The sequence below is a fragment of the Bactrocera neohumeralis genome, chromosome 6, assembly GCF_024586455.1.
Source record: "Bactrocera neohumeralis isolate Rockhampton chromosome 6, APGP_CSIRO_Bneo_wtdbg2-racon-allhic-juicebox.fasta_v2, whole genome shotgun sequence".
Taxonomy (NCBI): Eukaryota; Metazoa; Arthropoda; class Insecta; order Diptera; family Tephritidae; genus Bactrocera; species Bactrocera neohumeralis.
This window is the reverse complement of record NC_065923.1, coordinates 3,820,466-4,384,979: the sequence shown is the minus strand read 5'-3', so window position 1 is coordinate 4,384,979 and position 564,514 is coordinate 3,820,466. Positions and strand designations below refer to the sequence as shown.

Genomic DNA, 564,514 nt, shown 5'->3' with positions numbered 1-564,514 from the left:
TGTGTGTAGATTTGAATAAAATTAAATGCTGATTTACGCTTTTTAAGTGGCAAACTGACAGGGTGGCATGTTAAGTAGCGTTTGGCGTTGATAGGGGCGGATTTTTAGCATAATTTTGTTTGCTCGGCATTGTCGCTGCTGTTGTTGTTGCCGCTGTTTGTTTGTATTTTCGCTCCTTTTCCGAAGTGTACTGTGAGTATATTGTTCTACACGCAATATTTGATACAGTCCCATGTCGGTGGTGTGTAAAAAGTAAGTGCGAAAGCCAAGTTAATGATTAATAAGTGAACTTTTGGGGGCAGTTTTGCGGCATCGGTGTTGTGATTAGCATTGTGGGATTTATTAATAGTAGTGGCACTGGTTTGAGAAGTGTTTTTTGTGTTTGACTTGAATTGAGAATATGATTAAATCATTACATTAATGATGAACGGTTGTGTAGACATTTAAGGTTCATGAAGCTAAGATTTCTTTACTTTCCATGAAAAATGGGGGCCCATGAGAGTTGGTTATTGTAGCTTTCATCAGTACGAGGGTATAGTACTATATTGGGTAGTCGAAAAAGTCTTTTCGTATTTCTAATCAATCGAATTTGAACGAACACTTTTTGACATTTTTCCACTAGCGACCTTTCGAGGCGTAAATCCTGGCTTTGCAACCATTTGTTGAGCTTCACCACGCTTGGACCCTGATCTTGTTCTCACATTATTGTCGTATTTGATCCACTTTTCGTCTCCTGTTACCATTCGCTTCAGCAATGTTTCGATTTCATTTCGTTTCAGCAGGGAATCACAGATGTTAATTCCGTCCCTTAAACATTAAATATACAGTTCATGTGGTACCAAAACATCGAAATTCTTTTTGTAGCCAGCCTTTTTCAAGTGGTCTGATCCGTCTGATGATGAATGTTAAGTTCCTTAGCGATAATTTGTAAACTTCTTAAAAAACTTAGCTTTTTTTATTTTTTTTTTTTCATAGTTAATATTAGCGATATTTTTCTAATATATTTGAAGTTTTTTATTCGAATTTATTTAGAGTTCCATATTAACAATCAAATTTATTAAAAAACTCATGCAATTATACAATTAAAATTAATAATATTATAACTTATTGAAAAATTCAGGTCAATAAAATTATATATGTATATTTTTAAAGTTTTTTATTCGAATTTATTTAAAGTTTCATATTTAAAATTAAATTTATTAGAAAAAATAAAGCAATAAAAATTAATATTATTATAACTAATAAAAAAATTAAAGTTATTAGAATTAGTTTTTTAAACTGTAAAATAACCTACAGTTTTATTTAAAATCAATTTTATTATTTTTAGTTTTTAGTTTTTTATTTACGATTATTATTTTTTGGGTTTGTTTTTATAATAATTACTGATAAATAATTTAAAATAAAAAACTTTTACCGAAAAAAAACAACTGATGTTTTGTTTATAATAGATATCCAAGTTGAGATACTTTTTCAATAGCCTTTTTTTAAATAATTTTTTCGATATTGTTGTATACGGTTTGCATAATTTTATTAAAAAATTCAAACACTTAAAAAATATTTTTTTTATGTTTTTAGGTTTTTTTATCTCATTTAAAAACTATAACCTTAAAAAACACATATAAAATGTTATACCTTTTTAAAAATGTTGCCAAAATAGCAGTAAATTAATCATCAATTATTAAGGTTATCGAAAAAATTTAAAATTTGAGATATTAAATTTGTATTTACAAAAATCATAAATTTAAATTAAGAGATTTTTTTTTAATCAGAAATAATAGTAAAAACAGTTATGTTAAATGTTAGCCATCAAAAATCGAAATTATTAGACAAAAAATTTCGTGATATGAATAATCTCATATGAAAACTAATTTCAGGTACAGAACAAAATGGGAAGATGAAAAGACCAATTTCGCAATTCAAATTAGCTTCTTAACATAGCAGTATTTTCCTATGAGTAACACTAAATATTTGTCGCACATACATATGTATGTATGTACATACATATGGTGTTCATTATCTTATGATTTTTACCAGAATATGTATTTACTTTTTTCATACGCACATACCGAAGCTGAGTCAGAAGAATCAATCAGAAATTATCACCAAAACAAGTTAATTAAGAAGTAGAACGCCTAAAAATCAGCGCCGCAGATCGACTGATAAAGTCATTGCGTACTTTTCGAAAGTGACATATAATTAATTCGAGCAAATTAAAGCACTTCAAAAGTCAAATGTTTGATTAATTTTTTCATATATACCTGAAATCTACTTCAAAAAATGTAAAGCATACAAATAAAACATTTATTAATTACCCACTTAATTATCGCTCAATTACTTAAAAGCGCATCGAATTACCTCAGCACACTGCACACCAACAAGGCAAAATACACAAATCAACAAAAACAACAACAATAACAATGCAAAGAAATCAAGATACACAATCTAGCACTCGTATAACACCACACACAATGCGAAGCCAAACAGAGTAGAAGAGTAGAGCCACTCAACACAACATTAAACATTATTTATCGCCTCTTTTGTATGCGCGTTGATACGCGACAGACATGCACACACACGCACACTCGTACATGCATCTGCGAATGGAGGCAGACGTATGGACGGTTAGACAGGCCAACAAACCGAATCGAACAGATTTGTGCCTACTTGCGCCCATGTCTGACGCAGTTAGGCAAGTATTCGGCGAGATATTTGCGTTACTGGGCAGACAGACAGGCTGAAAGGCAAGGTGAGCAAGCGACGATGCGCACACAAGTAAACGCGGCGCAAGGCGAGCGCTGCAAAGACCAAAGTCGACAGAAAGGCCGTTGACAAAAATCGCACGCAAAACAAGCGGAGAACATTTCAAAATACAGCCAGCGCAGCAAAAAACCTAAAAAATGCGCATATGCTTGTGTGTGTGTGCATGTGCATGTGCCCTTTTCGATTCACAAAAACCAAAACTGAAAAAACCCAACATCAAATTCGAAAAGCGAGCGCACTCACGCGCCTCTAAAGCCATCCGTCCGTCCAGTGCAGTCGATCAACCCACCAAACAACCAACCAACCAACCATCCGTGCACCTACGAAATATCACGCTCTCACTCTCTGCCTGCCAGCCAGCTATGACCACTACTGACCCGCAGCAACATACACACACAAGCGTTTGTATGTACGTGTGTGTGGGGAGTGTGGACTGTCCGCAATTGAATATCTTTTTTCCGCTTAAGTTTAATTCTCCTTTAATAATAACATTAAACAATTTAATCTGTAAGCATATCAGTTGCTAACACCAACATTAACAGCAATACAAGCAACAACAAAGCGCGCACACATTTATACAACACAAACAAATACAAATACATGTGCATGACGTGAGTAATTTGTATGTGTGTGTGTGTAGGTGTGCTTTGTGCTCCTTGAGCCATGCTGAACCACCAGTGTTAGTAGCAACGTTGTCACTGTTGTTGTTGGTGGTGGTTGTGTTGCAAGCAGCCACTGTACACCGAAGTACATATCATCAACCGAATCGGATACAAAACCAAAAGTGCACAAAAATCCACTCCCAATTTATCACTCAATTAGCACGCAAAAATGTAGTAAATTTACTACCATTTGACATGAAGAGTCACACAGTCAGTCAGTTAGTTGGTTGCTGGAGTGTAAAAGCCAAAAACAAAATACTGCAAATGCCAAACAAAAAAAACCACGAAGCAGGGAAGAATGAAGCAGGTACGTTTGCTTAATGCCTAAAGGAGAGCGACAGTTTTTCGCAGAGATTGAGGTGGTGAGTGAGAGAGAGAGTTATGTGCGCTGTGTGGCATTGCCGTGTAATGGCTTTTACCACGGCTATCAATGCAATAGGCAGAAGGCGCGTTGCTCTCTCGCTCTCGTCAAATGCCTGCCATCAGGCGCATGAGGCGAGAGATCTAGATTACCTAAGTTTCTCGCCTTTAACACATTTCGGCAGCTATGGAATGACGTATCACGGACGATTTGTAACCAGCTTTCGCAGGCAAGAGCGCCAGCGAGAGTTTGTAGTAAGTAAGAAAAAGTAGTACTAGAATTGGAGTAAAAAGGTAGTAAAATCATACGAAAGTAGCATATAGCGTAGTGACACGGGATATTGTAGTAGAAATGTGCTCAGCGACGTTTCTTTCATATACATTTTGAGCACCACGTTGAGTTGATTCTCTTGCCTCTCACTGCAGAGTTGCACTTCGAGCCACACACGCTGATAGCAATGCTGCCGAGCATATGCGCTTTATGCTCTTATCAAGACACGTTCGCCTGAACAATAACAACGATAGCAGCAGCTGTTTTACACCACCGCACTGCAGAGGCTGCATTCAGTCACCACCGCCGCTGAGCCGGAGCCAAAGCCGAGCCGATTGTTGGCCGCAAAAGCAGATGTGCTTTAAATTCTTTGTGTGTGCGAGCCATTGTGTGCCGCCGAAGAGATTTTGACATACTGTTCATTGTGTTTGTTTTTTCTCGTCCGCCGTGCGGGGGTGCGACGTGCGTACGTTGGCTCAGCTCAGCAGCGAGCAATTCCATAAGTGAGCGTTCATAATCGCACATAACTCCCGTTTCAGCTTCTGTGCCTGCTCTCTTTTAGCACTTCTGCACTTCGTCCGCCCTCGGCTACAAGCGTATGATACTCAATGGTTTCTACTTGTATTTGCGCTTATGGCTTGGCTCCAGCTTCGTGCCTGTGGGGTAGAAATTATGTTTTATTATTTGTCGCTTGAACTGTCTGTTCTCTGGGTCGAGTGTTTTGCCACATTCATATCTAGTTCGCCACAGTCGAGTCCTGCGCATCGCACTGAGCGCCATTAAGTATAGCCAATGTGTTGTTGTTGTATTTATTGCAGTTACTGTGCGCTTATCATATAGCCTCTCACGGCAGAGGCAAAAAAGGATAATATAAAAAATTATTGAAAAAAAAATCAGCGCTGTTGCACGATGACTTGGTCATAATATGCGCGACAGCTGTTGTTTTTGTTTTTGTTTCGCTGATATCTCCCTTTATTCCTACTTATGCGACCATTGTTGCTTTTGCTACTGCGATTATGACGTTGATGAAAATGCGTTGCACGCCGGTGGAGGTGTGGATTATGAAATGTTGCCCACATTTTCGTGTGCTACACATTAGGGTGAGCTGTAATTTTATTTTGTGTTTCTTTTTTCACAGCCGCTCAGAACACATTTTGGTAGAAGAAGTAGAATTGAGTTTATTTCCTTTGATTTAAAAGTTTGTGAACAAAGTGCTTTTAGATAATTTTTCTTCAATTGATTCTTCGTATGCTAAAAAGTAACCAGTTAGAAGATTAGTCCAAGGTATCATGGCATGGTCTACTATTCTAGATTTAGAAAAGCGATCGCATACGATTGACTTTGTTCGAGCTACTTGACAGGTAGCTCTTCATATACCGGACTCTTTGCTGTCAAATTGTCAAAATCTTGTTCTTTCGATCGATCCTTGAACATATATAAAAATGTTAAGTGAAATTTCAAATCTATCGTTAAAGCCGTTACGAAAAAAATTTCCGTTATGAGAAAAATGCGGTTAAAGTTTTGGAAGCCGTTCGCACCAATAAGCTCATATTTCCAAAGCTGTTTGTTAGATCAACTTCAAAATTTCGGAAAAATAAGACTGTGTTCATAAGTTTAAAATTCTTAATTTATTCAAAATCTATGTGGTTCCCCTCAAGGTGATCCCCCTTGAACCCAGAACACTTGTGCCAACTGTTTAGCATTCGTTGTTGACAGTTTGCCCGGTCCGAAGGAATTTTGGGTGCATCACACCTCTATAATCGAATAAAACTGTCACATAACCTTGAATTCTGACCTGCTTTGACGTGGTTTTTCCCACTTCGGCTCATCTTTGCCACCATATTCGGCCGATTGATCGTCTGTTTTGCGGTCGTCAGTACAAATCCACGACTCATCGTGAACATCCATCATGACTCGACGATGTTTTCCGAAAAATTTAGTGATTTTGGAAATAATTGTGCTTTCACTTTTCTGAGGGCCAAATGATCTTTCAAAATGGTTCCATTGATCATTCCGATATTCCAACGATGCCGTTGATTCTCAAGAACCAATTCTTTTATTTTATTGACGTGTTGATCATCAGTTGGTGTAGAATGTCCTGGTCGTGGTTCGTCGTTTGTAAATGAAATATAGCCTACAATTAGGAACATTTTAATTGTACCGAATAGATTTAAGCGAAGACACAAACCAATTACTGCGAAAAGTAATTTTCTGATTTAAAACTTGATGCTCTACCTACCTAATGTGTTGAAGAAATTATAGCTTATGGTATATAAAGCAATTGTTATATTAAACTCTATAGTGGGTGGTTTTGATGAAATCGACGATCTTTATTAGATACTGTTATTGGCGTTGGCTCGCAGAAAGCAGTTGAATTTTATGTCACGAAACTCTATTTCTCGTCCTCTACATTACATTCCCAACACATATAATTTTTTGAATAAAAAAGGAAAAATGAAAAAAAGAACAAAACAAAGAGATAATAAAAACAAATTTCATCAAAAGTTTTACAACACTCTCTCAGATTTTCGTGCTCTTGCCACCTCCAAGTTCGCCCCTATACATTTTCTACCATACCAACACACGGTCGTCCTTTCGTGTCGTGTTCGCCTTTTCGCTTTATTTGCCACGTTTATCTGATATCTGATATTTGATTTTGTTTTGTTTTCAGATTGTATTTAAAATTTTCGCTCAACACTCTCGACGTTGTTGTTTTGCTTCAGTTTTGTTTTCTCTGCACACACAAATGTTTTAATGCCACCACTACCAGCGCACACACGCACACACAGAAGTATGCGGTAGCAGCGGCAGTTGGCGCTAGTAGAGGAAGTACAACATCCCTTTCGCTTTAGCGGAGGAAGAAATCATTTTCGCTCGGTAATATGATTTTCTGCGGCATGTTTTGTTTGTATGTAAAATGTGCTTTTACAAATACATACATACGGAGCTATATTTGTGGATGTAATGCTGTGTATAAGTTCGTATGTGGGCACGTTGTCACTTTAGAATGCCGCATAAATATGGAAAATATTTGGTCATGCCCTAGGGGTTGTTATGATGGCATAACTACATGCAAACACACACGCATACATACATGCATACTAACAAATATATGCATGCACATTTATGTGATTGTATGTGTGCATTTCATTTTACCTTAAACGCTTGCCAACTTTACTTTAATGGGGTTGTTGGTGTTGGGTGACTTTTATGACCGTGGGGTTCCCCCTAACTACAGTGATTTGCCGTTGTAAAAGTGGGATTTATTCCTCTTGAAGTTCGTATTTTTGTAGATTATTTTATTTGTTGCGAAACCATATTAAGTGTTGAATTTTGCAAAAGCGTTTTTTTCTTGTACTGGGTATAAGTTCAAATGAAAGCCTATCTCTGTTTGCTGTCACTTGTCGTTTGCTGCTCGATTCCTTTTGCGTGGCGTGCTGTTCCAGGTGTGTTCAAAGTATGTTTTTCTGATTTTGGTAGTTGTGGGCAATTCTGCTTCAGTGCTATCTTAACTGTTTCCACTGTCGGTGCACTTTTATATTCTTTGACTGAAGTCGTTACTGAAGATGGGAGAACTTTATTTACTGGAAGCAAAGAGTCTCAATTACAGTAAAAGTGCTGATACTTTAGACTCAAAAAACAAATTTTTTAAATTTGGTATATATAGTAAGAGCATTTCTGAAAGCTGCCAGAAATTAGTTGAACTTTCATTGACCTTGTTTTCCCAAAATAGCCATTTCAAGAAGGTTAGTTTAGGTTAAAAGGTCGACACAAAATGGATGTTAGTCTGAGTTTTAATTTAAAAGACCATTTAAAATCGAGAAAGTGCCTTGAGGCCGCCACAAATTGTTAAGACGGCTAATAAAAGTATCATTCCCAGCTATTTTGTTAAGATCGCCGAGGATATGACTGCCGAGATGTTTGACGCTCAGCTTTGGACGATTGAGAAGAAAGTGCTAGGATATTCTCTAGAGAAAACACAACCTCCTTCCCTTAAGTAGCTATTTTTTATAAAATATATGTAATGGCATATTATAATTGACGGGTTTCAAATTAATTTTGGTTTTAGATTTCGCATAATTTCTGAGAAATAATTTTTTTCTAAACATTTGCGATTATATCCAAATTGAATGCTCCAGAAAATTAGCTTCCTTAGAGTACTCAGCTACTTTATTTAATTTGGATATTTAATTTGAGTATTCTTTAGGGTAGCTCGATCGTTTGGAACGATTTTTGAGCTATATGCAGCAACTGAGGAAGTATTTGGTCCTAATTGATCGTGGGCTGCTATTAGTTTTACAGATTTCTGTAAACTGTTTTGCATTATTTTATTTGATAATTATTTATTAAATTAATTCTAAGAATGTTTAAGGTAGACCTCATAAAATTTAAAATTTCGCTTTTCAATTAAATAGAAATTTATTACTCATACGCCGTGTCAACCCCCCCAAAACGATTGAAAGTTAATAAAGTTGCGCATTTAAGCAATTAAATCCTTCACATATGGTAGCATCTGCCTAATACTTACTTACATTTACAGCAAAAAAGTAGAGCAACATTAATCGAATAAAGGAATCCAAAAGCAATTCTAATGGCAAACGCCTGCAGAGGCAACAACAATACAAACGCCGATTGTAAGCCCATTCCTACGCCAAAAACAAACACACATGTCAAAGCAGAAGGAAATACACAGAATAAATGAGGATAGCAAAACTGAAGGGCGATTGAAGAGCGACTACAAAATACTCGTAAATATACATATGTACATAGTAAGTAGCATAAAATCACTGTTACTAAAGCTCAGCAGCCGAATCAATTATTGTGTGGGAATGAATATGCAAATAGCGCACATTAGACACTAATACACACGAAATTAAGAGCCAACTTACATACACACACACACTTGTGCATAGTTATGTGCGGAGAGCGCACAGTGCTGCAGAGAGTGAGCGTGGCGAGAGAAAGCCGCACGAAAGCGTTTCTGGAATCCGGTTATCATTGCTGAGTTCTGGCAAGCACGGGAGGTAGAGAGTGTAAGCTTCTGTGCGACTGCAAGCAACGAGATAACTTGTGGCAAGTTGAAGGATATTTGGCCAAACGTAGTGCGTTGATAAGGTTTATGACCCCCACACACTGATTTTCAGGTGCTGAAAAGGGACATCCGAGAAAGGGCATGAAGCGCTGTTGCAGAAAGAGAGGTTAGTTATTCATATGTTGCAATAAGAGCGGTTTTGCTTGTGACATATGTTTCTATGTTTGTTGCAAAATATATATAGTTGTATGTGCGAATGTGTGTATGTGTAGGAATTGAGTAAGAAATTGCTGTTGTTCCACTTTGTCACTTGGAGGCAGGGAGAGTATGGTAGCTTAGAGAATTATGCTACGCTTTGGAACGACATTGTAATTGAGCCTTATGATCGCGTAGAACAAGAAAAGGTGTGCATGTCGTCGGCAACAACAAATTGCCGAAGGTAACAGATTATAATCAAGTTGATGTTATTTAGCGGAGTGAAGTGGTGATCCCTGCAGTGTTAAGTGGCAAGCAAATTTTTGCGAATAAAATTCTAATTCATATACGATTAAGTTAGATAAAAAATACATAAGTTAGGGTTGCCACTTTATTGCGTTGTTAGTATTTTTAAAAGCTTTGAGTATATATTTAGGTAGAAAAGGTTTAGTAGTTAGAGTTGCCACCGTATTTTTTGTTTTATTTAGTTGAAGAAAAAAATATCTGAAGTTGGTCCAAATAAAAAGTTGAAACGTTAAAACATTATTGATTAAATTACATAGATATATGTATGTAGTGTATCCAATAAGCCAGTTTAACCCCCAAGTTTTGATGAGAAGAAATGTGGGTGTGATTTTTGAAGACTTATTTGAAATAGAGTTGCCACCTGGTTACAATTGTGAATGTTAAAGATATTATACTCTTAAGATGGAAAGTACAGAACATTAAACGAAAATATTTATCGATTTTTTATTAAAAATCTTAACATGAGTACCAATAGTTTTAATATAAACAAGAAATATGGTAACAATATACTAATATAGACGAATTTTTAATATACATATAAACATATATATTTATTTACATTACAATTTGATAACCGTTTAACAGTTATGCAATTGTCCATATATACAATACAGGGTGTCACGTGTTGATATAAGCGTTGAATTTAAGAAGCCTATTTTGCAAAATATGTTTATACATAGTAATAAACAATTTTAAATAAGTTTATCTACACACGATGCCTGAAAATAATATGAAGAATCTTCACATACTATCCACAGTTATCTATTAAATCCCTGCAACTCAATAATTTTCAAAGCATTTGACTTCAAAACACCTGTTCGAGGCACCCATTAGATTAGTTTGCAAGCTTTTATAGTTTCACATTTCTTTTTGTACGATTGCAATTTTCGCTTCTAATTTTTATTTATTTTTTATTGTATTTTTCTTTTTGCATTTGTTTTTGCAGCTGTTCTTACAAATTCTAATTGCAGTTGTTGCTAAGCATTTGTCCGTCGTTTTATTTGTACGTAACAGTTGTTTTTGTAAGCGTCAATATGTAACTTGCATCTACACATATACATGCACACATGCACACATAAACATGTGCAAGTGTTTACCTTTATTTTATTTTATGAACCTCGCTAAATTGCGCGACAATCCAGCAATTTCTCCGCGATTTCTCAAATGCATGCACATTTATTATTGCATTTCGGGTTTTCTTTTTACGACTATTTTCTCTTCGGTTTTTACATTACTTTTTCTATTTTTATTTATTTGTTTTTTATGTTTTTGTGTTTTTATTTGTTTTAATTTTTTTTATTGTTGTTTACTTTTAACTGTTTTTTTTTTCTTTCGTTATTTCGTTTGTCATACTTACGTACATAGATTCTTCAATAACATCGGTTAGCAAGCTACTAAACGATCGGTTGCTTAGAAGCCGAACGTTTTTGAAGACCTCCTACCGAAGTCATATGCACAGAATGCACTTTGGAGCGAAATTTCAACAGAAAATGCTCTGATAAGCTGTCAATGAATCTAATCGTTGGGTAATCAAGAACTTAATTCGCAGACTGCTGGGCGGAGTGTTCCTCGGGGACACTAAAGTGAACATTAGCTTTATTTTTTATAAAGTTTTCGCTGTATTTTCGCTGGCTTTAGCTTTTAAAATAGGAAATATTATAGGGGGAATCAGATTTTAAATCATTTTTGCATATATTGAGAGAATCATTTATATAGCTTATTAGTTACGCATTTAACAGCCTTTTGTTACACTAACTTTTATTGCAGTTTTATTTTTTCATTAGATTTCTATATACTAATATAATATACTAATCAAATATACTTTTTCATATACATAAGTATATCTATATTACGTAAGTATAACATTCATAAGCTAATTAAAATGTGGTGATTTACAACCCTTTTTACCTTTTCAATTTTCACATATACATATATTTACACTTGAAGGTAGAGTTAGATAATAATACGTGTGTCAATAACATACCTATCTATGAGTTTGGATAGTGTATTTTCATATATGTATATATTGGGTCGAAAAAGTCTTTTCGAAAATGTCGTTGCAGTCGTATATCTCCAGTGCTACCAATTACATTGTGTCATACCATAAAGTGTTGGAAAGTTGATAGTTTAAGCTTCATTTAGCCAAAAAAAAGTTCAGAGAAGTTGAAAAAAAGCTGCAGTTGTTCAAAAATGAGGGAAAAGAATGAAGAAATTCGCTATATTTTGATATTTTTGTATAAAAAAGGGAGCAAGCCACCAATGAAATTGAAATTGAAGTTTGATTAGAACTACGAAAAGACTTTTTTGACTACCCAATATTAAAAATTTCATATGTATTCATGCAAATACTGAAAATGGATCATAGAGATTTACCAGAAAATCTTTAAAATATTTTATGTATGAGATTTAGGCAATATAAATATGTACGAGATTCTTTCAAGTGCAGTTGAAAAATAAACTTGCGTAATTAAAAATATTGGAATATTGTTTACAAAGACTAGAAAACATTTTATTAGGCCATTTGGAACTAAATTTTTATTTATAATCAGAAGCGCTACCGTTTTCATATGCAAGGGAAATACATAAGCAAGTGATAAATAAGCAGCAAGGTAATGACTGAAATTTGTTTTTGTAAAATTACAGTATACATTTTATTGTTATACAACAACATTAAGGTGATACAAATTTTATTTTATATTAATCATACTCAAAATTTTTTTATTAATTTCTGTAATATTATTCTAGTATAAGAGCCAAGAAAATAGTTTTTCAAAATTAAAAAATTATAATAATTGTATTTTTTGTGATTATTTTCTTTATTTTATATACAGCTAAAGAAATGTAGAGACGAAGGGTGCAACTGCGTGAAATGCAAAAAAAAAAATATTCGTTTCCGTTTCTTATTAGATTAATATAAATATTTGTCTATTAAATAAATAAAAAATATTGTTATTAATAAATAAATTAAACAAATATATATATACATATTATATCTTTTTTAAATGAAAGGCTCTTATTTTAATAATAAAACTTTTGATGGAAATTAAAAATAAAACTTATTTGATGAAAACTTTTTTTTAATTTTTAATCCCAAAAAATATAAAATTTTAAATATTATAAATAATAAAAACAAAAATAGAATAGAATATAATATTTTTTTTTTAATTTTTAATCCCAACTACCGAAAATAAATTTTTTAGAAGTACTCAAATACAATTTTTAATATGGTTCTGGTACTAAAAGTTAGTTCTTTTTATTCCTCAATCCGGTATGTGGGATTAATTTTGTAACTCGTATTTGGGATTACAAACAAAAAAATAGAAATTATTAAAAATGTTCGTTCACTTATTTTTTAATTGATTAGTTTTAACTACATTATATTTATTATTATTATAATTATTATACAAATTATAGTTATTACACAAAATGTTTCAAACATAAAAAGCTACAAAGTCTCGTCCACATATCGCCCTAATGCGCTCAGATGCAGCCGCTTCTCCTACTGCCTTACTACTTACTACTTACATCAGCCATTCATTGCTGTACATTTATCGATTTATTAAATCCAATATATAGTGATATAATAAAAATGCTCATACAATTATACACAGAAGTACATTTGTACATATGTATGTTAGCTTGTTTGTGCAATATACATATGTACATAAGTATTCGAACACTTTTATCGACCTATCGAAATATTCATATTTACACAATCAGCCGTCAACTTAGCCCGGCTAGCAGAAAAATGCTTCCTCAAGCACTCGCTGCCGTCCGCTCATATTCCATCATGCAATTCATCACCCTTTCGCACCGCCCCATTACGGTTTCATACAGCACACTTGTAACCAGCTATCCATTCACTCAAACGCTCACACACACACGCACACACGTACACGTATTTTCATACATAATCGTTCGTATGTCTGAGAAAAGGTACAAATAGCCATTTATTTATTTATGTACATATGTGCATGCGCATGTATGTATGTAGGTGTGTGTGCGCGCGCAAGGGTATAAATAAAACGTAAGCATAATAATATTTTATTGAAATAATTTTTCTGTAGCCACATTTTACGATTTATTTTTTCAACGCTCTCCGCTCACACTCGGCTTTCTTTACAACTATTCTACTACGTACATGCGCACAGACACACACACCCATATATGAATACATACAGACAGCTATTTTATGAAGTGTGTGTGTGTGTGCTTTTCTATTTTGTTTTTGCCACTTTTCTTTCGCTTTGCTATTTCATCTACGCCACACGTGTGCCGTTGCTGTTGTTGCTGCTTTCTATGCGCGCACATGGCTCCGCCAGCACACCTCCCGCCTCTTCCCTCCTTTCCATCCCGCTATCCACTCGCCGAAGCTGAGCTATATTCATACTTATATGGCTAGTTTTGCTGATATTTGCTCTTATTGCACTTGTTATTGTTATTATTGCCACATTGCTAGTGCTGCCGTTGTTGTTATTATTATTATTGCTGTAGTTGTTGTTGTTGTTAGTCGCGTAGTCGTTGTGCTTGGTGGGCGCGGTGCGGTTGATTTGCTGACTCTCTGGCTCACTGACTCGCAGCTCGGTGACTGTGGCGGTCTTCACACACACCGCCCCATGGCGCTGCTGCCACTTTTCATGCCGTTTTCGTTGTTGTTGTTTGGTGTTTTTTTTTTTTTTGTTTTTTTGCTTTTTGCTAGCTGCGCAAGTAGCTCGATAAGTGAACGTTCGCTAGTTTGTACAAGCGGACATATAATTATATATACCTATGTATGTATCTATTTATGTTTGTATGTATGTATATAAGTGCAATGATAGTCGTAGATAAGTGTATGTACGTATGCAAGTGTGTGTGCATATTTATTTGTCGAAGTAACCGAGTATCTGTTGGATAAATATGAGGTTAAAACGTTGTGTTTTTTTGGCTTTACATTGTTGTTGTTGTTGTCGCTTTAGCTGTTGCTGTTGCTGCTGCTGCTGCTCATTTGCTAGTTGGCCGCTTACACAGCGACGCACACAAATGCATACATACTTTTAGATTTAGTTTTACTTTGCGCGATTGTTGCCGGCCGTTTATTGCTGTTGCTGTTGCTGTTGCTATTATTGTTGTTGCTGTTGTTGCCATTGCTGTTGTCTGTGAAAATGCGGTCGGGTCGTCATCATTATCACCGTCAGCGCTGACGTCGCACCACATTGCCGCTTCATTGTTCGCTGCTTGTGCTGTTGCCGTTATTGTTGTTACTATTGCTTGAGTTGTCCTTCTTGTTGCGCTGAGTGTTGTTGTTGTTGTTGTTGTTGTTGATATGTATGCATATTGCTGCCGTTTGGCGTTGGTCGCATGTAGGGTATTTGTTTCCATTTTACAACGTCAAGTCACAGCGCTTTTGTTGTGGCTTTCATTGTTGCTTATAAATAGCGCAAACACTCTGGCTTTAACGCACACACACATACATACATACATACATACACAAATGTGTAGCTAATGTTATTTTGCTTTAATTATGTTATTGTAATGCTTTCTATCGCCATTTTATGCTGCGCGAACGCCACAGTGGTGGTGTGTGAGTGTGTGTGTATTTTCCACTTGACGTTTTCGCTAATTTCTTTAGCTGGTAAATGCCCATTTTTGCCTACTTTTCATAAATTTACAATTTTCTGACTTTTTGCTCAATTTTGTTTATCTCTCTTTATGCTTATTTTCCACTTGCTGTGGCTGTCCGCCGCTGCTTAATCGCAAAATAAACAACTCCGCGCTTCAATTGAAATATCGCAAATATTACGAATCGTTGAGTGGCAGCAATTGAGTGCCACTTAGTCCGCCGCGCCTCTCATCATTATAGTATTCTTCCAATAATCCGCCGCTTATTGTGTTTATTTTGCGTTTTTATTGAAAATTTGCTTTTGTACTCTTACAAAGTTTACTTGAATGTGCTTAATACGAATTTTTTTATTTGAATGAAAATTGTTGCTCACACATTTTCCACCGTGTAAGCATGTTACTTTTAAAACAAATAATTTTTCAATATTAACTTTTCAATGATTTATTTTCATTATTATTTTAGACAGGTGGCAACTCTACGCTAAATTAATTCTTAATTCAGCTGGACTTCCTTTTTTATGGCAAGACCATAGTTTTCACAAACTTTTCAAAAATGTTGGTGTTTTTTCACCATGTGACAACTCTATTTTTAGTTATATGCTTTTAAATAAAATACTTCCCAGTTGCTTCAATATTAATTTTAAATCAAATAATTCATTAATATTAAATTACAAATAATTTATTTTTTTTAAATATTTTTGACAGGTGGCAACTCTTCGGCTAAATTGTCAAAATTCTTCTGAATTTTCTTTGAAGTGAGCTAGTCTGCGTCACAAATTTTTAAAAATGTTTACAATTTTTATAGGTGGCAACTCTATTGAAATTTTTATAAGTTTGAGTTAAATACTTCCCACTTCCTACAAGTCTATTATGTCCAAAACAAATAATTAATTCATTTCAGTCAGTAAATTATTTTTAATCATAGGTGGCAACTCTTTCCAAATATATGTACATATGTCTAATTGGTGATGCATTTTCTTGTGCTTTACCGGATTATGGCTGTTAAATTTAATTTTAATTAATTTTTAATTTTAGTAACTTTTATAAGTGGCAACTCTATTTCAAGCTATATTTGTTTAAATTAAATAATTCCTAATTCCTTCCCGAATATTTTCTTTATTATTAGTTTCATTCAATTTACATCTTTATTGCTCTTTGGAAAATGGAAAATTTGTAATTTCTCTGGAAACACTTTGCCATTCACATACATGTATGTATGGATCTATGGTATACCTCGATAACTGTTTGAAGTTTATAAAGCATAGCAACATTCGTAAATACTTTTTCTATGAAATAGCTAAAGGTAAGGACAAAATAATAAATGTTTGGTTCAAAAATTCAGCACAAAATAGTTTTGGAACTTTCTATACCTAGTTCTATAAGTGGCAACTCTATTTCAAGATATATTTTAATTTTGTGGACCCACTTTTTTTAACACATACGTGATTGGATAGATACCGAGAGCTGAAGAGGGAAGCGAGACGCATTTGCAGACAGAAAAAAGAGAGGCCGAAATACATGAGTTTATGATGCTTGACAAGCTGGCCGATAGAGGTACTTCTCGAAAATTCTGCGAAAAAATTGCGCCGACTAACAAAAGGTTTCAAGACCATACTCTTGTAGAACCCCCAGAAGTGATCTAGTAACCGATGCCCAGAGCATACTAAAATTAAGGAGGGAACACTTCTCCAGCTTGCTGAACGGCAGTGAAAGCGTAACACCAGAATATGACGAACCTGATTTCGCAATCGATGGCGATGGAGCAGACGTTCCATTGCCCGACCATGGAGAAGTTCGAATATGGACATAAGAAATAGTTGGGATTGATCAAAAGCGAAATTTAATTTTCACTTACGTACATAAAATTCTGAGGAATGATCTATTAACTAAGGTCATCTAGAATTAAGTATTAGAGAAATTCCAAGGGAACTAAAATTATATTTAGAAATTCCTGAGAAGCACTAGAACAGGGTCCAACATTTTCATAAGAACTTACAGGTCCTGCTCATGTACTCAAAACCTTCAATATTTTCAGTTTAAGAACTAGATATTCTAAACGAAGCTCTGACTGGTGATCAGCTGACCAATTATTTGCGAACTACAAGTATTATGCAGCAATCAGCACCGAATGTTCGCCATCAACTCAGCGTTCTGAAATAATTTCAATGCTTTAATTTTTCAACTCATTGCCTTTCGAAAGCTAATTGAAAAAGTTAAATTGTTTGCAGTGGAAATTTTATTAACTGCTTTAATAACATTATCATCATTTATCCAATACAAATTGGCCGCCTTGCGCCACACTCATGCAAAACACTTGCTTTTGGACTCTGAATAAAAAATAATAATACCGACACGTTATGGACATACATTTACATATACATATGTACATACCCGTATGCTTATGAACGACATCAACACGATCATAAATTTATCAACTTGATACTCGCCAAAGTTGTCGTATGTAAAAAATAAGTACGAACCTGCTTACATACATACATATATACCAGATGTACATGAAATTGTGCGATCACAAATAAATTGCATTAGGGTGGGTAGGATTATTATTTTACTAACAAAAAAAATATAATAATTGCCTATGGTTTACATATGTATATGCGATCCATTGCCTATAAAAATACGGGCGGAGAGCAGAAACAAGTCGCAACATCTCTCTTTTATAATGAAATTGCTCTTAGAAACTTTGTAATTTTGATTTTAATGCTCTTTAGGTTCCGTCTTTAGATATCTGTTAAAGGGCTTTTCTTAGATAAAGGCTTCTATGGAGATCTTCAACTATCTAAAATTCAATGTTTCAAAAAGAGACGCCTAGTGAATCATCGCAGTAAGGTTAAGGGCCGTTTGCTCAATATCATCTTAGTAGCCATCCGTCTGGTTAACTTAACCAAGACTCCTTCTTTCGGTAAAGAACCTTTTTTAATATTGACAAACAAGCCATTGGAGATTTATTTTTGATATTACAAATTAATAAAATAATAATCTCAGTGTTAAACAATATAATTTTTTGAGATTTTCAGTTCCAGGATTCTTTCTGCTCTTTTTTTTAGCAATACTATGGATTTCATACTGAAAGGCATATCAATTGAAAATAATAAATTTCGAATAAAAAATTATATTAAATATATACATATATAATTAAATATCACTGATTCAAAGTGAGTCTCAGTTAAGCGGCTTTTAACGCTAAATGCCATGCACTACCCTAGTGCTCAATTGTTCCTTCATACATACATATGTACATGCATTTATAGATATGCTTTTGACGATTTGATTGTACATTGGCCTCCTCGTCTCGGCAATCGGCTGATCGTGGCGATCAGCGACGCAACGAGACGGTTTAAGTAGCAGCAGTCACTGGCGATGCAACAGCAACATGGAATGCGCTGCCAAAAACAAGAACAGCAACAACAAAGCGCCGCATGTGAACTTGCAGTCTTGCAGTGCAGTCGGCGGACTCAGCAATCGGCTGGTGTTGTTAATGCCGCGGAATAATGAAAATCATTGCGACAATAACAACAGCAGCGCAATCTCTTATTGCGGTTGCCTGGCTTTGCAGTCGACTGCAGTTGCATCGCTAGAGTTCAATTCTATTTTGAGCATGAAATCGTCAGTTGTATGGATGGCTTCCCTGTCGCATCTGCAAAGGCGCTCGCGCTTTTCTTTTCGCTGCTAAATTTTTTTTATTTCAATTTTTATTTTATTTCTTATTTTTTTATTTATTTATTGTTTTATTTTTTTTATTTAATTTTCGTTTGATACGTGAAATTTTAAATATTTTTTTATTTAATTAAATTTTGTCTTCCTTTGTTTATCTTTTCTCTCTTTTGTTGGTGCACGTTTACATACATATGTATAAATTTAATTATGTATGTACATAAGCGCTGTTGATTTGCCCGTTTTGCCTTCGAATTTGATTGCCTGGAGCTACGCGCTCGCCTCGCCGAGATTTCGCAGCTCAGAGATTTCTCGGTGCCGTCGGTTTTTAAGTTGCGATTATCATCAGCGGCGACATAATCATCATCGGCAACAACAATAGCAACACCGTCATTGACATCATCAGCAAAAGCAGCGGTCGCGCCGCCAGCTAAAGCACAGCAACAACATTATTATCAACAGCACAACACAATTTTATAAGGCATTTGCTTTAGTCTCCGTATTTTTTGTTAAATGATTTTTCTTTCTTTTTCCCACTTTGACTTTGTTTTATTTCGATTTTCTTATTTATGCTTTTTATTTGATATTGTTTTTTGTGCGCTGCTTCGCTGCCGGTCGCGCCATTCACTGCGTCGTCGCGCTTGTTGTCCGCTTTGTTGTTGCTGCTATGTTTGTAGTTGTTGCTGTCGCTGCTCTCGTTTGCGTTTTTGTTCAATTACGACAGTTTGCGTGTGTATGTGTACTTGTGCATTGATTTTGTTGTTGTTGCTGTGCTCATATTGCCGCCGTATCTGCTGCTCATTGTCGTTCGTTGTTCGTCTGTCTGTCCGTCTGTCTGTAATTATGTAAAGTCGCCCATATGTACATACATATGTATGTACGTTTGTATTATTAATTGTAGCAGCTTTATTTTTGTGTATCTATGGAATGTAGGCCCTCCGCCGCCCACTTGCCATTGCCGCCTCAGGGGGAACACAGCGATTCTGCGTATCTACATGCCATATAAAGGTGTTCGTATGTACAATTATAAATGTACATATGACTTGTAGGGTCTACATACATATATACACTTCCACCCAAATGTGAAGGTTCCCAATACGTTCCCAATATGTCCACGTCTAATACATCCGAACCTTTTTCCAGATCTATGTTTGGAGCTAATTGGCGTAAGGTGGATTCTCAGTTTGAACTTCTTACCGAGATTAGTCTAAAGACCTTGTGCTCTGATTTATTCTATCAACTAAAGCTTGGATTTCGGAGGATGGATTAGAAGTTTACGCAAGTGGGGAAAGTTCTCTGGTCGCCATTCACTTGGGAGTGGCCAGACACGATTCTCTAACATATGGCTCAAGCAGCTCATGACTTCCGGTCTTTGACCAAGTATCCACTTGGTAGCCAAAGAGCATCCGTTTGAAGACGGGTTAAAGTGAGAATGCGAAACATCCCCCCCTCAGGGTTGTGGGTTTAGGATTCGCCATGTAAAAAAATGCACCCAATGAAAAATAACAATCAGCTCCGTCAGGATCAGGAAGAACCTCTCCGAGCCGTTTGATAACAAACGAGGTTTCAGACAAGCGACTCTTATCGTGCGACTTTTTCAATTTGCTGCTCAAGAAAATAATTCGAGCTGCAGAGCTTAATTGAGCAGGTACAATCTTCTATAAGAGTGTACAGTTGCTAGCGTACGCCGATGGTATTGATATTAATGGCCTCAACACCCGCGCCGTTAGTTCTGCTTTCTCCAGATTGGACAAGGAAGCAAAGCAAATGGGTCTGGCAATGAACGAAGGCAAGATGAAATATCTGCTGTCATCAAACAAACAATCGTCGCACTCGCGACTTGGCTCCCATGTCCTGTTGACAGTCATAACTTTGAAGCCGTAGATAATTTCGTTTATCTTGGAACCAGTATAAACGCCACCAACAAGGTCAACCTGGAAATCCAGCGCAGAATAACTCTTGCCAACAGGTGCTACTTCGGACTGAATAGGCAATTGAGAAGTAACGTTCTCTTTCGACGAACAATAACCAAACTCTATAAGTCACTCATTATTCCCGTTCTGCTATGTGGGCAGAGGCATGGACAATGACAACAACTGTTGAGTCGACGTTGCGAGTTTCGAGAGAGAGCAGAGAAAAAGGAAGACCTCCATTCCGTTGGAAAAACCAGGTGGAAAAGGACCTGGCTTCGCTTAGAATCTCCAATTGATGCCACGTAGGGAAAAGAAGAAACGACTGGCGCGCTGTTGTTAACTCGGCTATAATCGCGTAAGCGCTGTCTACGCCAGTAAAGAAGAAGAAGAACCGATGGTTTTTGTTTCTGCCATTCTGCAATTATATCAATGTCATCACAGTTAGCGCACCGCATTTCCTACAGGGCACGCGCCGATAAGTACATCGCTTTGCACGTACTTATCTGTCTCAACGCTTTATGTACACTCATTTACTTATTGCAGAAACAGTTTTTGTCTTCATCTCATTTCGAGTCATTTTCTTCTGCTTCGTTTTCTCGCTTTGTTAGCCACCCGCAGCTGCAGCGCCACCTCACCGCCTCTCGCCGCCGCCGCCTTCACCTGTGCTCCATTGGCGCTGTGGCTGTTTTGATTGTGGCATAATTTCTCGCTTTCAATTCTTTTGCTTTTGTTTTTGTTTTCCTTATTATTATTGCTTTTCTGTTTCTGTTTTTTTTTTGTTGTTATTGTCTTTGCGATGCTGGGCGCTGTGCTTTTATTGTTGTTATCGCGCGTTTGCTACTCACTCGTTCGAACGTTTGCGGCTGAGTGCCGCTCATCTTGCTACAAACCTTCAAACATGCTTGAATACATATGCGTACGAGTGTGTGTGATGAGCTGTAGTACTTGCACACGTGAATTTGTCGATTGTATTCGCGCTTGTTTGGCATTTTGAGGTATCCACATTTGTACATATCCCGTTGATTTGCTTAAGTGTTCAATGTGCAAACGTACCGCCCTCACTTCACGCCAGCGCTACGCCCGCCAGGCCGCGGAGAGCGGTCCGTCGGTAGCGCTCGGCGTGTTGTGAGCGCAGCCCCGCCTGAGGGGGCAGCAGCGCCGGTGTATTTGTTGCTATCGCCAGACTTGTAATTTTATGTGCTCATGTATGTTTGCTATTGATGTTGTTGTTGTTTGGCGATGGCTGCATGAATTATTAGATGTATTGAGAAATTTTCAGTTTTTAGGTTTCAATTTTCTTAACGCTACTTAAGCTCTATTGACGTGTATCACGGCTCGTACATGTGTACTCTCGCATACACACATATGCCCGTGTTTGTGTGCGCTAAATTTGAGCTATTTTTAATTTGAACGATTTGAGTTTGAAAATTTCGATTTGAAATCTTTAAGTACAATAAATGAATGTACAAATTGCAGCAACAAATGAGCATTGTGTCTAACACAGATATTTCGGCTGTTGTTATGTAAACACACATGTACGTGAACGTGAGTGTGTGTGCGTTGGTGTGCGCCAAGGTATCCACATATTTGCGCTGCAGAGTTGGCATTCGCTGCCGTTTTGAAAGATGTTTTCTAAACAAAATATTAATTCTATATTAATTACCGTTATATGTACTCGCTTATTGCGCTTATTATTGCCTACAAGTGTGAGCTTGTGAATTTTCGACATTTCGCTCGCAATTGAATGAATTTTGAAATTTCGCTGACTTCACTGAATGGCGTGAAAATGTGTTTGTATTAATTTTTTTGAATTTTTTCGCATTTTCCTTCAAATATTGTATTTTGAAATGTTTTGCTCACTGTATATTACGGTAATTTCGAAAATATGAAATTAGCAGATGTTGAAAATTTGTTAGTTTGTATGAGCGGGTTAAAAAAATAGCAAATAAGTTTTGGAAAATAACAACAACAAATCTATGTATTACAAAATTTATATTTTGGTTCAATATTTCAAGACTATGTGGCATGTAGACAGGTGCCTTCCATAAAGTATTTTATTTTCGCTAAAATAAATACTTCCGTTTGTTGCTTTGTAACACTCAGTGGTGATCAGCATTTTGTGGCATGACCAATGAGAATAAGGTATTCGAGCATGTGACTTACAGATAGTTTGATATATTGTATGAAAGCTATATTACAATGAATTCATAAAAGTTAGGGTGAGTCAAAAAAATCGAATATTTATTTCACTTATGACCACCAAAAACTGGTTGGCTGACATCTCTAGGAGAGAGTCTCTCAAAGTACAAGCTCTTAATTTTAAGGAGAAGATCTTCCACTTTGCTGGTTTTCCTTATAGTCAGATATGAAAATTCACAACTACTCGAATGACTCATCTGATATGAAAACAACTAATTACCGCATCTCGTTCTACTTGTAGTTTTTAACTCTATGGATTATCACGTAATCAGATCTACCAGGAACGAAAAATTTATAAAAATCATAAACCGAGAGAATTTTTTACCGACCCCTCTGTTGGTGATAGTCTTTGGCTGGATAGAAATTCGGGCCGATTTCGGATGCGTAATGAAGTCTGACATTGGAATTAATCAAACACTCAAATTTGACCCGGACTGACAAAATCCCAATGCAAACATACTTCGACTGGAATTGCTTTTAATGCCTTCATGAAACTTGGCGCTTTTCGGTTTCGGCTCATTTTTGAAGCGGCATTTCCCACATTGTTAGACTATTTCGACGTCATAAATCCACGTTCCGTCACCGGCAATGCTTCGTTTGAGTAGGGTTTGCAGCTATGTCGTCATCTCTTTTGCGACTTTCAATCACTGTCCTGTTTGCAAAAGATTCAGGTATTTTGGTACGAGCCTAGAATTGACATGCTTTAACATTAACTAAAATGTGTTGAGTCGAGTTTGGTATTCATTTAGATGGCATAAGAATTTAATTCCGAAAGGTACAACTTACAGTCCTACTCAACAAATGAATGAAAGGGTCTTACCACATGAGTGGTCTAACAATGCAGGAGGTGCAATGAGTTCCTCAGGCATTCTCTAACATATCGCGAACTGGGATTTGTCATTAACTAATCTGTCTAGTCGAGGTCTTCGACAATAGTTCGAGTTACAGTCCTTTCCATATCTCTCTCTGATAACTTCAATTATGAGCTCTGCTCTTAATTTTTTAGAAATAGATATTTCTACATCTTTTTCTAAGACTCGTCAGCATTTGTACCTGGCGAGTACAAAGTGCAAAGTAATAAGCCGCTCATAACATAATAATTTATGCCGAACATCCCAATCGGTCGGTACAAATTTCAAATAAATGTATGAAAGCCAATGCTCGGGTATGTACATAAGTATATACATGTAGTAGGCATGTACCGTTTTCCTTGAAGTAAATTGAACCAGTTGCTCATTACTCTATAACTAGTATGAAACATATGTCCAACTAGTCAGTCAACAGTCTCTCTGTCATTCGGATAACTTATATACGTAGTTTTACGAGGCGATGCCACACGAAGTGTCAGCTGTCAAATTATCGTCTAAAATTGGTAACCTTCAAACGAGTACTAGTTCATAATAGACAAAAACAAAACTAGTTATGAAAACTTGACCAAGGTCAAAATCTTAAGAAAAAGTTTCAGTTCTATGAATAAAAATGTCTTTTGTGAAATAATTTTAATAAAATAATTATTGTTTTTTAAATTATTAACCTTAAAGAAATCAGCACATTAATCAACTACTTCATAATTGGCACAAGTCTGATCATTTTTGGGCCAGTTCATTTTTATTATGGGATTTTTATTTGAAATCAAATCATTTTCCGACAATTTCGTCTTCAGTCAGTAAACGATAGTAGTAGTATACTCCTCAAAGCTCATATACAAACTTATGTAAATATGAAGGAACATACATACATCGATATATATTACATTAACATGTTGGGAAGCACCAACAAATTAATTGAAGTGCTTATCGGCCACATGCTGCCCACACAGAGGTATTTTGAACAGAATATAAATATATACATACGTATGTAAATGTTTATATGTCTCTAGGTTCATCTACAAATTCCATTTCTATTTATATGTATGTGTGTATGCATGCTCGCTACATATAAACGCCAATGAAACACAGCTGCATCGATGGCCTCCAACCATCGCCACCAGTCACTAAAAGCAGAACTTCAATCTGAACTGACAATCGGCCACATCATCGGTTAACAATTACATGCCTCTGAAGCGCACACACACACATCGAGGTGCGTATATATATGTACGTCTGGTGTATGTAGTGCTGTTGTCATGTTGTCATGTGTTGCATTAGCTTGGCCAGCACAGCGCCCAATAAGGCTGACCATCAGCGCCGCACACACATGCCGCACATACAGTGCGGTTTCAATGTTGCACATTGTTTTGAGCCAACGCTGCCGCTACTCAGCAATAGCCACAGCAGCAGCAGCAACAACAAAATCACTCATCTCATTGCGGCAAGTCAAGGATACGCACACACTTTGAAGCGCCGCTTCTCGCCTTTTCGCGCCCACCCAGGCAACACGCAAATTGCCGACTGCAAACACATAATGGCAAATGTGCATATGTGTGGGTGTGTGTGTGCGTTTAAGTGCACGCAAGCGTGAATCTACAAGCATACTAATGGTTGTTGTTATTTTCCGCTTTTGTGGCTGTCGATTGTCGTCGCTTCGTGCACACAATTGTGTTGTTGTTGTTGCATGGTGTGGTGTTTTTGGGTGGCAAGCTTCGTTGTCGACGGGTTGCGCCAGCGGTGCCAAGTGTCCATTCTAGTGGCATTGCTGGCACGCTGCGATCTAGATCAGCATCTTATCTACGCATTTTTGGTGTCAGAAGGGAAGCGGTGCTGGTGAGATTATCGATGTGCAATTGTGATATATTTGAAAGTGCTTTTTTATGCTTTTATTGGGGTGAATTATATATCTAGTGTTATAATTCACACTCTTATCAGATGTCTTAATCTTTAAATCTCATAGAAACTTTTAATTCTCAGAGAAAACTGAGAAACTGTTAGTACTGAGCAGTTTGAATGTTATATTGCGGATCATACCTTATTGATAACTGTATGGATTGATAAATCTGGCAAACATATCTAATATAAGGTTTTCGGTAAATAGGGCCAGTAGAACTTCATTTATGGTCAGAGGTTGTGGAAATAGAGTATAAAGAAATTATGACAAAATATATTCTTCTCAGTGAATCTGAGAATTTTTTGTTAAAACACGTTCGCCTCTCCAAAACTATCAAAGAGCAAGAAGCTTTTACCGGGTTTGATCACATTTGACCCGGACTGGTCATTGTGTTGGCATCAGAGATGATAGCAAAGTATCTCAAAATTTCATATAGATCGACTCAACACAGTTTGGTTAGTGTTTTTGGTAGTATCTCAAAATTTCATATAGATCGACTCAACACAGTTTGGTTAGTGTTTTTGGTATGAAACGTGTCGATGCTAGACTTGCACCAAAAGATATGACCATCTTTTGCAAGAACTACGTCGAGTAGAGGTCGAAAGAGAAATAGAAGGGTCATGGACCATAAATTCATCAAACGGGTCATCACTGGTGACAAGATGTGGATTTACGAATATTAGGTGCCGCTACTTGATTATAAAAGGCTTAAACTCTGATAGTTGGTCTCATCAAACTCGGTAAGTCGTTCTTCGAATAGGAAAAAAAAATATTTTGCGTTTATGTTTTATTGCATTTTCTTTAGAAATTAGTGGAGTTTCAAATAGCGACGTCAAGACGTCTCATACCTAAAACAAGATACATACATAGGAGCCGAAAGTGATATGTGTACAACAATGTCTGCGTTTGCATGATTTTTATGGCAAACTTCTTTCCACCAAAGCACACGGAATCTGTGATGCACCTCTGCTGCGGTTATTATTGTCGTTGTTGTATTTGATCGTTAATCTCTTTGTTGCACACTACATTTGGACTGTTTGTTTATACCGAAATTGCTGGGTAAGCCCAAGGGAAGGTATTCATTTTCGCAAATTTGGCGGCTTCAAATGTGGCAGGGACACGGCACAGTAACGCCAGCAGCCGCAGTAGCTGTGTGATTGTAGCAAAAACAACAACTATAGGGAGAACATCATTCGCAACATTAGCCATCAGCTTTGCAACGCGCTGAGCGCTCGCAAGCCGCCACCGTTGCGTCGCACACATCCTGTTGCTGCCGCCAGCGGGGGTAGAAGTGGCAACAGCGGCTGTGTTGCCTTTATGTTTTTGTTTTGTTTTTGTATTCCTGGCGAATTGCACCTTCTGTACCTTGCCCATTTAGCAATGAAAACCTTCGTCTTATTCGCCTTTTGCTTACGCTTCCCATTGCAGCCTTCTGCCTAGTAGCTGCCAGCTTCCTCAAACAACAACAACACACACACTCATAAACACTCGCCATCGCCATGCCTACATGAATTTTTATTGTTGTTTATTAGGTTCGCATATTAAATGGAAATCTGCTTGATTTGTTGCGTGTGATCGCTGAGGATTTACCTACCCACACACACACACATGCGCGCATATAAATCTGAACTCAGCGCGATCTGTGGCCTTCCCGAGAGCTGACGGCAGCAAGCGTCTCAACGACCGGTCGATTAACTGGTTTTGTATGCACTACAACAACAGTGATTGCTATTATTATTGTTGTTGTTTTGTTGCTGCTTACGTCGCTTGAGGTTGTTGTCGTGGCCGTTTTGGACCCTTCTATCGCCACACTCTTCTCTTCACTTCCCTTATCAGTTCTTCTCCTTCTTCTTTTTCTTCTTCACTTCACTGCTTCTTCTTCTTCACTTCGCCGCTTCTCCGCCGTTTTGTTTTGATCATATCTTTCTGTGGTGGCTGCTGCCGCTTTTGTTCTTCCAAGCGACTGTGGCTGTGATATTGCCAGTTGTTGTTGTTTTTTGTTGTATTTTTTCTTCTCGTTACTGTTGTCGATTTTGTCGCTTATGTTGTCGCCGTTCGCGCCAACCCCGTATCGAGTATCGCGCATTTGTGGTAAATATCTGTGCGCGATCAATTTGTGTACCTCATTTGTGGCAACAACCATAACGTCAACACGACGAAATGCAGCGCAAATGCAACAACAACATGCGCTATGCCCAAAAACCAACAACAACAAAATGCTGAAGTATAAGGAGGTAAAAAAAAGTGTAACTACAACAACAACTGCAGCGATTGAGTGCTGCGCGACATGATGCGGCAGCGCCCGTTCGCTCGTTGCAGGCATTTTATGCTGACCTTATTGCCACGGATGATGTTGTTTTCATTATGCCAGTGCACATGAATGTTGATTGTTGCGCAGGCACATCATTCTTGCTGCCTCCTTGGTTGTTGTTGCTGCTGTGTGCCTTTGTTCCCATCGCCCTGCAACAACTTCATTTTGTTGTTGCGCCGCTTTTGCGTTGTTGCTTTTGCTTGCTGTCGCACAATTTCTCAAGCAGCGCTGTGTCTTGCGAAGATTTATGGGTTCTGTTCTACAGCTTGTTTCATCCTCATCGGCTTCATCAGCACCATCGGCATCGGCAACGGCAACGGCAGCGTCTCGATTCCATTCAACTTGTCTCGTGATTTTCAGTTGACGCTATTTTGACTCTGCTGTCGCTGCTGTTGTGCCTCAAACTTTGTATTGGTATTTGTATTGGCATGTGTGTGTGTGTGTTGGTGCTGCTCATGTGTTCTTGCTGTTGTTTGGCTGCTCGTGTTGCTTGTCTGCGCTTGTTGTTGCGCGAGTCAACTGTTAATTGTGAAAATTACAGTGTTGAGAAATAAGTGAAGTGTTTGGAAATTGGATTTAAATTATGTTTTCACAAATAGTTAGAGAGTTCCACACTTTGATGCGTCATTTGTGGCATATAGGCGTGCATATCTACCACTGGTGTGTGGCAGGAGAGCGCAAGCGAGCAGTGGTGAGCGTAGAGCGCTGAGCATGCACCCACGGACAGCCGCCGCTGGAGCGAGCGTTGCTTCTGAAGACACACAAGACGTTTCCAACCATACTTACACATACATAAATACACACACAAACACCCATACTGCACATAAGCGACTTCTGCTGGGGTTGATATCTTTCTTGGCTCATCTTCTGGCTGTGTCGTTGTGTCTGTCGGCATGAGTATGGAATTTCAGCGCTTTTGTTGTTGTTGGTTTTGGTTTTGGTTTTGTTGTTGCTGATTGTTCGTCAGCTCGAGTGTATGAATTGGTGTACCCACGCTGTGGGAAATCGACAAATTATAAATGTTCCTCGGCATTTGTGTGGATTTTGTTTATTAAGTAGTAGTTAATTGTACATAAGCGCTCGTTTGTACATATGTTTGTATGTGTGGCATTGTGGATACATATTTCTAGTCCTACTTATTGTGTGGGCGTGGAATATTTCCTAAGAGGATTGAACAGTTTCATTACAATTAATTAATTTCATGAATGTTTTGAAGATTATTAATGATTGCCCTTGCAAAGAGGTGAATAAATGGCGAACAAAATAAAATAATTAATAGCTTATGTATGTATGTACATATGTATGTATGTATTTATGTTTATCATTTATTTGTGTTTGTATAGATATACATAGGCTTATTTTTGGTAGTTAATATACTTTTTGAGGTAACTATAACAGCAACGAAGTATTAAATCACTTTCGCTTTGCGTCTGCTCCAATTTCGAATTAATGGTTTGAGGGTAGTCTAAGAATGGCTCTCTTCAAGAGGCTATGTAAACTTGTAAGTCGGAAAATGGCTTTACCATTAATGTATTTTCTCCAGAATTTATTGCACTTTAATCTGCGGCGAACAATTTTGAATAAATTTGGAATCCTTTGAATCTTTTGGAATCTTTTGGCAACTGATCTCCAAGAGAATCTCCGAAATGTAATCCCACACAGTCGGGTCTACTTAACTGGAACGGAACCGGATTTTTTTCTAGCCAAGGCCAATCAAAGCATTATAAATGTAAACTAAGGGCGGAGTATGACTAGAGGGTTTGTCCGGAAAGTAAAAGGACTGATTTTCTTCCGCCGCGACTGTACTTCGGAGCATGCGCGCACCGACTGGATTCGGTACAGGGCCTTCCTAGCTAGCGGCTGGTCAGTTTTCTCCGAACACCTGGGGAGTCAGGACAAACATTTTGGTTTCTGTGAGTGGTGCAATCTGCGACAGAGACGTTTGATATGATCAAGCAAGCTTGCCCAGATGTTGCTTAAGGAAAAAGTGATGTGCTTCTGTGGCACCAGGTTTTTTTTGGATGGCCGGCAAGAGGTCGCTGATGAAGACCGGAAGAATGAGCAAATCCAAAGTCAAAATGATGCTGCTTGTCTTTTTTGACATCAAAGGCATCATGAATTTGTTCCTCCTGGACAAATCGTCAACGCCAAGTTTTACGTGGAAGTCCTCAAGAGACTCAAAAAGGGTCAAGCGGGTCCGATAAGACCTCGCAGCTGATGGGAAGTTGCACCACGTCAACGCCCCGGCTCACACTGCCTTTCTTGTGAACAGCTACCTAACTATGGCCGCCATCCTAACGTTTCCGCAGCCGCTCTACAGCCCAGATATGCCCCCGACTTTTTTTGTTTTCGTGCCTGAAAAGGCCTATGAAAGACAAGCATTTTGAGACGACGGAGGGGATATTAAGGCTATTCCGGGGAAATGCCTTCCGTGACGCCTGGCAGCGCTGGCAGCGCTGCATCGACGCAGAAGGAGCCTATTTTGAACGTTTTTAAAGATTTGTAACGATTGTTTCAATAAATTTTTCAATTCGACTCAGTCCTATTACTTTTCGGACAAACCCTGTAGTTTACATATTAATACTTCTAATAGCGCTTTCTAGCGGCTTTTTTCAAATTATTTCTTGGTTTAAAAGATAAGTTTAGCTTAAGACATTTTGAGTTCATGAAGCAACAATGATAAATATTTTATTCTCACTTCCGCTCAAATTATTTTAAAGCAATATTTGCATGTAATTCTGTTGGTCTTATACCACTGTGCAAAATATGTCACTAAAATGTTTAATTTTAATAAACTTCAAATTTCATTGTTTCATCACCTTCCGCAACGCAGCGCCCTTCGCTGCTTTTAAGGCAAATAATTACCAAAAGTTAAGCGCCAAAGCAGATTGTGAACATAAATCTTCGCCAGTGGCAAAACCTTCTTGAGATCGCAGCCACGAGCTTACAACCCCACTGCGAACATACACGTCGAATTGACTAATTTGAAATACGCAAATGCCCGCACACACAGACACACACTTGACTGAGCTTACTGAGCTGCGCTCATGCCTGCCTAATATGCCAGTAATAATCTAAATCGAATGACTTCTTGTTAATTTGTTTAACAACATTAAATCACTTTAAAAGGTCACGCACAAAGTCTACAACGCTCACCTACGGAGCGCTCCGCACACACACACACGGACGCAGTGAATGATTGCCCAGGCGCATAAAGTGAGCGGAAGCAGCAGAGGAAGGATGATGAATAAAAGCTGCAAGCGTGCGCACGAAATCAAGGACAAAGCGGAAAATACGCATTTAAAAACAAATCTAACCGAATTTAACTTCTCACACTCGCGCACACATGCCTAGAGTTTACCTAACGAACACAGAAGTATTTGCATGTAGCCACATATTTGCTTACGCGTATGTTTGTATGAGTGCGTGTGGTCTGTGTGTGCGTTGTAGCTGCCGGCGATCTGCTCATTGTAGGCAGGACATACAAATCAGCATGCTGTGTGCTAGCTTTATTAGCATAACCTTAGGCGCTCAGACCGTTGCTACAGCACTTTAAACTCGAATAAAGGCTACTGTGACAGCAACAACAACAACAATAATAATAATCGTAATAGCAACGCAATGACAGCACAACAACTTGGAGCAATCAATTTGAGCAGGACACAAATACACATGTAAATATGCATGTTGATACACCCTTACCCACACAAACACACACACACAAACTTACACGCACAGAGTACCTTTGAGTGCGTATTTAAGTCCGTGACGATGACATCCTTACAAGCCGACAAACAGTACGGTGACGCTGATGACGCAATGACGCATCGACTGTCGACGACAGCCAAGGCAACAACAACAAGAGCGACAACAGCAAACGCTTGACTGAGTGTCAGACGCCATAGGAGCGGCGCAGAAAGGGATGTGTATGAATACTAAGTAAAAGGTTAGCTTAGTGAGGCCACACATGCGTCTATATATACAAGTGTGTGCGTGTATGTGTGTGTTTGACTGGTTGGCCGGTCGATTGGATTTTTGAGGACAAGATTCGGTTGCACACATGCACGCACATAGAATCACCATGGATGTACATATGTATGTAAGTATGAAATATTTGAGTAAATATGTGTATATGTGTGCGTATTCGCAAAATCTCGGCGACGCCAGATGAGTGAATGAAATTTGTTTAGATGTTGCGGGGTAGATTTTATCACACAGACGTTGCCACACACACACATGCTTACCGCAGGAGAAGAAAACGTACAACTAGGTAAGATTAAAGTGAAATTTCTAGAAGTGTCGACGCACGTGTGAGCAAGACTCATTCACACAAATGAAGGGTAAAAGTGACGACGTGGAACGATTGACAGTTTCGTGCGAAAACTGTGTCGCAGCAATGAACTATTTCACCGTTTGCTTTGATGTGTGAAATTCTTGTGATCCTTGCAACTGCTTAAAATTGGTTACTGTGGGACCGTCAAATTGAAAATTGTTCCTAATGTTCTTTAAGCCTTCTCTATATATTGTATGTATATATGTATGTATCTTCTCTCAGCTCCATGGACATTTCTCTCCTGGGAGAACTATAAATTTTCTTAAGGCTGTCTCTGAGGTTTTCAATTGTACAAAATTTCGTTTCACAAGTTCACAAAATATAACTTTCATACTGGCTTAAGTGTGTTTTACTTCACTTTACTGTTAGAAAAAGTTTGATCGTAGGGGACTTTTTTTTGCATATTTTAACGAGGCTCTCTCTGCTGTTTTCATTTGTACGAATTCTTTCCACAAGTTCATAAAATTAAACTTTCATTTTTGTGAAAAACTCAAAAACTAGATTCTTTTGGGAAAAAATATTATCGTTTCTGATTGGTTCATAAATAATTGTATTCGAACTAAATCGAGTGGCTCATCAGGTTCCCTCATATAAACTCTCGTAGCATTTTCATCAATAAGACGATGTTATAATCGTTTTCATCTCCTCCTTAATCCACATCTGAATACATGTATTTCTTGAGGAGTAGTAAAAACTGAAGAATTTTGCTTTTAAAATATTCTCGATTTGCCTGAAAGGACAAAAGGATCGGTAAATGAGAAACGTCAGCTAAAATCCTAATAATCTTAATAAAAAGCTCATCATCAGATCAATTTTGATCGGGACTGACAAAAAATAGGCTCCTAAGCCAATATAAGTATGTCAAAGCCCCTGCTGATATAACCTCGGTCGACCTTCGGTATTATATGCTCATTTTTGGAGCCTATTCGCTAGATTTGTGGACAGTTTCTACGTCATGTTTCTAAAGCCACTACTCATCACTCGTGATGATGCCTTTCATGAACGCAAAGTTCTCTTACGTGGCCAAACGTCCCTTTGGGACCTCTGTTCGACGTTGTTCTTGCAAAAAATCCCGACCTTTTACTACGAGTCTACCCTTGACAGGCTTCATAACCAAAACAAGTTTTCACGAAGACATACTAAATGACATATGAAGATCAAACTTCATACGAACTTAAAATTATAAAATGGAAGTCCGGATCAAATTTGATCAGATAGTTGATTTAATGATACTAAATGATATAGAAATGAATATTAGTTCAAAAGTGGGTTCAGATAGCTCCTTAATTCGGTTAATTAATTAATTGTTTAATTTACTGTCAATTTTCTTATAAGACAATATTTAGTATATGCTTCATTGAATGTTGTATGTACATTTGTGTGTCCATAAGCATCTCTAATTCGAATATTTAAAAATTTATTGTTATGAATAAAATATGTAAATAAAAATGTGAAGCGCTTCTAAAACGAATTGAAAGTCCGCCCAAACAAATGAAAATCTCGCAAAAGTTATTTGGGACCATTGATTTTGAAATGAAAAATTGCAAATAAATAATGCCAACCGAACAGAATGGCTCGTGGTGAAAAGGTCAATTGAAAATGAAAGTTCAAGGCGAGTGATTGAGTGACAGGAAGGCGGTCGAAGGGTGACAGTTTTCTGAGCGAAATATATCGATATTCCATGCTTTTATGCTTCAGCAAAAACACAATTGTTAAAAAATTCAATACAATATCCAAGCGATCACCAACTCGGCAAAAAAGGACGAAAAGTCGAGAGTTATACATGTGTGCGTGTGTGTGTGCCTTATTCGAAGTATTATAAATCCTTTTTATTCTATTTCGTCTTTGCTTCTTAACCCTTTGTGTGACTGAATTGCGATGGAAGTTTGCAAACATATAAATATCCAGAATTATACCTTTTTGTATTGCCTCAGCATCCAGCGTCTTCGCTTTGTAGACACACACACACGTACCCTCATGTGTAAAATTGTCCGCAAATTTGTTTGTGCCCCTGAACTCAGCAACAAAACGCTTCGTGCCGGATATGCCCTACGAAATGAACATGACGCGCATATTTTCCGAGAAACAGGAAGAAGTTAAAGCATAAGGAGCAGCAGCCGCCACAGCCGTCACAGCAGAAGGAGTAGCCGCAACGAAAGGGTCGCTTGGCAAGTGGATTTCCGGTGAGTCGTAAGGAAGCCAAGCTGTTTGTCTTCGCTGTCGTTGAGGTGGCATCAGCAACGGTTGTTTTACGCCACTGTTTTCGGTCGACACAAATGCACGAGTAACTAAGCGGCACAAAGAACGAGCGCTAATGGAGTGCACGGTAGGCGAGAGGCGGGCAATCAGGCGGTACGTGCAACTTCAAAAGGGTTAAGCGCAACCCTAGAATTCCTCCGACTAAGATGGTTGAAGGCTGCAAACCCTTTGTGGCGTAATGTATTTTATTTAATATTCTTTGCCGCCTTCTTTCTTTCTCATTCCGCTGCAGGTCTGCATGTTCACATGGCTTCCATAATCCCGGCTCTCCTTTGCCCGACCGGGCAAAGCAAAGTAATTGTGTTGTTGTGGTGGTTGAGTTGCCATTGCAATTGATCTGGGAGTGTTTGTACCAATGTGGGTGGATTGGTGTGGGTGTGGGTGTGGATGGCAAATGCATAACCACACTTGCTCACGTATGCATAGAGTGTGCTGGTTTACTTGCCTCAATTTTGCAAAATATCAAAATGCTTTCGGTTTTTTTGCATTTCTTTGTTGGTTGGCTCGGTTTGCCGGTGGTGATGGTGAAATTAAATTGATTTTTGTCATATGCCCCCCGAAGGACATATGCAAACATACTGCATATTATTTACAGATTGATTTGCAGTGCGAAAAAAGGATTGGGGTATTAGGGTGGGTCTAGTTGAAGAATGATGTACTTCACAAATTTGTCAAAAGGTGTAAATATAAAATATTTATATGTTTTTAATTTTTGAGAACCACCCTAACATTCGCATTTCACATTCGAAAAAATTTTACAAATGCCTCATTTTTTAGTTTTGAAATAATTTATATACTTACTTTAGAAATTATCCAAAATCTGCAAAGAAATTATATTTTTTCTTACTCTTTTTCAGATCCACCCTAATATTTATACATTTGCATATGATCTATATTACTTTTTAATTTCTAAATTTTTCTGAATAAGCAAAAATAAATGTTAAAATTATTTTTATTTTTTTAGAACCACCCTAACATTCATATTTCAATTGTGAAAATCTCTTTACGATTTCAAAATTTTTAGACAAAAAATAAAAGAAAATATATTTGTATTCTATTTATTTCCACAAAATATTTTAGAACCAGCCTAACATTCATATTTCATATTATTTGCCGGGTGTGTCGATCAAACAAAGTCAGTCAATTGTTAGCAAAGCAACAACTCTCCACTTTATACATTTTTCGATGCCATAAAGAATTTTGCCATTTTCGGTTTACAAAATTTGCACACAGACACACATACGAATGCATACACACTTACACTCGTACGAGTATACATGCAATATGTAGTAACATGAAGTTATGATATAAGCAGAAAAAGGATTTACAACTTGAAAAAAAGCAAGAAAGCGTATCGCGGCACCGCATCGAGGGCCGTTCGAAAGGGTGACCATGAGTGATGGATTGATTTTTTAACTGACTTTGAGAAAAAGTGGTTGATACACCCATTTATCGCTTCGCTTTTAGCGACTTTTTATTTGTTTCCTTTATATTGCTTCCTATTTGTGCACTTTTACGCTCATTGTTCGTTTTAAACTGCTTAGGGCACCCACCCACCTTACTTTTAACAAATTTTGTCAAACCCTTCGCTTGTGTGTGTGTGTGAGAGTTTCGTTTACTTTCAGACTCACAAAGTTTCTACAGTGAAAGGTCCGCATGCCCGCAATCCTTTTCCACCCATTGTTTTCCTTTTTAAATAATCTCAAATTCCGTTTGTGCGGCGAACGTGTCCTTTGATGGCCGCTCCGGCTTATCTAAATAAATAATCGCAGTTATTTTAAAGAAAATTTGTGACCTTTTTGCGAATGTCAGGGCATACGCTTTTCTTCGAAAGTGGTGTGTGTTCGATGTGGAGTGGAAAAACTTTCAATTCACGCTTAGCTGGGCACATAAGCGCACACATTTGGGTTCGGTATAGATCTATAAAGTAGCATTTCTCTGCAAGTGGTGTGGTAAGCCTATAACTTTGCTTTTTTATGACCTTTTAGTAACGACATTTTAGAATGAATTTTAAGTGGTCGTGCCTGAATCGCCATACAAGCTTGCGAGTGAGTAAAGTTAACTTTTAAAAGGATTTATATTTTCACCTACCCATTTATCGTATTCTTTGTGAGCATAGCAATTGCTAAATATTGGGGTGACCTGGTCAGATCCAACAATATTGTATGGAGTTGTTGGGCGTGGCTGTCGCTAATTTGGAATTGATTGAAGTCCTCACACACATGACTGATTTACAGAAAAAACGTATATATATAAATGATCAGTGTCGAGCTGAGTCGATTTAATGGGAGTCTGTCTGTATAATGACTAGTCCCTCAGTTTTTAATCATTTTGAAATTTTGTAATCGTCATTTTCTCTTCAAGAAGCTCATTTGCCGGAAGCTTAGACATAACATTTGTCTGAACGATCGGAATCAAGTTCTTGGACAACTTTCGAATTTGACAAGATATATTTACGAAATTTGGTATATATTTTATTTATTGATTTTTTTCTATATTTTGAACACATAGTTACTTCGTCTAATTTATGTTCAAAGTGTAAGTGTAATCATTTGTAATCATTAATAAGTATGTTTAGCAAAATTTCTAAAATTGAAGCGCCTATCAAAGAAAAGCTAAATACATCGACCACAATTAAATCTTAAAATTTCAAAACCTTTTTACAATAAATTTGTATATCAGGCAAACAGATTGTAATACCCAGAAGGAAACGCCGGGGACCCAATTAGGTATACCAGTATATGAGCATACAAATGAGTATGTAAATGTTCTTTCTGACGATCTATGTTGATTTAGCCGAATCCGTCCTTCTTGTCTGTTTGTATATATCAGAATTTGTTCCTTAGTTTTTGAGACATTGATTGCAAATTTTACATACATCCTTTTCCCTAAAGAAGCAGCTCCATAGTCGGAACCACCGACACCGGACTATAGGATATAACTGCTATGCAAACTGATGGATGAAAAAAGTTCTTGTACGGAAACGTATTTATGTGAAATCTTCCAGAATTTGGTATGGTTTATTGTTCAAGGCAGCTCTACAATCCCCGAATAAATCCGCCGTTCTGCGAACATGTTTTTCCTATTGCGTTGATTACTAAGTAATTTCGTTTGATGACAACAGCTGATCTTATTGAGTCTTTTGCAACCAACTTCACATTTTACTGCTTTTCCGTTAGATATTTGAACAGCTGATATAGTAAGGCGTGTTTGTGAAAAATTTTCTCAACATTTGTTGGATTAGTTTTTGTTCAGTGATCTACCTAAGATTGAAAACCGCATTTTCGACATATTTTACTTTTGCTATAAAAAAATTGAGTTCAAGCAAGGCGGAAATTATGTGATGTGAACGAATGTATTGACCGAACGCCAATGCCAAATTGGTTTGCAAAATTTAGTTCTGGCAGTTATGATTTTGAGAATACATCACGTCCTGGAACGCATCTTGATGCAAATCGTCGAATAACTCAGAAGAATGTTGAGAAATTAACGCGATCGTTCGCTGGCAGATGAAATGTCTAGGATTAGTTTCTAAGCCTGACGTATGGGTTACTCATGTTCTTACAGAAAATTTGCTTTGTCGCATTAACGATTGTGATTCGTTTCTCAAACGTGAAAGAAGTGATCCATTTTAACACCCTTTCGAAGGCCGATAGTCACCAAAAAAGGCTACGTTGTCTGTTTGATGGAATTTCAAATGGATCGTTTATTTTGAGCTTTTGCCCGACAATACCAGGATAATACGGAAGTGTAAGAGAAACCAGAAATGGACAGTGGAAAAGGTGTAGTGCTCCACCAGGATAATGAGAGACCTCATACAAGTTTAGTTACTCGTCAAAAGCTTTTTCAGCTTAAGTGGGATGTGCTACCGAATCCACCATATTCTCCATACTTGATTCCTTTGGAATATTACTTCTTCCGGTCTCTGCACTTTTTAGATTAGAAATCAAACACTTCAATTCAGGGTGACAAAAACCTTTGGAAACAGTTTTTTGCCTGCAACGATCAAAAATTTCTCTTGAACGAAATATAGAAAAAGTTGATGCATCAAAATGGAGAACTTATAATTTCATAAAACATTTTCGACAATAAAAAATAGTGTTTCAATGGCGCAAAATCTGTTTCAAAATCATTATTTCTGTGAACTAGGTATATATTGAAGCTTTTAATTAAAAAAACACAATTTATATGTTTATTTCCATTTCCAAACATCATAAATATTTACCCAACTCTCTCTTTATCTGATTATGTATATAAATTGGTTTTGAATTAGCAACAAATTTGACACCAAGAATAATTCGAATTCATGAAAAGGGATGAAGGAAACATTTTTCAAATTACAAATAAATATCGGCAAACAAACCCACAGCGTTAATAATCAGTTAATAAATTTGCCAAAAAAGCAAAGCAATCCTGACGCAGATCCTGACACAAGCGCAGCGAGCAAGCAAGCGGTCGTGTGGTACAAAATATCCGATTTCTCAGCGAGAAGCTAATCAATGCAATTTCGGAAATTCGATATGCTCATCAACGCACAAAATAGCGTTTGAATGCTAATGTAAAGGCGCCTTGTGAGAGCGTTCTACGAGGATATGAGCATGTAAACGCATTTACAAGGATATCTGAGTGTGTACGTGTGCGTGTAAATGTATCCATGTATGTAAGCGCATGTAAGTATGTATGTGGCCGAGTGATTGCCGCGCACACACAAATTGGTGGCTAGCAAGTTTATCTACATACGTTTGGAGATATAGTACATCTAGACACGCGTACATGCATACACATATACATTTGTATGTAATCTCATGTAGATATTTCGACTGAAATGTTCTCTCTTATGCGCCCATTTGAAATGCACAGCAATTGGCAAATATTAGCACACGAAATACGCACAAATCACAATTGCACACACACACTTACACTTACAAAATCGAGGTGTGCTCGCACAAGCACTCACACAGATACGCCTGGTATTTGTGTGCGCAGAGGACAATTTGAACGGGAAATTGCTTACGCATTGTTTATACTACATTCACATAATTTCCACCACAGTTGTATTGTGTGTGCGCAGCAATAACAACAAGCACTTATGAATATTATAGTCGCTACACGAAACTGTGTCACCACCACCATCATGACCAGCGCTCATGGCGAACGATATTGAATGCATTTGGCAACAACTTCTGCTGGAAGCCTACAAATAATTTTATGAGCGGGGTTAATAGGCAACTAGTTACATTTTCGAATACAATCACTTACATACATTCATATGCATGTATATATGGCATGTGTGCAGGCTCAGGCGTACCCGGTAGGGAAAACTAATTCAAGTGTGTTAATTTACAATTTTGAAAGATAAATTATTCTAGTTGTGGTTTGCTATCAGAGCTGCTGCAGTCTCTCATCAGATCAGATTATTAATTGTTTACCTTGGGTTTTTGTTTTTTTAATTTATCATAGCAATAGCATAGTATTACAGAAGGGAAAGTAGTTTTCATACATACTAGATTATTGCATAGTACACATTAATATTATCGATATGAATTCTAAGAGGTAGATGAATAGGACAAAATCAACGCATTTCTAATAAATACCATTCTTAGTAAATGCCAATCATATCTTCTTAAATTACTACCATTAGTCACAATTTTGTACGTATTTTTTCTCAAAGTTTTTAAAAAATCCGCTAAAAATACACTATAGACAGTGGAGAATAAAATTGTTTAGTTCTTTGTTGGGTATTAAAAAGTATCGATTAATGATAACTCAATATATAACTTATCGATATTTCAAATTATAACAAAATATTTATAAATTACGCGTATCGCTTTGAAAACGCGCTCTTTATCAAGAACTCATCGATAACAAAAAATACATTTTCGATATTTTTCAAAAGTGATTGATAACAACAAAAGAAATGTTCGATATTTTTTAAAACTAATCAAAAAAAAAAACAAAATACATTTTCTATATTTTTAAAACACATCGATAACAAAAAAATAAATTTTCGATAACCAATAAATACGACATAGAAAACAATAGATTTTGATTTTTGTTTTGAAATAACCTGCTTCCAGTTTAGTATTTTTTTAAATCGATAAAATCCGAGTACAGACAACAACAATTTTTGGTCTCTTATGCTAAAATTTTTTGAAAATCCTGTTAGTTTTAAGATAAAATAGCGATAACTATTTGAAAATTAATATATTTAGATTGAAAAAATACCGATTACCAATGAGTTAGGGGGTCAGTCAGTAGGATAATGTGGCCTTTTTTTTGACATTTTCTCCATAGAAATTTTTATTCTACAATAGAACAAATATTTTCGGAATTTTTTGATGACATCTGTCGGAAGGGCTGGGTGAATGAGATACGTTTTTTCACTGGTGGACACGATTTCTCATGTTTGGATAATCTGAAACACAAAAACCGTATTTATTCTTAAAAAGTACGTGAATGGTTATCGTCCCTACTAGAATCATGAAAAAATGGTTTGATACATAAAAAAGTAATTAACGTTTTTTTTTTTAATTTTTCCCCATGTAGTTTTACATAATTTTGTCATCACATTGTTAATAAATTATAAAAAATTATGAATCTAGTAGAGACGAAGCAAGGCGTTTTGTGAACATTAAAATTAAGCAAATCGATTGAGTAGTTCAACCGGAATCATGTCCGCCAGTTTAAAAAAGTGTGTTTTGAGAAAAACGTGTTTAAAGTTTAAGCTGTGCACTCCAAGCGCTCCGAAAGTCGAGCGGTAATTATTATTTTTGGGCCTTTTTCGAAACCTTCCAATGGTAAAGTGGGTTTCTACATTAACTCTAAAGGTATAAGGGAACAGAATATGCAACAATTTTTTTTTTAAGATTACCCTACTGACCCCTTAAATGCTTTAATAAACAGCAAACAATATAGAGCTGTCAAGTTATCACTTTTATTTAATATAATTAATAGCGCAAGTAATATTCTAATCAAACTGTATTTTATCTTGGACATAAAGCAATGACCAATTCAAAATGAAAAACTTATCAATAATAAATAATATATCGATAATTGATTATATTGTTTCGTAAGCTAAAAGGTAACTTAACATTAAATAGAAACAGTTTTAACAAGTATATACTATATAATAAATAAAATATATAAAGAAACAAACCATTGTGAACTTATAAATAAGGAAAATGATACCAAATTCAAAACAATTTTAGAGCAAGCTTCAAAATATAATAGAAAGTTATTATAAAACGATTATAATTCGAATGCCAAAACATTTATGAAATTGAAAAGTGATTTGAATGATAAAAGTAAAACTATTAAGCATAAATAAGTTATCGAAAACATTAATAAATATATCGGAAATCAATCAACAAACCGGATACCAAAAAGGTATGAAAACTTTGGAAGAAAAAAATAATTAAAATAAAAAGTAAAAAAAATTATTTAATTAATTTTCGATATAAAAAAGTTGTTACTTTTTTCGAAAGGAACAAGTTTTGTTTAATGCTTCATATGAAAGTGTGTATAGTTTGTTATTTGAAAATGTTTACGAATTTTAGAAATCTGTAAATAAAGCTGTAGTAGTGAGCTTTAGTAGCTTATACTTGAAATCTTGACTACTTATGAATATTGCAGCTAGCCATAAAATATATCGATAACCAGAGATTTCCCATCATGGCGCCTAATGCTCTTCTGTATATAAATCTAAGTAATTACAGATGCAGTATGCATGTATATGTGTATGTAGTATTGTTGGCGTAGTATGTACATATCTATCTCGAATATTTATATAGTTTTTCAGCGTGCAACAATTGCTACATTATTCAGTGTAGTGTGGAACCAAAGGAGCAATGAGCACATAAATATATAAAACAAATAAATAAGTATATATGTATGTATCTACGCACATACACGCGCATATAAACTATCTGCATATATTTAGGCACTGCTAGGAATCGTGCATCCGCATATAAATGTCTACATATACAAATGTATGTGGCAATGCTTATCCTGCAACTACTCTCGATTTATTGTTATTAATTTCTGGGATGAAATTCGGTTTTCATTTATGATGCTACAAAATCTTCCCTTCCCAAATGAGCGCAAATAAACAATAAAAATAGGAATGAAAATGAAAATAAAAATAAAACTTCGGAAAACTTCCATAAATGAAGGCAGCAAACACAGCAACTGCACATATACATATATAAAGCAATGTGTGTGTGGATATAAATGTTGCTTAGTATGTGTGGTAGTGTGTACAAATCGAGCAGTAATTTGGGGGTGATTGCTGCCAGCATCAATGAAATCAATGAAAATACACTCCGTCAGCACGAAGAAGGGCAGGGAGAAGTCGTAGCCAATATTGCGAACGTTTGTTGGATGCTGATTTTTATGGCACTCAAGCAGTTGGGGGAATACGAAATCCAACGAACGCGCACCCATCGTATATACGGATATAGTCGCATAAATTATGGGTGTATCTTTCACTTACTCTGGTTGCAATAACATGATATATGTATGTGTGTATTACATGGGGAGTACAATGTCAGCACATACATTTGGAAGAGTAGGAACAATAGGGAAGAGGTTGGCAAGATTTTGAACAACTGAAAATGTGGTGTAAATGCTGTGGTCGAAGCTCTCGAGGGATCATAAAGGCCTTTGTCAAAATCAAGTTGAGTTTGTACATATGCCAGCTATTGATTTCGGCGGTTCCGAGAAATGAGCGATTTCTTCTGGATAAAGTATTCTGATCTCAAAAACTGAGGAGTGTTTTACAGACGAAGGAACAGACAGACGAACAAGGCTAACCTGACTTATTCCGTTGGATCAAATATCTTTTTAGAATGGAACCAACCCCTGGCAAACTTAACATACCCTTTTCAATATATAAAGAACTTCTAACCTAGAAATAATCAAGAATAAAATTTCGAGCGACAGAACTGAATAATCCAAGGATGTCCAGTAAACATTAAATTCAATAAGAGAAAAAACAAAAATCGAACGTTTTTTAATAAGATTTTCAAATTATTAAAATATCGTTGTATCCATGATGTTATCACAAGCTCCTTTTAGTATTGATATTATTTTCTTAAACTTGAGTACATATCTTCATTCTCAGAAATGTTCTTAATAGCCAACAATATTTGAAACAGGTGGTAACCCTTCTAAAATTTTTCAGTCATAAGCTGTTTTCAACTTTTTTCAGATATATGCGATATATTACATGTATATTTTTTATCTAAAAAATATAATTAGGTGGCAACCCTTTAACTTTTTTCAGTTATAAAATTTCTCATAGCCATTTCATTCATAAAACCTTTATTGTAGATGGTTTTCTTTTACAAATTTTATTGCTTTGAAATCTTAAGTAGGTGGTAACTCTATATTCCTTGTATGCGTTGCAATCAATCGATGGATATAGAGGCATGTATTTATAAGGTACACTTAATGAGGTTTATTTGAAAAATTTAGATTTCCAAAAATTCTCAGTAATCTTAAAAAAAATGATTATGGGTGTTATACACTTTTGGGGAGACGATGGGACCCAAACAAAATTAATCGAATATTAACTTTTTATAAATTTTTTCAAAAATAGTTTCTTTCTTATCATATTCGAAAAAAATATGCTCACTATTTGATCCAATATATCAAAATGCGTAGCGTTGCATCAACAACTGAAGTCTGCACCCGCCTTAAACCCAACAAGGCAATATTACTATTATTATATTAGAAACAGTTAAAGGAGCAACAAAGCAAACAAAATCGAGATACTTTGCTAACACAAAGAACAATGATGAAGCATAAAAGAGTAAATTTCAGGCAAACACATAAAATGCCACACAAAGACAAAGGCGCTGAGCAAACATAGTGCCATTATGGATGTACTTCCTGCCGCTAGCAACGCGCCAACATATCCTGCTGCCTTGCGCTCGGCGCAGCGTGCAGAAATAAAAATATTTTATGCTGAAATGTGTGTGCGTTTGTGTGTTGCAATGTAACGGCTCAAATGCGGGTAATGTCGATAGAGAGTTATTGCTCAAGTCGTTGTTATCATTGTTGCTGTTGTTTTATGGGGTCTCGAATTGCTGGCGGTTAGCGCTGGGTTGTGACTCCCGCGAGATTAGTCATACTTACCGCATAAGGATGCTCCACAGATTGTGTTTTGTGGCAGAGAAAACATGATACGCGAGCGCACACTCGCATACACACACATATATTTATTGGTATACACACATATACATATGTATAAGCACACATGATGAATTATGTCGTGAGGCAAGGAAATGTATGCAACGTTGTAACTACATACATGTAAATATGTTGCAAAGGGCCCCAAGATGTTGCAAGCACACATGCTTACATTTGTATGTATACTGAAGAAGCAAGAAGGAAGACGGTCGTAAGGGAAAGCAGCGGTGAAGGAGAAAATTCTATCTGCCCGACAATTCAATTGACACGTGCAGCATTTTTACCATCAAAGTGCCATAAAACTGGCGTTGAATTTATGTATGAGTGTCACACACACGCGCGCACGCTTACACAATTTCACTTAATACATATTTATAACATATTTTTATGCGCACAAACACACACACGCATAGAAATGGGGTATGAGGCACCGGCACTCTTTCCTTTGCACTTTTCTCCGCAGCGCCTGAAGAAATTCAAGCAAAGATCCCTGCAACGCCACACACAAAAGAGAGACATACACTTACAAGTGTGTACGTGTACATATTTTTATGTGTGTTGTAGTTGCTTTGAAATGTGCATGTGTGCACGTGTGTGTGTCGCATGAATTTTCACATTTGCAGGATTCATCGCCACGCAGAAGGCGACTTGGCATCTACAAATATTAAGATACGCTTAGCAGCGTCTATGCGTAGATATGTTTATGATATATAATGAGGCATGTACTTATGTGCGTATATTTGTGGATACGTGTGTAGTTTATATTTTTATTTCCGCATTTTCTCATATATTTTGTTCCTAATGCGTTGATTCTCGCAAAAGTCAGCAATAAAGCAAAGGAAGTAAATGATAATGGCAAGTGAAAAATCTGCTGACTGTAAAGGGTCTTGACTTTGAAAACTTTTTTCTATTAAAAAAAGTCATTTACCAACTTGGGGGATTTGAAAAGTTTCGGACTATTTCCTAGTTGCCCTACTTCTTTCAAATTGAAATTTTGGGAGGGAAGAGGCTAAGGACCCCAATAATCCGCTTCCAAAACACAAAATCCTTTATATAAACGAATTATCCAACATTAAAATCGCCAAACGCAAATCTCTAAACTCAAAATGCCCAAATTTACATTACCAAGTTATATGTATGTATGCAAATGTCTGAGTTATTCGGAGATCTAAGCGAAAAAATTGAGGATAGCCCGATGATCCATCGGCCAGGAATAAGTTTTTCGTAGCCTTCAATGCGTAAGTGGTTCGGGGACTTTGTATTTGGGATTTAAAAATCAGATATTTCATTGCAACCTTATTGGCAGCCTTGGAATATATCCTACCAATAGAAATTGAAGTATGATCATTGCCAGCATCGCATCATCCTACGTGCTTGCCCTGCATTCTGTCATTTCAATTTTACAAAATTCTGAACGTGAGATCTTAAGAGGAAGTGGTATATGATGATCTCTATAATACACCCTACAAAATTTTATATTTTCAAACATGAGCCATTTGTTCTGTCCACTATCAATAATAACGCAGAGTACCGAAACCTTTATTCGCAGGGAATATTTAGGCTTGATGGACCTACTGAGATGTGATGAAATCCTTACACAAATTGGCAAAGTGCCTTTTCAGGGATAGTTTCCACTGGTAGCATAGGTCGTTGAGGTACTCATACCAAATAACCGATATACTTACGTATTCGATGTATTCATCGCTTTTAACCAACCTAGTTGGTCTTATCCAACTTTTCCGCCACGATTTTATTTGTTGGTGTTAATTAAATAAATCATAGAGTTATCTGAGGAGCTCTTACAATATCGACCGATTTCGAAACAAGCAGTAAGCCACTGGTACTTTCGTTGATGAATGCATTGGTGTTAAAAGTTTTGGACAGCCAGTGAAGAATTGAGAAATTGTTCGAAGTTCAGTCTAAAATTTTATATCAAGTAAGTAGAAATTTTTTCATTGATGAAAAATTAATTAGAAAAAAACGTGGATCAGATTGGATATAATAGATGAAAGCGATTTTAGCAGCGGTGATTTCACAATGGGCCTCTTTAAGATCCATGTGCGTCGTCAGAAATCCAATCCATGTAAGCCTTTGGAGATTTTTAGTGAAATGCCGTTCTAAGTCTATAGTAAAAGATATCACTATTAAGAGTTCTTTTGTTGGTGGTCAATTCTTTCTCAGAGCATTATAATCTGTATAAGGCTGTGAAATAAATCTGATAATCTGCATACTGGAATGCTTTGCTTTCAATGTAACCACAACTCCAAAGTAGAATTTTTAGGGATTCTTAAAATCTTGCAAACATTTTCTTCGGCAGAGTAGGCAGATGTGTGCATTTTTAAATGTAGGGCATTGACTTCAGCCTTTATCACTTATGTTCCTCTATTTAGAGGACGTATTATTGAAATTGGTAGAGAGCTTAAAATTTGTTGTGTCCTCAATTTGAGTAATAATACTGACCAGCCAGAAAAAATAACTTTTAAAAAAAATTAACAAAATAAATATATTTATAATAACTAAAAATAGAGCTTTTTTTAAGTACTTAGATACCAAGCTCCTGGATTTATTTGAAAAATAAGCATCTCCGGGGTCTATTGTAGTCAAAATTATTACTATTTTTGTTTATTTAGATTTGTTTTTAAATATTTCAAGTAAAACTTAAGTCTCACCACAAACACCCTATATCTATGCACTAAAATAGAAACAGGAAGTTGATGTTTAGGTTCTTTGGGAAACTCTGGAACAACTCTCGTTTTTGTTTCGGCAACTCTGTTATCTGAGCATGCTAGTTGGTGCCATGAAATTCGCTATTGAAAATACTAGCATACATATAAACAAACTGTATTTGTACTAATAAGTAAGTCCCTGTGATATACACACGCTAGACCTCGCCGAAGCTATAAAAATTCCAGCGGAGAGAGGGAAAAAGGGCGACTTGGAATGACAAAAAATAAAGAAAAGCAAAAAACTCAAATGAATAAAGGAAGAAATCATGAATATGAGCACTTATAAACTGGTGCGGCACAACGCCAAGGCGCAAATCTACATACTTTCGAATAAAAAATAAACAACGAAAAATGAAAATAAAAAACACAACAATAATCGTACAGTTGGCAATTTATACGGTAGCGGTGGCGGCTGGCCCAACAACAAAAACAGCAGCAAATGACAAACAAACGTCAAAAGCGGAAACCGGAAGAAATTTTCAGTTCAACATTCGACAAGGCAGCGCCAAGTCTGTGGATTCACGCGCCAAGAAGGTAAGCGGGGAGTGAGTGTTTACGTGGTTGAATGCCATACAATATATGTATGTATGTTGTTGTTGCTGCATTTGCTGTCGTCTGCGACAAAGTGACTGGCTGACGCCGTCGAGGGCTGTCAGCGTGCATTTATAACCAAACAGAGATTTTTACTAGATATCCAAACACTCATACCCTGCGCATGCCCTTCTATATATACGTACGTATATGTATGTACGTGTGTGACTCATGTACATGTGTCGTTGTATCCATCCGAACGCATATAGTCGTCTGGGGTCTCGGTGACTTTTATTTCTGTTGATGCTTCCTGCTTCCTCGGTTAATCGCCTATTGAAGCAAGTCGTGGACGCTCGCTCGCTTGCTAAGGCTTTCCTGCTGACTTTTGTTGCTTGTGTGGCTGAAGCACTTCGTTTTGTCTGCCTTTGTGCGCAATAAGCCGCTGGAGTGCAGGATATTTATCTGTTTTCTGTATTTCACATTCAGGCTTTTTTCTTTCGGTTACTTCAACCGCGAAGTATGACAAAGTTAAGCGTTATTAGGTTGTTGACTTGAGTGCCACAAAGTGATAAAAGAAAAGCAAGGATTTTAAATAAACTTAAGAGTAAACAATGAGGGAAATTATCCTAAAAGAAGACTCCAAAATTGGATTGTTTAAAATACACCGAGACCTCACCGATAAGGGAATATTCCTGTGGAGCTTTTACAGTCTATTCTTCATACTCAAAAATTATGCTTTCGAATAATCTAGTTCAGTTTTTTCTCAAGTTTTATGAATACTCGTTTTTTAGACTCCAAGTGTCCCCCACAATGTTTTAACAACTGTTTTTGAATCATAGTATTACATTCTTGGATTCGCAGCGTTGTTTAAGGGTCGGCATTTTATAAGCGAGTGACAAAAGAACACTCGCTTAAGTAATGCAGTTATACAGAAATACGAACTCGGTTGAGTTTTCAGTTTAAGGGAGTTGTTCAAACGAACTGCAGCCAAGAGCTCTCAAACCACCTATTAAAATCAAGTATATGGTTGGATACTGAAATGTTATGTTTTTAAGATTATTTTTGCTACTCGCTTAAAAGAAAACAGCCGTAACAGTAATGCTAATGTGACGTCAGCAACACTATACATTGGATAAAGGAATAGAGACCTTAGAGTTTGTGATAGGGGGGGAAAAGAGATAAATCTATTTAACCCATTAAAAATATTGATTATTATTGTGGCTTATATGTAAATTATATGTTCCGCTATATTGACAAAAAGCCTAAAATAGCTTCCCAATGCATTTACATAACTGTCACCCCAGCTTTCAACATAAAATTTACCACCAGTTGGTTTTTGCCCAGAAACTCCTTTCTTTGTTTGTCTTTTTTAATTAAACAGCCAATTATAATTGAAAATCTGTTAATTATATTTTCAATAAATTAATTTTTATGTTTATGTCAAAATATTTTTTAATGATCGAGCTTCATAAAATAATCATAACTTGGCGACAACACCAACTGTGACATTAGCATTTGGGCCCAGCAGGTGGTCCCAACATTTTCATGCACAACAACAGTTGCAACACGCACACAAACCCACATAAATGAGCTTTTATGCACAAAGCATAGCCGAATCATGAAATAGGCGCGTGCGCATGCGCCTTAACGCGCCCTCACAGCTCGCGCGTCATTCGCTCGCCACTTTGTCGTTACGGCATACTCGTAATGTTGCATTAAAATTTGCGTAAATTTTCAAATTAAAATTGTCAGTCACAGCCACAGGCCACCACTGCTACTACTGGTGTGCTGCTGCTGGTTAACTAACGCCAAAGCAGCCAGCAAGCAACAACAAACATGCTCAAGTACTTAGTAACCACCAGTGGAGATTGTTACTCCCCTGCTGACTAATTTATTAGTTTTTCTAACATGGAAACTGACAATCTTTAAAGTAGCGCAAAACTAGTTGCGAACTAGTCAAAAAGTAACTAGTTGAATTTTTGTCAATTGTGTTGAGCCACAGCATATTTAAAATAATTGGCGATTCTACCGTAAACAAACCACATTTTATAAGAATTTTTTGTATATGCGTAAAACTTGTTTAAAACCTTTTACCAGCCAATGGAAATTTTTTTCTTAAAAAATATGTTCTTTACCAGTACAGTTGCCAAATTTTTAAAAATTTAAAATTTTTTTTTATAAGCATATACTATTTGTTCTTTAAAAAATGCTTTGATCAAACCGGATTTTTTCGCTTAAGAGCGAATTTATTAATTGATAACTTCGAATTTTCATATTCTGAGGTAGTTTGAGTTGAAAATATTTTCTTAAGTCAATTACGTATACATTTGCAATTGAAACCAGAAGTCTTGACTATATATAGGATATACAAAACAAAAACACGAATACTCTTAACTTCCGATGCGCAACTACAAAAGAATTAATCGTTCAATTTGTATAACAGCTATGAGCTATAGTAGTTGATCTATAAAATTTCTTGGAATATTTTAGTGTTGTCTTAGATAAACTTCGTGAAAAATCTTGCCAGTTTGTATGGTAGCTATATGCTATAGGAATCTTATCTGAAAAACTTCTTCGCAGATTGCATTATTGCTTTAGGCAATAACCTATGCCAAATTTCGTTGAGATATGACGTCTATTTAAAAAGTTCTCCATACTAGAACTTTGCTCTGATTGTTCAGTTTGTATGGCAGCTATATGCTATAGTAGTCCGATATCAACGATTCCGACAAACGAACATCTTCTTGGGGAGAAAAAGAAATGTGCAGAATTTCAGATCGATATCTCAAGAACAAGGGACGTATATATAGACAGACCAACATGGCCTCAGCTCGACATACTAATTTCCTTCAGGGTTTTACAAACTTCTTGACAAACCTTATGCACCTTATTCATGGTATAATAATATATGTAAATACACATAAAGATATACATATGATATTTACATAAATTTTCCACCGTCATATAGTACTCTGTGTGCGCTTTCCTACCCCATTAGTCACCACCCGCTGGTTGCTTGATTTGATGATGCGTTTTCAGCTTTTGCACGGTTCATATTTCTACAATCATCATAACCGCCCATAAATAAATGCATACATATGTACCGCGACAGGCGCATATTCAAAAGTTATGAGCATAAATAAAAATCCATAACTCTCACACCACTGAAGACCCACACTTGTTGGCAAGTGCCTGCAGCCAGACGCTTATCTGTTTGTGCTAATGTGTGCAGTTAACCCTTAAATGCGCGCCACCTTCCTTTTGTTGTCCACACGTACGCACCGGGGGAATAAACCCACACATGCACCACACCACAGCCGTGCACTGCCCACAAGCAGTGCTCTCGCCCAGTCGCCCATTTACGAGCATTTGATGATTATTACTTTGCCACGTAGCAATTTTATTTATTTATTTTCACATTTTTTGCCGCCTTCACTTTTTAATAGAATTTTCTTGGGTAATAAATAATGAAAATGTGTCTTTTTTGTCTTTTTTGTATTGCTAACGCGGCGGAGCCAAAGCGTAGTGACACAGAAATGAGTGCTTAGAACAAATCGCTTTCGATTCGGCTTTTTTGTGCAGCATTTTGATTTATTTACAAATTAAATAATCCATTATTTGAAATGTCCTTTTGTATTGCACACACTGTTAATAATAAATGCGGAAATCAAATAAATAAATGTCGAAAAGCCAAAGTGTAACCGGCCAGAATATGAGATTCTTCGAAAGCTCTAATGATGGTAATTTAGGAAGCGGGCGTGGTGTGCTACTGCGTTGGTTTTGCTAGACAAATTGCCAATCAAAGTGGCAATCATACTTTTGATTGTTTACTTTTAAAATACATAAATTGTCAGGGAAGAAAAATTGCTGATAAAAATTTAATGTTATGTGTGAATATACATATACATATGTATGTAAATATGTATCTTTCTTAACAACTTTTAAAAATTAGGTTAAGTTAGATGGGCACTATTGCAACAAAATTTATCGGTTATTAGTTTAAATTAGGTGACCGCGTTTGAGTTTTCAAATTCGCACTGATTTATTGAGAAATCGTTTGTCTCGAAGACAATTTTATTAATTGGAACATGACTTGGATAGATTTTTACCGCAAGTGATCATCCGATCTGATGGATGGAGTCATGTGTAGAAGTTCACGCAAGTGAGGAAAGTTCTCTGATCGCCATTCACTTGGGAGTGGCCAGAAACGATTCTTTTACACATGGTTCAAGCAGCTCACTACTTCCGGTCTTTGACCAAGTATCCTCTGGGTAGCCTAAGAACATCCGTTCGAAGGCGAGCTAAAGTGAGAAGGCGAAACATCCCCTATATAGGGTTGTGCGCTGGGTTTGGGACCGGCCACGTAAAAAAACACCCCGAATGAAAAGGAACAACAAGCCTCGGAAAAAACTATAATCGCGTAAGTCTACGCCAATTAAGAAGATCATACGATCTAACATCAAACAGACTGAAGTATGGTCATTCTGATCCTTTTGAATGACGGCTAAACTTATTTCAGTTTTGGGAACTGATTTTACACCTTTAAACAGCGTATTGTAACGCTCTTCGAAACCATTGACCGGATCAGCTTTGAATTTTCAGATAATATTTTAAATTATTCGATATATTATGTGTATGTATGAACAAAAAATCGATTATTTGATATTAATAAGTTGATATGGGTAACTTCTTTGAATCAACGACTAAAATGTCAGATCATAAAATAGGCCCTGATAGGTCGTGTGCAGGAATAACGACTCGTCGATAAATGGAAGAATGAACTGTGATTTTCAAGTGAGAAAATCTGTCAAGATAAATACGATGAAAAGTAGGTACAACAGTTATGAGAAAACTATTATTTCATTATAATAGAAACCTGCGTCATCTTCAAGAGATTTTCGAAAATATGGAATGAATTGGGAGATCTTTCTATGGAAATGGCAACATGAAACATTATTAGTCTATAAGTATAGTGTTTTACTTTCTGTGAGATAATACAAAGTTATCAGTCATCCAGAACGAATGAAACTTTGTACAACCGACGAGAAATGCATACAAATATGGACATTCCAATAATATTTCCAGATCTTGATTGGTGTCTGTTATGTGTCGCATTACACGCAGGTATTGAAAGTAATGCTTATTATTTATGCTAATCGACGGCAGATTATAGAAATAATGTATTCATCATTTGTCAGCTTGAGAACGCTACATTAATTAAATATATTTGCATGACCATTGGCGTGTATGTATATACATATATATGTAGGTATGTACTCGGATAAGCTCGGCGATATTGTCATATTGACGACTAGGTAGGTGCGAACTGTGGCGGCGCTGCAAACACAAGCTCGGCGAATGTGCGAGCGCTACACACACGAGCACACACGAGCACACACATAAGACAAATAAGAGTCTTATATTTCCGTATAGGGGCAGAAAGCATGACAGTAGCTGCACAGCGTAGAACAAAAAGCGAAGAGAAAAGAATAAAAAATACAACTGTCTGAAAACAACTTGAGAACGCCGATTGAATTCCAAGCGCGTAATTTAGTTAATTAAGTCATACCAATCAAAGCAAATGCAAAAGCAACAACAATCGGCAAACGACAGCAACAACAGATTTAAGGTGGAAACAAAACGGCGCGCCGATTGCAATAAATGAAATAATAGAAATATTTATGCACAATCGCAGCAGAAATGACAGCAATGCATGCAATAACAATAAAAACAAGCGAAATATTAAAAAGCAGCAGACAAATCAGACAAATAGAAAGCTACAAAAGCCATGACAACAACATCGAAATTATTGTTGCAAGGAATTGCTGAAAAATAAAGCGGCAAACGAGCGAGTAAGCGCAGAAAAATCTTAATTGAAATGATATGACATGGCAGCGGACAGACAAATTGACAGACCGACTAGGCGATCGACAGGCGCGCCGCGGCGGGTGTTAATCGCATGCAAATTCCATGTTTATATAATTATGTGTGCTTGTGTGAGTGCGTCTGTGGCTGGAGAAAAGAGTGTGTGCATTTCGCAATGGCAACCAATGGGCAACGACGGCCTCGAGGCTGCCGTTCATAGAGATGCCGGAGCGCACACGTATACACATACTTGTTCACATACAAATATGTAGTGCTGTAGAGATTTGCATGTACATAAATAAAGACAAGCTTATCGCCAATGCGCGCAAATACGTTTGTATGTCTAAGTCTGAAAGCGTTGACACATTTGCGCGATAAGCGACGAGTCGTGGCTCCGCTATGTGGGGGAAGACGTGAGAGCTTTCACTGAAGCTTATGGAATAAAAACATAAAAAATTTTAAATTTAACAAAGAAATACAAAAAATGAGAAACTATAACTAGAGGAAGTAAAACGAAATCAAATAAAAAACAAATTAAAAATTATTGAAAGTAAGGAGTAAAAAATATGGAAGAAAAGTTAAAAATAATTATAGAAAAATATAAGAAAATAATAAGAACAAGTAAGGAAGGGCTAAGTTCGGATGCAACTGAATATTTTATACTTTTGCAGCTAGCAAGAATCAAAGCCAGGGAAATACTTTAAGGTATAAAGCCAATCATATAAAGTAAAATCAGCCGGATGTTCGAAAATCTTGATATTAGTTATATAGGGACTTGGCCAAGTTTTCGCTCATATTTATGTATCTATTTTAGGCACACAGATACACTGTAATGTATAAAATACGCTCTCTTATTTTTATTGAGATAACCCACATATTGGCCGATATAAGCGGTACAAAGGCACTCGGAAGTTCGAAAATCTTTAAATTAAGTACATGGGGGCTCAGGGAAGTATTGGTCCGATTCAACCCACTTGTGACATACAGACATACCATTATAAGGGAAAGATTATCCCTTAATTTAAGTTATATAAAGTATATCACACAAAGGCGGAGTGTAAATATTCGGTACCTAGGGGCTTTCAAAGTTTTTTTCTGGCGCATTTAGTATATAATTGATTTATCGCGCTTTTAGAAGTTTTCAGCAGTACCGTTATATGGGGAGTGAGCGGGGTTTTCATCCGAAAATATATTTGTGTAATATTCGTGCTGGGCGTTTTTGGTTGTTGTAGCTTTCGTGGTTTAGGAGATATGCACATCACACATTTTAGAGGGCGGGACCATTCCAACATTTTCAAAAGAATTTTAGTTTTAGAAAAAGTATTCTAGACATGTTAAATCGCATGATCTTGGTGGTTGACTGGGCTATTTCTCGAAAATAACGAGTCATCAAATTTTGCACCAAGTGAGTCCATGTTTAGACGTGAAAGATGAAGCAGCACACCGTCTTGTTGGAAATAAAGCGATCTTTGTCGATTTCATCAAACTCCGTGAAAAGAGTCGGTCAACATCATGTTATAACGCTCGCTTTTGATGGTAACGATATAACTTGCCTCATGTCGAAAGATATTTGACTCGCCAAAAAAGCGGCAGATTTGTATTTTAGCGAAACTATAAAGACAGAAATGCGCCACATTTGAGATTATCCGAAGTAAAGGAGAAGGTGATTTTGAGCAATAGCCTTGGACAATGTTCATGCCCTGTACCAAAGTCAAACATGGCATGATAAAATGGCGAACCTTATTAAACACACTGACAAAATTTGACACAAATCCGTAAATAAAATCCCGTCATCGCTATTGGTGGATGCGTTGGATAAACTACCTATATATTTTTGACAAACTGGCTGCTTTCGAGAAAACTGTGGTTAATTTACACTGTCTTAAAAAATGGAATATTTATCAAACATTTCATTCCTACAATCTTTTCTTGACAAATGTACCTAAGAACGTCGGGTGAAAATTTCACTTTGAGCAATAGAAAAAAATTTAGAAAAAACACGATTAAAATTGGAGAGGTGACTACACTAAGTTAAAAAATTGGACGAAATTAAAAAAGAAGCATTTTCAAAATAATAATTTTTTCTGTAAATATGTACATATATACAAGTACATATGAATATCGTACCTAAGAACGTCGGGTGTACGATATGTACGATATACATACCAATGTAAGTATATACACCTCGCCTAAAATGCAAAATAACGTAAAATCACTTTTCATAAGTTAACAGGTGAAAGTTATAATAGAAAAAAAATTGGAGTTTGGTTATAAAATGATTATATATTTGGTTATATATTGGTTATTATATCTGACAGCGATTTTCGATTTTTTCGTTTGATGATACCTCGGTTTGCTTTTTAAGTGACGATATGAAAAAAATATATATTTTTTAAGGGGGTACTCTCATGTGAACGCATACATTTTATCTCTTTTTAGGAAAATTTTTTTATACGACAACAAAATTCAATCATTTTAATTTGTTAATATATTTTTATTTGTATTTAGAAATGTATAAAAGAATTTTTTTTTCGTTTTTTACATTTTTAATATATATTTTTTTTAAATCAAAGTAGTCCCCAACAAAAAAGAAGTAGTTCACTGGTCATGGTGATAGCGGCTGTTCATGTTGTCTGAGATAAAAAAAATCGAATGGATTATTATTCAGTAGTTCTGCGACTATCGTCCCTACCAAATATAATCAATTTCATTAAAAAAAAATTTCGAACTTCAAAAAAAGTCACGAAAATCTTGTTTTTTTTTCGTTAAAAATCGTTAAAAAATGTATGAAAATATTTTCGAAAATAAACAATTCTGGTAGGGACGATAAATATAAATGAGTGGAAGAACATATGTAAATTTTAAAGCAATCGGTTGAATACTTTTTTTCAGGACCATGACAGTTTCAGAAAATGATGATTGCAGACTTGTCATGGCGCCTGGTAGACAGCCGCTTACGACACGTCGGCGACTATGAGCTGCAACTTATCAAATACTATGAATTTCCGTCTGAATTTTTCATAGCATGTTTTCAATAGGTTTTACTGTCAATATATAAAAAAAAATCGATTTTTCGAAGTGATTACATGAGAATACCCCCTTAATTTAGAAGCAGTTATAATCCCATTATCCTTCAAATGAATCAAAAATCGGGAAACTTTTTATAAAGTTTAGAGGTGTAACAAGCCTTTTCCATAATGCTCGAATCGAAAGCTAAATTGAGTGAAAAAAACTATTAATTTCAAATTAATTAAATTCCCAATCTTAAACTCGAGTTTTTGGCTGATAGTGTAATGTTCAAGAAATAAAAAATATATGGTGGAGTAGTTAATTTATCAACATTGTGAAAGGTATTAACCAGGTTGGTGTTTGAAAAGGGTTGCCACATATTAAAAATAAAAAGTATGTCATGCTATATGTATTACTAAAGTGGGTATTAAAATTATAGCTGGATTGTTAAAATCCCTTCTTGATATTTCTTCCGTTTAAATTTTCAAATTTTTTTAAGGGATTTAAGTGCCGAACTATTTAATACAAAAGAATTTCTTAAACGAATGTTTCACTTAGCGCAGTGCTGACCGCCGAGTATTAGCCATGAGGTGTTTTTACACCAACGGGTGTATGTGTGTGTGCGTGCTATGCTAGGAGAATACGCAGAGGACAGAAATAGCAGCAGAAAACCTATAAAAATGAAAACTATTATTACAATTGTAACGCGCACACAACTGAACCTCGCTCCTATGCACCCACACCCTCACACAAGTGCACACACGCACACATTCACACCTTAATAGTAGATACTATAGCATTTAATACATATATTAGATATGAACTTGTGCGTATATACAGCTACAGCTGGCAACAGTGGCTGGTGAGCTGCTGGTGGTGCCGAGTGCCCATGCAAGCGTGTGGACGGCAGCACTATCGTCGGCGGTGGTGTCGAGAAATTATGGCACCAAGAAAATTGAATTGAAACGAAATGAAAATCAATCGGAAAATTATTTATACGCTTGAGCACTGGTAGCTAATGCTGTTGGGTTAGTGGCGGACGGGGGGAGAGCAGGGCAGTAGTAGCGGTTGCTGGCATTCCTGTATATATACATACATATGTATGTATGTGTTTATATTTATATAGTCTATTCGACTAGAGTATGCTATAGCTCGCTTCCTCAGTTTGGGAGCGTGTGAGTGGGTGAGTGAGTGCTGTCGATTGGTGAATTGTGGTGTGCCTTGCATTATTAATTAACTTCTGCTGGCACACACAAACACAAACGCTTACATATGTATGCATATGCATAGTATCGTAAACAAACACATAAATTAATATAATTCTTACACAAATGTGTACGACCACATTACTGGGCACAGAATTATTAACATGCGCGCATGTGTGTGTGTGTGTACTATTGGTGTTTGCACACTTCCAGGCACATGATGCTCATTTTATTTTATTATTGACTATTCCGGCAGGTCAACGCTCAATCGAGCACAGCATTTCGAAGTGGACGTCAATGGTGATTTCATAATTTTCTAGGCGGCTTACTGCAACTACACATACATACACAAACATATAAGTATGTGTATAAATAGTTGTGTATGATTGTATATTTAGCTTGTACATATGGATATGTATGTGAATAAATGTTTCAGGAAGGGACATTCATAAAACAGAATTTGATATATGGAGAACTACTTTGCTTGGTATGTGTTCGGTTTTTCTATAGGCATTGGCATGTACTCCACGCCCACTCTACAATCTTCGCAACATAGTTGCGTACATTTTCTTTGTCTTTGTTTTGCTACACAATTAATTTAAGAAAAATTTTCTCTCAAAAGAGCAAATTGGGGGGCGTGGGGGTGCACATCTTGCCTGTAAGATTACATTATTGAAAAATGGGGGTCACTTTCACATATGTCCAAATTGTCGTGGCCGCAATTTTGGCCGTCCATAAGAACATTTGGGACCATATTCGCGCACACCTTGCGCATGTCCAAGTGCTCCGTCACAATGTAATGAACCACATATTTTGATAAACGCAGACTCAGCCGACGGTTTGAGTTCAAAACTTCCACCTGCCACCGAAACACCCCACTTCTTGCCAAAGCAACACCTGGCTAAGCCTGAACATATCAAACCTCTCTGTCGCAGATTTACCGAGTTTCACACAGAATTTAATGGCGTACCTCTGTTCTAACGAACGCTGCATTTTCGGCTTGCACCACTTACAGAAATACGTCGCGCGAAAATGTTTGTCCTGACTCTGGAGGTGCTCGTAAACAGCCGACCAGGCGCTCGTTCGTTAGCTAGGAACGCCCTCTACCGAATCCAGTCGGTGCGCACACGCTCTGAAGTAGAGTCGCGGCGGAAGAAAATCAGTTCTATTACTTTTCGGACAAACCCCGTAGTCTAATAGGTTTTGTCTGACCATACCATATCTTGATTGAGTGAAGTCTAATAGAGACATCTATGATTAGATTAGGTTAAAAGGATAAAAAGTAAATTAGGATTCTCACTTGAACAGCCTAATCCGGCGATCCGATGATCATAAAGACGCTGATAATTCGACAAAGCCATTTGAGCCTGCCACAAATTTCTTGAATCGGCTAATATGAGTTCCGGCTATGTCTCCTGATTCGCGGAAGGATTGCTGATATTTTTCAACTTCAGTCTTCCAAACTCTGGACAATCGACGTGAAAGTGATTGAGTGTTTCTTAATCACTTCCTTTCATATAACTTCGACAATTTGACTCCGATGAGATATATATATTTAGCGTATTGGAAAATGTCCAGTAAGAACTCCTTTGATTGCGGCAAGGTGAACCTTGCTAAGAGCAAGTAGTTCCGAGGATTTCGTGAGTTCTACTCTAGATCAGAAAGATCTGATAGTCCAACAACCAGACTACGTCTACTAAATTCATACTATGTTCTGGGGTTGAGAGCTAAAACGCAGTAGAAAAATGGGGATCTAGCCCGTTCCCACACCGGTGTAAGTGGGACGAGAGCGCCGTCTTCATCAAAGCTCATCAGATTTTCAATTCAATTAAATTTTCAACAATTCTGCTATGATCAGGCATCCAAAGGAGTCTAATAAAAGCTGCACTATAACTAGCAATACATTTATTGTTGTCTAAATAGTAGTAGTCTAAGACTGGTCCAGCCTAAAACTAAGCCTGGAATCTCTGGGAAAAACTTTCCTTCCAACATTCAACCGAACTACGACCCATTCGTAAAGAAGAACAACTTTCATTGAAGTATCTGCTGAAAAATATTACTGAAGATTTCATAATGAGCGCAGTTGCCTCCAGAAGGTCAAGTAAAACTTCGGAAAAGCTGTGCATATACCATAATTTGAGACGGTCACGATTTCTGTGCCACAATACTGAGCACATTCAAGAACTTTCGTGTTTGCAAGAGGATCAAAACTATACTTTTGCCAAAACATAAAGTACTTCCTCATAGTTATAGCATAAAAGTCAGCTTTCTTCGCACCAGGAAGCCAATAAATTTTACATACTAACATAACGCAACTCTCACGAAAGTATATAGTTCTGTAGGAATCCGTTTATGTGCGTATTAATGCATGTAGGATAGTGTAGTTTAGCGCTATTTACGATTCTGTCGGCACTTAAGCCGCTGTTCCAGTCATAAATAGACAACTACTCACACAGGCACACAACACACTCATTATGATTATTGACCAAATTCACTGGCCACATTCCTCCATATGCGGTCGATTGACGTGCTTCGTCTGCGAAAAGCCCAAAATTACGCGATTCCCTTTGTGAGTGTGTCTAAGTGTGTGTGTGTGAGTGCATGTGCTCCATAATTCAGAGGTGAGCGTATGAATGTTGAATTACGGCGAATACATGCGGAAACGTACGAGCGCGCGTATTTATTGCACCTCTAACTGTATAACTTTGGAGGTTCACAACCACACAACCACACACGCACACAAAGTACCTTATATTTACTAGGACACATATGTATATGCACACAACCGCATACTTCAAATTGGCGCGACAGTTTCGACAGCTCGACGACTATTCTGGCGGCTGGACGTTTGGTTGACGCGCCTCTCTCGACCGGTCGACCGGTCGGTCGTTCGGTCGCTTTCGCTGCCCATTTGCGTAATTAACTGACTTGGTTCGCGTTTGGCTTGCTTTGACGACGGCTAGTTGGAACTTATGGACGCTAACTTGCTGATACACATTGTTGTTGTTTTGCGTGGCCTGCGGCCAATGCGGTGACACCGAGGTGCCGGAGACAATCGGAAGGGCACATTAATGTAGATTCATGTGTGTGTGTGCTTGTTTATGCGCCTTTGTGGCTATGCATATTTGGCGCTATTATTATCTGACCGTCCATTTGGACATATGTGTGTGTGTGCGTGCACAAAGCGTTGGTGGTTGTTCCGAAACCCCAAATATGGATACCCATGTCGTCCTAAAACAACAACCATGCCATGAGTCCGGTTTACTATGCATACGTATGCGTGTGTGTGAGTATGCGTGTACGTGCGCGCATAAATTTGTTGACATTTGTGGGTGTATTTGTATGCGTGTGTTTCTGTTTGCTTAATACAGTTTATTATCTAACAGGTTTTGTAGGTTAGACTTGAGTAATAATTGCTTTGTACTTGCACATTACATGTGTATGTATGTATGTTTACAAGTACACATGTATATACATAATATTACATGTGTCAGCAGGCATTTGGCCAGATTATATGGCAACAAACAATCAATTCCGCTGGCAAATAAAATGTGCAATTTATGGCCGCGATCAACTAATGCGGACACGCCAAGGAAGTACCCGGAGGCACTTAACTATTTGTACGCAAGAAAGAACATATCAAAGCCACGCACACATACATACTTATAAGCATACTACTACTTACACGTATATGCGTTTACATTTGTTTGTATAGTTTGTTGGCAGAGACAAGAGCCAACGCCTGCAGACTTTGTAGCACAATTTAACAAGGAAGTAAGTATCAAAACACGCCACACAAACACATACAAACACTCATAAAACCACAAAACGAAAAAAGAGAAGAAATGTAAGTTTCGGTCACGCCCAAGCTTTACTACCCTTCACAAATAAAAAGGTTTTCCATGCAAGAACTTAACCTTGATTTTTCAGTTTGTATGGCAGCTATACGATATAGTAGATTGATCTTAACAATTTTTTCAGAGAATATACCACTGCTTTGGATAATACATATCGTCGAAGTTCGTGACAATAGCTTGACAAATAAAAGAGTTTTCCGTACAAGGACTTGAATTTGATCATTCAGTTTGTATGACATCTGCATGATATAGTGAAGCGATCTTAACTATTTTTTCAGAGAATGTACCTTGGATAATAATTCGACTCAAAAACTGAACACACCCTGTTTAAGGTATAATAATAAACATACATACATATATACGCGCATGCGTTCGCCGCTCGCTTAACTGCCTTTGGGTGTTCCAAAAGCACAGCATTTCGGTCGCTTTTTATGCATCGGCTTGGCATTTGCTCTTGTGACAAAGTTACGCTTCGATTTTTATGATCGCAAAGTCAAAGTTTTATGTGTGCTGCATGCCGGCGAGCGCTCGGAAGTGTGTGTGAGAGTGTGTGTGGTATGGTGTGTGCAACGGTAATAATTGGCCTATAAGCGCGTGGGTTTATTGACATCGATTTGTCGTGAAATTGGCTTTTAATGCACTACGCATATGATTATCTCCACAAACGCCAAACGCATGCGTGCACACACACTCGCACACATACAGGCGAATATAAATTTTGATATAAACATGCATGTAAACTCATGCATTTCTCATACTTTGTGGTTTTATGGCAAATCGGAGCTTTCGGTCTCCTTTTGGGTTGCCATAAACTTTACAAGTTCCTCTGGTGCTTATTAGCTTATTTGATGTGTGCACTTTTCTAAGGGAACTTTATTGCACGCAAATCAAATCAATTCGCCTTTGCATACATTTACATAATGTAAATATTTACATTTACATATTTCTTATGTTTTGTAATTTGAAAATACCTACGGATCGAATCCATCTTGCTGCTTTAGCAGAAATTTTCGATAAGTTAGGTTGGGTTAATATGGTAGGCCATTAAGCCATGCTTAGACCAGTTTTAGATCTCTGCGATACGAAATGGAGATCAGTTCCTAGGTCCACGAGAAGTTGTCATCTTTTAGAATGCCTGCCCTTAACGCGAATTTTAACTGACTCTGCGGCCTCATTATCGATACCTCCTCCAGATACCTTAAGGACCCCAGATACTTTCAGCGTACTTTTTCCAGTGCGGGAAAAGTGCAAAAGCGATGCTCCACTGTTTCCCTGGTGCCCTGCTCTAGACATTTACTGCAGTCTTCTCGTTCTGCCAGTCCCATGCTGCGGGCGTTAGTCTCCACCAAACAGTGACCATTACTCTCATCATGCTCCTACAGTCTCTTCTATCGAGTGCCAATAGGAATTATGTGTACTTTCGATCTACCGTTTTTGCTAATGACTTTTACAGTTTTGCACCCATTTAACTCATTCCATCGGGTTTTGTTTTTTTTTACCATGCTTCTGTCGAGACCGTCGTATAGACAATGCATGGGTTTTCCAATGTTCATCACGTTTTCGGATGTTAGCCGTATACCATTCTTGGCAATCTCCTTCACTATTTCATTGCCCTCGATGCCTTTATGGCCTGTGTTTGCCTTGATTGCTTCTTCGTTGACTACGTAGATGTTGACTCTGGAATAGCCTGGAAGTGCATTAGAGGACGAAGACTTCAGCTTGAAATATACTGCAGTGGTGTGGCAACTGAAGAGGTTGCTTATACCTATCTCTGGACAGTATATTCCCGCACCAACTTCATCGTCCATTTTCGAGCCATTAAGTATAGATGTTAAGCGTAGCTAAGATACCTTTACGCCAGCCCATCTTTTTCTATATTTACTTCGAACCTTCTTTCCCAGTTGAAAAGTGTGGTCATGAAGTCGGTGTTTGCCCAATCGCCATTACCCAATGAGCTATGCCCGAAGGTTCTATACGTAAATTCTCCTGCAGCCAGTAGTGGTCTCGCCGATTTTGCAGCGCTGTTTTCAGCGAAGAGGTCTATAGGTGGCAGATTTAGCACCAGTTCTATATTTCTTTCACTTCATATTATATTTAAATGCATTTTAAGGCCATTATTACCTAACGATGTCTAGTTGCGAGCTAAAATTTTGTACATATTTTTGATAAAGGAAGCATTTAGATATGATATAATTAGTTGCTATTTTTTTACTTCAATTAAGTATTTTTAAACTTGGATATGGAAAAGGTTACATTTTTTTTCCAAAGTCTGCCCTTGACAAGTCTTGTAATGCCCTACTGTCGGTGCGACGTAGTCTGCTTTATACCAGTTGATTTCAGTTTGAGCTTCAGTTCCTTGGAATAAAAAACCAAAGTCTTGTCTTAAGTGGGATTTCCACCGTGTTGACCCGAAAGCCTGCTGTTCTATCTGGAAAACTTTCTCGCAATATATACTAGGTTAAAGGGTGGAATTTTTGCACTGTTGTCGGAAAACGTTCTATGAAGCTTTACACATTTTTTTGATAATCCAAGTAGATGATGGAATGAGGAGTACCGAACAAATTTTACGTCAAAGTAACCTCTAAAACAGAGAATTTATATTATGGTCTTAACCTAACAGATATGAAGTATTCACTGAATTCACTGTCCCAGAACAGCTTGAAAGTCCATCCCTAACACTCGACTTATATTGCTCAAAAACTATTTGACATTCTATTTAAATCTTTGGTTTATGAAGCCACAATGAATGAAAATCGGTATGACATTTCTGATGAAATGTATGCACATATATAGTTCTTGGTACCCCGATAAATAGTCACAGTTTATGTTGAGTCATTATATTTATGAGAAGTTTAGAATAAATTTTATTTTTAATAGCTGATTCAACAAGTGAAGGTCTCACAGAGGGCGATTACTTCAAATGTAATGAAGTCCTAATTTCATAGACTGCTCTCATATAAATATTGAAGCTCATAGATGTAGCAACAAATACGGTATATACTTATATAAATTGCCAGACACAATTGAGAGCACAATACAAAAGCAAAAAATATGAAAAAAATAAAAAAAACATAACAACAACCTGAATAAATAACGAAAAAATAATCACGCATGAGGCTAAGCGCAAACATAACAAAATGTGCGACGACAAAGTGAAGGCGGAGGGACATACAAAAATTAATTTACTAATTGATGAGTCCCTGATCCCAATACGCAAATACCCGCGAATCATATTCAAGTTGAGTTCACAAACATCCAGTTGACTTGAGTTGAGTTGAGTTGCTTTGCGTTGAAATTCAATTACAAAATCAAAAATAAAAAAAACACAAAAATAGAAAAAATCAGAAAATAAAGAAATAATGGAAAATAAGCGAAATATTAAGCGGAAAAATAATAACAAAAACAAAAGTAAAATGTGAACTGTGTAACCGAGAGTGTGCGGCAAAGTGCGCGTACAACCAAAGTGGCCGGATCGACGGACCGTTTGGTTGACTTGACTGCCTCAGTGAGCAGCAGATATGCTCGAGTACAAATTTACAGTATATTTAATATACATACTTATACACATACACAACAGGCGCGGTCAAACGTTCGCACAGCAGTGGCATTTCGTCATTCACTTCCACCGACGAGGCAGTGACTTAAATCTAACACCCGCACTTGGAATTGAAACTGACAGCGTTCAAAATTTACGCTATCGACACAGCGGTGGCGGCCAAGATACGAGAGGGACGCAGGGTGTGGCAGCGCAGCACATCGCATTCCATGAATGATGAGCGAACGAATGAATGAGCGAGTGAACTGACAGGCGAACGGACAAAATGATTAAGCGAACAATGTGGACTTGTCGCAACCGATCTGCAAGGCAGCAAAGTAGTCATATTTGTAGCCACACATACATAGTTAAATATATTTATGTATGAACGCGTCTGAGGCTTGTTTGTCGGCCTTTGAAGCGATGCGAAGACAGCTCAGATTGAGCGAATAAGAAAACATTTAAGTACAGCGACAAATATGCAACAACAATAATAATAAAAGAAATATGTAGTGTATAGACCTCGTGACTTTTGGCTGCCGCACTTAACGCTGGCTCTGCTATGCATCGTTGTTGTAGAGTTTTTTACTCAACTGGCATCACCCTAACGCTTTATTTGTTTACTGGCCGCGACTACTGCGGAAAACGTCAATGCATAATTTTTATGACCTCTAGCTTTGTGTATTACTTCCTCCTTCATTTGAAATCATTTGTCGAGTTAATATTTTTCTAATTGTTTTACGTTTAATGTGTTGCGAGATGAAATGAGCTTTGTGGCAGCTGATGAGCTGAGCTTCGGCGCACTCGTATGACGCAACTAAGAGCTTGCTGTATGGTGGGAAGTGTTTTGGCTCGGAATTTGTTCAGGTTTTTACTAAGTTAAGAAATATAGTATGTGTTTAATGAAGAAAGGGAGAGAGTAGAAGTTTTTCTTGGAACCGATTGAGTTTTTTGAATGAAACTTAGGCCTGGAAAGTAGTACGGGATATAAAATGTGACCACCATTGTGGTTCAAACAGTGAAGTTTGACATATTGTCGCCTAACCTCAATTTTTTTCAAATCTAATAGGGTTATGGGTCTAATAATTAATAGATATAACCGATTCATGGTTCTGTTGAAACTCTCTCTTTCAAAAAAAATATAATTAAAGAAAGTTGCTAAATGACACAAGTTTAGGTAAATTCAATTAAAAATAAGCAAAATAAATAATATTTTATTACTGCAATAAAATTCTTTATTGGTATGAATGTTAGTAATGGGGTTACCACATATTTGTTTTACACATAATTTTGGGAATATCTTTAAGTCCTTTTTTCTGTGAAAATATATAAAAATTATTATTACTATTACTGAGAAAAGTGAGTTAGAGTATATTTTTTGGAATTGTCTACAGTTATTTAAAGAAACTGAATTAAAAAATTACTTTTTATTAAAAAAAAAAAAAAAATATTAGTGCGAATATGAGTGTTAGGGTTGCCATATACTACTTGTACTTGCTTTGAAAATTTTTGAAGAGCTAAACAGAATTTTTAAAAATCTAATCAAACACTTTTTCTAAAAAAATATTTACGAATTATTATTAGAAAACTATTTTATGTCTACGATATGCTAGAGTTCCCAAGTATATTTGTTTAATGGTGTAAAAATATTTAAAGAACTTGGTTCCAAAAATTGTGTTATATTTCAACATTGAAAATAATTATTAGTACGAATGTGAGTATAAGGGTTGCCGCATATTTATTTTGCACATATTCGAAGAGCTATGTACAAAGAAATTTGAAGAATCCTATCACACTACTTCTTTCTAAGAAAATATTTGTAAATTATTTTTATTAACTTTTTTTATTTCTACAAAAAGTTTTGTTAGGGCTGCCATTTATTTTTTTACTTTTAGTAAACTGTGGAGTTATTTATAGAATCCTGTTCGAAAAATAATAATTTAATACTCCAGGTAAAATACTTATTGATAGGAACGTGTTAGGGTCATATACCTGTTTTGAGAATTTTTGGAGAGCTGTAAAGAGATTTGGCAAATTTTAACAAAATTTTTTTATTACAATTTTTTTTACAATTTTTTTTTACAAATTCTTTTTCATAAATTTTGTTTTACAAATATTTTTTTTACCAAATTTTGTTATTACAAAATTTTTTGAATAGAATTTTTGGAGGCCTATAAAGAGGTTTGCCAAATTTTAACAAACATTTTTTTAACAATTTTTTTTTTAATTTTTTAAAATTTTTTTTACAAAATTTTTTGTTTATAATAAATGGTTTTTTAATATTATTTGTATTTCTTTGTAATTCGAAATTTCGTTTAGGGTTACCATATATAATTTAAATATTTTTTAAAGTGATACAAATGTAAGCAGAGAATACGGGATAAATAAAAGACACTCATACTGAATAATTGAAATATTACCACCTTATAGGGATGCCACATATTTTTTTAAATAAAATTAACTGTAATGTAAACACCAAACCACGCACTTCTAAATTACGAAGTAGCGCCCTATAAGAATTACTCACAAATACAAGCACAGATTATCATTACAAATACTGTATCGTATTTATAAATAAGTACATAGATATGTATTTTGAAATACAATGTAATAATTTTTTACGGTTTTCTTGTGTGTATGTCAGTTTTTAAAGTTCTACTTCAGAATTATCTTCTCTGCTATTTGCAGCTTCATTGTCAGTGGCTGCGTTGGCCATCATGCACTCTATCTGCAGTCAACGGCGAACGTGCATGATATATACATATATGCAAGCGAAGGTATGTGAAACTACAATATATGCATGCATTTATATAGATATGAAAGTACATAAACTTTTATAAAAATAAGTTCGTAGATATGTACATAAGTGTGTGCAAGCTTTACAATTCCATTCTTATTTTGCCAACAGCTTTGCCATTGTTTGTTGTTTCGTCATTTTTCTGCTTTTGTTGTGTACTTAATTTAAAAATTGAAAATTATTCCGAGAATCTGTTCGTCTTTCCGTTTCATTATTTCGCACACATCTACGTATCCACACTCATCTACACTCCACCACACATATAGATTCCATATATAGCGCATTTGTGCACGTCGCATTGGAATCGTTTAATTCGAAATCACCACCCGCAATTGCCAACGGCCAAAGCTGCGGCACAATCATTCCATAAGCTATTTGATGCGTCAGCTGCAGCTATTCGCCTTAACAAGCCAGTAAATATATACACCACATACATATTTACTCACTATATGTATACAAATATATGTACATGCATAATTGTATGTGCAGTTGGTACGCGCTGGTAGCAGCCGCTTTGACTGCAATTACAACACACTGGCTGGCACATATACATCCACACGCACATGTATACATATACATACGTATGTGTACGTAAAAACATATATGCGTATGTAACTGACAATATTTCTGCTTGGAAAATCGCAACATATTTTTATTTATCTTTGCTTGATCTCTGCACTTGGCAGCAGTCTTCAATTAAACTTCATACGCTCTTTTGCTGTTTTTGTTGTTGTGTACGCTTCATGTCTTCCCTTTGTAAAGTTATTTTACTTTTATTGGCACAACCACAATAGGCATAATAACTGCCGGGCAAGCCAATCACTTGCGGGCGGCTGGCCAAATGAAGCTTTTGGAGCCAGAGGGCGATGTCTCAGCTCTTTCAGCAGCTGCTGACGCCTTCGCAGTGTTGTTTTTGTGATTGGTTTCAATTTTTCTTTCTTTAAAATATGCGTTTTATCTTCGCAATTTTCCTGTCGACTTGATCTTTTGTTATTTAATTTTTTCGGTTTTAATGCGGCTGAATTTTTCCGGCCAACGTGGCGTATGAGTGATTATTTCACTTCGCCTTTGCCTTCGCCTTAATAGGCTTTCGCTGAGTCCTTGTTAAGTGTTATTGGCTCCTTATTGATTGGGTTATTTATACTTATATTAATATGCTACAGTTTATTAATGTGAATCGATGGAATTCTCAAGTTAAAAGACGAAATTTAAATGGTTCGAATCTACATGAGAGAGTAACTTCGTGTTAAGGAGTACACCCAGACTGAATTAAAAAATTTTTTTTTTTTTAATTTTTCGATAGTATATGCTTTTAGAAATACCATTTTTTGCTTTTAAATCGATTTCTTAAATATTTTTTTAAGTATTCCTCAGTGTAGCCGCTCTATCAGGTTATCCTTAAGCTTGAATGAATATTCAGAGAAAATTACGTGGTCACTATAAAACTTTTCTGCACATATTTACTAGTTCTGCTTACAATGTCTTACCTGTTTTGTGATCTGATTAAAAACCGCATTTTGGCCAAAATTTTGATAAAATTCATGTTTGTTTTTGACGCCACCATTTGTTTTTATTTGATTTATGTGAACAATATCTTCTTGAGAAATCTTTTCTTTTTCAGACGTATCTTCCAGGTCATTTAGATACATTTTTTTCTTCTTCTTTTTTTCTTTTGCCTCCCTGGGTGGGTACTGAATGGGAAATCTTCAAAGCATTTCAATATGCAGAGGACCATAAATCTTCCATCAAATCTTTCTCTCAAACACTCTTAAGGCCGACTCATCATATGACGCCATTATCCATGCCTTTGCACCATGTAGCAGGACGGACTAATGAGAGACTTTTAGAGTTTGGTCTTTGTTCGTCGAGAGAGGACTTTACTTCTCAATTGCTTACTCAGTCCAAAATAGCATTTGTCGGAAATAGTGATTCTGCGTTGGATTACTAAGCTGACATTGTTGTTGCTACTAATACTGATCCCAAAACGACGAAATTATTCACGACTTCAAAGTTATGACTATCAAAAGTGACGTGGCAGTCTAGTCGCGAATGCTATGACTGTTGGTTTGACGACAGGAGATATTTCGTCTTGCCCTCGTTCACAACCAGACCCATTTATACGCTCTTATAGAAGATTGTACGTTCTCTATGCAGTTTTGCAGCTCATGTTATTTTCTTCAGCAATAGAACGAAGAAGTTACACGGCAAGGAGTCGCCCTGTCTGAAACCTCGTTAGATATCGAACGGCTCGGAGAGGACCATCCCAATCCTGACGGAACTTTTGGTTTTGCTCAACGTCAGTTTACACAGCCGTATTAGTTTAGCGGGGTTACCAAATTCAGACATCGCGGCATAAAGGCAGCTCCTTTTCGTGGTGTCAAAAGCAGCTTTGAAATCGACGAAGAGATAGTGGGTGTTGATTGTCTTTCACGGGTCTTTTCCAAGACTTAGCGCATTGTAAATTTTCCAGGCCTAAAGCCACCAATCAGTTTGTTGACGGTGAGCCTCAGTCTTTCACACACTAAGCTCTATAAGACCTTATATGCGATGTTGAGGAGACTTCTCCCATAGTAATCGGTCAGATTGTGTGGTCCCTCTTTTTGTGGATTGGGCAGAGCACACATAGAAGCCAATCGCCGGGCATGCTTTCGTCCGACCATATCTTGTCGTAAATAAAATGTCAGATAAAATTTTCTACTTCGATATTATTGACACATGCATACATGTACATGCAATACACACACATAGATGCAGAAGCACACACACACACTACAAACGTTATGCTTCAAATATTCACAATTTCATTTCGAATTCGAATTCATTTCAATTGAGTTGATTTTATTGAAATGTGTTAGTCCCAAAATTAGGTTGCTTTAGTGCGAGCATACTAAAATGTCTGATTTGCCAATATTACTGATTTAATTTGTTTTTTTTTTTTTTGTGTTTGGTTTTTGGCACAAATTTGTTTATGGAAAATTACTTGAGTGCCTTGTGATATTTAATTTGTGTGAATTTTCGTTTAGTTAACAATTTGTTGATTTTCATTTTACGATCGCCATCAAGCGGCCGCACAACAACACCGCCAGCTATGCAGCAAGCCACCCGCCTCACCCCAATCATGTCATGTACACACCTAGGCTTGTGTGCGCACATGGGTTTATGTATATGTGTGCGTGTGTGTATGTGTGTAGATAAATATAAATTTGCACCAAAGTATGCTTTTGATTTTATTATTGTATTTTGCGGTGCTTTGACTACTGTGCGAATTTAATTGTGTTTCTCGTGTACAACTATTTGCGTGAAAATGTGGAAAATGCACAATTTTTCTTATGAAAATATCAACATACTACAGCGAGTACTAAATATGACGGCATCTGGTTTTATTGAAGTGTGTTTTTGTAAATGGCTAAAATGAATTCAAAAATTCACAAACACACACTCACACAAAAGCATATGTGTGCAGATATTTATTATATATTTTTGTGTGTGTGTGTGTGCCAATGTCTGTCTTTCGATAATTTTCAATAACAAATTTTTAATTATTTATTCGATTATGACGTAAATAATCAAAGAGATGTGAATTCTTTTTCACCATTTTTTCGTCTTTTTCTGTTTTGCCATGAAATTTTCATATTTAAATTTTGGCACAAAAATCATTGAGTGAATTTATTGATGAAAGGAAGTGGTAAATAATAAAATAGTGAATACCAACAACCGTGAAAATTTATTTGGAAAGGTAAACAATTTCTTACTTCAGATAAATGCAGCCAAAACTAAACAACTAACTGTGTGGAAACACACACACACACGTGCGCATACATTTATACACTTTTCTGCGCTTGTGTGTATGTGTTCGTAGAAATTTCAAGCTAATGAAAATTAATTGAGAAATTAGTATTTCAAAAATTAAATTCGCTCATTTTTTGCTCATAAATTTTGCTGAATTTTGCAGTCATTTGCGTTTTAGTGCCTTTTTCGGTGAAAATTTGACCGCAGCCTTTGCTCAAAATACATATTTTCCATAATTTGTGGTCTTTTGGAAATATAATTTCGCACATTTAATCGAGTCACCACACAATATGCTGTGTTTTTAGAACTTTCAATGTAATTATTTGCTGTATTTTATTTTATTTTCGCATACATGAATTTATGTGTATTTAATTACAACAAAAGAAAAAAAACATGTTAACAACAAAAGCTTCACACTAAAATTGCCAATATTTATTTAGAATTTACTAAATATTACAGTTTTTTGTTTCAATGCACATTGACTGCATGCGGTGCGACTGAACAGAATAAAAACAAATATTATGCTTTGCCAACAATAAAATAAAAACAACTCTGAAGCACAATTTAATTGGTATTATATGAATTTATAGTTGGAATTGTTTCAAACTGATGACTGAGCACTTAACTGAAGTTTGTCAAAATTGTATATAACCTTTTGACATTATTAAAGCTGATAAAGCCCCACTTTGGCTAGTTTAGTTAGATGGCAATTTCATTTTGAGGAAAGTTTAAACTCTGTTCCAAACTTTTACGTACCACTAATTTCTTAATTGAATACGTCTATTCTTGGAATAAATATTACTACAATATTACTTGTATATTTAATGCCACATTGGCTCTTCATTCGTAAGTTATTTTTATTAGTGATTGCCTTGGTTCAAATAGTTTTCGCATTCGCTTTATAAATCTACTAAGCGATACAGCCACTCGTTGCAGCGGTATACATTTTACACCATTATTCATATAATAAACTATTCAATACAGTGAAAATACAGGTATAAGAATCCAAGGAATTGTACTCGCGGTTTAATTTTGAATATGTTCATACCAATAAATTTCATTGGAAAACATAACGAATTTAAGGCTGCTTTCTCATTGTTTGGTTACCAGCCTTTCTATCCAGTTAATAGAGTTGTCCGCTTAATAGAGCGTCCATTTAATAGAACTTTCAATGCATTTTTTATTTATGAATTTTTTTTAATATCCTATCTTCTAAGTTGGTTCGAACTGGACACATTGTGCTAAATTTTACTAAAATCAGTTCAGTAGTTTAGGAGTCCATCGCGGACAAACAACGTGACACGTACTTTTTGTTTGTAGAATTTCTCAGCTTCTTTGCTCAAGCACATCCTCGTTAATAAAATATTAATTTTTTCATAAAATATGGCAACTCTATTAAATATAGCTCATACAAGAACACTATTTCATCCGAGGTTAGAAAATTTGACAAACCTCAACTGTCAGCGGACGCTCTTAAGATAGGTAGGTCAGGTTACACTGGTTGGCTGGACTCTCTATACATATGAAGATCTACAGGTCCTTTCCAGATGGAGGTTTATTAATATGAGCTGAAGCTTACGTCGTGCAGGATATCAACGCATTTGCAAAGTTTAATAGCAATTTGGTATCTGTTTCTAATACTATATCCAGCCCCTTGAACTGGGAAGTTCCGAGATACTTTGTAAGTTGAGTTACAGACAAAGCCGAATATAAGCAGAGAATATATTCGATCGTTAATAAAGGTCATACAGCTCGTATGGCTATAATCGCTTAAGCGGCTCCTACGCCAATTAAGATTAAGAAGCTCGTATGTGATGACTAAGTTTTGTCCAGTTGTGTGTTAGTACAACAACCATCTTATAGTCTGTAGAAAGCTTGCGTGTTTACCCCTAAAGCTTTCCATGTCACCTTGATCTCTCTGTCAGCCCGTTCGGAAATCTTGTTGCGTATCGTTTTTAATGGCTTGCGTTTCCCAACTGGTTCAGCAGTCAAGCGGCTGACACCTTTGTCAGTCTCATCAGTTATTTTGTTTCCTGGAAAGCTCTTGTGGTCTGGAACTTATTATGTAAGCAGCCACTTTCCAGCGGTCTGCCTCCCTACCTAGCTATCTCAGCATATTTCCTAACTGCAAAGACTACTGCCTAAAATATACAGCAGTATTGAGGAACTTGAAGGGTGGCCTGAAATCTAGCCTTGCGCAACGTTCCCGATATTCACTTCATCAGCCATTTTGATCCGTCCGTGTGTATGTTAAAAGTTCCACTGACGGGTCGCGTGCCTGTGCGCCGTTCACCCTCATTTAGCGTCTCTCTCCCAGATAACAAATTGGTGGCAGGTTTAATAGCTTTCGACTGTAGCCGTTTGAGTGGTTATTAGTGCTCCCATTATGTAGAGTACAGCGAGACGTTGTATTCGCTCCAGCGGTATCCTATTTGATATTTTACTGGTAGTGGTCCGCCACAGCAAAACACCGTAAAGAAGAATGGCTTGACTGTCACCAATGTATCGGGTGATTTTTTAAGAGCTTGATAACTTTTACAAAAAAAAAAACGCATAAAATTTGCAAAATCTCATCGGTTCTTTATTTGAAACTAGATTGGTTCATGACATTTACTTTTTGAAGATAATTTCATTTAAATGTTGACCGCGGCTGCGTCTTAGGTGGTCCATTCGGAAAGTCCAATTTTGGGCAACTTTTTCGAGCATTTCGGCCGGAATAGCCCGAATTTCTTCGGAAATGTTGTCTTCCAAATGACCAAGTTTCGCACTCAGTTTACTTTATTGGACATTAAACCAACCACACGAATGCGTACAGTGCGTACAGAAGAGAATATTGCGTCTGTTTCTGAGAGTGTGGCTGAAGACCGTGAAATGTCGATTCGTCGCCGTTCGCAGCAATTGGGTTTGTGTTATTCGAAATGGAAGATTTTACGAAAAGATCTTTTAAAACGTATAAAATACAGCTCGTGCAAGAACTGAAGCCGAACGATCTGCCACAACGTCGAATTTTCAGTGAATGGGCCCAGAAAAGTTGGCAGAAAATCCGCTTTTTTATCGACAAACTCTTTTGTTCAGCGATGATTCATTTCTGGTTGAATGGCTACGTAAATAAGCAAAATTGCCGCATTTGGGGTGAAGAGCAACCAGAAGCCGTTCAAGAACTGCCCATGCATCCCGAAAAATGCACTGTTTGGTGTGGTTTGTACGCTGGTGGAATCATTGGACCGTATTTTTTCAAAGCTGCTGTTGGACGCAACGTTACGGTGAATGGCGATCGCTATCGTTCGATGCTAACAAACTTTTTGTTGCCAAAAATGGAAGAACTGAACTTGGTTGACATGTGGTTTCAACAAGATGGCGCTACATGCCACACAGCTCGCGATTCTATGGCCATTTTGAGGGAAAACTTCGGAGAACAATTCATCTCAAGAAATGGACCCGTAAGTTGGCCACCAAGATCATGCGATTTAACGCCTTTAGACTATTTTTTGTGGGGCTACGTCAAGTCTAAAGTCTACAGAAATAAGCCAGCAACTATTCCAGCTTTGGAAGACAACATTTCCGAAGAAATTCGTACTATTCCGGCCGAAATGCTCGAAAAAGTTGCCCAAAATTGGACTTTCCGAATGGACCAATAAGAAAGCCGCGGTCAACATTTAAATGAAATTATCTTCAAAAAGTAAATGTCATGAACCAATCTAACGTTTCAAATAAAGAACCGATGAGATTTTGCAAATTTTATGCGTTTTTTTTTTAAAAAAAAAGTTATCAAGCTCTTAAAAAATCACCCGATATAAAGACAGGTCTTGAGATGGCCTAGTGAGCAAAATAACAACTAAGGGTTAGTAAATAGTTAGTTTGACCACGAAGCACTTTGGAAGCTCAATAAAAGAACTTTAGCGCTTGATCTTCACATAAAATAGTATACTTTTAAAAGCTCTAAAGCTCCCCACAGTCATTTAAAAGCAGAACAATCACAAAAATAATGTTTCATTATCATGTTTTCAGCCTGGCATGCTCTCGACCGAGTCTGGATCACCTAGAATAGTGAAACGACCTTATTGAAATTTAACTCACAGACTACTAAACTTTAGAACTTGTACTATATTAATGAAATAAACTTACAGAGAAGGGCGTGTGCAGTAGTTTTATGCTTTCAAATTAACTTCGTAATTATTTTCAGGATAGCCTTATGTAATATATTTAATAAAGTCGTTTTGGAAGGGATATTCGAGTATATTTGAAAAAACTACATCATTTCAATCGTTGAACTCTCCGCTCATTAAAGTGGTATAAACTTCTTTTACTCCTTTTTTATACTCTCGCAACAAAGTTGCTAAGGAGAGTATTATAGTTTTGTTCACATAACGGTTGTTTATAAGTCCTAAAACAAAAAGAGTCAGATATAGGGTAATATGTTATATTTGGACGAGAGAAAGATAATTCTCCAAATAAACTGTATCATATTCGCCAAAACTTGATAACTGGGCGAGTCCAACATATAATTTGTATAAATTACATGAACTGTCATTATTGCATAAATAACAAGTAAGGAAGGGCTAAGTTCGGGTGTCACCGAACATTTTATACTCTCGCATGATAAATTGATAATCGAGATTTCAATCTCCGCCATTTACATATTTTTCAAATACCGTATTTGTGTAAAGTTTTATTCCGCTATCATCATTGGTTCCTAGTGTATATATTATACAGAGAAGGCATCAGATGGAATTCAAAATAGCGTTATATTGGAAGAAGGTGTGGTTGTGAACCGATTTCACCCATATTTTGTACATGTCATCAGGGTGTTAAGAAAATATTACATACCGAATTTCATTGAAATCGGTTGAGTAGTTCCCGAGAAATGGTTTTTGGTCCATAAGTGGGCGACGCCACGCCCATTTTCAATTTTTAAAAAAAGCTTGGGTGCAGCTTCCTTCTGCCACTTCTTCCGTAAAATTTAGTGTTTCTGACGTTTTTTGTTAGTCGGTTATCGCACTTTTAGTGATTTTGAACATAACCTTTGTATGGGAGGTGGGCGTGGTTATTATCCGATTTCTTCCATTTTTGAACTGTATATGGAAATGCCTGAAGCAAACGACTATATAGAATTTAGTTGACATAGCTATAGTAGTTTCCGAGATATGTACAAACAACTTAGTAGGGGGCGGAGCCACGCCCACTTTTCCAAAAAAATTACGTATAAATATGCCCCTCCCTAATGCGATCTTTTGTGCCAAACTTTAATATCTTTATTAATGGCTTAGTTATGACACTTTATAGGTTTTCGGTTTCCGCCATTTTGTGGGCGTGGCAGTAGGCCGATTTTGCCCATCTTCGAACTTAACCTTCCTATGGAGCCAAGAAATACGTGTACCAAGTTTCATCATGATATCTCAATTTTTACTCAAGTTACAGCTTGCACGGACGGACGGACAGACGGACGGACGGACAGACAGACATCCGGATTTCAACTCTACTCGTCACCCTGATCACTTTGGTATATATAACCCTATATCTGACTCTTTTAGTTTTAGGACTTACAAACAACCGTTATGTGAACAAAACTATTATACTCTCCTTAGCAACTTTGTTGCGAGAGTATAAAAAGAGGTCAGAATTATGGGGCTACAACTATTGGTTTCTGCCACCACGATAATGAACCATCGCATAATGCATTGATTCTTCGAAAGTTTTTCGCAAAGTTTTCAACCAATATCGTAACGCAACCATCGTATTCGCCTGATTAAGCCCTTTGGGACTTCTGGCTATTCAGCAAAGCAACCTCAAACGACCGCTCCGGGGAAACCGTATTGAGTCAATTAAAGACATTGAACGTGAATTGCTTCCCTATTCCGGACATTTCCCTTAACAACTGTATCGAAGATTGGGAAAACGTTGACACAAGTGTATTGGGGCCAAGGGGGACTGCTTTAGGGGGACGCCATATATTTTGATGAGCAAATTATGAATTTTGAAATTATGAACAAAGTCTTACTATTTTTTACTCATAGTAATATACCAGACGTTGCGAGAACTCTCAATGCCTGCATACATTACATAATAAATATAATCGCTTTATTTATTTGTTGCACAAAAAATTAATTTTCATTAACTAAATTTTAAAGCTTTGACGCCACCAACTGAAGTCATCACCTCAAATAACTAATAAATGGATTACAAATTTCATCCAGATATAATTTCACATGTACACATACCGACGCACAACACATACGTGCGCATACGTTGACACACAGAGAATGTGGCATTAATGCGGTTAGGCACCTAAACACTAATTACTCGACTGTTTGGATATTCAACTGTGAATTTGTTATTACACTTCAATTATGTCCATAGACATTGTCATTTTATATGCACAATTACAAGCGATTACACATACACACACCCACATATCGACACACCGACATTTGCCGCAGCGTAAAACTGAGTGGCTGTAGGTGTGTGTGTTGTATATACTCCGTTATAGAGTGTGTAATTTGTGTTACAATATAATCAATTTAATATACTTGACTAGGCCGACTGCACATTTACAGTTACATGCAATGCATGTACATATATACTTGTATATACATATATGCATATATAGGTGTACTTCAGTTTATATGCAGCTGGTCTTGCACATATGCTCCGAGTGGTATATAATAATCACCTATGTATAATTATGCACTTTATGTTTGCATTTGCATCTGCGGCTGTTTGTGTGTGTGTTCCTGTTCGGTTGATTGGTATTGGCACGTCGTGCTCCATAACTGATATTTACTGGCCAATATAAAGTTCGATACATAATTAATAAAACATTCAGATGTGGAAATCATTGTGCAACGGTATTTTAAGGTATATTAGAAATTTTGCAATTTGTAGTTGTGATTGTGGTTGTTTTTGGTGCAAGCATTTGCATATTTGAGTTTTGATTATTGTCATTACTAATTTATAATTTATATCTAAACACAAACATTGTATGTTTATATTCACACAAGTGCATGCATAAACAAATACATAATAGTATACATATGTATAGTATATGTACATATTATACATAGCATCAGCTTTGGGATTTTGGGCTATACAAATAAGTTATTATTCATTAATAATACTGAGGCAGGAAGTTTGAAAGTTCTGTTTCCAGGAGAATATAGAAATAAATGGCAGCACGGACTAGTGTCTCATAGGATGCAGAAATTTCAAAATGTATAATTTAGAGATGAAGATTGTGTCTCAATATGCCTACAACACATAAACTTAACATTTTTGTACATAGAAGGCGCTGCTGTCAAGGGATTTTCAAAAGTCCATTTTAGTCAAGCATTGATTGAATTTTTTGTTAAGGGGTCAGTAGGGTAATTTGGTCCGTTTTTTTGACTTTTTTTGTCATAGAAATTTTTATTCTACAATAGAACTTTTTTCACATATCATGAGATATATCGTGGAGTGTATAAACAAATTTTTTTGGAATTTTTGTTGACATCTGTCGGAGAAATGGCTGAGTGAATGAGATGCGTTTTACACTGGCGGACACGATTTTTCATGTTTGGCTCATCTGAAACACAAAAACCCAATTTATTATTAAAAAGTACGTGAATGGTTATCGTCCCTACTAGAATCATGAAAAAATGTTGATAAATAAAAAAGTAATTAACGTTTTTTGTTTTTGTTTTTTGATTTTACCCCATGTTTTTTTACATAAATTTTGTCTATAAATTAAAAAAAAAAATAAGAATTATGAAATAGGGACGATAGCCAGGCGTTTTGTGAACATAAAAAAAATTAAGCAAATTGGTTGAGTTGTTCGACCGGAGTCAAGGTGTGTGTTTTCGAGAAAACCGCGTTTAAAGTTTGAGGTGTGCACTCTGAGCGCTCCGAACTTCGAGCGGTATTATTATTTTTGGGCCTTTTTCGAAACATTCCAAAGCTAAAGTGGGTTTCTACATTAATTCTAAGCGTATAAGGGAACAGAAAATACAAAAAAAAATTTGAAAAAATATTACCCTACTGACCCCTTAACTTTTTAAGCTAAAATAGCATTCTCATTATTTTGGTAGCCATTTGACCATGATGCTATATATGGCTATATATGGATATGTATGTATGTTCTTGAAAAAAGCCCTTTATTTTTGCATGAAATTTAAGTTTTTTTTTAACTTTTTGTCGTTGAAAACTCTATCCCCTATCGCCAAAAACTGAAAGAGTCGATTTTCACAAGCTTCTTTTGCATGAAAAATCATTCGTCGTAGACAGCAACAGCTCGCAATCACTTGATGCCAATTCCAAAATATAAGATGGACGCATAAGAACATCCAAACTAAGCTCCCGAAGCTTCTGTCGAACCACTATATATGTTTTTAGTCAGGAGTTGTCCGGATGGAACGCAAATCCATTCCTATTGGCCAAAGTTGGTCTCTTCTGGACGATTGCTTTCTTCAGACGGTCCAACTTTTGTTGACAGTCCAGGACCGCATGAAGAGTTTAGTGATATGGAGGCAGCTCGTAGTATATTAATAATATAACGCAATGTCGTCAATAACGGCGTAAGCGTTGTCTACACCAATAAAGCAGGAGAAGAATTATAATGCAATATTTTTTTATTGAGAGAGAGATTAAATTCCATGTTCATAGAACACTTAAATGTGCTCTAAAACTTTGAGAATGTTGTTATCTCAGGACTATTTGATTATTTCTCGTAGTCCCATCAGGCTTACAAAATTTTACTACTGCAAAATTCGAACCTAATTTTGATAATTTTTCAAAAAAATGTTTCGATCTGCAATTTTCGCTACCTATGAATTCATTATTTTTAACCCCGAACATACTTTCAGTCTAATATATTCGCTGGAGATAATCAGTATTAGCTTTATCTCATTAGGTAGCTGATAGTCTTCTTTCTGAGTCGGCTGTTTACTCTTTGTGGTCATTGTAACCCACCTGTATTCTCGTCAAAATGAAGAAGAATTCAGTCAGCAATAGAATTTACTTTGAATAGCGTTTTTATACTGCTTATATAATTTTTGACGAATCTATCTTTCAACATCTTTCCAATAACAGACGCTCACATTTTTCCACAACTTTTTTCTAAAACGAACATGAAACAAAATATTTTCTATATTCTTAAATGACACTCATCATAGTTTCTTCATATAACCACTTTGTTTGTGTTCTTCTGATATACAAAAAAGTTGTAGAAAACTCTTCAAAGTTCCAAAGTCTGTCCTTACAACACTCAACTTGACTTTACACCTTTGACTTAATATTGTTTTCGTATGCGTTATTAAATATCATGACTTTAGGCTTTGTGCGTACATTTAAATTTGTATGTATTTGAATAAAATTAAATTATAGTTATATAAGTTAGCATATTAAACACATCCGTACTGTTATCATAACTTAAACACCGTTATGTAAGATTCTGTAGTCTATTAATTAATTTATGACACATGCCATTATTTGTTTTTGTATTTGTGTGTCATGACATGTTTCAATATTTACTGCAATACTAATTTGACCACGCATTCACAAAACTCGGTGGAGTTGTTCAAAAAGTGCTTTTAAATATCGAAAATTATTGCTGAAAATAAGTTGGAAATTTAAAATTGAAATGTTGACTGTTTAGTTCATAATTATTTTAATGTTGATTTTTAGTGGTATCTGAGTCTGTTGCTTTCCTGTTTGATCTACTACAAATGCAAGCGTGCAACTTTCGAGCGATATAACTAATTTAAATAGCAAAACTACTATTTTTGAAAAAAAAATATTATAAAATTTAAATATAATGGAATTTATTATGAAATAGAGAGACGGTAGTTTTCAAGAATTTTCTAAATTTCAAAATTATTATTCCACGCTTGAACCCCAAAGACACTTTTTTCGAACTCCCCTCATTGTTGCTTGCACATTTAAATTTAGCCAAACATCAAATATGTTTATGACCGCACGAACAACCACTCACACACACATACAAACACACACACAGTCACAAATGTCAGAAATCTTTTGTTTTTGCTCTTGCTTGTTTGCCTATTAGAATTTTCACAATAAATATGTGTCAATTTACGTGTCTTTTGGCTATAAAAATATTTTGACAAATTTTACAGTATTTTATTAGTCAATTTTATGGCCGTTTTATGCGTGCATTAACAATAACAACAACAACAACTTGTAAGCAAATAAACGAACGCATAAATTAATAAGTAAATAATTGGACATATGAGCGATAAACACACGCATAAATAATTACAACTCTATATCTGTGTGTGTGTGCGTGTGTGTGTGTAGATATTCCTGTGTACACATGTCATATTGCGTTTAATTGTTTAAGAATTGATTTGCTCGAATTAATGCATTTAAAAGTGACTTAGATTGTGCTTACATGATTTTACTTAAATTGAGGTGTGGTGTTGACGCAGATAGTTCGTTTGGGAAATTTATGACAATTTCCGTTAGGTGTTTGGTACATACACCGGAAAGTGGCGACTGATAACGCTAGGGTGTACAAAATTTGTAAGAAATGGGGTTTTCTTGAAATATATGTATGAAGTCCTGCAATTTAATCTAAGATACCGATATTCTAAGGCTTAAAGAATATAAATAAAACAATCTCAATGTCTGGTTAGAAACCGTCTGTGCGTTAAGTTCTGGTTAAAAAAGTTTTTTTTTTACCGAAAGTAGGAGTCTAAGTTAAATTCTCAACTCTTAGATGGCTGCTAACCAGAGATTGAGAAAACGACCCTAATTGTTTTTTAGCGTCCTCCAACATAGATATTGGTATATGTGCTGTGCTATTTCTAAATGTAAGCAACGTCGACTTTCTCAAAAATTTACAGTTATTACGTTAGTAAAACCAAAATATTTAAAATCTAAGTTGTTTTTAATTACCTTTCACATAGACGCCATACAACTGAACAAAGTTAAAATTTTTATATGGTTACTCATACGTCATGTATCACCCAGAGCTTACTTTTGTATAAAGAAATAATGTATAGATATGTTTACGGAATGTATAGAAATAAAAGTGTACATAATATATTTTTTCTAATTTTTTTATAACTGTGTCACAAGAAAGAATTTAAATTTGATATTAAAAAAAAAATACTATTTTTAAAACATTTTCCAAAAGGTTAGTAAAAATTTTCAGTAGAAGTCATTTTGTACTCACTGGAGCACTTGCTGCAGCTGCATCAGACACTTTTCGATTTTGCGCGAACGTATCTTCGAACCATATTTCACATTGGCCAATTGCTTTGGCTCTTGGAACTTGAATTTTTTCATCTTGCTAAAGCTTAAACGGTGCTTACAAACCAAAAATTTTCGCTATTGCCCTTATTATTTTTCCGTTTGCTAGGCGTCTTTTATTATTTCGCTCCAAATATTGGTTAGCACAACATTCTCACGCACATATGTATCTTTGATTTTTCGGTCACAATTCTCCAACGAACTCGGGCTAAGTCACACCCACACATACCAATAAGCGCGTTAAATAAAAATAAAACGGTAAAAAATAAGCATGAAGCGCTTACAAGACTTTATGCGCACCGCTTGAGAATTCCGGGAATTCTGCAATAATTGATTTCGCCCGAGTGCGTTGCGCTGGCCGCTCAAACTGTCGCAGTTCGGCTTGCCTTACACGCGTCGGCCAATAATATTCATGTTACCGTTAACAATAATAACTTTTATTTTATTTTGTTATTATTGTTGCTTATTTTTGATTTTTTGTCACTTTATATGCCTCTCTACGTCTTTAGTAATATTTTATACCGAATTGCGCGATATTACTTTTTGTCAGCACCGTTATGCCGCGTATCGCTTATATGCCTCTCTACGTCTTTAGTAATATTTTATATCGAATTGCGCGATATTACTTTTTGTCAGCACCGTCATGCCGCGTATCGCTTACCATCGGACAGAAATAAAAAATAACTAATTTTAATATTTATATAACGGGAAAAAAGCCAATCGTCCGCTTTTCAGTTGCACCCGACCACTCAAACCGCCGCGTTTAGCCGCCTAAGTCGCTCGAGCTGCTCTGCCAGACCGTTAGCTTATTAGCGGGCTGACTGACGATTCCAACTGTTTGCCCGCGCGGTACAAAATCTGAAGCGCAAATGTGTAACAAGTGGCAATTTGCAATCGATGGAGTTGATTTCTGTGTGTTTGTGTTTGCTGTAGATGTGTGATCGAGCATTGCTTGGTGTGGAGTAGCCGTGAAATATGGTGAAATGTTTCCATTTTGTTTGTTAGCAAATTGTCGCCTTAAACGCTAATTGTGCTTAGTAAGTTTGTTTATAGTTTACCGTTTCTTTAACTGACAGTTGGCATCTGCGAAATCCGTTACTTTTGCCTCCGATTTTGCCCATATGTGGTATACCCTACATAAGTATATTGATGAGAGGTATATTCAACTGAGCTAAGAGATAATATATGGCATATGAGGTCTTTCTTCATATATTGCGTCTTAACTTTCTTCGACGAATATTCAGTTAAAAACATAATGGCGCTTTATTTAATAAATTTTCATGAAAAGAGTTCTCTTTATGGCAAGAAATTTGAAAAAGTGTATCTACCAAATATATCCCATTTTTCCTATGGCTAATCCGCAATTTCTTTATATCCAAAATCAGTGTCAGAAGCTCCCTCCAAACGTTTATAACCTTAAGTAGCGGCGAAATACAAAATCACTTATGGCCATATTCTTACTATTTGTATTCGAATGGTCTTTCAGTTTGCAATAACTGAAATCTTTAGACCGGTTTATAAAATCAAAATTTGTTGTTTCCTATTGGGTCGTTCACTAAGCAGTGATTACACAGAAAATATGTGTTGTCCTCAAAATTTCGATCTTGAGGAGGCAACACGTAGTGGAAGGTCTTCCGAAGCCGTTGTGGAATAAACTAGAGAGATTGCTGAAATATTAAAAGAAAATAGTATTTAAATTGCATTAAAAAAGAGAAGTTACCTAATGAACGCCCCAATATAATCTTCAACATATTATATTTCAAAATTTAATCATCTCGGAAAATCTTCCTTCATAAATTTGTCTCATACATGAACTTAAAATCTGTTATTTTCTTATAAAAACTGTTACCTATAACTAAATGTTCTTAGATAAAAAATCGCTGCGAAATTGACAAATTGTTCATTACACCTAATAGGCAATTAATATTTAAATGTTATTATAGCGTTTTAAACAAATGGCAGAACGCCCACTAATGTTGCCAAGTTAAGCGCTACCAAATAAATTGCTATTATTTATACCCTATGTTATATGTATGTACGCAAATAACAATATAAAAACTGCTTGTTTTGAACTTTCTTAGTATTGAAATACATTACACTGTACAAAAATGTGTTAAGTATTGGGCGACCAGGTTTTTCGAGAGATTGAATCATAAGTACGTAGGTTGCTATATATATTTCTGGCCTAATAATATAAATAGTCATATTTATCAACGAAAATGTTTTTTATTTTATTTTTTTTTTAATTTTTTTTTTTGTCGATTGCTGTTTTGTTTCGGGCTCATACGCATAGATCCATGATTCGGCACCTTTGACTATCTTATAAACGTCTTTTTAAGCACCGTGATCGTATTTTTTCAGCATTTCTTTACACCAATCCACACGAGCCGTTTTTTGAGCGATTGTATTGGGATCCAACGACCAGGTTTTATCGAGAGATTGAAAATCATAAGTATGTTACATGACGGTCTTAAGTTCAAAATCGATGTAAACTGTTTTTGGACAAACTTCACGGAATTCGTCTTTGAGCGAGCGTCGGCCACGAATTGAATTCGTTGTGCCAGTTTTTCACAGTGCTATAGGATGGTACACAAATACAAAAAGTTCATCGATGCACTCTGTCGATAATCCACGTTAGAAAAATGGCAGATATTGGCAGATATCCGATTTCAACTTTTTGGCAGATTACCTTGTTGCCTTAGATAATGATCCAAGCCAAATTTTATACAGATACATTGTCAAATGAAGAAGTTTTCCATACAAGGACTTGATTCCGATTGTTCAGTTTGTAAGTCAGCTATATGGCATAGTGATTTGATATCATCGGTTCTGACAACTGATCATCTTCTTTTTGATAAAAGGACAGGTGTAAGATTTTAGATCGATCTCTCAAAAACCAAAAGACTAGCTCGTATAAACAAATAGACAGACAGACGGACAGAAAGCCGTACATGGCTAATTCGACTTACAGTATTATTGTGCAGATTATTTATATATATTTTATTTATAGGGTCTTCGACGTTTCCGCACAAACCAAGTGGCAATCTTAATATTATATATCAGGGTATAAAAAAGTAATTTCTCCGGTTTTGGATTTTCGAAATTAAGCTTATAGAAAAAATTATTTTTGAATTTAATTTTAGTACGTAAGTTCATATAAAATTAAATATACGATTCCGATCCACATTTTCCTCTTATGTCCGTGGTGCATAAACCTTTTCGGTCGAACAAACAAACGCTATCAGTGGTCAAAGCCGGGTCCGTTTTTTTGAGATAGAAAATATAAATATTTCGAGAGTGTAAAAAATAAGTAGGTATGTAGATACATGTTGAGAAATGTGCAGCAAGTATCTGTAAAAAAATTTGTAAAATACTTCTAAAATTCATCATATCGTCGATTTCGTTCTAAGCAATTAAAGACAACGAGATTTAGATTTGTTGTTGCGAACAATGTGGTGGAGATTTATTAAATAACTAGTATTTTATTGTAGACGAGCTATCAGAAGTATATATACTTGCATATGCAGGTATACAGTATGTAATTTGCCAGAAAATTACAGGGTGTTTCATACTTTTCGCCTGACAAGTAAACTTTATATACCTCTAGAACAATTAAAAACGGTTGAGTGGTTCCATTATTAATAATCTTAAGTATTACTCTTGGTGTTGAACGATAATCTCCTAGCAACACACCTTTTATTTTCGATGCTTACGTGTGATTTGCCATTTCGTTTTATGACGCAGCGCCGCAGCACTGAAATCGCTTGTGTGGCGACAGTTGTTCGTGTTATGTGATATGCCACCGTCTGTTTTCTACGAAGTGGAATCCCGCTGGCGCTTCTCTGACCAATGCTGCCACCGGTCTGTGGTGGCACAGCAGCTGCTGCAAATATTACTGCTGTTGACCAAAGCGCAATCGGATATTTGCGTTGTAGTATATTTTTGCTTTGTAGCTCAATAAAAATACAACAGCGCTTTATATTATATATATAATATATACCATTTTTTGTCACATTCCCCGATGAAAAATTGAAGAGCGTAAAATGCTTCATAAATTATATCAACACTTGCTCAAGTAACTGATATCGAGAACATACCATATTATTTGTTAGATTTCATCATCGATACCGATCCATGCTACCTGTGAAGGGTATTATAGCTTCAGTGTAGCCGAAGATAACGTTTTTCTTGTTCTTGTTCCTTTTTGGCAACTATTTTTGCTATGACAATCGATTGGTATTAACCGTTTAGCGCGCTTTTTTATTTACATATGTATGTAGGTATATACATAATTTGTAGATCATCAGAGAATATAATAATTTGTTCGCCTAACGGTGAACCTAAAATTAATCGAGTGTTATAAAATTATATATTTCGAAGTGTTCAAGAAGATGAGCGGAAGAGTCAAATGAGCCAATCTAACGGTTAAGTTTCATTTTAAATCCCAATGGGATATATTTCGAAATATATAAAGGTTAAGCAAGGTCCATAGTTTTGAGATGGGTTCCATTTTGAAGGGAATAATAATTTTTTACGATTATTAAAAACTCACTGGTTGAAAAGAAGACACTAAGTGAAAGTCTGAAACCTCAAAAGGGTGTAACCTCAAGATTATACTTTCAGCGCCAGTATGAGTTATTTCTTCGAAGACTGGGTGAAAAATTAATTATCCTAAATTGAATTATTTATCGCGTTTTAATCAACAGTCAAGCACTCACACCAACTCAAATTAAGTAAACAGTAGAAGTCAATAAATGTCATCAAGTGTCATTTGCTCATTTCGCTCTAACCTCAAAGCGCTTAAAAAATAGCACGCAGTTTCATAATATTACAATGGCAGTTGGTTTTTTATGAATATTACAAAAAGATTCCTTCACACCACAAACACTCAACACCTTTAATTGACCCAAACGCTTTCTCGAGTGTTTGTTGTTGTACATTTAGTATGTATAAAGATATAAAGCAAGCGATAAGAAACCACAACAATTTTGTATAAAATCTACAATTTTCTTTTTATACACCGCAATTGCTTACCCCCTAACCTGATTTAGCTCACCTAACCTAAACAGCTCACATCAAACTATTGTATATCCGTAAGTATGTACACTGTGTTGTTGCCTTTTTCGCTTAAAAGTCGCCACTTAAAATATTAAAATGTATTAATAAGGGCACACCAACACCTCATATGCACGTGCCAACCCAGATTCCGCCCGCACCCCACCAACTTGTCGCTCTTATTGTTTTTCTCATTTCCGCACGGTGCCGCCGCGCTTACCCCTCTTTAACTGCCGCTGTGTACGCTATGTTGTTGGTCTGTTTGTTCATTTATTTTCATTTCTTCCATGTTGGCTGCCTTGCCGTTGCATGCCCCAGTAAAAATGACCTCATTTCGTTCTAATGTTCTCAAATTTTCAAGTGTCCTTCTGTTTTGCTCCTTCAGGCAACATTGCGCTAGGTGAGCAACGTTAGTTGTTGGCCTTGTTGTTGCCGTTATTTGTTGAAATCATTTCTGTGTTGGCGCTGTTGATTTCTATATGCTATCCAATGTTTATTTAATTTTTCGCTCCTGCTTGTGGAGGTAAATATGTTTGTATTGTATGCTGTTTTAGCCATCACTCGCTCACCTTTTCCATCTCTCTCTCTCTTTCTCTGTTATTCGCTCCTACTGCACATTATTACATTTATTCACGTAGAGTTGGTGGCAAATTCAAAGAAACTTTACCGTATTTAATGGAAGTGTAGCCCATATGGCTCGTAGGGATATCTTTTGAACCTTTGGAACATAACGGTTTCAGCTCTAGTTCTGAAAATATCTAATCTTAAACTTCGATCGAAAAAACTTCAGTAAGATGTATAATATAAGTGTTTACATCGTATTTAACAACAGATTGCTATAAAAATCTGAACTATAACTTCGGCTTTGGATAAAATAGAGTTTACTTATAAACTTATATCCATTTCCGATAAATTGTCTATGATGAAATGTATATCGTTGAATATTAAGTAAAATTGAGGGCAGTAAATATCAGAGCGCGCGGCTTATTTCTATTTTGCAAAACATTCCGTAAATTTGGGAATATTGTGAAACTAGCCGAACTGAACTAACCGAAAATACTAAATTTTAGTTTGGGAACTCAGAGAACTGTTTTCAGGATGTAGTTAATATGTCATATCCGGGAACTCTAAATTTGAGGACTGCTGTATATGAATTTTAACTTTTACTCTTAACTGTATTGCAGAAGTGTTAAAGACGATAAAGTAAGTATCCCGAAATTGAGGAACTTTTGCAAGTAGATATATCCTAATTTTTGCAACTCTATGACTATATGGTAGTAATATTTTTTATGAAGTAATGCAATGTGTGTTTATTGGCATTTTAACTAAAAATACGAATTTCAAAGCAATATATCAAAAATTAAAAAAAAAAAATCCTTCTTTTGTACGAGCATACGAAAATTTTAATGATCCCGAAATTTCGGGTAGTGTTTCGATTTTCCTATTATTTTGTACAATTAGAAGAACATTTTTGTGATTAGTAACTCTTTCGGGATACTCAAATTTCGGGATTGTTGCAAAGTTATTTTGATATTGAATTGTTGTGCTAATATAAGAAAATTTTAGTGAGCAGTAAATTTTTCGGGATCCCGAAATTTCGGGATTATTTCAGTAGTGCTTCGATTTTCTTATTATTTTATGCAATTAGAAGAACATTTTTGTGGTTAGTAAGTCTTTCGGGATACTGAAATTTCGGGATTGTTGCAGCGGTATTTTGATATTGTTTTGTTGTGCTAATATAAGACAATTTTAGTAAGCAGTAAGTTGTTGGGGATCCCGAAATGTCGGGATTGTTGCAGTAATATCTCGATTTTTCTTTTTACTTATTAAAATCAAAGCACTTCATGCTTATATTAGGAATAAAATATAGAAAACTTGTTGATCTTAGAAATAATTTTACATTGCATAGGGAAGGGCGGTAGGTAAAGAAAGAATGTGCTCATATTTTAAATATTTTCTACTAAATGTTTGCAATGCGAATCTACTAATACGAGTATCTATTGCAGTTGCTACAAACAATGATATTGAATTTAATGAAGAGAAAAAGTGTCACTGAAAGAATATATCCACAAAAAATTTCGGGGTTCCGAAAATATAACTTTGTGAATTCCCAAATTTCCCATTAATAATAAGTTTCGGCTTTCATACTCTCTGCAGGAAATTGAAATTAGAACAATTTAAATTACATAATTCTATTATAACTCTCTACATTAAGTTGTCTTTATTTAATGCACCCAAATCGGCGAAAATGCGTGCAAATATTTAACAAATAATGGAATTCGCTGATATTTCCGGAGGAAGTGCTCTATTGTGAAATCCTTTGTAATAATGCGCTTGGCATTCATTAGAATGACTCTTGTGGAGCCCTGCTTAAGCCACCATACAGTAATTGGCATAGAATTAAGGCCTTAGGTAAAGAGGAGAGCCATAGCATTAGCACGTAGAGAGAGGAGTGGGAGCTGAGCAAAAACGAGATATTCGATTTATCACATTAATGACTGGCCTTTTATTTTCATTTTCGCACAAAAGGATGGCAAAGATAAGTGCACACACATGCACCTACACACACTAGCAGTTACAAATATCCTGCGCTGCGGAATGATTGTGGCTGATTTGATGAACAATTGAAGGGAAAAACTACTTTATTTCCATTGTTTGGCAAACAACAACAATGCACATACATACTTGTATACATATGTGTGCAAATGAAATGTTAAAATGTACAAATAAATGTTGAGAAAATAAAAGCGCAAAAAGGATACAATCAAACATATCTGCACGCGCACAATGAAAATATGCCTAGCAGCGACTAAGTGTTGGAGAAGCAACAACAAACATGCTCGTGTATAGTAAGTATATAAAGTACATATTGTAACAAATAGAAACAACAATCGGAAAAGAAACTTGCGAATGTTGAGTTGAGTATATCAAGAGTAATAAGCCATTGTTGTTGGTTGGATTTGCACACGAGGGTGGGGGAGTGATGTTGGCAGCGGAAGAGCAGGAAATGGCACTTAAGCAATGTTGTTGCTAAAGCCCAAACGCACTTACACACTTGTACATTGTTGTATATATGCATACATATGTTTATATACCTATGTGTATAACTATACCTTTGTATAAAGGTAGACATGGAAGAGTAGGGTGCTGTGCATGGCGAAGATTAGTAGCGAACGAGCTTATCAACAACTGCTTTTACTTATGTGTGAACACTAATGTACGAACGTGTATATAGTATATATGTATATATATGTGTATATGAACATATGTATAAATTAATTTATCTTTACTTACACGTTTTTATGTACACCTATTCGAGCGTATGTAATTGTCTAAATCAAATTTCTTAGATAAAGTTGGTCCTGGCGAAATTTTTTCGTAACGGTATTTCGTTTAATGAGATTTATGTACTTACATGCATACCGCATATATATACATATATAAATATATTTTTATATCCAAAACGAATTTTTATTGAATTTTGTTTTATTTTTTCTTTGTTCCTTTATCAGCTATGGAAGAAAAGTTTTTTTTTTGTAATATAAGGTTAGGTATTATTGTATCTTAAGTATTATGTATTGGTATATAGGTACATATTTTTTGTAAACGATTAAGGTTTGCCTTTAAATCGGATTGATTATGAGTTTCCCTGAAGTCTAAATAGGATAACTATGTTAAAATGTGGTTGTTGGAATAGAAATGAAATAATGTGAACACATTTTATTGGTAATATATAATACATATATTATATATATCTATTTTGTAAGCTGACAATAGAAATAAATGGCATACAGTGGCCTGTATTTCAAAATGAAGTGAGAAATTCACCTGCTTGCTTCATATTAGCTTTCGTTTCGGCAAATTTTAGTGAGCGGTGAATCGAACAAACAACTGGTATAAATATAATAAACTGGTATAACCGTGTATGGATATATTAGCAATCGGAATAGTGCTTAATTGATACATACACAAGTTTTGTTCAATCAGACCCACTGTTCGGATATCTTAAAATAATAATTTAAAACCTATCAAGTAATACTCCTAATTGTTGGCCACATAAAAGTAAATACCTTGGAAATAAAATCTGTAATTTCCAACTTTCGAAGTAACTGAAGTAACATTTGCCTAAAATTCGTTTTTTTTTTTTAACTAAAAAAAAATTATGTATAATTTTTTAAGTTTTCAGGGTCTATTTCCACATACATACATTGTTTTGAAAACCCAAAGTAAAATTTTTGAAGAAAAAATTGAAATAATTTCGGTTGAATAAGCGCTAAAACTACATACTACATACTTTTATGATTGATTCCGCCCTTTTCTGAGGATGAAACCCAAAACAATAGGAGACTATTATTCTAAAACTATTTGAAATATCGATTTAAAATTTTTATTTATTTTGAAATATGAAAAAATCTATTTTATCCAAACTTTCGCATATGGTGTGTTTTTTCAGACGGGTAGAAAGCTTTTCCCTTAACGGAAATAATTAGATATTTTTGCTAAGTCAAAAAAGAAAATGAGAAGATCATTATCTTAGTTGAGTCCAGTAACAAATTATTCGAAGATGACTGATTTCGCTTTCAAAATTCACTAAAGACGGCTATAGGTGTGAGAGCCAATCATAAGTTTAGTCTCCCGAAATCAGTTCAGTTACGAAGGAACGGGCGACATGACTTCGTTGTCTTTCCGATAACTTCAATAATTAACTTTTCACAAACTGTAACTCATGAGTTCATAAAATCAATATCCCTTACAACTTGGAATGCACAAAAGGGAATGGTGACTGTCAGAGAACGAGGCAACTAACATACAAGCACTTCTTAGTAGAAACATAATGAGATGATAGCGTCCTTTTTACGAACTTTTCAGAATTATAATAGCAAGCTATATTAGTTGAATACTTTTACCAGTTGTAAGTTAGCATAAACCTACTTCGTTTCACTGCTGATTATTAACACACAATACATACAGATAAAATACAACAAAACCTTCTACACCCGAATGCCCGAGAATAACTCACTTCAAACGACAAGATAACTTTGCACATGTAAGCTTTATTCACATACAAATACAAATAGCATATATATACATACATACATACATACAAGCAGACACTAATTTATCGCATATACAAATAGATATTCATGTACAATAAGAAGACGCAAAACGCTTGAGCCGATGATTGAGTACGAGCCAAGTCTATTATTTGCCCCATTGCCCGTTATTCGCATTAGTGGCAGTGAATTGGTTGCACGCAGCTGCCTTCATATACATATGTATATTATGATGTTCGTGAATTTGTATGAAATATTATAACGCACAGAAATAGGTTGTTGTGTTCTCTAAGTAAATGGTGGTAAAGTGGTAAACTGGCAAAATTAAGTCCTTTACGGGTATATTTAAACATGGAAATAATTGGTTGTGCCACCCGGTGTCCATCTCCATCCATTTTAAGTGTACAACTTTGTTTGTTGTAAGGGTTTATATTCAGAGAAGATTACACTTAGGGCACGACAACGAAGGCCGAACATTGAGCATATGAATATTATGATTTAACAAGTAGATAGTTGGCAATAGCGTTGGGTTACGTATACGCCCCGCTAACGCAGAGTTTGGAGAAGTGTTTTTGTAGATATTAAAGATATTATTCCAATATAATTATAGATGTTAGCAATAAAGAATGTCAGATAGTCACTATTGGTCATTTTCCCTCCAAAGAAACTGCTCATTTGTCGATTCCGCCGATAAAGGAATTGGAAGGATTGATCGATCAAAATCAAATCATTGTGTGGAAAAGTTTTTTTATTTGACGAAATATCTTCAAGAAAATTGGTATGGATTATTTTTCAAAACAACGGTACAATTTCCGTACAAATTGTTCAGATCGGACCGCTATAGCGTATAGCTGGCATACAAACTGATCGACCAAAATCAAGTTTTTGTATGAAAACTTTTTATTTTCTGTAGGGTGTTATAGCTTCGATGCAGCCAAAATTGTTTATTCTTGTTTTTATAACAAATTTTCTCAGTGTAAACCTTTCTGAAAATAAGAAAGGTATACTTCAGGATGAAAAACTGAACTGGAAACTACTGTAAAAATATTTCGGCTGATGCGTAAAGGCAACAAGAACCCCAAACACAAACAACAACAACCAACTAATAAACACTGACGCAGACCAGCTTACACATACATACATACACACCGACTGGCATATCCGTAGAGATTCGAAAAAGTGCAAAAAGAGACATATTAAAGCTTCAACTGGAAAAAATGCCGCACATAAAAGTGAAAAGGCTGAAAATAAAGGGGATACACGCGATTCAGCTGCACAGCGACCGACTGTGGCAAGGTAACAATGCAAAAGAAAAATGCACAAAATATAAAAATCAACTGCGCCAACAAGAAGGGCTGAATTATTGTTATGATCAAGCTATGAAAGAGCTGGCAACCCATGGGAGTCGCTCCCTTGAAAAAAGGCAAGAGAAAAATCGAAAAAGAAATGTCGCCTACGTTGTCAACTGCGCTGTTGTTGTTTGCTGTTTGTATAAATATAAATTGATATTGCAATATATATATACATATTTACATATGCACATGTCTATTATCTATAAAAGCATTATCTTTGTTGTTGTTGCTGGCTGCGTCTTGTAAAAAATAGCAATTTACCTTTTTGCTGTGTGCGGCAGCCAGCAGAAAGGGTGGCCATGAAAATCACATTTGCCCCAGCACCGCTTTTTCTACAACCAATAGGCTTCACCCAAGGTCCATTTTTATTTGCACACTTTTACTGCTTTGCCGTCACATGTACATCCTTTTTAACTTTTCACACTCTTCTGCCGTTTACCCATGCCATCGTCCCACTCTCTCTCGTACTTTTGGTCAAGTGTTGGCCACACGCTGTTGTGCTGGCTTCGAAAAGCTCGCCTTTAAGCGGACAAATGAGAGATATAAAACAATTCGTTTTGACCACCTTTTCGGGGTTTCACTATTCTCTGCTTCTTTTTTTTTTTGATTTTTTTTTTGTTTCTGTTGTTTGTGTTTGCTGCCTTGATTCTATTTGATTCCATTTGTCTGCATTATATTTGCCAGAAAACTGGTTCGCCTTTCACATTAATAAGCTTTCGTCCATTTCTTTTCATTTTACCATTTTTTTGCCATTACGGTTTTATTTTCATATAATTTTTTTTAATTTTGCCACCCACACTTCGGGTCAAAGGTCCATTGTTTTGGTTTTATTTGTTGCATTAACATTTTCATCTTTTTGTGCTATTATTTTTTATCCTTGTGGGAATTGCTATCATTATTTGCCAACGTTTTTTTCTACTCAGACAGAAATATAGTATATGTTTTTTTTTCCTTTTTAACAATACGTTTTCATGTCTACATAGGTAAGCCATACATATGTGTATACATATTAATACATAGTGCGGCTGCAGTTACTTTGGAAGTCCATATGCTAGAAGCTGCAAACGGAATTTTGGTGTAGACATATTTATATAGCCATAAAAGAGTTCCTTAATATCAATATTGTTATACGCAAAATTAGGTCTTGAAATATCCAAATCGGTATCCCGTAAGTTTTCGGGATTATTGTAGTAAATATAATTTGCTAGGAAATAAAATTTTGTCGACTAATTTTTGTGATTCCGGAATTTCGGGATTGAAAAATTTAACTCGGGATCCCGTAATTTCACGGGATTATTTCGGAACTGAATTTTCGGTACTTTAAATATTAATAACAATAGAAAAATAAATACAACTTCCAAATAAGGGGAAATTTTCAATTTCCCAAATTACAAAATGTTCCATAAATAGGGAAATTTTTGCTAAAGACACCTATTTAATAACATGAAGAATCGTTAATGTTCCTCAGTAAAAAGATTAACGTTATAATCACATTTATGATAAATATAGATTTATAATCTGAAATATGCAAATCGGGGTCCAGTAATTCTTCAGGATTATTTTTTAGTAAGCGAAATTATCGAACAAATAAAGGGATTATTCGGAATAAATTTTCGGCACTTTTAAATTTAGTAAAACAAGAAAAATATTATAAGATTTCTTAGAATGGGAAATTATAAATTTCCATAATTTCAAAATGTTCTTTAAAAAGGGTAATTTTTGCAAAAGACACCAGTGACTTTTCGAGCTTATTTTAGTAAACGACATTTTGAAGAAATAAAGCATCATCATCCGTTTTTTGTTAATTGAACTCATGATTCCGAAAGTTTTCGGGATTATTTGGTAATTATATTTTCGGTACTCTTAAAATGAAAAAAAAAACTAGAAAAAAATCATAGAATTTCCTAAAACGGAAAATTATAAATTTCCTTAGTTTCAAATGTACTATAAATTAGGTAATTTCCGTCAGACGGACGCAATTACACATAATAAGTTAGCAAAATTTTATAGCGTTTTTTCCTATATTTTTTTTATATAAGAATTTATGGAATAACAATAAAGTGGAGTATTTTAACTCCTACCATACACGAGAGGGTTGTTTGGACTGCTTTTTAAAAGTTTCATTAAATTAATATGAGAAACCGACAGAGTTTTGAAATAATCTGGGGAATCATATTCACTAAAAGTATGTAAGCAATACTGTTCTAAAAGAACAAACAAATTTTTTTACGAATACTTAGCAAGGGTGTTAGATACGAGTATACATATGTATATAGCGGACATTTGCTTAAGCAACTTTCCAAGTGAAATGATATTTGTATGCAATAAGGCCAATAGATGCTGTGAATCTATATCTGTGAAAAGCATTGTATTTTAGCAGAACCGAATTTTGTTTGTTGTAATTCGATTGATTCTACTTGAGAGCACTGCAATTGAAAGCTTTAACCCTTAACCGCTTCCGCTCACAACCAGATTTAAGACAAAACAATAAAATTATGCCTGCTTCACGAATTCGCCCCTCGGGGTCAGAGATCAAACAACAGAAGCGCACAGAATCCACTGGAAGAGGTCACCTTTCATTTTCTTTCAACAACAACAATAAATAATAATAGCATTATCAGTTAGAAAATTACCCGCCTTTACCAAGTTGATATAACCAGAAGTACCGAAAGCGGCAGAAGTAGCAAAAAGCATGTTTAACACGCACAAAACAAAAATAATAATAAACTCACGAAGGGCAAGCATTACAAATTATGCACATAAGACGCCCACAAGCTGTAAATGAGAGATACACGAATACATAGTTACACCGAAGGCCAAACTTTTGCGGATGAAATTCAAGAAAGGAAAATTGTTGGAGCATAATTTGGGCAGAGCGGCGGGATGAAGTACCGGCAAGTGGCAAAGGAATGTGCGGAACATGAAAAGCAATAACTACAACAACACTAGCAACCACTACTATATACGCATATATATTTATATATGTAATTATTTAGTAGAAAAGCAAGCAAAAATGCAGAAGGTCTCCAGCCGACAAGACAAGAACGAAGCAACGCAATAAAACAAAGGCAGCAAAGACTTCTACCAAGAATAAGAATAATAATAAGAAGAGGGAAATAAAAAAATAATATTCAGACTAAAAAGGGACGAAAAGGTCGCAGTCAAGGCGATAAAAATGAGAAACGTAAAAGCTTAAATAATAAAGCAGGCGATGAGCATAACCAGGCTGAGGTGGGGAAGCACCAGCAAAATGGTGCGGTCGTATGAGGTAAACCCCTAGTATGGCATTTATGCTGTGAGCACCGGTTGAGTGTGGCAGGATGTGTGGCATTTTATTTCATGGCTTGCCGGCAAGCATGCTCGTATCATCGACAACACTTACAGCAACAGCGAAAAAAGTACAGAAAGTCAAAAAGGAGCGGGTGGTTGAAGTGCACCAACACACACAGACGCACTCGTATGGCAGCGTCGAGGTACACGTGTAACTACATATGTTGCGCAATATGCGAAGGAAGCCGGAAATGTCAGACATTCATCGCCAATGAACACACACTCATACACATACATACATCAACGCTGGCAGACGATGGCGGCAGCAAGCAGCAAAGTCAAGCACGTATATTGCCCTCGCCGGGCGGTGGGTGGGTGAGTAATAAGTTCGAGGGCGATTTGATTTTATTAAAAGCGCTTTGCTTGCATTATTCAGTGGCACAGTTGTCCGCAAAATATCAGTTGTTGTGAAGTTATTGCTGGTTGCCGGTTGGAAGTGTCGTCTTGCGGCTGAATTTGCCGCAATCGATGCTGTGGGCTAATGGCATTGTTGTTTAACAGATTTGTTCCTGTTGTTGTTGGGGATTTTTCAACTTATTGAATTCTCTTGATACTTATTGAAGCTGCTGCACATTTTTGTTAGTGTTGTTGTGGTTTTTTTAAAGTGCTTAGGTTTAAAATTTCAAAGCTTCTTCCGTGAAAACCTTGACAAATTTGCTTATTATAACACCAAGTGAGCTGCTTAGTATCTCTTTTCCTGTTAAATAGTTGAAAGTAATTTTACTGAAAGGCTGCATTGCTTAAGGAAAGATTTTCCCAGTTTTCTTAGATTTGTGATTTGAATGAGGTTTAACCTGAATGAGATCACTGATTCTTACTACAGATTTTTAGGTGCATTGAAATCTGGCTTATATTGGTTTCTTCATCTGGGAAGAACCAAAAACAATACCTAGTATAACTGTATCAAATTGTTTATTCAATCTCTCGAAAAGGTTCTCTTATTCCAAAAGTTGATATTTCAAGTATCAGAGAGGGAATAACTAACGGTAGGTTTTGATATAAGTAGTTAGTAGTTATATATTGAATTTGACCCGGACTGTCAAATAAAAACTACATTTTCACGTATTTTAATACAAATCTTTGTTATTGTCTTCAGAATGTGCTCAAATTTTCCGTGCACTTGTTATTGGCCACGGATGTAATGGGTTTCTGTGTCTTCAGCGAATTTGTATGTTTTCGGTTTTGGCTTATTTTTAGAGGAAGAATGTTGGAAGGTTCCTAAACTGTCAACCATCTCTTCTCCGGTCTCTACTTGATGTCGGTTTTGGAAAAGATGTTGGTCTTTCAGTATGAGACTAGCAGTGACGCGTTTCATACCCAAAACATTAACCAAAATCTTACTAAGGTATTGGGATACTCTGCTATTTCTCCGACACAAAGGCAACAATTACTCAAGCACTGCTTCTTTAGCTTTTTCGATGTTATCTTCATTAAGAGAGGTAGATGAACGCTTTGCGACACTCAAATGCTTGCAAGACAAATTTTTCGTGTTGAAAGCAACAAATGGCGATGGGAAAAGTGTAAAACATGTTCACCTTTGGCATTATCGAAAAAGGGCTGTATTCTTCAACAAGGGGTCTGGAGGTTATATTTGATATGCTTCCAATATACATACAAGTGAGGTAAGAGCCAATGCTTACGGCCTACAGACGCATAGTTTTAAGCTATTGGAGCCAAGTTCGGTATAATATCTTACTCTGCCTTGTTAATAAACTCAGGCTAAGTTGACAATGCGACCGAGAAAAGGAAGTCCACAAGGAATTAAACACATCGTTTGGATTCTCTAATAGAGGAGTATTTACTAATGGACTACAGTTCAGTCTTTCTGACCGAAATTTTTGACATAACAGAAGGAGACAAGGGGACTTCTGCCCTAAACAACAATTCACAAATTTTCAATCAGAAGAAGTTTAAGCTCTGAAAATAAAACTACAACAATTTCAATAAAATTACAAAACCCAAAAACTTTCCGACTACACCTCGTATTTATATTTTATATAGTTATAAATCCCATTTTGTTCGCATTTGGAACCCATGACCACCCAAGAGATTCTTATAACCAATGTACCTAATGCCTTCGCCTCCATCAGCTGTCGTGTCAAATATTAAATTATTATTTGCATAAACATTTCTGGAAAGCTTTCAAAAACACAACTTAAGCAAATAAAAGTATATTTGTACTTTGAATTTATTTTTGATCCCCTGAGGATGTTCTTATTCATAATCCCTTATTGTCCTTTTTGGCAGGTGATGGCTACGGATTTTCACCAACACAGATTTCATGCCAGTCAAGCAAGTCGAGCAGCCAACAACAACAACCACTTCTGTTCATATGTAAGTACATGAACTAAGCAGTTTAGTACAAGGGAACACAAATATAACGGAATTTGCCATTTACACATTCACACGTAGCAGCCTATCTTTATATATATGTGTGCGTGTATATATAATACTGTTAGATATATATGTGATATAGACTTTCGCACATAATTTACGTCTGCAGGCAGCAACTGCCAAGTTTTCCATCTGCTACCTAAGCTTTGTGGCACATTGTGGCTCATGCCGCACACCAGCAAACCGGCAACAAGGTAGCCACAACAACAAAAACGCACAATATCCAAAGCCACAGTGCAAGATAGTGCTGTTTAGTGACAATGACTAGCACACACACACAAGTGATGGATAATGCTGGTGCGGGGCGGTAGTGCGGTGGTGGATCGCCGAAAGTCCATAGTGATGGCCGGGCAGAGCCAACAAACCATCCGAGATAGATGAGTTCACCCTTAGCCGCAAAATTTACAGACAATGTGAAAGTGCGAGCATAACAATTCACACACGGACGCACACACTCGCACTGAAATGTAAATACCTTTGTATGGGTGTGTGTGTGCCTTCAACACAATTACCGCTCCATCATGATGCACACACGCACACATACACCCACCGTCGGTCACATGGCATTGTGTCGCCAAGTGCTGGCGACTCAACGCGCGCGCCAAGCCAAGTGCTATGAAAATTCCACTGCCAACAGCAACAATAACCACAGCAATGTGCCAACGGAGCACGCACAAGTTATGACTGGCTGCCTCGTTGCTGCTAACTGCTGTTGTTGTTGCTGAAATTGGTTGTCGCTGACGTAGTTGCTGTTGTTGTTGCTGCCGGCATGCGGCATGTAAGTTGACTATTATTTTGACATGTCTACACAATCAAAACCTGAAAATTTCCGTCACATCGCGCCCAAGCATATTATACCGACTCAGGCATGCCGACGAGTGGCGAATATATGGCTATGCGTCTGTGTGTGTGAGTGCGCTTGTGCGCCAACTAAGGGAAGCACAAACGGCGGTGGAGTAGGCTTTGGTGGATGCGAAGGGTCCTTGACGACGATAAACCAGTTGAAAAGCAAGCAAACGCTTTGCCAGTGTGTGTGTGTGGAATCGAGCAGCCCGAGACGAATCAACACAAATTACTGCAAACACACCCACGCACACACGTACGTACGGATGGATGGCATAATAATAAAGCAACAGCAAATTTTGAAATTTCAACTCACCCAAACTTCGAGGCATCATCCACCCTCAGCGCCGAGACTCAGTGTGACAGTCACGGCTTTGACGGCGTCCAACGGTACTAATTCGTTCCGTTCATTGTTGCTTCGTCGTCGCTGGCAGGCCAGAAGATTTGCCTAAACGCAATTCAAATCAACTCAAACCAACTTGGATTGATGACACACCACACACCGGCATCGTCATCGCCATCGGCAGCCAGACGTTGGGTCCGTCGCACGGGCGGTCACACCTCATTGTTCTCATTGTCGAGACTGTGTTGAGGTCGAGGACAGTTGTTGAGCCGCGTCGGGCATCGATTGTTGTTGGCGGCGTGCGAATGCAGAGTGTGGGTCAAGCCATTTAAATACAGAAACACACACACACATACATTTAAACTGCATACAAATACATGTAATTATATGCCATTGTTCTTGTTGTTGCCACTACCACCGTGTGCAAGCTAAAGTTTATAGCCGTCTCTGGTTTTAGCTGCAGAGTTCTTGTGGGTAGGGCCCTTGGGTGCTTACATAGTATATATGTATGTATATGTGTGTTTTCAGGTTGGTTTGGTAGTAGTTGGGTGGTTGGATCGCAATGATGCGCTGGATTTTCACCCTAGTTAGTCACTGTCACTGTAGCTATTCGCCGCCTGTCATAACCTTCTATGTCATATTAATAGCAAACATAAATACATTGCCAACATTTACATAAAATATGATGACTCGAGCAGTACGCGTTTTAAAATATGGAAATTTTCAAGCATAACGCACGCCAAAGCCTCAATGAGTGTTTACGCGACCTTCGCGGTTAATGTGATGGGGTCCAACCAGAAGACTCTAATTTCATTACTTTCAGCATTTGTCTCACTCTAATTGGATTTTTGAAAATATTCCGTGCATTTGTATGTGAAGTTCTTGAAATTAAATTTTGTAAGATAATCGATTTTTACTTTTAAAAATTGCTTGAATTTAGGAGAATTTTGAAGTTATAGAAATAAGATTGTAGATCGCACATTGCTTGTAACGAACTATGATTGAAAAAAGGACATATACTTTGGAAAATTACCCATTTTCAAACACATTTCCGTAACTTGGTTAAATAGTCATTAACTTTGATATTATTTCTTCGAGCTACATGTGGGAAACCATGCACTTTTTACTCATATGTAGATACTAGAGTTGGTCAAAAAAATCATTTTTTTTTTTTAATTTTATACTCTTAAAAATGGTGAATAGACACCTCAAATTTTGAAAATAATATGAAGGTCCTTCACTTTGCGTTTTCCTAATTTTGGAGAGAAAAATTCATAGTCTCTTACAATTTTCCGTGAACCTCACCGTTTAAAATTTACAGAAAGTTATCGTTTCTTTTACCCACCCTAATATAAATAGTATACTTATATATTACACCTCCTTAAATGCTGTAATATCGTTGGTATATTTCGGGGATATTTTTCTTTCTATTACAGGAACTTCACTGTGAAATTTTTACAAACATAGGTTGCCTTTATATTTCGCGATTTGGTAATACTAATGTATTAATTTGGCAACTCACAACTTTATCGTAAAGTTTGACATTATTGTCGTTATACATGCTCAGCACGTTTTGACACAAGAGCGGTTTTGTGCTGTATCCAGTAACTAAAAAATATTCATTTTTGTAAAAAAAAAAAATTAAATTAAATCGCCAATATTTTAGCGCGATTATTTTCGATAACTTTCGACATGGATTATCTCAGAAACAGAACATAGATATGAACTTTATTGGATTTTAGGCGATGAAGCTCCATTGAAGACCAGTGTTCTTCGATGGTATGCTGAATTCCGTTGTTCCGGAAGCCAATAATGCTGGGAGCAAACTCATACTGCAAGATCGCTATGTGATATATCGTGCGATTGAGACAACCATAGATATTAGCGGGACCTGCACATATTGCAGGAACACTTCACTGTGAAAAAAATTTCTTCACGTTGGATCCTACACAATTTGTCAAACGTTCAAAAAAGGCTCATTGGGTTTGGTGGAGTGAAATGTTAATAAATTCTTTTGCGATGCTTCGAAATATGTCAATGACATCGTGACAGGTGATGAATCGAAAATTTTTTCGTAAGAGCCTGAAAATGGATGTTATATAATGAGTAGAATCCAAAGGTTGTTTGCACACGAAGCACTGCCAAGCAAATCGTTCCATGTTTTTTGGAAATACTGGACATGTACCAACCGTACTACTAGAAAAATAAAGAAAATGATGCTGAAGATGCGGTTAACGTGTTCAGAACTCATGTTTTGGAGATACTTTCATCAGAGGGGCAAAAATACTTTTACAATTGGCTCAAACGCATGCAACAGTGTATGGACCTTAATAGAAAATATTTGGAAAAACAAAAAGTGATTTTTGTTGTGGTTCTCTAATCCCGAAATATAAAAGGTAGCCCTCGTACCAGTTACACAACACTTTTTTATTCGTATTTGTTTAATTAAGATATCAAAAATTAAAATTAAAATATAACTTTATTTAATCCAAAAGAGAGAAAATTAACCCATTTAAATCAGGGACATAACAAGATATCATTTTAATAGTTAAATTCTTAAAAAGAAAATAGTTTTTGGACTTTCATTTGTGCTGAAACAAAATATTCCGCAAAACAGGATCTTTATTTTACTAGCTCAGTAAAAGGTATTAAATCAGACTTTGGAACATCAAACCGAAAACCATTTTATCATTTTTGTGTCACTAGTCTGTCCTATGTAAATGTCTATTTGATGACCCTTAGTCATGCTTTATCCTAAGTGGTTATGAGTAACTCTTCCTTTCAACATATTTTTCACATCCGCAGTTCTTATTTTCAAATTTAAGGGAGTATTTTGGAGCTAAGACATTACGTTAGAATAACAAGATATTTGACTTTTAACGTACCACTAAAGCTTATTGTTAAAAAATGCCTATAGTTCGATCAGAAATGGAGAAGAGTAGAGAGGTAATTACAGTCTCACTAGTTCTCACTTTGTCAAGCCTTTCAAAGTCGCAATTTGATTGTTGGAAAAAGGATTCTAAGAATACAAATGCTTGACACTTGCTTTCTACTTGGGCATTGGCGCCATTCTCCCCTCATTTGAGGGAGAAAAAATTTATGTTATTAAGCAATGCTCCCAAATGTAGGCAACATTTTTCCAATGAAGAAAATTAGTCAAGATTTTTTCCGAAGTTTTTTTAATAAAAGGTGTATGAAAAAAAATTATTGATTTAATTAATTAAATTTAAGAAAGTCAATTTTTTTAAATTTAAAAAAATTAAAAAATTTATTAGTTTTGTATCACCTTTTGTTATAAACCCAACTACTATTCCAATTTGCGCACATTTAAACACTGTGCGAATATCTGACAATCAACTCTGTGACATGATTACATTTCAATACGTCAAACTTATGCACACAAACACGCTGCAGACGTGCAATTTAACTACCGAAAGTTTGTTTTTAGGGGCTGTATTACACTTTTCCACGCTATTTACACAACCAACAACTAAATCTATGAGCCAGCACCCCTTCCGCCCTACGCTCCACATAGCCGACCCAGCAAGCCGACCTGCCAAAGCAACACTAACGGAAAAAATATTAACCAACATTGTTACACATATATACACACACAAACACGCACTAGGACTTTGTCTGTAGTCGTCGACAAATCGACGAAGCGACGCGGCGCTAAGATGGCAAATCCCACCAGCAACATGCCAGCACAACACGCCAGCCAAGGCGACAGCGACAGCATGAAAAAACGTATGGAATGCAAAAATCAAGCGGAAAGTAGCAGACAAACGACAAAAAACCGAATGACAGGGAGCGGAGCAGTAGGAGGGAGTGTTGTAACTGTACGAGAAAGGACGCGCAAACGAGTGAAATGGCCAACAAACGATTGCTACGTATGACGGGAGGGGAGGTTGCAGAGTGTGAGTGTGAAGGAATACTGTTAGCGATGGGTTGGTAGATACTATCGGGTGGCGCAGCGAAGCTAGTGAACCGGCTGAGCGGGCAGTCAACGGTCATGAAACCAAAGTGAGAAGGGTCTTAATGGGTGGCTGACTGATTGCCGTGAATGCTCGGGCACTGAGTGGTGTGTGCGGTTGACAGCATGCGAAGGATATTGCTATAAGGATACTTTTACAACAAACAAGCATATACACACACCTATACACAGTGTATATACACACAGACAACTATACACGCACACATACAGACACAACTTGTAGTTTACTTTTGCGAGTAAATGCTGGGGACGCACCGGCGAAAGGACGAAGGCATACAAAAAAGCAAATCGGACACAAAAAACGACATACCCACGACAACAACAACAAAATAGCAGCTATAACGTAAATGCGCAAGCAGACAGCGCACTGTTTGCATAGGTGGGGAGTAGGTTGAGCCCGTTGTGGAAAGTTAAGTAAGCTCTTTTCATTGTTTAGGTTTTGCTCTCCTTTTACAGCACAAATGTCTGCTCGCACACACATACACACTCACACACCCATAAATAGATATGTAAGTAAGCTTGACACAGCGTGTTTGTTATTATCCGTTTGCGTTTGTTGGCCCGCTTGCTGGCTGACAGACCCACCGACGGCGCCACACGCCGGCTGGCTCATCGGCTGGCGCTGCGGCCCGCCGGGCGGCGAGCGAAAGCGAAAAGTTTGGGTTTGTGTATAATTCAATTCGGAACAGCAGCACTGAGTGGTCGCTTCCTGTGTTGAAACATTACACAGTTAGTTACAAAAACAACGATAACCAAAGAGAGCAACAGCAACAACAATGGAAAGAATGGCGCGTACAGTAGTAAATTGCTGCAACTGGCAACTGTGTTGGCCACAAGTGACTGCTGGCTCGGTGTGGCATTGTTGTTGGCCCGTAAAAGGACGAAACTGTGAAAATCATGTGACGCCGGCCAAGCACCACACACACACGCGCGCACACAACAATGTTTTTGTGTATTTGTATGTATGTAAGTGGGAATAAGTTTATGAGCATTGCGTATGCGAGCTGGAGTTTCATTTTTCTTTTTTTCGTTTACAAACTAATAACAACAACAGCTTACTGCGGCATAAATGAAATGTAGACTAGCTGAGTGTCGTCATGTGCGTGTGTGGGGGCGACAGACAGACTGTGCGCCATAGTTGGTGTGGCAAGTTTGCCTTGTTTCGGATTTTTCTGTTTTCTTTTTCTTGGATTTTCTCGTTTTTCTGCTTGAACTTATTTTGGGTATGGCTTCGATATGGCTTGGATATTTACGCCCTTCAGGGAGTGTTAAATAATATTTATAAACTCCATTGTATACATACAATTTCACTTGTAGCATGGAGGCACGTTAAATAATAACAACAACAAAATGTATTGAAGTATCAGGAAAAATTAAAGAGGAATTAACCCGTTGAGTTGTGGAAAATTTAATTTGGAATTGATTTATGATAGAAAATTGTTTTTTATGAAAAATTTACCTTTGCAAGTAAATAGTTGAAAATAAAATCTTTTTAACTATAAAAGAGGCAGTGTTGCAAATAATGCGTTAAAAAATAATTAAATTAGCACTTAAATAATGTTTTTACTTCTAATCCCGAAAATCTTAAACAAATATATTTTAAGTAAGTGAAATAAAGAATCCCAAATACCAGGTTGAAAAATATTTAATCAAAATACCGCTTTGAAAAATAAAAGAACGTAACCCGAAGTTTATAATTTTAATATTATTTTAATATTAAATTTTTATTTTTATTTTTTTATACTACGTTTTCATTTAAAGATTAAATTTTAAATCTCAATTAGGATTTTACATTTCAAAATTTCAATTTTTAAGCTCAAAATTTTGGACTAAAAACTGTAAATCTTTTAAAAACCATAAAAACGAAACGAAATTGTATATGCGGGAAGTGCTCCACGGATCATTCTGAACGTTTTTGCTTAATATACTATCGGTTATGAACCAGCGATTTTTAAAGCGACAACATTTCCCGCATGGAAAGATCGACCCGCTCTAATGCACATATCCTGGTAAGGAAATTATTTTTATTTGAAGATAATCGCAACCTACAATTTCTCAATAAAAGCTAAAAAACAAAATTTTCTAAGTTTTCAGAAGGACAATTAAAGGGTGCTCCATTTCGAGGTTCCCCACTGTTTCAAAGGAACTTCAAATTTAATGCGGAATATTTATTATCGTTCGAAAGAACATTCTTTGTAACTGGCGAATGACACGCTTGATGTTTTGCTCCATGCCAATCGACCGGCCCAAAACGTGAAATTATCTGCTCACCGAAGTGTTCTCGCAACAAATGCATTGATTGATGCGATGTGTGGAAGTGGCGGCGTCTTGTTGAAACAAAATGTCGCCGAGATCACGAGCTTTAATTTCAGGCATCGATTAGTCGGTTATCATGGCGTCATAACGGTCGCCAGTGACGGTTTCGTCCTCACCGGCATCATTTTTGTAGAAATATGAACCGATGATTATACCGGCTTTGAATCTCTTCAGGATGCTCTTCGTCCTAAATGCTTTTCAGTTTCAGTTCTTGCACAAGCTGTATTTTGTGCGCCTTCAATTTAGAGTCGTTCCATAAGTTAGTCCGAGCTGCTGCGAACGGCGCCGACTCGACTTTCCATGGTTTTCGTGTACACTCGCAGCTGTGTCTGCGATAATTTTTTCACTGCGTGCTAGACGTAGTCATTCGGCCGAGTGAATGCTGGATCGCAAGACCGTTGCCTATATTTAGGAGTTTTAGCATGCAAATTTTGATGGGTCTGTAATATTGCAATGAAATTATTATAGTCAATACTTAAAGTTCTTTGGTACATATGGCTTCTTTTGATTATTAAAACATCAGGAATTTACCTTTGAGGAACAACTTTTAAAGGTTGAGCAAAAGCTTTTTTCTCAATCTATAGTAGAATAAAGGTGATTATCAATACAATTCAGGATTGCTGAAAGATAAAGTTTCTTTTCTAAATTTTTAAGCTTGCTTTCCTCCAATTTGCATACAACTTCCTACTTTGGAAAGCATTTCGATTATTAAAATTTATTTGAGAAATTTTATACGAAGTACTCCGAATAGTTTTTAGATTATAACCCAATCATAAACTTGATTATTAATTCGCTTACTATCATACCTACATATATATATTTCATCCAAAAATATCAAAAAGATCAAATATTAACATAAAAAATCTCCTACGGCAGAACTTAAGACCACTGTAAGAATTTTATGAAATTATTTGTGATTCCACAGAACATTTCTAAAAGTTTGGAGTTAAATTAGACTCCAGTATGTGCAATATTTTCGGAGCGGAAAGTTCTCACGACTATGGGTATGATCTTAAAATTATGGTGGCATAACTACTATTCAATTATTAGCCTAAATGTTGGCGATAAATTCTGATACTTACATAAAACATTGCCTACATTTAGGCAAAAATTTCCAAAAAGGACGTAGAAAAATTAAAAAAAATTTCGATTTTCTAGTGGGGTATAATAACAACTAGAAATTAAAACTAACTAGTCGTGTCTCCAGTACCGTTACGAAGTTTCCAAAGTATTTTCTAGCGTGTGCCACAAACCCTTCGCACATGCCCCTCTCTTCACTAGTCAATTGGTTGAATAAATATCATCGTCCTTTTATTATTAGCAAAAATCGTTAAATGTCGTTTCTATTTACATTACAAACAAAAGTAAATATTGTTGGTGTACACAATATGCGGCGTCATTCCGGACTTTTGGGAGTGTGTTAAATATGGTGTTGCTTATTTCCACCCTAACCACAATGGCGCCAATTATATGTGACATCAAATTTGATTAAATGGAACAGCGCTGAGAAGAGACTGGAGAGAGTCGTGCCTACATTCGTTATGTATAGGAAATTATATTACTACTTACATAAACATATATGTACGCATACCAAAAGGGAGTATAGAAGTGCTTTATGTATGTTCGCTATTCAATAAAAGTTTTTCTGGCATATAAAGGATGCTTTGTAAATTTTATGGGCTTTATGTTTCATTATAATTACCGTTATTGTTATATATGTTAATTCTATTACCATAATCTTTTTACTCAGTGTTTTGTACTATTATTCTTATTATTATTATGATGATTTTTTGGCTCACTCATGCGAAGTTGTTAAATAAGAAATTATAAGCTATATATAAGTATATATTTATATACATATATGTAAAATTTAGTATTAATATAGTTAATTTAATTGCTCGAAAGCCTGCCGTTTGCAAGCACTTTACAATAATATTCCCGATATTTATCAACAAAAACATTTATTTCTAAGCTTTCAAATTATTTTCCGGCACATTTTACTCACCGGCCCTGCAGTTGTTGCTACTCGTGGCCCAAGAGCACAGAAATATTAGCACAGCGATAACCCACCCAACTCCGAACTTCGTCATCGTAGCGCTGAGTGTGAGCGCAGAGAGGATAGAAGAAATCGAAATTATTGCCGGAGCGCAGCCGACGTTGGGGAGGGCAGCAACGTTAAAGAAGCCATTAGCGAGTATGGATTCCCAATGCTCCAACAGTTCTCCTACAAACACACCTTCATACACACAAAAAACAAAACGATATCGTCGACAAGCCGCGCACATACAAACGCACATAAATTGGGCTCGACAGGCGCAATTGTCCGCCACCTTTCTGCTGCCAACCGAGTCCAGTTGAATGTTTACTCCGCGTGGAATAATTTTTCCAACATACTTGAATGGGTGGCGGCAGGCGTTGTTGTTGCTGTTGTGGCGCGTAAAATTCGCCGCGGTTTCGAGTTAGCGTTAATGCTGCTTAAACGAATGTGCGCTGTTTGTGTTGCTTGTTGTTGTTGTGTTTGTAGATGAGCGCCGCCGCTGTGATAGTCACACTTGTAGCTGTGCGGCCGCAATGAGCAGGTTCTCAGCTGCAGGTGTTGCAGCAACAGGGCTGTGCGAGTGGGTGCGTTAGTTGGGTGGCAGCAACAGTGCGCTCGACTTGCCACAGCAAGCAATTGCATTGACTCTGCAACAACAATCGAATTTATCTTTGTGCGTTTATTTATAGCTGTCTGTATATTACTACTGTTGTTTGTATGTATTACGGTTCATTGGGAATACTTATTGCCACACTGTCGTCGCTTTTCTGATCGCCTGGTTGTTAGGCAGCGAATCGCGTTCGTGTGTGACGTTGGCGCGACAGCAGCTCTCAACTTTGACAGGCATTTGACACGCAATGCCGGCGCTGATACTGAGCTGGGTAACGGTGCTGAGAAATATACCACTAATGTTATGCGCCAATGGAGCAGGAGGGACATCAGATGGCATACACATTACGCTTTGTGAAATTTGCAGGTTGTATAATGTGTATATAATGTGTTATGTCATTTATTCCACAAATTAACTCACTTCGCGAAAGATTTGTGGTCAATATTTCGTGAAGAGCATTGGAATCTTTTGTAAATTTCAGGAAACGAATTAAAAAGTATTTTGTATCTGCGCTCATTTTTTTCTTCTGTCAAAGCCATGTCTTCCTCCAGTTCTATAGTCAGTGCAGGTAGAGCTAAATCCCCCCGGTTTGGGCCAACGAAAAAGTCAGAATTTCGTTCCAGGCATGCTCATACAGGACGAGTCGATAAGTATTCGTCGGTAGGTTCGATCGAGCCAAGGCTAAGAACTATGAACATTAAATTGGTGTTTAGAACTTATATTTGGCTTGAAAACAAAATGTAGTAATGTCATTAATTTTGGAATAGAATCTTTAAGGACCACGCCATGAATAAATAGGCATAATATTGAATATTATAGTAAAAATTTTGTATTTTTGCAAATGAAGTGCTTGAACTAGTGTTGCAATATGGCAAGTCCGAACCTCATCGTGAAGTTTAACATTTATGTTGTTACACAAACTCAGAACATTTTGACATAAAAGCGTTGATTTCGGCAAAAAAACAGAATTATATAGCTGAAATTTTAGCGCGACTTTTAGCGTGGATTATCTCAGATTGTTTTTCGATGAATTCAGCATAATCGAGGTCGTAAATCAGTCCAAGATGAATTTCGTGAAGGTCATCCAAAATCAGTTCTTGTTCTTGTCGTTGCAGTTGTACTATATCTCTAATGCTACATATCACATTGTGTCATACCATACGTGTATGTATAGTGTTGGAAAGGTGAGGTTTTAAGCTTCATTTAACCAAAAAAAAATTAAATTCGAGGAAGTTGAAAAAAAAATTGTACTTGTTCAAAAATAAGTGAAAATAATGAAGGAATTCGCTATATTTTGAAATTTTTGTATAAAAAAGGGAAGGATGCCACCCAAGATACCAATGAAATTTGTGAAGTATAGGAAGTCGATGCGTGTAGCACAACAATGGTTCGCTCGTTTCCGTTTTGGAATTTTCGATGTGAAAGATGCATCTGGATCTGGTCGACCCATCCTCGAAAAATTCAACGAAATCATGGAAAATATTGACAGGACCGTCTCATAAGAAGCCATCGTTTAGGAACTTAACATTCATAATCAAATGGTTTTGAACCATTTAAAAAAGTCTGGCTACATAAAGAATCTCGATGTTTGGATACCACAGAATTGTCTGTGAAAAATTTAATGGACCGAATTACCATCTGCGATTATTTGCTGAAACGTAATGAAATCCAACCATTTCTGAAGTGAATGGTAACAGGAGACGAAAAGTGGATCAAATACGACAATGATGTGCGAAAAAGATCATGATCCAAGCGTGGTGAAGCTCGAAAAATGGTCGCAAAGCCAGGATTAACAACTCGAAAGGTTATGCTGAGTGGTTGGTGGGATTGAACGGGGATCATCCACTATAAGCTGCTCCAGACTGGTCGCACAACTAATTATACATAGTGTCAACATCAAAGGAGATTGAAGCAAGCAATCGAAAAAACGGCCAGAACTGATTAACAGAAAAAGCTTCTTCCATCAGGACAACGCTAGACCACACACATCTTTGATGACTCGGCAAAAACTGGGGGAGCATGGCCGGGAAGTTTTGATGCATCCACCATATAGCCCTGACCTTGCACCTTAGGACTACTATTTGTTTCGGTCAGTGCAGAACTACCTTAATGGAGTAAAGTTGGCTTCAAGAGAAGCCTGTGAAAATTACTCGTCGCAGTTTTTCGCCGAGAAACCTGACAAGTTTACTATTGATGGAATAATGTCTTTAGCGGGAAAATGGCAAAAAATGGTCGATAAAAATGGTACATACTTGGTTCATTAAAATTCATTACAAATATAAAAAAAGAATAAGTTGAAGTTTGATTAGAAATACGGAAAAACTTTTTCGACTACCCCAAAAATAATGCTGTGCGCAAACTGATATTGCAAGATGCTTATGTGAACTATCGTGAGATTGAGACAACTATAGGAATTATACTGCATGAACACTTCACTGTAAGCGATAACGATGTTTCGAAACACGTCTATGTATGACATCGCGACAGGTTTTCTGTTGGTATACAATCAGTTGTTTACCAGTTGTATTTCAAGAAATAAGGAAAACCAACCGCTAAATGCGAGCTCTTTCACGACAACTCCACTTTTAAGTATACAAAACATCGATTTTATGAGTCATTTCCATAAAAGACTCATCTCTCATTTCTTTGAAGATACCTCTATCAGAGTGTCAAAAATACTTCGGCAATTTGTTGAAACGCATGCAAGAGTGTATAGGTCTTAACGGATAATATATTTAAACACAACAAAGAGATTTTCTATTATTAATATATTTTTCAATACTCGAAATATAAAAGGCAACACCTTTTATAGGGATAGTCTAAGAGCCCATTAAATTGGAAAACTGAAACACTGCCACATAAAACAGCATAAGTTGGTATCAACTCAGGAAAATTATTTTCGTAGCAACGGGGAACAGTAGAACTTTATGCGCAGTCCCAACTAGAACTTTTTTGTTGAGCTTTCTTTATACAAATTTCGTATTCACTCACATACATACATACATACATACATACATACATACATTTGCATATACTTAAGTAAATGTGTAAAAATATCCTTAATTTGGTACTTTGGAGCGCTTTATTTATACTCAGCTTTGTCCCTATGATACAAACGCACACACACACGCCACTATCTCCGGGTGTGCAAACATATGGATCCCAATTTTTTACGCTAAAAGATTTATTGTTATTTCTTTACCAAGAAACTGCTTCCTTTCATCTTGCGAAAGTACCTTTTTATTTTCTTTATTTGCTGTAGTTGGTGTTGTTGTCCTTGTTTTTTTTTTGCTTTTACATAATAACGCTTTTATAGAACTTTTTACGCAGCCTTTTTTTCGCAATCTTTTACCCGCATTCTTATAACAATTTGAACCGAAACATCCCGACACAGCAGAATACACCTCGGCCCGTCCCGCTCGGCCCATAAACGTATTCACCCCTCGCGCCTGTCTACTTTCTGCTCTGCCCTGTTCATTTATTTCTTACTGGCGTTTCTTTGTTGCACACTTACACTCACTCACTTATTGCCATTGTTGGTCGCCTGTAATGCCATTGTTGTTGTTGCTGACGCTGTTGTTGTAGCCGCCATTGTTGCTGTTAATGTTAGTGTCATTGTTAGCGGAGGAAATGCTTAAATATATAAATATGTACGGGTGTGGGAAGTGGGGGAAGTGGGGGGAGGAGGGGAGTTGAGGGAAGTGGCAGGAAAAAGTTGCGCTTTTTCGCTTTTATTGTTATGGCTTTTGCATTGCGCCCACACACACACACACTGGCGTCATACATCGTCTCCTTATTACGCGCATCTTTGTGTGTGCCATTCGTCTTTTCGGGTTACTTTGTATGCAGCTATCGTTTCCTTTCTCATTTTCATTTCTTCATTTCATTTGTTCATTTGTTCGAGCGCGCAATATTTTTTGTCGTCATCACTCCTCGGCAGTGTGGCTTTGGGTGCATGCGAATGTGTGTGTGTGCGTGGTTGTGGGGCCTGCAAGTGTGTATTTATTCTACTTATATTTATTTGAAGAAATTGCGGTGAAGTGTCTGTGTGGCGTCGCCTGGCGTCTCGACAAACAGCTTGTGGGATTAAAGTCTAGTCTTCGGCGGTGAGAGAGCCGAAGTAGCGTTGCTAAGACAAGCTGTGCAGAAGCCGATAAAAGGCTGCAGAAAGAACTTTAGATATTTGTAAATCAGAAGCAGAAATAAAAAAATCCTTGAAATCTAATATAATTGGTTTATGAAGCCTCGACTATTTTGTTAATTATGTATATAGAGTAGCTACGAATTAGTTCAGATTGGGTGAGTATAATGCTCTAGTAAATATTTTTCACCGACTAAAAGTGCTCTGTGCAGCTTTAGAAGTTTAAAGATTTACTTGATACTAATGTCTATGGTTTGTTTCGTCGAAAAAATACCTTTTTTCGTGAATTGTTTTAGAAAAAATTATTGCTGTAGGTTTATTTTACTTGTTATTATATGAAAGTACAACATTTGAAGGATACTTAAAAAAAGTTTTATCGAAAAATAACGGATTTATCGTCGCTCTCTGCAGGCACCTCGAAAAAAAGTTTTTGTGCGGTGACCAGCCTACAGCATCACTGGATCTTCTGAAACCAAAAAATTAAAATGATTTCTTTAGTTTATTAGTTTATCTTTCAATTGACGTCCAGTTTTTTTTTAATTTTTCAATTTTTCAATTTTTGGTACCATTTTCAGCCAAAATGACGATTTTGGACGAAAAAATCGTTCTATTTGTTATCGTAAAATTCTTAGAAATTAAAATTTTTGGAAAAACTCGACGTCATTCGAGAGCAATATATATGTAGAATATTTGTACAAAATTTCAAAACCAAAAACCAAATCGATGCAGTAGTTTTTTCTGTAGGTTGGTCACCGACTTTAAAAATGGCATATTTGGGAAAATCGATTCAAAATTTTGTCCACGCAGCGCAGGTAGTTAGAGGTACCGTTATTCAACTTGCTGTAACTTCAAAGTTGTCAAACCTTACAACCGCCCCCCTCCCCCCCTTAAGGAACGTTTTATAAAGTTCGTAAATGAAGGGAAAGATGGTATTTGTTGATTGTTGTTTGTACTACTTGAAAGAATTGCTATATATTTCACCATGTCTTGTCTCAAACAAAACAGCTTCTTCTCTCTAGATATATTTCATTAGATGAGCTTCCTTTTTCTGTCTATCTATAACTCGTTCTCTTTATTTCTGTCTGTATATCTGTTTCTCTCTTTTTCTCCCTCTTTATTTAACATATCCAATTTGTAGGCTTTTTTCTTCTTCCACTCTGTAATGAATCGAATATCCCCAAAGTTGGAGTGTTCGTATTCAACCAGATATTCCGAGAACCAAACTTCGACTCAGACCACTACGCTTTAGTAAGATTTTTACAATACAATTCTAGTAGTGATAGTAGTGTGATAGACTGACTATATTAGAAAATACCGAGATTTATTGACTGAATCGTTTACTTGATTTGGCATTTTCAGCCACCAAGTCGTTGGCGAGTAGTAGCAAAAAAATATATACTACAAAAATGTATAAAATTGCATTGCCCATCCAAGTCAATATTGTATTAAACTAGAAATCTTAGATATACACTTTGGATAAATGTAGTCCATTGAATTCCGAATGATTAAATCGCTGAATTATTGTTACGAACACTTTATTCTAATTCTAGTAATACTTCCACCCAAATGTAAGCAACGACTTTCTGAAATTAGCCAAATTGACCAAGACGATTTTTCTGCAAGAATTAAATTATTTAAATTTTATTTTCAACTTGGAAAATCACTTCCTTCTACAAAAATTTTCTTTACACCAACATTGTAGAATTACCAAAATTATTTATTAAATATAACATTACTCTAACGAAATTTTTCAACCACATTTCCATAAATATACTAAATACACTTAATATGCCGCTTTTGGATTATTTAAGAGCGCAACTGAAGGACCAAGTTGATGCGCCAGTTCGTGCACAAACCGACAAACACACATATACATATACATGCCCTCTCAAGCACACCAAGCTCAACAAACAGCGCGCCAAAGCCACCTACAATGATGACGCCCCCTGCCACTGGGGCATAAAGTGTGTGGCAAGTCAGGGCGTCAGCGCGTCATTAAGTCAGTACGCCTGTCGGCGTGCTTGCCTGGCAGCACTCCACCTTTGCGCTTCGACATTTTGCATAATTTTTATTTATATTTCAAAGAATTTCTCCCCACAGCCACGCACACTGCAACAGTAATGGCAGAAATGGCAGTTGATGGCGGCGGCAGGGATTGGCGGTGGGGCAAGGCGGCGTGGCAAAGAGGCAGCAAAGAAATTATAAAAACGAAACTTACCTACATTAATACATATCTTCTACATTTATACATTTTACCGCCATATGCCGTTATGCGAGCTGGCGTGCAAAGTGCCCGTGCGCCTGTGTGTGTGTGTTCGTGTGCGAGTAATGAAAGTCAGGCGTGCGGTAGAAGCAAAAAATTAATAAAAGTGGCAAAAAAAGATTCAAAATGGAAAAAATATAATAAAAAGCGTATAAATAAAAAATAAAATATGCAAAGCAGCAGCAAAAGTTACAGCAGAAAGTAGCTGAAAGAGCAAAATAAAAGCTGAAAATCGCTGTTGAGAAAAGCTACAACTGCCGCTCGCTAACCCGCCGACCCGTCGACCCGCCAACGAACCTCCGATATGCAAAAGCGGCAACATATTTTCCTCAGCCATTGTAGCGGGGAAATAAAATCATTGTGAGTGTTAAGCCATGATATAAACCCGGACCCCGCCGCACCCCCTCTACACCTCCGCACCATGCCAGCAGCGCATCAATGAGGCATCCTTCAACTCGCTACGCCAGACACACACACATGCACAAACAGAGACTTGAGCACCACTAGCGGCGCACACATACATATGTACATCAAACAGCAAAACTCGTACACCACGCCGTATACGTAACCAAGATTATGCGCTGCTGTTTTGCTATTTTTGCTTCCTTTTAGTGTCATCGCTGCCTGTCGCTTTGTATGTGCTCGTGTGTTTTTCGCAAGTTGTGCCAGCGTAGCTTAAAAATGCCGCAAAAAGCGGCATAACGGCAACTACAACAACAGCTGTGTATGTTAACGCTGAAAATGTGAAATGTGCTCTGGCAAATAACGGAGAAAAAAATAAAACAAAATATAAGCAAAATTTAGAGTTGGCAAAACAGAGACAAATAAGGCAGCGAAAATTCAGTTAGAAAGAAAGTTGTAAAAAATTTATAAAATATCTGCCTTACATATGTACATAACGTATATGCATTTGTACAGCTCTTGTGCGCACTTTAGGTGGCAAGCCCCAGCGAGCGACCACACACACAATCTTTGCGTGCAGTTTTCATTGCAACTGCTTGTGCACATTGCCACAGCTTTATCCTAGTATTTTTGTTTTGTGTTTTATGTATGTTTTCTTTTTTCTTAATTTTAGTTTAATACCTCAAAGCATTTTCTGTAGTTGCTGCGTATAGAGTTTTACTACTTCTTGACTCCGTTACTTCGTTTATGCTACACTTATACCATATCATTTTTGCCACCCTATCATACCATAACTATTGTTGCTTCCAAACCAATTTTTAAATTTGTTAGTTTTTTCTTTCTTCTAGGGAAACAGTAGGGGCACGGTGTGTGCAAGCAAATAATTGTAGCGCTATTTTGGTGTCTAAAGAGCCAGAACAACTTGTAATCTCCTTCTAATGGGATTTTACTTCTATTTGCATATCAAAATATAAACATACTACAAAAAACAAGGAAAAGTCTTAACTTATTTAACAAGCTAAAAATTAATAAAAGGTTATCAAAATGTCTTTATGTTGATTTTGATCGGTCAATTTGTATGGCAGCTCTATGTTATAGTAGTACGATCTGAATAATATATTCATCGATTATAGCATTTCTTTGGACAATACTCTATGCTAAATTTCGTAAATATATCTGGTCAAATGAAAAAGTCTTCTATACAAGACCTGGATTTTCATCGGTTGGGTTGTATGCCAGCTTTATGTTATAGCTGTCGCATATCGGCGATTCTGACAGGCAAGCAGTTCCTTGTGAAAATAAGTGCGTGTATAAAATTTCAGATCGATATCTCAGAAACTGAGCCAGCTGTTTAGAGCTTTTATACATTGTAATTACCATATGAGTCCTTTAAATCATTTCCTTATTTAATCATTTTGCAACTTTTTATACATAAAATCTAGTAGAAGGAAATATATAATATTTTTAAGGTATTTTTATAGGGTGACTTCATAGCAACACCAGCCATTATTGCTAAAAGCTGGAACATTCGATGAAAGCTTTTTTAAAGCGAAATTTACCTCAGAAAAATCATTCACCGTAGAGAGAAGACGGTGAGAAGAGAATGCTTGGTGGGAGGTCTGGACTATAAGCTGGATGCATAAAAACTTCCCAACTAAGCACCTTAAGCTTCTGACGCGTCAGTATGTGTGTGGCCTGGCGTAGTCCAGATAGAAGAAAATTCCTCTTCTTTCGGCCAAGGGTTGTATTAATGTAGGTAATTTGCGAATTTTCTCTGAAAACCATCCTGCATGTGGAAGCATATTGATATATTCGATTAAATACCGAATTGTCTTCTGTGAAAATTAGAGTTGGATTGCAAATATGACGTGATTGACTTTCAGTATATTTATTATCCCCTGAACAAGGTATGTATATTAAGTTTGTCACGAAGTTTGTAACGCCCATAAGAAAGCGTCGGAGACCCTATAAAGTATATATATAAATGATCAGTATGTTCAGCTGAGTCGATTTAGCCATGTCCGTCTGTCTGTCGTCTGTCTGTCTGTATATATACGAACAAGTCACTCAGTTTTTAAGACATCGTTCTGAAATTTTGTAAACGTCATTTCCTCTTCAAGAAGCTGCTCATTTGTCGGAACTGCCGATATCGGACTACTATAACATATAGTGCGATGAGTTAATGTTCATAGAAATAATGTAATATCGGAAGAAATTGTTCAGATCGGCTCTTTATAGCATTTAGCTGCCATACAAACTGAGCTGACGGAATCAAGGACTTGTATGGAAAACTTTCACATTTGAAAATGTATCTTCGCAAAATTTGGTATAGATTATTTTCTAAGGCCACAATGTAATCTCCGAAAAAATGGTTCAGATCGGATTACTATAGCATTTAGCTTCCATACAAACTGAACACATAGTTACACCTGTGAAGGCTATATTAGCTTCGGTGCAGCGGAAGTTAACATTTTTTCTTGTTTTAAATTGAGATTAACCATTTTCATGACCATAATTTGGTTAGAATTTCGAAATATAAAAAGTTTATTAAATAAAAACAAAATTTTTAGAAAGCTTTCAACATTGCTTAAAAAATACTTTATTTTCATTCCGAATCAAACGTTTCGAAAAAAATAAAAGAGAAGTTCAAATAAATTTTTTGTGGCAATTTTAGTACCTTTGGACCCACTGTGCCCAATACCATTGCAAACTGCTTGTTGTATATGTACATATATGCGCCACCGTGCTCGATTGGTTTTATACAGTTACCAGTGGCTATGTATATTATATTTTCTGAATTTATTTTTACTGCTTTATATACAGTATCTCCAATTTATTTTTATTTTCCCGTTACACGCTGCTGCTGAACAATGCATCTCTGCCTGCCGCGAGTGCCCTTACCCAGCCAGCGTCAAAGCACGCTTTAATAATTTTCCTTCTTGACATTTCGTTTGGACAAACACTTGCCGACATAAATGCAAATATATACAGACATAGATACTTGCACACATAGACAGCTTTAGCTGTATGTTTGTACATGTTTACACATTCAGTTTCCGTCTACTGTCTCGTTGCCGCAAATGCATACATTTATGCACTAGCCCACTTCATCTCTCTTAATTTGTCTACGTTGCCACATTTCCACACCCGCGTCCATCTCCTAAGAGCTTCTTCGCCTCAAATATGCGTCCTACTTGCCAACATTTCACCTTAATGTTCGTCGTTAGGTTCGCCAGCTTGCCCCACTTACACGTCTTCAACGTCTTTATATGCCTTGCCCATTGTGCCTCGGCGTTTACGATCCGCTTTGCCACACAGTCAACAGCACTGTCTGTCGTCCTCATCTGTCTGTCTGCATTCAGCGCTCGCCTTAAAGCAGGTCTGCGTCTATGTGTGTGTGTGCGTCGAGTAATGGTCGTGCTGCCTTCCAGTTTGCTTAGTGTTTCCTCTTCGTCTCACTGCTCTGTTGCAGATATTCTCCAAGTGCAATGTTTTACAGTTGCTGTTCGCTTTTTAGGCTCTTATGGCGCGCCTCTCATTCTTTTATTTGTATTTTTTGTTTTTTTTTTACGGAAAATATTCCTTGTTAACTTTTGCATGAAAACTATTTTACATATTATACTACTAACAGTTGATGTGCGTTGTTTTTGCCAGGTGGCCACTCTTACTCTGTTCTGGCAAGTGGAATGAAAGGAAGAGATAAACAAGACATGCATGAATTTGAACGAAATTATACTACGTAATATTATCTCGACTCGGTTTGAGTTCTGTATGGTGTCGTCAATTACTACTACTCTCACTATTAATATATGAGGTTAAAATGAATATTCCATTCATTTTTTCCGATTAAAATCTATTCAGTTGGACTGTGCTTAACTAACTGCAGCGACTTTCAGAACCTAACGAATATTTGTCCCAAAAAAATGTTGGTCACAGAGTCCTAGAAAACGTGGATATTTACCTGGAAATATTGGGGTCCGTTCCAAAAAATGTCAGAAATTAAAGCTGCTACATGACGGGAAGCTAACTTTCCATAAGGTCTCTCAACTTTGTCTGAAGAACTCCAAGTAGTTGCATTCATTGTGGCGAAAACCTTCTCTCAGCCATAAATATGTGGTATAACTTCCCTAGCTTATATTATCTAATCGATGTAAGCTCACAAAATTTGTTACAATATCGATAGTATTAGATCGAGCGATTTTCAGAAATGGGAACTCAGTTCACTTTTTCCAATACTACATGGAATCTTTTTTAAATAACATACAAACATACCACCTGAGACATTAAAGCAAACCTCATTTCTTATAACTCCTCAACGCATTCTAACACCCAATAAAGTTATTTAATAAACTTCTAATAACTTCCACCAATATCCGAGCTGAAATTCGTTCAAAGTTCACAACTTAACTAAGAAAATCTAATTAACCGAAACAGCAAATAAACATTTGAGGCACAAAGCACGTGGTGAAGCGAAAATCAATTGAAGGAGAAATCACGAACACACAGGCAAAGCAACAAGCTTTCCCGAATTACTTCAAAGCTAACTGAACTCTAACGTTACAGCAACCACCACGGCATTATTACTGCTCGTTGACATAAATTTCTACGTTGTCAAGGGACACACACACACCAACACAAATCTGTCTAATAAGTAGGTGTATATGAAAATATTTGCCAAATAATCCCAGCATAGCGACACGCCCACATTTCGACTTACATCGCACACAGGCACACAGCCGCCACAGCACACGGCCCACACTCTCGAAACCCGAGGCACAAACTAAAAGGCACACATTTATTCTCGCAAACATGTTTGCCTCGTTTGTTGGCAGTAATGTGAAAGTTTCATCCTTGCTTGCCTCGCGGCGGCAGCTTGTGACTTTTGCTGGGCGCCCACTTTATGTGCTGAAGTCTGTGAAATCTGTTACGCCATGTTGTAACGGTGAAAGACACCGAAGTGTTGTCTGTGGGGAAAATCAGTATGGAAGTCAAAATGTGAACTCGAAATTGATGAAAATTGTAGATTTCGAATAAATACACAACACTTAAGTTTCATTGTAAGTAATCGACTAATACCCTTTGAATGTTACTACTTTTTATTTGTGTTTTTCATTATTCTTTTTAAATATTTACCAAAAATTGCGATTGTAAAAAGTTGCAATCACTTTTTTGAAAACACAAACTCGAAAGCTTCAGTAACTCAATATGCTAGACTTTTAGCATAAGTCGGAATTAGACTTCTAGAACCACTTGGTCGCTTAACAAATGATAGAAATATAAACGATATTGATTTTACTAAACTATGCAGACCATAATCAGTATTTTTGAAGAATGTATAAAAGGGAAATTACGAAAAAAGTATTTGAGATCCCGAATGTTAAATACCGAGAACCGGGAAAGTCCGGAAATTAATTTTAATTGTTAATTTTGTGAATCGTCAAACCCGCATCTGTTTGGAAAATGTTTCGGGTTCCCCAAAGATAACGAGCGAAAACCCGAAAAGTCGTAATGTTAAATTTGATTTTAAATTTTTCGATACATCAGACCTTAATGGGCTTGTAAAATATTTCGGAATCCCGAAAGTATATTACCGAGAACAGAAGAAGTCAAGATATATGTTTTGATGATGCATTTTGTCAAACATCAAATTCTGAATTGTTTGGAAAATATTTCGGGATCCCGAAACTTAAATACCGAGAACCGGAAATGTCGGGGAGTTCATTATAGTTTTGAATCTTGCTACACATCGAACCCTGATGTGTTTGGAAAATATTTCGGGATCCCAAAATTTCGGGATTTACAATATGCTTTCAAATTTGAAAAAAATAAACGTTCTACCAGTAGAAAGTAATAAACAAATAAAGCAGTTTACCATAAAAAATTATCAAAATTAACCAATTTCAAGTTACAAACAAAAACTTAAATACATTTGTCCGGGTCTCAAAATATTCGGGACTCCAAAAGCTCAAAAATAACAAAATTATTTAACATTTGCCATTTATTTTAAAAATAATATTAACTTAAAATTTGTTTCAAAATTAACGCTAATTTTTGGGCTATGCAATGATCCATGACTGATTATTAATGCTCTCTCAGGTTAAATAACTAGTATTATAACTGTCAGCTAATGAATTATACTCACATGTCGTAAAAGTTACCACCAAACAGCTCATATTTAACGCAACTGTAATAGTTTCTGTCGCAATTGCCTATTTGAGTCCTCCCAAACCAACAACACTACACGTGGATTCGCCTTCGCTCAGCTCAGAGAGGTAGGCACTCTTTTTGCCACACATATTGTTTGTATGTACTTGTATGTGCCATTTAACCCTTATCCTTTGCTGCTTTAGTCCTTGCTGACATAATTTGCTAAACACATTTATACATACATATATACGTATGTACATGTATATGACGTATGTGTGTGCGTGGCACTCTATGCGCTCTCCCTACCTTACAGTAGTACGGCCAGTTTGACTCGACTCGCTCAAAGCTCACGCTCTTTTCGTTTTAGTACAGGAGCTGGCTCGGCAATTTTCTACCAGCATTGTGCTGTTGGCGACTCCTGCGCGCCCATTCGACTCCCGCGATTTCACATGCCGAAACCAAGGCTGCGCTGCATTTGCACCTCCATACCCGGTGCGGACGGTCGTGAATGGCATTCGAGACGGCGTGTCGATTGCTCGTGCTTGCTATTCACTTGCTGTTGTTGTTGGCATTTTTGCCGCCTGAAGGGTGATTTTACGCTGCCAACTGAAGGATAATGTGCAGAGAAATAAAAATGAATAAAAGAAAAACAAATAAGCGCCACACACACGCACACACACATACATATATATTTATAAGCAAATATAGCACGGTATTTACAGAAGTGTTTGTTTGCACGTGTGTAAGTGTATGTGTGACGAAAAGTGCTCGCCTGCTTGTGGGCCACACTTAAATCTGCTGAGGTGAAATTTTGAGTGTGCACAGTTACGGTATTTCCGTTGAAGGATACCCTCGTTGGCTCAACCCCAATGTCGCACGTGCTCTCAGTCTCCCTCTCTGCCCTTCTCTCCTACCCCTTCTATGTACTCACTGCCAGCCGTATTGCTATACACACGCTTACACACTCATATATACACATACAAGCACACACATTATTTTCACTTCCCTCCCAGCTCGCGTGTTTATTTCCTTTTCGCTACTCACACATTCACACTTCGTTCGTGTTGTCTGCTTTTAAAATGTCCGCAATTCGCTCCCCACCCCGCCGCTCACCCGTTCACCACCTCGGCACATTCTATTGCTCGGCCGGGTTAATGCATTGTGGCAATAGCAACTGGTACGCTTGCCGCTTGTCGTGGGGCGGGGGTTGAGTTCGGCGGGAGGGGGGTTCGGCGAGCGTGAAATGACTGTGGCATGTCGCATTTAATGCACACATTTATTTATACGCGCATATTTGCTTTTGTGCTGAGTGCAAATAAATTGAAAAGTCCTCGATGCACGATTTAAAACAAGTTTATTTGCCCATTTGTCCTGTTGAAATCGTTCACTTATAATTACGGCTCGGCGCTGAGGTGGTGGCGCTGGTGGCGGTGGTGGCATCGTCGGCAAGGTAAATACTCGTATGATTGTTCTACTTTAAAGGGTGGTTAAAGTGAAGTCTTTTGTGGAAGTTTAATACATTTAATTTCTTTATTTGTTTGTGTGTGTGTGTAGATATGCGGCTGGGATTTTGTCACTGCATAGAATTCGAAAAGTGGTTGACTGGTTTAATATAATAAATGCTGATAAGGCCAATGCTTTTCAAACAGAGTTAATTAAAGGATGAGTAAATATAAATGTTTGAGTCTAATTTCAAATCTGATTTGTGTATAATAACTTCAGCACAAGAATAGTACTTATATAATACTGGAAAAAATTGATTTACTAAAGGATTATCTTTATAGTTCCAAACTAATTGAAATATTCAATACGTCATACCTGTTATTTGTTATCTGCAGGATGATATTACTTACAGTCCCTTATGTACTTTACACATACATTAGATATTAGGAACTTCACATATAAAGTGTGCGGCCTGATCAAATTCGACCAGGACTGATCAAAAAACATGTTTTTGGTTAATTTAGTAGAAATATTTATTACAGCCTTAAAAATATGCTCCTGAACCATTCTAGTATGCTAAGTGTGTTAACGCTTAATAATATTCCATGTGCTTCTTATAGCCTGCCTTCAACGAATTTTTGTGTTTTCGTTTTTGTCTAATTTTTGGAGCGCCATTCACTCAGTTGATTCACAGTGTCAACATCATATTCAGAAACCCACGTCTCGTTATCAGTAGTTATGCGTTTGATGAATATAGAGTCCTCAACTACGTTATCAATCATTTCTTTTGCCAAGCCTGCTTGAAGTCATTTTGCAATAGATCCAAGCCTTTTAGTACAAGTCTATTGTTGGCACGCTTCATACCCCAAAAGATTAACGAAAATGTGTTGAGTCTATCTATAAAAAAAGAGATATGGAGATCCTCAGTTATGTCTCCGATGCAAACACTGTTCACTAAATAGAAATGGTTGGACGACTCCCATGAGGCAAGTTCTTGGTGATTTTGAGACCTTCACAGAATGCCTTGTGTCACTGAAGTACTTATGTTCGGGATTCTCCAAAATAGCTCTGCGACATTTTTAACGATTCTGCAGCCTTGTTTTCATTGAAAGCACAAATTTTCAAGGAAAGTCGTTATTAGATGTTTCTTTTTTTAACAAAAATCGCTAGACAAACCTTTTGCAGGCAGACAGCGGCGCACTAGTTGATGAATGGTGATTAAACTTGAAAAGAACATAAAAAGAATTCCATTAATTTTTGAAAAAATTTGAACGATTCGTTTTGCACGAATTTTTTCTGGCCCAGTCCGAGCCGAATTTCATTACATGGAATATTGTAGTTTTCAATTATAGAATAACTTTAGTTTTCTCGTTTTTCATTTGGCTGATCTAAACGAAGTGTTGAGATAACAGGAGAGGGCACAATAGAACACAGGTCGCAGTGCAATCCTCAAATTTCAATTTATTCTTGTCTATTACTTTTTGTAGGTTATTATAAGTTGTACTCTTTATTGTTGATCTTAAAGCAGCTATATACTTTTTATACTTAACCGCAATCAATATATTTCTTATATCTTAAACTTTTTCCTTTTGGGAAACTCGTCAATTAGTAATGCACGTCTGTTCTCTCGATTGAATTGAATTGAATTGTCCTCAGCAATGCCCATATTAGGTGATAGATACGACTTTCCTTGGACTGTTCGGGAAAATTTTTTATAGGTCTTTACATTGTGAGATGGCGTGGTCCTAATTGACAATAAGTTGTTCGAAGTAAATAGTTGAGAGTTTCAAGTAATAAAAGCTTAATGCGGTTTTAGAGTTGCAAAGACCGTAGCCGAGAATGGCGTCCTATTTTGAAGAATTAATAAACCATTTCGATAGAAATGTTCATCTTTTGAAGCAAACAAATTAGACACCCAATTTTCGATCCATTTCTTATCGCCAGTAACAATTCGACGCAAAACTGATTGTCTTTCGGGTCTTTGAAGTCACGAGAGTTTTTGTATTTCAATCATTCATGAGACACCCATTTTCTACACTTTTGGATTATTTCTAAAGCTTTGAAAAGCAATATAGCTTGCTTTCCGCAAATCATCAGTTTTCGGTACAAAATTTTACATTTTCAACACAAAAAAAAATATGCGGTTATTTGTTCAAAGACTGTAAGGTTATTGAAAATGTTTCCGAGATGTCATGCCAACCAAACAGAAACAAGATTAAGGCTCGTTCACAACAAATGTTCTCTACCAACACAGAGGGAGTGAGAGAATAAAATTCAAATCTCAAGAGCATTATCGTTTTGTGAAGCCTTATTCATTACTGTTAGTCGAGTTGTGCTACAAAGTAGCTCTTGTGGTATATAATTTTAATTTCAGCATTAAATATTTACAGTTTAAATCTCTCGAACTAGAGTCATCTGTGATATTACCTGGCTTCAAATTAAAGCTGCTCAACCTATAAATCATATTTCGCCATAATAATTTTAATACTTCCTCAAAGTATCCCACACTTTAGCGAGAGTGCACTGACACACCCCATAAATGTTCGACAGGAAATGATTAAAATATAATAATAAAATAAATTATTCCACAATATGGCGTTCAAAGAATCAAACGTGTTCGTCATATCAAATGACGCCATCGACTTTAAATTGGCGCGACTTTATTAAAAGCTACCCCCATTAAAAATAATTCCAAATATTCGAAATGAAATCTCAACAGCTGCGGCTGCAGTCGGATATAGATCTCCGCGACTTCAATTAATGCTATCGGAACAATTGTGAAAAGAAAGAGCCAAATCAACAAGTCATGTACGCTTTAATGCCACAGCAACAACTACAACAACAGCGGCAGCAACTAAGCAAACTATTTAAGCATTTTATCGGCGCAGAGAACTATGCTATGAAACTGCAACGGGTAGTGGTGTGTATGTGTGAACTATACGCACATACACATACAAGGGCATAATGGTGAAGTGCCATGAAATCAAATGAAATGAAATGAAATGAAATGAGGAGAAAAATTGCAAGCGTTAAGCTGGTATAATTTCTTGCCAACTACACATAAACACACACACATACACTTGCATAGCGAGGCATAAAACGTGTTGGATGTGTATGCGCTTGCAAGCTAGACGTTGCAAGTGCGCATTATGTGGCAATAACGCTGGCACTTATGTGAATGCATGCTTTTATGCGCTCGTGTGTGTGTGTGTTGCATGCATTTAAGTTTCAAGACTCCACTTAGGGGTTGCTGGTGATTGCTCATCAACTGTTGCAATGGGGTGGTGTTGAAATGCGTTTCCATTTTGCCGATCGCTTGTGTACATTTCGGCAGTGGCATGCAACTACAAGCGCTCACATTTATTTGCGTTGCAAGCCGTGGCAGCAACAAAGCGCACTGCTTTGCTTTATTTGCATTTGCGATTTCGCCTCGGCCGCTGCGGCACGCTCGCTCCTTACACTAATATCCACTACCCTCACACTCAGCCGCGCCACACACCACCTTAGCAGGTCCGCGATCGTCGCTACTGTCTCTCCCTCCGCATATTTACTTGCTCAGTGCGCCGTTAATTTCATTTCATGTGTAGCAAATTGTTGCAATTTGCGGTGTCCTCAAACGCGAAAGCGGCACACTGCCCGCGCCCTGTGGCAGGCATGCATTTGCATTTACTTACGAAGCATGTTCAGCTGGTCACATGTGTATGTGTGTTGGTTTCTAGATTTGTTTACCCATAACAACGCACTTTCCACAGCGCTGAGGTTGCAACTGTTGCCGTGCGACGCGGCGTGGGAAGCGTTTGGCGCTGCACGTGCCAGCTCCCGTTTGGGGATTAAAATGTTTTCGTTTCGTAGCAACAAAAATGTAATTTACATTCACAATTAGGGTTGAAGTATCGGCCGAAAAGTGGCATTTTACACAGAATTTGCCAAAATATGGCAAAGGAATGGCGAGTGGCAGTGCAATTTCTATTTCGAAAATTGTATTTTCTTTCTTCTTATTTACTTTGCAGATTTGTTTGCACTGCAGATTGCTTTTTTGCTTCGTAATATTTTATTTATTTGCAAATCTGAACCAACGCTTAATATTATTGCTTTTCAATTTCATAAAGTTCTGTGTGAATAAGGTTTTTTTTCTGCATGGCAGCATTAATTTTCACTTTCCAAAATTTTTTGTTTTTTTTTGTTGCTCGCAATTAAGCAAATATTTGAGCTGAAATTTCATGGAAATATGCATAAATGATCAGCGTGACGAGCTGAGTCGATTTAATAATGTCCATCTATCTAAGCCGAGTGCCCGTATACATGCGAACTAGTCTTTCAGTTTCATCCTTTACTCGACAAAACGCTGCTCATTTGCCGGATTCGCCGATTTCGGAACACTATAGTATATAGCTGCAGAACGAAATGCAAGTATAATTTCACCTAACGGTTGTTTGTATCGCCTAAAAATAAATGAGATATAGGGTTATATACATATACATACATAAATGATCAGGATGACTGCCACGCCTACAAAACGGCATTAAACGAAAGTCTTAAAGTGGGATAACTAATCACTAAATTGGTCCGTCCTCTAAGAGGTTTAATGTACAGATCTAACCACTTAATATATAATAACCACATTCCGTCAAGATAAATAGCGATAAAACGACATATAAAAATGTGTTAAATCGTTTTCTCCCGGAGTCGGATCCAATTGGGTCGAAGAACGCGGCAACGCCCACTTCTCGGGACACGCTAGACCGATTTCAACCAAACTCTGTAGATAAATTATCATGACATTCCTACATTATGTAAGGCGAGAAAATAGGCGAAATCGGACGGCAACCACGCCAACTTCCCATATAACAATGAATCAATGTATTCTGATAAAAGCTTGCACGAGTAGTGTGGTGTGCCGCATTATGACTAAAAACAGTTCAAGTTGGATCAAACCAACTGAATAAGTGGACCCCAGTTCCTTTTGCGAATCTTTTATCGCAAATATCGGCCAACTTGATATAATATTGAAACTCGAAAAGAATTTTACCCGGCTTTGAGACCAAATTATCTAAAACCTAGTTGTACTTATGCTATGAAACATACTTATTACTTTCAGGCATTAATTGCATTTAGAGGGAACTGTTAGATAACCGTGGCTCCTCTGGCCTCCACTGCTTCGTTTCATTATCTCCATCGCTTAACAGAAATTTTCGACTCGGTGCAGCACTTCGGTTAACATTTCGGCTATTGTGATCTGGAATTGCCTTCGACCTACTCAAGCTTTGATTGGTGGATTTTCGTAAGCCTTTGAGTTAATATGCCCCTAAAGAAAATAATCTGGAGGCGTTAAAGCGCAGCATCTTTGCGGGATGCAATTGTTTTTCCTGAACCACACTTGAGCTAAATTTTGTTTGTTGACGAAGCAATTAGGCCAGTAACGAGCCTTATCTGAGAAGATGACTTTTCTGGATTTCCGGATTTTTCGGAGAACGTGAATCTTTAACATTTTTCAAGTGTTGTACCAAAGTGAAACATGACATGATGAAATGGCACAGTTCACAGAACACAATACCAAAGTGACGTTCCTATTGGTAGACACTATATGTCTATAATATTCCCAAAATTTTAATAAATTTATTGTTTTTTTTTAACTACAAAAAAGCTGATGAAAATCATTGAGAAAACCGCTGTCCTAACCCTATTTGTCCCACTCAAGGCATAATCGCGCTTTCATATGGATCGGCAAGTAGTCACTAAGATCTCTTCTAGTCTTTTTTGAGAGTTTTTAAATTTGAAGGAAAGAGAATGAAAATCTAGGTATTTGGAAAGGAAATTTGTTGAAAATTTGTGTACAAAGGAAGGTTTGCTTTCCAATGGTTTAGATGTCGGATGGAATTAGAGAATATAGTAAAATACGACAAGCCCTTATATGATAGATATTGACTGCTTAATGCTAGGTTATTGTAAAGGCAACAGGGCGGACAAATTCGTATGATAATATATTATTTAAAATAACATTTTTAAGTCGATATGCAATGTATCCTATGACAGACCTATCAGAACGCTGTCGAAAGTCTGCTAGAGAATCAAGGCTTATATTTTGGATGATAAAACTTTTAGTGATGTTGTAATACTTATGCATAGCTTATTGACTTTTTTATAATTTGATATATTCACTTCAAAATTATGGGGATGGGATCTCTTTACGTCACAAGTTCCTTCTTATGTAATTCAAATAAGCTTAGTTTAATTTCTCAGGTATTTAATTGCACGCATTTCTGTTACAGAGTAAAGTCAATGATAATCCATATTTCAAAGGAAAGCTCTTTAAAGAAGTTTTGCAACAGAAAATTGAGATTTTTTATCCATTACTGTTTTGTTTACTCAACAAACATGAACTTTTATAATCTCTGATTTATGTCAAGTAACTGAATAATGAATAATTAACCCCACTTAATAAAAATGACAAAATATCTGTCGAACAATTATAAATTTACTCTCATTGAGAGCAATATATATAAATATTTGTATATTCATATTTTATTGCATAGAACGAAAATACATAGATTTAGAAAGTACGAATACTCAAAGCCAAATAAGTTAAAAGGCACACCTGCTAAACTGCCGCATAATAAAGAGTGGCAAGGGCGGAGAGAAGCTTTTAAACGACATACAAATGTATATGTGCACAGATATTTGTTGACATAGCGTGGTATATAAACAGTAAAGTAAAAGCACTAAAGTCCTTATATACACACAGGCGGAGTCCGGTACATAACCTCTAAAAATATTTGCTCTCTTGTTTGTTTAGGCCCAAAAGGCACAAAGTTTATATCTATTTATAAATATACATACATATCTGCATAGATATGTATGTATATATGTTATGCACACATTCAGCGCAGTCATAAAATCCTTTTTGTTGCTCTGCATTTTGTGCGTGACTTATGGCTAGCTTTCAGACAGATATGTTACATTTACATAAAATCTGTTTGTATGAGTGTGTGTTCGTTGTGGCTGTGTTGTTTTTGGGTCACTTAAAACGCGCCCATAATAATGTATTTTTGCCATTAAATTTATTGGGTCACAATTTCAATGCATATACATATATATGTATGTGTGTGTCATCTCGTCACGCACACATTTGCACAGGAAAGGGACTCGGCTTGTGGCTGCCGCCGTCAGTTAAGCGGGCGAGCCTTTGCTACACATTATCCTTCTATGTATAATATTAAAATTAGTCGGCTTGTATGTAGGTGTGTGTGTTTATTTGTGCACGCGTGACACGTTTGCTTGCCTGTTTATATGATTACACGAAATAAATACACATTCCGCTGCATAAAAGTTTTACATAGAAATTATTTTTGTTATTTTTATTGTTTCGAATCCCAAAAAATGGTGGAAGTTCCGCTACGCCACACTCGGGAGGGAAATATAATACGTGCAAATATTTACACATGTCTGCTTGCACGCCTAAATGTATGCTTACATTTTACGATTCACATTAGTTTGCTTATGTATTGGTGTGTAAAATGTGTCTACAACATTTTCGCTTAACTTTTTGGGCTAATTTTTACGAAATTTGTGTTCGCCGATAAAAGTTTTGTTGCTCGATCGGTTTCTGCGATAGTACTTTTAAGCATTCTTTGCTATTATTAGCGTTTTAGGGTTTTTGTGCTATCTCCTCTTTTCAATAAAAAAACATTTCATGTCAATTTGGCAACCTTTTCTAGCTACGAAGAATTTCCTTACATTTTCTCATTACCACCCACCTTTGAGAAGTGGCATTTGACATTGGGCTCGTGTGTACTAGGTCCAACTGCGTCAGGTATAACGGGGTCTCATAAATTGACTGACGAAAGTTCTGCTTCACACCAAATTTTTTTCTAAGAGATGGGATGCATCGACCTGCAAATTGAAATCATATTGGGCATTGATAAAAAAATCATTTGGAAGCATAACCAGAAGAGAGATATGAAGGTGTTTTTTCTAGATATGTGGTATAATCTAATGTTAGGGCCAAGTATTTGGCTTTTTATAAATATAAATGTTTGCCATTGCAAGTGATCGCCGCAGTTGTCTTAAATATTCTAATCTAAGGCGTCAATAGTCTCTGGCTTATCTACGTAGAAAGCAACTTTACATAAACTAAACAAAAAATAGCCACGATCCCGCGTCACCAAAAATGTTCTTCAATAAAGTGATTATTCCGTTGGTTGCATGGCATGAAGTGCCGTTTTGTTGGAACCAAAGCTTTTCCATGTCAAAGTACTCCAAACCAAAAACGAAAGAGTCATTCATCGTGTCTCTATAACGTTCCCCATTGAATGTACCATATTGGCCAATGGGTATAAATCAAAAGACTGCTGCCAAAAAGACCAAATGCAAAAGGTGTAAGTTTAATAAATAATTTTACACCGAGGGCTTTATGGCATACAGTTCTTCAAAAGCGATATAATAACTTATCTTCTGAGGCATCGAAATAAATATTCTGCAAATTTAGACAATAATTATTTTCCTTTTGATGGGCTCTGAAGAGACTACTCCCATAAAAACTAGTCTAGCGTAGAAGGAGCCAACTTGGTATGACTGCTTAAATTTTCGATTTTTTGGAGCATAACAAGGGATACTACTGTATGGTTTGTTTCAAAATTTTAAAGGCTTATTTGTACGAAACCTTAAATAATAATATCGATTGAAGATATTATACATACAATGACCGATGGTCGAAAAAATTTTTAAAATTCACAAAATAGCGACCGTTTTGAAAAAATTTATTTTTACACACAATTTTGATCGGTTTGGGCGAGGCAAAATTTGATTTTTGACGTGATCATTTAGTGGAGGTGATAATGGCAAAATCACTACCCATCTTGAGACCCAGCATTCATTGTTGGATAATATTCGACCAAATAAACCACATCCAGCACGCAGTGAAGAAAATATAGTAGCCGTAGCTGAGAGTGACCATCAAGACCGTGGAGAGTAGATTCGATGCCGTTCGCAACAACTCGGACTAATGTATGGAACTCTTGGCGCATTTTACCTCGAGATTTTAAATTGAAATCGTCGAAAATATATCATGTTCCTGCACACTGCACTAAACCCGCTCGATTTTCTCAAACAACATCGCTTGGGTCTATGGGCTCTTTATTCAGCGATGATGCGCATTTTTGGGTCAATGGTTAAGTAAACAAGCTAAATTGCCTCATTTGTGACCAAGACCAAAATGAAGAGGTTCGAGAGCTGCAATTTCATCCAGAAAAAACTACGGTTTGGAGTAGTTTGTGGGCCGATTGAATCATCGTTTCATATTTCCTCAAAAATTATGCCGGTGAGAAAGTAACCGTCAATGGCGATCGTTATTGCGCCAATATAACCGACTATTTGATGCCTGAAATTGAAGCTCTTGAACTCGACGTTTGACGTTTTGGGTACCAAGATCATGTGATATCATAACGTCAGACTTTTCCCGTGGGGATAAGTAAAGTCTAAAGTCTAAGCGAACAATCCACCTTCGATTCTGGTCTAGGAATAAAACATGCTTTCGTCAAATATCAGTCGAAATGTTCGAACGAGTCAATAAATTTCAAATAAATGAAGATGAGTGTTCTTTCAAATGATAATAAACATTCCACATTCATTTTGAAGTTTCTGTGGTTTTCCTTTAAAAAAGTAGGGAGGCTGTAAATGGATCATACTGTAAAAGTTAAATGGTTTTCGTGGGAACTAACCTGTATTTAAATGTTTAGGTCTCTGACGAATCTGGATTATTGTTTTACGCTGTCTTCTCCTCTTTACTGCTCAGCTATTTTCTAGTTGAATTGCATTTTGTTAAAATATATTACTCATAGATCAGATATAGTAGCTTTGGGGCCCACACTCTATAATCATTTTGTCCGTTTTACTGGCAGGAGGGAACTACTCGTCAACCAGTTCGTATTTCCTGCCTCATCACGCTGCCAACAGATATTTAATTTTAAATACACCAGTTTTTTAATGAAATGTAAATGCATATTGTCAGATTAACTTATACATACATATTTATATGAAAGCGCTTGATCACTCTCCCACTCTTCGCCTACATGCCACAATTAATACATTTGCAAAAAGCGATAAAGACACTTAAGTGTACGCACTTCAACTTTGTTGTTTTTTTCAAGCGTAAAATTAATTAAATTAATTCCTTTGAATTGATTGAACCATCAGCAACGGTTGTGGTATAAAGTGTGCGTCCATTTAAAGCGCGCACACACACACACCACACACTGAGAGGCAAACTGTTGCAAGCGCATGCGTGCCATTGGTCGCGGGCGAGAAAAACCTCAGCACCCACACAACTGTGTTTTTGTTGTTGCTTTCATTGCTTCACTTTCAGCTATGGGCCGTCAGCGAGTACTCGCTTGTAATTGTATTTTTATTTGTATTTGTATTTTGATTGCAAACAATTGTGTCTGTCAGCAGCAATTGTTGTCGTTACCGTTAATGTTGTTATTGCGCACACTTTTGTGTTCTCAACATGCACACACACACTTGCATTGAAAAAGTTAACTCTTAAAGCCCAGAGCCTTGCGTCTACTACTTTTTTAATTTTATTTATTTTTTCGCTGTTGTTGTTGTTGCTTATTGCTCGCCGTTGTCATCGGTCTTATTTACATTTGCTGTGGGACTCTAGGGAATCAACCTGGCTGCCGCTAATGCTGCATGTATTTGTATTTCAATATCGGTGGTGTTGTTGTAGTTGTTGCTTTTGATTTTTTCCTTTGCCCAGTCAGTGAAGCGTGGCTGCCTTTTTTGTTGTTGCTGACGCCCGTAACGCCGCCCGGTTGCTGATTTGTCATGCTTCGCAGCGTTGTTGTTGTTGATATTTTCCTTTGTTCCAGTCATTTTCATTGTAGCACTTTATAAGTGCCCTCTCGATTTTGTTGGTTGTTGTTGCTTTCGCCGTTGTCCTGCTGCAAGCATTGCCGTCGGCATTGGGTGTTCGTAGCCAAGCAATTGCTGCGGTGCTGCGACGCGCCTCACTTGAGTCCGTTCAATGAGCCAATGCTATTAAGCAGTGCCTCCAACAACAGCAACACCAACAACAGTGGCAACATCAGCCGCAATGCCACTAGTAGCACACCTCTTTTATTATTGTTGTTGTTGCTGTTATTGCTATGTACAGATTTTTTGCCGTTGCTGTTGCTGTTGCTGCCGCTTGTTGTCTGGTGTCTCCCGAGATTTGTGCCGGTCAATCACACATAAGTGGACCGTAATTGACATGGAATGCGACATGAAAGCGTAGAATTGCTCGCTCGCACAAAACTCTGCAAGAATCGAATAATGCAAACAAAAACAAAAAAGAGAATTAAATGAAAATTGCAAAAATAAAAGCAAACAGCGAAGTGTGCAGAGCAACTTCGGCAAATATCATTAAACGAGCACGCGTGTGCCTCGGCGTCTCAGCGAGTGGGTGGGTGGTCCGCAGTGCGCTGCTCGGCGCTTTTTCGCTTGGATCAATAGGCTGTGCTGAATTCTATTTTCAAATCAATTATTTTTTGGAAAATTAATCGTGACGCATTAGAGTGCTTTGGCTTTTATGTTGTCTGCTTGTTGTTTGTTTATTTTATTGCCCAGAAAAACACTTAATATTGAAGAAATTTCCTTTGATCCATGGATGAATTGATATCAGTGCGTTGTCAATATGGGGTCTCTGAGGAAATATTAAATTATTTATTTTTTGCAGAAGACATTTACTAGAAGGGTATCAAGCATTTTGCTGGAATTAATATACTATAAATGGAATTTGAAGGAAGCCAGTAGGCTGGAGATCAAGTTAACCAACTATCCACTAGGCATTGAAAATGATAGTGCTATTCTGCCTCATAAGGTAAACTATTTTTTGTGATTAGTTGAATCCCTATAGCAGCAGTGGAATATGTATCAAGAATTCGCGTTTCTTGCGTCGCAGGTGACGGGAGCTTACAAGCGAACTGTCCAACGATGGTTGTGCCATACGTTTTAAGGGGGGTATGGGGATAAACAATGAAATATCTTTGGAATGGTATGAATGAACAAAAATTTTTTTGCAGAGTATTGAAGGTGAATTTTTGAGCGTTGTGTCAGACACTTCTCAGTGTTTTTTAGCGTGAGGAATACATGAAAATTCTCAATTGTTAAACAAAAAATTATGGAAAATATTATTTTTTAAACAAATGGATCGTGAAACATATCTATAATGTAGCACAAACATTTTTCTTTGACTTCCCAAAATTTCTTCGGTTTATCTCAAGTAGTTTATGAGAAAATAATTTTACAATTTTATCGTCCTCTAAATTTCAACCATCAATAACTTTAACAAAAAAAATAATTTTGAATGAATACTATATTTATACCACGGGTCATGCATTGGATCCCTTTTCTAATGAACTGCTAGTTTTAAAAATCGGAGATTTTTCGAAATTTTCATGGACCACTAGACGTGGCTTGACCCTACTTTAAGGCAACGTTTTTTGCCTTACAAATTTTATAGCTCAATGAAAAAATTGTTATAAATATATAATAACCTCAAAAAGTTTTGTAGATAATTCACTACTCTACAAAACTGACAGTAGAACCGGTAATATGCAATGTAGTATATTGAGACGAGAGGAAGTATTGTCGCTATTTCATCCATTTTAGGCAGGAGCATACACCGTTAGAAGTATTTTATTTCTAATTTCCCTTAAGGTTTCTTACATATAGGCCGATGTATGTATTATAAAGTCAACCAGATGTTCGAAAATATTTAAATCCAGTATATGGTGCCTAAGTAATTTACCCGATTTTACCCATTTTTGGCGCAAAATTCAATACCAGACCTCACAGATTGACCAATATGTACGATAAATAATCATCCATTTACACTGAAGTCCACATATTTGGTGTCAGGTTCCTTGAAAATAATAGTCCGATTTCGGCAACTTTTGGGCATAATATCGAATACCTTAAGTCCCGATATATTCATTGGTATTAATAAACATATATACTGAAATCCGATGGAATTTAAAGTCGAGTTATATGTGAAGTAGGTGTGGTTGTCATTCGATTTCGCTTATTTTCTCAATGTATGATACTTGTGGATGTGATTTAAAAATAAATGGCATCCACACATGGCCCTAGTTATTACGATTCTCTGTACGAATTTATAGTTTTACATATCCATAAATGGTCTTTGGCATATACAGTGAATCTCTTGACACTAAGTGTACTGTACTTGAGTTCATGGAGTTCTAGTGAGCTTTACCATCTATTCATTGGTTAACAGTTATGAAGCTCAATATCTTGATTTAAGATTTATTTATTTGTAATCGAAAATCTAAAAAGTGAGGACCACTTAGGAAGTGTTGACTTCAGCGTAGATTTTTTTTGCTACAATCGTTGCTCATGATAGTGGAGCGACAATACTAGCTTTGAACTCATTCACAATGCGTTCAGGGTTGGTCGAAGAATGTCGAACATCGCTATCTCTAGCAGCTAGAGTTTTTTGTGATTAGACTGGTATGGGTGCCGGGCCACAGCGGAATTGCAAGTAATTGCAAAGCTGATGAGTTAGCAAGGAAAGGCACCCTAGAATCATTATCGGTAGAATGGGAACGAATCGGTGCACCTGCATCTTCTTGTGTTCTACTACTAGAAAGCTGGGACACGCGGTTGCAAAAGCCTTTTGGCCCAGGATAGATCGCAGGAGATCTAATGATCTCTTAGCCCTCAGTAAGATTAACCTCTCATTATTAGTGGGAATCTTAGCAGGCCACTGTCCTATCGGCTTACATGCGGTAAGAATGGGTATCTTACCGGATGCCGACTGTGGAAGCTGTTTGGAAGAAGATGCGGTAGAAACAAGCCAGCACTTCCTGCTTGACTGTCCCGGTCCCGCGTTTGGGAGGTCAAGACTCAGACATTTGGTGGCGCATACCTTTGGATATCCCACCGAACTGGCGGGTGTTGAAGTTAAGCGTCTATGTAACTATGTATTGGCTACAAAGCGCTTAGCCAATCTGTAAGTCCGAACAGGGGAGTTCTTTTTCAATGGCATCACAAAGGACTACATTATTAGTCTACGTGTGATCTTTGATCAGCCATCTAACCTAACCTAACCTTACTCATGATCATTTCTGAATTTATGAATACACTATATTTCAGTGTGATTGTTGAAGAGTGGCAAATTTTCCAAAATATACATCCTTGGTTTGTTTTCAGTAAAGATTTTGAAAAACTTTTTATAAGCTTCTTGATTATCCCTACTGATAGGATAGGAATGTGGCTCAGCGTAAGTTAATTAGGCCCATAAAAAACTCAGACCTATTAAGTAAAGTTTTGAGCCCATTTTTTCTCAATCGAATTTTTAAAAATTAATAGAAGGAGATCGACGTGAGTCAAGTTGGTTATGATATAACTATTCTTGACAATATTCTTTCTTTTCACTCTGTTGATGTTCATTGAAAAATATGAGAACGTACATTTCTCTTAAATGCTTGTTTTTAAAAAATTACAAAACAAAGACAAAAATGTACATATATTTTATTATAATTATAATAACTAATACAAATCTGTAATCAACTAGCTTATAGTGCCATGACTCACAGCCCCTTTTTTGATACTTATAAAAACACATTTATGTTTTCCTACATACAAACATGCATGCACATATACATAACCAACAAAATGTTTTAGTTTTTTGTGCGCCCAAAAGCACTGCCTGTCATCGGTCGTAACGTCGAAAATACCGTGTCATTGTTTTATCATTGACATATTATGCTCGTAAAAATTCATTTTATTTTTTACAATTATCCGCAAGCCAATTATTTTTTGAAGTCTCTATTGAACACAATTTCAATAGACCCGATAATTCATGTTAATTAAACGTACAACAATTACACACACACTTACATGCCGCACATAAATTATGTACGTATGTGTGTGTGTGTGTGTTGGGGAAGGCATAGTAATAGACCTACATAGAAATCTCACACCCATAAATCGCGACCGTAAAAAAGACTCGACAATAAGCACATGCACACATACACACACACAAATAAAGCAGCAAATATAAATTCAAATGACCATAAAAAGAAAACGCGAACGCTCAGCGACATTAAAATTCGCCAATTCGCAAAGCGGCTGCATGCGAGCAAATAATACTGTACATACATATGCACTATATGCATGTTCATATGTATGTTAACATGCTTACATAATTGCACAAACAGATATTTTATATGCGCGCTAATATGCTGATATTTCTATTACAAAAGACTAGTGAGTCAAAATATCATTATTGTTGTTGCTGTCTAGAGGCGAATGTTTGTAAGGCTTCCACAGTCGAGGTCCAATGTATGGTTACAGTGAAATTTCAGTAATAATTTTAATTTTTAAAGCCTCTCTGAAGTGTAAATTTTAAAAAAATTTTTTTAACGTCGTCGTTTTGTCAAAAATCAAAATTTTGAATCCTTCTGGACTACGACTATCGAATACGTGATCAAAAGAATCCAAAATAACATTAAATTCTCTATGTGAGCTTTATTCGTATTTATTTCGTAAATATAACGCCTTTAAAAAAATTTTCGAAAGAATGACTTTATTTTCAGTAGCCCATATTTTTCTCCGACTTTCGAAATTTTTTTTTGGCTGACTTCTCGTGAAGCTACGAATAATCCCACTTGGATTGCTAGATCCGACTAATTCCATCCAACTTGCTAAATTTGAAGAACTATAGCAACCAAGATGCTTCAACCTTAGTCTGGTGAAAGCCGAATAGTGGAGAGGAAGGTATCCAGATGTGTCCACCTCATCTTTCCCATTGCAATTTTGATAAGTTGCGCCCTCCAAAATATTTTTTTTCACCGCGTGAATACCAATAGGACAGTGAACAATTAGGACGCCTTTCATGGACCCATTACGTTCCACTCTGGGCTAGAAGCCTTTCGCAACCCCACAAGTGTTGGTTTCAGGTCAACGCTTGCTGAGCTCGCGCAAATCCCATATATCCAACGCCCGGGTGGACGTAGACTTGGGAATCCCTGCTCGTTCCCATCCTGACGGAATTTGGATATGGGTGCCTTTTCTTGTAAGTTCATCGGTTTTACAATTTCTGACGTTCAGACACCAAGCCAAACGGTTTTAGCTCTCAATTTCTAGAGAAGCTGATGTTTATTTCCCTTTCTGACGATTCCCCTATGGCCAGACACCAAGCCAAACTTAATGTGGAAGTAGCTTTGAGCTCTCTGTCTTGCTAGAGAAGCTGATGTTTATTTCCCTTCGAGTAACCGCACTTCAAGAACTGCCACTTCTACTTGAAAGACACTTCAGCAGTCTAGCTGTGTGAAACAAAAGCTGATAAAGAAGACTCCCCCTTCAACCTTCCCTGTTAGCTTCAATCCATTCATGAAAAGGCTCACTGCGCCTCTTTTTTAGCCACTCCCCATCCACATATCTTACGAAAGATTGTGCGTGGAGATGAAGCCGCTGGGAGGACCTAATATTAATAAATCAATAATAGTCAAAAAAGACAAAGGAATGTGGCTATTGCGCTCCTCACTTAAAAACTTCCTTGGCCACTGCGATATGTAAAGTCATCTTTGTGTTACCATTCGTTGACGTTGAAAATAGGGTAAGTTTTTCATTCTATAGAAGAGGTTTTTAATCAGTTCGGTATTAGTTTCGGTTTGACTGTAGTTGGATTGGTAATTCTTTGGCATATACGATTTGGACAAAGACCAAGACAACGCGGTTGTTACAATATTGTTATTATTTTGCAAGTTATAGAAAAGAAACTCAAGTTGCTCTCAGTTGTAGCTGATGTGGGCTAAAAATTTTGAGAGAACTACAGTCATCTCATTCGACCTTCAAGAATAGTTTCATGGTTTGTTGGGCTGTGCAATCGAATAGGTCAGCAACCTCATCCACAGATGTCTCTAACAATTTTCTACTACTACTTAAAAGGTTTAACAAACAGCTTGACTAAACAGAGCGTTATGGGCGAATTAATTCCAAAATATTCCAACTTTTTATTTTCGTTGGTTTTTAGTGTTGTAATGTTGGTGTACAGTGCTGGCAAACATTAATTAAGCTGCATAACTTGTTGACATATTTACATCTACCTTCGTATGCACTCGTATGCCCGCATCTTCGTACAAAGGCGCGAGGTTATGAATATTTCGGTGTTTTTCTGCCAACATTTTGTAGGTGCTGATGCTTTTTTAAATGCCAAAATTAATGAAATGTATACAAAAAGCAACAAGAACAACCACAACGGTGGTGTTAAACGATGTAGATGAGGTGGATGTGATGCGAAGTAATTCGGCGAAAAATTAAATGGGCACAACTGACAAATAATTCATGAATTCATTCATCAATTTGCACTTGTGCACCCGACGCCAATGCAGCGCTGACAAACACGACAAACAGCCGACACACAAACGCGCATAAACGAGACAAACTAACGAGCGTTTTATTGGTTGTTCCTATTAAGCGAGCTGGGTGTGCTGCCGCTGGGCTGCGCAGGCGGTTCGACAGCGGACAACGCGCATAATGAGCGATGAGTAATGAACGGTGATCGCAGCGAGTAATCGCCACAATATCTCTGTGCGGTTCATGCATGCAAGTGTGTGTGTGTGTGTCTGTGGAATTGTCAGCAATAATGAACACGAAGACTTTTCTGTTGTCAATCATTATTACATAGATATGCGGCGCAACATTATTGCAATGAGCTCATAATTTAAATGTTGTCGCACACAAGCACACACACACATATACAGACTTGCATGCGCTCATATACATAAATTCGCGTTTGCAATGACAAAAACGACAATAATAAAACAAAGGCGCAACAAATAAATGTTTACTTATTTATGTCAAGCATAAAGACGACCGCCACAGTGTACAATAAAAACAGCAGCAACAACAACAACAATAATAATGTGCAGCAATGAATTCAATTAACACAATGCCACGCGATTGCTTACAGCTACAACAAATAGTAAATTTACTAAATTTAGCATAAGTATTTATGCATTTGTTTAATTTTGTCGCGAGACACGATTTGGCTGAAATATTTTGAATAATTTGTGTTTGTTGATACTCAAGTGCAATTTACGAAGGTACAGTACTTTACTATCAAATGAATCGAACGTTTAGGAATACATTTTTTAAATTTTTTGACAAAATTTTTTTCTCAAGGGTTTTTTCTGACAATGTTGAAATAAATATTATTACGAATTTTTATAGTTTTGAAGAAAATCCCAGTGGCATAATTTTTATTAATTTCCGAAAAATATGAGGATACCTATTCCTTCTCCAACCTCTCAAACATTTTGACTTCGAAAAAATAAAACTTTAGTTGTTTTTGTCATTTTTTTTAGTTCATATGTATATTTAATCGAAAATTTCGTAAACCGTAAGCGTCCACGACTCGTTTTGGAAGAGTCTTTTAGCTTCGACATACTATATACATAGCTGTTCTAAAGCCAATCAAATGGACATTTCTTGTAGCATCAAAGAGTACAAAATTATCTTTATTTTCATATTAATCGATCAGTTTGAATGAGAACTAAAACGTAAAGTCCACCACAATAAACAAAGGTTCGATGAAGTCCATGTCCATCTCGGAATCAGTATAAATAACATCGACAACAATATCAGCCTTGAATTCGAAAAAATATTAAGTCGCAATAAGTCTCTTATCATTCCAGCCATATAATAAAGCACAGAAACATGTACGAGATAAGAAGCACTTGGGGCACATAAGAGAACCGTTCTACGCAAGGTCTTTGGGACTGACTGCGTGAATGATGAGTACCCAAGGTGATGGAACCAAAAACAGAATGAGCTCCAGAGCGACACGGATATAAAAAAAACGCATACAAATTCAACGAACGTATTGGTTAAGCCATGTCGTATGTATATTACACGAAAAGCTCCGATACGAAGCGATTCGAGAGCCATGCGTGGACAAGAAAACAAGGACGCCAACGCATCCAATGAAAGAACTAAGTACTTGGTGACTTGCTTGCATTTTGGATTTGCAGATGTTGTGACTTTGCAAAGAGTTGAGGCAAGTGGCAGAGTTTTGTGTTCCTGTCTCAGACCGACCCACGATTGTAGTGCCAAAGAAGAAGAACTTCTGACTCGGGTGGCAACTACTAGCTAAAACATATCTAAATGCAAGAATATATTAACGTCAAGAGATCTTAAGCTCTCGAAACATTTTTTTGCAGATAACTACACGTTCTATGACTCCAACAAGAAAGGCTCAGGTGAGTGATGATATATAGAAGCCAAGTTCCAATGGTTCGCTTCTATTAATCACCATGGAACATACCCCGTGATCCAAAACATATACAAATCAGAAAAAATAAAACAACCGCTGAACGAGTCTTTGTGTGAAACTACTAACCAAACAAATTTGAAATCTTATTCTGCTTATTTTGACGAACAGTAATAAATTTCAGAATGGACTTCGCAAAGACGATTCAAATATGAGATTGATTGGAGGGATCTTAGAATACCTAACCTAACCAGCCAAGGGCTTCCTCTAATCTTGAATAAATGTTGTCAGCAAGAAGGAGCGCCTCTTTTGAGGAACTTTAAGGTGTTGAATTTACTTATGAGAACAATCCGAGTGCTCTGAATTATGAATGTACACGCTTAGGAGAATTATCTAGCAGAAATATTATGATCTTTGACTTAGAGCACTTAAGAAACTTCTATCAATAATTAGCTAATATGTAGTAAGATTCAATGTAGTCTAACGCACTTCTGTATTCTATTCCTTTATGATCTAATTTTTGCCACAAATCAGTCAAGTCAGAGCTGATCAGTCAAAACTGAGCTTATTGTTTATATGTGTCTTTATTTTTCTTGCAAATTAAAGAAAAAATATTCAACACATAAATTTCGCAAAAAGGGTGCAACAATTGCAGAACGCTTGCTTAACGCTGATTAGTCATCTCATTTGCCGCTATCGGCCTGCAGTTAGAAATCTTTTGGTTCTGTGCGCAATTTGTGTGCAAACAAAGCAAACGCCAAGCCACAAGAAATCATTGCTCCCACAGCCAAATTGCAAATTGACCAAAAATCATTGTTGACAAAATTCTTTTACAACCTCAGCGCTGCGCTGCGCAGCCAACAGAGTGCAACAAACTTGGCCAAAAGAACACACGAACACATGCAAACTCACACTTAGACACACAAAAGCAAGCATAGTAACGCTGCGACAATCAGAGCAGCAATAAGCAAATTTTTGCGACTCACTCGCTTACTTGCTCGGCGGTATGTCATTTCGGAGCAGCGGCGCCGCGTCACGTTCCTCGGTGGACGGCTGAGCGGCGCTGATTTAAGGTGGCTTATGTTTCAGCTTATTTGAATATTTGCAAACAAAAATGTCTTCAAGTATCTAAGAGCTTGAAGATGTGTATGTGTGTGTGTGAGAGCTAATTGTGCAGCAGCAGTCAGTCTGCGCAATGAGTTGGCTTTGGTCGTCGACATTTGATGTCGCCATTGTTGTCTCTTTAACGGTGTAAATATGTTTTTATGTGCACCTTCATATATGTATATATATATGTTAATGTGTGCGTGTGTGTGTGTATTACTTTGTATCATACCAGACAATGTACGGTAAAACAACATTTCTATAGACAAATATGTTTAAGCATTATTCCACAAATTTTGGCCACAAAGCAGACACGAGAAAATTTATTAGAAGCTCAACCACGCTGAAAAGCATCAACAACAAGCGCTGCATCATAAAGGAAAACATCATAAAACTGAGTGCGCTAATGAAATTTGCGAAATTTAAAAAGCAAAAAAAAACACATTTTCATATTTTCTCGTTTTTACATTTTTGTTGTGACGTACGAATAAAGTGATTATTGAACTGTCTTGCCGAGAGAAGTCTTGCGTTTTCTACAAAAATATTTCCACCGGATAAGAGTTTTTTATTTCTCGCTGCTTCACTCCTTCACCAGCCTTACCGCTCTCCCACTGCTCAACCCAAAACCATTCATTCATGCTGCATTTCGGCGTCGCCTCAGCGTTCGTTGCATTTCGTCGCGGCGGTGACCAATAAAGTGACACCCACACTCCGTCGTATTTGCTCGCTTAATTCAAATTTTGTTGCTATTTTTTGCGTTTTTACGAACGCTTTTTGTTATCTTTTGTGTTTGTTGTTGTCCAGTATGCTAGCTTTGTTATTTAGCTCTTACCGTTGTTGTTGTCTTATTTTTATTAGTTTTGTTTCCATTATTGTTGTTGTTTTTGCTTTTTTAAATTAATTTTGCTTCCATTCTTGTTGTTTTTTACATATTTCTTGCATTGTTGTTGTTGTTGTTGCTGCTATTGCTTTTGTTGCTGTCACTGGCGGTGTAACTTTGTCAATAAACGCTCGGCGTAGCAAAGTCGCAGACATTGTTTGCTCACCAATTGTTGCCGCGCTGCCGTTCATCAATTGCCTGAGCTTCCCACGTTTCTGGCTCTGTCTGCGAATTTGACTGGCTGTCTGCATTAAATTGCAACATTCTTGTTGTTGCTACTTGCGTGTTGATGATGCTGTTGCAAACCGGAAAAAAGGAAATGGGTTTGGACAACTCAATTCAGCTCGTACAAAGTGATATCGATTTATTTTTGGGGTCGACCAGTATCATACATGTATATAATATTGCTGAGGATATGCTAATAACGGTTTCAAAATTTGTATTTGTTAAATAATCATCTAGGGAATTCCGTCGAGTATTCAAAATTTGGCCATTATTTCCGCAGTCCTTCGAAAAAATGTGCTTCCGCGTTGATCAAAAGAACTCCTTAGAAGGTCATCAAAAGCAGAAAATAGATGGTTTAGTTAAGTCCATTGACTGTTTTTATAAGTCATGAAACCCATATAACCCCTTAAATCCAAGACCAAATTATTTTAAGGAAATAGCTCGGTCCTCTACGGCATCCCTTTGTTGGACACGGACACGGCGTCAGCTAAATTTCCGACGTATGTAGATGAAACCTCTCGATCTCCTATAATTAAGATCGCATTACATGATTTCTGATCAGAGATCGCTATGGTCCAGGGGTGACAAAAAATTTAAATCGGAAGCCACATGACAAAAACATCGACTTCAATTTATATTTCCACTGTTCACTATGGCTCATTTAAGGCGAGCCAATGTTAGCCAGCTCTAAATGATCCCAATAGTTTCATGCGAGCTGCCGTGAGTCAGGCGGTGCCAGGTAAGCTTGTTTGTCTTTCCTTGTTTTTTTTTAAATACTGTGCTAGTGGTAAAAGATAATGTTGAGAATCAAACGGAGCCAAGTGAGTTATGGCGTTAGCACACCGGCTCTAGTCAATAAGCTTCGTTTCGTCATTTGTTTTGAGTCGTTTAGTCAATTTGGCTGTCAAGCGGATGTAAAATGACAGGTGTCAAATGAACATTAAATATCTTTCAGAAAGTTCGCAATCAGAAGCATTATTATTTTGAAAACAAAACAAATCGTACGATATCTACAGTTTCGATCCGGACATTCAAAACATGTCAAATCTCGGCAGCGTTAAGCAAAACTATTTGTAAACTTCTTAAAATACTATAATTGTATTTTCAAACTTTTGACTTGCTATTTTCAATTATATCAGCATCTTTAATATACAGGGTGTCGTAAAATTAACGCAAGATTTGAATTTGCTGCCATTTTAATTAATCTTCTGGCCATAATTTGTATGAAATTTTCGAACTACCCAATCTTGCCTTAATTTTGGGACACCCTTTATGTGATGCCAAATACATCTTTGAAACCTCTGTCACACCTTGGCGTACATCCATTGCATCCTAACTAGACTTTGTTGTGAGAATGTAATTACTATTGGCACTCAGCTTCGAAGGATTCTTCCACTTTTGGCAGTGATTTTAGACCCTTAACCTCTGTAGTCTGCGCTGAAATCGATTTTCTCTCAAACAACAGAATCTAAATTGCATGCACACACACACACACATATGTATGTGCTTTATGCATGTGTGTATCAAAGCGCTAACATATTTTCGCTACGTGTTCGCCATACCGAATCATCAATGTGTCACATTATTGCCACCTACACAAAGCGCGGTGAATTCGTGGTATCCCCTGCCAATGCCATCAGCATGCTCGTTACTTGCTTTATGAGCGGCGCACATGAAATGAACACGAGCATAAGCACATAAAATTAGTTTCATATCCCTTTTATGCAGGCACTTCAAGTAATACGCGCACTCACACATAAATGTATTTGAGTCTATTTATGCTCCTTCATACACTCCTGCACCTTCAGCACTCGTGTATAGTAAAAGCTCATGAGAGAAGCGTAAAGTTCAAAGATGCATTTACTCACATATGTATGTTTATTTGTATTTCTATTCTTTATTCTGCGCCACAGAGATCTTATCGGCGAGGAACACACCAAACTTTATCAAATAACCAGAGCACGTCCAACCATCTTAGATTGATAGAGATTTTCCTTTACATTCACGCAAGTTGCCAAATTCCGCAGCGTCTTTTGTTTTGCGCGCCCTTTCGCAAATTCCACTTTACGAGTATTACCACCCTTTGCGATATGTAATAAGGTGTTGGGAGGAATGTAGGAAACAGATAGCTGGGAAAGTGGTGAAGAATATGTTGTCACTACGATTTTATTGGAAAGATGATGGTTTTGTAAAGGTTCCATTATGTAACATATTGAAAAATATAATGTAAATTTAAATTTCCTAAAATTTGTAGAATCCTTTCTTTTTCTCGTGATAAAGCACTTTCGCCGATGACATTATCTGGTAAATAAAAAAGGGTTTGGTAAATAACTTCGATGTCCTTATAGTATAAGCTTTAGAGCTTTCATCTATTTCTGATACCTTTGTGCTCTAATATTAATTTTTTATTAATTTCTTCGTGTAAATTTTGGTTCATCTCTATTACTCCCACCCTCCCGAAGAATTCCTCTTTTGAGGAAAAGAACTAGTATCTGTACTAGATGCTCACTACGAGTTCCATTTGCAATTAGACATGGATGAAGCCAAGATTACTTCATTTACGAAGCCTTTTTCGAAGCAGTCTGCATCTTCGTTTCATCTCACTTGACGTTTGTTTAGTTCTCCCTTTCTCTCCTTCTCATTATATATCACTTTTTCCTAGGAGTATTATCTGGTAATTAAAGATCTCAAAAAATCGTCTTTAAAACTCGACATCACTTTTGCATTAGTTTTAGAACTGTAAACTATCTCTGAGAACTTCGTGAACTCCAATACTACTATTTAAAAAAAAATTTGGTAAGTTTTGAAGGATCTGTAGTTGTAAACCTGAAACAAATGCTCTCTTAAACCAAGAGACTACTAACCGTATTAAGTACAAACCAGGCTTTCGATAGATTTCCGAACTCATAATATTATGAAATATATTAAACAAAGCTCTCCCTACCTAGTATCTATCTTCGAATAAGAGAACACATATGGAAACAAAATATATAAATAATAAATATATAGTAAAAATCAAATCTGCAATACCAAAAAATTCTAAGCTTATCAATTCTCAGCGTGTCAACAAAAGAAAAGAGTCGAAAAGAAGCGCTGGAAATTGGGACAGAGACGTTCTCACAGCCAGTCATCAACGATACACAAAACCAGAAAACAAAAAATGTAAAAAATCGCGAAAAAAAAGCTCAGCTATTGTAATAATGGCAAATACAGCAAGAACTTTTGTTAATATTTGTAAATGACTTCAAAAACAAAAACTAAAATGAATGAAGAACTGAATGAAAGCTCAGCAAAAAAACCGAAATATTCATTCACACGTTTATAAATATATACTTGTACATGTCGTTTTGTTGGTGTGAACGTAGGAATGTATAATCAAGTAAAACGCCGAAAGTTAACAGAACATACTCGAAATTGAAGATAGTGACATTAAAATATTTGCCGAAAAAAATTCGCACGACTTTCGAATAAAAGTAGAAAGAAGAAACAACAAAACATGATGTACTTACTAGATATTATACATCCAAAGGTTATATGGATCAAAGAGTATGGGAGGTAAAATAATACGGAGGGGTACAGAGAAGTGTGGTGAATTGAAGTATAAAATTTCGAAAAAACTGTGAAAAGAAATGTTGCGAAAAAATTATGAAGAAATGGCATTTGCGATAAAATATAAGACACAGATCACGCAATGAAAATAAGTATGTATAAACAGCTTTTAACTAATGTAAACCAAAATTCCAATTAGTCGCCCGATTGTTATTTTCTATATATCTAACTGTTCACAGCTATAAGACGTCAACTGTCAAATTACTGTCAGAAATTATCTAGTCTCATACTAGTTTAGAATCAGCAAGTAAAACTTAGCACAGTTATTCCAAAATCAACTGATTTAAGTGGAATCGGGATTACGAAAAAGTTATTTATTATCACACGTGCTTTTTTCATCAAATTCAATTCTTTGTAATTTCATTCTAATCCAAAATAAAAACACTCTTGATCCTACCTATAATTTTGAGGAAATCATATTAACTGGAAAGCTATAAAATGACATCAACCTATCTTTTTATGAAACTTCTTTGAAAGAAACTTATTCAAGCTAGTGGCTTAAAACGTGCTGGCTTGAGAGATTGTCAACGAAAAAGCTTAACGTATTCAGAAGTACAGGCTCTTATACAAAGTATACGTTTAGGGAGAGTTGGGGGAACAACGTCTTTCAAAACTTAATTTTGCTTTTGGGTTGTTGTCTAAAAGTATTCTTGATAAGCAAAAATTCATACTGATTTCGTAAATCTCAACTGGGAAACGATATCTTGAGATACTTTTTCATCTCTCTCTGTTAAGGCGGGCTTTATGTTATTGTAATTGTTTTAAGATATCTTGAGTCCCAATTATGGTTTATACATTGTATAAAATCTTTAACTTTTATATAATATAAGTCATGGCATTTCTCGAATTAAATCCTCTTTATTTTAGTTTCGTTCCCAGAATGTAAATGACGGCCTGATTTTGCACAACTCCTTTCATCGTATCTGGAGTGAAAATAATTTTAATGCTTTTTCAGAAAAGCTACTGGTGCAACGACAGAAACGCAACATGATGCTACAGAGTATAAGAGAGTTTTGTGCACCTAACGGTATATACCACATAAAACTAATCGTAATCGAAACAATCGTCTGTCTGTCCATCCATTCGTCCATGCAAACTGTAACTTGAGTAAAATTGTCATATCTTGATAAAACTTGGTATAAGCATTTTTTGGCAAAAAATATAGATAAGTTCGTAGATGGGCGTAAAAAACAATGCCACGCCTACAAAAAGCCATTAACCAAAAACGTATAAAGACCCTTAACAAAGCACAATATTAAGATATAGAGCTCTAATTTGGCACATGATATCTGATGATGATGCAAGAGGCACCTGTGAGCAAACAAGTTTAAAATTAAATCGGATGATAACACCGTCCACTATCCATCTAACGATACCGCTAAAAATTACTAAAAGCGCAATAAATCAGTAAATAAATACCTCAGAGACATTTAATTTTACCACCAAAAGGGTATGAGAGGGCTTTAAAGGAACCGTGGTCAAAATTGGACAATGGGCGTTTCCCGGCTAACTTTTAGATAATATCATATACCACCCCGAGCTCGACCGATTCCAGCCAAATTTGGCGTATAACATTCACTTCGCCCTCCTATGTTACAGTGTAAAACCGAGTGAAATCGGGCTAAAATCACGATTACTTCCCATGTAACACAATTTTAAATTCCATAGTTTTCTTTCACTTTCCAGTCTACACAACAAGAATAAATTAATATATCGGGAAACATTGGCCAGATCAAAGCAAAACTGTTGAAGCACCTAGGTACTGAATATGTGGACCCAGTGCTTATAGTTGGCCTTTTATGAAAAATTGAATGAAAATATGACCTTAACCCTGTATAACTAACAGGCCATATGTACCTGAAGGTACCTCCCTGACTTTACTCCTTGCATGTTGGAAGAGTATAAAATCTTCGGTTATACTATAACTAAGCTTTTTTCCTAGTTAAACACAAAGTTGTGATTTATGATTAACTTCAGCAAAGATTTATTTCCATATTACCTTCTTGCATGCGAAGGTTTTTTTCCAAATCTCTTTGGCTAGTTTCCACTGCATTTGAAAAGGCTTAATCGTTTAATTTGCTGCACATTTTTTCTATTTTAGTATTAATTTAAATCTTTACGCAATTAAACAACAAATGCATTACTACACAAACTCACACATACATACATACATTTATACATACACACATAGAAATGTAGATATGTGAAGCATGTGAGGTAGCAAATATCGCCAAACAGCTGAAAAGTTTAACACGTCGCTCGATTAGCAAGAAAAATATTAACAGCAGCACACACACACCGACAAACAGTTAGGCGCATGTTTGCGCGTTTATGTAACACAACGCGGCTTAGGCCGAAAATCGATTAATCAATTTATTAAATTATTTTAGGCAACCGACCAAAAGAGAAATGCTTCATAGCCAGCGAATATCTGCATGCAGCGGAGTCACGCGGGCCAACAGACAGATGGACAGACAAGCAGACAGACAAACAGACAGACGAATGGACAAATCAACAGATAGTCAAGTGAGTGTGGCAAGCCGAGTGACAGCCAAGAAATGGCAGTGGCAGCAACAGCAGCAGTCGCAGCTGGAATGTGGCACATTCACATGAACATAACGACCATCAGCGGCAGCCCAGTGCGCACGAACGTATGGACATATGAGCTTACGGACGGTCAACGACCAGCTGCGAGATTTGCGTAATCACAATGAATGCAAACGTGGCGTAAGCAACAACAACAACAGCCATTGCAACCAAGTTAAAAGCCATGTATTAACGAGCCTATGAAAGCGTTAAAGATTGGCAGCCACATGTGCGAGCACCAATGAAGGTATGCACATTAATATATACATACATATGTACTTAGTTACATATACATTTGTATATATTTATGTATTTATATTTGTTTGAAAATTTTAAAATTGTAAATATTGTTGATAACCCAGTCATGAGAAAATGTGAGGGGGAAGACTTGTATGTGGTGATGCTCCCATTACTTTGAAAAGATATGGTCCATTTTTAACACAAATTCAAACTCTCTTCATACCTACTCCCTACATAATATAAGAAAATGTGTGGCATAAAGAGAGAGTACACATGTCATTGTACATAAATATGATCACAGTCTCCAATTATTGCTTTCCAGGCAGCAGTACTTATTTGGGTGTATTTGGTTCGAAGTACTTAAAAATGTTGGTTTCTGATGTTGGTACAATAATTTTAATTTAATTATTTTAGTTGAGAAACAAAAATTCTTCTTATATGCATTCATAACGTTTCCCAGATACACATGATACCATTCCGAAATGAGCGTGTTCCATTCGCGAGGTGTATATCTTTTAGCAAAGACATGAACTATCCCGATAACCAATTTTAGACGCAAACCCATTCCGTTGTCTTGAAGCGAGGGTTATATGTAGGAAGGTACAAAAAGTACTTGTTTCAAAAGAGCTTACAAACATTATTGCTTACCGACCTCTTCAGGCAACTCCACTAGTCCCAGAACTGGAACTAACGCAATAATTATTACATACTTGGAAGATTTTTAGCTATGTCAAAACGTTAAGAGGCTTTTAGAAATTTATAAATCTTACCGTTTCGTTGTTTCAGCAGTCTAAATAATTCATTTACAAAGCACCACCCGAGCGAATTTTTAGTCTTCTTTCACTGGCCTTCTTTACCAAATCTTCAGTGATATTCTCCAAATAGTGCGGTTTTAGGAGACATATATAGTTAAGGGATATTCTATATAATTTGACAATTTTTTGACAATCGAAAAGAAGCATTTGATATTTTTCCATCTACTTTTTTATCATTTGTTTATTTATATTTGAAGAGTTCACAAAATAAAAATAACAGTACGGAAGAGCCAAGTTCGGCTATATCCACACGTTGTATACTCTTGCAAATTGCATGGATTAAATCCAGGGAAGTATCCGAAGGTACATAACCCCATAAGTCACTCATTATTTCTGTCCTGCTATATGGTGCAGAGGCATAGACGATGACAACATCTAATGAGCCGACGTTAACATTTTCGAAAGGCTCTGTGGAAGATTTTAGGTCATGTCGTACGTATGGACGAAAACACTCCATCTCTGAAAGTATTCGACGCAATACCCTCCTGGGAAGCAGAGGAAGAGGAAGGCCTCCGTTGAAAAGATCAGGCGCCACGTTGCGAAAAGAAGAAACGACTGGCCGATATATGCTGTCTAAAGTCCCACGGAAGTTCGAAAATATTTATATTAGATATATGGGGGCTACAGGATATATAATATTAACCCCTTTCAACCCATTTATAGCACACATACTATACATTAGGGTGCTTCAAAAAATTTTTTTAATTGTTAGTGATTGACAAACAAAGCGTCCTCCCTCAAGCCAGGCGCAGTAACTTAACTCTAAGGGGTCGCTATTTTTTTTTTAGGTTCCCATATATTTAACATAGGAATTTTCGTTTTTCTAATCAAACTAAAATTTCACCAACTAATATTCGTTTCTCAAAAATAACCATCACATATTCAGAAAGTTCACTTTTCAAACTTTAAAAGTTCCCGCGAAAAAATTATTATTCTCAGAAACTTTTTTATTTTTATTGAAAAAATTCCAAATTTCAAATCACTATGTTTAATCGCCTAATTGAGATAATCAAACTTTGTCGCAGATTATTATATTAGAAGGCGAAACATCGCCATCATAGGGTTGTGCGCTGTGCTAGTGAGCGGGGTTATCATCGGATTTCATCCATTTTCACACAGGCGAAAGGAGTTCTTATTATAATATTATTTTTTATATTATTTTTTCGTAATCCGATTCATTTATATACACACATATAACCCTTAATACATCTCCAGAAGTTTTAGGAGATAGGCCGTCTCCTCGTCGCCATGATCTCTACACTAGTGGTCATCTGAAAAATTAAACAATAATAAGTTCTTGGTTAGTACTAACGGCGCTTTCTCGAGAAGCTGGAGAACTGGAAAAAAACAAAATTGGTAACTGGCGGCCATTCAAAAATTTTTCGTTTTTCAGAAATGTTTTAATTGTGTCGAATTTGATACAAATTAAATGGTTTCATGTTTTTGTTGCTTTATGTGTTAGAGATATATTTAGAGAATATTCATGCCATATTTCACGTAAATCGGCTGATTGGATCTTGAGATATTATTACCACTGCATCGAAAAAAAGTCGGCTTGGGCAACTTGGCAGAAACGCAATTTCTTCCCTTGTATATTTTTAAACCAATGCATGTGCTACTTCTATGGTGTTTACATGTTTAGGCACATTGGTATAACAGCCAAGTGCCTTGTCGAGTGGCAATCAGTTTCTATTAAATTATGAGCGGCAAGCGGCAGCAACGTGGGAATTATAATGATTTGGAGTCAATGAAAAATACAGTTACAATATACGGCAAATAAAAACTCAAGCAAAAGTAAACGAAAACCCCGACAGCGGCGCTGCGCCTGCGCAGCAGCCAACACTGCAACGCTCGCGGGCATTTCGCAAGGCGCAAAGCAAATAGCTTAAACGCCGTCACCGCCGCTGCAGCCGCCAGCCTATTGGCTCCACGTAATCGCAGCCAAAGCTGTGCTGCAGTAGTGTTTGTTGTTGTCAGAGCCGCCGCAGCCCATTCACTTTTTCATTCGGCCGCGAGTCCGTCGATTCGTCGGCTTTATATGACGGCGACCGATATTTTACACCGCAGTTGCGGCAATCGCAAATGCCTTCAACACCATCAGCAAATGCATGGCGGTGGCACTTGTAACGTTGCAACAGTGCAACAGCGAGTATAACACACAGCAGCAACAACAAATTCATAAACTAAAAAATATTTTTTGTTTATTTATCCACTAAATGTTCGCGTTGATGGCTGTGAGCATTTGTGAGATATTTTATGGATTTGGTTGGCGGCTTCGCCAGCATCAAAACGATGCTTGCCACATGCACTAGTGCTGCTGCAACATGGCACACTGCAATGCAACGGGCGCAAAGTGTGGTGCGGTGCTGTGCCTGCGCATTGCTGTTGCAAACATATGTGGCGCACTTGCATGTGGCATGTGTTGCACATGTTGCCACTGCTGCCGCAATAATTGTTGTTGTCGTTCTATAAGGCTGCTGCTGTTGCTACACTTGTAAGCATCAGGCGAACAGACGAACAATGCCGAAAATTCCCAAAAATGTCTGCAACACAGCGTTCGTGCAACAAACACACAGCCACTCACACACACAAATGTTTGGATGCTGACACTTCGGCTCACTTGCAGCTTTGGCTCTTACAAAGTATTAGCAACAAAGGAGTTGTCACTCTGACAGCCGTCAAGTTTTCAGCATGGTTTATGAAGGCAACAACAACTACACACACAGCGTTAGAAGTCAGCGACATTTCATTGATTTGTGTCTCAATATGTTGCCGGGGCATATCTGTGCGTCTGCATGTGTGCGATCTGTCTCATTTTGGGCACTTGCTGCCATCAACGTCAACACCGTTAACAATAACAACAACAATTACAGCGACAGCGGCAGCAACATCAATATTGCTATTTCTGGAGTTGGCTTTTCGATTTGGTTTTTGGTTTGCCACAACTGTCTGGTTATTGCACTCAAAATCGTGACTAAATGTTGCAATAATTTTACGACTGTCGTCCCATTGCCGCGACAAATACACCGACTTACATACCAATGCACATATTGTATTGGCTGAGCGATTTGGCGGGGCGCTTCAATGACGGATTGCCCGCCGCGTGCATTTGGCACTTCACTTTGCCACCAGAGCCACAGCTGCGGCAGCTCTTTGCAACTTTTTTCTCGCCGCCACTGAGCCGACATTCTCTCGGTCTTATTAGAATTCTGGGTACCTGCCTAGCGGAGCCGCCGATCTGCACTTGGTGCGCCGTTGTCGGAGTAAACTTCACTGTGTCAAAAATGCCACAAGTCTTCACACATATTTATACACATGCGCAATCAAATATATATACAGTACTGAACCCCCTTGAATAACCAAAATTTTTGGCTTAGTACTTGCATAGAACAAAGAGTGCTATTTTATCCAAGCCGCCTAAGCATCTCTAAAAGTTATGGATTTTCCATGAGGCATTTAAGCGGGGTTTACTGTAGATATATGAAAATTGATGTATGTATGTGTGAGTATGTCGCTAGTATCAAATTGCTCGTTCACATTTGATTTTTGCACTTCTCAATCATTTAATCGCCATAATGCCGCGAACGTGATTCGAGTTTTTGTTCTGCGAAATATAATTTTTTCTTAATTTGTTCGACACAAAACAACATATCCTTTCTAATTTTTTAGAGCTTTTGGTTGGCGTATGCTATTGCTAACTGTAAACCACTTGCAGTCGCTGTTCACTCGCTTGCAGCTCAATAATTCTTATGGCAACGCCAACTGAGCGTTTAAGACACTTAGGCTGAGAACACAGTGAAACCAATATTCGGCAGAAATTATAACTGTGTTTACAAGCAAAATTTTTGAAAGTGAAAAGAACTCCAGCGCTTTCTATTCCATGAAATATTAGGTGTAACCGATTTGTTAGATATTAGAGAACGCCCATCGGATAATAACTGGTATATCTGGATGTTGCTTTGGTATTGAACGGTTAAAAAAAAATTTACAAAAAAAATTTTACAAACATTTCTTATAAAATTGTCAATCGAACAAATAACTGGTCTAAATCCAGTTGTCAGCATAATCATTTAGAGATCGCGTCGGTACTTTTCAAAGTAAGTCGAATCAAATAAAATCACAAATTATAAGTATTGAAATATCATTTAATGAGCTTCAAACTCTAGAAAATTGGCCTCACAAAACGGTTTAGTTAAAAAAAATAATATCGATTGTCAACTTGTCTCTCGGACCAAACGCATGTTGTCTGGATGTTCTTTTATTACAATTTTTTGCGAATGTACGCTTACAAATAAAGCTCGATGGGGATGAATAAAGATGATTAGGATCTTAGTTATTTCTTATAAAATATCCAATTAAACAAATAATTGGTCATAATGTAAAAGACTGGCATAATCAAATAGATGTGGAATAATAAGCGATGACACCTCCTTGATAAGAATAACGAAAACTTAAGTGAGTTACTTTATTCCACTAGAAAAAGAGAGGGAGAGAGAGAGAGAGAGAGGGAGAGAGAGAGAGAGGGAGATGGAGAGAACCCTTGATTTCAAAATTTTCTTCCCACCATATTTGAGCTCTATGAATTATGACGAACTAAATGGTGCACATAAATATACAAGTATAGCTTCATACGGCCTCATAAAACGTTTCTTTCATCTCCTTTGGACCGACTGAAGATAGTTTAGTGATTCATTTCGTATCAACGGGTCACCAGATATAAAAATTCGATTTTATACGAAACGACCGCAGAATACAATTAGAATATACATATACATATATAGAACGTACAAAAACAAGAGATATTTTATTAGCTAAATTTGTACATATATGTATCTTCTGAACCCGAAATTCAAATTATGTTCTGGTGAAACTGTCAGGAATGCATTGAGGTGATACAACTTTAGGTTCCTTTTTCAAGAGTATACAAGTTTGAAGGGACATTTTTTGTAGTCCTAAAGAATTCCGAAAGAAGCCTTGAATAGAATTGATGATTGTCTAACAACATAGTAATATGTGTTTAGCCCTCTGATGTTAAGAATATTTGCTTCCAAGGTTCGATATGTTATTGGAGAAATTTGCAAAGAACTATACTTATATAGCCCTTGTATTATTGGAGATCAATTGCAATGAAAATTTGACGAACTTTTTTGAAATCATGAAAACAAGGGAAGACAAATGTAAGATAAACTTTAAGCACAGTAGAAATTATTAATTATGATAAATGAATGATGGAGATGCTTTTTAAGAGTCACACCAAGTGTGACAGCCTAAAATAGGCGATCTTTAAGAATTAAAAAAAATATATACTGTGCGAATTATTTAAAATTTCAGAGAATATACATAAATATTTTAAGAACACGCAGTAAAAGTTTTTAAGAAAAAAATTACATATTTTTCGAATCCTCCACTGCTCTACAGATTACGGCCTTCTTTGAAGCTGAAACCAAAAGGAAGCAATTTACTCTAGAAGAGGAATGAAAAAAATGTAATAAATGCGGCGTTTAAAGGTAAAGTTGGTTTTTATCCAAGATTTTGGTTTGTTTTTTGTATGAGGACTACTTAAATATACAAAATATACTGGAAACATTTAGATCATTTCTCTCTAAGAAATCACTGCAGCGGACTCGGAAGATGTTTTTGCATTTCAAGATAAGCTGATTGATAGTGTCTTATTTTTATAAGTATGTGTATGATAAGAATCGATTATTTAAAAATTTATTTCTAGGTGTGATTCTTAACGATTTTTTTCCCAAACCGATCTTACTTTCTAAATTAACGATAATTTACAATACACAGTATGCAAATTTTTTTAATTAAATGAACTTCACAATTTTAACTGAATAATATTAGCCAAATTAATTACGAATAAAATCAAATTTAATGACAAGATTTTATCGAAAATTGTAAATATAGCAAACCGTTATCGAAAATAATGAAATTTATTGTAAAAATTTAACTTTAGCTTCATTTATTAAGAGTTAAGCTTTTGCTTATGTTGAGAAACTGAATTCACTCTTCCAATAATCGAAATTTCGACTGCCAACAAACAAGCAAAGTCCAATCGGGACCAAAACAAGCGAACTGATTTTGCGGCCACGTGCCACTTGGAGCAGAGTAAACATGCGCATAGGTAATTTTATTGTGTGTCAATCAAAAATCAAATTCCAGCGACTTCATGCAGTGACACGAAAACGCACGTACCCCCAGACTCACGTACGAACACACGAGCTTGTATGTAAATGCCACTAATTTGTCTAGAATTCTGCTTTCGATGTGTCCGACCGAGCGGCGCTGTGCAATGCGAAACCAACGCGCGAATATCGCATTGTTGGTAGTATGTAAATATGAATATACATATGTATGTGTGCGTGTATGTGTGGGTACATAGTTTTCATATGCCAGCAATGGAGGGCTGAGTGCTCAGCGCCTGCTGGAGTTTGTATGAAAGAATTGCATTTTAGAAAAGTATTGACATTTCTGGGCGCATGGCTGAGTATGCGCTTTGTATGTGTAATATATATCTAAGCTCTTTATCGGCAGCTCGATCGCTGGGAGAATTTGAGCGGCAGCAACAACTACACTAGCAACTCAGCAGTGGAGCGATGTGGTGTGTTGGGCGGCGGTGGCCGACCGATAATTGCATTGCATTCAACTAAGTTGCGAATTGTAGCGCGGCCAGCGACTGCTGCTGTGCATAATTTAATGACGTTTGTTTTGTTGTTAACTTTTTCTTGTTGCTTTTGTTACCGTACGCACACAGCGCACAAAAGCGCGACCCAACCGATGTGGCTAAGCGCTGGAGTGCAACAAATAAATGAATACAACAAAAACGACAAATAATAAACAGAACAATGCAAACGCAACGCGCGCGTCGTCAGCGCCGACAGTTGCTACGCCTGTGGCAACAATCGCAATGCGGCTGAAAACATTTGCATTTGTTGCACATTTTTTCCAGCCGAAAATAGGCTGATATATAATGGCCGTTTCATTTGCCACACGCCTAAGCGCCTCGTTGCCGCTCAGCGGCGGCGGGTGTCTGCTGGTTGGTGGCACCGCTGCGGCGGCAGCACAGTTTCAAATCGCAATCGCTTTGCGTTTTGTGAAAAGTTGTGCAATTTTATTGATTTGAACTCATTGCCTGTAATGAGTGTCCCCGAGGTCTTGGCTTACATGTGTACTGCGCGTTCCCCAGAGCACCGAGCGGCTGACCGCCCCTCTGCGTAGCGGCCCCACCACCGCCATGCGCCCTACCATAACCAACGGCTAAGTGTAAACGAACTGTTTGGCCACTTAAGGCGTCAAGTGGTGAGCGTTGCAAGCCCACACTACTTAGGGGCGTGGCATTGTTATGCATTTCGGTGATTTGTGGCATACACATGTGCATAAATACGTGTATTTGTTTACGGTTAGCATTGGGACCCCGCGTTAATAATTTGAAAAGGGTGCTACGTGTGGACTGAATCATTTTTCAAATGTCGAAGAGTTTTCCAAGAATTGAATAGTCTAAATTCTTTTCAAACATCCCTTCAGTATCCAGACCTCGAAAATTTATCTCACATATCGAATGCAGCGCCACCTTTTGTTATTCAATTTCGAGGCGGGGTCCATAGGCCTTCCCCTAAGGTAGGTAAAAGGAACTCGAATCGAAAGCAAAGTCTATCCCTCCCAAATCAACTTTGTCTTCTTCAATAGGAACCCGGCTCTGACGACCGAGAAAAGGCAATATCAGCTGTCAGCCTGCGCTAGCACCCTTTGAACGCAGGCCGGATCGGAAACAAATATCGAAATAAACAAATGTGTTCATATATCACAACGTCTAACAATGCTAAACACAAACATTGGTTTTGGAAAATATGGCACCGACTGTAATAATGCCATTCTATGTTTTAAAAATATTTCAACTAAATTTGTCTTGAAGTATGTTTCAGAGAACCACAAAAATTTGGAATTGGGTATATTCTTTTAACGTTTAGTTTTGGAAAATTAACCCTTCCGACTGGCTTTATCTAACCTTCCTTTATCTGTTTTCTTATTATTTCAAGTCTATACTAAAAAGACAGCTTGAAGAGTATTCTCTGAAAGTTCGGTCCTTACCTTTGTTATTAGCCATTTTCCTTTCAGTTAATTATAGTCAGATTTTGTTTTCGAAAAATTTTTGAGTGGAATGCTATACCAACAACTTTTTAAATTTTAATTTGGAAGTGTAATGACTACTGTTTGCATGGCAACCTGAGATTTCCTAAAAGTTTCACGCTCCAAGGGATAGATTTTCGAAGAAAATAAGCATTAACCGCGTGTTCATGGGTCTTGAGTTTGAATTGAACTCGACTCGTTTTCTAAAACCTATTTCCACATTTTGAACTTAATAGGTATTCATAAAACAGTTCACTGGGTATAAACATTTCGATCCATGTGAAAATATATTTTTTAAACTTCTGGCATTTTTTGCCCTGTTTGGTGGGTTGGGCTCACTTCGGCTGAAATAAATCGCTTCGAAAATGTTTTTGTTTTGTATGCGTTCGCCTGCTTATGCGCCTATTTGTTGTGGCATTTGTATATGCAATTTTGTTGGCGTTGCTGTTGTTGCACTCTAGTATTTTACTTACAATTAATTAGCGGGAATTTCGTGTATTTTCACATTTTCGCATTTGCATCGATTTCAATTTGATTTGATGTGATTGCGCGCACAGCCGCTGACAGGCCGCACACACACATATGTATGTACGTACATACAGTCGCTGCAAAATGTTAGTGACGGTTGCGTTTCGGAGCTTGAATGCGGAATGCATATCGGCGGCTGTTCAATTTACGTGCAATTGATTAGGTGATAAATGTTCTGTATCGCTCAATTATATTGGCAAGGAAAATTATTGATGGTTGGCCGAGTGAGTCATGATTTGGGTGGTAGCAATTGATTGTGACTGTTATTCGGAATTATAATTGTCCGACATTTTTGTGTAATATCATGAATTATTTAGTGATAAATATTTTATAAAAATAAGGAATTTTCTCTTTGAAAAAGGTTGATAGAGCATTAAGTCATATCCCATAAATCATAAATAAACGTGGAAGGCAAACTTTGGTCTTTAATCGTAAGGTCTTACTTGTCTATAACGTTTCAAAAAAATCTGGACAGAGTTCTGCTTATTAAAACAGTTATACGGTTCTGTTATTAAAAATCTATTACAATTCTGTTGAATTAAGAGACATACTCTCTGTCTTCCCACCGCATATAGTAGGCTAAGTCAGTCTAAGTGATGAAAGACAATTGTTTGTTCGATTCATTACTCTGCAAGGACATTAAAGAACAAAGATTCATTTCTGAAAATTCCGACAAACCGACATTGCGGGAAAGTTTTTATAATTTGTATAATATGTTCTAACGATCTAATAATCCAGTATTTAGCTGTTTATAGGATCGGCGTTCTGAGCTGTCAAAGAGATATCCTTCTTAGGATCGACATTTTAACCTAACCTATAATATATTTTAAATAACAGGAAACAGTTAGTAAAACAAAATTAAACCTTTTGTTGCTTAAGTCGTCGAAAGATGATCTCATCTTGGCGTTAAAATTATTTACTCAAACTAAAATTTTTAAGCTTCGAAAATATTGTAATTTAGGGGTCAAATCCCGAAATTTAAAAAAATATTGTTTGTTAGCATATATATTTTTATTAGTAGCAATTTATTGAAGTGTAACCCCATAAGTTATTTAATACGTTTCAATAAAAAATAAAATAAAAATAAATGGATCCCGAAATTTCGGGATCCCGAAGCCAAAATAAATAAAAAATTGTCTATAGAAAATAATAATCTTATAATATTTTTATAAATTTAAATCTTTTGTTGTTTAACTTGTAAAAAAAGATGTCAATCCTCATCATATTTTCGTTGAAATCATTTACTATAATTAAATAAAATCATTAAACTAAACAAATTTAATTTCTAATTTAATGGTTAGTTATCGAAATTCAGAAACATCGGGATCCCGAAACAAAATTTTGTGTGAAATTCTTTATAGCAAATAATAATAACATAATATTTTACCTGATTCAAAAAATAATGGTAAAAAACTAAAATATTTTGTTGCTTAATTTGTCGAGAGATAACAACTCTTATCACCTTTTCAATAAAATAATTTACTAAAATTAACTTTATTGAACCTCAAAAAATTAGAATTTAACTGTCAGACACCGAAATCCCGAAAACTCAATCCCGAAAATTCGGGATCCCGAAACCTAAATTTGTGTAAAATTATTTATAGAGAATTATGAGTAGGTAAATTCTAAGATTAATTATGTTTTTATGCAAACAAATGTGCCAAAACTTCCCAAATTGTAACGGAATGAGAATTTGGTCGATAAAACGCGCTTAAAGTAAATAAAGGGCCATCCATATACTGTATATACGTATGTACGTAAAGAACAAGTGGCAATATAATCATTACAAATTATTTGCTACAACAAATAAACCCACTTTAAAATAAAAAGAGCAACAAAGCTGCTATTAAAAAAAGAACTGTTTGTTGCAATCTGCAAACGACCTCGAAGACAGCAAAAATTTAAAACAAAAACAATAAACAAATGAATAAATAAAAATAACTAATTTTAAGTTTAAGTAAAACAAAGAGAATAGAGGCGAATAGTGTTTGCTCGGACATGCAAATAGGTGGCGTCAAAAAATGAAACAGCAGCTGCAACAACAGCAACAGCGGAATTGGCAACAATTGTTAGCTCGAACAATAAGCTGACGAAACATTGACTGACGGACGCTCAAGCGAGCGACAACGTAAACAACTCTGTGTTTGAGGTTGAACAACACAAGCAGCAACAAGCGCCGCCAATGTACTTGCAAATTCATATTTGGTTAATACGCCTCCGCCAGTCGAACAATTACTTTTCAATCACCTCCAAAAATTGCTGTACGCTGCGCCATTGTTGGCATTATGTTGCCGTTATACGGCAGTAGCGTTGGCAAAGATCGCTTGACTTGACTTGCTGAAATGACTTTGTTGCCGTGTTGTTGTTGTGCAGCTTTATTATTTGCAATAAGTCACAAGCAGCGCATTTGCTGCCGTCTCTAATGCTTAGGTGTGTGCGTGTGTGTGTTCATTCGCGAATTTTGGCAAAAACTTGCAAAACAACAGCTACAACAACAATAATAGCAACTTTGTAACGCCCAACAATACGTCAATGCCAAACAAATATGATCGGTGATTTTTGTTGTTGTTTCTTCTTTTAATATTTTTTGGTTTTTGCTCTTTGTTGCATTTTTCGTTTACTAGTCAGCTATTATATGTATCGGCTTGTATCACTGCAGCGCTGCTGCGGCCGCTAACGACACAACGCCATTCACTGGCAATGACACCGGTGTCAAAGCTAAACAAATACAGCTAACTTAACGGCAGCAAAACAATTGATTGCAGCCGATAATCGGTTTTGCACAAAATGTTTTAGTTAACTGTAAAGGGGGGAAAAGGCAATTTGCCTAGAACAGCGGCCAATTAGGCTTGAATTTAAGATTTACCGGCTGAAGATCACCAGAGGTTCAAGTTCTGTGTTCACTCAGCGTGTTCTAATGTGTGGTTCTCAATGTTTTAGGTCTCAGTTTCACGTTAACTTAAAACTCATGGAATTAGTAAACGACAGCTACATCGTAGCTTCTTGAGTTATGATACAAAGCCTTAACATTATATCAGTTTTTACCCTCGGAAAAAGATATATCACCTTATAAAATAGACGTATAAATTAGTCCTCAGTAGAGATATTCATCTGAAACAGCACACGAGCTTTCTTGGCGTTCGGTTCCTTTTCGGTCATTGGTTGGAACTACCGATATCGGAATACTACAAAATATAGCTGCCATATAAACTGGTCGAACAAAATCAAGTTCTTATATGAAAAACTTTTGTAATTGTGAAGATTATTATAGCTGCTTCTTTTCTTTACTTTTCGATGAACCCTAATTGCCCTTCTAAAATTATAATTAGTTTTACATAGACACTACGTAGAGTGACCTCGAGGAAAACTTCCTAATATTACCCCTTCTGATTTATCGAAGTTTTACAGCAACCTCTCTTGCTATCAAGGGTTCTTGAAAGTGAACTTTACAAGAAAGCTTGAGTTTCTGGAGACTTTAGAATATGGATGTAAAAGATATTTCGTCTTGGATTCAATATATCCCCATTGGGAGTAGCTTCGAAGTACTTAAAAACTGCATTTATTTTCTCGAAAACTTTTAGGGGCTAAGGTTCTCCCAAAGTGGCACAGTCACGAAAGACGTTCTTTGGCAATATATTAAAAGGGGAATTCTAAAAGTGATGAAAGGAGTTTTCGAAGTTTTAGGACTGATGTGAAACATTTTCGACAAGCCTAGACGCAGATGGATCTCGCCCCAAGAGACAATCGCTGATTTTCTTCTTTCAGAGGTTTTTTCAATCCTCAAAACACTTAAAAAATAAATTGTTTATCATCCTGTTTACCTGCTTCTTTGCTACAGTTTTTATCTCTTCAATCGTAGCGTATCGCTGCCCGTTCATGAACCTCTTCACTTTTGGAAACAAAAAAGCCACAGGTCTGAGGATTACGATGGCTGCATCACCATAAATGCGTTGTTTTTGGACGCATACTCGCGTTTTTGGTGGATTCTTGCACATAACTTGCTGTAATTATAATACTCCTTTTTGACCGTGCGACCCTTTAAGACTCATGATGCACAACACCCCCGTAATCGAAGAAATTTATTAGTAAAACCTTCATATTCGGCCTATCTTGGCGCGCTGTTTTCAGACTTGGCTCATGCGTAACCTTCCACTGGGATGATTAACCTTTGGTTTCGACGTCATAATCATAAACCCATGATTTGTCAGCAGTTATGACCCTCTGGCACAGATCTCAGACGTCGCTTGGTGAGTGCAACATCTTCTAAGCAATGTCAGCGCCACACTGTGTTTGGTCGAAATTGAGCAATTTTGGCCTCGTCCGGTTCCTGATGGATATTTCCATTGACTATATTTCGAGGTAATATGGTACAACATTCAAATATTTTTTCTTCGGGAAAGGAAATGCTGCCTACAACAACAGTGTCATACAAAGCATCTGTAAGGATGTGCAACAACACTGGAAGGTTTAGCACAGCTCAACTGCAATTCAATCACATACATAGATACTCATATAAATAGTATATAACCTTACAACATTGTATGTATGTATGTATATATGTATGTTTTTTGTTTCCAAGCTAATTACTGAAAAGAGCCAAGCAACAGCATAAGCAATTACAACTAACCTCCAAACTACAACAAAAAATCAAACGATCATCTTGCAAGCAAAGCCAAGCAGGTTGTCAGCGGAAGTTGAGTTCATCTGGCGGACTTCATTCAGTTTTTACTAATATTTCTTATATTCCAAACCGTTTTTTGTTATTTCTTAATTTTGTAGCTTCTTTTTGTAGTTGTTGTTGCGTACTTGATAATTGACCGTCGTAACAAAGCGGAACAGAATTTAATTATTTTTTTGGCTGCTACTCGAAAGAAGGTTACATAGCTTAGCAAATAAACCGTTAACTACAAAGATTCATACTTTTCTTATAATAATTGAGCAGCGTTAACATAAAATAATTATAAATAGCTGGATAGGTATAGTGAGAGATGTATGTTTGTGGAAAAATGTGGTGCATCGGGGAAATTTGGTTTCCTGTTTGAGAGTGGCCACGCTTGTGTTCAGTACAGTAATTTCTAGCATAAACTCTAAATGTCTCTTTTAAACTAACCTTTAATATGTTTTAAGTGTTTTAAGGTGACTTGAGTGTGTATAAAACTTAGGCTGAGCACAGAGCGACTCGGCCACTTTTGGTATTCGGTTATGAAAAAATGGAGAAGATGCACATATGAAAGTATATACTTATAATCTTTTTTTGTAGAGTTGTGTACATCTTATCTTGAATTAATGTGGGTGAGAATTATGTCTTAGATTTTGTTTTTTGGCACAAAAAGCTGAATTTTGGACCTTCATAGGATAGATTCATTATAGATCATTGTTGACAGTCGAGTCGCACTTAGTTGGTGCTGACGCGTTTTTTACGAATGCTACAATCATCTAAGAGATATTCTGCATTTCCATGCGCTCTATGAAAAAACAAAACTTTTCAATACTTTTACAATATTTTTATTTTCATTTAAAGTTCAGCCAACAATTACTTTTTGAACATAGTATTTGTGCTTTGTCATCAATAAAACACCTGAGTTCTATCAAATCAGAACGATTGAGGCAATTGTATAGAAAAGTATATATGATATTTATTTTAGGAGGTTATAGCAAAAAGTATCGCGGGTTTTATTTTCAATTTCAATTTCAATCGATTTGTTGTGCTATGTTGGTACTCATATCCCTTACTTATGCTGACAAGGTCGGCCGTCTTCGATTTTGTTCATTCCAAAAAAATTTATCAAAGAAGTTGTATAAAAATTTGTCTGTAAAAGACGAAAACATTAATGAAAGGGAAAATATGCTGACTATAGTAACATATCAATTGTTTCGTGTCATTCGATGGTAACCAATGATTTAGGTATGAGTCGGTTTGCTGCGAATTTTGTGCCAAAAATGCTCATTTTCGACCAACTTTGTTCAAAAGATGTTGGACTCTGCTCGCGACGACTGAGATCTGTTCCAGAGGGTAATAACTGGTGACGAAACACGGCTTTATGATTATGACGTCGGAACCAAAGCTCAATCATCCATCTATGACGCATGCGCCCAAACCCGAAAAAGCGCGCCAAGTTAGGACGAATGTGAAGGCTTTACTAATAATTTTCTTCGATTACGGGGTGTTGTGCGTTATGACTCCTTGCTAAAAGGTCACCAAACGTCCTACTTCCTTACCATTTCTCCATTAATGGTGCCGCAGCGACCGTATTCCCCGGACCTGTGACTTTTTTGTTTCCAAAACTGAAGAAGTCCAAGAAAGGACGGCGATGCGCTACTACTGAGGAAATAAAAAGTGCATCGAGCTAAAGAGGATGACAAGTAATTACTTTTTTATGTGTTTTGAGGCTTTGAAAAAACCTTTAAGCCCTTATATATGACGGTAATTACTTTGCAGGCTACACAATAGATATTCATGAACAAATAAACATTTTTTTAAGAAAAACAAAATTCGCGATATTTTTTGAAAAAACCTTGGAAAAATGTGTGTCGAGAAAAAGTAAAAAAACATAATGCTCCATCTTCATTCAATAAAAAAATTCCTATATCGTTGTTATCTGGTGGTTATGTCAAAATTTGTTATATTCGACACAGGCACTTTTACAAAAAGTGTGTAAATTTAATAGCCGTTCGACTACACAATCCTATTCATAACAACATCAATAACAGTAAATTTTAAATTGTTCATATATGGTACATATGAACCAGCATGCATTCACACACACACATATATTTAGAAACAAAACTAATCACTGTCTGACCGATTGGAACGCCCATGAACCGTCTCATTTACCAAAGAGCAACTTGCAACTTAAATTTTATTTTCGAATTTGTGTATGTGTGTGTGTGTGCATGTATGCGCGCATTGTAAGCGGCCAACGAACAGTAAAATAACAACAAAAACAGCAATTTGGCAACGGCCAACAGTCAATGCAACAAGTCAACCATAAGCCACCGAATCTAAATCCAAGCGAATAGCACACCATACAACAACAACTACAACAAACTAACTGTAAGCAATAATATACAAAATGCTGCAACCTCACTGCAACGCGACTGCGCAACTGGCTGCTGCTGTGCTACGGCCGAACAGCCAACAACAAATACAGCAATTTACAACAACATTCTCCACCATAGCCGCCGTAATTTGGCAAATTATTTTTTGCCCTGTTGTCCATGTTGTTGTCACTCTAAACTCTTACAGCAGATTTTTGGTAGAACAACAACAACTTATAGCTAAACTCCAACAATCACTGGCGGAGCTTTTCGGTTAGCATTGGCAGCATTTCATCAACGCGTCATTGCAATGCAAAAAGCCAGCTAGTCATTGAACAAAACAACAGCAACAACAGCTATGACAATGCGCACAAAGCAAGAGAGACCAGAGGCTGTTACAACAACTAAAACAGTGATAGCGACAACATTGAGATGACTGACTGCCAGCCAGCCGAGTGGCAATGCCACATTCAATTCAAAAACTAACTGTACATTAATGCTGTCGTTGTAGTTGTAGTCACTTCTGTGCATATTTGTCCGTGTAAAGCAATAATCAGATATTAGCAAGACGAGCAAAGCGATTTTGTGGAAACTGGTGTGAAAAGCGAAATACGAAAAATCGTTGCAAATCATTCAATCCGAGGTAGGCAAAGAGTTATAGCTTCTTATTCATATATAGTACGCATGTACATACATACATACATACATACATTGAAGTGAAAGAGATTGACCTACAATCGCTTCCTTTTTAATTGTGCGCAAAAATCAGTATTTTCTTGGAGGTGGCGAAAATTTGGCAGATAATTCGGTTATACACCCTACTTACCTCACACAAAAACAAGAAAAAAATATTAACTTCGGATGCGTCGAAGCTATAATACTCTTCACACGTTTAGGCTGTCCTTATAAGCAATCGATTCCGATCCGTGAGTTCGTATAACAGCTATATGCTATAGTGGCTGGATATCGGCAGTTCCCGAAACTGAGCAGCTTCTTGGGGAGAAAAGGACGCGTACAAAATTTCAGAAAATTTCAGAGACTCATCTCGTAACTTTTATGAGTAAAAGACACATATATTTTATAAGGTATCCGAGGCTTCTTTCAGAGTATTACAGACGTATCCTAAGCCAATGCAAGCAAGCACAAACCAACTTTCCAAACAGTTGTTATAAGCTCCGGCTGGGATGGCTTTCAGTGCGTTTAGCAAATATTTGGTTTTATTGATTTCCGTTAAGTTTTGGAGCGCCATTCGATAAAATGTTGAACCGTTTTGACGTCTTCTTCATAAATCCACATCTCGTCATCAGTAATAATGTTTTTGATGAATTTGGAGTCCTCCGCTACGCTGTCAATCACCTCATTTGCGATCTCTATTCTACGTCATTTTACAAAAGATTCAGAACTTTTGGTCTGAGACTAACATTGACACACTTCATACCCAAGACATTAACCAAAATGTTTTGACTCGATCCATAAGTGAAGTTGAAATCCTTAACGATCTTCACTGAATGCTTTGTACCTCTCTAATGCTTATGTTCGTGATAAAGAGAGTCGTATATCTCCAATGCTACCAATGACTTTGTGTTACACCATATAGTGTAGAAAATGTGAGATCTTATATTCATTCAAATTAAATTCGAAGAAGTTGAAAAAAAGTTACAGGTGTTCAAAAATGAATGAAAATAGTGAAGAAATTCGCTATATTTTGAAAAACGAAAAAAAATGAAAAAGTGGTCGACCAAAGTAGTACATGTTTGGTTCATTAAAATTCATTATAAATATAAAAAAATAAGTTGGAGTTTGATTAGAAAAACGAAAAGACTTTTTCGACCACCCTTTATTATAAATGGGTTAGTTATTGGCCGCATAGCCCTTTTTTTACCGTAACCAAATGGGTTAAATCAAAGTTCCCACATAGGTTGGTTGAGTTAGCTTCAATAATTAAGTCCGGATCATTAAGTCCCTACCAAAATATTGAGTTAAAAAAAAATCAATAAAAGAAGCAATCAATTGAGAGGAACAGATAAGAAAAGGTACTAGAATCTTAATATTTACTTCCACAAACCTACAGGAAATATTAAACTCTGACTTTTGTACTTCTTGAGGAACAAATGTATTTGACTAATTGCAGCAGCAGCGCCAAGCTGGTGAAAAGATTAGTGAAAAAATCCATTTCCATTTTAACGGAGTTTTTATTAAATATTTTGTAGGTTAAGCGACGCGGTGTGGCTCCAAATCCCCGCAGAGGAACAATGCAGCTCGTGGACAGACAGCAATAGTCGCCGAGGCGCTGCCGATGGAGCGGAGAGGAGTTAGGGGCAACGGCTGACTAACAAACTGACTGACTGACTGATAGACTAATCGACGCAAAGATGGCAAATGGTTGGACATGAAAAGCAGCAAATGAGCGCATGACTTTTTCCAACAACAACAACACATACATACATAATAGATATATAGATGTATACTCTGGCTACTTTGCTATTTTTTGCGGCTGAGTGACTGCCAAACAATTGCTGCACACGCACATATTTAGCGCCGTTGCTGTTGTTGCTGGTTGTTGTCAGTGTGGCTTGCAGTGCGCAGCCAGCGGCGTGCAGCGAGCAGCAGTTGCAACGCTTTGCGGTGTTGTGACTGACAGCTGAATAAAGTGAAAAGTAACTGCTGCAACATGCGCTTGCAACATATTCCTCTGACGGTATATAATGTAAGTATGCATGTGTGTATATTCGTTCATTTGCTGCAAGTTGGCAACACTGGCGCTGAGTTGTGCATTTGCTTTTAAGTATTTTTTATCGTTTTTCTCCTGCTTAGCTGATTTGCTCACATGCTTTTTTGTGTATATACATATGTGTGTGTGTGTGTGTGTTTAAATGCTTTTTGTATGATTTGTAGAAATTGGCGAGAGATACTTTTCAAACGGTACACAATGCGGCCGTCAAGGTTCGTCAACAGTGATATAGCAATTTTCGCTTGTATACACATACATACGTACATACATATACATATATGAGTATGTGTGTGTGGTAGAATTTACTGTCTAAACAGTTTCATTTATAATTGGTATCAAAGTCATGAAGATAGTCTCATGCACATAATTTTTTATCTAGGTCATAACAGTCCATTACGTGACCCACAGTTTTTGCATCGCTGGACCCGAGCGCTTTGATCATGACTTTTCCTTTCCTTTCCGAAATAACATATCTCACGAGCTATTCTATCGTTTGAATACATTTTGTTACTTCTTGACACATCAGCATGAATCCCTAAGTCCTTGTGTGGTGAATAAAATTATTTCACTGTCTTTCACTGAGTATATTTGGTATATGTCCATATTCGGCTGACTTCTTCATTCCAAAAGTTTATTGGCCCGGACTGTTCAATTAGGATAGGTTAGGTTTGAGGGCTGATTGAGATCGCACTTGGACTTCTATACATATATATGCAAACCTTTTGTGAAGCCAAATAGAATTCCTGTAAGTCGAACTTATACGTCAAGAAAACGCCTTGTGGCCAATAAAAATCTTCTCAGCTGTTTAATTTCTATTCGCACCAGTTCAATTTGAGATCCGAAAATGTGAGCTCCAAAGTATTCGAGTCTTAATCGCGCAAATGCGGACAATCAAGAAGCAAGTGCTGATATGTTTCCACCTCGTCTTCTTCCATACAGCTTCTGCAGCTGGCGTTCTGTAAGATTCTCCACGTTACAGCATGGTTAACGATAAGGAAATGGCCTGTTAGACCCCTCAAAAACTAGGGAGAGGCTAGCCTTACTGGGAGAAAAGAGCTCACTGGATCTCTTACAATAAATATTCGGCCAAAAGAGCTTGCAACAGTGCTTGAACCGATTTTTAATCCAGCTCTGGCCAAGTTCTCGCGAAACCCAGCTGTCCAGTAGTAGAACACATGAGGAGAGGGGAACACTGACCTGTTACCATTAACTGAAAATGGAGCTAGAGTATCCTTCCTTAGCAGCTCGTCAGCTTTGCAGTTGCCTACGATTCCGCTGTGGCCTGACACCCATACTAGTCTTATCACAACGTAAGTGACTTGAGGCTATGGGTATCAAGATTAGACTTTCAATAACCAACCACGAATGCAGAGTTAGTGAGCTCAAGTCTGTTATCACCGCACTGCTATCAAAGTGAATAGGGACTTCCCTGTAGAAGGCTGGGATGAATGAGGTTCTTTTAAATTGTGTGCATGTCGTGTGTTTGACATCAAAAAAGAGGGACAGTAGAGGAACTAAACACCTCTTATAGATCCACTCCACTGATTTCGGTTATTGTTTTGGGTATGAAGCTTTTTCTTTCATATATTTAAATAATAGTAAACAAACGCATATTTTTTCTCTTTTTAAATTCGTACATGTTCGTCTTTGCCCGAAGTTAGCGACTACTTGTTAAGGTATTGAAAAGTTAACCGAATTCATAAATGAAAACATTTTGTTAGAAAACAGTTTCACACATACATACATATTTTAATAAGTGGAGTGAAGACAAATGTAGCAAATTCCAGGGAAATGTCAGTAAAACTCACCAAAAAACTTTCACCCGCAAGCTAAGAGTGTTTGACAAGCTAAGCGGATCACATTGCCACAGCCAATACAACACGTCACGGCAATGACACATGCAACGTCAAGCCTCAACTGGCGACGACTGACCGCAACGACCCAATACTTGCTGGCCAACAGCGAGCGGTCTGTCGCGACGTCAAGCGGCAAGCAGCGGTCTCCGCGCACACCAAATGGCCGCGCATGCGCGTAATTGGCTATAAATTACGGCTAATTGTTGCAGCGCACATAATGATCCGCCAACAACAACATCATCAACGACAAGACAACAACGGCATACAACCAGCGAAGGCGCACGTCAAAACACCCGCACCCGCCAATCCACCAATTCACCAAAAGCAATTTCATTTTTGCTAAGTAAACAACGGTAAAGGCGAAAATTTCGACTCTTGCCGCAGAAAGACTGTGCTACACTCAGATTTCCCTCGAAAACTGAAGGGGGAAAATTGTTGAAACTAAAAATACCGTTTGCCACTGCGAGTAACACCAGCAACAGCAACATGTTGGTTAGTGCTGCTGCAGCAATTGTTGTTGCTGTTGGCTGTTGCACACACGCGCTTGCCACCGCACACAATCACACGCTACAAATTGCCTGCTGCTGTCTGCTGCTATGATTAGCTGCCGTTGCGGCAACTAGCATCGGTAACAGCAACAACAACAAACAACAGACCGTTATACGTTATGTGTGTGCATTAGCGGAGGAGAAAAGTAAACAAATCTTTTTCGGTATTTTCAGTGCTGACTTTCTTTTTGCCCCCTCAAACAGCGAAAGGGAAAATCGCATTTTATGACCGACGCCGCTGTCAGTGCTGTTGCACGTTGTGTTGCACATTGCTGCTGCTGTTGTTGTTGCCGCTCATAGATATCATTGTTTTCGTGCAGGCGCGGCCGATTGCGCTCGCATTGCTCCTCGCCTGGCAAAAGGGAATAGATTGGCGAAAAATCAATTTTAATAGCGGCTGCAAAATGGCAACAGCTGCCGCAGAGGCAATTGCGAAAATCAACAAACATCATCGACAACTACAACTACAACTACAACAAATGCAATGCACTGCAAAAATAAATAAAAAATCGAAAAGATCTGCATCAGCAGTGATGTGTTGGTGAGGCGTAAAGTTGGCTTGCGTTCGGCTCGCAGTGGCGAAAGTTGCCAAGTTTTTATGAGCGTTGAAATTAATGTCAGCACTGTGGTTGTTGTTTTGCTTTTCATTTTTATTTATTAAATAAATTTATTTTTTTCTCCAAATTATTTCATTTAACTTTATTCAGCGCGGCTAAAGAATAATAACGACCAAACAGTGAAGTTTTGAAGTCTGGTATTACCATTACGTATGAGTGTGTACAGTTAAAAAGCTTTCTTTAGAGAATTAATATTTGATTTTTTTGCGAATTTTTAATAAGCAAAAGAAAATCTTTAGAAAGTAATATGAAGTTAGTGATCAAACTAAAGCTCGATGAGGCGTTTTATTAGACTGCCTTCAGCCATAACACATCATTATGTCAAAACCAGTTCTACTCATATTCTAATTTAACGTAAAATACTGATATCAAATTTTCTATCAGTAAGAAGCCATTTTACTTTTAAAAACTGAAGCCAATATCTTCAAAAAAGTTCGAAAAGGTCAGAACGCTTGCTGAAAAAGTGGTGTCAAGCTCTCAGCTTCCGTAAGGACATAATTCAACATTAAAAAGCGCTCATTTGCTCCTAAACATTTCTCCACTGTAAGCCTCAACCTTCGTTGATCCTAAAATCTACATCTCTTATAATCATACTTTAAGGCTCTATATAAACCGATATATGAACGCATCGTTCACGTTACCTTGGACACCTGATCAATAGCCTGCTTTATAAACCTTACCTTTCTTAAGAAATTCGACTGATAATAGAACCACTAAAACAGTTGTGAGAAAAATTTGTTGGAAATTGCAAAAATTTTGAAAAACATAGCAATAGCATGAGACTCGCCATCTTAACTTGGAACATATACACAAACGGATGACTAATGAGATTCACTGCTCGGAGCAGTTTGAAATACAATACCTTAGGATCGCCAAGATTACCATACATGCAAGGATCCCGAAGAAAAACACTATTCTTTTTACTCAGCCGATCTCGAAACGACTGCAGGACGGTAGTTGGCCTAATGACAGATCACAACTTACTGGCCCCACATGCGAGGCGGAAGGGTTTTAGTAACGACGATACATGCAGAAAGTATAGCTGGAACATCTCCTCCCGCTGGCCAGTGTAATCTATCCTTACCTTAAGAGAGAACTGTGGTGAAAAAACTCTACATTTAGTAGAAATCAATAGTCTTTCTGACGATTGCTTCTGAGAAACATAATAAATCTGAAAAAGTAATATCACTTCATCTATTCTACCTTATACGATTAACAGAAAGGGTTCTGAAATCCATACTTAGAGAACTTTTTCCTAAAAGAAATAAAGAAATCAGAATATTATTTAAAACTACAAAATCTTAAAAAAAATTATTTGTTCAATGGGAGAAACCAAAAAACGAAAGAAAGACAACGCTTCTAACGGATAAAAGTGTCAAGTGCGACCGCAGCGGCGCTTATCAGACTAACACGAGCAATTAAAAAGATAACGCCGAACATGGTAAATATCGTATGTTTTGCGCACAAGGCTTGCGTGCATCTGAACAAAAGCAAACCCGTTGACCACCAAGAAGCAATTATCATTCAAGGGTATATTTTTAAAATTATATGAATTATAAGAAAGTACATAAATTTAGAATTTTTCATTGTGTTCTGTCACTTAAAGACGCTTAGCCGCAGACACAGATATCGCCGCTATCAGCTTGTGTGCAAACAAATAACTATATGCACCGACATATATCACGTTTCAGCTGATAAGCGACAGCAACCCAGTAGAGAAATGCAGAGGCTCTGAAATGTTGACCAGCTGGTGTGTATTTTGGAGTCTTCTGGTTTAGAGTTTTGGAAAAAAATTGTCTATAGCAATTTGTGTTAAAAGTGATAATAATAGATTTTTATTTTAAACAAGTATTTTTAAATATTATATACATATTTATTTATTTAAGGCAGACTGCTTCATAATATTGCAAAAATTTTGTTAGAAATTCCAACTTTGACCATATATTTCTATCATAACCCCACTTAGTTTCACATGCAGCAGCTGTCTTTGAAACCGTTTCACAGACTAGTGCCCAACTAGTTACAAAATTGTTCAACACAATGTTTGCCTTCGCCTCTCAACAAAATATTCGCTTTGTTAGCAGCTGCTTGCACCATAGATAAGCCTATATGTACATACCTACACACACGTACAAATGGATACACACAGCTGGCAAAATGACTGCGGTAAGTAACTAATAGATAGTGAAGGAAAAAAAATTTACTTATCTAGCGCTTTGAAGTGGCACAAGTGTCTCCTCGGCTAGCGCCCCATCAGCTCGGCTCACCAATTAGGCGCTGTAATATACTGTGGGAAATACGGCGATTATACAAGTACTTGAGCACTTGGCAGTCGAATGTGGACTTGCACTTACAAGTTGTGGTTAGTTGTGGTTAGCTGTGATAGCGCTTTGCCATTGATAATTTATTGTCTGCGCAGTACTTTTCCATTTTGTTATGGTGACACATGAGTTTGGTTTTTTTTGTAATATACACATTTGTACGTATGTACATACATACATATGTCTTATTTTAGATTGTCTGTTTTTGACGTTCCATAAGGCGAACGACGTGTAATCTCGCTGTTTAAACTATTGTAATTTAGTAATTTATATTTTCTAAGTGCATCTAATTTACCTTAATTCGACATGATAAAACTCACAGTTGAACAATTCCAAGAATCAGTAAGTCATCACTGCTCATCACTGCTAATGCATTATATATTTAAATCTATCAAATCTGATTCATCATTTGTTCCCTACTTTTTAGCATTTTTTAAACCGCTCTGTCTTGCTCATATGGAAAATGTTTCATTCTAACAATGTATAGGTATGTTGCTGTCCTTCCACGAATTACAAACCTTCAAAATTTTCATCTCAATTAAGTAGCGGCAATAAATCAGGTTTTCGAATAATTTCTCGCATGCTAATAAAAATTGTAATAAAATACAAAATCTTTCAATCATACCGTTTTGACTGATATAGCAATGAGAGGGACTTGGAAATACATAGCTCACATAAGTATCTTTAAGGATAGTATACTCGTACTACTTATTGTATTAGGGTGGAGCAGCTAATAAGTGAATCTTAGCTTTTAAAGAGTTTTAAGGATTTCTTTCTTTAAAATATATTTTTAGTGAAAAGAATGAAAAATTTTGAAGGCTTATACTTAAAAAGTCATCTCTTATTTGAAAATGGAATACCAATGTACATATATATGGGATATCATATCGAATTAAATATAATTAATAACCACACTTCTTATGCCATAATTTTAATTCATCAACTCATCCAATTTTTTATGAATATTCATGTGTTTCTATACCCTGAGCTGGGTATATTAAGTTTGCCACGAAGTTTGTAACACCCAGCAGAAAACGTCGGAGACTCAACACTATTTACATATACATGAAGGATCAGCATGACGAGCTGAGTCGATCTAGCCATATCCGCCGGTCCGTCCGCTATACTGTATATAGGCGAACTAGTCCCTCAGTTTCTGAGATATCAATCTAAAAATTTGCCCACGATCTTTTCTCCATAGGCAGCATCTCATTTGCCGGAATTGCCGATATCGGATCACTATAACATGTAGCAGTCATATGAACTGAACAACCCGAATCAATTGAAAACTTTTCATTTGACGAATATCTTCACGAAATTTGGCAAATATTAGCCCCTCAGACAATGCCACAATTTTCTATTAAATTTTTCTTTCGTATTTGTAAAAGGTATTATAGTAGGCTCGGAAATAACGCTTTTCCTGGTTTTTAAGATAGAAAGTATATGGAAAGTTAGACAGTTTTTTTTTTATATATGAGAACCTACATATTTACATAATGTTTATGATCAAAACGAATAATCCGAATATAAATCTGGAAGGTCAAAATTTTTCAGCAAATCGTTGGTAGTACATGATTTTTAGAAACCTCTTTTTTAATTTATTTTCAAATATAAAAAACTCTATTAAATTTTGATAGCGCCAAAATAACCTTATTCTAAAGCGATATATAATACATATTTAAATAAAAATAAATTTTTAGCCGCAAAAATTTAAAAAAAATTATATAGTATAAAATTATTGCTACATATGTATATATTTTTTTGTTTCTCTTTGTACATTAGTTTGGCCTCGTAAACACTGACCCAACGTAATACTACTCCACTTCTATTGCTCACATTTTCCATCACATGCTTTCGTTTTACTTCTAATAATGTTAAGCATTTGATGTACGACTGATTTTAACAGTTTTAACACTTTGTCAAATATTGATTGATTTATAACCACGCCACATGCAACTTACGTACAATAGATATGACTTAATCCAATCATAACAAAACGACATGTTCTAGAATTATTCTGGAATTGTATATACATATGTATGTAAGCAGTTCAGAAAGCCAACATAGTGGCATATATACAGACGCTTCTCCGAACGTGTACAGAAGCTGTTTTTAAAGGATATGAAATTCACTCGTTTCGCCGGCCTGGCAACGATATAAAGACTTAGAAGATTTTCATAGAAATTTACGAACCGTAACGACCACTGTTCATTTTGTCTAATTTTTTCACAAAGAATATCAAATTTGTCTCACATCATAAATTTGGTCATCTGGCAATACGGCAAAAATAGTGCAAATCAGATGAAAAGGAGTATAACTTTTTTTTCTTTAGCAAAATAAAAATGGGAAAAAATCGGCTAATTGTTCAGTTGAAAAGGATCTGGTCAAGCACTTCAATTATTTGGTTTTCAATACTTTTGGACAAAACCAAATCGATGTAGTAGGACACAAAGCTTTACTAAAAAAAAAAACCAAAAATATTTGGGAAAAAATCGGCTAATGATGCAAAAAAATTATTTTCAGTTCATAGTGTTATCTCAAGCCATATACAATACTGTTGGCATGTAGCAAAAATATTTGTATTTATTCCTTAAGCACTTCAATTATATGGTTTTCAATAATATTTAGTCTTTTCAATGCAGACCGTTCTGCTCGTTAAACCTCGGAAATACTTTTATTTGTCTTCTATCACCAGTTCCTATATAGGAAGTTATATTTTTAGGAATTTCCTAAGATTTTCTTCAGCAAACTTTTTCCCTTTCTGTCTCTCACTCTCTCTCTCTCTCTCTTTTATTGATATGAAATCAATGCTCTATGGTTTAATAAAGTCCTCAGAAAATATTATATTTGTATCACTTCGCTCTCAAGCTAAAATTTTCTCTTGGATATCGGAAGAAATCAATTATAAATTAGTCATGTATATGCCTTTAGATATATAAATGTAAATATGTAATACACATACATACATACACATAATTTAAGTAATTTCACTTTAATGTGAATTCATGCTTGATTCCATTTGTCTGCGATCATCTGTTCTCGATTTCTCTTCGATGTGCTTCACACATTGCTCCAATAATTTTTATTCTTTTGAATTCTTGTTATTTACATTTATGTCTTGTTGTTCATTATATTACTACATGCTAATGTACATAGTATGTATATATATATATGTATGTATGTATTTACCTTTTTTACCTTCCGACGAGAGCTGGACATGCATCAAACGGCAGACTGTTTGTCGTACAGTTAGTTGGGCCAACAAACAGAGTACAAACGTCAACACACACAAACATACAACACATTTACGCATATGCTTAGGTATGTAAGCATGTATATACAAATGTAGGTGTTCTTACAGCCAAAGCAGTGAACAGTCAATGGTCAAAGTGAGCTCGATTTGAGTCAGCGTTTCCACTTTCCAGCGTTTAGTTGGAAACCCAAAGTCAGACATATCTACATATCATACATAAGTATGTATATACCTACATACGTTCACTTTGAACTCATACGGAAAGAACCGACGCGACCTAACCATGATATCTGCCACACCATTGAATTTCTGTCCGTCCGTCCGTCCGTCTGCTGTGCTGTTTTGTGTCTTACCAGTTGTTGTTGCATTTGAATATTGTTGGCTTCTTTCACACAACCAATTTGGTGTTTGTGTTTATAACATTTTGTCATATTGTTGCTGTTGTTCTTGTTGTTGCGGGCGCCTTGGCCGTGTTGATGGGGATGTGTTCCGTCACGTCATGACAATTCCGAAATGCCAGCCAAACCACGGCACAGCGGCACAAACTCGTATGTTTGTATGTATGTATGTAAGCATTGTAGACATTTTCAGTCAATCAAGCGTTGAGCGAGCCGAGCAACCAGCAAAACAAGCCGCAACGTGCAGTCACTTAGATAGTCTTAGTTGTCCACTCATACTCTTTCTTAGTCTGGCATTCTTTTAGCTACCTTTTATGTTTCTTTTTCTTTCCATTTCTATTTCTTGATATTTATTTTTATTGATTTATTGTATTTTGCCGCCTACGTGAATGTGTCTATGTCCGGCTACGACTATGTGTCTCGAAAACTGTCTACGCCACTTACCTGGAACTTGTCAGCAATGTGTGAACAAACTCTGAGCAAAAAGTTCCATTACGAAATGGAATATGTAGTTGAACCTAGAACAAGATCTACTTGTAGATCTTTCATACTTAGAATATCACTTCGAAGAGTCTGGTTTGTTTCGCCTACGAAGAGGATAGACCTGGACTGAAAATTTTTTTAGGTTATTTTAGGTATGTTATATAAATATATTAGACTTCTATGGGACTCTGCAAAGTCGATGAGCCTGCTGGAGAGGGCACCCAATCCCCAATTTTTTTTGATTGTAAGCGAATCGGGTTTCTGATGTCTTCTTTCGGGCTAGTGTAGGAGCTATGAACCTCTGATGACCTCAGCAAGCATTGGTCTACAGAACTTGTGCGAGTGCGAGTTCCTTCTAGCCAAGGGTGAACCGTAAGAGGTCCTCCACACTTATGGTTCTTAGCGAAGTCAAGGATGATTCCATGTTATTTTTTTTGCTATAACCCGACCTTTGTCAGACTGAAATTGAAATGTCTCGATAGACACGATTTTAGCGAACCTATCAAAGTGGATGTGAATGACACTTACTGTCTTAATAAATTTGTGACAAGCTTAAAACACAGAAAAAGCTCTGGGCTTTAAAATAACATTTATTATTTTGAACTGATGTAAAATATTCCGAATACATATGTACCTTTGAAGCCATGTGATGTTTTAGAAAGTATATTCCATAAATGATGAGATGAGAGGTTCAGAGTAGAATTTGATCAATCTTTAAAAAAACGATAAAAGCCATAAAAATATTGGTATGGCTTCACAAGAACTTGAAATCAGCACACAAGCTCTTCAACGACAAAACTCTCGTTAAAAACCAACAAATTAATTTAGTTATGGGCTGTCAATTAAATATTTTTCTATCGGATATAACGCCACAAAAGGTCATTTAGACTTCAATTGATATTTCGTACTGTCTTCTGTGCACTTTTTGCACACAGTGTTCGTACATATGAATTCTGTTGCTTGTGGCGTCGTCTACTATCTATTTGCCTACAACTCGGCAGGTATCCATCAACTTTTCAATAGCCGTCTACCACTTGCCATGCGATGATTCCTCGTCACCAACCGATAGTTCTGGAACAACAAAAACAAACGATTTGAATCGAATAAAATAATGCTGAAAGCTAAATAGAACAAAACAACAAAGATGTTGTGGGGGTTTGCGGTGTCCGAAGCTATCCACACTCGTTATCTAGCGATGGGTTTATTTGCCTGCCACCTCACAAGTACAGCGTTGCCGTTGCTTCCCGCTCGGCCATGCGATTTGTTGCTACATTTTTGTCGTTCTATTTGGCCGCCAGTGGCTTTGTGCGCGTTCTGCGGGCGGACCGTTCGATAGCCACAAGTTGAGCTTTTATTTTAGTCACTTACATAAATTTGTGTTTTTCTTGTTTGTGTTGTTTATTAGCGTAGATGTGTGTGTGTTCATGTTGCTTCCTTTTATTTGAGTCGTTGATCTCCAAGTTCTCGATTGTTTTAGTAGTCTTCTTTTCTAGCTGTAATAGGAGTTGTCATCAATTTACTTTATTCGATTTTTGAGTTTCGTACGATTTTAGTTCTATTTACATTCACATGTCTATCGCTCTGCGTGTGTTTGTGTGTGTTGAAGCTTTATGTGCCTACATGGTTTCCCATCATTTAACCGAACATTGAAGCCACTGAACTTGGACTGGTTAATCGTCAAAGGCAAAGCCGATGATGCATTCAATCACACGCCGTCCGTCGGGTCGTCACATACATAGTATATAATTTATACGTATCTGTGTGTGTGTGTTACAATATATTTTCCCTTTAATAAACATATTTACATATTAACAAACGTACGTGTGAATTCATGATAGTGAGTGTGTATGTATATTTGTGTTTGAAGCTATTGAAGAGTTTGTCAGCTCATACCTGGAGTCTTCGCCCTGAGGCTAGGCGCTCCATTTGTTCTTGGCCCCGTCGCTGTGCTGAATTATTTTTATTCTTTTTATTTTATTTCGTTATGTGTGAGAAAGTTTACATTTTTGGTATTCTTATGTCAATGCCAGTCCATATATCTTTCTTTATGTGTGTGTGTGTGTGTGATTCTTCGATTTGTATGATGAAATGCATTCAAATGCAGGCTGCCTTTCTCACCTCAGTGATTTGCTACAGTTTCTTCTTTGATTTCGATCAGTTGGACTCCCGCATGGCTGTTATTTATTATCTACGTGTGTATGTGTGTGTATAAACTCTGTTTATTCAATTCTTCATTTTATTTGTAATTTTTAATTTTTCAAAGACCTTTTTGTTGGACATTTTTGTTTGCCATTGTCTGGAACTGGATTTGATTTAATTTATATTTGCTTTCTGCTGTACAGCGTTGAGCGATTGGAGCAGCTCTACTCGCTTTGCCTGGAAGATAAACTAGTTTTTGTTGTTGGTGTTGAATTATGTACTTATGAACGTGTATATGTATGTATAGTTTGTAGTTGGAATTATAATTAAATCTAGGTGAACTTTTTTCATCAAAAGATATTTTACAAAATTTCGTTATTGAAGTGATCTGGTGCGGAGACAAAGAGTTTTACTTGTGCTTCCCTTTAACCAACTTTCTTTTTATTCATGACTAAACTTCGTCCTAAAATCTAGTAAGGTCTAGCTCTATAAATTGAAAGACAATTCAAGTACCAACTCTCAGTAGACAAAACCTCCATTTTTAAGCCTAGAAAAACTGTCTATGTTTTAATGAGAAATAATGACAAATATTCATCTGAACCATAGTTCGTAAAAGCCAATAAACTCAAGAAAATTGGTCGCATATTTCATATGTTTCATGATTTTATACTTACAATCTCAATTTTCTCCGGAGGCCACAAATTCGATTTTAAAACTATTATATTTATGAAAGCTTTCTCATTGTGGTGTTCATTGAGCTGTGAGTGTATTTTGAAGTATTTAATTCGTCGCAATGCTAAGAAGCGGCCTCGAAACAAGCTTTGCAGTTAGAAGTCCTGGAAATAAATGTTTGTGCCAATGAAAATGCAAAAAGTTGTGAAACCGATTTTTACCACGCTTAACGCTGTTTCGTATTGTCGAGCTTAATTTTTTGAAGCTGTTTATGCTAGGATTTAAGCTAAAAAGGTGTGTGCTTTTCATAAAAAAAAAAAAAAAAAAACTAAAGAGGAAACCGATCGAACTGATAAGACACGATCAGCAGCTTGTAGGTCTGCAGCTCTTCCTGTCGCCATGCCATTTGTAGTATTTTATAAGCGCGCGTCGCAATTCGGTTTCACCTTATAGTCAGTACAATTCAGTGCAAGTTTCATTCGCCTCCCTTATTATGACTGACTTAAGGCACTTTTTCGCATTTTGAACTCCATCAATTTAATTCAATAATATGCTTTTGCTACCGTGCCAAGACAATGCGGACGTGTAAGGTCCCCGCACACTTTCAAGGCGCTGCTGAGCGCAGTAAGTTGTTGTTGCTTCATTTTTGTAGCAGGATGCATGACAGATGTTATGTGATAATAACAGGCAAAATGAATGACGAGAAATATCGTACGCGCATGCGCAATTACACAGCACAGCGCTCGCTGAACATATGCAAAAGGATCAACGCCACAGCTCGCCATTATCCTTCGAAGGTTAAGCGACGCGACGCGCCGTTTGTTGTTGAACCTTTTGTGCGCTCTCCTTTCGATTTCGAGTTCTTGCACATTTCATTCAACGCATTCAATGCCTCACTTGTGTCTGCGTGTAAATCGACTGCTCGGGTGATATGTATCTGACTGCCCTTTGCGGTTTTGATCGTTTCCACCACTCTGAGGGATATTGCTTTCGGTATTATTGGCGTTCGTTAAAGGATAATCGGCATAAATGCCGCAAATTAGCAGGAAATAAAACTCTTTGACATTTGTTATGTTTTCATAAATGCGTTCTTTGTTACCCTTTCGTTTGCGTTTTGTAATAATTATTGCTTTGTATGTAGATGTGGGGATATTTATAATTGGTTTGTTCAACCAATTTATTTTCTGACTCGGTGAAAGATTCTTTGAAGAACATATCTTCGAGCTTTTATTGCGACTTAATGAAATTTTGGTGCTATTTGGAATTGAAGAAGATCGTTTGTGTTCGTTGTGATAGTTTGTAACGCTGGATGTGTCCTTGCGTTTTTTGACATTACTAAATATTTTTGGAGAACTCTGTCTCCTATTTTTAATGATTTTTTTGAATAATATTTAGACTTTCTACTTTTACTTTCTTTAATTTGAAGATTCCATTATCATTGGTTGTTTTTGTGGATCCAATAAGTGATTGGCTCCATTAACTATCTGATATTAAGATGATGCTTGAAACCTCAATCCATTTGGCTTTAATATTATTGCGTTACGGTATTCGATCTAAAATCTGAGCGGCCCCCCTGTTTTTTCTTAATGTCTTATCGTTGGAAGCTGAGGTTCTTATGAAAATTCTAGCGGCAAACAGGAATTCTTGGTTTGGGAAATGGAAGATATGCTACCGATTATGAATTATCTAATATTCGAACAAAAATTTCGTCCTAACCTAATAATTACTAATATCAAATTGTTTTTCATAACTTATTATCATTCGGAGACTTCTGGCTTAAAAAAATCTCTTTCCAGTAAGCTTTTAAAATTTCTCATCGTATTTTCGTAAAAAGTTTCTCCCGTACACTACCAATAGATGGTTGTGTTAGTATAACCTCACTTTGTGCCACAAATTCGAGTTTAAGGTTTTGAGAAGTGTTCTCATTGTGACTTTAATTCATCGGCAGAGAAAATAACAACGGTTCGTTGTATGAAAAGGTCATTTTGTTAGTTTAGTGGCGAACCCAGTGTTTGTGAGTAGTGTTTAAGGCTATACGGGCAGAAACATGAACTTTGAGAAAACACTTGAAGCATTCGAGAAAACGGTTCACCACTGTAACCACGAACTGTATCAGTTTTACGGTCACATCGTTATAGTCAGCCCAAAAATTCCAACAATTGCGCTGGTTCGCCCATGTCGTACGTATAGAAGAAGATGCTCTAGCGAATGGCTTCTTCAATTCGAGACCTATAGGTAGACAATAGAAGCACAAGCACCCACGCATCCAATGGAAAAAAACCAAGAACATTGGAGTATGTCTGCACTTGAGACGCGCAACAGGTGAGACCTCGCAAAAAACAGAGAAAATTGACAAAGTCTTGTGTTCTGGGCCCAAACCGACCCACGGTTGTAGTGCCAAAGAGGAAGAAGAATAAGTTTAATGACATTCACCAGAATGTCCCATAAACTCGGGCTTGGGGAACAAGGTAAATATATTCTTAGTTGAAACAGTTCTTTATTGCCATTAAAAAGCATAACCGGAGGTTCATCATGTAAGAAATAACTTAGGCTTAAGTGAAAGGGAATAATTTAGTATTTATAGAATATACAAGCTTCGGTGGAATTTGAGAACTAATGATGATTGGATAACAGTTTGGGTGGAAGACGACGATAGGGCAGGTTATTTGTAAGTTTGTGTGATAGTACTTTACCTGGAAGTTAATAGACGGGATGGCTTTCGAATGAATTTAGAAAAATAGCAGACAGAAAATTACGGAGAAAATACAGTTATTTTCGTAAAAAGTAGGCTCTTACAGGAATATTTACATACATATGTACATGCTTTATAATTTTCTCTTGCTTGCGTCCATATATACAAACATATATGTACATATGTTTATTGAGTCTGTAAATATCCGAAAGTTGTCAAAGGAACTTTTGGGTAATAAATACATTTTTATTAGTTATTAATGCTTAAGTTGAGTTACACAGTAAAATGCAAGGCTCAAACGTTCGGCTTACACACACACAAACGCATACATTTGTAGTATATGAATGCATGGCAATGGCAGCGACGATAGCATTGACCTCAAATATTTATATGCAACAAAGTGCATGGCAACAAAATCACATGCCTGCAACACGATTCACTTGACCGTTGCAAGCAGCAATGAGTTATTATAAAAGCGATTCTAATAAAAAAGCCACGAAACAAAAAGAAATTATAATGCCAACAGAAAGTTTCAAAAGGCAGGCGACAGCCGCGGCAGAGGAGAGCGAAGAATACGAAAAAGAGAAAGACTGAAAGGAGAGGTGGAGAAAACTATAAAAATTTAATATTTAAGAAGACCGTGGCATGTGGCACGAAGTAAATAAATATCAACATGCAAACAAACAGACAAGCGAGCAGAGTTTAAATGAGTGTACATTTTAAATAAATGCATATACGTACAAACATATATAGTTCGGCTTTTGTATGGGTGTGTGTGTGTGCGAGCTCTTAATCATGCGCATCAACGCCAACAGCAGTCAAATCGCATCAGCGCACAGTTGCAGCGGCGGGGGCAAGCAGCGGCGCGCACAGCAACTTTGACTCGACTAAAGCAATAACAACAGCAACAATGAAAACAGTTTTGATAGCTGATGATGCAGCGTTAAAATGGGTTGCCACTTGCCACTATGTAGTATTCGTGTGTGTGTGTGTGTGAGTTGGCATTTGCATATGTGGAGCGCGGCAAGTGTAGCGTTCGACACAGTTGTTGTTGCTGCTTGTTGTTGTGGTCGCGCAAACAATGTCGCAGCGTCAGCAACATGAGTCGACAGAATTCAAATGCACATAACGTACGCGCGCACACACACTCATGCATATACTCTATGTATATTTATATGCGCATTTCCGCATGCGTACGCACACACACACACACACGGAGTATGCATTCGGTCTGCCACCGCTGAAGGGGCACTGAATGAGTGCTGAAATGTATCTGCTGCTGATTTTCAACTGCTTCGCCGTGAATGAGCATCACTTCAGCAGCTCGGCGACTGAGTTGCAACCTGCCACTGCCGCTATCACTTCGGTTGGTTGGTTGGCTGGTTAACTTGGCCGCCGCTGTGTTGCCGTGATTTTCGAAATCCAACTGTGCGACTGTTGCGCGAGTGTTGCTGTTGCTACCTCATGCAATTTCTTTTTTCCATTTTGTTGCTTTTTCAGCTCGTTGCAAGTTGACCGAAGCGTTAACGGTTTAACGCATTTTTTCGTGCGCACAAACATTTAAACGCTTTCATGTTAATGTCGACATACATATTTACACACACACACATGCATTTCTCTATTGAGATGTATGCTCTCTGAGCTGTGGTTATATGGTTCACACACATTCACATATATATACATACATCCATACAGTTTGCATTTATTTGTTGAAAGTATCTTGGGGCGTTTGAACTCATAACTGTAGTTTGTTTATTTGTTTATTACACACTTATTTCCAAAGTGTTGGACTACATTAAGTTTATGGAAAATTGTGGGAGTCGAAATGGCTGCCCGACAATCTAAATGGAACAATCCCATTTGCCTGAGACAGATCAAGTGACAGAAATGCTTCATAAAATGTATCTAACTATGGTAAATTCGATCAATTTACAAAAACATGCCGCCTAAGTTTGCTTTTTATCTTGATTCTAGTGCATTGAAAGAATTTGAGTTTGATGAAAAAATACAGAATGAAGAATCAAAGACGATGCAGGATCTTTTGACTTTCAAATCCCCGAATCTGAGTTGAAAAAATACTTATGGCTCTGCCAAACGACCTTAAACGCCTCTACGTGCCTAAGAGTTTGATCAATTATTAACTAGTACCGAACCAGTTACTAAGGATTTTGTGGTAGATTACCTCTTTTCTATTTTGTATCATGACAAGACTGATCTGTTTAATCATCTTCAATTACTTCTGTAACTTTGTCGACTGGTACCCGACTAGTTACTTTCGGACTAGTTAGTAGATATATACTAATTTCCTCACAATTAATATAGTCCTGGCCCCCAACTTATATAGTTTCCTCTCACATTTAAATATTTACTCCGAATTGGCATTAGCAAAATACCAGGAGAAGCAAAAATCGGTTCCATCACCTTAAACAAGGACTGCAGATGAGCAAACTTGCTTAAATTGAATAAACAAGTCTCCTGTAATATTCACGCTTTTTTCCCGGCCAGCTTAATCAAACAAATAATTATTAGTATTTATTCCTATGAAGGACTAAGGGGACTAGCAGCTGTAAACAACTCAGAGGGATTGTGTCAGCAATATGGAGCAACAATCCATAAACCAAATTACTAATTGTGTAGTTAGCAAAATTTTTGGCGAAAATAATCTTCAAAACCCAGAATTTAGTCCTGAATGGACTTTTTCTATAGTTTTTTTTATTATTTGAAAAGTAAAATGGTTCGGTTGGAGGAGTTCTTCAAGATCCGATATTTCATTCTTTTCCTCTCTCCCCTGCGATTTAGTTTAAAGATTGTGGTTAAGAAAATCTCAAATCCTTTTTTTCATATTTTTTTCAGTGTATTGCATGTTGCTGTTACAACAACTCTAACTCTGAAGATTATGTTGTTGCTAACACTCGTTATCGTTGGTTGCAAAAAGGAAGTTGCCACACATTGTTGTTCGTTTTCTTTCTTGCATTATGCATCTTCATCAACACCAGCGATTAAGAGTGGTTATTTTATTTTTGCTTGCCTCAAGGCGGAGATTTAGCACGCTTGTTTAAAGACGCCCACGCGTTGGCGTGCGAAAGTGTTTGTGAGAAAGCTGAAAATAAAGTTATGCGAAAGTGAGCTCTTCCTCCAGCACAATTTGGTTGGTTTAAGACTCTCTAACTTTCAATAAGCTGAAGCCATGTTAAATCACGCTTCCTATTTACTGGATAGTTGCGACAGTTCAAGTGAATATTACAACATAAAAGAGAACATTTGAAATCGCCACAGTCTCTTAGAGTTTCATCAAAGTTTAAGAATGCTTTGATCTTTTGGTGGATCTAACATCTTCTTTCACGATAAATCCGCAATGGGTTCCAGGACACAGTAATACTTTTGGTAACTGTGATGCAGATGAACTAGCCAGAGCAGGCGCCACCCTACAAATAAGGTCCGAAAAGTCTGTCTGCTTGTAGATATTCAATCGACGAGTTTTCTACCGAAACATGATCTTATTTTATATCCTTACCTAAAAGATACTGCCTTAATGATATCAGTAGGGTTGTGTGCTTTGAAAACTTTATTTTATTTAATCTTACCCGCCAAGTGACAATCTGTGATTAGTTCCTCCACTAATCTTGTTATATTTCCAGGACTGAAAGAGTTACTTTTTGGACCCTCGTATATACTCACTTTCTAGTTCAATGACCCGCTTGGATTTTTATAAGACCGCTGCGAAAGAAATCGCACAATTTATGGTATCATTTTTTCCACTTCTCGAAGTTTCCTTTGATTTACGAAACTGCATCAATCCTTGGTTGCCACCTTTCAGCTGACTTCCTGTTTGCGCTTCCTCTTTAAATTAAGCGGAGATTTTGTTTTTGCTTTCTACGCAGAACTTCAGTGTGCAGATCACCAAGCTTGTAGCGAGTAATATTTAGTCTTCTTTGTTTTCCAGTCGCCTGCGGAGCAGCTGATACCGTTGTCCCCTTTGAGAACTTCCGCTCTTGAGTTGGAAAGCAATAAAATCACAGTTTATGGAAACGAAACACAAGAAACTGTGAAAGCGCGGCAGATCTTAAGTGATCCCAGTGACCACCAGCAGCGACAGAGGAAGTCAGTCGGCTCGGGTAGAGGCAAGGGTAGCCCAGCCAGATTTGTAGCGCTTTTGTGCTCAACGCTTTTATTTCGTTTGAATGCAGTGATGCAGTGATGAGGCAAATTGGAGACAATTAAATTGGATTTGGTATTTATATACACATATGTATGTATGTGTTGTCATATGGTTAAATGGTCATATGTATGTATGTAAATATTGGGACAAGTTGTTGTGTAGGCAGCAGTGCAGTGAATTGTGCTGTGACGCATGCGCAGCCGCAGTCGCAGTTGTTATGCGGCTCATTTGCATGCTTTTGAGTCGAGAATGCTCTTTTGATATTTCTACAATTTTATTTATTAATATTTTATTTATTTTATGATCATTTATTTTGAGCTTGCCTGCAAGGTGTGGAAATTGCTTCCTTTCTCTTATTATTTTCTGCTCAAACCACCGTTATTAAAAGGCAATAAACCATTTACTAGTTCTTAATATGGAACTAGCATAATATTTTTTTTATTTTTTTGCGCCGCGCTGCCCAATTAACATTTCAAAATTCTGTCGATTCGAAAAAGCAACGACACTGCCACGGCAGAAAAAATGGCTGACCATATATCAAAACTCTGTCTGACGTACCCTCCATGTGCTTGAGGCCTGTACATATGTACATAGATGCCGACAGCAAGTATCGCTTCAGACACTAGGCGAAAAAACGGACGTCGCCGGACGGTGTGGCAGGCCTTTGTTGCAAGCTGCAATTTAATGCATGTTGCACTGACACGTGCTGTTGTTTGACAGCGGCTGCTTGATACTTATTAAATTGATCAGTGGATGGCGCAGAGGGGCATGAAACCGCCGGCGATATCCACAACAGCAACAGCAACAACACGGCCGGGTATTAAGGACTACTTAATAAGAGTTGAAAGCCAAAGTGGACAAAAATGTCAGCTGTTGTTATTGTCATTTATCCTACCGAAATTTAATAAACGCAGTTGTCTTCATTTTTGTTGGTGCTGTTGTTGTTGATGTCATTGGCGATATTATCTGCAATTAAATAATACGCGTGGTTGCACAGCACAGCCGAAACACGGGCATTCATACTTGCCACACATCAAAAATATGCGCAGCTCAGCGGCAGAGCGAGCGACGAAGCAGCGCGGTAGGCGAGTGCAGGAGGGAACGACGCGTAGAGCAGTTTGTTACGACCGCTGCGGCATTTGCTGTCGAAATGTAAGGACAAATCGTCGTGAACGGCATTAACGTGGGCATTAACAAGAAGGAAATTATGAAGCACAGCAGCAGGAAGCGAAGGATACGCAGCAACACAAGCACACACACACACACATAAATTTATGAATAAATGTGTTTGTGTGCTCGCACAATAATTGTAGCACAAGCCAAGCCGATCGGCTGATGCGTGCAATTGACGAGAGGATCGACAGTAGGTGCAACACACAAAGAAGCAGCTGTCATAAAGACAAAGGAAGTGTTCGTAAAGGATACAAAGAATGCTCGCGAAGACAATGCGAAGAAGTTACGCTTTTGCCCCTGCAACCGGGTAAAAAATTGATAAAGCGTGTTTTCCGTACGCAAACCGTCACAACGTCACTTCGCGAGGACCTGTGAATTCTCTGGAATTGCCTTTGTTGTTATTTTAATCTTCTTGCTGCACGCTTTTGTTGGAAAAAACCTGGGGTGCCTATTTTTTCATAACTCCGCTGCATATGCTCAATACTTCTTCTTGCGAATTAGCTCTTAATTCATATGTAGATATGTACTTATGTATGTGTGTATACATATATGTATACGGTGCACCGGTTGCACCCTGCGGGTTTCTCGGTCATCAATGACGCCGTCAACGCGAGTATTCATAACTTTTGCTTGCTGGAACAAATTGAAATATAGTATATACTGAGATATTGATACTGTACGCGGAGGATATTTTTAATATCCGGGCTACAGAGTTCGGTTTCGTGGAAGTTACGCCCTAAGAGGGTTAAAACAGTTGATCTGATTAATAATATCAGCAATCCCTCAATAGATCGTTCGAAAATCATTAATATCCGGTATATGAAGGCTTTGTCAACTTATGCTTGATTTTGTTCTTGGGATAATGTTATCTGTAAGAAGTTTCAATATTCTGTTTTAATATTTGAGATTTATATTTCGAAATAGGAAAAATGATAGATTTGAAATACTGTTATGTACTAAATATAATGCGTTGAAATCCGAGTTTGAACATTTTTAACTGTATTAATGAGTTTTGCCATCACTAATGATGAACTCATATAAGGTGGCACCCTAATACCTCAAAATTATAGCAGAAGAAATTGTAACAAAGAATTTGATACTACTCAGGTTTTCAGAAAAACTCTGTTCCGAGATTTCAAATAAGTTAGGGTTTGGTTAAGCTGGTCGGTATAGACTTATTGGTCCCTAGTTATGCCAGGTGGTGGTTCAGTACAATTTGTGCTAAGGCATTCATCATACAGGTCGTCAACACTTTTGTCGAACTTTAAGAGAGACATGATATTTAATTTTGATACTTCATCTTGTTCCTTGAGATGCGAAGATCTTAGATATTTAAGACGAGATCTAGATGGATGCTTACTTCCATGCACTTTCTGCATGTATCGTCCTTGCTAATTCCCACTCAGTTCGCATGTGATGCCAGATAGTTGTGATCTGTCATAGGCCAACAACCATACTGCAGTCAGTTTTTTCGAGACTGTTTGAGTAAAGAGCATTTGCGTTTTTCTACGAGGTCCTTGCACATTATCTTGGCGATCCTAAAGTATTCCGTTTCACCCCAATAAGTCCGTCAGCCAGTAAATTTCATTATATTACGTTTTTAGCGACTTACGTATTTCCTATACTGGTTCAGCAGCCAGACAGATGGTACTTTTGTTACTCTCTATAGCTTTTCGTTTCCTGGTATTCCTTTCTGTCCTGGAGCTCATTACAAATGCCGTACCTTTCCGGCAGGTATTATATCTACTACCTCCCTGTTTATAAGCACTGGGCGTTCCTGCTTTGTTAGGTATCTAAGCCGCTTACCTGTCTACAAAGATTACCGCCTGAAAGATAGCGCTGTACTCCGGAAGCTTGAAAGATCCAGCTCTAAGCAATAGATTCCGGCATTCACTCCATTAGCCATTTTTGACTCATCTGTATAGATAGACCCAAATAAGGCATGATAGTATTTGGTCCATGGCATTTTGTCCATCAACACCCTGCTTATCCAGCTATACCCGAAAGTGTTTTTGGAAAACTCACTTAACGTCGCCAATCTTGAAGCAAATTTTGTTATATTCGCTCCAACCATAATCTGTATTCGATTTTGCTGTGGTCCATGACACCAAATCATCGTAAGGCAAGATTGAAACTTTAAACAACCCTCAGAAGTTTTCCCTGCATACCCCAAAAGTTATGGGGACATTAATATAATTTAGAAATGTCAAAATATTAATGTCCCATGATTTTAATGAAGCTTTAAAAATGTGACATAATTTGTTGTCATGGTGTGAGATCTGAGAGGAAAACTGTTGTCCTTTGCTTGCCTGAGCACAGTGTGAGATTATGGACGAGTAATCATTAAAATCATTTTTTAATGTTACACACTTTAAACGGCATCTCTTTTAGGAATGCTCAAGCTGGAGTACAACATTCTCTACTTCAATATTTGCTTACAAGAACTCCTCCATACAAATTCGTGCCTTATGAAAAATCTTGCCAGATACTCATATTAAACTAGTAATGAGCTTAGTAGGAATTCGCAAAGTGATCACAAAATAAAGTGGACCTCGACTTTGAAAAGCTCTAGAACTAAATTAGCTTATTACTAACAAGATACTGGAGGGAATATTTTCAATTAAACCACATTCCCTACTTAACTTTCACAAATTTATACATTCTATTATATATTTATTTAACACTCTCATGCAATGCATAAAACAATTAATTATACATACTTACAAACATCCAAAACGAGCATAAACCCATACGAACAATAGCATATGATAATATTGCGATAAGAATCTTAGAGCCCATTCTGCCACATTTACAACATTCTTATTAATAGTTGAGACTAAAGATGCATTTAATAAAATAAACATAAACATTATAAACTCGTAATTTCTTCATTATAATTATTATGTTGCGCTATGCACCTATGCTCTTCCATGCGGTGCTATGTACGTATGTATGCTCTTATAGGCATACAGATAACTACATACATATAAGAAAAGGGAGAGTGCACAAAGGGTGACCGCATAATGAGACTCGTTTTTTTCTCTTCATAAAAACAGTAGAAAATAGAATGAAGAAGAGAAAGCATAGGGAAATTCTTTTAAATGCATATGAGTACCTACAGACATACATATACATGTATGGAAAACATATGTACATCCATATGTATATGATTAGAAATGAATATATGTATGTGAAGAACAGTCGTGCCGCACAAAATATTATGCTTAGAGATGTAGCAACGTACCTTTGTAGCCATATTTTAGAGGTAAAAAAATTACTTCAACTTCATTCTTAAAAAACCCAGCAAACATTTAGGAGTTGCGTCGAAGAACATAACTTGCAGTGAAGTAAATTAAAATTGTCTGTAAAAAATGTTAGTTCACAACTGAATACTTTATCCTTGGTATTTACAGCTAATATATACAACTATAATTTGACGAACCTTTCCAAGATCGAAATATACAGCAAATATTGAGAACAAATTTTCGTCAAATCTACCACAAAATTATTAAATTTTTCTTATTATTTTATCCGAATTAAAAAAGAGAACAATAAAAATGGTTGCATCGAAGCTGTAAAACTCTTCACATTTAAAAAATATTCCTCGCAAGAGTTTGATTTCGACTAGTTAGGTTGTATAGCAGTGATCCGATCTGATTTAACAAATTATTCGGAGATTTCACTTTTGCTTTAGGTAATAATAAAAGCCAAATTTCTTGAAGATATCTTCTCAACTGAAAAAGTTTTCCAAACAAACACTTGATTCTTATGATTCAGTTTGTAAGACAGCTATATGTTATAGGGTCCGATATCGGTGGTTCCGCTAAATGAGTAGCGTTCTGATGAGAAAAGGATTTGTGCAAAACTTCAGATCGACATCTCAAAAACCGAGGCCCCAGTTCGTGTATATTCGTACAGACCAGAGACAAACGGACAGAAGCGCAGACTGGCATGGCTAAATCGACTCCGATGGTCATGCTTATTATTTATGTATAAGTATATATTTTTAAAGAATCTCCCACGTTTTCTGCTAACAAATATAGTGGGAGCATTTTAAATTGTGAATCAAATAACAAGAAAACCGTTTCGTGAATTTTCCAGAAGGTTCCGTAGTTTTCTCAGTCAATAAAGTTCGCTGTGTTGCTCGTTAACTCTCCATTCATTTCTTTCAGCGTTTTTGTTGTTTTTGTTATTCATTGATTGTGCTAACATGTCGTGGCACAGCAGTAAGCAGGATCGGCATTGTCGCTGCACAAGTCGTTGCGCATGCGCAGACACATATTTAGTGCACGCACATCGCGGCTAACCTTTGCACTCCCCTTACACGCTCCGGCCGCCTAAGCGCATACATGCAATGCTACACACGCACACATATGCGCACATTTCTATGCATGTGGTGTTCCCGTATTTGTTCATCTGTTCGTAGGCAGTGGAGTGTACGATGATTAGGGCCGCTTAGCAGCGTAATAAAAGTGATGGCAACGCCGCTCAAAATGTTGCACCCGGCCGATTATTTATGAGCATGGCCCCACAAACGCACTCACGCGCCTACGCTGCCCAAACACATTTACACATATTAGCTTCTCACTGTGTGTGTGTGTATGGGTATTTGTTGTAGGCCAGCAATGCATGCCTCAATGAGCTGTGTTGCGCGTTCCGCTGCTGCTCTTCGGACGCACTGCTGCACTTTTAGACGCTCGTTGATGTTGTTGTCAGTGTCAGCGGCGGCGTCAATTGCGTAGGTAGTTCGGTATTTAGGGTTCAGGGGCAAGCGGCACAATAAAGCGAAAAAACAGCCATAATAAAGTGGTTTTCTTATGCTACAGAACCTTTTTATTGAAGAAATACTTAAAGTGCTTGCGTGTGTGTGTTCACATATGTGTGTCTGCTTGTTTTTCTTGCCTACTTTGCCACAATAAACAGTTAACCACTATATGACAGGTATGCCGACTTAGTCAGTTGTCAGTCAAAAAGGTGGAAATCGAACTGAACTCACTGCACTCCATCGCCAATGTAACGCTACACGCGCTGATGAGCCGAACACACATAAACACACTCGTATGTACGTATGTATATTTAAGTGTATGAATATAGAGCGGGGAAATCATTCGCTTTCTTATGCGCATGCGCAGAAGTTTCTTTGCGTTTATATAATTAATTAATAAATTTCCGCACTAAAAGTGCTTTGCATAAGCTGGATATGCGCACAGCTGCTTTAAGGTAGACCACACTTCATATTAATAAGTCTAGTATTTGCAGTTAAAATATAATAGAACATCTGTATCATATATAAAAAATATATCAAGCCGTTATGTAATACTTGAAGTTCTTAAGGACGAGGTAATAACTCACATTAAATCCTTAACTCTCAGCTTAAAGTACTGTATTGACAAAGAAATGTGCGTATATATACATACAAAGGTATACAAAATGTGCTTAAAGGAGTCAGTTAGGATATTCAAACATATTACTCAGAAAGATTTTTATAATATTCAATATATTTTCAAAGTTATAACTTCAGAGGCCCTACAAGAGCGCATTTTTTAAAATAATGTTTGTTTGGTATATTTCAATACCTTTGCCTTTAAAAATACAACACTAAAATGTTAACAGACTATTTCAAATACTCTTTTGAGTTACAGGCTTCTAAAGTGTAGCCGCTCAGTTCAATCAGCTCTATCAGTTTATGTAAGAAATTTTAATGAAATTCAGAAATAATCACTTTGCAATAACAGTGTAATCTTTTGCCCAAAATAAATGAAATCTAACTTAATACAAAGTTTTGCCAACACCTAAAGGTATTTCCCCGGTTACGCTCAAAACCAAAATGAAAATACCGTTTGCATATTTTTATCAATTGCCAAACAAAGCTCGAAGTTCGAGCTTGTAGACTAGAATATCCCCCTAATACATATATAAATATACACTTGTATAAAGAATATATTCAACATAAGCTGATATGAATTACTTGAACTCGGCCAGAATTAACAGTGAATTCAATCAGTAGTAAAAAATCGAATGAAAGTTTGTAAATAGAACTTTTGTAAGAGAATGAGCAATACAGGAACCTTGAATGGCCTTCACGAGGACTTAGGAAATTATTGAATATTATAAGGTCTAAAGAACAAACAGTTTCAGTTAGCAGCCTTCGTACCTTAACATAAGATAATTTTCAAGAAGAAATAATACAAATATATTTTAATGTTATGATCAAGAAGAAGAATAGCTTTATTATAAAGATAATTGTTTCCCATAGTGCTTTAAGAATTATTTCGTCGCAGCAGACTCAAAAAAATTTCAGCCGAGAGGTCCAATTTTCGATTACTTTTTGAGCGATTGGAGACATAGTATGTCTATCACAGCACGCCGAATATTATCTTTCAAGGCGTCAATCGTATTAGACTTATCTGCAAGGAAAACGACTTCTCATAACCCACAAAGAAAATGTTCAGCGGTGTTAAATCGTACGATCTTGGATGTCATGCCACAGGTCCACGACGCGTGATAATGCTCTCATTAAAAGTTTCTCTCAATAAATATGTTTCTTCGTTGGCTGTGTGGCATATAGCGCCGTCTCGTTGAAAATAATGGTAGTCCCCATCCTCCAATTCAGGCATTCAAGTCATTCATCATTTCCTCTGCCAGAGAGCCCGCTAAATAGTGACCAACTCGTGAGTTGGATTTTGTAAGCCCATAATACAAGATCCCTTCGCAAAATCTTCCATAAAGTGAAATGGCACAGTTCCAAGTTTTGCGCACAATGGCGGACGATCTCATTCGGATCTTCTTTGATATTCTGCTCCACTGAGGACGCGCAATATTTGAAAGAAAAAAACGGACCATGGTTGTTCAAATTACCGATTCTGCTAAGCCATTATGTCGACCGAATATTGGACGTAGCGCGCGAACCGAACCATTATTCTGGAAATAAATTTGCAAGATTTGCTGACGTTGTCGCATGCTGAGTCTATTCATTTTTAAATGGCAGACCAAACTGTGTATAAATCAAGTAACAGCTGTTAAAGAGGCCAACTTCATTGCCTCATTAAAAATCACAGGTTTAAAATACATCCTCAAGTAGAATGAGAAGCTATTGATGAGGACTTATTATTTATGTATTAGTACATATTTATGTAAGATCTCCTATTTTTTTTTATTTTAAATCGCCAAACAAATAACAAAAAACCCGTTTTGTGAATTTTCTAGATGGTTCTATAGTTTCTCAGCCAATAATGCGCGATGGGTTATGCTTTAACTTTTCATTTGTTGGTGAGGACTTGAAAAAAATTTAATCTATTGAGGAAATTATAAAGTGTGATGAATAAGCACTTTTTGTTAGCCTTCGGAGCTTCATGATTACCTATTGTTTTATCACCATGCATACTTAGTTGGAGCCAGAAGGGCTTCAGACATATCAGTGTAAAAATTGGACATGGGCATGTTGCACCACCCACATTTTAGTAAAATTCTACATCTCAAGAACTATTTATTCAATTTCTATAAGTCTTTTGCATAACATTCTTCTGATATTCTTATCCTGCATTGTGTAAATGAGCATCATCAGACCACAAAGACGACACTGACCTATCACTGATTCGCTCACTTCATAGTCATCATTTAAGTTATCGAAATAAAACTTTGTACAAATAGCGCTCGCCTAAAAATTTAAAAAATCGGACCATGACTATTCAAGCCCAACATACCGATTATGTGAACTCCAGCTCTTATTGGGCAAAATATCAATAAATATGCTATAAAAAATAATCAGCTCTATTTTTTCTCAAATGACAAACTCTCAACGATAAGCTCGTGCAAATGTCGGGCCAGCAATTTCCAGCATATCACAAGCGCCATAACCCATTTACACACAATTTTCACTCAACGACGTCACTTTTCAGCTCCCAATTCCAGTGAATGGCACTCAATTACAGTTACAAAGCGCGCATACACTCTCCAGCACCCACAAGGAGGCGTGGAGCGCTAAATGGAGCATTGCGCCTGCAGCAGAACATACGTTGACTGCAACAACAATTACAAGCAAATAGCACAGCATCAAACGAATCGAAAAGTCCCCCCTCCTTCCCTCCCCCTCAAACAAATGTGTATGTGTGTGGAATGTTGAGAAGGCAAAAGGCACAAAAGAGCCTTATCATTCCAGCGCCTAGAAAATTGTCATCGAGACACAAATAGCAGGAACAACAACAGTGCAGCATTACAACAACATGCAGATGTACCTGGAAAACGGAAACGAGATGCTTTTATCTCGCTCTCAGTTTGAGTCGGAATGTATTAGGCGCCCATAAATTGGCAGCAAGCGGAGCTGCCAGACTGAGTGAGCAACATTAAAAAAAAAAACCACAGCAACAACAACGGCAACAGGCGACACAACAGAAATCAGAAATTGAGCTGTGGAGAAATGGCGAGCTGAGCAGCCGTTGAGATAGAGTAATGTGCCACTAACAGCAGCAACAACACCACTAACAACAACAACAATGCCAGTAATAACGAAATGTACCGAGGCAGCAAATGATATCAGAGCGGAATGTGCATTTGTATGCATACACACACAAGCATTTATATAAGCAGGTGTGTGTGGTGGTGTTAGTGAGTGCGAGTGTGTGTGTGTGTGCGAGTAAAAGCAGCAATCAAATTTCAACGTCGCATGACAAACAAGCCCAGAACTAAACTCAGACGGTTTTCGCAAATTTACACACACACACACACATACATACATGCGTACACATTCACGCTCATCCGTCTTCGAAGTGCAGGCGAGTCACAAAGAGTGGGCCTTACTCGCACAAACGCCGCTCGCTCACTCAGAGTGAACCTCTGCTGCTGCTCACAGAAGCTGCCGGACGACAACAAACAATTCAAAAGGCAACAACTGCAACAAAAGCAACATAAATGAAAAGCAAATCGACAAAAGCAACATTGCCAGCGCAGAAGCTGCTCGGCGCGAGTATATTTCATCTGTGGAAAACAAATTTCGAACAAATCCCTTTCAACAGCGCTAAAACGCCGCGTCTCTAACGCTGCGCCGCCTAGCTTTACTTCTCCAACATACTTGCCACACATAAGCGTAGTGGCGACGGCTGGATTCCAGCGCTGCCCCACAGCCTTTGTTGGCGCGTCTTCGCTTGCAAGGCGGCCTCGCACCTCCGCCTCCAGCACGTGCGCCTAACCGAGTCAAGTAATAGACTTCTACACTTGACTCATATTTACAGCCGTGCTGCCACTCAGCTTTATTCATGCAATCTTCTCTTTTACGCCAAACACACACACACACGCTCACATTTAGACGTGAATGAATGAGTATAAGTGTGTGTGGTTTTAATTCGCTGCCGTGGTCGCCACTCAACGCGCCACTTTGAGGCACTCGACTCACTTCTTCACACTTGCCACACAATGCAATAAGCAAAGAAGCCTCCTGTCCGCTTGCGTGTGTGTGTGTGTGTGTGTATGTGGGTGACCAGGTGTTTGGCGGTGAGCACACAGTTCGACTTGCTTGGTTGCCACCACATTCGCGGTTATTTGAAAATGTTATTTAATTGCCTGCGCCTCTGGCTTGTAGTTCACTCCTCACTGCAACTTGTGGCAATAAATTATTGTGCTCTTAATTTATACGAGAGGAAGACACGGCGACTTAGAGATACAGATATCAATATCTCAATTTTATTAGCGGCAAGTTGGATGAAACTTACATATATTCAACGAAATCAGCATTTAACTGTCTTTGTTTTCGAGAGCGCTGAGTGGGTCGGTGCCACTTGAAGAACTGTATGTTCGAAAACCAATTTTTGTAAAATCGAATATGTTAGAAAAGGAAATATCCTACATATAAAATATTTTTCTTCTGTAAAATATATTTCCATGCATTCATAAGCTTCGCGAGCTTTGATTTTTAGTCTTTTGTTAGATTTTAGATCGAACTTCTTTAACATGTGCTGAAGTACTTTCATTATACATTATTAAGGGACCTACTCGATCATACTGATCACCCATGTCCTTTTTTTGTAGTATATATTTATGCAGAGCACTTTCAGTTGGAAAACAGGGAATGAAATGCCGTATTCTAGCTCTAGAAGTTGAAAGGAGCTCTGTTTTCATAAAAAAATTTATCCGGCTACTGAAGTCACCGTTCATACGGGTCGGAGCAAAAAACGAATCACATCTTAAATTTAGACTCGGGCACTACAGATTGACACAGAAGGTCGAATGAAATTTTATCCCAGAAAATTAAAAGGAATTAGTTTAAATTAACAATAGGCAAGCGAAAGAAATACTCTGATACAACGGTATTTTCTGATAATTTATATCTTATGAAATCGATAACGGCGGGATTTACATATCTATGGATAATACAATTCTTTTATTTGGAACAAGATTTTGCCTTTCATACAGATTATTCAATAAAATTTTAAATTGTTCTACGTAGAAACACCGATTAAGTCACCAGATTGTTAAGCAATTAAACAGTAGTTAGAGATAGGTTTGTTAATATATCTAGGTTGGGTGAGGGTAGGTCATAAGGTTTGTTTGAAATCAATAGATCACTATTGGACAGATATTTGTGTTTTTGTATTACTAACAAACTCCTAAAAGTGGATCACCAGATCCTCATTAACTGACGAAGCGTTTAGACCCCACCATAAATTTATTAATAAGGTCAGAATCGATCTCAGCAACCTTAATAAGTTCGCCAAATGTTTATCTACCGAAATATTTCAGACTCAGTTTGGCAAAACCCGGACAGTAGAAGAGAAAGTGAGAAGATGATTCCAAATTTTCTTCTTCCATATGTTTTGATAAAAACGTCCGACAAATACATACATATATCAAAAAAACCGTGGAAATTTTTTCATCGTTTCGAAAGTCACTCCACTCATGTGAAATTATTGAAGTCAAGTAACGTAAGATAACTTAAGAGAACAGAAACAAAACATATTGTTAATCCTTGATGCTATTAAAATCCTTTCATGAGATTAAATATGTATAATCAGCCAGTTCCTATTAGTTGACTATTTAGTACCGCTCCAGGTTAAAAATATTTTAAACGTTAAGATAATATTTAACAAATAAAAATAGGGTCCTCAAACGACAATTCCTTGGTTATTTCTATAGAAAACCCAAAATATTCTCACTAAAATTTTCTATCACTGACTCTTTTGGAAGTTAAGTGCTCACTATCCCACTCACTCAACACTGTTATGAGAACGGTCTTTTTTATACACATAAATTGCACACGCAATGAGTAAAACGTTTCGAATGCTCCTTCTTCTTGTCCAAATTCAGCGATGATGATGATGCTCTCGCTTCGGCGTACGAACGCAAATAGCTTCGAAATGGAACAGGGAATAAGCAAGAGCAGTTGGCGGGCGAATGCCACAAGCAATTCTTAATAATAACCGCCAAATAAAATCTTTGCTTATCAGCGTTAAGCGACGCCAGTAGTATTTATAGCTCCAGCATGCTATGCACTCGCACACACACATTAATATTTGGAGCGTGAGAAACAGTGTAGTTGAGCAGTATCTGGAGAGAAATATGCGAGGGAGACATGTACACACACTTGTATGTATGTGTGTATGTGTGCGCCAGCGATTGCAGAGCGAAATTAACTGCTTTCGGGTTGAAGCTGTAGAATTTTGGCAATAAGCAAAACGCTGTGAAATTTCGTCATTCTAATTGAGTAAACAGGTTTCAACGTATATAACTGTTTTAAATTGGTTAAATGGGTTATTTGCACATAAGTATATAAGTATGTACATATATACCTATTAATGTGTTAATCTATGTACATACATATATGCAATTTATAATTAACGTTTTTTGCTAAATAGTTAGATCTGGATATACAACTTAAAAGTATTTACTCATCTCGGGATGAACATGGTTGCTGAAATGAACAATTCTTCAAGTAACAGGTTCTGGGAAGATTTCGTGTTTTCTTAAATCGGACTTCTTTTACGCTCCTTCTTATGTATATAATATATGTACATATCTTCCTGATAATTACACCAATGTGTTTTATACCCTGTATTCGAACTCCCAGAATGAAATGTTTGAGACGCGAATAGTCCCTAAGTTTCTGAGGTATCACTCTAAAATCTTGGACACTTCCATTTCTTCCCAAGAAGTTGCTCATTTTTCTAAGTCTCCAATATCGAACTTCTATAGCATATATCTGCTGTAAACCGTCACAAAATTGAGTATATTATTCTTAAAGCCACGCTGCAATCTCTAAAAAATTATTTATCGGAATAACCTCAATTAACATTTTTTGGATTTAATCAAGTTCGTGCGAACGATAACAGGATCGTAAAACGGCCACAGAAAAATTTTAAAATCTAGTTATAATAATCATAAAAATAATTATATTTAACATATATATAATGGGTGATCAACTTGGACTTTATTCAATATCCTTTTTTGACCAGATCAAAAGACCAATCTAAAAAGATTCAAAAGCTGCCATTTGATTAAGAAAAAACAACGGTGGCTGTGGATGTTGGTTGGTGGAATCATCAGTTCATATTTCTTCAAAAATGATACCGGCGAGAACGTAACCGTCAATGGCGCTTATCGTGCTATTTTAACCGACTATTCGATGCCTGAAATTGAAGATCGTGATCTCGATGACATTTGGTTTCAACAGGACGGCGCCACTTCCCACACATCGCATCAAACAATGGTTTTATTGGGAGAACATTGCGGTGAGTAGATAATTTTATGTTTAGGGTTGGTCGTTTGGCCCCCAAGATCGTGTGATATCTAAGACCTAAACTCTATAAGGACCATCCCGCTTCTATTCAGGCCTTGGAGCAAAACAACACGCGTGTCATTCGCCAGTCACCAATTGAAATGCTCGAATGAGTCATAGCAAATTGGACACAACGGATGGACCATCTAATATGTAGTTGCGGCAACATTTGAAAGAGATAACTACCAAATTGTACCTGAAAAAGAGTTTGTGGTCACGAAACCTTGTGCAAGTTGCTAAAAATTTATTATTTTCATTCTATCAGAGTCCTTACATAGCTTCGGCCTATTAGATCGAGCGTCAGGACTTAATGAACCTTATAACTTTATCTATAGCTACATCATTTCTCTAAGCTCAACACATTTCGAGGTGGGAATCCAAAGCTACTTCACTGTCCACAAGTAACTATTCCTTCCAGATTTCTTCTTTGTAACGTCGCTGAAACCAATTATAGGTATTATATATGGTAGATAAGTATATCTCCGTATGTGCTCATAGATTTGGAGGAAGCTAAGTCTCATGAATTCATGCTGCAGATGCACATATAGTAAGCGCTTTCTGCTGTATACCCTTCCCATGACATCCTATATACATATGTATGTAGGTATACAGAAATCGGTCCCCCAATATATTCGGCAATATTAGAAACCTTGTGGGCCACTATCAGAAACACAGCTATGCTTTCTAAGAGTAATAAAATCCAGTCTCGCCACTACCCGAGGATACAAACTCACACACAAACCTACAGATCAGCACAATTATGCATTCATTCAGCGGCATTCGTCGCGAGTTTCCACGAGAATCCGTCAGAAGTCTATAACAACGCTATTTGGCGACTTGGCACTCAACACAATCAGCCAACCATCGGAATCTCACACCCACAGCGCGGACCCTTTTTCGCGATGGCACATCGCCAGCTCCGTCACTACGCATACGTCATCCAACGGCACAATAGTGCACAACAGCAACAAATGCAGCAGAAAAAGCATTTCGTCGCGACAAGAGCATCACGAGTTCATCATCATCGCCAGCGTCGTAGTCCTCGGCAGCCAAAACGTCATCGGCATCAACATCATCATCACCGTCGTCGTCGTCATCGTCGTGGGGCCGAACAAAACGCATCTTGCCCAAGTGATTACGGTCTACTTACATATTAGGGACGAGTACAACGCAAGTGCTGCTGCTTGAGTTAGATTTAGTTGGCTGCCGTTGTTGTTGCTGCTGAAATCTGCAGCAAATGCGCTGATGGTGGTGTTAGTGGTGCTGGTGTTAGTTTATTGTGCCTTCGCTGGGCATGGTGGCAGGAGAAACGCATCCACCAACTGTAAGTGCAAATGCACCAACAGCCAGAATCTGTTTGCCTGATGCCTGAAACGTCGCCGATGCAGATGCTGCGCAGTCTGCAATGGAGTCGATGACAATGGAACGCATGTGCCAATAGAAAGCTGCTGCTGTGGTGGCAGCGACTTGCACGCTGGCTTCACTTCCGGTAACGTTGATTAAACCAGTTTGTTGGTTAGCTCGTGTGAGTGTTTAAAAATGGATGCGCCTAGAGTGCACTGAGAGATTTCGTGGAAATACCATAGAGTGGTAAGTTCTTCGAGATAAAATGGTTCTTCAGAAAAATTTCGGGTGGGTTGGATCCCTAAAGATAAATCAGAATAAGAAAATACTGTGGTGATGAAGTATACGCGAGGACCAAAAGACTCTGGAGAAAAATTCAATTTCAAATTTTCTAGACTGGCATAGCTTGGTTAAATATTATAAAAAGAAGTCAAAATAGAACCGCAATTTTTCTTCAATAAGCTCTACGTAATCGGAACAGACCAGGTTCAAACCAAGGTTGGCACTTTAACAGTATACCACAAAACTCTTCGGCTAAGTTCAAAAAGTAACACGGAGAATACTGAAAAATCGGAAAATGATTTAAAATACTAAATATGAGACAAGAATTAGATCACAAATCTCGCGAGTAACCAAAGTTAGCAATGACAAGCTTAAAACTAAGGAATTAGTTAAGACTTAACAACACTCAAAAGACATATCGGTAGCATCGGCAACCGAGGTAACATCAGATACTGTTCGGGGAGAAAATACTAATCTAAAACGGACGAAAAGAAACCAACTGACCTTTCACTTTATGTGGTCTTGCCTTGCGACAGACCATCCACTCTACTTCATGACAGTCCTGAAAGTAATCAGAAGATACCTTCCAGAAAGTCACGAAATATTTACCGTGTAAGACCACACCAACGCAAAATAAAAATGTTGCATGGATGCAGTGTCATGAATATCTACGCATATGGAGCCTTGCTGACTCCCACTCTGCGTAGCTAGAGTTCCGTGCACACACATTTTGGTGTTGCAACAAATATGAGTACATTCGCACCAAGTATCGGCCAGGGTTCATATCTGCAGCGGCCAATGCAGCAACAATGCGGTCGTTGGCATTTGTTGCAAGCAGGAAAAAAGCGAATACACACACACACACACACGCATACATAAAATGAGAGTGGAGAGCTTTCGAGGCTACAAAAACCCTCACCGCACTAAGCTGCCTCTGCAGACACAGCTGCAACACCACACGGAAACTTTCGCGCTTTGGACGCCGCGACTTCTGGACGACGTTGTGGCACAGCTGCTGCCAGGCGGCGGCGTAGTCAGCAACAAAACAGTCCAGTTGAGGGCAATTCGGGCATGTGGGGCATGAACGAGGCTGCAAGAGAGTGTCATGGGGTAGGCGATGAAGTTGGTGGGGGTCGGTTGCACACGGTTGTGTTGCATTATAAGCCAGCACTGCTGCTCGTGAGTGCCACAATTGTAAAATTACCAATAACAATGCGGCAGTGGCAAGTAGGAAGAGAAAATATGCTGCCGTTTCGGCTGTGTCGCTGTTGCTTTGCTGCAATTCACTGCAAATTCACCATTTTTCGTTGCGAATTCGCTGCTTTATTTTTGCAATTTTCGGTGGACTGTGTGTTGTTGTTCCTGCTTTGTGTTTTTCTTCGCTGTTGCCGGCTGCTGCTATTGCTGCCTTTGTTGCAGATCATTTTTGTGGCAATTCCATTTTGGCACACAAAACTCACTTTGCTTTGGCCATACAAAGTGTGTTCCGTGTATGTTTGTTATTATTGTTATTGTTGTTGTAGTTTTGGTTGGCTGCTCTTAATGCCACTTCTCACTGTTTGGGTACATAAATTTATCAGTGTGCGTGTGTGTGTGTGTGTTACCAACATTTGGCACTCATAAATGCAACAGTGCTTACCGCTGTTGTTGTTATTGTTTTCCCAGTGCGATTGTGGTTAGTGTTGTGCCAGATTTTTATAGTTCGCCTGCTAAATATTGCCACACATTCGAATTGCGCATTTTTTGTCTGTTTGCTGTATGTCTGTGTGTGTGTGTGTGTTGGTGTGCCAGTTGCGTCCTTTCCCACGCTGTCACCTCAGTTCTCTTGTGTGGTTTTACATATGTTTTATTTCGTTGTTCCTTTTGCTCTGACATCTTAAATTGGGTTTATTGCTGCGCTGACAAAACTCTTTTTAATGACTCATGTAAACAAGGAAATCAAATTGGACTCTCACAATGCCGTGATTTGAATGGAGTTGCAGAAAACAATGAGATAAATCAATTTTAATAAATGCCGTTAACAAAGAGATACTGCAGACTCTTGGGAAAATATTTATATCCGACCTAAATGTGTTTATACACCACATATTTGTGTATATGTACATACATACATATGTATTTTGTGAGCTGATACGAAAATATTGGCCACATTTTTCACATCAGTGAACTTTTTTTTGTTATTTTTTCTTACAAACGAAATAGCATGTCCTTAAACGGTTTCCGTCCTTCGCCGTTTGCCGCCAATTTGAGTTTCCAAGTGTAGCCAGGTCCTTCCCCATCTGGTTTTTACAAAGGAGTGGAGGTCTTTCCCTTCCTCTGCTGCCCTCTGCTACTCTCAGAGCTGGAGCGTTTTCATCCATTCGGACTACTAAGCCTAGCCAGCGCAGCCACTGGTTCTTGATTCGCTGATCTATGTCAATGCCGTCGTACAACTCGTACAACTCATCATTCTATCGCCTGCGGTATTTGTCGTCACTCACTTTCCATAATAAATGTTTGCTATAAAGACCTAATGTGACACTGTATTGGAAGTTTTGAAATTTTCAGGGTATATTTATACAATTTTGAAGAAAAAACAATGAAAATATTGAAAAAAAAATTTAATATTTTTGAATATTTTGAATCATATGGCGCTAAAACAAATCTCCACTGCTGCAGTGATTTCGGCCTTCTCCATGGATGAAACCTAAAAATTAAAAAATTCTCGTTAAACTCGAAAATATTCTCAGTACGATGAAATAGGATAAAAAGAATTAAAAATTGACAAAATAGCGGCGTGTTTTGTCAGATCAAAAAACCGATAGGTATATAGTACATATGTAAGTCGTTCCCATATTTTCTCCTTTTGGCCTGATGATAGTCACGAAACTTGAATGAAGTCAATGTTAGTAAAATAAAAGGTGTTATGATAATTGCTCGAAACACAGCTAACTTACCATTGTTCATCGGCTTTAGAAGATTGGGTTTATTTACCCAATATTTTATGCTCGACGCAGAATTTTTTATCTGTACTCCAATCATATCACTGTGATTGCCCTGATGCATGAATTTCTTAATGATATGTGACAAAAAGTCTCTTCTATGCCTCCATTTATTGTTTTTATAGGCATCTAGTATTTATTTATAAATAATAGTATAGCTATAAGAAAGTCAAAACTAGCTGGCTCGATGCAAAATTCTTTTGAGAGTAGTAAATCGAAGATACTACTAATAGGCGACGGTGATAGACGGATCGAAAAGAGACAAACATAATCAGCCGCAGTACTACTTTTTGGAGGTGTGCATACATTCTCTCGATTAAAGAGCACTAACAAGAGAGCGGAGCTACAGAAAAATGTCGCGCTCAATTGTAGAGTTTTACTCATACTCATTCTCAAAGCAATTTCTATATCGAGAAGAATAGTGCACATTTACATTTAATTACTCATTAACCATTATATTTACCTATAAAATTTCGGGAATATAAAAGGCTTTCGGGTATACAATCTATCTACATATATAAATAAAAATGAATCGCCAAAATGTATGTACGCTCATAACTCAATAACGCCTGGACCAATTTGGCCAATTCTTTTTCTTAAATGTTCGTTGAAGTTTAAAGATGGTTTTTACGGCGAGAAAAGCTCGAATAATTTCCGGAAAACCCCTAAAAACAGCCTTTTTCTTTTCCCCATACAAACGTTACATACATAAATTAAAATCATAAATTTTTAAAGGTTGTTTTTTGTGGATCGGGAAAGGTTTAGAAACAAATACCTTATACTTTTCATGAGGAGAAGTCGGAAAATTGGACAATTCCAAAAAGTAACATTATTCGTACATATTTTTTTCAATTTTTGTTTGTTTTGTTTTTCAATATTTTGATTTGTAAATTATTTAAATCGTTCAATTGCGGTCGCTTGCTTTTTTATTCCGGCTATCCAAAGGAAAAATTATTGAAAATTATTCAGTGAAAACTATATGTGTTTCGGACGAAGTGATCAATTACTGATTAAAATTTGTTACGAAGCCTCGAAGAGGTCGCGCTAATATTTGTCGGCATTCTTTTTGCAATCGACGTATGGCAGCCCAAAGAAAGGCAAGAAGTACTCCCAAAATGCGATGACATAAGTACGTGCGGAATTAAGGATCGCGGTCAATCAGCTAGCGATCGTAACGATATCACAGCACGATTTATTAAACAATAGCTGCGATGTTTGATGGTCTTTATCATGAAGCAACCTATGGTATTATGGTGCTGTTAGATGCCGCACGAACACATTCTTCTTTGGATGCGGATGGTGATTACACCAGATCAAATTGATGAAATCATTTCAGTGGAAATTCCTGATTCAGAGATAGATCCAGAATTATACGAAGTGGTGAAAACCAATATGGTTCATGGACCTTGCGAACCTTACAATCCCACTTTGGTGTGTATGTCTGACAATAAATGCACGAAACACTAAACGAAATTATGGATATTTACTGTATCGGCGTCGCTCACCAGACGACAATGGCAGAACATTTAGCATTTAGAGGCGTGAATATCGACGTTAACAACTCATCGAAGTTGACAAAACATGGATCGTACCATATTCGCCACTTTTGTCTAATTCACATTCAAAACTCATGTCAATGTTGAATATTGCAGATTGGTGAAATCGATCAAATACGTTTGCAAGTACGTCACCAAAGAAAGCAACATGGCGGTTATTGGCCTTGAACGATATGAGATCAGCAGTATCAAATGGGTCGATATGTGAACTGCAATAAAGCGCTTTGTAGGATATTTACTTTTGCAATTCTTGAAAGTTTTCCGACTGTTGTGCGTCTCTCGGTTCAACTTCATTTAAATAATTGCGTATTGTGAATGGTACAGAGTGTGCAACTTTTTGAGAAGCACGCCAGAAGTTGCATCTGCTGGAAAATGATAATCACTGGAAACAGACGAAGGACAATGCGATAGTTACTTCGCATGCCACTGAAGTTCGCATACTTTTCACGAAGATCATTTCGACATATCAGCCTTCAAATTCGCGTTAATTATGGGTTACGAAAAAATGACATTGCCGATGACATTTTACATTGTATTCGCTAAGAATTGGAAATGGGCAAATTTCGGTTGATACTTCCAGTGGTTTGATATCAATTTCACCTCCCTTTTGTCAATTCACTTCAACGGAAGATGAACTCATCATGTTTATCCAAACATTGGCCAAATTATCGTAACTGCAATTGCTTGAGTGCACGCGCAATTTTAGTTGCCAAAAATACCAATTGCCAAGGAAGACGAAACCGTAAATTATCCAGAAAAATTCTTTGGAGAGGCTTGATATGCCCCACCATCATTTGCGTCTCAAAGTTGGATCTGTCATTATTATGTTTCACAATCTTCATGCGCCGAAACTGTGTAATGGAACCCGACTGATTATGACGCAGTTATCGAATACAAGGGACAGCCATTTCACTTCAAACGTATTCAATTTCCAGGGAAAATTGTCTTTGCGTTGACAATCAACAGGACAAAAGGAAATCGGGAAATGCTATGTTTTTCACACGGACAGATATATGTGACGTGTTGACGAGTTGGAAACCCATCTTCTCTGTATATTTACGCACCAGAACAAAAATCAAAAAATTATGTTTATTAAGCTGCGCTACATAAAAAAAAAATATATAAAAATCGAAAATAAATCATTTTCGACGCAATATAATTTTAACTTTTTTTCATTTCAAAACACATAATTTCACGCAGGCCAACGGTTGAGGGGTCAGCTAGTTTTATTATAAAATTACGTAGGTTCAAAATTGAAGAACGAGAAGTCGAACTCAAATGTCGATGGATGACCAACTTCAACGGACACTGCTTCCTTTCAATTCTAGCTGAAGGTCAGGTAGCGTTCTTTTTAAGCGTAGCTCGTCCTTAAGCTTTCGACTAGTTATGTACGAAAAGCTAATTCTTCACCATGCCGTACTTATATTTTTCTTGTGTTACTGAAGCTAGAGCAGGGCACCAAGAAAACAATGGAGCATCTCTTGTGTACTTCTCCCATATTGGCAAGACCACGCTGTAAGTGGGGTTCCCACTTTATGAAACACTGGAGGAGATATCGATAGTGAGGCCGCAGAGCGGGTTAAAATTGGCGTCAAACGCAGGCATCCTAAACCATGACTACTCTTCTCGGACTTAGCAACTGAACTCCTTCAGGTATCGCAAAGGACAAAACTGGTCTATGCGTGGCTTATTGGCCTACCAGATTAACCTAATCTAACTTGTTGCTGAAGCGAACAGAACAATTTTGCCTCTTTTCATTTGCTCCATTTAAAACTACAAAATTTTTATCATTGAGTCTCTTCATTGATTGCATATTTCTATTTCTCAATACATACATATCGAAACATATGTATCCGTACTCTTACTACCCAAAAACCATGAAATTAAACTTAATCGCGCCACAAATTATTTTATTAATATTAAATTGCACTCGCCAACAACAGCTTTGTGCTCTTAAATCTGACTGAAATTGGCATTTGGCGCAGCAGTTAATGTTCTTCCCGAAAATAATGCAAATTTAATTTCTGTTTATTCAAATTGCTTTCGCCATAAAAGTGTCTGCGTAACGATCGGCTAGATCAATAACTACTCGTATATACTCGTTTGATGGGTTGTAGCTAGCATTTGACGACCGCCGCGGAACTTTACGACCAATCCATTAACTCACATTTGGCGCATTTTAATCGACAACATTTAGCTATTGTTGCAAAATTAATTAAGAGCGCATAAATTTGCCAAACGGCAGCGATGGATGGCGGTTCCAGCTGTGGGACCTAATATAACCTAACATTGATTGGCCAAACGAGTGTTTGTTTGCGCAGATATGTATTGCTGTTTGTTAATTTCTCACATTTTTGGACATTTTCGCTTGACTCTTTGAGCAATTTGTCTGGTATTTGTTTGTGGGTTTGTTGTTGTTTTTAATGTTCGCTGTGTGCAGCGCCTGGTTTGATCAAATAGACACATGCATTTACTGACTAACGAATCCGAAAAGCTATGTTAATCGACGAACCTGTTCTTTGTTGACTATAGGCCACTTAAGCGAGCCGAAACTTTAAGACAATTAAGTGCACAAAAGTAAAAACTCAAAATATTGACTAATTGCGACAAGTTCTATGTGCGAGTTGATGAAACATTAGATAAAAACTGGAAAGTGTGGCGATAATTATTTTGTTCACCAACGACTTTGTTGAGTAGACGAGTATGAAATCTTTAAGGTAAAAAACCATACGAAAAGTAGAAAAAACTTACTTCGGTTGCATCGTATCTATAATACCCTTCACACAAAAATGCATTCATACAAGAATTTGATTTTGATGGGTCATTTTGTATGATTTATTTATATATATTATTATGCCGTTGCCCCAATAATCTGCGCTAAGTTTGTGAAGATATTTTGACAAACAAAACGCTTTTTTGGTTTTTATCGATAATTTTGTATAAAAGCCATATCCTATAGTGATCCGATATCTGCGGTTTTGAACAAAAAGGGTGTGTGTAAGATTTCAGTCGATATCTAGTTCGGGATATACAGAAAAACAGACGTTCCTTTCTGGGTGTTATAGACCCTGTTGCTACTTCTACTATTAAATCACAATCAAAAGAGAGGAAGATAATGTGAGGGAAAAATGACAGTGATCGTTTATACGGTTAATTAATGTGAGAAGGTTCACATTCAACATTCACGCAACACAGCCTGAAAAATAGGCTTGATCTCATAAATCATACTCTTAGAACTAGTCCCGGGTAGCTTGATATCGCTAAAGAGTGTATCCAAGGCAAACTCAGCAAATTCACGACGTTTACGGTTGGCCAACGGCTTGGGTTCTTAAGAGAGAACAATTTTATATGGATGCAAGCCCAAATCTTTTCTCAAAATCTGCGTTGTGGTTTGAGACTGTCCCAATTCCGGAAAATTGAAATCGACAAATTGCGGTGTTCAGCAACACTTGCCTGAATGGCAGCAATATTTTATTTACTTCAAGCGGTTCTTTGTCTTTCCATGATGAAATTGTAAACACTACAGAATACAATGAAAAAAACTGCAGATCATAACATATTAAAATTGTCCGAAACGACACTTAGAAATCATATGATCACCATTGGAAAACCCGCTAGTTAGGACTATATTTTATATCGGTCTTAATATGCAACTCCGAGTGAGGTATTTTCTATTTATTACCCTGAATTAGGGTTTTCGTGTTTCCAAATCTTGGTTAGAGCTGTACAGAATGAGCCACGAAGGGTTTATATAGGGAACTGAAATTAAATACACGGTGTCCCAAAATCAACGCAAGATTAAAAATGCCGCTATTTATGTAGTAAATCGTTGACAACTCTAGATGAAACGAAACAAATCGACAACTAACAGTGTAGACTTAGTAAAAATGGGTATTAGTACAGCATATATTATATAGTTAGTCTAGTATATAGTATATATTATTGAATCAAAAATAATAAAAACTCGTTGACCGCGGTTCGAAAATTTCATACAAAATATAATCGGCATAGTGTTTTAATTTCGTCAACTACTTATGAAGTGATTTTAAAATAGCTGCAAATGTAAGTCTTGCGTTAGTTGTGGGTCACCCTGTATTAATATCCTAGATATTGTTGAAGTAAAGTGACATCATCAACTTCTTTGGATTAAAATTCTTGGTTGAAGCTTAAAAGGGTGACCTGGAAAGAATTCTAAGAACCAGCCCAGAGTATTATTGGACTTAGTAAATATATGTTTATGTTTGTAGGCATGCCATTTGAACGGTCAACTAAAAATAAATGTGGAGTCATACGTTTGATGAAACGACTGCGTAAATATAATTTGCTGTGTGCCATGCGTCTTTGTTGTTGTTGCGCTTAATATATGGTAGTTTTATTCGCGAGCATAAACGCCTCACTATCACCATAACGGTATATACAATTTCACAGCAATTGACGATTGATGGCCGACTGACGACTTGTCCAACGATTGCTGGATGCATTATGCCGTTTGAGACGAGCAAAGCGTCGGTGGCTGCGGTTGACGATGGCGACAGTGCAGCCAAACAGCTTAAACACAAACATAAAGTATACATATACATACATGCATACATATTTACACCTAAATAAATACTTACGTGTGCATAAATGTAAATATGGCAATGGCAATATTGAAAGCTTCCACTGCGCACAAACAAGCACACACACTCATTTTACATCGTTTACTTATCGTATGCATACAACTTGCAACACGAGCGCTGCTGCATGCGCTGCTTGGGCGGAGGGCGGAGTTCGGGGCAGTTTCGACAGCCAAGTGAATAGCAAAGCAGCTAAGCGCGCATTCGTGTACATTGATTCGTCACAAGAAGCTGTCAACTGCAATTGCCTTCATCGCTAACTCGTAGATACGCACACACACACACATTCACTCACAGAAACACACCTACTTACTTGCGGTACGTAGGCACAAGTATGTCGCCGCAAGAGCTACTGTAAAAATGGAAAATTGTGCAAAAATATACAACAGCAACAAATAATGCTAAAAAATAAAGCAAAGAGAAATTGCAAAAAAATACAAAGAAGGCGTAACGATAATTGCCGCATTTCATATGCCAAATGAGAACAAATGCAACAATTTAGCTTAGATTTTCTCGTATTTTTTAAGTGTCTTGCGGCTTTGTCATTTGCTAGCAAGATTTTCGTATTTTTATACACAGCGTTTGGCTTCAGGAGAGTAGTTTGGAAGAGTGAGCTTAACATATGTATGTATGATATTATGTGCGTATTTGACTTTATCTATGTTAACTTTCTATACCCAGAACAAGGTATGTTAAATTTTCCATGAAGCTTGTAACATCTAGAAGGAAATGTCGGAGACTCTATAAAATAAATCTATATGAATTATAAGCGAGACGAGCTGAGTCGATTTTATAGTACGGAAATCATAGAAAGCCGAAGTGCGGAATCCCCCAAACTTAATCTACTCTCAGTTCATGTTGATTCCACGGAACCACCAGATTAAGTTTTACTTCTTGAGAAAAAACACATTTAGGTCTATTTTATGGAACAGACTGACTGATTCCTATATTGTTATAAGTATCTTAGTTGTGTCATAATTAAAGCTGACGCTGAGTCTTCGCTGACAGCTTTCCGTTTATCAGGGGACTGTCCCATAGTATGTACTGTCAAAGTTGACACCGTTAAACTGCCATTTTTTCATTATATTTAAAAAAGGTGGGCAGTGAAAAATTCATGTTCAGAATCTTCTATGCACATTGTATTCATCGCACAATACGGATATATCATGATGACTTTGTAACAGATTCCTTCTAAAGCATCCATGCTAACTCAATATTTGGGTTAGTTAGAAATTTAGGTTACCATGTCGTCTGCCTATCCATGAATAAGTGCCTGGTATGAGTCTGTGGGTTCATAATTTTTTGGATGAGGTTTGCCACCGTTGCTGCTCCTCATTTTTGCTTCCTGTTGACGACTCTGGTGGTTGACTGCGCGAATTTGTCCTCTTAAATGTCAATAAGCGTCATATTGGCTCGGCAGTATGGCTTGATATTGTTCGAAAAGTACTTATTACTCATATTTCAGAAAGCCTATGCCCTGCCTGTATTGATCTTGCATATGATTTTATGTTTAGCGCCTGTATCCATATTGGTGCTGCAGCCAATAGCACGGAACTAATTGTTTATGTTTTAAAAATAGGCGGTTGGAACGCACGCAGCCTGTATTGGGAATCAATCTCAATTGGTCATGCCAAGTGTCTGTTTGTTTCGATTTTACCATGTCCGTCGGTCTGTGCGTCTGTTAGTCTGCATTTATATGCATTAGTTCCTGAGTTTATGAGATATTGTTCTGTTATTTTGCATCAGCCGATATCGGATCACTATGGCCTATAAGTAGCTGCCATACAAACCGACCGACCATAAGACCATTTTATTTGTGAAGGAGAGATGCAAGCGCGTTGGGCTTAGAAAATCATTTTACATACAAATATGGTTTTCTTTGCTGGCTTGAAATAAATTTTTCCAACACTTGCTTGCATGTATGTGTGCCGCTGTATGTGTATATTCGCAAACGCTTGCCCATTTGGGTCAGTTTTTATGCACTATGAGCTGTCAATAAGCTGTAATTTCCGCTTTATGCCTCATAAGGGCATGTATTGCAGAAAATTGTAATAAAAAATGATTGCTTCATTTAATAATGAGCTTAGTTGTGTTGTTCTTTTTATAGTACTTCATTTAATAAGAATTAATATTACTTTAATTTATCATTTGAAAATAATTTATATTAATTATCAATTCCTTTTTTGGTTCGCGAGTTTGGAGCGCCCAACTAACAAAATTTACTAAAAATGTTTCGGCTGTATTCATTACTTACATATGTGCGTGGTATGTAGCAGCCGCTAAGATTAGACATGTTTTTTTGAGCTTGGCGATTAAAAACTCAAAGGCTGTGCTAAAAATCGAAATTGAAAAGTCTTTCGACGATTGGAAGAAGCGCTGGCAGAAATGCATAATATCGAAAGGGAACTTCTTTGAATGCGACGACATTAATGCAGGAACGAAAATTTTTATTATATTTTACCACACTTTATATAAATATTTAATAATGTATAAGGGTCACTATCAAATTCATCGTATGCCTAACACTATGTGGTTTGCTCGATGTTATCTGACATAGTATGTTGCCACCTTCAAACGACGGACGAAACTTATAAGACTACCTTTCGTCCGAAATGCACTCTGAAATATTTAAGACATAATGGTCACCCCTTATCTTCATAATAAAGCTAAATTCCTGGCCATAACATGAATGTATGTATATACATTTATTTTCTTTTTGATGCCTAAAAAACACCCTTTATTTTATTATATTATTTTTGCTTATTAACTTTTTTTATTTTTGTAAATTATGACTTCAGTTGAACCGATGTCCTTAACTTAGTTGCCCTCTTTGCGAACAGTTAAGTTACCGTTACTGTTTTAGCAGTCAATCTCGTGATTGATTTCTCACATCACTACCGTTGCAACTTGAGACTCAAAGCGAAAAATGTTGCCGAAGTTGCAAGCAAAAAGTGAACTGTCAATAATTACCTTTAAGGTTCTTGCAGCCGCAATAGCGCTTGCCACTTGAAGGCGGGGTCACAAGAGCGAGCAAGTATACCCAAATACTATGCCAATATCTATACATAGTATGTGTATGTATGTGTGTGTTTAGTATCAATAGCTCAGCCATAACCTGAACTAATGCCACTCTAAGCGAAGCGCGTGTGTATGTGGCAGGCAGTCAGAGAGTCGCAAAGTCGAATCGTCAGTCCGTCAGCCGGTGAACTCATTGAGTGTCCAATACATTGACAGATTGCGCGTTTAGGTGACGCTTTGAGTGACTGTCAAGATTTAATATGGCCGTTTGTGCACTTCGGTGTTATTGACGCTTAAATTAAACTTTATTTCATTTTGCCGCCAGTGGGCCCAACAACAACAACAAACTATAACATTGCAGTAGCAACTTGGATACGACAAAAAATCGCGCAACAAATCAAAGCAATGAATCGCAGCGTTTTGGAAAATTTGGAACAAGGTTGCGGAGCGTGTGCGCTCGGTTACACATGAGCTTGCCGCCACACACTCACACACATGCATTGGTGTATACACAAATAAATTGTAATATTTGTTTATTTGTGGGCTTTTAAAGTGCATACATTGTATGGGTGCACATGTGTGTGTGTGTGTGTGTGTAGGTGAAAAATGCGGCAACGCAACAAATGACATCAATTGTTGCACAGCAGTCAATCGCTGCCGCTCCACTAGCCGTCGCTTTGACGTTGCTTGTTCTTATTCTAATTTAGCTCGCGATTTTGATTCGTGGCGAATATGCTTTCAAGTGTTTGGCGGTGCACATTTGCAAAATAATTTTGTTGCAAGTATAAGAATTTTTTGTTTTTGTAATAATAAAAAGAACTAGATTTTTTAATCAAAAAATAAATGTCATTTGATCAAATTTGACCCGGACTGGTCCATTTAAACCGAACCGATAAATAGCATATGATCAAATTTGTCCCGGACTGGCCAATTTAAACCGAGCCGATAAATAACATATGATCAAATTTGACCCGAACTGGTTCAATTAAACCGAACCGGTAAATAACATACGTTGAAATGGGTGATTAGAACAAACGTTTTTATATTCATGTTAATTCGTGCATCATATGTCAATTAATGCGTGTTTGGCAGCTGACGATCTTTCTTCCACCGAACGCATCATTACTGGTGGCGAGACGTGGGTTTATGAGTATAAGTCGAAACTTGTATTGCCTCAAAAGGCGTCTATTTTGGGGGCGATTATAAGGTTTTGTGTTACAGGTGGAAAAGTAGTTTTTATTTTCTTAGTTCGGGTCAAATCTGACCAGTTGTCTATATGTTTGATGATTTTCATGTGATGCTATATAGGCTGTAAGTACATTGAAAAAATTTCATTTCACATCTCGTAGAACTCTAGGTATTCGACTGACCGAATTAACCGGATTGGTCATTATTCGCATAATAATATTCGGTTAGTATAGTATATTCGTAAGTCGTCGCCTATTCGATTAACCGTTCATTTTCGACTATCCGGTTACCCATAGTATACGCGTACAATGGTTTTCTTTCAACTTTGAAACAAGTACAAATCAAAGGCTGCTTAGATTTCAAATAATTTTCATTTGCTCAAATACTCCCAGCAGAGCAACTATTCGAATATTCGATGTAAAACAACTATTCGAATAGCCAGAGTGTTACGACTATTCGAATATTATTATTTGGTTGACATTCATACGAACGGTTACAATCCAGATATTCGAATAATTGTTTTTCAGGTATGAAATAACTCTCAAAATCCAACAGACGGCTCCCACATTATGCTTTCGCTGAATTTCATTCACTTTCATATTTTCTTGCATTTTCTGTTATGGCCAATGTGTTGCGCTTCGAATAAAGTGTATAATCAGCAAAGTGTGGCTACGCGTCTGCGCACGCGCATTTCGCGCACTTCTTTCCAAGGGAGCATCACTGTCAAAGTTCCGCACATATGATCGTGTTAATTGAATTATGCGCATAAAATAAAGTTTTTGACGTGATTTAGTAATTGCTGGAGCCCGCATAGTTCGCACGTTGGTACTTACACAAGCGAGCATTCTCGAAGACTTATAGCTTTAATTTAACTTTAATTGGCTGGCTAATTTTTATTCTATTCACTAATAATAGGAGACACGCACTCAAGTTTCCGAGAAGCTTTCGATTTGAAGAGTTACCATTCTACTAAATTATGAAAATTAAATTAAGAAGCCAATTAATTATAAATGATAAATCGTTAGCATTTAGTAATATATTATTATATTAAAATAACTTTCTTACGTTGTGAAGTAACATGAAGAAAACCCGATTTCTTTGGGAGTTGGTTACTAACTTTTAAGCGACGCTTTATAATAAAATATAGCTTCCGATTTGAGATTACTTACTTAAAATGAAGGAATTTTGGCAACAAGATGAAGTTAAAGCTTCAGTTTCTAATAGGCATTGCCATGGAAAGAAACACCTTTATTTAAACTAAAGACCGATCTCTGCTTACGAGGTCCACTTGCTTTTTTGTGGAAAGCCCTGGAAACATTGACTGTCGCAAAAACATTGGCGTGTGTTCAACGGTTCGCGAAAGCTGCCCTCAAAATCAAAGAATCTCGTTACTAAACTTTAAACTTTGGGTTCAAAATACGTGGATTAGCAAGTCCCCGCAAGTTCTCCCTTGCCCAGTGTAAATCATAATATCTCTAGGGAACTTTTCGCTGTCAGTAAAGTCCACCTTTCAATGGTTGTAAGAATTTTAACTGGTCACGGTCCAATAGGGATTCGTGCAGTAAGCTTTTTGGAGGAAGATGAGATAGAATCCTCACAACACTTCCTCCTTGAATATCCCGCATTTCCAAGAGTTAAGTTCAGGGCGTTTCTGTCGATGATAGATATGGTTTCACAAAGAATTGTATCTAAGTGTAATACCGTTGGAAAATTTCAAATCGGTTCACCCATTTTGTAGAAGTGCTCAAGAACTCTGAAAAGTTTTGAGGGCAGATTACACCAAGCAAAATTCTTAAAAATTAACATATAGCATATCTTTAAAGCTATTTGACGGATCTACATCGAACTTTCGAAAATATTATGAAGTTCTCGGAGAATTTTTTCAAATATACATATGTTTCTACAATCGATATACATATATGTAAAAAATATTCGATCTTTTAAATTTCCTAAGTAGAAAACTCTAAGTACCAATGGTTTTGATTTTGTGCGCCTTTTACTGCTAACAGTCACATTATCGCATGTAACTGCCTGAGAGCGCGCAAGAGCGTGAAGCGTCGAAAAGCCTTATTATACATACTGTCATATTGCCTGCGTCTAGGAATTTATGCATTTCCACTTACTTATATAGTGTTGCCATTTACAATCACATTTCATTTTGTGTTGGTCGGTATGTCTCAGTAATTGTGCTTATTAAATATAGGGTGACTTTATAGGAAAAAAAATTATCAAAAAATAACAAAAATAAAGTTAACGAAAATAGGATATTTATCGCTTATTTACGCTCATAAATATATGACAGATTTCATTAAAGTAAATGAGAAAATCTTCAAATTCTAAGAGGCTGCGATAAAATATTTTAAGTCCGAATTTTCAAGACCTACAGACACCAAAATTTTTGTTTTAAATAATTAAACATCTGTTGACACACCCTATATAATAGCACATGTAAAAATATTAAAATGTACAACCATCCAGCTTATCGTTACAGATCGACAATTTTCCGAGCCATTTTCGTGCTCATCGCCAGCCCCAGTCGTCGGCCGCTGGGTAATTGTGTTTGCTTTATTTGTTTCAGATTTCAATTTATGCATTTTATTTGTGAAAATTGTGTGAGAAATGTTTATTGTACTCGATTTGTTGGCATTGCTGCACTTGCTCGCTATCTTGTAATGTCAGCCGCACATACTAATTTGAGCAAGTGTAGCTGTGTATGTATGTATGTTTGTTTGCGCTGTTACACTCGTGTACTCGTGGATGCGGGCAGTAATCTGAACTATCAAGCATGACGCCTTGGAAAATCACTTGAGTTTTGAATAATGGAACTAAAATCTCCATAAATAGCCATGCAAGTCGATTTGCCAGTATGCATGAGTGTTGGTATGTAAGCAAGTATGTATGTATATTTATGTATGCATATGTCTATACAGATATGAATTCAGCATTGCTGCATTTAAAACCCTGGAGCTTTCGCTTTTGATTTATTTGCACTAGATACAGTTGCTGATACTACTTATACTAGTTACATATGTATCAAAATATCTACTATAGCTGGTCCACTGGAGTTCAAAAAGAGACATTAAGGTATGGAAACCTATGTATGTATGTATATAGTTAGTGGGTATTGCTTTATTGCGTTATTATTGTATATTTTTCTGAGGATTATTTTAATGTTTTTTTCGTTGGCCTCTAAAAGGCATTACTTCACTACTATTACATAGATCCAGGATTTTTATAAGGAAATTTTTTCTACATTTTTGGCCCTACTGATATGGTCATAAGTAAAGAAAATTGCCTACAACTACGAAGTTTCGACCACTGACAGTTATTACCCAACACTCTTGTTAACGAGCATATAACCTTTGAACACTTGACACAATCTTTCGACCTGAAACCTTATTCGGAAACGAACATATCAGAGAGATTTTAATGGAACGCTGCCATTCTCATTCCTAGGCCTTTAAATATACCGATTATAATTTTTTTAAGGCCTCAATTATGGGTACAAAATCTATTCTGAGCAATTGGATGAGTCATAAAGCCTATAGATATATGTATACAAGATCAGCTCGACGAGCTGAATCGACTTAGACTTGTCCGTTTGTCTGTTCGTCTATATATCTGTATATTCGAGAACTAGTCCCTTAGTTTTTGAGATATCGATATGAAATTTCACCCCAAGAAGTTGCTCATTTATGGTAACCGTCGATATCGGATCACTATAGGATATAGCTACCATACAAACTGACTGGTTAAAATTAAATTCTTTAAGGAATCTTTTGTATTTTTGAAGGGTATTATATCGTTTTTTCTTGTGTAAAATGTACTTGGTTCTAATGGTTCCTTCGAGTTCATGGTTTTAACTAAAAACCATATCAAAAACCCACTTGCCATAGAAATAGAAAACCATGATATTCCCCCGGAGTTTTATAGATCATTCCAAGGTAGATTATTTTTACGAAATTTCTATGTATTTTCAAGTCGAAACTAGTACTCAACATATACACGCATATGTATATAAGTCTCACTATTCATATTTCCATCTCCAATACACAGTATGACTTCCCTTACTCTTCACACATACTAAAGCAGAGTAAACAAGATAAGAAATAAAAAAATAAAAATGCAAAAGTCAACGAAATGTTATGGAAATCATGAAGACAAACTGAATTAGTTGCCAAGATGATTTCCGAACAATTGTTTGCACTGTCTGTGAATTAGCAGATAAAGGAAAAATATGCATTCACTCACTGGAAAGTGTTTGCATGCGTACAAAGGAGTAAGTAAGTGTGTACTGCAGGCATATTCATACTTTTCTACATTTTCACAGATTGGTTTATTTAGCAGCGACGTTTATAAAGTATTATGACGTTTCCTCACAACCGACTCCAGACACGGCCATACATAGGCTTAACCCTCGTTTTTTGCACGCGACTTTTCTCAATGCTTTTTGTTGATTTTGCGAACCCTTGCTGGCCAATTCGCGCAAGATGCCTACGAAGTGAAATGGCAGTGCGCGGAGGGACCTACATCTTCCGATTTCCTCCCGCTCACACCAACTCCTCTGCTTTTGCCATTTGCAGAAAAATCAAAAATTGAAAATTCCGCACTTTTTATGAGTGACGACGCTTCAGCGACTCTCCCGTGCCTCATGACAATCGAGGCAGCCATCCACCTTGAATGCCACGCTTGGTTATTCAATTGTTCGACTGTTACGTGGTGGGATTGTTGGCCCGTTTCGCTGCTTGAGTGGTTGACTGGTTGGTTGGCTTTGCTGTTTTTTTTGTGCCATTCGGTTTGCTCTCCGGTGGAATAGTTTGTATTGGTCTGGTTGGAGGATTCGCTGACATTCAAATGGGGCGCGATGTTTTTCTTCATGCAGTGAAATTAATTTTCTAAATATTCGCAAGTGTTTGTATATATGTACATCTGTATGTGCTTGTGTATGATTGCATTGCATTATGAGTGCCTTTTGAGTTGCATGGTTGGACGACTGTGAAGGTCGCTGCACTTTGCGAACCAATTGCTTCCCTTTCGAGTGGCCTTTAATTATGTTCGTATTGTAAATGTGTAATAAACACACGCAAAACTGTTCAATGAGAGGAAAACAATTACGATTTGCATTCTTCTTCAATAAATAGTATTGCATTCAAAAATAAAGTGTTTTCGAATTATGTTCATATGTAGTTGTTGCTTCAGATTTTGCTTTCAAAACCCATATTGCATCAAATATTTATTGACAATATAATTGTAATAAATTTTAATATTCTTATTTTTTTAGAGTGGTTTAACATTGCCGCTAGAGGGTGATTGAGAACATAAAATATGTAAGGATCTTTTTATCATTCTCCATAGTCGACACTTTTAATACTTTTCAAATATAGTAACTGAATTTATCCCTACCCCAAAATATAGATCCTATCAAACCATGATCTATAATTCCTTAACTAATGACTAGTTTATGAAAGGATTCAACAAATATAAAGTACTGTTTTTAAAATCGAACAGAACCACCTGTTCCTTGCCAGAATCTAGTTTTTATTGTATAATACTTTTTCAACTTGTGGTAAGCTCAAAACGCTTCGTCGATCTATGAAGATTTGATGACCCCTTTTTAATAGTTTCTGGGTATCACAAAGGATTAACGTTCATAGCCGTCTCAAAGATTTCTTTCGTTATAAAATTTTTTAGTAAAGAAGCCATGCCCACCATTTACAAAATTGATACAGAACCACCTATTTTTTTCTGAACTTTTAAATTATATCAGGGTGTTGTTTAAGAGTCTAAGTTGGAATATAATATTTTTCGAACGTGGAGGCCTTTAGGTAATAATCAACCACCTACCCAGGCGATATTCTTTCAAACCGACCTCCGAAATTTAACTTATTATATAAACTTTCATTATAAAGTCGACCATAATTTTAATTCTTTTTCGTTACTTTCCCGAAAAAAATCTTGAATTCATATGCCTTTTCGACCTTTTAAGTGTTCGCCGAGCATAAGAGTCGAAAACCGATTAAGTTTCTATAGTAAATTTGGATTTAGGTCAATCAATTTCTGGAAACATTTGGTAACTTAAGAAAAATAATGCCATTTTATATGACGGGAAAGATAACGATACATTATACATGATTGATCTTCTTTAAAAGGGTTTTAAGAGTGTCAAAGATTTTAAAATTATTCTTCTTTCAACTGAGATCAAATATTTCATTCATTTTCTATTTTATGGGATACAAATAACGACATAAAGACCGACTGTGAGTAAAGTATTCTTTTGAACTTCCTCCGAATAAAAAATACGAATGAAAGTCTGAGAGCGTAAAGAAAACGTGCATTGTCTTTCTTGGGTTAAGATGTCAGTATATATTTACATATAATATATAATAGCGTTTTTTCATCTCGTTTTTTTTTCAAAAATGCAATAGTTTTGTAGACAAAAAAGATATAATTAATAAACAAATATTGAAATTTTTGCATTAAAACAATAATAAAATAAAAAATATATTCTATTTGCATGATGTATTTCTGTGATTATCTAATAAAATTTCTCAATTTTATCTACAAAACATAAAAAACAAAAAAACCAAAAATCAAATTTTAAATCAAAACTTCCAATTAAAAAAAATTAACTTTGACGCATTGCTGGGGAGCTACTAGGCGCTCATGAAAATCAATAAGGATGACAAAAATGCAAAATTGTAAAGAACCTTGACAATTTGTTGTTTTGCAACAAGAAGAACTTACATTTGCCAAGCACATGTTGACATAGCGGCTACCCATTGGCATGCATTGTTGTTGCGATTTTTGTTTGCTGGAAAATGCTCGGTGCTTGGGAATGGTTTGACAAACGAAACAATTAGTCACATTTGGGAAGTCGTGAGGAATTAACTGCAGGCTGCAGGTAAGTTGAATTTATATATTAACGAGAAAAATGAATTATTGCAATATACTTACATATAAAATAAATAAATAATAAAATTCTTTAACTTCATATAACAATTATATTTGCAGTTCTACATTCATTGGTCCAGCATGAGGGATTTAGTTTTTAATTCAATGTGAATAAAGCAGAAAAGGAGCGTTAAAATATTTCTCATTAAGTTTGGACTGACATAACCAAAGAAACATTTACTTATTATATATATGTATATACCTACAAATGAGTACTAGTGAAAAGCCGAGAAGCGGAAATAATAGGATTTTAAGTAAAACGCGAAAATTTAGAAATATTTTTCGTGTAATTGTGAAATGAATATTCTTTGTAAATATTCCGTTAATATTTGCGTATAAAAATAATAGCCTGTTTATATATTTGTTTAAAAAACTCAGGTGATACACTCAATGGCATTTTTTTTAATAGAGGCAAATAACTTTAGTGGCTAAAAGTGCTGATTTCCATTAAGGAGTAACGCTTTCTAAGATTTTTATCGACATAGAAAAGAGACACCAAAAATATTTTTAACTCGAAATGGCTTTGAGGTGTTTACTTAGCAGAAGTAATTAAAAAGTCCAATCGGCTCGCAAAATTTTATTATAAATAAATATTAAATATTTAACATATTAGTAATTAAATAAAACATAGAAATTAAAAAAAATATACAGGAATAAATAAGAATCAATAGATCATACATTAATAAGTAAAATATAAATACATTTTTTATTGGGTGGTAACTATGGAAAACACAGGCAGGTAATGGAGCGTATATTTGTATTTGTAGTATTAAGCACCTTCTCAATTTCATCATTTACATACATATTTATGAGGTCTTCTGTGCGCCTGGTATTTCACTGCAAAAACTAAGGCGTTCTTCCCACAATTTTTCATTGACTTGAGAAAAAATATTTTTTCTTTTCAATATTGTCTAAGGTAACAGGCGAGCAAAGCAGACAAGCAGTGACAAATTCTCACATTTATACTTAATTCCGTCACTTTTTCCACTAACAAAAATATTGATTTGATCGCTTACAAACGAAAATCACTCGATCATTCAGTTGTTAGGGATAGCGTGAAAAATGGAACGAATTGTTTGTTATTGGAGGCATTCTAAGTAAACATTCTATTGCACAACAATAATTTTGCAGGGCTTGCCATAGCCTACAGGACGATTTTGGGCGCTTGATATTTCACACTCTTTTTTCGAACTACTTTTCGTAGGACTTTTTCGAAAGGACAGTGGTGAGCAAAGAACTAGTAGAGATTAATTATAGATATATTAATTATAGATGTATAAGTAGATTATATTTTATTATTTTATTACTGTACTATTACCAACTTTCGTGATCGCTTTGTTGGTGTGATTTAGCGCTGAACTGGTTCCAAATAATTTCGTTCTAGTCTCAGGGGTCAATGGATGGAAATTAATAGAATAAATATTATACTTACGAGCTTCTTTGACAAAATTAAATAAAAGTACATAAGTTACACCATTCAGTATTTATTTTCACTATGAAAAGTTTTTTATTACTTCGCATCCATAAAAATTAAATATAATAAAATGTTTAGAATAATATTAAATAAAAGCTCTCATCTTAAAAAATGTTTCTTTTCCACATTTTCAGATTCATTGGATATAATTTCTTGTCATTTTATACAGAAACTTCAGCGAAGTCGAACCTTCGCATACGAAATACATCACGAGGCGCTGAAAATGAGAAATAAACCATTAAAAAATTTATCGTCTTAGAATTAATTAAGAATTAAAGGTAATAAATTTATCTAGAAATTAAAAAATGTTTATTAAATTTTTGAATTTGTTAAATATTTTAGAATAAGTCTCCATGTTTTATTTTTTTGTTATTTTGATGGGCTGATACTATGATTCAGTATTAACACCAACAACAATGTCAGCCTGGAAGTCCAACGCAGGATAACCCTTGCCAACAGGTGCTACTTCGGACTGAGTAGGCAATTGAAAAGTAAAGTCCTCTCTCGACGAACAAAGACCAAACCCTATAAGTCACTCATTATTCTCGTTCTGCTATGTAGTGTAGAGGCATGGACGCTGACAACATCTGATGAGTTGACGTTACGAGTTTTCGATGAAGACATCAGGTGAAGAAGGACCTGGCTACACTTGGTATCTCAGCTATAAGCGGTGTCTCCGCTAATAAAGAAGAAGAAGATACTATGACTTTGAGAAATACTGCAGGCAATATTTAGGGGGAAGGTTTGAAAACCCATCATAGATGCAAATGTTACGATAAATTTACAACATTACAGAAGGAGGAATATATAAGTACGTTTTCAATTCTTTTCGGTCAAAATCTTCACACTAAACATGGTGTTGACTATTTTTTGAGATAAGCATATTCCAAAAAGCTAAAAACTCTGTATAAATAAAAGCTTTTTAAGTATTCCCGAAAAAAATTTCATTTAATTTCGACTTTAGTTTTTCTAAACTCATTCGTTAATATTTTATTTTGCCGACAGCTGGAAACTCCTCTAAAAATATTCATGTTTTGAGCAATTTATTTCATTACCACATACCCAAGCATAGATAAGTACGAATTTTGAACTTAAATTCCTCAAGTTTACAAAGTCTGTGCACGTTTTGATATTTTTAGGCGCTCACGAATATTTGTTTTGCTTAAACTTTTTAGTTTACTTTAGTACGAGCTGTAGCGCACGCCCAGAATTGAAAAATAGAATAAAAACAAACCCCTCCCAAATGGCAAAAAAAAAAACTATTTTTAGACTAGATGCTATGGAGTACAAGTGGGGTTGCGAGCTATTTTTAGCCAAATATTTGAATAGACCTCCTTTTATTGGCAGCAGTGACGACAACAGTAGCAACAACAATGCCAAAGTTTCAACAGCTGTTTGAGGACAACGAATGAGGGACATAGATTCAGCCGAGGCGAGCGCAGAAACGCTCACGAAACGTGTGACGCACCAATGACACGCCCACAATCACACACAAACGCGACAAGCGAGGGCGGCGTGGATTTTCAATGAATATAAAGTGTCGCTCGGAAGCTGGAAACATGAAAACAACAGGGAATTAATCACAATTACAGGGGGTGGGGAACGCTGTCTTGCGAGTGGGTCCTCGGTAAGCAGGGAGTTCCATGTGGCGACCCATTTTGCTGCTCGTGCTTCTCCAACTTCGCAACACATGTGTTTAAGTTTGTGGTATTTGGGTATCGCGCAATGGGTGAAGGGGGGGTGGAGTGGGGACGCAGCATAATTTTTCACTAAGGCACTCTTTATTGCCCCATCTTAGCACATGTGCGCGCGGCAATCACTGCTGATTGAAGAAGTTGCTGAGCATGAATGTGTTGCTGCGGTGTCACAGATGCGGGAAAGTGCGAATGGAAACGCTGACGGTGCCACACACACACACACACGTACTCAACTGTGTTATTACGTAAATGCATTTTGGCTTTGGAGCTTTGTGGGAGCACATCACATCGGCAGTTGCATGCCACACAGAAAATATGCGGAAATGTTGCAAGCAGAATTTAACTACAACTGATGATGCATCAAAAATGCGGCGTGATGAGTCGCACACATGCAGAAGTAGCTGTAAACACACACACATGCGCTTCATTGTTGCAGCGACGAGGTGCTGAAGGCTGAAGGCTATAAATAACGGTTTTGTGTAGGAATATGTACACTGAGTTTGCTTTCGCACATATTTATGACATATTTCGGGGGAAGTAAGCTGCAGTCGCTGTTATAGATAGCATATTGATGCCACCAATGACACCACACAGAAGAAGAAGAAGAACATGCATATGTGCAACATATTTGGGGCAAAAGCGCATATACCTACAAATTTACTTATTATATGTTTTACGAGTATGAGGATGTTTAAGGCAAATAAATTTTTAATTTGCAGCAAAGATCTGTTTACTATGTAACTAATCTAGCATTATTATTATTAAATAAAATTTCCGCAATTAATTAAGTGCCATAACATTTGTGCGAAATTGCTATCGCTTCTTAAGTGGAAAGGAGAGTTCTAGAAATCTTGTGTTTTTGTTGTCTGTGAGAAAAAAAAATTTTCATTTGTTAAAGTCATCCGGAGAGATCCACTCTATAGACCCCACCAATTTACTTTATTTCACAGTTTTCGAAACAAGAAGCCCCATAAAAACGGAAAACTAGATTTTGCTAAAATTTCTTGAAAATGGGACAAATAATAAATCAAGCTTTATTCGAGGTTTTTGAAGAATTTAGATTAGTTCCAAACCTTCAATATGATATGTAATATACATAGTCGTCTACAAAAGACTAAACGTTTAATGAAATGGAATAATTGCTGCCTGCGAAAACGTTTGAGAATTACACAATTTTGGTTGTCGAAGGAATACTAGATTTTTGTAGAAACAAAAAATCTATATTTTATAGAACTTTTCACAAATTAATTTAAGAAATCTCTGTTACGTGAAGAAAAATCAATTGTTTTCGATAGAAATCATTTTCTTAATGAGCGATCGTGTTGAATATCAATTTATTTTAACCTCATAAGATCCATAAGTGAAATTCTGAGCCGTTCTTCGAAAGATGTACACTCAGGATCAAACATGATTTGGAGGGATGAATTTGACTCCGCATCTCCAAGCACACTGGCTATTGCCAATCAAATCCTCCTGCAAATCAAGTCGTCCTTCCACCTCTGTCATTGACTTTAACATAGAAAAAGTTAGCGAAAAAGAGCTTGAAAATCATTGTTTTCTTATCAGAGTCTAGATAGATAATTTTGGTTAATGTTGGGTATATAGTGAGTCCTTATTGACCTTATACACTTTTAAACATTGCTTGACAAACTTTTGGTCACGCAAACAGTTGCCAAACACACACTATTTGACATGTGGAGATCAAACTTCAAACTAACTTCAAAACTGTACCACTCTAAAAAGGAATTGGTTATCAGTTGTATTAAAAGGCGTAAGATACATAAAGGAACCAGTCCGAGTCAAATTTGATCTTGAAGTTTATCATCTGGTCCAATGCATTAAATTTCCAGTGAAGATATGATTTCAATTATGACTTAAAAGAATTTGAACAAAAACTTTAAAACAGGTAAAAATCGTCTGTTTTTTGCTAAAATTATTTAAGTAGTACTCTAAATAATAAAGAACCTTTCTAAATATATTAAATCGATTTGAACCTTTTTAACTTACATAATTAAGGTAAATGAAAAAGCGTGAAATATTCTTACGGAAACCAATAAGAGGGTTTTGGAACATTAATAAATAAGCAGAAAAATATTGTTAGTACTCTTCTCTCGGCTTTAGACATTATGACTTCATATCCATATGGCAAATTTTGATGTATTTAATACTATTTTACTATATTTTAGATTTTCCAAGATTCACTATTGATTAACTCTCTTCCCCTCTGCAACTATACGTACATAGGTCTGTAAGTATGTATGCTGATTGAGGAGGGAGAGGGGAGAAATTCGGATACCCGCGCTGATAAAATTACTAAATATTCTTATGTACTCAGATTGAACTTTAAACTATTTTAAAATTTTTCAAAACGATACCCAAACTAGTTGTTCTGAAGTTCAGATTATATTAAGTACTCGGTATTCTTCTATATACGTATATAAACACATACATATGTATGTACGCTTAGAAAGGGAGTTTATTGGCACTACATACATACACATACATACACACTCTGAGGCAATCGCCATATTTCAAATGGAACTTTCAAAACTCTTGGGGAAATCAACGCAGAAATGTGAAATTTCCAGAGCAGGGAAATTCTTTAACACTTGAACACGCACCCACACACTCGCACACACCACAAGCAGGCACTCCGCTCAGCGCACAACTGTAAATAATTAAAATAGAAATAATAGCCCGATCGAGGGGAGCGCGATACAATTGATGTGCCAATGTTATTGTAACCAACAGCAGTAAGTGTGGCAATGAACCGATGGGGTCGAATGGCTGTGCGCATAGTGTGGGCCACACTTATTAATTGGCGGGCACACCACACCGCTACTACACATGTAAACACATACTCAAACGCTTGTATTTAAGGAAAATGGCTTGTCAGCCCCCTCGCGCTCGCCGAGCGATAGCAAATTTGTTGAGAAAATATTTTGTTTTACTAAAATTGTGTTGTTGCTGTTAGTTTGCAGCAAATGTTGATTTGTTGGCGGCTGTGGATGATGTTGCATGCCACATTTGTTGGTTTTCGTCTTCTGTTGATGTGCTTTTGTTGTTCTTCCACAACAAACACTGGCGACCGGGTGCGCAGCGGCTGCTGCTGTTCCAACGCTGGTGCTGGTGCTTGTAGTGGTTGATGCCGCTGGTGTTGGTGGTGATGGTGTATGCGCGGGTGCTGCTGTTCGCTTCTGCTTATTACTTGCTCTCTTAATGACTTATTCTTTCTTTAATTTTTAATTCATTATTGTTTTGTTACTTTGATAAATTTGTGCGCCGCTTGGGAGGGGGAGTGTGGTTAGATTTAGAAAATGCGCCGTGGCCGCTTTTAGTGCGGCAGCTGTGTTTATGTTTTCGTGCCCTGAAAAGGCCCGATTTAAGAATACACACATTTCTAGAAATTGAAATGGAAAAAAGAGAAATTGGGGAGTGTGAAATGCGTGCGCGCTCGCACGGACGGCGGCGGGGAGTGCCATGCTATTGTGGTATTTAATTTTTTTATTTATCCCAATTCACATAAAACAATTTTCTAAGTGTACTTTGTTTACATTTAATTATGTGACCCAAATATGTACTTAAGTTAGCCAAGCAAGCAGACACAGATGCTCCTAACTTGGCACGAATGCACAATTTTCTGATTTTCTCGCATTTCTTTTGCTATAAAAGTATTTTTTATCAACATCTGGTGTTTCAAAAAACGTATATATGTATATGCTCTCTACAGAATTAAAATACTCTGACGAATCTTCAAATTGTTACACTTTTTTAAACATATTTTCAATGGAGTGGTCAAATTGATTTCCTGATCCTTATAAGATCTTAAACTTTGCTTAGTTCATACAGAACAGTTTGAGACTATAAAAAGTCGAATATAAACTATATCATTTTATTGAAGTAAGTGATTCTTGAAAGGAACTCTTACGGAAACTGCAAAGATCATATTTATTTATTTATAGTGTTCAAAAAGTCGTATTTTTGGAGGCACAAATATGAACCATCTGATCAAATTTGACCCGAACTGCCCCATAATTTTAGAACTTATTTTAATTGAGGTTTAAAGAAATAGCACAAAATCTCAACATTTCTTAAGCATCGACTTAACAAATTTGGTTAATTGATTAATGTTCTAGGTATAAAGCGGGTCAATGCCTGATGTTTCCCAGTCGAGGCTTATAGCACGTGAAAAAGTAAGATAAGCTTATATTAGCTTAAGAATCTATTTTGATTGTGATGATAAAGATTTGTTTTAAAATATGTGCAATTGTAGTTTTTTTTGTCAGTCCGAGTCAAATTGGATCAGATGCTGTAGGTGTCAAGTCAGCTGCCAAGGTAAACATAAGTCATATTATTGCATTCGAATTATCTTTCAGCAATCAATCATCAGCAATTTTCTGACTTACTACAATGAGTAAAAAATGGCAAGATAGTAAGACTTTGCACATAATTTCAAAATTCTTAATTTGTTCTTCAAAATCTATGTCGTCCCCCTCCAAGTAATTCTCCTTGGCCTTAATACTCTTGTTCCAAACTTTTTTTCTAATCCTCGAAACAGTTTTTAAAGTCAATTTCTGGAATAGTCCCCCTTTATTTTCTTGACGTGTGTTGATGGCCGTCCTTGACGTGGTCGATCCTCATCGCTTTCTTGTCCCTCTTTGAATTATTTGTACCTTTTCCAATATTCTGAAAGTTTCGGCACCAGAAAGATAGTCCGCCCAACCTAAAAAAATATTGCCGCGAATGGGTTTTCGCACTGAATTTAAATAGAAAAGTCTTACTATTTTCTGCCCACAGTAGTACAACGTCGATAATATGTAAAATTGCATATTTAGAAATTATAAAAAATCTGAAGAGACTGTTCATGCTCTAAGAAGTTCTTATTTGTTACGGTTTAACGAACATTTTTCCGAAAACGAAGAAGTCGAACGGTGCCATATCAGGTGATTACGGGGAGTGGTCAATGGTTAAAATGTGATTTTTGGTCAAATAATCGTCCTTCGAATGTTGGATTCTGACCAAATTTTGGTCGTCAGTCAATTTGTGCCCAAATGTAATTCCAAATGTTCGGTCAAAATGCGATAAATCGATGTTTTGGAGATGTTCTATTCCATTTTCATGAATTTCAATTTCGGCTGATTTTTGATGAATTCACACATACTTTCGATGGAATTTCCGGTGATCACGGATTACGATTGGCCCGCATGATAATCGTCATTTATGTCCTCACGACCACTTTGAAAACATTGAAACCACTCGTGCGCTCTTCTACGGGATGAGCAATCATCGCCATAAACTTGTTTCATCAATTGAAACGTTTCGGTAAAAGTTTAACGAATTTTAAAACAAAATTTAATGTTGGCTCTTTGTTCGAAGCTCATTTTCGCACCGATAACACAAACATACTGACACTTAAAACGCAATAACTTCACTTCTAATCGCTGAAATGAAATAAAATTCTCACTGGACAATTAATAAAGATTGCAGATTCTAACGCACTAGTCAAAAATTCCTGTTTACTTTGGAAAACACATTATAAGACTGTCAAGCAGACCGCTGGTTCCAGCCATTGTAGATCGTTAGACAACGTTTTTGGACTGATTGCGAGATAAGATCGACAGGGCTGTAGAAAGTGGTTCAATAGGATCTTCTTCACAACGAACAGTCACACGAAATGCTGTTCGAAAACTAAAAACCGAAAAATTTACTAACATTTCATTAATTTGTCTTTATTGTAATTGAAACAAAAAGTTTTATATCTCCAAAAGGGACACCCTCTATGTTTACATGATTGTATTGTGTATCATAAATTTCATGTGGAATATTCTATTAATTCGGCTTAAGGGTAATTTAGTGTTAGCTTAATTATCTAGCCGACAAGTTGTTGTTTATGTTGTTGGCGGAGTTACCAACAGCCGTGGTGGCTCTTCTAATACAATACAATTAAATTTGAAGTTAAAAGTTGGCAGCAAATGAAAAGTAGCACGAAGAAGAAGATGAGCCGACAGTCGCGTTTGAAATGTAACATATTAGGCTGATTCACGCCATAATAATTATAAGAAAATTAAAATCAGTTACCATGCTATTGTGGTAACAACAACAACAACAAAAACAACGACCGCAGTGGCAACAAAAACAGGTGTCAGACGGAAAAGTTGCATATGTGTGTGTGCCTCAGCGCTTCAGCGATTTTCACAGCCGATAAAACTTGAACTTGCCGCACACACACACACACACATACGCATACCCAGTCTAAATTTGTGTGTGTAACCTCACAATGCTCTCGAGCGTATTTTGCACTCATTAACAGCCGCAGAAGCGTCAATTATGGCACCAGGCGATGCGGTGGTAGTCAGCCAGCCGGTCAGCCGATGGGTTAGTTCGCCATTTCGGCAGCTTAGTCGGCTATTTAGTTACAAGTTAGTCGGCTCAAATATTAATAGCCATGAAACAACCCGTAATGCAATGTCAGTGTCAGACAATTACACACACGCCTCAACGGCGTTGCCATCATAACGGTGGCACTGCTGACTTGGGTCTCGAAGCGGCGAGTCACCCCTTGCAGACGCTGGCTTTGCGGCTCTTGAAAGGCTTCAGCGCGTCGCATCGCGTTTTCTTCACTTTACCGAAGATATCAAAGATAAGCTGCTAATTTTACATTTACGCAAACACAACAACAACACCAAAACTTGTTTAGTAAAATAACAAAGAAAAGCAGAAAAACCAAAGAAATAGAAAAGGGGTAATAAAGTCTGTGAATTGAAATTATGCGCAACAATGGAACATTTTGACGCAAATAAAGTGGATTGTTTATACAAATATGCGAGAGACTCAATTAATGCTTGAGCGATTTTCTTAATAGCAAGGCCATTAGGGTGCTTCAACACATTGGCGGTTCGCATAAATTTCGGAATAACTTTTTTGAGTTGAAACTCAAAGACAAATAATATAATAAATTGTGTGTTTTATTAATCTTAAAATATGGAGACAACCACTATTTTATTTGAACTTTGCAATATCATTTTCTGGGCACTTAGTCCCTAGCAAATTTTGATTAAAGATCACATGGCTACCTAGCATAAAGCTTACAATTTCTTAGAAAGGGTTGTCATTACTAGATCTGCACATGTTGACTCTCCTAATCTAGAAAAAAATATAATTTGACCCTTTTAGGAATATAGTACATTTTTGGTAATTTGCTGTCTGAAGAAATCGCTGGATGCAAATACCATACAAGATTTACAAGGTCTGTCGCAAAAGAAACAGGACTGTTAAAAAAAAACAACAAAAAATTAATATTTTTCAAGAGTTATATTTTTCTATTCAAAGTAGTTTCCTTGTGCTTCGATACAGCATTTAGCCCGGTCAATTAGCATTTCAAATGAGTGTTTAAGGTCATTTTTCGGAATTCTCTTGAGAATATCGGTCGAACTCTCGGTGTACAATACCCTCGGAATCGTAAAAACAAATCAGCATTGTCTTTATTTTTGACTTCTGAAGACGACCGACTTCTGATCGTCACAGAGGTCCTCACGACCTTCTTGGAATCGCTTAAACCACTCATGCACATTACTACGGGATAGGCACTGATCACCATAAACTTTTTTCATCATTTGAAATGTTTCAGTAAACGTTTTCCCAAGTTTAAAACAAAATTTAATATTTGCTCTTTGCATTTTACGACCGACCAGAAACAGTTATATTTAAAAAGTACTGTTTTTTTTGCGACAGACCTTGTATGTATGTATATAAGAGGACGAAATATCGAAATAAGTATTGATGTCTTTAAGAGGAAAACTGATAATCCGTCGTTCCCTCTTCAAAAACACGAATATTAAAAATTTAGCCAAGATATGCTAAATGATGCTAAATCAAACAGCAGCAAATCAGCATTCAAAAACTACGTTGAATGAAAATCAATATCAAACAAAATAGACTTTAGAAAGTAGAATGATTGGGTCTCAAGCTTTCACAAAAGAGCTAGCGGGTTGATATGCGTTTTTCTTCAAAAAAAACTCTCAGTTAGTACTTGTGAGAATATAAAATAATTTCTGTCTGAAGATCCAAATGATTCTGAAGCGCTTAAGAGACGGAATGCGTCGATTAGATTAGTAAAGCGAAATATAGGAAAATAGCTTTTTGCCTAAAGTAAAAATATTTTTTTCTAACTTTTGAGTATTCAATCAGTTATTTTTCCCCTCTCGTATTATTTTCTAAAAAAACTGAATTCCTTAACCTGTTTTAAACATTGTGGAACAACTTTAAAATATTATCTGTCAGATTGAAACTAAACGAAGATTGGCTTATCAATTATATATTCCAGTACGTCAAACTATCTTGGTGTAGGAATATGTTTAATCAAAAAGTTTATTTTTGACTTGTAATCAAAACTAACCGGTTAGATGGGAGGTGGAGTGAATGTCTGGCTGTTCACTTAAGCCTTTAGGAGGCCCAATATAAAACCACCGGTACTAAAATCTCCTGTCTCTACTATATTTTCTCGAAACTAACCCGTGCTCCTGGTGATATTCATCAATACAAACATTTTATATATGCAAACTTCCGAGACATGGTCTTGAAATCCTCGACAATTAGTTGGGATTATTCTCTTTTGCAAAGCCTTGTATTCGCACAGAAGATTACAGTTTCATCTTATCTACCTCTTGACAGCTTCTACAATAGTCGTTGTATAGTATGCTCAGTCCACTGGCATGTCTGTCAAGAAGACAGCACTCCTATTAGAGAATCTTGTTATTCTTTAAGAATTTTAGTAGTCGGTATGGGCTGCTCAAATTCCCTTCATCGATGTTTGTCTCGTTGTTGAGCAAGTTTGAGATTGTTTTCACCGAGACCCAGCTATATCTACAACATGTTTATCGATTAAATATCTACAAGACACCATCCTGATCGATGTCTAATTTTAATTTGGTACCCTAGAGCTAAAGATGATTCATCTGTTTGACAGTTGCCACTTGAAAATAAAATCTAAAAAACAGGCGGTCATATTGGTTTCGACTCGGTTTAAGAAAGATTAAAGCTACATATGTAAATATGTTTCGGGATCACATGGATCATCACAGTTCTGATCATATTCATTAGAATTTTCTAACACCAAACCAAAACCTTTCTTTTGAGCCATCATTCATTCAAATGGGATTCAAAGCAAATGTACCGTTGTACTTCTGCCATAAAGAATTCTAATATCGATCGGATCCATTAATTAGCAGAAAAGCCTTCAAAAAATATACTTGTCATGGGCGACTACTTGTATGATAATATTTAGCAGAATACGCCTAACCACCGCCAAGGACAGAGATATAAAAGGAACCATAGAATTTTTGGAAACTTTTTTGAATCATTGGAAAAATACAAATGCATTTACTGCATTTTTTAAAATGTATAAATAAACTCAAACTGAAGGGTGTTTTGGATATTGACCTTTGTTTTTATTTTTAGAAAGTGGAAGAAACTAATTATGACTGCTGTTTGTGGGGGAAAAGCCGACTACCGGAATCATGACATAAGTGGGAAGCCGGAAAGTGGAAATTATCGCACTACAAGAGCACAAGAGCCAACAACAACAACAACAAAACAGCATAATTTCGAAACACGCTTGTCGGCGAGAAAACAAGAAGTAAATGAAATAAATTAAATACACGAAAATCATATGCCGAAATAAAACAATGGCAGCAATTGTAACGAAACAAGAAATGTGCACGAGTAACATCTGAGGCAACGGCAACAGCCACCAAGCGTTGCTTATGCGACGTGTTGTTTACACACGAGCGGCAAAGCAAACAAATAAATTTCCCAGCAATTGTCTTGGCATGCGACGAGACGAGACGATGAGGTGACGATAACCGAGCGACATGTCGCGGCAGAGCGCGCTGAAGGTTATGTGGCATGTCTTCATGAAAGTCGTGGCGCTGACGCTGTTGTGCGCCTTGCAGGGGGAGTGGGGGGTGAATGTGAACGTGTGACCGCACCCACGTCTCACGCAGCATTTCAGCGCTGCGTCGCGGTCTTCTCCCTTCAAATAGCTACTAATTTAAAGCTTAAATGGAGTTTGAACTTCACTCTGTCAGCGGCCAACTTACAAACTCACACACATCTACATACATACGCTGCTGTCACTGCGCTTGCGCGGCTGTTGCGGTGGAGTCGAGTGCGCGTGTGGCGGAAGTAAAATATAAAACGTGAGGAAAAACACTGCGCGGCAGGCAGTGTTTATATAAATATGTGCTTACATATTGTACATGTGTATGTATGTAAGTGGTAAGTGAATATTTATAAAGTAAATATGTATTTATTTGAATTTTTATGTTGCGTGGGTGAGTACATTAAACTCGCTACTTTACATATTTATATTTATAAATTGGGAATTTAACAGCAGTATGTGTCGGGCAGAGAGCAACAAACTTGGGACGTGCCATCAGGAAGGTGACAAAAAATATTCTGTAAAATTAGCGGTTTCCCACAGCTACTTGCTTAAGACTGCTTGAGTTTTATTACATTTTCGCTTAAAAATGTTTCCACATACATATGTATATTTCATTTGTGATTTTTAATAAGTGGTAAAATCATTAGTACAGTACCTAATAAGTTAGATTCTATACCTTTTATATCTTGAGCAGGGTGTAATATGTTTGCCACGAGATTTGTAACACCCTTTAAATTTATAGTACGTATACAAGAATGATCAGCATTGTGAGCTTGGTCATATTAACCATGTCCGTCTGTCTGTATGTATGTACCTGATCTAGTTTTTGAGATATTGATCTGAAATTTATTCTTTCCTTTTCAAGAAAAATGAGCAGCTTATTTGTCGCAATGGGCGATATTGGACCGCTACCAACCTGACCGAAATCAAAGTCTTGTGTGGAAAATTTTTTCATTTGACGAGGGATCTTCTCAAAATTTGGCATTGTAGAGATGTAAATACACTCATACATGCACATATCGACCATTTGTCTCCATAATTAGCATTGAATGCTGGAAGCATCATTGCCTATTCGCCTCGAGCAGATTTGGAAGTCATCTAATCGGTTAACTCACCGGTTAATTTAATGCTAACCGAAACTCTTGTCTGCGACTGATCGTTCAACCCTCTTCTACATAAAATCTGTATGAGTTGCGGGGAGTGGATGTGTTACTTTCCTTGCTAATACTTTCAATGTTTTGGAGTTTTGGTAGCCGTGACTTGCTCGGAAAAAATTCGCAGTTGACAACTCATTTTCCTGTCACCTCACAGCTGAGGTAAATGGCAAACGATTTAAGTAAGTACATATATTCGTTAACGTCTTGCCATTTTAAAAGTAATTTCAATATGTCTACCCTATTGGCAAATTTACCGAGACGATTTTAACAAGATTCTCTTGACACGAATTTTTAACAGCGAAATCATTGGTCAAAGGTAGGAACGAATAGTAGTCACCGGTCCGAACTATTAGGTGGATGCATATGATTCTTACCAGCAGCTCAAAGTGGATGATTCCCTTGCAATCCCACCAAACTCGTAACAGAATCTTCCTAACCATCAATCCAGGTCAGCCAACGTTTACGCCGGCTATCCTCGATTCGACCACGAACTTTTATCGTAAGTCCCCCATTTCCCCCTTCTCAATCCGCCACTGATGTAAATACAGCTTCCGTCAAACTAATTTTGAAAAGTTTTCAGGCGAGTTTTCGGAAGGTTCAAATTAATTAGCGATCTCTAAGAATTGTTGGGACTTTGGGACGACTTCTGTGTAAAGTGTTTTAATCTAGCCCGTATTTATACTACATATTCCCCCTAGAGCATTGTTTTTTAAAACTGGTGAATTGAAAATTAATTTTTTTGTTCAACATAATTCCCTTCAAGGGTAATATACTGATTATAGCGGCCATTCAACTTATCGATACCATTTTTTTTATTACGATTTGTCATTTGCTTCAAAATAAGCCTAAGTTTTGGAAATCACCTCATTATTCGACGAAACTTTCTTTTGAGCTAGAATCCTTTTGAGATCTGAGAAGAGGAAATAGTCGCTGGGGCCAGGTCTGGAGTATACGGTGGACGCAGAAGCAATTCAAAGCCCAATTCATGGATTTTTGCCATCGTTTTCACTGGCTTATGACATGAAGCATTGCTTTAGTGAAAGAGCTCTTTCTTTTCCTTCAAAAGCAGCCGGTTTTCGGCGATTTCGTTCTTGAAACGGTCCAAAAACGATATGCCATAGTCGCTACTAATGGTCTTTCCTTTTTCAAGGGAGGCAATAAATATTATTCCATGCGCATCCCAAAATTAAAAATCATTGAGCGGATTTTTTTGATGTTTTTGTCGGTAGCAACATCTTTTGGGCGCTCATTGTCTTCGGTGCTCATTTCAGCACGTCTACAGTTAGAATACCAATTTTTGAAAATCGATTTTCCTGTGGCCCGAAAATACGTCATCAAGCCCAAAATCTAGCCCAAAAACTTTGCTTGAAGACGAGTTTTGATTCAACTGTATTTTTTCCCTTCAAAAGGAATATTTTATCAACAGGCAAAATTCCTTTTTATCTATTTTTTTACAATAACAATAGTTGCTTCAATGATATAATTCGCAAACTAAAGATCCGACAGCTGTCAAATTTATAGATGCGCCTTTTGAAGATTAGGGCTAACTTAAAATTATATGGATTTAAATCTATTAGCGCCATCTATGTGTCAGACCGGCGACTTTTCAATTGACATAGTGAAATTAAGATTCAAGCATGATTCATAACTCAGAAAAGTACTTAAGCAAATGTAAAAATATAGTGACATATCTGAGTCATGATGAATACAACATATGTATATTTTAGAATATGCCTCACAACCATACATAGTTACATACATATCTACATCTGCATATCATAAGGTATATTTGTTACATACATAAATAAACTAATAATTGATGGCATTAGATTGTGGACAGAAGAAACAGACGCGAACACAGGCTCTCAAATGCAGCTACACGTATCTGCTTTGTTGTTGTTTGGGGAGCAGCAACACACCGACAGCAACTGCGTTTATGTCAGAATCGCACCGGCTTATGATTTGAAGCTGCCACCGATGTTGTTGGTGAGTGGTTATGCCATAAAAGAGCGCGTGCACACGGGCGGTTATAAAACAAAATGACATAGTTCACTGCGTTTGTTGTTGTTGTTTTCATTATGACAATTGTTGTTTTGCTGGCGCGCAAAGCACTAGTTGGATTTTGCATCGCTCTGCACCGCAGCAGCAACTGTGTGACATAATCAGTGCGACAACAACAACAACGGCAACAAAGCACTATTTATGCGCCACATTTTTAGCGTAAGCTGTCACAGTCTCATAAACACTCGCACACACACATACACTCGCGCATGCAGTGGCAAGCGCTTAGGAGCGTGTGATGTCGCATTATCGCTCAGATTCCATTGTTGTCGCCGCCACTTGTGGCTTGTGGGGGCCGTTGGATGCTGTGAAGGCAGACAACTTCGGTGACGCAGCGCTGACATATTGAGAGTTCAATGAACCAACAAATAATAACAAATGTGCCGCCGTCAAATTACTACTTTCGGCACAGGGACACGCACACACTTACACTCTCATACACGCACTCGCGCATGCAGCGACTGTGTGCTTTTATTGTGCTGAAGTGGTGGGCCGCAGCAACGCCGCTCACACCCGCGCCCCACTCACCAGTCGCTGCGTTTAGGTAATCTTTATCGCCTAAGCGGCTGCAACAACTACAACTGCAAAAGCAATTGGTTGACGAAAAACATGAGCAGCGATGAAAATGTGGTAGCGCAACGGCCACAACAACAACAACAACCAAAAGCAACGGCAACAAAAAGCTGACACAATCATGTCAACCAGATATGTAGGCATCCACTTGGTGCTTGCTGTGTCGGGCAATTTGTTGACAATGTTGTTGCCGCGATTGTTTACAGCTTTGGTTGTTGCTTTTGTTCTCTTTTTATTTTATTTTTTTTGCGTTTTAAGTTTTATGGCTTTGTGTTTGCTGGCCGCACGTTTACTGTGTTTATTGTGTCGTGGTGCGTGAATTTAATTTGCGCCTGCGCAGCCTATGCCCCAACAAACAACTCGCTAACTCGGTATTAAATGTAGCGAATAAAGCAATCGGCTTGTATGGGTGGAGCTGAAGCTTTTATACCCCAGGTGTAAATTGGAAGGGGTATTTATTTAGTTTGATAAATAAGTTAGAATCTGATCAAATTTGACCCGAACTGAATTTATATATTTTTCTCTTAGTTGAATAAGCTTTTTTACGTCAATAAGAGTTTGCTTGGCAGCTGTTCGTTTGAAACGTGAAAAGTTGTCTGGATTTTTCCCATAAAAAAGAATTAACGACTTTGCTTAAGATTTTCTGTTTCCAATGGAATCACTGTCCTTTAATCGTTGAAAATGTTGTAGTAATGTTTTGGTGAGTCTACTCCAGCCCAAATACAAGTATTTGAGGGGCACTAAACAATGAGTAAAGGTCGTGAAGGCATCGAAAGCTTGCCTCATGCGAATCGTCCATCATTTTCTAAGCACCACTTACGCGGTTAAAACCAAATCGCATCGGTCTCTGTTAAATTAAAAACACACTGATTGAAAATCGCCGATTGCTCAATAGTTATAGCAGAGAATCTCAACGTATCTGGTGGATCGACTCAACCATTTTGGTCATTGTTTTCGGTATGAATCGTGTCAATGCTAAACCTGTACCTAAAGACCCAAATTTTTGGCAAAAACCAAGTCGAGTCGAAATGTCGAAGGAAATGCTTGACAACGTAGCTGAGACCCTACATACATACAAACATCAAACGCATCGATACCAGTATCGAGATGTGCTTGTATAAAAATCCAGAAACAGAGAAACGAAAATCACTAAAGGCACTATAGACCATCCCTGAGGCTCAGAGGATGCTTATAACAAGTAAGTAGAAAGTTGGAATAAGCGCTGAGTTTGTATTGGCTCAGAGGCCTTGTTAAAAGGTTGTAATAAAGTTTAGTAGCTTAGTGTCAGTCCGGATCAAATTTGATCAGACATCATTTTACCAGTTGTGCATTGGGCATAAAAGCTATTGCTGTGTTAAAAAAACCTCATGCAACGCAGTTGCAACAAAAACAATTGCTAGTAAATCGGCGACGCACGCTTTTCACGTTTGACAATTTGTAGTGCGACGCGTTGTCTTCGCTGATCGTCGGCGCTTCGGATTTTAGCCGCCGTCGCTTGTTGGCGAGCAATTGTTTTGCTGTGCGATTGCTTTTTGCCGATTGCCCATTTTGGTGTCACCTTTTGACGCTCAATTTGGCTTCGGTTTGAAACGGTGTTTATTTCTGAAATGTTGTTTGACATAATGGAGACGCCACAGCATTGTTTGGGGCGGTGTTAATTATGTTTGTAACGATGAAGCGTGAACCAAATGATAAGCGACTCGAATGAATGAGGTGTAGTATGTAACTTATGGAGATTGGCACAAGGTTTTCAATCAATTTTTTAGTAAGTAGGTGTTTTTTAAATTGTAAGATGGTAGCAAACATTAGAGAAGGTGAACTAATTGATTAGAGAGTGTTCTTGTAAATTGTAAGAATAAAGCTTTTGGATGTGGTAAAAATATGAGTTCATCAGTTCAGTTAAGGTTTGGCATATTACTGCTGAATATTTGTCAGAGAGTCTGGACTTATTTTGTAGAGTCTTTTTAGTAGTTCGACTTCAAATAATTTTCTAGAATATATCTGGAAAACTAAAATTCTAGAATTGCGACACAACTTTTCTTCTTAACATCATCTCAGATCCAGAAACCAAGGAAATATAGAAGAAATTTGTGAATGATCGATACATTAGGGTTTGTCAAGAGAAACGAAATTTTTTTTCGCTTAGTACTTTAAAAAATAGGTTCTAAGACACTTCTACGCAAATTTTTCCAAGTATGAGCTCTTAATTGTAACGGGAAGGTCCCTTGTTATAGTTTGATATGCTTTACAAAATGATCTCTTACGATTTTTTCGGAGACCTAGGATATATCCCCTTATTCCAGGAGAGCATATCTGTACTGGAGCAGAGAACGAGTAGGTTACACATCGAACAAATCTCATTGAGTCAATAATGCTGACTTAGTATTTCATTCATTCGCCCAGTACTCTAAATATGCCGTCCGTGTGTGGAACTAGGATGATCCTAAATGAAAACACTTTTAAACGAGACCCGAGTCTAACTAACATAATCACAACAATTACAATGTGGTGAAATTGAAATACAAGTTCACTCCGGTTTTTGTGGACCAACCTAATGTGCACATGAGTAAATAATTATCGCTTCGATTGTGTCGCATGCAGATTTCCGACAGATTAGTGCACAAGCGGTTTAATTAATTCTTGTTTCCGTGCATTTCTTGCTTATTTCTTATTTTTCTCCGAACATAATTGAGCAACAAGTGCCGTTGCTAGGTCGTTATCTGCCGGGCAAAAAGCAAGTTGGGCTCAAGTCCACCCAATGCATAAGAACCGATGTGTTTATAGGTATGTAAGTGAATATTTTAGCACACTTGCATGTGTGTGTATGTGTGTGGCATGTGTGGCACGGCACATTTGCTCGTTGTATCTCTTTTATCTGTGCGGATTATCACACCCAGACGTTTGCTAAGCAGCTTACAAAATGCTTAATTGATTATGTTTGCAATCGCCAGCAGTAGCGGGCAACAAACATGCCAACAACAACGACAACAACAGCATGCAGCCCGTGGCTGAGCAAAAGAAAAACACAAATGCTGCGGCAAGCTTATTTAAATGTACAGTTGCAGCTGTTGTTGTTGTATGGGTGCATGAGTGAGTGAGCGCGCTTAGGCCTAACGCCTCATTGCATATTTATCATGTTGTGGCCATCGATTGCGATTAAAATCAGGCCCAAGCCGGACCGCCGATCGGCGCCGCTTTTGGCCATCGAAGTCGTGCGAGTCAAGCGAGCGGCCAATATGTTTTGTAAACGTTTTTCCTCCTGTGCGCCCATAGTGTGTGTGTGTGTGTGTGTGCGGTCGTAAGCCGCTAAGCATTTGCGCATTTGTTGCAAGTTGAGCTGCAAGCGCGCTCTGCATTCACACGCGTTTTGTCGCTGTGCGCGCCACATTTAGCTGTGGCGTTTGGCTTTTGCCTCGTTTTTGCCGCACTTGCGAATTTATTAGTTCATTCAATTTGTTTTTCTACTTAGTATTTATTTATATTTTTAGTGCTTGGCGGTTCGGCGGCCTAATCGATTGCGTTGCCAATAAAAAGTTGCTGGAAAAAGAAGCAAATAAAATGCGTTGAAATAAAAATGTTGCAAAAACATGAGAAACTACAAGCAACGTCGACACGATCGCTGTGTTGCAGTCGCACACAACAACAACGACAAATGGAGTTAGATGCTCGCCCATATGCCGGCGGCTTTGCTCGTTGCAGCAGCAGCAGTTGCCGCAGCGGAGGTGTGAACAACATATGCCGTTACTATTGCTTTGGCTTTTGCTCGTTTTGTTGCTGCCATGGTTGGCACAGCAGTTGGTGTGGACCGCTGCTTCGCGAAATAAACTGGATTTATTGATTAATCCAAATAAATAGTTTTATGTAATCTTGTTGCCAATAATATGTTGTCGCTATTTTTATACACTCTTATTTTACATAAGCTCAAGCCTTTCCATGTTTTCCTGAATATACATACATATGTGTGTGCGCATACGTATGTATGTTTATTACAAAATAGTCAGTTAGTATGGCAAAAAAAATATTACATAATATAAAGTGTGAATCAGGCTTACGGTGACATACATATCGACACATTGTATGTTTGGACTTAATAATAACGAAAAGTATGGGTTTCACAACAGTTAGTTGGATTAGTTAGTCTGTAAGATACCCTTTTAGTGCCGGGCTATGCGAAAAAAGGCCGAATTTCACAGTTTTACAAGGGTTCGGTAAAGTCCTTTTAAAAACCAAACGAGAAACAATATTTACGTGATTCAAAAAGCTGCGTATTGTGGATGAAATACAGAACTAAACAATGACACTAGTGTTTTCGACCTCATTTGAAATGTCTTTCATGTCTCTTTGATGTTTATTTTTTCAATAAATAATAATCAAAAAACTTTTGGTTCAATTGAAGCTTCCCTACGTAGTTCCATGTAAAATTACATTCTAAAGACAATCCTAAAATTTGAATTTACCAGCAACCCCACCAGTGAATTTCTCAAAGATTAAAGCATAAGACATTAAGAAAATAGACTGTCTCAGTCAATTAGGGCAGGGCACTCGTAATAAGAAAGCTCTAATATTTGCTCAGTCTCAACGCACTATCTGCATTTTCGACAATTCCCCCTTTATAGACTTTATATAATTAGTATACATTGTGACAAAAAAGTACCAGGAAGGGGTATATAAAATGCGTAATATATTTAATTATTCATCAATATTTATTTCGTCGCCCTCAAAGTAATCAACACCAGATATTACTTATGGCAATGATTTTTCCAATCCTCGAAACACTTTTCATTAGCACTTTTGTTTTATCTCATCCATCGACTGAAAACGGGTTCCACGGAGCGGTAATTTCAGTTTGGGGAACAAGCAAAAATCCCACGGAGCAAAATCTGGTGAATATGATGACTGATCGCTGGTATTCATTGCGTTTTTGGCTTTAAATTAGATCACAATCGCACTCTTTTTCATACCCAAAATATCCACCAAAATCATTCGAATGAACTCCCGAGAGATGTGAAGCTCTCTTGCCATCTCTCTAACACTTTACTGACGATTTTCAAGAATCATATCTTTCACTTTTATAATATTTTCATCAGCTGATGATGTTGAAGGTCGTTCAGAACAAGGCATGTCTTCAGCGATCTCTCGACCATCTTTGAAGGCTTTGTACTACTCGTAGTCTTGTTCTTGTCAGAAATTTTAGACAAATTCTTTGTTTGATATTTTTGTACATTGTAAAAATCGCAACGACCTACAGAGGTGTGCCGACTTAAGCAGCTGCTGTAAAGAAACTGTTTGACGGATCGCGCTCATACATATTTAGCTCACATTTCCGGGTACTCTTTTGTCAAAATATATACATACATATTCATATGCTCCCTGTGAATATGTCATACAACGCACAGTTTCAGAAGTATTATTCTAAAAATTTGTAGTCGATTTACTTGTACGTTGAATTCTTTAATTAAGCGTTTAAAAATATAATTTAATGTTAGAAATAATTAAGGAAGTACTAAGTTCGGGTGTAACCGTTCATTTTATACTCTTGCAACTTGCTCCGATCAAACCCGGGATATATGTATCTTCAGGTTTTGGCAGAACTGTTTTGCTAAGGCACTTACATATTGACCGTTGTACATATATGATATAAAGCCAATTGTAAGTTTGAAAATCTTGCTCTAGGAATGGTATAAGGGGATAGAGGTAGTATTGATTCCGTTTTATATATTTTTGGAATTACTATATATTACTAACAGAAAAATATGCTCTCTGAATTTCATTAATGTACCTCACATACCACCACGTCCATTTACGTCCTGATATTAGTTATATGGGGGCTACCGTTACCGTTATTAGAACAACACGCTCTTTTAATATTATTGAGATAACTCACATGTTCCTGCTGTCGTTTTTTTGTTGTAACGGTTAGCTGTTCACAATACGGTGTAAAGTTCAGTTAATACATATGTATGTCATCCAACGGTAAGCCTAGGAAACGTGCTGTTTCGACGTGTCGGACCATATGGAGAGGGATGTCAGATGTGTAAAGTTAGCTGGGGATGCAAAGCAGTGGTTAGTCTCATCCGAGGGCTCGTTGCATGCTGGACATACATATAAGTATATATTTGATAAGTCCCGGTCGTTTCTGGATAAGTAGGAGTTTAAGGGGGTATTCTACTCTAGAATTTTGAAAAATCTCGATATGAATATTTAAAGTTTAGACGCTTAGGAACATATCCTCCAAATGATTTTTAAAAATTAAAATTATTTTAAGAGCCACAGTTACTTTAGTGACGCAGTACCTAGCCCGGTTCGGCCGTATCACACGGTACCGGCATTATCTCAAGTTCTATACAACCGATTTACTTGAAATTTTGTGTGAACCTTCTTTATATAACCCTTTATGGTTCCTTTAAGCATCGTGTCAAAATTTTTGTTTTTAATATTTTAAAAAAAATTCAGGAATTTCAAAAAAAAACGTAAAAAATTATTTTTATTTTCAGGCAGTCGCCATTTTTCAAAAAAAAAAAAATTTTTTTTCGTGTTCCCTGAGGTAGGGACTATAACAGCATCCTTACTGATTAAGAATTTCTTTTGATTTTTTTTTCAGACCACCCGGAGAGTTAGGATCAATGTCACCAGGATGCACCATTTTTTTCACACCTGTCTCTCCCCTCCCCCTCTAATAATTTTAATTTTTAATATTTTTTTTCTGTATTCTTAAGATATCAATAAAAACACCATAAAAAACGGATAGTAAAATATTAATTGCCTTATTTTTACGACACTTTAAAAATTACCTGAAATTCATGCTTCTAGAGTAGAATACCCCCTTAACCTGTTACAGTATCCAGAGTATTCTAGCGGTAACTCGAACTCGTGGTATGCTATATGTGGTGTTTTAACCGCAAGTATGAACTGCACATTATAAAAATACCTTATTCTGTGCATTATTTTTGTCTTTATTGAATTTCTTAACCGAAAAATCGCATAAAGATATTTTCAAGTTTATTGCTTATATCATCTCAATCGCTTTTCTTTTTGCCGGGGTGAAAGTCAAATGCGCAATGAAACATCCATTAACCACACATACCCACATACACTCGAATAAATGTGGAGCCGAATGTTCGTTCAACAAATCACATAAACATTTATTAAATTAAAGCACCACATGAGAAATAACTCAATAATATTTGATAAGCCGTAATGTGTGTCTGCGAATTTGTGAAGAAATTTTCATTTTCTCCGATTTTGTGATTTACCCAAATTTGTTTAATGCACAGCGGGCACACACACACATACATACATATGTCTAGTCTTTATAAAAATTTAAAAGAAAGAGAAATGGAATTTGTTGCATGAAAGTATATAATAAAACAGTAAATTTGTTTGTGTTTGTAGAAAAAAACCAAAAACCACAACTGAACTGAATTGACCAAAAATTATAGCGAATTAAAAACGCCAAACGAAGGCAAAAAACATGTGAATGAATAGATAAGTAGTAAGTAAAAAATAATGAGAAGTTGAAAATTGGCAGCAAAAGATTGCCGGCTGGCATTTGGTAATCATCGACAAGCAGCTGTGTTCGCTGGCGCCTGCGCACATTTCGCGCCTTTCATTGGCATCTTATGCAATTTTCTTTTGTTTGCTTGTCTTTTGTTGCAACGAAATTTCCAAAGCGTTAAAAAGGCAAACATACTACTATGAGCCAAAAAATAGTCGGACTTTGTGTATAATTTTAAGATTCTTAATTTATTCCTCAAAGTATTTGTCCCAATTTTCCAATCCTCCAAACAGTTGTTAAAGTCAGTTTCAGGAATAGCCTTCAATACGCGGAGCGAATCACGTTTAATGTTTTCAATGGACTTAAAACGGTTTCCCCGTAAATAACGCATAACACTTAAATAGCACTCCTTGTTGACAGTTTGGTCGGTCGGTAGGAATTCGGAGTACACCACACCGCGATATTTGAAGACCGCTTGATGGACTGTTTCGGGTCGTAACCTCAAATACAAGACTTGTCGCTGTTTTTCGAAAAAATTTAGTGATTTTGGATCCAATCGGAATTCAGTTTCCTTAGACCCAAATTATCTTTCAAAATGGCTTAACTGATTCTTCCGATATTCCAACGATACCAGTAAGATCTCTGACTATTAATCGCCGATTCTCAGGCACTAGTTACTTTATTTTATTGACGGGTTGATCATCAGTTGATTTTGATGGCCGTACTGGACGTGGTTCGTCGACAATGCGTTCTCGACCCTCTTTGAATAATTTATACCAATCAAAAATACTTGTTCGCGACAAACAATTATCACCGAAGGCCTTTTCCAACATTCTGAACGTTTCGGCACCAGAAATTTGATTCCGCACACAAAATTTAATGGAACTTCTTTTAGGCTTCATTAGACTGTTTTACTATTACTCTCCAGCAAAGTATGGGCAAACTGTGCGCTCAATATTACTCCTGTAGTTGTGTAATCTCACTAGAAATAGCATCAATCTACTTCATCATCAGACTCAATCTACGTTTGGGTGCATGGTATCGTTGGAAACTGCCAAGCCGATGAGCCAGCTACCCCGCTTACATCGGAATGCGAACGAGTTGTATCCCCGTTGTCATCTTGCGTTCTAGCACTGATCCTGTAAACCTCACGTGCGCTTAGAAGTAAAGTAGAACAAGATCTACTGGACCATTGGCCCTCAGCAAAGTTCACCTTATTGCAATCGTACGAATTCTTACTGGACATTGTCCAATATGCAATCATGCTGTGAAGCTAAAAGTCTTAACGAGCCTAAGATGTTAAAGTTGTATGAAAGAGTGGTGGAAACATCTAGGCACTTTCTCCTCCCTTCCCTAGTTCTTGCAAGACTATGGTTGATTTAAGAGGGTACTTACGATGAATTTTATAGGAACTCTGGGTACCACAACGGATCGACTATAAGGTGTTCAAGTAAGATCCCTGTCAGAACCGACATTTTAACCTAACTTAACCTAACTAGTTATTACATAAATAATAATGATTTAAACAATGTTTGTTTTGTTTTGACGATGTCAGGTAAATAATGAATAAGGGTCCAATTCATTTAAGAACTCACATTTACGAAATTTCTAAGTGTTATGTTGTTATGACACACATTTTGCAGACATAACTTTTCCAAATTTTCAGGAACCTTTTTCAATTTCCTAACCTCAAAAAATTCGGCTAGTTAACGGTGAAGGTGATCTGTGCTCTGTTTTGAAGAACAGACTTTCGATTTTAGAGAAAATATCTCTCAAAATAGTAGAGGTAAGTAATCCACACATTTCTACAGTGATAAACTCCACATTAAAGGCTAGAAAAACACAACGACAATAACAATTGTTGTTACAACAAGAATACAAAGAGATTTAGATATTAAAATGCAATGTAAATAAGTAGCTACAATAATAAAAGTAGGCAGGAATGAAGAATGAAAGAAAGAAAAATCACAACAACAAAAGCGGTAATCAAGAAATGAGTCAGTATGAGTGCAACTAAGTGCATGTGTGTGTTTGCAACTATTTCTAAAAGATAAACTGCATCGGACAAAGCCACGCAGAATAATGGCATTCTTGTTGGAGGCACAACTTGCGGCGGGAGGAGAGTGCGGGGGGTACGCGCATGGCATGAGTGCCTAGCTTCTTGGTTGCTGCCACTGACGGAGTATTGAAGGCGGATTAATAAACGTGAGTAAGCTGCGAAAAAAGATGATGAAAGAATGTTGCCAGACGCAGCAAAACAATCGAAACGAGTTAAAAGACACATAGCTGCAGTTGCCAATGAGCAAAGTAGAAAAAGCACGGCGGACAGACAACAGTTAGAGGAGGGAGACACGGAATCGCAGACAGGCTTTGCAACACTTCGCTAAACGAACAGGCAGACAAAAAGACTATGAAATTAGATGGCGAGTCAACACAATGGCTACAACAATGATAAACTAAAATATAATATAAAGCAGAGGCATTAACGTCAAAGCAGCGCTAAAGCTGAGGGAATTAAAAAATAACTACATAGTATATGCTTATATACCTAATAGAAGATCTGTGCGGTAGCCACAGCGGCAGGTTGAAGGAAGTAAAAAAACATTATTAACGCTTAAAGATTACTCTACGTCAGCGCAAGCGGAAGAATGTAGCTAAATGAGAACTTGCCACAGCACATCTTACTGTCCGGCAACTGTATCAAAGCTACTGTGCGGCGGCTGGATGGCTGGTTGGCTGCCAGACGTTAAAGGGCCTTCTGGGTGGGGCAGAATAAGTGCGCGCGCGAGTGCTCGTTAATTGGTCAATGACTGAAGTCGAAGTTGAAGAGTTAAAGCGGAGACGCTGGAGTGCTTTGTGCTCGTCCAAGAGTGGTGGCATAAATTAAATTAGACTGCGCTGCTGCGGAAAAACAGACCGAAGAAGATGGTCTGCCGAAGATGCTGCGTAGACAAATAATGAGGTAGACATACATATACACCTATGTGCATAAGAATTATGAGTAAATAATGAATGGTAGAGCCACACACCAGAGCGTTACTTCAGCGGATGTTTTAAAGGTCTCTTTTAAGCTCATAATAGGCAGGAAGATGATGTGCTGATTTAGCTAATAACTTCGTCTAACATGACCAAAGTATAAAAAAAATGGAATTCCATAAATATATATGTAGTTAATCTGGAGAATGAGCTCATTTTAAACCAATTTTGCTTCATATCCGATAACTGATCCTTAAGAAGGTTAGATTATAGCTTTCACATAAGAAAAATTTACGAAGATAACTCTGGGAAACTGAAAACTAAGTGCATAGTTTAATTTTCGGTAGATTTGCATCAACATTTTACTCAACTTCCGTTTTAAGGTGAACTTACAGGAACTTTAGAAACACAATTAGGGACATTTGCGGTCGAGACATAGAGCTATTTGCCAGCGCGATTTATGAGTGCGTCGATGTTTTCAGTTCCGTATATATGTCTTCCTTTGACAACTCTTGCTTACACAAAGGAAAGAGGAAACCCTCTTGGTAGAAGGCTGTTCAATAAGGACCGTAGAACCTAGATTGGACACTATATGAAGCGGGACATCTGCAGGGGCTGCTGTATTCTGTACTTTGGAGTAGTGCGAAGAAGTATCTCTTACAGAGCTTCAAGAAGGCTATACAGCCTTGTGGACGACCGACATCTCACTTGGGATATGAACTCTTTTAAACCGGTTGAGTGTCTCGGACTCGACGGTATTATACCCCACATTATACCCGACAGATGCTGGCTACGGCTGAAATGTGCCCTTATAAAAAATTAAATGCTGTGGGTTCCTTCATTGATATCGAGAGAGCCTTTAGCAATGTACTGCTATAATAGCCATATATTCTATAGTCTCTTAGACACCGATACTGCGGATAGTAAATAAGATCATCCTACAAGATAGCGTCCATTTCCCGTTTGCTGGATCCTAGTGGTGAACAACCTTTTGAAGGAACTTGAAGAACGAGGCCAGATGTTTGGTGTTTTTGGTAAAAATAAAATTCCTGAACACCATTTATTTTCTAACCCAAGGCGATTCAGATGTGATTACCGAGTGGGCAGAGAGAAATGGATTAGCGATAAATCGAAACTGAGCAACTGAACACTTTAAAGCCGTTTCCAAGAATCAATAATTCATGAAGAATTATTGGACTATTAATCGCGCGTGACAATTCTAAATAGTTGTAAATTTCGTCGCTTTTGTTGTTGGCTTATGGTCGTATGGTATATATAATGTATAAATATATGGAAATATTATATAAAACCATAATCCATTAATTTTTCCTCCTTAATTTCCCTGCACAATGTTGCATGCAGCACAAACGAGAGGCCCTCAAGTTCCACAAATTCATGAAAAATTTCATTTTGAAATTTGCATATTTTGACAGAAATTCATTAATTGTGGCGCCACTCACAAGGGCTTAGCCCTAAATATGAAAATCATTGCGCTTTTATTACATTGTTGCCGCGATTAAATGAATTTGCTACAGTGGCAATCAAAAGTAATGCAACTAACCCTCGTTGACACTATTTACAGGCTTCTGCTCACTTACTAGCAGTTGTTAGCTTTCGCAGAATGACTTTACAAAAATATGCCGTCAATACAAGACTATATACATATGTATATGTATACATGTTTCTGTGGTTATGAAACTGTAAAGTGATTTTAGTTGCCATTTCCTCGATTATTAATTAAATTCGTACGATTTTCTCTACGTTTTTTGGTTCACTAGAAGTTATTTTTAAAAATTTGCTTTGGAGGCAATGAGTGATTACTCAACACTTTTTCGCGTGAATTTCCGCAGCATTATTCATTGTCGTTCTTTATTTATATATTTCTATATAAATTTCTTATAGTTGTATATTTTTTTCATTTTTTCCCCTTTATCACTTGTACAAATGTGTGTTTGTATTCCGATATGTTTCGTTTTGCTTTTCGCCGACATTGTTTGCATTTTAATGTGTTGAGTTGAGCGATCACTTGATCGATCGGCTGATCACTTGTAACTCAGAGTGTATGCGATTGTTTCATGACGTTAATAGGCCATCTCAGGGACATTGATTGCTTTATTTGTAAACTCTACATTCTTTTAAATGTTCTTGTTTGTTTTTTTATGAATAAATGTGGATATTTTCAGATATCCGAAAAAGAAACATAACACTCAGTTCGATGGACTCACAATATAGCTCTGGCAGGCAGAATTCTAGAGAACTGGTTGATTTTGAATAGTTTGAGATTCTGTCCTAAAAATATATATAAATATACTATCTAGAACACAATATAATTGCTTTTAGAAAATACTGTTCCCAAAATATCGTTAGATAATGATTTTCTTGAAAAATATCAAGCCGAGCTTAAACTGTTTCTGCGATGAATCTAATCTACATTCTTCTGCCAGAAATAAACAAGTACATACTATTGTATATACATATATTCGCACATACTTTCAGTGCTACAAAAATCCTCCAAAAATGTCTATGACGACTTCCGTAAATGCTCAACGTCTTTATTATTACCAAATAAATTTCGAACACCTTTTTGAGCTGTGAATGAGAGCAAAGAGTTATGATGGTAATTACTTCGAATTTTCTCGAAGTCAACGCAAATAATTACAAAAAATGTGGTTGGTTGTAATATTCTCTATAATTATCAAATGTTGGACGATACATAATTTATACGTAGGTTGCCTTTTACATTTCGGGATTTGGCATCACTAATGTTCCAATCTGTCAACTCACAACTTTATCGTAGAGTTTGACTTTTTTGATGTCATATATACTGGGAATATTTGACGTACGAGCACTATTTGTGTGGTTTACATTAACTTAAAATCTTAATTTTGGCCCAAAAATGCTATTAAATGGCGAACATTTTATCTTATAATAAATTTTTGAGCATTCATCAAAGATCAGTGTTTATCGATGGTATAATGAAATCAATCAAGGCTTTTAAATCCAAGATGAAATTCGTGAAGTTCGTCAAAATCAATTGATGTTCCGGAAACGATTAATGCTGTGCCTAAACTGATTTTGTAAGATCTTATGATCTATCGTGAGATCGAGACAACTATAAAAATTAGTGGGGCGAGCATACATTCAATATTGCAAGAAAATTCGTCAATCGCTCAAAGAAAAGCTAGTGTCCATTGGTCTCACACATCGACTGAAACAACTCCCTTTTTGAGCATTCAAAACTTCAATCTAATGAGTCATTAACCGTATAGTCCTGACCTGACACCAAATGACTTCTTTTTATTCCCGTACATGAAGAATAAACTAACGATTTTCGACGCATGCTTTGGAGATATTTCATTCAGAGTGGAAAAAATGCTTTGAGAATAGGCTCAAACGTCCTCAAAAGTGTATTGATCTTGTTGGAGAATATTTTGAAAAACAAAAAAGCAATTTTCGATGATTAATATTTGTTATTGTTCCCTAATCGCGAAATATAATAGGTAACCCTCGTATATGTACTGAATACATATGAACTTATGGTATGTGAATATGATGTAATATTGTATCAGTGTGCATAACTACAATTATTTATAGAAATTATTTTTGTACTTTGTCAGGTATTTGTTGTTATAAGTTTTCGCATGGCCCACATAATTGACCCAAAAGAGAGGAAAAGCTAACTGAATTGACCAAAGTAAAAATGCTCCGCAAGAATATCTGAGAGACAACAAAGAGAATTGGGTTGTTTGCTTTCTAACCAATTTGAATGTTGAAGTTAGTTGCCTAGTTACCCGACAATATATTCTCATGCACTAAATATAACTGTCTGGCTTTTTGGATCCAATAAGGACACAAGAAACATCACATTTTGGATCGAAAACGAGTTCAGTTTTAGCTGCAATATTTATTTAGTATTTACTATATTTAGTAAAACTATATTATATGAACTAAGGCGAGAGAAAAATGGGATTCAGAGATCTGAAACGCTTTCGGGAAGAAAGAAACATTATTAGTCATAAATTATATCGTTAGCCCACGAATATAGTTATAGTGACATTCAATTAATATCAGCTTTGTTACGTCCATATTTATATATTCTTAACTAGTAAGGAATAATTTTTCCAAAAATCTCTAATCTCTAATTTATGCCAAAAATGTTTCATAGCTTTTCCTACGGGGTCCCCACTTCTACTTGCTATGAAATCACGTACGTGTGTATGTACAATTCTTCACCCAAGCTCCAACAACATCTTAACTCGTCAACGTCTACACCCTGGCTGATGGCTGAGTTCAACAACCATTTCGGTCGACTCATTGTCGACGGGCAATTTGTGCTAATTTCCAACAAGTGCCAACGCGCCAATTCGCCAACCGACCGAACCTATGGTCAAGGGTGTGGTGTGGCGTGATGTTGATATTCGAATTGAAGTTGGTCGGGTTCATCACAGCTCATACTGTGGAGTTCACAAGCAACAAAAAGAACACAAAAAAGATTGAAAAAAATATCCAGAAGTTATGCGAATGCGGAGAGAAAAGTAGAAAAGTGCTATTTTTATAGCTTCCCCACCTCTTCCAGCAAGTCGTATGTAGATTTGTACCCAGCTGACATATTTACAAATATACTCGTATTTTATGTACATATGTATATGTGGCGTTCTATGTGTGACTACATATTTGAGTGTTTGTACTTACATTAATTATTAGGCATGACTAAATAAGCGATGACCCCGGTTCCACGGTGACTTGATGTAATTGTATATAAATAAGCGCACGAAATTGAATATTTGCATGACACGAGCTTCGTTTGATTTCGTTGCTTTTACGAGTATATGTTACATACTATATACTTGAATTAGGAATCTGTAAATAATAGGAGAATATTTTTGTAGAAGTTTTACAAAAGTAGAATACAAGTAAGAAAAAATATATATAAAACTGACCAAAGTCATAAATTTCTTAACTGAGAATTAAACCCATAATAATAGCTTTATTTTTTCAGGAACATTGAAATCGTTTATCTGTTTTCGGGTCTCTCGCCGGTGATTCCACGAAAGATTGTCTCACTTGCGGTACATTGAGTCCATGCACATTGTATTTGGTTGCTGAAAAGCAGAAGGCGAAATAGATGAGTGTCATCGTAGCGCGAACTGTTATGAGAATTGAACTTACTATTTATTCAATAAGACTATTAAGGTAAAATTTAGACGATAGTTTGTTATGAATGTGAAATTGAATAAAATTTGGTCAAATTTGAACCAGAGTGAGCGACTGCATTAAATGTTGCAGAAGAGTTTTGAAGAGTCTACTTTATCTTTTTCATCATCGTGGATCCATCTCTTTTAATGGCGATAAAATCGAAAAAGTTAAATAGTCCTTAAAAGTCGTTATGCTGGCATCAGAGAAATAGCAGAGGATCTCTACATCTCTTATGGATCCACTCAACATATTTTAGTTAATGTTTTTGTTATGAAGCGTGTCATTACTAGACTCCTATTAAAATACCTGAATCTTTTGAAACGTCGCTTAGAGGTTGGGAATTTTTTAATACTGGGTAGGATCTAACCTAAAGGTACCTTAAAGTGATATTCAACTGGACGAATAGGGCTGTCAACCCAAGTAAATCTGAAATGGTTTTACATACCAGAAGGCATAAGATCCCAGATATGCCTCTCCACTCATTTTGAGGCTGCGAAGTGCACTCTAAAGCTCAGGGAAGCTGGGGTGCGTAAAAGGTCACACCGAATTTCTCTCCCCTTTCAACTGCATCGCATGAGAAGGAATCGGTGAAGAAAGGGCCCTGTGAGCTATTTCACGGATGGATCGGAGCTGGGAGAAAAGGTTGGAAGTGGAGTTTTCTGTAGAGAGGTCTCTGTTAACCTTAGCTTTAGGTTTCCGGATCACTGTTGTGTCTATCAGGCAGAGGTGGCTGCTATTAGGGTAGTGGTAGACATATTAATACGTAGTGCAACCTCTTTCAGGGAGGTGATTATTCACTCCGACAGCAAAGCGGAAATATTAACGCCGAGCTTCTAACTGTGCGTTCAAAGCTAGTGTGCAGTAGCTAGCTCAACACCAGACTAGTTTAGATGTCTGGTCATAGCGGAATCACTGGCAACTGCAACGCCGACGAGCTAATATCGAAATTGAATAATGCGTTCAAGTAATGGATCAATGGGCATTCAATAGGCATTCATTTGGACGCAAGGCACTTTCTCCTCCATTGTCCAGCCTTTGGAATGCTGAAGTTGAAACATATCGATAGTCTGACTGTCAACAAACGAGAAGACCTAACCGAAATTTCAAGCTCAGAAACCTTATCCGCAGATTTGGATTACACAGAGTTTTTCTGTTTCCGAAACTAAAAAATTCGCTTCGTCGAACGCGTATAAGTCCATTTAACTAATTCGAAGTTGTTTTCCAAGGCATTGAAGGCCATCTCAACGATAGTGAAATATATATGTACTTGAAATTTTAGTCTTTTTTTTACCAGTCCGGGTCATATTTGATCATGGATAATATTCAATGTCTACATATCGAAGTATATCGAATCATAAAGTTCTTCACATAAACAAACATAATTGTTTGTTACTAAAGTAATAATTAGTGCAACAAATAAAAGTTGTGGAATTGCATTGAAACTCGGTAGTAATTCAAAATGAAATAATTTCACCAGTAAACGAAATGCACATCAAATTAAAATTGAAATTAAATTAAATGCGGGACCAAATAAAAATAAAAATAAAATAAAACTTTTTTTTCGCAAAACATTGACGAACAACAAGCAATGGGTAAGCAAACAATGAAATAAGTATCAACAGAGGAAAGAGTAAACGAGCGAAAAGCAGAGCAATTGCTTGTACACACACAAACTACTTACACACACACACACAAATGCATTGCGAGTTTGCGATAAAATGAGCGAGCGAAAAGTTGGAGCAAAAAATAAAAATCATAAAAAATAGTTGAGAATTAACAGCGCCAAATAGCAACACTGGGTGCAACAACAACAACAGCAAACGTCAACAAAGCAGCTAGAGTTACAACAACGCTAGCAACAACACCAGCGTACTCGTACTTGCTAAGCAATGGAGCCACAACAAATAGCGCGAGGCAAATATTCAAAACGAGGTCAACGGAGGTCAACTGATTTTATGTACTTACACACACACACACACACACACACATACATACATATGCATATAAAACAAGCGCAACAACATGAAACAAATAAGCGTTGAAGGAAAAGCAGCAGCGACAGCAACAGCAACAACAACAACACCAGCAACGGCAATGGCAAAAACAATTATGCCAATCGCACGCTAAGCAAGCCAGCGAATAGTATGTAAAAAAGCAACAACAATAACAACAATAAATGATTGTAAAAACACAAACAAACGAAATGAAATGAAATAAAAGAAATTTTGTTGAAGAAAGCACTCAAGACATGAAATAAAGTAATTCGAGCTTAAAGAAATGCGACGTAAAATCACAACTTCAACTTCATACCCTACTTAGTAACGGTATCAACAACATTACATAAAGTGGCACTGTATAATATACACACGAACAAACATACAAATAAACTTACATACATTTACACGAGTATGGAAATTTCACAGTCAGCTTGTTGTATGAGTGGATTCGTGATTTGTCGCAAACTCGCCATCAATCACGGCGTACACTTCAACGTCAATCGTTTTTTGTTGTATGTTGGTTTTTTTAACTTTCTCACTTCAATTGATGATCTCGTTGAGGCTTCACAATTTTTATCCAATTATTTTTTTTTATTTCATTCGCCAATGATGCCTGTTAATGTTAAGTTCTCAGCCAGCTTATGGAAAATTTGCATATTGCTCAAAATTCAAGTTATCTTAATCTAGTGGTTATTGGTCGGAATTTATTTATTAATAATAAGCAGAAGCACTGAAAAAAGAGCAATTATGATTATTATGTATACGCCACACATTGCGTTTATGATCAATATTATTTAAAGTGCCATATGAACCAAGTAGGGAAGGGTTAATTACGGGTGCAACCGAACATTTTATACTCTTGCAACTTGCACGAACCAAATCCAGGCAAATAATTCAAGGTGCAAAACGTCAATGTATATACATACATGTATGTAAATATAATGGGTTGTCAAAAAAGTCTTGCGGTAATTTTATTGAATTTTTTTTTATTGAAATTGAAATGAATTTTTGATGACTCATGCCCAGCTCTTGACCGATGCTACGGCTGCTACTATGCCGGTCTCTTTCGACCAATTCAGCGATTTTATCGCAATTTTCGACGACAGGCCTTCCGGAGCGTGGCGCATCTTCGACCACCTCTACACCACAACGAAAACGTTGAAACCATCGTTGTGCGGTGGAAATGGAAACTGTATCGGGTCCATGAACTGCACAAATTTTATTGGCAGCTTGAGATGCATTTTTGCCTTTATCGTAGTAGTATCCGTACTGTAAAATATGTCGTATTTTCTCTTTATTTTGCTCCATGTTTGCGACGCTGTAACTCACGAACGACTTAAAAGAAACGATAATCAATCGCGTGTGAAATGAGCTTTCCAAAAAGGTATAGCATGACCCGATGCGACGAATAAAACTAGAACTACGCGCTTTCAGCGCCAACTTGTGAAAATACCGCAAGACTTTTTTGACAACCTATTATACATACAACCCTTACACTGGCCGACATATTCGAGCTATCTGTTACAAAAACGAAAATCATTACACCATACATATGTTGTATTAGGGTAATATCGACTCTATTTTATTTATTTTTGCCAATATTGCATACTATTCATACCATCACCAACATATGGAGTAAAGGAAACAGCGTTTTCGATAATTTTGATAAGGGGTAGATCAAGTTTTCGTCCAATTTTAACTTTTTTTGGGGCACAAAGATACACTATTCAATAAAACACGCAATCTCATTTTCATTGAGATAACTAACATATTGGCTGATGTAGGCGGTATAAAGTCACCCGGAAGTTTTCACTCCAGCTCCTATTGAGCCCTCTCGTACCATCTCGAGTGTAAAATTGTATGTCTCTGTCGTGTTTAGTTATTGATTTATCGCATTTTTAGTAGTTTTTAACAATACCGTTATATGGAGAGTGAGTGGAGTTATGGTCTGATTTCATTCCTAAGCGAATTTTGCTATTGAGGGTAGTCTAGGAGATATGTAGATTGAACTTATTAGAGGGTGGGGTCACGCCCCTTTTCAAAATTTTTAACCCACAGGTGTCCCTTGCTACTGCGATGCCCTGTACCAAATCACAGTTCTATGTCTTAATTAAGTGCTTATATGTTTTCAGTTAATGGCAGTTTGGCATGGTCCAATTACGCCCATCTACGAACTCCTGCTTACTTTTACACTAAGGAACATGTGTACCAAGTTTCATCCAGATATCTCAATTTTTGTTCAAATTACAGCTTGCACGGGCAGACGGACAGACAGACAGTCACTCGGATTTTAACTCGCCTCATCATCCTGGTCATTTGTATACATATATATAACATTATATCTATCTCGAATGGTTTTTAATGCATTTTTCGAAAGGCGTCCTAATCAAAACAAACTTTTTGATTTTTTCGGTTTCGGCTCATTTTCGGATCACCATTCGCTAAATTTTTTGTCGGTTTCAACGTCGTAATGTCACGTTCAGTCACCAGTAATTATGCGTTTAATGAATATAGGGCTCTCATAAGCTTTGTCAAGTACCTTTCCTGGACGTCGTTTTCGCAAAAGATTTCAGTTTAATAGGACGAGTCTAGCATTGGCACGCTTCATCCCCAAACCGTTAACCAATTCTCTAATGCCAACCCGACGATTTTCTGGCACTGTTTCTTTACCTCTTTTAATGCTATCGCCCTAAACGGAGATGGAGGAACGGCTCATAAGCCGTAATTTCGACGATTTCACGAGCTTCACTGAATGCCTTTGTGCCCCCAAACATTAGTGTTCGTAATAAAGTAGACTCTCCAAAAGACTTCAGCAACATTTTCAACAATCGAAACGTTGTTAAATTTTTTATTGTAAAAGTCGCCAAATTTCATCATCGTAAACAAACAGTTGCCAAACAGACACTAATTGAGGTATGGAGATCAAACTTCACACGAACATAAAAAAAAGGTTGTACAAATCTTAAAATATTTTTTTGATCGAGTCCGGATTAGATTTTATCAGATGATATATGCACGGCAATCGAAAAATTGAACATATCAAACGCTAAATTGAAAAAAGCGCTTCGGTTGTACCAAGTACTGGAAACATGCTTAGATACTTTGATTTCGAAATCCAACAAAAAAAATTTTATTCACTAAATCACTGAAATTAAATTTTATTTAACGTTAATCAATGATGTAAAATACGATTTTCCAACAAAAAGTTGTTAAAAAACAATTCCAGCAACAACCTGCAATATTGAGCGCAACAACAACAATCGACAGAGTGACATTTGGCGCTGTAGCATCGCGATGGTTGGATTACACACATTGGCAACATTAACGCAACGCAAGCATCGGCACACACCTTCCGAGCTCCCAAATCAAAATCCAATGAATCAAAAAGAAAAGAAAGCAAAATAAATAAAAGTAGCTATTGCAGTAAACAATTGTCGAAACAGAGTGCAACAACAACACGCCGAAGTAGCAAATAAATATAATAAATTATAAAAATTGGAAAGTTTTCGTCAAAAGCGTCGCCTAAACCTTTGACTCAAGACTCGCGCCTGCGCACATGCATACACACACATTAGACGCCTTGTCAAGCTGTCGCGCGCTGACGTGCCGCTTTTGGCCGCTGGCCCTCGGTTGATCTTCACTTGGCGCGCAGGCGCAGCGGATTTGTGCAGCCTAAAGCTTACGTTATTCACATGGCTGTGTGCGCTTGTGTATGTGGTCTCATGTGCACTCATTCAAACTCACGACAAAGTATTCAGTTTTCGGCGCGCCGCCAGCAAAAAGATAAAACAAAACAACTTGACCGCATTGCGCCGCCGCGGCCACTGTTGCAAGAGCGGATGCCAACAAATGCGGATGTAAGTTCGTCTGCGCCACCAACAAAATCTCTGTCCCCAGACAACGCACACCAAAAACCACATAAACAGAGTTGCGTAGCATTCGTCGCTGTGATGAACAGCGCTGCGGAAGATAGACAGCCGGAGGGCGGATGGCGCGGTAAAGTTTCGGTTTGTTTTTCTATCATTTCTGGTTACACACATTGCCGCCCACACCCAGCCGGTTATCATATTAACCGTTATTACCATTATAGCTCGCATTGTTTAACGGTTGTTGTTTTTTCTCAAGCATTTGCTGCCACTTACGCACTCGTCTATCTTTCGCTATGACGGTGATGAAAATCAAAATTTGGACCGGAATTTATTATGACTTTATACACGAGAAAAATGTAACAAAAACAAAAGAAACGTGTTGAAGAAGAAAGTAGTTGGTTGTTGGCTTTTGTTTTTGCTTCTCGCCTTAACGGTTTTTAATTTTGTACACGCATGCTTATTGCCACAACGGTTTTTGTTTATGATTTCTTGCTTTTGGTTCAGTTTTATAAGAAAAAGTCATTGAAATGCTGGAAGTGGGGCAAAAAGAAAGCCTTTTCTGCACGCTTGCTACAAGATGTCTGTGCGTCTATGCGTATTTATTTACTATAACTGTTACTTAATACTTACTCAAAAGTTAGGGAAACTCGCGGGTGAGACAAAATATGTCGGAACTTTGAGGCGAAGTCACGCCTACTTTTAAAAGATTTTCAACCATAGATACCCCTCCCTTATGGAATTTGTTGTATTATAATAGGACTGAGTCGATTTAAAAAAAATTATTGAACTAATCGTTACAATTCTTTGAAAACTTTCCAAATATGCTCCTTTATGATTTTCAAATATGGAAGGCGTCACGGAAGGCATTTTCTGGAACAGACTTGAGAGCTGAGGTGCATGCTGCTTGGAACCCCTCTGTCATCTCAAAATGCTTGTCTTTCATTGGTCTTTTCAGGCAAGGAAACAAAAAAGTCCGGAGAGGTGACTTTTGGGCTGTAGGGCGGCTGCGGAAGAGTTGGGATGCCGGCCTTGGTTAAGTAGCTGTTCACAAGAAAGGCGGTATGAGCCTGGACGTTGTCGTAAAGCAACTTCTAACCGGCTGCGATGTCTTGTCGATTGACCCTTTGTTTGAGTCTCTTGAGGACTTGAGGCGGAAGAAAATCAGTCCTTTTACTTTCCGGAAAAGCCCTGTAAGTCACAACTATAATCATAATTACTAAATAAAACAAAAACAAAAGTGATCTCTCTCACGTAAAGATATGCCCACCCAACATTTCAAAAGACACAAATTTCATATATAATATATAATTACAAAAATGTAAGTTCAGAAACTATAATTTGGAAGTACCTTTATTTAAATTATTTTTTTTTTGGTGAAGTTGATATATTATCTACGGAAATCTGATGTCAGAAGCCTGAATTTGTAATAATTTTAATCAAAAACTTTAATTTAAAATCAAATTATTACAAAAAAACTACAAATAGCATCAACGATCGGCGTGCGAATGAAGAATCGTCAACCGATCTCTTGGCTAGTACCAATTAACAATTTGTTGTTGTTTTGTGTGTAAGTATTTGAATACACATAGATACATATGGTGGCGTGACCCAAAAGAGGCCAGCAGGAAAACTCTATATCAATATACTCATAATATTTGGGCAATGTAATAACAACAAGGAGGAGGAGTCATGTGTAGAAGTTCACGCAAACGAGGAAAGTTCTCTGATCGCCATTCACTTGGGAGTGGACAGAAATGATTATTTTACATATGGCTCAAGCAGCAGCACAACTTTCGGTCTTAGACTAAGTATCCTCTGGGTAGCCAAAGAACATTCGTTTTAAGGCGAGCTAAAGTGAGAAGGCGAACCATTCCTCCCCAGGGTTGTGTGCTGGGTTTGGGACCCGCCCATAAATGGGATAACTCGGCTACAATCGCGTAAGTGGTGTCTACGCCAGTATAGAAGAAGAATAATAACAACAACAACGGTTTTATACGATCTGTGTTGGATTTTAACACATTTTTTGCTGGCATCAGAGCACACTTTTCTGCTCTGGCAAAAATTAGTATTCGCATGCCATCGCATCGTTTGCCCCACTTCTCGGTGATCAGTTTCCAAGGGGCCACATTCAAATAGACAAAGTGGTAAGTAAATGTGACAAGTAAACGGTAAACCATCGGACACACAATCGCCGGCGTCAACTTGCAACCGCGCGCTGCGGAGTGAGTACTTGGCTGCTAGTTAAGCTGCACTAAGCCGCGCTGATCTCAATTGAGCAACTCTACGGACGCCCAGCCGAGCGGCGCGGCGCGATGTGGCAAGGTGCTGAGTTTATCGCTTAGCTTAGCGGTTAATTCAATAGACGCGACAATACAATATATACAACAACCACATATACATACACACAGTGTGTCAGCTAAGAGTGGCAACAACAACAACACATTGCGAGAGCAGCATAGCGCTTTAAGTCAAGCTCAGCTTATTGCCAGATTGTTAGCGCGTTTGCGCCTCTGTCGCCAGCGCTGTCACTGCTACTGCTGCTGCAGCCAACATGGTTTATTGCCGTTGCTGTGGATGTGTTGGTGCTGGCGTTGATGTTGCGCCGGTGCTGTCGGCCTCATTATGTTTCGAGCATATTTCATATGCCGCTTCGCCTTATGAGCATTTCAATCGCTTGTGAGCTTTGTTGGGTTTTCTTTGATTTTGTTGCTGCTGCCGCTGCCGCTGCTGCTGCTGTTGCTGTTGCTATTGTTTTTGCTACAGTAGTTGGTTAATGATGTTGCATTCGGGGCCATGGCTTGTTGTTTTTGTTGGATGGCATTTGCTGTTGAGCATTTGTTGGTGAAAGTAATAAGCGTTAAGTAAGTTAAACAACAACAAAAGCAACAGCATAGTAGACACTGACAAACAATCACTTCACTGACCACAAATCATCGGAAAATAATGAAATGTGAAAACGAAAAGCGGCGAATAACAAAATCATGATCTGCTCAAAAAACGAAAAATTAGAGAAATTTGATAAATACAGACGGAGCACAACAAATGCGATGGAAGAAGGGAAAAAAAGACACAAAAAAGATACAAGTAAACACAACAATTGCATTAATGGATTTTTCAAGCACTTTGCCTAATAATATGGAGGTAACTCTGTAAAGTGAATCTATCGACTGTTCTGCAGACCAACGAATACACTTTCTCAATAAATTTTAGTGATTTTTGAAAGTGAATGAAAAGAGATCACCAGATAACAACTGAGAACTTTTCGGTAATCAATACTCCATAAGTCACTTCCGATATTTCGGTTTTTTTGGAACACCTAAAAGGCTGTATCAGTGCTTCGAACTGACCTAATAACCCATTATTTTTAAATGTGTTTATTATTTACTAGAATTATATAGAAGTTTCAATAACCTTATTTTGTTTATTATGAGAGATATCATAGCGTTTCTAAATCATATTTATAAAATCGGTAATTTACTTGTAGACTTCATACCCATGCTAATTTGGACTTTTATTTGGAAACCCTAAAATTTTGTCAAGAACAAAACAAAGCAAGTTAATTTCCAAACCAATATTCATAAGCATATTCCTTAAACTTATTTTTCAAACATTTTACACAAAATCCATAGTAAATCGCTTATAGGAAATAGTAATCAGACAATCAGTTTTCCGAACAGAATCCAAACAATAACTAGAGTTCCCAAATAATACTCGCTGATGCGGTTTGCCCAGAGATGGCTTAACTTAATTATAATTTAATTGTTCCAAAATTCCGAACATACATTGGAAAGTTGCTGTCTCTGTGCATCTTCTTCGTAGTCTTTCATTTTACGCATAAACAAAAATAATGCTGTTCGCTCAATTATGTCGAACTTTGTGCCTGAAGAAAGTGTTTTTGGAGGGACTTTTTTAGCAGCGGTAATTTTGACTTTGGAAACAAGAAATAGCCCAGGAAAAAAGTTTGAGTATAAGGTAACTGCAAGCATTACTTGATGAAAATTTTCCCTAAATAAAAAAAGAAATCACAGAATCTATAGAAGCCTCTCAAGCTGCCATTTCAAAACACTTAAAGACAGACGGAAGGGAATTGGGTGACAAAAGCAAGAGAATTGGGTGCCATATGAATTGAGGCCAAAAGAAAAGAACGTTGAAAGATGGTCTTGCAAGTCAGAAATGCTGCTTGGACGCTACAAAATGAAATCGTTTTTGCATCGGATTGTGACTGGTGATCAAAACTGAAGCCACTACGACAACCCTAAACGCAAAAATCATATGTGAAACCTTTCAAACTAGCCAAACCAATGGCAAAGCCAAATATCCTTCATATCAAGGTATTTCTCTGTATCTGGTGAGATCAGAAAGAATTGCTATATTATGAGCTTCTGAAATCGGATGAAATTATTAATAGGGAACGCTACCGACAACATCTCAACAATTCGAAGCGAGAAATTGCCGAAAAATGGCCGGAATATGCTCGAAACTAATTTTCCATGGTGACAAATACGTTCGGCGTTATATCTCAAGACGGGTTAAAAGCTATTCAGAAAACAACGGCTGGGGAATTTTACCTCACCGACCTTATCGCCCAAACCTAGCCTCTTTTGACTACCATTTGCTTAGGCCGAAGCAGAACACCCTCATTGGAATAAGGTTTTCAGCAAAACAGGTTATCAAAGTTGGGCTTGATTCATGCTTGTCCGCCAAGTGTAGTTCTTTTTTGAGTGAATCCACAAATTTCCAGAAGAACGGGAAAATATTGAAACTTCAGAAGCGCAACACTTTGAATAATGCCATTTCACAATTTTTCTTAATTAGACTTTAAAATTTTAAACAAAAACGCACGAATATAGTCACCGTCCCAATAGATTGTGCTTTCAGCTCATGTAAAGCAATTAAAACTTGCTAATGCATTTGCAACAATAACAAAAACTCAAATCCTCATTAAACTACAGTTACTAGCGAGAAAAGTAGCAACAACAACACAAAATCATCCGATTTGTCAGATTTTACGTATTTGCACTTTTCACTCACTTTTATTAATTTTTTCCCAGTGATTTTTCGAACGCCATAGCCGCACAACAGTAACAACAACAGTAGGAAAAGTAACTGCTATTTATTGGCTTGTTGCCACATTGATTCGATTTCAGTGATCATGACAATGCCACAAGCAAACGATCATCAGCACATTTTGGCTTCCAACATTCACCAATTGCTAATTGCGCGTTGCAATTGCTGCTCACCACCGCAGCGTGCTGCATGCACCTGCAGCGCATTACTTGCAACGTGCAACAGAAACAACAGCTTTATTGATTTATTTGTTGCAATTTGTTACATAGTTACACTTAACATCTCACCTTACGATTTTTCTTTGTGTTTTGAAGAGCTGATGTTGCTGTTATTGCTTTTGTTGCGGCATGTTGCCGGCTGCTGTCGTTTTGATTAATGAAAACTTTTACGCCAACATTAATTACACTTTTTCTTTTTAATTGAATATTTTGTGAAAGGCTACCGTTATATGAGCGCATAGTGTGTGTGTGTGTGCTTGAGTGATACGCAGTTTTGCATGCTACATGCATATATAGTACATATATTTATTTTGGCATTTAGCGCTTAAAAGTAAGTGATGCCATAAATAGTAAATAATTGAAGCAAATGGGAATTAATTACCAGAAAAAAATATTAAGTTCCCGGAAAAAATACCCGAGAGTATATACTAAACTTTTAATTTTGTTCCAAGTAGAGGTAGCCTAGAAACTTTGTTAGGCGATATAGAGAACAGCTTAAAAAATGTCCAAATTGAATACTACGTAAATTATTCGAGAGTTCAATAGGTCTAGAGCCGATTCTGCGAGTTTTCGTAGTCTAGAAAACGTGGATACTGTTTCGATGGCAAGCCAAGTGATCAAAGGGAGGCACCGAACTTCCCAATTGTGGCGAAAACAACTGGAGGCTTTAGTACTGCCATACAAAGAATAGTCTTCGAAAATTTGGTGTTCGCAGTTCAGCGAAAAATGTCTCTCTCTCTCATTTTTTCAGACTTCGCCTTGATTTTGAAATAAATTTCATTTTAGTTTTGTATAAAAATTCAAAACAAAATTTGCAACAAAATATAAATAGTATGTATATAATTGGAATATAAAGCACTAATGGCCACTCTAAAACTAGAGAATTAAATTAGGCTGAATCTTTGTAGTGGTTGTTTATCCAAATTGAATTAGCCATTGTTTGACATTTCGGTTTGGAGCTGTCACAGCAAACTCAACTTCAGGAGTGTGAGTGGAAAACAGCCTATCAAATATTGCAGTTATAATTAAAACGAGTAAATGGCAACATTAGCAACAACGAAAACCGACAGTAGGAGAGAGCGTCAGCGACTGATGTCAATGAAATGCTGTTATGCTGGATACAAAAATAAAACAAGAACAGCAAAACCGCAGTGTCAAATAATCGAAGAGCTAAAGTGAAATTATGTAATATTGATGTGCCTAAATTTGTTAAAACATACATATGGGCAAATATATTTTAAATGGCATGCTAAATGCATTGGGAAGACCACATTTCAGTAGCGTAGTCATTAATTTTTAAGCAGACTAATGAATTCATGGTTTTGAGCTTCAAACAAACTCCAGTGTGGTAACCACTGCGTGGAGTGTAGGCAATTGAAGGCCTTCTCCTGGCGATTTCTTCTCAGCTCACACCGGCGAGGGATATGTGGGCGGGGCGAAGCCGTTGGAGAATGGATGCAGTGAGCTTTTTTACACATGCTATTGTGGGACATTCATATTTTTAACGCATGTTCTCCAAACGGCCAGTGCCACATTATGCTAGCTGTAGGTCTGTATATACTTTTCCTGGGCCTATGCAATAAGTGCTTGGTTTTTATTTTCTAATAGTTTGACCATACTGTTTCGTTATCCTGTATTTGGTTATAGATCTCCATCTAGTCTGCGCTGTTGGTTCAAATTGCGTATTGAGCTCTCTCTTGATCGCTCCTAGCGGACACAGTATTGTCTCTGTGTCCGATTCGTCGTCGTAGAGAGGCTCCTGATCGGCAAAATTGTCTATTTTTTCTTTGCCGAAAATGTTCCTATGATCGGGAACCAGATTACTACGCTGGAGTTGATCTTTGGCAACGACAAGGCTAATAGTGTCCTCCCACAGTTGTATAATAGACACAGGACTTCTTTATGCCCACTACTTCCGCTTGGTAGATGCTGGCTACGTTAGGTAGACGGTAAGAAAAGGAGATATCAAGCTCCTCGGAGTATACCCCTGTCCCTACACCGCAGTCCATTTTTGACCCGTCAGTATAGATTGAGGTATTATCTTTCCCTGCCAAACCTCATCACCATTTACGTCTGGAGAGTATTCTCACTTAGAAGTTCCCATTGAAGTCCAACCTTGAGAAAATATAGTCTTATCTATTTAGATTAGTTTTGTTCCGGTTTAGAATTTCTCTATGTCCAATACTCTTCTCTTTCTCTCTTCTTCCTATTCCTAGCACCAATCCCCTTAATTCTTATAGTAGAAAGTGTTGCCAATTTATGTATGAAAGTGTCTAAGCACAGTTGATGCAGAAGCATTCTTAGCGCATCAGTCGGACATGACTTGGACGCTCCGGTAAACACTGCATACCCTGCTCTCTGAATTCCATTTACCAGTGTTCCATACGTAAAGATTGGTCTAATGACGGCCGTATACATCTACAGTACTATATTTAGTTTCAGGTCCAAGTTTCTTCTGAATATCCTTTTACATGAGTATTACTCTAAACAAACTTTCCTAATACATTTCTCGATATACTTTTTCCTATTCAGTTTGGTATTTACCTCGCCATTCAAATTATTTCTGTTGCGGATATAGGAATTTTAGTACCAACGAATGAGGGAACTTGAAATTGAGGTAGTTTGAGTTCATAAATAGTCTTACTAGGCTTAACACCTAGTTAGATTTTCGAGGCCCATAGGTGTAACCTCCGGTAGACTCCTTCCATAACTTACTGATTGTGGAAGGAAACAGCCCTGATGCCATTAACACTATATCATCAATATTTTAATTGGAGTAATACGAAAAAGTCTAATAGAAAATACTTATCCAAAAGTTTAGAGCTTGACCGCACTTTACGAATTTCGGGATTGCGAAGTGACTCTGGGATCTACTTGTCAACCTCGAAGGTTATTGCTTCTTCATATATTATGTGTTGTTGTTATGTACCTTTCCAAGCATTTGCGCACTCTTCATAATTCGACTACCACGTCCAAATGACAAGTACATTATATACCGCAAACCATACATACACACCCACCTACTCACATGAAAATAGTGTGCCACAAAGTAACAGCACTAACAATAGAAACATTATGGTAACATCAGAATACACAAATCAACAACAATGAATTGAACAACAACCACAATGCGTAACAAAGGAAACTTTGCAAATGAGATTTGAAAAATAAACTTGTTTGCCACATGTAGTGGCAACATGTGTGGTATATACGACTATGCATGTGCAGTTGCACAGCCCGCACTCTCACCCACACCCACACCCATTGGACAGCAAACCCACCACATGCAACACTGTTGCCTAACTACAATCCGGCCCTCGCTGCTCCTGCCGCCGCATGCCACACAATACTAAGTACGCTTTCACTGATACTTGCAACATCCTGACAGCGCTGCCAACAGCAATTGATGGCGCTTTTAATGTTTCCTTTTTGGCGCGCAATTTTTCACTGCGCTTTTTCCAATCGTAGTGAGCCCCACTGCTACTATTTTGTTGTTTTCTAAGTACACGCTCCCCTCAGTAACCGTCGTCTTCCACGCACATTGCCACAGTTCGAACTTTGATAGTAAACATGAACGAGTGGAGCGTTGCTTCCTCTGACATCCGTTCTAACGAGTTGCAGCAGTAAAGCAAAATTACCACAAAACCAACAAAAAATATTCATATGACAGCAGCAGTAAGGGCGGTAAAAGAACAACAACAACCAGTGGAGTCAGTTTTGTGATCTGCAGGGAGAGCGCGCTCAGGGGCTTTCATGGAACTCTGTGAATTTCCTCCGAAAAAAGGGAATTTGATGCGCGCAAATAGTACGTGTATGTGGCTCCTAAACAAAGCTCTGAAGCATCAGCCCCGTTCGGGTGATATACGCGTGCGGCTCAGTTGAATTAGACGTCATGACACAAATGCCACAAAGAAAAAATATCAACTCGGAATGACAGCGGCAAAGCGAACGCTGCGTTGCTGCGGTGCCACACACTGGAAAAAGGAATACTCCTCACAGTGATGGGAGTTTCTAAGCAACTAAACAATTACGAAAGAGACAAAAAAATGTTTGTCGATGGGCATATAATTCCAAAAATATTACAAGCACTTTTGCTAACTCATTTGTATGTGGCGTAGAGGATAATGGGATTGCGATATACTCGTATATTAATAAAGATATTTTGGTTTCCTAGTATTATCCTACAAGTCTAAGCGGTCCTGTATAATGTGAGCCTGCATTGCGAAAAAACTGACTTTTCCAGACTGTTTTCTACAGTTTTTAGGAGTTTCAACCGACTTCACTAAAAACATTTTTCTACTGGAGTCGTCCTGAAGAGAAACTGATGAAATTTTCTGTATAATTTCAATTTGCAAGAATCTTCAAAGGAAGATTACCGCTTTGACCGATTGGACACTCATTTTGTCGGTCGACTTCTAGGCGCACACTACAAACCGGAGGTGAAGAAGTGAACTTCGGCTAGGCATCTGCCATTTATAGCTGAAATGGACATAAAAGGACGAATATGTCCATTAAGAAGAAGAACACAGTTTTATGAGAATATATCTACCTATAAGACCTGAAAGCACAAAATCCAGATCACTAAGCTTCATAAACTTATTCTCATGGTAAAACATATTTGTAAATATCATAGGCTTCACATTTCTGTCAATAACATAATGAGTAGGATACTAAAACCTTCGAAGACATTGCCGAATTAGTCCGAAAAAGTTTTTAACTGCATAGAGGTTCTAAGAAGAGAAGGTTATAGTTATAGTAAAATCCGACTAGGGAGCATTATTTTAGATGTGTGGCAAGACTTTTTTCTATGCTGAGGTGGTGCAAAGTATCGAAGAAGACCCGAATGAGTCCATCCGCCATCGCGTACAACAACACGTTCGAATTCGAATGGACTCACAACGAGATGGCCGGTTTCGGTAACCTCGAATTTCCCAAGAAAGGGTACGTTTATAAATGAAATTGTCGTCATAATTGAGATGCTGCTACATCCTGACAAAGTCAATGTTTGGTGTGCTCTATGGGCAGAAGGAAATAAAGTCTTCGAAAATGAAGCCGGCCAACGGTTACAGGCAATGACGTATGCTATAGACCCAATTTCAAAGACTTTATCATGCTTGTATTAAAGGATGTTGAAAAAGGACGACCTTTGGTTCCAACAAGACGACGCTATATATCATACAATCAACGAAATAAGTAATTAATATAAATTGAGGGAAACTTTAGATGAGCGCATTGTCTCGCTTCTTGAGCCTCAAAGATTGTGATATTTAAGAGGGGTTTTTGTGAAGTCACTTGTCTCGTCTGGGACCTGACGATTAACGCCTTGGAAGAGAATATTCAGCGCGTGTATTTGTAAGGAAACTTGCACTTCCAAAACTTTTCGCTAGATGGCTCCAGAGTTATTTTTCTATCAAAACCAAGGGCGATCGAAACTATCCAATCCATTATGCAGCTCTTGACTCGATTCGTACTTTCAACCATAGTCTAACAGAGTCTACATTATATATGAAGGCAGAAGAATGTAGTCGAAGGGAGAGGTTTTGAAGTCCCTTTTAAGATTAAGATGCATTTAAGCTTTCTTTCCAAATGAACGATAATAATACTTGCCACTTATATACATACATACAAACTCTCACATATATGTGAGAGTGAAATCATTTACAGTTGGTATAGGCCTCCGATTTCGTTCATTTTGAAAGATAAGCGAAATGAAGAAATTACTTTTTATTTGCTTAATGAGAATTGAGTGAACATTGGAAATGTCACTTACAGCAGCGATTGCCATTGCGGCATAGAAGGTGATGCAGTTGCAGCAACATACGGCCATATGATCACTCAACAACAGACCATAACTGCCAAACTTCAATTATAGCAATAGAACTGTGACAAAAACAACAAATGCGCGTGTATTGGCAACGAACAGGCATTTGGTAAACAAACTGCAAGGAGGCACAGCACGGCAGGGGCGTGTATGTGTATGTGGAAAGCAAAACCTGCACACTTGCAGTGCCACAGTGTTATTGCTATGCAACAAAGTTGTTGTTGGTGCGCTAGGACATTCATCAAACTACCGCATATAACCGACTGAAGCCGCAAGCGTGCAACTTACAAGCATTGATCGACCAATGCACCAATAAGAGTTGCTCAAATGGCGGACACCAACATGCGGCAGACGACAAAAAGTACTTACAACAACAATGCAGTGGTGCACACACAGCTGCTGAGCGTCGCAAATCGTTCTGGCTGCAGCAAAAAGACACTTGCAACCACAGCATTGAATGCCGTTGATGCGAATGCATTGTGGCACAAACGGACTGCCAGTGTTGTATGTGCGTGTGTGTGGGGATCTATGTAGCATGTGTTATTTACTATTTCGTACAATGCCACCTAGTGCAGAGTGCCAGAGTGCTTTATGCTTTAGCTTGTGGCATGTTGCATGTCAGCTGCGACGGCTTCCCCTCACTCTTTGGCACGCTGATTTTCAATTTCAATACAACAACACAGCGAATATATGTATGCTTGGCATATGCATCAGCCTCCCCCTGCACTCCGCACACACACACATAAACACAAGGGTAATAAATGTTGCTGATGTTGACTGCCGCCGAGGCAAATGGCAACCAGGCAAGTCGCCAGAAATCATAAAATTCAAAACTCCGCTAACTCCTCCTGTGCGAGGCATTGGCTTTTTTCATAAATTTGCGTTGCAATTTTTTCTTGCCACCCAGCTACATACGTGCAACAGCAATCGTGTGGCATACAGTCGATCGCTTAAAGCGCTTGTTGGAGCGAGGCGTCATGCTCATCCCACATCAGAGCCGGCCATAGCAGCGCACTAGCCACAATAAAGCAATAACTGCTACAACAACATGCAACAACAAAGGGGGCAACAAGAAATAGAAGCCACTAAAACACAAAATGCACATATCAGCAGCTTAAAGTAAGTGTGTGTGCGTGCGGCACATTCAATGGCAATGACAACCAGCAGCAATGCAATCTGCCTACCATTTACAACACTCACACAACCACACACACACGCACATATGCCACGTTGGTGCTTGCAGCCGCAACACAAAACATCACGAATTGTGCGGAGGAGCAGAGGAGGGAGGGGGCAAGGGAGTTAAGCAGCAAAAGTTGATGATGAAAAGGAAAAGGCGTAAAAAATAGCAACAGATAAAAGCTAGAAATCAAAATGTGCACAAATGCAAACACACACTCACACATACATGAGTGTCTGTCTACCCATAGATATTAGCAGTTAAAGCCGCAGCATGAAGAAGTTAGTGGCATGATTGTTGTGTTGGCAAAAGGAATCATAGCAAAGGACCCCAACTCACATTCACCCGCACTCACACACTCACCAGGCGGATCTGTCACATAGCCACAGCGTTGCATTGGTCCCGTGTGCGAGAAGAACGCCGTAAAATAGGTGCAGTTGGGCAACAACATAAATAGACAGACAGACAGACGGATAGATGGGCAAGCAGCTAGACAAACCGACAGGTAATAGGCAATGCTTTAATGCCAACGACAACAACAACAATAAGAACTTTCAACTATGCAGACTTAAGTCCACTGAGTTTATTTGGGTTTGTTAAGCTAAGTAAGGCGGCGAGGATACACACATTCCCACACATGTGCTTATGCTTCGGATAAGAGACGTTTTCAAGGCACAGTAGGGCAAATTGTGTAACTGAGCAAGCAAAAATTACATTAATTTCCTATTTTCCTCGGAATTTATTTGCCAAAACTCGCTTGCTGAGAGAATGTGAAATTTGTGTGCCAACTACGCCCTTGTCATTTTCGAACTCGCTAAAAAATTTCGAAACTGAAACAGCACAACTAAAAAATAATCGTTTTTCTCAATAAAGTTCATTCAACAAAACCACTAAATAAATATACCGTTAAACGCCTGAAGCCAAAGACATTTTTAATTGTATTGAATGCTCTTCTTAACCACAATTTCGCAATTACAGACATGGTCTCTGAATATATTAGAAAACCCCTCATAACCTTCACTACTTGTTCACGATCAGTGAAAAGCCCTCGGTTTTTCAGATACTTATCTTACTTATCCGCACACAATCTTTTCTCACCAAGAGCCTGCTCATTTGTGAGAACCGCCAATATCGGACAACTATAGCATATAGCTGCCATATAAACTGACCGATCAAACTCTAGACCTTGTATGGAAAGTTTTTTATTTTATAAGATATCTTCACGAAATTTGGTACAGATGGTTAGTCAAGACATTGCTACACTTTGTGAAGAAAGTTTTCAAATCGGACAGCTATAGCTTATACCTGTCATACAAACTAGCCGACCAAAATCACACCCTTGTATGGAAAACTATTTTATTTCTCCAGATTTCTCTCAAAATTTGACATGGATTTTTAGTCAAAAGCATCACTACAGTCTCCAAACATTTATTTCAGGTCGGATCAAAATAATATATAGCTGCCATTCATACTGACCGATCAAAGTCAAGTTCTTGTATGTAAACTTTTTCGTTTTTAAAGAGTATTCCATCTTCGGTGAAAGTAAAATTGACGTTTTTTCTTACTTTTCTTAATTTTTATGCATATTTTCCATACTTTACTTTGTATACTTTGGGTATACCTATTTAGCAATAATATTTGTCAGAATAGCTATCAACCCACCTAACACCACTGTGCCGCATATCCTGCCACATCAGGTAAACTCCTCACTAAACCAAACCAAAGCATTGTCTGCTGACATTTCCATTGCCACCAGATCACAACTGCATACTCACCAGCTAGTGTTGTATTTACGCACCATTGTTGTTGCTTTTTACTTGTAACTAGTGCTAAGCAATCCTGCCCAGCAGTTGCTATAAATACCAGCATTTTTGTTGTTGGCTACTTTTAACTTTGATTGTAAGCTTACAAGGTTGCCATGGCGCATTTCAATACCAAAATGAAAATGACATCAATGCCAGTTGCAACAAAAGCAATAATAAAATTGACTGCAGCAACAACAATAAGTACCTACTACTGCTAAAGCAAATTTAGTTACAACACAAGCATTAAGCATTTTCGAGATTGCTCATGTTTTGATATGGAACATAAGCGCACACATACAAATACATGCACACACTCACTCATATCCAAAGCGATCCTACGCTTGTACACATGCCTACATACATAGAAATGTGTTTGCGGCATAGGAGCGCTCTAGCCTGTGCCGAGTTCAATAGACTAGCTAGAGTGCGTCCAAAACAGGAGTTTGCCTCCATGAAAATGCAGCGCATATATACATACATGATTATCCAGCAAGCAAATCTGAGGCGATGCAGATTCACCATAGTAGTAGTTGAAACACAGAACCAAAGTTTTGGTGAAACCACCTGGGATTCGTCGTGGTTTTTGGTGTTATAGAGAAGAACGCATTCTTATGGCAAATAAAAATACTTTAAAACCCTCTATTTACCATTATATAATCCTACAAAGCTATCTACGCTCTCCAGTATTACTTAGGCTGTGAACATAGTAGAGCGAAAGCAGAGCAACTTTCCCATAAAAGATCAATATCTAATATTAAATCGTAAGATTTATAGAACTTAGACTACTTTTAATCAGCTATAGGTTCCAAGTTTTTATGACTTTCGCTGGTATACTATATGTAGGCTAATTTTTCAGAACTTCTTTTCACAGTTGAATTTAACATTAGAAGAGTCCGTACTACAAGTATGTAGACACTTTAATCGTTCTTCAATCAATCGTTGTAAAGGTTTTTTAGAAAGATGAGTTTTCACTTTCATATGAACATCATGCTAAAATGAAAATTGAACTTGAACGCTACTTTTTTTTTTAATCATGCCACGAATTCTTACATATCTTGTAGACGAAGTTACCGAGGTTCTTTAAAGGTTGCAAAGCTTCCGTATTAAGCCTAAAACATCGAAACCGTTTAGACGTACTTCTGAATGTGCTTCGTTTCCTTCTGATTTCGGTTTTTGGTGAAGTCCTTAAGGAATGTTGTTTAGAGAGGCACACCTAGACAGTCTCGAAAGAATCGATTTTTGGCGATTAAAAAAATTAGCACAGATTGTATTAGATACTATAAGGAAGATTAAGAAACTATCTCGTAGTGTGTAGATTATAAGTTGCAGCTTTTGGAGAAACGTTATTGTAAAATTATTGATACCAGACTGTCTATATGGATCTTCGAGTCTTGAAATATTCTCTTGAGGTAAGTTTAAACTGATACTGAGATTTGTTATTATTTTTATAATGGTTACAAAGATTATGAATATTTTGTATTATAGACTCTACTAAACTATACGTATATCTGCTATTTCCATGAGCTGTACTTACAGATGAAAATTGGAGAGAAGTAGATGACATTAGGCTGACCAAAAATCCGACAATTTCGAACATAACTTTCCTTCCCCTAATGACCCTTAAATAACTTGAGACCAGGATAAAGGCGGTTCACCTCATGAAATTATAAAGTGCTACTTTCGGAGGTCTTCAGACATTATTAGCGCAAAGTCAATGCTTTTTCATCTAGAATGGAACACACGTACCGTGGTATTTCCAACATTAATGCAACACCAACAGTTGCGATGACGTTTACGATGCTGATAATGTACGAGTATGAAGACAGACAAAACAAATAGACAAACTCAGCAAGGCTTGAGCCCGAATGACAGTCACCAATTCTAAAACGCACAGAAAGCAACAACGAGCACAATAATGAAAGGATAGCTGGATGGCTGGCGCGCCGGCTTATTGCTTTGGATTGCCTTAGAACTGCGAGTGTGCTCGAGGTGTGCGAAGATGGCGAAGAGTGCATCGGCACATGAAAGCGTTGCCCGTTTACAACATGGCCAACAGAGACATGCCACCGCTTCAGGTGGTCGCTACTCAATAGCAACGGCAAATATATAGGAGCTGTCTGGTCTGTTGTAGTTATCCACAATACAAGCACACCCCGCCACCACCGCGCGCCCCAATCGACCAGCTCACACTGTGGCCGGTGAGATTTAGCAATTTTAGTGCTTTCGGTTTGGTTGTCGTGTCACTGAGGAATGCGGATGAAAGTTCTATGCAACGTCGAAGGGTATAAAATGAGTACTATTGTAAATCTATGTATGTGTGTATGTGTGGGTATGAATGCTCATGGCACATCACCATTGTTGGTGGGAATGGTGTTTGCTTTTAGTGTTGACAGTGTTGTAGGTGTTCGCCGCTGGGACTGGGTGTGTGCTTTTAGCCGTGAAGTGCTTACCTTTGATGTTGCAATGTGTTTACTTAGGGAGAAAATTACTTCTGAGTGCTTTCAATTGATAAATGATTATATAAATACATATGTATGGGTAAATGGTCAACTATTTTAATAAATCTTTGCCAATTTCTCAATTTCAATTATCGGTTACACTTCGGTAAGCTCTTTAATTGGTGGGATTTATGAGTTTCGTCTTTTACAGCCTAGTTATTCCTGCTCAGGGTATGGATCTCATTGATTATTTAGAACTTTGAAATGTACCTTTTGCAGTTAGGGAAGGAAGGGCAGCCAAAAAGAATTCAGAGCCAAGACGGTATTGACGGTACTAAGAACAGATTTCAGTATTTTGCTGACAGAAAAGGAAAGTATTCACTGGTCCTTCAAAGAAGCGTCAAAATAAAATACATTCACATCGATTTGGTCGGAGCTTATTTTAAAGATATTATTCGTAAGTGCAAAATGAAATACCTTCAAGTGGAATTAAGGTGACTTAATAAGAAAAATTATCTCTATATTTATTTAAATCGATCAGTATCATAGCTATACCTATTCTATAGTAGTCCGTCTTAAAAAATTTTTCGGAGATTGTATTGTTCTTTTGGACAATAATCTATTTCAAATCGTTAAGAAACCAGATCAAATAAAAAAAATTCCTACAATAACTCAGTTTATATAGCAGCTATATGCTATAGTGGACCGATATCGATGGTTCCGAGAAATGAGTAGCTTCTTCGGGAAAAAATAGTGTGCACATTTTCATACCGATATCGATGAGATATATACAGACAGACGAACGCACATGGCTAAATCGACTCATCTCGATACATATCGTCACCTAAAATGCAAAAGAACGTGTATTCAAAAAAAAAATTTAAAATCGTCGTCAGCTGTAATAACCAATATATAACCTTTTTATAACCAAAACTCAATTTTTTTCATTATTAGTAGTTTCTTTTATATCGTTTTTCCGTTGATTGTAAACTTATGAATGTGATGTTACCAGGCAAACTTAGTATACACTCAACAAGAAACAAATAGTTTTATTATCGTTTTGAAAATAGCAAACTTTTGGTTTTTCCAAAGTTAATTTCAAGTCTTGACTTCTGGTAGATATTCCAAATTTATTTTTAGAAATTTAGCAACTTCCTTTCCTAACACATTATATAAGGTAAAAGTCATCGTCAAAACTCATATTAGTAAATAAGAGTTAAAGGCAACCAAGTTATTGTAACTTTTTGCAACCAAAATGTTCATGGACTTAAGGACCATTACAATGCACCGTGTCACAAAGCGATATAAATGATGGAAATACTGGAAGAATTAGGCTTCGAATTGGTTAGCAAACCGCCGTATTCTCCAGATGTAGGCCCTAGCGACTTTGTCCTGTTTTCAGATCTTGCTGGAAAGAAATACCAGTATAGTGATGAAGTTATAGCTGAAACTGAGGCCTATTTTGATAGGAAAGAGATGTCGTTCCATAAATATGGCATTGAAAAGTTGCAAAATCGCCATACTCTTCGTATCGCTCTCGAAGGCAACTATGTTGATTCATATAATCGGGTTTAGACACAATTTTATTTATTTCACACTTATCCTTCGCAGTTACTGAAAGATCTGTTATTATGTATGCTAATCCTTTTATAACCTAATCCCTCACGCATACTTAGTTTCTTTGAAAGAATTAGTTGTTTCAGCAATAAAACAAAACTGCCGTAATTTTACGAGCAGGCAAAGTTGAATAAAGTTTTCGAAAGGCAAAAACCAAATCGCTATTTGTCGAAAGTCGTAAATATTGAAAACTATTTATATTTATTGTTTTGTGCTTTATCTTCAAGGGAGTGATGTGTTTATTCCGGATTTATTCACAGAACAACATAACCATTTGGAAGCGCACACATATATACATACATACATATACACATATGGAAAATTGCAACCTGCGTGGCTTAATTGATGGAATTCGATGTTCTTCGCCAAGAGTTGGTAATAAAAATGTCAGTAAATCGAAATGGCACAAATGAATGTTACCGCAGTAATCGCTCAAATTTTGATTTATGACAGCTTTTAGCGTGCTAAGAAATTTGCATACCCACACACGCGCACACACACACAGACGCGCTTATATGATATGAGCAAATTTGCATGGCAATGAGCAAATGCGACTGCGGGTCTCCCACTGTCATTTGCATGATAAGAGTTTGCTGAGCCAAAGCATGAAATGATTCACTTCCAAGCGGAAAGCCAACAACAACACACACGCGCGTATGGGATATGTGTGGCATGCAGTGTTGCGAGTAGTGGCGTAGTAGCGGCGGCAGCAGCAAATTTGCTAGTTTGTTTACTTAATTTGCACACGGATGGCTGCTCCTTGCTTATTGTTTGCCAACAGCTATTTGCAACTTGCTGCCCCTGCGCGTCGCTCACCGCTAGCTGTGTGCTGCTGAGCGCTGGTTGGCTGTTGGCCTGCTGCTGCCTGTCAGGCGCTGATATTCGCAATGAATTTTAAGTTACACTCGAAATATGTCTGACATTTATCGTTTAATATAATTTACGATAAGTGGCACTGTGGCACATTGCCGCATTATTGCGTGGCGAATCCGGCGCGCTGTGTACGGCGAATTCCGCAAATTCCATATTTGCATTAATCCCGGCGCAGGCGGTGTGCGCGGGCGTGGGCATGGCTGTGGCTGTGGCGGTGGCAGTCGTCAATGCCGTCAGCGCCATTTAGCCCTTAAATGGGAGACGCGCTGCAGGCGGGAGGGCGCACAGTGGAGGCAAGCAAGCGCTCACAATTATAATGAGCAAAATCAGCGTAGCAATAAAAGAACTAAACAATAATAATCACAAGGAAGAGCGCAACAACAACGCAGGAAAAGACAGCGAACGGCATTGAGACTAAGCAGGCTGTGTTGTTGGAGACAACATTGCAACGCGTCGAATGGCAACGCCAAAGTGGAATTCATCAAAATTCACTTTAACTTCATTATCATGGTTATTGTTTTATTTATTCCACCTTCCGTTTCGCCCCAAGACACTTGATCGCTCAATTGATTTCATGCCTCGCTGCGTTGCGTCTCGCCAAGACCATCATCATCACCGCCGGCACCGCCAACGCTGCCACCAACATCAGCACCAGCAGCGACAGCAGCAGCAGCGCCGCATTCTCCACGTCTGGTTAGTTGTTGTGCTTACTGTGTGTTGCCGCCACCAGGGATTGTTGTCGCTGCCGCGGATGTCTTCGTTTTTGTCTTCGCCCTTTTCAGTTTATTTTTGCTTCGTTTTTCTGCATTTGTCGTTGCTGTTGCTGTTGGTGGCATCAATGACAGGCCCGGCACGTTGGTGTGGAAGATAGCGACACAGGCAACAACAACAAAGGTGGTACTCTGTGAAATGGCGAAGCAAGACCGTCTTGTCGGCGGTTGCACGGAGTTCTTAAAGACTTAACGACTCTTGATTGGTACAGATGGTCTTCACTTCCAAGCAGCAATGTCCGAACTTGAAAAAGTCGAGGTCTCCTAACTCCCAATTTCCTTATGGAAAGACGTAGGCGAAATTTCGTCCTGGTTCTGAGTAATAAAAAGACGAAATTATTGTGAAGCCCATATCGGTTCCGCCCTAGCCTAAGGTACTTATTATTACCACAGATCACCGTTCAGTAGCGCGTAGAAATTTAACTTAATGTTGCTTAGATATACTACGATTTGAAGGTTTAAGGTTTAGAAAGACTCCTCCGATATTTTGTGTCCGGAGACAATGTTCCACTTTGCAAGCCGAGGTTAAGAGTCCGAAATGTCGATTGATTTTTGAATTATTTTGAACCAGTTTCACCCTCCTGCCCGATGAAATTCATTCAACGTAGATTCAGACCAGCTGTTCCACGTAGATAACTTCGGAAATTGCATTTGTTCCGAAATTACCTTACTTGTCCTTTATGAGTGGTATACTCACTTACGAGCTAGGTATACTAAGCGAAGAAATCACAATTGAGCCAATGTCTTTGTCGTCTCAAAAGTCTGCACAAATACTAAAGCTACAGGGTGTATTTATATATATGCATATGCATTTGTGTAAGCCGAAATGTATGGGAATTACTCGGATATTGGCGGTTAGTGGCGCGATGCATGTCTCTGCTTCAGTTGTCTTCTTGCGCCTGTCTGGCTGTCTGCTTGTTTGGCTCTTTGTTCGCCGGCTTCTCATGGTTGTCGCCTTCAATCGCACTCACCAGCGTCGAATGAACGAGAAAACGACATGAAAGGTGAACGACGGTGGAATGGTTGGTGCCGCTTGCCGTTAAAAGTTTCGATTACATTTCAAATTGCATTGGAAAGTTTCAAAGTTATTCGCATTAAGGATGTGCGTACAAATATGTGTCTACTCTTCTTGTTCAAACAATTTCCTAAACAGGGAAAAGCAGGCGATAATTTCTTTGTTCCTTCTGATTTGCATTTGAAATCTTAACACCACAGTTTTTCATTTAAAAGTCTTTAAAAACCAAAAAAGGCCTAAGCAGGCGCGTACTAAAACATTGGGCATAAAAGGTTCCAAAGTTTTAGGTCCAAGACGAACTGTGATGTTTGAGTAGACATATTTTCAAAATGAGCTATCTATTCGTAATCGCCATGCGTTAAATCGTCAGCGTGAATTTCATTTGATTCCGGGAGAAAAAGTTGGCCACATCCTGTTGTTATCTCGTTGTTTCCTGCCTCATTACGAATGCAATAAGGCCCAATGATGCCGCCATACCACAATCCGCACCAAAATGTCAATTTTTGAGGAAGCAATTACGTTTCCTGAACTACACTCTTACTCACCCCAATAGGTACAATTTTGTTTGCTGACGAAGACATAAGCCAGAAATTAACCTTTTCTGAGAAGATGATTTTCCAATGAACGTGAATTGTGAATTTTTGGTACAACGTAAAAGAAACATGGCCGCCACTAGCTGTCCAAACCTATTGCTAGACGAAATACTTCCTAAGCAAGTGCGAATTAATACACTAGCAGCCGTCATGAAACATTGCTTTTTGTCCTAGAAATGAAAAGAATCATAAAAATGTCACCTTTATCACCTAGAGGCAATCATATGGGTGTGATAGTAAGTTTCTAGTAGGCTGCCAATCAGGACATTTTCGAGAGCCAATGAAATGTTGAAGAGGTAAAGTGATTATGCGATGTCCTGGTACACTGCAGAGAGAATAAACTTGCTATATATGTACATATGCTTCGCCAGCTGTTAATGGGTGTTGAATTCGCGCCTAGAGTATTGAAATTATACGAAAACTTAAATGAAAGGTCGACTAGGGAAGGATTTGTACGATGGACTTTCTTTTTCTCCTATTTGTAGTCATTAAGTTGTCCGACAAATAGAGGAACTTATACGTTTGAAACCGATTAGGATCAGTAGATTTAAAAATATCAACCGAAGCTTTTTACTTAGACGTAGCTCTTTTATAGATCTAATTTGGTCTTACCTGTAAAGCTATTAACCTAACCTATGATGTTCAACAAAGATACTCGTATGCATTACAGATTCGTGCTTATATAAGTAATCAGAATGGCCAACCGAGGCATATATTCTAAATACCGACGCGAAGTCTCGCCGGGGTCGTGGCCTTCGATAGTGGTGTGAGATACCCAAGCTTATGATATAAAATATATAAGTAGTTCATTGGATAAGGAATGTTTGGGCGATTACAACTAGATCTACTGTAAGGGCTTATAATTGTATTCACATAGAACAAACATCTTATTAAAATTGTATAAGATCTATAGGATTTTGAAAGAAACAAACGTTTTTGTTTGTAGGAGATATCCAACTACCAGTATTTGTGAGGAATAAATCCTCCGAATCGCGATTTCATTACTTTTAATTACAAAAATCATTAATCTCTAAATCAAAATCTATATTTTAGGCTAAACTAAATTCTGGGCCTAAAAGTATTCACCACAAAAAACAGAAATAATTAGCAAACTTAGCAAATGGCTCGAATCAGCCAAACGAAATCGGAATCTGTGTGCGATCATAATAAACGGCGACTCATTAAAATTTGACTGAGCTAAAGATCAAACATTTTAATATTAATTTTACAGCAACAACGCGCGTCAATTTGGAGTTAATGGTGCCGAGCAATTAACAAATAAAGCGCTAATCTTAAAAACCGATATGTGGATTTTACGATGAATTTACTATAATTTTTTACTGCGCTTTCGGCGCCCCTTCGTCAGCACACGAAGCTCAAACGACGTCATTCAATGCCGAGCGTACGCAAACATTTCGCCTGGAGGTGTCGAAAAGACCATCAAAGTGTGTTTGAGTGTGTGCGGTGATGCCACATTTAATGACTAAGTGTTGGTCATCAAGCAAATGCCACAAAGCAACAACAACAAGAGGCACAAGGTACGCAAATAAAGTGTTAAAGCACAAAATTGCACGAGAAACAGTTGGAAGCCATGCAGAGACAGCGTCACACACGCACACACACGCATAGATAGTCACACGCTTCGAGAACAAATTTGAGTTAACCGATCAGGCGTTCGGGGCAGTCAGCTGGTCCAGGCGACAGGTAATAAAAATCGCAATCATACAAAGTATATTAGCAGCACCAACAACAACAACTGTTGCGAGGAAATATGTTGCCACAAATGTGAATGGCATACAAATGAGTAAGCAGCGACAAAATTGTACAGTTATGAATTAATTACACGCACACGAACACACACATACGAATATTTAAATTTATCAGCGCTGATTGTTGTTGCTTTCACTGCTGGTACGCTCGCGAATTCCAAGCGCACGCACACTTGCAAACAGCCGCGTGTATAAACTGATAAAGCCGCTGCGCATGCGCGTTGAAAAAATTAAAATTGTTGAACGCAAAACGGCAACAACAACAATCTGCATATGTACTTATGTATGTAAACACTCAACTCTCAACCTGGCAAGTACTAGAAACGTTCGCAAACTAGCTAAACTCAAGAATTAAAAGTCTCGAAAGCCAAGTAGCAGCGCAGCTCGGCTCAACAACGCGGTCAAGTCAGAGCCAACGCCAACAACAACAGCAAACAAATAAAACTTCAAGCAAAAATCTCAAAAGCCAACGCCTGAGCAACGCTGCGGGGCATACCTTTGCTTATGAGGCCACCAATACAACAACAGCAACACCAACACAAACACAACAACACTGCTGTTCGCTCACTTGGTGTCTTGTATCGCCACATCTTCGGAAGCGCACACTTAATCCACTTAAATGTAACGCAACCAGCTACTCCACAGCGAACAAGCAGCACAACAACGACAACAACAACAACAACTGTAATAAAATGGCATAAAAAGGAGTACAAATTAAATGAAAATAAACAATAAATAAAATGCAAAATAAGAAGTAGAAGCAGCAACAGAAACAGAAACAGAAAAAGCCAACGGTCAAAGCGATCAAGGCAATTGCAGGCAAAACCCACAATAACAAAAACAACAACAACTACACACTGCCACAGCACTGCTCGCGCTGCCATTTGCCGCCGCCGCTGACTCAGTGATCGACGGCGAGGCAACAACCGCGCAATCTGGCCAAGAAAATTGGCGCGCTGTTGCGGCAACTAGCTGACGACTGACGAACAGCCGATCGGTCGATTGGTCACCCGATCGGCCGGTCGGTTGGCTGGTTGTGACCACAAAATCGCGCTTGCCAAACAAATTGAGCAAATAAAATTTCAATTTGCAGCCACGGCACCGAACAACACAGCGGCAGCAGCAACAGAAACGTGAAAAGCAACAACAGCAATAACAAAATCTGTAATCGCAGCTGAGAGCGGGAGGTGATGTATGCATACAAGTGGAGCTGGCGAGGGGCAACACAATTTTGTTGTGGTTGTGGTGAGTGATCGCCCGAAAACACATCAGCATATTAAACGATCAGTGACAAGAGCAATAAAGCGCAGCGCTACAACAAGCAACAAGCGGCAAGTGACACGAAGGGGACGCGAACACTTCGAAGCTGAGGAAAAGTCAGCGGCAACATGACAACTGTAAATGTTGTGGCACAACAGCGCAAAGAAAGCAGCGGCAAGGGCAACACAAGCAACAACAACAACAACGCGTAAGGCACCAGTCGAAATCAAGTGGCAAGATCAGCAAAAAGGGGAACAGAACAACAGCACAACTGAGAACAACAACAGCAGCAACGAACACAGAGCGATCAGATTCCATTGCGCGAACTCCCCGCCATACCCAACGAGCGCATGTGAGCGGCAATCATCAGTGGCGAGAAAAGAAAAAATGCCAACGAAATAAAAAATGAAAATCCTGTAAAAAAATGCAAGCAAGAATTAATCGTCCACAGCTTCGCATTCAAATCAGGTTTCGCACGCATGCGCGACGGTCAAGAAAGGCAAGAATTTAAATGAACGCACACACATTCCCAAGTACATGGTGGAGAGTAAAAAAACTGGAAGCAGAAAAAGTTATGAAACAAAAAAAGTCCGCATATGCGGAGATTTATACACACATACTCATATATACAATATACACACATGCATATATACACTTGTACGTTCATATATACTCACCTTGCCAGCCACTCAACGTTATATTTACTTGTAATTTTGTAATAAGCGCGAATAGCTTAAGCGCAAATCATATCAAGATTAACGCCATTCACACACAGAAATACACACACATACATAAATGTGTCCATATGAGCAGCGAGGCAACAAATTCGCGCCGAATCCGTCGCTTTTAACCGTAAGCTTTCTTAGCAAAGTGCTAAAAATACCGCAGAAGTAAGTGATTTTATGAGATAAATCAGAAGCGAAAAAGAACACAACGCGGGTCAAGGAACTTGCTTGATTTTTTACTCCCAACTTGCCGGCTTATTTGCGCGGAAGCATATTCTTTTACTTAATTTGCTTCATAACCGCAAACAATACACTTACTGCGTTCAACAAAGCTCAGTGCTCTTATTTGGTGTTTCGGTTGAACTTTTAACACAGAGATTTCCCACGCCACACGCTGACTGGATGGAACCTTAAAGGGAGGTTTCGTACATACAAAAATGTAGTAATATTGGGTAGTCGAAAAAGTCTTTTCGTATTTCTAATCAAACTTCAACTTATTTTTTTTATAGATATACATAAGTATACCATTTTGATCGATCACGTTTTTCCATTTTTTCGCTGGAGACATTATTCCATTAGTGCAAACTTTTCCGGTTTTTCGGCGAAAAACTGCGACAAGTAATCTTCATAGGCTTCTCTTGACAACTTCACTCCATTAAGGGAGTTCTGCATTGACCGAAATAAATGTTAGTCCGATGGTGCAAGGTCAAGGCTATATGGTGGATGCAACAAAACTTCTCAGCAAAGTTCACCTAGGTTTTAGCGGTGTCATCATAGATGTGTGTGGTCTAGATGGTAGTCCAGCCCTTTCTGTTGATGAGTTCTGACCGTTTTTTTCGATTGCTTGCTTCAATCTCATCAGTTGCTGACAGTAAAATGTAGAATCAATCATTCGACCAGGTTGGATCAGCTCATATTGGATGATTCCTTTTCAATCCCACCAAACACTCAGCATAACCTTTCGATGCGTCATTCCTGGCTTTGCGACCATTTGTTGAGCTTCACCACGCTTTGATCATGATCTTTTTCGCACATTAATTGTCGTATTTGATCCACTTTTCGCCTCCTGTTACCATTCGCTTCAGAAAAGGTTCGATTTCATTTCGTTTCAGCAAAAAATCGCAGATGTTAAGTCGGTCCATTAAATTTTTCACAGACAAGACACTCAAACATCGAGCTTCTTTTTGTAGCTCGCCTTTTTTAAATTATTTCAAGCCGTTTGATGATGACTGTTAAGTTCCTTTCGGATGTCATAGCTGCTTATGTGACGGTCCAGCTCGATCTTTTCCATAATTTTATTGACTTTTTCAACGAAAGGTGCGCTTTTCACATCGAAATTTCCAAAACGGACGTCTCAGACGTCTTTTTTAGCTTTTGCTAATGGTATTCGGTTTTGGATAAGACTTTTCCATCATTCCAATTCTTTGTTCCGAAATTTTCAATCATTGGTCTCTTAATTTCACATTTCATGAGCTCTAACATTATTTTTATTAATTTTTATAAAGCAATAATGCTAGCCCGTCTGTCATGGAGTAAGATAGAGCTGGTCTTAGTCTCTACTGCGATTTTTCCTTCTATAGCTTGGTAAGTACATTTCTCAAAGTTTGCTATGAATCTGGATATTAGGGTAATCTATCGATCCGTGGATATTTTCGGTTTAGTACAAGGCATATTTTCGCATATTTATTGTAACAAAAAGTGTGACTGTCGTCAACTACTCTGTCATAATTTTTTAGTTTTTGATTTATTTATATATTTTTTTAAAACATCTTCAACACCGCTTCGCTGAAACCCGAGCTGCGTTCGCGTCGTCTCAATGTCGCAGCGCAATACAGGAACTTTTCTCAGCGCTTTTAAAGTGAATTGCAAAAACAATTCAGATCGCTCTTCTGTTCCAGGAAGACTGTGTCAACATTTCTGCAGGCTTCAAAAAAATTTTGATTTCGCAGCTTTTGTTTTGAGCGATTTTCTGGGTGAATTATTTACACAAAAAAGTTTGATTTATGGAATATAAGAAGAGCCCATATAAATACTACTAAATGTGTGTGCCGTTATGTATGTACGTACACTATACAGACTCATGTACATGTGTGTGTGTGTGTGTATGAAAAAATGCATAAAAAAATACAAAAAAGGAAAAAGATATTTGTATGTGTGTATTTGCATACACAACTGGAGCTGTCTTCGTTGGAATCTTTGGGGACAAATAAGTCATTTCCGAAGAACTGTCAATTTGGGTGGCATCTCTAAATGCGCCAATAAACGAAAAATATAATAAAGCAGTAAAAATATTATAAAGAATTAAAACAAAAACGGGGTATTAACGCGCTAAAATAAAGAACACTGCTTTTGTGCTGTGAGATTTTGATGAAGTATGGCATTTCTCCGGGAACTCAGTAGAGTGGAAGGCAAAATAAGATTTAGCGTTCAAAATGCAATGTATAGACAACAACAAAGATCAGAATGCATATTTTTGAATATTAGTAAAAGGTGCTCGCAAATATCAGGTACACATTATGGCGGATTATGCACAAGAGTGGTCGGCGTGAAGCCGTACCACGCAAAAGCTTTGCATACCAAAAGTGGAGTTAGAGTCCGCACAAAAGCACACAAGCACATTTAACTTTCGGATAAGTTCAGAATTGATATACAGATTTAGATTTTCTAAAGGTTTAACACCAAATACCATCTAGCACTTTTGTGGATTGAGTTCTCCTCTGGAGATATATGATTAGTTATAGGGAAGTTGTTCTTATGGAATGTTAAAAACTGGATACTACAAAATCTTAAAAGGTAGCGTTTCCCCTATCGTAAAATAATTAACAATATCAAGTTGCAGTTGGTTCCTCAAGAAAATATTGTGTTGTCGAAAAAGTCTTTTCGTATTTTGTCAAGAGATTTCGTTGCAGTCGTATATCTCCAATGCTACCAATCACATTGTGTTATACCATATAGTGTTTGAAAGGTGAGATATTAAGCTTCATTTAGCAAAAAATTAAATTCGAGGAAGTTGAAAAAAAGTTACAGCTGTGAGTGAAAATAATGAAGAAATTTGCTTTGGAATTTTTGTATAAAAAGGGAAGAATGCCAGGCATGCCACCAATGAAATTTGCGAAGTTTACGGAGACGATGCTGTATCAGTTCGTGTAGTACAATAATGGTTCACTCGCTTAAGTTCTGGAAATTAAGTTCTCGAAATTTCGATTTACACTGATGAAAGTTTTACACTCATAATTTTTCTAAAGAAAAAATGACAAAAAGTGGTTTAAAGTATTTAAAAAGTCTCCGAAATATTATGGATATTTTTAATATTTTAAAACCAAGCCTAACCCAAATCGATTTTTCATAATCGATCTTCAGTAGTCGAAGTCGATTAAGAATCGATTCACGAGTAGAATCCGAATCGAGTTTACCATTCCAACTGGCAGCCATCGCGTGCACATATAATAACTTCCGCAGAATAACCACCACAAAAAAAACGATTTTTTTTCCATGTAATTTATATGGAAAACAGAAAATTTGAAAGAGGCACCTCTTAATATTAATATTAAGAGCTCATCTTTTGAGTGACTTTTTTTTTACACATTTCGAAAATTTTTAAGCCTGTTTTTCAGTTGAAAAATAAGGTTGCCTCAAAATGGCACACCCTAATATATATATATTTATATATATATATATTAATATATTTTTTTGTCTTCCTTACCTTCCCTAAAGTGTTTTGCTTATTTTTCCTTTCGGTTTTTGTCGACTTTTTTCATTCTTTTATCGCAACTGCGATCTCCGCTGGACGCATAACTTTGGCAGAACAACTTGGCGGCGCTATTTTAATCACAAGCAACAAGAATTAAAAATAATAATATTGAAATAATAAGTAAATCGACGACGACAATGACAGACGTCCAACGAACGACGACCGAAACGAAAAGGACACAAGCAACTGCACACACACACACGGCGACACATGCGCAGCTCGCTAACAAAGCGACATAATGAAATTGAAATGATTTTATTCTTCACTTGCTGTTTATTGCTGTCGTTGTTGTTGCAGTTGAAGTGAAAGAAAATTAAAACCATCCGGTTCACCTTCATCACGGTCAATTGCTGCAGCAGCGACAGCAACGACGCCGAGTTGGTCGCGCCGCAGCTACCCACCACTTGAGATTGGCGGACGCATTGGCGAGCAGGCGACATGCCTTGACGATGACTGCCGGGCGTTCAAATGCGCGCACGTTTGTGCGTGTTGCTGTGTGTGAGTGTGAGTGTGTCAGTGTGCGCTGATTCCAAAAGGCTTTGTCGCTGTCTAGGCACGTCTGCCCATTTGTCTGCCCGCCTGCTTGTCCACTCCGAGACAACTCCCAACGAGGCGGACGCACCAAGTGGCTGGCCCAGCGGTGTCTTGGCTCATACACACACACACACATACTGGTATGTATGCATGGATGTGGATTGTGTATTTGCAAACGGTTAAGTGTGTATAATGAGATTGCTCGTGCCGTATCCACTCTGCATATTAGTCGCATCAGCGCGTCGGCTCGTTGTCCGCCTGGCTGCCAATGCGGCTATGCGGCTGTGCGGCTGCCTGCTCACACGTAGCGCACGTTCGGCGCGGCTCGAATGCGCGCGCGGGCGTTAAAATTGCAATTTTTCACTTAAAATCACCCAGCCGCAGTGTTATTGCTCTTGTTGTTGTTATTGCTGTATATGTATGCTTAATATTGTCACTCGAGCGGTTATTGTTGTCGTGGTAGACAAGTACGCATTTGTATTAAGTATTTCTGGCACGTCTTGCAGCAGTCGACATTTGGCTGAATATTCACCGCCCTTCGCCCCCTCATCGCTTCAGCTGCTGCTGCAGTTGACATTCTTCTGCTGTTTGTTGGTGTTGTTGTTGTTGCTTATTGCTTTTGTTTGCGCTTTTTAGTTGTGTTGCGTTTGTCATTTTGCGGGCATGTTAATGTTAAGCGCTTTAGCACTTGGCCAGCTCCACCGGCGACACCATCATCGTCACCATCAATGTGTCCTTGAAATAATTGTAAATTATGCGTCACCGTGTTGTTGTGCTGATTACCGATACACTTCATATTGTTGGTTTTATTGTTGTTGTTGCTGCTGCGCCCACTGAAATGACAATGCCACTGACAACGTTATGAATAATGACCAAAGCGAGCAGACAGTGGAAAAGAAGCAAATCGTCCGTAATCAGCGATAGAGCGGCGAAACAAGGTGCTCAACACGTGAATGTTGCTGGTTACATGTTGCACAACATTTGCACGGCCAATTGATGCTACACGCTTGGTGTGTCATTCAAAAATAAATAACTGTCGCTGTTTGAGATGTGCAGTAGCGGATTATAAGAAGGCTGCAAAGAATGTACTGATTGATTTTGGTATAGCCTAGAGGCAGCTATGTATACTAAATTCTTTCGCAACAAGTATGTTCACAATAACAAATTATACAGAAAAAGTTAATAATATAATTTTTATACATCAGGAAGCTTAAAAATGGAATTTATTAGTTTCTCTAGTCAAAAAATCCACTTTCGACAAGGAAAAAGGCCTGGAAATGAAAAAGGAAACCATGCTTTATTTAATCAAGGTCATACCCTTCGCCGGACCTCTACCAATTATAAACAGAGAAATTATGTGTTTTGAAATTAGGAGCACAGAACTCCGATCGCAGTGAAGGAACGAAATTGGTTTCGAAATTTCTGCTTCAATTATTTTAATTTAGTTTTTTAAAGTTAGAATAACTCGTCTTCTTCTTTGCTTTGTTTTTGTTTGAAATTAGGAAATATTTTTGAAAATCTACTGAGCGAAAAATAGTAAGACTTTTTTCATAATTTCAAAATTCATAATTTATTCTTCAAAATCTATATCATTCATTTAAAAGTAATCCTCATGTCCCTAACACACGTGTGCTTCGCGCTAACGCCGCATTACACTCAAATAGTATTCCTTGTTGCCAGTTTAGCCGGTCCAAAGCAATTCCGAGCGCACCACACCGCGTTAACCGAAGAAAATTGTCAACATAACCTTGATTCTTGACTTGCTTTGACATGTTTTTTTGGCTTCGGCTCACCGTTGCCACGATATTCGGCTGACTCGTCGTCTGTTTCCGGGTCGTAAGTATAGTCTGAAAGCATTGCTTAACAAACGGTAACGCGATGCTGTTTTTCGAAAAAATTTAATGATTTTGATACCAATCATACTTTCACTTTTCTTAGGCCCAAATGCTGGTGAGTTTTGACTGCTAATCATCGGTTTTCAAGCACCAATTCCTTTAGTTTATTGAGGTGCTGATCATCAGTAGATGGTCGTTCTAGACGCGAGTCGTCGCCAACGCGTTCTCGATCCTCTTTAAATAATTTGTATTTTAAGAATCAAAAAAACTTGCTCGCGACAAAGAATTATCACCGAAGGCATTTAGCCACATTCTGAACATTTCGGCACCAGAAATTTGATTCTGTATACAAAGTTTAATGGGATTTATTGGTTGAATAATTTCACTGTTCGTAAAATCGCCGAATACACTTTATATGCTTCAGAAATACACTAATGATTATTTTGATGTGACATTTGGCACAGTTGTCACTGAAAGTGATACCAACCTACAAGAAAAATGTGTCCATCCAGCTTTGTTAATGAGGATAACACCGTCAATGTTAAAGGGCAGTTCTTGACTAAGAAAGGCCTATGCTCGCATGTAACTATATTACACATTGACCGATATTTTCGGTCAAAAGTAGTCTAAAGGCACTGGCGCCCACATATTCGGTACTTAAGGGTTTGAATAGTTTCCGTTCGATTTGGAGAATTGTTGGTCATAAGATGGAACACTTCAAAGGAATTATTCATGCAAAGTTTTATCCAGATATACTTGTATTAATTGGTGCTTTATTTCTATATTGAATGTGAAAGACTTAGAAGTAGACGTGGTTGTCCTCCGATTTCCGATTTCATTTTTGCACTGTGACATAGTAGTATTAGAAGAATATTTATTATTTATCTAACTTGATTGATATCGGTAGAGTAGGTCACGAGATATAGATTTTTACCGGCGCCACGCCCATCGCCCAAGTTAGATACCGGATTTTATAAAGCATTCTCTTTCTATCTTGAGTGTAAACGGTAGTGCCTCTGACACCTTTGCCTTTTAGTAGTTTTATAAGAAATCGTTATATGGGGAGTGGGCAGATTTTATTCGGATTTCGCCAATTTTCTAGTTATCATAAGAAGGTTAAAAATATGTCCCGCAAAACTTTGGGTAATATAGCTTTATTGGTTTGGAAGTTATATACATACAACTTTGTAGGGGGCGGAATCACGCTTACTTTTAAAGGAATTGCAAACCGCGGATACCTCTTCTTATTGTGATTCTTTGTGCCAAATTAGAGTTTTACATATTAATTTAGTGCTTAGTTATGGCGTTTTCGGTTAATCGCAGTTTGCGGACACGGCAGAGGTCCGATTACGCCCTCTATCTACAATGCCAAACTTCGTATGGTTCGAAGGAACATGTACACCATGTTACAGATTTCAACGGAAGAAGGAAAGACGGCTGTATGTTTGCCTGCGGATTTCAACTCTCTATTCATCCTGACGATTTATGTATATATAACCCTATGTCTATCTCGATTAGTTTGAGGTGATACACACAACAGTTAGGTGAACAAAATTATTATATGTATTCTGTAGCAACATGTTGCAAAAGTATGAAAATGGATAATAAAAAGCCTTTTTATTGAAATGTCATAAAACGCTCAGAATTCAGGCTTCCAGACCAGAATATCCCATAAAATTTACTTGATGATTTTCAAAAACGCTTTTATCCAAATCATGATTACCTATCCATAGAAAGCTCTTCTTCTAGATATTTAAATAACATTATCACAGAGTTGCCACACATAATTTCATTATATAGTCAAGTCGCTTTGCCAGAGCTCTGCTCTGTTTCCACATTTCTCATTCCGTTACATGATTACTGTCAGCGCTTTTGGTGGTTTCAATTCTGGCATATATGTATAGATTTATATATATATATATCGGATATTACACTTGTGTTGCTTGTGCCGCATAAATATTAAAAGCGCGAGTGACGTTTAATTTTGCCGCGTGCAAAATATTCACTAATTCATTTTGCCACAATAAGAATACATACATAGTCATAACTGTAGGTTAAGCAACACATACACTCGTTCATAGCATTTATACACAGAAATGCGCGCTTACATTGAAATTGCCAACATAGATTTTCCTCAAACATTGTTAGGCGCGCATTTCGTAGTTATTAGAAAAACAAAAACAACAATAGCGGCAGTACAAACGGTAAATGCGCACAACGCTTATCATTGAACTTCCACCTAAGTCACTTGCGCCAACAAAGCCGCCCACTTGTCAGGCAATTTCACGCACTTTTCGATTAACTCACTCACACACAGAAATAGAACACATAGAGCGCCGTGCGGCAAGCGAATCAAATATGCTGCGCTGCCACAGCCGTCGACGTCAGCAGTTCGCACCTGCAAGCCAGCGATAAGTGCGCGCACACATGTAACGGCAAATCAAATAACCAACAGCAACAACAGCGAAAATATTAACTACTTGAACAACAACACACACACTAATGCTATTAGCAAAAATAGATTTGCAACAACATACATACATATAATAATAATGTTACGTATACGGCGCGTTGAACCAATGGCTCCTCCACTCACAGGCGCACAAACACATACTCACGCGCACCTGCACATGATTATGGCTAGATCCGCACATGGCAACAGCTGCGTACGCTTGCCACCAATCCTGCCACCACCTGCAACCGATACGAGTCGCAATAATTTGGTTAGCTATGCATTTTTGTTGGTGTTGTGCCAGTTTGCCTCAATGCGCACAAATTATTTAGCGAGTAATTTTGCATTTGAAAAGTTGACGCATTTTCATTTCGAAGCTGGCTGCGATACCGCCACTGACAGCACAGCGACAGCGTTGCCACCTGCCAAAATACTCCGAGAATCAAAATATATATTTCAACAGCAGCAGTCACACAATAAACAACAATGACCGCAGTACTTTCATGCGGCAAGTGCAACAACAAAGCGCTAATAAGCGCAATCGACAGCAGTTGAGGCAACTGAATTCAAAACAACCCGTTTGAAGAGTGAGGAGGTGAAGGGAAATGGGTGAACGGGTTGCAAGAACATTTGAGGATGTCCATCATATGGTATGCGGTTCAAGGACGGAGCAAGGAAGGGATTGGGGTCTAAGTGCTTTTTTAGAAAACTAAGTTTATAAAAAAATGGTTATTTTGAGATATTTTCTAATTTTTTTATTCTTAAAAAACAAAATTTCTATACCCTTAATATTATATACAGCATATATAAAGTTTTCCACGATGTTTACAACACCCAAAAGTTCTTCAGTTTTTGAGATATCGATCTTGCAGCTTCTTTCTAATTTGTCGGAACCACCGATATCGGACCACTATAGCATATAAGTAGCTATCATGATATCTGCACGGAATTCGACACAGATTATTGTCTGAGGCGTCGCCACAATCACCGAGTATATTTACCCCTATAGCATATAGATGCCATACAACCTCACGGATCGATATCCAAACAAAATTTTTTAGCTCCTTTTGTGCTATAAAAAAGTGCTTTCTTCCTTTGCTTTGTAATGTACTATATATACACGATAATTGAGTTTAGCGAAGTCACACACCACTATGAACAAAAACATATTGCACTAGAAAAAAAACTTTTTTATATAGTAAATATTGTCATAAAACCGTTTACAGACCTTGAAGCAACTTGCAACTTAATTCTCACTAATCAGAGAAAGTAAATAGCATTCAAAACAAATAAAACATACTTAAAATTTAGCTAAGTCACACACCATTTCGAAGAAAATAGGAAAACTATATATAACGGGATGAATTTGTAGTTCCTGAAATCAAAGCCAAAATTCAAAAATATTCGAATTCCAAAATACTACGCGCGATGCATAATAATGCAATCACTGCACCCCTCTTGCCTCTCAACTGACTGATCATCTAATTTTGTTTGAGTGTATGTGCGCACTCACAGATGCCACCAGAGCGATAACGAGTATGAAATTCGAATATTAAATCTAAATTAAATTGCTTGGCAGCTCTTGCTGTTGTTGCTGTTGCAGCCGTCGAGTGCAAAAGTGAAATAAAAGCATCAATAAACAAACGAGCATAACGGCATAAGTGCAACATATGCACACATGCACAGTGAGTGTGACTTTTGGCAGGCATGTACACACCAATACATATATACTGCGCATGCGAGTGTGTGTGTATGAGCATATGCCAAAAACAAAGAAAAAAAATTTTGCTGTGCGAATTCATGTGTGCTTGCGTGAAAATTAGTTTATGAATTATAACGTCACGTTGGCTGTCCACCAGCCGTCCACCGGCGTCCGCCACCGTCTGCCGTCTCACACCGCGGGCGATTTATGCGGTTTTGACATTTCGCGATTTGTCGAAAATTTATTAGAAAATTAATAATATAAATTTGGAAAGCGCTGTGGTGTGATCTGCTGGCTTACATCCATATACACACGGAAATATACACACACATTTACACACATGAATTTGCAATCACTTGTGCGAAATTAATAAAATTACCGCTTGCATGTGTGTGTGTGTGTGGTTTTCATTTTGCAGCTCTGGGCATTTTAGGCTCACTGCCATAAAAATTTGTATATCTATGAGTGTGTGAGTGTATTCGCGCGCACATATTAAATCACACTAAAATAATAATAATATTAAGCTTAGCTGCGGCAGGAATAAAAATACCGAAATTTATAACTTAATTGAAACACGCTCACACTGATTTTTATTTAGAAACGTTCGATTTTCGCTTTAGCCTACAACTGCACCCTGAATTGGTTATTGCTCACATACACACTTGCATATGTGATGTTATATAAATTAGAAGCGGCTAAAGAAATAAAATAATTTTCGTTAATGTAAAAACATTAACTGGCCAGAAGATCATATTGAACGGAATATTTATTCATTTAAGCATAAGTATGTGTAAATAATTATAGGTAAAATATATAAAGTGTGGTATTTATAAAAAAACAAAAAACAGAAAAAGAAAATAAAATAATATTACAATTAAAAATGTTAACTAGAATACCCTTCACAGCTAAAAAATTTTCAATACAAGAATTTGATTTTAATCGTTCAGTTTCTAATATATGTACATAGCTATGTATATGCTATGGTGGTCCGATCTAAACAACTTATTCGCTGATTTTACCGTTAACTATGATTCCTTCCAAAATTCCATGAAGATATCTCGTCAAATGAAAAAGCTTTCCATACAAGCACTTTATTAAGTACGAAAAGTTTGTACGGCAGCTATAATCGGTAGAGGCCCGATATCGACTCTCCAAATCGATATCTCAAAAACTGAGCGACTAGTTCGCATATATAGTATACAGACAAACGAACGAACATGGATAAATCGACTCAGCTCGACACGCCGAGTGTTCAGATATACAATTTAAAGGGTCTTGGATGGAAATGCTTGGGTGTTACTAACTTAATACAGCGTATTCAGAGAATACAATTCTTAAAATAGTTTTGATTAATACAACAAAGATTAATTGTCAAAAATGTTGGTAAAATAATGGAAATCGTCGATATCAACAGTCATGCAGCCACTGTTTCGGCTTCCCCGGACCGAACCATTTCTCAAACAGCGTTTAATAATATGTAAGTAAGGGTGAATATCAAACGAAGCTTGAAGTATGGGTTCTACACGAGGTAATACCAAAGCAGCTCGTGGATAGAATCTGGAAATGGCTGCTGAATCACAGCAAAATCGATCTTTTGCTGAAACGAATTGTTACTGGTGATGAGAAGTGGATAACTCTTCACAACGTTAAGTGAAAACAGTGGCAGTCGAATCGCGGCTAGAAATGGTGACCAAATATGGATTGCCGGTTAGAAAGGTTGTTCTAAATGCTGGGGGGGATTGGTAGGAAATCATTTGCTATGGGCTGTTCTCAATGGGAACGTGTCCTGTGAACAATTGGACTATTTGAGGGAAACAATTGCTCAGAGCGGTCAGCTTTGGCCAATAGCAGATAAAGTATATTCTATCAGGACAACGGCAGGTCATACACACAGAAGCCTTCGAAGACTGGTAGGGTTGTTTAAAGCTATTACTACCTGTTCCTGTCTTCTTCTTCTACTATATTGGCATAGACAACGCTTACGCAGTTATAGTTGAGTTTACAACAGCGCGCCAGTCGTTCTTCTTTTTCACTGTTTGGCGACAATTGGAAATTCCAGGTGTAATCAGGTCCTACTCCAGCTGGTTTTTCCAACGGAGTGGAAGTCTTCCTTTACTTCGCATACTCTCAGAACGTCTGGAACGTCTCTGGACGTCATTCAAATGATTCTTTTACAAATGGCTTATGCAGTTCACGACTTACGGTGTTAGACCAAGTATCTTCTGGGTAGCCAAAAACCACCCGTTTGCAGGCATGCTAAAGTGAGAAGGCGAATCATCCCTCTCCGGGATTGCTGAGTTCAGGACCCGCTGCATAAAAAAACACACAACAACCTGTTCCTGTTTATGGTGAAGAATTTTATTTGAGAAGAATTCACATCACATTCACATTATTCAGTTACGTACTAAAAGCAAATTTTGCCCAAGGAATGTGTGTTTTTTTAATTAGTTCAACTTTTATGGCTGCCTGGATCCCTTGCAATTGCAAAACTTTCGAAGAATTAAAACTGCCAATTTCGAGCAGAAGGTACCACACAAGGAAAAAACATAGATGTAAAGTAACAACAAAAAAATGTGAAGGGAAGCTTAGTTCACGAGAGTCCGTAGTAATAGGAATAAAAATTCCTTCAATTCGTCACTCACTTTTATATTAAGAAGTGATGTGTTAAAAGCTATTTTGGTTATAAATACCAATGAACTTCAGCAAACAAGCTGCCCACACTTGCCCAAAAAGTATATTTAGCTATATTAAAATCAGTCTTGGATCTCAGTTTAGGCTACTTTAGGTCTATATAGGTTTTTTGTTGTTGCTGTAGCGTCAAAAAGTATAACTGAAGTAATTTCGAGGAATAGGCCGACTTGATAGTTCTTAGTTCTTGGCCGGATATAAATCCGAGTGCGTTGCGGTTACTTAGACCCGTCTATCGTGGCAACGGCTATATAGATGTAGAGTGCAGGTGTTGCGAACGATATTTAAAATGATTTTCAGATGTTGAACCAACTAATCTCCGAAACTAGAATTGTTAAATATAAAGTCGCTTTACAAATGGCAAGTATTGGAGGTCTGGGTTCTCTAGCTTTTAGATAATTGAATTTTAATGAAGCGACAAAAATCTGAAAGAAAAATAAAATACTTCTTTAAAACATTTAAAAGTAAAAAAACAAAGAGTATTTTCATTTATTTATGAAAATTATTTCTACACTAAATATTATGTATATGGCGTCGCTTCATTAAACTATTTAAAAATCGCCCAAATAATTGCATTTATATCGCTCAGACGCCACCGTCGCGACCACCCAACAACAACACGCTAGGCAAACAAAATAATCAACGAGCACTGGGCGCTGCACAGGCGAAAATTGAGATAAATTCGAAATATAATTTTGCACACAATCAGCCGCAAACAAATTATTTGCGCACAAATATAATCTGCGAAACTAATTTCTCTATTTTGATTATTTATTATTAGACGGCAGCGCAAGGCGGCAGCTGCGGTGGGGCTGGCGGTGGCTAACGGCAAGCGTCGCATACGGGTGCGACATATTTGCCGCACTCTAATGGCCGGCAAATGGACGAGCCTAGGTGAGTGCACAAATCGGCAAATCTAAATGCTCTGAAAATTGCGATGGCTTCTGGCGGCAGCAATTGTTGCAGCGCCACAGGCGTCAGCGGCAAATTCAACACCGCGGCACAGCGGTCGACTCTGCGCGCGGATGCCTAAGGTGGTGGGGCAGATACCGATTTAATTGCAAATCGCCTGTGTGGCTGTCAAAAATCAGCGCCGCAAAGCAGTGAATGATAAACACACACGCACACACACCTGCAAAGAAGCAAGCAAAAGTGGCGCACATGCGTTGGTGTGTGTGTCATGCGCTGACAACAATGAGAGCGCAGTTACCTTTGCCCACACACACGCATACATACAAACAGGGTGTACTGTCGAGAGGTGTATGTGGGTGAGTGTTGGTGTTGTTGGCGCTGCCGAAATAAATTTCGAATTTATCATTTTCAATAATTGCTTCAATTAGATGTGCGCCGATACTGACGTGCGCCTGTATGCGTGAGTACGCATGGGTGTGTGTGTGCGCCGAAGTGTTTTGCGCACAATTTATTTGCATTCGCTTACATACACACTCTCGCTGGCCAGCGCGCTCGACCGAATGCGCAGCGCTTGGTTTTGTTTGCGTTTATTTTCGCACAAAGAATTCACCCAAAAATAAATTGTAAACGCTAAACCAATCATGCATATCAACTAAATTCGATTTTCAGCGGAATTTTCAAATTTTACTCGAAAATTACCGAAATGTATTCGAGGGCGTACCTTTGTTGGTGTTTTTGCATTGTCAGTTGAAGTGAAATTATTTTAAAGCGCACAAATGTTTGTTTTTGTAATTGAAATTCATTTCCACAGTAAATTGTTTGTTTTCCTCATTGTGTGCCCAATTGTTGTTGTATTTGTCGTGGCTGTTTTTGATTATTGCGCTCATTGAGTTGCTCTCAAGCGCCAAATGCACTCGCATTTTAAAAAACAGTTTTTTTGCATTGAATTATCACACATTGTACTTGAACTGCCGACAAGCTTTTCGATTTACTAATTTGTAGCGGTTTATTTGCAACTAAATGAGAGAAGAGGAAATAAAGTGAGTATTTTTCAGCATAAGTCAACTTCTAATCTGAAAACTTTTCCAAAATACTCGATTTGCTTCTTTATATACTGGCAAAATGGCATGAAAATGTGTTCTCCCATTTTCATCACTCCATTTATGTACTCACAACACTCTTTCTAAATCTTGGTATATAGAATTTAGTCTTCAGATACTAGGGCAATAGCTAACGATCACATTAGATCACGCTTTAACATAGCCTTTATCCAGCTTTTGCAAGTTTGCGGTTGAAACATCGCAGTAGTCATACTATCGCCGAACCAGTAAACATAGCCGAAACTCACATTAGACGTCTCAAGAAATTGTTGATCGGCTCAAAGCGCTTCATCGATTTGGTAGTTCTAGGTCGCACAACGGACCGTCTATTAGCTGTCTGAGTGAAATCTCCCGTATGATCGACCTCAAAACTTAACCTAACCTAAACATACTCAAATTATTGTTTGTAGCCGCTCTTTTCCCTAAACCAAAAGCTTCGAATAAAAATGTTCGGAGGTGGTGTGGAGGCATGGACGATGACAACAGCTGATGAGTCCGCGTTACGAGTTATCGAGAGAAAGGTTCTGCGGAAGATTAATGGTAGACGGTGAATACCGCAGTCGATGGAACGATGAGCTGTACGAGATATACGACGAAATTGACATAGTTCAGCGAATTAAGAGACAGTGGCTGAGCTAGCTAGGTCATGATGTCCGGATGGAAGAGAACAATACTTCGGTTGCACCGAACTAGAACAACCTTCACAAAGTTTCTATAAAATAACTTGATTTCGTTCGTTCAGTTTGTATGGCAGCCATATCCTGTAGTGATCCGATACTGGTGGTTCCAACGAAATTAGCAACTACTTGGTGAGAAATGAACAGGTGAAAAATTCCATATCAATATCACAAAAACAACAAACTTTGTGGAAAACTAAATATACCGAGTTTAGGTCATAAAAATAAAAACTGTCTTTTTTGATTTTTAAACTATTTTGCACTTTCGTATTTCAATTGGTTAATTATAATCGTTATTTTCTGTTAGCACTGTTTGTCTTATTGATATTTAATTAAACTTAATTATGGCATTTCAGATAAAAATATGCAAATCATTACTTTTCTCCCCCTTCCATTCCGGCTTTTGCTATGAAAATCAAAATTTTAATTTGTTACTCCAATTTTTAAACAAAAAATTTTTATCAACTTTTAATTCAGATTTTAAGATCAGAAATTAAATTATACCCTTCAAGTATTTAATTACTTTTTTCTAATGCATCTATCACCTTTCATTAACACACGAGAATCTATTTCATACAAAATCAGTTCGCTTATTTGCCATAGTCGAGGCATTTTAATGCATTAATCGGCATTTCACCTCCTTTTTTCCTCCAGCCAGTGACGAACAACAAGTCATGGACCATTTCCTGTGTTAAGCAAAGAGCCAAAGCAACAACAACCCGGCGAAGTAAAAACTTAAATCACTTGGCAGTCTTTAAATACGCACCGGCAGCGCCCTGAAATGAGTTTGACTACTTTGCGAGCGCAAATGAGATTTTTTAATTGCGCCATTTTCGAAAATAGCAGGCAATTCGAGAAAATTTTTCACTTAACCAAGCAGCGGCAACATCGCTGATGCATATCAAAACGTCGCTAACTCATCCTGTTTGCTGTCTGCGCACTGTTGTCGCTATTGAGTTGCAAGCGCACGGACGGACAAGCCATTCAGGCTGGGGAACGCGACATGCAGCAGCGGTGGGGCAGCAGAGGGCGTCGAGCGGCGGCAATCTTTCATAGCGGCAATCTGTGAATTCGTCACAACTGCTGCCGGTGCACCGCACTGCCTCCACTGTGTGCCTGAGAGTCTGTCAAGCGTTGCTGCTACCGTGGCATCGACGTGCTTGCCACTTATATTTACATACACACACACATACCCATGCACATATGTGCGATTTTTTTACACAAGCATAGGCATGCAAGTGTATGTTGGCGAATAACGGATTGCGTGCGTGCGTGCGTCGCATGCCACATGTGTTTGGATGCACAATTTGGATGCCTCATTCGGTGTCATGCACAATTTTGTTGCTATTTTGTTGACAGTTTTGTCAACAAGCGTTGAAAATTGGCTAAATATATTACAAGTTGTTGCCGCTGCCAATTGCCGTTGTTGCTACTGCTGTTGTTGTTGCCACAGCGCATCCATTACACAGTTGAGAGGCGCGCACGCCGATCGCGGTTTGTGATCTCGCGCACACGCGACAACAGCACGCACACACGTGCGTTGCATGCAACTACATCTATATTACAGCGCATTCCTGGGCGCGTTCGTATCTGTAGCCTGCCACATGCTTGCCACTTGCCACTTTGCCTTCTCTGTGCCGCCTTGGTACGCGTTGCAATTTGCAGCAGGCATGACTTGTAAATTTCTGCGCGTTAAGTATCTGGCAAAGTGCAAAGTAGTTGATATCTGTGCGTTGCGCGCGTTGTTGCTGTTTGTTGTTGCAATAGCCAATAGCGGCAACAGCAGCCGCCTTTCAAGTGTTGTTATTGTTATTGTCAACGCATCACCCCCTCAATCAGCTCATCAACATGTCTTCGCCGCTGTCATTTTAGCATATTCGCACACACACACACACACACACACACAGAAAGCGCATAAATATTTGCATTTGCCCCGTTGCTGCTGCTTCGCTTCTTCTAGTCGCGCGCTCGCAAAACTATTTCGTCTTTCGGATGTCTGTCTGGTCTCCGTTGAGTATCGCTAGTTCTGTGTTTTGATTTCGCAATGATTTCTGCGTCTTCTCTTTGTGCTTTGGCTTTGGCATTTGCACTGCAAAATATCCGTGAGCGCATAATGAACTGGGTATGCGCTCCTGCGCTCAAGCGTGCCGTGATGGATGGCATTTGAAATTTTGCATAGCATTTATTTTTATCTAATTTGTTCGCCAATTTATTTATACACTTCAACATGATTTACAAGCTTGCCTACACAGTCGAATATACATATAAATATATATTCTTGCATACTTGATGTATTCGTGTAGTATATATTGGAGCCGTGCCTTGTAACGGCAATGTTGCTGCAACAAAGTAATATGTTGCGCATCTCATCAACGCTAGGGAAGAAAATTTGTCTGGCAAGAGCTTCTTGGATTTGTAGGCAGCCTTTAGCAATGAAAAATACGCCTGCAGATTGAGATTTCTGGCTGAGACTTAATCACCGTTAGCAAAAATTAATATACCATTTTCAAATTATTTGGTAGAGAGCTCTGGGTTTCAAGGAAACTCAATTTACAGTGCACTCTTTTTGATAACCAGTGTATACTTATTAGCCAAGCCGCGGAGAGTGGCGAAACGAACAGACAACTGTTATAATTCAAATAAATATGCTTAATGAAATAGAGGGCTCCGCAAGCGGTTATAACATTTCTTTAAGAAATTGACACCCTACTCTCTGACATTTTTAATTGTTTTGTTGCTTTCATATGTCGATTTTTCAGAGAGAGCAAAGCTCAAATATAGCTATCGGATAGAAAGTTAATCAAAAGTCAGTGATTAACAAGAGAGGGTATCTTGAGAAAACTACGAGGGTTACCTTTTATACTTTGATTTTATCTTTATTAAGGTCTATACACTTTTGCATGCGTTTGAACCAACTGTCGAAGTATTTTTGCCACTCTGATTGAGGTATCTCCAAAACATGCGTTTTGAACACTATCGCCTCAGGTGTCGATATACATTGATCTTTAGTGTATCTATACTGTGGAGTATAGATCCTTTGATCCTTTCAAAATGCAGATGCGTGAGGGATCGCACCATCTGAGTGAAGAAGGTTTCGTCTTCGACGGTTGGTTTTCCTGATTTCTTGAAGAACAACTGGCACAAAAATGGCTTTCTATTACTTAAAATTTATCGTACTGATTTGTTCTAGTGGAATAGTTGCAACAAGTCCACGCAACCATTCGCTTGGAAGTGCTTCGTGCGCGAGCAGCCTTAGATTCGGCTCAGTCGCTGCTATTTACTTTAGCCGCAATCGTATATTTTAACATTTCTCTCGACCAATCGACCCCTTTTGGAAGCGTTTGACAATTGCCTGAAATAATGAATGCCCATAGTTGACTCAGTCTCACGATAGGGCACATGACGACCTTGCAAAATCAGTTTGCGCACAGCAACAATAGTTGCCGGAAGAAAAACTGATCCGCCAAACGCCAAATGACGGTTCTCAACTACATATTTATCATTGAGTTAACCGCTACTGAATCATTTATACTCCCTTACAAATTAAGACTATGTTGAGTTCTAGTAAATATGTATTTTACCAGCTCGCTAAACAGACGAATTTCATACCCGTCCAACTCACTCATTTTGTCACTGATTATGTGAATATGTTTTACAATATTTATGTATTTAATAGCGTTCCTTCATTTGGAAATCGTTTATTTTATTTAATTATGCATTTTGTTGCTTTTGTATCGACATGCCAACCATTTCAAGGTTTAATGTTTTTTTTTATCTCCAATGATGTAAGACAAGGTGAAATACCAGAACTTTGGGCAACTGGTAATCCCTTGTATATATGTATGTATATACGCGTGTGCGCAATCATTTTTTATTGGGCAGAGCCGAAGCTTATAGAAATTCATCACATAATTTTTAATGAATGTCAAAAGCTGTCAGCAATGCTAACAACTTTTTAACCTTGACGCGCGAATTTTACGAATTTTGCGAAGTTGACGAGCGATGGCGGCGTCAGCGCACCCGTGTTAAATGTGCCCAGCCGAAATTATGGTGTTAAAAAAAAATCAGTTATTTTTATTATAAAAATTAAAAAATTGCAATTTTTTATTGAAAAAAATTAATACGAGAATGTGGAAAATGTCAAGAATAATTAAATGTTTTTTTTTTGCTTTTTTCAAGGCAGTGAAGGGTGTGCACTGTTGTGGTTTTTACAAAGGGTGCTTTTCAGAGATATGGCATCATTGAATCAAATAAAGCATTGAACAATTTATAAAATGGCATTTATCTTATGAAGACGGAATGTTTAGTCTTTTTCCAGCATAGGCGGATTTATTTCGGCAATAGCGTGCCGAATATTAATTTCTTTGACGTAATGGCAACAAGAATTGTGACCTCGGTTCGGTTTTTTTTTGCATACAAGTCTCAAGTCTTTGAAATTGTAATCTCTGAAAACAATTTTGCTAAGCAATGCAACTTAAACCCGCTAAATATATGAATTGAAAACACAGACTTACCAAGCACCCATAAAACAAACTCCTGAAAATTAAGAAGTATAATAATTTAATAAATTTCATATAAAGACGGAATTAATAAGCGTCTATTTAGAAAATGTTACAAAAATATTCACTATTTAAAAAAATTTAGAGGCCTTATGAATTCGATATTCTATATTTCGCCCTGACATACAAGATGTGTCAAAGCTAAGAGCGAGTTGGCGCAGCTATACTGGCTCCTTAGGCCAAAACACCGCCTCAGTCCTAAGAATAAGTTACTCATTTATAAGACAATACATAGGCCGATCTGAACATATGGCGTTCACATCTGAGGCAGTGTAGCGAATTCCAATTTAAAAGTAATTCAAATTTTTCAAAATAAAGTTCTGTTCACCATAGAGCCCTCTCTATGTGAGAAACGGATGTCCTCCACCGGAATCAAAAGTTATTCACTGTCAAGAATACAATCGAAGAATTTAGCAGACGTTACATCCTCCGTTTGGAGCATCATGAAAATATATTTCCAATTAAACTGCCGAAGAATAGTTTACAATGTAGAAGATTAAAAAAATAGCACTCTCTAGACCTACCCTTCCAATCGTCGAAACAATTCTCAAACTCGATTTTTAGGAAACAACATAACATAAAGCCTTCATAAATCGGATATTTTGACGTGAGAAATTTTAATTGAAAATTAGAGTATTTTTTCGATTTTTCGTCAAAATAAAGCTTGATTTTTAATATTTTTATGAAAAAATGTATGTGACATAATACGGTAAGTTTACTGCAAAATTACAGGCGTAGACTCATAGTTTTGCCTGAAATTGAGTTAAATCATTTTTAATCCTCAACTATTCTACCATGCCCCTACCATTACTTTTCTCCGGCTTCAGATCGCCCGTAAATTATTTTCCCTTTGATTTTTGATATTTTATCTTACGATTCCAGTGGGTTTCTTCCTGCAGAAAGTATATACTATGATTTTTTTTCTTGCTTGCAGAAATTAACTACTCTGGTCTAAATATTTTCTTTTCTTAATGATTTAGCAATGTTTCCAACTTCAGTTGCAAGATGCTCTGTGAATAAGAAAATGAGCAAAGTTTTGCATAATATTAGCAACTATGTGAAACCGTGACAGAAAAGTTTCACTAAAAACAGTAATTAAACTAAATTTAAATCAACAAAAAGTCCTAATTATGAATTAAAATCTATGTATGAATGTCTTTCAGTTCATAAAGGAATATACCATATATGTATGCATATAGTCTATGTCGCTAATTTGCATATTTAAGTTTGTTAATCGCCATAAAACTTATCATTCATAAACATATATTCTCGGAACAGATATTTCTATAGAAAAGAGCAATGATCCGACTGCAGGCATTGGCAATTTTTTTCTAATGCGCCGGCGTGCATGCGCAAATCGGCCGCTCCACGTCATTTGAGGCACCGCGAACGACGACTCATCCATCGACGGCTCGTTTGCCTTCATTTCGAATGCGAAGCACGTCGATACACGCCACTTAAAAAGCAACCAAAAGCGCCATCATTAAGGCAGCGCAGACGGACGGTGCCTGGGGTGGGTACCGCGGGTAGCTGGCAGCTCCTCTACCTGCAAGCGGGTTCACTGAGCCGAAAAGCGTTTAAACGCCTGACAACCGCCTGACAGCTAATTAATTTTTGCCTTTCAATTGCGCCGTGTGCGGCGATGTGTTGTTGTAGTTTTTGATATCGCCATTGTTGTTGGGTGCTCGCTTGCTTTATGGTGGTTTCCAGTCGAACATAGATTTGTGGATACTACTCGCATTTTCGTTAATTAATTTCGCACAACACGCAATTTCAGCGCAGCGCAGCTTAATCCGACCGCTGACCAAGCGGAGTGTCGCTTTTAATTAATCTGTTTTGCGCAGACGCGTGTAGTTATTTAATAAACGCTGCTGCACACTTCAGCGTGCGATAGTGTTTGTGGGTAATTTTTCTGTTGACGCTACAGCTGATGTTGTTGTTGTTGCATAAATCCTTTTTAAAATACCACTATCAACGCGCCACGCCTCATTTAACAATTAATACGCCACAACAAAGCGCAGCGGCGAGCACTCAATTCGTTAGCAGGGATAACGCAAACAAGCGCCGTGCACACAACATTAACCCGTTGGTGGTGCGGCTAATTTTTCAAGTTTGTTGCGAATTTTTCGAAAGTTATATTTCCAGCTTTTCAGCGAGATTTTTGGACAAGTATGGGGATTTTAATGTAATTATTATGTCCGTGCAAGCCGCCAAACTGAGCTAGAAAAAGCATGACCGGTTTAAAAGCTGTGAAATGTTAAGGTTACTTAAATCAGTAAATTACAGATCTTGTCCTAAAGCCAAACTTCTAAATACTCAAAGGAGCCACTTTTTCACTATAACGGTTAGTTATACGTTTATAACAATGCTAAGGATGAGCATGACATCATCATTATTACTTTCTGGATCTTCCACTGGAGCTTAAGGTTTCAGCGTTTTCAGCTACATAGTTTGTGTTAATGTTATATAAAGTTTGCACCATTCTATAGAGCAGGCTGCCGAGGCAGGGGAGTAATTCGACCCCTTGAATAATTTCCAATCTTGACCTTTTGATTCATGTTGAAATTATCGCTTATTCGAGGTAGTTGGTTTCCCCCGATAGTCATAAGCACAAAGTGGGAGTTTAGTATGAACTAACGCCCTTTGATGACTACACACATATTAGTAGTAGTCTGCCTCGAAGTCTGTGGACGATATCGTTGGCTCCTTGGAAGCTCCTGCGCTGCCGTCTTTATAACCAACTTAAATGAATGGTTATTGAATGACGCCAAAATAGGGATCACAGGCACTCAGAATTTATGAAGAAGATTGAAGAAGAAGATCTGAGATTTTCCCCCTCTAACCGCTGAACGCTGTACGGGGCTGCTTACATATTAGTTATTCGCAACTAACCCTTATATTAAAAAGGCCTATCAAATCAAAAGGCCTTTCACTTTCCGCAACCTGTGACCCTACAGCTCGGCAATCGCAGATTTTCCCGTATCCGCGCATTTTGATAATGACTCTAAAGTTTATACCAGATAAAAAATACTTATTATAGTCGCAGTGAGGTTGTTGTGGTTTGCGATTTGAGGAGCACAACGAAAGGCTAAACAATTTTCAATAATTTCTTAACCCTGTGCCCCATATATGGGCTCACTTTGTTAACATGGTTGCAGTACTCAGTGGCCACAGTTTGGTGGCGGCACACGCCTGCAGAATAGGAATGACAGGTCGAGACGACTGCATAAACTGTCAAGAGCAAGGCACCAGGGCAACAATGGAGTATCTCTTGTGCACTTGTTCTGCATTGTCAAGGCAACGCCTCGAAACATTTTGGGCCCAACGGTTTGAGACACTGAAAGAGGTATCGGCTGCAGAACCTACTAGTTAAATTTGCGTCAAGCGCAGGCATCCCGAAGGGTTCCAACTTCTCATGAACTATGTATGTAGCGGCACTCCTCCTGACATCGCTAAGGATCAAAACTGGTCTATGCGTGGCTCACGGACCTCCCAGACTAACATAACTTAATATATTGGCTGTAACATATAAAATTTATCTAAAAATTTCAGTAGGGATTGGCTACAAATTCATATGCATACCTCTTTTCAGACGTCTATTACCCAGTTGTGTAAACAAGGGTTAATGCAGCGCCACACACCTAACCATTTCACTAAAGACAATCAAACAGATGGGTGCAACGTCACCACACCGACCCAACTACCGCAATTCTTTACAAACGAGTGAGTATCAGCTTGGCGGCGGTGGCAAGCAAATTAGCGCTAGCAAATATATTAACAACAATAACAACAAACGAGCAGCAAACTATCAACAAAGCTGCCGGAACAACGGGAGCAAAAGCGGCAACAACAACAGCAACAGCAATGACAGCGGCACTCGTAAACTTTCAGCAAATCGAGTAGGTGGCCGGCACATGTCGCATTAAAAGTAATTAATATGCATTAATAATGGGCGTGTCGCAGCGTGGCTGCGTGCTGACTGCTGCCGGCAAGCGCTCGCACTAGGATCGCCCAAAGTGCGGAGGCTGTAAGACGGTGCGGCGGAGCCGAGTAGAAGCGTGGAAGCGTGCAAGATCAGCAAGCACCACACACTCACACACACGCACACACGAAAGGTGTATCGTTTTTATCGATGCTGACGACAGCGTTGGCTTTTGCTTTTCGCTTCATCCCATGATTCTGCGCTCAGGTAGCCAAGCGACGGCGGGAGCTGATTAGAGCGACGCTTTTGCCTTAATTTATGCCACGCAGATAAAATATAAGCTAACTTTATTAGGAAATTGAGCGGAAAACAGCGCTTAGCATACGCGAAACACGCTTACCGAAACGAAAGAAAAAAACTTGACGGAGCAGAAAAAGGCAAAAAGCATAAATTACAACAACCACAGGCGACCACCAACAGTCGGCTATCAGAAGTGCCAAAACAGTCACGACTTTGAATATTTTAAATTCTGCCGCTGCTGCTGCTGTTTTTGTTGTAGTTGTTGCTGCTATTTATATAGTTTTCACCTTTTATTTATGTAGCATGTGGCTTATTTGTGCGTATACTCTATTAATATCGCTTTATCGCCCCTACTGCGCGCTACTTCGTCAGCCAATATGCGCGGCATTCAAATTTATTAATTTGTTAATTCGCCGTTTGTCATTTGGCGGCTCAAACAGTTCGCTATTTCGTTCTGCTACGTAGCGTTCCAAATTTATGAGAATTTTGAGGCGCTGCTAAGTAGCTTGAGAAGCACTCACGTACACATACATGTACGTGTGTATGTCTGCTTAGATACCTATTTTAGTTGGTGCCTTTTTGTTGTTTTTGTATTTTATTTTATTTTTATTTATACACATATAGTTGTTGTCGCTGTTTAACCGCCGACAATGATTTCAATGATTTCACGCACCTTCTTCTGCCTCTTCTGCCTCTTCTTCGGCTTCTTCCTCGTCCAGGTAAGCTGGCTTGGAATTTTTGCTTAAGCAAATAAAAATATTTTGCACAGCTTTATTTCAGCTTCACATTTCGTGTTTGCTTTGCAAATTTTTTTTTTTTTTTGTGTCTCGGTTTTTTTATCTTCTGAAGTTTTGGCTTCGGTTTTGATTTCGTTGCTCGCTTATGCGATATTATTAGTTTATCTCGGCTTTGTGTGTGGGTGCGTTGGCAAATTAGCAAATTGCCTGTTTCTGTCAAAACGCTTTTGGACATTTTATTTCAGCTTTTGAGGCTTTATTATTTATGAGCATTTTAAACTTTTTATTTTATTATTTTCTAAATTTATTTTACATTTTTTTCCGTTTTTGTTTTTTCTCTCCATTTTGGCCACATGCTTCGCTGCTTTTGCCTTCATTTTTGGCGCTTTTGGCATTGTAATTTCGGTTAACAACAATTTATTACGTCTTAAGTTGTGGGTATTTGTGTTAGAATAGCTTTATAAAATCGGCTTAATATAGTCATTGTGTATTTTCATATTACTTAATAGGTGTCAGCATGAATTATCTCACAAATAATATCGTTTAAGTGTGGGAATCGAGTGTTCATCTTGTAATTAATTAAATTAATGGCAAGTTTTTCAGTTTTTATCGGAGCCATAACCTAAATTTCATTCAAAAATGGTAAGTTAATCTGCTCATAATGGAATATTTATTTTAACTTCAGGAACTCCTTGCTTTGTGCTTACGTAAACATTTTGATAACCAGATTTCTGATCTTTCTTAACGTGTGCTTTCTACAAAGAAAGTGATACACTATATTCTCAGCTGATGCGTATTAGGCGTCCAGGTAAATATTTGGAATAGTTAAAGAGCCTAGGTGAAGGTATTAATGAAGTTGAAAATGGATAGCATATTCGGCTGTTTTCGGCGCCATAAAAGACGTTTGAAGTTTCCGTTCCCACTACAGTCGGTGTAGGTAACCTGATTGGACCCGGATTATTTTCTGGTCAAGGACTGTTAACTCGGCGGCTTTTTTCAAAATGTTCTTCCAACTACAGATATCTTAAATAAATATATGTAAAACGGAAACTTCTTTACTAAGATTAATTGATGATTGGGTGACATCCCCGCCCATTTCCTCAAATAAGGGTTTCATTAAAAACTATTTAAATCAATATCTAAATGAGTTAGAGGCATTAAATTATGCATCCACGATGGCGCAGGGCTTTACAGGTACCAGTGTTAAAATTAGACAATGAGCGTCGCTTCGCCCAAATTTATATAAAATCGTATATCCCTGAACCTACTAGACTCAGTCAAACATATTATATAACGTAAGTAACACTATCCTTACACTCGTATGTTAAAATAGGCGCAATTTGACAATAACAACGCCTACTTTCCATATAACACAATTTTAAAATTCATCTGATCTTTCCACTAATTAATGTGTCGGGACAAAACTTAGCACACGTAATGCCCTACAGGTATTCCACTCAAGTCTCAAAATCAGACCATAACAGTTCAAACCCCAGATTCCGAAGATGTGGCCCTGAATTGTCACTAAAAAAATATTAGTCAATATGTCTATAATGAGTAAAATCGGGTTAAAATTTGTCCTTGGCCCCATGTAACTGATATCAGGATTTTCAATCATTTACTTTACTGTGTAGTGATGGAATCTGAGGTTCTTTAATGAAACTCAAAGATCATCCCTTCTAGAAAGAGGTCGTTATGTTCAAATCATTCTAAATAGTTTATTAAGATTTATTCATTTATTCTGGAAATAATAGTTCTACGGTAATAGCGTAATCTCCTGAATTCGGTATCCTTTTTCGGTACTAACAAATAATTTCTCATCTATCTGAGATGTGAATACGAAAAATCAAAAAATCATTGGAACATTTTAAAGCTTGACACATATACCCCAAATGACAGATAAATATAATTATCTAAACAAACAGATAGAATATAGGTCAGTGATATAAAACTTCTTTTCATTTTTTTTGCTTTTGCCACTCCCACTCGTTCTCCACTTGAGTTAAAGAAGTGACTACTCAATTACCGGTACCTAAATGCAGACCATCTATAATGTATTATGTATGTAGACAAAGCTGTAAGGCTGAATATCACAAGAGATATTATATGGCCCTCTCTTTATGGTATATAACAAAATATTTGTTAAATTTGTTAAACTATTTCAATTGTGATATTAAAAATAATCTTAATATCAGTTATCGATAACTAACTTCGATGTTGACTAAACACAGCTAATTAGTTAACAACTAAAATTTAATGACTTATTTAAACACTTCACCAATTAAAATCTATATAATATTAGCAGCTAAAGCTCAAGTGTAGGCAATCACAAGGAAGAAAGGCGAAATAAAAAGTCATATCGATTTCCTTATTGAAGTCTTAAGTAACCTCCTCGGCCGTAAGTGGCAATAAAAGAAAGAGCACTGCGTGTGACTGCACATTTTCGAAATTAAATGGCTTTGGCCGACATGCGCACACAAATGCATTTACACAAAGAAATCAATGTACAGACATATCTAGATCTGTGTGTCTTTCGCAACATTTGCAGCCTTTTAACCCCATATGAAGTCGGTAAGTAACAATTTTTCAAACTGAAACTGAGAAAAACACTTGCAACGCCAGTTAAAACGCACATATGTATAGTATATATACAAGTATACCATACATACTCGTATATATACCTATATATTATATTATTAAGTTAGCTGTGAGGCCTCAGACCACTCTCACGGCAGCAAATGGGAAAAAATCTACGATTTTCAAAATGCGCACACAATTATCGTACATAACCATTACATATTGTTGAGTACTGATGTGTTTATGTACATATATACTTTTATGATTTTATGTAATGGAATTTCATGCCTACCAGCCGAGCAAGCGGCACCTGTAACGTGCCACATGTGACTCACAATTGCAATGCGCGTGTTGGTGGCGACGACCGATACGCACGTAATAATAATAGGTGCACCAGCACCGGCCGTTGCACAAATATATAAATACATACCTTCGATATACATATATATAGTATATGTATGCATGTACACTTTTGCCAGCTCATTCGCGTACTTGCCACCATTGCTGCTGACGTTTTATTTTTAACCGCTGACATTTCTATTCGCGCACACAATTTTAAGCATGCAACAAATTTATTGCAATGTTGCACGCACTCGCATGTAAATTTATGGTGAATGCAACGCCGGTGTTTCGCCCTCATGCCGCTGTCCCCGCTGACTGCTCCTCACGTGGTGCTCATTTAATTATTACTCGATTTTATGTGGTAAATAGGCATTGCTAATTCTGTTATTGTTGTTGCTGCTGCCGATGTTGTTGTTGTGCGTACAAGTGCCACACACAGTAATTTGGGCTAATAAAACGTTGAATTTCGCGTGGCAGCAAAGCGGCGCAGGCAATCGCATTGTCAGGCGATTTGGAGCACCTCATCGGCCGAGCGGCGCGACGCTGGCGGGTCATGTGCATAAATGTTCACGCTTCTACGCTTTCACACACCATCATCGCCTGCGAATAAGCAGCCGCGCCAAAGACAAGTGCAACAAACAAGCGATCGAGTCATGTGCAGTTTTTCTTGTTTTTAAAGCGATTTGTTGTTGGCTTTTGATTTGAAACCTTTGGTTAAAATATTTTCAGGCGTTAAGTGAGGAGAGGTGACCAATTTTAGTAATTAAAAGTATTAATTTTCTACATAGCACTTTCGACTTGGTAATAATCGATGCGATTTCGGTTAAGCTTCGTCTGGTAAGCTCAGCCGTGATGTGAAAATCCGAAAGAAACTGACCCAGTATGACTTGACTGGGATTCACAGCAATACTAAAGTCTCTTAAAGAACTTGTAATCACGCTATATTTTTTTGAGATTAATTGGATCAGGACACAGAGTCTCCACCTAGGAATTCAACGTAATATTAAGATTTATAAACGCAGTGTATCGTTTAGGATGCATCTACTACCGCCTTGCCAAAAACCTGCAGAGCTGATTCCATCCTTCTCTCTTGAATGACAGATTGCTAACTAGAATCTAATCAAATTTGACCCGGACTACGAAATCTTTAAATGAGCACAAGTATTTCAGTACTAAAAAGCATTCAGTAAAAGTTTAATCCAAAGGAATTCAAGAAATAGTCCTTTAAAATCGTCGTGCTGCCGTCAGAGAGATAGCGGAGGACCTCAACATCTCTTATGGATCGACTCAACACATTTTGGGGTATGAAGCTTTTCAATGCTGGACTGGTATAAAAAAGCCTGAAACTTTTACAAAACCGAAGTCGAATAGAGGTGAAAAAGGTGATTTCAAACCTAGCTGAGAACCCTACGACATTAGTTCATGAATATAACGTCGAAACTCTAAAAAAAATAATAAATGACGGTCCAAGTATGTGCCGACATCGAAAATAAGTGCTAAGTACACCAAAGCCCATTCCAACCGAGGCTCATATCAAGTACATGGAAGATTGGATTAAGCGTTGGCAGGCTCAAACCCCTATTTTTAGGACGATAATAACGATATACAAGAGACATGAGCATTTATTTTATTTGTTATTGTCAGTACGGCTCATATTTGATCAGATGGTATATCAGTCGGTATTGTTAAGAGGAATAATGAAACACTAATCGGTCTGAAGTTCTTCGCTACCAAGTATAAATGTGGCGGTAAAAACTTTCCTGGCCGTTGAAGTATACAAAAATTGTAAGGAATCGAAACAAATATAATATGGATGAGCCATCTGATCCAAATTGAAGTTGTGCAAGATTTGAAGCACTAAAAGCTTAGTCCCTGAATTTTTCAGATATCGCGCAGAAATTTTGAATACCCTTTTCTTACAAAGAAGCTGCTCATTTGCGAGAACCTCCGATATCGGACCATTATAGCTTATAAGTGCCATACAAACTGAACGATCAGAAGTATGTTCCTTTAAGGAAACTTTCCATTTATGAAGCGTATACTAGCTTCGAGGCAACCGATTTGTTGAATTTTTCCCCCTGGTACTCGATGTTAGTTTAATTTTTCGCGAGCATTTGTTTAGTTCAAAATGACTGGAGACAGTCGTGAAAACTTTTGAAAATTTCATACCATGGTTTTTCTTTCCAAGATCAGATACAAAAGTTTATATAACCAATTTATTGTGAGGTCTGATTTTGTTTACCATTTTTATGACCATTAAATTCCCACATCTATTGGACGGACTGCAAACATTAAAAACAAGAAAATTGTCTGCTTTTTTCTCTAATTTTATTCAGGAAAATAATACTTATTTAGTTTAAGTCACGAATTTACATTTTTATTCTATAAACTAGCCACTTCTTATCTGCTTTGGAGTATCAGGCACACGCGCACGTGGCAATTTTTCGAGTTCGTTCACAATTATCTTCATATAAGAAGATGTGTATTGAAATTCCATAAGCCTACAAGCACAAATATTAGCTTTTGTTTAAACTATAAAAATGCGCGGTAATTAATTCACCTTCACCTCAGTGAACCATAAATAACCCAAATTGAACTTGAGAAGCGTGCAACTTGTTGCTTTACACAAAAACAAGAAAATACAAAAGTTGATTTAGAAAAAATTCTTATTTCTTAAATGATAATAAAACTTTACTAATGGCCTCAGACGCCCAGAAGACCACTGGCTAGATAACGGTTATTTTCAGCTCAAATTAATTAAAAATTAGTGCTTTTAGCAGCGAAGTGGCATAAACTCTAACCAAAACTGAAAGCAAAATAAACAAACACGAAAAATAATCTAAATAAAGTGGAAGCAAGTATATTTGTTTACATTCAGTTAGACGCGTGTGCTTTTCGCGCTCTTCGATGTATTTAAATAATATTAGCAAATCTGTTAAATATACACACAAGGTGAGCTATAAATACTTTTTTCATATACTTTCCAAGAAATTTATTTGTGCATATCCACAAGCACAGTGACTGCGTGTTTTCATATTTATATACATACTTATACACACTGGGCGAAGACACACAACTGCACGCGCTCGTTTCCAGCGATGAACAAATTGTTAAAGTTGTGATAAAAATCATACATTATTATATTTAAAATATATTTTACTATATTTCGTAACTTTCTCAGTATTAAATCGCATTGAACCTACAGTAAGACAATCTCGTACGGTCATTTTAATAGCCGACTTATCAATGTATAGAATCGGTTAAGTGGCACTGCACTATGAATTTATGATTATGTCAAAAATATAAGATATCAACACAAAGGTTTGCAAAAGAACGCTTCTCTCAGTGTCTCAACAAAATAGAATAGAATATTATTTTACTCATTGTTTTTTTTTTTGTTTTTCAAAACATCATCTAACATCATCTGGGGAATTCCTCGTATTTGAAAATGGGGGCCATCTACTTAAAAAATTCCATTAGTTCAAATAAATTAATCAAATGAAACTATGTAAACTAAAGATCTATCTTCTAGTCAGAAATAATCCTCTTTCAACAAAACGCACTTCTCAATAGTGTCAAACCGGATTTCCCTACGAAGTCAAATCACCTAGGTCTTTAGAAGGTCCATTGTGATACACCTCTTTGAACCACTCCGTGCTTCTGATGAACTTTATCAGTACAGGAAGATTTATTTTTGCAACCTCTGGATCGTCATTCAGACGCTAGACAAATGTAAAGGACCCACCAACCTAGAAAAAAATATAACTGCCTTGCTGATGGCCAAGAGTTTTAAATGACAATTTCACCTTTCCTTTTAATCACTGTAGTAAGATGACATGTACATATGTATATATTTGGTTCACAAATTGGACCTAGTCAAAATTCTCCCAGAATGAAACGCCCAACCCAGTAGGCGTTTGGTACACAAAAAGAGTAACACTTAAACTAGCAATCGGCGGATCATTGAGTCCACTCGTTTAATGGAAGACTTTCATTGACAAAAATTTTGTTGGAAGAAAGTCTTCAAATAGAAAAGTGATGTTAATTCGAAAAGAATTTCATCAAGCTGTGCAACAATGAGCGTTCTTAAAAAGCTTTTACTCACAAACTGTTAATGAAGCAAAAACAGTTATTGTTATTACTACAATCAGTCTGGAGTGCTTTCTCCACGACGTTGTATTTCTAATAAATCTAAATTATTCGACAATCTATTTCTCTCTCACTCTTTCGAATAACATCTAACAAAACAAATTAGACAAGTGTGTTCTACCCGCACAACAATGATACAACACTTTAAATAACTGTTAACAATGTTGTTTAATTGATCACAACAACACACATGTAAACATGACGGACAAAAGAAGTCCGCATAATGGGATAATCCAACGAAATTAGAACCATAGAGAGATCAGATCAATGACTGGTCAGCGAACCAGGCAAAACGAGCGTCAAAACGGTTACAGCAATCAATCCAACCAACTAGCGATCACAACTGAGCCGCGAACGCGCACCAATCAAAGCAAAAACAACAACTAAAAATAGAAAAGACAAAAACAAAACGGTTGGAGAAGCTGTTGGTTTAACAAATAAATTTAAATGTTCTGCGATCGATGACCCAAAAATCACTGATCACTAAAAATGGACAAACAATAGAACAAGAACAGCAACAGCGGCCGCAGACCAGACCTTACAGCAAACTCGGAAATGGACAGAGAAATATTGACTATGCATAGCCGCGCACGGGTGGCTGGACGGCCGCCTATCGATGGCGCGGTGAACGGCTGATGATGAGCGTCGAGCGTTGGGAATGAAAAATTGCGTGAATTTGCATGCGGCGGCTGCGATAGTTGGTTGAACTCGCCGCTCCACATACCTACATACATACATCTGTATGTAAATATCGTGTATAGATTTTCTACGAACCGTGGCAAATGAAGTTATTGACCATAGGGAGCAAAAAGCGCTTTTGGTTCAACGTGTCTTAGCCTGCTGGTCTGTCATTTGCTACGTTTGGCAGTCGGCACTGATGTATTGATTGCTCGAAATTGATTTCCCCTCGATTTTTATACTCTCGCAACAAGTTGCTAAGGAGAGTATTATAGTTTTGTTCACATAACGGTTGTTTGTAAGTCCTAAAACTAAAAGAGTCAGGTATGGGGTTATATATACCAAAGTGATCAGGGTGACGAGTAGAGTTGAAATCCGGATGTCTGTCTGTCCGTCCGTCTGTCCGTCCGTCTGTCCGTCCGTCCGTGCAAGCTGTAACTTGAGTAAAAATTGAGATACCATGATGAAACTTGGTACACGTATTCCTTGGCTCCATAAGAAGGTTAAGTTCGAAGATGGGCAAAATCGGCCCACTGCCACGCCCACAAAATGGCGGAAACCGAAAACCTATAAAGTGTCATAACTAAGCCATAAATAAAGATATTAAAGTGAAATTTGGCACAAGGGATCGCATTAGGGAGGGGCATATTTGGACGCAATTGTTTTGGAAAAGTGGGCGTGGCCCCGCCCCCTACTAAGTTTTTTGTACATATCTCGGAAACTACTATAGCTATGTCAACCAAAGTCTACAGAGTCGTTTTCTTCAGGTATTTCCATATACAGTTCAAAAATGGAAGAAATCGGATAATAACCACGCCCACCTCCCATACAAAGGTTATGTTGAAAATCACTAAAAGTGCGTTAACCGACTAACAAAAAACGTCAGAAACTCTAAATTTTACGGAAGAAGTGGCAGAAGGAAGCTGCACCCAGTCTTTTTTTAAAAATTGAAAATGGGCGTGGCCTCGCCCACTTATGGACCAAAAACCGTATCTCAGGAACTACTACACCGATTTCAATGAAATTCGGTATATAATATTTTCTTAACACCCTGATGACATGTACGAAATATGGGTGAAATCGGTTCACAACCACGCCTTCTTCCAATATAAAGCTATTTTGAATTCCATCTGATGCCTTCTCTGTGTAATATATATGTACATACATTAGGCACCAATGATGATAGCGGAATAAAACTTTACAAAAATACGGTATTTGAAAAATATGTAAATGACGTATTATGAAATCTCGATTATCACTTTACCATGCGAGAGTATAAAATGTTCGGTGACACCCGAACTTAGCCCTTCCTTACTTGTTTTTAATTAAAAAAAGTCACACGTGTTGAAAAGTAATAAATGGAATGGTCCGCTGGAGAAAGCAGTGTCTTTAAGGTACATTCTACATATTTGAATTAGAAAATAAATTAGTGTAAACAGAAAGCTATTTTGAGGAATATTAAAACAATTGAACAAAGATGTTTTGGAAAAGTCAGTAAATGTTCAGGCAGTTGACATAATCGAATTATTTATCTCTTTTTCAACACAAGTACCTTTCCTTTAGTTCCTTCGAAAAGTACATCAAACGGTACATTACTCTTACAATAGATAACTCTCGCAAACTGTATTTCGGGTTGTATAAACGGCATATGACGTTATTAAGATAAGATTTTGTACTTCTCAGACAGTTCTGTGATTGCTTGACTCAGTATTTTCATACAAAACGCACTTTTAGTTGCGTCGATTCCGTTCGAGCAACTTTAATATAATTGGATCAATATGGTTAGCCAATTCGTCGGGTCAGATCATCATATAGTACTTTTCTCATTGATAAGGAGCTAACCATTGCACAAAAGACCATTTGGAACTATTTAAATAATGCTAGAGAAGCTCGTCGTACGGGGCTGCTGAATCACAACCTCAATCGGATGGTTACTGATGACAAAAATATGCGTCACTTACGGTAACCTAAACTTGAACCCAAAGTCAAATGTTTTGATGTGTTTTTGTTGGGATTATTCTTCTTCTTTATTGGCGTCGACACCGCTTACGCGATTATAGCCGAGTTAACAACAGCGCGCCAGTCGTTTCTTCTTTTCGCTGTCAAAGTCGCTTCTGTTGTCAAAGTCCAGGCCTCTGCACCATTTAGCAGGACGGGAATTATGAGTGACTTATAGAATTTGGTGTTTGTTCGTCGAGAGAGGACTTTGCTTCTCAATTGCCTATTCAGTCCGAAGAAGCACCTGTTGGCAAGAGTTATCCTGCGTTGGATTTCCAGGCTGACATTGTTGGTGGTGTTTACGCTGGTTCCAAGATAGACGAAATTATCTACGACTTCAAAGTTATGACTGTCAACAGTGACGTGAGAGCCAAGTCACGACTGCGACGACTGTTTGTTTGAAGACAGGAAATATTTCGTCTTGCCCTCGTCCACTACCAGACCCATTTGTTTTGCTTCCTTGTCCAGTCTGGAGAAAGCAGAACTAACGGCGCGGGTGTTGAGGCCGATGATATCAATATCATCGTGCTGTCGAAAGAATCTTTGAAATCGACGAAGAGGTAGTGTGTGTCGATTCTTCTTTCACTTTCTTATCCGAAATTCGACACATGGTGAATATCTGGTCAGTTGTTGATTTGCCAGGTCTGAAGCCACACTGATGAGGTCCATCATCCATCAGCCCACCGATTTGTTGTTCTTCAAAAAGTCACAAAAACGCTTTGTAATTAAATCCAGGTACACTTTCTGATGACCTTCATCCAAATTATGGTAGGTGTGACGTTTTGTGGCGAACACTTCACCTTAATTTAACCTCAAATAAAAACGGCAGTGAGATTCGAAGGTTTGAGAATGGAAATTTATGAATTTTTACAATTTTTGTTTTTTGCTTTACTTAGACAGCTAATTTGGTAAACATAATATTATTGTTGAGAGGTCAAACAACAAGCAACAAGTACAGCCTGACAAATGATGGACACTTTAATTAGTGTAAACGCATCGCTGCAGTAAAAAACCGGCCGAAAGGCCAAGCAGTGAAAGTTCACTGAGAACTAATTAAATGCAGTTGTATAATGCGCCAAACCTTTGTACAACATTATCACTTACAAACTAAACAAGATAATATTTGTAGACTCGAAATGCGAAGCAAAATCAGTACACGCTCAACAAATAAGCATTACAACAAAAATTATTAATTTCACACACGCGTGTGGAGCCAGAGTTCAGCAGGCGCAAAAGTGTGCTGTTTAACAGCCGATCTGCTCCACACACACACATACAAACACACACTCTCATCCATAAGCTACACTTTTCTACTCTCCACTGCGCCGCGCCGCTTCTGCGCATGCGCAACGCACAACGCTGTTAACAGCCGGTGCCGCGACCTGGTCGGCTGCGCATGTGCCGAAACTTTATCAAAACATTAATTGGTATTAGACAGCTATACAAGTTCTAATGTCCGCTTTAACAGCATCAGATAGCGCACAAAAAATGAGTTATTTCATTGTGAACTAAAAAATAGAGACAGACAGCCACAGCGCGCTTGCTGTACAATTGTAATAGCTATAACTACAGCAATAGCAACAACAATGCGCGTAGGGTGGCAACATTGTTGTTAATGTTTTAATTAAAATGTATGCCATTTTTGTTGCTATTGTTGCTTTTGTTATTGCTGTAGTTAGTTTGCGCGTATGTGGCATATTGGCGGCGAACACACTCACTCACACACACACATGCATACTTGCACCTGCCATAAACAATTTATGTTCGCCATTAATTTATGTGCATGGCAAATTGCTGTGGAGTCAGTATGATTTTGCAATAAATAATCATAATTCATCGCTCAAATAAACAGTGTTAAAATTATTGCATATGCGAGTTAATTAATTGTAGCTTTTCAATAAAAAATCGCCTCTATGTGGGCAAATGGGAATTGGTGAACCACTTCGATTTATTGTTGTTGCAGTGCATTGATTTTGAAATTCCACAGATTTATCTATTTCACTCTATTATTTCTTAATTCAAGGCCTTTTGCCACTCGCCGATTTCAATATGCGAAATTGGAAGATATTTTTATGACGAAATTTTACCAAAATTGTTCGATATAATTAAAAAATCACAAAAAAATTAATTTTTCTAAACATTAATTGAAATATCTAATTTTTTTTATACAATTCTAAACGATCTCTTTCGAAATATACTATTCGAGTCTATAAACTCATACAGTTTTTTAATTCCATTTGCTATTCTCCCATTCATGGTTTTTACCGGAGTAGGAGGTTAAGGGTTCCATGACTTTCACAACTTCAAAAAATCGATTTGGTTTTTATTGCCTCAATTAATTCTATAACATCTCCAGAATGTTGTTTTGGAGATACAGTCTTGAAAATTTGCGCGCTCAAGGTCTGCTATTTAGTTTCTTAAAACTTTAAACGCGTTCGTCTCGAAATTATATTTGCCAAGATTTCTCGCGAACTCCTCTACCGATCTTAATGAATGACTTGTATAAAAGGTCTTCGCAATATAATGTACAAGGTCCTGAACGAAGATCTTTTTTGGTTCAATTGCAACTATTAAAAAAACAAAAAACGTCGAGAAATGTTCACTAAGCTATGCTAAGGTTATATTTTTAATTAAGCACATATTTTGTGTGTATATGATGAACCTGTAAGAAGTTCAGCGCGGATGCACGTTTTTCCAAGCAACTGCTGGAAATGAGGACAAAATGGCCGAGTTTTGAAAGTTTTGCAAAATGTTTGTCAAATATGTATCCTTAGAATAATAAAACGTTTGAATAAAATATTTCATTTTTTATATGAAAAAAAACGAAGATCTTTAGTATATTTAAAGAGTTCAAATCTGTATTCAAAGATGATCCTAAATTGAATTTCATTCACAAACATTTAATGTTCAATCAGTACTTCGATGGGATGATACTCCGACCTCTCGAAAAGTTTGTTAGATACACCACAGTGTTCGAAGATAAAATGAAGATCAGTTTTCGAATCGCTTGCTTTCTCCGCCCAAGCATCCAGATAGAGCCAAATTTCCAAGTATGTATAGTAACTGATCTACATTGGGTGTCAATTGTAAAGTCCCAGCCTAACACCTAGATGGCGTTCATAGATTCAAATCCATACAATTTTTCGTTAGCCTTAACTTTCAAAAGGTGCGTGTATAAACCTGACGACTGTCGGATCATTAGTTTGTTAAACATGTCATTTTGAGTGAAGCAACTTTTGTTTTTGTAAAAAGATTGGATAAAAGTAATTTTTCTTGTTGATAAAATGTTGCTTTTTGAAGGGGAAAAATGCAGATTGGCTTGATGATGAGTTTCCGGACACTGCCTCAGAAAAATCAACCATCAAGGAATGAAATGCTTAGTTCAGACGTGGTGAAATGAGCGCCGAAGACGGTGAACGTAGTGGACGCCCAAAGGAGGTTGTTACCGACGAAAACATCAATAAAGTCCACAAAATAAAGATATCATCTGAAGGTGTACATCATATCAATCACGAATATTTGGGTAAAAGAAAGCTCGGTTAAAAGTGGACACAGCGCGAGCTCACTTTTGACCAAAAACAAGGACGAGTTGATGATTCGCAGCAGTGTTTGGAGATGTTCCAGCTTAGAATACCCGAGTTTTTGCATCTATGTGTGACAATGGATGAAACATGGCTTCAGCATTTCACTTCGAAGTCTAATCCACAGTCATCCCAGTGGACTGCAAACGATGAACCCGCTCAAAGCATGAAAAAAAGGAAAAGTGGGTTGGCAAGGATAAGGCGCCTGTATTTTTCGCATTGAATAATTTTTATTGACTACCTTGAAAAGAGAAGGATTATCAATAGCGACTATTATATAGTGTTTTTGGTCCGTAAGAAGGACGAAATCGCCAAAAATCGCCCGCATGTGAAGAAAAAAGTATTGTTTCACTAATGCGGCATCTACCGCATTTCCCAAATCTGACCCCAGCGACTCTTTCTTGCCCTCAGATCTCAAAAGAATGCTCACTGGGAAGAAAGAGGTGATCGCCGCAACCGAGGTCGATTTTGTATTAAAGGGCAAATCTAACTAGAAAAATGGTATCGAAAAGTTGGAGGTCGTTTTAATCCGTGTATCACGTTTGATGGTAATTATGTTGAATAAAAAAATAATAATTTTGCAAAAAAATGTGTTTTACTATGTTATCCCGAGGACTTTACAAATGACCTGTTTTGGAATAAGAACAAGGAAAGAACGGTAAATAGATATGAAATGTATTTCCAAGTAACCAAATAATTATCACGTGTAGAAATTAGGCAAGAGAGGAGAATTCTCTGATTGTTATTCAATTGGGAGTGGCCAGGAATGATTCCTTTACATACGGCTCAAACAGTTCATGACTTCCGGTCCTAGACCAAGTATCCCCTCCACAGGGTTGTGCGCTGAGTTTGGGACCCACCACGTAAATATTACCAATGAAAAGATAAAAACAGAAGAACCAAATAGTTATCGATTTCACGTTTAGATTCAAAATATAGTTGTTTCACAAAAATTCTCAAAATCGATGACGCTCTTTGAAGTCACTCATCATTCACTCAATTGGGCATTTATTCGATACTTAATTTCGTCAAAACATTAATGAAGGATTATTGGAAAATTCTATTAAAATTCGGTTTATATTGTTTATTTTGGGGCTAGGTGAGCTCGATATAAACAAAATAAATCGTCGAGCAGATTTCTAATAGCCTTAAAGCGCTTTGTCGATACAAACAGATTAAGATCGATCTTCAGGAGCTTTTGGCATTATAAGGGCCGAGTTTTAAATTTTCCCAGGGCGTTTATGATATCGGAAAAGCCCTTTGAAACTACCACAACCTAAAAAACTTAAGTTGGTCGCTACGATATCTTAAATATATCGTAATCCCATATAAAAAAAATTCTTATAAACAACCAGAGTATCTAACAAATCTTATTATGTCATTCGAACCAGCAGAGGGTTGCTCATAGCTAAAGCCGGCCCGGCCAACAATTTGAGAAAAAAAAGAAAAAAGATTTCGAATTCAAAATAATTCCAAGTGTATTTATTTAAAGAGCTTTTGTAATTTTCTAGATCGTTTGTACCTGCACAAACACTATTTATAAATTTCTGGCATAATTTTGAATATATTTCAAAGACCTCACCTGACAGCTACTGCAAGAGAATCCGAAAAGAAGATAAAAATAAAATATGCGCAGCTAAACGAAGCAACAAATGCACAGATGCTAATTGAACCGATGTGTATTTGTATTCAAATGTACAGTTAACACGAGTGCCAACAACTTCATAAATATCAGCGAACAACAAAATATGTATTTATGCATATTAGCATTTGCAACATTGTAACCAAACAACAACAACAGAAAATTGAAAAATTCAAAAAAATAAAACCATAAAGCTTGCCTATGTAAATAAATAAGACAAAAAAGTTCAGCGAGAATGTCAAGCAAATGAAATGTTTGGAATGGAACACACACAAATTTGTCACTTTATGACACGGTCCACCGACGCGAAGCGGCGCGCCACAGTGGCCAACGCTCTGACTACAGGCTAACGGTGCTGAAATGTCAAAACGAGCGCTCGCCTAATAAAACGACGCGAACGATCAACACATAAATCTCGCGAACGCTCGGCGGGTGAGCGACAAATCGTTTGGATGATCGCAGCGCTTAGCTGTCGGTATGTAAATGAGTAGGAGCATGCAACATTGTTGTTTGAATAAGATGGTGTGTGTGTGTGTATTTGAAAATATTTACGGAATCCGATGCATGCCAGTTCGATGAGCAATTGTGTCAAATTGGACAAAACGAAATCTCAAAAGCTAAGATGGACAGTGGTTTGAGGGCGCGGTAATAATTATTTATGCACTGAATAGGGTGTAATAAGTTTTCCACGAAGCTTGAGCGTGAAACGTCTATGACCCTATCAAGTATACATATATAAATATTTTTACATATATGAAAATGATCAGCATAACGAGCTAAGTCGGTTTAACCATGTCCACTTGTCAGTCAGTGTCAGTTTATACGCGAATAAGCCCCTCAAAAATTTGAAATATCGGTCTGAAATTTTTCACGAGTTCTTTTTCTACCAAGAAGCTCCTTATTTGTCGAAAGCGCTGAAATCGGACCACTATAGCGTATAGCTGCCCTACAAACTGACCGATAAAAATCAAGTTCTTGCATGGGAAACTTTTTATTTCATAAGACATAGTTACAAAATTGAACATACATTATTGCCAAAGGCAAAGGTACAATCTCCGAAACAAAAATTTTGAGATCGGATCACTATAGAATATGCCTGTCATACAAAATGTCCCTTCCAAATCAAATTCTTGCATAGCAACCCTTTTTACTTGAAAATATATTTTCACAAAATTATCATAGGTTATTGTTATTGTTGTATAGTTAAGTGTAAACACATACATATATATGACTATATACATACATATGTATACAATATAGATGCGAACATATTTGGCCATTATGCCAAACAGATAAATGATTTGAAGGTATAATCGCAGTCAATACGCGATAAATAAATATACAATTAAATTTATTGGCATACAACAACACAACTGCACAACTTTCATACGCACACAAATGTATCGAAATACATATAATACATAGCTATGTAATTATCTGTCCGGTAAACATGTGTAAACACTTGTACGTACTTAAATATATCTACATTTGTTCACAGATCTATGTACACATGTATGTTATAATATTAAATTAAAGTATGAGCAAGTGAGGTTAAGAAGCAACAAAGGCGCCGCATGCAAAGCAAACTGGCACAAGGTCGGGCACATCACAGCAGCGCAAAGCAGAGCGAAGCAAAGCCGAAAGTTGACCGAAAAATATTTTGCGTATCGCACAAACAATTACTTATTTATTTACACCAACACTTGTTATGCACACTCGCACACACACAAAAGTATTCGTCATACACTTATAATTACTGGCAAACATTTCGGGTGTGCGATATGAGCATTTGAGACCTCAAAGATATACTTCTATACATATATACAGATGTCGTACTGCGCAAATCCACTTATATGTTTACTACAATTATTCATTCATAACTTTTGTTTTTGCTTTTTAGTGGATTTTAGGTCATTTGTGTTGAGTTTGGTACGATACTTCAATTGCTTTTGGGTTTTATTATTGCAACCGAAAAATTATGAATTTGAAAATTTCTTAATATATTCGAAGAATAGTTAAACTAGGTTAAAACTAATTAGCTCTCTTAAAAGCTTTGAGCTTTCGCTTTTTTCAAAAGAAATCTTTAACATTTCATCAATATTCCAAAATAAACTGTGAGCTTTCACCCAAGCTTTTTGATATAAAAGTCGCAGAGCTTTCATTATTTATGGGTGAAAGTTCTTAACGAATTATTTTTTAACTCGAAGTTTTCTTTCAATACCGCAGCCAGACAGAAAGTACAGTTGTCTCAAATCAGCAAATCAATCAGTAAATAATAAAATTTAAGATAAATAAGTAAATTATGCAAACGAATAAAAACTCTTTTAAAAATTTATGAGCTTTAACTTTTTCAGAAGCTTATTTAAAATGGTATGAGCTCTCATTTTTCTCAAAAATCAATATTCCAAACTAAACTGCGAGCTTTCACCCAAGCTGTTTGGTATGAAAGTCGCAGAGCTTTCACTGTTTATGCATGAATGGTCTTAGCTTTTAAAGAATTATTTTATAGTTCGAAACTGTCTAATATAAGGCAAACATACAAGCCACAAGCTTTTATTGCTTATGGCAGAAAGCTTCAATATACCAACAAGAAAAAATTATGAAATTAATGTGTATAATCAATGAACATGTTAATCGGTAAAATTTATAAAAAGCTTCGTAAAATCTTACTTTAAACTAGTAACTTTCGCTTCTTATACAAAAATATCATTACCATTTCACCAATTTGTCAATTTAAATAGTTAACTTACACCCAAGCTTCTTCATATGCAAGCTTTAACCAATGTTATAATCATATTACTTTGAAAAATAAACGAAGACTTCACAGCATTCAAACCTAATAAAGAGTAAGAGAGACAAAATTAATGATTACATTAAAAAATGATAAGCTCTCACTTCAGCTTTCCTCAGCGCTGTTGAGCTTTCGTATAATTAATGAAATCTGAACTTTCAGGTCTTATATGTATGTTTAATCTAGTTTACGCGTTTATTAATTATTATTTTCTCCTCAAGCGGGACATTAATTCAAATTTCAACATATTAAGTAAACCTTTTAAATGATTTAGTTAAATTTTAGTCTTCACACAATGGATTGTAAGCTTTTCAGAACAAAAAAACTGTCACCTGCCTATATGATAATTTAAAGGATAACTTGAATCGTTTCTAGATTGTCATCTACTAGACAACAGATCCTAAAAGAAAAGCTTGAAAATACCTTTCATAATTGACAGTTCTTTAGCCCACTCAAGATTCTACCAATACTAAAAATTGTCATTAAAAAACATAAATTTTTCACTAGAAATAACACGCATACTTAAATTTCTTAATAAGAATTTAGACTAGTCCGCATTTGAGCTCATAAATAACGCCACTGAAGATTCAGCGCCACAACTAGCAAATATTTAGACGGAAAATTTATTTAAAATCGCCACCGCAAAGACATAATTCTCACAAATGTCCCAGCTGAAGAAAGATTTTATTAGCTTAACAATCTATTAAGAGATATAAATACAATGAAAATTAAAAAATAAAATATAAATCAAGCAACACAACCCAATGAGGTCGTTGGCAAGGCATCGCAGCTCAGGTGGCCGCGTTCGAGACACAAAGTAGGCGACAAATAACCAAAAAATTTGGAAACACATCCGCCAGGGCAACCACACTGTATAAGTAGAGAAATATAATGAGAAATAGCCAATTTGACAACTGCGCGCCACGTCACTCATACGCCCCGCACGCCACGCAGCTGCGTAGCCCAGCCAGCTGTCGCGACATATGGCAGCAACCGGCCGATTCGAACACGCAGCTAACTACATTTTAACTCGAAAAGTGAAAACATTTCTGCTTAAATGTGCGTGAGTGTGTGTGTGTGAGTGGGCTATGTTGATGTTATAAATAATCTGTAGCGAAGATAAATTGTGGGAGGCAAGTAGCAATGGTGAGAAGACTTTTAAAAATCTGTGAAATTGTTAATAAATGACAATTAATAATGCTAAACAAAATACTTTACGATTTGTGAGGGAAAATAAAACCACGTAGCAACAACAAGAACAAAGCGCTCTTATTTTAGTTTGAGAGAATCAGGTTTATTTGTTTAATTTTTAAGTGCTGCTAGTTCTTAATTTGCTTCCTTCGCTAATGCTACAATATTTTGATGCTATTTTTAGCAAATATTTGAGGTTATGTTAATTTGAGAACGCGAGTGTGTCTATTTCGAGTACATTGCGTTATTTTCTTGATAATTTTAAGTTTATATTTTTTCAGGTAAATGTGGAGGCATTTATGTATTATACTTATAGCTGCGTCGTATATTCCAAGTAAATTAAAGCAAGTATATATATTATTTATGAAGAAAAGATTCTATAAACGTAGGCTGAGTTCTACCTTTGCGGAAAAACTTCTTTCTTGCCTCCTCAGAAGTCACAGGAGAGGAAGAAGAGAGAAAATAATTATTCAGTCCTGCGACATCTACACCCTGAGTGATAATATGTACATATACTTAAACAAACACAGTTCATGTAGTCTTGGAAAACTGATTTTATCTTCAGATCAAAAAGTGTAAAACCAAATCGGTCATTGCACTTCCCGGAGATTAATGCTAGGCGATTCGTTGGTCAGTCAATTAGGACTCGATTTTATCACTTCATCGATTAGCCTCAATGGAACTCTCTTAACAGCGTTATAACAGATGTTTTTTTTTAGGTTTTCAGCTAGGCATTACTTTTTTCAGAGTTGGTTCTTTTGACAGCTGTAATTTGATTTATACTTAGTTTGGTTTGGCGTTTAATAATGAACAAACTTATGGAACAACGTTCAGTGAATAGGCCTAAAACGAGATGACCGCCGATGCCGATTTTCACAAGAAAATTTTTTTTTTCAATTATGAAGCTTACTTTAGGTTGAATGGGTATAAAGTTTATTAAACAAAATTGTCGCATTTGATAATAATTTACAAGCTATTGCTGAGATGCCTTTTTGTGCTCTGCAACAATGAGGCCCGTCATAAAACTACAGTCAATGGGGAACGCTTTAAAGCCATGATTTATGACTTTTTCATGCCTAAATTGGAGGATGTTGATGTTAACAATATTTGGCTCAAGCAAGACAACAAACCAATCAATTTATTTAAGGAAACCTTTGGTGATCGCATTATCTCACCTCTTGAGACTGTGGCATGGCGTCCAAGATGGTGCGATTTGACACCAATAAACTTTTTTTTTGTGTTTTATGTGGAGTCACTTTTCTGCGCAGAAAAGCCCGAGACGATACGCGCATTATTGCTGACATACGGTCCTAATTGACGCAAAAGATGATCGAAAAAAGTGGGCCGCGACGATCACTTGTCCGACATAATTTTTAAAACATACTAACGAAGCTTAATCTTTATTTTCGCGCTATTTATTCTTCAAAACCTAATTAAAAGTAACCCTGAGGACCAAAAGGTCATATTCAGGTGGAGTTGCTCGCAGAGCTGAGTTGCGGATTTGAAACTTTAAACGTGTTTTTTCTCAAAGCTTTGCTCCATAGAATCTTACAAACGGCTTAACTGAATGGCTTGAAACGCATGTAATTGCTTTGACCGATCCATTATCAATCAAAAATTATGAAAATTTATTTCTAGCAATAAACAAAATTCCCAATCTTTTTTCAATTGTCTACCAAAAGTCTATTTTTTGACAATATTCATTTAGTAAAAGTTCATTCCGTATATTTAGGCTTACAGATTAAAATGCTGCTATTTTTTGATTGTTTCAGAAAGGAGAAACAGCCGAAATCGTAGAGGAAGTGCGTGTCTATTTTTTCGAGGCGAGGGTTTTCAGAACGCTGTAACTCATGTTCTATACAATGTTTTTAGCTGTCGAAATGTATGTTAACAAATGATAATCAAGTTAAAGCTCTATCTGCTTACCGGTCGTAGAAAAAAATCCTAAAATACCAAATCACATGGGATGACCCAGACAGGACAATTTTGGAAACTTCAAAATGACAAAAAGGCGCCGTGTTTTTTTAATTTAATTCCCCCGAAAATTTTGGTATTTTTGGTACTGTCCAAATTTGATTTCATATGACATCAAAAAAATTGTTGGTCATTGTATGGAGAGTTATACATACATATACAGAGAATGATTGAGAGTGATAGGATCATTTGTTCTCGGGCAATCACTGCAGCAGATTCGGCAAATTCCGATTCGAGAAAAACGTGTTTAAAGATAAACTGATTGAGCTGAGCGGCTGAACTTTGGAATGCTGTTACTAAAAAGTGTTTCGGTCGTTCGCTCCCGCCATCTGTGTCGCAGGAAAAGCATAAGGGCATTGCGATGTAAATGCGCAACGATGGATGTGTCATACCTTTTAAGAGAGGTAAATGGACGAAAATTTCAATATCTTTGGAATGATATGAATGAACAAAATTTTTTTTGCATATTATTAAAGGTGAATATTTTCCGCGTTCTGTCACATACTTTTCAATTTTTTTTAGCTCAAGAAGACCTGAAAAATTTTAATTGTTTAACAAAAAATTATGTAAAATATTATTATTTAAAAAAAATACCATGAAAAAATACCATGAAAAAATATTTATAATATAGCTCGAACATTTTTCTTTGACTTCACAAAATTCCATCGATTTATCTCTAGTAGTTTATGAGAAAATAATTTTACAATTTTATCGTCCTCTAAATTTAAACCTTCAATAACTTTAACAAATAAAGAATTTTGACGAAATATTTATAGCACAGGGTATGCGTCTGGTCCTCTCCCTAATGAACTGCTAATTTTCAAAATCGGATATTTTTCGAAATTTTCATGGACTTGACGTGGTTTGTCCCATTAATAAAATAACTAACTAAACTAATTTTCATTATCACTACAACCATAATGAATTTTTCCCAAGACAATAATCTACCCGAATACATAATATCCAATTATGTTGAACACCACAATGCACTGAAATAAATCAATAGCATTTGTCAAAATATCAGCGGTAATTAAATAAAAAACTTTTTCATTAAATCCACACAAAATAATGTGCATATGTACATGTGTGGGTACGTATACATATATGTATGTAATGTATATGAATGTAGGACTCATTGGAAATTACAGTGAAATTATGAAACATTTTCGCGCTTATTATCCGAGCATATTTAACTCTTTGTTGCTTTTGTTTTTTTTCGCAAAAATTTGCATAGAAAATCAATACAATAAATTAATACAAAATAAGCTGCGCAGGAACGCGACTAATTTGCAATTTCCACCGAATTATTTTTTCCGCTGAAATTTAAAGTTTTCTATTATTTATGGCTTGTCCATTTTTTTCTTAATAATTTTTATTACATTTTATGTTTATTGCTGTCATTGTTTTGCCGCCAGCCGTTGTTGGCAAATAATCGTAAAGCACAAAATTTCATAAATCCAACAACAACACACACACGGTATATGGACAATGTACAAGCGCGTTTAAAGCTCGACTAAATATTCATAGCCAAATGCGAGTAACGAGTAACGGCATTATGTGTTGGTAATGCTAATGAGCTTGACTGCACAGCTGACAATTTTAATTAATAATTCGACTACTTTATAGGCGAACAAAAACAAAAACAAATATTTTAAATTGATATGAGTATAACGCTAAGTCGCTGTAAATACATATGTACTATATGTGTGTGTAGTTGCAACAAATTTATTGGAATTACAATACATACATTAATGGGATAAAAACAACATAATATGGTTAGGTAACCAATTTGGGGGTAAAGAAAAAACATATTTATTCACACATTCCAGTAATTACGCTGCCATTTTATATATATGTATATATAAAATATAGAATTGAACAAAGAGAACAAAAAAGTATATCGGAATTTTCGCAATGCGAAAGTGATAATATTTGACCTATTCAAATATTTATATTATCGATTTGAAATTGTTATTGTTATATCGATAGCAAATAGTCCTTAACTAAATTTCAGGTATTCTGCCGAGCTGACAGTCCTTGGCCGAATAAAAATACGATCCCGAACCAAACAAATTTTAGGTTATGTTTTGTTTATAAAGCGTGACAAAGCACACTGATACCAAAAGGCCTGCATATTTTTGACAAGTCGAGGTCTAAAAGGGGATGCTTGACAACTGGCGGTGAGTTGTAAATTTATTAATAGGACGTCGAAACTGTACAGCAATCGAAAAAAACGAATTCACTGACAAAAAGCCCAAAGTCCATTCCAGTCGAGACTTCTAACAAGTGTATGGAAAATTGAACTAAACTTTAGCATTCTGGTATTATCTCAAGAGAAACCTACTTTGAAGGCGGAAACAACGAATTATATTAAAATACATAAAAATGGGTTTATACCCTGAACAGCGTTTATTAAGTTTGCCACGAAGTTTCTAACACCCAGAAGGAAACACCGGAGACCTTACAAAAGAAATACACATAAATGATCAACATGATAAGTTGAATATATATTTAAGTATTTAACGATTTGAAAATACAATTATTCCACCAAGTGAGGCGTTACTCTACACACGGTTAAATATTGGCGATATTTATTTATACATAGCATACATATGTACATGCGTACGTACAAATACTGATGCTAACAATAAATTCCACCACAACTTACCAAAAACGGCAAGTAAATGCAAAGCTCGGTCACTCTGGCGCGCTCGCCGATCAAGCGAATCATCCGCTGCCTAATTATAAATAGCTGCTTGCATACCTTTTTCTCGATTTCATTGTGTTTCTGTATTTATCTAACGGAATTACCTAATTCGCCGATGCCGGTCGCGCTGCTGTTCGGTCAACAAGCACGATGACAACAGCGCCTCGCGCATTTTCGTAAAAATAAATTATATTTCGTTGCTCAATTTGCGATCGGGAGTATGACTTGTTTGCGCCAAGTCAACAATTAATTGAGCGTCATAGAATTTTTGTGGTTGTTTTAGGTATTTCGAGTGTGAGCATATTCAATTATAAGTAAAAAATTACATTTAAACTCACATGCAAATATTTATGAACAAATAAATGCTATATTCGTATACACTATATATACATATATATATAAGATATATAACATTTTTTTAAATTTAATGTATTATTTATTTTCATTCTATTTCGCTGTTGCCACTTCACAGCTGCCAACAACAGGAAATTTATATTTGATTTTGATAGATGACCTTGCGCGCCCGCACCGACTTAAATCATGTGAATAAATGACCACTGAATATACAAATGTACACATACTCACACACTCACATATAATATAAAAGTGGATTTGCCAATTGATATATTTATAATACCTTTTATTTAGACACTTTTAACTAATTAGTCGGCGAGCGCATCAGCTATCATAAGCGATGTTGGCAAGTTGCTCTCGTCGAATCGTATTGCCACCGGTCGTCTGTGTATTTTTTGTATGTGTGTATGAAACAGGAAGTGTTAATTAGACACATGCTTACATACATATTTAAATGTGGAATTAATAAAATGAGCAAACTGCTAAACAATTACACGCTTTGAATAAAATCTGGTACAGAAAATTTGTATTTGAAAATTTTGGGATAATTGAGGTTAGAAAAATTAAAATCCAAATACCAATTAACCATAGTAGAAATCAATATTTAGTGGTTGCATATTTGATTTGTGATATCAGTGGTGCACCAGCGATGGCGCTTAACGGAGTACATGGGTTTACGGGTTTCAAAAAATTTATTTTTTTTATTGTCGTATTAAATTCAACTACACCTCTTGAATATTGTCCTAAATTTTTAAGTTGATCAGAGTAATAGTGTCCGAGATACAGCCTTGAGAACTTGTGCGCTCTAGGCTAGCTTTTATTGTCACTCAAATCTTTAAACACGTTTTTCTCGAAACGGCGCTTTTGAAGTCGGTTTGCAAGATTTCTCGAGAACTACTCATCTGATCTTGATGAAATTTTAAACAGGTGATACAATTATTCAAAACTTGGACGAAGCATTTTTTTTCGATTACAACTATTTTTCACCTAAAATTGTATATTTTTTTTGTAAAAATGTCTGTCAAAAATCAAATTTTTATGTTTTTTCTTCGTTCAAATTTGAAGTTAAGGTTTTAACTAAAACACGTATTTTTTCACGTTGGATGATCCCATTGGGAGTTATCCTGCTAACGCAGGTGCATCTTTTTTCCGAGGGGTCACCGAATATGGCGTCGCAATGACCGAGATAAAAATATTTTTTTCCAAAAAATTTAAAAATTTCTTTGTTAATAGTGTATGTTTGTAACAATAAAAAATTCTAACGAAATACATATTTAATTTTTTATATGAGAAAAAAATTGTTTTTTTTACCCGAGAAAGCCCATGTAACCCCTTAATGCCATTCTGCCATGTGCACCTGTGCACCTGTAGCCAAAGCCGGAATCCATCCGGCTCTCAGAGACATTTTGAAATAATCTCTCCCTTTGACTGTAATCCTGATAACTTGGACCACTGAGTCGTGGCGCTTACTCCGAGTGCTATCATCTTCGCTCATATTCTATTAAGGAAAATGTGGGAGAATCGGTGCCGGAGAAGAGGCGCAGTGAGTTTTTTACGGATAGATCGTAGATAAAGGGAAAAGTTAAAAGGAAGTTCGAGAAGTTTCGAGAGCTTTCAATTAACACTTGCTCAAGGCTAATATAGTGTCAGCCAGCCATCAAGGCAGCAGCAGATGTACATCTCCGAAATGCAGTTTCTTTCAAAGCGGTGCGTATTTCCTTAAATATCACAGCTGCAACACAGACCTGAGCTCAAAGCTAATCCATCGGTGTGTGACTTCATTAGCAGCAGCATCAAACTACTTTTATATTAGAATGGATTGGGTGACTAGTCAGAGGGGAATCGCTGGAAAATTTAAAGCTGATGAGTTTGCATGAAAGGCTTTACTCACTCGAATCCCCGCAGGATGGTAACAAGCCGGCGTCCTCTGTATTTTTGTATCTTGACGATGCATACATATATGGATCTTGCGCGAGCTGAGCAAGTGCAAAGTCTTTCTGGCCCAGAATTGAACATTAGAGTTCTATTGAATTACTTGCTCTTAGTAAGGTTAATCTCGCTACAATTTTAAAAGTTCTAACTGTCCTATTGGAGCTCATGCCATGAGGCTAAAGTCTTTGGAGAACATACCGTGAAGTTATATGGAGAAAGATGAAATGTAAACATATCTACACTTTTTCAACAGAAATACTTTTTATTACTTTAGATGAAAGTAGGTAATGAGCGCAGGACCAGTCAAAATTTTAATTTTTGACAAAATGTCATGTTCCAAAAAAAAAACATTATTTGTCAGAAAATTTTGAGTTTAGAGTGGCTTAAAAGGCCAAAAGTATTATCAAAAGTCTTGTTCCTTCGAATTTAACGACAAATATGTAAAATGATAATAAAAAATAGGGTCAGGTCGATCGGTCTAGCTGTTTCGAATAAACTTTTCTCACCGACTCTCAAGCAACATTTCGAGAAAAATGTGTTTAAAGTTTTTGGAGCTAAACTAAGTTAAAAAATTATTATACAAAAATTATTATTATCGATTCGAATATGTATTTTCTTCGAAATTCGGATCTATCTTATAATTATGCGAAAGTGGTGCCACCCTCTACCAGAATAAGTACTTTAGTTATATTTTTAATTTTTGCTTTCTGACAAATCAGAAGCTAGCGAATATTTTATTCGAAAATGCGAAAATCTAGTTACCGAATACAAAAAAATCCGAATTCGATCAATTTTTTTCCAATCGAGTTACAGAATAGTGCCTTTGATCAACTTCACTTTTTCGAAGAATATCTGTATACACGAGATAAATGCAAAACGAGTCCAACTTTTGAAATTCACATGTGGATATAACCGATTAACATAACTTAATCTAACATATCTAAATATAAATAACATATCACAACTAACTTATAACCACAAAAATATTAATAGCATGCCAAAATAATCAAATTTTATTTCTTTAATAAATCATTGCGAAATAATATTAAGTGATGGAACTTAACATGACTTAAACTTTGCCACATCAGAACTCGCCATAGCACATATTTCATTTGCCTATTTATTTATTTTTTTTTGTTTTTCTATTAAATAAAATGTGACATTAGCAGAATTAATCGCTTAATAATCTAATTTTAATCCGTTGCTGACAATGGCGATTAAAAGTGGGCAGCCAGCAGTCACGCTCTTAGAAATCCGCTATCCGCTATGCTAACAAAAAGTGATGCTAAATATGCATATTAAAGAGTATCAACACGGACCATTGAGAGCAGGCGAGCGTGCTATTCCCACGAGCCGATATATTAAAATGTCACATAACTAAAAACTGTTATCGAGAGCCAGCATCTAGTATCCAACCACACACATACAAACAAACATTATATGAAATAAGCGCCGGCAGCAAGCACCAAAGCGAAGGGCACAAAGGAAAGGGGAGAATAATAAAAATTATCGAGATTCCACAGACACACACACAAGTGTGCATATACACACACATGCTGATGGGATCCAATAGACCATTTCGCACGCCCAAAAGCTAATCTACAAGCCATTAAAATAATTCGCTGGCATATCAGTTGGTGATTAAAAAATTATGTGGCAAATAAACGCACTAACCCACACACACATACATCCCACGTAGAGGTTAACATAAACATATTGGTGCATATGTGTGTGTGAGCATTTTTTATGGCTGCGTGCGTGTGAGAGAGTAGGAATTTTTTTAGATCGCGCACATTCACCGTTGTTCGCGCAAATTTATCACTCCAACCGCCTTGTTGCACGCTTCGTTGACTACGACCATTTTTTCACTGTTGTAGTTGTTGTTGCTGCTGTTTTTTGTGTGCCCATTGCCGTCAAATGAATGCGCACACGCACAAAAATCTCTGACATTTTGGCTCATTCAAAGTAATTTATGAGCCAATTCACACAATTATTGTTAAATATTCAGCGTTCAGCACCCTGTCAAAATATTAATGACAACAGCAACAACAATGGCAAGAGCAATGCTGCAAGATAATAATGATTTACTATCGAGCAGTTGATTTGTTGACTTCAAGTGGGATGAGTAGTAGCGAGGGCCGGAGTGACTGAATATACCTATGTATGAGTGAGCGGCATGAGTTAGTGAGTGAAAGGAAAATTAGTTTGTGTCAACCGATTTACTTAATACATACATACGTATAAAAGTACAAATCTAAAGATATTAATAACTATGTCAAACATGGAATAGTCACTTACACTTTCTCAAGACAAGCATTAAAGCTTGATTCCATCGTACAAATTCTTTCCTTAGGGGGAATAAATCAGGAATTTTTTGAAAGAACCTTTCAAAAGCAAATCTATCGTTCACAGTGATTAAGTTAATCCGCCAAGCAGTTTCGGATATATCAGCGTATTTGCATGAATTCTGTATCTATGTACATGTAGTCGGCTTTCCAAACTTGAATATATTTTTCTCCGAAAGTTGTTCTCAGAAGAATCAAGAAAAGTTCAGAAAAATTTCTTCGAAACAACTGGACCGATCGATTTTCACATGACCTTATTATTAGACTTTTGATAATAATCTCCCTTTTTTGCCACCCTACTTCGATCATTACCTATATTCATCTATAGCAAAAAAAAAGTTTGCTTTTTCGATTTGAAATAATTTTAAGGTGAAAAAGACAGACACATTTTTTCCGAGGCCCAGCGGGAGATTGGTTATGGGATCAACGGAATCCAAAACTTTTAAAAGTAAGTCACCGATTTTCAAAGTACGATAACATAAATTATCTAAAGCAGCGCAGCCATTAGAGTTGCCTCAGCTTCCCGAACAAAAGGAAAAGGCTGTGGTAGCTAAAGAAAGTATCTCAAAATAACAAGATCTCTATTGAAAAAATAAAAATGATACGATATCAGCATGGCAACGAAGATGGGATGGCCAGACATATAAAAGATTTAAACTCATGGACATGTCGTAAATTTGGAAAAGACGGGTTCTAAACAACTCAGCTGCTCTATTCGGTCACGGATATTTTAAAAGTAGCTTCACAGAATGAGAAGAGACGAAGAGCCGCCTATATAATGACGCGACAGGGAACGAGGCTAAACACACACACGCAACGCCTGGTTGACCCAATAAACGCGCACAATTTAATCAGTACCGAAGTGCACTAGGGGATTATCCAGAAATATAACGAAAAAAGCGGAACCTGGAGGCAGGTGTGTAGATGTAAAAATGAGAAAAATGTAACGCTACGCTGAAGTAATGAAGACCGTGGCGGGTGACGACGGCTTTGATGATTAGGAAGGCATTTTTCACCCCCCAACCCAACAAAAAAGAACATATTTTCGATATCTGTTTCAGAGTTTTTTGAAACGTTTAATTTTCTCGGACACATATTGGGCACTTTTGGGACGTACAAAAATGGCCCAAGCCGCAAGGTTCGGACAGCAAGATGCTTAGTAATAGACTGCCGTTTTACCACCTCACTAGAACGATTGTGGTAGGAGCTGAATCAGTATCCTCTTGAAATTGCAAGTCTCTAAATTTAGGTTTATGTCTCCGAAAACCCGTTTTAACAAGACGAAATACCAAATCACTTATATAACCCGACAACATGTGAATTTCTACTTTCTACCTATATACTCGCATACAGTTGAGACGGAAATTGCTCACACCACACTCGCAGATATTGCTCATTTACGCGCCACAGTCGTTATCGCTGGCACAGCACTTGTCATTTCAGCAATCATAAAATAAATTGTTTTCAACGCAAAAGCGCAACACTTAACACTCATCGCTTTCAAGCCATTTCGAGTGGATAATCACGGTCGGGCGAACGACAACAACCGCAACAGCGAGAATACCAATCAACTGTCAACGGCAACACCGAAAACATTATGACTGCGTGCCTGTCGCCGCTGCACACCGCACGCTGCCTTGACGCGACGCGAGTGTGTGGCAAGTAGGAACCGTCGCGTCGTAATCAGGCTAAGTACACGCATAAGTACCGATTCAAATCAGCGCCGAGGATAAGCATAAACTGCAATAGCTACCACAGCAACAACAACAGCAGACAGCATGGCAGCGCTGAAAATATGCACAACAATAGCAATGGCAAGTGTATTTCGGTGAGCGTCTCAAGTACGCAAAGGAATGACGCGTCCAAAAAAGGGCGCATTGCAACTGACAGTCGCTGTCAGTGCTGACAGTTCAACGCAAGAGCTCTCCGCAGATCAGCCTCTTCAATCACCAGCGCATGCCACACCTCCTGCTTGCGCCTTGCGCTTGCGTCCACTGGATCACTTGCCTGACTGGCTTCTTCGATTCATTCATTCAACGCACTCGCTTTGTATTCGCATTCTTCATTTCAGAGCGCTAATAGTTATAATGAGTTTCGCTGCATGCATTAAGTGTCATTTGAAAGTGTCAAAATTGATTAAGAAACACAATGAATTTGACAAGTAAATGTGTCTGACTCTGTGTCAGCCCGCATGTCTGCCGGAGCCGGGGATGGGCCGCCTGCCTAACTGCCAGCGCTGCGCGCGGCCATGCGGACGGACGTCGGGTATGTAGTCGGCTTTTGTAGACGATTGCCGTTGAATTTGTTTACGATTGAAGTGGTGTTGATTTGTTGTTGCTGCTGCTGCTGTGACTGTGACTGTGGCGCGCATGATTGATGAGTGCTAATGCAATTTGTAGTTGTACAACAATGTTGACTTTCCATTGTTTATTGTTTCTTTGTTATTTTTGTGTCATTTTGTTGACTTTTTTTGCGTGTCGCGCCAAAATGAATTTGTCAGCATAAGTAATTGAGTTAGGCTGTTGTGTTTGAAAGCGGCCGGGTGTATTACAAAGCGCGTTTGTTTGACTAACAAATCGAATTAGTATAATTTACATCAAAAAGTGAGATTTCGTGAAACCAATCTGATGCATTCAGCAACGATTAATAATACCTAATATTATTTAGATTGATGTATAGAATCGGACACAACTGATTTTTTATAGATAAACATATTGAGCTACAAACAAAATATTTTTGGACCCTGTAGAACGAGACTGGTAACAGGGTAAAAATGTAACTTTAGTGCCCCGAAAACCAGTTTCTGACGTTCTGAAAAGAAATCAAACACATCCCTCTAGATCAACTTCGTCTTCTCAATTCACTACGAGCATACATATGACATACCATCTAATCAAATTTGACCCGGATTGGTCTATTATATATGTTGGTACAACTTTTTATGTTGACAAGACGAAACTGTCCAACAATCTAGCAAATGGTCTTCTAAAATGCGTCCAAAACAGAAAAACCCAAATTCGCTGAAGGCACTGAAGGTCATTCTAGCCGAAGCTATAACATCTTCGTCTTGATTCAAGAGCTTAGTGTCATGGCGATCAATTACGTAAAAATATAGTTTTTTGTCAGTTCGAGTCAAATTTGATGGGATGGGATGAAAGCTGTACTGGAAAAGGCGCTCTATTCAAGTATAATAGACTTAGAGTCGATGTATTATCGACTATTTTATCCCAGTAAGGTTTGTTTTTTTGTGCCTGCCATATTGTATTAATTTTCAAAAACTTATTAGTTCTTGGTAACTTCAAGAGCAAGCTGAGAAAAAAGATAATTGGAATTGACTTCGAAGGAGTCCAAAACATGGTTTCAACAAACGAAATACGCGAAGCTCAGAAAGTATCGAAAGTGTCAGAACCATATCTAGAAGGTATGAAAGATATGTTTCGGTTATTCTAGATTTGTGCAGAACTATAATTATTCCTAGGACACTCGTTATGACTAAGCAGTAAATTTTCATTTCGTAGAGTCGCCAAATGCAATTTGTAGTTGCACAACCGGAACGGTTGGGGACTGATATTCAAAAAAAAGTCGGTAAACTCTGCAGTATTCCTGTACTTTCGGCCACCAAAACAGCAGAAAAGTTTCAGTGAATAATGATGGAAGAAATATTATTTCATCTACGTGGTAATAACGCTTCCTTTCGGGATTCGATTTGGTGTCGACAAGGAGAGGGAAGTCAGTATCTCGTCGACAAATACGGTATGGCTATAATATAGGCATCTCAAAACATAAGTCTCTGTAGCCATTTGGTCAAGCAACTTTTTTTCAGTGCAGTTGCGTATAACGTAGGGGTCTTCACCAGTTTCGAAGTCTTCACACATTTGTATATTAGCTAACGCGAGTAAGGGTAGCTGCCCGTATCAGAAAAGCAAAGAGAATTTCAATTACAGACGTTACAAAATCTATATTAACGACGCTCCATTACTCATCGTAAAATAATTCAGCTTCTTATCTAACAATCTAGTGATAATTGTCTGCAGTAGATTGCAATTACACACAAGTATTTTTATTAATTTTCTGATCGAAAGAAGTTTCGAACTCATTTCCTGTTGCCTAGCAACTCTATCACTCCACAGCGTCCAGGCAAGCGATCACAATGGAAATCATCCATTTTCTGGACAATTAAAGTTGGTTCAATAGCTGCGCCAGCGGGCGACGGCAGGCGGCTGTATTAAAAATACATAATTTAATTTAAGCTCGCAAAAGACATAATCAACACTTCCTTCACACAACTGCGGCGAATTGAAGTCATTAACTTTATTTACAGGCCACACGGCAGCAAGTGTGTGGCACAACACATATGCAAGTGGTTAAGTGTGTGTGTGGCGACGCGATGACCGTGGCAGCGGTGGACCGGGACGGAAAGGAGCCTCATTATCAACTCGAAATTATTACAAAGCGGCAAAGCGGCAGTCAATAAAAAAAATAAGGCCAACAAAAACAAAAAAGTGATTGTAAATATGCGCCGCCGCACGAAGTCGAATGCGGACGCAGCAAGGCGAAATGTAATAAAAGAACGAGCGAACACGCACACAGGACATAATTACATTTATTAACAACAATTTTCGCAAGGTGAAGAGCAGCAGAGCTTTTAGCAAACAAAAAAAGGAAAAAAAGAGAACGATAATACAAAAATTGCTGAGAATAAAAAGTAGCAAAAAATGGAAGAGGAGGAAGAAGAGGTGGCGCACAGCAACAAACCTGCGTAATTGAGGAATGAAGGCATACATAAATATTTTATGCTGCCAACTGCCACTTTACTTCATTTTTGCGTTCTTATTTCGCCGTTTCATCGCTACTTTTGTTTTACTTTTTTTTTGCGCATTTTTGCTTCTTGTTATTTAACGCAAATTACTTGTAAAGTCAAAGAAGACGCGGTGGATAATGGCAAACAAAAGTGGCAAGCAAAATGAAATGATTAAAGGTGCTAACCTCACACACACATACACATATATATACATATACATATATATGTATATAGTATAGTTCAAGATACATATATGAAACAACAATAAAAAGTTACATAGGGAATTCGCGTTGAAGGCAGCAACATTTTTCGGTTCAACACAGTGGCAAGGCGAAACGACGAAACGGCGAAACGGCAGCATAAATGTGGCAACACAAACGCACTAAATTCATAAATTATTAAAATTAATTTTACAAACGCGTAAGCACTGAAACGAAGGCAAGAAGCATGAAAAGGACGCGCGTCTATATACACCTGACTGTGTACATATGTATATGTAAGTATACATAAGTTTGTAATTATGGTGGCAGGTTGTTGATGGCAATATGTATGTATGTATGTACATATATGTATATGTTCGAGAGTCAAAGCAGTTTCGGTCAGCTTGCTATACAAATAATGGGTGTGCATGTATGTATGTATGTTTGTATTTTGCGTACCTTTTGCGGGCCAATTGAAAATGGGCGTAAATTAAGGTGCATAAATGAAAGAAAATTGTTGCAAAACGTAGAGCAAGAGTTAAATGTGCTTTGGACGCGGTAAAAAATATCAAAATTAATTAATAAGCGTTTTGTGTATGCTTATGTCAATATTTATGTGTGAATGTGATTCGACTACCGTGGTAGTTTTAATATGACATCTGATCAAATTTGACCCGGACTACCAAACAATATACCTGTCAACAGTTAACCCAATTTTTCATGCACTTATTATTAGCTTAGGCTGAGTTGGTCTTTAGTGTCTGCAGCGTATTACTTGTAATGCCTCCAAAGGACTCTTGGCACGTTTGCCGAAGCGGCTTTTTCAGTTTCATAAACAGTAAAAGGCGATTACGATGGCTAAGTGTTGCCTCTCGTTTCGAGTTCGGCCCAAAAATCAGTCACAATCATGCTAGAATGTGACGGCACTACATCGAGATGAAAAATCCATGGACATTTTGCTCAACGAATGGCTAATTGTTGCTGTAGAACGAATTCATCGAGAATCACACCACGGTAATCAAATGAGCATTGCCTTGCTATTTCACCGAAATTGATGTGGTTTTTCGGGTTCGACTCATCTTTGCAGCGCCATTCTGGTTACGTCACGTCTGGTTAGCAGAAATGATGGATGTAGTAAATGTGGAGTCCTCAGCTAGTCAAAAAATCCAGATATTTTTATACATGTCTATCAATGATATGCTTTATACCCAAAATATTAACTAAAATGTGTTAAGTCGATCCATAAGTGATGCTACGGTTAACACGATGATTTTGAAGCACTGTTTCTTTAAATTTTTTGATGCGTCATCGTCATCAGCAGAAGTGGATGAACGAGGCAAGTTTTCGTTGAGATCACTATCTTCACTAAAAGCGAAAAAATTTTATCAAAAATTAAAAAAAAAACTACCGCCTCGACTTGCTTGCGCAGCTTAAATGTACCAATTCGAGTCAAATTTGATCAGACCGTAAATTAATCTAAAATAATGGCTTAATTATTTGATACCTTAAATGACTCTAATATTTATTATTTTTTAAGTTTAAGCAACTGGCAATTCAATGCAAAAAATATTTAACTTTTAAAGAAAATTTAATGCACTCACTTCCATAACACGCCAACAGTCCAAGTGAATGAGCCTTAAGCAAATAACAAAAGTTTGTGAACCGCTGCCCTCAAATCAAATAAAGCATAATATGCTGACGAAATTTGTACAAAAAATGCGCAAATAAACAATAATTACTTTGAGGTCGTTTAAATTGAGTTATTAAAAAATTTGAGCAGCAAAAATGATAATTAATACTAAAAGTTAATTATAGACGACTGAAGCGAACGAATGTCATTTACGTAGCAGAGGTGGCAAACTGGCAAAACACAATTAATTATAAACTGAGAAAATATTTAAAAATGCATTAAATGGCAACGGGCGCTAAACGAAAAAGGCAAAAACAAATTATTTACAAATGGGAGTGAAACATTTAAAAACAAACAAACATTTAATGAGACAAACGAAAATGCTTTTGAAGATTAATTAATTGAGCGAGTGCTGAAACGTTTGCAAAAAACTTGGAAATTAATAAAAGTTCATAAAAAACGTAGAAATAAATTTAAATACAAATATAAAAAAATTATAAAAAAATTAAAACAAATTAATTTTGAAAAAGGTTTCCGAAAATAAAAATAAATTTTAAATAAACAAAAAAAAATAGTTTAATAAAAACAAAAAAATATAACAGGATTGAAAAATTAAAGTGCAAAAACTAATTACATTTTGTAGGCAACAATGAGTGAATTAAAAGAAATAAGCCAAGCCAGAAGCATACGAGTATCTGTTGTAGTATATATGTAAGTGCAATCAATTGAAAACAAAAATGAAGTATGCGAAGATGAACTCGCAAGCAAGCTGATTTATGAGACGCTTTAATTATTTTAAATGTTGGTAAGTCACGAACTAAGCAGAAAATTATATACGACAAGAAAAAATATTAACTTTGACTGCATTCAAGCTATAATACCCTACACAGGATCAATTTTATAGTATAAAGGGGGTAAAAAGACAAATTTCTTGAGTTTGCTCGATCAGTTGGAATCACAGCTATATGGTATAGTGGGCAATCTGAAGAATGCGTTCGGAGAATGTAGAGATGCCTTGGTAAAGAATCTTTATCAAATTTCTGAAGATATCTCTCAAATGAAAAAGCTTTCCATACAAGTACTTGATTCCGCACGTTCAGCTTGTATTGCAGCTATATCCTACATTGGTACGATATCGGCGATTCCGACAAATTAGCAGCTCCCTGGGGAGTATATACAGACGTACTGACAGACAGAGCAGCATAAAATACGTAAGTATACACATTCTTTGATATTAAAATAAATAAATTTCAATAACAATCAGCAGTTTCTACTGGTCACTGTCTAACAAGCGTTCAAGCGGTAAGGCCTAAAATCTTGTCCGGCGATAGTTGTCAAAGATATATGGAGCATATGGGTGAGATGGAAACATCGAGGCACTTTCGCCTCCATTGTCCAGCCTTTGGTAATACTGTTGCTGAAATATCTTACCTTCGGCGACCCCGAACGCATAGCCGAAACTGATATTAGTCGTCTCAACATATGTGTAGCAGGCTCTAAGCACATTGTCGATCTGTAAGGGTCTTATGAACCAATATTTTTTATTTTATATGTACCACAACAGATTGAGGTTTTAAACTCTCGAAGTGAGATGCTTCTAAGATCGACCTTTTAACCTAACCTAACCTGACAATCAGAAATTTTTTTAGCTGACACACAGCTGAATGACATGCGACATGCAAGAATTTGCCGTTTCCCCAGTGGCATTGAAGAATAACTGGTGTGAAAATCACTGTTAGCAGATAATTGAAGTCTTGTTTTTAATAACGGAGTGATTCATACGTGATTTGAATAAACACTCTTGGCTCATATGGACAGAAAAAGCTTTTCGAAAATCAATGTCTATTTTTGGAAGCTATTTTAGTCTAGAGAGCATTTTTTCATAATATATTATAATAGCTCATATATTCAAAAATATCTCCATAAGAAGATTTTTCAAAATTCAAATTACTTCCATAATTATAACCGTTTTAGTGTCGTGGCAACTGGACCGCTTTAGCGGACGGCTGCAACAATAGGCGCTTGAAGGCTCTAACTTTAAGCACTTTTTTATTCAATATAATTGAAATCATTCCATGTTTTTTAAATATCTCTCAATCAGATGAAATGACAAAAAAATTCAATTTGAAATTTTTAATATTAAAAAAAATTGACAGGGTTAAAAAATGGTGAAAAAATCGACCGTTATTTCTGAGTAGCCGCATTTTATGAAACAAAAAACATTTTGCAGCTTCTGACAGAATCCAACATTTTCAGTTGAACACAAAGTACAGAAACTTTAAATATAAATGTACAAATAATAAAAAAGGATATTAAAACTATTAAATTATTTTTTTATCAACAAAATTCGAGGCTGTAAGCTAGAAAACCCCTTAATAACAACCCTAGTATCATATGGGCAGAAAAAGCTTTTAGAAAACATTTCTTACAAAGAATTTATTTTTTTTTAAATTCCATTAAGAGAGATTATAATGCGCTGTCTTCAATATTTCAAATGACATGACGCTAAATGTCAATAATAAAAGTAAAGTAATTTGCTTGAAATACAACGATAAGAAAGCTTTTATTGAGAACTAGTGTTAAATTTCTGCTCTAACAATATTTTAGGACAATTAGAATGACAATCACACATTTGACTTTTATCACATTGTTGCCACTTTTCATCTATTTGGCAGTCATTAAATTTGACATAGTAAAAACAAAGTGATTACAGTTAGCATAGAATTTATAAGCAGTATGCTCTCATCTGCTGTTTAGACTTTATCGTTGCATTAAAAACTCGAGTTTCATAAATTGAGAGTTTATCATTAAACACTCCAAATAAATACTACCTTATAGAAGTCAAAGATTAAATGAATGCATTGAAATTAACTCGCTAATTCTGAATGAAATATTAGTATTTTTTTCATTTGATAACTTCATTTTAGCTATAGTACAATATAGAACACAAATTGCCGAATTGAGTACAGAGTTGCCTAGATAACTCTAAAGCACTTGATCCCAAAACATAAAAATCTTAATCACGAGTTTGTGGTACAACAAAACAGAGCAACAATTGCAAAGGTGATAAAAGCGTAACTGTAAAAAATAGTGTCAGTTTTGCGCATGCGCAGCCGCAGTGTATTCCTTTATCAGCAATTAGACCAATTTGACACTTTGTTAAACCATTGGTGTAAACCCGCAAGCGAGCTTAAAACTCAAACACACAGTCATACACAAAAGCGCGCTTAAGCGCTTAATAACAATGATAATAATTTGCGGTGGCCATTAGCAGCTGTGCGGCGCGACACGCGATTCGCATGTAAATTTCTTCATATCACCTTGTGCGTGTGTGTGTGTGTGGACGGGTGCTTGCGGTGAGCGCACAGCGAACAGCTGATAGCGTGTCTGAGCAGCAGCACAAATGCCAGCTGCCGTTTGCTCTTGAAAATTATTTTTCGTGTCCCACTCTGCTGTTGTTGTTGTTGCTGTGGCATAGCATGTCTGCCGTTCAATTAGTAACAGGTATTTCTTGTCGTCTGCTCAATTAATAAGCTGCACCGTTGCCATGCTCAGTGCGATTCACCGTTGCGCGTAATTTCGTGTTGCCAACTTTGCTCGCATTCATGCTAATTTGCTCGGCGCTGCTCGTTACAAGTGCATCCAGACCGGCCGCTGCTTGTTCTACGCAAAAATTTTATTTCGTAATTTAATTTAGCACTTATTGCTTTGAATTGCCTCTCGTGTGCGCACTTCTTTCGCCGACTTCGTCATTAGCTCGTCGTTCATCGGCCGATTTCGAGTCGTTTAAGCTTCGCATTGAGACTCGCACACGCCGCGTTTAAATATCTGGCATTTACATGCACATAACCTCACTTTGACATGAAAATGTGCGCGCTGTCAATATTGATTAAAATATGATTTTTTTTTTCATTTATTGAAATTGACAGACAACTTGAAGTGGTCTGCAAAATATTTGTTGATTTGTTTCTTCTCAATATTACTTCAAGCATTTAACAAAACGTATGCTTGCGTATAAAACTCATGCCTTCATGATAACTCACAAGCCACTTGGCGTTCCAGTTTGCGACTTGCAGTTTTGGTTGCTTCTAGCTGGGTATGTGTTGAGTAGTGGTTTGCGGTATTTGTTGTTGCTAGTTGCAAGCGGAGCAGGTGCACGGACATTAGGTTGCAACATTACGGATCTATTTTTCAACAATATTTCATAAAAGCACCTTCCTGCACCTCCTCACCCTATTTATTCCACCTATCGAATATAATTTATTCCTTTTGAGTTATAAATAAAAACAACTTTGAATATATGAATCGAAATAATCAATAAAAGCAGGATTTGAACATATTTGGTAATTAGGTTAGGTTTAAGGGATTGTCACAGATTCAGAAACACATCTAGACATCTTTAGTTTAAATCTTTTAAGGGTTGTAAACACTTTATCACACCAATGGCGGCAAATTTAAATATTGCGTTAGTATATTATAGTATATTTACATTCAACTAGAGTTTCGTTGTCTTCCAAAGTTTCATTTCCATCGAAAAGAAGGCCTAGTCTCTACGATCGTTTAATGCAATTTACATTTACTTTCCATCTGGACCACAGAGGCAAGAGGAAAGCGATTATTTTTCCTCAATTTACTTGTAGCAGCCTATTAAAATTCAGCACCACCGTTCGGTTTAGTATTTTGGTTTAGATTATGTAAGGACGTAGGGTTGATCGAGAATCGATGAATCTCAACTGGACAGATATTCGCCGTTTGTGTTACCCATACACTCCTAAAAGATGCATCCCTAGATTCCATCGATCGACGAAGCTTTTAGTGCCCACAAATTTACTAAGGCGGTTAATATCAATCCCAGCAGGTGTGTCTACCAGAAATTTCAATCTCAGTCTGGCAAAAGCTCGGCAATAGAAAAGGAAGTGGCAAGATGATTCCACCTCGTCTTCCTCCAAACAGCTTTGGCAAGAAGCGTCCAACAGAATACTTAGCCGCACCGCATGTAAACCTATTGGGCAACGTTCAGTCAAAACACCTATAATTGTGGCGAGATTGACTTTGCTAAAAGCCATTAGTTCAGATGACCTCTTACTGTTCATTCCGGGCCAGAAGTATTATTATCGTAGTCACACAAGTCTAAAAGTGCAACGCCAGAGCGAAAGCAAACATCAAAGAATCGGTTCAACTCCAAACGAATGAAATTGGAAAAGGTTGCTATCCCTAGAAAGCTAAACGGCTTTACAGTTTCCAGCGATTCTTCTGTGATTGAGCACACATCCGAGTCTAATATGGAAAAAGCTTGGAGCTATTGCTAATAAGGCCAGTCTAATATGGAAGAAGCTTGGAGCTATTGCTAATAAGGCCAGCTCTTTAACTAGTTTTTAACGCACAGACAGCGAGCTTAAAGCCAGTATAGCCGTTCGGCTGTCAGAGTAAATGCACAACTTAGGAAGATTCAACAGTACATCTACTATTACCTTGATGACAGCCACTTCCACTTGAAATTGATGGAGAGCTGCTTACAGAAGACTCCACTACTCACTCTCCCTCTTAGCCTCGATCCATCCGTAAAAAATATCACTGCACACCCTTCCAACGGCTTCGTACCGACCACAAATACCGCACAGATGTTTGATGTAAGAAGGAACCGTCAGGAGAGGGTTCTGCGATAAAGTGATCTAGGTTAGTAGGAATATAATCATAGCAACTGCCGTTAAATACTATTATTGCGTAGTCTTTAATGCACCACAGATGCCGATGACGGCCGCTCTTTGCACATTCTCCAAACGCCCTCCACCAACAGCCCCATAAAACGTTATTGGCTTAGCTACGGTTTCAAAGATCCAAAACACAAAATTTGATGACAGTTCGAACATTACATTATATAACACATTCTCAAAATTTTTCTATGAAGAGTAACTAATAACCTTCTCAAGCCCTACAGACAAATAAACAAACAAAAAATTACGGAAGTAAAGAAGGCCACGTAATTTAACCTGTAAGAAAGGTGTAAAAACTGTAAAAACAGGATCAAACATGAAGTTAAATATAAAATGTTCTCATTAAATGGGAAGTAACCATGGTTATGCCCCAACTTCTTACTCAATACGAGTATCGCTCAGGAGTACTTCCAACAATTTGTTATAATACCGTTAAACTGAATAGGAACGTGTATTTTCTTCTTTCTCCTTCTCATAAGAGAAGGTGCAAGATGGCCAAATGCAATGCTTCCATGTGGTTTTAGGTGAATTAACCTCTTAGGAGCCACATTTACGCCAACTTTCAAACAAAAAATAAATATCTTACTCTCACCTAATATATACCTACTTTTGTATGTTTGCATCAACCAACAATGAAACATAATCACCTCAGCCAAGCCAAATTCTGCTCTCTGCCAATGGCCAAGACACACAAATTGAAGCGACAATTGCCGACAGCTAACCTAAATAACAGCCAGCAATCAAGTAAATATGTACGCATAAGCAGACATACACACATCAAAGTAAATAGTGTGAGTGTGTGTTTGTGTGCGCTTTGCAAATATGTGAATTGGCGTGTTCGTTATCTGAGCAATAATTAAACGCCACATGAAATCAAAAACACAGCCATATCCACTAATCACATGCCACTTGCCACTTGCCTCTGTATGTGTGTGAGTGTGTGTGCATATAAATAAAATTAACCTCCTTCTGATGTGCAAATAGCAATCACATAATGAAAACAGTTTGCAATTGAGTGTGTTGGTGTTGTTGTTGGTGTGCCCCTTTCACCTGATTACGAACGCAAGCGCAGATTTTGCCAAGGCGATATTAAACACACACACACACACATAAGTATGTATACACATAAGTGTGTATGTGTCTGTACTTAAATAACTGTTATTGTTTTTCTATCTTTCTTTTCGCCAACACAAACACACACACACGCAAGCGAAAAACAGTTAAACTAGAGATCAATTGCACCGCGTTAACTGGAACATAGGCAGAGGCAGAAACAGCTACAGCAACAACAACTTCACGGCCCAACCGCCACATGTAGATGTATGTGTGTGTGTGCGTTAAAATCAAAGCTTTAATAATGCCAAAAGCGATTGTTCAAGCAAAAACAAAGTCAAGCACAGAAATAAACTGCAACCCCAAAAACAATAGCAATAACAGTGACAGTGCCAAGACGACGACGGTAAGCTACAAAGTGTACGGTACAAGTCACCAAGTGGTGTTTACCAGTTCACCGCAATGGGTACACCACACACAAATAACCGACCACGGGCGATAGTCGCCGTCGCCGTCGCCGTCGCCACATTAGCGACCGGAGTGATGGCAGCCGCTGCAACAACAACTACAATAATAAGAGGCAAACGATTTTATTACATGCAGAAAGCGGCAACAAGCAACATCTAACAGCTTCGGCTAACAATCACAAAATGAGTGGCTTGGCGAAAAATGAGCAACAACAATAACAACAACAATAGCAATAGCAATAACAATAGCCACAACTGCAATTTATCTAATTTGAGAGGCTAACATCGATTTTACATTGCGATTGCATTAAAAGTGGCTGAAAACAACGGCGCAACAGCAACAACAACAACAAAAAATCGAAGAATCGGCAGTTGAAGCTCGCAAATTAAGACGAAGAAATGCTGTTGAGTGAATGTGATATCGACGACGTAAAATAAATTTCAGCTTGTGCTTTTAATATACATACATATACATATATACATATAAGGTAAACATATGTATACATATATATATATTATACTTACCTAGGCACATACATTAGAGCGGATCGATTTTATTTCTTTAAAATTGCGTATGCGGTAAATGTTCTACGGCTCATCCTGAACAACTTAGCCTAAGGAACTAGGGTCCAAAATTGGTTTCGAGCCAGCGAATTTTTGGGTTGACTGTCTGTCTGTCCGTTCATCCGTCGTGCAAGCTGTAACTTCAGTAAAAATTGAGATATCTTGATGAAACTTCGTATGTAGGTTCCTTAGTACAAAGTCCGTAGATGGGCGTAATCGGACCACTGCCATGCCCACAATTCGTCTTTAACCGAAAACATATAAAGTGTCATAACTAAGCAGTAAATTAAGGTATAAAGCTGTAATTTGGTACAGGGCATCGCAGTAGCTAGGGACACCTTAATGTACATATCTCCTAAACTACTTAAGACACAATAATCAAAAGCTGAGTACAACTCATATGAGAACTTCTGCCGGCAGCAGAATGGATGAAATCGGATGATAAACCCCCCGCACACTCCTCAAAAAAACCTGTTAAAAACCACTAAAAACGCGGTAAATCAATATCTAAATACGCCATAAACATTAAATTTTACCACCGAGATGGCATGAGAAAGCTTTACTAAACAGTTTAAGCCCCTAGGTTCTGAATATTTAGACCCCGGTACTTTTAGTTGATTTTTGATCGAAAATGTCAATCAATGTAAGATATACATATATGTATAACTGAAATTCAGTTATAGTACTTCTTTGACAATGGTATGTCTGTATGTCAAAAATGGGTTGAATCGGACTTCCCTTTGCCCCCACACTTGTACCGCATATATCGGCCAATATGTGAGCAATCTCAATGAAAATGTGAGAGTGTGTTTTACCCATAACTGTGTATCTTTGTGTCTATAATAGATTAATTTGACTTAACCCCCATGTAACTAATATCAGAATTTTCGAACATCCGACTTTACTTTACTTTATATGATTGGTTTAACACCTTGAAGCATTTCGCTGGTTTTGATTCTTGCAAGTTGCAAGAGCATAAAATGTTCGGTTGATTTCGGGGGGCCATTCAGCTAATACCAAAAATGGTGTTGGTGATGCAAATATATAGCCTATCCCTCCCAAACGTCAACCTCACCTTCGCGCGGTACCCCCTGTTCACTACGAACGAGGCTTTGACGACCGAGTAAAGGCGGTAAAACCTTAGCACCTGCGAGGAGGAAATTCCATTGCCATTTGCCATTTGCCATTGCCTGCCTAGAGGTGAAACCGGCAACCCCGGAATTAGGCTCGGATGCAGAAGACTAATCACCTACTCATCTTAAACCCTCTGATTACTGAAACGAAAGGAGGCTATATATTCCACCTAGGAACTACGGGAAAATATAATACATATACAATGTTCGGTTGCACCCGATCTTAGCTTTTCCTAACTTAGTTTTTATAAATTTATGTAAATTTTTATTTGGAATCCGTAAACTCGTTATTATTTCAACATAAAGCAGTTGTCAGTTCATTGACTAAAACTGGAATTGGAGAAGCAGCAATAGAAGTTGACACAAAATAGCAAAGAAGATGTGATATATTTAATACTTTGAGATACAAAATATATCATTTATTAAATAAAAATGTTTTTTCAGGTCAACAGTAGGAGTACGATAGCAAAACTACATATATAAAGAAAAAAGGGAGCAATTCTAGGTGGAAATATTTAAATTTTAGAATGTTCCACAAGTTCAGTTGTCTGCTATATAAAAACGAGTTCCAGTGAAAATTGGCTCTATTTATAAAAAAAAACGTTATTTCTATACTAAATGTGGTGATTGTATTTTAAGGTAAGCCACATAATTCAAAAACCGTTGCCTAACTTTAGGCGTATAGTGGAAAACCAGCAAAGCTTTCGATTTTAGCCAAGTCGCTTACCTAATCAAAATAAATTAGAAATGTTTGCTTCAAAACATTGTTTATTTTCAATATTTTGACTTATAAAAGTATCTACTTTAATTCAAAAAGGGATTGCAATTATTTTAAACACGACAATTAGCTTGTAATATGCACATATATTTAAATTCAAGGAAGGCTAACAGAATCAACATATTTTTGCCTCCGAATAGCCACACATGCACTCAAGTGTTTGTATGTATGTGCACATTCATATTCAGCACATTTTTTGGCGGTCAACAACTCAGCAGGAGCAGCAGCGCTAGCAACAACAACAAGAATGCATTGCGACTACCATATATTCTCAGCTGGAGAAATTTCACCTGCTTGCAACGTTGTGTAAATTGAGAACATTGCTGCAACGCTGCAACACAAACTCAGGCAGCCAGTAGTCACACTGATAACCGCTTTGTTGTTGCGCCTCACATTTATTTGCTGCATTATGCGCATAAACAAACAAACAGGTTTGCTTGGTCACCCAGCGAGAACAGACCAACTCTGGCCACTCACACACACACACACACGTCATCGCAACTGACCGGTTACACGCCAGCAGCGGACATTGAGCCACTCAACGCACACACATTCAAACATACATGCATAGATGTTGATGTGTGGTGGCTACTTGGCCACAAATGGAATGTGCTGCAGTAATTTTCGTAGCTCCTTCTGTTTGCTGCGCCTGTACCATGTGGCACCACCTCGATTGCAGGCTGTCAACAGGAGGCTTCACTCGGCAATTTAAGGCCATGCTCTCTGGCAGAGCGGCATAAGCGCACATGTCATGCACTGAGCGCGCCCATGTTGCAACAATATTTCGTAAACAATTTTTTTCTTCATTCTTACTGCCACATTTGCGGGCTGCGTGGTGGTGCTGTTGCAAATCATTGCATGCTCTTGTTGCTGTTGTACGTTGGCGCGCTTCAGTTTTGTTCTTGCCTCTCGTCTCTTCTTCTTTTGTATTGGCACTTGGTTTGCTCTTATTATTGTTGCTATCAACATGTTTGTGGCATATCGCTTTCACGCTTTCGCGCTATCGCCATAAACCGGCTCAGCCGACAACCACAACAACAGCAACAACAACTGCGGCATTAGTATTAATACTTGTTGTTTGTCAGTTAGTATGTACTAAGTGTATTGGTTGTTGGCTAAATGGTGTTGACGTTGCTGTTGCTGTTCAAACTTTCTGTGCTTTTATTGTTGTAGTAAATGTTGTTGTACATATGTATATGTATATTTGTATGTAACGGCTTATAATGTCGACTTTGTCATTGCCAAAACCCAAGCGTGCACGATTTTGAGAGCAAGCTTGCAAAATTTAGTACAAACCCTGTAGGAAATTTTTTTAAAGAATTCTTGAAATATTATTGTAGCGGTTTTATTGCTTGTTTTGTCAGTCTTAATGTTCCTGGTGTTCTTTAAAATTAGCATATGCAATATTCCTTGGACTCGAATATATTGAATGTATACTACCAGAACTACTTATAACATGAGAAATTAGAAAGATATATAATATATAATCAAAGAGAGAGAGATAGAGAAAATGTCTAGGCGTGCTAGTTTTCCAACTCTTGTAACCTTTCAATCTTCTGAGAAAAGAACCTGAGAATACGGAATCGCGAAAATGTTCCGTCTAATAAAATTCGGAAAAGAGCTACCCCGTTGGTGAATAAAAACCTTAGCCATCAAATTTATATCTATTAAAATTAAGAGTATTGAATAAAGATATTTTTATCTTCTTTTGGTTCAGCACAGAACATGGTCTTTTCAGTCTTAAGCCCAACTATCAAATCACTGAGTATTTTTGGCGCTCCCCAACCGTTGATTTAGGTTAAATTGATAATTAACTCATACTACATATTTTATTCGTTGAGTCGATTCTGCGACAGATGTTGAAAGATGAAATTGTTGTTATTCAAAGTCAAAATATCAAATAAATTATCCGGAAATTATACTAAAATACATTACAATTTTTAATTTTATTTTATTAAAAACTTGTTATTGTGTGCAATGCCCATTGAAAACGTACAATGCCACCTATTTTAAAAATACCTAAAAAAATTATAAAATTCATAATTTCTAGAAAGTGGTGCATTTTTAGAACTTTGTATAACTTAATGATTGATGATTAATTTTGAAAACATTCGGATTCAGTAGAACCCCTAGACGATCTCCAGTAGGACTTCCAAAGAATGTGGCGGTGAGAAAGATTTATTCTGTTTAAATCATATATATATATATATATTTTTTTTTGTAAAAAAATCGACACTTCAAAGGAGCTTAAAAAATCGGATTTTATTATCAAAGTTTTATTCCGTCGATCATTATTATTATTACCAAACAAATATACCATAGATGATATGAATATGATAGATATGAACACCGGTCCTTGATGAAGCTTCGTCGCCAAAAACTTAATTAAGTTATCAATGCACTTTGCTGAGATAATCCACGTCGAAAGTTTGTAAAAAAAAAGCTATCGCGCGAAATTACATTTTTTGCCGACATGAATATTTTAAGTTACTGTAACCAACACAAATAGCGCTTGTATGTCAAACGTTCTCAGCTTGTAGAATACCAAAAATGTCAAAGTTAACACTAAAGATATGAATTGCCAAATTGCAACACTAGGGTTGCCAAATCCCGAAATATAAAAGGCAATCTGGTCTCTACATTAAAAATTGTTACAAATACGCTGAAATCCCCCAATTTTTTTCCCCGGATAAAATTTAATTTTTTTTAGAATATTCTCAGAAATCAGTGCAATCGATTCATAAGCAAAAATCATCTTCTGAGACTCCCTTAACACAATCAAAATAATTGCAAAGAAGGAGTTCCAGACGGTACTTGGTACGAACTGAAATTAAATTTTATCCAGATACAACAAAATCAATTCAAAGTCTCCTCCATGATCTATAATCAACGAAGATTTAACGGTATAACCGAAGCAATTGTAAAAGCTTAATTGAAAATTGAATTCCCTTGACTTTTTAAATAAACGGTTTGTACGAAAAAATTAAATATTTGGTATTTGTTAAACAGTTAGACCCAACAAGTCGTGACACTCGAGGATCAGCGCTATTCTGCACAAGCCCACATACATACAGACATTTGCACGTGTAGGCACACAGGCAATATAAACAAAGCGAATGAAGCGAAGGCAATAAAAATCAAGCACACAACCCGCAACAGAAATAAGAACATTAAAGTACACACACACACACATGCACGAGCTTGTAGGTATGTGCACACGTTGGCCAAGTGACAACACCAAAACAAATGCCAGCACACCGAAGCGCTCGAGTCGCCCAACCACCCACCAGAATGAGGATAAGGCGCGCTGCAAAGGACAGCAAAGCGAACAAGTATTGCCACAACAACAACAACCACAATGAAGTGGCAATAGCACACACGCATATGGAGATATGCAGCAAAAACCGGTCAGCGTTTTTATGCTCACACGCTCCATCACGCTCACCAATAAATGCCACGGCAGCGATGGCAGTGAGATGTATCATGGACAAGCAACCAAAAACAATTACAATGCAACAACAAATAACAAATAGCAAATGGAAGAAATAACAATATTTTGCTGCGCCAACGGGCGAGGAAAGCAACAACAACTCGAGCATTCTCATTCAGGTCGCCAACGTCGCATGACAGCGCCACAATTCTCGATTTGCGCCCTTTTACCGCAAGCACCGCGCCGCTTCTCCGCTTGCGCTGAACCGAGTGTATGCCGATTGCCACAACAAACAAACAAGTCAAGTTATTGGGGAAAATAAAAATGCGAACAACAACAAGAACAACACACAGTTGGAAAATAGTAACTCGCTATGATTGTTTGTGTGTGTGTGTGTGTGTGAATAAGAGAAATGTGCAAAGTGATGCGCAATGAAAGCAAACCGACAATATTTAATCTCTCTGCCTCGCCCCACCGCACCCAGCAGTCCACCAACGATAACTGTATGTATGTACACACGTGAGTATGTATATTTGGGATCTGGTGTGTATGTGCTGCGAATTCTCGTGCATACGACCAATTTTTCCAAACTGCAAAAGAGAGCAGAGCAACAGATTTAATAGCGCCAACGGCACAAAAACAACAACAACAGCTCTTTAGGATCGAGATAGAGAAACGTAGAAAAAATAGTAACGAAAGCAAATAGAACAGCTTGAACGCATCCGATGACTGCCAAGAGCTGTTGCGGTAGCAGGCGACGCGGCGGAGAGGGCTAGAGCGGCAGCAGCAGCTGCTGCCAACGCATTTCAATTCTACCAGCATTGCAATTGTTTGCTTTTATTGTTGTATTTTCCTCTCCTATTTTTCATTTTATGACTGTTAACTTGTTTGGCTTAATAGCAAACGACGACAACAACAACAACAATATACACTAAAGCAAGGAAAAAGAATGTGAGGCGCTTAGGTGAAACTCGCTCACCTTCCCACCCACCCGACACAGCGCATATTTACATGCAAAGAGGCAAAGTGCACCCGACACCGGCTCTACAGAAGTGGCTTTTCGCTCAGCTACTAGCTCTATTGCCTTCTCTTTCGCACGTCTAATGATGCAATTTGTCTGTCTCGCTCGTACACCTAAAATTTTTTTTGCAATCTTTACAATAATGAGTCGATTTTCAGAGCCGCATGTGCGCTCTCTCGTTTTCTCTCGCTAGCAGGGTGGCTTTTGTAAGCCATCATCATCTCCAGTTGGGCCGCCCGCCCAGCTCTCGTTCTGCTCTATAATTTTGCACCATTTTCCTGCTCTCGTTCTAACACGTGGCTTAGTCTCCTCTCTCTAACATTTTTTTCTAATTTCGCTCTCAATTTGCCATTGTGCAAATGTGTTTAATATTAAATTAAATAAACGCAAACTTTCTGGAAATTGAAACAAAAACAAATCAATTTCAGAAGGAGAGTAAAGAAATGCATAAAAATAGGAAAAGGAAAAACAACAAAAACAAAAAATAGTAAGTAAACAACAAAATCTAAAAAAATGTCCTGAGTAGAGACTTTGGTGGACTGAAGGCGCTTCTCACTGTCATCTCCTAGTATCTATACGCTTACACTTTATTAATATCGGTTCCACCCCACTCCACCCACTATGTCATGACATGCTAGTACTTGTATAATTGCATTAGAGATGATCCCTTTACCGAGATGAAAAAAATACTCATTATGATGATTGGGGCACAGAAAATATTTGATAAGAACTAAAACTAAATCACAGAGACACTACATTTGCTTCTTTTTTTCTAGCCACAAATCGGAAAAGTGTGCGGGCTGCAAATAGATATTTTTTGCCAAAACGGGACCAACCTCAGGTCTAACCAAAATGGAATTAAGGCATTTAATAGTAAATATAATAAAGATGTGAATGGAGAGCTTGTCGTTCCAAATTTATTAAAGTAATCTGTGGATCATCCTATATGTTGCTCATAATCCACACGATCCTCCAGATATGAACATTTCTACCAAGTTCTTCGAACATGTATTATGGAGAAATAATGGATTGTCAAAAAAGTCTTGCGGTATTTTTATTGAATTTTTTTTTTTATTGAAATTGAAATGAATTTTTGATGACTCATGTCCAGCTCTTGACCGATGCTACGGCTGCTACTATGCCGGTCTCTTTCGACCAATTCAGCGATTTTATCGCAATTTTCGACGACAGGCCTTCCGGAGCGTGGCGCATCTTCGACCACATCTACACCAGAACGAAAACGTTGAAACCATCATTGTGCGGTGGAAATGGAAACTGTAACGGGTCCATAAACTGCACAAATTTTATTGGCGGCTTGAGATGCATTTTTGCCTTTATCGTAGTAGTACCGTAAAATATGCCGTATTTTCTCTTTATTTTGCTCCATGTTTGCGACGCTATAACTCACGAACGACTTAAAAGAAACGAAAATCAATCAAATACGTTTAGCGCGTGAAATGAGCTTTCCAAAAAGGTATAGCATGACCCGATGCGACGAAGAAAACTAGAACTACGCGCTTTCAGCGCCAACTAGCGAAAATACCGATAGACTTTTTTGACAACCTAATATTAGTATCTTCAAGAAGTTCGAAACTGCTCATGTAGTAAACCATCCCATTTCGAGGGGACTGTTCTCATTTAAATTTCGAGTGTACAATATCCATAGTATATATCTGTCTTGGGCAAGGGTTTTCCATGGCTTTTATTGAATGAGGTTATTCTCTATTCATCATAATTCAATCGGATGGGCGGACCAATGGTTGCACTCATAATCTCTTGAGCGTCTGATCCTGAACCTTTGAAAGACGTAGTAAGTAAGACCTTCAAATTAATTTAGTAACAAGCTATTGCTTCTGCACTATGATACATTTTAAAAAAAGAGTGTTTATTGTCGGTTGCGCTTAAGATTAATATTTCAAAGTTTCGATCTTAATTCCACCTGATCGGAACGATTATTTCCAACTAAAAAATATTTTTGAAATTTTCTTATAAATTGAAGTGGTTGAACAACCAGTGATTAATTAGATAAGATTGGAGATGAGGACTTGTCCAAGTTATACTCTCACCGCTGAAGTACGAAGTTCACCCACAAAGAAGGACCACCCTAAGTAAGTAGGTTCGCGTGTAAGTACATTAAATGCACATTTGTGTGTATGTTTGCTCGTATTTCTGTCATTTTGTTTGTCAGCATGCGCCGCGAAACGTCAAATGCTCACTTATTGACGCACAAACTGAAGCGCACACACACACACACACCCGCAAAGGCGCAACACGCAACACGACAAAAGACAAACTTGCGCCATGGAATTCAAGTCAAACAGCTGATGCAATTACTGTCGGTTGGCAGCAACAATTCCAACAACAAGTTATGCGCAAACACAGCAACCGGCGTACATACGCACTCATGTACAGAAACAACAACAACAATGCCTGCAACATGTTTGCTGCCAACAAACAGGCAGCTGCCGAGCGACCCGAACGAGGCAGACGATGCTCCACAAATTCACTTTACGCTCTCACAATTGCTCTCCACTTACATTTATGAGTTTGGTTTTTTTTATAAATTTTTCGTTACGATGTGTGTTTGTGTGTGTATACATATACATGGCAGTGGCTTGACACACGAGCGCACATTAGCTGCGGCCGAGTGGTCAAAACCTGCTCCACCTTGCTTGCTCCCAATTACTTAGCCTACTCACTCACGCTGTGCCTCAAGCCAACAGGCGCACACACACAGGCATATTTACATTTACATGCATATGTATGTGTGTGCGTAAACAATTGTGTATACAGAGGCAAACAAAAAGGCAAGTGTTGGTGTGCTAACTTGTCGCATTGTTAATATAAGTAAGTATGTAAATATGCACGAATGTGTGCTCATTGAGATTGTGCTTCGTGCTTTTGAGCGAGCGCCCAAGTGAGTTGAGTGTGTGCGTGTGTGTTGGAGCGCTGCTTGCGCACAGCTTGTTTCGGCATTGTTTCGTGTCATGCTTAATCCAAAGTATGAGTACTTGACCCAACGCCGCACACACCCACAGCTCGTGTCCCTTCCCAGCCCTCATCTGCTTGTTTGTTTGTATATCCATCACACTTGTGTACCCAACACATCGCGCTCCAAAAAACACTAGCGCACGCACACACACTCGTGCCAGTCGGCACACAGACAGTCGGTCGTCACAGCCAGTCAGCCACACAATAGTCGGTCGAATGCTCAGCGACCACAACAGCCATCAACACTGTGCTCGAGCGTATGAATGTACTGATGGCTGTACGAACACATACGAACATAAGCAAACACACACGCTTGCACGCCGATAGTGCGGCTCGGACAAATTCATCGGTTCACTTCGTTCTACACCGCAATGTTTTAATATTAACATATCAAAATCGTTCTCATTTCGCTTATTGAATTTTCAAATTGACTTTAATTTTTTTCTTATCACCTCGATATGTGCAGTTGACCACGGCAGGGTTGCCATGTGCGCGTGAATTTTGAAATTGTTGTTTGCTTGAAAGTATTGAAAATTTTTCAACTTTTATAATGTTGACACTTAAAATTTTTAGATTTTTATTAAATACAATGAAATTTTGAAAGTAAATTTATATAATTATTAATATAATTTGCTGAAAACATGTTTTACACTAACAATCAATATTTTAACACAGTTCTTTAATTTTTAGGTATAAAATTTGAAATTTGTAGAGTTTATGGCTTTCTAGTTTCACATATTGACCGCTAGATGGCGCTGTATTAATAAAGGATATTTATATAAAGTTTAAAAAGCTACATTTCGAAAGTAATGATGACAACTCGAAAAAGATTAAGATATACTTATGAACTTTACATACTACTAAAAATAAAATTATGAGATTTCTAGATCAATGTAGCGCTTCAAATTCTTAGTAAGAGTCAAAAAGTACTTGTTAAAAATAAAGATGTTAATTTTATTCAATATAGATTAAGTTGTAGAGTTGATCAAAAGTCGATGGATCTCACTTGGACAGATATTTGTTCTATGTGATACCCAAAAGCTCCTCCAAGTGATCACCTCACAAATCAAGGAAACGTAATTCGACATTGAATTGAAAAAAATATTTTTCTAGAATATATCAGAATAAATTAAAGGTACTTTAAGTAGGATTTACACGATTTACAAACTTCTTTAGTGTTGGCAGTTTCTGATATATCATTTCTCTAAATAAATAATTTGTGAGTATGATTTTTGTCTTCCACCTTCATTTCAACTGATGAAAATTATGCTAATCATATTTCTCGTCCGCGTTTTTCATTTATTGAGTGTACGAAAAAGTATTATAAGTTTTTATTTAGGAGTAGAGTTCGAAACTCGGCTTTCTTTCTTATTCTGTTTATATGTGGGGTCTATAATAACGAAAACTTCACCGAAAAATCTGCGGAGAAATCTTGCTTATCACCAAATTATTATTTGAGATCTATATTACTGTGATATTATTATAATGCTCCAATCCAAGTGTATTTTGCCCGCAAAAGTTTGTTTTTCAGCACTATATACTTGTATATATATATATAGATATATATATACCACATATACTCATATATATTGCGAAACCATAAATCAGAACTATAACTAAATAAAAATAGCAACACATACACACAATTCATAGTGCTGGCAACCCTGCTGCAATTTAAGCATATCAAATACTTAAACGATGAGAGATGAGAACCTAATAAGAAACCGAATATAAAAGATAAACATAGCGTAAACATTTAAGTAACAAAATTGGCTTTTTGTTACGACTGCAAGCAACGAAGTGCGACGTTTGTTTTGTTGTGCTGCCAGCGATTGCCGACGGTGGCATTCCCCCATGTTTTGATTGCCATTGTTGTTGCGCTGTGTGTACATACTCGCATGCCTGAGTGTGAAAGAGCGAACAAACTGGCGAGTCATGACTGCTCATGGCAAAAAACTGGTCGACCGAACGACGGCGGATGGATGGCATTGCTGTTCGTTGCCCCAAAACGATGACGACGGCGCCAACGGCGACCGGCCGCGCAGGCAGCCGGCAGCGACGTCGACAGCCATACCTGCGACGACAGCGCAGCTGAAGTGAACGCTGACCGCGGCAGCAACGCTCTGAACGCAGAAGCGAACGCCGGCAGCGCTCGACGGCATGAGGCAAGGATGCGGTTGCGAGCGGGGGTGGCGGCAGCGAGCGTTAAAGCATGCGAAGATATGAAATGAATGAGCAATGCGCAAGCAAGTGAATAAAGGGGGCGCTAAGGGTGCTCATTATATTTATGAGTGCCCCAGCTATACATAAACATTAGTCGGTGTGTGTGTATGTAAATTTACTCGCATAAGTTCGGCGCAGTTGGTGAGAGAAGGGAGCTTGGGTGGCATCAAATTGATTTTCAGCTCACACATACGCTCACCGAACCTCACACACACACACAGGCACGTGCGGGCGACATTGGTTATTTCAGTTTGTTAGATAAGTAAATAAAATCAACTCACCTGCTCACGGCTGGCAGCGGGTGACGCGGCACGCAGTAATTTATTCGTGCAATTTGACAGAGCGGCGCCGCCAATTGAGAGCTCCAGCTAAAGGTATCCAATTGTGTGATAAAACGAAAGCTAAACTATGAGCGCCTGCAGAACGAGTAATGAGCGCTAGTAAGGCAGCGCGAGCGTGTCAGAGAAAGAGTGTGCAGCAGAGAGTTATCTCCAAACGAACGCAAAGGCAACCCGGTTACTTCGGGCGACAACGGCAACCCGCGTTGCTATCACACTTGTGCTCAGTAGCAAGGAGAGCGAGATAGAGAGTGAGCGCTCGAGAGCGTTTGAATAATGCTAATTGCATATGGCTGAGTGTGAGTGCATTTAAATGACGCTAGTGGGAGTTTTCGTGCCTCATTTGCCCCAAAAAGGCTAAAATGAGACACGCGCATACATTCCGAGGGGTGGCAGAGGCGCGCGCACATAAAGTGAGCAATGATACGGACACGAAGATTGAATGGTATGGGTGGCAAGGCAGCATGAGTGAAAATTAAGCGGGTCATGTTGGGGAGGGGAAAGAGTTGGGCGCCTGAGAGGTTTATGAAAACACATTTAGGAATATATTTTGTATGAGTGTGTGTGTGTGTGCATAAATAAATGTGTGAGAGTGAGAGCGAAAAGGCTGCGCTGGCGGTTGGCGTTAGAGGAGTGAGCAAATGTGCGACAATGTTGTGCTGCCGCTGTTGTTTTTGAATTTATGGACCATTTGTGTTTTGTTTTGTTGTTTGTTGGCTCACTTCAATGATACTCTCGTTCGCTGACGGTGTTTGTGTTGTTTTTGTGCTTTTTGTTTATTTGCTAACACTTTTGTTGTCTGCTTTATGTGGTATAATCGGCACCGCGCGAGCATGCAGCGCAACAACAGAAATTACTGCAGCAGCAGGAGCAGCATGGCATGACAATAACAACAAAGATTGTTGGCTTACATCAATAATTTTCATTAACCACCCGCACGCCCCCGACCACCTTCTCAGCTGAACACGCTAATATGGCGAAAATTCTCTTCTAGCTGGTATATACTATGCTGATCGCCCTACACACACCCTGTAATCTCTTACTCATACCGCACACCTCATGGTCCCCTCTGCAACTGCATTATTATTATCAGCAAAAGTATGGCATTCTCATTGCCATTGCAGTTGCTGCTTCCTTCTTCGCTCTCCCTCTGGCACCACGCGAAGCTGCGTTGCTCCCACTCACTCTCGCACACACGCTCGAAAGTTGTAAATTTGCACTGTGCGCGCAACACCCGCTCACCAGCTTAGCTTTGCTTTCCTCCTTCCACCATTTGACTGGCAACATTTCCATATGTTGTTTACAATGTTGCTAATATGTTTGTAAATGAAATTCATTTGGAATTTATCGGGCGCTTGCGGGTGACATGCCTACACACATGCATGCGCACATTTACATACACACCTTAAGTATGTGAATATGCTCTCAGGTTTTAAAACATATGCGAGTACGTGTGTGCAAGCCCTGCAGAGAAAATTTTCCTTACTTTATGGAAATTCAATAAGGAACTCATATCTTTTTGGCTAAATGGGAACTAGTCTACTGGCTACTTTGAAACTAGTTGAAGTTAAATGAAAATTACGTTAAATTATTTAGAAGTTTAAAGCAGAACAATGCTTGGGTTTTACTTTCCTTTGAAGTAGTAGTAATATTGGGTCCAAGTGTCAAAGAATTAATAAGCAATAATGAGAACCTGTTTGCTATCATTTTTATACTCTCGCAACAATGTTGCTAAGGAGAGTATTATAGTTTTGTTCACATAACGGTTGTTTGTAAGACCTAAAACTAAAAGAGTCAGATATAGGGTTATATATACCAAAGTGATCAGGGTGACGAGTAGAGTCGAAATCCGGATGTCTGTCTGTCCGTCCGTCCGTCTGTCCGTCCGTCCGTCCGTCCGTCCGTGCAAGCTGTAACTTGAGTAAAAATTCAGATATCATGATGAAACTTGGTACACGTATTCCTTGGCTCCATAAGAAGGTTAAGTTCGAAGATGGGCAAAATCGGCCAACTGCCACGCCCACAAAATGGCGGAAACCTAAAACCTATAAAGTGTCATAACTAAGCCATAAATAAAGATATTAAAGTGAAATTTGGCACAAGGGATCGCATTAGGGAGGGGCATATTTGGACGCCATTTTTTTGGAAAAGTGGGCGTGGCCCCGCCCCTACTAAGTTTTTTGTACATATCTCGGAAACTACTATAGCTATGTCAACCAAACTCTATAGAGTCGTTTCCTTCAGGCATTTCCATATACAGTTCAAAAATGGAAGAAATCGGATAATAACCACGCCCACCTCCCATACAAAGGTTATGTTGAAAATCACTAAAAGTGCGTTAACTGACTAACAAAAAACGTCAGAAACACTAAATTTTACGGAAGAAATTGCAGAAGGAAGCTGCACCCAGGCTTTTTATAAAAATTGAAAATGGGCGTGGCGTCGCCCACTTATGGACCAAAAACCATATCTCAGGAACTACTCCACCGATTTCAATGAAATTCGGTATATAATATTTTCTTAACACCCTGATGACATGTACGAAATATGGGTGAAATCGGTTCACAACCACGCCTTCTTCCAATATAACGCTGTTTTGAATTCCATCTGATGCCTTCTCTGTATAATATATAGTACATTAGGAACCAATGATGATAGCGGAATAAAACTTTACAAAAATACGGTATTTGAAAAATATGTAAATGACGTATAATGAAACCTCGATTATCACTTTATCATGCGAGAGTATAAAATGTTCGGTGACACCCGAACTTAGCCCTTCCTTACTTGTTTTGAATGCTTTATTTATTGAGTCGGGTCACGGCTTTTTTATTTATTTAAATTTACTCGCTCATTTCTAAAATAATATACATAACTCCAAATTCTTATTTCACGCCCTGAGCAGGGTATATTAAGTTTGCAATGAAGTTTGTAACAGCCGGAAGTAAACGTGGAAGATCCTATAAAGCATAAAGTCGATTTAGACTTGGCCGTCTGTTTATTCTTCTGTATATACGTGAAATAGTCCCACAGTTTTAGAGATATCGATCTGCAATTTTACGCAAATCATTTCCTACCTTAGAAACTGCTCATCCACCGATATCGGATCACTATAGGATATGGCTGCTAAACAAACTGATTGATCAAACTTAAGTCGCTGTATGGAAAACTATTTGATTTCTTAAGGTGTGCTCAAGAAATTGGACAGAGATTATTATATAACAAGCTCTATAGTCTCTCTGTTTGATTTTGCACAAAATCAAGAAATATCGTTTTACCCTTTTTTTGCCATTAAAATGTCATCTGTTAAAAGTATTTCAATTTCGATAAGGGCTATTTACCAAATTTGATTAAATACGAACAATCTGTTGAAGGATGTGAATATGAAGACTCTTGGAAATAATTCTCTAAGATGTCACTGCCAGATTATCCAATTCTTATAAAACTTGTAAGTCTTTATATGTCATTAATCCATTAAATTTATCAATAAGAATCAAGCTAAACACATACTAAATCCAGTGCAGTCTCGATCTAAAAATTTCTTTCATATAATTTAGTTATATCTGCTAACAGCCATCCGCTTACCTCTCTAATGTTAGAGGATTCTTATAGGGTTGGCTTCGCTTCTCCGTGCCATTAACGTGTGTTTCTATATGTGTGTGTGTAGCTTAATATTGCTGTCATTGTTGTTGTCGCCGTTGGCATTTATTTGCCTGCTGCTTTTTAGCCGCATTGTGTGGCATGTTGCATGTGTTGCTCTCGCGCCAACACTTTAACGGCAGCCTTATTGTTGCTATTGTTAACATTTTATATTTGTTGCTGTTTGTTGTTGTCGCTGGCTGTCATTTTTCAGTTTGTTGTCAACCAGCAGCAGCACTAAGGTATGCGTACACCTTTTGTATAGCAACGTGGTTGTTGTTGTTGTTTACAGTTATAAAATATGCTGCTACTGCAGCTATCTTTCGCGAGTTGTCATTCGAATTTCGCTTAAACACACATAAACCCACACGCATGAGTACACACAGATACACACACACGCATGCACATGCACAGATAAACATGAAAGCACCGCTTGTATTTAAGGGAAATTTTCAGGTAATGTATGCAAATGTGTATGTAAGTATTTATGATTTAATGGTAAGTATCTGTTCCTAAATTACCCCATACGAGTGCCTGCACGCACACACATGCATACCTAAATATACCTACATATGTGCCTCTAAGTCAGTTTTCCTATGCCATGCAATGCATGAAATGAAAATTTTTAAGAGTGTGTGTGATAAGTAACGGTGTTAGTTCACCAGTCTGATTAGGGAAGACGATTCGCACTCTCATAAATTTTTCACTTTTTGACAGGTGCGGAAAGGTGGCAACTGCAGCGACAGTGTAACAATTTACTTGCAGAATATTATTCTCTTAACATGTACATATAAGCTAAAGCTATTAGCGACAAATGAGTAACTTTCATTCAAATATGTTTCATGAGCTTAAGGAGCTTACACAAGGGGTTCTACGGAAACCTTCGTAGACAATACTTGCCGACGCGGTGCTACGTCCAGTTTTTTCTAAATAAAATTACGAATCATTCCACACGAAATTTACTTTTTTGGTGGATTGAGACTGAGGTTGATGGATTGATTAATTTCTAACTTGAGATTAATATTGAAGTTGAGTTTGAGAATGAGATTGAGGTAGAAGTAGAACTTCTTGGGGTTAATATTGAGATTGAGGTTGAAATTGCGCTTGACAGTAAGATTGAGAGTGAGATTGAGATTGATATTGAGAGAGAAGTTGATTTTGAGTTTTAGGTTGAGGTTGAAGGTATGCTTGAGAATTATGTTAAGGATTGGGCATGTGGTTAAACATAATCTTAAGATTGAGGTTGAGATTAATATTGAGATTCAATTTGAATATGGTTGACGTTAATATTGATGTTGTGTTTAATTTTGAGAATCTTGTTGATATTGAGCTTATAAGTAAGGTTGAGATTGAATTTGACGTTAAAAATAATATTAAGATTGAAAAAATCAGGCTGAAAAAATTATTGATATATAGTTTGAGCTTTTTTGTTAATATTGAGGTTGAAGTTTGGCTTGGGAATAATATTGCGACGAAGTTTTAAATTGAGGTTGAGGTTGGGTATGAGGTTGAGATTGAGATTGAGATTAAGATTTAGGTTGAGGTTGAGGTTGAAGTTGAAGTTGAGACTAAGATTAAGATTTAGGTTGAGGTTGAGATTGAGATTGAGACTAAGATTAAGATTTAAGTTGAGGTTGAGACTAAGGATAAGATTTAGGTTGAGGTTAGAGTAGGGAATATTATTGTTAAGTTTGGGTTAATTTTATGCATACGGTTGAGGTTGGAAATGGAACTAATATTCATATCGAAATTGAGACTGATTAATATGGAAATTGATAACAATAAATATATCGACATTAGTCGAGTATGGGTTGAGTATGAGAATGATTGTAATATGAATAATAAAATTGAGTGCGAATTTGACGTTGGTATTGGTTTGATATCATATGAATATTGAGGTTGAGTTTAAGGTTGATAGCGATATATTCAGACTTAGTTCGATATTGATGCTGTGATCAATATTGATTGAGATTGAAATCGATTTTTAAATTGAGATAGAAGCTCATATTGATAATGATATTTCGATTTATAATAATATTGACTTTGAAATATATTAATATTGTTACTTACATTAACGTCGATAACGAAAGAGGTCAGATATTATATTTTCATGAAGATTACGTCTAATATAACAGTATATGGATAAAGAATATATAAGCGAAGCTGAAGTCCCCATAAAAGTCTAGACTAGGCGATAATCAATTTATATGAAAAAAATAATTAAAAATCCAAAGTAAAAAAATTTCGAAACCGCAGTTAAAGCAACCTACAAACGGCTGACTTAACGCATCCCACTTCGAAATAAAGCACGAAATACTTTTCTCTCAGATTTCTCATTAAACGTAAAATACGGCAATTTGCATTAAATTCCAATACTTAAATTGTTGCTTAAAAAATCCATCAAAGCAAACATAACACGCGAAAACATTTGCACACCCACAGTCAACATACTTGACGCACACACACTAACGCACGTGCAGCACCAGCACTGCGGTGGCAAGGAGCCACGTTTTATCGATTAACTTTAGCGAGGAAAAATTCTTGAGCAAACAAAATCAACAAATAAGCGCCGTAATAAAAACTTTAAAGAAAGGAAAAAGCGAAACACACACACAACCACCCACACAAACAACGAGCACACGGAGGGAGAAGGCAAAAGAAAACTGAAAAAGAAAAAATGGTTGGAAAAAAGCACGGGAAAGAATAAAAATAAGCGATAGCGGCATTAAAATCCTTGACTCCCACAATTTCGACGCGCTGTATGACACAAATACAGCGCACGGCGTTGGAGACAAGCGAGGCAGCGGGCCAAAACCGAGCGCAGAAACAACAACAATGAGGCAAAGGCGGACAACAAGATGAAATAAGTGCCAGCGAAGCGGCGAGAAAGCAGAATTGTGGGGAGAATGGGCGCTGTGGGACTGCGAGGCGGCAAAAGTATGATTACAAGCGAAACCAGTGGCACAGCGCCTGTAGGTATGCAAGAAAATATGCAAAGTAGTCCGCACACACACATGCACACAGCGCCAAGCACTTGTACAAGTCAAAGAGCAGAGCACCAATGGCGCTGAGAGTGCGAGTGTTCGCTGCGGCCACGTGGGGGCGAGGATGTGTGGGTGCGTGATAAGCAGCCGAATGCTACTTGTAGATAGACGTATGTGTATTTCGTCTGTGTGTGCGCTGCTGCGTTTTCCCTGGCAGTGTACAAATTTATGTTTGCCTGTGTTCGTGTGTACGTGTGTGTGCAAATTTGCATTGCTATATCCTTTATTACGGTAGACGGTGGAACTCAAGCTGGGTGGCTGTTTGCCTTTCCACACACACACACACACACACACATACACATACACATTTTTTGTTTGCAGTATATATACAAGCATTTAAGTGTTCTTGTCGCTAAATTTTAAATAGCAACAAGAATAATAGAGAGTGTGCCAACAACAACGGGAATAACAACAACACAATTCGTGTACATTTTTGTAGTCATAAAAGTCAGCTTAGCGCTGCACAACGTCGGCATTGTTGATAGCACTGCTAATAACGTGCAACAACCGTACGAAAAACGCCAACAACAACAACGGCAAGTGCCACGAAATATTGCGCGCCAATTGAAATCGCCTGAAAGCTGCCGCTTGCCTGCTATCGAAAGCTGGGCGCCTGCTGAAAATGCAAATGGAATGATAATGATGTGCGCGCTGCCACAGTTAGCGCCGGTGTGTGTGTGTGTGGTGATGCGAATTTGGCGAATTATTATGAAACGTCACCGTAGGGGTTGGGTCCTTTGTGGATAAAATATTTTTTCGAATACTTTTTTCGTTTTCAAATGAAAAATGAATAATTTTTGATTTCACCGCAATGGTTTGCACTTACATACACACAACTGTACATTCTCGCAACAACATAAATACATACAAGCAAATTCGTTTATTCACTTTCTGTCACTCAATTTTTCATGCAAATTTTTTAAGCATATTTTTCAAATTACATCAGCTTACACCGAGAAGAGAGCGGTGGCAAATGGGTTTAAATTTTTTTAGGTTAAGAGGAAGCAAATGAAAAATATGGTTGTTGCATATTTACATTTAAAATATTAATCTTCACAGTGCAAACCTTTGTCAAAAATAACGGAATTTATTTACCGCCAAAGTACTTGGGGTCCCTTTACTTTTAATAGCATCAAGTGAGAGTTAGAGTCTGACAAGGTTCTTGGCGAATTAGTGTGCGGAAAACTTTGGAAATTTTAATTAAATAGCGTCTGCAAGTATTCATAAGCAAATATTCCTGGTAGAATGCTTTCAAATTAATTTTGTTTTCTGAATACGTCACTTGAGAACAACTTCTTTCTAACTTGTAGGGATCTTGTAAACGGTTTTGATATAGAAGTTATGAGAATTTTCAAAAAACTGTCTAATTAATTTACCAAATTTCCAATGATCAGTCTTGAAAACCATAAAATTGATGAGTCAACCAATCAACATAGTAGTTTTGTGTACGGAATCAAATTGCTGGTGTTGAAAAGTTCAGTATGTTGCAAAAGGCCTTCGGTGATATTTATTAGTCGCGATCAAGTGTTTTTGATTCCTGAAGCACAAATTATTCAAAGAGGATCGAGAACGCATGGACGACGAACCACGTCAAGGACGACCATCAACATCAACTGATGATCAACACGTCAATAAAATAATGCAATTAATGCTTGAAAATCGACAACTAACAGTCAGAGGTCTTATTGGCAAGGTTGAATCAATGACAAACATTTGAAAAGATCAATTGGGCCTCAGAAAAGCTTGATTCCCAAATCACAAAATTTTTTCGAAAAACAGCGTTGCATTAACGGCTGTGAAACAATGCCTTCCCACTACAAGGATATTAAGAAACGTATTATTACTGGCGATAAGTCTTGAATCTATGCTTACGACTCGGAAATGGATGATGAGCCAAATTATCAACAAGGAATACTATTTGAGTGTTTTTAATCCACGATAATGCACCGTCGTATAATGCATTGATTCTTCGTGAGTGTTTCGTATAATTTTCAACAATGATCGTGCCGCAACCACCGCCCGATTTAGCTCCGAATGATTTATTCAGCAAGTCAACTGAATACAACTGAAGCGAATTGCCATGCGCATTGAGGGCTATTCCGGAAATTGACTTTAACAACTCTTCCCAGAATTGGAAAAAACGTTGACACAAGTGTATTGCGGCCAAGGGGGATTACTTTAATGGGAACGACATATGTAGATTTTGAAGAATAAATAAAGATTTTAAAATTAGAACAAAGTCTGAGAATTTTTGCTCATAGCGGTATATACTATATTATAGGAAAAAATATCACGAATTAGACTCTAAAAGCGTCCAGATGTAATAATTTTTTTAAAGAAATTCATCAGAAAAGACTTAGGTTTTCATAAGATTTTTCTAATGAAAATTAGGGTCCTTTCCGATATTAAACCAAAATAAAGTTTATTAACCAAAAATTAAAACTTTTCTAAAATTGCTAAAATGAGGCAAGAATCTTGTTAAAAACACTTACTCTTCCTAAATTGGGAAAGAGCAACGAAGGCGACCGACTTAAATAACTCAAAGAACGAGTCTGTCGGGTGACATCCTACGCTGACGAAATCGTTCTTATAGTAAAAGGAAACTATTTAAGGACCGTCTAAGAGCTATACCAAGAGTATCTCAGCGTAGCAACCAACTGGACAAATAAAAGTGGCTTAGCTGTTAACTCAAGTAATGCTGAAATGATTTTATTTACCAGAGAGTACAAAATCCCAAGCGACTCACTCCCCTTATTCGAGAGCCCGCGCCTTCAACCTTTTGTTAATGTGAAATGCCTAGGCTTTACCATTGACAGAAGACTTTCATGGAAGTCAAGTGTTGAAGAGTGCCTTATACTGCTGTAGAGAAGCTATAGGGAAAAGGTTGAGGTTGGCTTCACGGAGCCGTACTCAACCCAATAATTTTCTATGATGTATGCGTCTGATAGAGGGCACTCGAATACGCTACACTTGCTAAAAATCTTGCGGCATTACATCTCTGGTTCACTGCGGACTACAACAACAATAGCACTTAATGCCAATCTACGCGCATATTGCTGGAAAAACTGCTCTAAGGCTCCGAGAAACTAGGTATATGAAAAAGTCCTAAAAAGCTCATGCTGAAATTCTCTGAACCGTCAGTTTCATTCCTTCTCCTGGTGTTTCTCCACTCACATACCCACGAGGGATATATTGCCTGAGAGAAGCCGATTGAAAAGAGGTGTAGTGAGCTTTTTCATGGATGGGTCGGAGCTAGTGGGAAAAGTTTAAGAGCGAGTTTTCTCTCAGCCTTATACTACCGAAACTGTAGTATGTTTTAGCGGAATCGATGGAAACTGCAAGGCGGATGAACTAACCGGGGCACACGTAATCCTCTCACATCGGAGCGGTATGCAGTCGGATCTACGTTAGCACTGGTCCCATGAATGGACATTGTATAGTAAGCATTTATACTGTAAGGCTAAAATTGACAAAGTTGTATGGTAGAAGGTGAGGGGAAACATCCATGGATTCCAAATCCTAACCAAACAAAGGCGCCGGAGAGAATATTACTTGAAAAAACAACAAAATTGAAGTATTAACGAAATTTTCAATACATACTTAAATATTTTCTAAAAAAAAATTTTTTTCCTTCAGTTCCTTCAAACACCCCAGTTTCTTTATTATGTCTCAATCATGTTTGCACCCACCAATATCCGTCGCTTGTCTGGCGTTTCCTTTTTGAACCGGCAACATCTGCGCACCAACTCGGCAACAGCACAAACAATAGGAGCCGCACTCGGGCAAGTATACAAAACTGTAAGTGCGTGCATAAGCACATAAGTACGCATATAAATGCAATCATTCACACAGCCTAATAAGCTCACTTTTCGGATATTTCTGCTTAAATACATGAATATACATATATGCATGCATATTTACATATACACACACATAAACACGCAAATGTCTACCCAAGTAGCATATTAATTCGTTTCTGCGTCAGAAATAATATGAAAGAAAAGTAACAACAAGGTTGGAGCACAAGCAAAGTGTGTAAGGAAATGCATGCGGACACATAATTTCACGTACATACATACAAGTATGTATAGATGTGTATATAAACAAACAGCTAGAAACATAACCTAAGCCATAAAGCAGAAACTGGCATATTTAGTAATGCAAAAACAAAGTTCCATAACCTACATACTCTCACAAGCTAAAAGCTCGCACACTTGTGCAATGTATGTGTGTAAGTGTTATAAGCAAACATAGACGACGCTCGCCAGTCGCTCATTTGCGAAAAATTCTTAGAAGTCAAATGGAACACGGCGTGAATGTGTACTTGAGGGCACAAAAGCCGCACACTTGCTTCTGCACGCCTACAAATATGCTTCTAAATGCACACACTTGCACACATACCGCGTCCAAGGAGGTTTGTATGCGCGGCGGCCGCAATTTGCTTTGTGCCACAACTACAACAATGACAAATTAAATGCTAAAAGATGCGTTTATTTGCACTCACCCCATAGGCGCGCCGACAATCGCCTCCCACCGCTGGCTTTCACGTGGCATATCGCGCCTGGCCGGGCATGTAGCGGCGAGGCTCGCACTGTGTTACTTAATTGTGCGCTTTCACTTTGGCCACTGCTGTTTTTTTAGCTTTTTACGCAATTAACTTAATTAGAATGCGCCAGCTGGAGAATTGTGTTGTGCTCGCTTTGTAAGCGCGTTATGTTCCGAGTGCTTGAACCAAAGTGCCAAGACGACGCACAATACGTCTCGCTCTCAACGCTTTAGATGGCGTCCTCGGCTGGAAATAAAAAAAAAATGAATTAAACAATTAAAAAATTAAACGGTAGGTTAGCTGAAAAACACTTGTTCGGTGGGTATTCAAATCAAAGGCGTATACATATATACGTATGTATGTGTATGCGTATAGCATTTATTGTATAATATTTTTCAGGTATATTTAGATGATTTTTGAAAAAAATATGTAACCTTCCTAAATAAATATTCAAATTTTCAAAATACCTGTGAACTAGCAAATCCCAAACTGGTCTATGCGTGGCTTATAGGTCTACCAGATTAACCTAACCTAACCTAACACATCCCTAGGAATACTGTAAACAGTTTTTGCAATAAAGAAGAGAATGTGTATGAGGGACATTTAACAATTATATTTTCCTTCTTAAAACAAGATCTTTTATTTTCCTTTTAATTATAACTTATAACTAACTAACTAACTAATTCTTTTACATATGGCTCAAGCAGCTCACGACTTCCGGTCTTTGACCAAGTATCCTCTGGGTAGCCAAAGAACATCCGTTTGAAGGCGAGCTAAAGTGAGAAGCCGAAACATCCTCTACATAGGGTTTTGCGCTGGGTTTGGGACCTGCCACGTAAAAAACAGTGCCAATGAAAAAGACAAAACAGCCTCGGATGAGAAATGCGATGGACGGAACAAGGACTGAGGCGAGTAGGTCCTTGTGGCATTTACTACAGTGGCCATATAAAGGATATTCGGTGGATGATCGTCTTTCTCCAATCCACATCAAAGCGAACACACCTATAAGAGCTGCCCCCGCCACGATATCAAAATCGTGCTTGGCGACTTTAACGACGAAACATCCCCAAATGGATTAAGGCTGATCGACTTCGCTGGGACTCGAAATATGGTTATCTGTAGTACAAGATTCCAGCATAAGAAAAATCGCTTTCATTCTATGGAAAACACGAAACAAGTTCGATTAAAAGGATAAACTGGGGTAGAGTAATATCGAAGCGTTATGCATGTGTTTCTAACGATATATGATGATATATACGATATATAATTAACTATAGTCTTCAGCAGCAATTTCCATTTACACGTGTTTTATGGATATTCTATTTAGTTATATTTTTTCCAAGTCAAAATCGAATGGAACTAGATTTTAAAAAGTGGCTCTCGTCTATATGCCCAATAAAAATAAATTTTTTTTTTTTCAAATTATATTTTATTTAAAAATAATTATAAATATGCATAATAATTATTTTGAAATAAAATATAAATTTTTTTTGTATATTTTCTACTTTTAAGTGAAGCTGCACTGGGATAATTTTTCGTTTTTGAGTTGAATACTTTTGATACCAAAACTTTGGCCACTTTAATACAAATAATCACCGAATACCTTAAATGAATATCCACCTGTATCGCATTCGCTCCAGTACAACAAAAAAAACTAAGCAAAGAAAACCCAGAAATTTATATTTAGAAATAGCAAACGAAAATCGAGTTAGCGAAAACAAAAAAACACAAAAACAACAATGCGTGTGTAACAACAACACAAATTTGGAGCCAACAACGTGCTCATATAAGCAAATCACAGCAGTTTCTGCCGCAAGCACAACAAAACAAACACATAACAACAACAATAATAATAACAACAACAGCAGCGGTACAAACGCCGCAACTCCCTTTCATAAGCGAATGGCCAAAAATGGAATTTTATGAGTATATTTTTGTGAAGGCGCAAAAAATAGCAAATATCACAAAAACAAGAGGCAACAACAAAGGAGCTGCGCAAAATGCAAACAAAGTGTTGAGAAAAAATCAACAATGCGAAGCTGTGAGATGCGGTGCGGGCAAATAAGCAGTGCAAACAAGTTTGCGCGCTGCGAGTGAGCGGAGCGAGCGGCGCAAAAGTCAACAAAACATAAAAATAAACAAAAAAAAAATAAAACGAAAACATACAAAAAAAAAAAAAAAAAGTTTTAAAAATGTCAAAATAGCGAAATCCACAAATATTTTGGCGGCTGCATGTTTCGAAAAGCCAGGCAAACAACGGTAACAACAATGGGCAATGCAAGAAAAAAGCAACTAAAAATTAAATATACGCGCGTGCGCAACTGCAACAACATTAGAAAACACAAAACTACATTGCACGGAGTTTACAGTGTAATCACACACACACATACATAGACGCTGACGAAGTTAAGCAAACGGTATATGGTGGGCCGCAAGCCGCGCGCAGACAGTGCAGCTATAAATAAATTACATAACGCGCGCACACACGCGCGCATTGCGAGGCTGCAGTCGTGCAAAAAACAATAACAACAACAACACAGTATAGAAAACAAACTATTTGCCGTAAATATTAGAAATATTTTGCATCGAGGTTAAAATCCATAAATACCCGCGAATATGCCGAGCTATGCCGCGGATACTCAATAAAATGCGAGTCGCTCATATGTCACTCAAACTATTTCTTTTACTTCAGCTTTTCAGTCGCTTTGCTGTGGTGCAAAAACATACCTACACCACAAATAAATCTCTTTCACTTGGCCAGTTGTCGCCAAGCCGTTAACTACACCCGCTGTCGTCTGGCAACGCCAAGAAGTGCCAATCAGCGCCAGCGCCAAAAGCACAAGTTGACTTCAAAAGACATACAAACTTAATTAGCCAATCTCGAAGCGCTGGCTGGCAAATAAAATGTGTGACAGCGTGAAACCAGCTCCGCGCGTCGCGCCGGTGGACGTCAATAACGGCCGAAATGGGTACAACACCCGCAATCGGCAACAAGTAAGCGCAGCCATAAATAGCAAATGCTCAAATAAATGCACATTAAATAAATCAACAAGAGGGATGGATCGTTCCACTTCAAAGGGGGCAGGCTAATTCAATTTGTACTTTCTAAAGTCTTTAATTGAGACGCTGCGGTGATGCCTCGTTCTGGACCCCAAATCTTCTTCGTCTTACTGGCATATACACCGCTTACGCGGCTATAGCCGAGTTAACAACAGCGCGCCAGTCGTTTATTCTTTTCGCAAGGTCTTGGCAATTGAAGATTCCAAGCGAAGGTAGGTCCTTCTCCACCTGGTCCCTCCAACGGAGTGGAGGTCTTTCTCTTCCTCTGCTTCCCCCGACAAGTACTGCGTCGAATACTTTCAAAACTGGAGTGTTTTCGTCCATTCGGACGACATCACCTAGCCAGCGTAGCCGCTGTCTTTAAATTCGCTACCCTATGTCAATGTCGTCGTATATCTCATACAACTTTTCGTTCCATCGAATGCGATATTCATAATAATATCTTTCGTTGAACCTTTTTCTCAAAAACTCGTAACTTCGACTCATCAGATGTTGTCATCGTCTATGCCTCTGCACCATATAGCAGGACGAGAATAATGAGTAACTTATAGAGTTTGGTTTTTGTTCGTCGAGAGAGGACTTTACTTCTCAGTTGCCTACTCATTCCAAAGTAGCACCTGTTGGCAAGAGTAAGTGGGCCCCAAATAACTAATACTAAAAGAGGTTCCTCCAAAGGACTCCCATCTATTTCCAATCTATTTGAAGGAAACACAATTTTTCCATGAAATGGACACTCTCAGTAAGATCTGAATAAACATAAACTAAATTCTTCCATCATTCGTTCCGCCTTTGATCATCTCCGCGTCCAAGTCTATAGGAAAAGTAACCTGAAACTCTTCGACATTTAATCTTTCACTTCCTAAGGGACATCACTACTATAGCGTACTATTCACAAAAAAGTATTTAGTAGTGAGAACGACAGAGTTCCAAGGTAATTTTTGCTGATTAGGAACTAGATAAAAAGCGTGACCTTCGGCGGTACCCTAGTTAAAAACGAGTTGGTTTAGGTTTTTGGCAATATTTGATATCAAGCGACTCCGATGTCGTCTTACTAACCTATCACAGTTATTCAATCAGTATATATGTATATTTAAAGAGCTGCATAGACTCCGGAAATACATTGCATTTCAGTTCTTTGTCTTCAAAGAATTCTCTTCTCTCGACTACGATATGACCCTTTCTAATATGTCCATGTCACATATGAACTCTCTGTTACATTCTAGCCGTTAGTTTGGGCTCTCGGAAATACTATCTCGCAGGTCCGAAACAGTTTTATAATATTACTAGGTAAAAATAAAATTCTCCGAATAATTTCTTTGCCAGAAGTCACTTCCGAAATATGGCAATTTTCACGAGTCGAATTTTGAAACTTGAAGCAGGCTAATTTCCATGATATGCCCCATAACTACGCTAAGTTAACTTATTTATTTCAACCAACAAGATTGTGTATGGAATGCTCCATAAACTCGCAGATTTGCATTCGGATATCTGCATACATAAATATCGCCGTCACCGCCAGCGGCACAGCAAGTCACCGCTTTGGCATGCCATAACTGTATAACTACCATAGCTAATAGCAGCGAGCTACTGCCTGGTGGAGCAGCTTTGTGCCACTGTCACGCCAGACGACAGGTTAACATTTTATGCAACTACTGCTTTTATTGTGCATAATTCCGAATTAAAAACCATTCAAAGCATTCAACAAATTACACGCTCGACGCCGCTAAGCGTCCAAAGCAAACATTGTGAAGTCAAACGGCAGCGCCAAATGTAATCAATGGCAAGCTGGCGGCACTAGACGACGGCGCACACCATACACACACGCATACGTATGTCTGTCTGCATGTGCTTATATTTAAGTATAAATCAGTAAATTAGTGGCAGCCGCAGCGACAGTCGCGCTGAGCTCAGCGTGGCTGTGAGTAGGCAGCCGCCAGACGCTATCAGATACGCGCAGATACAATGCTCAGATACTTTTAATTTAGCAAATGACGCCGTTAATGTCAACACATGGACGCGACGACGGACGACCAAAAGGCAGTCGAAAAAGCGAGGCGGAAAGCCCGAAATCAAGCAGCCGCAAGCGTTGTGTTGCCACTGAATATTTTATTGAGCAGCCGTTTGGTTCGAATATTTGGCAAATGTGAATAAGGAAGACTTGTTGCGGCTTCTTGTTATTGTTTTTTTCGTGTTTTTGGATCACACTTTACATAGCATTCAATATTTCATAATAGTTTGTGATAATTCATAGGAAAAAACGACGTAACCTTGGTGGTTGGCTAAGGTTTGAGTACATACTGTTCTATTTTGAAGGAGAATTGCAGTTCTGAACTATTTTTCACTCAAAAATGTGAGTGATTCGCGCTTAAGCCTTAAAAATGTGTGGTTGTAAAAATGGACTTTTACATATCCACTTTTGAAAGCTCTCCATTTTTACTGTTTTTATACCCTGAACAGGATATATTAAGTTTCCACGCTGCTTGTAATAGCCAGAAGTAAACTTTGGAGACCTTATAAAAAATATATATAGAAACAAGCTGAATCGTCTGTCCGTCTATCTACATGTTATATACGCGATTTAGAATTTCAATTTTTTATATATCGCTCAGAAAATCTTCCCAAAGACCTGGATATTTGTCGAAACCGCTATGCTATATATAGCTGCCATACAAACTGAAAGGGATCCGAATCAATAGATTCAAAAAAAATTGGCATGGGTTATTTTCTAAGGCAAGTGTGCAATCTTCGAATAAATTATAAAATTCATGAGGAAAAAATTGTTTCTTTAAAAAGATCAACTTTTAAAGGCTAATATCTTTTAAACTTATTTCCTACAAGATCGACAAAACCAAATATGCTTTCCAAGCAGTTGGAAGCGAGATACGAACACTTCTATCTGATAATAAAAAAAACCAGAAAACCTTTACGTGGAGAACCAATTCTTCAAAGTACCAAGCGAAAAAATAATTTTTGCTTTTTTTTTGGACCCACCCTAAATATATGTACATATATGAGACAATTGAATACTGGGCATAATTTTTCAGGCTAAAAGAGATTAGCCCGTGTAAATTTTATGGGTCTTTCCAATTTTTTTTTTCAACTTCAACCACGAATTACTACATTCAGAAAACCAGTTGAACGTTAGGGAAACACAAAACCCAAAAGCACCAAAAACTTTCAATTAAACAAAAAATAGAGGAGCTATCCAGTTTGTTTAGACACTAAAACTCGAACTTGAACCGCTTTGCAAAGCAAAACACCAAAAAAAAGAGTTATAAATAACTCTCCAAACCATAAAGAGCGAACGCCAACAACACTGTCGCTGGAGAATTTATGTGGGAAGCACTGCCGAAATAAACTAAAATGTGTCGGCGAAACAAAGCAGTGATTAGACTCGAACAAATCTCGTTTATGTAGATATCCCATTATTTGCATAAATTATTAAAATATCGCGAAAGAATGGCAAAGAAGCGCGGTGCGAAAAGAAATTGCGATAAAATCGCGCAGAAACTTTAACTTAACGCGCCAAAAAGGACCAGTTCCAGCAGCTCAAAGCAATACAGCGACATAAATGCCCGCGTGCGCTAAAATTTTAAAACCAAAAATTATATGATTTCATTTTAAGGTTTTTTCATATTAGAAGAAGAGAAGAGAGAGACGAAATAAATAGGCAGAAGCTGTGCGTCTATGAAGTTTGACCTTCCTCTTATCTGCGGTTATCTATTTCGAATCTATTTCTATTTATTACCAGCTACCAAATTGACGCTCCAACAACAATGCAACGCGCTGTTTACACTAAACCGTTATATAGGCACAACAAATGGTAATTATAATTAACACTCTGTTGGCTACCCTAGACAGAGATAAATTAATTGATTTGCATACAAATTTCGTGTTAATGGTTATGTAGCACATATAGTTATTCGTTGGCACACACACACATACATATTAATATATTTATCGAGTTCGTTAGCATAACTGTTCAGAGGCTTCCCGCTGTCCTCCCAGATAATTTTCATGTAATTTATGTGCTTTTTTATCTATTTATATACAAAGCGGTTTCAGTTTCACTAATTTTTCGCGGCGTTTGGACCACCCTGTTAAATGTGAACAAGCAAATTCCAAATTGTTAGATATTTTTGGAGAAATGCCGCGTTAAATGTTGGAATGTTCGCTAACCACATTTGAATTACTTTGTTTTATAAGCAACAGTGTTTCCCAAACTGTTTAACATAGGGCTGTACGACACCTTACATCATTTCGAGACCAACTACATATAATTCGTTTCTCTATCCTATTTCTTCCTATAGTTATGACAATTTGTAGTTTCCATCCAAAAGAACTCCGTTAGCTTGGCGGTCAAGTATGAATCAAGCCAATTTTATCTTTTGGCTAAGTGCGCCATCTTCAAATGCGTTTTTCTCGAAACTATGTTTATGAAGTCGGTTTGCAAGATTTTTCGAGAACCACTCAAACAATATTCATGATTTTTTTTCGATTAAAACCCTTTGAAAAAAAAATGTCGCGGAATTTTCACTGAAGCTTTCATTTTTGTCGGCAAAAAATCCACTTTTCATTTTTTTCCTTCATCGATGTGCTAAGTTCAGGTTTTAACTAAAACACGTATTTTTTCACTTTAAATGATCCTGAAAGGAGTTATCTTACCAACGCGCGCAAATCTTTTTTCGCAGGGTCACCGGAAATGGCGTCGCAATGGCAGAGTTTAAATTATTTTACCCGAGGAAACCTATGTAACCCCTTAACCGGTCTTTCAATGAGGCCGAGCGATGTTTCACAGCATGGAAAATTATTTTATCCTGTCGAAGTCGGTGGTATTTCGATGAACGATCGTTTCAAATACATCGCTTGTTATCGGCAGCGTTTTCCATTATTAGTTTTATCCATTTGGAGAATCACATGATACAGCACAACCCTCCGAACTCACCAACTACGTGATGGAATTGCCTATTTTGATTTGTTTTGCTTTGGTTAGTTGTCCAGGTTTCACAAATGATTTTTTGCGTTTAAGGTTGTTGTAATGGAACCATTTCTCTTCCCCTGCCATAATCCAATGCAAAAACAACTTTTTTGTAGTGTTCGCTCAGAGCCAAAGAATCATTTCAAAATTCTATGACTCTCATACTCAACCAGTGAAGAAGAACCCTAGCAAAAACACCTTTTCACAAAGATCGACACTTTTGCTTACAGTTCAAATGAATGACTAAACTGAAAAAGACTCACAAGGCAGTAGCTTTCCAGCGCATGTTCTGAGTAATGGAACAATGGAATAATAACAAGTGAAGCCATCTCCTAGTCATCCGCACGAGAAATATTTGGGCTCTCTGGTTAGAAGTTTCTCGACAAACCGCACGAATATAGACCTAATATTTCAACTATTTATTGAAGAAAAACTTGACAATCCCTGACTGGTGTCACACTCTCACTCACTCGCTCATTGATTAGCTTATCTCGCCAAGTGTTTATGTAGCCATTTGCCAGCGTTTTGCATAATTACTAAATAAGCTCAAAGTCTGTTGGACAAGTTATTTATGAATATTTTATGCTAAAGTAAATCAGCTAATCATGAATTCAACGAATTCATTGAATTTCGGCCCATTGTTTAATTTCGTTGCGGCCGAGTGAATCGCGCCTTCTGCAGCCTTTAAAAATGTGTTAATTTGATCGTAATATGAAGCAAACTTTTGGTTATTTTTGATTTATTCTAACCGGATTTGGTTGGTGAATGCCATTAGCACTGGTAATTTATGTTTACCTCTTTATGTTGTTGTAGTTGTTGCACACTTAAATATATAATGTTGCTGATGCCGCTAATAAAATATTATACAAATTTGGACAAACACATTTGTGCTCGGTAATGTAATTTGTTAAACACAACTCTTCTTTCTTTCATAAATATTTATTATATTTATATTTAGTAATTAATGGGCGCTATTGCGGCGATGGAGGCTCGTAAATTTTATTAATAAAATAGTGATTTTATGAAAATTTATTTCTTCATTGTGGGATATTTAAAAACGTATAAATAAAATTTTGACGGCACTACAAAAAGAATTTGTCGGATTTTATGTGCGCAATTTATTAATGACGAGTGCGTGCATTTATGAAGGCGCAAAACTTATATCTTGTTATTTTTGAATGAAAATATTTTAGGTATGTTGTGGTTGTAGTTTTGATTCAGATTTCTCCTAATTCAATAATCAATATTAGATATTGACTTTGTTTTCTAGAGTTACCCCTCATAAATTAAGGTTATGCAGGCTTTTGGTACAAAAGCAAGCATTGCTTAGAAATGTAGCTAATAGCCAAAGTTAAAATACCACAATGTTGTTTTAGAGAACTAATAGATCTTTGGAAAACAAGTCTAGTTCTGCTCCGAAAGATTTTAACGCACATATAAAGCAGTTGAAAGGAGAAATCGAAAAACATGTGAATAGTTGACAGAAAGCATGCTATGACGGACCTAAGAATAAAGCTAAGTAATAAGTTCCCGGCTATAACAGCGTAAGTGGTATTTACTCCAAAAAAGAAGAAGAAAAAGCTCTCCTACTTGTATCGATGATAAAGGAAAAGCATGCCATATCAAGAGAAGAAAATTTCATCAACTCAGTCGAATAAATATTTGGATAACATAAATTAATGACACGTAATAAAAGTATACAAATCTGCGATAGAAATAAAAGAAATTTTGGAAGTAACTCGACTTCGTTACAGGAAAAGTCGGTACAAAACGTCTGCAAAAATACCAATAATTGCTGAAGCTTCGAAAATCAGGGTCAAACATTTACTAATATGATATCTAAACTATAGGACTTTTATACCGCGCCATGGATAACGGATACCTGGATATACGGATATACAGATATTCGAGTAATATGGATATTATAGAATTCGGTGGCCAGAAGATCATCTTTTGTACTTAAACAAAGGAGTGATATAGACCCAAAAGAGAAGCTGTAGGTCAATGAGCTTAATGAAGGAATATACTCATCACCACGGTTTCAAATAATGCACTTAAAAATAATTTAATTAATATTTAAAACAAAACTTTTTCTAATCCCAAATAATATACCGAATTGAAAAAGAATTAATCCCAAATACGGGATTAAAAAACAAAAATGGTCAAAATAGGATTAAATTTGTATATCCTGAACTGGGTATACTGAGTTTGCAGCGATGTAAGTAATACCCAGAGGGAAACGTCGGAGACACCATAAAATACAAATGATCAACATGAGTTGGGTCGATTAAGCCATGTTCGTCCGTCGGCCTGTCTGTATATACACGAACTAGTCTCTCAGATTTTGAGATATCGATCTGCAATTTTACACGCTTCTTTTTCTCACCAAGAAGCTGCTCTTATCGTTCTACTATAGCATACAGCTGCCACACAAACTAAACGATCAGAACAAAGTGCTTCAATGAAAAACTTTTTTATTTGACCAGGTGTCTTCACGACTTAGCACGGTTTGTTGGCCAAAATCAACGCTATAAGAGGTATATGATATTACATAATATGATATTTTCCAGATCGGACTACTATAGCATATAGCTAGCATACATTCTGAACGATCAAATTGAAGTTCTTATATGGATAATTTGTACTTGTGAAGAGTATTATAGCTTCGATGCAACCGAAGTTAACGTTTTTCCTTGTCCAGGATATTGGAATAGAAATTGAATCTGCTTTTAATCCAAAGTTTTTAAACTAAAAAAAAAAGTGTAATCTTGCACAAGTATTTGTAAGGCTATGGGGCCTTAAGACCATTGCGAGTATCCGGAGATAACAAACACACAAAACAAAACTAAGTTAATTAAGTTATTTGCGTATCTTTACAGTATTTTTACATAAGATCAGATTCCTATTCTAAATCCCTTGATGGAATACCTTTGCTTTGGCGCTTTAAGACATATTTCTTTTTCAAAATATATGCTTCAATGTCTTCTCATCTGAGATAAATATTATTACACTTTCGCGCCAGATGAGATCTTCGAGCGAAATTATATTTAAACACTGGCAAATAACCCGACTGAACCCACAACTATACAGAGGAATGCGTAGAATCATGATATAATCAGATTCTGGAGAAGAACACTTCCGATTCTAAGTAGTCATAACTATTTGGTCATTCTGTCCTGATCTGCAGCCATTAAGCGCCAACAAAAACTTGGTCATAACGGATTTTCAGAGCTGAGCGACAGCAACTTGAGATTTCGCATGAAAACATTCCTTCAGACTTTATACTTTTAAGTAAAGGTTTTCAACCGAAAATATAATCACACACCAAATTTATGAGGATTTTATATAATTTACATAAAATAAACAATAATTGTGATACTCACAAAGAAAAAAATGCAACCATGTATGAATTTGGGAAATATACAGTTATAATGTACACAATATAAGCACACACATATTATTTTTTAATTAACTAAAAGCCATATGACCACACTTAAAATATGTGTAAGGTTGAAATGTCTAAGTTGGTCTTACTTCTTTCGCAAATGCAAAAGTAATTTCACTTTGAGCACAAATTTTGCGCAACTCCCACAAAAAACTTTACCAATATAGTCGAACTTTAAATAGCAAACACAATCCACACACACACACACACACACATGTACATACATACAAACATTCGCACTCACAACTACAACCAGGGTAACAAATAACAGCAAACACTGACAAGTAAATAAGATCACTCATACGCACTGGCTGCCACTGCAGCAAGATTAACGAAGAAAATCAAAAAAAAAAAAACTAAAAGTAAAAACGAAAATGAAACTAAAACGAAGAAGATTTTATGCAGACGACAAACAACAACGCGAACAAAACTTATCGTATTTACTGGCCAAATGGCCAAATTGTAAATTAACTCAAACAAGTCTACGCCACACTGAGCACACACAGCGCAAGCACAACCATACACACACACAGAGCAAATGCACATATGTGTGTGTGTGCGTTTGTAAGCAGCCAGCAGTCGACAAGTGGGCGACGACAAACAGTTGGATAACTTCGTTGGCATGCCTGTGTTGTATGGCACACAGACACACACTGCTCACTCAGGAGCTTCTCCGAAATACAAAAGCGTACAAAATCATGGCAAAATAATTTTCCAAACTTTTATGTCGCTCACACCAAACCAACGCTACCCAACTAAATATAATAGCAACAACAATAACAACAACAACCATGGCGAATATAAAGCAAATGAAAATTCCAATGTAATATGAACAAATTCGTAACTAAAAGCCAACCGAGGGACCGAAAAAGCGAGCACATAAACCACTAAGGGCAACACATACATACATACAAACAACACACACATATACACGGAGCCATAAACCCATAACTACAAACCAACATATAGAGACAACAAAAATAGGGAATGGCCAAATTCGAGCTGAAAATGAATATAAATAAACTACAAATAGCATAGGAGAAAAAAAAAATTTAAAAAAAACAACAACAATAAGCCACAAGACACTGGCAGTGCTATAAAAAGCGTCACAACATTCACATAATGGCAACAACAATAGTATTAAAAACCGCTGCCAGCAAGGCGTCTACGATAAGTCGGGTGTCAGCGACGAAAGGACTTTGCCATAAAAGTCGCCAACATGCCACCGGCAACCTGTGGCAAGCAAACTGTCACAGACATAAGGGATGAACGCCGAGAAGCGCTATTTGGAACGATTAACGGTATTCGGTTTGGGTGACTAAGCACTCGTCGATTTAATAGAATTACGCGAAATATTGCAGAAAGAATACTGTCGTAGATTGCTTATACTCGTAAGAACGACCTCGGACTTACGACGTATGAATTATGTTTGTGTTATAGAAACGATTCATGGCCAAGATGAGAATTATATCAGTCAACGGATGAAGACACTTTTTCGGACTATTGTTTATTAGTGCGATCTAGAGTAGGCTGCGATAAAATAAATCTCACTAATGTCAATTACCTAACCATTGGGTTTTAAATCAATATTTTCAAAACCAAATTATGTGAAATATCCTCTTTATACTTTAGAAAATCTACTCGTTTCATTTCTGTTTTCTGTTCTGTTGGTTTTGGCCATATATACACATAAACTACATACAAGGTGCGTTCCAAAGTGAACAGGGCTTAGAAAAAAACAGAACAAATGGGTTCTTCGGCAAAATAAATTTATTTTATTCAAAATAGCCTCCCTCTGCTTCAATACAGCTTTATGCACGGTCCAAAAGCATGTCAAACGAGTGTTTTAGCTCGTTGGCAGATATAGCCTTTTGAATGGCCTATACGTCTGCATAACGCTTTCCTTTCATGGGCAAAAGCAATTTTCCGAAAAGCTTGTTTCTGCGGAACAAACCGTACACACACCTTTCGTAACCCCAAATGTTCGGTCAAAATATGATAAATCGATATTTTGGAGTTGTTCAATTCCATTTGCTTGAATTTCAATGATGATTTCGGCTGATTTTTGATGAATTCACGCACAGTTTCGATGGAATTTCCGGTGATCACGGATTTTGAGTGGCACGCATGTTGATCGTCATTCATGTCCACACGACCACTTTGAGAAAGTTGAAACCACTTGTGTACTCTGCTACGGGTTAGGCAATCATCGCCATAAACTTGTTTCATCAATTGAAACGTTTCGGTAAAAGTTTTACCAATTTTAAAACAAAATTTAATGTTCGCTCTTTGTTCGAAGCTCATTTTCGCACCGATAACACAAACATACTGACACTTAAAACGCAATAACTTCACTTTCAATCTATGAAATGTCATGAAACTCTTACTGGACAATCGATAAAGATAGCTGATTCTAACGCACTAGTCGACATATAGATGGCGCCAACAGGGGACGCTATACATACAAATATTATTGGAGCTTTTTTTACAAAACTCGATAGAACCAATGCTTTCTTGCATCTTGTATTATTACTACTTAAAAATTGGTAAAATCAGCTAGGGATAACTGTATCGTCCATAAGTATAACACCATTATTCTAATTTGATTGAGCTCTGTAAAAAATAATACTCCAAAAGCAAAGCTACCAATGTTCAACAAGTTTTGTCGTTTAATAAGAAAAACACTTTATGATTCGTACACTTTATTATTCAGTATAATCTCCCAGAATATTAATACACTTGCTCCAACGAGCATCCAATCTGTGGTTCCCATCCTTGAAGTGTGAATTCGGAAGGTATTCAAAATACGCTTCAACAGCCGTTATGACATCTTCATTTGCTTGCCACGCATACATTTTTTGAGTTTTGGCAACAAATGGAATGGGGGCTGCTCCAACAATTCGAACTTTAATTCATGGATTTTAGCCATTGTCAAAATGCTCCTCTCGCTTCCCAAAAAACTGATGCCATAACCTTCTTAGTTCGATTCACGAACTCGTTTCGAAGCCAAACAACCAGGTTCACACCACTCTTTAGCCTCTTGTTTTGATTCAGGATCATGGTGATAGACCCAAGTCACATCCTCAGGATGAATCGATGCACAAAATCCACTTTATACTTTTTAAAACGCTCCAAATGTTGCAAAGAAAGTCGCATTCTAATGTGTTTTTGTTCCATTGTGCACACAGCTTTCTAAGACCCAAAATTTCTTTTAAAATATATGTGCCTAAATGAGATATGTAGAGCGTCTACTAAATCTCTCTCAGTCAATCGACGATCTTCCAACACCATATCCTGTATTTTGGCTATAATTTCTGGTGTTAATACGCTTTCTGGACGTCCTTCACGTGGATCGTCTTCAAGGCTTGAACGACCACGTTCAATTTCAGCGACACACCTTTCTACTGTTCTAATTGTAGGTGAACAATCATTACACACTTTTAAAATTCGTTCGTGATTTTCTTTTGGTGATAAACCTTCCAAAAATAACTGTGACTGTGACCGGTCACACAAAGAATGAATTGACAGATTGAAATGAAACTTCACATACGTTCATATGAAGAGTGTACCAACAAAACAAAAAAAAAATTGGGCTAGTACTCGTAGCAACGCTCTCTCTTATCGAACGATAAAACTTATTGAACAACCTGATATAAGATCATTCGGGGTATCAACGCCAATGCGAAGGTTCAGCGTGTGTACTGTTCCGCCACTTCGAATATTGAATAAATAAGATGCTCGAACTAAAATAGGAGTTTCAGACATAGTTTATACGAGTATATCAGTAACTTTTCTAAATATATGTGTGTATGTGTATACTCTGAACAGGGATCTCGAATATGCAGAAGGAAACAACGGAGACCCTATAAAGTGTACAAGTATAACTAAATGATCAGCGCGAAAAGCTGAGTCGATTTAACCATGTCCGCCTGTTGATACTTACGCGAGCTGGTCTCTAAGTTTTTGAGTTATCTATCTAAAATTGTACATACATTCATCTTTTCGCAAGATGTTGCTCTTTTGTCGGAACCGCAGATATCGGACTACTATAGAATATAGCTGCCCTACAAACTAAACGATCAAAATTAGGTTCTATATGGACAGTCTTTTATTCGTGCAGGATATTATAACTTCGAAGCAGCCGAAATTCATGTTTTCTTTTTCTGTTTTGAGTTAATTTTTTTATTTCTTTATATTATTCAATTTTTTTCTTCTTTACAAGACTTCGACGCTCCAACCAAGAGCACAATTTCATTTCATGTGATTGTATTTACTCAGACGCTATCATCAAAGAGTTTGTGTTAGCTTGAAAAGCGGCAAATAAACACCAGCAGATCGTAAGCTTTCGCGGAGGCACTTCGAAAAACTTTAAGTAGCTTCTTGCCGGCTGCCATCTAGCATTAGGCGCAAACTAGGAGGCAAAAGGCAGGTAGAAAACTCAGAATAAATAAAAAGTAAAGTTCGCAAGGAGCCGCAAATAGTAATAGTAAATCAACAACAACTACAATAACAACAAAAGACGGCAAAACTTAAGCGAGGCACTGGAAATCAGACGGCAGTGGCACGGGCTTCACAAACTCCTTGCGATTGGCTTGTATTTTGACAGGCGCTGCAGTTGCAATCTCAACATATAATTTTCTCGCAACGTTTTCGCTGCATTTGTTATTTTCTTTTGCTGCTTGGCGCTGCCATTGCGACGCTTACTCGGCGCAAATGGCCGTAAAGTGGTGGCAGCGCCCGCCACACAACTACACAAGCGCCAAAAAGGCGTACGAGAAATTGAAAGCAGAAGTAAAGAGAGATAAAAACGCGAGGAAATCCAAAAGTTACACTTTAATAAAGTAAAATGCGCAAACGTTTTGTTGCTGGCCGGTAAAGTGATGAAGGCGTGGGCGGCCAAGGCGGATGTGAGCTACCCCACCCACAGGCGCTAGCTAAATAGACGTCTATTTAGAAAATTCCTGACTCGTCGGCGCTTGGTTAACGGTTATTTTCGCTTTGATCCTTAGCTCAACTTGGCGCAAAAGTTGCTCCTTGCAGCTAGTGTTGTTGTAGCTGCAAATAGCAAGTTCTGTTGCTTGTATTTGCAACAGTCCACTGCTTGTTGTTGTTGTGCTGGGAAATTGGCGTCTATTTGGCAGATTTGGTGGTTGTCAGTTGCCATTTGCAGCTGGCAAAGTTTTGGCAAGTGATTTTCTTGATTCGTTTGTATTGCATTCGCACCGAGTATTGTGAGTTTGTTTTGAGTTTTGCACAAAAGTTTTGCAGTTATTTTCTTAATTTTATTATGTGCAACCAAATTTACACAAACACACATATTTTCTATGGGCATGAATATATGTATATATATACAACCATAGTATATTATATATAAACACACAAATATACATACATATGTACATATATATATACATATGTATATATATTATAGCTATATACATATATAGTTCATAAGATATTTGCACACATTCCACCACTTAAATACTAAATGACAGTATTTTCCCAATAAATATGCTCATTTGGTACTAGTCTGACACTAGTTCGTTGCTAGCCTCCTTTTTTTAATTAAAAAGTTCTGGATAGCAACTAAAAAAAAAAATTAGAGAATTAAAAATTTATTTTTAAAAGGCGGCAACTCCCACCCACCAGCTGCTCAGCATGCACAATGTGATTAAAAATGGCTACCTCTGCAAGGAATCAAGCGTTGAACTTTTACATTTACTCCGTGGGCGTGCGAATAAAGCAAAACGAGCTGTAGGAAGCATGCACAGCGCACTTGTCTTCGGTATTAAAATAAAGTAAACGTCTCAAGTAGTCAACAAAGCACGCAACAATATCAATTCAACGCAAACCCACACGCGCACGCGCACATTCACACATACTGCCAGAGGATTGCCGCTCACACACGTCGCCATTTTACCGGCGGGAAGTAAGTTTTCTCGTCTTTGCTGCAGTTTCACAGCGCTCACTTCGGATATGTGTAGTTACATACATATTTACACACACACACCTTGTATAAAACGCTATAATATATACAATATAAGTATGTAAGTATGTGCTTATGTATTTTATGTGCACCTCACGAAAGTTTGAGGCAAAAGTGCAGCGCCAAACTGCGGCCATCTTCATACCATACATATGCAATACATGTATGTATGTAAGTATTTGTGTCTACTCATGTATGTGTGTTGTTGCTGCATTCGGCACTTTGCTTTAACTTTAACAACTTCACTTGATTCGTCGTTACTGCCGTTACCGCAGCGCTTCTTATTCGCCTTCCTGAGGTTCTTTTAAACTCTTGCTTGCTGGTGTTCACGCTATTATTTTCTTATTACAATGTTCTATATGTATGGAACTACTTTTGATACAGGGCGATTCTCACTCTTATATTCAGAATTTTTCAAAACAAAGATGGCTTTCTCCGACATACATAAGTATTCTTTAAATATACTAAGTTTGATGGCCTCGTAAATGGTTATCATTTATATTTTTAATTTTTATAATACAATTTTAAAACTAATGGCAACCCGATAAAAGAATAATTATATTTTGTAATCTTACTTAAATTTCTTCAATTACATTAGTTAATACATTAGCTTATCTTTATTCCAACATTTCGACATCGAGCAATAAAAATAAAAATAAAAAAAAGCAATAAAAGAAATTAATTCCACAATTTGCGCATTTGCATTGAGGATGTAGAGTTTTAAAAACGCTACGAGGTAGGTACGTACGTAACTAAATAGAGTGGCTATCTAACGACGCACCTAGGACTTTAGACGGCCCATTGTGATACCAGCAGGACTAAAGTCCCGTCAGTCTATTGACCTCTATCTTTACCAGCCCACCGTTCATCAGTATCTGACGTCATCAAAAACCTCAAACCGATATTTGCGATTCTTCTCCTATATAGGGCCTTACATTCACAGAGAAGATATTTTATAGATTCCTCCTCTTCTGGCTTCGCGCAGTTTCTACATAAATCGCTATAAGGCCTTCCAATTGAACAGTGATTTGTTAGTAAACCTGCTATAGTTCTTACATAATTCCTTTTAAACTTCAGAGGACGGCATGTGCGGCCCATTATTCCATTCATGCAACGTTTGAATGCTTGTTGAGTAGAGCAGGGATTGATTCCACCTCTTTTCCGCAATATAAGTGTAGTGTAGTACCTGATCTGGCTAGTTCGTCTACTTCTCAGTTCCAAGGGATATCACTATGTCTTGTTAAATTCTCTAAGAGGTCAAGGCACTATTTCACTAAATTGGACGAAAACTCTAAGTGAATTTATTTCAAAGTGATTTGATTTCAAAATCGCCTGGCTACACCACCTCCCACTTGATTATCTCGCTTGGACCCATGCATATAAGAGCTTATCCCTGCTTCTTTTTCTTCTCTGAGAGGAAAGACAATATTGATGAAAAAGCTGCAAACTATTTCAAAAAGTTTCCTGAACGGGATTTTAATAATGAAACATCTTCTTATTATTGTCTACAATATTTACATACAATTTATAAGCAAAAATCACCACTGAAGATACTTATTATGCAGCTGACATTGAGCGCAATACCCTACAGGTATTCTCTATGTGCCAACGAGGTTTGTCGACCATTTTAGCATTTTAGCATCAGAGAACAATGTCAAAGGACTCAAACTTGCAGGCGAATTATTATTGTATTCAAGCCCGATTTACTTCGTAAATTTAACGAGCCTCTTTACATCAGCAACATTCTGAAGCGTCTTAAACCTACTCCTCCAAAACGCCGTTTGCTATGATCAATACTGTGAAAACGAAATAAATATTCTCACAAAAATCAAAAAGAGGCATGAGAAGTTCACAGAGATGTGTCAGTGAAATACATAAAGCCCATCGTCTTTACTGATCAAGAACACACAAGCGAAAAAATAAGGTTTCTGTGAATAAAAACAAACTACTGTTGCAATTGTTTTAAAATTCTAAGGGTAAGAAAAAAATGAAATACTTTTCGAGTTACACGTGACCTCAGACGGCACTAAATAGGTTCTCTACTGGAGCACTGATTTTGTTGATTTTGTTTGGCCTTCTGCGTGATTAAACCTAAAGTGGAAATTATTTTCTTGAAAATATTGTGCGTACAATGGCATACATATGTACGATCGATAAAAATCAAAAATTCGTGGTGTTTTTAGAAAAATAAATTTTTTCCCAATTTTGGCTGCCGGAATTCGACTTTTAATAAGACCGTTGAATGAAGAAGCATACAGAAGATGTAGGAAAATATTTGAATTTGAACTTTTTTTTGGTGTCTGACCAATAACTGGGCAAAAAATGTAGCTTTGAGAAAGAAAACAGATAAACTAATACCCGTGACAGACATGTACTAATGTATGGTACAAATACCATATGTGTGTCTCCAAATACTAGCAAAATACCACATAAAAACTGCTAAAAACAGGGTAACGAACTTTGCTAAAAGCTTTTACACAAAAGCTTTTCGAAATATTCTGTCAAAATTAATTAAAAAATTAGTAATTGAAATGGAAAACAAAACATTTTCACTATTTTTTTCGGGAAAAGTAGGAAATACCTTTTTTATGTGAGGTTTTTATGGACTCTTTAATCAAATCGTTTTTTTGCGATGAAATTACATTAACTTTAGAGTATTTTATAACACACAACTACAAAGTTAACAAATATTAAAATTAAAAAAAATTTATTAATTTTCAATATTTTAAAAATTTGTTTTATTAATTTCAATGGCTAACTACTCACTTACTATTTTTTAATTAATCTTACCTTTTTTGGATTATTTGTAGTATATACTAATTATGTTAAGACAACCCTAATTATTGCAAACGCTACAACCAACCCTGTGTTTTAAAAGCACTTCGAAGACAGAAAGACAAAAAGAGCGAAAGACAAGCAACTTCGTCGCCAACATCGCCAACATCGGCAGCATCACGGCTGTCGTCTTTACCGCTTCCGCCTGCGCGCTACTTTAGTTCGCAAAGTTTCGCTTTACTACTTTTGTTATAGTCAAAGCGCTGCATTTGGACGACCAAAAGACAAACTTCTTACGACCACTTCCTCTTCCTACTTTGTACTCCCACACACACACACACACATACACCCACACACAGACACACTTGCAGCGCTGCCATTGAATTGCAACTTTGCTCGGCGTCTTCGTTGTTTTAGTTCGTTTGCAATAAAAGTTGCATTGCAGCGCCAACGCACACACGTACATACACATCTGCATTGCAGATATGTATGTTTGTATATGATGCATGTGCTCGTGAGTAAATAAACGCAATTCATTTTGTTGCTGCCACTAGCCACTAGCTGCTGAAAGTTTCACCTTCGCAATTTCTTTTGATCCTTTTTGGGTTTGAGGAGCAGCCGCACAGAAGTGGCAGCAGCGGCGCACAGCTTCTTCAACTTAAAACTGCAGAAAAACGAAAAAACAACAACAAAAAATTCGAACTAAAAGTGGAAGAGCAATAAAAAGCTTAGGAGAAAGCTTGCCAACAATAGCAACAAAAATGCCATTTCTCTTTAGTTGCCGCCACAAAAGCAGCAAAGATGCTGCAAAACTATTTTCAGTGCAAAATCAGCAGTTCGAGTTGCCTGCAGCAAGCGCCAGCCATTGTCACTCTCTTCCCGCCGCACCTGCCATCCCCGGTGCCCAGCTATTTTCCTTCTCGTTGCTGCTTGTAATGTGCCACGCTCTTTTTCGTTTTCATTTTGTCATTCCTTTTAATACTATTTTATTTACATTTAAGTATTTTCGCTTCACATTATTCCGTGTGCCCCTCACTGGCTCTTCCACGCAGCGTCTTTGGCTCTATTTGTATGCTGCAGTTTGGCAAATTTTTCTTTCCCACTTTCTAGTGCATTTTTAACTTTTCTTCGTTGCAACGGACTTAACAGTGTGGGTGGCAATTGACTGAAGTGTAGCTTATGCAGCGAAACAGTGTGAGCTAAAAGTGTTCGGAAGTCTTATTTCTCAAAATGAAAGAAATGCTCTAAATTTGAAGTCTGGAGTATAGTTTAACTAAGTTAATCTACTCCAACGTCAGTATTGAATTAGATTATCATTTGTATTTTCTGCATAATCATTGAAATGTCACGTATACTCCTTGTATCGCCTTATTTTATGTTTTTTTTTTAACAATTTACAATTTGAAATTGGCAAATTTCTTACACATTCGCTCAGAAACAGACAAATTCAACGACTGCTATTTTGTATAGCTGCCAGATTTTCTAAAAATTATTACATTAGAAATAAGTAGTTAATATAACTATGTACATATGTATGTATATAAATAATACAGTTCAACTCAATCAATCAAACTTAAAGTTCAGCCCAATCAGTTTATTTGAAACTCGTGTTTTTTAAACCAAATATGTCAAATTTGCTTGAGTGTTTCAAAGCCAATTATCTGATTAAAAAATAGTTTTTGGCATGCCAAACATTTTCAGCTCATTGTATGGACAATATCAATCGTAAATTTTTCCTTCAGATTTGTTGAATAGTGTTAATATTAAATTTTTATCCGTCCACTCTAGCATAGCGTTTATTGACATTACTGGTCTATAAAACATGCTAACCTTCCAACAAGTCAGTTACGTAATTAACATTTTTATTTTTAGCCAACAGGGCGTATACGCAACAAGCAATCATTCAAACGCAATGTATTTTTAATGTTACTTATACGCCATGACGGCTGTTGAAATTGTTAATTTTTATATTTGCTTTTTTATAACAATTGATTAAAAATTAAAAACAGCTTACACCTAAATAGATTTAAAATGCAAAATCTTTAAAAAATATTTCGAATTTGCTTTTGAAATTTAGCATATTTTTTTGTGAGACTTCAAACAATTAAATGTCTTTATATGATAAGATGATTGACTTTATAAAAAATTCTCTGCAGGGAAAGGTACGACGGGATTGCAAAAAGCAAGACACCAACCCAGACTATCTTCTAGATTATTTTAGAGCACCTCAAATGAGGTCCAGGACATATTTAAAATACATTTTTATAGGGATTTAAAATCCAATACATAAAGAAATTATATTCTACCAGCAATATGGTTTTCCAGATTTAGAGTGAACTTTATTGGCACACACTGTTGCATGTATCTCAAATAACAGTCAATTTAAGCAGAACTTGTGCAAACTATGAGAAATTATTTTCCAAAGTCGAGCGTAGCGGCAAGCTTATGGGCACTGGTATTTTTCTTTTATTTTATCCTCTGATATTTTTTGTTTTCGATGGTAAAAAATGCTTGCGAAATACATAAAAATTAAACGTTTAGCTTTTATCTATTTCCACTTTTTCATTTTCGCTTGAAATTACATTTTCATTTATTATATTTATTTTTTTTTTGCTTTGGCTCCTGCACTTTTTCGTTATAAGGTTGCGCTACTTGGTGGCAAATAAAGAAAGATGCGAGCAGGCGCTGAATTGCATGCACGGGGAAGGGGGCGAGAAGACAACTGGAAGGATATACATACAAACACATTTATACAAGCACACAAAAGGCGACTTATAAAAGCAAACAAACACACAAACTTATATGTGAAAGCTTTTCTGTATATACTATATACACATGTGCATTTATATCCTTTCTTAACTTCTAACTTATACATATGTACATACACACATATATGCGAGCAAGCAGTGAATAAACGGATGCCAAGACTTTGACACAACTCTCGTTCGTGCGGCAGTCAAGGTGTTCCGTTAGCGTGAGCGTGACAAGGCGGTGGGCGGCAAAAGACACGTGCTAAGCGCCGTAGCATGAGGTCAACGCGTTACAAAATGCATAGCGAGTCGAAGAGCACTAGCAAATTGTGAGAAGTAGTGTACGATTAGTGTCTAGAAAAGGATGTGGTGAAAGGCAAATATAAAAATATAGAAAAAAGTTCGAAAAAAGAAAAAAAATTGAAGAAAATATAAGCGACAAAAAGCAGTAAATTGCATGTTGCAGTTGCATGAATTTGATAGTGATGGCAATAGCAATCGGAATGATGGTGGCAAGTGTAGCAACAGCATTGACGTTGGCTTCGGCTGCGACTGCGACTTTGGCTGATAATAATGAAAGTGGTCGCAAAGCTGCATGGAAAATTTTCAACAAGCATACGCTCGAGCGGAGGAGGAGGGAAGGAGTCTGGAGGTGTGATATAAAAATTGAAGAAAGTGGAGAAGGAAAGATTGGCATGAAGTGAAATAAATTTTAAGGCGAGCCAAGAGGAAAATAACAATTTGCGCTGACACACACACACCTACATATATGTATTAACAGACACACACATGTATACCTACACATATGCAGAGCAACTGATTGGCGTTACAGTGGAGCGGGTTGTATGTGTGTGTTGCAGCAATATAACAGTAGCACTGCTTTCGATTGTGTGTGTGTGTAAGTATGTATGTTTGTGTGTGCGTTGTATGCCGTCGATCGCATAAAATGCAGTCAAAAGTCAAAGTTTGCTGTGGACTGTCACTTACACTGCCAGCCAACTACAACTATGTGTGTATTGCCTCCATTGTTGTTGGTTTTTATTTTGCTCTTCATGCTTTCTTTTTGTGCAGTTTACATTAAGTGCGCTTTTGTTGTCGTTGTCGTTTTCATAGTTTACTACTTTTGAGCTGAAATTACAGTTACAGTGGCAAGCAAGCAGGAGCCTCAACCACACACACACATGCACACTAACACAAGCGGCTGCACCGAGTGTGTGTTAGAGCATTTTGAAAATAAAATGCGAGAGACGGGAGCCAAAGTTGGTCTGAGGCAACTGGTTAAGAACGCTGTTGCTTGGCACTAAATCAACAATGTCGGGGGGTTGGGCAGGGCGGACGTAGCAGACAAGCTATAATACTGTTATGCATGCATACATAAGCATGTTTGTGCAAACGTTTGTACGTTTGCATTTTGTATGCTGGTGTAATTACAATTGTTTATTAAGTTGTTGTTGTTTTTCTCCTATTTTTCCTTTTTTGTGACGTTGCAGCTTACGTTGAACAAAGCAAATCGAGTCAATTTTGTTTTTGCTGCCAAGTGCCATGAAAGCGCACACACGCTCGTGTTTACCGAGTTCACGTGTGACCCCTGCACTTTAAGTGTAAGTTTGCAATTTCAAAGTTTCATTTTGATTTTGTTCTTTTGCTACATTGTTTTTATATGGAATGCGAAAACAATGTGCGCCTTTTATTCAAACTACTTAATGAAAGTGGTGACTAACTAAAGAATATTCTGAAAATAATTAAGTTGTTGCAAAGTGTCATGCGTTGTGATGTAAAGTGGGTGTGTCTATGAGCCAAATGCTGCACTTTGCTTACAGATAATGTTTTATTAAAACCCCATATTTAATTTAATAACATGTGATACGTTTAGCATGTGATCTGAAGTACATTGTGATGTGATGTTAAATCGTGAAAGTATTCCTCACTTATTTTAATAATCATTTCCCGATAAGACGGAACTTGTGAAGTAAAGTATAGCTATGTAGTGAAATTCAGCGATTATAGTTAACGTCATGTGATGTGATATACATATATTGTATATGATGTGATCTGAGCAGATAAACTAAACATTCGTCGATATATGGTATTATAAGTGCAAAGTCGTATATTTCCTCAAATTCCTTGATTATTGAATTGTGTCGTTTTTTTATCAGCTGATGTGACAACACATCATCCGATCACTGAATGACATGATACTCTTTTGTTAAATTTTTGAGATCATACATAAAATTAATAATGTAGTTTTCATATCATGTGATGTGACGTCACATCATGCGATCACTGAATGCTGTATAGTGGTGATGCGATATCATTTTGTTTAATTTGTAATTTCATATAATCGTATATTTATTTATTTTATAAGTTAAAGTTTTATAAATTAAATGTGACCCATATGCTAGTAAATGATATTTAATGTGTGAGTGATGTGATATGAGCTAAAATAAAGCGAGAACAGATTTGATTTAATATAGATATATGTATTGCACGTATGTTATATTATTTTTATCTTACTTTTTGGCAATATATTCTAAATAAGGACATTCAAAATCTTTAACAAATTTTGTCAAATGATCTCATTTTCCTCCGTAAGTTAAATCAATTTGGAGAAATGTGAGCAAATGAGTTTTAACGAATTGTAGAAGACGAATTGTGTTCTACCACAACAGTTATTCAGAGTTTGCCTAAAATTAACTGATGATATAACTGTAAAGATATAGTTTGCTACAGGATTTGCATCACATGACTAGAAAAGTACTCATATGATAGACTCATATTTCAATTATTTTGATTAGTCGCTGATGTATGATGTGATTTGGTGATACGATTTAATCACGTGATTTGAAATTTATGCTTTCATTAAAATTAATGAAAAATACTATATGAACTGACAAACTTATGATCCGATCAAGCATCTCAAGTATTGATGCCGAATCTGTGATTTGATGATAATCAGTTGCGTTGTGTTTACTTTATGTGACTTGAATTCATGTTATATTATAATTATAATGCGCAAAAATTAATGTATTTACCATAGATACTTCCAATGGTATGAAAATTGTGTCGGGTAATTTAATTTTAAATATAATGAGCAAAAGAAAGATTCACACTCTTCTCCAAAAGTAATATTTCCGACCATCAAATATTTCGCATAACTTTTCTCTCCACCCGACCACAGACACACATATCTTTTTTCAACATTTGCGCCACACTTTCGCAACATGTTGCCACAGCAATTCGTTCCACCTCACGACCCCGCATATTCCTCTTTTCGTTACTAAGTATGATTGCGCAGCCGAGGAGATGCTCGATGGGCTCGAACGTCTGCATGTTGCATTATGGTCGGTGTGCCGACTGATACGGCTGTAGCACACATTTGCTTCCGCAACAACACTAACGGCAGCAGCAGCAGTGGTGTGCACTCTACTGTTTACCTTGCCGCTTATCCTTCAATTTTGTGTTCCAACCCCTCGGCACTCTCGCCCACTACCTTTGCGCACTCTTGGCTGGCAATGCATTCATAACTTTTTAAGCCTCGACCGCATTTGCCATGCTGCAGGCGCACTCAACTACACTTTGCCCGCCCCGCACCGCCTCGCTTGCTGCTCCTCTTGACTTTTTGCACGGTCTGATACTTGAAATTTTTCAAAGCTTACATTTTTACATTTCACAAATGTGTTATTCAACTTGCTTTTTGCTGCTTCGTGTTTTCGTTGTTGTTGTTGTCGTTTTGTGCCCTTTTTGCTTTCGCCACTAAAATTTTTATATATTCAATAAACGCAAACTTGTAAAGTTGCAACTGAAATTTGTGAATTGCGCTCATGCAGAGGAAGCTCTCACCTAAAGGTACACAAATATACTCACGCTGGCTTGTTTGTGTGTGTGTCTGTGTGTGCAGAGCAACAATGTCCTTATAATGTTGTGTGGTATTCGTTGTTATAAAAATTTAATGTTCTTCCACAAGCTGCGAATATACAGTATACCAACTACTTTGTAACTGGAGAGGCTGGTGTTTAATGCCGATGTGCGTACAACTCTAAGTATGAGTACAAAATATGAGTTTAAATTTAAACGAGTATTGAGTTTTATGTAGGGAGTGTGAGTAGCCTTTGGAGTAAATGAATATGAGTGCAATTTTGAGTAGTGAGTCTCAGTAAAATGTTTGGAAGCAATTATGAGTATAAGAAAAATTTGAATAGTGAGTATGTGTGGTAATAATTATGAGTAAAATTTTGAGTCGAGAATATAAATATAAATGAGTATGAGTATAAAACAGTATGAGTAAAATTTGGTGAAGTGAGTAAACAAACGAACATGGTAGAATTTGTAAGTAGCGAGTATGAGTAAAAGTTCAGGCTTTAAGTATTGTTGTAAGTAAAAATTTGAGTAGTATGTCTAAAATTTTGAGTATGACATATGAGTATAATTTTGAGTAATGAGCATGAGTATAAGTAAAAATTTGAGAAGTAGTATCTCTAAAGTTTTGAGTATAAATGTAAATGAGTATGAGACAAAATTTTAAGCAGTGAGTGTCAATGTAAATGAGTATGAGTAAAAGATTGAGCAGTAAGTATGAGTATAAGTACAAGTATGTAGTATGACTAAAATCTTGAGTATAAATCTGAATGAGTTTGAGTATAATTTTGAGTAGTAAATAAATTATTATGAGTATAATTTTGAGTAATAAGTATGCGTGTAAATGGGGGTGAGTGAAATGTAAACTTTCGCGAAGTGAATATGAGTGTAGATAATTTGAGTAAAATGTTGAGTAGTAAATATAAATGAACATGATTAGATTTTTGAGTAGTAAATATTAATATAATTGAGTATGAGTAAAATTTTGAGTAGTGAGTATGAATGTAAACGTATGAGTATAAGAATGGATCTGAGCACGATTACGCCTGAATAAGTACAACTAATATAAATATGAGTATAACTTTGAATGAGTATAAGTATTAATATGAGTGTAAATATCATTATGAGAATCAATCATATAACTCGCCCTAAAAAGCACTGTATTTGTGTGAGGACGCGTATTCTGCAAGTGCGAGACTAAACAATATAAAAGTAGTCACGTGAAAACGCCACCCACCGAGCATCCACTCCGCGTTACATGTTTTCAAAAGTAGGAAAGCGTACAATGCGACTGCTGGTTGAAAATAAATAAACATCCTTTTTACCGCTCAATGAAGTATAACGTACATTTTACGTCTTCCTGCCACAAAATATCCTTGCAACATTGCCGTCATAGCCGCCAACACTGTTGCATTTAAGCGCCGACATCTTCTCGCCGACGAAGAGCAACGTGCAGCCGCTCGGAGGGGTGGGGTGAGGTGGTGAACCTCAAGTGGAACAGTGCACTTGCATTATTGATGTCGTCGATTCGCTTCCAACAAGGATGAAGGTGAATACACTGTGCTCCAACGAGGACAGCGCCAACAAGGACGACATGTCAAATACACGATACTAAGCGACAACACACACACACACACACTCACACATATATGTGTGTGAGTACTATTAAATGCGCGTTACATGAATGTAATGCAACAAACTTGCTGCTTGCTTGCAACCAATCACACACACATACACACTTATCTGCAGCGACTCCCGCACAAACGTCTATGCGTGCTTGTGTGTTGCACGGCTAAATGGAGTGAAAAGGGCGTTGTATGGCGGACGCCTTGACTGAGTGCTCTGGCGTCTGTCGGCTGGCAGATGCAATGACATTTAAGTACTCACACACAAATAAATTTACTTAAAAGCTATAAGCGATACATAGGCACACACACATGCATGCTAGCCTTCACTATCGAGTGTGTATGTTCGGTTGCTTTCCCGCGGCGCCCTCCCCTCACTCATCAGTGCGCTTGGTTGGCTGTGTGCGTGCTTCTTTGCCACTTGGCAGCGCTTCCTTTTACTTTATTACAGTTATGCTATTTTTCACTTTTTTTCTACTTTTTTGACTTTTGTTTACTTATTGCATTCTGCTGGCAGTAAGTGTGAATGTCCTCTAAGCGTTTCCTGTGATTATTGAATTGATGTTGCATAACTAACATGCTGCAAAGTGCATGCCTGCTCATATCGAACATATGTACGTATGTGTGTGAGTGCGAGTGCGAGAGTCTGTGTTATGTTACAAGGAAAGTAGTTAAATAAACATTACGACACACAAAGTAAATGTAAATAAATGCTCACAGCTTCATGTGCGGGAAATTAATCTCAGACAACCGAGCAAACTGTCGAGGATTATTTTGTCTTCTCCTATATATGAATGAATATGTGTAAAGTGAATGCAGGAGGCATGTACACTATTTAATATCTATTGCAACAGTACTGGCTTTTTAGCAAACATATCTTTTGGCTAAGATCAACATTCTTCCAGCGCCCAAGCAGTCGATCTACAAATCTGATAAGCGTTAGCAAGTCGCTCTTCATGAATTAAGCAATTCATACCAGTCCACATTCATACCATGAGAGAAGAGGCGAAGAAGCATGGAGAAGAAGAATAGAAAGCGAACTTGCACCAAGAAAGTTCAAAATGACTTAAGAATGAATAGTTTAGTTTAGTTTAGCTGCTGATTTATAATTTTCTTTCAACCCTTTGAAAGTAGTTTTTTCCCTCTTAAATAAAACTTGGATACCTGATAGAAACTAAACGGAGTTTTCAATAGGGACACTACAAAAGTAGACCGATAAGGACATCAAACAGCGCCATATTTTCCCCCGCCCTTTTGACATTTCTCTTCAGTAAGGTCTGCCATTTCATAATGGAAAGATATAAGATGCAAGAACGAGTCGAAATTATTAAAATTCGGAGTCAGTGGTCTCAACTTTAAGAGCGCTACGTCCAATTTATGGTCGTCATAATAGTCAGATGAACAATTGAACGGCTAGTTGAAAAATTTTAATCCACAGGCACAGTACAAAATGTTCCCGTGCCAGTGAGACAAAGAAGTGAACGTAGTATCGGGAATATCGCTGCTGCTGGACATCAATTGAGGAAGACCCAAATCAGTCTCTCACCGTCGTTCTCAACCGTTGGGCATCTCTGTAACGTTGTTGTGGTGAATTTTGCGAAAAAATTTTGGCCTACATCCTTACAAGATCAAATTGACGCAAGAACTGAAGCCGCTGAACAACAACTTGAAAATGATCCGGGTTTTCATCGAAAATTCATCTTCGGCGATGAGGATCATTTCTGGCTGAATGGCTTCGTCAATAAGCAAAATATGCATTATTGGTCAGGCAGCAAACCACATGTACCCCATGAGTCACCAATGCATCCCGAAAAAAATTCGGTTTGGAGCGGTTTATGCCGGGGGGCGACATTGGGCCGTACTTCTTCCAAAATGGATGATATGGACTTTGACAATATGTGGTTCCAACAGGACGTCGCCACAAGCCACACAGCGAATGTTACAATCGATTCATTAAAAGCCAAGTTTGGTGATCGTGTTATCTCACGAAATGGTCCGGTCAATTGGCCGCCTCTGCCGTGCGATTTGACGCCGTTAGACTATTTCCTGGGTTCAGCGTCTGGAGTTCCATACATGTATTTTTTGATTTATTAAATTTATTTATTTGGCACTTTTACACATTTTGACTTATTCCGAAATATTTAAATTCAATTTACATTTAAACTTTTTAATATAAAACATATGTATGTATTTCAATTTAATATAATTTACTTGTCAGGCAACGGCTGATGCGGCTGGTCTGCCCATCTTGAGACCTTCAACTCTACTATGCTCGACTATGCTCTACTGTTCGAATATTGTTCGACTTAGATATTCTTATGTATCTAGTTTTATTGCTCAGAGGTGCATTTAAAAGGCACGTCCGCTAAGTGTGGACCTTTGACCCGAACCGTTTCTGCTTTATTTTAAAAAACTTTTATGTCGCACTTTTTCAAATCCCCGTTTTATATCCATGGCATTCACAGTTAAATCATAGAACTTACATTTTGACCTTTCTAAGCCTAGTAAGAGTGTACACCATCTGATCATAATTAACCCGGACTAACAATTTTCACGTATATTAATACAAATTTTTAATAACGCTGCACAATAGACTCCTAAGCCAGTACAAATGTAACGATTTGTTAGAAACTTTTATAGGGTTGGTCTTCATTGTCTGTAGCGAATTTTAGTTTTTTACGGTTTCGGCTCATTTTGGAAAGTTTCGACGCCATCTTTATAAACCCACATCTTGTTACTAATAACGCTGCGTTTGATGAATGCAGGGTCCTCTGCTACGTTGGCAGGCAACTCTTTTGCAACCTCTACTCGACGTCGATGAGAGATTCAGTTTTTTTTTGGTCAAAATATTAACCGAAACGTGTAAAGTCGATCCATAAGGGATATTCAGATCCCCTGACATTCCTCTAAAGTCAACGCGACATTTCACTGTTTGTTTAACTCTTTCGTTGCTATCGCCTTTAACAGAGATGGACGACTCGCTTGAGGAAAGTTTTCAAAGACCTCACGAGCTTTACTGAATGCTTCTCAAATACCTGTGCCTGTGATAGAGTAAACCGCTTAAAACACTTCTAAAATATTTTCAATGACTTCCTAAACAGGTTTCCAATGAAGATACAACGTTTCATGCAAACTCATCGTTCAATTTTTTTTTCACTGGTAAAAATCGGCAACCAGACTTTTTACTTCGTAAACGAACTGTTACCAAATCCACCCAAGATATATGGAGATCAAACTTCACACGAACTTGAAAAAATCTGGACCAATCTAGGGTAAAAATTGTATCGCTTCGGTTTGCGCCGGCTTTAATGAGAACTCTACCTTGGCTAAAAGAAAAGCCATATGACAGAAAAGCGTCTAGCACCCTCATTAATTACGAAATGGTAATTTAAACATATTTCCCAAAACGGAAAGGCGATTAAACAGAATTAAACGAACTGCGCTTAAAAACAAAATCTGCGAAGTAAGACGACCGTAAAAGCGCACATCTTAAAGACAACACAGTCGTTTTACATTCTGCCTTCCATTTCTTATCCTTTCATTCATCGATGCAGCAGCTGCTTGAAATATTTAATAAAATCTCAAAAGAAAAGAAATCTAAAAGTGAAAAGTTGAGTTATTGCGAAAAGCACAAGTATAAAGAATAAGAATAAATCAGAGAAAATACGAAGAAATCTTAGCACCACAAGCGCGATGGAAGCCGTTAGAGCGGCGCTGTCGGGTGCGCGGAGGCATGGGACGGCAGACAGCAACGGAACTTATCAGAAATTCACACCACATCCGGCGGATAAGTCGACTGCAAACTGCTCCGCACACGCCACTGAATAGCACATATATACAAGTACTATAGGTATATTATATATTTATCTGTATATAATATGTATGTTTGTAATTGTGTGTGTGTAAGTGCAAATATAGGTGGCCGGTTTTAAGACAACTGCAGAAGATGGTGCAAAAGTTGAGGTAGCTAAGTGGCAATAAAAATCGGCAGCATCAGCAAAAAGCAACAACTGCAACAAAAGCAAACATTCCGAAATGACTTTGGTTGGGAGTTTTCCATTTTCCCATTTGCCTTCCATTTTACAATAGTCGTTAAGGCAGATTAAAAAGTAAAACGTAAAAATTGAAGCGAAGAAAGGGGAGAGCAAGAAAGCGAAGAAAAATGCAATAAATGAATTCAAGGAATATGAAATAAAATTGCCATTTATTTGTATGTGTGTGTGTATGTGCGCATTTTTCATTTCATCTTTAGGAGGTTTTGCAAATACAGAAAGACAGCGAGGAGCTGAAAAAACAATTCCACACAAATAAATGCAAGTCGCATAAGAGATAAGAAGAATATGTATGAGAAATTACAAAAAATACATTCCCGTTGGCCGCAGAGTCTTCGCAGCATGCAGTGAAATGATTTAATATTTAGTCAATTGCAGCGCTTCCCGCAATTATCTGACCGGGAGCAGCTTTTCAGCAAAAAAAAAGAAACAAAAAAAATAATTCGCATGAAATTTTCTTTCTTGAAATTGCTTTTAAGTTGAATGACCACAAAAAGTAATCCGAAAAAATTATTTTTAAATATCTCATGCCACAAAAGCAGCCTGTGTCGGAGTACTTTGCTTGGGTGGCTAAAGCACTGCTGACGGTGGCTTAAACTCCAGAGAATATAAAATTTGGTTTCGAGACAATTTTTTTTCTTTCCAAGTTCCTCCCTAGAGAGATAATAACAAGTCTTCAAATTATATATCGCACATAAAGAATTTCTCATTATGTTCAAGAATCCTTCGAAGATGACTCAAAATGTGTAAGAACTCTAATCTTTGAGCTTTGAGACACCATCCTGCACAGCACAGCGCAACTCTGGAGCAATAGCAGCTCAGCCAAAGATCTTTCAAAAAGCAGTAAATGTTTTTATATGTATAAGGGTTTAAATGATCGAAATAGGTTTGATCTGAAACACAAATTTCACTTCCTGAAAATTTTGATAGTTATATTACAAGCCGTTTTTTTGTTGGCATGAAATATTGGAGGTCTGCACTTATTTTTTAAAAGGAACAAATATGCTTAAGGAACCTGATATACAGTTAATATTTACTTGCGGTGAAGGGGATATATCGACAGCAAAATTGCCTTGAGCTCGTCAGTTGCCGGTGTACTCTTTACTCTACGAAAAAACCCACGACCTAATAGAAGTCAACGAGAACAAAAATACGCAGCTGGATTGGCCATCAAGGTCATCTCTTTTGGCACCAATCAGTCAGTCGACAATATTCCTTATACTTTATATTAAAGCAAATTCTAATAATCCATGAAAATCTGATGTAAAGTGCTTTCACTTATATCAAAAAACTCTAGACATACTAAATTAATTATTGTTCTAAAAATTTTAAGTTAGGAAATGCCAAATTCATTTAATAATTCGGGCGTATCTGTCCCTTAATGGGTTTAAAATACATATCTCACAAACCTTTACAGCGAAATCGACCAAACCCGCTTACATTAAGTCGTTCTGGCATCTGTTTATATAATGGAATGATAAAATCGGATCATAACCAAGTTCATTCCTCATATAACTGGAATTTAATAACTACTAAAAGTGTGATAACTCACTAAAAAATGCGCCAGAAGCCAACGTGGTACAAAATGCCGAAATCGGACCACAACCACGTCTACTTCCTATATATCACAATTACCTTTGATTTTCCACTTAACATAAACTGAGAGTCAATAATGTTAGCGAAATAAAACTTCACACAAATAGGGCCTTCAAAGTACTTGTATGATATCTACTAAAAATTATGGATATGAGGAACATAGGACGACTTTTTACCGAAAACAGCGCTCAATTTGTCAAATCTAGTTTTGAAGGTCGAAGACAATCTTTTGCCGGTAATAATGTGCTATTGTGTGGAAACTGGATAAAGTCAGGTCTGTACTTTCCCTTAACTTTACACCATATTCAATCTGAGAGCTATGTCAATGAAACTTAGAGAGTAGCTTTATCTGGTAATAACATAATATTAGGTTGTCAAAAAAGTCTTGAGGTATTTTCGCTAGTTGGCGCTGAAAGCGCGTAGTTCTAGTTTTATTCGTCGCATCGGGTCATGCTTTACCTTTTTGGAAAGCTCATTTCACGCGCTAACACGCGTGTGATTGATTTTCGTTTCTTTTAAGTCGTTCGTGAGTTATAGCGTCGCAAACATGGAGCAAAATAAAAGAAAATACGGCATATTTTCAATACGATAAAGGCAAAAATGCATCTCTATGTAAAATTTGTGCAGTTTATGGACCCGATACAGTTTCCATTTCCACCGCGCAACGATGGTTTCAACGTTTTCGTTCTGGTGTAGATGTGGTCGAAGATGCGCCACGCTCCGGAAGGCCTATCGTCGAAAATTGCGATAAAATCGCTGAATTGGTCGAAAGAGAACGGCATAGTAGCAGCCGTAGCATCGGTCAAGAGCTGGGCATTAGTCATCAAAAATTCATTTCAATTTCAATAAAAAAAAAAATTCAATAAATGATGTCAAAAATTAAAAATACGGATCAATACAAATTTATCCGTCATACACATAATATAAGACTTTTGGCCATATATACATATGTACTAGTCAACATTTAATTTATTTTAGCAAAACTAAAAGAACATTTAGCTTGTATAAATTTGACAGCTGTCGAGTCATTAGTTTGTGAATTATATCACTTTGAGTGAAGCAAATTTTGTTAGTTTACAAAATTGAATCAAAATAAATTTCGGTGTTAATAAAGCATTGCTTTTTGCGAGGAAAATACTGTTAAAACAAAAACTTGCCTTTATAACGCGGCTCCAAAAATAGGAACGAGTTGATGAAGATGCTCAAACATAGTAGAACCGAATTTTTACATTGTTATGAAATAATATGGCTCCATCTTTTAACTCCGAAGTCCAACCAGCTAGGCATGTCATGTCGTTTGTATTTTGGGATGCGCGTATGTATAATAACTTTTGTTGACTACCTTGAAAAAGGAAGAACTATCCACAATGACTATTACATGAAAGTGCTGTTCATGAATTGGGCTACGAATTGCTTCCACATTTTCACACACAGCGACATTTTCCTTTTCTCAGATCGAAAAACAATGCTCGCTGGATAGAATTTATCCCCGAAACTGAGGTCTAATTTCACTTTCGAACTACAAAACTCCTATCGAAAAGTTGTAGGATTACTATAATTAGTATATCACCCTTGAAGGGAGCTATGTTGAATAAAAAAAACGAATTTTGCTTAAAAAAAGCCTTTTTCTATGGTACGCCGGGGACCTTTCTATTAACCTGTTATAATACCGGATATAATACAATTTAATGATAGAAAAATGAGTCACTAAGCAAAGTGAGTGCTGTTAATGCAATAATTGATAATCTTTAATTATATGTAAGATTTTTTAGTTGATTCGGTTAAAACTTACTGTAACAATTTTTTAAATCAGTTTTTCTTACTTTTCTTATTTTATTAAAATAAAAATATTTATTACAGAAGCCAACAATAACATACGAAAAGCTTAGCGCACATTAGACAAAAACAAATTGCGATTGATTTTCATTGAAAACTCATTGGAAATCAAGAAAGCAAAAGCTTCTCGCATTCAATCTGTCTACTAACTGCCGGCGCCGCAATGGAGGCGCTCAACGTCAGCCAGAAAGCACTTTGCCCACAATTTCACACAACTACACATGCGAACACCGAACCCCTATACATGTATGTGTAAGTGTATGCATGTGTATGTATGTGTACGAACGTAAATGCGAAAAAAACGAAGAAAAAGCTTTGCAACAGCAAACTGATGATAATAAAAATAGCAACAGCCACATGCACAATGGCGAACAACAATGCAGCAACAACGACAACAATGCACGGAATATCAACTGCAGCATAAGCCAATGTTGGCAACATACGGTTGATGCTGTGGCAGCAATGGTTGCGTGTGGATGTGCGGATATGCGGAGATGCCGACAGACACAGGCTGAGGCAGGGGCACAAAAAGCAAACGTGGCAAGCGTATCCTTGCCACAAACATACAAACATACATATTCTTCAGTGTTGCTTGTGTGTTTGTGTATTTGTGTGAGTGTATAAAACTTTGCAATTGCTGGTGCTGTGATATTTTTTGTGCTGCGGTGAGGGGAGTGAGGGAGCTGGCGCAAAATTTCCACATGAAAATCCCATAAAAGCTTTTTGGGCCAACAAAACCAAAAAAACAGCAAAACAAAGATAATAACAATGCAGAAAGAAGCGCAACGGAAAGCAAAAAATCAGACCGAGCGCACACACACACTGACAGGCACCCATACACCCATGCACACAAGGGAAACAAGATCAAAATAAGAAGCAAATATAAAACCAAAAGTTGCCAACTTTGACTATGCGCTTGCTTGTTGTTGCTTTAGCGCCAAAAAATATACAATTTTGTTAGAATTCGGCTGGCGATGGCGGCGGTGGCACAGTTCGCTATAAGCATCAATGTATGGGTGTGTGTGTGTGCAAGGCGCTGTGGAAACTGTTAACTGAACTGAACTGAACCAAATGTGTCGGTCGAGTGCCATGGGAAAAAGCCGAAAAAAGCATGACGCCGACGACTTGCCAGCCAGGGTTGCCACGGCGCAGGCGGCATGCAGCGAAGATGCACAAGTGGGGAGGGCCGAGTGGGCGTGCGAGAGGCGCCTCGCGCAAGTGACATGTAAGCAGCGTATGTCTGTATGTGTATGTGTGTATTGGGTAGGTGTATTGTCTCCAAAGCGCTGTGCAGCGGCACGAAGGAGCGAAGGATGCAAGCCCAAAGGAAGGCAGAAGCGCAAGGAAAAGAAAAGATAAAAAACGAAAGTATGACGAGAAAAGGAAAAAGCCAACGAAAATAGAATGTGCCAGCAATCACCTGCATCAAACCGACGACAGCCCCGTTCGGCTCCTCGGCCCCTCGGCTTTCGGTGCGCCCGCTTCGCCGACAACGTTTTTGTCGAATGTGGATGTTTTATATTCAGCGCTGGCTTTTGTGTGCGGAACTTTTTCTGCGTGTGTTTGCAAGTGTTTTTTGATGTTGCCATTTTTTCAGTTTCTTTTTTTTCTTTTTATTTGCCTTCGCATTTTATCTACTTTTGGTTTTTCGGCTTTTATATGCTTCACTCTGGGTATGTGGCATGCTGAAGTGTGTACGTATATTTGTTTGCTTGCCTGTGTTTATGTCAGAATATACTTTAGTGAGTGGATATGTAGGTATGTATGTTTAAGTGGGTTTGTGTGTGTTTATCGTTGTTACATTTTGCTATTTGATTTCTTGTTTCAGCATTGCCGCACTCGGGCTGCTGGCGCTGTAGTAGTAGTCTTCTCCGTTGCACCCCTCTCTGTACTTTGCTGACAGTTATGTAACCGAGCATTGAGCGTATGCTACTGCAATTTAGAGAAAATCTATTTTATTCACAAATAAAAGAAACGAACTTACACAACAATTTTTTCTGAAAAAAAGAACAAGGAAAACCATTTCATAGCTTCGCAGCGAAGGCAGAAGATGGGCGGCAGCAGGGGAAATAAGTAAAGTAGAAAATAATGAAAACGGAAGTGAGCAAAAATTAAATTGATAAAATTTTTGTCGAAAACTTCAGCCATAGGAAGTCACATGAGTGATGCGATCATTGTGGAGAACATTCATGTTTTCATGTTTTTATGCTTTTTAAGCCTTGAAAAAGTACTTTTTGAGCACTTTTTTGTTTCAGTCACGCAAAATAAATAAAAGAGGTTTAAGTGCATTAATATATGTGATTAAAAGCTGAATGCAAAAGCTATCCTTTTTAAGGCGTTGAAAATTTTGGCAACACTTCTTTAGTTTTTAGAAAGTTATTTCCAAGTATTTTCAAAATTTTCCAAATTCTAAATTTTTCAGGATTTGTTACATAGTGTAATCTGAGCTGCACTGCATCTTTCTCTGCTTAGAAACCTATTTTAAGGTTTAAAATATGACAATTTTTAAACTTTTCCGATTTTGTTGCACAGTGTTATCTGAACGAAAATTTTTACCTCCAATTCCCGCATCTTTCACTGGTTTCGCGAAACTTTCAGAGAATTTCTTGTGCATTTAAGCCACCTGTGCTTTAAGCTTCTTGCATCATTCACTGGTTACACGAAGCTATCAGAAAAATTCTTTATTGCGGTATTTTTGTTTCAACAAGTGTTGCACGGTATGTTGCTTAAGTCAACTACGCTTTCTAAAAATACTTTTCTTTAGTTTCAAAATTTGACAATTTCTAAATTTTTTCCATTTTGTGGCACAGTGTTATCTGAGCGACAACTTTTTGCTACACTTCCTGCACTTCAAAAGATTCGGCAGAAGAGGTTGTATCGGAAATGGATCACGAAAAAGGTAAGGCTTCTTTTGGGAAACACTTCACCTATCAATTTTAACGAAAGAAACAATTCTGACTTTAATCATATAAGATAGCATTTCTCTTGAGAGCAATACAGCAAGTTGCAACTTTATTTTTGATAAACTGAGAAAGGAGTATCATCATCATTGATCAGTACTTGGAAAAATAATGTTTTTGGGTCATTTTGTTTGCTTTTATAGCAGAAATCATTTCAAAACAAAACGCTTTGATATGTCCTAGTAAAAAATAAGGTTAATACAAGTACCATGCCTAATTTTTGCTTTTCAAGCTTGATTTTAGTTATCCGGAACTACACTCTACAGCCAAATTCCACTTCTGTTGTCAATTATTATAACTCGGCAAGCCAAACAAGCCTCAAAAACAGGGTATCACATATCACAATGGGAGTAAAATGAGATTTGTTGAAGCATTCATTACTCCTCGAATTCAATTACACTCTTTTAGCAATGAAAGACCACACTTTTGACCTCAAAACGCCCATCAAGTGGTTGTTGCGAGCATTAACCAAACAAAAGCGGGCATAAATTGTTTCGCACTTGCATTTGTATTCCCATGTGTATGCCTGTGTGTGTGTATGTGTGCGAGCGTTAGAAAACACCGCCTTAAGTGGCCGCAAAGAGCACTTCACTAACACCAAATGAACGCCGAAACAGAGAAAGAGGAAAAAAAAGAAAGAAATCACAAAACAAACTAATTCAAGCCATAAAAATAGAAAGAAAGAAAACAGAGAGAAAGGCGAAAAAGAAGGGGTATAAATACACGACATGAAGAATAACCGAAAACGAAAAAGTCAAGTCTTTTCCAAGCTAACTGCAATGTATTTGTGTATATGTGTGTGCGTAAATGAGGTTTTATGCACTATAGTGCCTTCCTCGCCCCTTACCGCTCTCCTCATTACCAAACTCTCACACATTTTCGCATTTCGCGGTTGCTTTTGTCTGAGACTTGAAAGAATTTTATGCTGCAGCGCTTTGGCGCAATGAATACACTCACACACATACACACACACATATTTATATGAGTGTGCTTTGGCTTTTGCAAAAAAAAATGTGTTGTTGTTTGTGTGTGTGAGTCCTCATATTCGACTAAGTGTCCGTTTGTATATTAAAGGCGCATAACAAAACCCATAAATGCCAACACACACGCACAGCGCCACAAGCACACGAACCGTGCTATAATTTCGCAAGTGTGCACGTCGTAAAATCCTCGAACCGCACACTGGCCAGTTGTACGTCTGTGGTTTCGCACAATGGGACGGAATTTATAAATATGGAGGAACAAATAGCGAGAAATACATATTTGTGGAGAAAATCGGCGTAGACAGTACTAGGATTTTTAGGATAGAAAGCGGTGATAATAAGAAAAAAGCATTTGACACATTAGTAAAAAGTTACCAGACGAGTAGAACTATTAGACTCTTGGTGTATTTGTGGTGACACGTAATGATATACAATATTCAAGAACATAATTATATAGTACTTTTATTGAAAAAATAAAAAGACATTTTTGAGCAATAATTAAATTTTTACAAATCTTATATCCTTGCCGAAAGGATGGTGCTAGTATTTGAACTTTTTCGGAAATTCGGAGTCAGTGGTCTCAACTTTAGGAGCGCTACGGCCAATTTATGATCGTGATAATCGTCCTGTCAGATCAACAATTGAGCGTCTAATAGCAAAAATTTAATCCAGGCACAGTTTAAAATGTTCCCATGCCAATGAGACAAAGAAGTGCCCGTAGTTTCGAGAATATTGCTGCTGCTGGACATCAATTGAGGAGGACCCCAATCAGTTTTTCTCAAGCGTTGGGCATCTCTGTGACGTTGTTGTAGCGAATTTTGCAAAAAAATCTCGGCCTACATTTTACAAGATCAAATTGACGCAAGAACAAAAGCCGCTTGACCACCAGAGGCGTCGTATGTTCGTGAATTGGGCTGAGGAACAACTTGAAAATGATCCGGATTTTCATCGAAAAATCATCCTCAGCGATGAGGCTCATTTCTGGCTGAATGGCTTCGTCAATAAGCAAAATATGCGTTGTTGGTCAGGCAGCAATCCACACGTACTCGGTGGAGTGCGGTTTATGGGCCTGCGACGTCTTGGGCCGTACTGCTTCAGTGTTGATCAAGACCGGTACGTTGCTGTGAATGGGCGCCACAAGCCACACAGCGAATACCACAATCGATTTATTGAAAACCAAGTTTGGTGAACGTGTCAACCACAAGCTACATCAAGTCTTTGGTCTATGCCAACAAGCCAGCCACGATTGATGAACTTCGTACGAATAACGTTAAATAGGAGCAGTATCGGCCGATATATGTTTGAAAACAGTTGAAAATTGTGTTCAGGGTCTAGACTTCTGCAACCGTGCCCATAGTAACCATGCGAAAGGAATCGGGTTTCATACATAATGACATTGAATGTACTTTCACAGGAATAAAGAGTTTCATTGGTATCCCAAACCGTTTTTGGAGAAAATTTCTTTATTAGCCAATATTCCTGAATCTTTTTGGAGTTCAACCGGAAGTTCGAGGTATAAGGATGAAAGCCTTCCTGCAACTCAATTGGAATATTTATAATATTACATAAAGATCTTGAAGAATATATGTGGTTCACCTCGCAGGAGCCCAAGGGACCATAAAACACTTAAAGGGATCATTCCGTGTCCAAGCTAGAGTCATGGAATATACTGCAAAAGCAATATTCCGGTACTGAATGTTGCTCGAAAGTTACAGGAGTGAGAAATTAAGGTCTTTAGTGCGCGTTTAGGTGTGTTACCTGAATTTTCAAACGAGTTTTTTTCTCAAAACTGCGTCTTTATACTGGTGTCCACGATTTCTCAAAAACAAAGCCATCGATTTCTTTGACATTTGAATGGTTGATTCAATACACGTGTGGCTATCGCTCGAAGAAGGATTTTTGAAAAATATTAAACGTTTTATTCGTAAAAAATTAGTCGCAAAAAATCGTGCACTTTTTTGGTTATAATATTTAAAAAGATTTAAAAATTTAATTTTCAGCATTTTTAAAAGATTATAGTTCCCCCGATAATCATATGAATGATAATCAACATGAATTTTTTTGACTTTAGGTTAGCCGGTCTGCTAGAATCATAGACGCTTGTCTGTTTTTCTTCATTTCACTATAAAAAAGTTCCGAAAAAAAACTAAAAGGTGAACGTCCGAGCTACTTAGACTTCAGGGGTTAGGTAGATTTGAAAATTTCAAATTAAAAAGTACAAAATGTTTAAAATATTCTCCCAAAACTTTAAATTGATCCGAGTAAAATTCTAAGAGATAGATCCTTCGAATGTTCCATTTTCGAAGTCGATGGCCACGATTTCTCGAGAAGTTACCGAGACCGATTTGGTTCGAATTGTATGCACATATTTAAAATAACATTATCTAGTCATTGAACAAAGGATTTTTTTTGTCATTACAATTTATTTGTTTAAGCCAATAAATGGCGAAAATTTTACCAAAAAATGTGATTTTTTGTTCATAGTCTGATAAAAAAATAAAAAATAAAAATTTTATTTTTTTTTCCTACGTTTAAACACGAAATTTATATATGTACTAACTGAATATTTTTGTTTTTTTTTTTTTTTTATTTTAGGTGAACCAATAATATATTATTATGCTGTCATGGCGAGATCACTTTTTTTGTGAGACCCAGGGATATGAGGTCTCAACGGCTGATTTGCAACATTTTTATATAAAATTTTATATAATTCTTTATATATTTAAAAACAAAAATTGTAAAAATAAATTTTTTTGTACCTCTAAAACCCACTTAACCCCTTCATATAATATATTGTATATGAATATAATTCTGTGAACTCGATGCTTACCTCGCTTTTTGGATATTTATAGTTTTCTTCAAATCTAAATTTAAGCAAAATTGGCATCAACCTTACACACTGTGCGCAGTCAATAAGTATAACCGAGTCACTCTATTCTTCACACAAACCCACACACCGACATATTTAACAAACCATATTTTTCTACTGCAACACAGTTTTTATTTGAAAGCTTTTTTAGTTTATCCAGCAAACTTTTATGTTTGCACATGTATGTGTGTATGCGTGCATGTCAATATATACACAATATCTGATCATATATGAAAATACTTGCGTGTGTATGGCTGCTGCCGTGCTAGGCGCCTCAAGGATCATACCATGCAAGCGCAGCAAAATCAACTACCAACCCTAAATCAAACAACAACAACAACCACAATAACAACTGCAACACCGAACAGCATGAAGAAGCAGTAAGATCTCACTCTAACGAGTTTATAGTGAAAATCCCCTTTCCCTATTTGAGAATGGGAGAGTGAGTGTGTTTGTGTTAGTGTTTGTTGGTGTGTATGTGTATGCAGTGCGGACATGAAAATTTACCAACTTGTGCGTGCTGTGCGCCTGGATTTGTTGGCCTCCGCTACAGACGTCGCTCTCACTTTGTCAACGTGGAAGAGTGTAATGCGCAGCAACAACAACACTGACAACAAGGCAAATGAAGTCAAAAGCAAATGAATTATTAGCAGAGGGCGAGTTGATGGCGAAATGCTATTAGAAGTGCTACGCGGAAGGAGGAGAGTAGTGAAGAGTAGGAGAAAGGCAGCAGCAGAGTACATGGCAAGCAGAATGTAAGAGATGAGAGCGCGAGAGGAGCGGGCTACAAAGTTTGGCAAGCTGGGTAAGAGGTGTGTCAGTGGCGCCACTGCACAGTGGGTTCACAAAAGTCATTTCGTTTTATCACCAGCGATGTTGGCTGTCACTACACATACAACAACAACAACAGCAAACTACGAATAATCAAAAAACTCAAGGAAAAAGTGAAAAAAGTGGCAGCAACAGCGGCACTAAGCCAGCTTACTTGTGTGGCAGCTGCCACAAGTGGGTGGCACAACAAGTACAAATTTAACACTTCACATCAATGGCGGCGGCAGCGACGATGGTGGCAGGAGCAGAGGTTGTTGGTTCGCTCATTGTTGTTGCTGTTTGCACGCTTACTTGCGTTTGAATTTTTATTTTTCGCTTTTTTCGATTTTTGTTTTCGTTTTTGCTTTTCCAGTTTCTGTTATAAATAGTTTTTGCTGTTGTTGCACGCGTTGCATGCAGTAGTTCTTTTTCCGGTTGCACGCTGTCAAATATACTGCCGCATAAGCGTAATTGTCTGTGTGCGTTTGTGTGTATTCAACGGTGCGTTGTTGTTGTTGGCTTTTGTCATGTTACATTTGTAATAAATTCAACTTTTTTCTCTTGTGAAATGAAAAATTACACAAACACACGCTTAGTATGCTACAACAACATACTTTGTGAAAGATATATGCTCGCACACTTGTCGACAAACCCGAGTTGAGCCGAGCGTTAAACATTTCACGCATCGCATAGTTAATGCTGAGTGTGTGTGTGTGTGGCATGAAATATGTGCTGCATACTTTCAGGCGTTGAAGCGTTTTTTGTCATATTTGTCGGTAAATTTATGCAGCTGCATACATGTCAACGTGTTTGCGGGTGTGTGTGTGCTGAAAAAGTTTGCATTCGTGTTATTAATTTTTTCAGCAGCACATAAAGTTGACATACGTACACCGGTGCGGGGGTGGAGGGGAGCGGGTTCACGTGCGTGCATGCGGCTGTGTGCGCTGTCACATTAATGTATTAATTCTGTAGAAGTTTATTGTGCTCTTTTCACAGCGTTAAAAAGTGGCAAGCAGCGGTTGCACTGACGGTGGTTCAACATTTAATTTATTTGTTTCTCTCAATTTGCGGTAAATGGATTTCTTTTTTCATTTCATGGCAAAGCAGTCGAAGCGAAGGTAACTTTATTATGAATGTGAGTGGATAAATTGATGGCAATTTTTTTCGCAAAACACTTTAGAAGAGGTGGAAGGAATGTAAAAATATAAAATCGAAAATAAAATTAATAGTTTAAAGTTAATAAAGAGTCCGAGAAGCACATAAGCCGTAACAATAACGCAACAAAATTCTAAAGTTACATTGCAATTTATTCGAATGCGTTTTGGTTTTTCAACATATTCTTCATTAAGATCTATACAGTTATGCTCGTGCTTGCACCAATTGTCGAAGCACTTTTACCACTTTGATTGAGCTATCTTCAAAACATCCCTTTCAAACCCATCTACCGCCTCTTCAAATGTCGAAAACCCTTGCGTACGGGAATTAAAAGAAGTCTTTCGGTGCCCAGTCAGGTATATCAGGTGCATTGCTCAACAAATCGATGACTTGGGTGCTCAAAAATGCAATTGTTGCGGTCAATATGTGAGAACTCGCATTGACTTGGTGAAAAGTGAAAAACAGGCAACCATTTGCTTGGCAGTTCTTCGTGCGCGAACAGCTTTCGTTGATTTCGGCTCATTTTGAAACGCTCATCCAGTCGATTACTGTTTACTTTTAGGCACATACTTATAAATCCATGATTTGTCATGACGTGTAGCGATGCTGCAGTATCTTTTTAACATTTCCCTAGACCAATGAACACGAGCCATTGTTTTGAGCGATTGATAAATAGTGTGCGATTCAAGGTTAACAATTTTATTAGTCAAATGTCCGTGCAATATTAATTGTGTGCTAATCTGACGATATGTCACACGATCTTGCAATATTGCATTAAGTTCATCGAGACACTGTTGCCGCGAAAATTCACGTAAATAATTGTAAAAACTAATTTTTTCATTTGTAGGCGAGATGAATATTTTAAGATACTGTAAACAACACAAATAGTGCTCGTAAGTCAAAACATTGTGAGTATGTAAATCATCTAAAGCGTCAAACTTTACGATGAACTTGAAAGACGCCAAATTGCAACAGTAGGGTTGCCAAATCCCGAAATATAAAAGACAACCTACGCATATTAAACCTAAAGTGATTAAGACCGGCACCAGAACTCTAAACAGCAGTAAGGAATAGGTTTTAGCAACTACTAATGATCAACTGTGCCATTCGTATCGATCTAAACACAGATCCTAGAAATGATCGCAAAAAAATTTTGTCAAAAATCACCCACAGATATCGATGCGGATATTTTAGGCGAAGAAACTACTACGTATTTATTTTATAAAGGGTCGATTTACAACTTTTTAAATGTGATCCCTGTGATCTCGGTCGCAGCGATAGACCCTAGTAGTTAACCTATCCTCAGTCAAGGAAAGCTGATTGTAAAAACTGTTAGAGCACCCATTAGCCTCATTTCTAAACAAAAAGGAATCCACGAAGACATCAGGCATTCCCTACTTTTATTAAAGATGAATTATTTATTATGAATTAAAATTGCCTTCCAACTGGCGGTCCTTATTCGTATATCACTTTAGATTATGTAGATCCGACTGCCGTGGGGAGATTGGCTGTGACAAAATTTTTTTGTTTCAAAATTAGTATTATCTCTTACACCAAACCGTGTTTTGTTTAGAGATATTGTTTCATAGATACAAAATTGTTTTCTTCATCTTTCGAAGTTAGCCTTCAAAACGAAAAATTTGCTCTAAGTAAAACTTTTTGAAAACGTCATTAGTAATTATAGTATGTTAGTTACTAAAAAAATTAAAAATTAGAACATGATCCACTTTTTCCTCTTATATCATTCGTGAGAAGTAATTATTTGCCAGGCTTTGTCAGAAAATACTAGAAACGAAAAAAATACAATATATTTTCTACGGTTTCTTGACGCAGTTTCGATGCAACTTTTTGTATTGACGAACTTTATGACAAGCACCGGAAGAACATAGTAGAGTGAGGCGATCTTAGTGCTGGTGGTTCATTATAAGCTTCCTAAAAGCCTAGGTGCGGCGCCAGACCTCCACCCTACCTGTCTATCTCCCTATAGTATTTCAAAAAATATAGGGCTAATTCCCGGAAATTCATCTTCACATTATGGTTCTTTTATTTTTCCTTCGTAAAAGTAAAACAGGCCATCGAATGTACAATCAGAAGTCAAAAAGCGTCATCCTTTACGTCACCATTTGTGTTCTCTCTGATAAACCAGAAATAATTTCCCTAATAACCACACTTTAGGAAAACTAACAGCAGGCACTTTTTGTATCTTATCTTCTCCGTTACTATTCCAACTACATTCAACATTACATGCAACCCTCTTTGCAGCTCTTTCCCTTTAAGATGAATCTTACCAAATTCCATACAAAAAGCATTCCGTTAAAGTCAAAAAGGATATCCATACGAGTACTTATATTCGTCAGAGTAAACAGCTGACATATACAAAAGTTAAGTCGTACATTCTCCGAAGCATGCGTTAGCGACTGTTTTTCTTAAAGTGACACAAAAGTCAAATATGTAAAGAATGTATAAAAAATATATATGACACACTTTGGTATGCGTGGAGAGAGTGAGAGATGTAGTAAGAGAGGAATAATGTAAATCCTTTGCCAATGTAACTCAACACAAAGTATACCTTACATTTGGCACGTAGCACATTGTTGTTGGCAACAAAGTAACCAAAGACGGTCGCTGAGCAATTTCTCAATGACGTTGTGAGAGTGTGAGAATTTTATAGTCTGCGCAAGGCAACCGTTTCTCACTGTAAATAGCTCTGCATTGAATTTATCGAATACGATTTGTGAGACATTGCTCCAAAACATTTGAAGGCAATATGAACAATTGCTTCACTAATAGGACTAAAACGAGCTTATACTCTCACAGATTGCTCCAACATGAGTTCAACGGAATGCTCAATTTGTTAGGAAGCGCTTGCGAGACGCCCGAGTGAAAACGGTTGCTTTTCATAAGAATTCCTCAAGCGCACAAAGCTACAAGTTTAAAGTTGTATCCTGCACTACAAACTCATTGATTTGTGTTGCCAGATTAGACTAACAACTGATATGTAAAATTAAAAATAATTTTTTAGCAAACAAATTTGATGAACAAATTTTTCAATTTTTTTTACTTAATAAACATACTTACATCTATACGCTTGAATCTAGTACCAATAGTTTACTTGTGTAAGTCTTAAAATTAAAGTTTGAAACAATATTACTTTTGGCATTTCTTTCTTGAGCACAATTTTAAGGCTGAAGGTCCGTATCCAGCTCTCAAGTAATTGCTCAAGAAAAAAATACATATTTCTTCAAGTAATTTTGACAGCTGGTTACACATTGTGAATGATCCACATTAGAAGAGCAAGAGAGAATAAACAAAGAAAAGAAGCTTTGTGCGTAATATGTATGTATGTATATATGCGTATAGTAACATAAATATTTTCATTGCGATTTAAGGAATGTTCTTGATCATTGGAAAGTTTTATATGCAATCGGTTTCTTCAGTTTCACAATTTTTCCAAAAATGAAAAAATGTTCACCGTAGAAAACGTTGTTTATAATAAGCAAAACGACCAAGCCTCCGCAAAAACTTCCAAAAATGCCAAATAAAATTTTTCACGGCTTCAACGTGATCACTATTCAGCTGCTTTATAGGTTTGGTGGGGAGTCTCCTGTAAAGACAGCAAGAACTCTTAACTTCTCTGAAAAGGAGTAAACAATAGGCAACCAGCAGGACGTTTAAGAAGTCGCGGTAAAGCCGTTAAGCGATACCCTCATGAATGGGGAGCTTTGGATCATCCAGAAAAATTCGGTTCAAGCACATAAGGAAAAAACCACACACAGTGACTTAAAAAGAATATTTCTACTTTCATAGCCACCGATGATTGGCTGCCTGGAAGGCCATTGGACTACATTGGGTAGTCAGAGTTGGAAACACACAGACCTTTGGATCATCTCGAAAAATCGTTGGTTCGAACACCGTCTTCAATACCAACAGAAACTGTGGGTGCTGCTATCGATCGGTTGTTGAATCGTTTGAGGACTTGAGTGAAAGCAAAAGGTGACCGTTTCAAATAAATTTTTTTTCATCGCTCATTTGCATCTTATTATATCCATTATTAAGTTTAATTAACATTTGTAAAATATGTATTTTAACATAGTTTCAATTTTATAACTACCTGAACTTGTAATAGAACTTATGGCAGGACTCAGCACAATAAAACAGGTACCTTTTTCTACGAATTTGTTTAAAATTAAGAGACTACTCGAAACAAACTTTTAGAATTTGAAAAAAAAATTTGCTTCTAATTCATTTTCATTCATTACTTTATGGTTTCAAAGTTTATAATTCGCATTTCGAAACTCTTCAATGCAAAATTACTACATTAAGCCAAAAAGTTTGTAATTCCCCACGTCTTCATGCTGCATTTTCACATGGAATTTGCTCAACTTCGAGGAACAACATTTGCCTGCAGATTGCAATTGGGATAATTTGCATATAATGAAAATTTCAAGCAGACTCCTCACGACACATAATTATTTCCATTAAAGCAAAGGTACCACCTGCAACGTCGTCTTTGTATGAGTGGGTGTGGGTGCGCGTTTGTCTGCCGCTTGCACCACGCAGCGTGCAACATGCTCCAGTTAAGTCATTGAAACGGCAGATTATACATCAGCGTGGCAATGTGCAAGCGTGAGTGTATCGGTATGCCGTAATATTTAACGGTACCTGCACACACAGAAGTAATAGCATACATTTCGGCGCCGACGCTTGCGGCAATGCCGAGCTAACAGCCTGCCGTTTACTGTCCACCAGCTGCCATGTTGGCGCTACCCTTTCTCTCTTCCTCTCTCACTCACACGCTGCCCCACTGCTGACTGCCGACTGCCGACTGCCGCCTGCTGTTGCTTTATCTAATTTCTTCCTTTTAACTTGTCTGTCTTTGTTGTTGCTTAAACCGTCTGTAATACGGAAAATGGAGCAAACTAACACAATCGCATTGGAAATTATGCTAAAACTCAAAGTATAGTCGCTACACATGCATACATATGTGTATATATATGTATGTATGTGTGCGTGCGTGTATCTGCGCGAGGCTGAGTATATTTGAGTAAGCATTCCATAACCAAAATAAACCAAGTAAAATGATAAGTGTGATAGTTACGACATAAGTATAGAGATGTAAGTATCAGAGAGAGTAAGTAATAAAAGAGCGAGAGAGCTGAATAGTGCAGAAATAACGGCAATAAATGCAATATGTCAACGGTAGTCGGAAGGAATTATAACAACAACTAATTATTCAAGCAAAACTAGCAACAAGCAATGAATGCAGAGGGACACCATGTTGTATGAGTGACTTGTTTAACTTGCAGAGAGTAAGTCATTAATACATGGAGAGCCGACAAGCGTATTCGTAATAAAAATAACACTAACAGTAACACCTGCAATGAGGAGAGATCTAGAGCGTAATACCTGCAACACTAACAAAAATATATGCTACAGTTTATGGAGACACCATGTCGTATGAGTGACTTTTTTATTTTGAAAAGAGCACCAAGCTGAAGAAACAAGCATGGCGGTCTGTCTAAAGTTTATGGGGATACATTGTTGTATGAGTGACTTTCTTATCCTCAAGAGGGAAAGCCATAGAAATATTGAGCTGAGAGTATGCCAAAAATGCTAATGCCAGAGAGAAGAGTGCTGAGCATAGAGATAATATGAAAGACGATGAAGCATGGAGAAAAATTATCTGCTCAGATATCTAACTTCAGCGGAAAATCCAACGCTCTCTACGACATCGAGTAGGAGAGCTTGGAGAGAGAGAAAAGTAATAGCTTCAGAAAGAGGGACAGAAAGATGGAGAGAGAAAGAGAACAAGAAACATTGAGAGTAGAGCGTAGAAAGGATGAATTAGCAGCAACTACCAAGTGATTTAAAGTCATGCAACAGCAACATGGCTACAGAAGTTCAAACGCCAATACAAATATATACACTATGTATATTTGTACCTAAAGTGTATTTGTGTATATAGGCTCTTACATACATACATACATATGTTATCGGTGTAAATTTGTAAGTCGCTTTGTTTGTTGGCGTGCGACAGCCGTTAAACAGGTTCACTTCATCTGCGAATTGCCGGTCGGCTCCATGCGACCGTTAGGTGCAAGCAACGAGAGATATCAACACACGGGAGCCACGCGAGCGGTGAGTGAGTGGGTTGAGTATATGTATCAAGCACATGGCTGGCGTAACTCACGGTGAGTTGCGCTTATGAGTACATTTATGTATGTGACGGTGAACATACCATAAATATACATATATGTATGTATATATATGTGTGAATGTGTTTATATGTAAACGCGCCTCGTGCCACATGCGCCTATAAATTTCATTCTATTTACAAGCACAGAAAGGCAAGCATGTAGGCGAGGATGGGCGAATGGTTTGTTGTGTGGTTGAGTGTATATGTATGTTTGTTGCTTTGTGTGAGCGTAGGTTTCGCATATTCATTGCAAGTGTTTGCTTTTGTTATCCTACGACTTGTGGAAATTTCATTGTATCCTTATGGCTGCTTAAGCTTGCGTAAGTAAATACCTATATCAACTACGTGTGTATGTATGTATGTGTTTGTGTATGAAAGTGTGTTTGTAAGCATTTAAATTGAAATGGCAATTCTCACAACGCGGTGGCTGCGCAAATAGAGTTTTTATTGTGGGCTCCTCTTTAATACTCATTAATAATTGTGTAGAATTGTTGAAGAGTTATCGATAAATTTAACGATTAATTTAAAGCAGTATGCTTATTGCGTGAAAATGTGGTCAATAACAGCAGATTAATATTTCGCCTCGCGACTCGTCTAAAACTCTAACAGCCGATTTTTGACACACAGACATACAATTGTAAGGAAATGATTATCTCTTAATTTCAATTATATGCCTCATACATTGACCGAAATTTTCTGTTAAAAGCTATTTATAAGTACTGGCGATTGCATACTCGGTACCTATCTTAGATTTATTACGGTGGCATATTTTAAAAGAAATGTTCTTGCAAAGTTGTATTCTCTTAGATTTATTAGTGTACCGGAGGTTAAAAGAATCAAATGAGATCCAAAATTGTGTTATATGGGAAGAAGGCGTGGTTGTAGGTGACTTGAACGGTTCGAGAGGTATGTATGTACATTAAACCTATTAGGGCGCGGGGCCATGACCACTTTTTAAAATATTTTAGCTCACAGGTGCCCTTGCTACTGCGATCCTCTGTGCCAAATTACAGTTATATATCTTAATTTAGTGTTTAGTTATGGCATTTTATAGGTCTTCCTTTAATGGCGGTTTGTGGGCGTTGCAGATGTCTGAACACTCTCCTCTACGAACTCGTCCGTGCATTTTTACCAAGGAATATATGTACAAAGTTTCATTACGGTATCTCAACTTTTCTCAAAAAACAGCTTGCACGGACGGACGCACAAACAGGCAGTGAGACAGTCACAAGGAATTGAACTCGTCTCGTAATCATATAACTATATCTATCGCGATTAGTTTTAGGTGATACATACAACCGTTAGGGGAAAAGATCTGTTGTACTCTTTAGCAACATTTTGCAAGGGTATAAAAATAGTCTGCCAAGATTGACCTATATACCTTATAATTACACTAACAACTTTTGAACAATATAAAACTCACTAGGATCACACAGTGCAGTCAGCTAGGGTTCAATATCGTGCGAAATTTCAGATCGGTGTCTCAAAACTGGGAGGCTAACTCGCAGATATGCAGATATACGGAGAGACGGACAATTCTAAATCAACAAAGCTCGTCATGCTGATCATTTTGATACATATTTCATAGGGTCTCGCAAGCTTCCTTCTGGGCGTTAAAAACTTCGAAGTAAACTCAATCTACCTGTTCCAAACTTAATCTACCTGTTCAGGGTATTCAAATTGCATCCGTTAAAAAACAGCGTATGCAAAATTAACAGTCAACATATGGCAACGCCATTAAAAAATTCACTTAATGCCAACAGTCAAATTGGTGGCGAGTGAATTGCGTTGCACCGTTGTATTTGCTTCGTTTTTTATTCAGTTCAATTTTTATTTATTTTCATTTACTTTTTGTGTTGTTTTAGTTGTTTGTGGCTTAAAAGGCAGCAATTTCACTCCACTATTAAAGGCAATAAAGCGACACACATGCGCGCAGCAACCAATACTTCGATTACACATGCACACACATACATGCACATGCATATAGAAATTTACATTGTACATATTTGCGTGTGAATGAGTGTTATTTGACAATGCGAATTTATTTGTAGCATTTTCATATCGGCCCACAAGAAATGATGGCAATGCGCCATAAAATTACACATATGATAAACTGAAATAAGCATATGCATGTATATGTGCATATCGATGAGTTTATAGAACACCACTAAAGTGTATGGGTGTGTGTGTGTAAGGCTGACAGGTATTTATATTCCCACTTCCATTGTATTAAATTTACATTTGCTGGCAGTAAACAATTTGTATTAAGCGAATGTACATTCACCGATTTATTTACACACACACATGCACATATATACATACATATATGTATATACATTGACATGTACATATATTAATGCTTGTTGGCAGGTTTTATCGTTTGTATGCTTAAGCTTCTGTGCGGGTATTTATTCACTTTAAGTACGGTTCCAATTACAGTTATCGATATACATACATATGTATATGTATATATGGAATGCAGATATAAGCCTTAAGTACTATTTTGGAAACATTTTTTAAACCATACAAAGAGATTTTGGGTATCTATAACATCTGATCAAATTTGACACGGACTGCGGCATTTAAACCGCGAATGAAAATCGAATCGATAAGAACTGTTTTTCTAAGCTTATGCAACCTTTTTTATATTGGTGTGTAGTTTGATCTCCATATGTCAATTAATGTGCGAAAGGGCTGTCTGACGAGATTGCTTTAAAATTTTGTGTCTGCATTGGAAGCCTGGTTACAGAATCGTTAAAAATGTCGCAGAAGGTCTTGGTGAGTCTACTTTATCACAACACAAAAGTATTCAAGTAGTCGAAAGCATTCAGTGAAGGTCTTGAAGTCTTCGAAAATCACCCTCATACCAGTCGTCTATCCACCTATTTAAGTACTTTGAAATAATTAAAGATGGATCGCTTGAATCTTCCATATAGCAGAAGATCTGAAACTGAAGACTGAATAGAGGTCGCAAAATATATATATTTTTTTTAGTCCGGGTCATATTTGATCAAATAATATATTTCAGTGATTTTCATTTGGCGAATTCATTTTTCATCAATAAGTGCAGATTTCAAATATTTAGCGTGCCAAGCAGTTATGTGAAGAATTAGTAGAACGAGTAAAGACTGAATCTGCTTATAGAATCGACATACGAAACTAAGAAGAAACTTCATTCCAAAGTGGATCTAACTGCCACCACTGCTATAAATATATATAATTACTTTGTTACTTACAACAAAATTTACGCAGAGCAACGACAACTCCAAGCAACCATTTTGTGACAACAACTCTATGTCTAAAGTTAAAAACAACATTTTTTCTATTTCTTGCAACTTTTACTTACTCCCGTATTACTTTGGTTCGCCATTTATTTTACCTTCATCAAGCCCTTACTATCTATCAAACAATGACACACACAAGCTTGTAAAGGATTGTTATAGTTGAGGTTGCACAGTCAGCAACGTTAGGTCGACAATTGTTGCAAGCGTGTTTATTTGTAGGAAGTTGTATATATTTCGTGTATATATGTATGTATATTTGCATGGATGTGAAGGCAGCGAGTCAACAAGAAACTGTCATGCAAACTTTGCGAGTAGTGCAGTACGTACTTGCCAGTAGACTTCGTAGTCGAGCGGCAATAACAAATGATCACGGAGTGTCTCGGAGGGAGCAGTTTTGTAGGATAAGTTGACAAGCTTGCAAACGTAAACACTTCTTTGTGGAATTGTGTGTATATATATATAAGTGAAGGGCTTTGCAATGACAGTTGCGTGCTAATAAAATGCAGTGAGGTTTCTTTATGGATTATCACAGAGAATCATCAAGCTTGTTGTGGCGATTCTTGCTCTACAGTTCAGTAAGATTTGAAACTTGAAATATTGCATAGTATTTATTTTTATACACTTGCAACCAGTCGGTACAAAGTAGAATAGTTTTGTTGACCTAACGGTACGTATCACCTAAAACCAATCGAGATAGATATAGGGTTATATATACATAAAGGATCTTCTTCTTCTTCTTTAATGGCGTAGTCACCGCCTAGCCGAGTTAACAACAGCGCACCGATCGTTTCTTTTTTTAGCGATTTGGCGCAAATTCGAGACACCAAGTGCAGCCAAGTCCTTCTCCATCTGATCGATCCAACGGTGTGGAGATCCTCCTCTTCCTCTGCTTCCCCAGGCGGGTACTGCGTCGAATACTTTCAGAGCTGGAATGTTCCAATATATACGAAATTATCTACGATTTCGAAGTTATGGCTGTCAACAGTCACGTGGAAGTCGACGACTATTTGTTTGATGACAGGAGATATTTCATCTAGCCCTCGTTCACTACCAGACCCATTTGCTTTGCTTCCTTACCCAATCTGGTGAAAGCAGAACTCACGGCGCGCATGTTGAGGCTAATAATATCAATTGAAAGCTTGCTACATTTTCTTTGCACCCAACTGTATTTACATACATTACTGTGTTGCTACATGCCCATAATACTGTTACAGCACGCTGTAAAACTTTTTCAGAAGTCGGTCCCAATTCACTTCATAAATTTTGCCTCAATGAAGCATAAAGCTTTACACCTCCACACATTCACACATATGTACCAGCCTCAACACACACATGCACAACAGCATACTATGTGTGAGTGAATGTGTAAACTTCTTTGTTGCTCCGTTTGACTGTCTTGCTGGCATAATTTTATTGTTTTTTGTCGTAATCGCTGTTTTTTGTTTGCCTTTTCATAAGCTGAACCCATTTCACTCTTATGGCCTACCAGCATATACGCTATCTTCATATACATATATACATATGTACATATATACAAGTACATATGCAGAATGTCTACGCTTTGTTCTCATCTTCTTTGCTTTGATACTTGCATCGCAGTGTGAGCGTGTGGGGTTTGAGAGGACTAAAAATTTGTGCTGGAAAAGTTTTCGGTTTCAGCATTTACGCCATTGCCATACAGTTTGTTATTACGGTTCGCATTGTTGTTGTTGCTATTGTTGGCACAAGCCAAGCTATCAGCATTTATATAAGCAGACTTCAATACAGACACAAACAAGTACATATGTATATGTACATATATGTGTGTATAAACAACGAGGCTGTGCACCGCGACCAACAACAATAACGGTAAAATAATATTTTTTCTGTTGCCTTCTGCATTTATCCACTTACCTCCCCATCTGTTTCCCAGCTTTTGCCTCTCAATTCATTATAACTTTTCTTATGCAAAAATAAACGTGGCTGTTGTTGTCGCTATTGTTGTTGTCGTTGTCGCACAGCAGTGGCGTCTAAAATTCGGCTAAATTATTAATAGTAATTTAAATCAGCAGCTGGCGCTTAGCAAATCATTTTACTTTGCAGAAAGAAATTCGGAAAGACAGGGCGTATACGCAACAATTATGCAGCAAACTTTGGCTCTTTGGTTGTTTGGGTTTAAAATGAGCGGGTTTATGGAGAATGTTTATGAATGAGCCAAAGTTGAGTCCAAATGGTGTTTTGAAAATACTGTCACCATAAAATTATGAGTTCATATAAGACATATTTAAATTAAGTGAAATATCTTATGACTGAAATGATATAATATTAGAAAATTAATTAAATATTAAAACGCAGAAGTAGATTTTGAGTAAATTTTCAGTGTTGTGTGACTTATGTTTTTTTTTTAATATTTGGAAAAAGCATTTCTTTTGTATTAGAAAAAATACGAAGATTTATGAAAAAAAAATTTCAAAAATTTAAGGGTGTGTTCTAGTCTGAAATAAAAACAAATCTACTTTTGTTTTTTCATATTTTCAAAGTTTAACTATTCAAAAAAATGTTTAAAAGCGAATTTTTCAAAATTCAAATCATTTTCGGAGATATACATACATACGTAACTATTTTCCTGACCCGGATGCGTTTTTCTTGAAACTTTGAAACTGTCTTTTTTAAAGCGTCAGGATCTGCTGGACCGATTTATAATACTTACATTTTTTACAGAGATTACACATTTTTTACAGATTTAGGCATAGACTAGAAGCAGCCATATCTCAAAATTTCAATGTTCATTATTTTAAAAAATTCGAAACAGTCGAAAAAAATGCTTCAAACATTTTTTTTTTTGGGCAGCCGCCATTTTGTGAAAACAATTATATTAAGATTGTTTTAAGTCATTTCATAGGTCCAGACATTCCGACCTCATTCTCGAAAAATATTTTTTTTTGCTTTCGGATTGCTATAAGTGTTGAAATCGTGGGTACGGTCGTTGTTAATTTTTTGAGATCCACCCCCCAACCGGCCAAATCCTAATTTCTTAAATTTTTTACTTTTTTATTTTCAGATATTTTTCTGTATTCCTGTACTGTTAATAAATTACTAAAAGAAAAAAGTATAAAAAATATAAATTTTTTTGTTTTACGACACTTCAAAAATTACCTGAAATTCATGCCTCTAGACTGAAATACTTAAAAGGGGTTCAAACTGACGTACATCTAATTTTTCATTTTCTATTTTCAAAATAACTCTAAATCTATTTTCAATCCCATTGCTACAATATTCATTTGTATAAATAAAATCTTACTCCCCTATTATTTTAGCCAGACTTTAATTACCCAACCTGGCATCGCGTCTCACTCAACCCCTGCTCTGCCGCAGTACAAAACTAATTATACTAAACACTTTGTTTGCTGTCGCGCTGCAGAGCGTTTTGTTGTTGTAGTTTGTTATGCGTTTCTTATTTTCCATTTTGTCGTTACTATTTCTAGCTTCCTCTAATTGCGTCAAACTTTGTACCCTTATCTTCTTATTCTTAGAACTCATAACTTTTGATTAACACTTTTCTTGTTGTAAATACTTACAGCCGTATTTGTTTGTATTTTCGGCTTACTCGACAATAATTTAATTATTTTTGTAAAACTTTGATTTAAATTTTCCTGATTTTTCTCGGGACAAATGATTTGAACTAACCACGGTTAGAATTTTTCAAGATTTATTCAAGCAGTTTCTATCCGAAATGGGATAGTGTTCCATAGAACAGCAAATGCTTGCTTCTGTCAATCTCTAAGTGTTATTACCATTTAAAAAGGTCATGGTCTCGACGAGGTGAAATGTGTATTTCAGAAATCACTACACCACACCTGTTTTTAATCAGAAAAATCAGACGAAAGTCCATAAAGCCACCGAGAATTTAAAAACATTGAGATAAGGTGAGAATTCGATTGTGACTCGTAATAAGCCCGATCTTTCGCATCAATATGCGAAAATTCATGAAATAACAAAAAATCAACAAAAAATCGATTATTTTTTTTATTTTACTTCCTTAATATCCATAAACTTAAGAATACATACAGGAAATTTCATTTGGTTCTGGTGAATATTTCCGAAGGCGTTTCAGAGTGATTCCATAGTGCAATCCAAATTTTAAACGCGTTTTTCTCAAAGTGTTGTTTTCGAAGCTGGTGACCAACACTATGCGAAAACGACTAAACCGATTAGTTTCAATTTTTACCATTAGATTCTTAAATGTAAAATATATTTTCTAGTGATTAATCGAAGATTTTTTCTCATCGAAAAATATTTTTTAATAAACACTTTAAGGCAAAAATTTTTGTCAACAATCGATTTTTTTTAGAAACCGCCATTTTTCAAAAAAAAAAAAAAATATTTTGCTTATTCCCTCGATTTCCTTTACTAGATTTAACTTTACTTTAACGAAATCTGTTTGGTCTTTTAATTTCAGAGGATCCAGTTCAGAGATTTAGTGATCATCGCAAAACGTCTTTTTTGAGAGGAGCTCTCGGAGATCAGCTGTAGTTCCTTTCGAAATAAATATTTTCACTAATACTAAGTCTGAAATTACAGTTAAAAGCTACCGTAATATGTGTACAAATTTTTGGACCAATAAATTTAAAGTTTTCTCAGAAAAAATTCTGGTAAATTCGCTTTTTTCGACCTTCGAAGTGTACATATATAACCCCTTGAGAGAATGATGGCTAGAAATAAATTTAACGGCACTGAAAAGCATATCACCGATACTGACGTGCTTTTCAGAAATAGTAACTCTGCTATAAATATGGTAAGCAAAGAGTTAAAGTTTTCAATAAACGGGGTATCGCTCTTGATAACCATAAAGAATAGATCGGCTATCCTACCGAAGTTCTTGGGATTAAAACGTATATTATGTTTTAGTGAGCACTCAAATCCCCAAAGGATATCTATATTTGTATTCTCTATTAACAACTTAGTTCCTCTATAAAAAGCTGAACTTGCAGGAATTTTATTAAGAACAAATTATCACCCTAACCTCAACTTTGCCGAAAATAGTGGCCAACTGTTCTTAGATAAACTTCTTTAAAAATGAAAGACTTTAAGATTATGAAATTTGAGCTTGAAGCACATTCTAAATTAAAGAAACATTTACAATAGTATATACATACATACATACATTTATTATATATGTATGTAGACCTACTTGCGCCACTTATTAGACATCAGAAGGCTTTGCACGCCGAAATATTTACATGTTATTATTACAAAAATAACAATTATTAGTTTTTACTCCCACCAAAAACCTAATTATATTTACTACACGGTTATTGTTGTTGTTGCAAAATTACAAAGCGTTGTTGCCTTAATAGCGTTTTATACACGCTGTCAACCGCCAACCTTTGCTAGACAAATTCACCGCTACACCGAGCAAACCTAGCACCCAGCACAAGGACACTGCGACGCACACACACATGCACATGCGCACACAATTATTGCCATAACGGTTGATGTCAAAGTAATAATTTCCATTTAGCACCATCAGCATTGCACCTTTGCCTCATTCACCTCCACACACACACACGCAGCCCCTTGCAAACCTTTTCATTTGGTTATACTCACTCCCTCTCAGTCTTGTTGTTGTTGTTGCTGCGGCGCTCATTGTTAATGCCGGAAATGTTGTTACACGCTTGACGGCGGCGCACTTAAGCTTGCTTGCGCGCCTAAAAATATTGTCAATTTTATGCATAACAACAACATCAACAACAGTTATGACAACAACAGTAACGGTAATAATAACAATGACGTACAGAAAAAGCAAAAACAAGGAACAACAAGCAACTAAATAATCATGTTTGCTTGTGTGGCAAAGTATAAACACAACAACAACAACAATAATAATAATTTTCGCAAAAAGCGAATAAAACAAGAAAAGCGCGCATTTAGCGAGAATTATAATATTTCACCCACACCAAGCGAGAGCTAAACTTTGCACAGAACACACACACAGACACACATACTCCTGGGCGTTTATGTGCCTGACGTCTTTGGAAGGAGCTGGCGGCGGGTATATAATGTCTGTCTATTCGCTGCATATTGTCAAGCACATAGCCGTTATGATTCCATTTATACTTATAAAGAAAACACACACACACACATTCACATACACACCGCAACCAACACACTCAAAGCACATTTGCTTACTTAGCTTTCTTCTGTGCGGCGTGACGCTGCGGGTGCTCAGGTGAGGCATAAATTTTTGATGCGCTTCGCTGCCACTTTTTATTAAGTCGGCTTTTGTTGTTGTTATCTGCTTTCATAGTGTGTACGTGTGTGTGTGGGCATGTAGCAACCGCCTTACGGTTTGAGAAAGCAGCGCCAAATATAAATTTTGAAAGGTTTGGCGGTGTGGTGGCAAATTAATGATATAATTAAATTTTACAGGCGCATAATGTCAGAAGAAACAGATTTCCAGCAGGTCGAATTTCACACAATTGCACACTTACCTGAAATGTGTAGGTATATATACATATGTATGTGTGTTTGTAGGTATGGGTGTGCATTTACTCATAAATAAGTATATCTGCCTGAAGCAGTGGAGAAATTATTGCCAAATGAGTGTACATCCATGCTTGAAAATCTTAAGAACACTTACCCTTATCACGGTACACACAGCGTTATTTTCCTGAAAAAAGAAGGAAAAATAAGTTAGTAATTTTGTGGTAGGAAAACAGTTATTATTATGTGGGAGTATTTTGGAACTTACACTCAATCAGCTAGCATTTTTTGGCTCACTTGTAGAGCCTTTCTATAACCCTATTATGACCCAAGGTATAATTCTTTCATTACTTACAGATCTGGTATAATTTTTAGACTTCCTTGTTAGGAACTCCGCAATCCACTTATAAGTAAGAGAAAACCTAAGTTGACCCGGGTGTAGCCGGAAATGTAAGCCCCTAACGGCCAGGTTCCTCTAAAAAACGTAATTTTTTTCAATACATTTTATTTTTATTACAAAACATGGTGAATAATCAATTAATGAAAGTACCTATATTAAATTACTTGAAAAAAAATTTTTTTTTTTAAATGGCGGTCCTGAAAATGGCTGCTGAAACTCATTCGATTCGTAAATGGATGACAACATTTCTTGGAAAAGAATTATCTGAAAGCAAAAAACAAAACGGTTTCATTTTCTCAATCGAATTAGCTATGACCTCAAGCAGAATGAAACATTTTCAAAGAAAAAAAACAAAATGGCGGACTTTTGAATTTTTTTAACCCTTTTTTACACTTTTAATTGTTTATTACTTTTTTAAATAATAATGAATATTTCTGGTTCTGCTTGAGGCCATAGCCAGACATCTAAAGAGTAAAATGCCTAGTTTTGAAATTGAATCCATGCGAAAAAACGTGGAAATGCAAACCGTGCGCGGACGCAAATGAGACGCTAAAACATTACTTTTGCGAATACTCAGCCTTCAGCCGGTTGAAAAGGAACGTCTTTTCCGGCTTTGATAGTTCCAACTTAAAATATATTGGTCACCTAGGCTGGAAAATATAGCGTATTTTACCAAATCTACTGACTTGCTGAATAAAACTTTTCAAATAGCCTAGATAGATAGATTAGATGGATCCTATTGATCTAATAGCCTCCATGCTATCACCTGCATTCAGGTGGTCCTTCGCTTCCATTTTCAATCAATTGACCAAGGGAAAACAATGTGTGATTAGGGTTTCAATAAATACTCCTGTCATATCATGTGACGTAAACATCGACGCCAACAACAATATCACCCTTGAAATTCAACGCAGAATAACTCTTGCCAACAGGTGCTCCTTTGGACTGAGTAGACAATTAAAACGTACAATCTTCTCCCGACGAAAAAAGACCAAACTCTACAAGTCTCTCCCCATTCCCGTCCGTTTTGCGGAAGATTTATAGTTCTTTGTGCATTGGCAACGGACGAAACCGCAATCGTGTCTAAGCCAGTAAAGATAAACGATAAACAAAATTCAATTCCCGGAGTATTCGGTTCCACGTAACCAGAGCGGAACCGAATATATTCGTCTAAAGTCCATCAAACGACAACATGTTCCTAAAAATTAGAAACAGGATTAAAAACTCACAAAGATAATGTATAAAATATCTCTGTAAATTGGCTCAATCTGTAGTAAAGTCAAATAAGTTGCTATATGCATATGAAAAAGTTTATCAAAAATAATTACAAAGTTGATTACAGATAGTTGTAGTTCACTATTGATCTTCCGTACTCTTCTATTTCTCTTCCATTTTGATCATGATACTCCTATACCATCATAGAAAACACTCCTATTCCAAGTGATTTGAGATTTTTACGTGCTTAACCAAGCAATAACACCGAGGAAGTTATCCCAAGACCTGAGAAGCTTTAACAGAAGTGTGTGGGTCCTAAAAAGTTTTTGTGCCTTTAGTTCACCCTTTCCTAGTGCCTGAGATTTATTTTTATATTCAAAAGAGGATATATACATATATAAGTCGAGTAAGCATTACCAACCCACTTTGCCACGAATGACTCATCATCTCAACAGCCCTGTATGCAAAATGAGTTTATCCTAAGCTTAAGAACACTGAGAATTGAGGTTTTCCGGTTCTGAACTGACAGAACTGGGCTCTCTGACTGGTTGCAACTTTAAAAATTCACAATGAACTTCTGTTTCCAACTTCACAACTACCGGAACCGACAAAGACTGTCTTTCAATGTGAACCAACTCCGCTTTCAAGAAACGAACGATTGAATTAAACAATTAGAACCATCAAATTAAGTAATATGAGAACGTTCATTGGATACGTCTGAAGTTGGCTGCTCAATCTTGGAGAGTATGGGTTCCGGTACAAAATGCGCTCAAATAAAGCGGCACATCAAAATCACGTAAAGATTCGTGAGAGAAATGATATTTGCACAAATTCATACAAGAATAATGTGACTCCTTCGAAGAGTTTGTGGGTTCATAAAACACGAAATTAAAGAAAATCAGGGTCGTCAATTAACGGTAGTTGAACTAATTTACAAAACTGCGGACTTAAACATATTCATCAAAAAAATTCGAGTACAATAATTCATGAAGAGGGAATATAGGATCTTAAGCTGTCAGTGCTTACTTTCGCATCATGAACAACAATAGCAACAATGTATGTAAGTATAATATATACATATACATATTTTTTTTATATTAATGATAAACGCCAAGCGAGTACATTTTCCTAATTAAATAATTGTCCTTGCCTCATCGAGCAACCTTCAAATAACCTTCTGTGCCACAATGCCGTCGTCTGCTGCTACTCAAAAATATCATACTACAATACCTAGACGAACGAACATCTACACGGTTGGTATTCCATTTAGCGTCAAGTTATGTGTACATAATTTTATAGCAAAGCAATAAACAGACACGCACACACCCACACACACATACACATGCACAAAGAGGGACTTACGCATTTTTTGCGTACACACAAGACCAACAACAATGTCATACATAAAGTTACCACGTGTTGTTGTTGTTATTTGGTACGGTATTAGTGGGTCGAGGACAAGTTAATGTTGACATTGCGCTCGTCGCTTTCGCGCTGCAGGAGCGGTGAGTGATGTGGGGGCGCCATTGAGCCAACGTGCCAGCGGCCATGACTGACTGTTGAGGGAAAATTATTATGCGATGACACACACACACTCAGATGTAGCGGTAGATATGTGTGTAAGTAACAAGCTGTAGCCTCCAGGCGAAAAGACAATGAAGGAAATTATTATTAATAAATGAGCTCAAATTCGTAGAGACAATCAAATAAATGCTTATGCACTTAGGCGTGGAACTGCAATGAAAATTGCAAATCATCTTATTGATTGTTATTGGAATTTTAGGCGAAACTTTTCATGCGTTATTAATGATTCCCGTGAAAAGTTTCGGCATAAGCAAAGGTTTTTGCTGTATTCACTCCATCCATCGTTAACTTTTAGTCAACCGAGTTTCCGAAAATGTTAGATATTATTCCGATTATCCTTATTACAGGTATACTCTTGCAACATGTTGCACCGGAGTATAGTGGTTTTGTTCATCCACCGGTTGTACGTATCACCTAAAACCTTCTTTGGCAAAAAATTAAGCCGGAGTTCGTAGATCGGCGTAATCCGACTACTGCCACGCGCACAAACCGCCTTTAAAGGAAAACCTATAAAGTGGCATTACAAAGCACTAAATGAAGATATAAAACTGTAATTTGCACAGTGGATTGCAGGAGGTACCTGTGAGCTGAAAGTTTTCAGAAAGCGGGCGTGGCCCTATCCTCTACTAGGCTTAATGAACATATCTCCAAGACCATCACAGCTACAATTGAAATTGAGGACAAATCTTATAAGAACTTCTACCGACAGTGTGAAAATGGATGAAATCAATCATGATCCCCCGTTAGCTCTCATATATCTAGCAAACGATTTAAAAGCGCGATACTTTTTTTCTGTTAACATGTATCTTTGTGCCTAAAAGATAAAATTAAAGGTTACATATCCACCATCTATACTAACCGGTATAACATCCGTGTGACGTTTAACTCCATCTGTTTGGCAATCAAAAAGTGAATGTGGATAAAAACCTTAACCAATCTCAGGGAACATTTTATTGATGTGTGGCATATTCAACTCCCATATTCCACATATGTATAATGATTTTCATTTTTCTCACAGTCCTTTTGACGAACATGTCAAAAAATATATATACAAGGTGCGTTCCAAAATAAACAGGACTTAAAAAAAACCCAGAACAAATGGTGTTTTCGGCAAAGTCAATTTATTTTATTCAAAATATTCTTGTTCTGCTTCAATTCAGCTTTTTATTCCAAAGCATGTAAAATTTTTATTGTTCGCCAGCATGCCAGTATGGGTGCAAAAAATTATATACGTCTGAATAACGCTTAAAACCGAGAAAATGGCGTTATGGAGCAAGAAATCGCACGGTGCCATATCAGGTGAATACGGAGAGTGGTTAATAGTTAAAATAGTTAAAATGTGATATTTTTGGTCAATTAATCGTGCTTCGAATGTTGGATTCTGAGCAATTTTTGGTCGTCAGTGAATTTGTGCGGAACAAACCGTGCACACACCTTTCGTAAGCCCAAATGTTCGGTCAAAATGCGATAAATCGATGTTTTGGAGATGTTCAATTCCATTTCCATGAATTTCAGTTTCGATGGAATTTCCGGTGATCACGGATTTTGTCATTTATGTCCTCACGACCACTTTGAAAACGTTGAAACCACTCGTGCACTCTGCTGTAGGATAGGCAATCATCACCATAAACTTGTTTCATCAATTGAAACGTTTCGGTAAAAGTTTTACCAGATTCAAAAAGTCCTGTTTACTTTGGAAAGCTCCTTGTATAATTGCTTCCTATTGTTGACGTTTTACACCTTAAGGTATTTCTCTGGCTTTGATTCCTGCATGACGCAAGAGAATACAATGTTCGTTTGCACCTGAGCTTAGCCCTTCCTTACTTATTGGTTTGGCAGTAAGTTTGAGATTCCATTTTTCCCATCCTAAAAAATTGTTATGCTTGACTGTCTGGAGAAAAATTGGTAATAAGTCAGTTTTGGAATTCTATGAAATAAGAGGCCAAAATATGTAATCAATGACGCAGATTTCAACGTACCACTTCCTGAAGAAGCTACCATCTATACCTGAATGAAAAAGAGGCTTAGTAAAGGATGATGATACAACCTCTGTCTATACCGTCGTCTACAAAACGAGCTGCGTCGTAGGGGCGTTGATATACTCCGATGATCTCGAAATCTCTCTGCAGCGCACTGCCAAAGTCATCCAACATCTTCCCAGTGACGAAGGCCTATTGAATAACTACGAGAGGATACAAAAAGCAACCATCACACAATCACAGATATCATTTATTAAATCCAGTGCAGTTAACAATTGTAAGAAGGCTTTAAGCTCCCTAGCAGGTTAACTCCATTTTCCCATTATTTGAGTTTCTGGCCACAAAAACATTTTCAGCAACGAAAAAGCAGACGAATTGGCCAAACTAGCAGCTTCTTTTTAGGTTAAAACGAGGCTTAGTTAATACCATGCCTTGAATATGAACCCAATCAAAAACCATCCATATAAGAGATATCTCAAGCTGTAAGAATGATAATAAGTTTAATTCAGCACACCAGAGACATTTACAGCAATTCCGTTTTTCCAAAGACGAGCTATATAAATATATATAACACCTTAATATCAAAATAAGTTCTATTTTTGCCTACAATTTTCAGTAAATTGGAAATTAATTTAAATTCAATTTATCTAAAAACTAACAGTAAACTCAATCGTTTAACAGAAGTCAATTCCATTTTTGGTGCGCAAATTTCTATTTTTATGTCACAAAAAGCCACATCCAGCAGTGATGAATGCAAATCGACAAGACGTCACTGGTAAAGCCGGATGTCGAGAGTCACAACAGATTGTCGCCCACCCACGCATAAACCGTAGCTATTTTCCACCTATACTGTCGTATACAAACACCCAATGCCCACACATTAATCTCGCCACAGTCACTTTGTTTTTGTTTTTTTTTCTACCGCCTGCACCTATTTAGAGCTAGCATTAAGGTTAAGGTGGTTACTGGTTGCGAACGATGAGCAGTCTTACAAAAAATAAAAAGGAACTAATATACATATTTTCGAGCTCTTCGTAAGTGGTATTTGTTGTACTCAGTTCCCAATCAACCTTAATTTTGTCACTAAAGTTTTGTCTTCATTTTTTTTCAAAACCACCCTAGTAGCCTACTTCTTCGACATTTACGACAGCAAACAAGCACAAGCCAATATCTGCCCACAAATACACGAAACCAAATCCGCAACGGATTGTCGTTTCCTTCTTATGCCAGCTTTTGCTGTGCGATTCTAACTGCTCAAGGGTATATTTACATTCCGTCATATTATAACCGTTAACTGCGTTGTTGTTGTTCTTTGTGACTGGACACTTCGTAGATCCTTTTTCCATCGTCAATGCTTGTGGCGCGCTCCGTTCTATTTCCATTTCCTTTCAGTTTTCATATTTGGTTTATTTGCTGGTCTCCATTATCCGTTTCAACGCCGCTGAATGACGTAATCATCAACGCACTTGCACTCATCATTTTCCTATTTTCACGCATTTCCTTCGACGTTCTATCCGGCTAAGTAATCTATTCAAGCGACGCAATGACGTCATGCGTTTCATTTGTGGGCACTTCAATCATCTCGCTTACGCCTTTGCACATAATCACAATAAATAACGGTACAAATGGTATACGCTAGTACATTATATCGTACACCTACTTATATTTATTAGGATACTAATGTTATCCCCTTTGTTCCACTTCGGAACTAGTTCAGAAACTCTGCTTCTGCTTGCCCCGAATTTGTTGTTTTAAGCCACTTATTTCGGTGATTGCTTCGCCGTTATTTCTATGAATTTCTCTTAGCGAAGATTTACGCTTGCGAATATTTATGATTGTGGCGCTGATGACGCATTTAATCGGACCGACACGTGTATTGATATTTCATATAAGCGTTGCCAAAGGAAATGAGTGAAGGCTTCATACTCGTGGGTGTTTAAATTTAAAATACGGTGGCGTAGACACTAGCATAGTCACTGTGTTATTAGCGCACCGTTAAAATTCAGAAAAGTATAATAGAACAAATTTTAAGCTTTCCCCATCAAGTCTAGTTTTTTAAGATTAGTTGACGATAAACCGGTTGCATATATTCTGGGCTCCAGGCTACAAGGGCGTTCCGGAAAACAACATAGCTGATGAGATTGCCAAGAGTGGCATGCGCTTCACTACTGAATCAGCTAACGAAATATAAGTCGTTCAAAACTATACACAAAAATCAGCCAGCGCAATCTAAGAGAACCTAGCCAGTAATTTTCGATATTCTTAAAAACTCTAAGGTGAAGAAATATTTTTATGCTTTGAACAGTTTGCCGTGAAGTTTGTAACACCCAGAAGGAAATTTTGGAAACCATATAAAATATGAGCCTGTCTGTGCATATATATGCAAACTACAAGGTGTGTTCCAAAGTAAACAGGACTATAAAAAAAACCAGAACAAATGGTGCATTCGGCAAAATCAATTTATTTTATTCAAAATACTTAGTCTTCTTCTGCTTCACTACAGCTTTATGCACGGTCCAAAAGCTCGAACGAGGGTTTAGCTCGTTGGCCGGTATGGCCGCCAGTATGCCGGTGCAAGCCTTTTGAATGGCCTCTACGTCTGCATCACGCTTTCCTTTCATGGGCAAATGCATTTTTCCGAAAAAAAAAATCACACGGTGCCATATCTGGTTAACACGGTGAGTGGTTAATAGTTAAAATGTGATTTTTGGTCAAATAATCGTCCTTCGAATGTTGGATTCTGAGCAATTTTTGGTCATCAGTCAATTTGTGCGGAACAAACCGTACACACACCTTTCGTAAGCCAAATGTTCGGTCAAAATGCGAAAAATCGATGTTCGGGAGATGTTCAATTCCATTTCGATGAATTTCAATGATGATTTCAGCTGATTTTAGATGAATTCAAGCACAGTTACAATGAAACGCTGATCACAATTTTTGATTGGCCCACATGTTTATCGTTATTTATGTCCACCACTTTGAAAACGTTGAAACCACTCGTGCACTCTGCTACGGGATAGGCAATCATCGCCATAAACTTGTTTCATCAATTGGAACGTTTCGGTAAAAGTTTTACCAATTTTAAAACAAAATTTAATGTTGGCTCTTTGTTCGAAGCTCATTTTCGACACTTAAAACGCAAACATATTGACACGCAATAACTTCACTACCAATCACGAAATTCTCACTGGACAATCGATAAAGATAAAAGATTCTAACGCACCAGTCGTCATGTCGTGTTTACTTTGGAACGCACTTTGTAGTTCGTCAGTTTAAGAGATACCTTGTGCACAAGTCTTTTTCTCATCGAGCAGCTTCGCATTTGTCGGAGCCGTCGATAGCTGCCATACAAACTGATCGATCAAAATCCAGTTTTTGTAAGCCGAACTAATTTATTTGTCGAGATAGTTTCACGAATCTGCCATAGATTGCCAAGGTATTGGTACAATCTCCGAAAAAATTTCTTAGATGGAATATAAGATGCAAGCTATCCGATCAAAATTAATTTCTTGTATGGAAACATTTATATTTTATTACGAAGGCTTTATAACATCGGTTAATAGAGATCACCACCGAGTGAATGTTTATAAATGGTAAAACTTAACTTTGAGATATTTTTCGTTGTTTCCTTGTGGTACAAATACCTATAGCCTATTTTCTTTTCCAACTCTTCACCCGTATAAATACTGTTGAAGTGATTTCATAAAGTCTTTACCTTGGAAGAAAGTAATTTTTAATTTTTTTGTCATAAATCATCAGTCAACTTTCCAAATGCAACTAGTCTCTTCGTCCATTTCCTTTTCCTACAATCTTAGTTAATCAGAGATATTCCTATAAACTATGTCTGACCCGGAATATTATCGGAACGAAGTTTATTTGATCCGTGTAATTTTCAAAATCTTCCCTGTGAAATAGTCGGGTCAGCATTACTTATTACAGGATTTTGTTTCAATTTTACAAGCCTGTAAATCATTCCAAAAGGATGGTAAACTTTATAACAGTTAATTATGTGGGCGTTTTAGAAAGTAATTGGTTTTCACTTCCCTCAAAGCACAGATAAGATTTAAAGTTACATAGTTTACACCAGAGAAACATTCTTTGAGAACTGATTTTATTTTTTTCTCATCTCTTATTCCTCATCTATGCTCGTGACTAACATTTCCATCGCAATTGATTCTTCTACTACCGCAGCTCCAGTTACCAAAAACGAAACCGTCAGTGGGTTACCTTTTATAGAAAGCTCCGCTGCTGAGAAAATAACTCATAAGATTTCGTCAGCAAATTTGCCGTAACAAACATAGCATATTTTGCAGTTGCCAAAAGAAAAACGGTGAAAAAATATAAAGTTTGGATACAACTATTGCCTTACTCGCTAGTATTTTTATACTCTCGCAACAAAGTTGCTAAGGAGAGTATTATAGTTTTGTTCACATAACGGTTGTTTGTAAGTCCTAAAACTAAAAGAGTCAGATATAGGGTTATATATACCAAAGTGATCAGGGTGACGAGTAGAGTTGAAATCCGGATGTCTGTCTGTCCGTCCGTCCGTCTGTCCGTGCAAGCTGGAACTTGAGTAAAAATTGAGATATCATGATGAAACTTTACATACATTTCTTGGCTCCATAAGAAGGTTAAGTTCGAAGATGGGCAAAATCGGCCAACTGCCACGCCCACAAAATGGCGAAAACCGAAAACCTATAAAGTGTCATAACTAAGCCATAAATAAAGATATTAAAGTGAAATTTAGCACAAAGGATCGCATTAGGGAGGGGCATATTTGGAGGTAATTTTTTGGAAAAGTGGGCGTGGCCCCGCCCCCTACTAAGTTCTTTGTATATATCTCGGAATATGTCAACTAAACTCTATAGAGTCGTTTCCTTCAGGCATTTCCATATACAGTTCAAAAATGGAAGAAATCAGATAATAACCACGCCCACCTCCCATACAAAGGTTATGTTGAAAATCACTAAAAGTGCGTTAACCGACTAACAAAAAACGTCAGAAACACTAAATTTTACGGAAGAAATGGCAGAAGGAAGCTGCACCCAGGTTTTTTTTTAAAATTGAAAATGGGCGTGGCGTCGCCCACTTATGGACCAAAAACCATATCTCAGGAACTACTTAGACCGATTTCAATGAAATTCGGTATATAATATTTTCTTAACACCCTGATGACATGTACGAAATATGGGTGAAATCGGTTCACAACCACGCCTTCTTCCAATATAACTCTATTTTGAATTCCATCTGATGCCTTCTCTGTATAATATATACATTAGGAACCAATGATGATAGCGGAATAAAACTTTACACAAATACGGTATTTGAAAAATATGTAAATGACGGATAATGAAATCTCGATTATCACTTTATCGTGCGAGAGTATAAAATGTTCGGTGACACCCGAACTTAGCCCTTCCTTACTTGTTTTCTTTCGATTTGTCGCGGTGTGTGCGAAAGTAAGTAAAAGCCGAAAATGTACGAAAGCTGTAGAGATTGTGCTGTGATTGTAATCCGGAGGAAAAGCTATAGAAACGAAAGCGGAGAAGCCGCTGGTATGCTTGAGAATCCAACAGCAGCGAACGATTATTGCAAACAGGTTCGCGCTTTGGTCGGCCGTCATTCTATGCACCTCGGCTGCAGTTCTCACTACTTTACGTTAGATTGTTGTCGGTTTGTTTATTCATATATGGCTATGCACTTTATTAGCGGAATAAACGTCAGAGACACTTTTTTGTGTGCTCTTCAGCTTCCATGCGCGCAATTGAAATGCAAATGGAAGAAAATGTGTGAAAATTGGAAATTAAAAATCAGATTTTTCCTCATGCACTAAGGTGCGATAGTTTTATGAAAAAAATTAAAAAAATACTTAAAATATGGAGTCATTGAGTAAACCAGAATATAACACATTAATCAAATCAGTATAACTATTATTTAGTCTAGTAAAAACTTATTTTCAATTTTTCCGTTTGATTTACTATATTTTTGGCTTTAGATGGAAAGCAGAAGAGAGAAAATGCATCATATTTTACAGTTTTTCTTTGATAAAGGCGAAAACACTAGCCAGACGGCTGGAAATGTGAATAGTATTTATGGTTCTGATACTGTATAAGTCAATCGCTGCTAAATCGAAAAAACATCGATCCATTTTTGAAATTGATGGTTACTGGTTATGAAAAGTGGGTCACTTTTGAGTACGTCCTCTTCACAGCTCGCTCCCTTATGGTCAAACACTTAACTCGAACATGTATTGTCAAAAATTGGACTGTCTGACGGAAGCAATCGCAAAAAACGACCAGCTTTGACTAATAGGAATTGTGTTCCATCAGGACAACACCGAATACACACAACGATAAAGACTCTCCAAAAGCGTCGAGAGCTTGATTGGGATATTCTTATACATCGCCTTAAGAGAAGCTTATAAAAATTGACAGTCCCAGTAGGAACGAAGGTTTCTGTGAACAAAACACTACATATTATATTTGACAAAAACCATAAGAACGATCTACCCATTTGATGGACATAAAACACGTACAGCTCTTCGTTTTACACGCTTCGGTCCCATAGAATCTTCCATCGTTCTTAAGTAGTTCAGGGAAACCTTTCGGCTTGAGCTATCGAACTAGACAATTTCATAATCACAAAATCAACTGATAATGTTGCTAAGAAAGGAGGAATCTAAAGACTTTAAACGATGAATACAAGCTTGAGGGATAAAAGGGATTACCGTGTGGCTCAATTATATTCTCCAAACTTTTAATACCATAGCACCAAACCATTTAAAACTGAGTGCTACCCCAGTAGAGAGAGTTTGTGACCGAACGAAGAACTCTTTCAATAATATGATTATGAATGCCAACCCATAAAGAGTAAAACTGCTGCAAATAAATTAAATTCTGAACACTTACATCGGACCTCTTATCGCAAATTGTCGAGAAACAACTGTAAGAAGTAATAAATATTTACAACAGCTACAACAGCAGCGAAGCATCAACGATGGTGACGAAGAGTCTTAAAGCAAGCAATCAATTGTCGGACATAAGCAACAGAACACCAACAAAGTAAGTCAGAACGAAGCTTAAATTCAAATAAATCGAGGCCGCTGATGCAAATGAAATCATTTACCGAGAAATGTGCATAAATTGCTATAGCAAAACATCAAAACCAACAAGAACCACAGTGATTATGTGAACAAGAACGATAATTTCAATAAAAAAGAGTTCTCATGGAAAAAAACAAAAAGAATGAACGAAAAGTCGACGACGAGTTTATCAGCCAGAGCCATACAAGGAGAGCGAAATTTACGATAAACAAGAGAATGCACTAACGTCGAAATAAAGAAGCGCAAAAACAATAAAAACGGCACAAAATGGCATTAAACTGAAATAACAACAATATTAAGCCAGTATGAGTCTTTGCTTGCGAAAAGTGCTAAGGTAGGCAAATGTGAGGCTGTGGAAAGAGCGAAGAAAGCGCCGAAAGCATGCAACATTAGAAGCATAAATAAATAACACAAATAAAAGCATGCAAAGCCATTGCCACAAATAAAGTTTCGAATTGCAAAATCTGTCTTAACATTAAATGTAAAGTCCGCGCACAGTTGCAGCGACTTTTACTAGACTAGAATTCGTAGAAAATTGTAATTGCGCTGACTTTCAACACTTGGCGGCGCTACACAGCTGTGCCAGCCGTCCGATGGTGGCAGAGTCAGCACAACAGTAACAGTATGTGGCTCAGTTTTCAGCTCAGATCTGTTCTGCTGCATAGTCGAGACTTTTTATGAGGCAGCGCGCAATTCTAGCCATTTGTCCAGATATACCCAGCGAGCAAAAATCGTATAATCCTTCAATATATTGTGATCGGGTGTAGTCATGCTTCTGGATATACAGTTTTAGTCGTATAATCAATTCCTAATCGTGAGCAACCTTTCTATAAGATGATGTAGTCAACCCTTGCGGAGCCTGGGGTCACAGCTAAAAGAGAAAATTCTTCAACGTGGCCACTCGTACCTATTCGGTTCATGGGATCACTGAAGTCTAATTGCGACTGCGAGCGAGCGTCGGTCTTGAAGCAAGCGGCTCGCTTAAAATTTCATACAACTCGCATCTTCGGATGAAAGATCCCTCATCAGTCCCGTTCTACTATATGGTGCGAAGACATGAACAAAATCGTTCCGGAGAAGAGATTTATGGTTCTTTGCGCATTACCACATCCGATGAAATTATGAGATCTACGAGAAATACAGCAAAATTGACATAGTTCAGCGAATCAAGAAGCAGTGGCTACGCTGGCAAGACCTGGATGTTATCCGCATGAATGAGAACACTCCAGCCTTGAAAGTATCCGATTCAGTCCCCGCCAGTGAAATCAGGGAAAGCGGAAAACCTCCACTCAGTTGAAGAGATCAGTAGTACAAATGGGAAATCGACGATTACTGGGTATTTACGACTGCGCCTAAATACAGGCGTGTGTTTTCGACTTGCGGCTGCGCAACGAATTTGCGAATATTTCCAATGCATTTTTCCATGTGTAGAGCCACAACTGAGCATCGCTTGTGTCTACCACTTAGTTCGCCTCTTGTGTACCCCTCCCGCTAGCACTAGCGCAACTACACTGCGGACTGTTACGAGTTTGCCGCTGGGGTTGTGGTGATTTTTGCGCGCTTTTCTCGCTGCTGCTTGCAAATCGCAAACAATTCAGGTTGCCACATCTTGTTACAAGCCAGTGATCCGCAACAGCGACAGCAACAGCTTAGCCGCAGTTCGGCAGTGATCAACTCCGTCGCGATCAGCTTCACTGTGCTCAACTCAACTGAGCTAAACTCAGTTCATCTTAGCCAGTTTGCAGATTACTCTTGGCCTCACTTAGCCAATTGACAGTTATATGTCTGTATTATTGTTGCTTTTGTTGTGTTGCTTATTTATTGTTGCTGTTGTCTCTTCATCGCCGCATTTTCATTTCGAACGCCGCTGGCGTAAATGTCTCTTTGTCTTTATCGTTTTTTGTTTTCTTCCAGCGCTTTTGACAGTTAGCAATGTCAGCGTCGTTGCTGATGTTGCTTTTATTGTTTTATTTTATAACACTGTTGCAATCGCTGGTTGCAGCCTCATTGGCTTTATTGCACTTAAATATCATGTAAATAGACGGAAAACTTCGCGGCCATTGACATAGGTCAACCAAACCAACAACAAAAACAACAATTACCGTTAATACGATTATAGTTGTTAGTCGTCGTGGTAATTGCTTAAATTCAGCCAAAGTAGTAACCTAATTGCGTTAAACTTATCTACTTCTTCACGACTTGTGTGGTTGTATGGTAATAAGTGCCTAGAAGCTTTGGGAATTTACCTAGAGGAGGAGGGGTTAGACTCACATTTTCATTGTTTTATTGTAATCGTTGTTTTTTTTTAAGATTTTGAACACTAACCTATATGATGATCTTGTTAACTCAAAGTTTAATATGTTTTTAATGACAAATTACAGACTAAGTTCAGGCTATACCGAGCATATACCATCTGATCGAATTTGACTCGGACTGATCTATTTAAATTTTGTTATGTTCGTGTGACGTTTGGTCTCCATATATCAATTAGTGTAATAGATTTCTCCGACGATTTTTACCACCCAAAAAAATTTAACAACGAGTTTGCTTAAAGTTTATTGCTTACAATAAAATTACGGTTACTATTAAAATGTTGCAGAAGTGTTTTGGAGAGTCTACTTCATCTCACGCACAAGTATTTGAATGGCAAGAAGCATTCGGTGAAGAAACAGTGCTTGAAAATCATCGTGTTGGCATCAGATATATAGCAGAGAATCTCTACCTCAGCTATGGACCGACTCAACTCATTTTGGTTAATTTTTTATGTATCAAACGTATTAATGCGGGACATATACAAAAAACTTGACAACGTAGCTGAGGATTCTGCATAAACTCATTAAGATGACGAGACGTGGTCTTACGATTTTGACGTTGAAACTGTACAACAATTCAGCGAACGGCACTCCAAAAGTGTACCAAAATTCGCTGAAGATAAAGGTGACCATTTTAGAAGGGACTTATCAAAAATGTATGGAAAAATGGATAAAGCGTGGGCAAGCTTGTGTTGGCTCAGGAACCTATTTTGAAGGTGATAAATTATAATATATTTTTATTAAAATACGTAAAAAAGTAGCTTTTCTTTATCAGTCCGGGTAAATTTTGATCAGATGTAAGACAGGTTAGCCGAAATTGGTTATTAAGCTATAATTGTAGAATAGGTTAGGTAAGGTTACCTGAAGCAGATACTTAATGGGGAATCATATTTAATATGCTTTTGTGTACGGCACTTTCCTCCAACCAAATTCGAGAAACCATGGATCAGTTTCGCACCACGTTTATTCTAGTGGACAATTCACACCGAAGACGCTATTGCTGTTGTGGAGCAGATTATCGAAGAAGACCCGAATGAATCCACCTGCCATTGAGAGCACCCTTGAAGCTGTGCCCATCCACTTTATGGAAGGTTTTGAGGAAGGATATCGGCTTACGTCCTTTAAAAAATTAACTCGTACAAGATTTGAAGTCGAACAATCATCAACCGCGTCGCACGTTCTGTGAATGAGCCCAAAAAGAGGTGGCCACCGATTCCGATTTTCACAAAAAAATTTTGTTCAGCGAAGAAGCCTTACTTTTGGTTGAATGGGTGGGTTAATAAACAAAATTATCGCATTTGGAGTGATGATAATCCACAAGCCATTTTTGCGCCATTACATATAGGCAGAGGAAATCATTGGTCCACATTTCTTCAAAAATGCAGCAGGCCATAAGGTTATGGTCAATAGAGAACGCTATTGGCCCATCATTAATTAATTTTTCCTGCCTTATTTGAAGAATGTTTAGGTGGGCGACTTTGGCTCCAACAAGACGATGCTACATTCCATATCGCTATCGGAAAAACCAATTTATTGAAGAAAACATTTAGTAAGCGTATTATCTGACGTCGTGGGCCTGTGGGGGTGGCCTCCAAGGTCGTGCGATTTAACATCGCTGAACTATTTTTTGAGGGATTATGTGAAATTGTTTGTCTACGCAGATAAGCCCGAGATCATTGACGTCTTGGAAGAGAACATTCGGTAAGTTATTGCTGACATATGGCCTCTATAGTTGCAAAAAGTGATATAAAGTTGGGCCTCTCGGCTTTAATTTATTCGAACCAGCCAAAACAAGAAATGAAGAATAAGACTGCTTTTAAGCTTTTACAAATTTATTTATCTTTTTAAGTGAGAATTCGTCAAAGAAAAACTGTACAATATTTTTCAAAAATATTGAAACGCTTCAATCATAAAAAAAGATTGGGAGAAAATGCTTTCTCGCGCATTAATAAAACAAATAAAATTAATAAAATCGTGATTGGGGCAAATTAGAGAACTTTCGGCACATTTATGCATTTACATACATACATATATACCTACATAATTTTATAAAGAACTCTTAAACTTCGTTCTTCCTCCTTAATTATATATTTTAAGCAGTTTTATATATGTACGTGTCCGCGAATGCATTTAAACCCATGGACGTCATTCTTCATCTGCCACAGCGAGTTACCCGCCTGCACACTTGAAATATATCATTAGTAGATACATAAGTACGCGTATTTTTAGCTTAAACGTCGTCGCCTCTACCCTCGATTACGAAGGCAAGCAATGCGATCGACGGCCAGCCAAGCAGTCAAGCGAGCGCGAGATCCGCACATCAAACGCCAGCGCAACGAAGATGGTAATGCAGACGCATGCGCACCAGCACTTACTACGAATATGTGAGGGTATTAATGTGCGCTTACTGAGCACACTGTCGATCTGTGAAACTGCGTATCAAAATAAAATTAAACGAAATGAAAATTATTTACGATCGTTTTGTCGCAATGCAAGACATACACACGCCGTAACACCGGCATCACATTTTGTGCGTATGTATGTATATGCCTGCTGTCTTGTCTTGAGTTGTCTCGTCGTTTTGTCGGTTTGCCTTTTTAATTTCTTGGAATCCCTGCCGGCGATGCTGTGAGTTTATCTGGCGGCATTGCGCGCCTCACATTCACCATTCAGTGATTGCATCTGCAGGCGCAAATGTGTGACGATGACGATATACCCAATCGTACACTTGTTGATCTGTCCTCCTACACCCGCCCTGCGCGCCAATCAACGAGCGACTCGACTATCCATCGCCCCAGCCTGCGCCTGTGCCACCGTTTCTGCACCTCTGGCATCTCTGAGCTCACTGCGGCACTGCGGATGTGCGCCTGTCTGTGCCGGCTGCACATTCGCACATTCCCATCGCCGTCGTCTGATCCGTGCGGCCGGCCGGTGACTGACCCGCAGTGCTTAAACGCCTTGACAGTCGTGTAGTTATCTGTCGTCTTGTCTACAGCAGCGGCAGTCGTAAATTTCCGCACAATAAAAATGCGTTTTGCAGGAATCAAATATACATAAATCGATATGCTCTCCTACATACACACACATGCATGCCTATATAGATATATATTATATGCGTGCATAAGTGGTGGCATAACCGCTTGTTTGGGCGCTGAAATGCCCTCTGTTCACTCATTAATTACGCCAATTTACCGAAACAAAATGCGAATTTTGCCTTTTTCGCCGTCAAAATGCTTTCTTCAGAAATATTAACAAATATTCTTTGACAGACTGTCCCGAAGCGGGGTTGCGTGTGCGGGGGTGTAGCGGCATAAGTAATTGTTTGGAGATTGGTGGTATTAAGAAGATTATTAAGCCCGCACTTATCAGAGCCTACGTTGCATTTGTGGCACGAAATCGCTGGCTTTCATTTACTAATGAATACATATGTTAGAGTGAATGTACAAATCTATTCAGATTGGTGCATTTAAGTCAATTACTCCGCAGTTAGAAAATATTTTTTCTTAGGAAAAAGAAAGAAAACAAGAAAAAATATTAATAATACCCTTCACATGTTCATTTTTTATAGCATCAAATGGTAAAAAGGCCTTATTCCGATTTCAATTGGCCAATTTAAATGTAGCTAAATACTATAGGACTCCGGAGATTGTTGCGATGCTTTGCATAATAATATATGTCGTATTTATTGACTTCAAATGAAGGGGTTTTCCATGCAAGCACTTGATTCCGATCGTTCAGTTAATATTGCAGCTTATGCTATATTGGTCCTTTTGGGTGTTACAAACGTCATGGACAAACATCATCGTTGAATACAAGTCAAGAATGAGGCTTAAAAGAAGATGAGGGAAAGTCCTTTGGAGCATTCAAACGTTCTCACGTTGCTTAATATTTAGAGAAGTTTTTTATGGCTATTTTCTTCTAGTAATTGGTACTCTCAGTGGGAAAATTGGTAAAAGCCATCTGGTGACCCACGAGCAGAAGGAAACGAAAAGGCTGTCAAGCTGACCAACTCTAGGATAAGCCGACAGCACAATCTCCAAAGCTGCCCTAGAACATTTAGCTCTTTCAATGAACTCTACAGGAATTCCACATGTCATAGAAGAATAGCAATACAGGACATACCACAGAGGGACTTTGGAGTAGTGTTGATGGTGGGCAGGCCAAAAATATTTTACTTCTAAGCAAAAAGGAACTTAGTAACGTAGTAGGTGTCAACATAAGGCACCTATATCCAAGAGCTCACCTTCAGAAACTTCGTAAAATGGAACATTATCTTTGCGTATGTCCTGCTTTCAGCCGGTTGAGACGGGATATTTTCCACGTTTACCAATATTCCAAAATTAAACGACATTGGGCTGTTGGGGGAGAAACAAGGACTTTTTTTTTTTTTATCAAATCCACTGGATTTATAGATCCGTCTTAATTGACTACCACTTGGGAATACATAATGATGATGACCTCAGTGCTCCTGTGCCTCCGTCTTCCACCTACCAACCAAAGGATTCGAAAAATCTTATGTCACGAACCTTATTCACTAAAATTTTATGACAAGTTTTTTCCCACAAAATATATAGTACATATGTGGAAATCTTTATTTTAAGCTCAGTACAGATTACTACTACTCGGCTTTGATAAAAGCATTCGTCATATAAGTCAGATGTCATATGCCCTCCTCATACAACGGGATTGGAACTATACCACAGTTTCAGGAGGCACTGCGTTATCTTGAAAGCTCGAAGAAAGATCTGTCTAAAGACCACGAAAGAGAGAGTTCATGAGGTTTTTAAAGTGACCAGATTTTCGCTATATATATAAAATAAATATAAAAAATATGTATAATAACAAATATCTTGGCAACCCTAACAATATTTTGTCTACAGAAGATTTCATACAATATATGTACTTTAGACCTACTTTCTATTTCTTCAAAGAATTATTATCAGATTTGACAAACTGTGACGAACAAGCTAGCCAACTATGCATTTCTGCATTTCTATTGCAATTTGTGCAACAACAAGTGTGTGAGCGAAGAGGCACTTTACTGTTGCCCCACAATCTATAACCGAACGACAAACATATGTAAGCTCAACAGGCGACAGACAGCAACTTGTCCTTCCAACGCAACACGGTGCAACAGCGCTGAACCGTAGCCCGAGTCCTTGAGCCGTGCAACGCAATGCACACATACACACTGGCACACGCGCGCATGTGTTGGTCGTAATGACCGCAAAGAACGGCATGTGCAACTCACTTCGCCAAAACACTTGCACATGTATGCACACCTTCGTCCGTCCGCACCTGTAAGCGTTTTGCTGCAACCACAACAGCAACAACGACAACAACAGAGTGCGCTTCATATTATTTACGTCTTGACTTTGTTTTAAATATGAGCGAAATATGCGCCCAGATACGCCGATACGACATGTATCAACGGGTGCGCGACACAAAGCCAACCGAGTTCACGACGGCAGTCAACAGTTGCAGCAGATAATCGCCAGGGCTTACCTGCTGGCCTGTCTGCCACGCCGGCCGCTGGTGTCGTGGAATTTTCGTCTCCATTTTTTCTTTTTATTTTTGTTTTACATTTTATTTTTTTTTTTGTTTATTTTTAGGGAATGTTTTGCATTTTGTATTTAATTTCATTTTAATGGCGGCCGAGCGAAGATGCGTTCGCTTGCTGGCTGCTTGGTGTGTATGATGTATGTGTTGCACGTCTTTCTGCAACCGCAAGCGGCAATAGCAACAAGAGCAACGACAACAGCGACGGCAGTAGGCCCAGTGCAGCCAGAAAAAATGCGACAAAAACGCACTCTTTGATGTCCGCTGTCTGGCGACTCGCCGTTTTGCCTTCATTATTATTTTGAGCCTTCAATTTTTTTATTATTCTACTTGGCTGTTTTGAGTTTTTCACTTTATGCCTTAATTTTTTGCTTTTTTATTATTTTTTTGGTGCACTTACTTATTTTGTATTTTTTGTGTCTCACTTATTTGTGCGTCCTCTTTTTGTGCTTTATTTGCGCGCACTCGCCGCCGTCTAGATGGCACTGTGTATGTAAATGTGATTTTATGCGAAAATGGCAGCGAACACCCCGCAGGAAATTGAACACTGGAAACAAATAAAAAATCTTGAGACCTATATACTTTTTAATTTAATGTTCAATTTGTGATGTTAAAATAAAAAAAAAATAAAGTTGTGGAGGATATGAGGATAAGAGAGGGCGTTGCTACTAGCCCAATTTTTGGTTTGTTTTGTTCGTACACTCTTCATTTGAACGTATGTATGTGAAGTTTCATTTCAATCTGTCAATTCATTATTTGTGTCACCGTGTCGCAGTTATTTTTGGAAGGTCTAACACCAAAAGAAAATCACGAACGAATTTTAAAAGTGTATAATGATTGTTCACCTACAATTAGAACAGTAGAAAGGTGTGTCGCTGAATTTGAACGTGGTCGTTCAAGCCTTGAAGACGATCCACGTGAAGGACGTCCAAAAAGCGTATCAACACCAGAAATTATAGCTACAATACAGGATATGGTTTTGGAAGATCGTCGATTGACTGTGAGAGATTTAGTAGAGACTCACACATCTCATTAGGCAGTGTGAGCCATATTTTAAGTGAAATTTTAGCTTTAGAAAGCTATGTGCCAATGGGTGCCGCATTCGCTAACAATGGAACAAAAACACATTCGAATGCGACTTTCTCAGCAACATTTGGAGCGTTTCAAAAAGGATAAAGTGGATTTTGGGCTCGATTTATCACTATGGATGAGACTTGGGTCTATCACCATCATCCTGAATCAAAACAAGAGGCTAAAGAGTGGTGTGAACCTAGTTGTTTGGCCTCGAAATGAGTTCGTGATTCGAACCAAGAAGGTTATGGCATCCGTGGAATTTGTGGATTACTTGCAAACTTGTAAAACAATTAATTCTGAGTATTATTGCAACCTTTTGGACCAATTGAAGAAAAAAATTCGTGAAAAAAGACCCGGTTTACAGAAGAAAAAAATTATTATTTTTATCAAGACAATGCACCGTGTTACAAGAGCATCATAACGGCTGTTGAAGCACATTTTGCAGACCTTCCGGATTCTCACCTCAAGGATAGGAACCACAGATTGGAGGATCGGTGGAGCAAGTGTATTAATGTTCAGGGAGATTATACTGAATAATAAAGTGTATATTGAATCATAAAAAAGTGTTTTTCTTATCAAACGACAAAATATATTGAACAACCTGGTATCTACATTTACAGATAGTTGATGAGCATTACGTGCTGAGTTGTTGTACCCATGCCCGCCTGTCTCTCTGTATATACCCGAACTAGATCCTAAATTGTTGAGATATACAAGTATATAGGTCTGAAATTTTGTACACGTATTCTTCTACCCAAGAAGCTAATTTGCTGGAACTGTCGATATCGGACCACTGTAGCATATAACTAGCTCTCATACAAACTGGTATGGGAAACTTTTTTATTTGATCAGATACATACGATATTGCCGATTATACAACATAGATTATTGTCCCAGGCAATGCTACAATCTCCGAAAATATTATACGAATCCTACTACTCTCAAACCGAGTTGTTAAAATCAAAATAAAAATAAAGTTATACTCTTTCAATACTACTTCCAAATAAATGTTTCCTCTTTAAACGCATAATAATAAGCAATTAACTCCGACCGTCATCTGTCACATATTTTTCCTACAGGGAGTCTTTTCCCGTGTGTATCGCCATGCCTTGGGCCTAATTTTTTGCTGCTACAATTCGCTCGATATTTTTTCTGCACAAAATATCGCTAAATTATCTTTCCGAATTTTTTCCCTTCATTCTGCCGCGTCTCTTTTTATCAACGCGCTTTTTTGACATTTTTTGCTCGCTTCATTGACCGTCGCTCGCTGCGGGTCTTTATTTTTGTTTACCCAATTTGGTTCATAAGTCACTGCCTGCGATGCGGCGGTATGCACTACTGCTTGTTTTGTTGTTGCAAAGTGTTCGGCTGCGCTTTTGTGCCGCACATTTTGCTGCCTTGACCAAAAAATGAGGTTTTCTGCTGACCATTCATCGTTGCTTTTGTTCTTACTTATTACCTTTCTTTTATTTTCTTTAATTTTTGATGATCTAAAATTTATTACTCTTTTACAGTTTTGCGCTCTGCGCGCTTAACACAGTTGCCAGCGCATTTACATACACACACACATGCAGATATGTATATGTATATGTCGCTATGGATATTTCTTGACTTGCCCTTTATATAAATTAAATTTGTCGCATTTTTGCATTTCTTCGGTCCTTTTATTTTATTTTTTCATATTGTTGTCTTTTATAATTCTCATTATTCTTTCTCTTATTTTTGCTGAGGAATTTTAATTGAAACGAATTTAAATTGAAGTTTAAGCAAAACTGTGAGTTTCGTGCAAATATCGATGGCGGATGACTGTCAACTCTTGTTGCCGTTGAAGAGTGTCTCTGGTAGAATTTTAATATTGTTTGTTGTTGTTGTACTCAATTTGATGCAACGACGTTGGCTTTCGCAACTCTTGAATTTTTGATTTCAGACATTTCATCTGCCTTTTTTTTTAATCCTTAACTAAAGAGGTTAATTCGGGGTTAGCGGTTTGAAGTCTTAGATTTCAGTTAGTTAACTACATTCTTCAAAAGGTATTGTGAAGATATACCACCTTTTAATTTCCCAAAAGCCAACACTCTTCAGTGAAATATATGAGATCTGAGGAACAATTGAATAATACCACCTGATCAAATTTGTCCCGGACTAAACCCATAAATATTTTTTCTTAGGAATAACCTTTTTTTGAGTTGGTATGAAGTTTGATCTTCATATGTCAGCTATTTTTTGACGGCACGACAGGTTTACCTGGCGATTTTTACCAAGAAAAAAATTACCAATGTTAGACTTATACCAAAGTACTTGAATCTTTTGCAAAAATGACCTCGAGTCGACTGTCTGGGGACTGCCTGATAACCAGGTGCCACAAATTGAAATCATATTAAATAAACCAAAATACTTCTAAAGATATCAGGTACTTTGAAGCCCAAAAATTATAAATTAGACATTTTATTTCCGAAAATGTTGTTCAATAAAATTTTGTTCTTAGAAATTATCCGAAATATAGTTTTATCATCATCAATAGGGTTTTTTCCTTTTGACTGAAGATCCTTCGAGCCTTCATTTCGTAATTTCTTTCCTTTGGATTTATGACTTGCATAATCTGTTTATTCGTATTTGGCATTGTTGTTGTTATTTATGCGTTAACTTTACACTTAAGCCAAACTTTACGCAGTTGATTTTCATCATAAAAATTCAATTTGTGTTAAGAGCAGTCGAAAATGCGTGCAAACAGGTCACACCAACAACGCATCCACCAAAAAACAACGTCAGCAACAACAACAACATCAGCTTTCGTTGCGATGCACAAGCTCGGTGGCAAAGCTGGCTGGTTGGTAGCGTTGCAGCTGTTATAATTCCTGGAAATTGTCTTTAATGTGTCCATATTGTTATTGTCGTTTTTGTTGGTGCTTTTCTTTGTTGTTTTAACTTACCGACTGCTGCTGGTCCGGTGATGGTGCAGACCTTTCTAGGTTGCTGGCGCATGCAATTGCAAGAAGAGTGCGGGTTTTACTCACACACATACATGTATTTGTTTGTGGAATATGTGTGATTGTATGTATGCACATTTGTTTATTTAACTATACATTTCGTAAATGAATGAGCTGACATAAATGTAACTCAACGGTTATTGTTGCACAAAGCAAGCGTCGAAAAGTTTTAAGGCACAGTGGTGCATTTATCGCAAAAACATGTAATAACACATGAACAAAATTCTCCATTGTGTATGAATCATAATTTTTTTTTTAAGATGAACCAAGAAAAATTATTTAAGAAATACAAAGCACGGCAGCACCGAATGTCCGATTTTTAATTTTTGATGTTACAAACTTAGTAGTAAACTTAATGTAACCTGTTCAGTAGGAAGGGTTAAGAGGCTATACCAGTGTGACAATTTCAAAAAATTTGCTTTTTCGATAGTTTTTAAAAATATCCTGTGAAATCGGCAAGGTCGTATCTGCAATAGTTTTTGGATGGCCTAAAGAGCGACCGCTCGGAGGTACAAACATAAGACATTTTCTAAAGTTGCTGACATCATAACTCAACGAGAAATTGACCGATCGACTTCAAATTGAAATTGGGTATTCTTGGATATATTTACTAAACAATGACGATACTACTACGATCTTTTTGATTGGATAGCAATTTTCAATTTAGCATTAAAAAAAGCGACCATTTTTACCTATGAAAACGAAATTTTTGCTAAACTACGCCATTTTGATAGTTTTTGAAATTTTTCCAAAATCGTGAGTCAATGTATAGAAAATACCTTCAACTTTAATAACCTTTTTGAATTTTTTTATTTACTGATTCGGCCGGAATCATGTCAGCAATTGGGGAACTTTTTTTTGCACCTTTGAAGACAGCACATATTCTTTTTGTAAGAAAAATCTTAAAATATAGCTGAAAATATACCTTATAATGTCCAAAGAACTTCCAAACATTCGATCGAGCACTTTCTAAAAAAAAAAATTCACGAAAATCGCCTGATTTTTCATGGGTTACACTGGCATAGCCCCTTAAACGAACGACAATTTTTTTGTCCGCTTGTACTCTGCAAAATAGGCTTATAGAAAGCTTTAAGAAAATTTCTAAAAGTGTGAGCTCTTAATTGTAACGGGAAGGACCTTGGCTTTACAGTTTTCTATTCGTTTCTTATTATCCGATGGAAAAATGCATATCACGCTTCCACTACTTGAAAAAAATATCTCATTTCACAGATTTTGTAGGAAACTGAATGCTCTACAAAAATGGTTTGCATATTTTTCGATTAAGCTATACATATCACATGATATACTATATATATAATATATAATTATTTTTATATATAAGAGACCACTGTTTAGGGTATACAAATTAAATTGGCACAAGGAAAAGTCTTACTATTTTTTGCCCAAAGTAGTATAATTTAGGAAATTGAGTAAATCGTTCCATATTTCCAGCGCATTTATTGCCAACCTTCCAAACTGTAGTGTGGATAGCTCAAATAATATGTGCAACAAATTATTTCTGTTTATTTTTTTTCTATTTTGTTGACTACCCCATTATGATCAGTCCAAATACAGGAGTAGTTTTGAGCTTTGTCAGAACTATCTGAAAAGACCATGTAGCTATAGCTAACTATTTTTGTATGAGGATTTGTTATCATGTAATAATCATTTGAAAACGGCGTCGACCAGGCAGGTTCGAATTATAGAAGCACATGTTTGAGCTCTTGCACCGTTTAGAAACCTGATGAGAATGACAATATTTTATGAGCAGAAGGGAAAAGGTATAAAATCTGCTATTTTGAACAAAAACATCGATGTATCGGAAATATCAAGTCCCATTCGCATCGAAATTAAGCGATGTATCACAGAAAATCGATGATTTGTACATATGTACATATATCGATGGATATCGGCCAACACTACTCAGCGCATACGTCGCTTACTTTAAGCCGCTTCTTTATTTGTCATATGAGAATTATGAACAAATTTACAGTTAAAGTGTGTAAGACCATGTAGGCACAACAACAGAAGCAATCAACAGCTCGATAACGGTATTGTATTGTAAATAAAGTACCAAAAACAAGGCCGCAAAAAGAAATACGACTAAAAGGGCGCGACTTTGGAACTGATTAAGGAAGCTGAGCCACATGCAAATGCGCAGATTGGAAACTTATTACCAAGAGGGGTCATAAAGTCAACAAATGATAGTAATCGACAGTTTTATTTAAAAAACTCAGCTTTCTTTCGATTCTTCATTAAATTCAAACGACAAGTTGGGAAACGAAAATTAAGAGTTCCTTCGGCGCTGATCGCGAGTTTCTTACTTTTCGTGTGTTACAGTGCATCTCCAACTGCTCGCTACATTGGTTGTTATCTTTGATAACTAACTATTTTATTGCATTCATTTGTTATAAATATTTTTGTCATCGCGCTTTTTACTTTTATTATTTAACATTTTTTATATTTTTGTTTAATACTGTTTTTGTTCATTATGACTTCTAACTTTCCGAACTGCTCTGTGAAAGGCGAGTCGGAACGCTATGTTTCTTGTTGGCTTTGTGATGGGCTTGCCCATCTTAAATGTGCTGGACTGACAGGTAGGATTTTGGATTCCATTCTTGACAGTAAGGGCTTGCGCTGGTCTTGCTTGAAATGCAGACCAACTGAAATTGAATTGTTTAAAGTTTTTAAGCAGGCGCGCAATGGTTTCAAGGAGATTGGTCGAGAGCTTGAAACCCTTACAGAAAAATTTAGGCATTATGAAACGATGTTTCAATCATTTCAATGCCTAAATACTCGGGATGAGAATCCAAAACCTAAACGAAAACGTCCGTCTGATGAAGATACCACTGTATCTTTCTTAAAAAGAATGCCCCCACCCGCTATTGACCTCATAAATCTTGCATCCCCTCGTCCTCAAGGAGAGAAGGTTCCGTCTGCTCAGGACACAGAGAAAACTGTTACTGAATACGGTAAGCGGAAAACTTCTCAAGATCCGCCTCCGAATACCTCCAAGTCAGCTAATAAAAACTTAGTGGTAATACCGCGGAAAAAAGCAATTTTTATCTCGAGACTTGCTGCGGATACCACAGTCGAGGATATAAACAGTTACATCTCGTCGAAATTAAAAACGGCAGATACAGACATCCGTAAATTTAATTTCAAATACAACAGGGATATTTCCTCGTTTAAGATCGTCGTATCCGCTGACAATTTTCAATTGATACTTGACAACTCATTCTGGCCATCTGGGGTCTTTGTGCGCGAATTCGAGCACAAACGTGAAAAGCCCCCTGTAGTTATCACTAAAATGCCAAGAAATCCCGTTGATACAAAAAACTAATTAACAATAATTCGCTGATTGTTTATTATCAAAATGTTAGAGGGCTTAATACAAAACTTACTGATTTGTATCTAAATAGCATTCATTGCAACTTTAAAATCATTGCTTTGACAGAAACTTGGCTAAAGCCCCACATTTTTGATAACGAAATATTCAACAGCGAATTCGAAATCTTTAGATATGACCGGCTGAACAGAAAAGGAGGTGGCGTCTTGTTTGCTGTTCATTCTTCAATTCCATCTGACGAAGTCGATGTTCCGTATGCAGACTTCATTGAATTTAAGTGCATTCGTATTTGCGCTAATAGTGGCCATATCTACTTAACATTGTCTTATATACCGCCTCACTCTGACATATCTGTATATATGCAGCATGCTTCATTAATAAGTTATGTTTTCTCAATGGTTAATGATACTGATTCCATTATTGTTTTGGGAGATTTCAACTTACCGTGCGTATCATGGAAATCTATTGATGATCACACCATCCCTATTAGTACTCGTTCATGTTTTAACGAGTTCTTAGATGAAATGTCGGAGTTGGGTCTTAACCAAATTAATTTAATTTCAAATGAATTTGGTAAGCTCTTAGATCTAGTTTACGTCGATAACGCTTCAATGTTCTCTGTTGTCCGATGTGATCCTTTAGTTCGGCCAGAGGACACGTATCATCCTGCTTTGGAAATTAACATCGAAATCATAGCCAACTTTGCTTATAATAATACACAAGACCTTTGTTTTCGGTTCAACTTTGCGAAAGCTAATTTTTAATTACGAACTTTCTAAAATAACTTGGCCAGATTACAGTGGCAATATTGAATTCAGTGCTTCCCACTTTAATGAAACTATTGTAAACTTATTTGAAAAATATGTTCCGAAGTGTGTTGTTACTCAAAAAATTAGTTCTAATTTATGGTTTTCGAAAGAATTATGTAAATTAAAAAATAGAAAATCTCGTGCTTTTAAACTTTTTAAAAAAACTGGTTTAGTTGCTAACTATTCAAAATATTCTAAATTGCGTCGACAATTTGCTGAACTTAACAAAATATGTTATAGTAATTATATAAATTAAGTAAAAAATAATATTATACGTAATCCAAAATTGTTTTATGGTTTCGTCAACTCCAAACGCAGGATTTCTAATTTTCCGTCCGCTATGAAATATAAGTCTAGTATGTCTAGTGACAATCACACCATTTCTAATATGTTCGCTGAATTCTTTAGGTCCAATTACTCTCCAAAATCTCCACAAAATGTTCCGCATCAGCACAAGTTATGTCCGATTTCTGTCATTAATGCACCTACCATTTCCGAAGCAGACGTCTTAAATCAGTTAAATATGTTAAAGGATGACGCACTGAATTATGTTAATAACTTTGTTAAGTACAGGTATATCAATAGTTATACTGTCATGCTCTACAAGCCGGCAAACGTGGAGTAACTGGAATATGGGCAAAAGCTGTCAGGAAGCAGAAGGGGAGGATTCAGGAAAATAACTAACTATCGGTCGAGGGTTTCTTGGCGACGTTGCAAAGATTGCAGTAAAAATATTTTGTACTGATGAACTTTATCAGAAGCACGGAGTTGTTCAGGGAGATAGTGTGAGGGAGTATAAGTCCTGCTGGTGTCCCAATTGGCCTCCTAAAGGCCAAGATTCGCCGTCAGGTGGCCACTATACCTCCTACATTACAATGGTAGTGAAGATATTGGTACTAATATCCAAAAGGAAAACACAATTTCTTTCCAAAAAATACCAGGCCTGTTTTTGGATATTTTCATGAACCATATGTTGAAGGCCTCACTTTTATCATAGTTCTTCTTTCGAATTATTTTTAAGACTATATACTCCGTATGTAGCATGGCAAATTTGAAATCGGTTCATTTGAGCACTTGAATCCAGACGAGGTTAGATTGAAGAAACTAATACAAAGAATTTTATAAGCACCATTTAGGTTTTCCATCCAATTAGAGTTGGGCCTATATAAGCCAAGATTGGATGTGGCCCAGGATTATAAAGTTTATCTTAGATTTATTTTTATCGGTAAAGGAAATTAAGGTAGAAGTGATAGTTCGAATAAATGAGTGAGAGAGTCTGAGCAAAAAAGTCGGTAACTAAGTTTACATGTCCAACTTGGTTCCAAACTCACTTGAGAGCTTAAGAATACCTCGACGTTATATAATTTTGAACTCTGTAGGATTTCGGAATATCCATAAAGAGCACCGATGCAAGAAAACTTCAACCTCTAAAAGATTCATAACTCAAAAACTAAGGAGAGAGGAAAGAAACAATTGTTAACAATCTTGTCAAAATACAGTTATTATATAAAAATTAAAATTAAAGCCAAATATCGCAGCATTTTAGATATCAGTATAAATTGAACCAAATTAAATTTGCAACAAATATGAGTTTCATTAGAGGAGCTTGAGACACCCGCCTGCTGCAAACACGCCCATAAGAGTGCCCACAGTTGCACGTGCAGGAAACAACACATTTAACGGTACACACGAACACTGCAACAACAGCAAGTGCAGAATGCGCAAATAGTCAACCGATGGGCAAGTCGGCGAGCCTGTGGTGGAACTCTTTTATTGCCTTGCTTTTGTATTTCATTTTGTTGCTGTTGTTGTTGTTGTTGCTATTTTTCGTTCTGACTAACGCTGTGGCAGCGCACAAAGTGTTCTCTAGCGGCAGCAGCATCATTAGAATTTCGCTCATGGTCATTACACTATGTGCAACATCGATAGCAACAACCACAACAACAACAACCAAAATCACTAAACTATTATGCCACTCATACACGGTTGCTGGGCCTTATTTATGCTGTTGTGTGCACTGCGCTGTCGTTGTTATTTGTTGCTGCTGCTGTTGCTGTTGTTGTTGTTTCTTTTGCACTACTGCTTTCAACAGGCATGGCCGAGGTCAATACTACGCGTGGAATTCGATACTTTTGCATCTCAACTTAGAACGGCCACTGAAGTCCAAATCACATCACAACAACAACAACAACACACACACACACACACATTACAACAAACATATTTAGAAATATACGACTCGTATGCCGTGTTGTTGTTGCTACACACGGTTGCATAGTTGCATTAGTTGCTGCAATGTGCTGCTGCCGGCACTGCTGACTGCCTCGTCTCGCTGTTGCATGTGGCAAATGGCAAGTATTTGCACAGCTTAAATATGAGATTGCAGTTAAATAGCCACAAAAGCACACAAACTCCACAACACGGCGCAGGCAAAGTGTAGCGAGGGGGCGAAGAGATGGAGGTGGAGGTGGACAGCGACGGTGGCATAGAGGAAGTGAGTTGGCAGCATGACACAATGCGGCACACACAAGTCCAACGGGCACAAGAGGCGCACAACAAGCGAGCGACGATTGTGGCAGGCTGTGTGGCAGGCTGTGTGGCAGGCAGAGGGGTATTTTGTTGGTTTGCCGCCATTGCGACAAGGAAGCTCGATGCACATGCCAAACAAACGTGCAACACAAAGGTGACAAGCAGCGGCAAGGTGTAAGGCCAACGCACGCTCCTCACTCCGCGATTAGCACAACATACGCACACACACACACACACAGAGTTTCTGTGCCGCATAACGTTACCAATAGCTTAGCCACTTATAGACGCTGAGTGGCTGGGTTTAGTTGGATTTGGTGGCAAGCTCCGAAGGTTCGCTTAATGCTTTTTAATTTTGTTTCGCTGGTGTGTGTATTGGTGTGCGTGTTTCTGTGCATTTGTGTTTATAATAAGCGATTTGTCCTCTGGGTAAGTTGCTTTGCTGCCATTGCAACAACAACAACAGGCCAGTAGGCGTAGTGCTAACGAAATGCGGTGAGATTCGCAAACAAATAGCCACCAAAGTCAATGACAGTCGACCATTTAGATATGCTAGCGTGTGCGACGCCGTACATAAGTGCAAACAATAACAACAATAATCCGCAGAATTATTAAAAACGACTCTAAGCAACTCAACCGCAGCAGAAACGAAGCGTGAAAGCAAAACGCATCGCTCGTATTGAATTCATCGCTATATACATACATACAAACATACTGACACATATACTCATACATATGCGCATGTATAACAAAACTAAGCATTTTGTGCACCGCGAAAATATTTTGTAAATTATCGTAGTGATATTATAGAACGAAGAATAGCGAAGCAAAACCACGAATGAAAAAATATTTGAATAAGAGAGTTGCCATATATTTTGGTATTGTATGAGTTTTTGATTACAGCGCTGCCAACTTTTACTATTATTGAATTAAAAATATAAAAATGTAGCAGTGATGAATTTAAATAGGCGCTTTTGCAGGAAAGAGAGAGACCCAGAGTAGCCACTTAGCTTCAAGAAAATTTTGAGAATTGTAATATTTAATTGTATTTAAGAAGCCGCCAGCTTTAAAAAATACTATACACATATATATCAGTTGATAGAAGGTAGAAGGTAGCCACAGAGCTTAGATTAAGAGAGAAGCAAGGTTGTCAACTATTTTTGAATAGAGATTTATGTTAAACTAAACTAAAAAACAACCTGGCTTAATGGCTTCGTCAATAAACAAATAATTTTTGGTATGAATGAAATCCTCGTGTGGTCCAGGAAACGCAATAACATTCCCAACAATTTACCATTTGGTGCGGATTGTGGTTTCTTTCAAAAGCAATCTCCATCAATAGCGAGCGTTATGGCACAATGTGGGCCGACTTTTTTCCCAAAATTCGATGAAATCAACTATATATATATATATATTATGAGGTCTCCTACATATTCTGCTGCGTGTAAGAAACTTCGTAGCAGAAATTTCCAACCAAAGAGTCATGCTGTTTTAATGGCTTTTGCACATTGTCAGTAGTGCTACATTTGAGTAAAATAATTCCTTTTAATTGAAAGCTTGTCCGAATTTAGTACACGTAACTCAGACTGGAACTAAATGGATCGAACGGTGTGTTCGCAAGGGTCGAATTCATGTAGAGTGTAAAATTTCCATGTTTACACGAACAATAAAAATTTTAAAAACATATATTTAACATTGGGATCATATCGATCTTCAATAAAAACTTGCATAATCAGTGAAAATAAGTTAAACTTGAAGTTAAAGATTAGCGTAATATAAAGATCTCTTTGGGAGAGGTGTTTCATGATCATAGAATACAATTCAGAACCCACGACTTAGCTGTCAAATGAGAACAATTTAAACAACCGCAGATTTATCTAACTACACAACATTCCCCCTCTCGAGTCATATACCCACAATCATAGGTATAATCACACTCAACATTCCATTAAACCAATTTTCCATTTTACGAGCTGTGAATGTGGCCAATTTACCTAATTTTCCAATCATTTCTTTCGACAACATTTCAATAATCAGGAATTATGATTATCGCTATTTCCTTTTGAATTGATTTGCTTTACTCTATTTTCATGAAGGCACACTTTCAAGGCGTTCCAGCCAAAACACAAAAACCACGCGCATACACTACAACAAAAACTGGAAGCGATGCAACCCACAACGATAGCCGTTGGCCTTCAAAAGTGGCAAACAGCGAAAAATGCGGCAGACCAATGCAACAAAAACAACAATATGAATATAAATAAAATAAAGCAATAACAAATCGGCAATAAAGCAAACTGGTGGAGAGAAACAACAGCAAGAATAACAAAGTAAAAGCTTTGCATATGTGCCGGCAAAGTGCAAAAACAGAAAAAAAAAAAAATGAACCAGAGTTGCATGCAACACTTAATCTTCAGATCAACTGTTTGCCACCGATTGGCGCGAGAGACGCAGAACACATTCGTTGCAAGCTCCAACCGTGGCTGGCTAGATGATGCACCTAACACGGCCGCTGCTGTGGTGGTTGCATTTTTGGCGCCAACAACAGCAACAACTAGGCAAATTCACATAAATCCAACCGGAATCAAGTCAGCACCAAAGCTTAGCGCTCAACGTTCAATGCCATGGCGGCCAAAACGCGCAGAAATAGACGACTTTGCTGCAGCACCGCACCATTAAACCGCTCTGTGGCGACGTGAAATTTCTTCTCTTGCCATAAGAATTATATTTGTGTTGTTTTATTACTTTTTCGTTTTGCAATTTTTATTTTAATTCGCTGCCAGCTTCCCATGACAAAGCCGCTGCGCTGCTGCTTTGAGTGCTGAAACTTTTATTGCCACCACATGACGGTCAATATGCAGCGAATTGGCACTATGATGGCCGCAATGTTGCTGCAACATTTGCGGAAATTCCACAAGCGCATGCAATATCATGCATTGGACACACTGTGAGGCAGTGTTGGGAAGCGCTCACGTATTACAATTTTTATTCGAGAGTTTAATGAAGACGACCAGCAAAAGAGGGTCCTCACGGTTTTGGCCTGATCCGACTGATAAATTCAACCCGAAAAAAGGAAAACCTCGAGCTCTTTTTTTCAGCCGCCACAAAGAAATATATTATTTGCAGTCACAATTCATAAGATCGTGCAGATCAAACCATTTGGAGGACTAGATTTGGTTACGTAGCTTCCCCGCATGTTGAATCTGAACTCCGTGAACTTCGGTGTAGCTACTTTCTGTTATAAACCCATCTTCATACCTTCACCTTCTGCCCGTAATATCACAAAACCTCGGTTCAAATTTAGAGTTTTCGGAGATGGGAAGTAGTTTTTTAACCTGCGCAGAAAGATATGAAGATGGCAAGGATCTTAGCAAGGTAGCCTCTGAGATCTGTGTCTAAAGACCTTTACCGAGAAACCTTTACTCACTGATTAAGCCATTAGCTACAACTTGAAAATTTAATATTAAATAATTTAGAAACCGAAACCTAAAAAAAATTATTATTATTGATTCTAAGTCAGATGTCCATTCCAGTCAATCTTCGAAACAGGAATTTGTCTCGGATCTACCGGTTATTGTTTCAACTGGTTACCTTGGACCAAACTGAACTCATATTGTAAAGTAGTGTCTGCAGCAGGGCCCTAAGGTCCACTGTAAACATCGCTGCACATAAACAGACATTAGTCTTAGAAGCGTTGATGGAAGAAATGGGGGTACAATCTTAGCTGAGCTTAGCTCACGTGGCCTGTCATTTATTTTCAATCTCTACACATCTACCTCCCCCCACAAGCAGTGCCATTCCAATAATCTGAACTGGTAAAATAGACGCTAGCCAACGTCTCAACACCGCGAGTAAAAATTAAAAATTAAAAAAAAAAAAAAAATTCAGTTTGCGCATTAAAGTATTTGCTGTTGTTGCTTTTTCTCTTGCAATTTACTATTTGCTCGCTGCAACTGTTGCTCACTCTCTGCAAGCGCTTTCCGATTAGGCAGCCCTGCAAGCAGTGTCGTTCCTTCATTCCCTGCTCTGTTGTTCTGTTTTGGCTCAGCAGTCACTTTGTTGCAGAACTAGTAATTTTCTGCGGTTGAAAAGTTTGCCGAGGTGACAATGATAAGGTGTGCTACGTAACGCGTGTGAATGCTTTGACTGACAGCCCAACTGACACGCCCACCACGCACGATGGCGGTGATAAATTATGATTTTCTGTACGTATGGCAGCATGACAGCGGCGTATGGTGGAATGGTGTAAGCGAGCAAACACGATTTATTAGCGATGTAATGAGCGATATTATTCAAATCATTAGCCCCAGTTGGAAGAGCATTCGTGTAATTAAAAGCGTATTAATTAGTCCATCGCTTGACAGAACAGTATAGGGTGAGTTGATATAAAAAAGCAGACTACTTCGTGAACTTTTTGCTTAACCCTTACGTTTATACAACGTCCAATTTGAATTACATAACCTCCTAATGGGGATCACGGTATTCACAAAAGAATTTTAATTGCTTTTAGAGTGTCAATAACAATGTTCAGAATTTCTTCTTCAAGAGGCAGGATTCAACTAGCACCTTGCTCGTGTAATTGCATTGATATCCGTTCCCACGACAGTCGGGAACGGACCCGGATTTTTATCCGACCAAGGATTCAACTCAGCAAAATTCCTCCGAGTATTAAGAACTTTTAAATATACACTTTCAGACCAGAAAAAGTATTTTAAAGACCAATAAAGATGTCAGAACTTAATATGATTTCATATGATATTGTCTGGTAAATAGATATCTCTATTGGGGTCACAATTTCAAAATAAATGGCTGCAATCTTGATGTTATTATTGTCCATGAATTTTCCGATTTCCGAAATAGCTGCGAGGAATGTGACAGTAAAGTCAATTCTCGTTGGGTTATAAATCTACTGTTTTTATAGAGCATGTAGAGCCGACTGGGGCTAGGACTGTCGTATAAATTGCCACAAAGATTAAATGACAGCACGTATTGTGATCTAACTACGGACAATTCCCACAACAGCCGAATTGACCCGGATTTTATCTGGCCAAGGGCTGTCATTTCGAAGATCTAACCCCGTTAAAAAAAATCTAACTACGGGATCAAATAGTGCAGTCATGAGCTTATTTTTAGTTTTGAAGGTTAACATGTGCCACAATATTTGGATACCAAATAACACAAACTATAGGTAAAAAAATATGGTGTGACTAGAAATCGATTGGAGATATTGAACATCGGATGAATAGGCTTGATAATTCATTTTATAACTTGAAAACTATCTGAATAAATTTCTAAGAACTACCTTCGGTAGAGTTTGTGTATAATTTAAATATAGAAATACATATAGTTATGTTATAAACGATTTGGGAATAATATTAAGCGAGCTCTTATTTATTTTATAATCTTAGAGGAAGAGGAAACCCTTCACTTCGTTGGAAAGACCAGGTGTAGAAGGACCTAGTTTGGGATCTTCAATTAGCGTCAAGCAGCGAAAAGGAAGAACGACTTGCGCGCTGTTGTAAACTCGACTATGTCAATAAGTGCGTGTTGGGCAGGTGTTTGTTTGATATTTAGTGTTTACAAGGGAATTACCGCTTTGGAAACCTTGAAAACGCTGCAGAATGTTATAGGGAGTCTTCTTTAGTTACGAATACAAGTATTTGTGTAGGACAAAGTATTCGGTGAAGTCATCGAAAACTTACCTCATGCGAGTCGTCCATAAATCTCTGTACATAACATTAAAATCGAAACATTAAGATCAAAACGTCGAACGTAGAGGTCCCAAAAGAGATGCTTGGCAATGTAGCCGGAGACCCTATGCTTATTAAACTTGAGTTTGACGTGGATTTATGAATGTCATGTCGAAACTGTTCAACAGCCTGGCAAATGGCTCACACCACAATTCTCTTAAGGTACTATGGGCCATCCCAACCGAGGTTTTTCACAACTATATGGACAATAGGAATAAGCATTGACATGTTTGCATAGGCTCAAGACCCTACATTGAAGGTAATATTAAATATTTGAATTAATATTGTTGGACCAGATTAAATTTGATCAGATAAATGCAAAGATAAACTTCTTAATCACTTTTGTCGAAACACACACATACTCACACAGACATATAAAGATGGAATTAACTGTAGCATATGAAGACACATAATTTCTGCTTTCCCACAGCACAAAGTTCACTTTAATACGCATATTAATATTCTATACCCAACCATAAACACAGCTAAGCACGCTTGTGTGCTCTCCCCGCTGGTGATGGCTTTTCTTGTTGCCGAAGTCAAAACAGCAATAACAACAGCGAACAGCAACAGCAGCACTTTTCCAATGAAAGCAAAGCGAAAGAAGGAAATGCAACGCAAAACTATTTTCCCGCGAGTGAGCAAACTTGGCCAAAAACGATGGTTTAACGATGCAAATATTTTGCGAAAGCAACAACAATGTACCATGCAGGCATGTGTGTATTAGTGGCCAACAACAGAGCTGGGGCAGGGAAGACAACACGCTGCAACAGTGCAACTCTGTGAAATAAGACACTGCCTGCTTTTGTACATCATTAGCTCAACAGCAACAACAACTACTACAGCAACAGCAGCAATTGCAACAAAAGCATTGGACGCATGCCCAGAAAAGTATGTTTGTATATAACACATCGTGTATGCGCACATTGGTGGCAGTGTGCATGTTGCACGGTCGCTTTCTTGTTGCTTGCCAACCAATGTTGCCGCTGGTCAAACATTTGTCGACTGTGGCAGATACGTTAACGATCGCTTAGTTTCGCTCTTGCCACTGCTGCTGATGTGCCGTTGTGCCGTGTTGTGCGATGCCATGGTGTGGCACGTTCAACAATGACGCTTGCTGCAGGCGCAACAGCAACAACATCTTCGTTTGTAGGTATGTGTGCCAGTATGTGCATATGTTTTCAAATTGATGTAGTGTACCATATGCAACAACAACTGTCAATAAGGAAACAACTAAAGTAAGAGGCAAAGGTTTTTTGAAACGTTAGGAAAAAAGGTAAATTTATTCGCGCTTGCGCAGCGTTATTGATGCCGTTTTTTTTCTTTAGATTGGCATTTATTTAAATATGTTGATTATATATTAACAGATTAATGAAGTTTTGCTTTTTTTGAGGAGAATAAACGAGAGTATAAGTATAAGTATAAGTATAAGTATAAGTATAAGTATAAATATAAGTATAAGTATAAGTATAAGTATAAGTATAAGTATAAGTATAAGTATAAGTATAAGTATAAGTATAAGTATAAGTATAAGTATAAGTATAAGTATAAGTATAAGTATAAGTATAAGTATAAGTATAAGTATAAGTATAAGTATAAGTATAAGTATAAGTATAAGTATAAGTATAAGTATAAGTATAAGTATAAGTATAAGTATAAGTATAAGTATAAGTATAAGTATAAGTATAAGTATAAGTATAAGTATAAGTATAAGTATAAGTATAAGTATAAGTATAAGTATAAGTATAAGTATAAGTATAAGTATAAGTATAAGTATAAGTATAAGTATAAGTATAAGTATAAGTATAAGTATAAGTATAAGTATAAGTATAAGTATAAGTATAAGTATAAGTATAAGTATAAGTATAAGTATAAGTATAAGTATAAGTATAAGTATAAGTATAAGTATAAGTATAAGTATAAGTATAAGTATAAGTATAAGTATAAGTATAAGTATAAGTATAAGTATAAGTATAAGTATAAGTATAAGTATAAGTATAAGTATAAGTATAAGTATAAGTATAAGTATAAGTATAAGTATAAGTATAAGTATAAGTATAAGTATAAGTATAAGTATAAGTATAAGTATAAGTAGACATACACTCATACATACATATGTATATGTAAATATAAATATACATGATTATACACAAAGCAACAATTATCTTGAACACCAATAATGAGATCAAAAGCACTTGTATTCGTTTGTTAAAGTGAAAATAGAAATTCATTTTTCCGTCAGACCCTAGTTTCTCAACCGAAACACTGCCGCGTTGCCACATAAGCACTCACTCATCAACTCCACCAGAGCGACCACTACAATAATGAGCTGCATAGTGCGAGAAAAAGAAAAGCAACAACGAAAACAAAAACAACAACAGCCGCAATTATACACCGACTCTGCTGTGCCAATTGTAAGACAACGCTGGCCTCAGGTGTCGTGTATTTTGTCAGCATTATTTGCGCTTAACTTTCCGCTTGTTTGTTTCTGTAGCTGCGTCACAGCACCACCAACAATAACAATAACAGCAACAATAACTGCAACAACCGCTAGCATGGCAGCAATCAAATCATACCGCAGCAAAGAAACGGCAACTCTGCAACAGACGTGCAGTCAGTCACTCCGAATGGCCGACAGGTAGAACGCATCGAACTGAAAGCGCCCGGCAATTGACGCCGCCACGACAGCGTCTTGACCGAACGATCGCACAAATGAGCGCGGACGATGAGTTATTACAGGGCATCGTTTTCAACGCGGGCGCATTCAACTGTTGCGCATGCGCGGATAAACGAATGCATGGCCAATGTGGCCAATGAAGCCGCCCAGACGACGGACGAATGGACGGACAAACGAGCGGATATGCACACAGCTGAGGCCAAGCAAAATGCACAGCGCGTTGGAAGAAGTCAAGAATTTTTATTTGCTGCAATGCGCTTTGGACAGCACCGACACGTTGTCGCCACCGCCGCCAGTCAATTCTCTCACTTTTTTCTCCCACTCTTCGCTTGCGCATTTTTTCCTGGCCCGCGATTTGCGGTGGGCCTTTTTCTTCTTCTTCTTCCACTTCTTCTTTTTCATCGTTTTTATTGCGGTGTTTATATTTTTTTATATTTATATTTGAGTTTATTATTTTTTTGCTTGTTGTTTTGGCTGATGATCGCCGACGACGACGGCAGATCAAACAGTAAAGTGCAATAAAGCGCAGGCGCAAGGAGTTGCGAGTGTTCTGAGCGCTGAGCAAGAAGAAAGTCAGCATTTGCGGCGGTAAGTAAGTGGTGCTCCGTTTGGCAGCTGCGCCACAAATGGCTTATACACACACACACTCACTTATGCATTCGCATATGCAACATGCAGCATGTGGCAAGTTGTTGCTGCACCACTGTCTTTTGGACACACTTTGTCTGCGCGTGTGTGTGTGTTCATGTGCTTTGGGCTTCCAAGCTGGCCGTTTGGCTGGTTGATTGGCTTGAGTTGTGGTTATTTAGTAAATCTAAATATTTAAATTCAACATGCGTTAACTGCTAAATGGTATTTACTTGTAGTAAATACTCAAATAAATGGCCATTGTGGTAAACAAGTTGTCGCTTCACTTTGGTCAATTTAGTGGCGAAAATTGTTTGCGCATTTTAAGTGGACATTACACAAGAGCACCAGCATTTCCTACACATATTTGTATTTGTATTTGTATTACTGTAAGTGATGGTGAGCTGAAGAAGACATTCTTTTATTGCTGTAATTATTTTCTCCAATTGTCTGCATTTTTGTGGCAAATTCTCAACTTCTTTCATTAAATAGCCAATTAAGGGCTTAGATTAGTTATAATAACAACAGAACCATTATTTCTTAAGAGTGCGTCAAAATAACACTCGACAAAGAAAAAAATGCATTTGGTTGGTTAATATGAACTTGATATTTATCGAGTGTTCTTTTCGTGCTATCTTAAAATATAACTGGGTTTTTTTTTCACAGCAACGAGCACAGTACAGGGGATCCCACAAACTGCGCCAACTACCGTGGGATAATCCTCCTCAACATCGCAAGTGAAAGATTAAAGTCCGCCGTCAACAAACTGATTGGGCCGTGAACCTCAGTGTGGATTTAGGCCTGGAAAATCAACAACTGACCAGATATTCACCATGCGCCAAATCTTAGAAAAGAATCGTGAAAAGAGGATCGACACACACCACCCCTTCGTTGATTTCAAAGCTGATTTTGTCACCACGAAAAGGAACTGCCTTTACGCCGCGATGTCTGAAATTGGTATCCACACGAAACTAATACGGCTGTGTAAACTGACGTTGAGCAACACCAAAAGTTCTGTCAGGATCGGCAAGGACCTCTTCGTCTGTCTTGGGACCAATATTAACAGCGACAAAAATGTCAGCATCGAAATCCAACGCAGAATAAATCTTGTCAACAGGTGCTATTTCGGAATGAGTAGGCAATTGAGAAGCAGAGTCCTCACTCGATGAACAAAAAGAGAACATCTGATGAGTCGACGTTACGAGTTTACGAGAGAAAGGTTGTGCGGAAGTTTTATTGTTCCCTGCGCATTGGCATCGCATTCGATGGAACGATGAGCTGTACGAGATATACGACGACATTGACATAGGTCAACGAATTAAAAGACAGCGGCTACGCGGCTAGGTCATGTCGTGCGTATGGATGAAAACACTCCAGCTCTGAAAGTGGGGGAAGGTATTGGAAGATCTCCACTCCCTTACAAAAAATTAAAAAGCAGAAGCCTGAACTTTCTTTTACAAAACGATTTTAATTTTTCATTTGTTTTAAACAGGAGAGGTTTCGTAAAAAAAATAGATTTAAACAATAAGAAAAGATCGGGTTCAAAAACGTCGTATCTTTTTTTCCGGTTTTTAACCCAAACCTCACTTCACAGCTCGCAAGAACGATAATGCTTTCGAAAAATGGGTGTAAAACTAATAATTAACTGTAAAGTTTGTCGAAAAGACTGCACTAATAAATATTTTCTACACAATTATTATTGTCACTTTAACTGTTTAAGCATTTTTTGCTTAATAGGACCCCAGTTGGTCCGATGCACAAGTTGGCATTTTCGATCAATGCTAAATGAGCCAAATCTCTCATTATTTAGTATTTTTTAGGGTTAAAAAGTCGTCTACTTTTTTGCTAATGCCACGTTGATTGACCAAGGGACGTCGCTGACTTGACGACTTTATTCTCATTCTTACGCATTCACCCTAATCATAACCCATTATTTATGCATTTCCGCTATAGTACGGCAATCTTGGTACCAGTAAAGCCAGATTCGGCGAAATTCAATATTTTTCGGTAGCGGTACGAACAGAGTGGGATATTTCAGTAAAGAGAATAGCGCAAGAGTTGGTTTTTCGGTCTGCGTAGCTGGCGTATAAATCGCCAAGTAGGAAGGAAATGTCTCACCTAATCTAAAAGCAAAAATCACTTCTTTAACTATATCCGTCTCTCTCTTAAATTTTGTATTTTTAACCAAATTTCGGCGACTCAAAAAACAAGCCTACGAGTGGTACCAATTTTTCAAAGGCGTTCGAGAGATCGTTGAAGACATGCCTCGTTCTGGACGATCTTCGACCTCTTCAACTGATGAAAACTTAAAAAAAAGTGAAGGATTTGGAGCTTGAAAATCGTGGGGAAAGTGTAAGAGAGATGGCAAGAGAGCTCTACATCTCTATCTATTCCGTTGGGATTATTTTTATGGATATTTTGAGAATGAAACGTGCTCGACTCATCCCGAGAAAGCTGAGTAGAGTTTTTTTCAACAAGAGTACGATTGTGACTGAATTTAAAGCCAATCGTATTCACCAGATTTGGCTCCATGTGATTTTTTGTTCTTCCCCAAACAGAAATTGCCGCTCCGAAGAGATAAAACAAAATTTGCTGTAGGAGCTGAAGTCCATCCCAAAAAGTGCTAACGAAAAGTGTTTCGTTGGCATAAGTGTACTACGTCCGGTGGGGATCACTTTGAAGGCGACAAAATAAATATATTCATCAATATTTATTTTTAAATATTTTTACTTTTTATTTACAGTTTCCGGGTAATTTTTTGTCTCAATGTAATATGATTCTATAGCAAAAAATATAGAAAAGAACTTCGGATGTGACTAAAGCCTCCAAGCCAATTTCGGCAGATATTCTCATGAGGAAATACACCAAAATTGATGGAGACTGCATAAAATTAATCGGGTAGCTTTATAAAAAGAAAAATTAGGGAAAACATACCCTAAAAAACAGAAAATTATCATTGTAAGGAACGCATGAGGTTTTTTGAGGTATAAAATGCAATAATTATATGGAAATGATATGTATTCACTCGCTTTTTTACCAAACAAAAAACCAACGCACAGCGATCCTCTCCAACAAATGTATCAATTTCCTTGCGCCAACCAGAAGAAACACTCGTCATATCGCTACTTCGCACCCAAAATAATGTTGTAATGCATGCGCGCAATGTGGTTATTACAAGACGGTGGTACGCATGCGCGTGGCGACAGGCAAACAACTTGCAGGCGCAGCCAACTGCCAATCAGCAAATTGACCATTACCAATTAAAAGCGAGTGTACAACAAGCGAACAAGCGCAAGCAGGTATTAATTGATTGCACTATGAAAGCGCCGCGCCGCGCCGCGCCGCCAGCCACACAATTAAATGCGCTGTGAAACATACCTAAATATGTGTGTATGCATGGGCGTGTAGTGTGTGTGTTTATATGAGGCAGAGCCGACAACTTGCAAGGCAAGCATGCGCAGGAAACACTTCAACTTCACACATTCGCACATAGTTGCTTTGGCAGCGCGGCACCGTCGGCACATTGGCAGCGCCTTTTTAGGGAAATGCTCAGATATGTCGCTTTTTGCGCTCCCGGCAAACGCTTTGGCCGACAGTGTGCTTTAATTTACTTTTTCGCGGAAACGATGCGACAATGAATGAGCAGCTACCAACAACAGCAACCACTACAAACCCTACTGCAACAGCAGCTGCCACCATATCAGCGAATATCTGCCAAATGCTCGCACCTGGCTGGCAAGCATGCGCACTAACTCTGCTAACTGTACACACATACAAACACAAGTATATGCACATACACACACATTATCTATATAGTCAGATATTTTTGTTGCACTCCCACCATCACGACGCCGCCGCCCGTCCGCGACAACCGCGCTCCATAAATGCGCGCGTTCTGTGCCCGTTTATGCGCATGCGTATGTGTGTGTGTGTGAGTGTGGTGGAAAACCAAATACCAAATACGGCGTTATTGCCACTACGGTTGCTGGCGCATCTAACAGCCGCAATGCTTCTTGAATATTTAATATGTTGCGAGTGCAAGTTGTCACACTAGTGGCGAGGCCGCCGCTTCCAGCCACCGCCAGCAGCCGCCAGCTAACTGTTTTGGTCTGATTTGCTGCCACTGCAATTGCTGGCATTTGCTGGCGATTGCTTAAGGCCGCAGCAGGCGCACAAAAATGGCAGTAAAAATGCAGTAATAAAAGAGTTTTATTATTTCTCGAAGTATTTATGCGTGTGTGCGCTTGCGCAATAATTTTCCACAATGCTTGCAGGTTAATTAAGTGAGCAAGGCGTTCTTCGGGCTGAAAGTGACTTGCACATATTGGAAAATAACTGGCAATAAATTAGTGTGAAACGGTCGGCATTCTTCGGATGTTGCACTTTTTCGCACCATTTCCGAGGCACGCAGATATTTTCCTTAATTAAATGCATTTCAGTTTTTATGTTAGAAGAATTCCTAACAGGACGGATTGGTTAGATCGTGGGAATAAACCTTTTGGAGGCTGGTAACATATATTCGTATCACGTACTAGAATTTTTGTTGCAACTGCAGTGATGATTTTTTCTTTATTAAAATTTTTAATATAGCAATATATTTCGAAGAAAATACCAATATAATTTTCAAGTAAAGTTTTAGTGAAAGCGCATTAATGACCTCTGAAGATGGTATTTTCTGCAATGAAGAAAAAAATAATTGCAACAATTTCGAAAATTGCTACTTTTTTTCTAAATTAAACCAAGAGACATCTAAATTAATCTCGTAGATCATCCAGATGATGCTACCTGCAACATTTTCGATCCTTGCCCAATAGGTCATAGGGTTGATTCAAAACGTTTTGAGCTTACCATAACTTTTTTTAGTCCATTGGTATCAATCCCAGTCACTTTGCTTAGTTCCTCAAAGATGTCTCACCGACATAATTCAATCTCAGTGTCGCAAAGCCGGAAATAGAGAAGTAAATAACAAGATAATTCCACCTTGCCTTCCTGCTTACAGCTTTGACAAAGTTCATGGACAAAATATTTAGTCATATCACATATATAGTGTACCTGTTGGATAGGCTGAAATAGCTGCGAGATTTACTTTGTTAGTGCAAGTAGTTCAGAGGACCACATACGGTCAATTTCGGGCCAAAAGAATCTCGCAGTCGCACAAATGCTGGTTGTTGACTAACGCCTGGCAAGCTCACTAAGGGTTCATAGCTCAAGCGCTAAAACTAAAGAGTATATCGAACAACCGACTTGCTTTTAGTCAGATGAAACTGGGATAAGGATGCTCTTCCTAGCAAACTAATTAGCTTTGCAGTTTCCGGCTGAGACCGGGCGGATAAATGGAAAAAAACTTGAAGCAGTTGCTAACGAAGTCATGCAAATCCTTAACTGATATTCAATTCTTTGGACCGTTATCAATTTTTATTAGAAAGGGCAACTATTGCCTTTATTTTTTTTTGAAATTAAAGGACAATTATACACCTTTGGTAATTCTCTGAGATAACTGAGCGTTCAAAGTTAATTAGGAAGTATCTGTCTTCACTATCGATAGCATCAAGCTACTTCAAGATCAGACTCGTCTGAGTATTTGGTCATTGGGGAATCACAGAAAACTGCAAAGCCTATGAGCTCCCAAGAGAGCACTCTTTATGCCGATGACACAGGTTTGGGATGGAGTTGGGATGAAATTAACCAGCAACCTACAGAAAGCAATTGGAGAACATTATTTGAATTCTAGTTGAGAGGAATAATTGTACAAACAATATCATATGATTATCCTGTGAGACACTGTCAAGAAACTACAACTGCCATTTGGAGAAGTTTTCTGGTATACAATTTGAACTCAAATTTCAATATATTTTTATAACGATTTTTCTAATACATTGACCGGTAAAGGTAGGAGTTTTGAGTGTTTTGGTTTGTTAAACGCTCTCTTACTCAAAACTTCCCGAACACTTTCGATACATGACTGTTATTCCATGTTGAATGGACTTTGTCAGCAACTTGTAGAGTAAATCGAACATGTTATTATCAATTGATCGCTCTTATGTTCGTACCACGCCTGCCACACAAATGAAAAACTAAAGAAAATCGAAGAGAAAATTTATCAGCCAAACGCAGATAACTTAGAACTTGCAGCATGCCTCATATGGCATGCAACACCGCGCAGTGGTGAGGAGCGACACGGCCAAACTTCCACTTCAGCATAAGCGCTTCATCACAAACATTATTGCTGCACTGTTGTTGTTATTCTTGTTGTTCGCTGTCATTGACTTCTGCAATATTGTTTTGTTGTCTCAAACTACGTTTACTCCTGCTTTCGGAATTAATGATTGCCATTGCGGCAATGAATGCAACATAACACTTCATGCACACACAAACACACATATACACAGTTACATAGGAGCATGCATCTTTGCTTGAGACATTTGTACAACAATATGTATGTACCGAAGTAAATGATTAGGCAAGAGCGCGAAACTGGTTTGCCATTCTATGCACTTGCAACTTGCAACATCCAAATGTATGTGTGTGGCAATTGCTACTCTTATTACCATTGTTGTTGTTGCTGTTGCTGCTCACTTAACTTAAGAAATACCTGTTGACCACCTCAAATGATTGATTACATTTCGATGCCGCAGCCGCCACAGCAACATGAGAACAAGGCGTCTTTGTTGCCAATAGTGCTGTTGTTGTTATTGTGTTTACAGCGTTTTGTGTTTTTACTGTTAGCATAGCAAAAGCAGTTCTACCGGCCGCCACCGCTGCGCTCTGGGCGCATTTTAATTGTTATACAACAGCAATCGCTGAGCCTTAAGTGACTGTTGACATGATTGGCGGCTTCGTGTAAATTACGTCTGTCGTCGTTTAGCGTTTATTATTTTCATAGGCAAAAAGGTGCATAAAAAACGCTTTTGCAAGTCAAGCATAGCGAAGAAACGCAAAAAATAGACGCGGCTTCTGAATGGCTGTCATATTTCGCAATTAACTGTGCAAGCGCAAGTGCGCATGCGTAGCCACGCAATGGGCGCTAGCCGCCCGAACTCTTGGTGGCTTGCCGAACATACACATATGTACATGTATGCGCGCGGCGTTGGCTGCTGCAAGGCGCCACCACTCTCCATGCGTTTGCGCAAATGCTCATGAATCGCCTCCGTTTCGCTTTGCCTTTGGGTGTGTGTTACAATTTTGCTGTTGATGTTGTTGTTTGCGCTGATGGTGCACTATTAATTGCATAGCGCTTTCGTTATTAAATTATAAATTTGATTTATGTGCGGTTAATTGTTTGGGCAAATTGAATTTCATTGAAAAAGCGCGTGCGCGCCGCAATCTAGTTCGGTCTGATGGAAGTGTGACAATTGAGCGTTTTGTTACTTTAACACACACATGTGTATGTAATCTGTGCTATTAGTATCGGAACGCATAATTGATTTCAACCCACCCCTGAGTTTCAACGATTTATTTTCTTACATCGAATGACAGTTGTCGGCGCCAAATTTACATTTTTTGTTAACACATACCTTGGAGTTATATTTTTGTGCCGATTATGATATAAATCGAGCGCAAAAGACCAAAATTGGCAGTCAAATTAGTCATGCACTCATATATCACAGTAAAAACGGCTTAGAACAAATTTTTAAGCAATATTCAGCTCTCCCCAATGTGCGGGATATTAGATTTTTTTCTATAATTGTTATATTCAAATGAGAGGTGATTTTTGAGCTCACTTAGAATTAGTCAAAGGGGTGCATATTCTCATTATCGATAACAGCAAGCCTCTTCATTATCAGACTCGTTTGGGGAACTGCAAAGCCGGACTCTGGATTTCGCATGTGCTGAACAGACACTGGTAAATTACTAGCTCTTCTGCAACTGCGAGATCTTTCTGGCCTAGAGAACAGGAGATCCACTAAAACTACTTGCCCTCAACACGGTTCATCTTGTCGCAATCGTACGGGTTCTTACTGGGCATATACCGTAGGAAGAAAATAGTAAGACTTTTTGAAATATCTTTTTTTCTAGGTTGGTATGACTGTGACATCTGTGCCAAATGTCACATTGAAATAATAATTAGTGTTTAGTATACCCTTGTTTTTCTGAAGGACATAAGGACCATTCGGCGATTTTTACGATGAGTGAAATTATTAAACTTAGAAATACCATTAATTCTTATGTGCAGAAACAAATTTCAGGTGCCAAAACGTTCAAAATGACGGAAACGGCCTTCGGTGATAATTGTCTGTCGCGAGTAAGTATTTTTGTTTGGTACAAATCATTCACAGAAGGTCGTGCAGGACGGCCACCAACATAAGCTGATGATTAACACATCAATAAAATAAGGAATTTTGTGGTTGAGAATCGACGATTAATAGTCAGAGATCTTGCTGGCATCGTTGGAACATCGGAAGGATCAGTGAAACGCATTTTGAATGATCATTTGGGCCTAAGAAAAGTGAAAGCGCGACTGATTTCAAAATCACTAATTTTTTTCGAAGAACGGCGTCGATTTACTGTCTGTTAAACAATGCTTTCCGACTACCAGAATACCATGAGACGTATTATTACTGGCGATATGACGATCAATCGGCCGAATATCGTGGCACGTGTGAGCCGAAGCCGAAAAAATCACATCAAAACAGGCTAAAAATTAAGGTTATGTTGACATTTTTCTTTGATTATCGATTCGTTTTGACCGGCCACAATATCAACAAAGAATACCATTTGTGTGTCATGCGTCTTTTACGTAAAGGTAATCGCAAAAAGAGGCCAGAATTAAAGGCTGGCAACTATTGGTGTTTGCACCACGATAACACCGCCGCATATTCCATTGATTTTTCGTGAGTTTTTCGTCAAATCTTCAATGAATAACGTGTTTTAGCTCCGTGTGACTTTTGGCTATTCAGCAAACTCAAACGACCGCTTCGGGTAAACTGTTTTGAGTCAATTGAAGACAGTACACGTGAATCGCTTCACGCGCTGAAGGCTATTCCGGAAATTTACTTTAATAGCTGTTTCGAGGATTGGAAAAAATGTGGACGCAAGTGTAAAGGGCGCAAAGGAGATTACTTTTAGGGGGCGGCATAGATTTTGAAGAATAAATTTAGAATTTTAAAATTATGAGCTTGCTCAATTTTGCTCGTAGTAGTATTCGGTAAGCCTGCATATCTGCTGGAAAGCTAACAATAAAAGTTGCATGGATAGAGGTGAGATGGAAAATTTCATGCACTTTCTCCGTCTACACAAATTTGTGACAGGCTCAAAGCCATATATTTTCACTAAATACCTAGAAATAAACATTTATCGTAATGGTCCGGCGTTCGTTTTTTGAATCCATATTCTAACTTAAACAAAACTATATTCAAGACAAAATTTAAGCTATTATATCGAAATTATCCGAATTGTCGAAAAAGTAATTAATAGGATATCTGTTGATACATTTGATAATAAATGTTAAAATAATCATGGATAAAAATATTAAAAACAAAGGAGATGTAAGTATCGAGAATCAAACAAAGTCAAACGGGGGATTAAGGAACAAAACAGCCGACAAAAATCCAGCCAGTTAATGAACTGAAATCGTCAAATTCGGTATCTGGGTATTTTAAGTTATGATGGAAAACCCACACCAAATGTTCACGCACATGTGATGGTTTTAAGCATGTGTAGCCTTTGGTTGATTATCATAAAACGAAAGAGGGAAATATCTCTAGTAAGCTTAGTTAAACTTACATTAGGCATTCGTAACTTGTATATGTAAATTAGAAATACAAAGTGCCAAGGACACACCCACTTTTTAAAAACATGTAAAACCCACACACTCCTCTTAATTATGATCCTCTGCTAAGATCCATCGCTTAAAACACAAGTCTGTTTTTGCAAAGTCTGGCAATTATTGTTTAAGGAAGAAAGCATTCATTCGCTCTGCTATCCTTTTCAATCTGAACACATACAAATATTGCTCACTCCTTGTTCTTTCTCTGCTTCTTTCAATTTATTTCATGTTTTACCCAACTTTTCAATTAAATGAAAGATTTAGATGACATCTTATACAAAACGAAATACACACATATTCTAATAAAATGTATGTAAAGAAATATTCACTCAGCCAGCATTTTTCTAAATATTTAAGAGATTGCAAGCACTTTCTTTTCGCCAAGCCATTAAATAATATTTGATATTTGTCAGACAAGTGTGAAATGTAAACTATTATCTTATAAAACGTTCGGGCAAAAGACCAATAAACAGTAAAATAAACAACTAAGGAAGTGCAGGACGGAATGTTAAAGCCACTGCTGCGTATACGTAACATTTTTGCATTGAGCATTTTGCACACACGTCAATTTTGCATGTATACCACCTTTGTGTTTTAATAAATATTGGTATTTAATAGCTAAAATTCTGTTTGCATAATAGTGGGAAAATAATAACTTTGATTGAGTGAAGCCTTACGAGCTGTTGCAATCAACCACACATACATACTTAGATTCTACACTCGGTGGTTTCGTAAGTTTCGCTTTACAGCTTGTTGAAGATTTTCCAGCTCAAGTGAAGCATTTTAAGCGCAAAATCCACTTATGCTTATCAAATTAACTAAGTTTTCGTGATCTCAATTCGATGCAAGCAATGTGAGTGCAATTTCTGCAAGCAGATTTTATTGCTATTTTTGGTTGAGAATAATTTTCAAGTGCGAAAGTTTTGCTTTTTCTTGTGTTGCATAAGCGGCAGTCGTTTGCCGTTTCACCGAATTTATGTTTTGCGAACGAAATCTCTTCTATGGAAATTTAAAAATTTATCCGAATCAAATGAAAATTATAAGAAGTTTAGATATATAGTTTGGAGAAAGGGAAAGAGGAAGAGGAATAATCAAAAATAGTTCTATCACTTCTTCGAAAGGAAGTCACTGCTATTGAATCCATATATGGAATCTGCGTTCAACGAAGTTAAATAGTCTATATTAGCTCGAAGACGATGAATTTACAATATACAACCAAAATCAACTATTGTCGACAAAAATATCAAAAAAAATGCAAAGGAATTTTGGGTAACTTTTTCCTTCCGTCAGATTTAAAGAAAATCGTTAATGAAATCAAATTTGCCACTGGTAATCTCCTATGAGACCCAATCGTACTGTTAATATTTTATCGAAAAGGTGGATCTTTTGTCTTCAATTTACTTTAGCAAATTCGAAAAATTCCGTTTTGAGAAAAACGCGTTCAGAAATAAACTGTGGGAGCTGAGTGAACTGGGCGATATTTGAGATATCGATATTTTGCTATGTTATTTTGAAAAGTTTAAATAGAAATATGAAATAAGTCGATGATTTCAAAATTCCACACTACAGGTGTGTGTGTAGGTGTGCTAACTTGATTATATTTGAACAGGTTACTCATACCACATGTAGGGCCATTTTGTTTTGAGCTTTTTAGCCAAAAATATTTACATTTTTTCATATGGGCTTAAAAATAAACGACTCATTATATAATAATTTACCCAACCTTTTAACTGGCTGGCATTAAACGTGCTTCTTCATTAAAAAACTTCGAAAACTATATCAAAGTTCCAAATAATCGAAAAAAATAACAATTTCTTCGAGGATTTTTCCGCGATCTTGGAATTTCTTGAAGATAAGACATACAAATAAAAGAGATTTCGGTACAAGGACTGGATTTTGATCAAGAAGTTGGTATGACAACTATATGCTATAGTTATTATGCTATGGGACCACATACCGGCGGTGCTAATAAATGAGCAGTTTCTTGGAGAGGAAGGCACGTGTGCAAAATTGCTGATCGATACGCAGACGAACAGACCGACACGCCGATCATTTCTATAGAATATAATTTATTGGGTATCCGACGTTTCCTTCTGATTGTTACAAATTCGTGTTAAACTTAGCATAACATATTCAGGATATAATGTTCTAAGGAATAAGATTATGTTGCGAAATTTGAGGTTTTGGCTACACTTTCAATTAAAATTGTACAGTCAAAGGCGCTTTAGGCCCAAAAAACACTTAATACAAATATTTTATTCGAATGCCGATATGGATAAAGAGCCAATAAAAGATACTCAACGCGTTGTTATTGTAAAACAAAAAAATCTATAAATCTATGCTTATCTGGTGCTTGTATACAACAAAATTGCGGTGTATTAATAAATTCCGAACTTACACAAATATGCGAGTAGTATGCAAATTAAAAGTTAAGAGCAAAAATGAATTTATCATAAGCGCACATTTATGCAAATCAAACGATGGCCAATGCACCTGCAGGAAAATCTATATTGGGTAGGCGAAAAAGTATTTTCGTATTTTATCAATAGATGTCGCTGCAGTGGTATATCTTCTGTGCTACTAATCACATTGCGTCATATCATATAAAGTTGGAAAGGTGAGATTTTAAGCTTCATTTAACCAAACTAAAATAAATTCGGGGAAGTGGAAAAAAAGTTACAGCTGTTCAAAAATGAGTGAAAATAATGAAGAAATTCGCCATATTTTGAAATTTTTGTATAAAAAGGGAAGAATGCCACGCAAGCCACCAACGAGTGAATGATTTGTGAAGTTTACGGACACGATGCTGTATCAGTTCGTGTAGCACAACAATGGTTCGCTCGTTTCGGTTCTGGAAATTTCGATGTGAAAGATGCACCACGCTCTGGTCGACCTACCGTTGAAAAAGTTGATGAAATTATGGAAAAGATTGATCAGCACCATTACAAAAGCAGCCATTACTAAGAAACTTACATTCATCATCAAACGGTTTTTAACCATTTGAGAAAGGCTGGATACAAAAAGAAGCTCGGTATTTGAGTACCACATGAATTGTCTGTTGATAATTTAATGTACCGAATTAACATCTGCAATTCTTTACCGAAACGAAATGAAATCGAACCATTTATGAAGCGAATGGTAACAGGAGACGAAAGGTGGATCAAATACGACAATAATATGCGAAGAAGATCATAGTCCAAGTGTGGTGAAGCTCAACAAATGGTCGCAAAGCCAGGATTGACGCCTGGGAGGGTTATGCTGAGTGTTTGGTGGGATTGGAAAGGAATCATTCACTGTGAGCTGCTTCTACATTTTACCGTCAAAAACTGATCAGATTGAAGCAAGCAATCATGAGTAATGAACAGAAATCAACACTAATCAACAGAAAGGGCTTCGTTTTCCATCAGGACAACGTCTAGCGTCACACACACCTTTGATGACTCTCGATCCTTGCACCATCGGACTATCATTTGTTTCGGTGAATGCAGAACCCTTAATGGATTAAAGTTCGCTTCAAGAGAAGCCTATGAAAATTACTTGTCGCATTTTTCGCCGAAAAACCAGAAAAGTTTTTCACTGATAGAATAATGTCTCTGGCGGAAAAATGGTAAAAAGTGGTCGATCAAAATAGTACATATTTGTTTATTTATTTGTTAGTATAAGCATTAAAAAATAAGTTAAAGTTTGATTAGAAATACAAAAAGACTTTTTCCACTACCCAATTTGTTGTTCCCCAGGGGACATATTGCTGAGTAATACATTTTTGTATCACAAAAAGAAAGAAACACAAAATCGTCTAATCCTGAAAACTTTACTTTACCCTTAAAAATGTTTCAAAAATATTCCAAAATAGGTTTCATTAGCCAACAATTTCCGTGTCGCCATTTTACCCACATATTAACATATGCGCGTACTTAAATAACTGGAAATGTGTTTATTTGCTGTGGCGAAACTTTTATACTCGACACGTATTGACATTTTTATTGGTTTCATATCGCCGTCGGAACGTGTGTAAACAAGCGCAATGTAATGTAATTATTTTAAAATTTATTATTTAATTAATTTTAATTGTAATAATGCGAAGGGCCATACAACAAATAAACGCACATACACACATGCGCTCAATCGTGGCAGCAGAGGATAATAATGACGCTGCGAATGAGCAACATGAAGCCACCGAAAGCCGCACGTTCGGCGGCCAGAACTCGATCAACCATTGCGGATTGTGGCGCGAATGCATGCACAACTGCATTTGCATAAATACGAGCGTGTACGTGGCTACACGCTCAGCCACACACACACACGCACAAGTGTGCTTACAGTTGTGTTAACGGTGCGCGTAGCAGCTTGTTTGCCCTTTTGCGGTTTTCAATGCTTTTAATTTATTTGTTCGGTCGCAACCGCTGCACTCGACCACGCCCACACCCCAAATACACACACTCGCCCACTTTTGGCAACACTTTTGTTTGCTCATTGCGTGTCAACATGAAAATAATAATCATCATCGACAATAAGCGCTCGCAATCGCTGTTTGCTCTTGCATCCCCACATACATACACATTTACAGATGCGCGTACTTATGTGTGGGTATTGTTTGCTTAATGTCCCCTCGCCGCCTGCACATCGCTCCACATTCGTCTCGTGAAAATCATCGCAATGCGCGCTGCACTTTCTGCCACCTGCACACATCGAATTATCAGTGGTCAACTGTTTTTTTTCGTGCAACGCTTGTGTGGCCATGAAATGCTGCTGTTGCTTTTTCGTCGCCAAATAATTCAATTGAATGCAGTTACTGTTTCTCTATTAATTGCATTGCTTTCAGCATTGTAAGCTTATGGCAGAAGACCCTGTAGGAAAATTATTTATAAATGGAAACATATACATATATACATATACTACTGTGATCAAAAAGTCAGATGAATTCGTTTGTTCTTCCAATTCTTTATTATTATTTGAATCCCTTTAAAGTAATCTTCGTCCGATAAAACGCACTTCTGCCAACGCTTTTCCCGCCCTCGAAGCCATCATTCCGGTATAACCTCAAGACTTTATTTGGTTTTTATCTCCTCAATCGTGTCAATACGGCGTTTTCGCATTGGCTTTTAGAGTTTGCTGAATATGCAGAAGTCGCAGGGAGTCAAATTAGCTGGGTGCGGAACGAATTGAGCCCAGTTTTTGGCAAAAAAGTCGCGTATAACCAATACAGTGTGAGATTGCGCATTATCGTGACTTGACGCAAACTACTTTGCAAAACATTCTTCGAAATAGTTTGAGATTTTTAATCAACAAATCCTTAATTTTTTGGATGAAGCTCTCGTCGGCAAAGATTGTTGTCGGCCAGACTCCGGTTCGCCTCTAATGTTTCTCGGCCCGCTTTGAACTCGTTATACCACTTTTAAACGTTTTTGTTTCGTGCTATAGTTTGATTATCAAAGAGCTTCCGCAACATTTTGAACATGTCCGCAAAAAAATATTCGTACCGGAGAAAAACAGTTATGCAACAAAAACTTGGCCTGATGACGAGTTTCCGGACACTGATCCAGGAAATTCAACCATCAAGAATTGGTATGCTAAGTTTAGACGTGGTTAATTGGGAACCGAAGACGGTGAACGCAGTGGACGCCCAAGAGAGGTGCGCCGACAAAAACAAATGACCAAGAGTATAAATCCGAGTGACAATGGGTGAAATGAATGGCTGGGTCATTTCACTCCGCAGTCCAGTCATCCGTGTAGGATGCACACAATGAACCCGCTCAAAAGCGTGGAAAAACACAAAAGTTTGCTGACAAGGTCATGGCGTTTGTATTTTGGGATGCGCGTGGAATAATTTTTATTGACTAACTCGAAAAAGAATTAACTCGGCTATAATCGCGTAAGCGGTGTCTACGCCAATTAAGAAAAAGAACTCGAAAAAGAACAGTGGACCGTTTGAAGGACGAAATCGCAAAGAAAGTATAATCTCTTGAATTTGGCTTCGAATTTCTTTGGCATCCACCGTGTTCTGCAAATCTAGGCCCAGCGACTATTCCCTTAAACAAGTGTTTGCTGGGAAGATACCATATTTTCATCGAGAGAAAAAGCTGATCGCCGAAATTGAGGGCTATTTTGAAGCAAAGGATAAATCGTGCTACAAAGGCGTCATCGAAAAGTTGGAGCGTCACTAAAATCTGTGAATATGTAGGATTTTCTATAAGTCCGAGTCAATTCTGGTCAATATAGATATCACCGCAGGCAGAATGCCGTAAACTTGGATGTTCGCTAATTAATAGTTTGCTTCTTCTGGAGCTTTGAAAGAAATTTTGAGGATGAAAACGAAACTGTAGTCTACCACAAAATTCATCAATATTTTAATCAGTATGCAGAGTGAGTATGGAAATTCAAACGGCATAATTCTATATGTACTACCAGAGGAGAAGTAATACTCAATCATTTGTAGAATTGTGGTCCCGCAGACGTAAAACACTCTTTTATCCGCATTAAGAACTTTATATGGTCCACGAAATATAGAAAAAAAACCTACAATCTACTTACTAAGACAAAAAATGTTATACTTTGGATGCCCTTTCAACGCTAGCCAAGCAGTTCATAAGCTTTTAAGACATAAAACACTAAAGTTCGCCAAGAGCATAAAGCTCTGCCAATCAACAATACTTCAGCCCAATCTGACCAACTATTCATTTACAGATTTAAATACTACTCCTAGAAATGATGATCATACTAATGGGAAACGAAACGCTATTATTTCCTAGTAAATTTCTTCAGTTGCTTTAAACAAGAAATTGCAGACGTTATTTTAAATTGAAAGGTGAATTTTTAATTTATGATAAAGAAGTGCGATAATGCATTGGTTATTCGTGATCATTTCGCCACATTTTCAACTAATATCGTGACGCAACCACCGCATTCGCCTGATTTACCTTCGTGTAACTCCTGGCTATTCAGCAAATTCACATGACCACTCCGAAGACACGGTTTTTCCTCAATTGAGGATATATGTATATAAGCTACATATAGGGCGTGATGGCCATCACAACGGAGGATTTTTCCAGGAAAATTTTTTCCAAGTGCTATGATGGCTGGAAAATTCGGGAGGGGATTACTTTGAAGGAGATGAAATGGACAAAATTCACCTTTCAATTTGATCACAATAGTAGATATGTATATGTATATGCGATTGACTGCATGAATCTCTGTATCTTGCAACACCCAATTACGCAACAATAAATCCATTTTCGCCCAACAGTGCGTATGAGTGCTAAAATATCTGTAATTACCATAGGTACATATGTATGCGTGAGTGTACACGGGTGAAAAAATTTACTGACAACGAGCAGTAAACGAACATTGGCAACAAATTGAATAAAAAATCATTAATTCATTTTTACATAACTTTTTCATAATCTATGTTTACACTTACATATACATATGTATGTATATATGTAGTTACAAACTGCGTGTTATGTGTATAAGAGAACCGGTAGGAAAAATGCACATATGCGGTGATATGGTACTTAATACCTTCAGGAAATTATAGAAGCGAGCATTAAATTTCTATCAACAATTGAAGGAAAATAGCTAGCTAGTGTTTTTTTGCGTTTTTTCGAAACAGTGGTTAGAACAAGATTTAATAGAGAACTAATTTACCGATCTTCATGAGGCCTTTAAGGTACACTCCTTAAAGACTGGGCTGATGGATACTTTTTCGATTACAATTATTTGAAAATAAATGTTGCGAAATTTTCACTGAAATTTTAATTTTTTGTAAAAAAATGTCTGCCAAAAATCCAATTTTCAGTTTTTTTCCTTCGTCCAAGTTCTAAGTTAAAGTTTTAACTAAAACATTTTTTTATTTTCATATTTTTCACTTTAGCTGATCCTGTAAGCAGTTATCCTGACAACGCGAGCGCATATTCTTTCCGAGGCGTCACCGGAAATGGCGTCGCAGTGACCGAGTTTAAAATATTTTTTCCCAAAAATTTCAGAACTTTTTTTTAATAGTGTATGTTTGTAACAATAAAAAATAGTAATAAAATATTTCATTATTTTATATTATTATATGAGAAAATTTTTTTTGAAAAAATACTGTTTTTTACTCCAGGGAACCCATGTAACCCCCTAAGTCAAGTTTCTTTTATTTATTTTTTTTTTTGTTTTTTTTTTTTTATTGAAACGTAATTAATGATAGTTTTACATTTCATTGAAATTGTAACCAGTGATAAATGTAAACTAACAAGCAACATTTTTCTCAATTTATTAAGTGAAACAATAAATGCTGTAATAGCAAGCTTTTCTTTTTTAAACTAAATTTAATAACAAAATATAATGATACTTGTTATTTTCTTAGATTCTTAATAGATCATAAAACGTTGATCTTTTCAGTCTGTGCCTGCTATTTCTAGTCTCTGCTAGTTGTCGGGCTTCAGTGTTTACATGATTTTGTAACCTAATGAAGATCACGATGCAAATCCGAATTGCGCGATTTTTCGCAGAACTTTTTTTGGAATCTTTGCACCGCTTCGATGTACAACGGGGCAGCACATCCCCATAGTTGAATTCCATATGTCCAAATTCAAGTCCGGGTTTCAAAGTTTGATTGTAGAATAGGATTTTATTTGATGTTGTTAAGGGCGATTTTGCCGATCAACCAGTTTATTTTGTGGTATTTTAGTTTTAGTTCTGAAACTTTTTTTTTTGTATATGCTCCTTCCAATTCAACTTTACATCCAACGTCATACCAAGATATTTCTCCGAGGTGGAGTACTTATTTATCATATGTAAATTCCACCAGTTTACAGTCATTTTGTGATGTTCAGGGGTGTTGTGGAATCCAAGATAGAATTGCTTAGCTGTCAGAATTGCAAACAAATTCTGATTTTCAATGGTGTCACAGAATCTGATTGGATTTTCGTCTTTTCGAACATACGCAAAACCAATATTCGAACCAGGTGTTTACTAATGTGACAAATTTTGCAAATGAATACATTTGGAAGCAATCCCATTATGTTTTTAATAAGATTCGAATTAAAGGAAGATTTCAAGAGATAACATTTATCGAATGAATAAAGAAGCATTTGGGTTTAAATTATGTTTATTACGTTTTGTAAGTCTAATATCTTTAAATGTCCGGATTTTTTTCCAAAAACTCAATAATTAAGACATTTCGTGTTTTATACTTACGTTTTCTCCTATAGAAAAAAAGATAAATTAATTCGAAATAATTAAATAACTTGATTTCTTAACTTACATTTCAAATCTGTGAGCGACTATCTTCTTGCTTTGTTTCTGATAGCAAAACCGATAAAATTGGTTTCCGTGACACCCAAAACCGATACGAACTCTGTTCCGAATATCAAACCAAAAATATCTGAATTCATGACACCTACTACTTTTTGATCGGTTTCAATTCTGATTCCGGCAACTATCAGATTCCACAATACCCCTGGTTGTTTTATCCCCTTCCTGCCATTGGCACACTTCGTCGAATAGATTAATGATATATTGGAAAATAATTGCTAGTCATTATCGGCTTGCCAGTTAACTTCCGGAATGTGAAATATTTAGAGAGCAAAAAATTTTGCACACATCTTTTATACCCCTTTTGCGGTTGTCAACTCCACGCGGTTGAAATGAAGTTCAAGCAATTCACCTTCAGGTCAACGCAACTATTTTTTGGTAATACGATTTTCAACTATTGCCAACTTAAAAAATGAAGATTTGACAGATAACTAAACATAAAATCATATATGATGGACTGAAGAGTGATTCCGTTCACTTTCTATTTTCCTTAATTCAATTTAGGTCTTGTCTCAGTTAATGCTTGAGGTAACTATTTGATATCAAGTAAACTGATTCAGAATGCCGTTTTGTTGAAAGTAGTATGGTTTTCCTTTAATGAGTTAATTTAAAATTTGTTCGAGTTTATATGTAATTTGAATTTTAATGCTTGATTAAAAGAGCACATCTAGAATGGCTGCCAAAAAATGATTTTTGCAATTTTTTTAAGAAAATTACTGCTTAAAAGGTTTTAATACAAATTGCATAACAATTGCAAAAACCTGTAATGACTACAATGGCCCTTGATTGTTAGAAAATTAAATTTAATAAAAAGTCAGACATTTAAAAAAAATGTCGAATGTCATTTGAGAATAATGCATAAATGCTACACTTTAGAAGCCTGTTACTCCAAAAATTTTCAACATCAATTTCAGTATGCTACTTTTAAAGGGGGAGTAGAATTAACCCTTAAAAGGTATAGACTAGAATATGCAATTACGTTAGTTCGAAATTTCTTAAAAACTTAAAAAAGACGCGGTATTTTTTCAAGCATTTTTCTCAAACCATTGCATTAGAACTAGTTTTATTTTGTCGTGTTTTATTTGATTTTATTTTTATTTTTTGATTGTTCAAACCCCGTTGAGTATCTTAGAAATCTTTCGAAAATGATTTTATTTTCACCCGTCTGCTTTTAAGCGAATAAATGGTCTACAATTTCACACAATGTTCGTACATATGTATGTATGGATACCTTTTTTGATAAACTTACATACATATAGTGTTATTAATTTATTTCAGGTTTTTATTTTTAATATTTTTATTTTATTTTATTTTAATACATTTTTATACAAATTTTCTTTACAGGAAAAAAGTAATTGATTCATTTTAATAATTTAACATAATTAAATTCTCTGCGCTGTAATTAACTGAACGAGAAGCGCGTAAGAGGACTGGATGTAATTTTTTTCAGAACTGTACAATATTTCATTTAATTTGTAATATTAATTTCTCATATAAAAATAGTTGGGGAACGGAGCAACCAGCTGGCGGCTTAGATACTCATATTATACTTGTAATAAAAAGTAAAATTAGTTTTAAATTTATAGTGGTAACTGTGTATATTTGCATTTTTACACGTATGCAAAACTAAACTAGATTTGAAAAATAATGAAAACGCTTATACGCTTTTTTTAACAGATTAAATACTAAATTTAAGAAATAAAAATTTATTAAGGTATAAAACAAAAATTATCAAAAAACTTAAAAAAATTACTAAAAATAAAGTTTGAAATTAAAAAGTGATAAAGAAATAAAAATAAAAACATTTAAATATTAAGTCAAACTGTTATAAATAAATTAATTTGTTTAAATAAATAAATAATATTTAATTTTAATTTTCTCACTTTTCAAAAATAAATGAAATAAATTTGTTTAAAAATCTTTATAAGTTAAAAAACAACTACATACATTATTTAAATAAATATTATTTTGTTAAATATGAGTTCACATTTTTTTATTTTGATTTCCTCTTTTCTCATCACTCTTCAGTTCAGTTAATATACTACTTTCTTACATTTCAGTGCTTTATCTAGATTTTTGAAAAGTTCTTATATCTAACCGTTTCCGCTCTCCTCTTCTACTCAAATACAACTTGTCACTCTCTACAAGTACCCACAGTGTACTCTGCCCCTGCCACTACTTTTTTGAATATTACAATCCGTAATTCGCTTAAAATTCTAATGCAAAGCATTATTGTGGATTTGTATTTATTTTCATTTGCAATATAATTTTATTTTAAAATACACACTCACACACGACCACCGAACGACGGATGCGTGCTTTACGATTGTACATACATACGACGTACATTAATAATATTACATAATATTTGTTGTTAATAATGTTACAATAATAGAAACAATTTTGGACATTTGTTGGTTTTGCTGTAGAGAAGCGCGCCAAGTTCACCTCAAAGGATTACATATTTTGCTAGCTTATGTATACATACATACATACAATAATTACATAAGTATCTGTGCGACTGAGATTTGCTAAAAGCACAAAGTAAACAACGGCAGTTCAGTTCTGCATTAGCAATTTGTAATAAATAACGTAACTAAAACAGTTATAAATAAAAGATAATAACATAACCTCACTTATGGTTCAACAAATGGAAAATGTGGCATAAAATTGCATATTTTCTAGTAAAAATGTTATGAAATTTATAAATAGCACCTTAGCTGCTCTGTCTGGCATTTAAAACGTTTTCCTCTATGCATAATCGTAATTATTTGTACTGGTACTACACACTTTTGATAGAAATACAAAAATTAATTGCGCAATAAAAATTAAAAATTAATTTTTACAAAGCCCTATATTTGCAAAAACAAAAACAATATTCTTCTACTTTTCTATAAAATTCACCTACAGCCACTATTACGGCAATCGTAGCTAATTTCTGGCAACAATTTCACATCAAAAACTCAAAATAAACAGCAAATTAAGAAGATTACAATCAAAACGCCAACACACGTCCAAAGCCTAAACGGTTCTTCCACCTGTTGCTTCGGTGTAATCAGTGAGTTCTTATTGTATTTAAAAAGTGCTGTTAGGGCGGCTCGCTTCCATTACTCACTTCTCGACGACACCACGATCCGGCCTCGTTTACTGGTACTCATCATCGCTGCTCAGCAGCATCGTCTTCTCGTTATAGTTCTGGCTGATGGTGGCGACCCGTTGGCCGCCGGGCATGAATTTCCGTTGATTGCCCAAGGTTTTCGATGCGATGCAGCCGGCGATGCTGCCACCTGGTGTGCCTTGGCTGGTGTTGCCCAAACTGCTCATTGTGCCGCTATTGCCGCCTGTGTTGTTGCTATTGCCGTGATGTGTGGCATTCGGTTCGTCCGGATCGTAGGAGGAGACGCGTATACCACGTGAATTTTTACCACCTAAAGGAGAGTTTTGAGAATTGGAAATTTCGCGTAGAAGTCTAGATAACGTTTTAGTTATGGAAAAATATGACAACGCGCACAAAACACAACAGTTATTTATTGAGCGAGTTGGTTGCAAAAACAATTATAAGCTTGTCATGCCATATGAGTAGTGAGGTATTAAAAAAACAGTTAGTTTATGAAAATTTATAAATAAAAGAGTTTAAATATTTTTAAAATTTATTTTTGGAGTTTTTTATCTGAATTTTTTGCTATTAAAGGAGTTATTCTTAGGAAAAATTGGAAAATTGTTTCAGTAAATGCATTCAAAGCTGAAAGTACCTCAAGAACACATTTGACCCGAAGTGATTCGTGTGAAAATACTTTCTTTCTTTTCTTTTGATGTTCGTGTGAAGCGTAAACGACATATATAAAAAACTTAAAAGGGTCATAAAAAGCCCAATCAGGCAAATACGAAGGCTGAACGATTTCATTTCGCATTTGACGAAAAAATCAGTCACAAACTTGCTAAAATGTGACAGCGCATTCAAGTTTTTTGTGCCAGTTTAGCATTGACACGCTTTGTACCCAAAATGTGTAGAGTCGATCTATAAGACGTCTACAGATCCTCTGCTGTCTCTGTTATGCCAGCAAAACGCTTTTCAAGCGCTGTTTCTAGAACTTTTTCGAGGTTATCGTCATTAACAGAGGTACTTTGTGAGTTTATATGGACCATTCTGGGCCAAATGTGATCTTGAGTACATTTATATGAGACAATACTTCTCCAAGAAATGAGCTAATTTTTTTATTTATACTTAAAATAATATTTAAAATAAAAAAATACAAAAAACACATACAATCATACTTAAGCACACATCTTTTATTTAATATTTATAATAAAAATTCATACAATATTTCATTTAAAAATAATTATTTTTATAAGCAATTTTCATATAATTTACAAAGTTCAATATATATGTGGTAAATAATCTTTAGTACAATAAAATTGTAACATTGTACAAGGTATGCGTAAAATTTTCCCATGCGCATTGTTTAAGGCTATCACATAAAAGCTAAAAAAGACTATTGTGCAATACAGTATTATGTGTGTTCTAGAAGCAAAAAACACAGTACATACAAAAAATACGAACATTAAATAAAGAACCAAAAAGGTGTTAAAAATCTGTTTATATGGTGGTTTATATTTTTTTTTTTAGTTTAGTGTTATTAAAAACATAAACAAATAAAACAAAAATATCAAAAATAGTATAATATAAATAACACAAATCAAATTTAAGCAACTAAAATGTTATTATTAGTTTATTTTGCAATGACATATTAATATTTACTTTTTTTTTTTGTTAAACAATTTTTTAAATTTTTTTTATAATTTTTTCTTTTTTTGAGCAATGTGTGAAGTGCGACAACTGCAAATAATTTTGATAAATGTTAATAAATTATAACTGTGCGCTTTTGGCAAAAAATAAAAATAAAATCATTATATATTTCTTTGAATCCGATAAATATAAAGCGAATTCCCTCACAGCAACAGCAAAACTAAATGCTTAGATAAAATTTCGAAATTGATGTTCGAATTTTTGAAATTGGAATGCCTAAACTTTTGAAACAGAAGAAATACTTGAAATGCAAAAGGATCCGTGCAAATATAGGTTTTTAATAGAACAGTACTCGTAGTAAGAACAAGAATTGGCATAGAAAAAACAGAAGTTAGAAAAACATTTTGGCAATGATTAAAGTTGTTACAACAACAATGTCGGAACGGAATCGACGTGGCCCTTAGTTTTTGGGTAAAAAAATCATTTCTCTTTGTGACAGTTAAATTCTTCTTTAGAAAATTAAACTGTGTAGAGAAAAATTATGCAGAACTAACGGCACAATGCGAACACAATTTTATAAAAAAAAATATATGCAAAAAATGTTTCCATTTTTTCATTGTGCAAGTTAAGTGCTTTGTGCTTTAGGCTCATACTAAATAAACGTAATTTGTTTTGATTGCATAAGCACCCGAAGGAAGGTGGCTCTTTTTTTTGGAAATCCGAAGTATCAAACAAATACCGTTTTAACAGAATTGTAGATAAATATGCGTAGATGAAATATTGGCAAACAAATTTTTTAATTGCTTTATAATAACCTATAAATATTTTTTATATCTGCAGTTATAGTAACCTACCTAGTGGGCAAACAATCAGAAAAATTGAATAAGTTGCATGAATAGTAAAATTGTAAAAATATGAGCTACAAAAAAGTAAGAATTCAAAATTAAAAAAAATCAAAATACATATCAACTATAAAGCAAGCTCCGATTAACAGGAATATTTTTTGAATATAGTTGGCTTAAACAGGAATGCATTGGGGCAAATTTCCCGTTTATTTTCGTAATCAATAAAAATTAATGTTTTTTTATCCCTTCTTGTTATAACGAGGCAGTGCATTGGTCCAGGTGCACCTTGAGCTACGCTAAACAAGCAACACTTGTAGAAACTTAAAAGTATAAAATAAAAAACGGTGTACATACATATATTTAGAAAATGAACGAAAAACGCATACCTCCCTCGCAATACACGCATGTGTGCATGTGTGTGTGTGTCTAATTATATTTTAGTTAAACTTAAGAGCTACGCAATTTTTATCGTTTGCTTGAAATTCATCCTGTTCTTTTATCGATAATCGCTTTAATCGCTAGCAGTTTTTCAATGTATAAATATATATTTATGTGTACTCGTGTGTGTTTTGTATAAGGCAATTTTGGTAAGCAAATGCACTTCGCAAAGGCATTTTGTTAACGCATTAGCACTAGAGAAATATTGTTTTAGAATTGATTTCGTCGTCTTTTTTTGCTTCTTTTTCAATTATATTTATTAAATTATAAGTAAGTACTATTTCTGATTCTGTTTCTGTTCGCCCTCTTCAACGCTCACAACATTTTATGTCTTCCGCTCGGCGGCTCATTAGCGCATTGACAGACAATGATTTTAAAGTTTCTCATAACGTTGAGACGAGGTAACTTCTGTAAAAGGAATAGAAGAGAAAAAAACAAATTTTTGAAGAAACCTAAAGTGGTAGGTAAGGTAACGAAAATAAATTGTTGGTAAACATAAAATGAAACCCAAGTGGAACCAAAACCAAAATGAAAAGAATGAAAACAAAATGAGTGTGTGTGTTGTTAATGCAATACAAGCGCATTGGACTTGAACTTGGGTGCGCTTTACAAGTGCGACCTTTCAAGGTGGACAGTGTGCAAAGAGAAGGATAGAAATATTTTCAGAACGCGTGCATTGTAGCGGTTTTGTTGAATACCCTACAAATAACTACTACTCACTAACCAACACCTAGGCGTTTTGGGTAAAATGGTGAATGGTGAAAATTAGTATTTGCCAGTGGAAAGCTGAAAGCATTTCAGAAATATTAGCATACAGTATGGGAACATAAAGCGGAGTTTAAGAAGGGTTATGAGTGGTTTAAGATGTGGGATGGCAATAATAGTAAATGATATAAGATAAGGCAGTGCAGATAAATATAGAATCATATAATGATAAAATAGTTGCAAGATGCATAACAAATTTACAGTTATGAAAGGTCAAGCGACAAAGCATGCATATTAAGCAAAAATATTGTAAAGTGAGGGAAATGAACTTACCGGAACTGTATTGCGTGTACTGTTGGTATTGTGGATGGAAATTGTGTATAGCATCTGTCATAATATCCTTGGGATTCATAGTTTCCTGAAAAAATAGTAAAACAAATGTTTTTATAGACATTATACAACCGAATTGCATTTACATACTTTAAGACTGCTTGAAATTGATTGCATGGTAACAGAGCGACCTTGACCATCGGCAATACAGCTGCGCGCATAAACCTATAAGTAAATCAGTATTTATTAGAAAATTACAGATCTAGATATGGTATATGCATTTTATAGCAATAAAAATAAAATAATATAAGATCATTATAAGCCATCGAAAAATGTGGTCTTTCACTTTCTTTAAATGCGACAATTTTTGAAGAGATGCAAGAAATATAAATAAATATATAAAGGATATCCGACGCCGGATGTATAAATCTTAAACCTATGATTTTAAACATTGAAAACTCTACTAAAACATATAAAAGAGAAACTAAATAAAATCTGCGTTTTCTGCAAAATTTTTCTATAAAAACCGTTACGTATAAAATCATTGTTATTGTTTTTTGTAATGTCAGCAAACGTTCCTCAAAATGAATACTGAGAAATTGAGGACTGCTGACAAATTGTCAGTTCTTTCACAAATATACATCCGATTGGACTCCAGTTTATGGATACGACTCTCATGCGAACAATAAATGTTGAAATGAGCAAAATTATTGCTTAAAATTATGACCCGCCGAGCGACTAATGTGACGATAGTTTACTTTTTGTTGGTTTGTCATTTTCCGAGCTAATTTCGTCGCATTGGGACAGTCGACGTCATATTCAGCAATTTGAGGTTAGTGTCATTTTTAACCTATTAACCCATTTAGACCTACCGTCTCATATACGATACACCAGAAGTAATAAATTATTTTGAAGTACCCTTGATAAGAAATTGTTTTTGTTGTATTATTGCATATACATATGTATATATGAGCCAACTGTATCACATACGATACGACCTTTTCTATCTAACCTGTAGAAATGTAATTTTTTTTACATTTTTTTATGTTTTGTGATACCCTAGGACTAATAAAAATAGACAAAAAAACACTTCAATTAAAAAAATATAGTTTCAGGTCTAAATGGGTTAAGTTTGCACATTATTATTAGAAAATTAGTTCTACAAAACTGCATACTTATTTTTGTAGCCTGACAGGGTATATTAAGTTAGACACGAAGTTTATAGTAACCAGAAGAAATTCGTTCCCACGACAGTCGGGTCTACGCAACCGGAACGGACCCGGATTTCTATCCGGCCAAGGACTGTCAACTCGGCAGACTTCTGCCGCTACAACAATAACTACCGATCAAAATCAAGTTTTTGTTTGGAAGCTTTTTATTTGTAAAGATTATACTGGCTTCGGTTCAACCGAAGTTAACGTTGTTTCCTGTTTCTAGAAATTACGAATACAAAGTTTGCTAATCTCAGGACCATTTTTAGGACTTTGCGAATTATTATAAACTATGTGAATAATTTAAAATTTTGAATATTACGGTTTTCTATGTAGATAAATCGACATTTCCATATAAAAACTTATTTCAAACAACAAATAACACTAAATGATCGAAACTTGCAAAACAAAATTATACATATTATATATTTATGATCACCCTTGTTCGCGATAGCTCGCCTAATGACTCATAACTCATAATCACAACACTTCTGTCACATTAGTCGCTTCTGATAACAAGTAAATTAACTGTATTATGACATTCACTAATACGGTTTTTATATTGCAGAAAACTCAGAATTTAAATTAGTAGAGTTTTCAATGTTAAAAATCAAATCCGGCTTCAATATATGCATCTCTTCAAAAATTATCGCATTTAAAGAAAGTGAAAGACCACATTTTTCGATGGCTTATAATGATCTTATATTATTTTATTTTTATTGCTATAAATGCATATAGTAAATTATGTATATGATCACTAATATTTATTACTAATAAATTTAGAGCAATTACAAATCTTCAATATATGAGCATAAACCACGCACGCTCACAAAAAGAGTACAAGAGATGAAGCGAATAAAAAGGAAATATAAAATGCAAAATATTTGACACGCTCCAACGCCTAACCATTACGCATATGCCATAGATATGGCAAAGCACATTACAAGCACTTGCAAACTTTCGATTTTCACCTAGCCAACGTCTAACTTTACGGTCCACGCTTTCTACTGGCTAATCGAGTGTGAGTTTTTCACTAGCATACGCAATAGTGTTAATTGCTTGCGAAATATGTTTATTAGAGGCTCATATTTATGTTGTTGTTGTTGTATATTTATCTTATCAATCGACTAGAGCATGTCAAGCAAGCACGCCTAACAAACATTTGCACTCGATGAACTTGCGAGTAAAGCGAAAATAATAAAATATGCGAATGTTAGTCATAAACAATAACTACAAAGAAAAGCAATTATGAAGTAAAAAAAACAATGAAAATCGTTTTTATTTAACTCACCTGATAGGGGAATGCATAGCGCAAGGCAATCGCAGCAAACAACATTTCAATGCAAATGAAGAAGTTTTGATAGCCCGCCGAAACAGTACCAGCTGAAGTGACAGTGCCGACGCTGTCCACAATTGGCGAGATGACCTTGGCCTTTTCCAAAATGGCCAACATAACACCTGTATGCGACAAGACCGCAAAATTAGTAAGACAGCAAACGCATAAATATATTTCGACTCATTAGAGTGACTCACCTTGCCAAAACGATAAGAAGATAACCGATTTGATTGTACAAAATTTCAAGACAGGCTCGAACGGTGTGAGTAAATCACGCGTAGCGAAGTAGAATAAATATAGACCGTAGAGGGCAAGAGACACGGATATATTATAGATAACTGTAATGTAAATGTAGCCACCGTTTGCACTGTAAATCAATAAAGTGTTATTAAATAAGTTGCAATATATTGTTTTCACATTTTAATACCTCCAATCACCATCATGGTAGTGGCCAAAGGCTTGCAGGAATATAATAATGAATGCCACCAGCGGCTTCACCAAGCAGAATTGCAATGTGGCTTGCTTGCAAAAGCGCAGGAAACCGATTGTATACGTCTTGCCCTTCAGACAGCAGGTGCCATACAGACACGAGCTCTTGATGGGTTTGCCGCGTATCTCGGACATGATATTGCCCTCGCCACCAAGGTACTCATAGCACAGCGACAGGAAACTGTAGATGACAAAAGCTAAAGGAGAAATTATGTAAATAAAAGTTTTAAGCGAAAAATATCAGCAAATCTTGACAATTTCATGTACTCACCTTCGTAGCAATCGCGCACGGTAAAGAAGTACACATACACATTATCCGAATTGAAGAAAAACAAACTGATCCAAGAGTATGTCGCATACATGGGCACAATAAACAGGATGCGCACTATCCAGCGCTGCTCCTGTGGATTTGTGTACCAACGCAGATGTTGATAAATCTACCAGCGTGTGGCATTGTGTAAACAGCGTGGAAAAGCAATAAGAAAAAACAAAAAAACAAAGTAAAGCCGTGGAGTTCACTTTTTTTAAGCACATGATTACCCACCTGTTGGCATGTGATAAATAGTGCCACCCACACGAAGACGGTCGCAAGTCCTTGGGCGGTTTTTGTTTGCAGGAAGATTCCATCACCAACGTGACTGAGCGGATCAATTGGTGACGGCATTGGTTTGGCTTGTACAACGATACTCGGTTTCAGCGTGGTCGATTCGGTCATCGTCGATGCGGCAACTGCGATGGCGGCTGCTGCTGTGCCATTCGGGTCAATGAAGCTCGTTGTACTTGGCGCTGTGCTGCTCACAACGCTGTTCATACTGCGCGTATACACAACCACGCAATTGTCAGTGTAAGAAGGGCGCATATGAAAGTAGAGTAAGAATGTGTTTTGAAAAATTAGTTTTTTTTTTCAGAAAATAAATAAGTAAAAAATAAAAAAATGTGCAAATATTTTAATGCTCTCAATATATTCTGAATTTCCTTCCAATTTGTAAAATAAAAACAGTAGCAATAGTAGCCGTCAAATTAAAGTGGCATTTAAGACTTCAAAAAACCTCCTGCTAACATATAAAATCTAGGAACTTCTGAAATACATATATCTCATAAAATAAAGCGATAAAATTTGTTGTTAGTTCAATCCAATTTTATATGTAATTTAATTCACATATGTAAATTCACCATATTTATATTTATAATGTAGACAGATAAGATTATTTGAAAATATTCTATGAATTACGATTATGTGAAGAGGCTTTCGTTCTATAGAGAGTTACATGTGTATTCATTTCTGAAAGTTTCGGTTTGTTATCGCCACATATTTTACAACAACATCTAGTATTTATTTCTCAATTCAAAGCTTGATTTTTCGTAGAATTTTGTAATGAGACTGTGTGATTACTGTGCACTAAATGTTTATTCATTAGAAAATATTTAGCAAATATTGAAATATACAAATTTCCAAGGAATTTTGTTGCAAACACGACACACATTTCTGTTCTATTCATTTTCAGATTTATTAGAAAATAAAACAAAATTAATGCTTAATTTTCAGATTTAGTAGAAAATAAAGGAAAATTAATGCTTAATTTAAATATGAAACTTTTCCAGTTACATGTTGTTTTGACCAAAATCTATTGCGCCAGTCAATTTAATCAAGCATATATCAGTCTATTTTAGCCTTTATTGGGGATATTTTATTAAAATTAAGGGATCATGATTATGATTATTTCCGTCCTCCTCCTTGATTTTAATCTACTATTTCAGTATATACATATGTATGTACATAAATACTAATTAATGGCATTGATTCACATTTCCTCTTAGTTTTTATATAAGGATAGTAAAAATTACCGTTAGTCAGGTTAACTAGGTAGATGATAAGTTAAATTGTAATTGATGGTATTTTTAGGAGTTGGAGAATAATAAGATTAGAAAAAACTTTTAAGTTTTTTTGTCTAAATTAAATTTTTCTAAAAACATTACTTAGTTGCTAAAATGGTGAACAACGCTTTTTTGCCCAATTCGCTGTAATCAGTGGCTGAATTCTCTCGAAACTGTATGTTTCAAGTCGGGCTACAATGGTAGTCGGAGACGAACGCACTTAAATTATAACATTATGTAGTACACAACCAAAGATATTTTTGTTGTCATTGCATTTTTTTGTCATAAACAATTTAATGCTATTTTTTCAATCAAAAGTTGAAGTTTTCTTACTGTTCTAGCAAGTCTAAAGTACTGCTTTTACATGTTTAATAAAACCTGAGAGAATCCTAGCGTAAGTTGTGAAAGTAAAGGACATTATGTTTATGTTAACATCTTAAGGGATTATTCCACTTTCAGGTCAGAAAAAAAGAGGAACTTTTTTTCAGCTTAAAATAATTTAAAATCCAAAAAAATCTATTATTCCTATTCATATATAGCAGAAATGGTTGAAAAACTAGTAAACATTTTGATATTTGACAAGTTTCAAAAACGAAAGTTTTTTTGTGAAATTTACACTTAAAAGTGGCTTAAAAAATCGAAATTATTATAAAAAATAGTATTTCTTGAGTCATTACCCGACAAATATATCTAAGAAGGTCGTGTGAACATTTCAAGTCGATGGTTTCGGAGATAGGCATTCACACCGAAAATGTTAATCTGGTAATACGTTAGTTGAATACTTAACTGGGAACATATTTTTTGCTCTATCTCGGTATTTTGACTAAGGAATTAACAATCCTAGTGTGAATAAATATATATTATCAAATAAATGTATGTGCATTCGGTATTTCTAATATATAAGTGCACAATCGCGTCACAAATCTCCTCAGCATTGATTTCACTGATCACTGATTTCTCATGTCATGTTTCTGCTCTCGACAGTTTCTACAATCCTTAAATGATTCGTCTGTGTATAACTTTATTATGTTGTTCAGCTTCGGAACTCAACATTGTTGTTATTGTAGCGGCAGAAAACATTCCTAAAGTAATTTTGAATTTTAATTGATTATTTCACTTTCTCGTATTCAAATCCATTAGAAATTGACACAACAAAATTGCATTTGAGGTGTGCCACCTTATGACTAAAAATGGACCAAACGGAACAAAAATTGTTCAAACGTCTAGGTACTGAGTATGTGAATCCAGTGCTTATAATATTTTTTTAGTGAAAATATCGGTCAATGTGTGAAATATATAACCGAAATTTGGAGAGAATTCTTTTAAATATGTCTGTTTGTTGAAAATGGGTTGGATCGGGTCAATACTTCCCTTAGCCCCGATACACCTTAAACAGAGATTTTCGAACTTTCCCGTGGCTTGATTCCGCACATATCGGCCGAAATGTGAGTTATCTTAATAAAATTGAGAGAATTCGTTTTTGTTATAACGGTGCATCTTTGTGTTTAGAAAGAATCGGTTGAAAACTTACATACATATACACATGCTTGCATAAATATAGCCCCTCAAAAATAAGTTTTGATTGAACTCTGATCTTCCTACGGAAGATAAAGAAGACCTTACAAGGGAAACAACTTTCGATCTTTTAAGTACGGGTTTTGTGAGAAAAAATGCTTTGCGAATGATAAAATTTGCAGAATTGACCAGTTTCCCACGCACATAAATGAATGCAAACAAATAATTACTGAATTGTTTACTATAAAATGTTTACAAACCACTCATTTATCTCCTCAGTTTTACAGTTATAATTACTCAAAAAAATCTTTTACAAGATTTACAAGTCTTCAAATTCCTCAAATGATGAATAGGTTATCACAATAAAGTATTACCAGTTCTGAAGAAAGTCCTCCACGAACGTTGTATTTTCCTGGTCTATAAACTTAATATTACATTAAATTGTCATCTTTAAATCGTATAGGCAGTCTTCTTTGCCAAAAAGCCTGCGCCCTTTTATGAAATAGTTAACTCCTGAATATTTCACAGATAGTCGTCTATCACAACAGTTAAACTTATAAATTAGAAGTTCGAGTTTTCTCATGGCGAAAATATAAGGAATTTCATCACTTGGGGTGTTCACTGTAAAAGATCGAAGTTGTCGTCCAATTATCGCAACCTATAATTATTCCTCTGATTTCAATATGGCTTAGTCACAACTTACTTATGCGAAAAAATCAGGTCATGTACACTTCTCCAACCTTTATTAGGGCATTGGTTGTGGGATGCCCATCTGCCTTACGATATCTTCCACTAATATGTATTATAAGGATAATAAAGGGTGTACCAAAATTATTCCGATCACATTTTGTATAAAAATTATTTTTGAAGTATTTTTCAATAATGAAGGCACGTTGTTCTGTTGTTTACTACATAAATGGCGGCAAAATTTAAATATTTCGTTAATTTTGGGACACCCTTATTTATTTCATCCCAGTCTTGTAGTAACTTTGGGACAACATTTCTCACAAGCACGTTTGAAAGGCTGAATTTTTATAATTTCGTCCGAAGACTTGTCTACCTTCAGGTGCCGAGTTCACAATCTTTGGCCGCATAAAAATCCAGCTCAGTTCCGGTTACTTAGACCCGGCTGTCGTAGGAACGGTTGGATCTAAACATTCCTTAGCATTTTTTGGAATGTTTATCATAGCACTGGGTAAGCTATTGAACTAATTGCATACTCATTTTTAAGTTATCACTAAAATGTGTCACAACGCACCAACGCTAAAATCTCACGTTGAAATGCGTTTAGAGAAATAGTTTTTCGCCGATATCTTACTCAACTGAAGCCGTAAGAAAACTTTCTTACCCAACACCGGCACATATTTACTCACACAAAATATTGATAAATAAAACCGACGCCGTTAAAGGAGAACACACAAATACCTTTCGGAACTGGAACCATCCTAACTATCTAATCTATATTCCACGAAGTTTATGGCACTGATAACACGATCGTAAACACAAGTCATCGAGAATAGCAGCATTTGACGGAAAAGCTTTCAAGTAAAATGGTTTAATGCATTTGTAAACTGTATATGCGCCGTTAAAAGTTGAAGTATGACAAGATAAAAATTGAATTATATCAACACCTTCCCATTATACTATAAACATATGTGGGTATACACTCACGCATGCATATATTTTCGCCCATTCACTTACTCACACGTTCACTAAGTCGCCTGCACGTCGTCGTTAAGCGACGTTTTCCATTTCGTGTCTCTCATCATATTAATATCATATTTGAATGTTGACAATGACAAGAAAAGCGATGCGAATGCTTGCAAGTGTACTTATGAGATATTAACTAGGCCCTTCTAGCCGCTATACCAACTTACAGTTATAATCAAGTGTCTTAGGCTGTAGTCATGGTGTGACGATGATACAAGAGGAAAAAAAAGCGAGGAGTTGTAGAGAAATATGCATTTTAAAAATAAGAAATATTATATGTGGTCTTGGACCGAATCTAAATGTCGAAGCCACAGTAATTACGGGACGTATCACCATTAGCCGACCGAATTTCGGTTTAACCGTCCAACTAAAAAAAACGGCATTAAACCCGGTCACTCCTAGAACATCTTCACTTTCACTTTACCTCTAAAGACTATACGTTTTTATAATTTCCAAATACCCTTCCTTTTTTAAAAATATTCTAATATATTCTCTGATCAAAAATGACCCATGGCATCGAGTTTGATTTAGTGTTTCTAATAGCATTACGGTTAATGAATCGTTGAAAAGTTTGCAAAAGTGTCTGCGGAGGACTACTTTATCACCAAAACAAGAAGTTGAGTGGGGCAAATTATTCAGTGAAGGTCGTAAAGCCATCGAAAACTTGCTGTCCAATTCTGTTAATGACGATGACATGGCAAAAGGTAGAGAAACAGTGTTTAAAAACCGATTTCAGGATAGATATCAGCACTCCTTATGATTGTCGAGTAAAGATCGCAAGGGTGACGGAAAGGATGAAGGACCATACATTCACTGTGGACAAGTCGTAGGTTTAGGAATATGACATCGCCATGGCTAAACAATCCAGCGAATGGTGTACCAAAAATGAGACGAAACTGTCTCCATCCCTAGTTTGTTCCATGCTTCACTATGCACTTAGTCTTGCACTCGCGCATGTGCTTCGGTTCAAGCCCAGTTATGGTTCATGCGGTTACTCCGAGAGAAAGTGGATATATGTACATATGTACGCGATATTTGTCTTGGCTTAATGGATATGAGAATGAGCGAATTGAAAAATAATAGAAGACAATTAGATCATCGTAAAAAGGAAAAGCACGCGCCGCTATAAATATTTGCTGTCTAGTGGTAAAAACTAATAAGAAAATGGTGCAAATGAATTCAAAAATATATGAAGCAGGCAAATCGAATATAGAGACAGACACATATGTATATGTGTACACAAAAAGACACACGGATACTATTTATCGCGTGCAAATGACACTGAAGTGGCGGATAAAATACGGGGAAGCAAACAGGACACAAAAATAAACACAACATCTCAAACAGGTGGATAAAAAATGCAGCAAATGGTGTCATAAAACACAAATAAAAACATAGGAAGCCAACCAATATGGCCAGCAGGCAATGCGAGTATACCAAATGAGGCGAGAGGATTACGTGTTATGGCGATAGGAAAAACAACGCCTCGTCCTTAAATGGTCACGGTCACCAGACGCTACGCTATAGTTGCTATGTAGTATATGTAGGTGTGTTAAAGTAGCCGTGTGTACACGTACTGTTATTAAGCGGACAACATATCGTGGCTGACGGAAAAATCATTTAAGTGGAGTTACCATTTGTATGATAAACTCTATATTTTTGCATGAAAAATGGCTTTTCGAGATATAGTTTTGTGCATATTAATGCTATGTAATCGAAGCATATACTTAACTACAAGTTTAATTTCAAATAACAAGATTTGTACACATGTCAAGCTCGACATATGAAAATGTCCTAAAAGCACTTGGCAGGTTTTGCTTGTGAACCTAAGATAGAGACATAAATATTTGTACTAGCACGTAGTAGCGGAAGGCCCGCACAGCCCACGCTTTCGCAATATTTTTCATTACAAAATTCCATACAAATACACTTTTATTTACTGCTATCACTTTACCACAATAACAACTAAAACATTTCATTCAGCCTTTAATTATTTAAATGGTGGACTGTTGCTTTCGCATGATGCCCGTGTCGGTGGAAAATCGATAGAGACTGACTTTAAAGCGGCAAGTTCACTGAAACTGCGAGTCTAATTTGTTTAATGTCAAAAATTGACTAAACAATGAAAACTGTAATGGAAAATAACATTTGCTTAATTGCAAAAGCAAATATTATTATAATTATTGTTAGGTGGACATTAAATCGGCAACACAGCGGCGCAAAGGTCGATTTAGTGAACTGAAAATTTATTTTCTGATACAATTTTTTCGTGATTTTTAGGGTTTATGGTTGCGCTTTCAAACAACATTTTTGAAAGAACTATTTATAACAATGCTTCCTTCATATAATGAAACATTTGAAAATAAGAATCATTCTTATAAGATTCCGAGGATAGTAGATTGAAGGCATTGTATCAGCATCGAGTAAGTTTATTGTGGCGTGGGATGCCTTAAACTCTCGATGAACCCTATTTTCAAACTCTGGGCCTCTGTAGTGTTTTAAAGCAGGTTGTATTGCAATAAGAAGACAAAAATTCGACCGCTTTGATGGACAGCAATTCCTTATACCTGAGAATCTAAGCTTTCCCGGCAGATTCAAACGCTCTATAAATCGTGATAAAAGAATCAAAATTATTCAAATTTCTTTTTATAAAATTTTCTAAAACTAAATTTACCGATATCATATACATATATATGAATAAAATATATATGTAAATCCTGATAAAAATTCTAAATTATTTTAATTTTAAAGTTTTATAAAACTAAATTAATCGATACCGATGGCATAAAAAAAATATTTTTTTTGGGTCTTATTGTAAGAATGTCCGCCAAAAGAAACGCAACATGGTGTAAGCACCGAAGCAACAAACTGCAGCCAACGAAACACTCAGCAATTTGCAGACAATAAAACTCGCTTTTCTTTAAATCTTTCAGGTTAAGTGAACTTAAATAAAGAAAAGCAAGAGTGTCGCATTAAAAATGCAGATGTGTAAGAGGGTACACAAAAGCAAAAATACCGTTATAATCTGGGTCACATTTTGGCACAGCGTACTAAAATAAGAGAGTAACGATATTTCCTACATTTAAAGGGATTGCCCAAAAGCGTCCGGCAACAACATGAGTACAACACTGAGTGAACAAAGCTACTCGGGCTACTTCTGCCGCACGAAGCGTGTTGCAACAAAGGAACGACGAATATGTGACAAAAATGAAGCAACAACAAACATGTGAGAGAGTTTAACTAAAATAAAATAATATACATGGTTTATATCTATACAACAAAATAATGATAAATGCTAACCAAAAAAAAGCAGGGAAAAAGAGCCAAAACAAGCTGCCTTGTTGTATGCTCTGGAAAAATGAATGTAAATCATGGAAGCGTTCTACCAAATAAACTACAGACCCTATGAACCGCACGCATACACATATATATTCATATACTTGTATGTATGCGTAACCAAGTGTCTGTCAGACTGCTTGGCTATGAGGGATGAGCTCTTCGGAATATGCTAAGCAAAGTAGCTGCGTTGGCTTACGCTGCAAAGAACTTGGCAGATGACACACCTTGAAATCCTTGAACAATCAAATGGCACTACAGCACGCACGCGAAAAAAAGCATTTATCTGCACAAATATAATATTATAAAGGAAGTGCGAAGATACCGAAGACTTTGTGTATATGGAGGTTGCAGAGTATAATCCACGATTTAGTGATAGTAAAGAGCAAATGCATATGTGGAAATATTGGATTTATTTAATATTTCGCATGTATATCTCCAGATGATTAAAAAACTATAAGTAATGTTCAAAACGATTACCTGAAGATCGGGAGTTTAACTGACCGAGGACTTAAGGCTTTTTGCAGAATTCTCTCTGAAAAAGATGGGCAAGCTAGATCTCAAGCGAACCTTCAAGCTGCCGGAATACTTCAGTATTTTACCGGTGGAAGTTTTTGCGTTGAGGGAAAAGAGGTTGAGCAAAGACGAACAATATATACTCCAACAGCCAAGTGCCAATTAAGGCAATAATCTCATAACGTATTACGACGGAGAATGTATTTAGAAGCAGAGTGGCAGTAGATACATATATGGATGTCTGCATATATACACTGGGCCACTCACGCCACAATGGCATACCGGGAAACGAAACAACTGATAAGATTGCCTAAGTGTCATTCGTCTGGGTACCAAGTCAGTACAGGTGCAGTATATAAGTCGCTAAAAACGACATACAATGAAATTTCTGAAACACTTGATACCTAAGTAGCTAAGACAAGTATTAATTTATTCTTACTTTCTACTTTGCTCGACGTCAAAAAGTTAGTACGGAGTAATTTATAATAATCCTCACCCTAAAACGTATCAATTTTGACGGGTGAAGTACTGTCAAGAAAGAAAATTCTATTGAGTATCAGTTATACTAGAGCTCGAATAATTTTATGAATTGTATACTGCAAACACATAAATCGGTTTCGTGCACAACTTACTCATATCTATATTATAACTGCTCAATGTCTGATAAGCTAAAAAATAATTGCTCCAAGGCATATTGCAAAGGTTTTTCAGTGAACAATTTGCGGCCAGTGATATAATAATTATCTGTCGTAGCGAGTGCTCACTTCTTACACTCTTAGGATTTACATGCCGAGTGTAGACTTGTCTCAGCAATGAGCTGTTTGTTGCCAGTGTAAAAAGTAATGTTTCAATTTACAACAGCAAGGTAATTTGTAAACCCGCAAGAGTTCATTAAACTAAAGGAAAAAGGTAAAAGCAAAAGTCAGGAGCGAAAATGGGGAAAAAATAAAGGCGATGCCCACATAAGTCGTGCGATAATGAGCAATGGGAGGTGAGCTGGTAATGTGCCCATGAAATAAATAAACACAGCTAAACATGTAGGAAAGAAAACTAATATTAAAACAGGAAAATATAGAGAGCCCACAGAAATTGGCCAGGCCAGGTAGGCAGCAAACTTGAAAAGAAAAAGCGGCAATTGCAAAAGGCGCTAATCCAACACCGCAATGAGAGACCACTGCAGGGCGAAGACAGATGAGTAAGTGAGACTTGTTAACTGAATGCTAGACTGACTGGTTGGCTGACTGCTTGCCTAAGTAGTTCGCTGACTCGACGAATCTGGAAGCACAAACTGAGACTTATGAAGATTGAAGTTTGAATTAGGAAGTAGGAAGGCGAAAGGAGGAAGGGTGAAGTTGTGAGTTCATATACATACATAAGTAGTGGGTACTGTAATGCATTTGTGGGTGTGTGTGTGTACGTTTTGGCGTACAGGACGTATGAATAACGTATTATTTACGCAGCAAGTTGAAAACGAGATATGTATGTATGTATGTGTGTAAGTATCTCTCAGATAGGTGCAATTAGTATAATGTTTAACTGTTATAAATACAACAATAATTGTAGACAAGAACTCGGTACTAAGCATGCAAAAAAAGATATGAGACTGCAAAGTAAAGAAGACAAACAAAACTTATGATGGAAGAGGAAGTGCCTAGGCACTGCGGCATAACTGCGAACGTCAAACACCTCACCAACGCGCCATTCAATCAGTCAAGCAACAACACCCGCTAGCCTTGAGAAGCATGATGGTTACATTACTGTATGCTCACATGCGAATAAGAAGCAAAATAAAAAAAGAATATAAACCACCAACATTCGCAGCAATAGTATGGGAAATAGATAGCCACATTTGTGCAAAACGAAGCTAATGACACGTTCGCAGATAGTCAAGTATTTGGTGAGCGGAAAACATCTTTGGCGCTGCGCGTTTCAACCTCAAGCAAAGCAGCACAACAAAACACAAAACGAAATACTTGCTTGTACCTAGTTAACAGGTTTTTATGCCAACAACAATTATCTGAGTTTATCAGATAAAAAAGCGATTGAAATTAAAAAAATAAAATATGAGTTCTGCGAAAGAAATTAAAATTAGTCACAGAAGAAGAAGCCAAAAAACAGTTTACAGTTAAATACCGTTTACATTAACTAATTTTTGTAAAATTTTGAGTCATGTAGGCCACTTTGTGAATTTTTGATTGGGAGACAAAAAAATTTATAAAATTCGTTAGTCAATACTTAACGAATATACATACATATGTATACATATGTATGTATGTATATAGTTTAAAATTTTTAAATAACTTAATCAAATTTTAAACTGATAATAGTTTTTGAGTTAGAGCCATGTAAAGGGTGACCGTTCGGTTCATTCCGATCCACGAGTTTATATTTAAACTCGATTTTATCCGAACAAAAATTTCCGAATTAACTACAATGATAAATCGTGTCATTTTTTTCCTGGTTTGTATTATGTTCTACATCAAATAACGTATCAGTAATTTAGTATATCACTCTCCTCATCTCTCCTCACTCTACAGGTGCCAGTATTTATTCGTAACAAATCGTGTTTCTGAAGAAAAAGATTTTAAAAAATGTTTTTGCTACTGGAATATTTCTACAAATTGTCGCTAGAAAACAAGAAGTGCATGTTTGGCTATGAAAAAAATTTAAGACAGCACTGAAGCACAAAGTAACAAAACATTGTGAAGAATTCACCAGATCTTTGATAATGCTATCTTACCTTTTTTATTAAAATTTCACGATTTTTTTAAAGTTTTTTCAATACTATATGTATCTATTTGTACATATGTTCCAATATAAAAATATACTGCAAACCCAAATGTTACTTCACGCTGTCCAAAAAATGCGGCCTGATTGGCAGTTTCATCATGATAATGACCCCAGACACACCCTCAAAGTTGTGAAGGATTGCTTTTTGGAATAATAAGTTTATATTATGAGATGGTTCGACCAGTCTCCTGATATGAACCCGATTGAAAGCTTATGGAAAATTGTCAGGCAAATTAACAGGGAACAGGTTCACGGTTATAAAAACAAGCTATTTGATGCCTTAAAACGAGCCTGGAATGGAGTAAATGACACACATATTAGTAATTTAATTTCATCTATGCCTAAAAGATATTCTGTAATCAAAAGAAATAACGGCTACTCAGTAAAATATTAAATTAAAACTAATTTATTTTCGTATTTAGCTAAAGTCCAATGAGTTATGTCGCACGAATTTTTCACTTTTTTCCATTCTACTATAATTTATAAATCTTACATGAAAGTTGAAAAATAAAATTTCATTGTTTCTTAATAATGAATATGTGATCTCTCTTTTGCAAAAAAAATTATTCTTCTGATGCATCTATGTAAAAAGTTATGACGGAATATATGAGACACTCGTGTTAGTCCAATGAGTTTTGTCCGACACTGTAATATATTATAGCAGCCGACTTTGCAATTGAATTCAGACAAGCTGAATATTTTATTGCCATTATACATATATTATATAATATTAATTATAAATAAACATATATAAGGGAAACATCAATTTTGCAAAAGCTGCATATTTTTAAAGCTGAAAAACTTGTTACTCACTCACGCGAGGACCACAAAGCTACGTTTTGACTCATCTTTCAAAACGAAAGCTTAGTAAAAAATATATGTACATAAAGCATGGTAAAGAGTGCAAACTTGTAATATGAAATTTAAATATACTAATATTTGTTGACGATTATTTGTTACCAGCGATTTATTTTATTTTGCGGCAAAACGGTAGGCAATAGAAAACAAGTAACAAATTCAACAAACAATTCACGGTCAAACAATACAAGAAAAGATAAATAAATAATGAAGACTTTAATATGTACATACATACATACATATGTACATATGTATCTATGAATTGGTATTCATAGGCATAGAAAATAATAATCGATGAAAATACTGACAAAACCACAAACTCACAAATAAGGGCAGTAAAAATACTTGAATGTACGTTTGTACGCCAAAGTGGACAGAATTGGATGTGAGAAGTAGAGAACACTGAAACATAAAAATTAAGCACACATGGAACAATAAAAGTAAATAGACATATTAATAAGGGACTCTCTTCTAATTTAATAAAACAAACATTTTTATAAAATGTATCTAGCTTGTGCTAATTATTTGTGTCTGGAAAGTTTCCAATTAATATTTGCCAATTCCAAATTTTGCATCAAACCGAATTTTTAGTGTGAGTAGAGACTTTGTTTAATTTCTTAATTTGTATCATATTTGTAAGGAAAATTAAAAATAGTCTGAAAATATAAATTTCTGAATTGTAAAAAGAATATCGCTATTCCAAAGCAAGCATAAGTTTAAAGCCTATCACAATATGTTAGTTTACATATGCGCACATATACCAAGAGGTATGGATGCATGTACATACGTGAGTTTTTGTATATCAACAAATGATGAACGCTCAGTGACAATTTCAATCAAACTGAAGCTGCTTTTGGAACAAACATCGCCATAACATTCTTGGAGACACACGGATCCGCATGCAAATACACAAACACATATTCATGTGTCGTTGCCCCACGCGAACATATGGCTTCTAATGTTTGTTAAGCTGCACACTACGCGAATAATTCGCCTTAAAAATATAAATATTGAAGAATTTTGGCTGTTATATTTGTTTTATAGGAAAAACCGAGGGTCTCTAATTTTTATTGTAGTTATACATACATATACCAAATTCTTCATTCTTATGAAATAAAGATATTTTTAAGTTAGTTAATAAATAATTTTTTGTATTAAATAACTTGAAAAGGAGTGAAATGATAAGCCAATTGGCACAATATTCAAAATTATTATACGGGTTCAAAATTGCAAATATCAGATACATACCTACATCGAATATATTCGTTTTTACCATTTAAAATAAAAACTATTTTTAATATATATAAGTATGTATATTTATGAAGATATACCTATTTTAACATTATTATTCAATGTAGAGGTTCGCACAGATATACAACTTTCCAATTCGCACTAACCTTGTTTGTCTGCGTCTTATTTAGGCTGTTTTTTATAGTATTACTGCTGACACTTTTACAATTTTATTTTCTTTTTATAATAGCGTTGGAAACAGTTGCAAAAAGTAAACCAAAATCAACCACTTGTCATTTATATGATTATTTTTTAATTTCTTTTTTCTCTTGTTGCGAATGTCGTTGTGGTCGCCAGCGAATCAATTCGACAAAGATGACGTTTTTTCTTTGGGTTTGCGAATGCACACGCTTTACGTATTTTGTCCAAATACACTGATAACACTTTAAACACACGTAATTCGATTTTTGTGCGCGAGTTGTCCGTAATTTGTACTAATTTATGCGATTTTTTAAGCTATTAAACCGATTTTAACTTTTTCAAAAATTACTTTACGATCTTGGAGGAAAAACTTACTGATTACTATGAAAAATAAATACGAAATGACTGATGTGCAGTATTGCCAAAACACAAAGTCATTTCAACTCACCAACAGGTGGCGCTCTGATGACTTTCGTTAAATATATATTTTACGTACTGTTTTTAAAAAACGTGCAGTGGTCTGCAATATTTTTTATATTATTATAACTACGACATTATAACATCTTTAAAAAGAAAAGTTAACAGACTTGCATGAACCATTATATTTGTCCGTTTTACTAAATGTGTTTTTTAATTAAAATTTGGTATGCTAAAAACTGTGGCATCACTCAAGGTATTGCAACACTGAAATTTCCAATATTGTCATGGCATCTTTTAATTTTAACGAAAGTGTCTATCTGTTGTCTGTCATATGATGAAAAAATAGGTGACAAAAGATTTTCTAGCTGCGGACAAATTTTGATCAAAAATTAAAAGGATTTTAACAATAATAACGATATTATATTCACGAAAACGGGTCCATTTGCTAGTGGTTTCATTGGATTAGTTTATTTTCAATTTTTCTTGGTTTTAGTGGTGAGTAACGTTCATTCCAACTTTCTAAAAATGTCGTAATGAGTGGAAAAGTGTGACGCCGCCGTTTGTACGCTTTGAAGCGTTCGACGCTATTAAAAACGAAAGTGTACATCAATTTTTGTTTCTATCAACAGAGCCCTAAATTCATTTACAAAAATAAAATAGTTGTGTTTATGTCGTAAACAATACATATATTGCGAAGTTCATTATTGAAATGGTATGTGATTTAATGCGTAAGGAATATCGACTGACGACTGGAAATAATATTTTACACATACTATTGATTATTCAGCAGCTGCAATACCACGTATACATTTATCAATAAATTTTAGTATAAATAATTAATTGAGTGGTTTGCAGCATGCATGAAATCCAAACCTGATCAAAACAGTGATATTAATATTGCTAAGAATGCCTTAAGATTATATTTTTTTTTATTATTTACAATAAATAAATTTAATTGGTAAAATAAAATCCATTTTACTACCGATAAAGTTTATAAGTAGTAGTAAGCTCGGAGCAGACCTTAACTTGCTTAGGGTTCCCATGACAGTCGGGCCAAGTAACCGGAACGGACCCGGATTCTTATCCGGACTACGACTGTCAACTAGGCATCTTTGCTGGAAATTACTTCAGGAAAGTTTTCTGCCGCTATAACAACTTGCTTATCTCTTTTCAATTAAAATTTCGAGTTTATATATAATTTCGTTCGATGATAATAGCTGATCTTAGCGATTTTTTTTCGCAACCAGCTCCCCACTTTTTGGCTTTACCGGTATATATTTAAAATAAGCTCTTGAAGCCGTTGCGGATAAGATAAAGTTATTGGTCGGGGGAAACGCCTAATAACAACTCGTGGGATTGCTGAAAGATTAAATTTTTCTATCTTCCTAAAATGTGTTCCCCAATAAAAAAATCGTGCTTAAATTGCACAAAAACTCGAAAATACTTAGTGATTTAGCCAACTCTTATTCCCAAAACAATCAGGGGTACGTAACAGAGACAAGCTCGCATTTATATCGGACCAATAACTGTCAACTCGGCAGCAATCCTCAAATTTTTTTTGTAAATATTTTCTGTAGCTGCCGCAGATGTCTTCAGCTAGTAGTAATTTAGTGGTTTCGGTTGCAAGTTTTAATTTTTTTATTGGATACTGTTTAAAATATTTTCTTTATGTTACAATTTGGTTTACCAGCGTGGCTCAAATGTTTCAATGTTTCATTCAGACCTCTTATTCATTTTAAACAATCTCTTGCCTCCTATCGGCAGAAAATAACTCAATTAATTTTCGATGTATATTGGAAGTGGCGATTAACGGTATCTCTTATAAAAGATTAGTAAATTTTATTTTGATATGTGTACATAGTTGTATTCAAATGCTATCATAACCGCAATATGAAATAAAAGGTCTGAGATGCTGTTGCCTTATTAGCTTTTATTTACATTATTAAACGTTTCTTAAACTAACTAAATGTTTAATATTTACATTTTTTATATTTATTTTTATATTTTTTACTGTCTAAAAAATTTCTAAAAATGGAGTAGTAATAATAGATAATTTCTCTTATCTTTTGAAGACTGCTTTAAGCTGAACATAGTTGAATGTGTATGAAATAATATATAGCTTAGATTTGTAAACAGGTAAATGAATATTAAACGAAAAATAAACGTATGTTTTTTTTATAGATTGCGTATTCAATTTCAAAAAATGCATATGCTTCATCTATGTGCAAATTTCTTATACAAAGGAAGATATGGATATAATTTCATATGTATCTAATTTAAGGGCATTTGCATTTTTATTATACAATTTAGTCTTATCGATACTTTAAACCACGTGATCTGGCTAAATTCGCCCTATATGCACCTACCAAAAACGAATTTCCCCGGTAGGTGCCGATATCACTTCTATATAATGTTCGAGGTGTCGAGACACCATTAGCATTAAAGCCACTCCGTAGATTGGGTGCAACATATGGCCGTTGACTGGTGTAAAAGCTCCCTCCTTGATCCTGACTTGTTGGATTCGGAGACGTTGGTTGAAGTGAAGGTAAGATGGAGTTAACGGAAAAATTCGGCCGCACAAAGGTAGAGGCTATGTTTTGTGTGCTGTTCTGCGGTTGAGAACCAGGCACCTGGGTTTTCTTAGTGATGGAGGGCGCGATGTAAGGCGTGCCTGGCGAATCTTCTGATACTGGAATATCGTAGGAACGTCCCGAAGATGGGTTTGTAATACTAACAACACCTTTTCCACCTTGGGGACAAGGTTTGGGGTAATCGTAACCTCTCGAAACATCCTGTATGTATTTCTCAAAATAAATATTCTTCGGTTTATCCGGTGAGGTATAATTTGGATTAGTTAACGGCTCACGCGTTAACTCTTTATTCATACCCAATGATTGCGAACGTGCATTTGTTTGATTCTTTTTTAATCCTGGTATTACCTCTGCATCACCTTTAATCTTTACCACTATTGGAGTGGTAGTAGCCTCAATCTCTGATGAAGCCTCTGTAGTTGGCTTGGCGTTTTCCTTTCTTGTAACGTCCTTAGGTTTTAAATTGGAAACTTCTTTCTTATCCTCATTTTTATCATCTTTCGGTTTATTTTTTACAAAATCAAAAAGTTCATCGATATCTGGTACGTCTGGTATACCGCCATAGGTATCGAAATTGTCTCTAAAAGCATTTGCCCAATCCTCATTTTTATGCAAATTTGGATTAATTACTAATTTCCCGTTGTTTTTCCCACTGTGATTTTTAATAACAGTTATAGTTTTTACTCGTGTCCCTTCCTTGGAATCAATGTTTGTTGCTGCATAGCTCAGACTTGTGTCCCTCTTAACTTGACCGATCGATTTTGGATCGCTGACCTTTGTCCCAAAGATGTTTAAATCTTCTGCGTTTGAATCATGTTTATTTGTAGATATGGTAGATGCATCAACAAGTGTGAGTACTATTATTACGAAGGAATATATCTAAAAGACATTAAAAATGTTGTTGAATATTTATAGAAATGAAAGAAATACGGTAAGTTTAATACAAAAATTATGAAAATGGACCTGTTGATTAGCATCCATAGACTTATCCTAAAGGTTGCTATGACAGAGGGGTCTTCATGATCGTATCAAACCCAAATTTGCATCAAGCCTATTACTATTGATGAAATGTTTTCTATCAAACACATTTACAAAACTATTAACCCTAGCTACATCCTTAGAATCTTAATCCAATCTTTAAAATGTTACGTAGCGGGCGAGTTTCTACTCCACTGAAAATTATTTCTGTGCCAGCAAAGTCTACATAACAGACATGGATCCATAATTATATCGAACCAAGATATGTCACCTTAGCATCAAAACTATTTTGATATATATTTAATCAGCTAAAACCACAACGATCTCTGTCGATCATAGCATTCTATAAATTTTGTACCGAAAAATAAGAAAATTACTTTTCCATTCCAAATAATTATTAGTTTTGGAAAGGGCACTTGTCGGAACACTTTAACCTATGCAGAATTTTTTATAATGTGCTATCAATAAAAGACGATCTATAATGTTAAAATACACATGTTTTGTTGAATAATAAATCTATAATAAAAATGTTTTGCAAAATTTGATACCATCAAAGTATGTCTGCTTTATATGCTTTGCTTTTAAATAGTCGTTTAATCAGTCGTTTTGTCTTAAAAACTGTTTATAAGGAATTTATTGCTTTACATAACGGTGATCCAATTAGAGGTAATTTTTTCAATAGGCTTTTTTGACAGATCACGCGTGAATCATGTCAAGCGGCCATGTCATTTTTGTTCAGTATTGTTGGCATTTCATCATGGAAACACGCCTGAACAACGTTTACAAATGTTAAGAATATATTTCGCGCGCTTCGCTCAACTTATAGTTGTTGTTATTGTTGTTCTAGCGGATACCTAGTCCCCGTTAGGATGGTAAGGATTAGCTAAATTGTCGTCGACGTCATATAACGAAATGCCTAAGAACGTGCTGTTTCACCGGAGTCGGACCAATGGGAGAGGGTTGTTAGATGAGTGGGGTTGGTGGGGCATGCAAAGCGTACGATTCGCACCGTCACGTACCATCATGCAACTGGAGACCCAGTATTCATTATTAGATAATATTCGACGGATTAAAACACGTTCAGCACACAGTGAAGAAAATATAGCAGCCGTAGATGAAAGTGTACACGAAGACCGTGGATCGGCTCCGTTCGCAGCAGCTCGGACTGACGTATGGAACGAATTCGCAAATTTACGTCGAGATCTTAAATTGAAAGCGCACAAAATACGGCTTTTGGAAGTAGTGAAGTTGCTCGATCTTCTCAAGCGACATCGCTTCGCTCTATGGGCGCTTGAAGAGTTCCAAGAAGATTCGACGTTTTGGAGCCAGTTATGTAGCCCATTTCTGGCTCAATGGGAATGTAAACAAGCGAAATTGTCGCATTTTGGGACGAAGAGTAACTTGAAGAGATTCAAGATCTACTATTTTATCCAGAAAAAACAACGGCTTGGTGTGGTTTATGGGCCGATGGAATTATCGGTCCATATTTTCCATTTAGTTCGAACAAGAAGGTTCCCTTTCCCTCGCAACGCATCAATCAATGGATTTATTGAGAACACTTCGGTGAGCAGATATTTTCACATTTTGGGCCGGTCAATTGGCCACCAAGCTCGTGTGATATCACACCGTTAGACTTTTCCCTATAGGGATATGAAAAGTCCAAATTCTATGATATCCTTCAGGCCTTGGAGCAAAACATCACGCGTATCGTTCACAAGTTACCAGGCGAAATGCTCGAACGAATCATCGAAAATTGGACTCAACGGAAGGATCATCTGAGACGTAGCCGCGGCCAACATTTGAAAGAGATAATCCTCAAAAAATAAATGCCAAAGAATGTTCTTGCGAATGATAATAAAAATTCCCCATTAAATTTGAGTCTTTTGTGTTTTTTTTTTTTATAAAAAAAGTAGGGAACCTCGAAATGGATCACCCTTTATTATTATGTGGTTTCGGGGGTATCAAATTAAAATGTTTGGTTTATGAAAAAACTTGAGTAATTGAAAAAAAATCTTCAAAAAATGTCTCCCGATGTTCTGAAGGTCAGTGTTCAATTATGAAAAATAAATACCGTTATTGTTACGACCTCAATTTATTTTGCAACATAGGTAAGTACATGTGTTGTTTCGTATACAGTAAAAAGTTTTCACTTTCGAAGTTTTCGAATGCAAACTTTTTGTTACAAAGAAAGCTATATCATACGAAAAAATTTGTGGAATTGTAAAAGAATTATACTGTACTATCAAAAAATGTTTCTAATATTTGGCAAAATTTCGACTCATGGTTCCGGAATGAATTTTGAAAGTGCCGAGAAAACGAAATGCAATGCCCAAGGGGACAGTTCAATAAAGTGATGAGCAAGGAAGCCCCGTTAAGTTTCATCTATGTATGCATTGCAAACTAACGATTTCTAATTATGTAAATACTTATAAAGCCATTTTATAAACTATAATTTAAGTTTTCCATTACTGAATAAAACTTACACTGGAACCTAAAGCACAAAATAGTTTTAAGTTTAATGGTGCAATAAAAATTTAAATTTACAGTCAGTTGGCGGGTAGAAAATCAGGGTTTTCAAAATAAAAGTGAGTAGCAGGTCAAATATGTTTATCACTTTTAGATTTACAGGACCATAAATGAATACTTTCTCTCAGGATTCGGTATTCGGTTCAATGTAGCAGTTCGAAATATGGTTTCACTTCATTGGTTCGACAAAGTGTTTCTTACTCGATTCGGCCACATACATACACACGTGTAATAATAATAAATATACAGTGAGCATCAAAGGAAAGTGTACAACACTTGTTAATTACTTTGGTTATTTTATTTCAGTCTTTGTTAAGTGATATAATGTAACAATTTATATATATATATTTTAATGGCATTTAATACTCTTCAAATTGATGGACAATCAGCAGAAAGTATATGCTCAAAGATATTATTGCAGAAGAATGACAAACAATTTTACCGGAACTAACAGAAAATCTTCTCGGTTCAATGCCGCGTTTTTTACAAGTCATAATTAGAGCAAATGGAGGGCATATGACGCTCAAAAAATATGTTTCCATCCCTTATTGTTCTTTTGACGTCAGAAATATTAAGTATTTTGAGTTTAGTGTTCATAACTTTTGTTGCCGTAAGAATTTCGTCTTTGTTTTTCCATCAATTTGAAGAGTATTAAATATCATTTAGAAAAATATAAATGTTTGTATTATACACTGAACAAAGACTGATGTAAAACAAACAATTTAAGAAACAAGTGTTGAACACTTTATTTTGATGCTGACTGTAGTTGCATACATAACACAGCTCTACAAAAATATTTCCATCGCCTCCCCCCTGGATCATATGTATTAGTAAATTTTTTAACTTTCAAGTGTCCAGATTATGACCTTATTCATGAAAATGTAGAATGTGTTCTTGTTTTTAATAAATGCAAATCTAATATTTGGATAATTATCGGCTTGTTAGTAATAAAAATTTAGTTTTCTGGTTATGATAGGGTTCTGCGCACCGTTTTCGCGCATACAAACGTCACGTGATCACCACTTTCAGCTCCTTACCGAAAATATCCTTAGAATTATGCGAAAAGTTTTAACGTTCTACTAAAAATCAAACGTGTAAATATCTAGGATTACAGTCTAGAAAATTTCCTGTTTTATTTAATTAATCAAAATGAAACAACGATGACCCCAAATACCCAAATATCGGTACAGTCTACCAATGGATGTTAGTAAGAGTGTTGTGATATTTACAGCAAAGTTATTTTCCAAAAACTACTTAGGGGATTAGTACATTATCAAGTTAGGAACGTTAAAACAATTTGTCAAGAGAGTCGGACGTGGAAGAATATTAATTTAGTAGCGTTCGTAAAAATTGTCGAAAATAGATTAGAAAAGTTGAAAGCTGAAATATTCGATCGTCTTTAAATACAGCAGATAATGAAAGATAACAGATTATATCAAGGTGATAGGGAAATTGAAGTTTGGAAAAGTTTTGAGTTGAAAGTCGGAAAATCCCTAACCTAAGTACCAAATTATGAAGAAAATGCTCGAAATATGCTAACAAGCTGGAGCTATCTCTCAAAGCAATTTTGAGTGTAAAGTTGAAATATCTCCGTAATAATCTGTATCAATTTTCTGATAATTTGTAAATTATAGTAAATTATAGTAAGGAACAGGAGAGAGCGGTTGAACTAGGATCTAAAAGTTATGGAAGAAAGGTGTTATTGTTGATGGGAACGTCACATGATGGCAAATTGCTGCTAGTTCTTTAAAAAGGATTGTCGACTGGAAAATTATAAAAGAGAAGTTCACCTTTTACCGAAATATAACATATGTTTTCAATAATTGTCTCCCTGTTTACTTCGATGTATTCTTATTTTTCAAAACAAAACTGACATTACAAGAATTTCAGTTATTTTGTGTCATGATTTCTAATTTTTGTAAAGTAAAATGAAAATACGGTTTTAAAAATAAACGAGAGCAAATCTTACAAAACCATTAACTGTAGGCACAAATATATCCAAAATCAATCATATATCAAGGACACAGAGTACTTTATAGCCTATATAATTATTCATCAGAAAACTTATTCATAATAAGAACCTCAGAGTGTATATGTAATGTCAACAGAAAAATGCGACGGCAAATTGATTAAATATAGTACTTGTAAATTTTATTAGCTGCTCCTTATCAGCTTTTGATACAAATCAAAAGAATGTGTGTGGAAAGTATGAACAGAGTATAATATACATATACATAGTATGTAATAGGTTGTCAAAAAAGTCTTGCGGTATTTTCGCTAGTTGGCGCTGAAAGCGCATAGTTCTAGTTTTATCGTCGCATCGGGTCATGCTATACCTTTTTGGAAAGCTCATTTCACGCGCTAAGACGTGTTTGATTGATTGTCGTTTCTTTTAAGTCGTTCGTGAGTTATAGCGTCGCAAACATGGAGCAAAATAAAGAGAAAATACGGCATATTTTACGGTACTACTACGATAAAGGCAAAAATGCATCTCAAGCCGCCAATAAAATTTGTGCAGTTTATGGACCCGATACAGTTTCCATTTCCACCGCACAACGATGGTTTCAACGTTTTCGTTCTGGTGTAGAGGTGGTCGAAGATGCGCCACGCTCCGGAAGGACTGTCGTCGAAAATTGCGATAAAATCGCTGAATTGGTCGAAAGAGACCGGCATAGTAGCAGCCGTAGCATCGGTCAAGAGCTGGGCATGAGTCATCAAAAATTCATTTCAATTTCAAAAAAAAAAAATACCGCAAGACTTTTTTGACAACGGCGATGATTGCCTAACCCATAGCAGAGAGCACGAGTGGTTTCAAAGTGGTCGTGAGGACATAAATGACGATCAACATGTGTTCCATCGAAACTGTGCGTGAATTCATCAAAAATCAGCCGAAATCATTATTGAAATTCATAGAAATGGAATTGAACACCTTCAAAGCATCGATTTATCGCATTTTGACTGATCATTTTTGCTTACGAAAGGTGTCTGCCAAAAGTTGCTCAGAATCCAACATTCGAAGGACGATTATTTGACCAAAAATCACATTTTAACCATTAACCATTCCCCGTAATCGCCTGATATGGCACCGTGCGACTTCTTCCTTTTCGGAAAAATGCATTTGCCCATGAAAGGAAAGCGTTATGCAGACGTAGAGGCCATTCAAAAGGTTTGCACCGACATACTGGCGGCCATACCGGACAACGAGCTAAAACACTCGTTCGGCATGCTTTTGGACCGTGCAAAAAGCTGTATTGAAGCAGACGGAGATTATTTTGAATAAAATAAATTGATTTTGCCGAAAAAACCATTTCTGTTTTTTTTTAAGTCCTATTTAATTTGGAACGCACCTTGTATGCACACATATAAATTATCAGCATGAAGAGCTGAGTCAATTTAGCCATGTCCATCTGCTGTATATACGCGAAATAGTCCCTAAGTTTTTGAGATATTGATCTGAAATTTTGCACACGTTCTTTACACTCCAAGAAGCTGTTCATTTGTCGGAACCGCTGGAATACTTTTTTATTTGTAGAGACTTCTTCACGGATTATTGTCTACGAGGAAATTTTTCTGATCGGACTACTATACGGTATAGCTGTCATACAAAGTGACCTATGAAAATCATGGCAAACTTAACATTTTTGTACTTATGTTTCGTAGCCGCGATTACAATGAAAAAAAATCTATCACGTCATAGACAAATAGCTGCCAAAAACTCACTAATATCCAATTCAAAATTCACCCGAACAAAGCTCTTGCTATTTCGAAGTAAGTACTTGGTACATTCTGAAATATGTTGTTGATATTTTATTACACCATCCACCACTATAAAATAATGAACTATTTGAGTCTCGAATCTAACGGGGATCGAAAATTTCGTCGAAATATCTTTTTTCTAGGTTGGTATAACCATCAGTAACATTAGTATCAAATGTCAAACCAAAATAATCATTAGTGTTTAGTATACGCTTGTCTAGTTCGAGCCGCAGAACTAAATAGAGAGGGTACCATCTTCTATAAGTGTACAGCTGCTGGCGTATGTCGATGATATTGATATCATCGGCCTTAACACCCACGCCGTTAGTTCTGCTTTCTGGGTCTGGCAGTGAACGAGGGCAATGCGAAATATCTCCTGTCATCAAACAAACAGTCGTCGCACTCGCGACTTGGCTCTCACCTCACTGTTGACAGTCATAACTTTGAAGTTGTAGATAATTTCGTCTATTTAGGAACCAACAATGTCAGCCTGGAAATCCAACGCAGTATTGCTCTTGCCAACAGGTGCTACTTCGGACTGAGTAGACAATTGAAAAGTAAAGTCCTCTCTCGACGAACAAAAGCTAAACTCTATAAGTCGCTCATAATTCCCGTCCTGCTGTATGGTGCAGAGGCTTGGGCGATGACAACAACCGATGAGTCAACGTTACGAGTTTTCGAGAGAAAAATTCTGGGAAAGATTTATGGTCCTTTGCGCATTGGCCACGGCGAATATCGCATTTGATGGAACGATGAGCTGTACGAGATATACGACGACATCGACATAGTTCAGCGAATTAAAAGACAGCGGCTACTCTGGTGTAGGGACCTGGCTTCGCTTGGAATATCCAATTGGCGCCACGTAGCGAAAAGAAGAAACGACTGGCGCGCTGTTGTTAACTCGGCTATAATCGCGTAAGCGGTGTCTTCGCCAATTAAGAAGAAGAAGAAGATACGCTTGTCTTTCTGAAGTCATAAATCCAAATCAATCAATTTTTTCGAAAAGCAAGCTTGCGTTAACGTCTGAGAAAAAAGGCTTTCCGTCTACCAGGATGTCATGAAACGTATTATTACTGGCGATGAGATTTGGATCTACGTTTACGATCAATCGGTCGAATATCGTGGAAAAAACTACGTGAAAGCAGGTCAAAAATAAAGGATATGTTGACAGGTTTCTTCGATTATAGAGGTGTGGTGCGCTCTGAAGTTCTTCCGACCAGCTAAACTGTCAACAAGGAATACTATTTGAGTGTAGCGCGTACTTTGTGGGAAGCTATTCTTAAAAAGAGGTCGGAATTATGAGGCAAAACTATTGGCTTTTGTTCCATGATAAACACCGTCACACACTATATTTATTCTTCGTGAGTTTTTCAGGACTTGGAAAGAGCTGGGTAGTAAGCGCTCAGAAATAGATGTTCATTGGGGAGAATCTACCGATGGCACACTTTAATAGAGACATGTAGGTGTAGGGACTGGGAGGATGCCTTTCTCGAAGTGTACGTACGAAGGATCACCTTTTAGTGGTATACAGACAGCTCTAATACGGCGGATGAAATTGGAACTGGGATAGTGGCATCACGCACAGCACCGAACTGTCAGTGTCTATGGCGAAGCAGAGATTATTTTAGAGAGAAACAATATCATGGTAAACGTATTGTCGTTCTCGTCCGTTGACATCAAATCAACAATAGTATTAGAGCGCATCATTTATTAGCATAAAACTCTGGGCTTAAAGGCATCAAGGATAATGATCTTGTCGACTTTCTAGCGAAAGAAGCTGTGACAAACAAGTCAATATGCCTGGAGCCTGCCTTCGATGCGGGCCCCCAGCCATAACCATAGAAGCTACGAGGAGAAAGGGGCTTGAAGAAATCGATACTTGCAGGGATTGTCCGGTTTTCGCAAGGCTGTTTCTGAGAGAGTTCAATACAAAAATATTCCCAAGTTAGGGTAACTAGTGGAGTTTTATACAGGCCGTGACAATAAATCCGATAAGAGTTTATATCATCTCTATTAACTAGGGAGTTTTACTAAGCCTCTGATTCAACTGGCCTAAATGAAGTAAAATGAAGGTCTAATCAAACACTCTTATTATTAATTGCACAGTGAACTGTAATATTTTTCCTTCTAAATCTAATACAGAATCGTTCAAACGTTCACCTTCCGTTCAATGAAGCTAATAAAGTAGCATTAGACTTACAACGGAGATCTCCATAACAATATTCAACAATTAGCTATTTTAAATTGTATTTAAAAGCTAAAATCTCTAATCTATGAACAGTAATGGTAAGTGAAAGTGCGAAGGTTCTAAGAGTAATGAAAGCAACAAATTTATCTAACAGAAACACACCATCAATATTAAAAAAAATACATGAAAAAACAAAAAGAGGCTATTTGAAATACTTTATATCGCTAGATGGTTTCGATTGAGCCAATAAGAGCCATTCGCCGCTTGCGTAGTTCACTGCTTGCTTGCTGTAATTATTTTGAATATTGTTTTTCAGAAAACAATATTTGTGCTAACAGAAAACTGAAACACAGTTGTAAGCCAAATGAATCACTGATTATACATGATACATAATGTACAAAATTATTGGTTAGACGACTGTGGATGGTAAAAACAAAAAAAAATTATTTTTAATATTTTTAGGTTATATGTACTCATAAATTATCCGAGGGGAATATGAACTTTTAGCTCGGAGTTTTGACACAAGTTCATTATGGTGAGCACAGAAATTTTTGCAAATTGGGGAGAAGCTGAACCAAACATCTAGCAATTGTTTACAGATACATGAAAATGTCCTTATCTGTTTCACTTATTTTGTTATATCATATAAATAAGGTTTCTTTTAATTTATTAATATAGTTGTTTTTTTTTTTTTTAAATGACATTCAACTCACAATGCAAAAATTCATTTTCTTTCAACCGAGTATTTTATATTTATCTCGAACTTCGAATTTTTGTTTTACCGTTTGACCGTAACTGCACGCTTTTTAATCGTTTATAACCGCAAACAATGCTTGGTAAGAGCTTTTATACACAATGGAAAGAAGGAAAATTGATTTCCTCTACAAGTTTTATAATGAACTCTAACGTTTTTTTCATTCCAATATCATTAGTATGATCTTCCCAAAGATGAAATGGTCAATTACGTCTTGTCATGTCCACAAAAGCAGACACTTCGTCCAAAAGTTCGTACATTGTTATTATCTTGTTTGATATGCCTCACTTCATATCTCGGAAACACGTTTAAGACAAGTTGCTAGGCCTACTGGACCATTACACATACTCTTTACTTATATATAGTACATACATACATATGTATGTATATGAGCTGAATGAATTTCAACAAAAGTAGATGCAGTTTTCTCGTTTTTGTATTATGATTGATTAAAGAGAGGTGCCGGAATCAGTTGACATCTTCATATTTGGGCATATATTTGTTTGTTTTTATTCATGAACGCATAATGAGGGAAAGCAACTGTGTTGAGCCACATTTTGTGCAACTAATGATGATGTCAGCACATGTTTCGGGAAATTCTCCTTTTAAAACTTGTATTTATATATATGTGTATTTAAAATGGAATTGTACCACTCATGGGGTGTAGTGGGTGTGTAAATAAACCCAATATAGGACCTACGATAATCTATATATTCAAAATGCCCAGGAAGTTTGAGAGCTTAAAAAGAAAAAGGATGTGTTTGGGCCTTTTAGCTCTAAATATGATAGATGATAATATGTTCTTAATGCCTAAGCTCAGAACATCATTAATGTTTTGAATCCACAAAAACTCCTTTCCGATTTTATATATTAATATCTGTTTCCTGAAAATTTGTAATATAAATTATTTTATGCAAACCTTTTAGCATTAAAAAGTGAGGTTATATGTATGTTTATGGTATTTTTCAGAGCTCATGTCATCTCTACAACTAACCGTATTGGACTAATAAAGACAACTTAACCAAATACATATTTAATTAAACAACGCGAATAGCTATTGTATGGCTGTTCGCTAAATGGATGTTTTGAACCTGTAATAAAATAAATAATAATTGCGTAGAATTCTCGGACAAGTAAAAGATGAGTGTTATAATTCGTTTGCAAAATTTGCCGTGGTCGGCAAATGCATTGGATATACGGCAATTTTTCAGAGGTCTCTCAATACCGGATGGAGGTGTTCACATTGTTGGTGGTGAAATGGGCGATGCTTTTATCGCATTCAGGTAGATATTTACACTTCTTAACTTAAGTATTGGTTTTAAGAATAAGTTGTTAGCGTTTAACGAACGCGTTAGATCAATTGAGTCATTCTAGTTTGGCTGAGAATTATGAAATAAATAAATGGACTGTAAAAAAGGTTATGTCGAAAAGGTAAGAGAAAATGTTCGTCTATTGTGACGATATACTTGTCTTGAAAGACGACGATATATTACCCTTAAACTAAAAACTCTAAAGATTAAAACTTTACAAGAGAATTAAAAATGGAACTCTTTTAAATTGAATGTGTTGGGAAATACATGTGGAACAAAAATATATGTCTATAGAGTATATACAGATGGAATATAAAAAATTAAATTAAAACGTATCTTTTTAATAATGCGACACGATAGATAATACTCACGGCATTTTCTTACGACACTTTGCCCAAATGCAAAAGCTTCAATTTCCAATCGCATAACTGTAACAAATTTAATTCAAAAAGCTAGTTGGCTTCAAAAATGTATTTTCAAAAATTTTGGGAAAAATTTGCGAAATATTTATCAACAAAGCATCCTTTTAGTTCGCCATATTTGACCAAACCAAACGATACTTCTACTTCTTTAATCTGCAAGAAAAAGATTTTTTCTGGAGTCTGCCAATAAGTTTGCCACCTAATACTGCGTGGTAAGTGTTCTTGAGCCACTTGGGCAATTGCTTTGCAAAAACTGATTTTTAAATGTCACAATCGAAGTAGAAGAGGCCTTTTATCTCACTGCGCGATTTCTCTTCCAAAAAATAGGAACCGAATCACTGAGCGATATTGCTCAGCTGACATTTTTACAGTAGTCGTCTTCGGGAATATACTAAACGATAGTGAGTTTATCTTGTGATATTATCGCTATCGTATGGTGAGGTTAAGTGCTTTTCGTATCTCCGTGCAATAGCTTTTCTAAAAGACCGATAATAACTTTACGAATGAGTTCTCTACAGTAAGTTGTTTGGCCATGACTTAACAACGGCTAAAAAGCTATCTGGACATTTTGGGAAGGACTCATAAAAATAACCGTGAGTAACAGTGTATTCGACCACGAGTAATACATTTTTGTACATACTCGAGTACTGGTCCGAACTCTGGCTGATTTCGTCAGTTTGATTCATGTATACAAATCGAACGGTTTGTGTACAAATCAGCGGCAAAGAACAATTTTGAATCAGTAGCGATCAGCTTATACAAGTACACACATACATGTTTGCTTGTGAATCATACTCATATTTGTATGAGTGCAACGTTGGCCAGTGTTCGGGTTGGATATATCCTATATGCTGTACACATGTACAGGTCTTTGTAGGTTCGCATAGAAATCATTTAGTATGAGTATTAAAATATACCCGAGTAAGCCACAGATAATTGGAATCAAAACTACATTACTCGAGTAATTGATCGGTTGGATTGAAACATCCGGCACAGCGCACTAAGTTTACATGATTTGATTTGAACCAAAGTCGGCCATACCATTTACGCGATCGTGATTGCCGAAGAAAAATTGGTCGCGCTGCATCAAATCCGTTAACGCTGGTCGGTACTTGAGTCGATCAACTATGCTGATTTGATTTGGATTGTGTTTTCGGCACGAGTGTTTGATCTGACTTAATCATACTCGTTGCAGCCTCTTATGCATATAATCTCAAAATAATCTATGACTGCTTTTTGGGCAATTTTGAAAAAAATATGAACCAAGCGAAAACAATAAACCTGATTTGATTACTTGTATATAATAGTTGATGTCCATTCTTGCTTAAATAAAGGTAACGTCGAGATCTTTTTAAGTAACTTGTCAGAAACTTGTATTTCAAAATGTGTGTACAACAAAGCCGAAGAGAGAATATCGGGAACCGGGGATAATCGTAATGAATTATTGGAAAAAACCGCGAGAAATCATCTGCGATCTCCCTGCTCTATATCACTGGGGTACATATGAAATGAGATTACAACGTTCATACGATATTCTCCAAGTAGAAAGACAATAATACCAATCCAGGTGGGCTAAGAAGTTCATATAGTTTCTATAATAGCTTTAGAGAGAGTCCTTATTTTTTGTAGATAGACCTAAGCTTCGAAAGGCATTTGTCGGACAAATGGTTCCTTAGACATAGTGTTTTTAGCGACGAAGTAAAGTAAGTAAATTCTGTTCTGCCTATACAGACATGAAGGAAAACATTAACAAATAAAAAAATATCTTAGATAACCGTAAAATAAAGTTGATCGAGATAGCTGACGTTCTGAAGACATACGAGTAAACATGAGGGACATATCGTTGATAAGATTTGGGAATCAAGCATGCAACATATTTGTGCCCTTCGATTTGGAATAATCATATAAATTGAACAAAAAAATGTAATGGCTAATGTACTTATTTAAAGTGTTTAACCAGAGGAAGTATAAGAAGGTCATGGGTTACAAAAGGAAAACTGAAAACTTTGGGAAAATTGCGATTTTATATTCAATATTGTTTCCTTTTAGCTCTATACGATGAACTCAGAACCGCTCTGACTTTTTTAAACCGTTTGAAAAATACTTTTCCATTAGGTATGTAATTTAGGCTCCTTTGGAGGCGATAACCTTCTCATTAGGTTAAAATTTTTACTGAACTTTTCAAAATTGGAAACGAAAATTACGCCGAGGGCCAAATCTGGAGAATCCAAGGGATGGGCAGCAATTCATGGTCTAATTCAATTGAATTAATCGTGTGGAAGGTAGTGTGAGTTGACAGTGCCGCTTTCGCTTGCGGTCAATACAAAATTAAAAACAAAAATGCAATTGAAACTAAGTTCTCATCGGACTCCCTCGTAAGATAACCCTTATTTCCCTTTTCGAATCGGGCTTGGTATTGGCTCTAAAAGGTTCGTATAATTCGCTTTTATTAACAATAAGTTTTTTGTGGATTCGCGAATTAGGAAATTCTATTAAGGTAAACGATAACAAAATTGTCAAGTCCATTTGAAACTTGGAAAAGAAGGCCTTCAAAAATAAATTAACAATTTTAAAAGTGAGAGATTTAAAATGAGTTTGAAATTTCCAACAAGTCTAGATCCCTCAAATCATTTCTTCACGTCGCGTTCTGTTATCCATTGTTAAAGAATACTTATGCGCTCGCATTTTGCAAAGTATTTGTGTGCTTCGCTCTATATTTTCGAGAAATACCTTTATTTTACTCTGCAATCGAAGACTTCTATTAGTATTCAGTCGATTGGAAATATGCGATGAATACTTCGAAGAGCATGAATACATATTCTCAGAAAAAAATATGTTCCTATTAAAATACCTGAGATATTTTCATATACAATGAACTTTCAAAAATCTGTAAACTAGTTCTCTTAAACGAAATCACTAAGATGCGAAGGTCTGAATCGCGGCACAAGCTATCACGGTTATAATGGAGACGATTGGTAAGTAAACACCGGAATGTTTTATTTGGTTGTATATGGTATGAATTCTATGCAGTCATCTGACCATTTCACATACTGTATAAAGGACTTCTGTTATGCAGAACATAAAACTTGGAAGATAAAGTTTACCTTAAGTAAAAGGTATATCCTACAAATTTATCCATTCGAAGTTCAATGAACACATTATTTTTAAGTTTTTAAGGATTAGTACAGGAAAGAAGGAAGATCATTTCATCTAGATTCCCATAAACAGTCTACGGTCAAAATTAAAGTTGTTTTCTAACGGCTTCTAAACTGTCGGAAAGAACTTAGTTGCCACCACAAAAGTTCCAAACATTTTAATAAAGCACGGATCTCTCAATTCAAAGTTAAACTTAGGGTCCATCGTAACATTGGATCAAGGTGACTTGTAAATCAGCAATTGAATCCGATAGAGTAATTTTGAATATCACCCATTGAATTCAACGCCACAAACCGGAAGATTTCTCAAAAACAAATATTGGTTTAAAACCAAAGAGATCTGGTTTATGCACCAAAATGGGTGATTCACTCTACCGAATTCTTGACTGAAGTTCATATAAATAACGTAAGTCAACGTATTTGCCTAACTACCCTAATACGATGTTGTTGAAATAAAATATTTAGATATAAAATGATGTTTGTCGTTACTGGCGTAGACACCGCTTACGCGGCTATAGCCGAGTTAACAACAGCGCGCCAGTCTTTTCTCCTTCTTTGATATGTGGCGCTAATTGAAGATTCCAAACGAAGCCAGGCTCTTCTCCAACTAGTTTTTTCAACGGAGTAGAGGTCTTCCTCTTCCTGGCGTTATGCTTTCACTGCCATTCAGCAGACTGGAGAAGTGTTCCCTCCATAATTTTAGTATGTTCTGAGCATCGGTTACATCGGAAACCTTCTGTTAGTCGCTCCATCTTTTCGTAGAATTTTCGAGCATAACCCCTGTCGGCCAGCTTGTCAATACTCACGCATTTTGGCCTCTCTCTTTTTCTGTCTGCAAATGCGTCTCGCTTCCCTCTTCAACTCTCGGTATCTATCCCATCCCGCACCTGTTGTGGTTCGGTCGTAACGTTATGAGGTAGGCAGTCTGTTTTCTCTCCGCTGCGACACGGCACTCCTCGTCGTATGAGCTGTTCTTTTTCATTTTCCCGAAAACCACTGGTTTCGGTTGCAGCTGTACGTAAATAGCTTGAAATGCCGACCCACAGTGCAAATCGATTAGAAAATCGTTCGGCTATCTGTTGTGTTTGCAACAAAATAGTGGTCCGAGTCGATGTTAGGGCCTCGGAGTGTATGCCCTAAACGCTGGAGACGTGTCTTCCGTTTATCACAACATGATCGATCTGGTTGGTGGCTTTTCGATCCGGAGACAACCTGGTAACTTGGTAAATTTGTCAATGCTGGAATCTAGTACTACATATAACCATATTTCGGCCCCGGTGAAGTCGATCAGCCTCAACCCATTTAGGAATGTTTCCTCGTGGAGGCTGAATTTAACGACTGTTGTTCCAAAAATACCTTCTTTGCCCACCATGACGGTAAAGTCGCCAAGCACGATTTTGAAATCGTGGCGGGGGCAGCTCTCATAGGTGTGTTCGCTTTGATGTGGATTGGGGAAAGAAGTTCACCCACCGAATATCCTTTATGGCCACTGTAGTAAATGCCACAAGGACCTACTCGCCCCAGTCCTTGTGTCCATCGCATTTCCTGGACGGCGGTGATGTCAGCCTTTACTCTAACGAGGACATCAACCAGCTGGGCAGCGGCACCTTCCCAATTAAAGGACCGAACATTCCAGATGCATGCCCTTAAATCGTTATCCTTAATGCATTTGCCATCACCGAAAGGAGGGTCTTCCTGCTCTTCCGAGACTGGTGATAATTTTTCATTGTGGGCGTTTTTTACATGGCGGGTCCCAAGCCCAGCGCACAACCCTTAGGAGGGATAGGTTGGATAAACCAAAGAGGGTTTAATTAAAGGTGAAGTTGATGTGAGTATTTTATATAATTTTTTGTCTAATTTATACATGCGTTAGAGTCATATCATAAAATTTTGCTCGTAAGTGTACGTGCAAATAAGAAGTACCACTAAGTAGGAAACTAATAATTACATTAAAATAATTGAAATCAATATCAAATGAAAGTTTGCTTGAGTTTCGAGCCCATCAGTGGTTGTTATGGTTTCATTGCGAAATGTACTATTCAAAATTATAATAGTGAAAAACAAAACGAATAAATATTTCCACTTAATTGCACCGTCAAGAAACGCAACCTTTTTATAAAATTAAGAAATGAGGGAAAAACTTATTCGGAAATTGAAGACCCCTGGGATGTACTGCACCAATGATAGCCAATGGCATTAAATATGTCAGAAAGCAGAGGTAGGGAAAGACAACTGCAATAGACCATCGATGCATAGTTCGCTATAGCAAAATTATTCGTCCTCCGTCTTCGTTTGATATACAATGCAAAAACGACTATTAGAAAACAATTTACATGGACGAAGCCCGCAGAAAATGCACCTTTTAACAAAAAAACACGTCGCAAAACGCATTGAATTCGACAGAAATCATGTCGACTGGCCATTGGAAAAGTGGCGAAATATATTTTGGACAGATGAAAGTAAAATCGTGCTTTTTGGAGGCGCAGGTTCACGGCAGTATGTGCGTCGTCCACCGAATACACTACCAAACCCTCAAAACATGCAGGGTCAAAAATATTAGTTTGGGCATGTTTTTCTATGTATGGTCGTATCGACACTGTCATAGATCAAGACATGTACATGGATATTTTGAATACCACAATGTTACCTTATGCCGGCAATATAATGACCCGAAACATACGAGTCGGCTAGCCAAGGAGTGGTTTCGTATTAAAGGGATTAAGGTTATGCCTTGGCCTGCGCAATTGCCCGACCTCAATCCCATGGTAAGACAGTTAATAGGAGCTTTTCGATCACATACTGAACTCTATTCCTTTGCATCTATACATAATTTTTAGATTTAAATATGTTTCAGTTACGTTTTTAAACCAGATGTGATATATGGTAATACTATTTTTGAACAGCGAATAGATTATTTTACAGGACAACGCTGCAATCTCCAAGAAATTGTTCAGATCGGATCACTATGTTCAAAAACAAAATCATCTTCATAAATGATATTATTTCATTATTAAGTAATTATGACACGGTGCATTATCTTTGTGAAACAGCTCTATGTTTTTCTTCAAAGGCCGCCGTGTTTCGGCGAAGGTAGTCAATAAACATTTTTCCAAAATACAGACTTTTACAATCAGCCGACTGTTGCGTTTTTCCACGCTTTGGAACGGGTTCACCGCGCGCAGTCCACTCGGATTACTGTCGATAGGACTGTGGAGTGAAATGATAGAGCCATGTTTCAAATATTGTCACATATAGATACAATAACTCGGGTTAATTACGCCTTAACCTCTCCAAACACTGTTTCGAATCATCAACTCGTTGTTTTTGGTCGAAAGTGAGCTCACGCGGTACCCCCTTCGAACAAAGCTCTCTCAAACCAAAATATTCCTGAATGATATGATGTACATATTCATTTGATATCTTTAGAGCACCTGGTATGTTGAAGAACGTCAATTTACGGTCATCCAAAATACAAACCGTTGGTCGTTGCGTTTTCTGATTTAGTTATAAATATAGTAGCCACCTTTGAAGAATGGAAAGAGATTTATTTGTAATAAGAGCAGATCTAGCGTCGTAAGTACCTAGGAACAAAAAATACTTCGTTTTTAATTGATGAATACATACAACACTAAACACAGTTCTATATAGCGATAAAAAGTATATAGTGATGTATTCCACACCGTGTCAACTGTCAGGCGTTTGACCACAATTGTCGGAAAACAGCACACCACGAATATAAAAGTTCTTGCAGCTAACCCTAAGTAATGAAGTAAAGTCTTCACAGGGTCTAGCTTTTATTGCTTTTTATGGATAACACTATCGGAATGTCCTATCTCAAATCTCTAATGTCACAATCACTTGACGACGGCCTACTTTGTTTTTATTTAAACCAATCATTTGTCAAAATGAGATTAAAAAGTCTTTACAAGTAGAATCCCAAAAAAAGTTAATGGTTCTATCAATATGATATTTCAGCCATAAGCATAATCATGAGACCCAAATGGAGATTTATATTAAGCTTATTCGCGGACTCAAAGTACAAAGGTAAGATATCACCCAAAAAATTCTAAACGAACAGTTTAACATATCGGCAAAGCTTTGATTCGTCAAAGCCAAAACGAAGATGACTCAATTGTCTTACTCTTTTAGTTTTCAATATATGCCCCAGAAAATAATGTTTTACACGTCTTTTGTATTTTTTCCTTCTGTCCCCATATAGCACCGACGAAGATGCCCGTCAAGCAATGATGCATGATCGTGAAAAAATCAATGAGGTTCAAGTACGTCTATTGCTTTCGTCGCGAGCTGAAATGCAAAAAGTGATCGAAACTGCACGCCAGCAATCTCTCCAAGCCCTCAAAAATGCTGGTGCCGTACCAGCTATCAAAGCATCGACCTTGTCCAATCCGCAACCACCGGTCATTACTCCAAATAGTCTACATAATATACTTTCGAGTGCAGCACCATCATTTTTGGCATATCAGAAACAAGCTGGCATCACACTTGTGGAAACGCCAAATGAGCCCAACATTAATGAATCCGTGAGTACACATCGTAGTAGCGTTGAAAAAACTCGCGATCGCCGCCGTTCTACATCACGAGATCGTCGTCGATCGCGTTCACGTGACCAAATCGAACGTAATGATCGTAACGGTTCACGTCGTGGTCGACGTGATAGAAGTCGCTCTCGATCGCGAGATCGCGATTGGAAGAGTCGACGATCTAGCCGACGTTCAAGAAGCCCAGATCGTGGTCATGACAAAAATAGAGATCGCAGTCCAGATCGTAGTCGAAACTCTAGCAGAAGCAATATAAATAGCAGAGAACGAGAAAGTGGAAATACCCAATCTAACAAATCCACCACAGATTTACTCGGTACCAAATCGCTTACTAAAATATTAGACACAAATGAGAGTGCTAGCGCCAAATTAGGCAGTATTTCGCCTTGGGGTATACCTGGCATCAACTCGTATCAAACAAACAATTCAGACAACATTGGGGGAACATCTACCAATAGTTCTACACCATTTTCTATCGCTGGCTCCAATACCAGTAATATTTTAAACCCATTTAGTGTGGGGACTGCCATTCCGGGTTTACGAGGTTCGCAGTTGACGAATTCATACACCAGCAGCGTTGCCAATAAAAGTCCTGACTCTCAGTCTAACACGAGCGCCGTGAATATACCAGCAGGCAGCGTCATGCCACCATTCCAGAGCTACTCCTCTTCGGTTGCGGCCCCCAATAATTACAGTATAAATTTTTTTAACTCTAATTCGAACAGTAGTGACTCACCTAAGACCTTTGCATTGCAAAATCCCTATACGACGGCGATACAACAGGCCACATTGAATACGAACTCAACAGATTCAACTAGCGCTGTAAAGCGCAGCCCCACTCAACAGAACACTAGCACAATGTTCCCTGGCCTTAGCTTGATTGATAAGAAGCCGGATGTATCTTTCGCACAAGGTAATCCAACAGCAACATCGACGTCTAATTTCTCGTCAGTGAGTCAATTGTCACAAGAGCCCATCGCATTCGCCAATACCAATCCTTATGCCCAAATGTATCCGAATCTCTTCGCACAGGCCGCTGCAGCCAGTGTTGCCAAGCCAAGCAACATCTCACAGAAATCAACAGAGCCGGAAACACAACGTTCTAAAGAGCCAGTAAAAGGGAGTTGCTGTATCAAGGTTAGCGACATGTGTGGAAGTACCACATACAGTGATGTGCGTAAATTCTTCATGGGTCTCTTCATCCCACACAACGGAATTAAAATGGTAAACGATAAGCACGGATTGCGGATCGGCGTTGCGTATATAAAATTTTCACGAGTATCCAGTGTACATAAAGCGTTAATGCGTAATAATTCCACGCTTAAGTCGAAAGCTGTCAAAGTAGAGATGGTAACTGATGAGGAATTCGAGGAGGTGGAGGACAGTTATCGCCCCCAGGGACGATTTGACCGTAACAATGATCGTGGAGACCGCAATTATTCAGATAATCGCGGTGATTATGATCGTAATGATGATGATAACGATGATACGAATAGTCGTGGTGACCGAGTGTCGAACTCCGACATTGAATTCAAATCGGAACCTTTTACTGTACTCTATATTGAAGATATACCCTCATCGGCGGTTGAGCACGATCTTATGCGCATGTTCTCCTCTTACACCATTTTCGATATTTTATTAACACCTAGTCGTGAAAATCGCCGAGAATTCAAAGGGCATGTGCTTTTCTCACGTGCCGAAGAAGCGAAAGCAGCTTTGGAGGACAAATCACGGCATATGATTGGCTACCGCAAAGTGCGTGTACGCCCAGCGACGGTCGATGAAATGGAAAGAGAAAAAGAGAAACTACGTTTGGCTAACGAGCAATTGATGAAAGAAGAAGAAGCACTCGCTGAAGCGGAGAGATTGAAAGAAGAACAAAATCAAGCTGAAGATGATATGGATGTAGCGGATGACACGAGCAGCCTAGCATGCACCGATGTTAATAATGACATACAATTAGACGAAAAAACTGAACGTAATAGCTCAATCGATTCTAAAAATACTAATATACCTAGTCTTTTCGATATTGGTTCAATGAGGGGTGACGATAATATGTCAAGAGGTGGTAATACACCAAGTGATCCCCGTCTGCGTCGACAGAAGCCAAGCCGCTTTGAACCTTTGAAGCCCACGGACGAGATGAACCTGAACATGAATATCGGCAACAATATGGGTATGAATAGTAATATGAGTCAAAATAGCAATATGAGTATGAGCAGCAACAGGGGTATGAGCAGCAACATGGATATGAGCAGCAATAGAGGTATGAGCAGCAACATGGATATGAGCAGCAACATGGGTGTGAGCAACAACATGGGAATGAACAACAACATGGGTATGAACAACAATAACATGGGCATGAACATGAATAATGGTGGAAATTTCATGGCGCCGATGATGAATAACAACAATAGAAACATGAACAGCAACAATATGATGAACAACTCAAATGGGATGAATAATTTCATAATTATGAAAAACTGTGATTATAATACACGTATGAATGACATAGCTGATCTCTTGCAGGGCGCATTTTTGCGTCTCAAACACATTGAACCGTTACGCGGTGAACGCAATATGCCGACCGGAGAATTCATTGTCGAATTCCAAGATTCTCGTGATGCAGAAACCGCCTTACATCAATTCAACAACACCACATTTCGTCAACGAAAACTTCGTATACGACCGATCATGCCACAGGAGATCGCTGACAAAATTGGAAAGCCCTTCATGAATTGTTACCCTGGTGGTGGTGGTGGCGGCGTGACAGATGGCCGACCATTCGACAGGAATCCATTTCAGGGAAATAATAATGACGGACCACCGATAATGAATATGGGCGGTGGCTCTGGTGGACGCTACGGCAATAACAACATGAACAACGACAACAATAATGGCCGCGGCGGTATGGGAGGTAATAGTAATGGCGGTGGATCAATGATGAATCGCGGTGGTCGCGGTGATCGCGGTCACAACGGTGGCTATCGAAGTGATCATTCAAGTGGCGGAATGCGCAATCGTGGCAGTCGCAGTAACAACAGCGCTTCAAGTCACGATGGCCACAATTCGGACCAGGATGACGAAATACAAATAATTGATGACAGCAGCAACGATGTTGTTATTAGTGGCGATAGTAGACCTAACCGTGGTGACGGAGATAGCAGTGGCATACCGGAAAAATTCACACGCCCCGGCTGCGTGATAGCCATGGAAAATGTGCCCTACAAGGCCGAGCTAATAGACATATTGAAGTTTTTCGCTGGTTATGATTTGACTCCAGACGATATTATAAGACGTTTCAATGACGATGGCACACCGACGGGCGACGCACGTGTGGCGTTTGAAACGCCATCGATGGCACGTTCGGCCTACAATTCACGGCGAAGAAAACAGATTTTCAATCGCACCATACGCTTGTCATTGCTGTAGGACATGGAGTTCTGATTTCCGAAGGGTGGCTGTAAATATGGGGTAGATTACGTTTAGGTTTACGCATACACATATGTACATACTTAACCTATGTACACTAAATTATAATTTTAAGGTTTGCTTCATACCATATTCAATATTTGTATTTTGTAAATACGAGACAACATCATAATAATGAGAAGTTAAGTACCACGATTGGATCGGTGGTATGCTAATATTTTGTACACAAACATACATACATACATACTAACTTATGTTAAAATTAATTTTTATTTAACGTAAATAATATATAATTCAAATATGAGTAGTTTATGGATAAATATAAAATTGTTTTTCTTAAACGCATATGTTGTTTTATTTAATAATAAATTTTTAAATAAAAATATATGTTTGTGTAAACGGGAACTAGTTTAAGAACTATAAATATTTAGTGTTGATACTCTTGAATAATACGTTTTCTGCAGTCCTGCATGGACCAGGGACCAAATCTGGAGAAACCGTTCGATGAGCTAGCAGTTCGTAGTTCGTAACCAATTTGGCCTTGACCTTTCGTACCGATAGGACAGTATTCAACTTCAAATCAGGCCGGGGAAATTTCACGGTTTCGACTGTATTGTTCTCAAATCCGTGGACCCGTTTGTGTCTACCCGCACCCAAAACAAAACTTTGATAGTAAATGTTTCTTGCGATTATAGCGTCATCGTACGGTTAAGCTAAGTACTTTTCGAACTGCCATATGTAAATTAATATACGAAATACACTAAAAAGGGTCAATAAGGAAATAATTAAAGATAAGAAGACGAAATTGGCCCATTGAAAAGACAGATAATATAAGCTTGAGTAGGTATAAATAGGCACATTCATATAATAGAGGTAAATCAGAACTTGTAGGACCCCCAAAGGTGATCTAGTGACTGATGCCTGGACATTCCTTAGACCTGGAAAATCAACAACTGACCAGATATTCACCATGCGCCAAATCTTGGAAAAGACCCGTAAAAGCTGCTTTTGACAGCACGAAAAAGAGCCGCCTTTATGTGGGGGTGATTCATTAATAGTTATACATTATTTCCATTATAAGTGACACTCCGCGAATAAAAATACTTTGTGTTGCAAGTACAAAATTGTTGTTGTTTTCAAATCCTATTTGCATTATATTTATTTATAATTTTTGAAGATGTTTCGGTTAATTATGTTTTAAATATCGAAAGATAGATTATCTGTCCTCTTGATTTATTACATGTTGTTCACGATTCTTCGCTTTATCATTGCATTTTATGGCAAGCTTCGATTCAATTTAGGTGCTGTCCTGTTGCCATATCAATCTTCTTTATCAATTCTCGCTTCTCATTGAAACAATGTCTTTCTTTATCCTTTAAAAAGGAAAGCGCATTGGGATTTCAAAAAGTTTTCATCAGAAACACTCTTAGTTATTAACGGGATAAGCACCGTGTTCAATTTGTGTCAGCAATCTGAAAACATTATTTGAATAAACCTATTTTAGTTAGTATCGATTATGTTGAGAGTATACAAATTTTCATTATTATCAGGATTCAGTTAAGTTAACAGGTATGAAATATGTACATATGTATATATGTATGTATGTTTAAAGGCTTTTTCAATTTTAGTGGCAGACAAATTTTATACATACGCACTGAACATACCGCCAAGCAATTTCTGGCCTGCAAATTATGATAGCTTGTACCAGCTGTATACACAAATGTACATACATATGTATGTATATTTAAATTGATTATAACATTTGATTTGAAATATATAAAGAATATATTTCTGTTAAATATGAGCAAACTAACTCAGCTCAATTAGAAGTGGAAATTATATTGGAAATCATACCTTAACGATACGATTTGGTTATTGATCGCTTTTTCCTAGCTCTCATGCCTGAAGGAAGTAGGATTTCAAAATAATTTTTCGATTTTTTTTTTTTGATAAATAGTTAATTACTGTATACATATATACCAAATTTCGAAGTTAAGAGTATTTTTATATCTGTCTTATAACCGTTTTAGATCAGAATTCAGAAGTTTAAAGCGTTTTCCGCCTAAGTTATTTGCATATAATTTTTCAAGGTAATTCGAAGGCTTTCAAAAATTGAGGAAGTGCGATAGATGAAGAACAGTTAGGTTTAGTATTTTGTTTTAGGTATTAATCTTAGAGACTGGAAAATATTCAAACGACTTTTATAACAAAATACGACATTACAATGTTTTCTTCTAACAAATTTTAAACGATATGAATGTTTTAATATCAAAAACTTCTCCAACAGCATAGTGAGGACATACTAGATTAGTGAGTGCCTAGATTAGTGGATAGATTAATTGTAATCAAAACATACCAAAATTTTGGTCGTAACATGCTACTAAGTAGGCAAGGGTTAACTTACGACTCGCTGCCACAGTACAATGCAGTTCGCACCACGAAATGTTCCTGTTTTACATGTTACAATTAAGAAAATAATGAAAATTAATTATAGGCCTGAGTAAATCCATTTTTATTAAATTTAAACTTGTTCAATTAGGTTGTGTTACAAAACGTTGTAGACCTAATTAGAGTGGCAGTCAAAGAGCACTATCGCATTTTCACAGCTAAGTGAAAATTAGAAGTTAAATTTTGACTGCTACAGAACACTAATTTAAAGTAGTTAGATCACCTATTGGCATAACATTACATATTTACATGTTTCTACGTAAAATGATTTTAAGTCATACAACACTTAAAAATAAGAGTACAAACTAACTGAATTATATATAAATATATACGCATGGATGTGTATTTATGTACTGGTTTAAAGTCAAAAGTATTAATGTTTATGTTTAGATATATCTGTGATACATATGCTGATGCTGATTTTCGTACACCTTTCCATTATTTAAGTTTCTTCAGGCAAAAATGTAGTGTATGTATATGTCGCAGACTGCTACCATGACTGCTCGGGCTAGGATTTAAAAGCACGCATATATGGTAGGTTATTTTAGTCATAATATAATATTTCAAATTGGCGTTATTTACCTCATCTTCATCAGCCTCATCGTCTAAGTCACCGTTTTGATGCGCTATACGGAGGGAGCGTCTTAAGGAGCCTTGATAACCTGAACCAGAACTTGGCCGTTTCAGTAAAGGATTATGTTTAAAGGTGTTCAGGTTGACATGAGAGTCCCACTACATATGTATATTAATTTTTATTAAATACTGCTATTACTTATATAGAAGCAATTGCTCAACCCACCGATCCAGATACAATTTCTGAACGAACAGGATGCCATGACAAATCACGCACAATATCTTTATGTCCTTCAATAGCCTCTTTTATTTGCCCTGTCAACACATCGTATACTGAAAATGTAACAATAAATATATAAGAATTTTTATATGGGTTAGATTTTTTAAATGGAGGAACATGAACATAAAAGTGGAAATATTTGAAGAGTCATGTCTTCCGTTCCCATAACAGTCGGGTCAACGTAACCGGAACGGACCCGAATTTAATCTGGCGGAGGACTGCAAAGTCGTCAGAACTCTGCCGCTGCAACAACAACAAAAATTATGTATTTTTGTTAAGCCTATGAAAACTTACTTATAATTCTGCCTGTGCCACAGCCAGTGTATATGTAGCGCTGTCCCGTTTGTAAAGCTGGGGAGAATTTCGCTCGCAATAAACTCTTGGTAACACGATGACCACGATAGGTCATCACGCTTACATCTCCCTCCAACGTTGCTTTTGGATTGTAATCTAAAAATAAATTCAAGCTTACAACCATATTCATTTAGCAAAATGTCGATAGAATACTGACATTCACGTGGTACTGTATCCCAACGGTAATCCCATGGAATAAGTGGCAGTATTACTTTATTTAATTTGTTGTTGGGACTTGTCATTCTCATGTCCCAAATTTTTATGCTTTGATCTTTGGAATTAGTTAATAAGTAATGCCCATCGTTGCGTGGGTCGATGTAAGTAATGCCATCCAAGTGGCCTTTGAATATGCCCACTGGCATATGTCTGACGCTAGTGCAGCTATTTCTGTTATTATTGTAACTACCACCTGAACCGCTTCTTCCGCGGGCACTGCTACCAGCACACCGTAAATCCCACAACTTTAACACGCCATTATTGCAGCCAGAAACAAATATATTTGAATCTTGATCGCTTACAAAACTAACAGCATTTATATCGTCTTTGTGAGTTCGTTGTGTATTTATCATTCGTACAGCATGTGTCTCACGATCGACTACATAAATTAAGGAATTATTACTCCCGCCGATTATATGTTGACCACATGGGGAAAATCGTAGTGAGAATATACCGGCGCGTGATTGTTCGGCATTTAAATTGAAAGACTGCATATCTTTCCCGTCACTATTTACGGGTAAAACAAAAACTGAGGGAAATAAATTGATTTAAAATAAGTCAAACAAATATATTTAGTTGAAACTCACAAGCATCTGACCATGTAGAATATGCTAAGTATTGCCCGCAGGGACTAAAGTCTACATCCAAAATACTCCAGTTACATATATCCGTTACGATACGGTTTATGCGATGGTATGTGCCCTTTGAAGAATCAAAAACGCGAATCACTGAATCTAAGATATAAAAGAATGCACAATCATATGCATAGAAATTGCATTAATATATTTTTATATATGTACGTTTATAAGAAAAAAATACCTTGGCAAGCAGTAATCAATTTACTTCCATCTTTATTAAATTTGCAAATGAAAACCTTGGCTTCCAATGACATCAAACGCTGGTCCTTGTTATTAGGCACAAATAGATTTGCAATGCGACGTTGCTGATTAGGTGTAAATGATCCGGCTGGATGAGCGGCTATCCCATTCTCCCGTTTAAACAAACCACGAGTCAACGACCAACGATCACTGGGACGATTGCTGTTTGCTGGTAAAGCACACAACGCTTTTATTTCTTTGTACAACATGGTGTGCTGTAACATAAATACAATCATAAAACCACTATGTGACTCTTATATGGTACCAACTTACGCGAAAGGTTCGCAAATCTGGTTTCTTTCGTATCACAGGCATTCGCGCTGTTGGTCTTTCCAAGGGATTTAGACGTTCCAGACGCTCCAGTTGACTCATTACAGTACCAACGGCCAAACTCAATTGTTCACCAAGCATATCGTCCACATCCTCATCATCGAAGTCATCTTCGTCAATTTCATACACAATATTATTACCCATTCCTGAAACTAACTACTTCAAAGTTTTTTATGCTAATCTTGGTGACAAGACAAAACTAAATATTATATATAGATGTACTCAAAAATATGCAGATAAACTTTTTTGTTTTTGTTAAAAAAAACTCAATTTGTTGTTTATTTTCAGCTAACTTTATGATTTCGTCAAATGTTATAGAGGCGCTGCACAAGTAATCCTTATGTTTTCTTCATCAGCGCCTATGGAATAATAATGCAGAAACAAATTAATAAACGATTTGTTTAATATTCAAAAGCGAAATGTTTAATAACATTTTTTATCTAAATTATATTAATTACCTCACAAGTAGTGAAAATATTTAGTTCAGCTGCAACAGTGCAACTATTGCGATGTCTGGTGAAAACAAAGAAAACAAAATACTCAAAGGTATGTTGCCACCTGATGTATAATTTTTTTCGTTTTCCGTTTTGGGGTCGAATTCTTTTAATGTTGTCATTAACCCCTCATTCGTAAATAAAACTAATGGCGTTAGAGCACTTTTCTTAAATCTCAAATATTTTGTACAGTGTAGTTTTGTTTATTTTTCGTAACGGCCTATTGATACATACATATATACCAAAAAAAAAAAACATCTTCAAAAATTTCGGGTAGCCTGTTACGAACAAGTCAGGAAATGTTTTTTTTAGAAGACTATGGAACGCTGGGAACACTGAACCTTGGTGAAATTTTTATTTTAAAATCTTACAAATACCATTTCTTATTAATTCATATGACAAAAAATACCCTATACCAACTTCGATACAATTAAGCTTTATAAATAGTTTTGTAAAGGTATTACATTGGACTTCTTTAGCTTTTCTCTGCACAAAGGGCATTCATCACGTTCATCCAGCCAATCAAGTATACAATTCCAACAAAATAAATGTCCACATGGCGTCAAGGTCGTATTAGTACGTGAATCAAGGCAAAGGATGCACTGTGGCGCCTCAGACTTTTCGGAATTTGCATTTCTCTCTGTGTTGATTAACCTTCTAGAAGAGCTGTTTATATTCTCTAACTTTTTTCTTTTATGTTCTTTCCAATATTCGTATGCATTTATTATTAATGACACAGTTACTTGTAGAAATGTTATAACTCCAAGTATTTTATATCCATATAATGAAAATTCTGGTTGTAACCAGTGGCGTATTAGGACGTAATTTAAGCCAGTAAAACGTTTGGACATTTGGTATTTACCGGAACGCACATAAAATAATGATTTATGTAAGGCCTTTATATATTGTGGAGAGAAATACAATATTCGTAGCACCCTTAGTAGTTTTTCCTTTGCATCCGGTACAATTTCCTCATTATCTTTGATGTATTTTTCAAGTTTTTCTAAAATTCGAACAAATAAAGCGTCTCCACCGAATTCCAGTATGATTGCAACTAGTTGTAACTGCAATTATTCATTATTAAAGAGTAGTGTTTAAAAGGGTATATTCACCACATACCAAACGGGATGGAATGTGCATATATGCACTATCAACTTGAATAATACCAGTGTATTCCTCACCAAGTGTTTGTAAATTACTAATTGACGCAAATCCATGATAACTGATTTCGGCAAAGAGTTTACATAGTTGGTTGTATTTTATCCAACTGCGAGAGCCGGTTAAACGCAGGAGATCCGAGAAATCTTCTGTTAGTTCTTCTGTGTATTTGGCATCTTTTTGAACAGATCGTACAATTTCAGGTTGGCGTGCTCGAGCATTTCGAAAATCTAATGGATTTTTTCCAATTAACTTACGACCTTGTATCATTCCTTTCTTTTTATAAAAAATATAGAATTACTAGTGGTAAATTGTTCAAAGTACGAAGTGATAACAACTGTCATGTTTTATTTATTATTTATTTCAATATAGTGGGATCATATGTTTTTGTAGGGTTGCATATATTTATAATTTTTCAGACGATTACCTGCATATGTGTATACATATTTTTTATATTACAATTAATAGATGCATCTCAAAATCAATTATTTATAAGTTCCTTAAAATTAATTTGGTTGTCTTTTTTAATCTTTAGGCAAAACACAAAAGTCTAATTGACAAACACATGATGTTCAGTCATTGTCAAATTGTACTCGTTGTTTTGTTTTGTATTTAACGAGTAATAAAATTGTTGGCACGACGTCGTTCGCTGGCTTTACTTTTTGTTCCCGAATAGCAAAAAGCTGAAGTTTTCAGAGATTTTGGATACCTTCTTATCACAATATTTACCATAAAATTTATACATACATATAAATTTAATAATTCAATAGCTAATATATTAGTGCGATAAAACTAAGACTTTGTGCTAAAGTAGGCCGAAAACGGTTGCTGAAGTCATAAAAAATTGACGACGTCATCCACTGATGTACTAGGTCTACTCGCCTACGAGTCTTCTCCTCGTTTTTGCAAAAAAAAAAAAAAATACTTCGTGCATTCACTTATATACGCGACTATTTTTTCGTGTATTTTGTAGTTAAAATCATGGCTCAGTAAAAATGTCTCGCCTAAAAATTAATAAAGTGCATAAAACTCCATCTGGAGAAATTTTCATAAACTACAGTTCGCTGTCAAGGAATTCCTTTAATTTCAAGTTTCCAAACCATCTTTACCCAGCTACTAGCTGCGCTTCATCTAAAATATTTTTTAATAACAATGGAGAACAAAAAACCTCAAAACATTTTTGCACGCTCAAAGGCGTGTCAACCAATTGATTCCTCACTACGCAAATCGTCTTCAGGTAAAAAAATATTTCTGTTAGCCTTACGAAATTATTATATGATATTTATTTTTAGATTTACAAGTCAATAAGTGTTTACCTCGTAATTCCCGACGTCGAGAACAACCGTCAACAACTCGTAACGATTCGCAGCGGAATTCGAAGCAGTACTCTTCAGTTAAAGCGCGACCAAATGTCGATAAACGACCACGTCAACGTGGCGGCGGTACCGGTAGCAATGTTAGCAACAGCAATGAAGCTTTCATTATCGAAGACAATCTTACATGCGCGACTGAAGATGTTTCTGCTACCAGCACCGGATTAGCCACGGTAGTAGAGCCGGTGGTGACCGGTGCATTGACCAAAAAAAAGTCTCAGCAATATGCGGACTACGAATTGAACTCTGTGTACGCACCAGGGAGCAAAAAGCAGAATTTGAATCATCTGCTCAATTTTCATTACGCTCCGCGTGACGCTGACAACGCTTTTAGTTTTAACGTTTTTGGCCGGAACGGTGGTAGTGGTTCAACTGTGGCCACAAAGCGACATGGAGCCAGTAACGGGAGTAAACGCCATCGTTATAATAAAGAGCAATTCTTACAAGCTAAGTGAGTTATTTCTTAAAAACTTTAAATTGTCATACAATGCAAATTTCTTATTCTAGTTTTCAATTTGTTGTGAAATCTGGTATTAATATGAGTGTCTATTCATCGCCTGACAATTTAATCGATTGGAATCTTATTGAACAAATTAATATTCAAACTGAAGAGGAGCCGCAATGTCCCATTTGCTTATATCCACCTATTGCAGCGAAATTAACTCGTTGTGGTCACGCATATTGCTGGCCATGTATTTTACATTATTTAGCGCTAAGTGATAAGACTTGGCGCAAATGTCCTATTTGCTATGAAGCTATACATACAGCTGATTTGAAAAGTACTACGATTGAACAACAACGTCAGTTCAGTATTGGCGATGAAATTACGTTCCATTTGATGCGTCGCAAAAAAGGTTGCATGATGATTGAGAAATATGATGCTAATACTCATCAAAATGCTATGAATAGCTATCCATTGATTTCAGCCGAAAATGATTCAAAAAGTTTTTCAAAATTCTTAATTGCCAATCGCAGTGACATTTTAAATATAATTGATCGTGAGCAACGTGAATTGGTTGCTGGCCAAGATCCAACCAGTCCAGAATACATTTTCATACAGCAAGCTTTGGACTTGCAAAAGGAACGACGAGAGAAAGTTGAAGAAATGAAAGAGGATATAGAAGAACATTCAAATAAAGCTGCCAATAAGCTTAATGAAGAAAATGAAAATTATGAAGATGTTGATGTATTAGGTACTGAAAGCATCATTAGCAATGATGATAATTCGCTAAATACTAGTAGTCTGGCGCTATCCTCCGTGGATAATGAAGACATTCATACAAAATATTATTATTTTTACCAATCTGTGGATGGGCAAAATATTTTTTTGCATCCTTTAAATGTAAAAATGCTACAAGCATGTTATGGTGCATTAGAACACGCTCCTTTGGTAATTAATGCACGTGTATTGCAAAAGGAGTATCACTCAATGGATGAAGAACACCGCCGTAAATTTACTTGCCTCGGTCATTTACCACTAACAGCTCAGTTTGCAGTTATTGAGGTCGATATGCAACCACCATTTGTATCTAATGAGATACTACGTCTATTCAAAGGTATGCCAAAATAATCACATTATTGAAATTATAAATATACTAAACTTTTATTACAAAATGCATTTAGACGATATTTTTATGCGCAAGAAAGAACGCCAGCGTCGCGAACGCGAAGAACGTCGACGCGAAAAGCACATAAACGAAATTAATGATCGTCAAATGGGAAAACTGATTGCTAGCACAGCAAATTTGAACTTATCATCCGCACAAGAGTTTCCAACAGTAAGAAATATGTTTATATTTCCTACCTATAGCATGATTAAAATATTAATTTTCTTATCATAACCGTTTTTCTTAGTGGGGCTTTGAAGAGGCACTTCCCGGCAGCAGCGCTACTGCGGATAACAACACCAGCAACCCAATTGCATTACCCAAGACAAAAACTCAAGCAACTTATTCAACTGTAGCTGTAGTTGGAGAATCGCCAAACGTAAAAGAATACTGGCCGACATTGGCATCGCCTGTCAGCAGCAGCAATAACATGTATCAGGAATTATCAACTTGGGGTAAAAATATATCCACTTCAAAACCTTTTGTGGCCAACACAGCCGTTACCAATCGCACCATAAGTTCTGGTCGCTCTAGTGAATGTGAATCGCTTGATGGCTATTTAGCCGAAAACATTGGTTTCACAACACCAATGCGTACAGATTTAGGTGATGTTCTTGCCATGGCTATAACACAAAAGAAGCAAGCTGTTACCGCGACAGCAAGCGCTGGTGGTAAAAAGAATAAAAAGGCTAAAAAAATGACGCCCCTCTTCTCCACTGGCATAAACTATGCTGGCAAATAAATACATATTAACATTTTGAGTTAATATTGTTCAACCGTAATGTGAACCTATTTCAAAGTACTCTATTTAATTTCAATATTGAAATGAATTATTTTTTCATTTGGTTATCCTTTGTTTGTATGTGTTTGGAGTGAATTATTAATTGAACAAACATGATATAATGCTAAAATTCTGTTTTAAAAATTGTGAACGAACCACAACTTGTAGACTATTGAATTTAAAATTCGCTGCTAATCGGAATAATATAATGCATAGAGTGTACAGAATTGCGCCATTTGTGCAAATATTACTGACAATTAGAATGCAATAAACTCAACTAATTGGCAAAAGTGTTACGTTATATTTTTTTAAACTATGGAAATGGTAAGTTAATATTCGCATTTGTAAAGAGTCAGACAGATCTCACATGTTTGCATAATGTTTCTCCCTTGTACGTTTTTAATATGGGCATCCTTGTCTTCGTTGTCATGAGTAGCATGCTCCTTCTTCCTGCTATGTAATTTGTTGATTAACCACCACTCTAGTATGCCCCGATGAGTATGCAGCTATTAACGACAATTTGTGTCTAAATTATGAAAACGTCAGATTTTCCGTAAGCAGCTTTTAAGATATTTGTCAACACTTTTATGTAAGACACTTGTATTTATTTAATAATCCCATTTGGACATCATATTTTCGTTCTAAACATTACATATTACTTGCAAGCATGCGGATGTACATATGTATGTACATACAAATGCACTAACTTAAAATTAATTTATTTTATTATATTTAATTTGGGGTATTTTGGCGCCTAGCGCTCATATGCAATTTGTCATTTATTTCTTTCAACCTTTGTGCTCGATTTCATTTGTGTGTGTGTATTTACTTGTTTTAAAATAATATCTTTTTAACAAGTATTTGTTAGATATCAATCGAAAATATAATCATATTTTTTTTTACAATTGATTTGTTTCCTGTAAAGGTCTACGTAATATAAAATGTCAATAGGCATAAATTCAAAAGGAATTAATTTTTCAGAGGGCACATGCATGGATAATATGATACGAGACTCTCGCTATTATCCATGGCACATGTTTCACCACCGTCAAGTCAAATTGCTTACCACGGTAGAGTCTATACCATGCTGCTTACTGACTTATCTGTTCCCACACATTTGAGTATGTACCTACCTAGTTGCTTTTTAATTTTTTTTTGTTTTGTATATGTACACACTACATATACATATGTACATATACATTTCGGAGTAATTTCTGCCATTGCCGTATTTTTTAATATTACAACATGAGAATTAAACAAGGTATTCTTCAAATGTCACACATTGATGTACCGTTAGTTTTTAGAAATGGATTTTAACAGTTTCATAAAAAAAATAAAAAAAATTATTGTATCACTACTCCCCCATAAAAATCGCCATTTCAGGGAAGTACAAAATAGTCGAAATGTGGGATGTCTAATTGTTGTTCCATTGTTGACAGTTTATTAACCGATTTGTACTGGGTTATAAAATAAAATAGTTAAAAAAGTTAACATCTTTTTTGTCTGTGGATTTTGGCATAAATGTTACTATGAGCCCTTTCATTTATTCATTCGATAATATTCGATTATTTCTTGAAATTTTCAGCTATTAATAGTTTTTAAATAATGCTTTAATAGTGGGACCGGTATTGTGCCCAAAAAATAAGGTGACATTGAATTTAAACTGCGCGCGTCGAAGGATTTGGAGAACTATTTTTTTTTTTTTAGATTGGTAGTACTGTCAGTCACATTTATGTCGAATTTCATGTCAAAATATTCATTAGTGTTAGAGATACGTGTCATTTTGTGAACTGCTAAAAGTGAGTTTTTCGTTTTTGCGATGTCGAAATTTGTTGAACAAAGAATTTGCATTAAATTTTGTTTACGGAATCAATTTTCTGCTGCGGATACGTTGAGGAGAGTGCAGAAAGCCTTTGGTGATGAGGCTATGTCTAAAAAAATGTTTACAAGTGGTAAAGTGAGTTCCAAGCCGGCCGTGAACGCGTCGAGGGGCGACCATCAACCTCAACCGACGAAGCTCACGTTCAACAAATCAAAGATTTGGTGTTGAAAGACCGTCGATTAACAACTAGAGACCTTGCTGATGAAGTTGGCATATCGAAAGGCTCAGCCAATACCATTTTGAAGGATGTTTTGGGCCTCAAGCGCGTCAAATCTCGACTGGTACCGAAAACATTGAATTTTTTTGAAAAAAGGCGTCGCGTTGAAGTGTGTGAAACGATGCTTTCCGACTACCAGCATCTCATG

At 37.0% G+C, this 564,514-nt stretch overlaps 6 protein-coding genes and 2 long non-coding RNA genes across 13 annotated transcripts; 3 read left to right on the top strand and 5 right to left on the bottom strand.

The window, feature by feature from the left end:
* Positions 1-152,592: 152,592 nt before the first annotated feature.
* Positions 152,593-227,914, top strand: LOC126762050 (uncharacterized). Its single transcript, XR_007667411.1, has 3 exons — positions 152,593-153,029; positions 226,984-227,227; positions 227,338-227,914. It is a non-coding gene; the product is annotated as an uncharacterized LOC126762050 (long non-coding RNA).
* An 863-nt stretch (positions 227,915-228,777) lies between these two features.
* Positions 228,778-463,231, bottom strand: LOC126762051 (uncharacterized). 2 transcript variants are annotated; one of them, XR_007667412.1, is made up of 5 exons: positions 463,094-463,231; positions 442,700-442,729; positions 381,824-382,111; positions 259,343-259,510; positions 228,778-228,968 (listed from the first exon to the last, which is right to left on the bottom strand). It is a non-coding gene; the product is annotated as an uncharacterized LOC126762051 (long non-coding RNA). The 2 variants fall into 2 exon arrangements; XR_007667413.1 differs by lacking the exon at positions 381,824-382,111.
* Positions 463,232-502,676: 39,445 nt separating this feature from the next.
* Positions 502,677-526,079, bottom strand: LOC126761268 (transmembrane protein 184B). 3 transcript variants are annotated; one of them, XM_050477298.1, is made up of 9 exons: positions 525,585-526,079; positions 512,198-512,465; positions 511,925-512,090; positions 511,592-511,850; positions 511,362-511,531; positions 511,120-511,286; positions 508,768-508,842; positions 508,621-508,705; positions 502,677-504,980 (listed from the first exon to the last, which is right to left on the bottom strand). In XM_050477298.1, exons 2-9 carry the CDS (start codon positions 512,462-512,464, stop codon positions 504,697-504,699), a joined length of 1,473 nt encoding a protein of 490 aa, XP_050333255.1. In that variant the 5' UTR covers position 512,465; positions 525,585-526,079; the 3' UTR covers positions 502,677-504,696. The 3 variants fall into 3 exon arrangements, with proteins under 3 accessions (XP_050333255.1, XP_050333254.1, XP_050333256.1); XM_050477297.1 differs by having other exon boundaries at positions 525,651-526,079; XM_050477299.1 differs by lacking the exon at positions 502,677-504,980 and adding an exon at positions 505,822-507,990 and having other exon boundaries at positions 525,651-526,079.
* A 324-nt stretch (positions 526,080-526,403) lies between these two features.
* Positions 526,404-552,120, top strand: LOC126761263 (probable WRKY transcription factor protein 1). 2 transcript variants are annotated; one of them, XM_050477274.1, is made up of 3 exons: positions 526,404-526,599; positions 539,867-540,180; positions 548,004-552,120. In XM_050477274.1, exons 2-3 carry the CDS (start codon positions 540,038-540,040, stop codon positions 551,773-551,775), a joined length of 3,915 nt encoding a protein of 1,304 aa, XP_050333231.1. In that variant the 5' UTR covers positions 526,404-526,599; positions 539,867-540,037; the 3' UTR covers positions 551,776-552,120. The 2 variants fall into 2 exon arrangements, with proteins under 2 accessions (XP_050333231.1, XP_050333232.1); XM_050477275.1 differs by lacking the exon at positions 526,404-526,599 and adding an exon at positions 526,606-526,816.
* On the bottom strand, positions 528,417-529,676 carry LOC126761580 (uncharacterized). The gene is made up of 2 exons (XM_050477888.1): positions 529,659-529,676; positions 528,417-529,574 (listed from the first exon to the last, which is right to left on the bottom strand). Exons 1-2 carry the CDS (start codon positions 529,674-529,676, stop codon positions 528,417-528,419), a joined length of 1,176 nt encoding a protein of 391 aa, XP_050333845.1.
* A 2,143-nt stretch (positions 552,121-554,263) lies between the features above and the next one.
* LOC126761266 (DDB1- and CUL4-associated factor 11) lies at positions 554,264-557,404 on the bottom strand. 2 transcript variants are annotated; one of them, XM_050477293.1, is made up of 9 exons: positions 557,313-557,403; positions 556,798-557,213; positions 556,466-556,739; positions 556,234-556,380; positions 555,588-556,175; positions 555,371-555,526; positions 555,023-555,129; positions 554,806-554,955; positions 554,264-554,731 (listed from the first exon to the last, which is right to left on the bottom strand). In XM_050477293.1, exons 2-9 carry the CDS (start codon positions 556,996-556,998, stop codon positions 554,714-554,716), a joined length of 1,641 nt encoding a protein of 546 aa, XP_050333250.1. In that variant the 5' UTR covers positions 556,999-557,213; positions 557,313-557,403; the 3' UTR covers positions 554,264-554,713. The 2 variants fall into 2 exon arrangements, with proteins under 2 accessions (XP_050333250.1, XP_050333252.1); XM_050477295.1 differs by lacking the exons at positions 554,264-554,731; positions 554,806-554,955; positions 555,023-555,129 and adding an exon at positions 555,149-555,319 and having other exon boundaries at positions 557,313-557,404.
* Positions 557,405-557,684: 280 nt separating this feature from the next.
* On the bottom strand, positions 557,685-558,867 carry LOC126761272 (peroxisome biogenesis factor 10). Its single transcript, XM_050477305.1, has 2 exons — positions 558,468-558,867; positions 557,685-558,412 (listed from the first exon to the last, which is right to left on the bottom strand). Exons 1-2 carry the CDS (start codon positions 558,774-558,776, stop codon positions 557,786-557,788), a joined length of 936 nt encoding a protein of 311 aa, XP_050333262.1. The 5' UTR covers positions 558,777-558,867; the 3' UTR covers positions 557,685-557,785.
* A 248-nt stretch (positions 558,868-559,115) lies between these two features.
* On the top strand, positions 559,116-562,557 carry LOC126761265 (RING finger protein 10). Its single transcript, XM_050477292.1, has 5 exons — positions 559,116-559,743; positions 559,799-560,330; positions 560,387-561,435; positions 561,503-561,657; positions 561,734-562,557. The coding sequence occupies exons 1-5, from the start codon at positions 559,659-559,661 to the stop codon at positions 562,226-562,228; spliced, it is 2,316 nt and encodes a 771-aa protein (XP_050333249.1). The 5' UTR covers positions 559,116-559,658; the 3' UTR covers positions 562,229-562,557.
* Positions 562,558-564,514: the final 1,957 nt, after the last annotated feature.

What these genes read in the sequence shown, in the direction of transcription:
- LOC126761268 (XM_050477298.1), bottom strand. Translation starts at nt 512,464, where the DNA reads ATGAACAGCGTTGTGAGCAGCACAGCGCCAAGTACAACGAGCTTCATT. An exon ending in CGTGCGCGATTGCTACGAAG is followed by an intron (nt 511,851 to 511,924) that starts GTGAGTACATGA and finishes TTTCTCCTTTAG; the next exon opens with CTTTTGTCATCTACAGTTTC. An exon ending in TACCATGATGGTGATTGGAG is followed by an intron (nt 511,532 to 511,591) that starts GTATTAAAATGT and finishes ATTGATTTACAG; the next exon opens with TGCAAACGGTGGCTACATTT.
- LOC126761263 (XM_050477274.1), top strand. Translation starts at nt 540,038, where the DNA reads ATGAGTGTTATAATTCGTTTGCAAAATTTGCCGTGGTCGGCAAATGCA. An exon ending in GATGCTTTTATCGCATTCAG is followed by an intron (nt 540,181 to 548,003) that starts GTAGATATTTAC and finishes GTCCCCATATAG; the next exon opens with CACCGACGAAGATGCCCGTC.
- LOC126761266 (XM_050477293.1), bottom strand. Translation starts at nt 556,998, where the DNA reads ATGGGTAATAATATTGTGTATGAAATTGACGAAGATGACTTCGATGAT. An exon ending in GGATACAGTACCACGTGAAT is followed by an intron (nt 555,527 to 555,587) that starts GTCAGTATTCTA and finishes ATTTATTTTTAG; the next exon opens with ATTACAATCCAAAAGCAACG. An exon ending in CAGAAATTGTATCTGGATCG is followed by an intron (nt 554,956 to 555,022) that starts GTGGGTTGAGCA and finishes ATACATATGTAG; the next exon opens with TGGGACTCTCATGTCAACCT.
- LOC126761272 (XM_050477305.1), bottom strand. Translation starts at nt 558,776, where the DNA reads ATGATACAAGGTCGTAAGTTAATTGGAAAAAATCCATTAGATTTTCGA. An exon ending in TGCACATTCCATCCCGTTTG is followed by an intron (nt 558,413 to 558,467) that starts GTATGTGGTGAA and finishes GAATAATTGCAG; the next exon opens with TTACAACTAGTTGCAATCAT.
- LOC126761265 (XM_050477292.1), top strand. Translation starts at nt 559,659, where the DNA reads ATGGAGAACAAAAAACCTCAAAACATTTTTGCACGCTCAAAGGCGTGT. An exon ending in GATACTACGTCTATTCAAAG is followed by an intron (nt 561,436 to 561,502) that starts GTATGCCAAAAT and finishes AAATGCATTTAG; the next exon opens with ACGATATTTTTATGCGCAAG. An exon ending in CCGCACAAGAGTTTCCAACA is followed by an intron (nt 561,658 to 561,733) that starts GTAAGAAATATG and finishes CGTTTTTCTTAG; the next exon opens with TGGGGCTTTGAAGAGGCACT.